The sequence below is a fragment of the Malaclemys terrapin genome, chromosome 11 (assembly GCF_027887155.1).
Source record: "Malaclemys terrapin pileata isolate rMalTer1 chromosome 11, rMalTer1.hap1, whole genome shotgun sequence".
In the NCBI taxonomy this organism is placed as follows: Eukaryota; Metazoa; Chordata; order Testudines; family Emydidae; genus Malaclemys; species Malaclemys terrapin.
This window is the reverse complement of record NC_071515.1, coordinates 35960289-36520805: the sequence shown is the minus strand read 5'-3', so window position 1 is coordinate 36520805 and position 560517 is coordinate 35960289. Positions and strand designations below refer to the sequence as shown.

The 560517-nt window shown below is 39.5% G+C and overlaps 7 protein-coding genes across 21 annotated transcripts; 2 read left to right on the top strand and 5 right to left on the bottom strand.

The window, feature by feature from the left end:
• Positions 1–6680: 6680 nt before the first annotated feature.
• On the bottom strand, positions 6681–25726 carry PRKRA (protein activator of interferon induced protein kinase EIF2AK2). Of its 2 annotated transcripts, none has more exons than XM_054043964.1 (8): positions 25591–25726; positions 22284–22453; positions 16508–16589; positions 15607–15685; positions 13411–13528; positions 10919–11016; positions 9507–9681; positions 6681–7696 (listed from the first exon to the last, which is right to left on the bottom strand). In XM_054043964.1, the coding sequence occupies exons 1-8, from the start codon at positions 25653–25655 to the stop codon at positions 7539–7541; spliced, it is 945 nt and encodes a 314-aa protein (XP_053899939.1). In that variant the 5' UTR covers positions 25656–25726; the 3' UTR covers positions 6681–7538. The 2 variants fall into 2 exon arrangements, with proteins under 2 accessions (XP_053899939.1, XP_053899941.1); XM_054043966.1 differs by lacking the exon at positions 25591–25726 and adding an exon at positions 25235–25322.
• On the top strand, positions 25502–43191 carry PJVK (pejvakin). Of its 8 annotated transcripts, XM_054043956.1 has the most exons (7): positions 25716–26919; positions 29011–29037; positions 29796–29991; positions 33075–33216; positions 37206–37323; positions 39292–39387; positions 42707–43191. In XM_054043956.1, exons 1-7 carry the CDS (start codon positions 26709–26711, stop codon positions 43006–43008), a joined length of 1092 nt encoding a protein of 363 aa, XP_053899931.1. In that variant the 5' UTR covers positions 25716–26708; the 3' UTR covers positions 43009–43191. The 8 variants fall into 8 exon arrangements, with proteins under 8 accessions (XP_053899933.1, XP_053899931.1, XP_053899932.1 ...); XM_054043958.1 differs by lacking the exons at positions 25716–26919; positions 29011–29037 and adding an exon at positions 25502–25531; XM_054043957.1 differs by lacking the exon at positions 29011–29037 and having other exon boundaries at positions 26603–26919.
• A 2859-nt stretch (positions 43192–46050) lies between these two features.
• On the bottom strand, positions 46051–53795 carry FKBP7 (FKBP prolyl isomerase 7). Of its 2 annotated transcripts, XM_054044142.1 has the most exons (5): positions 53521–53795; positions 52802–52983; positions 51125–51276; positions 47103–47236; positions 46051–46416 (listed from the first exon to the last, which is right to left on the bottom strand). In XM_054044142.1, exons 1-5 carry the CDS (start codon positions 53626–53628, stop codon positions 46255–46257), a joined length of 738 nt encoding a protein of 245 aa, XP_053900117.1. In that variant the 5' UTR covers positions 53629–53795; the 3' UTR covers positions 46051–46254. The 2 variants fall into 2 exon arrangements, with proteins under 2 accessions (XP_053900117.1, XP_053900116.1); XM_054044141.1 differs by lacking the exon at positions 53521–53795 and having other exon boundaries at positions 52802–53132.
• Positions 53796–54081: 286 nt separating this feature from the next.
• PLEKHA3 (pleckstrin homology domain containing A3) lies at positions 54082–78787 on the top strand. Of its 2 annotated transcripts, none has more exons than XM_054044139.1 (8): positions 54082–54269; positions 66642–66758; positions 68090–68245; positions 70659–70795; positions 71806–71970; positions 73199–73242; positions 74418–74530; positions 76906–78787. In XM_054044139.1, the coding sequence occupies exons 1-8, from the start codon at positions 54230–54232 to the stop codon at positions 77031–77033; spliced, it is 900 nt and encodes a 299-aa protein (XP_053900114.1). In that variant the 5' UTR covers positions 54082–54229; the 3' UTR covers positions 77034–78787. The 2 variants fall into 2 exon arrangements, with proteins under 2 accessions (XP_053900114.1, XP_053900115.1); XM_054044140.1 differs by lacking the exon at positions 54082–54269 and adding an exon at positions 64940–65022.
• A 5852-nt stretch (positions 78788–84639) lies between these two features.
• Positions 84640–395061, bottom strand: TTN (titin). The gene is made up of 340 exons (XM_054044429.1): positions 394869–395061; positions 392200–392303; positions 388182–388385; positions 386994–387281; positions 385381–385469; positions 385044–385288; positions 382392–382692; positions 382014–382157; positions 381407–381523; positions 379673–379810; positions 378290–378427; positions 377685–377822; positions 375704–375970; positions 375452–375577; positions 374124–374402; positions 373748–373813; positions 373019–373277; positions 371790–371850; positions 371464–371676; positions 370516–370658; positions 369262–369467; positions 368885–369115; positions 368025–368269; positions 367328–367551; positions 367055–367219; positions 366788–366956; positions 364508–366198; positions 364127–364408; positions 363554–363820; positions 363177–363449; positions 362795–363058; positions 362437–362697; positions 361762–362022; positions 360959–361222; positions 360601–360861; positions 360195–360455; positions 359036–359296; positions 358800–358941; positions 358546–358711; positions 357813–358044; positions 356718–357002; positions 356490–356615; positions 353267–353455; positions 352179–352553; positions 350978–351565; positions 348232–348753; positions 347779–347835; positions 329295–333200; positions 328221–328499; positions 326520–327083; positions 325688–325969; positions 325312–325590; positions 324550–324828; positions 324176–324454; positions 323767–324054; positions 323372–323650; positions 322928–323209; positions 322541–322819; positions 322159–322437; positions 321769–322047; positions 321345–321632; positions 320947–321225; positions 320549–320830; positions 320147–320425; positions 319746–320024; positions 319359–319637; positions 318948–319235; positions 318416–318694; positions 317870–318151; positions 316960–317238; positions 316569–316850; positions 315503–315781; positions 315115–315402; positions 314626–314904; positions 314253–314531; positions 313872–314150; positions 313465–313752; positions 313032–313319; positions 311744–312025; positions 310467–310745; positions 310077–310358; positions 309637–309915; positions 309249–309536; positions 308789–309067; positions 308364–308642; positions 307982–308260; positions 307578–307865; positions 307149–307436; positions 304114–304395; positions 303552–303830; positions 303161–303442; positions 302772–303050; positions 301000–301287; positions 300561–300839; positions 300194–300472; positions 299824–300102; positions 298990–299277; positions 298541–298828; positions 297714–298004; positions 295497–295775; positions 295109–295396; positions 294649–294927; positions 294242–294520; positions 293859–294137; positions 293455–293742; positions 293027–293314; positions 289090–289371; positions 288528–288806; positions 288137–288418; positions 287745–288023; positions 286925–287212; positions 286486–286764; positions 286119–286397; positions 285752–286030; positions 284834–285121; positions 284385–284672; positions 283517–283807; positions 279894–280181; positions 278549–278641; positions 278145–278427; positions 277591–277774; positions 277086–277175; positions 276719–276986; positions 275910–276191; positions 275345–275623; positions 274952–275233; positions 274563–274841; positions 273714–274001; positions 273276–273554; positions 272909–273187; positions 272539–272817; positions 271589–271876; positions 271140–271427; positions 270270–270560; positions 267630–267917; positions 266151–266243; positions 265747–266032; positions 265196–265379; positions 264668–264757; positions 264300–264567; positions 263942–264202; positions 261977–262186; positions 261798–261875; positions 261663–261689; positions 260724–260771; positions 258831–258887; positions 258625–258702; positions 256532–256795; positions 254997–255089; positions 254295–254372; positions 253531–253611; positions 252803–252886; positions 252497–252571; positions 252190–252267; positions 251753–251836; positions 251112–251195; positions 250368–250445; positions 250121–250204; positions 248410–248496; positions 247756–247830; positions 247321–247398; positions 246346–246429; positions 245947–246018; positions 243889–243972; positions 242019–242099; positions 241702–241776; positions 241275–241352; positions 240969–241052; positions 239113–239193; positions 238847–238927; positions 238479–238562; positions 238154–238228; positions 237719–237796; positions 237409–237492; positions 236135–236218; positions 235736–235807; positions 233548–233631; positions 233039–233320; positions 230430–230507; positions 229652–229735; positions 229372–229455; positions 228973–229083; positions 228626–228709; positions 227593–227676; positions 227070–227147; positions 226766–226849; positions 226463–226546; positions 225834–226238; positions 223793–223876; positions 218001–218084; positions 216065–216142; positions 215727–215807; positions 214980–215066; positions 214564–214647; positions 214199–214282; positions 207535–207630; positions 206478–206555; positions 204099–204179; positions 202137–202241; positions 201493–201570; positions 201020–201073; positions 200664–200744; positions 196131–196181; positions 194928–195323; positions 194442–194717; positions 193446–193721; positions 193155–193294; positions 192514–192640; positions 192163–192426; positions 191787–192053; positions 191372–191635; positions 191137–191276; positions 190890–191016; positions 190514–190780; positions 190145–190411; positions 189238–189504; positions 188998–189137; positions 188012–188138; positions 187066–187208; positions 184468–184591; positions 183590–183856; positions 183362–183459; positions 183026–183194; positions 182661–182927; positions 182275–182541; positions 181904–182182; positions 181394–181802; positions 181152–181276; positions 180794–181060; positions 179375–179644; positions 178811–179113; positions 178392–178694; positions 176938–177125; positions 175555–175669; positions 174682–174966; positions 174218–174369; positions 173932–174079; positions 173637–173814; positions 173413–173534; positions 173027–173314; positions 172637–172933; positions 172343–172529; positions 169718–169833; positions 169323–169622; positions 168770–169069; positions 166752–166857; positions 166378–166574; positions 165969–166274; positions 165593–165871; positions 164441–164740; positions 164038–164340; positions 163551–163925; positions 163157–163459; positions 161707–162006; positions 161319–161615; positions 160924–161208; positions 160532–160825; positions 159703–160002; positions 159286–159594; positions 159003–159193; positions 157576–158005; positions 156674–156982; positions 156102–156250; positions 155980–156012; positions 155760–155889; positions 155365–155664; positions 154959–155276; positions 154550–154846; positions 154139–154438; positions 153250–153564; positions 153005–153153; positions 151787–151937; positions 151418–151699; positions 151012–151314; positions 150619–150921; positions 150225–150506; positions 149399–149698; positions 149005–149307; positions 148606–148914; positions 148238–148519; positions 147672–147971; positions 147223–147516; positions 144160–147126; positions 143733–144053; positions 143338–143622; positions 142840–143139; positions 142154–142456; positions 141126–141401; positions 140728–141027; positions 140334–140636; positions 139713–140012; positions 139295–139582; positions 138907–139203; positions 138516–138818; positions 138102–138407; positions 136968–137255; positions 136559–136849; positions 136176–136463; positions 135410–136000; positions 135216–135320; positions 134525–134722; positions 134138–134434; positions 133440–134027; positions 133043–133345; positions 115823–132928; positions 115190–115486; positions 114488–115075; positions 114098–114400; positions 113677–113973; positions 112262–112549; positions 111856–112155; positions 111453–111755; positions 111039–111344; positions 109160–110926; positions 108754–109050; positions 107363–107650; positions 106965–107264; positions 104813–106879; positions 104401–104703; positions 104008–104313; positions 103628–103918; positions 103203–103502; positions 102793–103098; positions 102214–102519; positions 101833–102114; positions 100913–101506; positions 100522–100809; positions 100099–100398; positions 99312–99614; positions 98695–98997; positions 97992–98573; positions 97563–97868; positions 97164–97463; positions 96349–96924; positions 95954–96259; positions 95270–95863; positions 89196–95143; positions 88953–89106; positions 87525–87812; positions 84640–85936 (listed from the first exon to the last, which is right to left on the bottom strand). The coding sequence occupies exons 2-340, from the start codon at positions 392288–392290 to the stop codon at positions 85638–85640; spliced, it is 113328 nt and encodes a 37775-aa protein (XP_053900404.1). The 5' UTR covers positions 392291–392303; positions 394869–395061; the 3' UTR covers positions 84640–85637.
• Positions 335109–346899, bottom strand: LOC128845601 (muscle M-line assembly protein unc-89-like). The gene is made up of 2 exons (XM_054044430.1): positions 346838–346899; positions 335109–346688 (listed from the first exon to the last, which is right to left on the bottom strand). The coding sequence occupies exon 2, from the start codon at positions 346639–346641 to the stop codon at positions 338803–338805; it is 7839 nt and encodes a 2612-aa protein (XP_053900405.1). The 5' UTR covers positions 346642–346688; positions 346838–346899; the 3' UTR covers positions 335109–338802.
• Positions 395062–402080: 7019 nt separating the features above from the next.
• Positions 402081–556371, bottom strand: CCDC141 (coiled-coil domain containing 141). 5 transcript variants are annotated; one of them, XM_054044492.1, is made up of 31 exons: positions 556357–556371; positions 548927–549158; positions 546326–546448; positions 521062–521253; positions 518044–518152; positions 511207–511460; positions 498839–498958; positions 478899–479093; positions 469993–470165; positions 464401–464542; positions 462397–462516; positions 459840–460031; positions 458041–458217; positions 454585–454764; positions 453204–453326; positions 452040–452228; positions 450743–450922; positions 449323–449472; positions 440296–440436; positions 439411–439605; positions 435359–435542; positions 432876–432988; positions 427731–427856; positions 422907–423057; positions 422171–422366; positions 420441–420482; positions 419617–419789; positions 407705–407859; positions 407476–407605; positions 407227–407392; positions 402081–402416 (listed from the first exon to the last, which is right to left on the bottom strand). In XM_054044492.1, exons 2-31 carry the CDS (start codon positions 549026–549028, stop codon positions 402287–402289), a joined length of 4623 nt encoding a protein of 1540 aa, XP_053900467.1. In that variant the 5' UTR covers positions 549029–549158; positions 556357–556371; the 3' UTR covers positions 402081–402286. The 5 variants fall into 5 exon arrangements, with proteins under 5 accessions (XP_053900467.1, XP_053900464.1, XP_053900465.1 ...); XM_054044489.1 differs by lacking the exon at positions 556357–556371 and having other exon boundaries at positions 422171–423057; XM_054044490.1 differs by lacking the exons at positions 420441–420482; positions 556357–556371 and having other exon boundaries at positions 422171–423057.
• Between the last annotated feature and the right edge of the window lie 4146 nt (positions 556372–560517).

The window sequence follows — 560517 nt, the reverse complement described above, 5'->3', positions numbered from 1 at the left end:
TGAATGCTTTAAAATGTTGATTACATGAGATTTATAGAGTGCACTAAGTGTAGTAGCAATTAACAGACAAGACTACAAGTCCCATATCCTGAGTGTTGTATGTTTATATAAAGGGTAGATTTATACAGTATTTATAATGGATTAATAGACGTTATAAGCATGTTACAGAGATGAATAATGTGTTATAGAGGACTTCTACAGATGAGCTTAAAACTACCATAGGTGTTAATTAGCCTGTTATAAGCAACCGTTTGGACTAGCAAAACATCTATTAATTTATTAACCTGTTATAAACTGATTATAAATTATTCCTTAATATAAAGTGACCATGTTGTGTATAGCTATGTAATCACTCCTCAGCTAGTCATAGGTGTGCACTTCTGGGGTGGAAGGCAGCAGCTCTTTAGCAGAACAGCAAAACTATTTAGAACAGAAAATGACGCCTATCCTATCTGACTGAAACTACAGAAGCAATTTTAAATAAGTCAAATGTAGTTATCCAAGTTAGAACTTGGTTAGGACACTAGCACTAACCTCTCTATTCTTACAAAAATTGTGATGAACCTTCAATGACCACTGGATATTAGGACGTCTGGTTTACATCTCAGCCAAAAATCTTCACACTCAGTGCATCCCATACACTGGTTCAGTACTTTCTGATAGGCAGGAGTGTTATTCCGGGTATAGCACCACAGCTTTCCAAAGAGGTTTCCCTTCCAGTTGCAGACCAAGTCAAACCATGTTATGTTATCAAAATCTGAAGAACTTGCAGTCCAGGGTACTAGGATGTAGACAACACTGCAGGCACTTTTTCTGCTTCTTTAGGCCTGAATGTTGGTAAAGTCACTAATTCACAGCTGTATCTCTGCTTCTGAGATCTTAATAATGGTCATAGCATCAATCACTTGTTCCAAGTGTACAAATAAAACTGTGATTACCAAGACAGACCAGAAGACATAACTCTTCAGTATGAATATTATGGATTTGTCTACAAAGCTATTGCCTATAGCTTCTTCCAAATTAGAAAAATCTGTAATCTCAAAGGTGGGGACAAGACCCAAAACAGGTTGGAAACCACGTTACAAATGGAGATACCTTTGATCAGAAGGAACAAAATTACTTAAAACTACACTAGATAATTAAAACGTACAAATTTAGACTACTAACCTCATTCAGCAAAAGAAAAAAAAATCAGATCTGGCGTTAATTCCAATGAGTGATCAGAGTGAATGTGCACCATGAGATACAAGGAATACCCATGACCTCCCACTCCTGAAGAGTACTATAGTATCCCCGGTTGCTACAAATACAGAGGCCCTATTGAAAGAGAAGTATTAATAAATTGCTCCTCCAGCTTCCTTCAGAACTGATAAAATGCCTAAATTCCACTGCTTCACAAGTTTTCTTGTGTAGGATTTTAACACCAACACAGGAGAGAAAAACCTTTTTAAAAATAGGATTATTATAGTAAAGACACAAGCATTGGCAGAAGGATTCAAGTGCCTGAAAATGCTTATTTTTTTTTTAAATTGATCATATCATAGGTTCATGGATATCCCTGTAAGTCTTCCTGAAATAGTCAATAGGGGAGAGGCTGGCATCAGTGACAGAGGTCATGTAGAACAAGGAGACACTTCACTCTTCTTCATCTCTGGCATTTAAGTGGAACCAGGTCTTGAAATAAGCCGCAAACCACAGACAACAGAATGATCCAGAAAACGTGTCTCTTCATGATTAATGAGCCACTCCTGTCACTGTGCTGATAGAATTACTAATATGATATTCTGTGGTTGGAACGTGCTTCAGTGCCCTTACATTCCCTGTGCCTAAGTAGGAAAAGCCATGAAACTATCTAATGGAAAAACAAAGGTTTGAGCTCTAGTGTAGTTACGTTAGGTACTGCATTTGCTCTTTGGATTTCCTACCACAGGAAAGTGGACACCTGATCTAAAAATGTTTTAGTCTGTGGGAGGAACTGGGAATTCAGAACAAAGATGCTCATCGGCCCAGATCCTCAAAGGCATTTTGGTGCCTAACTCTCACTGCAATTACTGGAAGTTAAGAGCTTAATACCTTTGAGATCTGGGTCACAAGATACTTGAACTAGGGCTGTCGATTAATCACAGTTAACTCTCATGATTAATTCAAAAAATTAATCGTGATTAATCGCAGTTTTAATCACACTGTTAAACAGTAGAATACCAATTGAAATTTATTAAATGTTTTTGGATCTTTTTCTACATTTTTAAATATATTGATTTCAATTACAACACAGAATACACAATGTATAGTGCTCACTTTATATTATTATTTTTGATTACAAATATTTGCACGTAAAAGCGATAAAAGATATAGTATTTCATTTCACCTCATCCAAGTATTGTAGTGTAACTTACAAATGTAGATTTTTTTGTTACATAACTGAACTCAAAAACAAAACAATGTAAAACTTTAGCACCTACAAGTCCTACTTCTTGTTCAGTCACGCTAAGAGAAACTAGTTTGTTTACATTTATGGGAGCTAATGCTGCCCGTTTCTTATTTACAATGTCACCTGAAAGCGAGAACAGGCATTCACATGGCAATTTTGTAGCCGGCATTACAAGGTATTTATGTGCCAGATAAGCTAAACATTTGTATGCCCCTTCATGCTTTGACCCCCATTCCAGAGGACATGCTTCCATGCTGACGATGTTCGTTAAAAAAATGTGTTAATTAAATTAGTGACTGAACTCCTTGGGGGAGAATTGTATGTCTCCTGCTCTGTTTTACCCACATTCTGCCATATATTTCATGGTATAGCAGTCTCAGATGATGACCCAGCACATGTTGTTCATTTTAAGAAAACTTTCACTGCAGATTTCACAAAACGCAAAGAAGGTACCAATGTGTGATTTCTAAAGAGAGCTACAGCACTCGACCCAAGATTTAAGAATCTGAAGTGCCTTCCAAAATCTGAGAGGGATGAGGTAGGGGGCATGCTTTCAGAAGTCTTAAAAGAGCAACACTCCGATGCGGAAACTACAGAACCCGAACCACCAAAAAAGAAAATCAACCTTCTGCTTGTGGCATCTGACTCGGATGATGAAAATTAACATGTCAGTCTGCACTGCTTTGTATTGTTATCAAGCAGAACTGGTCATCAGCACGGACGTGTGTCTGGTGGTTGAAGCATGAAGGACATATGAATCTTTAGCGCATCTGGCACATAAATACCTTGTAATGCCGGCTACAACAGTGCCATGTGAATGCCCGTTCTTACTTTCAGGTGACATTGTAAACAAGAATAGGGCAGCATTATTTCCTGTAAATGTAAACAAACTTGTTTGTCTGAGCAATTGGCTGAACAAGAAGTAGGACTGAGTGGACTTGTAGGCTCTAAAGTTTTACATTGTTTTGTTTTTGAATGCAGTTATTTTTTGTACATAATTCTATGTTATGATAAAGATTGCACTACAGTACTTGTATTAATGAATCGAAAAATACTATTGTTTTTTACAGTGCAAATATTTGTAATCAAAAATAAATATAAAGTGAGCAATGTACATTTTGTATTCTGTGTTGTAATTGAAATCAATATTTGAAGATGTAGAAAACATCCAAAAATATTTAAATAAATGGTATTCTATTATTGTTTAACAGTGTGATTAATTGTGCGATTAATCATTTTTTTAATCGCACAATTAATCACAATTATTTTTTTTTAATCGCTTGACAACCCTAATTTGAACACATAAATGGCTTATTCCTTACATAGCTATGGATATACCTAGAACTCTGCACCCTTATATAGATTTATATTTACTGTAAATCCCATACTGCAAATAGTTGTATCTAATTTTCAAACCTGTAACTTTTCAGACCTTTATTTTCAAATATGACAACACACAATCTTAATTGAGATGTATATGTAAGTCACGTTTGACCTTTTGAAGTTTCTAGCTGCTAAAATATATTTTAGTGTAGTTTGACAGAGTGAACTGTCACATGGAGGGAACAAAACCTGGTAGCTGTAGGTGGTCCAGCTGGATCCAATCAACCATAATCCTCTAAGAGGCTGCTGGGAATGGGAGGGGTCTGTGGCTTATACAAGGTAGACCCAGCTAGAGTGGGAGTGTGTGTGTATTTTTTGCTTCCTGAAGGATGGCTTCATTAAAGCTGGATGTGTGGAGTCTGAGAAGTAGCCCAGGAAGGTTAGAGCGGAGCCTTGGAGCAGAGTGGAACAGAGTATTGGAGAATGATAGACCCTTGGAAAGGAAGGTACTGTACCAAGGAAAGTTTGGGTACAGGCTGGGCCTGCCTCCCTTTAAGACTTGAATGTTGGGGTTCCTGACAGGGGAAAAAGGGTCTTAACTGCACTTGAGAAACATGGAACATGCAGCACTTTTGGAATCTGGGACTAAAAGTAAAATGAGTGTTAAACTTTGGTAAAAATAAATACCAATACACCTGTGTTTTAGGTACTACTACATTCTCTAGCTTCCTTCCCTCTCCTATCCCTTCCCCCTCCCCATTTCTGTGATGGTCAAGTCATCCTAGGCCAGCAGCCAATAATCTGGTGATAGGTAGCTAAATGCTTAGTTGTAACAATCTGTAAATGATTTAGTTCTTTAGTGTAGATGGGCTTTTACTGTCCTGACATTAATCTGATGGAAACAATTTTGCTTTATAATTTTTAAGCATATACAGGAGGCATCAAGATTTACACAACTGCTTTAAAATGAAAAGGTCTCTACATGTTTTGAGAATTTAAATACAAACATGCAATCTCTTTCAATCCTCTCTCTTGAGGTGGCTGCTGTCTGTTACTGATAAATACTGTGTAGCTAGTGCCCTCATCTGGCCATTCAAAATACTACATACAAAATTAAGGCAAATACTGAGGAAAAATGACTAAGGCCATTTCACACAATTTTGCCAGTGCCAGAGCTATTAATGTAATCTATTATCATTATAAAAACGTATACTAGGAAACACCTCAAGCTAGTAGTATTTTTAGTTCTGTGTGGATGCCCTCTGAATAGGGAATGCATATAAACTGCCACCAGAATATTCTCTCATTGGTCTTCTGATTTTTTTTTTTTTCTCAATGTTAATGATCTTGCTGGAGGAAGTATGTATGGAAGAAGTAGAGGGGAGCTAATGGTGTAACTTGTTTTCCCTCCCCACCAATCCAATAGATACCCCTATTCCACAGGCGAGAGACATGGAAGGCAGGGTGGGAGGTGGCTGAGTTCTGCCAGATAACCTACACCCATAAGCCAAAGAGCAAACCAAGCAATTAACTTGCATAGACTCCTCCATACAATACAACTCCCCTCCCCTGAAATATTTATAATAAAGCTGTAGCTTTTCATATATGGATTGCTATGTAACACTCACATTGTAACACAGGACATCTTGGCACAAGACTCACCCTCTTCTACCTAAATATTATTACATGAGATGTTCAGCAAATGCAGGATCACAGTCTGTTCGGAGACGCATGCAATACATAACAGCAAAGATGTTAGAAAAGCTCTAACAAACTCTTGTTTCCTTGCTTTATAAGCCTAAAAAGTGTATTGTATCAGCAAGCATTAATTTCCAGCCAGAATACCTGAAATAAATGTATATATTTTTCAAATGAAATCTTTCAACCAAATTAGATTGCTATTTGCTTCAATTAAAAACCAGTTTATTCATAAACAGGAAAATGTATTAAAAATTTAGGCTTTTAAGTATAGCTTTTCTGAATGGCTAAAATACAAGGCATCTATTCCCTCTCCTTGTACTGAATAGCTGCATTCTGATTGCCTATCACTCTACTGTTACAACTAGTTACATCTGCATTTATTGGTGTAACAAATATATTCCCCAAATACAGGACTGTTAACATGTACCCCTAGGGCTGCCAACTTTTTATTGGCACAAAACTGAACATCCTAGCCCCACCTCTTCTCTGAGGGTCCAACCTGCTCACTGCTCTCCCCCACCTCACTCACTTTCACTGGGCTGGGGCAAGGAGTTGGGATGTGGGAGAGGGCTCTAAATGGGTGAGGGCTCTGGGGTGGGGCCAGACATGAGGGGTGTAGGAGGGGGCTGCAGGTTGCGGCGTGGGTGGGATGAGGGCTCTGGGCTCGTGCCAGGGGTTTGGGGTGCAGGAGGGGGCTCAGAGCTGGGGCAGGAGGTTGGAGCTCAGGGTTGGGATGTGGGGTTACCTCTGGCAGCTCCTAGTCAGTGGCGCAGCAGAGGGCCTAAGGCAGGCTTCCTGCTTGTCCAGGGACACCGCACTGCACCCTGGAAGCGGCCAGCAGGTCCAGCTCCTAGGTGGAGGGGGGGGGAGGGGGCAGGAGTCTCCGTGGGACATGCTGCTCTTGCCCACAGGCACTGGCCGAGTGCAGAGCTGGTGCTCAGGGCAGGGTCAGCACACAGAGCCCCATGTCCCCCCCTCCCTCCCCGGCCTACGAGCTGGATCTGCTGGACGCAGTGCCCCAGGACAGGTAGGGACTAGCCTGTCTTCGCTCTGCAGCACTGCCGACCGGACTTTTGACGGTCCAGTCAGTGGTGCTGACCGGAGCTGCCAGGGTCCCTTTTCAACCAGGTGTTCCGGTCGAAAACTGGACACCTGGTCATCCTGTATATCCAGTTCTTGGAATGTGTGACTGAACTAGTAAAATAAGATGAGAAATACCAGTTACAGGAGTTAACTTTAATTTATTAAAGAACAGCTAATGACATTCATAGATATCTTTATTAAAAGAGGGCAGTGATGTTTCTGTAGCCATTACATTGCTTTCAAGTTCCAATCTCAAATAATGGGTTTAAAAGGCCACCATTCACACACAGTAAAAATAAAATAAAATGGGAACATTCATAAAACACTATGCCCATCTTTTATAGCTCAGTGGTTTGAGCATTAGCCTGCTAAACCCAGGCTTGTGAGTTCAATCCTTGAGGGGGCCATTTGGGGATTTAGTTGGGGATTGGTCCTGCTTTGAGCAGGGGGTTGGACTAGATGATCCCCTCAGGTCCCTTCCAACCCTGATATTCTATGATACTAAAGCATATAATCAAAAACATTTCCATTGGGCTATAAACAGCAACAGAATATGCTCTTCAAAGGGCTGCCCCTGCAAAGAACAGACCATCCCCAACTCCCACTGAAAACTATGGTGTTTAGGGGGTACTCGGGACACTGTAGAATTGGTCTTCCTATAGCTACCATCTTTGATGTCTGTGTTCTCTAACTCTGGTATCAAATTTATAATTCGCCCTACAGGTTTTCCATAAGGGAGCATTTATGCTTCAGTAAGTATGCAAGCAGTAATTTAATGTCCTCACTGCTTTACAAAACTGAGAGCTAAATACAGTAAACCAATCCAAAATGAAAACCTTATGATTGACTCAATTCAAAGCAATGCATAATTTAAATGGTGTTTGTGGAGTGACTTAAAAATAGCCCAAAATTAATTTGAACTACATATATGGGAAAACATCCAACTTTGGAAATATCTTTTAAGTTAAATCTTTATCAAAAGATTTTTTCTATTTCTAGTTTATTTTCTTCCAGCCATGATCTTTAAATACTGTAATGCATTGTGAGCAGCATCGTTGTGAGCATTGCCCCAAGAAATCCCAGTACCATGGCAAACTGTGACTGGATTGGTTGAGAGTTCAGCAAGACATTGGTACTGTCCATTCACGCTCAGCTCTTCTGAAATTATATAAGCAAAAAAATGATTAGCTCAACATTATGCCTTGTATAAGTTACTGCACAAGTTCCCTTGTTACCCCCAAATTTTTCCAAGTGATGTGTATTAAAATCACGAATACAACCACACTGACTTTTAGTCTCTTATTACACAGAATTAATTTCCAAAACACTTATGGATGGAAAGTTTATGAAGGATAAGGACAGAATGTTGACTATACTTTTGAATGATCCATCCAGTTCTTTCTATTCCTGCTGTGCAGCATGTATAGTTATTTTGGTAATAATGTGGAGAGAATGATTGGAAATATTATTAACTATGCAGGTGTCAAACTAACTTTTAGAATAGCCGCTGTGCTAGATACCTGTAAATTAGTTACTAGATATCACTAAAATGTGAACTAAAATTTTAATCAATCTTACCCTGCATTATCAAAGCTAACACTTTTGTACCATCATAATTTCTTATTAATCAGGACATCTCTATTTGAGGGTTAAGAATAGTATGTAGATTGCCAAGAGTCAGCATAATCCAGACTGCATATACAGTACTTTTTTTCATTTTAATGCAATAAAAAATGAGTGGTATTAACTACCATACAAGATTGTATCTGGTTTTTCTAGTTGCAAGGTTGTGTCACAGCTCAAGTGGTGGTAACATAAGGGAGGAGGGAGAACATGAGATTTAAAGAGAGAAATAAGAATCAGAACACGAGAATAGAAGGGAAAATTTACAATTCCAGCTAGATTGACCAAACTTCTGAAATCATAGTCAGTGGGGACGTGGAAGTCTTTGGCTCTTACGTTCATAGCCATAAATAGGGCTCGCTGTTTGTCACTTAGGTCACGGAAATCATGGATTCCGTGATTTTCTGCAATCTCCGTGACTTCTGCGGGGGCCAGTGTGGCTGACCCCCAAACATGTGGCTCCGGGGCCAGCTGGTCAGGTGGCCCCAGGGACAGCCACCCCAGTTGCTGCTGGAGTGGCCCCACAGCCAGCTGCACCAGCTGCTGCGGCACCGGCCACTGCTCAGGTGGCCCTGGGGACTGCCCAAGTAGCGGCCGGAGCGGCTGGCCCCAGAGACCGCCTGAGCAGCGGTCCCTGGGTGGCCTGTGCAGCTGCTGCTGGCAGCCCCTGGTGGTAGCCCCAGGCGGCCTGAGTAGTTGCTTCCCTGGGCAGCCCCCGGCAGTGGTGCCCGGGCAGCCAGTGCAGCTGCTGCTGGAGGTGGTGCCCAGCCAGTTGCTCCAGCCGCTTCCCTGGGTGGCCCCCCGGCAGTGGTGCCTGGGCAGCCAGAATAGCCGCTTCCCCAGGCAGCCCCAGGTAGCGGTGCCCGGGCAGCCGGTGCAGTTGCTGCCCCTCCAGATGCCCTCTGCCCTTGCAGCAGTCCTGGTGCCCCCCACAGTGACCCCCTTAAGATTTAGTCACGGGTTTTTTTAGTAAAAATCATGGACAGGTCAAAAATTCACAGGCCCATGACCTGTCCATGACTATTTACTAAAAATACCCGTGACTACATTGTAGCCTTAGCCATAAATAATGGCTAAAATTTAGGCTTGGATGCCTCTGTAGTTATAATAATTTAGGCTCCAATCAGACTCATGTGGGCAAACCATTACTTCAGTGGAGCTGCATGTGAGTGCAGCCTCCACCCACATATATCAATTGCAGGTTTAGAGCCTTAAGGCACAGTTTTCCTTTTGCTGTATGAGCAGAGCTCCCATTTAACATCACTGCATGTTTTGCTTAAGTGTGGATCCGAGAGGAGGAATGTATCATTCATGTATTACAATACTAACACACCAAAAGTCATACCTATATTCAAATATGTTATAACAAAACCTTGTTCTTCTGCAACTTCTCCAAGCAGTTGGATATAGTCTGTATTAGGAATACTGAGTGGACTTCTCTTCAGCAAGGTAATTTTTTCTTCTGATGAGTTCCTTAAGGCATCCCATGTGCATCCTAAATTATTTCCCACTTCATTTCCCTGAAAACATTTGAAGAGGGTTTAGATTTGTTTTTACATATTAATAAAATGCTGTTCAACAAAAATATCATGCAATATTCATTTTTATCTGCAAAAACACAGAAAATGCAAACTTCCACACTGCACCTTTATATAGTGTCTCAGTGAGTTCCAGCGTTTCTGTTCAACTGCCCAGTGATGGAATGGTGCCTGGCTGCCCACTACCCTATTCCTTATGCTATGCTTTGGCCTGATTACAACTCTTACTTTCTGCCTGTGTTCTCCCTGTCTCTCATTCTTTATGTTTAATTCCCCCCCCCCCTATATTTGCTCCTCTTCTCCTCACAACCACAGTTGGTGCCTTCTCCCTCTTTTCATCCAACCTCAATTCTCCACTCCTTTTAACCTGGTCTGGCCCTGTGTTCTATGCCTCTTGCATGGCTGCTTCCTCCACAGTGCCTGTTACAAGAGAGTGTGCAGACAATACCGTTGAATGAAGTGATGTGTATTGCTGCTTGGGGAAAGGAAAGCATATGCAGCTGCCAGCAGTGGCTGCCTGATAGCCTCCTTGATACCTTAGATATGCCATGCAAATTTAGTGTGAACAAACCTAGTATATCCCAGAAGGTACACTTTAATAGACCATCATGTCTTGTATTTTTATTATGTTTCCCAATCACTTAATTAGGCAAATACTTATATTTCACCAGCATGCGTTGTCTGTGTCAAGGTATTATACTTTATTATTGTAGTAAGCAAACAGATTCTAGAACACTAATCAATTATTTTACTTTTTGCACTTTATTCCCCCTCTCCCACTTTTTCAGATCCCTGCTCCCAGAACTCCCTTATGTTACTGGTCAAATAAAAATTATCCCGGCTTGATACCCTCATTTGACATTATGATAAAGGATATCTACATATAACAAAGCTCTTTTCCTCCCTCCTCTGTGTTCCATTCCTTCCCTCTGTTTTATTAAATAGGAGGATGGGTTATTTGAAGCCAATTAATAAGAATAGCACAGAGAAAAATCCTACTTTTAACGGTGGCTGTCCTTATATAGTCTCTTTCACCAATGTCATACTAATAATCTGATGCAAATTTGGATGATAGCCCAGAGCTTTTGGGTCCATCTAGAAATAGGAACATGGTATAAAACTTTGTGATAATGAAAATGTCTGACCATATTTTGTTACTTTTGTCATTGAATTGTCTGACCGGATTTATGGCACTTATGCTGCTCTGCCCATTACTTACTAAGGAAATATTGATGCTATCTGGAGGGAAACTGTGGAATTTGGCAAGTAATTTTTCAGCAGCATTTCGCTTTGCTAGTTTCTTAGATGTCCCAGTCCCTGCATAAAGAAACAAAACCAAAGAGTATTAACAAGAGAAAAATGCACTGAGGTGAACTTAGTGGCTCAGAGGACTGATAATTCAGCTGTAGGTTGCTGGTTCAAATTTACCACAAACAGTAAGAAATAAGTTGTTACTATCTGACTGCTGTTTGAAGGCTTATGTGAAATAAACTGACTTCAATCCTGTTGCTAGTGGACTAGCATTGGGGGCATATTGCTGCAACACTGAGTTTCTGAATTACTACAGCTTGTTGATTATTCAATCTGTAGATAAGCAGAATTTGGTCTTTAGATGTGTTTGGGTTCCACAAATAGATTCATTATTATAAAACATTTAAAATAATATCTTGACACAAACACTCTTGCAGCTTACTCTTACTCACATTTTCCTTCTTTTGAAAGAATTGTAATACAACTGAAAAGTACTTCGTTAAAAGGACTGAAGCCTTCTATTTGTACTCAGAACAGGCAGAAGATGTGAAATTGTGCAAGTTCTCACATTGTTCTTCCAGAATAACTCAGTTCTAAACTGAATGGATCACCTCCTGTAGTGAAAGAACACTTCAGTCTATAAGTCCAGTTAATCCTGGGACACTCTGCTAAGACTGCCAATATTGGTGCTAGTTAATAACTGCAATGGTAATGGTTTTGTGATGGAGGACACCTGTTCACTAAGAACTAGACTAAAATCAACTCACTTCATGTAGACCACCAAAGAGACATCAGATAGCAACATTTTAATCATTAGCCACCTGTTTTGGGGTTAAATGGGTGACCCAAATCATTGAGCAATCCACCTGACTTGAATTCAACCTGCAAGTCTCCCTGTAAATGCAATACTGTTAACCACTGATGGTTACAGATATTCAAAGTTCCTAGAGAATTTGTCTGATCTAGTCTTATGAAGTACACTAAGGAAACAGGGTTTAGATTGTATTTTATAGTAATTTAAAGAGCGGGATTCTCCCGTAGACTCCATTACAAGTAAGTAAACCTCCAATTTCTCAGCTGTAAGAAAACGCATTAAGCATTTAAAAACTTAGGGTCAGATGGTTATTTGCCTCTATCATTACTACTGAGCTTCAAAGCTGGAGGTTAATACCTGTTCTGAGGAGGAAGATTTAGGGCTTGTCTTCACTACCCGCCGGGTCGGCAGGCAGCGATCGATCCAGCGGGGGTTGATTTATCACGTCTAGTATAGATGCAATAAATCGACCGCTGAGCGCTCTCCCATTGACTCCGGTACTCCCCCAGAATGAGAAGTGCAAACGGAGTTGATGGGAGAGAGTCAGCTGTTGACTTACCGCAGTGAAGACACCGCGGTAAGTTGATCTAAGTACGTTGATTTCAGCTATGCTATTCATGTAGCTGAAGTTGCATATCTTAGATCTACCCCACGCAGTAGTGTAGACAAGCCCACCGTGTCTTGCACTAAGTATTTCAAACTGCTTCTTCTCCTCACCAATCCCTTTCCATAACTTCTCAAAACCTAAATTCTAGATCAGAATGTCACAAAGCACAACCAGGGAGTCCTCACCTCCACCAAAAAATTCCAAAACAATCTAATTTGAGGATGGGTTATTTGCAGCTAACCAAATGCTGATCACTAGGTTGGAAAGGCTGGTCAAGAATCACTTTTGTGCAAATTCTATACTTGTAACTCTAGAGTTTACAAGGCAGTAAGTGCCAATGCAAAATTTTTGCAGGTTATCCAGCATACACAATGCATGAATATCATTCATCAAATACTTGTTTAAATAAAACTACTATGTATTTGCATAGTCTGTTGCTAACTTCAAATGGAATATTTTACTTCAGTACACTGTGGAGGTATCATTCAACAACTTTTATTGCATTGAGAAATGTTTTAGATGCAACATTTAAATAGCTTGACTAAAAGTCTTATGTGCAAACGCTATTTAGGATATCTGTGCAATGTATTCACACATTCTCTTGCCAATTTTGAGGTAATAGGACAGAACTGTCATGCAGAATATCACTTATCCTAATTTTAAAAGCACTGCAAGTCTACATTTTAAAATTTAACACCATAACTTCCAGCATTTTCAAGTTAAATAATGGAACACTTTTTAAAATGGTCTCTTCCTTAATATTAGGGAACTGAAAATGTATCCTCACTGTCCAAATGCTAATAGCAAATATTTTAAGTGTGCCAATGATGCATTTTGTATGTCATGAATCTGCTTTAAAAAAGAACCAAAAGAGGTACAATATTAAGATTTTTTTTAAATAAAGCGGGGGGGGGGGGGGGGGGAGAAACACTCACAATTCATTGGAGACTGTTATGGAAACTGACTACATTCTAAATTTGCTACATTTTGTTTTGATTTAAAAAAAAAAAAATATATATATATATATATATATATATACCAGTTTCTAGAAATGTTTCTATTCTGCAAGTCATTGTAAACTCCCGCTTGTGAGGAGGCCCCGACTCATGTGCAAGTGAATATTCAGGAAGTCTCCATCCCTTCTGAACAGCCAGTTCCTAAAGAAACAGAGGTTAGACCTGACTAATAAAAAAGATTCTGCTTTGGTCTGTCTCTAAACATCCCTTTCAAACAGCTACCATCTTTGCTTAGCAAAACTAATTGGTCCATTTTTTAAAACACATTTATCACCATAACACTGAAAATATTTCATTAATAGCTTGAAGAGCACAATATATTGATGTGGGAAAACACAAGTATATAAGTTACCTAAAATGACACATTTACCAGAAGTCAAAGTAGAGATGGGGACAAACAGAAAAAACTGTTCTGGTATTTGCAAATACTAGTAGTACACGTAAAAGCCCTCCAAACACTAGTAAGTTACACTTTAAAGAGCTGTGTTAGCCTAAAACCCAATCTAAAAATGAAAGGCCATAGGATGGTTTTGTAGGGTGTTGATTCTGAGCCCTCACACTTCAGGCTGGCAGGGTTTGGAGTGCCATGTAAGAGAGAGACCTGGTCCTGTTCAGAAAAGTTAAAAACCAGCTTCAATCTCAGCTGTTTAGTCAAACTTGAAACTTTAAGCCTGGAATAAGTGCCAATTCCTCCTTTAATTGTTCTGAGCTATTAAATTCAATTCTTTTGATTTTTCATATTTTTAATATGACTATCCAAATTATAGTACCGACTGGCAAGCCCAGCTGCTTAAAACAGAGAATTAATTAACAAAACTAGTGACAGTGAACATATCACATCATGCAATACTGTACCCACAGCATTAAAATAAAAACACAGTAGAAAAAACACAATCCTATTCTTGTTGTGAGTTTTTCTTTTTGACCTCGTAGTGAGACATGCCTTTCAACTAAAGTTTATATGTTCTATTTCTTGAAGAGCAGAATGGTACATACACTCTCACATCCCTTTCATCTCCTTTAAAATATTCAGTTTAAGAGAGAGAAACACCTTGACTAGATTTATTTAAGTTTTTAAAAGCAATGGTCAAGAAATGTGGCTTCAAGGACTTATTCATTAATGAAAACTGTTGTTAAGGGAAGTCTTAAGCTAAACTTTCTGTACCATCTACCTTAAATATGTCTCTGGAAAAAAATTAAACAAGAAGCAGCCAAATCTCATGTCCAGCAAGATTCTTCAGAGCCATGCAAGTAAACTTAGGTCAAAACACTGCAAATAGTTTCCTTTAATATGAAGCCCCCTCAAAGTCAATGGGACTACTTGTGCTTAAAGCACATGCAAAACTGTCTTCAAGGTTGGGTGTCTGGGCTCAATCCACAAGGTACTGAGCACTCTAGCCCCAGTCCAGCAAGGCATATGTGGCTGAGTGCTTCCCTGGATTGGAGGCAGAGTGCACAGCACTTTGTGTTTAGACCTCAAGGGTTCATCCTACAGTGTTAAACTTTAGCACTTAATGCATATGTGTATTAACTGTGATACTAAATGTTTCATATGAAAATGTCAAACAAAGCAGACATGAAACATTATTTAAAGGGGCAGATTTCTGTACATAATATTCTGTTCCTCTTCTTCCATAAACACTCTAAATTTCAGAAATACAGAACACATTAAATTCATCAAAACACATTAAAAATAATCCTCTAAATACGTTGTCTATGGGTCTCCAATTTCAACCAGCTTTGTGAACATTTTAAAGAAAATCTTATAGCATAAGAAGCCAAATTTTCATGTCTAAACCTGTTCATGTCTAAACCTGGTTTTATTTTGACAGTATTAACTGGACTTAAACATAATTATAATAGTAAAGTTAGTTGCATACACATTTCATATTCTCACTACAACTGGCTCTCTACATGCTTTCCCCGCAGTGAACACAATTAGTGCTTGCTCTTTTCTGACCTGTACTACTTGCTCTGGGCTGTCTATGCTGCCTTCTGTAACTAAAAAAAAAAAAAAAAAAAGTAAGAAAGATATGTTCAAATGAGTTCAAAAAGTAGCTGCTAGTTTAGTGTAAATAATGCCTGACAAGTCTAAGAACAAGAACAGATTTTAAATTCAGGCTTATCCAATATTCAGGTTTTTTTTTTTAAGGAATATTTTACACACAGCTGAACTATATGGCATGATGGTCTTAAAATGCAAAAAAGTTACATCTTACCTGTAATGTACCTATAGGATTGGTTTGATTTTGTGGTTGCTTTGGAGAATCTGGAACTATGGAGTCTGGCACTGAAAGACTAAAATAGTTTAACCTTTTTTTTTTTTTTAAACTGACAATTTTAAGTTAAAACTGCTGAAGAGGGACATAAATTAGGCACTAATCCATTAATAACCTAGGGCCTCAGTCCTCAAAACTCTAATGCATACACTTAATTTTACACATGTGAGTAGTCCCATTAAAATTTTCGCATGATTAGTGTCCAAGGCTAAATCTCCATCTTCTCAGGTGTGGAAAACACTATATTGTAATTATTTGAGATTTAAAATTTTAGAGCTAGACACACCTGATATTAATGTGTCCCCTGGCAACTTGTGGATATTTATTTTTAAACATGTCTCTTTCTCTCCTCCATGGCAGGGGTGGGGAATCACACAAACAGCAGATTGACCGGTTATACAGAGAAAATAGTAAAAACTGAATATATAGGAGGTGCCTTCAATTATTATTATTATACTATAATCATGTAAATTTTTTGTTAAAGAATGTTTTGGGATGAAAAGCCACCTGTATAACAGCTTCAAATTACACAGTACACCATCTTGCAACAGAAGTAGCATCTGAAAAAAGACATTAGTCCCATTTCATCTTAGACAGTTTCACTAGGAAAAGAATGAAATACAAGAATCCAGATTGCAGAAAAAGTAACATTATAAAGTTTGAGAGAGTGTCAGTTTTTAGAATTAAATTAGAAAAAACTTTCCTCAAAAAGAAACAGAAGTCTTCCAACTGCTGAACTGAGAGTTTGGGGGGCGGGATTGGTGTTCAGAGCTTCTTTTAATGCCATATTTAGATTGGCAGTGATATTTTGTGCAGTACAATACAGCCACACCTAACTCACCTAATACTTGGATTTCCTTTCAAAACGTTCAAGGCAGCTTCTGCAGCTCTGTGTTTTGCAATCTTCTTGCTATGACCTTCACCTGTATTAAAACAGACAATCTGATATCCCTAAAGCATGACAACATGTGACTAATGATGAAATTGTTATAACAGCCCTGTCTGGAATCTCTATAGCATTATGTTATGCAGCCCCACCCCGACATGCTCCCTCTTGCCCTTACATTGGGGTTTGAGATGGGGTCTTCAGAAGGCAGGCTTGGGTGGCTTTCTCTATAGTGCCTTTGCTGAGAGAATCTACGGTGGGTTATATAGTAGCAGAGGAAGAATCATAGAATATCAGGGTTGGAAGGGACCTCAGGAGGTCATCTAGTCCAACCCCCTGCTCAAAGCAGGACCAATTCCCAACTAAATCATCCCAGCCAGGGCTTTGTCAAGCCGGGCCTTAAAAACCTCCAAGGAAGGAGACTCCATCACCTCCCTAGGTAACACATTCCAGTGCTTCACCACCCTCCTAATGAAATAGTGTTTCCTAATATCCAACCTAGACCTCCCCCACTGCAACCTGAGACCATTGCTCCTTGTTCTGTCATCTGCCACCACTGAGAACAGCCGAGCTCCATCCTCTTTGGAACCCCCCTTCAGGTAGTTGAAAGCAGCTATCAAATCCCCCCTCATTCTTCTCTTCTGGAGACTAAACAATCCCAGTTCCCTCAGCCTCTCATCATAAGTCATGTGCTCCAGCCCCTTAATCATTTTTGTTGTCCTCCGCTGGACTCTTTCCAATTTTTCCACATCCTCCTTGTAGTGTGGGGCCCAAAACTGGACACAGTACTCCAGATGAGGCCTCACCAATGTCGAATAAAGGGGAATGATCACATTCCTCGATCTGCTGGCAATGCCCCTACTTATACAGTCCAAAATGCCGTTAGCCTTCTTGGCAACAAGAGCACACTGTTGACTCATATCCAGCTTCTCGTCCACTGTGACCCCTAGGTCCTTTTCTGCAGAACTGCTACCTAGCAGTTGGGGGCATAAAGAGCAGAATTCTATATAACCAAAATAGAACACTCCTCCAGAATCTGGAATTGAACCCAGAAGTCCTGAGTCTCTGTATCCCTCTGTTGTCAGCAAATACGTAGCTCTGAAAACTACTGGCACAGTGTTTTTCATTTCCCCCTAGTTGGTAGTCCACGGAGAATAACAGCATACAGTATTACTATCAGTTGCTGCATTACCTCAAGTACTGTAGTCTGAACCCTGCTGATGAACTATGTTCTATGTTATAGAATGTCTTAAGTCCTTAAAAAAAAAAAAAACAACACACACCTCATCTATGACATCCCAAGAAACTATACTTAAACTTTAAGGTTGCAAAGTCAAGTATGCAAAAGTCAGGAAACACCAGGCTTAAGGTAGCTTGTGCATCCTTAATTCAACTATCACACTTTTTTCCCACCCCCCCACAGAAACCCTGCCTCATTCAGTGCACTGCATGGAGGATGAATCAGGGCTGTGTAATAATGGAGGCTGTTCGTAGCAGAAGCTGGAAAGTGCGTACCTATTGTGATTGTTAGGAGATGGTAGACCTAAGTGTGCCCTCAGCTAAAGGCCCTGGCCCTTAGCCAGCAGCGGGGGAAACCAGTGAACCTGGGACCCAAGTGAATACTGGAGACAACAAATGAAAAAACAGGGATGGGCGTGAAGGTCAAAGGGTGAAAATCAGGGAACTGGATGGGGACACTGAGACTATAACCCCAGATAGTGCCCACTGCTCCTCAAAGGCATCTAAGGAATCAGTGGACACTGTGCCCAGACAGTGGCGCTCAACCTTTCCAGACTACTGTATCCCTTTCAGGAGTCTGATTTGTCTTGTGTACCCCAAGTGTCACCTCACTTAACACTACTTGCTTACAAAAATCAGATATCAAAATACAAAAGTGTCACAGCACACTATTACTGAAAAATTGCTAGTGCTGGTTATGTAACCTGTTGTAAAACTAGGCAAATATCTAGATGAGTTGATGTACCCCCTGGAAGACCTCTGTGTACCCCTGGTTTAGAACCACTGGCCCAGAGGAACTCTGCCTGGAAATATGACTTCGCAAGGGACTGGAAATAGGCCCTACAGTTGCAGAGCCCTGCCCAGCTTCTTCCTCCAGCTATGATGGATGGCAGTATTGCCAGCACCAGGAGGTTGATAAGGAGGTTTTGCAACTTTGCGGGGCCATGGATGGGGTGTGCAAGGCTCAGGAGGTGTGAGGAAAAGTGTAGCCAGAACCTCTGTAACAGGTTCTGGAGGAGCCAGGAGAGGGACTGCAAACTGACGCACTGTACATAAGTGTGTGCCAGGATCTCCCACTCACTGCAGACAGGACAGGTGTTGGGGGAATTCATGAACTGCACCAGCTACATGCCCATGCTTATGGCTTCATGGAGGAGCCACCAACTGATATCCCTGGTGGGCCATGAACCAGAATGGAATATATTCTGGACCACTAGGTTACCTCCCCTCCTCAGGTCCCACCACTTAGTATCGGGGAGGTGGGCTGTGGGGGAGACACAAGGGCGATGAAGTGGATAGTATGAAACACAAGTGCGTACAGATGTTTCCTTGATGGTTTGGGGATACAGATGGATGCCATTCAGCCAGCTCAGGCTGGGTGTTGGGGGTGGCTGGGAGGCTCATAGGGCAGGGGTCCAATGTCTAATTCTGGAGGGTCAGTGGTGAGCAGTGGGTGGAGAGCACCTAGCTACAGGACCCATTCCAGGAGAGAGAGAAGTGGGAGGTAAGGCTGCCCTCACCTCCTGGAGCATATGACTGAGGACACACAGGGTAGACAACCCCTGGCTGGCTGAGCACACTAGGGTCCACTCAGTCCCTCTGATGATAGTCTAGGTGGTCTCTCATTGTGGTAGCACCAACCTCCTGGAAATTGTGTAGTGAATGAGGCAGGGGACTGCAAGAAGAGAGAGGATGTTCTCTTGGTTATTCATGTTGAATGCCATCCCAGAGAACTAGATTCTATTCCTGCCTCTCTCACTATTCCTTCAGGCTGCTGGGCAAATCACTTAAACTAAAATTTTCCGAAGGGAGCCACTAATTGTATGTTCCTCATTTTTGAGTGCTCAACCTGAGACTCTTGGGGGTGGATCTGCAGAAGTGCTGAGCACTCACAACTGAAGTCAATAGGGACTGTGCTTTGAATATACGAAGTGTCAAAAATGCTAAGTGCTCTGAAATATCAGGCCTTAGACATCTCAAGTTGAGCATCCAAAATTAGTGGACACACTTGTAATCTTGACCTTAAACTTTTTGTGCCTCAGTTCTGCTATCTGTGAAATGAGGATAATATGACTACCTAATTTCATATGAGTGTTCTGAAGATCAATTCATTGTCTGAGAAGGATTCAGTTACCTTAGCGAAAGCATGATAGAAACACCCAAGAAGAAACTAACAACTTCTTATATGGTGCATGGCTTAAATGGTATGTATTTAAGACCTGGGGTCACACACTGACAAGGCTACAGATAAATAATGAATAACTATTCTTTCACTGAAGTAGCTATCATATGGAAATATATACTAGAGCATGTAATTTTCATAGTGGCTGTGTACAAGGGGGCCAAATCATGGATGCATAGGCAACTTAATTCTGGAATTTCCTTGGTTTTTGAGTGCTTGACTTTACAACCATAATGTTCTTTTAATGTAATTTTTTTTTGCATGTAATAATTCTATATTTAGTGCACTATCATGAAGACAATAGATGTAGTTTATTCCAAACAGATTAATTTAAAATTAGGGCTGTCAAGCGGCTAAAAAAATTAATTGCAATTAATCGCGCAATTTAAAAATTAATCAATCACACAATTAAACAATAGAATACCATTTATTTAAATATTTTTGGATGTTTTCTACATTTTCAAATATATTGATTTCAATCACAACACAGAATACAAAGCATACAGTGCTCACTGTAAAAAGACAAGAGATAGTATTTTTCAATTCACCTAATACAAGTATTGTAATGCAATCTCTTTATCATGACAGTTGAACTTATAGAATTATGTACAAAAGTACTGCATTCAAAAATAAAACAATGTAAAATTTTAGAGCTTGCAAGTCCACTCAGTCCTACTTCTTGTTCAGCCAATTGCTCAGACAAACAAGTTTGTTTACATTTGCAGGAGATAATGCTGCCCACTTCTTGTTTACAATGTCACTTGAAAGTCAGAACAGGTGTTCTCATGGCACTGTTGTAGCCGGTGTCACAAGATATTCCATGTTGATGATGGGTTCTGCTTGAAAAACATCCAAAGCAGTGCGGACCAATGCATGTTCATTTTCATTATCTGTGCCACTAGCAGAAGGTTGATTTTCTTTTTTGGTGGTTCGGGTTCTGTAGTATCCGCATCGGAGTGTTGCTCTTTTAAGACTTCTGAAAGCATGCTCCCTACCTAATCCCTCTCAGATTTTGGAAGGCACTTCAGATTCTTAAATCTTGGGTCGAGTGCTGTAGCTCGCTTTGGAAATCTCACATTGGTACCTTCTTTGCATTTTGTGACATCTGCAGTGAAAGTGTTCTTAAAATGAACATGTGCTGGGTCATCATCTGAGATTGCTATACCATGAAATATATGGCAGAATGTGGGTAAAACAGAGCAGGGGACATACAATTCTCCCCCAAGGAGTTCAGTCACTAATTTAATTAACACTTTTTTTTTTTTAAATGCATGTGACCAGTATGGAAGCATGTCCTCTGGAATGGTGGCCGAAGCATGAAGGGGCATACAAATGATTAGCATATCTGGCACGTAAATACCTTGCAATGCTGACTACAAAAGTGCCATGCAAATGCCTGTTGTCACTTTCTGGTGACATTGTAAATAAGAAGAGGGCAACATTATCTCCTGTGAATGTAAACAAACTTGTTTGTCTTAGCAATAGGCTGAACAAGAAGTAGGATTGAGTGGACTTGTAGCCTCTGAAGTTTTACTTCTTTTTTGTTTTTGTTTGTTACTCAAAAACAAAATCTACATTTGAAAGTTGCACTTTCAGGACAAAGATTGCACTACAGTACTTGGATGAGGTGAACTGAAAAATACTATTTCTTCTGTTTATCATTTTTACAGTGCAAATATTTGTAATCAAAATATACACTTTGATTTCAATTACAACACAGAATACAAGATATATATGAAAATGTAGAAAAACATCCAAAATATTTAATAAATTTCAATTGGTAGTCTCTTGTTTAACAGTGCAATTAAAACTGCGATGAATCGCTATTAATTTTTTAGTCGGGATTCATTTTTTTTAGTTAATTGCATGAGTTAACTGCGATTGATTGATAGCCCTGTTTAGGTTAGGTTTTCCAGAATCCTCAAGCTAGCAGGCAGCTCTTGGAAATTTTCCCTTCAGCCAGTGAACATTCTTACCTAGCCAAGGTAATATTTATCTTTGCCTTTTTACTGAACTTTCTGAAAATATCAAATCAGAATTAACAGCCTAAAACTGCACTGTTTTAATGTTTAGTTTAGTCACATGTGAATCTCAAAGTTTAAAAGCTTGCTTTTTAGGCAAAGCTGTTAAAGTTTGGCAAGTACTGGAAGGAGCAAAAGCAAAGCATATTAACCTATTAAATAAATGAAATGGTCAAATCGTAACTTCTTGTTGTTTTCCACTGGAAAACACACATTGGAAATAATTAAAGATTTTTTTTTTCTTAAACCACAGCCAACAACCATACCAAAGGGTAGCAACATTACAGACCTGTGCCTGTTATTTCACCTACTGTGACTTTAAAGGTGAAACTTGGAAGATGTACTTGTCCTTCGGCCTTCTCAAACTTGTACTCAGGAGTGATACCAGCCTTCGTGCCATATTCATGTAACAACTGAATTGGTGTTTTCCCTGGTTTGGCAACAATCATTTCCTCCAAGCTGCAAAGAAAAGAATAAGATTTCCCAATGAATAATTTACAAAAGAAAATAATTTAGATGGGAAAACTGTATTTAAAGCTGGTAAAAAAAAAAAAATCTGAATCTTATGATTTTTTTTCACTGAAACTTTGAAGAAATAATTTTACTACTTGGCTTTTGTGGCACTTTTCAGCCATAGATCTCAAAGCACTTTACAAAAAAGGACAAGCATTGTTACATTGGGATGGGGAGACCAAGTTATAGGGAAGCAAAGTACTTGTCCAAGGTCCCATGGTAGACCAAGATAGAACCCAAGTTTACTGAATTCCAATTCACTAGGCCAATATTATCTCCCAAATTTCCATTTTTTTTTAAACCAGCTCTAGCTACTGTAAAAGGATAAAATTACCAACCTCCCCTCTCTCCCCCCCTAAATCTGGATGAGGAAAAAATAGTTTAACGAATTCTCAGTGTGTAGGGCCTTGCATCCATTCATATATGTGAAGTTTATTTTGCAGCATAGGAGGAAACAAGAACAGAGATGTAGGTAGGTGGAAAAGCTATTCAGAGGTCTAAGCTTAAACTTGTTTCAAAATGCCCAATAAGAGGCTCTAGGGATGGGCACATCAAAACTAGAACAGCAAGAAAGGAAGAGTATTTTAGCTGCAGCAGAGAAAGGGAAAAGATTGCAGTGGTTCTCAAACTTTTTGTATTTACAACCCCTTTCACACAGCAAGCCTCTGAGTTTCTTGATAAAAAATGTTTTTAATTTATAACTATTTTAAAGTGATATTTGTTAATATCACTTTTCACAGCAGACTTTCTAGCTAGCTGGGAGGCATATACTTGCAGCCCCCACATAACAACCTTGCAACCCCCTGAGGGGTCATGACCCCCATTTTGAGAACTTCTGTGATTAGAGGAAAAACAGGTAGCTCAGACAGTCACAACATGATCAAGCTAAGCTAAACTAAGGCATGTCTGTATTTAGCATTTGAGAAAGAGACCAGAAAAGTTAATTTACAAGCCGTTGTGGAGGAAAAACCAACAGGATTTGGCAAAAGCTTTTGGCAAAAAGAGGGGACAGAGTTAGAGGGATATGTTGAAAACAAAAAACCCCCTGCAGTTTCTCAGATTTACAAGACTTTCCTATCTTAATCCCCAATAGGGCAACAAGTATTTAAACGCACGCACATGTATGATTTTTTTGCATCAGGAAGACCTACATGCATTTGCATGCAATTCAGAACTATCAGCTCTACATTGTAAAGCAAATTTAGTGCACAAAGAGTACCAGACTGACAAATCAGGAGACTAGTCACAGCACTATTATAGTATCAGTAGTGACTGCAAAATTCTCTACAAAGTGCCATCCTATGTACCTCAGCCCTCTTCTAAAGAGGCTGCCTAAAATGAGAAGAACACACAGACTTCGGGACGATTCAACATGCTGAAAGTGCCAACAAGAATGTCATTTTGTTTCATTTTGTAATATGGACACCTATCAACAAAAAACAGATGGACTCCAGTTAGTTTACATAGGTCTCTGAATTAATTTTGGTTGCTACTGAACCAAACTGGATTCAAATCACTGGCCTCTTTGTGAAAGGCTCTCATTACCTGTGTTTCAAGACAGCTTGTCATCGTCAATTCAAGTTATGAAAAATCAAACTGATCTTACTAAATGATGAAAAAAAATTTTATGCTGAAAGCCTGCACTGACAATTAAGGGGGGAGGGAAAGTGGTTTTCAGCTGGAAGCTGCATGCTATGAAACCAGAATGCAAGTTAGATAACAAACACTTAAAATACAGGATCATTCTTAAACACAGCAATAAAGAATCAGTTATATAATGTGATAGAAAACAAATGGCAGATTGTTGTAGGCAACTGTTTTATTGGCAGATAGGAATAGGTGAAACAAAATATTTTGCAAAATAACATTATATTACAAGTAATTAACACTTTCTTCTGATCACCAAGACAACTGGGAGTGGAGTCAGTTACAACATGGACAAGTGGTTGGATACCGAAAGCACTTATTAATTCTCCACAGAAAGAATCATTGTTGAGGAGGATCTGAAGGTGACAGGTTCATAGTAGATTGAGCTTGCACCCATCTCAAAACATATCAAGTTCAAAAGTTAACAGTATCTGGATAGCTGTTCTCCAACAAAAGCTGGGCCATTTCAGGAACTGCTATTTTAGGCCAGGACTATTCACTGGCTTAAAGTCAAACACGTGAGTTTGTAGGATCATGGTATACAAACACTTTCCTTGTCTGTCTTGGAACATGGCCTAGACTTCTTTTCCCCCTCTCTACATTATTTATTTTGCTCCACCACTAGGATGACAGAACATTATGCTGCTGGAAGTATCATGAAACTAGTTCCTGAGCATTTGTCAAAATGTACCATGGCACTGTTTGAAAGATGGGCTGTTGGGGACCTAAATACTTCTGAGGATCAGGATCTTTCTTGCCAGGGGGGTGATTACTGTCCTCTACCTATAAGTCCACCACTTCTGGTTTGAACTGGACAGGGTGCATGAAGGACTGGGCCACGTTTAACAGCTGTCACATTCTACCATGAAGGTGGCTCCTTTTCAGGGATGCTGAGTCCTGCTTACAATGGCTAACAACATTAACTTTACACTGACATGACTGAGAGGGATCTTCAACGGAGAGCTGAGTTTAAGGGCTATTGAGCCTGCCTGATTGCATCACTCTCAGTCCGAGGGTATGGGACTGAGCCTCAGGAGCTGGCTGGCGGCGGGTGCAGGCTCGTGCAGCATCTACACTTACAATCCCGGTGGCTGGGCTGAGAGCAGGCGGGGGTAAAGGCCCCGCGCCGGGTCAGAGCCCGGGACAAAACCAGGCCGAAGGCCGGGACGCAGCGGGCCGCGCTCTGGGGCCGACAGGGCTCACGCTGGGCAACCCGCGGGCAGAGGGGAGCGGCGGGCTCTGGGGGGGCCTGGGGCTCAGACAGGGACCAGCGTTTTCCCCGCTCGCTCACTGCGCTGCGACAACGAGCGGGGGCACGAGCCCGGCCGGTGCCACCCCCGCGGGCAGCAGTTGGCCGCGGCCGCTCGCGCACCTCTGGTGAGTGTGGAGCGGGAGAGGTTTCCCTGATTACCCACAATGCCCCACTGCGCCCTGACCTGCGGGGCTTGTCCGGCGCCTCCGGGCTCTGCTGGGCCGCGGCCGGGAAGGTCTCCTGAGACATGGCCGGGCCGGCCGCCTCCGCCTCCCAGCGAAGCGCGTCCCCTCGTGGCGTGTTGTGGGGGCGGGGCGGGGCGGGGCGGGGCCGCGCCGGGAGAGCGGGGCGGTGCTACCTGCCGTTCCTGCTCGGCAAAGCCCCCGCTTCCTGTCGCTGCGGGGCCCGGCACCTTCCCGGAGAACGACGGTCCTTCCTGCCCTCCGCGGAGCGCACCCTGTGGGCCGGAGGAGATGGGCCCGGCCCTCGCTCAGCGCACCCTCTATGGCCTGGCCAGTGATGCACAAACCCTCCCCCCTCAGGCATCCCGGGGGGGAAAGTAATACCCCTCCCCCGACACACCCATGGGGCAGAGAGGGAAGCCCTCTCCATCAACCCCAGCATAGGCCACTCCCCACTCATGTATATGAACACTCTTAAAGCCCAGCAAAATCCCATGTGCCCCTCTGTGGTGGAGTACACCCCAGTGTTTACCCTAGGGCTGCTAGTTTTGGTTGGATGTATTCCTGGAGATTTCATCACATGACATAATCTTTAATTCTTGGAGACTCCAGGCTAATCCTGGAGGGTTGGCAACCCTAATTTACCCCCTACATACTATTGTAGTAATCTTTATACAAAATATAGCTTGTAAGCTATCACTTGAAAATCCATAACTTGCTGTTTAGTAATGGCCTGGTGAACTAGGTATGGCAAGATGACTGCAGAATTTAGTAATCTTTTGATTCTAAAGCAATCTTCGTACGTATTTTCAAATAATGGCATTATACTACTAAAGATTGAGCAATCATCTCTGTATCATTTTACACAGTTAATTTATTATTCATTGTACTGGATGAGATGGCAGAACAGAAGGAAATTGGAAAACAATACACTAGAAGCTGGGTGGTGATGACCGTACTGATTCTCTTCTCCAAGTAAAATGTAACTAGGCTTTAAACAAAGGAGTTAGACTTTAAGTTTTGCCATGTGATCATTCAATTACTAAAATATTTTAACATGGGTATGAGGGTTGGAAACTGCAGTTGATATAGGGTTTTTTATTATTATTAATGCTATACTATGTTTGCTGCTGCTACCAAAAACTTCGTTAAGCAGGTTGGTGACGGTGGGAGATTAGTCCCTGTTCCTAGCCTCAGTGAAGCTGACAAATACCAACCTCTGAGTCTTGTTATTAAGAAGAGAAAATGTTTTCTTTCAAAAAAATCTAAATTTGCTTCGACACCTTTCACCCTAAAAGACATTCTTCAGGGAGAGAAAGAAATTTCAGCTGGTAAGTTTTTCTGTTCTTCTTTAAGGCCTGAAATATTAAGGTTTTGCAGTAAACATAGACCTGGTGTTATATTTAATTAGTATATGTAATATGATAATTATCTTCATTAGCCATGCAATTCATGAGAAATGAAAAAATAAATTATAAAAATAGTCAAACTTCTATTTAAAAAACTGCACAAATATGTTTACTAAATGGCTAAAATTCTGGAATCATTTTCAGGAATCCATTTTATTGACAAATCTTGATTATTTTTGTGTACTAATAAATAGCAAGTATAATTCAGCCATGTGTATTTAAAAAGTATTATCATAAAAGATTCCTGGTAAATATGTTAGCGTATGTTATTTACCAGTTATTTAAAGTTCCATTGTACTATATATACGTTTTCAAGGCATATCTCCATGAAGCGTCACTGTTGAATAGAAATAATGGCTCCAATCCTGCAACTGGTTCATGTGACTGACCTCTTGTACCAGCTAAATGGGGATCTGTTCAAGCACAAGGGTCTGCCCATGCAGATCTGATTGAAGAATTGGGCCCTAGTAATTTAATTTAGTCAAATATTTCAGTAGTGTAGCTACCTCTAGATATGTATAATTCGAATAAATCTTAAGGAGACTCTGTCTTAAGTAGGAGGTTCAAAATTTAAACTATAGGTCCAGATCCACAAAAGTGGTGTGATGATGAATGTCACAATGCCTAGCTTTTATAGGTGTTTAGAAAATCATTGGAACTACCTGGGATCCACATAGCCTGAGTTAGGTGCCTAAACTCCCTATACAATGAATGTCACAAGATAGGCACTTTAAGAATGCGATCCACTAGATGGGGAGCTGCCTAAGCTAGCCAGTAGGAAAGACTGACAAGAGCTGTGTGACTTAAGCTGTTATTAAGACAGATGGCTAATTCCGAGCTGCAGAGAAGTGTCTATCTCTGTGTGTGTTCCACAACCGGGAACCCCTCTCCTAGCGTCAGGTGGCTTAGACGCCTAAGCTGTTTCTTGTAAGGAGCAGTTAGGTAATTACCTCACTCCACACAGAAAGAGGTGGTGCCCACCTGATAACTTTAGCCCCCTGGTTAGAACATTCATTTGGGATGGGGGAGATCCAGATTCAGTTTCTCCTGCTGCCTGATGGGGAGAGAAAATTTGAACAGAGACTCTCCCTTATGTCAGGAGAGCTCTCTAACCACTCAACCATGGGGCTCGCTCTCTCACTTTCTTCAATTGAAGCTGTTCCACTGTGTATAAATAATTAAAGGGTCATTGGAGCATGGGGACTGGACCCTGGGTCTCCCCAGCCCAGATGGGTTCCCTAACCAACAGGCTATGGAGTCATTCTTTCTCGCTCTGGCCCAATGACTCTTTAATGCAGTGAGTGCACTTTAAAGCAGAAAAATCCACTAAGGAAAAACATTTCTATTTCAAGACTACACGGAGACTTGACACACAAATAGGGTCAAATTCTTCTAGCCTTGCACCTATGAGAAATTCAGTAAGATTACTTGTGTAAGTAAAACTTGCAAAAGATTTCTTGTAAAATCTAGTTTTAAAAAGGTCAAACAAACAAACAAAACACCTTGACAGTGTCCTTTCAATAGGGGTTACATCTCATGAGGACAATGTGCTTTAATTTGTAATTGAATTTCTACTCTTTGGATGAGAAAAATACTGGAAAATGTGACAAGCCACTTAGCATTATGAGAGAAAAATATTATACACTCAAAAGCTTTAACATTCACTTTATGAAAAGTCTGTAACTTCCTTTGTTAATAAAAGACTTCAGTTGTGCTATATTGTCAACCAGTATCTTCTAATTTTTTCCACAAGTAGAACAGAAATATATTGTGAATCACAAGGAAAATATTAACTAAAAATGCCTATTAGGTTAGAATAGAGTTCAAACAAAAATGGATTCTTTAGTTCATACCAAGATCTGTGTACATGCAAAATTTCAAGAAAGTCAGACGACTTACTAAGTGTTTTGCTACTTCTCCAGAAGAAATTATAAAAGTAAACAATGAAATCAATGGATGCTGCATCTTATCATGTGACAGGTGTATTAACCTTTTCTAACTGACTCCTTTTAGGTGATGGGGGCCAGGAAATTAAGCCAGGTATGCTACTAGTAGTCATGTGTGTCACACATGTATTACAGAAATGAAAAACAAATTCAGCTAAATTGCCACTATAAATATAACTAGAAACTCAGCACTTATTAAAATGATTTTTATATGGGACTCTTCAGCAATGAGGATTGTGTTTAAAAAAAAAATAAAAATCAGAGGGCATAAACCACCCTTGTACCAACTAAAGGCCCTATGTACCACCACAGCCACTCTTAATGTCATGAGAATGGCGGTGTGGTCTAGTATAGGACATTACACTGTGTGTTAAGAGTTTAAATTCTGTTCCTGGATTTGCCATTGATGTACTATGTGATCTGGGAAAAGTCACTTCATTTGTGCTTCAGTTTCTCCACTAATAAATTGGGGATAACGCTTACTCACCTGTGTAAAGAGCTCTGATATCTGTGGATGAAAGGATACTTCATAAGAATTCCAATAAGTATGATTTTTGTCTGAGACCCTTCTGCTGCTCTGAATTTCACCCCACAAGAATAAAGTTTGTGTTTGATATTTTCAGGGTGATACCCCCATTCTTTAGTTTAAGTTTGGTCCTGTAAAATTAGTAACAGTTTTGCGCTATGCCAGACTTGGTTTGAATCACTACTATAATTCTCAGCCATTAATGTCTGTGTATTTAGGTATTATTCTGTTTCTAACTAATGGACTTCTATTTTATTTTCTGTATATGGGCATGAGACTTCCCCCCCCCCCCCCACCAAATACAGCAAGTATCCTCTTTTCCTCAGGTGTTTCATCCTATCAGCTGTTGAATTATGAAGACAAATCAGATGTTTCACTCTATGGTAGACGAGGAAATCAAATAATGAGTGACGTTGGGGTCAATATTGCTGGATCAGATTCTATTGCAGTAAAAGCTTCATTTGGTATAGTGACCAAACATGAGGTTGAAGTACCAACATTACTTAAAGAACTTACTACTAGGTTAGTACTATAATTTTTATATACTTGGCCCAAGTGATTCGATGGTTAGATTATGTGAGATTACATTGAAATCCTGTGTGATTCGGGTTTTTGTGGTTAGGCTTTGAGAACTGTAAATCAACTAATAAGATTTGCTGTATGATCATTTAATAAGAACATAAGAATGGCCATACGGGTCAGACCAATGATCCATCCAGCTCAGTATTCTGTCTTCCGACGGTGGCCAGTACCAGATGCTTCAGAGGGAATGAACAGAACAGGGTAATTATCAACTGATCCGTCCCCTGTCGTCCAGTCCCAGCTACTAGCAGCCAGAGGTTTAGGGATTCCCAGAACATGGGTTTGTGTCCCTGAATATCTTAGTTAGATGAGCCTGTCCTCCATGAACTTACCTAATTCTTTTTTGAATCCAGTTATACTTTTGGCCTTCACAACATTGAGTTTCACAGGTTGACTGTGTGTTGTGTGAAGAAGTACTTCCTTTTGTTTGTTTTAAACCTGCTGCTTATTAATTTCATTGGGTGACCCCTTGTTCTTGTGTTATGTGAAAGGATAAATAACATTTCCCTATTCACTTTTTCCATAATGTTCATGATTTTATAGACTTCTATCATATTCCCCCACTTAGTTGTCTCTTTTCCAAGCGGAACAGTCCCAGTCTTTTTTAATCTCTCCTGATATGAAAACTCTTCCATACCCCTAAGCATTTTTGTTGCTCTTCTCTATACCTTCTCAAATTCTATTTGATGGTGACCAGAACTGCATGTAGTACTGAAGGCATGGGCATACATTGGATTTATATAGTAGCATCATAATATTTTCTGTCTTATCTATTCCTTTCCCAATGGTTCCTATCATTCTGTTAGCTTTTTTAACTGCTGCTGCACATTGGAAGGATGTGTTTAGAAAACTACCCACGATGACTCCAAAATCACTTTCTTGAGTGGTAACAGGTAATTTAGACCCAATCACTTTTATGTATCCATTGCTTTGCACTTATCAACACTGAATTTCATCTGCCATTTTGTTGTTCAGTCACCCAGTTCAGTGAGATCCCTTTGTAATGTTTTGCAGTCAGCTTTGCACTTAACTATCTTGAGTAATTTTGTTATCATCTGCAAATTTTACTACCTCACTGTTCACCGCCTTTTCCAGATCACATATGAATATATTAAATAGATTTATAAGGCCAGAAGGGACCATTGGTGATCATGTACACTGACTTCCTGCATAATGCAGGCCAGAAGACTTGCATGAATTATATCCTGTTTGAACTAGAGCATATCTTTTTAGAAAAACATCCAATCTTAATTTCAAAGTTTCCAGTGATACAGAATTCACCATATCCCTTGGTAACTGGTTCTAATGGTTAATTACCCCCACTGTTTTTTTAAGTGCTTTATTTTGAGCCTGAATTTATATCTCTTCAGCTTTCAGACATTGGATCTTGCTATGTCTTTGTCTGTTAGACTGAAGAGCCCTCTTGCAAATTTCTGTTTGTAGGTACTTATAGTCTGTGAGCAAGTCATCCCATAAATTTCTCTTTGATAAACTAAATAAATTGAGTTCCTTGGGTCTATTACTATAAATCATGTTTTCCAGTCCTCTGATGGTTCTTGTGGCTCTTCTCTTAACCCTCTCTAATTTTTCAACATCCTTCTTGAAGTGTAGACACAGAATGGGACACAGTATTCCAACAGTGGTTGCACAAGTGCCAAATACAGAGGTAATATAAACTCCCTACTCATATTAAAGATTCACCTGTTTATTCTTCCATGGTTCACATTAGCCCTTTTGGCCACAGTGTCACACTGCCAGGAGTTCATGTTCAGCTGATTATCCACCTTGACACCCAAGTCTTTTTCAGAGTCATCGTTTCCCAGAATGAAGTCCCTGGTCCTGTAAGTATGGCCACACATTCTTTATTTGTAGATGTATGACTTTATGTCTGGCTGTATTTAAAGGCCTATTGTTTGCTTGCAACTAGCTTACCATGTGATCACTTTGTGTCAGTGACCTATCCTATCCTATCCTATTCAGTGTTTATCATTCCCCCAATCTCTTCTGTCCTCTGCAAACATTTATCAGTAATGATTTTATGTTTTCTTCCAAGTCATTGATAAAAATGTTAAATAGCATAGGACCAGGAACCTCACTAGAAACAAACCTGCTCGATGATGATCCCCTGTTTACAATTACATGTTGAGACTTATCACTTAACCAGTTTTAATCCATTTAATGTGTGTTATTATGACTTTGATTTGTTCTAGTTTTCTAAACAAAATGTCCGTGGTACCAAGCAGAGGTGACGTGGGGGGAGGGCACGTGGAGTTATATGCCCCCCTGCCAGATTATTGCCAGGGTTTGGTGGCCCTGCTTGGTCACATGGTGTGGCTGGGTCCCCTCCCTGCACAGCAGCTGCTGGAGCATGCAAGCTGGGAGCTGCTGCCATGATGGGAGAGGCAGCAGTAAACAGCTGGGAGCTGCAGGGAGGAGCTGCTGAGGGTAAGAGGAGAGGCATGCCTGGGGAGCCATGACTCAAGCTGTTTGGGGGGTGAACCTTTAAATTGTGCCCTCCCCCCCCACTTTCAGCAGGTACTAGTCGTCTCTGGTACCAAGTCAATTGCTTTACAGAAGTCAAAGTATATTACATCAATGCTATTACCTTATCAACCAAACTTGTAATCTCAAAAAAGATATCCAGTTAATTTGACAAGATGTGTTTTCCATAAATCCTTGTTAATTGGCACTAATTATATTACTCTCCATTAATCCTTTATTAATCAAGTGCCATATCAGCTGTTCTTTTTAGTGGCCAGGTCAATCCATCTATAATAACCCAGGTCTTCCTGTTTACCTTTTTAAAATATTGGCACATTAGCATTTTTCCAGTCCTTTGGAACTTCCTTATGTTCCAGGACTAATTGAAAATCAATTTTAATGGTCCCGATAGCTCTTCAGCCAACTCTTTTAAACTCTTGGATGCAAGTTAGCCAAGCCTGCTGATTTTAAAAATGTCTAACTTTATTAGCTGCTGTTTAATTTGCTAATTATCTGTGGATTTTTTTCTCCTTTAATTTTAGAAAAATTAACTTTGATCACTGCCTAGTCCGACAATCAAGAGAAAGTAGGAAAGAGGTTCTGTGCGTGGTCATGGAAAGTATTAGAACAACACGGCAATGCTCATTATCTGTGCATGCTGGTATGCGTGGGGAAACAATGAGGGTAAATATAGACTTCTTTAACTAATAAAATGGATAGTAGGGACTTGTATTCTTATTGTAAGGACCTGTGACCAGATTTTAATTGCATTTACACTGTTGTAAATCCAGAGCAATTCCTGTGTAAGTCAATGGAATTGTACTGATGTAAATTAAATTAAACTCTGACCCTCTCTCTGCTTTTCAGATCTAGAGAAAACTATGCCAGTATAGGATATTGGGGTAAAATCTTGGTTCCACTGATGTCAATAGCAAAACTTTTATTGACTTCATTGGGGCCAGGATTTCACCCCATTCTATTAATTTAATATTGGAATAGGCCATATACCATAATTATGCTATGTGTGTGATGCTCTCCATATTGACATTTTTTTATTTTAATAAACTATAATTAAAAACATTACTAGGAGAACTTGGTTGTCAGACTTGTACACTTTTTCATATTTTAAAATTACCAGTCTTATGGGTAACAAGTACTGTTGTTTTGCTCACACAGGGCCTTATTTTTTTTTTAAACACATGAAAAACTGTTCATGTATATGAAGCTTTTATGGTATTTTATATAGGAGAGCATCTTACATTGGTTGTTTTACATAAATATAAATGCAGATTCTACAATTAGAAAAATTGGTTGCAAGCCAGATTCTGCATGAGGCAGAAGGGGACAGATCACTTAAAAAGAATGCAGAAAGAAGGAATTAGCTAGTTCTAATTTAATTTCCCCAGTCATGCAATTTACCATTTATTAATAGCTAATGGAAGTTAATACAGTGTTGTTTATAGTTATATAGGACTAGGATGGTTATATGGCCTTGTTTGCAGTGATTAGGTACAGTCTTGTTCTAGTGAAATCCCAGTCAGTTCTAGTGAAATCTGTCCCAGATTCCTTAGAACTGGCTTTGTAGCCATTCTGTAAGCTACCAGGGCATGGGCAGCCTACCTTGTGGATGGAGGAGGACCTTGCCAGTTGGTTGTGGTGGCAATTCAGGTGATAAGTGAAGATCCAGGGATCAAGCACCAGTCTAAGGATGAAGCTAGAGTCAGAAACAAGGGGCCAAACTGAAGCTGAGAACTGGAGTCAGAATCTTAAGACAAAGGGTAAGCTGGAATTGTAGTCCGGGACATAGCAAAGAGTTGGAACTAGAAGTTAGAAATCAGAATGGAACAGGGAGACTGGGGATGAAGCAGGCATAGGCTGGAGCTGGAGCAAGAACGGGCTGGGAAGCAGGGCAGGGCTTGGCGCCTGGACTGGAGGGTGAGAGCAGAATAAGCACGGCCGTGGGTGTGATATGCATAGGGTTACCATATTTTGTCCCTCCTAATGGAGGACACTCCCGGGGGCCCCGCCCACGCCCACGCCCCAACCCCGCCCCCTCCCAAAGTCTCCGCCCCCTCCCCTGCTTCCTGCGAACATTTAATTCGCGGGAAGCCTGAAGCAGGTAAGGCGGGGTGTGGGGGGGAGGAGGCGCGGCCCAGCCCAGCTCAGCCCAGGCTGGCTCCCCCGGCGGCTCCAGCCTGGGTCGGCTCGGGCCCTGGGGTGCCGGCCCCGGCCGACCACCCCCGGCGGCCCGGCGCACCCCCCGGCTCCCAGCCCCACGGGCCCGGCCCCCGGCTCCCCGATCCCGGCCCGGCTCCCAGCCCCGCGGGCCCGGCCCCCCGACCCCGGCCCGACTCCCCGACCCGCGGGCCCGGCCCGGCGCCCGGCCCCCGGCTCCCCGATCCCAGCCCGGCTCCCCGACCCGCGGGCCCGGCCCGGCTCCCAGCCCCACGGGCCCGGCCCCCCGGCCCCCATCCCCCCGATCCCGGCCCCCAGCCCCCCGATCCCGGCCCGGCTCCCCGACCCGCGGGCCCGGCCCGGCTCCCAGCCCCACGGGCCCGGCCCCCCGGCCCGGCTCCCCGCCCCGCGGGCCCGGCCCGGCTCCCCGCCCCGCGGGCCCGGCCCAGCTCCCCGACCCGCGGGCCCGGCCCGGCTCCCCGACCCGGCCCCCCGCCCCGTGGGCCCGGCCCCCCGGCCCGGCTCCCCGACCCGCGGGCCCGGCTCCCCGACCCGGCACCATGCCCCCGGCCCCGCACAAAGAGGCCTCGGCCGAGCCTCCCGATTTTCCCGGACATGCCCGGCTTTTGGGGATTTCCCCCCGGACGGGGATTTGAGCCCCCAAAAGCCGGACATGTCCGGGAAAATCCGGACGTATGGTAACCCTAGATATGCATTGAGCAGCCACCATGTGGTGGCTGCAAGGTTCAAGTAGCAAACCGTTGGCTTCTCTGCCCAATCAGGATGTGCAATTGTTTGGAAGGGGCTCATTGGGCCTATCTGAACTTGCTGGGTTGCCTAGCAACCAGGCTGGGAGCCAGCTGTGTCCCTGACACATCCATCATAATAACAGTAATAATAATACATGTGTCCTCTCCCTTCCCAGTCCCTGCTGTTGGGTTAATTGAGTCTGAATGTACTGCTTCTAAAAGATGCTAATTCCTCGTTTAAAAATGGACCAGCTACAGTGCTATAGATGAGAAGGTGCAATCTGAAATGAAATTATTAAATTAAAAGGCAAACTCCATAAGAAAACAGCTGGCAGACAGAAAGGTAGAAGATTAGTGCTTAGGATCAGCACAACTAAGTTTGAGAGCTGATTTTGATAGTGTTTGGATAGTGTGATATTTACAGTTACAGACGCTCCCCAGGTTACACAAGACCCGACTTACGCAAATTCGCACTTATGGAAAAAGTTCCAGAAGCCAGAAATAGGATTTTCAAGTTGTGGAAATTTTTGCATAACGTATGAGTATACATTTCCGACTTATGCAAAATTCGAGTTACGCAAGGCTTTCCGGAATGCAACGATTGGGTGAGTCGGGGGGTGTCTGTACTTCTTTAAATTTGATTTGAAGACCTTTTGATGTCAGTCTTACCTATTCACTTTCAGTTGGCACCAACTGCACTCTTCTTCACTCCCATACAAAGAAAATCATAGCCTAGGTGAAAAATATGATCAAAATTTCCTCCTGATTCCAGAAAGGGAGAACAGGGAAAAGAAGAGGAGTGAAAAGAAAAACAAGATGAAAAAATAGAAAGCAAAACTAGAAAAAATACACAGAGAAGAAAAGAGATGAGAAGTGAAAAACAAAATGAACAAAGACATAGGTCAGGGTGAAGATACAGAAAACAGCTGAGATAAATCAAAGGTGGAATGGGATGCGGTGTGTATGTGTGTGTTGAATTAAGATTTTATATGCTTTATGGCATATAGTCCCAGACCATATAATATTTGAAGAATGGCAACACAAGATATTGGCCCTGTCATTGCTGTTTCATCCAAACATGAGGGAGGCCCACTCTGACTCCTCCAAAGAGGAGCTGCTATTGGGAGGACAAAAGCAGGCCTCTTAGATCCTTATCCAAAATCCAGTGACGTCTATGGGACTCTTTCCATTAACTTCAGTGGGCTTTGGATTGGATTCTTAGCTTCCCCTCAAATAGAAACTGTGACTGACTTGTCAAAGTAGGAGATATAATGATTGGACCTGGTTGCAGGAAGTCAGAAAGCTAAGGCTTGTTGGGCGTCTGGGTTACTGGAAGGATAAAGCTATGATATCGTTAGTTGTACATAGAGAGCAGGGATCTCGGAAAGTTTGGATAATTAGGTTTGCATATCATTAGGTTTGCATAATCCTGCAAGTCCTTTGAGTTATGCTTATCACTAATTTATGTATTGGATATACTGCCTAATTTTTTATGGCCAGTTGGCACTTTCTCTCTATCAAACATTACTGAAGTGCAGAAAAGAAAGGATAACATTAGTATACTGATCAGAACTGGGAAAATTTCTTTGGAGGTGGAGTTTGATCTTCAACTTCAAAAGAGTCTTTCCATTGCTGAAATTTTCATACTATATTTTAAAGTTATTACTCTTAATTTTCATTTCTGTTCAAAACATTTTTTTGTAAATATTTTTTCTTAATGAAATAAAATTTTCCTTTTTTAAATCATAGTTTCATATTATTGAGGACCAAAATCACAAGGGACGAGACAAAGCTATTGTTTTTCCAGCTCACACAACTATTGCATTTAGTGTATTTGAACTTTATATTCACTTAGATGGTAATTTTGGTAAGTAATTTTTTTGTGTTATTATTATAATTGCTAATATAGTAATTTGATTCTTTAAAACATTGTTCTTAAACTGAGATTTGACATGTGTCAGCCCCAATCCTATAAATATTTATGCACATACTTAACTTTATACATGTCAGTTGTCTGACCTCATCAGAGCCTTAGCTTTAATCCACAATTAGTTCTTGCTAGGATAAATATAAAAGGCATTAAAGGGTCTGATTTATCCTGGAAATGATTTCAGAGAATTAACTATATCAGATATTTAAATGTAAGTTTTTGAAAAATGAAATCACACTGTTAGCAATGAAACATTAAAAAATACATCTGCATATCAGTGTATGCCTTTGCTGGTTTGTAAGAAACTGAATATCTTAGGGCCATCTGATCCATTTCTCCATAAAAGAAGAATGTGGCATGGCAGGCCCCTCTAAAAAAGGCACGTCTGTGAAACTGATAAACAAAAATATTTCTCCTGCCTGGAGCTTCTATTTCAGTTTGCCCCAAATCAGTGAAACACAGTCAGAGACTAGTCAGACACGGTCACCTCCAAATCTTTACAAAGTTTAAAAGAAACACAGTTGCACAAAACAAAGTGGATTGACCTGCCTAATACTCTCCCAGTCTGTGGAAAGGATATGGTTTTATAAATTCCCCTCATTTCCCAGTGTGCTTTATCCCAGCCCAGGACTACAATTAGATGGGAACCTTCAGTCAATCAAAGTATGGGGGTAATAATAATCCATAATATAGTTTTAGGGCTTGATCCTGCACTCATTAAAGTTAATGGCAAAACTCCCATTGACTTCAGAAGTGCAGGATCAGGCCTTTAGTGACCATATAATTTAGATTGTATTTAAAAAATATAACCAAAAAGATAAGAATTACCTCATGAAATATTATCTATCTCCATATATGCATGTAACACTACGCACTTGTTAGAGGTTCTGATTGGGGCCCCAGATGCTTTGCAACACATCGGAGATACATTCTATGACAAAGGCACTCTGAAGTTTGAAGCATAGTGACACATTTACATTTCTGTGACAACCTTATGTGCATTAAAAAAACCAAAGTAGTTATTGAATTAACTATGAAAAAAGATAATACAAGCAGTACAGAATCCCTCTGATATTCATTTTAATATTAAATTAAACACATAAATCCTAGTTTTGGAATTATTTTCCATTTTACTTTGTCATTGCACAGTGGGGATAGGTGCACTAGTTAGATGTTTTTACTAAAATGACCAATGAAATAGCAATATTGATATTTAAATTTTTATCATTAAGGTGCAGAGGTAATCCCCAATACAGATGAATGAGAGCTGTTAGTATATCTCTTTAAAGTTCTTTGTAAATGTATTAAGACAATATGGCATCAGTTTACTTCAAAGCCTTTTCTTTACAACCTTAGAGGCTAAAAAAATTAAGAATTTTATTTATGTTTAATTTAAAAGTTTTACAGCTGATTATGTGGTGAATAACATGGTTGGGAATCACAGAAAACCATTCACAATTGCAGATTTTCCATTTTTGGTTTCAAATGGGTGTGTGACTCTGCTTTTACTCCAAACGTGAGGCAGTCTGTTAATGGAATGCTGACTGCCTTAGACATTTAACCTGGCCAGGAAACCGTAAGGAAATGCCTAATGTGAAGGTCACTATAAACCATCTAAATTAATAAATGATGTAGTTACTACTTCATCTCATCTTGTTCTCTCTCTGTGTCATCTCATTTTTTGTGCTAACACTGTGTGCATGTTGTTTTACACCATCTTTCCTAGGAATTAAAGACCAGTAGAATGACTAATAGGAAAGCTGTATTTAATTTTAAGCATTCTCTTAGCTTTATAATACTGTACATGTTATATAACAGAAAACATTTTGTACTAAGCTGTGTTTCGAAATTGTATAGCTTTTGAATTTCATTGTTCCGAAGGTTCTACTTTTTCCTTTAATACAGAGTTCTGTGTCACTCCAGTTTCAAAAGGAGGATTTGAAAAAGAGCAATCTGGATCATTTTCATTGAACAAATTAAGGAGGAATCTGTTCCACCGAAGTATGATGTTTGATATTTATGTCCAAATACACTAATCAAATGGATTAAGTGCATGTTTTTTTTTCTTTGACTTAGTCGGAAAGGTCAGAAGTTCAAAAGCATCTAATCAAGATAGAATTCCACTTTAAAATTTGCACCAAGATAATAGCTATTTTGGCTATGATCAGATCTAGTCAAAATAATTGTAAAGATTTTAAGATATTAATGGAGAGAGTCTGGTTTTAAATAATTATATTTTTAATTAATATGAATATATTATTTTGTTTATCATGAAAACTTCTAATTGTTTTCTTAAAATAAATGATATTGGTGATCATAAATACTAATTGTACAACTACAATATCTTAGTATGTAAATTTGTTCTATATTTTTACAATTTAGAAAGTATTGCATAGTCGATATCAAAGGATGATATATAAAGATAAGATAAAGTTGAGGTTGTAAATGTTATATATTTATTAATTTAAAATACTAGAAAATGCTCAGTAGGGCGTAATCTTCAATTGACCGGGAATTGGCCTGTATCTATATATAGATTTTCTTTCTTATCTTCAAATAACATGAAAACATTTTAACAATGTTGTATGTTGGATACAATTAAAAACTGGATATTTACCATCCCTGGTAGTTAAATTTACTGTAGTATGAGCCTGATCCTGGACCACTGAAGTCAAGTGGAATTTTGCTACTTACTTCAGTGAATGAAGGATAAGGCTCCATTTTCAGTATTTCTTATTCTAAGAATGGGAAAAAACACAAATACAAGAATAAAGATAAATGTTGTGGTGCAGTAAACATCTGCGTCTAATGGTGCCCTTTGTGTAGGAGCCTTTACTCCACTTTTACCCCTCCCCAGTGGTGCAAGTACGGTGGTACAGTCTGATACGCCGTACCACTTAAGATATTTATAGCTGGTATGGCATACTGGAAAGACAGAGGAGGAGCCCCCCCCCCCGCCTTTCCACGCAGCTGCATCTCCTGAGTCCTCCTGCCTGGGGTCTGTACAGCAGCCCTGCTGGCGGATAAGGCTGTGGGGGCGGGGCTGGGAGTGGTACAGCAGCCGCGCCGGAGAAGCTGCCAGTGTGGGGCTGCCCAGCGGCCCCACATTCTGCTCAGGTCCTGGGAACCGCAGCAGGGAATGGAGTAGAACGTGGGGCTGCTGGGCAGCTCCTCTGGCAGGGCTGCTGTACCCCCCCCCCCCGTTCTCTGCCAGGGCTGCTGTACAGATCCCAGGCAGGAGGACTCAGGAGAAGTAGCTAAATGGAAGGGTTGGGGGTCAGGCTGCGGGTAGTACAGCAGCCCCATGCCAGAGGAGCTGCCAGCGTGGAGCTGCCCGGCAGCCCCACGTTATTCTGCTGCTTTCACCGCTGTGGTTCTGGTGAGCCCTGATTTGCCGGGAACAGCAGCTGTGAAAGGAGCAGAACGTAGGGCTGCTGGGCGACCCTACGTCAGCAGCTCATCTGGTGCGGCTGAACTGTTCCCAGTCCGGCTCCCAGCCCTTCCACACAGCTGTGTCTCCTGAGTCCTCCTGCCTGGGGTCTGTACAGCAGAAGTCTCCAGTGCAGCGGGAGGAGGACAGAGCCTCTCCCCCCGCACCACCACCCCAGTAATGTGGGATAGATGTGGATTATGGGGAGAGCGCGGGGGCCCCGGGCTGGAGGCAGGGTGTGGAGGGGAGTAGTAGTCATGTGGGGAGGTCACCTGCCCCCCTGCTTTGTGTCCCTCCCATGAGTGCAGCGTACTGGCAAGAAATGATTTCTACTTGCACCACTGCCCCTCCCTGATCCTGGGGGCTGCTGGAGACCAAACCAACCTGTAGTGCAAGTTTAAGTAGCCTCAGTGCTGCTCTAACCTGCACCAATGGATAACAGTCTCCAAGGAATCAATCTGCTGGTCAAGTTGTTTGGAGTGCTTCATACTCTTGGCCTGGAACATCGCCTCTGCATAGGGAGCCAGGAATAGCTGGTGTAGGGGATGGCTGTGCCCACCTTATAACAACACAGAATTTACCTATTCTAGGGAAGTCCTTTCCTGCTGTCTTAAGACAGCTTTCAGTCCCGTTTGCCCCAATTGGTGCAAAGGGGATTTAAGAGAGGCTGAAGATCTGGCTCACGGTATGAAAGTCAGGAAATTACCATGTTAAACTCATATTTCAAAAAGTATAAACATCAGTTTGGAAATACTAAGTTCAGATTTCAGTACTCTAACTTTGTGTTTTTTCATTGCTTATACACTGCTTATTGATGTAACAACTCCATTAGTTATAAAATGGAGAGTCCCATGTTGGGTATATGTATTAAAAGAGTATAGGCGAATACTTTCAACCTTAGGTGCCTAAAATTAGGTTCTTATTTATACATCTAAATAAAAATGGCTTGATTTCCAAAGGTGCTGGGTACCTGCAGCTCCCATTCATAATGGAAATTACTTCACTTCTTTTTAGATACTGATGACAAATTTAGATTTGAGAATGTGGTAATAGTCTTTTTTTGTTGTACTATAATATCTGCATTCACCTTTCTGGCCTGTATCAGGTACAAGAGTTATCTCAAACCTTGTTAGGGTGTTTAGAGTATTCAAGATCTGAGGCATGTATGCTCATGTTGGAAGTGGAAGAAAATGATCCCTGGTCTGTTGGAGTGTGCTTACTGACCACTATTGGGAGGATAGAGTGATTTCAGTCCTACTCCTAAAGAGATTCACAATCCTGCAGATGTACACAAACACTTTTTTTGAGTGCTGGAATATTTATAAAAATACAAAGGCTACTGTGGTCTGATGGGAGGTCTCTGCTCCTGGAGAGTTTATTAGTGAGCGTGCATATCATTGTAAATAGTGTCCTGAATTCCATAAACAGCTCAGAAATATACACACCAAATTTTCCAAAACTAATTAGGTGCTGGTCCTCCTGGAGGACACCAGAATTAAACTATGTTTGGAGTTTATGATGTACATTTCTTTTTCCTGCCCTCCTCTCCCCTCCCCCCCCCCCAAAAGTGAGAGAAACATTTCAAATGTGAATTATCACCAACTTTCCAAATGCTCAAAATGTTCATGAGATGTAGGGTTGTTATTTCATCAGTGACAACATTGTCCTCTGGCAGACGATATCTGTAAGAAATTTCTGCCTCCCCTTTGAAGTAAAAGTGTCAAAATTAGGGTTTCAATGGAAAACCTAGTTACAACCATAAAATGGTGTCTCTAATATGGCTTCATAATTCAGTACTTATTTCCGTCAGTGGATTAATAGTATGATGTGTCCTGGTGTGTTCATAGTGTGATGACAAATCATTGCTATTTTGTGTGCATTCTTTTTCAGATAAAAGGGTAATGGATATCATTGCTAATTCAGATGCTTACTTGGAGGACCTTTTTACAGACTATTATGAAAAAGCTGCAAGCATGACTGATATCTCTACAAGCTATCTCAGAGAAGGGTCTCATATCCGGGTTAATTTACTTAATAACAACATCCCAAAAGGTCCTTGTGCCCTTTGTGGAATGGGAAATTCTAAAAGAGAAACAGTTTATGGATGCCTAGAGTGTTCTTTTAATGGACAAAAGTATGTACGACTGCATGCTGTGCCCTGCTTTGATGTCTGGCACAAGAGAGTGAGATAAATGATCTATGAATGTGACTATTGTTATAGACTTCAGTGTAACTGTGCCACAACATTTCCAAAATTGTTGAATATTGAGTTAAGTTCAACAGACATTAAAAGTGCAAAATATTTGGTTATGCTATTTCCTTTTTTATTGTAAAGTGATTCTTTTATTTTACAATAAAGATAATTATATTACCTAGTTCAGAAATACCCCATATACATTTTCTTCAAAAAAATTGCTACTTTTCTTCTTTGGGCACTTTCTCATTTTATCATTCATGGTAAGTAATATATACATGTTGAAATTGAATTCCAGAGTAGCGATCAGAATATAGTTTGGAATTTACTATAAAAGCTGCTTATGCACATTTGGTCTGTCAAGATGTTATATATTGCCTTAACTATACCAGAGTATGATGGTAAAATGAGAAAACGTGTTAATAATTTAGTGCTATCATGAATGTTTAATTGAAGTATCAGATTAAAAGCACATTTAAAAACTAGCTCAGTTTAAGGTTTCATTTACAAGAGGGAAGAGTTAAAAGGATTGTAACTGGTGATTATGGATTCCATTTTAGGCTGTGAATTCCCCATATGTCTGTTCTGATTATATTTGTAGGGACCACAAACAAGTCTACAGTTTGCACTTGGCTAACTCAAATCTGACTCTTTTTTTTTTTTTTTTTTAAGCCTTCAGACTTGCTGCTGACTTTAGTGGCTTTCATATTTGGAAAAAACAAACAAAATTCTATTGCATTGCAAAACTAGTGTACTGAATCCCACCTATTACATCTCAGGTCTAGTAGCTGTAGAGCCCAATATCACAAATTAAAAAGTTGTATGCAGTCAAATTGTAGCCATTGCAATCCCAGGATATTGGATAGACAAGGTGGGTAAGGAAATATCTTTTATTGGACCAACTTCTGTGATACTGGGAGTTCCTTTCTGAGACTTGAAGAAGAGCTCTGTGTGGCTCAAAAGCTTGTCTCTCTCTCATCCACAGAAGTTGGTCCAATTTAAAAAAAAAAAAAAGTTTGCATAGTGGGGAATGCATGTAGCAGAGGGCACTGCAGTGTAGAATATTGAAATTGGCAGTGCTAGGCCCGTCTGCCTGACCTGCTTGGCTCTCTTTTGATACTGCAATTTTAAAGTAAGAATTTTAATCTCTCTCCTAACTCCCTCTATCTTAAGTAGAAGCTGTGTATATGTGGCAGCCTTTCTGCTTCATTCTTGTGTTGCTAGTTTCAGCATGCACATGCTTTAGTGGAAGCTTACAATTAATGTGTAGTGTAATGATTACACATTCAAATAAAACACAATGATGCTTGTCTCTTTAGACCTTAAATGCTGTCAAATTGACATTTTTGAATTTCTGTGTATGTCTGGCTGTAGATAAGGTGGTAGCTTTGGAATGCCACACCTACTCAATTCCAAAATTTCAGGAATTGGTCTAGGCAGCAGTGGCTAGAATCCTACAGATTTTGAGGAAAATCAGAAACCAAAAGGGGGAGAAAGTAGGGACCCAAGGAGCCAGTGCTGTCCATTTAGGGTAATTATAAGTTTTAGCACCTCTGCAATTGTCTACAGATCAAGCAACTGGTTGATGTAATCTATTAATGCTTTCCAGCATAACAGTACCGCCCCCTACCTCCCCTCTACTTAAAGAATTTAACATGTTGACACATTGAGTGACTTATCTCCTAGACAAATAATAATGATAGGGGGAATGGGGTGTGTACACAGCACAGCTGGCATGAGGGCCGGGAGACACACAATCCTTGGTATGGGGGCAAAATTGGGGATGCTGGTAGGAGAAAAGGAGGCACACACAACCTCTAGCATGTGGTAAGGAGACTAGGAGCACCCAGTGCTGTTGCCAATGGGGGGCGGGGGAGGGGAAGGAGAAAGCTCCCAGAGCCTCTGATATGTGGCACCTGCCATAGAGGGTGCACACACAACCCCTGGCAGAGGAGAAATTGGGGAAAGCTGCAGGGAGTCCCTCAACTAGAGAAGGATGGGAAGGTGGCATGCAGGGGGTAGAATAGAGGAATACAGTGAACCCCTTGGGTGCACAAGAAGTTTGTCCTACAGAAGCTATGAAGGGTGTGACCCTCCCCATAGTAATAAATTAATGCTACAAAGCATTAAGTTGCATCTGTATGCTGGTTTGTCCAGAAGTGCTTGCACAATCCTGACACAGATTCCTCTTGCCAGCAGCATAATTAAACATGACTGGACAATTTTCATTTAAACAACATTTTGACAATAAAATGTGACATCATTACAAAAATCTTAGCATAAGTATTTCAAGTAGGACAGTGGGTGTAAAGAAGTGGATGTAAAGAAGTCATAGATTAGTTTGGTATGACTGAACCACATGGTTCACACCTGTTAAGACTACCTGTGCATCTAGCATTACAGATATTTTTTTAGTAGCATTTATATATTTATAGCAAGTACATTTCAGCTCATAATTGGTAATTCTATCACCAACCTGTTGAATCTAACAGGCTTTTTTGGGGGGAGGGGTGGCTGAAGGGGCTAAGAACCATATTAAAATAATTTATAAGACCATGTACTAGTTTGATACTTTTGTTGCAAAGGTCTCTAAAATACCTTTCCACAGTTGAGGAAATTGAGCTAGAAGTCTGCAGAGAATAACCATGTTTAAATACCACGGTCGGTCTCATTTTAGTGTGGTCAGAGCCTAGCTTCCCCGACAAACACTACTCAACTCCCATGTCAACAGACCTCATATTTTGTCTAATTTTCTTTATTGTATGTTTTCATGATCTTTCTCAACCTTGATGGGGGTTCTGTGTTCCAGGGAATCCTGTTTTCCACTTCGTTCTGTTGCTCTTTTGTTTCAGCAGTGACATTGAAACCACACCTTTATTCTGAGTGCGCTAATATCAGGATTCTAATTGTATCTGACACAAGAAGAGTCACCTGATTAGTGCTCTGCTTTAGTCAAGCAGAGATGCTAATTTCAGCTAAATCATGTCCAACAAAATCACAAAATTTTATACCTGAAATAAGGATTGTGCAAGACAGACTATGACTTTTTATAATTTTATTTCTTTTGTAAAATATTAGTAACTGAAATGTTACTGGAAAGATTTTTAACACTCATCTTAAAAGGTATAAAAATTTACCATTACAAAAAAAATGTAAAACATCATGTGACAAAATGAAAGTTCTTTTTAGAGATTCTTTAAATCTAGGGTAGAGAAAGCAGTCAGGAGATTTTAGAAATAATTTGCTATAGTTCATCATGCTGATAGACATTGTACTCCTTTGCAGATATGAAGCCATCTCCATCATGGTCATTCCTCTTAAATATATCGGCTAAAATAGAACCGTGAACTGATGCATCACGTTTTTTACCATCTCTTTCAAATTCCTGTTTCAAATAATGGCTTAGCTAAAAGAAAAAAAATAAAACATTATACTAAACATAGCTCAGAGTTAATTTTTGTAAGCTCATCGTGATAAATACTAGCATATAGGCATTCATATCACAAATATAAAATGACATCAGCTAAAAGCTCCAACACTTGAAACTCCAGAGCAAAAGTACACTAAAAGGAGCAAAACATTAGGAACTCTATAACAAAAATAATGTACTGAAATGGTTATCTCCCTATCGTCTCAATATAAGGTAACAGTGCACAGTAAAAATCTTCAATGAATAGACACATTTGAAGATATTTTCAATAGAAAACTGAGCTTGAGTGAAATTAGTTGATGTCTGACTAGTTCGTAGTGGGCAAATATCTCTATCATGAAACCATAATTGATACTCTTGCTGATTGTTGCAGCAGATAGGACAAGAATTTAGTGGGTGTAGAGTCTGAATTAACCTCTTAAATGTACTAATGGACCCTACACATTTCAATACACTCATTCCTCAAAAGGGGAGACTTTAGACACTGCGTGAGAGTGAAACAAATGTTGCATCCTTGTAAATCTGGGATGTAGCCCTGCATATAACAAAGTAATAAGTAAAAGATGGAATCAGAGGCAGCTCATATAGGGATAATGCATGTTTTGGTTTATTGGTAGTGTTATATATATGTGATCTATTCCAAATCAGTTGACTCATGTTACCTCATCTCGAGAGAGTTTCTTGTCACTGTCCATGTCTATTTGAGTAAATGCTTCAACACTACGTGGTCCTTTAGTCACTGCATACAGTTCAATCTCAAAGATCAATGTTGCATTAGGTGGAATCTTGCCTTGTGCTAAGAATATAAAAAAAACATTGTAGCAGTCACATTGGTCAAAGCTCATACTACTGGTACATACATTCATACAGCAGTATTTCTATTATCTATTAGGAATGGGTTAATACTGTAATTTTCCAACTTGTGTGATACCTAAATAATAATCTGACCCCGGGCTTTATATATTACACTATTAAGCCCGTCTTTGGGACTCCTTCCTACCTCATTCTTGACCCAGAGCAATCCTCTCCCGCACTGAACCCAGGACAACTCTCCTTACCTTTGTCTTCAGGGAGATATTGCCTAGTGGCCTGTTCTTTGGGTTTTGCAGCTACATGGGTCCCTCCCTATTCAGCAGGTGTGCCCAAACCCAAGAGTAAAGACCCCCATACTGCAACCACAACAAATTCTCTTGGCCACTGCTGTGCAAGCTGTAGAAAGCTGAGGGAGAGTCACCTTAGGATTTTTTTAGCTCCCAAGGTCTCTAAGCTCATCTCACTATTAGAAGGTACAGGTGTTAGATATGAGTGTTTCCTGCTTTTCCTCTTTCAACACAATTGGAGGAGGCAGCCTCCAGCTCTCTAGAAGACGTTAATGGATTTGGGGGATGGCAGCAGGCAGATCCCCATAAACACTGAAATGCATGATTTGAGAGGCGACCAGCTAGCCCACAGCAGAGTGCAGGAGAAATAGGGGATCTTAGCCACCAGGAAGCCCACAGAAAACATCAAAGGTAATGGATTCGGGGGTCTTTTTCAGAGAAGGAGGTTGCTGGCAAAAGGGAAATGAGATGGAGTTCCATTGGCAATCCTGATATTCAGAGGCGAATGTTTTCAGGCACTACTTACAACCATTCTATTTCTCTGAAACAAAATTAATATGTGGAAAGATATTCACATTGTTCATCCCAACTGTCCAGACATTTAAAAACAATTTTTTAAATATACCTCAAACTATTAAAAATTCTCCTTAGGAAGCCTTGCATTAAGAGAAGTTTTGAAACACAATAGTATATACAAATGTGCCTTACAACACTTCTTTTGAAGTCCTGACAATTCCACTTGCCAGGCTAAAATAATGTGTTTTTACTTTGTAATTTAAAAGTGACAGTCTGGTTTGAAAGGATTGTAGTAATGATGCAATGTTTACACACACTCCTTCTTTGCTTGAAATGGAGACAAGCAGGCAAAAAAAGCAGCAAAGTTCTGCTAAAACATTTTGATATACCTGCATCTACTATTAAGGGATTTACAAATAATAAAATATAATTTGAAATATGCAACTAATTAGGAGAGAGGCTGGCGACACAGGCTGAAGTATTCAGAATCCAAGCCATCTGATCAACAAAGGAAAAATGGGCTACAGGAATGATCTGCTCAGTCCCAGAAGACAGAATGAAGGTAAGTTCTAATATTTCTGTGTCAAAGCATCTTCTGGTATCAAAGATATAGAGGAAATATTAAATACAAAGATGGGTTACTGTATCGTGGTAGACAAATAACAAGAGTGGATCAATAAGGTCTAAAAAGTCAGCCCAAAACATGCATTTGACAAACCATGCAACATGCAGTTAATGTGTAAACACACAGCTGGATCCTAATTATATGCTGGTTCACCTAAAGCTAGTATGTAGGCTAGTCTATCATCAGAATTTATTTTCGAGTTTCTACATATCCTATTAGATCTGAAGATTAAAATGTAAATCAGCTTTCTTTAACAGTGGTGGGCAAACAAACTGGTATTACTGGTATTTCTTATTTGAGATACCTATCATGAATAAAACGGTATTGAGAGGTTTCAATTTTGACTACAAAACGTGTTTTGTTAAACTGTTCCAATTGTGTAAATGTCTGAAATATATACCATATATTTGTAACAAGTTTATCTAACATTTATTAATATAAGCTAACTAGGCAGACTTTGGTGCAAGTAATTTTAAGAATTATACATACCAGAGACAAAGACATATAAAGACCTAAAGAGCCACATGCAGCCTGACTAAGTCAAGATTAGACAGTCATCTTCCCCAGCATGCAGGAATACGCTAAGACAGAGGACAACCATGTTGCAGGAAAAAGTCTTTCTTCAAGCACTGCCTAGAACAAACAGTTACATCTAAAGTTAGATTTTAACAATGCACTTTTTATTTGATATCAATGACTTTTCTTGTTGCTACAAGGCGAGATTTGTTCATTTCTTGTTATGGTTAATGAGACAAATTCATTCTTGGTGTAACTCTACAGCCTTCAATGGAATTACATCAAGGATGAAATTGGCTCATGGAATTTTGACATGAACAAATGATCAAACTATGATCACAGAACAGCAGCAGCATGTTTAGTCAATGCCCCATGTTCCCAGACAAAGCTGGATTACAAAGAACTAAAATATGATATTGTCTATTCAGCTGAAATGTTTCATGATAAGATTTTAAGTCCTGAATCAGCCCATTAGTCTCCTATATTGCATACCTAAATGTCATGCATTCAGATTAGGTTTCCTGTGCGCCATTCAGTGGGGTATTGGTGACTGCAACAATTATTATGCTGAGTTATGAAACTTCTCATTCAATTAGTCCCAAGACAGTTTTCAAACAAATAATGTTTCATCAACTTAATTCAGTGGTATGTAGTGAATATCATATTGTTTTGACTGGGTGAAAATAAAAACAATTTTATTAAAAGGCCAATCTGGCAGTACCTTAATCTTAGAAATTAAACATGAATGTAATGCAACAGGAATAAGGATGTACATAAATAGGAGGAAATAATAATTAGTATACTATTTAACAATTAATTATAATATTTAATAATATTAAATAATAAAAGCCTTTCTCGTAACCTCAGAAACAGATAATTAAATCCCCTAAATTCCTATAAAACAATAGTTTTCTGAAAATCTTATTTTTTTTCTTCTGGCTGTCAGTGAACCATATTTATTTTCTCCCACAAAAGAAAGTTCTCCTTGTAACGTTGTATCTAAAGACCACTTAAAAATAACTATCAATTTACCCCTCCTGTTTGTCTGCTCCAATCCTAAATGAACTTTTGCAAAAATTCTTATATTTGGCTCTTCTGACTGCAAAAAGAGATATTAGAGGCTCTGGAAATCAAACAGGAATATAATTATAAGCACTGAAGTTATGACCTCTCCTTGCTCTCCAAGAGCTCTTTGCTGTTAGCATAAAACTCCTCATTCATGTGAAATAAGCCACCCGTGAAAGTAGCACTGCAGTTGCTTGCAGAGTTAATGTAAGTGCTGTCACTGCACTTGCTGGAGGGTGAAACTAACTGTCTTGTGGTGCTGGAAATTAAAGAGCTGTAAGCATGTTGTGTATGGAGTGCTGGGTTGAAGATCTGATTCCTTTTGATAGCTTTTCAGTTGTGGTTTTTGTTTTCAAAAAATAAGTCATGTATTATTTAGATTGTAAGCAAATTGGATCAGGGACTGGCAGCACAATGGAGCCTCAATCCTGAGAGGGTACTCTGGATGCTACAATAATACAAATAAAAGCAACGAAAGGATGATCTCTCTCTCTGTCACATGGTAGGTGCTGTTAGTAGTTGTGGTGCTCCTATCAGAGAAGTTCCTTTCTAGCAAAAGAGAGAGCTTGTTAGCATGGACCTGTAATTACAGGTCCAATTCTGCCAATACTTACTCATGTGAGTTGGCCTTATTCACATGAGCAACCCCATTACATTCCTTGGAACTATGTTTGTGGGTAAGAACTTGTATGAATAAGAGTTTGCAGGATCAAGCCCTGTAATTGTAGCCATCAAATAAACCCTCAATCAAAAAAGCTTGGATGATCAACACTCAAGTAAATTATTTACAACACTGTTTTCTGTCATTTATCTGAAAACATAAAGACAAGAAAAAACAGATATGAATTTTATTTTTTTTTACCATAGCCTTCCTTTCCATACGCTAATGATGGTGGAATTGTCACTTTCCGTTTTTCTCCAGGACACATATTCATCATAGCAATATCTAATCCTTTTATGACTTGGCCAACACCCAGAACAAACCACTTTGGGTGACCTTCATTTTGTGTCCGACTACAAAAACAATAAAAAGCTTTTAGCGAGTAGACAGCAACAAAGTCAGTGTTCAAATATTTTTTAAAAAAATCACTTTAACATTTAAATACAGTATTATCTTTGGAAAGTGTGACATTATTTAGATACATTTTTTAAGAAGTCAAAGTAAAGTGTACATTAAAAAGTAAACTGCCCATTTTTATTTATATTGAAGTATTAACATTTTTTCTGGTATAATTGGTTAAAAATCCTAAATTGAATACACAGAAAAGCTCCCATTGACTTGTTAAAGAACAAGTAAAAATTGAGTGCAAAAATTGCACCTTTCTGCAGAAAGTACAAGAGGGGCACTGGGCGAGGAAAACTCTAGTAATTTTCCTTAGCAGAGTTTCTCCAAATCACACAACTGGGGGGAGAATGTCTTCTCTCCCCTTTTCTCCTCCCCCTGAACACAAATACTGTACACAGAATAAGCTGCAAAACAATGGATTACAGAAGATATGCAGGATGATAGGCCATCCATCTGGTGGCTTTATTCCTCAACACTGGAGCTGACCAATCCTTCAGCTCCTAGACAATATGTCTCCATTGGAGCCACACGGCCAAGTGTTCCCCTAGCATGCAATGCTTCCCCTTCCCACCTATTAAATCAAAGATCTGATGTGAAAAGAACATTGTTAAAGCTGCAAAACCAAGCACGCAAACAAGCACTGCCAATAACTTGCAGTTTCAAGAATTACCTAGATCTCCAGCAAAACCTATCAACACTACCCTATTTCAACCAGTAGTGGGCTTCCACGGGCATCATATTTTGTCCTAAACTGAGCATACTGCTTCCACACTGGTCTCAGGGAAAGAAAGGCCAAGGTCAGGAAAACTTTGATATCCTTTAAGTTTCGATTTTTGGATGAATTAATATATCTGTTGCATCCAAAACTGTAAAAGTTAATATTTTTAACATACTTCAAACTTATTTCACAGCAATAATGGTTAAGTAAAAGGTTGCTCCTTTTATTTATTGAAGAATACAAACTAATGCACTGATCAGGCAAAGACTTATGCATGTGTGTACCTTGACACACTGTGAGCAAAGTTGCTCACGTGCATTGTGCCTAGTCTACACAAGAAAACTACACTATTTATGGCACTCTTAAATTGAAATAAGAGTGTCTACATAAGAGGATGCCACTGATTTAACTAAATCAATTTCTAACAAAATTTAGTTAAATGAATACAATTTTCTGCAAGGCCTGAGTCTTTGCAAGATTGGGGCTTAATTTGGCCTAAATATTATATAATGATATTTACAGCATTTATGGTTTGAAAGTATAGCTCTAGATATACATTTATATAATTCTAAACCTCACTGTAATTTTGGGCACTGCATACAAGTTGTTTTCCTTTTGAACAGATTCCGTATTGTCAGATCTGCTTTAACACAGATTTAAAAAGAAACAAAAGGCTAAATGTTTGCCTATTTTTTATTTGCAGAGGAGAGGCAAATCTGGTGAAGAAGAATGGTATAAATAGCACAGTTATTTACCTGCAATAAAACTTGGATCCATCACCGGCCAGGTAGCCATCATAATGTGCATTAAGCAGATCCCCCTTCTTGCTCTTTGGCTTGCATTCTTTGGGCACATGTAAAACTTCTATTTTAACTTCCTCTGCAGTGGCATCCTCTTTCTTTTGTCCGTGCGTGTGGATCGTAAGAAGACAAAAAGCCTGTAAGAAAAAAACTAATCTGACTCCGAAAGTCATGCTTGCTAAACTCGCAGGCTTGTTCTGACTCAGGTTCTTAGTGCAGCCTCACAGTAAGAGACACCCGCCCCCCACCTAGGCTGCGTGGCATTGTTCGACGTCAGGCTGACACTAACTGGGGCGTGTACATCGTATCCTCCAAGATGCTGCATTGCTGCGGCCTGTGGGCTCCGCCAGGGCGCTACGCCCCGCCCACTTGCTCCTCCCCCCTTGACAATTTTTGATTGCCTGAGGTCTGCGAAGTCAGTGCTCGGTGCGGGGTTGTCAGTCTCGTGCGCTTGCGGGGGATTCTGCCCGGGACTGACTCCTTCCCTTGAGACCGCTTCCCTCCCAGGCCGTGTTTCAAGTGTCCCCTGGGGAAGCGGGATGCATTACCACCCCCCGGGGGGCAGGGACTTTACAGGGTGGGCTTGTTACCGTTTCTCCGCTGGTGCTGGGGGGATTTCGCGGACTGTATCACAAAGGGTCTCGCAGGCCCTTGGGACGGGGGGGGGGTGTTGCTCTATGTGTGTGCCCCCCCCAGGAGTTGGCGATGTCTGCACCGTCTCTCCCGCAGGGCGGGGGGGGGGATTTGGGGGGTGCGCGTTTCCACTTCTGCTGTCGCAGCATTTTCCTTCATGTGCATTGGCCCAGCTTCGCTTTCACTCCCCTCATCCGCAGGGGGCCGAAACTTGAAGCGCTGCCACCAGTGTCATTGCGGGGGGGAGGTGGGAGGCTTCTGCTGAGAACGGGGCTGTCCCGCGGGCCGCGTGTGTCTGGCCAGGGCAGGGTAGGTTCGCCCGGAGTCACGGCACGGGCCCGCTGGCAGGCTTAGCCGGCCCCTTTCCTGCAGGAAGTAAATGAAACGTCCGGGTCAATGGCAGCAAACACGACGGCGGGGAGGGGGAGGGGGAGCCAGAGGCAGCCGAGGAGCGGGGCGGGCAGAGCCTGCGGGGAGCTGGACACCTGCGGTTCCCCCCTCCCCGGACCGCCATGTGCATAGGACATGAGGCACTCTGCCGCCCCTGTGCATAGCCCGCTGCGGGCAGCATCTGCTGGGCCAGCCGGATCCTGGGGCTGCGGCTGCGGCTGCTCTCGGCCCCCGAGCTGCGCGGCTCAGCCGTAAATGTCCATAGGCGGCTGCTGAGCGGGAGGGAAGGGGGAGGCTCTGCCGCTGCTGCCGCCCGTTCCCAGGAGGAGGAGGATGCTGCACGGAGCCTGGCCCTGAGCTATGGAAGGAGTCCTGTACAAGTGGACCAATTACCTGACAGGTATGGGCAGGGCGGGGCTGCTCCTGGCGCGCAGCATCGCTCTTCCGGGCGGCGCCTGGGAGTTAGCGGGCAGCGGGCCTTTGGCACAGCGGGGAGGATGGAGGTGCTGGTGCAGGGGGATCTAGGTGAGGGTGCGGACTAGTGTCCGCTGAGGTTACGAAACCAGCTGGCCTGTGGAACTGCTCGCCGCTGTTTGACCCTATCTTGCTTGGGAAGAAATGGACAGTTATAGCCTCTGATGGCTGTTGGGTGGCCTACCGTCGAGCAGCGGATTGCTGGTTTCCGTTCAGTAGCCTGTTGCTCCTAGGCTCGGAGAATCCAGTTGTGGTGCAGCAATGGGCGATGTCCGATTCTGTGAGTGAGTGGAAGACTTTACCCCCCAGAGCTGTTGATCTGCACCTTTCACAAGAACTAAATTCATGCTGCACCCACGTTTTAAAATCCTTCCTGGAGATTACCCGAGATCTGGGAGGTGTTGGGGTCGTTTTAAAATACAGTCATTACTAAATCGCATGCTGTTTTAATGGAAGATATGTTGCATTCATACTCAGTATTTTGGAATGTACTTATATGGCCCCGCTTGATGAATATAGCCCACTAGTCAGGGTGTGTGCTACAGTTTTATCACTCTGTGTCTAATCTACAGAGAATATGGTTCTGGTACAGCTCTTAGCTTGAAAGCCTGGCTCTTAAACTGTAGAGGCTCATGCTTAAAGCTCTGGGAGCCCCTGGTTCAGTCAGTGGAGGATGATGGCCATCATATGACCACTTCACAATTCTGAAAGTATGTATCCTCACAAGACCCCCGTTAGATGGGAAGGTAATGTTATCCTCAATTTACAGAGAGCCCGAGGTCATAAAGGAAATCTGGCAGAGCAGGGAATTGAAATTCTAGTCTATCACCTTAACCACTTTCTCCTGTAGGAAATAGCTATGATAAACCATTAATTGCATCCAAACATATTGTAAGATATAGTCATTGCACCTGTCTCTGCGTGCTCTTTCCTGGACACATCTTGCTCAACACAGGTGTCTCTGGGTAGCTAGTACAGCCCTCTTACCCCTCGAGCTTTCTCTTGGCACTTGCCTGTGAATATCAGCACATCTTAGGTAATTTTCTTACCTCTATCTCAAGAGTCCTGCAGATCTCTTGAAAACCCTATGACTAACTATGCCTCTGAGTTCTGGGCTTGAAAAACCACTAAACTTTTATTTAACCTGAATAAACGTAACATAAACATAACAATACTTCTAAGATCCTGGCAGTGCTTCCCTTGATTGCAGTTTGTCCGACCCTCTTTGTCCTCAGGAGCCAGCGCTACCCTTCAAATTCAGCCTCCCCTCCCCAGTTCCAAACATGTGGTCTGGTGGGGCTTCTGTCCAGGAGTCCTAGCCTCTGTGTCCCCAGCAACATCTGTTCTTCTGATCCTCATCCAAAAACATACCATATCATACAATTGTGCTTATCAGCAATTATCCTATAATGTCTCATATCATATAATTTCAAGTTAACATAGTCCTTTCTCTGTGACAGTTCAGAAGGAAGGGGCTTGATATTGCCTCTTGAAAATTGTCAGTCTTCCTGTAGTGAATGGCTCTGACAGAAAGTAGGATTATCAGTCTGTTCAAAAAGTGATTGAAAAGACATTAACTACAAAGGTGTCTTATTGGAATGGGTTCTGCAAATAACAATATTTCCTAACCTCCTTCTTATTACAAGCATTATTTTTGTGCCCATCACTGTGTTGTGTGGTATTTTTGGGAAATGGTGCTTTCCTATTTAGCAGGTAAGACCTTTGCTGTATTGGCTAATTCTTCTTGCCTTGTAAGACTGAAGTTTGGAATAGTCCAGCCTCTGTGGCGTAGCAGAGCCGAATTGAATGTGGACAGTGACCCAGAATGGAGACAATTAATGTGGTACATTATTTCAATAAATTGCAGAGTTGCTGGACACTCACAGTTCTTGCTGATGTCCATGGAAGATGTGACTGCTCAGGCTGTCTGATCTCAGGCTGGATCTGGCCCTGTGGTAGGAAATAGAATGTGAAGAAATACCGCATAAAAAATCTTGCAGTGTCAGTATAGTAACAAGTAGTGATGACTGGGAACCACTAATTTAGAGTACCAGAGGAAAGTAATTAATAGACAACTACAAGTTCCTGACCCAGGATGAAACATGACTGTTCTCTTAACTTAGGAATTTCTATTTTGTATGACCAGTCACAATTAATAAATTGGATGATTGTGAGCACAGGATGAACTGTAACTGTATAAATGTCTTAGTTCTGTTAAGACCAGTCTAATTAGGGAATCCAGAATAGGACAAATGCTAAGGAATTTGTATTGCAGTAATGTCTAGCTGCCCCAACAGTGATTAGGACCCCAATTTCCAGTGGGTAGAATTTTCAGAAGTACTCGTGGGTCTTATAAGGACAAGTCCTTTGTAGTCTCTTTCAATGAGACTTTCCCCCCTAAGTTTCTTAGGCTCTATTCAAAATCCTTCCCTGAATTTACACATAGGAAGAGACAGTCTCTCCTTAGAAGAACTTCCAGTCTAAGGCACTGATCCCGCTAGATCTGTGTTGGCCATCCACACAGATTAAGTTGCAGGATCTGGTTGTAAATAGACACATGATGGACAAAAGGCATGAGAAAGGAAATATTATCGCCATTTTACATCTGGGGAACCAAGGCACAGAAGATTAAGTGACTTGTTCAAAGTCAGAGGGGCTGAGTCAGAAATTGAGTTCAGTAGAAATGTTACAGTAGGCACAGCGGCTGTACTGCTGTAGCATAGACACTTATTAGAAGGGGTTCTTCTGTCACTGTAGTAAATTCACCTCTCCAAGAGGCAGTAGCTAGGTTGACGGAAGAATTCTTTCATCAACCAAGTGGTGTCTGGAGCTTAGGTTGGTTTAATTACATCACACAAGGTGTGAAATTTTTCACAGCCCTGAGTGATGTAGTAAAGCTGACCTAACTTTGTAGTGTAGACCAGCCCTAAGATAGGGTGCATACTGTAATATCTTCTTATAACATAGAGATCGGTTCTGAAAGCTTCTGACGTATTATTCCAAATGACTCGCAATAGGCTTGTCTGTGTACACTTGCTTGCACCAAGCTTCAAGACTGCATTTTCAATACTCCAGTGCCAGCTCTCAGAGTTTTATCACAAATCTCTTGATATTTAATATTTATCTTAAATCTCCATCTCCTGTAGTAAAGTGATTGCATGAGAATCTCAGCTCCCCCCTCCCCCCTTTTTAAAAAAGTCTAATCCTCATGGTTGTGGAGAAAAGCTTGAAAGTGTGAAACCTAAATGCTCAAAAGTTTCATGATATTTTGGGACCTGACTTATAATTTTTGAACCCTGAGGGTTGGCAATACCATAGTTCTGAAAACAGTTCTATCTCTGGCACTAGTGTGTTGATTGGTTTTTAATTAGCGGTGCAGGAAGATCTATGGCTGACAGCTTTTTGTCAGCAGTGGGTCCATCCATGTGTGCAGTTGGGTTTTGTAGACCTCATCCTGTGGCCCTCACTTGTGTGAGTAGTTCCATTGAAGTTAGTGGAACTAAGTAGCAGTTGAGTACTGGTGAGTAACGCCCTGTATAAAATCACAGCAGTGTCCTGGTTAAATGTTCTAATTTCATGGGATATGTATGACCACCAAGTCCCACCCACAACCCCGAGCTGCTGCAGCTTTTCCAACAGTGGGGACATAGAAGCAGGTATGCCTTCTTCTAGCTCCCTGCTGACTGAAACCATGCCTGCTCCTGGGGGGGATTAGTGGACCAGTCCCATATGGGAGTGGAGTAGGGAGGTGGTGGACCAATCCCATCTTGAGGAGTGGAGGCAAGGTGATGTGGGTCATGCGATGTCTCACTATTGATGACAGCCAGTCCGGCCTAGGCCATTGCCTCTGCTTTCTGCCCGTTTGGTAGGGTGAGGGGGCAATGCTGACAACATGCAGCAATTAGGAGCCCTGGCCTGCCCCAGTGGCCTCCGGCAGGCCTAGGGGAGATGCTGTAGGAGCTGTGACCAATATCTGTTGCCTGAAGCCCAAGCAGCTGTGTGAAGCCCAACAGATATTTGGCTAATTTCACAATTTTCACACGGGCTGTGACACTGTAATTTATACAGGGCTTTACTGATGAAAGTAAAGGTTGTAGGTGTCAGGCCGTATCAGAGAGTCAGTCAGTCTGTGTGCCTGTCCTCAGGTAAAAAAAAAAAGATTAGTTTCCAGTGTAGATATTTGTGGTCCTGGAAGTCAAAAACTATTTCCCAGATCAAAAAGAAGTGTTAGCTTTGGACAGAACTGGGTGTAAGGACTGAGCGGGTGGGATAAAACTATATAAATGAAAAAGCTGAACAGCACAAAATTTTTTAAAAAGCCTTTGAAGTGCTGCAAAGCACTTACTAATGTTAGTGAAAACTTGTGACATAGCAAGAATGTCTGCACTGAAGTATTTGCCAAAAATATATTGCAGCTGTCAGTTTATTTCTAGGGGGAAATTGAATGAACCTCTGCTTTCACCATTAGCAAACTCACTGAGTTTCTTTAATTTTGTTTCTCCTCTTCCTTTTCCCTTCATAGGATTCCCCTTGGAGACAGTCATTAGTACTGCATCCTTTCACCATGAAAAAGATTTCTTTTCTGCCAATTCAGTGGAACTAATTGTCCCCCTAGAGTGAATCAGTATAGGATCATATAAAATGCTTATTCAGGCCTCTTGTTTAATTGTAGTGCCGCTGGCTTTTTTCTGCTCTCTTGTTATTCTGTTCCTTTTCTGTGCTGCTCTGCTTCAGTGAATTCAGATGTGTTTGGATAGCAAAGTTAAGCTATCAGAACCTGTGAAATGTCAGTGGGGTGGTTGCCTGGCTGCCTGTATACACGCTGATAGAGCATGATGGAAGAGTGCAAAGGAAAGAAAACACGGAACTAGTTCTTCAAATGTAGGAGGCTATCATGATTGTCTAACCATTTTCTTTTAAAACAATCACACCCCAGATTACCTCTGTTTGCTGAATTGAACTGTCGTGTAAGTTTGCGTCTTACCTAAACCAAGTATCATTCTGTTCTATTTTTATCTTTAATGATATGTCAAGCGTGACCTCAGTGTTCAGCATGACTTGAATTTATCACGCTAATGCAAGCCTCTTTTACACTCCTAGTACCTTTACTCCAGGAGTGCAGTTCTAAGATAGAGCCTGAATTTGAATCCTGTGCATAGTAGCAAACTATGCTACACTGAGCTGGCACCACACCACAAGCATGTTTTGGTTGGTTTGCTTTCAGATTTTTGTTATCCTTTTTATGCTGTGTGCTTGACATCCTTCTCAAATATATGAGTGGGTGTACTTTGCTACATAGCTGGGGACCTTATGTGCACGTCTTCCTGTGAAAGACTAGTTAGGTTATTATCAAATGTTTAATAGCTATTTACAATCTTTATTCTCCATGATGAATGTATTTAATAGAGATACTTTGTATTTTTTTTTTTTTTTTTTTTAGTGAAATGTCAATGAATATAGTATGTGTATCCTGTGGCCACTTTCTTTTTGAAGTAGTATTAGTCAGATTGTAGTTATAACCCCTTTTTCATGCACAAAAATGAAAAATTACTAGGCAGGTTTCCTTAAGATGTAGTTCTTGTTTAATTAGGGTTACCATATTTTGTGCCTCCAAATGGAGGACACTCCACAGGGCCTCGGCCCCGCCCCCAGCCCCGCCCATGCCCATGCCCCAACTCCGCCCCCTCCCCAAAGTCTCCACCCCCTCCCCTGCTTCCCACGAACATTTAATTCGCGGGAAGCCTGAAGCAGGTAAGGGGGAGTGTGGGGGGAGGAGGCGCGGCCCAGGCTGGCCCCCCTGCGGCTCCAGCCTGGGTCGGCTCGGGCCCTGGGGTGCCGGCCCCGGCCGACCACCCCCGGCCCGCCCAGCACTGCCGGCCCCCGGCGGCCCGGCTCCGCGACCCCGGACCGGCCCGCGGCCCCGCGCACCCCCCCGCTACCCCGGCCCGGCTCCCGGCCCCGCGGCCCAGCGCACCCCCCTCTACCCCGGCCCGGCTCCTGGCCCCGCGGCCCAGCGCACCCCCCCGCGACCCCGGCCTGGCTCCCGGCCCCGCGGCCCAGCGCAGCCCCCTGCGACCCCGGCCCGGCTCCCGGCCCCGCGGCCCAGCGCACCCCCCCCGCGACCCCGTCTCGGACCGCGGCCCAGCGCACCCCCCCGCGACCCCGGCCCCGCGGCCCAGCGCACCCCCCCGCGACCCCGGCCCCGCGCACCCCCCCCACGATCCCGGCCCGGCTCCCGGCCCCGCGGCCCAGCGCACCCCCCGCGACCCCGGCCCGGCTCCCGGCCCCGCACCTGGCCCGGCACCATGCCCGCGACCCCGGCCCGGCCCCGCACCGGCCCTGGCCAAAGAGGCCCCGGCCGAGCCCTCCCTCCCGATTTTCCCGGACATGCCCGGCTTTTGGGGATTTCCCCCCGGACGGGGATTTGAGCCCCCAAAAGCCGGACATGTCCGGGAAAATCCGGACGTATGGTAACCCTAGTTTAATGGATACTGCCAACTTGAAATCTATTCTATTTTTGAAATATTACTTAAGTACAGACAGTACATCTGCCCACAGAATCCCACTGTTAAATTTGGGGCCTCACAATTTTTTTATGGTTCTTTCCTCCTTTATTGCTATCTCGACATAAACAGATGACAATTACTATTTCTCCTCTATTGTTAGGGCAGGTCTTCACTACGGGGGGGGTCGATTTAAGATACGCAAATTCAGCTACGCGAATAGCGTAGCTGAATTCGACCCATCGGAGCCGACTTACCCCGCTGTGAGGACGGTGGCAAAATTGACCTCCGCGGCTCCCCGTCGACGGCGCTTACTCCCACCTCCGCTGGTGGAGTAAGAGCGTCGATTCGGGGATCGATTGTCGCGTCCCGACGAGACGCGATAATTCGATCCCCGAGAGATCGATTTCTACCCGCCGATTCAGGCGGGTAGTGTAGACCTAGCCTCAGTTAGTAAAACAGATTATACACAGTGCTGTCAAATGCACAAATTAAATAAACTGAAAACATATTTTTAAATCTTTCAGTTACACTGTAGCTATTTTCGAGCCAGTACCTGCAAGCACTTATGCAAGCTCGACAAACTACACATGGAACATTCACATTACTCCGTATGATGTCTACCTATGGCAGAGTCTCGGATGGGTTTTGAAAAACCTAGAACTCCAGGAATTCACAGTATTCTGAATGTAAAGGGGAAATAAATCTCTGTGAAAGCCTATGGAAAAATCAGTCATAGAGCTTTTTTGTGCCCATTTTTTGTCAGTCCACTGAATATTTTTGTAGTCCAAAAATATCAGATTGTATCTTGTTCTAAAGCTATTGAATTTCAGTTTCTTATTTGCAAGAGATACCAAAAATATTTTATTACATTATACAACCATGAAAGAGCGTGTTTACAGGGCTCTTATAACATGAGCATTAGCACCTTGAGACAAAAGTGTACAAGCTGATTTAACTATCAGAAGTACAGCACAGAATCAGAAAACAAATGTTTTTAAAATAAGTGAAAATATTTTGTTTACTAACATTAAGTGAACATTTTAATGTACACAAGTTTTGCACATATGTTAATGTTCTGTTTTGAGAAACTTTTGTATTCCATGGCATATTGAATCAATATCTTATTAGGTCCCTTATTGACACAAGGGACCTAATAAGATTGACACAAGCTTGTTCCGATTCTGTACATTTGCATGCTCCTATACAAACAATTCATGCTATTCTACACCTGCATCATGGACTTCTGCACCCTGTTGTGCAGCCACAGAATATTGCCTCCAGGCAGTCTCCTGGTATTGGTGTCAATGACATGAGCTCTGGCACCAGACTCATGGAACATGGCTCTAGTGTTCATTGTCCATTGTGATATGGGCTTTCACATTGTAAGACAAGGCTCGTCTGCCGAGGTCTGAGCAAGTCTTGGTGAAACCTACAGTTCCACCTTCTTTCTTTCCTATGCCATTGAACCACTCTTGGCTCTGATCAGGGTCCGTATGATTGAACTTCTGACATGATCACTTGACAACTATGTTCCCTCACAGAAACCCCTTAAACATGCAGTATCTCCAGTCCATCGATTTCACAGAACTGGACTGTCTTGTATTATGGATGCTGGTATTTTTATTGGGATCACTACAGCTTGCCACTCATGATATACCAGTTGCAGATGCTCTTGCTTTCTGTGACCTCTGGATTTTGGTTTGCCACACGACTGATACTGTCTATCCTGACTGAAAGATGAACTCAGTTCTGTCAGTGGCCTCTCTGTATATGATATTTTGCAGTTTCTTTCTAATGGCTGTTGCCTCCCTTATTCTATGCAAGTTTGAGGGTCTAAACATCAGAATTTAACTTGGTAACAACCGTTTTTGAAATCAGCAGGTTCAAATTATGTTAGAAAAAGTTGTTAGCAACTTTAAACAAAAAAATGCATCTAGATCCCCTATGGAGGATTGATTGAGATTTCTGTCTAGTCTGTAAAGTTGCCAAACCATTGCAAACTATTTTTCAGTCTACTATGTATTGTTATACAATCCTCCTTTTTAAACCAAACCAAAACCAAATACAGCTTGTTTTTCTAGTTTAAACATTGTATGCCCATCCAGCAATATACAAGGCGCAATCTGTCACATATTTTTTCACACACAGGGTACTCTCTATATCACCCGGTTTACTATAAGATAAAACATTTTCTTGTTTTGCTTGTTACTGTCATAAACTTCTCTTGTTTACTTATATGCATTGACGGTGACATCAAGGATCAAATATGGCCAGAATAATCTTCTGTTACAAGGTCCCTTCTTATCAACACAAGTCCATGCAGCAGATCATGGATTCGTGTGCTCTTCACATAGTTCAAAGATAAATACAATGTAGTCTCAAAAGCAGTTGCAGAAAATGTGTTATGGGGATAAACTAGAAAGAGATTTTTTAAACTGCATATTTCGATGTAAACGAAACTGAAAACTTTTGAATTGCAACTGATCAAGATAGTCGTGATTTTCTTTCTTTCTTCCTTTCTTTCTTATTTTTATTGTTTGACAGAGTTAATTACTTAGTTCTTTTTGGATATTCTTACAGATTAAAAGGACCGATCAAACATTCACTAGAGTCAAAAACTGTTATAATATGAAGAGACCTTAGGAGTATGTCCTATCTGCTGCCTTTTCTCCTGCTTAAACATTTGAAGTTCAGGGGTGACGGGTTTCATTTGTGAATCATAAAATCATGGTTCCTATTCTCTCTTCCAATGCACCCTCTTTATCTTATTTTACATAGAAGGAGTAGTGTGACTGAATACACCACTGCATTCGCACCTACGCATTATTGTAATAATCTTTGTACCAAATATGCCTTGTGAGGTATCATCTGAAAACGAATAATATCAATATCAATTGGTCAATAATATCATGGTGAAATGTATGTAGTAACATTTTATGTAAAGTTATGAATTCCCCTTGTATGGTGATGTTGGCACGTGTTCAAACCCACATAGCCCTGTCTAGGCAGAAGCTGTTAAACATGTCTATCCTAAACAAAGATTTATTTTTACCTCAATTTACATATATGTAGTAAACAGGGTCCTTGGGACAGGAAGAGGGGGTAAACTCGTTTCTCAAAGACAACGGACAAGCTGACACCTCTAACCAAATGTCATCAACAGAGCCATCCCTTGGGTACAGTGAATCGGGGCCACTCTCCCGGGCCCTGAGTTTTGGGGGGCCCCTCGGGCAGGGAGGTGAGGTGGGATGCGGGTGGGCGAGTGGGGTGAGGAGGCGAACAGGGAGGCGAGTGGCAGGCGGGTGGGGAGGAACCCCCCTACCGGAACCTTCCCCTCCCCCCAGTGCCCTTTAATGTACATAATGATGTGCCTCTGTAATTCTAAATCTGTTGCTACTGGTATCCTTCTCCTAGTATTCAATACTGCATTTTAGGTTGTTTGTTTATTTATTTATTTTCTTCAGCTGTCAGACCTATTTAGCTCACAGTACAGAGGTGGGTGGATGAGATTCAGAACATCCTAAAGATATAAAATCAAGCATGTAGGTGCATGTATTTTGTTTATTTATTTGATAACTGTAGTTTAGCCCTGAATATTTAGGATAACACTTCATAGTATACTAGTGCATATAAGTACAGTAGTATATTTTGTAGAAGTATTGAAGTCAGAGGCTTGGTCTATACGTAAAAGTTTTGCTAGCATTTCTATGTTGGGGGAAAAAATTAAAACAACGTAGATGTGCTAGCAAAAGCCTTAGTGTAGACCAGATCATAAAGATTCTGGTACACATTCTTCTTTCCCTGTCCAGAAGGTGTGGCACCCAGCACTGGGTCCTGCTTCTGCTCCCATTGAATCAATGATAAAACTCATAATGACTTTAATGGGAGCAGGATCAGTAGAGCCCTGCAAATCCGTGGGTATCCGCTTTATATCCATGGACCATTTTTGCGGATAGCAGCGTGGGTGCAAATACAAATTTTGTATCCGCGCAGGGCACTGACGGTAACAGCTTGGCAGCCAGCTATGAGGAACTGCAGCGCAGACCCTTCACCTGCCCGGGGTGTGTGTTTGAGAGCATCCCCGGCCGTGTCCCTGCTCCCCAGGCTCCCTGCCTCTTCGAGGGCAGGTGGAGGGTCCGCATGGGGGTGCCTTGGAGCCTCAGCCCTGCCCCGGTAAGTAGAGCCCTGCAAATCTGCAGATATCTGCAGACATTTTTGTATCTGTGCAGGGCTCTAAGGATCAGACCTCTAGCTGAAGCTTGTCAGTATATGATTCAGCTTCCTCCCTTCAAAGCCACTGCTATTGGATTTCTTCAGTTTGCTCTTGTGGAATAATGCAGCCATCCATGCTGTGCACTGCACTGTCCTTTTGGTCAGTAGGTTCATGGCATCACAGTCAGTGCCATTCTAATTCATAGATAACCAGAAAGTGGCTATTTAGTAGACTGGTAAGATGGTGCTAGCACTATGAGACAGAGTGCGTCACCTGTGCTAGCACTATGAGACAGAGTGCATCACCTTTTCCTACTACCTGGTTCCCCAGTCCCAATCCTCTGTTGAACTGGTGTTCTTGTTGTGCTACACTGACTTATTATTTTGTTTTCAGTTATTTACAAAATATCTGCTGTTTTTGACATAGTTTGAAATGGGCCAGTGTAGTAGGGTGAGTTATGTTAATTAGCACTAATGACTGGGATATCTATTGTGAAGTACAGAGTTTTATGAGTTGGCAAGTTAGCCTATAAAAAGAGCTTTAATAAAATCAAGTATGCTGTATCTGCATATAATTTATGTATTTGATAACTCTAGTTTAGCCCTAAATATTAGGATAACACTTCATAGTGTACTAGTGCGTATAAGTACTGTAATATATTTTGCAGAAGTAGTGAAGTTAGAGACCTGGTCTACATGTAAAAGTTTTGCAAGCATACCTATGTTGGTTAGTAGCATGAAAGAAGTAAACTCCCTAACCAAAGTCATTGTGTTGGCAAAAGCCTTAGTGTAAATGCAGTTATACCAGCAAAAAAGTCCCTTTGCCAGTGTGTCTTTTTCATTCACGGAACTGGTATAAGCTATGCCAACAAAAGAACGCTCTTCTTTTTTTTTTCTAATATAAGCTGCGTCTCCACTAGGAAGGCTTGCTAGTATAGCCATGCTGGCAAACCCTTTCTAGTATAGACGAGGTCTTAGTAGTAGATAGTGTTCTGATATTAAATCATTTTTGAGCAATGGGGTAGAAACCACCTTTTTTGTGTTTGTGCATGAGAGGGTATGTGTGTGTGAGAGAGAGTGTGTGCGGGATCTATAGATTAGGAAGTGTGAAATAGAGTGTGTAGTACTGTAGGGAGCAGAGATTGTAGCCTAATGGTTCATTATGTAGTTAATCTTAATCTTATTGAGGCCCACTGAAGAATATACTTGAAAGATGATGGTCCTCAAGAAGTCTGTGATTTACAAGACTTCAAAATAGGATACTTTTGGCAGTTAAATTAAAAATATCATTATTCTGTAAACTGGGAGATAATATAAATGGGAATATTATTGCTAATGAAACATTGCAAAAAGAGTTAATGTAAAATATCTTTATAATAGTTCGTGTATACAGCACATCTGATCTTCAAAACGAAGATGCTTCTTTTACTTCCTTTGAACATCACAGTAGTATTTGCATCTGTGTAAATCCTGTTTCTCTTAATGGTTTAACAGACAAACAGCTTTACTTTTGATTGCACTTGCATTTGCAATTAAACAGTTAGTATAACACTCTTCTCTCATATTTATGGTCTTCCTAGGTTGGCAGCCTCGCTGGTTTGTTTTAGACAATGGAATATTGTCCTACTATGATTCACAAGATGATGTTTGCAAAGGCAGTAAAGGAAGCATAAAGATGGCAGTATGTGAAATTAAAGGTAAGATTTAAATAAGTTTTTATTAGAGGAAATTTTAATTGGCAAGGGAATGAACAAGATGACCTAATACCACTTTTGCATCATTAATTTCTAGGATGCTTAAAAAAGGTAAGGGGAAAAATCACATCTACACATGTCTAGTCAGACGTGCTTGCTACATCAACCCCAATTAGTTACTGAACATGAACTCTGAAGCAAAATAATAATGAAAAAGGTTATGATATTTACTGCTCCTTTATGAGGTTTAAAAACAGCCATATAAACCCTAGGGTATTAAGAACTTTTCTATTTATGTCTTACATTGGAAATATCATAAATGAAGGCATCTGAAGCTGTTACCATAGCTACAGCTCTTCTCCCTCCCAAACTCAGAGGGAGGTAATGCTGAATGTTAGGAATTGTTTGCTGGGAAAGCCACAGCAGTGATCTGGTGGGTGCCATTACTTCCATTACTTTCTGCCTTTGGCCTTTTTTTCTGATGCACCTTTGTGGAGGTATTTGTGATGTGGATACCTGACCACTAGAAAATGGACCGAGTCCATCTACTTTTCTTATATAGGCCAGCAAGCAGTTATCGGATGGCAACAACTTTTGGTTACTACTGCTAGTGCCTAGGTTGAAACCAGTGACCTAGGAGTGAAAGGCTTATGTCTCATTACTGATCTCTTGAAACATTCAGTCCCCCTTTCCTGTCTGCTTGTTCATTTTCTATAGTATGAAGGAACAGTAATAGATAGATGCCAGTAATTTGGGATTAATTCCATCTGTCATGTACCCAGGGCTGTCCAGTCCTAGACCTGGGAGTACTGTGGTTGAGAAATATGCCTGGTACTCTGTGACATCTGTGGCTGATTAAAGTTGTAGTATATTGAATACGATGGCTCTAAGTGGAGTAATATTCTGTTCTCAGGCTTGGGAGGATGGTGACTTTGACACAGAGCCCAGAAACTTGCATCAGAAAGGAAAGTGAGATTGATTTTAGTCTAGTCCTTCAGAGATATTTGCCCACATCACAAAAATCTTCAGGTTGGCATGATTGAATCAGGACTAGACTAACAGTGGTATTTCAGGCGAGGAATGTTTTGGCAGTATTTTGAGGGAATTTTGCACAGTATCTGTCCACACTGTGTCTGGCTCTAGCCATTACTTAGTCAATTATGTTCATGAATCTCAAATTCATACAATGTTTAAAATTGTTTTGAATAGCTTCCGTTTCTTACCAAATGCAATGTGTAATATGTAAATAACTTGAAATAATATGGTCTGTATAGTATCCTTACTGGTTTAGTTATCGTTTGCAAAATTAGTCTTTTTTCCCTTTTTATCATTAGTTCATCCAACAGACAACACAAGAATGGAGTTAATCATCGCAGGGGAACAGCATTTTTATATGAAAGCAGTTAATGCAGCTGAGAGGCAGAGATGGCTGGTAGCACTGGGTAGTTCTAAAGCCTGTTTGACAGACACCAGAACAAAAAAAGAAAAAGGTATTTGTACCATTAAAACTGTATGAAATCTAATAAAATTGTTTTTGATTAAGATGGTTCTTAATTTGTCCCATTCTAGTGGTTGAATTTAGTATTATTTATGTAAGATATAAATCTAACTTATATATCCATAAATATATTGATACATCTTAATTATGGATGTAATCCCTGTTGTGTGCATATAATAACTTCTGGTTTATATTTAAATTGTAATTTCCAAGGGGAACAGGAAAAGAACTGATCAGCCTTCGCTAAAGTTAGCAGAAAGGAAGAATTATTGTTACTGTATTTCTCTAAGTAGTCCAATTCCCTTTACGTGTGTGTGTGTGTGTATAAATATGAGCTCATTTTAATTAAATATAGTACTTTGATCGAAAGCTATCACTAGACATGGTGAAATGGATGAGTTTAAAAATCTCTCAGCTGGCATTGCTCCTCAGAATTATGAATTTTGCCAGTCTAATTAGCTCAGTGAGTGTCTCTGCAGTACGCTGGCAGCTTCTGACTCGAAGATGTCTGACTGGCCATGCAAAGATATATCTGAGCAAGGAAAAATATTTAAAATATTGTAAATGTATGGCATCAGGTAGGTCAAATCACTTCTTATATTGCTCATGTGCAACTTGCTTCTGACTTCACTTTACTACTCCTGAGTTTTATTACACTGCTGGTTGTCAGAGTTTCTCCCTGTTTTGGGTTTCTATGTTATGTTCAGATTTGTCTTGTTCCAGATATTGGCCCTACCAGAATCATAGAAATGTTGCTATTAAAAACTAAGGGTCAGATCCACAGCTGGTGTAAGTCAGTGTTAACTCCATTGACTTCAAGAAACTATGTCAGTTTGCACCAGGTGAGGATCTGCCCCTTTATTGACAATTATCTGACTTGCAGATGTGTTGACTGGGATTTTGAACTGAAGTCCCTGGGCTACCTCCTTTAGGCCCCTTTGAAAAGCCAAGCCATAAACTTGGGCAATAGTACTTGCTTACATACATTTTAGTAATGGTATTCCAAATCTCAAATCTGCCCAAGACAATGGTGAACCATCTGTGTATGAATCATATTCTTATCTCACGAAGAATATAGAAATCAATCACATGCTTCTCTGCCCTGTGCTGTGGTTCTATGTGTATTCAGCGCTTGCCCACGTGACAGCCTGAATGGACAACCAAAGTTGCACTGCAGTAGTGCAGTCACCCAGCCTCATCTAGGAATGACACAAAGGTTTCCTTATGTCCTTTGTCTAAGCTTAAAAAACACTGGACCAAATCAGACCCACTGCAAGAGCACAAGGAAATTACATGAGTTTCAGCTTTTATTATCCTGCCTTCCACTTCTAAAAGCAGAGGATGTGATTCAGCTCACAGTCTTGTCCGCCCAGCTAATGTGATCAGAACAGCTCTGCTCATAATGGCTATACACCTTTTGGTTTTGTGTCATTTAGGTTGTGTCTGTGATACAGAATTTTTGGAATATATTTCCTTTAGCTGGACCAGCACAAGTGGGAACCCTAGTTTAGACAAGGCTCTGGTGGTTTCCAGCATTTTTACCTCTGTTAGTTAAAACTTGAGCAGCAGATGTAACTGTCATGGTGTCAAACAAACAAAACAAAAAACCAGAAGCCACTGGAGGCATGTATATACTAAACCTCTCTCAGCAATACCAAGAATTCAGCTCCAGTGAGAATGTTATCCTGTAATTCTGTAGTGCAGAAAAGGCCTGTAAAGACAGAACGGGCACATCTTTAAATAGGCAGTCGGGAGAACTGTCACAGCATTTATTAACACTGTTTACAATACTAGGTTATACAGCATAGGAAATATGAAATTAACACAAAACCTGCAGCAAACGTGATGGAAAAATATTATTTTGTTCCTGCTGCTGGAGAGCTCTTAGTTACGTAAAGGGCTAAAACTTAAACAATCTAGATCTGCCACCCTCAAAACGCTGGTTGTAGCTGTTAGGGAGTCATTTGGTTGCCATTGTTCTGATTTCTCTCCATAATCCCCATTTCTGCCTCCCTAGTTTTTCTTGGTAAAGACTGGTAATCCTATGTAGCCAGTCTGAAGGTTTATCATTTGCAAGGTTCCCTGAGTGAGTAACCGCTCTCCTCAGGTGCTTGTGGATAGAGGGGAGCAGACCTCCTTCAGCTGTTGAGGCCACAGACTTTGTCCATTGTGTGCTCCCTGGGATGACACAGTAAATGAGAAAATATTTTACCTCTTGTTTGCTGGTTATATACCTTTCTCCATGGTCCCTTCCAAATTTACATATACTTTGTGAAACCATTCCCAACTCATTTAAGAATCCCTTCCTAGTCTTGAAAGGAATTTCAGTTTGTTTGTAACAATTGTGCAGATAAGTCTTATGCTGTGATTGATAGGGTTTTAAAATTATTTTATTTTTCTTGTAGAAATTAGTGAAACCAATGAATCTCTTAAAACCAAAATGTCCGAACTTCGCCTCTACTGTGATCTCTTAATGCAGCAAGTTCATACAATACAAGAATTTGTTCACCATGATGAGAGTCGCTCATCTCCCAGCATTGAGGTATCAGATTTCTAAAATTATACTGGAGAACCTGATTATTTAAATCATGTTAAATTCTTGTTGTCACCTTATGCACCTTATCAGCAACTTAATGTTGGAAAATATTTACAATTTAATGTTGGAAAATATAAGATCAGTTTAATAGACGTTTAAAAATTGTCTATATTCAGATGCCCATACACTGGTTTCAGGAGTATGGTAATACAGTCCACATTAAAAGATATTATATAGATACAATGCACGATGACATCAGAGTGCATATTAACCAGCAGATATGTAGGTGAGTCATTCAGTTAAAAGACAGAAGCAAAGCTGGCTGGGTTGGTTGCACATGAATTCTCCTTGTCTAAGAACTCTACAATACACAATAATTGACACATCTTGTTTCTTTATGCTTTGCTTCCTATGTAAGTGATCTATACCATTGCTAGAACCTCCCTTACCTTTGCAAACTAGAATCCCAGGTCTTGAAAACTGCTGCAAACTGAATTTGGACATTCATAGGAAATCTGTTTGCTCTTCTAATCCTACTTCATGACCAAATTCAGCCCTGGAATAGGTGGGCCACTTCACTGATGAGTGTAGGATTGTGCCCACTTACAGCAGGGTTGAATTTGATGCAGAGACTCCTTTCACTAGGAAAGATAATAGATCTAATGGGTGGGCCCCACTCTAATTCACTTATTTCACTAAATAGAAAATAAACCGATGACTCCAGTAGAAGTGATGGCTGCTCAATCCTCCTAAAAGTTCCTTGTATTTAGGAAGCAGGAAAAACATTGCAGTGTTTTGCTGTATTGCCCCAACCTCCCAAAATAGTCTTCTGCTATCATATGTGTTTGTTCATTTTTCAATAAGGTTGATTCTAGCTACCATTAAAAAGTATAGTCACCAAACTTGTATTTTTTGAGAATTTTGGCCAGTTAACTGGGAAACCAGTTGATTCTAAAGTAACATTTTCGGTCTCTTTTTACATTGTTGCTGATATTTGTGCTATCATTTGTTTTCAGAACATGAATGAAGCCTCCTCCTTGCTCAGTGCCACATGTAACACATTTATTACAACACTTGAAGAATGTGTGAAGATAGCTAATGCCAAGTTTAAGCCAGAGATGTTTCAACTGCCTCATCCTGATCCCTTAGTTTCTCCTGTGTCACCTTCACCTATTCAAATGGTCTGGATGTTTTATAAGAGTAACATTTTAAAGTGTTATGCTATTGATTGGGAGGGTAGAAGAATATATGCTATATAGTCACATGTAATCCTGACTCCACTGAAGTCAACAGTTTTAGCCTTAAATGTATAGCACTACTGACATGTTCCCTAGCCTGGTTGCTTGCCAGACTTCACATAAACTGTTCATCGTAGGAGTAATTCTCCCGTGGATGATGATAATGCTAATCGTACCCAAGTACTGGATTAACGCTCAGTACTTTGCAGCATTCATACGAAAATTGAATTATCCTGTTACCTATACTGCAAGGTTATTTTTTTAAAACATTAAATATTCATTGTTCTCTTTTAATACTGTAACCTGGCTGCTCATCGAAACAGAGAACTTCTTTGTGGCTTAACTCTCAGCAAGTGCCTTTCAGATTCCCAGTGTTAATATGTCTCTTTTTAAACAATATCCTGGTTGATCAAATATGCTGTTAGCTGACAAGTTTGTTAAATAATGTGCAAGATTAAAATAGTTTATGGAATTCTTAATTTATTTATTTATTTATTTATTTATTTATTTATTTTCCTATTGAGGGGTTGGGATAAGTGAGGCTCTGTCAAATTTTATTTCATATATGTGGATTCTCAGATCTACTCTGTTCTAGGGTTTTTTTCCTCCCTGTCTTTCCCTTTCATTTATCTGTATCTGATGATCTCCTCCCTTTCCTCCCATCCACCCAAGTGACTCTTAATAATTAATAATTAATCAAATTATTCTCTTGGGCACATTTAGAGAGTTCTCATTGAAATCAGAGGGCTCCCTGTGTGCATACCAGATGGCAAAATTTAGCCCTTGGATTAATCCTTTTGTATAATGTAGACTTGAACCTGGCATTAGTTAAAAATGTTTTGAGGTTTCTGTGGATTCTACCAATGATCCAGTAGAAATTTGAGTAATTTTTGAGGCAAGAGAGAATGAGATGTATATATCCCAGGTAATATTTTTGGGTAGTAAACTAGTTCTCTTTTATTAGTGCTTTAAAAATTCCTGCATTACTAGCAATCTATCCTCTTTCAAATAGCTAAATAAGATTCCTTAATTGCGGTTGATTTTTGTTTTAAATAATAATTTAAAAAAATCACCTTCTCCCTCTGAGAAGTATAAATAGAGTATATGGCTGTGTATAAGCATTTTATAAGTCATGATAAAGAGTTTAAAACTTGTTTCTTTCATTTTCTAGATGAAACGCTCCATTAGCCATCCTGGTACATACAGTTCAGGGAGGTAAGAATAAAAATTGCTGTTAAGTAGGCTAATTTACTTTCTGAAAGCACCTCATTGGACCAATCCAGCAAGCCCCCCAGTAGGGAAATATCAGCTGAAGTCACTATGCAGAGGATTTGCAGGGTTGGCAAATAGATTGTTACTTTCTAAATTTTAAACCAATATCAATAGTTTTGCAAATCCAAAATTAAGACACAAATGTTGCAACTTACATACAAGTCAAAAATATACTAGTAAAGTTTGTTTCCATTTTTATTCTGAGTAATATTCCAAATTTGATATATTTTTAGTTTAGTTTTAAAAAGAAATATAAAAATATTATCAAGGAGAGACTTCAACATTGGCAAAATAAATAAGTAAATCCAACTGTTGTTTGTTATAATCATTATAATAGAAATTCGTACATAATCTTTCTATGGTTTTTGGTAGAATTGTATAATTTAAAATGACCATTTATCAGAGAGAATTGCTATTATAACTTATCCAAGTTGTTTAATCAAATCTTATGGCAAATAATGGAAGTATTATCTAAGGCCTTCATACTGCAAATGCTTGTGTGTGAGTACCTTTATGCAAATAAGTAGTTTCAGTGGGACAACTGTACTTGCATAAAGTCACTCATACACAGGGCCGGCTCTAGACACCAGCCTAGTAAGCATGTGCCTGGGGCGGCAAACGGGAAAGGGCAGCTTCCCGGGTGGTTTGAGGGGCGGCACTGCAGCGGCTTTTGGCGGCACGCCGGCGGCAGCTCCTCCAGCAATTCCCTCGGCGGCGGCGGCGGCGGCATGACGGTGGCAGCTTTTTTTTTCCTTCGCCTCTTGGGGCGGCGAAAAAGATAGAGCGGGCCCTGCTTATACACATTAGAGTTTGCAGGATCGGGACCTGAAACACTAAGATTTTTGATGATTCATTCTTGCACAATTTGAATTTTTCTTTTTTCAAGAATTATATTCTGATCACATTTTTCAGATTTCAAAATCTGTACAGGCTAACCGTGTTCTGTTCATATGGAGTTCCTTTCAGCTTACTCCTCAGTATCGCTCTTTACTATCTTTAAGATAGATCTAATAAGAGCACTATAAATACCAAAAGATATATCTTAAATTAAAAGCTAATAGACTGGCTAGATGTTTATTATAAGTTTGTAAAACTAATAAATCCTATTTAATTTGCAGTAGTAACGCCACAAAAGAACCAATTTCTTCACTCCACCGGTTATCCCAACGACGCAGAAGAACATACTCCGATACAGAATCCTATAATGATATTCCTCTTGAAGATACAGAGAGTAAGTTGGAAGAGAGAGAGTTTTACTGTGTGTACTTCTGTTTAATTTGTTACCGTACTTAGCACAATTGTTGTACTGCTAACACCAATGCAAGGAGAATACCTAAAATTACAATCTTTGTATGTAATCAGAGCCATTGCATTAAACAATAAAGTTGCTTGTAGGATTCCTATGTAATGAATTAAAAGTGCTGATGTATTCACTATGGGACTGACTTTGCCACCCTTTACTCACCTCGACTGGTATCTCAGATCTTGTGTAGACCCACTGAAATCCGTGGTACTATTTGTAAAGTAAGGTACTACCCAAGGTGAGTAAATCTGGCAGAACTGTGCTCTACATAAGGATTACATGAACAACAAACATTTGAACTACACATTTTCATATATAAACTAACATTTTGGAAACCTATGCAGAATGTTGATCAGTTCTTTCCAGTCTAACCATTATAGTGAGTCAGATTCTTGTTTCAGTTACACCAGGGCAGTCCCATCGAGTGGAGCTAATTTCCACTGAGTGGAGTTACACTGGTAGAACTGAGAGGAGAATGTGACAACCCAGTGTATTAGTAAAGAACAGTTTATACCAGTGCCTACCCACCCCATACACAGAGCAACACTCTTCTGAAACAATTCAGCATGGTCAATAAATCAAAACAACAATCTAGGACTATTATACTCTGTGTCAATGATCCCATGATAACTAGATCCCGTTGCGTAAATATGCTGAGGTAAGGTCTCTTTATGGTATTCCCATGAAACTCCCAATTGTTTTTACCCCATTCTCTCTTTATCAGGAAGGCTGTGGTCTGCTTTCTTCTTGATTAACTGTGGTTTGTCACTTTCAAGAGGGACCCAGTTTGGAGCCAGCCTCTCCTCTCTTGGAGGGCAACTTCGCCCTTGTGCAGAAGGTCAACACAAGGCCTATGCACTGCTCAAGTCCCACTTAAGCCCTAATTGGTGCTTACGCCTTGTGTGTCCTTTTGAACAAAGGTGAATTCCACCCTATGTGACCATGGTCTGGTTCCTCTTCCCATGGATGATCCAGTCTGTCTTCTCTCGTGACAGCTGTGGTCAGATCAAGTCATGTTATTTTGTGTAATCCCAGTCTGTTCTTGTTCCTTGTAAAACTGCTCCAATTTCTAGCTTTTTCACTAATGTAGTTTTTGTCTTTTGCCATGTTAGACAGAAGAGTCCCTTTTCTGTCTTCCACTTTAAGGGCTCCATCTTCCTAGAGTTGATTCAGTTCCTTTCTTTCCCCAGTAGGTGGCATTGAAAATAACAAAAATTCAGTAGGGGATTCTGTATCCCTTCCATTTTATTAATGAAAAAGTGTTTACACACTTTCAAGAGCGGTTCTTGTTTGAAAAATGACTGGAAAAGGGCATTGTGGAGTTCCATGTTTATTCTGGCTCACTGATTCTGTATCAGACTTGCACAGTTTCAAAGATAAAATGTACTTTCTTACTGCCAACTACTGGGTAAGATTTAAGCTACCAAGAAGGATGAGGCTGGGGAAGACCAAGCAAAGAGTGCTTCTGACTTTCTTTCCAAGCAGTGCATCTATATATAGAAATAAAAAGACCTGTTAGCAACCCACTTTTCTGTGATAGACCACCTCTGACACCTCTCCAGGTGCTAGATAAATGCCAAAGTGGAACAGATGTTTCATTTGAAATGGAGAACTTACCAGAGGCTCCATGAGGTCTTCCAGTAACCTTAAAATGCATTAGTCACCTGGCATAATCTTGTTAAGTAGAGTGACATTTGAATAGTGTACCATTATTCCCCTGTATTCTGACTGACATGGAGAACAGCACTCTTTGTGCTCATCAGCTGCTTAAATATCTGATGAAAAAGTGTCATTTTTCAAATGCAGAAACTAGTCTCTGACTGATTTACCATGTGTTTAAATCTATTATGAATGAGCCATCTACTGATCAGGTAGACAAACACCCTTTGTGGTATAATGTGCGGTAGACTGGGTTCCTTTAACAAAGCAAACACCTTTATTAATGGCTGAAGTGTCCCAATGGAGTTTTTCAGTGAAAGGATTATTGCTGCACTAATTCTTAACACACACTCTTTGTTGTGCTCCGTTGATTGAATTTTCCCGTGCACCCCAGAGATTCTTCTTTTACAGTATTTGTGTATTGCATAGTATGATTATCTGTAGTTCTCAGTAGCTTTTAACATTACTCATCCATTACTCCAGGCATTGACATAGACTAGAATAATTCAATGCAGACCATAGAGAGCATGTAAATATTGCGTCCAATAGTTTAAAAAAATGTTGTCTATGTGAAATATTTGCAAGCAGAATGGTTAACAGATTGAATTGGGGCACAGTTTAAATACTAATCAATATCTTACCAGGACCTGCTCACTGTTCCAGAAGTGCTCTCAATGGACACTTGGCACCATCAACCATTCCTGAAGAAAACAGATCAGTTTCAAAGAAAAGACCTGAATTGGAAGAGACTCTTCCATCCTCTTCTTCCTGAAGAAACTGCAGTATTCAACTTTCTATAAGTAATGCTATGCAAAAGCTGCTGTAATTATATTATTGTTATAGGGAGTAGTTATTTCCCTTTTAGAAGGATTTTTCTGCACTTTATAGAATAATGTAAAAACTAACTTTGAAGTGTATTTTATCTTTATATAGTTTATTTGCAAGAGTATTTTCCTAATGACTTCACAGTTTGAATGTGCATTTTTTTGGAACAAATGATGGCTTAACAGATAGGCATCTGCATTTGTAAGTGTAGCTCTTTTCTAAAAAAGTGTGATGGTCTGATAGTTTAATAAACCTGCAGATTTTAAATCTTGAAGAAGGTTTCAGATGGGGGGGGGGGGGGAAGAGGGGGTATGTTGTCACTTGTGCCATGGACCAACTGGTCATTTGTACAAAGTTAGGACCCGGTCTTGCAGTCCTTGTGCTCTCACTGTTCTCCTTGAATGGGAATTTTGCTTGTGTAAGAAGTAAGGGATTGAGTCCCTAATGGATTACTATAGCAGCTTGATGGTAATTTCAAAAACCTTCCTTTAAAAACACAAGGATATACATAATCTGATCCTTATTTTTAGCCAGTTGAAAGTAGAAATATCTCATGTATTTTTCTAAACAAATGTATAAAAAGTAACTTATCTGCATATGAAGCATTTGTACCAAACATTGGGTATTTAACAATTTTTATTTATTTATTTTTTTGCATAAAAAATTTCTACTTACTTTCATTACTAAAGGTCTACAGGCTTCAAGATGTACACAAATTGTTGCTGAGGTGTGTAGCATCACTGAATAGCTAATGCAACACTGTTTAAATTTACTCTGCTCATTTCAACTAAGGCATATTTTTAACGAAGTATTATTTTAGTGTTTGCTTCTAAAATAGACTGTTAAGCTAGTGTTGTAAGTATGAATATTTGTATCTCTACATACTTTATTTATGAAGTATTTATACAAAAGGGGACTTCTGTTTATTATGACGCCTATACATCATTTCACTATGGCATAAATGTAGAGCTAGAATCTGATCTCAATTACACTTGTGTAAACGTGCATTAGCTGTAAATTAGATCAGAATCTGGCCCTCTAATTACTGAATTAATAATATAGTATAGCAGTGCCTGCTATTACCTCTCTCTCATATAAGGTTGTTAGTGTTTGCATTGTAAACTCTTGTTTTTTATGTTCACTTTCAGACAAACTTGGTCTGTAAGTCTTAGCCATAGAGTACTTTAAAAAAACAGTTGCTGTCTTTAATTTACACAATTGGTTAATAAATGTACAGTTTTTTGCATTCACTCATGCATCAAATTTTGTCTTACAATTGAACCGCCTTTTAATTTGACATATATTGGCTAACTAATCTGGTACATGTTAATAACATCTTTAACTTGTGTAGGCACAAGAAGGTGAATTAACAATCAAATGGAAGCTCTCCTTTTAAATTTCCTTGATTTTTGTTTGTTTAAATTTTCACAAATATGATGAGTAATTACATACTTAGCTCCTCAGTCTTGCAAATGCTTAGGCACAACCCATTGAATTAAACTACCCACATGTGTAAAGTTATGTGTGGGTATAAGGGTTTGCAGGATTAGAGCCTTATTTTGTGCTCAAATTAGCAACTGAATGTAACTAGTCATTTGCACACACAAATTAGGTACATAAATTTGGGCTTTAATGGATGCTGTTACACCTCCACACTCTTGTAAATTGTAAAAATAAGTATTAAAAATATGAATGAATTTACTCAGTAATCCGTGTATTGTTGCCACAGTCTATCATGTTGATGAAAGCTAGTATATTTAACCTCAAATGCAGAGGTTTTTTTTAAACATTCATGCAAATCCACTGTTTTCTTATCCTTAATATTTGAGAATTTTTCTTCTATTTCGCTGGGGTTTTTTTTAATTGTACCCAAAATTGTCCACATTATAGGTCTAAAAGTGAAATCTTAAATCCAAATTGTCTTTGAGTTAAGATTGCAGTAGAGAAAAAACTTCTACTACTACACTACTTCTATAGCTCTGTCATTTCTTTAACTTTTAAATCATAGAATATCAGGGTTGGAAGGGACCTCAGGAGGTCATCTAGTCCAACCTCCTGCTCAAAGCAGGACCAATCCCCAGACAGATTTTTACCCCAGTTCCCTAAATGGCCCCCTCAAGGATTGAACTCACAACTCTGGGTTTAGCAGGCCAATGCTCAATGAATGCCAACAATTAAAGTAGAGTTTGTTGTAATTTATGTTGCTCTGAATCTGAGACCATGCACTTTTGAATGAAGTTTGTGGCAGTTCTATGAGCTCCTTATTTAAGAAAATATCCATAGGTGTTTCAGTATTTTGGTTATCTTCTCCCATTAATACTTTGGTGTTGGTTTAGTATGTTTTGTTTCCAGGAGTGGATGTCAAATAAGGGTAATCATGTTTCTTGGATTATATTTTTTTTAAATGCCTATTCTCAAACCTCATGGAATTATTATCCTAGTTTTCATTTTACCAGTACACATGCACACATTAAGCACAGTTTCTGACCATCACGTAGTGCATAAAAACAATTATTTGGATTCCATCATTGTACAAGCAGTGCAGCAAACATAGGCTGACCTACAAGACCTATAACGTTAATTGACTCCACTGGGACTTCTGCCACAGATGAGCGGGCAGTTTAATTGTAGAACTCCATAGTTCCTAAATGACTGGACATGTACCTAAATTTAATCACACTGGTACTGACCATCCCATGGGACTTCTCATGTCATTAAAGCTGGAGGGACAGTTCAGTATAGACCCAATCCAACGCCCATTAAAATTGAGAGTCTTTTATCATTAAGCATGTGAATAGTTCTGTTGACATTACTGAAAGTGCCCATGTACTTAAACTTGTACTTAAGTTTAAGTGCTTTGCTGGATTGAGTTTAACATGCATTAGGTGGCATAATGTTTTGGAGTATGTCATGTGGATGTCTCAGAATTGCATTAAAAACCCTGCTGTAGGCCTCCATAACTGCCAAACCTGAGGTACTTAAGCCCAGATCGTTAAAGGTTTTTAGGCATTGCTCCACTCAGCCCTAAACCGTGCAAAGGTTTTCGGAAGCACCAACCAGTGTATAATCACAGAAAGTGCTTTTTTGATGGAAAAAATGGTGTCCTCCACCATTGTGACGTGAAAGTAACATTTCTAATTTTGGGCTTTCTGAGTGCGGAGGGAATTGGTCTCCAAAACTAAACTGCATTGTTGTGGTAGTATCCACCCTTAAAACATTTTGTGAGTAAGGCTCCAATTATGTCACAGAATCCGTGACGTCCAGAGACCTCAGTGACATTGAGGCACCGTAGCAGCCCAGCTGGTGGCAGCAGCGGAGAACCCTCCTACAGCAGCCCAGCCTCTGCAGGTGGTGGTGGGGAAGGTCTCCAGCCACCAGGGGCAGAAGACCCTCCCCTCCCCCTCCCCCCGGCAGCTCCCAGCAAGCATCAGATAGAGCTGTAGGACCGAGTGTGTAGTCCCCCTGCCCTCCCCCAGACAAAGGTAACCAAGCCGCTCTCCCTTCCCTCGCACCCCATTTGTGGGCAGCTGGTTTTCTATGCCTGCCCCTCTACACACATCTCTCGCCCCCCCCCTCCAGCCCTGCACACAGAGCTGTCCCAAATCTCACAAATCCCCTCCAACTGCGCTGAGGTGGCCCAAGCTGCCTCCCCGCCCCTCAATGCAGAGCTGGCCTGAGCACCGGCCGTCATCCCCAGCCCCTATTTGGCAAAACTGAGCATATGTCCTATTTGCTCTTGCTACCTGGAGATCCGTTGACAAGAACAAATGCCCAGGATGTCTGGGGCCAAAACGAGATGAATGGTCAGCCTAGGCAAGGGGTCCCAAGTCATTGCCCTCCCCCCCGCCCAGTCTGTGCCCCCCTGGGGCTGAGGCCAGGAGGGGGGGGCCAGAGAAGGGAGCAAGAGCTAGGGGCAAAAGTCAGTGCGAGCGATGCAGCTGGGGTCATGGCCAGGAGTGGAGCTGCGGCCCGGTGCAGAGCCAGGGCTGTGGTGGGGCCAGAGCGGAGCTGGGGTCATACCAGAGCTGGGTGGCGCTTCCGGCCCAACCCTGGCTCCACTGCATTCTCCCATGCCGCCCCTAGGATGGTATGCGCTACAGTTTGGGGACCACTGTCCTCGCCCGTGGTTGGTAAGAGCTGCTCAGGGCCCTCCAGCTGCTCTGGGTGCCCAAGCGCAGCCCCCTCCCCCCTTCCCCCCCCAGGGTGCACTACCCAGGGCAGGGCTCCCCACAGCAGCCCCAGCTCCCTGGGCAGCTCTTACCAATGCCTGGCTTCTGGCCAGGGCGGGGGCCTTGGGGGGTGGGGCATTGTGTGTGTGGGGGGAGGAATGTTCTTTGTGCCCAGGGCCCCAATAACTCTTAAGGCACTTCTGCTTGCCCCTTCCCCAAATGTAGACATCAAACTACTGCTTCTCCTGAGTCTTCTGCTGCTCTAGGCCTAAAGGGTGAGTGCTAGGCCTGCTGACAGTGAGTAGCAAATACATGGGACAAATTTGGAACCTAGGGCCAGGTTTTCTGAGTTAGAGGAACCAGCCCTGCAGAGGGTGGGCCTGAGCTGTGGAGTGGTTAGGGAGACAGAATAATCGGCTTTAGATGGAGGACACTGAGGTGGTGGGGGAAGCTATGACCTGCGAGGTGGCAGCGTTGAGTGCAAGGACTGCGATTGGCTGAGTGAAACCAGTAGAGCAAAACAAGACTTTAATGATGGAACGAGGAGCATTACAGAAGGATTTTTTTAAAAGTTTCTCCCCACCCTTCTGTTTACTGTATTGTTTTTCAGTTTGAAAGTTTCTTACCTCACCCAGCAAAAGACTTCCTTGTGACCTCTCTCTCTCTCCCCCCCTAGTCCTTCCCAGTTTAATTACTGAAAATATGGCCCCCCTGCAAAATAGACTGGGAGGTGGGCCTAGTATGTCAGCCCCACCCCCATTGTGATGGACAGCTCTCTAAGAGGCCTCATTTTCAATTGATGCCAGATCTTTAGCCTAGCCCACTGCTTGTTAAACTAGTGTAGGGTGACCAGACGTCCCGATTTTATCAGGACTGTCCCGATATTTCCTTGTTTGTCCCGCCCGACGTGCAGTCGGGACACTGGACAAACAAGGAAATGCGCCGGAGCCTGGAGCCTGGAAGTGCTCGCAAACCCCCCCCCCCCCCTGCCCTGACTCCACCCCCTCCTCCCCCAATTGGCTCCCTCCCCGAATCCCCACCTCTTTCCCGGGCTCACCATTCCTCCCCCCTCCACAAGCGCTGGAGGAGGCCCGGGAGACTCGGGGAAGCGCGGGGCCGGGGTGAGTGAGAGTCCGGCCTGGCCCCGAGCAGGCAGGACTCAGTTGGGTGGTAGGGAGAGGAGGGGGGCGGCTGTTCTCTCCCCCCCCCCCCCCCCCCCCCCCCCCCCCCGGGCAGCGGGACTCGGGAGCAGCCGCTGCTGCAGCTCCCACTGCCGCGGGGGGAGGAAGCGGCCGATGGCCAAGCTCGGCGGCTGTGGCTCTGGCGCCTCCGAACCCCCCGAGCCGGGGCCTGCTGCTGGGTCCCCGCAACAGGGCCGCCCCCCCCCTCCTCTCCCTACCACCCAACTGAGTCCTGCCTGCTCGGGACCAGGCCGGACTCTCACTCACCCCGGCCCCGCGCTTCCCCTGAGTCTCCCGGGCCTCCCTCCAGCGCTTGCGGAAGAAGGGTTTTTTTTTTTTTTTTTGGCCACGCCCCCCCCCCCCCCCCCCCCGCGTCCCCTTCCTCCCCTCCCCGCGCGTCCCGATATTTGACTTGGGTGATCTGGTCACCCTAAACTAGTGGCCCCAGAGCCAGCTAGCACAGCTCACAGTGCACCTCCTGGAAAGCGAGGGGGTGGCCTAGCTGTAACATGGGTTGCTCTCCACGGGGGGTGGGGCGTGTGAGTACTTATTCCAGCGTGGTAGCAATCTGTCTGGTAGCGCCCATGAAGCGCTTTAAATGTCAAGACAGAGATCTGGCAACCTAGCACTGTGGGCAGTTAGGGTGGCCTTAACTGTGTCAACCCGCGGTGTGGATTTTTCACACCCTGCGTGACCTATCTGGGTTGCCTTAGTATGGACCTTTTGATAATTAGTTGCTGTAAGGATTACAGTTTAAATGAACATGCTAGATTATGCTGCGCCCCACCAGGTGGCACTGTTGCCCAGTTTTTACTTAGTTTGTGAGCAATGTACAGTCTTTGACAACATGTGGCATTGTGACACACTTTGGGAGGGTATTGCAAACAGAAGGATCATTTGCTCTTATGTAGCTAACTAGAGTCAATTCTTGAGGCTCAGGTGTTTCCTGGGAACCAGGCATTGGTGTAGCTAAGAGTCTTGAAAGACGGGAATGCCTGTGTACTACTTGTGAATACCACTGTTCAAGACTATTGTAAATGAACCAAGGTACATTAAGGAACCCCTCTGCCCCCGTACCTGCATCCGTAGTCTTTTTCCTCCCCAAAATAAGGCAGCTGCAAGACCCTGAAATCTGCTACTGTTCAGCAAAAGGGTGATAGTATAAAATGATAAGATGCGGCTTCTCTCAGTCTCAGCAATAATGTAATAATCATTAATTGGCTAAATAAATTTGGAGACCAAACGCACTGAAGAAAGCCTCTGCCAGCTCCCGCCTGTGGCAGTTTTATCTCCTCTTACCTTAGCAAATTAATACAGCTAACTGTAAAGGTATATAGGGTGGAACAAAGCAGGCTGGCCACACTTACAGCATGAGGGACTCTATCCTGGGAAGCAATGACTGAAAAAGATTTGGGGGGCATTTTGGATAATCAGCTGAACATGAGCGCCCACTGCAGCCAAAAGCACTAATGCGATCCTGGAGATGCATAAACATGGGAATCTGGACTAAAAGCAGAGTGGTTATTTTACCTCTGAGTGCCTATAAGGCATGTTTTCTAATCCTGTAATTATTCCCTAGTTCTTCTCTGAACCTTCTTTATCAACATCCCTCTTGAATTGTGGACACCAGAACAGGACACATTAGTCCAGCAGCAAATATCTATTTATGTTAATAAAGAGAAGGATGACTTGAGCACCTGCAGGAGGAAAAAATATTTAATAAGGGGCTCTTCAATTTAGCAGAGAAAGATATAACATGATCCAGTAGCTGGAAGCTGAAGCTAGACAAATTCAGTCTGGAAATAAGGTGTAAATTTCTAGCAGTGAGAGTAATTATACCAAAGGTCATTGTGGATTTTGTTTTATGAAGATACACTCTAGGAATTATTTTGGGGAAGTTCTAAGGCCTCTGTAATACAGGAGGTCAGACTAGGTGGTCACAATAGATTCCAAGGCTAGAAGGGACCATTATCTTGCAGCCTTGATCCAACCAATCTTCCCTACTCCATTTCTGTTAAAAGCTGTGTATGTGTTGGGAGGGAATGGGTATGACTAATGAAGGAAAGGTGGGCTATTGATCCGAAAGAGAGAAGAATCTGAATTATTTGTTTCCTCGCCTTTAAATCTATTTCTGGGGTTTAAATGGAAGTGTCAGAAAAATATAATGTAAAGGCCAAATTACAAGAAATCACACATTGTAAAGTGCAGGTAGCATGCTTTATTTCAAATGAACAATACTATCTCAAGGAGGTTCAACAAATACAGCTAACAATAAAATTGACTACTATGTTAAGAGAACTAAATCAAATTGAAGGTGAGGGCACTATTGTGGTCTTAGCAACAGTTTTTTGGATTTTTTTTAAAACTGTGGTTCATTGCTTAGTTGCTTGGAAATTACAATACGTAATAGATTTCTAATACTACCACACAAACTCACAATCACTGCACCCCGGGAACCTCCGAGAGTCAGTACTGCTGCTGCACTTGAGTACCTAAACAACTTTGTTGAATGAGGGAATGGCCAGGTGATGTTACTTCTTAAAAGCTATTCAGGTAGTCAATATGCCAGAAACAGTACTCAAACAGTGAGTGAACAAAGTGCTGGCCGCTTGCACTTTGCTCAAAATATTGTAAGTCAGTCCGGAAATAAAAATTAGTGTGACAATCAGAGTCAATGTAAAACATTAAAGTGCTGATTACAGGAGGGTAGATGCAAACATCACCAATGCCTTACACTTCTGATTCAACAGATATATTCGTGCACGTATAAGTACAATGCACAGTATCATTTCTTAGGTGGATGCAGTCTTCAACAGGGAGCCTCTCTACCTGTTGAGGCATTCTTAGACATCAACACTGTGTTGAGGCACAACAATTAGTTAAATGTTGAGTAGGGTATTCGTTTCCTTAGAAACTTTCTCCTACCAACCGTTAGTTCCAAAAATTACATTTTATAAGTCATAAAATAAATGGTACAAAACTTCATAACCGTTAACTTCGGCTATATACAGTATGTACATGTCATTGAAAAATGTTTAAAATTCATAGGTCAAATAATAACTATAAGTCATCATGTATATCTTTGAACTTTGTCTCATTCAGGTAGGTACAAAAATATTTTTTTTCCTATTTACAGATTTGATATTTCAGTCTATATGACACTTGTAAAAAGTCAAGTGTATATAAAACAGATCAAGCCCTCTAAATTGATCGAATATTAATATTCACAGTGGCAGAGTCAGAACCGAATTCATTTTCTAAATTCAGTGTATAAAGTCCGCCATCATTCTTCTGGACATCCATGATGATAAGAGTGGTTAGATCTTCACTAGTTTCAATATGGAATCTGCCTTGCTGTTCCTGACTAGTAATTTTTTCCCCTTTGCAGTACCATGTTACTTCAGGAGCAGGTTCACCCGAAAAGGCACAGGATACTGTGAGAACCTTTCCTTCATCAATGCTGATATCAGATGGAAGAGCTTCAATTTTGGGTGGTACTCCTTTGCAAAATGTGAAAGTAAGTTTCAAGTTAGTTATTTTCATTAAGAACTATCTCCCTGCATCAGAGATATTCTAAGTCGGGGTTGGCAACCTACGGCACGCATGCCAAACATGGCACGCAAGCCGATTTGGAGTGGCACACTGCTGCCTGCCGCAGTCCCAGCCCCACTCAGCCCCCCTGCCCACCGCTCTCTCCTGCGGCAGCCAAGCTTCCCCCCACCTCCGCTTCTTCCCCCAGCGTGGTGCTTTCCTGTTCCTCCTCCTCTCCTTCCCTGCGTTGATCAGCTGATGGCCCTAGCGAGGGGCGGGGGGAAGAGCGGCAGCGTGCTCGCTGTTCCGTAGAGAAAGCAGAGAAGAAGTAGGGTTGGGGCCTTGGGGAAGTGGGTGGAACAGGGCATATCCCTTCCAGCCCCCTGCCATGAGCCGCTCAGGGCAGGGGGCTGGGAGCACCCCCACGAGCCGAGCACCCCAGCCCTCTGCCTGACCCCTGAACCCCCCCACAGCCTTCTGCCCTGCACCCCCCACCCCAACCAACCCTCTGCCCTGACCCCTGACCCCCCCCTACATCCAGCCTTCTGCCCTGCACCCCCCACCCCAACCAACCCTCTGCCCTGACCCCTGACCCCCCCCTACATCCAGCCTTCTGCCCTGCACCCCCCACACCTCCCAGCCCTCTGCCCTGACCCCCAGGGCTGCCCGGGGGGGGGGGGCAAGTGGGGCAATTTGCCCCAGGCCCCAGGCCCTGCAGAGGCCCCCACGAGAATATAGTATTCTATAGTATTGCAACTTTTTTTTTATGGAAGGGGCCCCCGAAATTGCTTTGCCCCAGGCCCCCTGAATCCTTTGGGTGGTCCTGCTGACCCCTGAACCCCCCACACACCCAGCCTTCTGTCCTACACCCCCCACATACCCCAGCCCTCTGTCCTGACCCCTGAACCCCCCCACACCTCCACTGCCCTCTGCCCTCACCCCTGAACCCCCCCACACCCAGCCTTCTGCCCTGCACCCCCACAGCCCCCATCCCTCTGTCCTCACCCCTGAACCCCCCCACACCCAGCCTTCTGCCCTGCACCCCGACAGCCCCCATCCCTCTGCCCTGACCACTGAACCCCCACACACGTCCAGCCTTCTGCCCTGCACCCTCCACACACCCAGCCCTCTGCCCTGATCCCTGAAACCCCCCCCAGGTCTGGGGTCCCGACTGCCAGCCCCTTGCTAGCCAGGGTCCCGGCTACAGGCCCCGCTCAGCCCGCTGCCAGCCTAGGTGAACAGAACTCCAGGCCGGCAGCGAGCTGAGCAGGCTGGAGGCGTAAGATCGGCATTTTAATTTAATTTTAAATGAAGCTTCTTAAACATTTTGAAAACCTTGTTTACTTTACATACAACAATAGTTTAGTTATATAATATAGACTTATAGTCAGAGACCTTCTAAAAAAGGTTAAAATGTATTACTGGCACGCGAAACCTTAAATTAAAGTGAATAAATGAAGACTCGGCACATCACTTCTGAAAGGTTGTCTACCCCTGTTCTAAGTACTACTCCCAAGTATTTGATATTCTAATTCTACCAGTAATTTTATTGCTCACCTCTCAAACCAGATGTAATCATTCTACTAGTTGAACTCCCCAGTTGTGTCAGACTAGATTTTTCCATAATACTGCTGGAGCTCATCTCTACAAAGGATTCTTTCATGGAAGAGGCCATGCTTTGGGCAGACATGCTTGCAAATTTCATTTCAGTCATGCCGCTACTGCTGAACGAAGCCTCTTGTTTAGAAGCAGACATTTGAAATGACTTAGAAGAGAAACTTTCCTGCATGCTTGCATCACCACTTGTCCTCAATACTACCTCTTTTGGAGGTTCTTCAATTAGAGCTGTGGAGCATAGCAAACATAAAAGGAAAAAGCTATGTCATATCATTAACTGGTGAAGTAATGTCATCCTATGTTGACTTCATAGAAGGGAGAAAAGAGTATGGTTACTTTTTAAAGGAAAACTTCAATGGACCATAAAAATGTTTCCAATTACTTGATCCAACATGCCTAAATCACTAATAATACTTTATATATGAAATAATGAAGCAGGAAGCAGACATTTTATTAGCCTGTGACATGTATGAACAAAAGAAAATTACAGTTGCAGCCAGAGATATAATTCTGATGCTTTTAAAAGAAGTTTAGCATTTTTTTCTGGCAGTGGGTATTTTGATTTGGTTTTTGATTCCTTTTCAGACTAATCAGAAAATGCCACCCAAAATGTAGCTAAAAAGAACTATGGGAACTCCTTGCTATTCCTTCAGTCTCTAGCTGCAGCTCTTATTTGCCAATTTTAAGACATATCATCAGATAGCAATTCCTGTCAGATTTATCACTAGAATCATAGAGCAAGGGATTATGCATTTGCCTAGTTCATATCAGTAGAAATTCTGAAACATTTTCAGGTACTTTTAAATACTGTTTTATAATTTCTCTTTGTTTGACCTACATATTCTGGTTAAATGAATTGTTCTGTAGTCATCTAACAAGTAGTAAATATCTCAGCTGCTTTCTCTTTAACATAAGCACAAACATACAGCAACAGCAAAAATACAATAACCCCTTGATTTCAGGAATCAAGATATTCTTGAACTGCCAGCAAAACAATTTAATTCAAGTACTAGTAATTCAATACATTTTTAATGGTAGAGTAATATACTTTTTTTTTTAATGAACTGCTTTGATGTTCAATGAAACAGTGATCACCAGCACCCAGGGGTTAATGGCAAGATCACAGTTAAGAATGTTCACTGCTTGCTATTGACACTCATCTGGTAGGAAACTGAACACTCTTAAATAGGTGTTAAAATAGCATAAAAGATCCCCCATATTTGTCAAATATAAATTATATTGTACAACAAAAATAGAAATGTGTTAAAACGCGTAAGTCAACACCACTCTACAGATTTTGTTGCATCTAATTCTACCAGGCAAGACTTCTAGTCATTCAAAACAACAAGAATTAAACAACAAACTTACGGAGTACAGTCAGGGATGCTGTAGCAGAGCATTGTCCATGGTAATTTTTAGCTTTGACTGTGTATTTTCCACTGTCACTCACTGTAGCATTTAGAATATTAAGAGAATATATAGTATTGGAGCGATTTACATTGATTTTGGATGACATAGCAATCTGAGGGGGGAAAATATTTTTGATTATGATCAATTTTAACAAGAATTTTGAATGCAATTTTTAAAGCTAATATGTAAGTGATTACTTACTGGTTGGTTATTCTTAAACCACTCAATTTCAGGAGAAGGATCCCCAGAGATTTCACAAGTCAACAATACATCTTGTCCTTCATCAATGTTTTGAGATTTGGGCTGTGTGATGAAGGCTGGTGCATTTGAGCGCTCAGTAGAAAAGGTCATATCAAACTGGCATCTGACAATGCCTTGGTCTGTTTTACCTTCACAGGTAAGTATTCCTTCATCTTTATGACTAGCTTTTTTGATGGTTAGAGTGTGATCATTTCCAGATACACCATATCTGTAATCTTCTGAGTTAGGTAGCTCCATTCCATTCAGCACCCATTTCACTTCAGATGCACCTTCAATGTTAGCTTTCACAGTAACTTTCTGGCCGTGAGACACAGTCATTTTAGTGGAAGAAGCTTTAATTTCTGCATGTGATCTTTTGGCTTCTTCAGAAACTGCTGACTTTTTAATAATTTCTTCTTGGACCACTTCTTTTTCTTGAGTTGTCACTGCTGATTTCTTCTGGGTAGAAATTTTAAGTGCCTCAGCCTCTTTCTCAACTGTTTTAGACTTTTCAGTCATGCTTGACACTTGGGAATGGATACTTTTAAAAACTTGGCCAACAAATTGGAAGTTAGTTTTAGATACACCACCTTCCCCAGTGATTTCACAGGTATATTCACCTTGATCAGACTCTGTAAGGTTATGGATTTTGAGTTCATAGGTGCCATCTGCTGAATAATGAAACATGAAATGGCTGTCTTCTTTCAGTTTGTTGCCATCTTTATACCAGGATACTTCTCTGACACTTAAGATACTGCTTTCAGCTGCACAGGAAAACCTTACCTTATCTCCACAAGCTTCCACTTTCAGCTGCTGAGTTATCTTGGGAGGAGCAGCAGTTGGTAACTGCACTTTCTCCACTGGAGTTGTCCTGCCTTCTGCTGCTGATTTAGCTTTTGCATGAGCAGTAGGTGGTTCAGGGGATTTTACACGTTTAGGTGATTTAACTGGCTCTGGAGACTTCACACGAGGCTCAGGAGATTTGACTTTTGGGGGTGATGTAACTGCTTTTTCAGGAACCCTTGCTCTTTGTACAGTCAAAGTAAAGGGTGCTTCCTGTCTTCCTTCAGAGTTTTCTACCACCAAAATGTAACTTCCTTCATCTGATGTCTGGACAGAAGAAATCTCAAAAGTAGATTTGTATTGTGTTCGTGTGACTTGGAAGCGCCTGGAAGAAACAATGGCTTGACCTGCACGTAACCACGTTACTGTTGGTGTTGGTTCACCATCAATGTCACAAGAAAATCTTGCAGTCTCCCCTTCAGAGACAGTGATTGATCGTGGTTTTGTTAATATTGTTGCTGGAAGAGTGGTCTTAAACTTCTTGAGTGAAGCCCTTTCCTCCAATGATTTTTCTTCAGCTGCAGTGATTTTCTTTTCAGCAGAAGCATAGCGTTCGTATGATGAGAGTGATTCTCTTGTCTCTGTCATTTCTGATTTGACCTCTCTGACTGAAGAACTAGCCTCTATTGCAGATGTTTTCTTAAAAGAGGAAACAGCATAAGCCTCTGTCTTTGTCAAGTCAGGAAAAATGGATCTTGGTACTTCCTCATCTCTGCGCTGGGAAGAGTAGGTAGTATAATCTCCTCCCGTAACATCTAATGTTGCATAGTCAGAACATTCTCCTTTGTAATTTGTGCATACAACACGATATGTTCCACTATCATCAATATGGCAGTCAAGAATCTCCAAGGTTAACACACCACTGGTATTAGTGAAATGTATCTTACTGCTCTCTTGGATTTCAATACCATTATGGTACCATTTCACTTCAGCTGTTGGTTTTGATTGGACGTTTAGAATGAACCTGGTATTATGATTGCACGGCACATGATGAGAACGCATTCTCAGAGTGATGCGAGGGGTGTGATCCAAGGTGAAAGGCTGCTGAGTCAGAACTTCGTATTTCCTTTCCATTGTTTTCTGAGTTTTCAAAGCAGCTTTCATGGAGTCATACCTGGAGAAGATATCAAATCTGGCCATCCTTTCAAATCGAGAGAGTGACCTTTCACTAGTTACCGGGCTTGGTGAGCGTGGCCGAGTTCTCTCTGGCGTAGGGGATCTCCTTTCAGTTTCTTCCCCAGGCCGTGAACGGGGCCGAATTAATTCAGATACTGGGCGCATTAATTCAATGTAAGTTGGAGAAAGAGATCTTCTCCTCCTCAATAGCCTTGAGGGTGGTGAAAATTCCCTGTGAACATGTTCCACCATTTTTATTTCTTCTTCTTCTTCTGATGTAATCTCAGTTATTTCTCTCTGTCTCCTCCTCACTCTGCTCTCTTCCTCCTGTGCCATACGCTCAAGCTCACTCTTGTATTCAGAGAGTCGCTGAGTTGTGATAACTGGACGAAGCAATTCTTCATCCTCTCTCTCATCCATTATTCTCTGTCTTTGCTTTGGTGGCCTATAGACAGCCCTATCATGGCGTTGACGAAGTTCTGCATAACTTGCTCCAGTTTCAGCTTTAGATGGGATGTGATAGGTTGAGTACCTCAGCTCTCTTTTTCTGGCTTCCTCTGTACTGACCTGCTCCCCTGCTGAAGAATAACGAAGGGCAGACAGCTCAAAACGTGGAGGGCTTCTGCTTGGTGGTGAAGCAGAAAAGCCTAACTCAAGTTCTTCTTCAAGACGCAGTCTTTCCTCTTCAATTCTCTTCATGGCTAAATAGTCATGAGTAGGTAGGAGTAATTCCTCATCTGACAGGTCACTGAGTGATCGCCTTCTTGGTCTGTAATAAAGCTCATAATCAGGAGATGGTGTTCGGCGGCGTGCTGGTCTCACAGTTTCAAGGTCATCTTGTGACAGCTTTGGTATGCGCCATTTAGGTTTATACTGATCAGAAATGCGTGGGAGTGGCATCACATAGAACTGTTCCCATCTAGAAAGGCGAATGCGCTTTGGCCGTTTCTGAACAATTCTGTCTAGTTTTCCTGGCATTTCATACTGGTCTCGCAGCTTCTTGTACCACTTCATATCTGACATAGGCACAAACTGTTTAATGGTCTGATCTTCCTCAAGAGCAGTGCGTACATGCCTGCGAGGTTCTGGTATCTCATACGGCATGCGAAGTCTCCTTTCTTCCTTTATTTCTTCCTTCTGAATTTCATATACACCTTTAACAGTCTTAGTACTCACTGCTGGCTTATACAGGATGGCAGCTTCTCTTAGAGCTTCCTGTGCTGCTTGTGTTAGTGGAACAGTTTCAGTCCCAGAAAGGATTTCTGCCATTCTTAGTGTCTTGTCAATTTGTTTTTGTACATGCTTTTCCCGCTCTTCTTCTGTCTTGTACTCGTGCTTGACATATGTCAAGCGTTCTACTTTCAGGTAAGCCTGACAACTTGAAGATCCAGCACTATTTGTAGCAGTAACTCTATAATAACCACTGTCTTCTGGTAAAGTATCTCTGATGTGCAAAGCATAATAGTCCAAGCCTTCATAAACAACTTCAATGTTGGGACCACATGACAGAGGTTGACCATCTTTCTCCCATTTCAATGTTGGTTTTGGTACACCAGATATCCTTATCTCAAAGCACACACTTTGGCCTTCTTGGCACTCTGCATTTGCTAATAGTCTTTTGAACATTGGTCTTAATGTGGTGTCTGCTGGAGGTGGGTGTGGAATTACAGTCAGCTTAGCTTTGCAACTGTCTTCACCATATTTGTTGCGTGCCAAAATACTATATTCAGCATCATCATCCTCAGTAAGATTATGGATGGTAAGTTGATAAAGCCCTTTGTCAGATTCAAAAGCATACTTCCTATCGTCATCACCTGGTTTAATTTTCTGACCTGATTTGAACCATGTTACTCGAGGTTCTGGGTGGACGGTTATAGTTACTCCAAACCTGACATGTTCACCAACATAGGCAGTGTGGTTATACAGAGGCAAAGTAAATTCTGGTGGCCTCTCTAGAAGTCTCATAGTATCCACTCGGCGTTTCACTTTCTTAACTGTTCTGTATCTATAATACTCAGAAACTTCTCTCACACCTTTAACAAATAGCTCTGCATAGGAACTATCTTCACCATAGTCATTTACTACCTTGCACCTATAGGTACCATCATCTGATTTAGTAATGTCTTTAACATACATGGTTGCCACTCCTTCCTGGTAGCTGATTTCATACTTCCCATTGTTCTCCAGTTGCCTGATACCAAAGTACCAAGTCACTTGTGTGGACTGATCGTAATTTTCAATCTTACATGTGTATTTCGCATGCCCTCCTTCTTCTACAACAGCATGCATTATCTGCCCAGAAATGGGGCCAATGTCAATTGATGCAACTTTTACTTTTGCAACTGTAACCCCTTTCTGAGATCTAATTGCACCACCACAGGAAATGCGAGCTACTGACACAACCATATTCCATTCTTTCTTCACCAGGGTCTGGTAGTACCGCCTATGTCTTAATGTCTTGATGACTTTAGTGCTGATCTTTTCCGTCCTCTGTTTCAGCCATGGATGACTAAGTGCTTCTGCAGCAGTCATACGACCCTTCCTTTCTTTTACTAGTAGGCGATCAATGAAGTCCATGGCCTCAATACTTATATCTTTGAATGCTTCATCATCAAAGTTGTATTCAGCACTGATGATATTTTCAATAGTCTGTTGGTTTGTTTCAGCAATGAAAGGATTAATACCACTTAGAAGTATATATACTAGGACACCAAGTGACCACATGTCAGTAGCTGTGCTGACCACATCATGTTGATGTACTTCAGGTCCATAATATTCAGGAGAAGTAAACTGAAGTCTAAAGTTGTCACCAGGCTTCAGCTGTCTAGCCTGACCAAACTCAATAATTTTAATTATGGAGCTTCTTCTTGTGAAGTAAATGATATTCTCTGGCCTGATATCAAAATGTCCAATGTTATGACCGTGTAAGAATTCAAGTGCTTCACAGACCTGGTGTACATAGTTTACTATTTCTCTTTCACTCAGTTCAAATGAGGTTGTACTAATTCTTTCGAAGATGTCAACTCCAGATATGAACTCAAAGATCATGACTAATTCTTCTAGGCTTTCAAATGATTCGTGAAGATACAAGATATTTCTATGCCTAGCAATGTTTAGGATGGAAATCTCTTTCTTTACTAAAACTTGGTCAGCTCCCTTTACTTTAACAAATTTGGCCAGGAAGGTCTTCTTGGAAACTGATTCAACACAGCGGTGGACAATTCCAAAATGCCCACGCCCAAGCTCTTCAGCAATCATATATTTGTCATAGAGTTCCTTTGTGGAAGAGTGAGATGCTTTAACTGTGGTGACTTCTCTGGTCTCATCAACTTCTTCATCATAGTTCAGCATTCTTGTCTTATCTTCCTGTGTTATAATTGGCTCTGTAGGTTCAGAAGGCTGACTTTGCCCAAATTTATTTTCTGCAATTACACGGAACTGGTAGCTTGTCTTGCCAAATAGGTTTACCACAGTGTATCGGGTATCACGAGCTTGTGCAACACGAATCCATCTCTCTGCTGTAGTAGCACGTTTCTCAATGATGTAGTTTGTGACTCTGCTTCCACCATCAGTTGCTGGAGCAGTCCAGATCAAGTTGACTGAATCCCTTGAAATGTCACTTACTTTCAGACCCCTTGGTGGATCAGGTACATCAGCCACATCTAATTCAACTGTTTTTTGATCAATGCCAAATCTATTTTTAGCACAAACAATGTAGAAACCTGCATCTTTTCTGTCCACACCATTTGGAAAAACTAGAGAGGTGAATGATCTTGTAACAATAACTTGGTAGTGTCCATTGTTATCAATGAGATCTTGTCCTTTCTGCCATGTAATCACTGGATCCGGCTTGCCACTGAATGGAATCTTGATGCTGACCACTTCACCTCGGAGAGCATGAACAGCTCCCATACCTTCAAGATTTTTGGGCAAGTGAATCTTAGCAGGAACTGTAGCAGAAAGAAAGAAAGATCCCATCAGTACAAACAGTATTTTAACTAAAACACAGCAGGAGTATTCTAAACTTTGGAAAGTTAAATAAGAATTTGACTAAAGCATCAAAACACTTTATTCACCTTCAACATCCAAAGAGGCAGTGCCAGACACAGATCCTCCCTGATTGGTAGCTCTAACTTGGTAGACAGTGGCATCATCATCTGTTGCATTTGTAATGACCAGCTGGTGATATCCACCTTTAAATTCTTGTATCTTAACCTTTTCACCATCTGGCAAGATCTCTTTACCCTGTCTAAACCATTTAACAATAGGCTTAGGATGACCAGTGACTTTGCAAACAAATGTGGCAGTGGCTCTGAATTTCACATTCAAGTTTCTTAGTTCTTCCTTGAAATGTGGTGCTTGAATTAGTACATCAGATTTTGGAATGACTGATTGTGATACTTCACTCCATTCACTTTCACCGCCTAGATTTTCACATTTTACACGGAATTCATATTCAAGGCCCTCAACAAGACTTTTCACAGAATAGACTGTTTCATGAATTTCTTCTGTTGTTACTGCAATCCATTTGTTTTGTTTCTTTTCACGTTTCTCGAGGTAGTAATTTCTGATCTTTGCACCTCCATCACTGGCCGGTGGTTTCCAGGACACAACACAAGAGTCCTTTGTAACAGCAGTTACTACTGGTTGACTAGGTTGCCCTGGTTTTTCTGTAAAGAATAAAAAGATTCAAAACGTTAAATGAAGTTAGCTTAGTAATTTGCAGGTATATGTAAACTCGTATTTTGGTGCACGCTTACCAAATGGACTTTTGATAACAACAATTGATGAAACCTCTAGTGCTTTGCTAATGCCATATGTATTCTGAGCAGACACACGGAAATAATAGCCTGCATTTTCAGTTAGGTTAACAATTCTGCATGTTGTGCTTGAAATGCTTGAAGATACCAGTTGCCACTCTGTGCCTTCCTTAGCTTCACATTTCTCTACCACATAGTTTGTTATCAAAGCACCTCCATCATCCTCAGGTGGCTTCCAGCTGATTACCACAGAATTTTTCAGTAGGGCTTCCACAACAATTGGCCCTGTTGGTTTATCTGGTTTATCTATAAAAGGAAAACAGTATTTTAGTTATCTGCCAGTAAATATTTTAGAGAATATTATTCAACAGAATTATTGGAAATAGATTTAATACCTTGAATTTCCACATTAAGTACAGTGTCAACTGTTCCAAATATGTTGCTTAGTTGCACTTTATACTTCCCAGCATGGGTCTTATGCTGGACATTCTTAATGACAAGATGAGTATAATGCTCAGTGTTCTCAATAGTAACATTTTCTGAGTCTCTCAAAGGTTTCTTGTCATGGAACCAAGTGATAGCCGGTACTGGGCGACCAATGTACACAATATGGAGGCGAAGGGTGCCACCCACACCTGCATAATATTTCTCTTTCAGTGGGAAGCCAGGGTGGAACTGAGGAGGAGCCTGCAAGAGTAGCTTGCCAGTAGTTTCAATCTCCCCGACATCATTGGTAGCCATGCAAGTGTAGACACCTTCATCTTCTTGTTCTTCTGTTATTACAGTCAGTGTATGGGTGCGTCCATCTGATGACATTCTGTATTTTCGGCTTTGTACCAGTTCTTTGCCAAAACGATACCATTTAATGTCAGGAAGAGGTCTCCCAACAATCTGGCATGTCAACTGAGCTGCTTCACCCAGTTTAGTTGTAACATCCTTCATTGCTTGTCTTATGCCTGGTGCTTCTCCAGCTGTAACATTGAAAGGTTAAAGATAAGAAAATTATTAAATGTTCCTCCACTATTACTTTATTTATACACATCCTTCACTTATACCTGTCACCAGTTTACATTTAAACTTGCAGGCTTATTCTTTAAGACCATATAGCCAATATATAATGTTCATGAGCACAACATAGTTTACCAGGACATAAATATCATTTAATCTGTCACATAAATCATAGTGACTAGGATAGGACATTTAAACTTACATGTTAGTTTAGTCTTTACTGTCATAGCTGTTCTTCGAGGTCTGCTGACTCCAGTCTCATTTTCTGCAAAAACCCTGAATTCATATTCTGTAGCCTCCAGTAAACCTCCCACTGTGAATTGTCTGTCTTTGATACGTTCTTTATTGCACTTTTTCCATGCGCTCTCTCCAGACTGACGATATTCAATCCAGTATCCCAGGATATCTTTTCCACCATCACATTCAGGCCGTTCCCATTCTAAAGTAATGCTATCCTTAGATATAGAAGTGATCTCAATTTCTCCAGGTTGACTTGGTTTGTCTATAAATTACAGAGTATTTACACAAGTTAAATTTCACTTCTCTAAGAACTTCACTAAATTGCTCTCCAAACTGTCAACTAATTCGAACAGTTTCTTACCAAATGGATCTTTGCACACCACTGGTTCAGAAGCAGGGCTTGGTTCACTCTCACCAATGTCATTTTGGGCAATGATGCGGAACTGATATTCAGCATCTGGAACAAGTCCTGTGACTGTGAACATTGTAGTTGTGATTTGAGTTTTGTTATGCCTGACCCATTTCTCTGTAGATGTCTCTTTACGCTCAACGTAGTAGCCAGTGACACGAGAACCACCATCATCTTTAGGTCTGGACCAGAATAAGCTAACAGAGCTCTTTGTGACATCAAGTACTTCTGGTGGATTGTTTGGAGGCTCTGGAGGATCTGTTAAAAATAACATAATAACCATGTATTTTTAAAGCTCTTTTGTGTGTGTGTGATTGTACATTTACACACATAAGACATGATAATTAAAACAGGAATTTTATTGTACAAAAATCTACTCACTCAAAGGTGTCTTTGGTACAACTGGTTCTTCAGATTTCAGGGACTTGCTAATACCAAACTGGTTTTCAGCAGAAACACGGAAGTGATACTCTACATTTTCTTTGAGCCCTTTCACGACTAATGATGTTCCCCTCACTCTGGAATCAACTGTGTACCAGGCAGCCTTAGGTACTTCTCGCCTCTCAATGATGTAACCAATAATATCTGCACCACCATCGTCGGTAGGAGGTCTCCAGCTTACTCTGACTGAGCGAGTCTGTATGTCATCATACTCAAGTGGCCCTTCAGGTGGATTTGGAATGCCAATCACTCTGACCTGTATATAAACAGCCTTCTTTGCACATTTGTTTTCAAGTGCCAAATCATAGGTACCAGAATCTTCTCTTTCTGCATCTTTGATCACAAGTTCAGTGTGTGTCTCAGAAGTTGCTATCATTGCTCTCTTGCTGATGTCAAGGCCTTCTTTAGTCCATTTGCATATCGGTATGGGCTTCCCCTTAATTGGTACTGTAAGCCTGATAACTCCACCTTGTCTCACAAACAGACCTTCCTGGTATTTTTCAAGTTCACAATCAGGATATTCTGAAAATAAACCCAACATGTTATGTTACAACTATTTTACAGATATTTTGTTATGTCTGTTTTATGCAAAAATATTGCTTATATCTATTTTCAGCAAGAACTAAGACCTAAAACATCTTACCAAGCATTTCTGTTACTTTGACTGTTCCTGGCACATCAGCAGGTTCTCCAGGCCCACCAGCATTACAGGCCATCACACGGAATCTATACTCTGCGCCTTGTGGTAGATGTGTCAAGGTGTATTCATGTATTTTGGTTGGAGTGGTATTACATTTGGTCCATTCAAACTGATCAACCTTTTGCATTTCAATCAAGTAGCCAGTGACTTTAGAACCTCCTTCCTCTTCTGGTGGACTCCAGGCCAGGGACACTGATGTTCTTGTAGTATCAGTAACTCTTGGGTTCTGAGGTTTACCTGGGGGAGCTGGAATAGAAGATCAGATAGCAGGTAAATATATTTTAAGATAGTTCTACGTTTAGTTTGAATATTTAAAAGGCAAAACAAAATGTTAACATACACCATTTGATAAGTATTTAGTAATGGTGATGTTTACACAGGAAACTAATGAATAAAACAGATTTTTAAAATATTCTTTGTATATTTAATTAAAATATCTGCTGCAGTACATTAAGCTATCCAGATGAAATATTTTAGTTTGTTAAACATAACAGCAGGTCTTATCAGTGACATTCCGCTCTGCCTCAAATGTTCTTTTCTCCATGTAGGAAATTATTTACCAATTGGATCCATAGCAACAGCAGGTTTGGAAGGACGGCTTGGTTTGCCTGTGCCTCTGGCATTGATAGCTGTGACACGGTGTTCATATTCTAATCCTTCAATCAGTCCAGTGGAGCGATAACGTGTCATAGTCACTGGAATTTTATTTACACGGACCCATCTATCTGCTCTGACTTCTTTGCGTTCCACAATATAACCAGAGATCTGTGAGCCACCATCATCTTCTGGTGGATGCCAAATAAGGGTCATGCCTTCGCGAGAGACATCAGACACTTGTAGAGTGTCAGGAGGACCAGGAAGACCTGTAATAAAAAGACACAGAATTAAGAAAGAAAATATGAGACTGCATTTACAAATGTAGCTTTCTGGGGACAAATCCATAATACATACTACCTAGCACCTGTAGTGCTTTTCATCACCAGATCACAAAGCACTTCACAAAGGAGAAAGCTGAGGCTGAGAGAGGTGAAGCGATTTCCCTAAGCTGACCCAGCAGGCCAGTGCGTAGACCTGGGAGTAGAACCTAGATCTCCAGCGTCATAGTCCAATATTCTATCCAAAGCATGTATATTATGCATATACAGGGCAACATAATAGTTTTAGATGTGGCATTTTTCTCCACAAGTATAACATGATTAGTACACATGAGAGTATAGCATGTTATTTGGGAAAAGGAAATAATAGGATTTATTCTAGGGGATCTAGCCCTGTTTGTATTAATACATAGGCCCATGTAAATTGTTCTCCATTTTTAAATGTAGAGAATTGGAGAAAATGTAGACTTACTGATTCGACTCTTGCATTCTATAATGTCAGACTGAAGGTATGATCCAATTCCAAAGCGGTTTGTAGCAGCCACACGGAACACATATTCAGAACTTTCAATGAGTCTAGTGAACTTAAAGGTTGTCCTTGTTACAGATTCGGAAACTGGTAGCCATCCAGGACGGTGTGCATCACGCTGCTCCACCACATAACCACTCAGTGCAGCTCCACCATCCAGCTCAGGTTGTTCCCAGGAGATGGTAACAGAAGTTGAATCAATATCATCAATTCTGATAGGTCCAGTAGGTGGTCCAGGTTTGTCTAGGAAAAATTAAAAAGAACATAAGTTACTGTTTAAAAAAGAAGCTAGGTTGGCATTGTGACAGATTTCATGATGAAGGAAGAAGGATTGTGGACAATCATATCTTAATAATAAATCCTTACCAAGAATGATAACTTTTATAGTCTCAACAGCAGTTCCAGTTGTGTTCTTCAGTTCAAGTGTGTACTCCCCAGTGTCATGTATTGTGGTCTCACGCACAGTTAATTTAGCTACTTTGGCTTCAGTTTCAATCTTGGTGCATTCTGATTCTCTTAGCTTAGAACCAGCGAAGAACCAAGATACAGCTGGAGGTGGTCGGCCACCAATTGGAATAGCTAACTCTATGGGTCTGCCAGCTGGCACATGAACTGTCTTTTGAGTTATTCCAGCAAGGTCAATTGTGGGTAACACTATTAAAAAAACAAAACAAAACCTTTTAAATATCCATTTTGTAAATAAAATATCACACATTTTGAGTAGTCCTCAACCTATCCTTTTAACTATTATACCTACCTTTTTGGTCTTGTACAGTTACTGCTGTGACAATCTCTCTTGGTTCCGACACACCCTTCTGATTTTGTGCTCTGACTCTGAACAAATACTGTTCACCTTCATTTAGTGAGATGATTGTGTGCTCAAAGACTGTAGGCTTCAGTGTCACAACCTTCATCCACTTTTCTGTTCCAGCTTTGCTGGCCTCAATAACATAGCCAGTCAGTCTGCTGCCACCATCATGCTGTGGTTTCTCCCATGCAAGAGTTACAGTTGATTTAGTGATGTCAACTACCTCCAGTTTCTGAGGCACCATAGGAACATCAGACACCAGTACTGCATCAGATGTTTCACAAGGTTCACCAATACCATAAATATTTTCTGGCAGCACTCTGAAATAGTACATAGCTCCTTCTATAAGTCCAGTAAGTCTATAAAATGTTTTGCTGCATTTGGTAGTTACTGTCTTGTATGCTCTCATGGTAGCCTCACGTTTCTCAATTATATAATTGTTAACTGGTGCTCCACCATCAATAGTAGGAATTTCCCAAGTAATCGTCACGGAATCTTTCGACACTTCCTTAACTTTCACTGTGGCAGATGGGCCAGGTGTATCTAAATGCAAAATCAAAACGAATTATTTCCTATTTGCTCTTTTCCTGATTTGGGTAATTACTGAATTTACTGAAGCAAACAAATCAGGATTTGGATTTCATAGATGAACTCATCCTTTAGAAACATATTTTCCTTTGATTTCTACTGTATTTCTTCTTTTCCCCTCTTCCCCTCCTCTCCCACCTCACCTGCCATGGTCTTTTATCATTATTTTCTGGGTTCTACTTAAATTGCAAACTCCTTTCAGCAAACACCTTTTTCCTTCTGTCTAAAACAACATGTGTAAGTACAGTGCAATATCAATATGTAATAGTAACAATACTCACCATATACTTTAACAATGACAGTTGCTGATTTCTTGCCTGATTGATTTTCAGCCTCAACCACATATTTGCCAGCATCATACCGATTAACTTTATCCACAATAAGCAGAGTGTAGCTCTCTGTAGTGTCTATAATAGACCGATTTGCAAGGTCAACACCCTCTTTGCTCCATGTAATTACTGGAGGTGGTCTGCCAGATACAGACACCATTAGGCGCAAAGAACCACCAGCTCTGACAGTGACAGTCTTCTTTAGATCATCAGCAAGTTCAAGGTCTGGTATTTCTGATGGGGAGAGGGGAGAAATACAAAATGAATTCATCTTTGAATAGTTTTAAAGAAAAATATATTCTTTCCATAAAAAAACGTGGGTTTTCAAATTACCTATTCTTTCCACAGGTTCAATTTCAGCTGATGATTCACTGAATTCACTCATACCATTCATGTTTGTGGCAGCAACTCTGAAACAGTATTTCTGGCTTGTTTTAAGAGCAGTCACTGTGAATTCAGCATTCCTTAGGGTGGCGGTAGTGTGTGGTCTGTACCACTGTTCAGTACCGTCTTCTTTCATTTCAAGAACGTAGCCTAAGAGGTCAGCACCACCATCATACATGGGCTTTGTCCATGCCAAGCTTATGCTGTGCCTAGTAGTATCCACAACTCTTGGAGCTGAAGGAGGTGCAGGAGTGTCTTTGGAATAGAGGAACACACATTTCACATTATTGCAGGGAACATTTTACAGTTTAAAAGACCTTATTTAGTAACAATATTCTAAACAATTAGTGATTAGAAATTTATCTGAAATTAATTATAATCACTTTTATTTTAAATTCATTGCAGTGCTAGTGATCATAATGAATTCACATATTCTTTTGGATCTCTTATTTGGAATGTCATTGTAGTTAATTATGAGGCAATATGTTTAATAAATATTAAAAATATATTTTGAATTTGACTACTTACACGATGGCTCCTTGCACAGGATAGATTGAGAAGCGTCACTAGGCTCACTGTTCCCAGCAGCATTCACTGCAGTGACACGGAACTGATATTCACTATGTTCCATTAGACCTGTAACTTTCAGTCTGGTATCATAAACAGTGTAATCTCTGTTGACTCGTGTCCAGCGTAGACTTCTCTTTTCACGTTTGTCTACAAGATAGTTGCTAATCTCACTGCCACCATCTGATTCTGGTTGCAGCCACTGAATAATAATGTGTTCCTTGCCAATACCCACTGCTTCGGGTGCACCAGGTTGTGATGGAATAGCTGTTGGTGTTCAAAAATATGAAAAAAATCAGATTTTTTTTTCAAATATTTCACATATGAAGAAGACTCCATAAATGCTGGAGCTAAAAGATGAAAGCACTTACTGAAAGCGTTTCTAGCAACAATGGCTTCTGTTTCAAGTGGAACACCTGACCCATACTTATTGACAGCTCTCACACGGAAGATGTATTCATTATTTTTAATAAGTCTTGTCACCACCCATGATAATGTTTGACATTCAGCCTCAACAATAACCCAGTTGAGCCTGCTGGTTTCACGTCTTTCTACAATGTAGTGGGTGATTTCTGCACCTCCATCTTCATGTGGAACATTCCATGCCAGAGTACACTTCTCTTCGGTTACTCTGCTAATAGTGATTTTGCCAGCACATGGACCAGGTGAATCTGAGTAGGGGTGAACAAAGGTGTAATTATAGGAGTCAATGAAAAGCTTCTCTCTCTTTTTTTGTAACTATAATTGTGAATTCTAATGAATGTTCACAGCAAACCGTTGTCTATGAAATACATACCAAGCACTTTGACAAGGACTGAAACTTGCTTTGTTCCACTGGCATTTTTAACTGTTAGTGTGTATTTTCCACTATCACTTCTGTCACAATACTTGATAACTGCAATGGCCCTTTTGCTGGTGTACTGCAGAGATATCTTTTCACACAGGTCCAATTCTTTGTCACCTTTGGACCAGAAGACCTTTGGTTCTGGTTTCCCACCAATGGCTGCGTCAAGAACAAGATCAGATCCAGCCCTTATGGTCACAATTTCTCCATGCAATCTGGCATCCAGCTCAGCCTTTGGTGGCGCTATCAAAAAGAGATAAAAATATTAATGTTACAGTATTAAAACTGCAAGCTATACAATATTTTAAATGACCCAGGGGAATGTTTCTTACAATATTCATCTTTGCAAGTGACAGCACCAGTAGATTCAGATCCTCTGCTGATTACACCAGCTGCATTCTTGGCTAATATACGGAATTCATATTCTTCTCCTTCACTAAGAGCTGTCACAGTAAAGCAGTTTTCTGAGACAATGGTATAGTTGCATTTCAACCAGCGTCCATCTCCAGCTTCGTTGTATGGTTTGCGTTCTATAATATACCCAATAATTTTGCTACCGCCATCATAAAGTGGAGGAGACCAGCTCAATGACACTGTAGACCTTGTGACATCTGTTACCTCTGGTCTGCCTGGTGGATCTGAAAGAGGACAATGTAACATGAAAAATCTAATTCTGTTGTTGCTTAAATAATAAAGAAGAAATATACTCTAAAAGATACACTTACCAACTGGGTTTTGAGCCACTAGAGGTCTGGAAGCTTCACTAGCTTTGCTCACACCAGCAGCATTTAGGGCATAAACTCTGAATTGATATTCCAGACCTTCCACTAGTCCTGTGACTTTGTAGTTGCATTCAAAGGATGGCACGTTGTTTTCCTTCACCCAAAGAATGGTATTACGCTCTTTCTTTTCAATCCAGTATCCAGTGATTTTGCTGCCACCATCATGATATGGTTCTTCCCAGCGAATGGCCATGGCATTGGCAGAAACAGAATAGACCTCTGGCCTGGTAGGTGGACTTGGTGGGACTGATTGTAAAAAGTAAGAGAGAAAAAAGTTAGATATGGCCACTAATTACATAAACCAGAAAAAATAATTTCTTAAAATATATGTGTGTGTGTATATGTTTGTTTTTACCGAATGGATGCTCAGCAACTATTGGTGCTGATTCCACGGGCTTGCTGACACCAAATCTGTTTTCTGAGCTGACCCTGAAAGCATACTCCATGTATTTGGTGAGATGAGTGACCTTGATCTGTGTACGTTTGACACTGGAATTTATCAGCTGCCATGCTGTTGTACCAGATTCTCGTTTCTCAACTATGTAGTTTGTAATATCAGTGCCACCATCATCTTCAGGTTCTTTCCATGACAATACACAGGATTCAGCAGAAATGGATGATATGTCAATAGGGCCAGTAACTGCACCTGGTCTTCCGATGACAACCACTGTGACAGCAAATGTTTTCACACCAGCTGTGTTCTCAAGTGTCAAATAATATTTGCCAGAGTCACCTCTCATGCTGTCCTTCACAATCAATGTAGTTCTATCCTTTGTTGTCTTGATGGTCACTCTATCAGTTTCCTTGAGTCTCATTTCTTCAAGTTTCCATGTTACTTTTGGAGCTGGTCGCCCACTAATTGGTATATCAATAGTAAAGGTGCTTCCAGCTTTGCAAGTTATAAGTTGTCTAGTTATTCCACTAAGATCTGCTGTTGGTTCAATCTGTGGCTCTTTAATAATAACAGAAGAGAAAGCTTCTCTTGGCTCACTGTAGCCTGCATCATTCTTTGCCTTGACCCGGAATTCATATTCATTGTTCTCTAGAAGACCTTCAACTGTGAAAGTAAGTTGTTTAGTGTGACCAGCTTCAACCCAATAGTCAGATCCCTTTTGTTTCATCTCAAGAAGATACCCAGTGACTCGGCTTCCACCATCATGGTCAGGTTTCAGCCAAGCTAATACTGCAGAAGATTTGGTAGTATCAATAATATCTAGTCGCTTAGGTGGAGCAGGCTCCTCGGTGGCTACAACTGGCTCTGTTAATTCACATGGTTCGCCTACACCATATTCATTTTCTGCTGAAACACGGTAGTAGAATGGCACACCTTCTGCAAGATCAGTGACCTTAAAGATTTGACGAGTACATTTTGAACTCACTACCTGCCAGCTACGACGGCTTGCTTCCCGCTTTTCCACAATGTAGTGATGGATGCGGGCACCTCCATCCAAAACAGGAGCATCCCACATTAAAGTAATAGAACCTCTGGTCACATCCTTAAAGGTAATAGGACCTGGTGGGCCAGGGGTGTCCAGTACCTTGACAGTAAATGCAATAGATTTGCTACCACTGACATTTTCTACAGTAAAGACGTATTTGCCAGCATCATTTCTATTGCAGTTCTCCACAGTCAACGTACTGAATGAGTCAGTTATGTGAATGTCAGCACGCAGGCTAAGGTCTGAGTCTGCTTTAGACCATGTAGCAGTAGGAACAGGTTTGCCTAAAAAGGCAATAAACAGCCGAATAGTTGCACCTGCTCTGACAATGTGAGTCTGCTTGAAGTTTGCATCAATATCAATTTCAGGTGAAGACAGTCTGTCAGTTGCTTGGATTGTAGCAGGAACTTCACAGCTTTCTCCCTTGCCTGCACCATTGACAGCACTCACTCGGAATTTATAATGTTCACCTGCCTCTAAGTCGGTGACAGTATATTTGGTTGCAATACAAGTCTCTGCATTGACTTTATGCCACTCTCCTAAGTCAGCTTTGCACATTTCAATGACGTAGCCAATTATTTCCATGCCTCCGTCAAAAACTGGCGTGGTCCATTCCAAACTTACACTTGTCTTTGACGTATCTGTCACTTTTACAACAGTAGGCGCACTTGGTGGGTTTACTGGCTCTCTACATTTAATCAGCCTGGAGACAGCACTTGGAGGTCCTACTCCTGCAGCATTTTCAGCCATAACTTGGAATTCATATTCATTGCCTTCAGTCAGGCCAGTTACTCTGTATCTTGTCTCAGCAATGGCTCTCTTACTGGATACTTTGACCCAGCGGACACTCTTTTTTTCTCTTCTTTCCAGGATATACTGGTTGATTTCATTTCCGCCATCGGATTTTGGCCTAGCCCATGTGAGTGTGATACTGTCTCCTGTTACATGGGTAGGCTCTGGCGTACCTGGTGCATCAGGAACAGCTGCAAAATGAAAAACAGCTTAGAAAACATGCAACAAAAGTTGGTAACTGTGTAGTTATTTGTTCAAGACATAAAGGAAACTTACTGTATGGTATTTGTGCTATAATTGGATCAGATTCTAGTGGCCTGCCAACACCAAATTTGTTAACTGCAGAGACACGGAACTGGTATTCATTGCCCTTTATTAATTTAAGTGCAGTGTAACTGCAGGCTTCACAGTTATCTTCAACTAATGCCCAGGCAATCCTACTGGTTTCACGTTTTTCAATCACATAGTGGGTAATGGCAGCACAGCCATCATTATCTGGAGGCTGCCACCATAATGTCATCTTCTCTCCAGTAACGTTTGTGAATCGTATTGGTCCACCAACTTTTCCTGGAGTATCTGTGATAATAAAGCATCAGAGTTATAATTTACTTGTGCTGCCACTTAAAATGTAAATACTATTTGAGAATAGCTTACTAAAAATATGAACAAAGTACCTTGTACTCTGACTGTAATGTCTTCTTCTTTGGTGCCTGATGCATTCTTGGCTTCTACCGTGTATATACCACGATGGTCCCGAGTGGCATCTCTAACAAAGATAGTGCTAGATCCAATAACATTCGTTATTTCAATATTCATCTTCTTTTCAATCTCCTTTCCATCCTTAAACCAAGTCACTTGAGGTACTGGACGGCCTTTGATAAGAACTTTAAGTCTAATGCTCTCTCCAGCCTTAACAGTAAGGCCTTCAAAGTGCTCAGCACCGAATTCAATTGTTGGAGGAACTAAGAAGAAAGATAAAATAAAGTATACACATTCCATCATATTTATCAAGCTATTCATTCCTAATAAACAAACAAGTAATAAAGGCATATATAAGACTTTCTCTTCTGACTAGAAAATTCAGAATTTTTAAAATGTAGGGATCAATATTATATTGTAAGCTGTCCTATCTGAAATTTTATATCCTTAGAATTATTTTTTCTATGTTAGTCCACGCTCCATCATATTAAACTATAGGTTAAAATATTAATTGAAATGTGTTGGTGCAACGTGCTGAGCTATTTTAGCAATTTGCATTTCTAAATTCTGCATAGCAACAAAACCATTACCAAACCTAAGACAGGCATATCTTTGCAGTTGCCACTTGTAAACCACAGAATCACAAATTAAGGCCTTTGGCTCAATTTCAAAGTTATCTGTACTCTTTAGTTCCTGTAGTCAGGCTTAATTATTGTGAACACCTTCAAGTTGTTAGAAGCTCCTGCCTTACTCAAAAGGGAAGGGGAATTGCAAGCCCCTATCCACAGTGACCCAGCCAAACCTCTCATGTTGCTCAAGCTCACCTTGTGATGTGATCTAAATCCTAAAACTCAAGCCCTGGTCTATTCCCATACTCAAATGTGTCAAAATGTTTTGGAGCAATGGCTAAAACGACACAATGTCTCTGCAATAGACTACTGTCAAAGGTGCAACAAAGAAAAGTAGCGAAACCATAACTAAATGTTAACACAGTAGCAAAGACAGAGCAGGACCCCACTGTGAATTCCAAGATGCATTCAGTAGCAGAGGAAGGCAAAAAACTCCTCATGATATGCTGAAGGAAAAACTGCGCTGTGGCCCCAAATGTAGCAACTGGTTAAATCCTATGGATCCCTGCTGGATGCTGGTCTTGCATCTAACTCTGCTCTACCTTTGGGTGGAGTGGGAGGGAGAGGTGGGGAAAGCCTGCTGCTCCTGGAAGGAGTGGTATACACTCCCTCTCCAGTCAGCAGCTCATATACCCAATATAAGCTAAAAGGTGCCAGACAGGAGCTTAGCTGGATTTAGAACCTACCATATAAAAATGCAAGTGTAACATACTAAATTAGTAATAAATAATGCTTACCACATTCATCTCTGGTCATGATATAGCCTGAAGATTGTGATGGTGGGCTGACTGTTCCGACAGCATTTCTTGCAATCACTCTGAACTCATATCGGTCACCTGGGCTAAGTCCTGTAACTGTATATTGGCATTCACTGATATCAGTAAAATTGCATCTGAGCCAGCGGTCATCACTTCCTTGCCGTTTCTCGATGCTGTAGGCCACAATCTTACTGCCTCCATCATGCAATGGTGCAGTCCATTTAAGGGTGACAGTTTCCCTGGTGATATCAATATAATCAGGAGTGCCAGGTGGATCTGAAAGGGCAATAATTACATACAGGATTATTTTTATTATAAATCTGCATGATGGCTAACAATATATTACAATATATACATTTTCTTAGTGAAGTGCTTGTTTACTCACCTACTGGAGACACAGCCAAGGTAAATTTGCTTGGCTCACTAACTGGACTTACACCAGCAGAATTTTCAGCATATGCACGGAATTGGTAATCCAGGCCCTCAATCAATCCAGTAATTCTGTATTCTTTACCAGATATTTGTGAAACATTAACTTTCTGCCATAAAATGCTGTTTCTTTCTTTCTTTTCAACATGGTATCCAGTAATTTCTGAACCTCCATCATAAACTGGAGCATCCCAAGATATTGTCATTCCATCAGCCGTTACATTGTACACAATAGGTTTGCCTGGTGGGCCTGGTGGTCTGAACTGGTGTTTTGCTACAACATCTGCTGAGACAAGTGGTGGGCTTACGCCATATCTGTTTTCAGCACGAACTCTAAACTGATATTCGGTGTCTTTAACTAGGTTAGGAACTTTGAAAGTTGTCCTAGCAACACTAGAACACACCATTTTCCAATTGGTTTGTGAAGTTTCTCTCTTCTCAATGCTGTAGCAGGTGATTTCTCCTCCTCCGTTGTCTTCAGGAGCATCCCATGACATAACAACACTGTCTGCTTTGATTTCATCTAGTCTTATGGGTCCTTTTGGTTTTGATGGAGGACCAAGAGTTATGACTGTGATTGTAAATGACTTTCTGCAAACTGAATTATCAAGAATTAAGGTGTATTTGCCACCATTCTCTTTTTTCACATTCTTGATGCTTAAACTTATTTTGTTTTCAGTTTTCTTGAAGCGAACTTGTTCACTTTCTTTAAGAGGGATGTTGTCCTTGAGCCAGCTCATAGTTGGTCTGGGTTTACCTTTATATGGCAATTCAATGTGCATATTATGGCCAATTCTTACAGTAATTTGTCCTCCAAAGATATCAGAAAGGTCAACTTCAGGTGTTATTACAAAGTCTTTTACTGTAATGGGTCCAACAGTAACAGCATCACTCAATCCTTTTTCGTTTTTAGCAGATACTCTGAATTCCATGACAGAAAGCTCCTTAAGTTTTTCAACTTCAAATTCACATGTCTTACTTATGCCTGCATGTGACCATTCTTTTTCTTCAATCATTTTCTTTTCAATAACATAGTCTGATATAATGCTACCACCATCGAAGTCAGGTTTGCTCCACTGTAAGGTAACAGAAGTCTTTGTAGAATCTTTCATGGCCAGATCCTTTACAGGTCCAGGTACTTCCGCGGGCTTCACTGGTTCTGAAGTCTCACAAGGTTCTCCCAATCCATTTTCATTTTCTGCAAGAACTCGGAAGAAGAATGCAGTCTTCTCTGACAGGTTAGTTACCTTAAATGTTGTATGAGAACACTTAGTTGTAATAGTAGACCAGGCTCTTTTGGTGGCATCTCTTTTTTCAATGACATAATTTGTTATTTCAGAACCACCATTAATGAGTGGTGGCTCCCATATAAGTGTAACAGTGCCACGAGAAACATGTTTAAGCTGCAGTTTCTGGCAGGCTGATGGTGTATCAAGTACTTTAACATTCACAAATGAAGATTTTGGTTCACCAATTCCATTCTCGATTGTGAGAACGTATTTTCCCGTGTCATTCCGAGTAACTTGAGGAATAATAAGTAATGTGGATGATTCTGTGTTCTGAATGTTGTATCTTTCATCAATTCCAAGATTCTTTTCACCCTTTCTCCACATGACAGTTGGAGGAGGTCTCCCTTTGAATGGAATCATTATCTGTACATCTTCACCTGCTTTAGCTACAATGGAGGTTCTGAGAGCAACATCCAGGTCAATCTCTGGCTCCTCTGCAGAAATAAATAATAGTAAAAATACGAATAATTTGGAAAACAAAATATAAAATTATTTGAAATACCAAAACCCTACAAAATGATAATTAAATCAATTAAAGGTACATACCAAGTATATCTTTAGCTTGTACATATTCTGTCATTTCAATAGGCTCTCCTTGCCCAGCACAATTTATAGCAGATACACGGAAATAATAATTGACTGCAGGTTGAAGATGGGATACAACATACTCAGTTGTTCTCACTTCTCCTCTAGCACTGACTACAGACCATTCTTCTTGTTCTCCTTCTCTCTTTTCCACTACATAGCTGGTAATTGCACTTCCTCCATCATAGGCAGGCTTAGTCCAGCCAAGGGTGACAGATGTCTTAGTAGTATCCACAACCTTTAGCTTAACTGGTGGCCCTGGTTTGTCTGTAAAAGATATTTGTCCTCAGTTATTCCCAGACAATCCCATGAAAGTCTGCCCATTATAACTTGGCCCTTAAACAATGAGATGTGTGTGTGTAAATTATTTCTTACCAATAGGATCTGCAGCTTTGTAGAAGTCAGACGCTTCAGAGAATGGACCTTGTCCAGCTGCATTGACAGCACAAACTCGGAAATGATATTCACTGTTTTCAGTTAGTCCTGTTACTTTCTGTCTGGTGTCACGGATAGTTTCTTTAACAACCTTGAACCAACTTAGACTCTTCTTGTCACGTTTCTCAAGGTAATATCCACTTATTTCACTACCTCCATCTACAGTTGGCCTGTTCCAGACAACTGTCATTGAATGCTTGGTTATCATAGTGACCTCTGGTACACTAGGTGGTCCAGGTGTAACTGGAAAAAAAAAGAAAGAAAAAATTACAGTAGTTCAATACCACTTAAAACTAAAACATTCAGTACTATTCAGTTGTATTAGTTAATATACGTTTCTCACCAAATGCATTTTTAGCTATAACTGGTTCAGATTCCAGTGGATCACCAACTCCAAATTTGTTCACACCTCGGACACGGAACACATACTCATTTCCTTTGATGAGTTTTGTGGTAGTGATGACACATTCCTCTAGTTTTTCAGAAATTAAAGACCATACTACCCGACTTGTCTCACGTTTTTCAACAATGTAGTGTGTTACAGTTGCACCACCATCATCTACTGGAGGTTCCCACATTATGGTAATCTTTTCAGCAGTGACTGTCTTGAACTGTATAGGCCCACCTGGAGGTCCTGGCTTGTCTGTTGAGGACAGGAGAAATGAGACATACATACATACACATTATATATTTATATATATATATATTAGTTTAATACAATAATTCTATTATTCTAATTCAATACATACCAAGTATTTGCACTCTAATGTGAGCTGATGCTGAACCCATGGCATTCTTCAATTTTAATTCATAGTTTCCGCTGTTAAAACGAGTTGCATCTTTGATGAGTATAGATGCAAAGTCTGTTGTGTTTTCAATAGACACTTGTGCACTGGTTTGTATCTCTTTGCCATTTTGGAACCATTCAATTGTAGGTATAGGCTTTCCTGAGATGCCAAGTTTCAGCTTAACTGCAGTACCTGCTTTGTATTTCACCACATCTGTGTATTCTGGTTGTACATCAATTTCAGGTGCACCTTAAAAGGGGAACAAAAAAGAAATCAAAATGGTATAAAGATTTCAAACCACTCAGAGGATTCAAAACCATACCAATATTTTTATTAAGCAATAATAATAGAGGTAATTAATATAAGGCATTGTATAATATACACTATGCCAGGGGTCAGCAGCCTTTCAGAAGTGGTGTGCCGAGTCTTCATTTATTCACTCTAATGTAAGGTTTCACGTGCCAGTGCTATATTTTAACATTTTTAGATGGTCTCTTTCTATAAGTCTATAATATATAACTAAATTACTGTTGTATGTAAAGTAAATAAGGTTTTTAAAATGTTTAAGAAGCTTCATTTAAAATTAAATTAAAATGCAGAGCCCCCCGGACCTGTGGCCAGGACCCGGGCAGTGTGAGTGTCACTGAAAATCAGCTCGTGTGCTGCCTTTGGCATAGGTTGCCTATCCTTGCACTATGCAATACTTGGCAGTGCCTAGATACTATGGTCATAGGTGTTTTAGATATGCAGATAGGGAAAAAAAAGATAGGTCATAGCTATATGTCACATTTCAGTCCAAAAGTTCTCAAACTCTTCGCAAATTAAATAATACATTAATTACATCACTACTAAAAAGCATCCACATCTCTGGGGAAGGACTGCATCTAGGAGGACAAATGGTGCAACACACACTGCACAACATTTGGGGGAAAGGACATTTTAGCCAAGGACACTGGGGCAAACCTCTGCTCCTATGAGAAGTGTCACAAGATCTTTAATGTCCACACACAGCAAAAACAATCTCAATTTCTCAGGTCTTGTCCAAGTGGCCCAAACACAGTCAACTGTATGGAACTCAAGTTATCTACATTGGGAAGATGAAGGGCTCAATCAGTTCTGTTCAGATTGAATCTTTGTCTAGTGAGGCTAGATAATGCAAACCCAGTGCTTAGAGCATTATGCTAGCCCTCCAGTTTTTAAACTCAGCTTCTTACAATTGTTTTCTAAAGACTAGGATTCAAGCACTGGTTATATGAAACAATTCTGACTTTGAGCCCTTAAACCTCAGGGTTGCTTTCAATGGAACACCATCTCTGGATAATGTCATCTTGAGCCCTGAAGAATCACAAAATATTATGTAATTGCAAAACTCTTACCATATGTATCAACACACGTGATAGGACCTAAAACATCTGATGGATTGCTAATGGAACCAACAGCATTCTTAGAACAGACACGGAATTCATACTGAGAATTTTGCGTTAGTCCAGATACAGTAAACTGAGTCTCAATGACATTGGTGAAACTGCCCTTTGTCCATCTGCCATTTGGAAGATCACGTTTCTCGACAATATAACCAGTGATCTTGCTACCGCCATCGTAGGATGGTTTTGTCCAAGAAAGACTGACAGACGTCTTGGAAATATCTGTGACACGAACATTTCTTGGGGATTCTACAGTAAGAAAAAACAATAGTATTTATAATTAATAGCAGTACTAGCATTGTCTGTTGGCTTACTGTATAGGAAAGAACATTACAGTGAAAATGGTGATTTCCCCCCCCTATAAAGTACACACCACAAGCATCAATTGCAAGAACTGGATCAGAAGGATGGCTTGCTTTTCCAATGCCAGCTGCATTTTCTGCATAAACCCTGAATTCATAGATAAGTCCAGCACTGATGGTGGTGACTTTGAAGTGAGTTGTGCGAATAAGGGTCTTGTTAGCCTTCTGCCATAAAATACTGTTCCTATCTTTCATTTCCAAATGGTATCCAAGAACTGCACTGCCTCCATTAGTGACTGGTTCATGCCACCCAACAGTGATGCTCTCTCGGGTGACATTGGTGACCCACGGCGTGGAAGGTTGTCCAGGTGTTGCTAGAGACATTAAAAGAAGCAGTTAATATATCATTAAAAAAAAATTAAAAGCAAGAACAAATGCTATGTGAGAAACTGATGACTTACTGTATGGGAGCTTAACAGTTACACATTGTGAATCAATGTGGTCACTGATTCCAAAGCGGTTTTCAGCTTTGATACGGAATTGGTATTCTTCTCCTGTTGTTAGCTTCATGACTTTAATAATGCTTCTAGCAACTGTTGCAGACACCTCAGACCAAGCAGCAGTACTTGTTTCTCTTTTCAGTACAATATAGTTGGTAACTTGACTTCCACCATCATTATGCGGTGGCTGCCATTTGAGAGTTACGCTCTCTTCAGTGATATCACTGACAACAACAGGACCAACTGGAGGACCTGGTCTGTCTAGCACTACAATGTTAATGAATGATTTAGTGGTTCCACTGGAGTTGGCAGCAGTGATGTCATATCTACCAGCATCACCAGCCATACTTTCTTTAAGGTTAATGATGATACTTTCTGCTGTGGTTTCTGTATTAAACCTCAGGGTTGCTTTCAATGGAACACCATCTCTGGATAATGTCATCTTTGGCAATGGTTTTCCAGAAATTGGAATTTCAACCTTTAGGTTCGATCCCGCTCTAATGTACACAGTGTTATGTGGGAAGCCCTTCATATCAATATCAGGAGATTCTGAAAAACAAAATGTTTCCAAAACATTAAAAAATGTGAGTTTTTTAAATTGGATATGTTTTTATAATGTATGCAAACATTTCATCATGTGTTTTTTAATGTCAGCAGACATACCCAGTTGTTCTCTCACTGTAATAGGGAGCAGGAGTTCTTTAGGATCACTTAGACCAGCTTGATTTTCTGCACACACTCTGAAGAAATAGTCAACATTCTCTTTGAGACCGTGAACAACATGATGAGTTGTCTTTACAACTGCACATTTAATCCATTTTTGCTGTCCTTTCTCAAGAGCTTCAATGAGGTAGCTCACAATTCTGCTTCCACCATCATGTTCTGGTTTTAACCATGACAGAGAAATGCTGTCTTTAGTGACGCCAGTTACTCCAAGCTTTTCTGGTGGGCTTGGTTTTTCTAAGATAAAAAAGATTCAACATAACAGAATAATCAATACAACATACATTTTCTTCTTACTTTGGCAAGAATGTGATTTGAATTGAGAAAAATATATATTTTAATTGGCATCTATATGAATAGATTTTTTATACCTAGATAATTGCAATATTTAAAGTATAAATTCTTAATGGTTTACTCTTATATTTGTAAAACCCTTATGCACATCTTTAGTGCTGTATAAAAATTAACAACGTATAAGTAATAATAATTATTACAACTAATAATTATTTTATGTTAAATATTTTAAGCATATATATAATTTATGCTCTAAGTATTTTTATTGTTGAAACAAACCTGTTATTTTAACTCCTTCTTTGGTCTCAGTGGGTACTCCAATACCAAATTCATTTTCTCCAGAGACTCTGAAGTAGTAAACAGCACCTTCTTGAAGGCTGGTAACTTTGTAGGAAAGGCGATGGCAATTGTTGGTTATAGTGACCCAAGCCTTCTTGCTAGCCTCTCGTTTTTCAATGTAGTAGTTCTTGACAGGAGCACCGCCATCATTCTCAGGAACATCCCACGATAACACTGCAGATTCTTTTGTTACATCTTTTACAGCAATATTAGATGGAGGTCCAGGGGAATCAAGAACTTTGACAACTAAGGTCAAGGTAGCTGTGCTCAGGACATTTTGTAAGGTTAATGCATATTTTCCAGAATCATTTCTTGTTGCTTTCTCAATGGTAAGTGAGGTACAATAATCTGAAGAATCAATAGACGCTCGTGTACGGAGATCTGTCTCTGGTTTATTCCACATTACATTTGGGACTGGTTTTCCCCTGAAAGGTACGGTCATTGTAAAAGATTCACCAGCCTTTACAATTAAAGTCTTTCGCATTTCACTATCAATATCAAAGGCAGGTTCTTCTTCTCTTTCCTTTGCTACCTGAGGTTCTGAGACATCACTTGGATCACTAGCACCAACTTTGTTGATAGATCTTACTCTGAAGACATATTCAGACCCTGATGTTAGCCCAATTACAGTGTACTCTGTGCCTCTTAAATTTTGAATAGCTATTGACCAGTCAGTTTCATCAGTTTTCTTGTATTCAACTGTGTATCCAGTAACTGGGGCACCTCCATCAAATAATGGCTTTGTCCATCCAATTGTTATATTTGATCTTGTTGAGTCTAGAATCTTAGGTTTAGATGGAGGAGATGGTATGAAAACTGGATCTTCTGCCCGAATCAATGGTGAAGTGTCACTTGGAAGACTGAGACCAGCAGCATTTTCTGCATAAACCCGATATTCATATTCACATCCTTCTCGAAGACCTAATGACTTAACTCTTAGATCATAAACTGGTTTTTTGTTTACACGGATCCATCGTAGGCTATTTTTCTCACGTCTTTCAATTATGTATCCAGCGATCTCATTTCCTCCATCACTGTCAGGCCTTGCCCAACACAGGGTCATGGAATCCTTTGTTACACTGGTTATCTCTAAAGATTTAGGTGGATTTGGAACTGTAAATGGATCTAGGGCCTTGACTGCATAACTCTCCAAAGCTTCACCAACACCATATTTGTTAACTCCCATCACTCTGAAGATGTATTCGTTTCCTCTAAGTAGTTTTGTCACTTTACAGGATGTTGTTCTAAGCTCTCCTTCACAAAGTGTCCATGCAATTCTACTGGTCTCACGTTTTTCTACAATATAATAATCAATATCTGCACCTCCATTTTCTTGGGGTGGACCCCATGACAAGTGACACTTTTCAGCAGTAAGGCCAGTTATTTCTAATGGGCCTGCAGGTGGGCCGGGTCTATCAAGTACTTTGCAGTTAACAGCCAAAGATCTTGTTCCTGCAACATTCTGCAGTGTTAACACATACTGACCCGAATCCCGTCGAATGCAATCCTTAACAGTTATCGCAGTAGTGTGATCTGTTGAGACTATTTCAACTCTTGCTTTTTCCTCAATCTCTTTGCCATCCTTTGTCCATGAAATCACAGGTGAAGGTCTTCCTGCAATATCAGCATTGATTTTAAGGACCTCTCCAGCTTTAACAACAACAACGTCCCTAAATTTGACATCCATCATGATTCTTGGAGCATCAACATCATCTTTTACAGTCACAGGTCCAGTTGATTCAGATGGCTCACTAAAGAGTCCAGCAGCATTCTTTGCAATAACATGGAATTCATATCGCTGATCTTCTGTAAGTCCAGTCACATCAAAGAAAGTTTCTTGTATGTTAGTGAAATTGCACTTTAGCCAACGGCCATCTGGTAGCTCTCTGCGCTCAATAATGTATCCTGTAATCTTAGCTCCACCATCATATTCTGGTTTGGACCATGACAATGAGACACATGTTCTTGTAATATTAGTAACTTCTGGCTGACCAGGAGGATCACATGGGTCTCTTGCAGCAGTTGGTTCACATGACTTACTGCATTTGCCTATTCCTGCAATATTTTCAGCATACACACGATATTCATACATTAGTCCTTCTTCAAGGCCAGTGACCTTCATTTGTGTATCACTTATGAGGCTTTTGTTTACTTTTGTCCAAAGAATGCTGCTTCTTTCTTTCCTTTCAAGATGATATCCAATTACTTTGCTACCTCCATCATTGACTGGTTCCTGCCAACTTACAGACATGAAAGTTTTAGTTGCATGTACTACTTGAGGAGTTCCAGGTGGACCAGGTGGCTTAAATGGATACTCTGCAACAACAGAGGGAGACTCAACATAGCTGCTTCTCCCATAGCGGTTTTCTGCACACACACGGAAGTGATATTCAGATCCTGTGGTTAGACGCGCTACTTTAATCGATGTTCTTGCAACTGCTGCAGACACTACATCCCATATAGTTGTGGTAGTTTCTCGCTTCTCCACAATGTAATTGCTAATATGGCAACCACCATCATACCCTGGAGCTTTCCAAGATAAAGTTACATTATCTGCGCTAACACTGTCAATATGTACATCACATGGAGGTCCTGGTCTGTCAAGAACAATCACAGTGATAGAAAATGTTGTAGATCCAGCACTGTTGGAAATACATAATTCATAATTTCCAACATCTTCCTTTGAAGCTTCCTTGATGGTCAGCAATGTTGAAGTCTTTGATGTTTGAACATTTACCCTAGTTGTCTCTTTTAAGGTCTGTCCATCTTTCCTCCAGCTAGCTGTTGGTGGAGGCCTGCCTCTAATCGGCACATCAATCTTAAGTTCATCTCCAGCTTTAACACTGAAAGTATTGAAAAGAAGTTCAGCAGAAGGCTGGATTTCAATATCTTTTGCAACTACTGGAACTCCAAGTTGTCTTGGATCACTCTTCCCTTTTTCATTAACAGCAATCACTCTGAAAGTGTATTCCTCTCCCTTACTTAAGCCTGTTATTGTTGCTTCTAATGTCTTAACTTGGGTACAAGTGCTCCATTTTTCACTTCCTTTAGTTTGCATTTCCACTATATAACCAGTAATTTTACTGCCACCATCACTCTCTGGTTTCTCCCATGTAATCGTAGCAGTGTTGCGAGTCACATCTACAAGAGTTACTTTTCCAGGTGGATACGGTGGTTCAGAAACCTTAACTGGTTCAGCTGTTTCTGCTGGCAAACCAACCCCATATTCATTTGCTGCCAAGACACGGAAGTAGTAAATGCATCCTTCCTGTAGTTGATCAATTTTGAAGGTATTTTTAGTGCAGTTATTTGTAACAGTGGCATATGCCTTTCTAGTAGATTCTCGCTTTTCAATGATGTAGTTCGTAATTTTAGCTCCACCATCAATAAGTGGTGGTTCCCAAGCTAATGCTACTGAATCTCTCTTAACTTCTCTGATTGTCAAGTTAACTGGTGCACTGGGGGAATCAAGCACTCTGACATTAACAAAAGCTGATTTTTTGCCACTATTATTTTCTAAAGTCAAGTTGTATCTACCACTGTCAAATCTGTTTACATTATCAATGACGAGCATTGTATATGAACTGGTAACCTCAATCTGAGCTCGGTCGCTAATGGTGCCTTCTGCTTTTTCCCACTTGACTTCAGGTTCTGGTCTTCCTTTGATGGTAACAAACAGACGTAATGTACCACTCGCACGTACAGTGACTACTTTTCTGAGGTCTGCATCTAGTTCAATTTCAGGAGGTTCTATTTTGTCAGCTGCAATGACTGTACCAGGTATAGTTGCAGGTTCCCCGACTCCTTCAGAGTTAATGGCACAGATGCGGAAATTGTATTCATTGTTTTCTTTAAGTTTTGTTACAGTGAACTGTTTTCCTTGTAGTCCTGTTGGCGGTGTGCAAGTAATCCATTCATCAGCAGTAGCTTCTTTTACTTCCACAACATATCCCTTAATGGGAGCGCCACCATCATAAATAGGCTTGTTCCATGCAAGGGACACTGATGATCTGGAAGTGTCTGTCACCTTTGGATTACTTGGTGGGCCTGGTGGATACAGTGCATCACATGCACGATAGAAAATGGATGGCTCGCTAGACTCACCTACACCAGCTGCATTTTCAGCAGAAACTCTGAATTCATAGAAATGCCCGTCTGTAAGTCCAGTTACTCTGAATCGCAAGTCTGTTAGCCTTTTCTTATGGCACTTGGTCCATCGAATACCATCTTTGTCTCGCTTTTCAAGTATGTAACCTTCAATTTCAGCTCCACCATTGTCTACTGGACGACCCCACGTTACAATCATAGAATCTTTTGTGATTGCTGAAACTTGTGGCACTGAAGGAGGACCTGGAGGTTTGTATGGATTACAAGCCACAACAGGCTCAGATTCCAGTGGTTCTCCGATTCCAAATTTGTTCACAGCCATTACACGGAAAATATATTCATTGCCGGGAAGGAGTTTGGTTACTTTGTGATTAAGAGCTTGCACATCAGATGCCACTACTGTCCAGGAAAGTCTGCTTGTCTCTCTCTTCTCAATGATGTAATGTGAGATACTAGAACCACCATCATGTAAAGGCGGGGCCCATGCCAAGTAACATTTTTCTGCAGTGACACCTGTAATCTTCAAAGGACCCTCTGGAGGTCCTGGCCTGTCAAGCACTTTTACTGTGATTGGTATAGATTTTGTACCCCCTACATTGCTGAGTTTAAGTGAGTAGTGACCTCCATCAATTCTTACACAGTCTTTGACAGTGAGAGCTGTTCTCTGAAGTGTAGATTTAATTTCCATTCTTGCCGTCGTTTCTTCAAGCTCTTTTCCATCTTTTGACCATGTAATGTCAGGAATAGGTTTACCATGGATGTCAGCCTCAAGAACAAAGGTTTCTCCAGCATGAACAACAATGACATCTTTGTATTTTGGATCCAATGAAGCTCTTGGTGCTTCAATTTCATCTCTAGCAGTAATTGGCCCTGTGCTTTCAGATGGTTCGCTCAAGCTACCAGCTGCATTTCTTGCAATTACTCTAAATTCATATATTTGGTTTTCAGCAAGACCAGTTACTGTAAATTCTGTTTCTAGTACATTTGTAAAGCTGGCTTTCATCCAACGACCTTCAGGTAGTTCTTTCTTTTCTACAATATATCCAGTTATTTTGCTACCGCCATCATACTCGGGTTTTTTCCAGTTTATTGTGACATAATTTCTTGTAATAACAATGGGATCTGGGCGGCCAGGTGGATCACATGGATCACGAGCAACATACAGTTCAGATACTTTGCTAACTTTACCAATGCCAACAATGTTTTCAGCAGAAACTCTGAACTCATATTCAAGACCTTCTTCAAGGCCATCTGTTTTATATTTGGTGTCTGGAATAAGGGCCTTGTTCAACTTTGTCCAAAGAATGCTGTTTTTATCTTTACGCTCAAGATGGTAGCCAAGAACCTTGCTTCCTCCATCATTAACTGGTTCATTCCACTGTACAATCATATGGTCCTTGGAAGCTGATGTAACAAATGGCGTTCCAGGTGCCCCAGGTTCCTTATATGGGTATTGCACAACAACTGCTTTAGAATCCAATGGAGGGCTCTTTCCATATCTGTTTTCAGCACAAATTCTAAACTGGTATTCAGAATTTGTTTTAAGATTTGCCACTTTGATTGTTGTTCTTGCAACTGTTGCTGATACCATCTGCCAGGTGGTGGTGGTTGTGTCACGTTTCTCCACTATGTAGTTGGTTATCTGGCAGCCTCCAGTATAATCTGGTGCATCCCATGATAAGACAACAAAGTTTGCGCTAACCTCATCAAAGCGGACAGGTCCTTGTGGAGGGCCTGGCTTTTCAAGTACAATTATGCTCAGGTGCTCTGTAGCTGTGCCTGCTGTGTTTGATGCTGTTACTGTATATTTGCCAAAGTCATCCTTATTGCTTTCTTTAATATGTAAGATAGTGGATGTTGGTGTGTCATGAACATTTAACCTGGTTGTCTGTCTAAGTGGCTGCTCATCTTTTGTCCAAGTAATCTTAGGGGTGGGTCGGCCAATAAATGGTACTTCTATCTTAAGATCTTCTCCAGCCTGGACACTGTAAGTATTAAACATCAGCTTGAAACTTGGCTCAATTGTCAAATCTTTAGCTATCACAGGAATTGCAAGTGCTCTGGGATCACTTTTGCCTTTTTCATTGTAGGCTATCACACGGAACTGATATTCTTGATTTGAACTCAAACCGGATACAACTGCATTGCACACTTTGGTCTCAGTGACAACACTCCATTTTTCTATTCCTTTAGGCTGCATTTCAACTATGTACCCCAAAATTCTGCTACCTCCATCATGTTCAGGTTTCTCCCACGTAAGTGATGCACTTGTGTGAGTCACATCAGTGAGACTGACTTTCCCAGGTGGCAAAGGTGGCTCTGAGGCTTTCACAGCATCTATAGTTTCAGCTGGAATACCAATTCCAAATTCATTTTCAGCCATAACTCTGAAATAATAAGTTGCTCCTTCTGTAAGGTTTTCAACTTTAAAGCTTGTTTTGCCACATTTAGCACTCACATTTGCATATGCCTTTCTGGTTGACTCACGTTTGTCAATCACATAATTCTTTATTTTTGCACCACCATCATTAGCGGGTAGTTCCCAGGATAGTACTGCATAATTTTTCTTAACATCTTTTACTACTAAATTTTGTGGTGGTCCTGGTGTGTCAAGGACTTTTACTGTAACAAATGCAGACTTAGAGCCACTGCTGTTCTCTAACTTAAGAATGTACTTGCCAGTATCATTTCTATCACAGTTATCGATGGATAGTTGTGTGTAGTTTATGCCTTTTTCAATTTGAACCTTATCTGTAAATTCACCTTCTTCCCGAGACCATGTGATTTCAGGTGTTGGTCGCCCTCTGAATGGTATGTGAATCCTAGCAGATCCACCAGCTCTAACCAATATTCCTTTCCTTAGTTCTGAATCAATATCGAGTTCAGGAGTTTCAAGCTTGTCTTCTGGTTTAACAGTTCCAGGAACTGATGCAGCCTCTCCTACACCAACTTTATTGAGGGCACACACTCGTACTTTATATTCCTGATGTTCAATAAGTTTTCTAATCTCAAATCGAGTGACACGCAGCCCAGTCTGTGGAGTAGCTACTGTCCATTCTTCTTCCTCTGCTTTACAGAGCTCCACAATGTATCCTTGGATTTCACTACCACCATCATAAATAGGTTTACCCCAAGCAAGTGTAATTGAATTTTTGGTGGTATCTACAACATGAGCATTAGTGGGTGGACCAGGTTTAAACACAGGGTCACAAGCTTTAAAATAAGGAGAAGCTTGGCTTGGTTCACCAATTCCAGCAGCATTTTCAGCAGATACTCTGAATTCATACTCATGATCTTCTGTTAGTCCAGTGACTCTTAATCGTAAATCTGTAATTCTGCGTTTATTACATTTTGTCCATCTGATGCCAGCTCTGTCTCTCTTTTCTACAATGTAACCAATAATTTCGCTGCCTCCATCACTATCTGGCCTGCTCCAGCAGACAGTCATGGAATCCTTTGTGATGTTGGTAATTTCCAGTGCCTTTGGTGGACCAGGAACCACAAATGGATTTTTCATAAGTACTGGAACAGACTCCAGAGGCTCACCAACACCATATTTGTTAACTGCCATTATACGGAAAATATACTCATTACCTTCCAAAAGTTTTGTTACTTTCAGCATTGTGGCTACAACATCTGAAGCAACAATAGTCCAAGCAAGGTGGCTAGTTTCTCTCTTCTCAACAATGTAGTGAGAAATGTCACTACCACCGTCATGTAGTGGTGGATTCCATGACAATGAACATTTTTCAGAAGTAATTCCAGTAACCTGAATTGGGCCTTCTGGTGGACCTGGTCTGTCCAATACTTTTACATTTACAGGTACTGACTTTGTTCCTGCAATGTTAGAGGCTTGTAAAATATACTGTCCACCATCAACTCTAATGGCGTCTTTTACAATAACTAATGCCTTGAAATCAGTGTTCTTTATCTCACATCTAGCAGTTTCTTCAAGTTCCTTATCTCCTTTGAACCACTTAATGGTAGGTAGTGGCTTTCCATGGACATCAGCCTCAAGTTTGAACATTTCTCCAGCATTTACAACAATTGTATCTTTGTATTTTGGATCCATTGAGATTCTTGGAAGCTCAACTTCATCCTTCGCTGTTATTGGTCCTGTACTATCAGAGGGTTTGCTTATTGCACCTGCAGCATTCTTTGCTATGACTCTAAATTCATATCTTTGATCTTCAGTAAGCCCTGTTACGGTGAAATGAGTTTCAATGATATTGGTGAAGCTAGCTTTCATCCAGCGACCATCAGGCAAGTCACGTTTTTCTACAATATAACCAGTAATCTTGCTACCTCCATCATATTCTGGTTTGGTCCACTGTAGAGTAATTGAGCTTCTTTTAACAATTATAGCTTCTGGACATCCTGGAGGATCACAGGGGTCTCGGGCTACATAGCACTCTGAAACTTTGCTTGCTTTTCCTACACCAACAATATTTTCTGCAGAAACTCTAAATTCATATTCAATGCTTTCTTCAAGGTTAGTTGTTTTATAATGCGTGTCTTGAATAATGGTCTTGTTTATTTTTGTCCATAAAATGCTGTTTCTTTCCTTTCTCTCAAGATGGTAACCCAAAACTTTACTTCCACCATCATTAATTGGTTCATGCCACTGTACAACCATAGAGTCTTTTGTTACTGTTGTCACAAATGGTGTGCCAGGAGGACCTGGTTCTTTATAGGGGTACTGAGCTACAACTGGTTCAGATTCCAAGGCAAAACTCTGTCCATATCTGTTTTCAGCAAATATTCTAAACTGATATTCTGAGCCAGTTTTCAGTTTAGTCACCTTTAGGGTAGTTCTTGCAACAGCAGCTGAAACAGTTTCCCATACAGTGGTTGTTGTATCTCTCTTATGAACAATGTAATTGGTGATTTGGCAGCCACCTGTATACAATGGAGGATTCCATGATACTGTAATGCTTTCAGCACTAATATCATCAAACTTTACAGGCCCTCTTGGAGGATCAGGCTTGTCTAGTGTTATAATTTCAACACATGCAGACTTTTGTCCAATAACATTAGCAACTGTGATTCCATACATGCCACTGTCCTCTTTGTGTGTTTCTTTAATATTCAGTACAGTGAGATTAGGCAAATCATTAACATTAACTCTTGTTGTCTGCTTTAACGGTTGGCCATCTTTTGTCCAAGTAACAGTCGGCTTAGGTCGACCAGAAATTGGTATTTCTACTTTTAGATCTTGTCCCACCTGGATACTGTAACTGTGGAATGCAGGTCTTACATCTGGTTCAATAACAAGGTCTTTGGCGACCACTGGAACTGCCAGAGATCGTGGATCACTCTTGCCTTTTTCATTTACAGCTATTACTCTAAATAGATATTCTTCTCCTTGAGTTAGGTTAGTAATCAGTGCTTCAAGTGCTTTTACACATGCACATTCTGACCATTTGTCACTGCCCTTAACTTGCATCTCAACAATATATTGTAAGATTTTGCTACCACCATCATGTTCCGGCTTTGACCAGCTTAGCGATACACTATTTCTTGTGACATCATCCACTGTTATTTTCCCTGGAGGTTGAGGAACTTCAGAAACCTTAATTGGGTCAATGGTTTCTGCAGGAAGGCCAATTCCAAATTCATTCTCAGCAGTGACTCTGAAGTAGTAATTGCTGCCCTCCTGAAGTTGGTCTACTTTCCATGAGGTCTTGTGGCAATTTGTTGCAACAGCTGCATAGGCCTTTCTTGTTGCTTCACGCTTTTCAACAATATAATTTTTTATTTTAGCTCCACCATCCAGTAAAGGAGGTTCCCATGAAATTGAAACAGAGTCTTTGGTGATCTCCTTAATTTTTAGGTTAACAGGTGGACTTGGGGTGTCCAGTACCCTTACACTAACAAAGGCAGACTTTATTCCACTACTGTTTTCTAAAGTAAGAGTGTATTTTCCAGTATCAAATCTGTTAACATTGTCAAGAACAAGGGAAGTGAAGCTGCTAGTAATGTCAATAATAGCTGCCTCTCTGATCTCACCATCCATTTTACCCCATTTTACTTCAGGGGTTGGACGCCCTCTAATAGGAACAAATAATCTTAAGGAACCACCTGCCCTTACATTTACAATTTTCCTTAAGTCTAGGTCAAGATCAAGGTCCGGAGCTTCCAATTTTTCTTCAACAATAACAGTACCAGGAACATCAGCATGCTCTCCAACTCCAGCTTTATTAACAGCACAGATACGGAATTTATATTCATGTTTTTCTAATAAATTTTCTACTTCCATATTTGTTTTCTTGATTCCAGTTGGTGGGGTACAAATTGTCCAGTCACCAACACTTATGTCACATTTTTCAACAATGTATCCCTGGATTTCACTGCCACCATCATAGATTGGTTTGCCCCATGAAAGGAAAACTGAAGATCTTGTCACATCTATTGCTTTGGGATTATTAGGTGGACCTGGCTTGTAAATAGGATCACAAGCCTTATAGTAAGTGGAAGGTAGGCTTGGTTCACTAAGACCAGCAGCATTTTCAGCTGAGACTCTGTACTCATAGTCATGGTTTTCTATAAGTCCAGTCACCCTGTATCTCAGTTCACTAACCAAACGCTTGTTGCATCTTGTCCAGCGAATGCCTTCTTTATCTCGTTTTTCAAGAACATAGCCCACAATTTCACTACCGCCATCTGAGGCTGGTCTTTCCCATACAACAATCATTGAATCTTTGGTAATGGCTGAGACTTCTGGGGCATTTGGTGGAAGTGGCACAACAAATGGGTTCTTTGCAATTACTGGTTCAGATTCAAGAGGTTCACCAACACCATATTTGTTTACAGCCATGATACGGAAGACATATTCATTTCCTTCCAAAAGTTTTGTAACTTTGCAACTAAGGGTTTGCACATTGGAGTCCACTACGGTCCAAACTAAGCGGCTAGTTTCTCTTCTTTCTACAATGTAGTGTGAAATATTACTACCACCATCCTGTAGTGGGGGTTTCCAAGCCAACACACATTTTTCAGCAGTAACTCCTGTTATATCAACAGGCCCTTCAGGTGGCCCAGGTCTGTCAAGAACTTTGACATGCACAGAAGCTGTTTTTTCACCTGCAACATTCTTTGCCAGAAGTACATAATGACCACTATCAACACGAATGGCTTCTTTTACACTGAGGCTTGTTGCAAAATCTGTGCTTTTTATTTCCAAATGAGCTGTGTTTGCTAATTCGTGATCACCTTTTAGCCAGTGAATGGTAGGTAATGGCTTGCCATAAACATCAGCATCAATCTTGAATGACTCACCAGCATTTACTATAATTGTTTCTTTATATTTTGGATCCATACTTATACGAGGTGGCTCTACTTCATCTTTGACTGTGATTGCTCCTGAGCTTTCAGATGGTTCACTGAAAACACCTGCAGCATTTCTTGCTATGACACGGAACTCATACCTCTGATTTTCCACTAGGCCAGTTACTGCAAACTGAGTCTCAATGACATTTGTAAAGCTTGCTTTCATCCAGCGACCATCTGGTAACTCCTTCTTTTCAACAACGTAGCCTGTGATTTTGCTTCCACCATCGTATTCAGGTTTCTTCCACTGAAGGGTTACTGAGTTCCTTGTGACAATTATAGGTTCTGGACGACCTGGAGGATCACATGGGTCATGTGCTGTATAACATTCAGATACTTTACTTGCCTTTCCAATACCCACTATATTTTCCGCATAAACTCTGAACTCATATTCAAGTCCCTCTTCAAGGCCAGTTGTCTTAAATTTAGTGTCAGGAATAGATGTTTTGTTTAGTTTAACCCAGAGGATGCTATTTCTTTCTTTGCGTTCCAAATGGTACCCAATGATCTTGCTACCTCCATCATTAACTGGTTCATGCCACTGTACCACCATGCTATCTTTTGAGCGAGCTGATACAAAAGGTGTTCCAGGTGGACCAGGAACTTTGAATGGATATTGGGCTACAACAGACTCTGATGTGAGATATGTACTCTTTCCATATCTGTTCTCAGCTGCAATTCTGAACTGATACTCACTTCCAGTCTTTAATCTACATGCTTTTATTGTTGTTCTGGCAACAGTAGCTGACACAATGTGCCAGACAGTAGTAGAAGTGTCCCGTTTTTCTACAATATAATTGTTGATAGAGCTGCCACCATCATATTTTGGTGGTTCCCAGGAAATAGTGATACTATCTGCTGTTACTTCATCTATCTTTACTGGCCCAGTTGGAGGCCCTGGTTTATCAAGGACAACAATATTAAGAGTTTCAGTAGCTTCACCTGCAGAATTTGTAAGTTTGACTAAATATGGTCCAACATCATCTTTGCAGGCTTCTTTTATTGTTAGCAATGTGCTGTTTTCTGAACTTTCTGCATTTACTCTAGTAGTCTGTTTCAGTGGCACATGGTCTTTATGCCATAATACAGCTGGTTTGGGTCGACCAACAAATGGGACATCAACCTTTAAGTCCTCTCCTGCTAGGACACTGAAAGTGGTGAACAACAATTTGAAAGCTGGTGGAATCACAAGATCTTTTGCAACAACAGGTATGCCCAGTTGTCGAGGATCGCTGATACCTTTTTCATTCTGAGCTGAAACACGGAAGGAATATTCCTCCCCTTGTATCAGTCCAGTTATAGTAGCTTCAGTAACTTTTACCGTAGCACAAGTTGCCCACTTTTCACTGCCTTTGCTTTGCATTTCTACAATATAACCCAGAATTCTGCTACCTCCATCGTGTTCAGGTTTCTCCCATGACAAGGATACACTATTTCTTGTCACATCCAACAAAGTTATCTTTCCTGGGGGCAGTGGTCTTTCTGACACTTTCACCGATTCTGGAGTTTCAACTGGAAGGCCTATTCCATACTCATTTTCAGCTAGGACTCTGAAATAATAATTGCAACCTTCCTGCAGGTTGTCTACTTTCCAGCTGGTCTTGTGGCAGTTGGCAATAACAGTTGAATAAGCTTTTCTTGTTGACTCACGCTTTTCAACAATATAATTTTTTATTTTTGAACCTCCATCTATGAGAGGAGGCTCCCATGTGAGTGTAACAGATGATTTTGTGACTTCTTTTATTTTCAAATCTTGTGGTGCTCCAGGTGTATCAAGAACCCTGACATTTACAAATGCTGATTTACTGCCTGAACTATTTTCTATTGTCAATATATACTTGCCACTGTCAAATCTATTTACATTTCCAACAGTAAGTAGAGTATAAGAGCTTGTTGATTCAATAGTAGCTTTATCTAAAGACTCTCCATGTTCTCTTGTCCATTTCACTTCAGGTGCTGGTCTTCCTTTGATTGGGACAAAGAGTCTTAAAGTACAGCAGGCTCTGATATTGACAACTTTACGTAGTTCTGCATCCAGTTCAATCTCTGGAGGTAGCATTCTTTCTTCAGCCTTTGGTGATCCAGGAACAAGGGCAGGTTCTCCAATGCCTTCAGAGTTCATGGCATATATTCGGATCTTATACTCCTGGTTTTCCTTGAGATCTGTGATGGTAAAAGAAGTAGCCTTCAGTCCTGCTGATGGAGTTACAATTTTCCATTCATCTTCTTCAGGTAGTGCTATCTCAACCATATAACCTGTGATTTCTGAGCCACCATCATAAATTGGTTTATTCCAAGCTATTGTAATTGAGGACTTGCTAGTGTCCAAGACACGAGGATTACCTGGTGGACCAGGCTTAAACACAGTATCACAGGCTTTATAAAATTGACTGGTTGGACTTGGTTCACTAATTCCAGCAGCATTTTCAGCCATTATTCTGTATTCATACTCATGACCTTCTGTCAGTCCAGATACTTTATAACGTAAGTCCGTAACAACCCGTTTGTTACATTTCACCCAGCGTAGTCCAGCTCTATCACGGCGTTCTACAATGTAATTGGTTATTGGGCTTCCACCATCAGAATCAGGACGTCCCCAACAGACAATCATAGAATCTTTTGTAATTGCTGTAACTTCCGGTGTTTTGGGCGGATCAGGTGGCACATATGGATTTACTGCAAGAATAGGCTCTGATTCCAGGACTTCGCCAACCCCATATTTGTTAACAGCCATAACACGGAACACATATTCATTGCCTTTTAATAGGTTAGTGACCTTCTGTTTAGTTACTGGAACTTCTGAGGCCACGTTTGTCCATGCTAGTCTGCTAGTTTCTCGTTTTTCAACTACATAGTGGTCAATCTTTGCTCCTCCGTCATCCAGCGGTGGTAACCATGACAGTACGCATTTTTCACTTGTAACCTCAGACACAGCCAAAGGCCCTTCGGGTGGACCAGGTCTATCAAGAACTTTAACATTGAATATATGCTTTGCAAAGCCACCAGGATTAGAAGCAGTAAGCGTATATGCACCGCCATCTCTTCTGGCAGAATCTTTGTTGATCACAACAGTAGAGAAATCTGCCTTTTTTATTTCTAATTTTCCTGTGTCTTCTAGCTCTTTTTCATCTTTTGTCCATGTCAGGGTTGGTGGAGGTCGACCTGCAACATCAGCCTCAAGTCTGAAAACTTCACCTGCTTTCAGTACTAAAGTGTCCTTGTATTTGGCATCCACCATTATCCTTGGTGCTTCAATGTCATCTCTGCATGTTATTGCATCTGATGGCTCAGATGGCTGGCTAACTGCACCAGCAGCATTTCTGGCAATCACACGGAATTCATAAGCAGCATCTTCTGTCAGACCACTTACAGTGAAATCTGTCTCTAGTATATTGCTAAAGTTAGCTTTTAGCCAACGACCATTAGGAAGGTCTCTCTTTTCAACAGTGTAACCAGTTATCTTAAAACCTCCATTATATTCTGGTTTAGTCCACTTAAGTGTTACTGCATGTCTTGTAATGTTGAGAGGTATTGGTTTACCAGGAGGATCTATAGGGTCCAGAGCAAACACTGGATCAGATGGTTTGCTTGGTTTACTTTTGCCAGCCATATTTTCTGCTATAACACGGAATTCATATGCAATGCCATCAGTAAGTCCACTTGATTTAAAGAGATTGCCTACCACCAATGCTTTACTTACAGTCTGCCAAAGAATGCTATTTCGTTCTTTTCTTTCAACATGATATCCCAAAATTGGACTTCCACCATCAGTAACAGGCTCATTCCAGCTAATGGTCATTGACTCTTTTGTGACTGCAATCACCTGAGGAGTACCTGGAGGCCCAGGAACCTTAAATGGATAGTTGGCAAATACAGATTCTGAAGAAATGGCTGGACCTGTTCCATATCTGTTTTGAGCTTTAACACGGAACTGATACTCAACTCCAGTAGTAAGATGAGTAGCTTTAAACATGGTACGTATAACAGTGGTTGCTAACTCAGTCCATGTGGTACTGTCAGTCTGACGCATTTCTACAACATAATTACTTATTGGTACCCCTCCATCATTCTGAGGAGGTTCCCATGAGAAAATTACAAAGTCAGATGAAACTTCATCAAATTTGATGGGTCCCGTAGGAGGGCCAGGAATATCATGAACCAGGACAGTAATCACATTGCTAACTTCTCCAACAATATTTTTAGCTGATAGAGGATATCGGCCACTATCATTTCTTGTGCATTCATTGATGGTTAGTATGGTCGCGGTTGCAGTGTTTTCAAAGTTTACCCTGTGTGTCTGTTTAAGCAGCTGGTCTTCTTTTTTCCATATCACAGTTGGTCTTGGACGACCAAGCACAGGGATCTCAATTTTGATGTTGTCACCAGCTCTGGCAATGACCGATTTCTGGTAGATTCCACGGAGGTCAAATTCTGGAAGCATCATCTGCTCTTTAACAACAACTGGTCTGCTCTCTCTTGGATCACTTCTTCCAGCACTATTAACTGCCATAACCTGGAAAGTATATTCCTCATTTTCAGTTAGATTCTTCACTACACAGTCTAATGTTTTCACAGTTGTGATGTGTGTCCATTGAGTGGAACCTTTTTTCTGTGCTTCAATTATATAACCAGTGATCTTGCTGCCACCATCATGTTCTGGCTTTGGCCAAGCAAGGCTAACTGTGCTCTTTGTTATATCCATAATATTGAGGCTCTCAGGTGCTGATGGTGCTTCAGAGGCTCTTACAGGTTCTGTAGTTTCAGCTGGTTCACCAATACCAAACTCATTTTCAGCCAGCACTCTGAAGTAATATTCACATCCTTCAACCAAATTAGGAATCCTAAGGGAACATTTCTGGCAGTTGGTGGTGATTGTTGAATATGCCTTTCGTGTTGCCTCACGTTTTTCAACAATATAATTTGTTATACGCGAGCCACCATCTAATAGAGGCATATCCCAGTGCAGGATGATGCTGTCTTTAGTTATTTCCCTAGGCTTAAGATTTATTGGTGGTCCTGGTGTATCCAAGACTTTTACATTTACGAAGCCAGTTTTCTTACCAGCAGCATTTTCAAGGGTCATTATATATTTTCCAGCATCGTATCTATTACACTCTGTCATAATTAGAAGAGTAAAAGAGTCTGTATTTTCAATGTTGGCACGTGCTTTAAGTGGGATATCATCTTTCGTCCATGTAACTTCAGGAGTTGGGCGGCCTTTAATTGGCACAAATATCCGAATACTCAGCCCAGCTCTAACAACAAGTGTTCTTCTCAGCTCAGCATCTAATTCAAAATCAGGAATCATTTCCCGATCTTTGATTTCAACACTTGGAATCTGTGCTGGTTCACCAGCACCCACAGCATTGATGGCAGTGATTCTAAAATTGTATTTGGCTCCTGGCTGGAGATTAGCAACAACAAATTCAGTGATTCTTAAAGCAGTTCCTGTTGTGTCTTTTACCCATTCTTCTTCCCCTTCCTTTTGATGCTCTACTATGTAGCCAATGATGTCAAGTCCACCATCATAATGAGGCTTGCCCCATGTTAAAGAAGCACTGGTCTTTGTAGTATCAATCACTCGTGGGTTTGAAGGTGGACCTGGTGGATCTGCAGTAGTGAAAAAAAGACAAAATCCCCACATTATATTAGATCTGAGTTTTTATAGGCAACCAAAATATTAATACTCTATGGTGAACTCTGCAGTAAAGACACGATACTAACATGCAGCATCTTTAATTAGTACTGGGTTTGAAGCATCACTTGGTGGTCCAACTCCTGCTCTATTTTCTGCACTGACGCGGAATTCATATTCATTTCCTTCTAGGAGTCCAGTCACTTTGCATCTAAGGTCTGAAACTGGTTTCTTCATTACTCTGACCCATCTCAAACCTTTCTTTTCTTTCTTTTCCACGTAGTAGCCTGTGATCTCACTACCACCGTCATCAATTGGCCTTTTCCAGGTAACAGTTGCACTATTTTTAGTCACATTTGTTACTTCTGGTTTTCCAGGAGGACCTGGGGGACCTAATAGGAAAAAAAGACAGAGTTTTTGAAACATACATGAGCCTTTAAATACTATAATGAACACTTGGTTAAAGTGTTAACCTTTTCTACTTACCAAATCTATCCACCATTTTAACTGGTTCTGACTGTACTGGTTCACCCTTGCCATACTGGTTCACAGCTGAGACACGGAAGATGTATTCATTTCCTTGAATGAGCTTGCTAACAACATGCCTGCAAGTTTCAATATTTTCAGCAATTAAAGTCCACAGGAGTCGGCTAGTTTCTCTCTTTTCAAGTACATAAGACTTGATGGGTGATCCACCATCTTCTGCAGGAGGGGACCATGTAAGAGTAGCTTTTTCTGCTGAGACGTTGCTGACCTCAATAGGCCCAGGGGGTCCAGGTACATCTAAAACTTTCACATGCACATGCTCCTGTTTAGTTCCAAAAGGATTGCTTGCAGTGATTGTGTATTCACCAGAATCTTTCCTGGCAGCATATTTGACATTAAGTGTGGAGGAAGTTGGAGTTGTTTCAATGTGTACAATATCTGAAAGCTTAAAGTCTTTTCCTGCTTTGGACCATGCTGAAGTTGGAAGTGGTTTGCCACGGATGCTAATAGCAGACATTGTAATGGTATCTCCTGCTTTAACAGTCAAGCCTTCTTTCAATGTAGGATCAATAACAATAGTTGGTGCCTCTGTAAAAGAAAAGCACATGTTTGTCAGAAAAGAAAGCAGGAGAGTGTGTTTTAAACAATAATTTAACAAAACAACTGACTCCCCTATATTTTTGATACTGTCTACGCACCATACTCATCCTTGCATATTATGGTTCCTGTAGGTTCTGATGGAGGACTAATAGCACCAGCAGTGTTCTTTGCTCTAATTCTGAACTCATACTTCCCACCTTCAACAAGGTCAGTTACAGTAAATGCACAGTCTGGAACATTCACATGATTAGCTTTTGTCCAAGATTTTGAAGGCAAGTCACGTTTTTCAACTATGTAGCCAATTAACTTATGTCCACCATCATACTTCGGTTCTGTCCAAATGAGAGTTACTGAGTTCCTAGTTATATTGATAACTTCAGGTTTCCCAGGAGGATCTTTAAAAAAATTAAAATAAAACAATAGTAAAACAAATGCCAATATTTTTCAACCCACAGAATTTTCTCTTTTTTCTTCTGATGACTTACCAATGGGATCAAGTGCCACGATTGGTTCAGATGGCAGGCTTGGTTTACCTACTCCTGCCAGGTTGATTGCCATCACTCTGAATTCATATTCCAGACCTTCAGTTAACCCTGTTACTCTGAAGTCTTTCATCCTTAATGGGGTCTTGTTAGCTCTCTTCCACAGAAGGCTATTTCTTTCTTTAAATTCAAGATGATAACCTACAAAGATGAATAGTAAAATGTAAAATAGCAGTTGATATTATAAAAATTTTCATTTGCACAGTTAACTGCCCAGCATACTACTGCTGTATCTGTATCAGCTACTGTTGCAAGAATATTTAAAGATAGATTAAGGAATAGATATAAATGTAAATTACAAATATATGCAGTTACATGATTTGTGAATGCAAATGCTAATTTATGCATGCAAATATAGGTGCACCCATTGTCCCTTCCTTACAAGATTTGGCCATATGTATGTGAAACAGCTATAATGTCACAATTCCTCTTTTTTTCTAACTTTGACTGAATTTTAATTTTTTTATTATTTAAAAACAGCATATATATTAAAAGAATGAAAAAGAAGTATAATTCTAAAGATACATAAATAAAGGATACATTAAAACAAAAAAATAATAGTTTTATTTTACTTTTCAATAAGAAGAAAGAAGAGATAGAGGGGAAAATGGTGAGAAGGTTTTAAGGCAAATACCTGTGATTGGTGAGCCGCCAGTTTTCTTTGGGTCAGTCCAAGTTAGAGATGCAGAATCATGCCTAACATCAACAATTTTGGGTGGTGGAGGAGCATCTGGCACATCTAGAAAATATGTTAAAAATAAATTAGCATTAAAAGGAAATACCAAGATTACATCATTTTTAATAAAAAAGATTATAATTTATGATTACCAAATGGATGTCTTGCAACTACAGGGTCAGATTTAAGGCCTTCTCCTACTCCATATTTATTTTCAGCACTGATCCTGAAAGTATATTCATTTCCCTCATGAAGTCTTGAAACTCTAAATGTAGTTTTCTGGACAGCAGAAGCACATGTCACCCATTTATTGTTTATATTATCTCTCTTCTCTATTATATAATTAGTGATTTCTGAACCACCATCGTCTTTCGGAGGTCCCCATTTTAAGGTTATAGCATCAGCTGTGACTTCTTCAAATTTCACAGGTCCTGTTGGGATGCCAGGTTTGCCAACAACTTTTACGGAAATAGTGCCTTCCTTACTGCCAGCACTATTCTTCAGAGTGATTGTGTATTTTCCAGCATCATTTTTCTGGCAGTCACGTACCAAAAGAGTGGTGTTAACTGCTGTAGACTCAAAGGCAACTCTTCCAGTCTCAGTGAGTACCTGGTCTTCACCTTTCTTCCATGTCACAGTTGGGGCAGGTTTTCCTTTAATTGGGATTTTAAGATGGAAACTACTACCTTCTTTGGCTAAATAGCACAAATCAGGTAGAGCTCTTAAATCAAGATCGGGTGCCACTGCAAAGTAAAAGGTATCAATTATTCATTTGAGCATAAAAACCTTTGTTTTAAAATGTTAATTCAGTTCTAAACTAAACTGATATGTATCCATGCATGATGGACCCTATGTATAAAGCAACATATAATTTGGATAAATGAAAGAGAGTATTAATGAGTTTGGAGAAATACTTACCAACATCATCTCTTGCCACAACTGTAATCTCACTTGGAGTTCCATATCCAGCATCATTCTGTGCTCTTACTCTGAAAGTATACTCCTTCCCTTCCGTCAAGTCTTTAGTTGAAAACTGGAGGTTCTTTGACCTCATAACTTCTTGCCATGAATCATCAGCAGTCATAATCTCAACAGTATATGCAATGATACGGCTTCCACCATCACTGATAGGCTTTTTCCAGGCTAGATTGCAGGATGACTTTGTTACAGCCAAAGCTTTTAGGTCGACAACTGGGCCGGGTGTTTCTAAAAGGAATAAAAACATTGGTAAGTCTCAATTACAAATTAAATACAAGCTCATTTTAAAAGTAAAATAGGAAAACAATATTCAGTTTTCTCACCAGAAGCTTTAATAGCATCCCGAGTTTCACAGGGGTCACCAATACCGTATTCATTTTCAGCAAGCACCCTGAAAAAGTATGATTTCCCTTCCTCTAAATTAGTTATCCTGAAACTTGTCTTTGGGCATTCTGTTGAAACTGTGGACCATGATTTTCTCTCTGCATCTCGTTTTTCTACAATATAGTTTGTGACTGGACTGCCACCATCAATTAGAGGAGGCTCCCAGGAAATAAAGGCAGAATCCTTAGATGCTTCTTTTACAATCAGATTAATAGGAGGTCCAGGAGTATCTATACGAATGCAAATAAATAATTGATTTAATAATCAAAATACAGAAAATATTAACTGGTATTACATTAATTTAAAAAATAACTAATACTTAAGATCAGTAATAATTCTGGCACTTACCAAGTACTTTCACAACCATGGTGTATGATTTTTTACCACTGCTGTTCTCCAGAGTCAAGACATATTTTCCAGCATCATATTTGTTTACATTTTCACAGCGTAGGAAAGTGTCAAAATCAGTTGACTTGATATCTAGCCCTTTCCTGTCTCTTATGTTGGCATTCACTTTAGACCAACTAATCTTTGGAGGTGGACGTCCTCTTACTGGCACATAAATCCTCATTGTGACTCCAGCACGTAATACAAGTACTTTCCTCAGTTCTGCATCGAGATCTCCCTCAGGTGGAACTGTATTGGTAATAAAAGATGTATACATTATAAATTCAGTATTTAAATGTAGCACTAAAATTGCTGTGAGCAGAAGTCCCAGTTTACTGGCATTGTACTGGATAGGAAGGCCTGTTCCTGTGTCTCAGCTGGTGTTATTTAAACTGTGGTTTTGACCAAGTTTCAAGATAACTGATAGGCTGAACTTCTTCTGCAGTGCTTCCTCCTCCTCTCATCAACTACATCTCTTTCCCCCCTTCTTCCCATTGTATGAATGAGTCCCTCTTCCTCCTTATCTTAAAAGGAACTTGTAACTCATCTGCCTGTCCTGTACTTTTTTACCCTGCACAAATGTAACTATTACTGGGTGGTGCTACACTTTTGCTCCATTTAGTGTATATGATGAAGTAGCCTGAATGTCAACTGGGGACAAGAGCCCCATACAATTAAATCAGGCAGGATGCCCCAGAAAACCACAAGATCTTAGTATAGGCAGCTGGGTTTCAAATTCCTTGAAAGGTAGGAGAGAGACTGAAGGCCTGAAGAAGAGGAGAGAGATCTGGATAGTCTGAATAATGGCTGGGGGGAAAAGGGAAAAATCTTGAAGACCCAAGAAGGTGGGAGAATTACTGGTGGGGAGACAGGAAGAGCAGGCACTACCTGCCCTAAAAATGACTCCAATCTCATTCCTTTTCAGTTGCCAGTTCTCCCACGCTCTGTAAAACAAGCTCTCTCAGGCTCCCAGCTACCAGGCCCTCCTGCGTTCTCCTGCTACAAGCTGTGACAAGCCCCTCCTTTAAGCTTCTAAATCTACCTCATAAATCTTCACTGAAAGTAGCAAGTTCATTTGTTTTCCAGAATACTTACTTAAAATGTCTTTGGCAAGGTGTTTGTCAGGTACATCACTTGGGTCACTGTATCCAATCTTATTGACAGCATAAATACGGAACTGATATTCTGTATTTTCTGACAGTCCAGTTACTACGTAATGGGTATCCTGTAAGTTTTTCGGCAGATTGCATCTGACCCAGTTATCTGTGTCAGCTCTTTTTACTTCAACTAGATAACCAATAATGGGGCTTCCGCCATCATATGCTGGTTTACTCCAAGACAGGCTTATAGAATTACGGGTTGTGTCAACCACTTTTGGGAAGGCCGGAGGGCCAGGAGGATCTGAGAATGAAAACAATAGGAAGTTACATAGACTATATTAAATAATAATACTGAGCAAAAGCATTTGGACATTTCAGAAGAAAATAAAAATAAATGCTTTTAACTTACACTGAGGATCACGAGCATATGCTGCCTTAGATGGGCCACTAGGTTTGCCTGGTCCAGCCTTATTCAGTGCTGTCACTCTGTACTCATACTCCATTCCTTCTTGGAGTCCTGTGGCCTTTACGGTTCTTTCTATGACAGGCTTCCTGTTTACCTTTGTCCAGTTAACAGTCTTAGTTTCACGTTTTTCAAGTATATATCCAGTCACAGGGGACCCACCATCATCAGCTGGTGGCTTCCAGCTAACAGTCATAAAATCCTTTGTTATATTACTAATTACAGGTGGATCGCAAGGCCCCGGTACATCTGTAAAGATTTATTGAAAATTATTTTCATATTCTTAAATGTGCATAAAAATAATTAATCACAAAACCATGCTGAGCAACAAGCTTACCGTATGGATTTTTAGCAACTGTTGGCTCAGTGAAGATGGGATCTCCCACACCGTATTTGTTTTCAGCACAAATGCGGAACTGATATTCATGTCCTTCTATCAGTTTTTCTACACTGCAGCTCGTAATTGGTACATTGGCAGTGACTTGGGCCCAATTTGGTCTGCTTGTTTCACGCTTGTCAACAATATAGTTAGTAATTTCTGAACCTCCATCTTCAAGAGGAGGCTCCCAAGAAAGCATTGCACGATCTGCACACATATTGGTGATTTTAACTGAGGCAGGAGGACCAGGCTTATCTGGAAAAAATAATGATCAATAGTTATATTTCTAGCTTTTGCTATATTTTCCAAGTCATAAATATGGACTAATAAATTATCTTTAACCTACCAAGTACTTTAAGCTTAATGGTTGCTGATCTGGAACCACTTGCATTTTCAGCAATAATAGTATAGTCTCCTGTCTGCTTCCTGTTAACGCTGAACAACTCCACAGTGGACAGGTTTCTCTTAGTGGTGATCTTAATGCCTTCAGCTGGTTTTAAAACTTCTCCTTCTTTCTTCCAAGTAATTATTGGCATAGGTTTGCCATACACATTAGCTTCAAGACAAACATTAGTTCCAGCTTTTACTGTAAGCAGTGATTTCATAGATACATCTAGCTCTATTCTGGGAGGAACTGAAAAGAAACAAAAAGAAGAGAGCTAACCAACCTAAAAGAATTAAACATATCAGATAAATACCAGGTACAAAAGCATGATTGAACGTTATCAGAGTTTGCAAATACTTCTCAAGTATACATTCCTTACCATTTTCTGCCTGAATGGTCACTGGGTCAGAAGGTTCAGAAGGCCAGCTAATGTTAATTGCTGTCTTGGCAATTGCTCTAAATTGATATTGAGCATTTTCTTCCAAACCAGTAGCAGTGTATTCTTCTTGAGGAATTTGATGTGGAGTAGAATTGCATCGTATCCACTTATCACCAGGCAGTTTGCAAGCTTCAACAAAGTAGCCAATAATTTTGCTTCCACCATCATGCTTTGGTCTTGTCCATACAAGTGACACAGTACTCTTAGTGACATCAATAACTTCAGGTTTACCAGGAGGATCTAAAAACAAACAAGACCATCATAAGTTTACCCTCATCAAAACATTTGTACATTCCAGAAAAATCTTTTACAGTGGTGGATGGTATTCATAGCGCATCTCTCTAAAAAACCCACAAAAATGCTAGATCGCACAATATATAGATACAGTGTATTCATATTACATATATAACATCTAAAGAAATGGGAAAAGTGATGATTATAAAGTTGCAACTATTAAGTATTAAGTAAATGTATTACTACTATTAGTAAGTACAATTAAATAACATAAATTGACCATAAATGTTAATAACATGTTATAAATCATTTAAATGTTTTGCTTACCAACTGGGGCTCTTGCCGTAACAAAATCAGTTGGCTTGCTAGGTTTGCTTGCTCCAGCTTTGTTCAGGGCATAAATTCTGAAAGTATACTCGAGACCTTCAATTAGACCAGCACAAGGATACTCTGTAGAACGCACAAGTGTATCATTTGCCTTCACCCACAGCAAACTATTTCTTTCTTTACGCTCTATGAGGTAACCAGTAATCGGACTGCCTCCATCACTGTCTGGTTTGTCCCAAGCCACAAAAATACAGTCCTTGTTGACCTTGGTAACACGCGCATTTTTGGGTTCACTTGGAACATCTGTGGAAAAACAAATCGGATTACATTATCTGTTCTTCTACTGTTAGAAGAATTAAAGTCAGAGAAATTCCATCATTTAAAACTGACATACCAAATGGGAACCTTGCAACCATTTTGTCAGATGTGAGTGGCTCAGAAATGCCAAAACGATTTTCAGCACGAACACGGAACATATACTCTTGTCCAGGGGTGAGTTTTCCAACTCTGCAGCTTGTCTTTGTGACAGAAGCTACAGCTGTTATCCAGTCTCCTCGGCTTACATCACACTTTTCAACCACATAGTTTGTTATGTTACTGCCACCATCTTCGAGAGGCATATGCCATGCAAGTGTGCAAGCATCAGCATCTATATCAGAAATGTCAAATGGAGGCTGTGGTGGACCTGGGGCATCTGCATAAAGATGTAAGGAAAAAAATTTAAGAAAATAGTAGAGCATGAAATATCTTAAATCTAGCTGTGTAGAAAGTTAGGTTAAAAATGAAAGTTACCCATGACTACCACTCTGATTCTCTGAGTGGCAATACCCGAGCTGTTTTCTGCCGTAAGAGTGTAGTAATCACTGTCTTTCCTAGTCACATCCTTAATGATGAGAACAGAAGAGTTTTCTGCTTTATGCACAGCCAGACGACTGGATGTAAATACATCTTGTTCTCCTTTCATCCATTTACAGATTGGCTGAGGTTTCCCATAGACATATGCTTCAATTCTGAGTTTCTGCCCAGCTTTAATATTAACATGATCTGGCATCAGGATCTTAGGTGGCACTAAAAAAGACAAACAAACAAACACAAATATTTGTAACTCCTGTGAGAAATTATTTTATTTTGTCATGAAAGTGTCCTCTGCATCTCTGCTGGACCCCTGAGGATTTTATAGGTAGTATACTTAGCCTCAATTCAGTGGGGATGTTTTAATAGTTTGAACCGCAGGTTTGAATTATGTAAACACCCCTGAAACCAGATGCTCCATAGCTGTCACTGTAAACACTATCTTTATATTCTGATTTAGATTGTAAGTGAATGTTTCTGTGTTCAGATTGTCTTCTCATATATTTGAACAGTGCCTAGGACATTAGCAGCACTTAAAAACCATTATCATCCTTTTAGCCAAGGGTAACTGGATGACACTTAATCATCAAGAAGGGTCACTGTGAAGAGACATGACACACACTCTCTGCCAGGGGGTTGAGTATGCTGCTTTCCTGATGCCATCTTAAAATCATAGAAATCTAGAGCTGGAAGGGACCTCAAGAGAACACCTAGTCTATCCCTCCATGCTGAGGCAGGACTATGTATACCTAGTCCACCCCGACAGATGTTTGTGTAACTTGTTCTTAAAAACAGGTTAGACGTCCTGGGATGCAGGAGTCTGGTGACTTAAAGTATGATCTTCTACAGAAGTGCAGAAGAGATAATTTAAAAATTGACTTCCTAGGACTCCATCAACCAAAAACCTTGTTCATTTCATTATTAAAATAAATTTTAAACAGTATATATAGTAGTAATTAGTTACTTACTGAGTTGTTCTTTAATTTCAAATATTCCTTCAGTTTCTCTTGGCAAACTTACTCCTACAGCATTTCTAGCTACCACTCTAAATTGGTATTTCTTTCCTTCTTTCAGGCCGACTACAACAATGTTTAGATCTTTGACAACAGAATATTGTGTCCAGCGATCCTCAGGTTGTTGTTCTTCTTTGTAGCTAATAATATATCCATCAATTTTAGAGCCTCCATCACGCAGTGGTGGCAACCAGCCTAAAGTTGCACTGTTCTTTGTAATTTCAGTAACTTCAAGTTTTCTTGGTGGATCAGGTTCACCTTAAGAAAAAACAAAGCAGATATATTAAAACATAACCACTTTAACTGGGCATGCTTTGGTAGAATTACTAAGAATTCTGACTGTTTTCTACATTAATTCAAAAAGGACTTTATTTAACAGAGAAATTCTTTTGATTTGGAAAACCTGTCACATTAGAAACTACCAGAGTGATTAAATTAATATAGAGTTACGATAAGTGTTCAGGGTTTTAATTTTTATTAAGCAAACATATCTGCATAGGAATATTTATTCCACTGTCACTGAGTGGTTAGAAGCCATACAGAATTGAGACATGTCCACATTCATGAAAAATCAGAAGCTTACTGAAGATTAAAGCAAATAAAGATGCAAGAATAAAAGATCGACATTAAGAAATACTTACTTAGTGGATCTGATGCCAAGATTGGTTTTGGTGCTTCTGTTGGAACACCTGGACCATATTCATTGACAGCAGTTACTCTAAAGAAGTATTCATTTCCAGGTACAAGATTAGCTACTTTGAAACTAGTTTTCTTTACATCTGCAATGACTGTTGACCAGGTCTTTCTGTCAGCCTCACGTTTCTCCAGGATGTAGTGAGTTACTGGACTACCACCATCATTCTCAGGAGGTACCCATGAAAGCTGACATGACATTTTTGTGACATCTGAAACACTGAACTCGGCCACAGGTCCAGGAGTATCTATTAAGAAACATTAATTCATATATCAGTCCATTTACAATGAAAGTTTGGTAATGACTTCCTATACATGGGGAATTAATATTAGCCATGTACAGTGATACTCAAATGATATTGTGATAGGAGCCATAAAAATCCCTGTAATAAATAATGAAAGAATAATAAAATTGATGTGTTTACAAATTGTTTATGGTGACTCACCAAGGACTCTGACATTCACAAATACAGCCTTTTCTCCAGCTGGGTTAACAACTGTCAAAGAATATTTTCCTGAATCATCACGTGTAGAATTGGGGATGACAAGGAAGGCCATAGTGTCAACCAGATCAACCTGTCCTTTTCTGACCACATTATCAATACCAACTCTCCTCCAGGTGACTTTAGGTGCTGGTCGCCCTCTAACAATGCCAAAAAGTCTAATGGGACATCCTGCTCTGACTGTGACTAATTTTCTTAGGCTTGCATCCAAATCAATCTCAGGAGGTTCTGAAAGAAACATTAAAGAAAAACAACAAAAAAAGTTCAGAATGTGAAATAAAATCTAAATATAGCAAATAAATGATGCATAAATTCATAGATAAGAGAGAAAAAATCACCAAGTATTTCTTTAGGAGATACGGCTTCCTTCAGTTCAGCTGGTCGGCCAATGCCAACCTGGTTTTGGGCACAAACCCGGAACTCATATAGTTGTTTCTCATCCAGGCTGGTAACTGTAAATTCTGTATGAATAACTTGTGCAGCAACATTACATCGTTTCCATCCTACATCAGGATCTGTACTTTCACCTTGTGGTCTCATTTCCACAACATATCCAATAATTGGTGCACCACCATCATAGACTGGTTTTCCCCAGCCAAGAGTGATGGAACTCTTTGTGCTGTCAACCACCTTCAGATTAGTTGGAGGACCAGGAGGTTCTGAAAGACACAATAAAGGCCAGGAATAAGAATACATCTGAGCAACTAAGCAACCTGTTAATTTAATGTTTTATTTTAATAACAGTAAAATATATCACTACAGTACCTATTGGGTCTTTTGCCACTACCGGTCTCGATGGCAAGCTTGGTTCTCCAAGACCAATTTCATTTTCAGCCTTGACACGGAATTGGTATTCATGTCCTGGAATGAGATCTGTAACCTTCTTGCGTCTCTCTGGGATTGCACTCTTAGTAACAGGAACCCATCTTAATGCTCGTTTTTCTTTCTTCTCTAATATATATCCTGTAATTGATTTGCCACCATCATATTCTGGTGGGTTCCAAACTACGGTCATCTCATTTTTACTGACTTTAGTGACTTCGGGAGGATCAGGACGGCCAGGTCTGTCATACTTTGTTTTTGCAATAATTGGTTTTGTTTCTGTTGGAGGGCCAGTGCCCATCTTATTCTCTGCACGAACCCTGAAGATATACTCATTGCCTTCTATGAGGCGTGTCACATTTGCATGATTTGTTAGAACAGCAGCAGAGTACGTAGACCAAACCATACGCTTGCTCTCACATTTTTCTAAGATGTAATTTTGTATTTCACAACCACCATCATCTTCAGGTGGGTCCCAGTTGACAGTACACCTATCACTTGAAATGTCAGAGATCTTCAAATTTCTTACAGGACCAGGTTTATCCAAAACATTAACGGTAGCATAAGCTACAAAACTACCAGCTGCATTAGTTGCAGTAATCACATATTTACCACCATCACTACGCTTAGATTTTGTGAGAACAAATTTAGATGAATTAGAAGTTGTTTCAATTGTGACTCTTGGAGATTTTGTTAAATCTGTGGCATCTCTGTCCTTTGTCCATACCACTTCTGGTTGGGGCTTGCCTTTAAGTCCTGCCTCAAGTCTAATGGAGTCACCTGCTTTTACAGTTAGCACACCACTTAACTTCAGATCAAGGACTGGTTTCTGCAGTTCTTCCTTCACAACAACTTCACTTGTCTTCACCCAGTCACTTTCACCTCCCTCATTCTTGGTCTGAACTCTGAATTGATATATTTTATTTTCAACGCATTTATCAACCATGTAGTGTGTTTCCTTAATACTGCCCTTGTGCACCCTTTCCCATTCATCTGAATCCTTCAGTTTTCTTTCAACATGATAAGATAAATTAGGGCTTCCACCATCATAATCTGGTCTTCTCCATTTCAGATACACAAATGTTTTTCCTGTTTCTGCAATGTGAAGGTTTTCTGGTGGACCAGGCCTATCAACAGGATTAATAGCAAGGATAGGAGTCTTGGTCTCAATGACAGGGCCTGGCCCTACTTTGTTCTCTGCACAAACTCTGAAGAAGTATTCATGGTTTTCTATGAGATTTGCCTTTATTAATCGTTTGGTAACATCAGAAGAGAGAATTGACCATCCTTTCTGGTTTGGCTGACGATACTCTACTATGTAATTTGTAATTTCTGACCCGCCGTTATCTACTGGGTTTTCCCAAGTGAGCATACAAGAATCTTTTGTAACATAGCTTATCTTCAAGTTCTGGCATGGTCCAGGTCTGTCAAGTACATTAACAAGGGCAAATCCTTGAGCATGTCCACTGCTGTTCTTTGCTGAAATGATGTATTTGCCATGATCATCTCTTGTGGCTTCTTTCACCTGCAGTTCAATACGAGGGCATTCATGAACCATCTGAACACGCTTGTCTTGGACTAATACTTTGCCATCCTTAGACCATGTTATGTCAGGGTCTGGTCTGCCTTTTACTCTACCAGTAATATGGATTGTTTGGCCTACTCTGATGGTGATTAAGTCACGACAGGTCACATCTAGATCTATTTCTGGAGGAGAAAGAATATCCTTTACAAGAACAGTTTCTGGCAGTTCTCTGGGCTCTCCTTCTCCAACGATGTTAGCAGCTTTTATACGGAATCTATATTCATTTCCTTCAATTAGCCCAGGTACCCTGAAGGCACACTGTTGAATGAGTTCATCTTTATTAATCCTATTCCACTGTGTAGTTCCAGTTTTCTGACATTCCACAACATATCCCAAAATAGGGCTGCCACCATCTTTGAGAGGCTTTGTCCACACCAGGTCAGCTGTTTCTCTGGTCTTGTCTTTTAGTTTTGGATTAATGGGAGGTCCAGGTGGTCTGATAGGGCGAGAAACTTTTATTGGGTCAGAAACTGGGGATGGTGGGCTTATGCCAACCATGTTTTCTGCAAAAACTCGGAATTCATATGTGTTGCCCTCAAAGAGACCGGTGGCTCTGAACTTCAGTTGAAGCACTGGTGTCTTGTTGACACGTACCCATTTGCCAGATATTTCCCGACGTTCAAGAATGTATCCAGTTATTGGACTTCCACCATCGGATTTTGGTAGGGTCCAAGACACTGTTGCAGCATTTTCTGAAATATCTGAAACCACTGGTTTACCAGGTGGGGATGGTGGATCAAACATATGTTTAGCAACTGTTGGCATTGAATCGAGGGGTGCACCAATGCCTATCTTATTCTCTGCACGGACACGGAAAATATATTCACAACCTTTCTGTAGACGTGGAACCTTAAGTTTTGTTTGATTGATTCCTGAACAGACCACTCCCCAAGCTTCTTTCTTGGATTCTCGCTTCTCAACAATGTAGTTCAGCACAGGGCTTCCACCATCATCTTTAGGAGGACGCCAGGAAATAATCATGTGTTCTGGTGTGACTTCAAGAATATTAATGGGACCAGTGGGTGGACCAGGAACATCCAAAACAGTAAGATGAAGACCAACAGTTTTGCTGCCAGCTGCATTAGACACTGTGAGAAGATATTCTCCAGTATCTTTTCTTACACAGTCTTTAATGGTAAGTACTGTTGAATAACTGTCAGTATCAATTTTGTAGTTGCCTTCTGTTTTAATTTCATTTCCATCAGTTACCCATTTTGCAGTGGGCACAGGTACACCTCTCATGATTGCAGGAAGTCTGACTGTGCTACCAGCTTTAACAACAAGACCTTCAATTAACTTCACATCTAGTTCCACATATGGAGATACTGAAATTAGAAAAAATATAGAAATTACAATATGATTTTTTCATAGGGAACACTAAAAGTAAGAAATGAAAAAAATCATACAAATTAAGAAAGTACCTAGTTTTTCTTGACACTCTATTGGTATAGTTGTATCTGGAAGACTAAGACCCACGATATTCTGTGCTTTCACACGGAATTTGTAAGTCTTTCCTTGCTGTAGACCAGTAACAACACACTCTAGCATGGGTACAGTCTTGAACTTAATCCATTCCTCTGCACCTTCTTCTTGATACTCCACCAAATATCCATTGATTTCAGCACCACCATCACGATCTGGCCTATTCCAAACAAGGGAAACTTCTGTTTTGTCAACATCTACATGGTGCAGATTCTTTGGTGGCCCTGGAGGATCTTTTAAAAGCAAAAAACAAGAAGTTTAATAGGGTGAACAACCTACGCCCCACCAACACACATACTCTATATTGTATTTGTACTAACAAGATCAGTTAATCAAAGATCAAAAAAGACTCAAAACAAAACAAAAGTCATCAATGAAAAATACTTACATAGTGGGTCCATAGCCTTGATTGGCTTGAGACAGTCAACATATGGACCTCGCCCATACTGGTTCTCAGCAGCAACACGGAAGAGATACTGAGTGCCTTCCATAAGATGTTTAGCCAGATGACTGTGTTTCTTGGAGGATGATGAGACGGGTACCCACTGGGCAGCAGCTACATCTTTCTTTTCCACCACATAGTTGGTAATGACAGACCCACCATTGTCCTCTGGTTCCTTCCAAGTGAGATAGCAAGAATCTTTTCTAACTTCACTTACTTGCAGATTTCTAGGTGGGCCGGGTTTATCTATTTTTTTTAAAAGTACAGAATATTTATTTAATAAACAAAACTAATTTTACAAAATTTAGCACATTTCAATAGAAAGAAGTTTTTACTAAAAGTACTGCTTGTCATTTACAGTCCTTTTCTCATAAAGCTCTTATATTATGTTGCTTTATTATTGATTATTTCTGCATTGAAATTATTCATTTGTTCTCTGGATATCCAATTTCTTTGATTTCCAATAAAATAATAAAAAGCATACAGTATAAACAAAGACAAAAAATAAATACCTAGTACAATGACTTTTACTGAAACAGTCTTTGAACCAACTGGATTCTCAACAGTCAAAGAGTAGATTCCACCATCTTCATGGACAGTGTTACGAATTTCCAGCTTACTGCCAACTCCTGTAACCTCAATATCTGCTTTGGGTGAAACCTCTTGTCCTTCTTTCTTCCATGACACTTTTGGGAATGGAATTCCTTTAATTACAGCACTAAGTCTTAGTGTATTTCCAGCTTTTATGTGTTGCTCCCGTGCCATATTAGCATCAAGTATCAGCTCTGGAGGTTCTGGGAGAAAGATTTCAGTTTTAGTAAACAAGCACATTTTGACAATATCTTTTATTCATAAACTTATCTGAGTTTATTTCACTTACCAAGCCTGTCCTTTACTTCTATTGGATCAGGAACATAAGCTGGTTCTGATTCACCTGCTGCATTGACTGCCATGACTCTGAACTTATAGGTCAAACCCTCAGTAAGACCAGTGACCTTGTATTTTGTTTCAGGGCAGGAGTCTGCTGTAAGATTGGCCTTCTTCCAATCTTCATCTCCAACTTTCTGATACTCAACAAGATAGCCAATGATCTTGCCTTTGCCATCATGACGTGGTGGTTGCCAAGACAAATCAACTGAGTTTTTAGTTTTATCCACTGCTTCAGGGTTAATAGGTGGACTTGGTTTGACTGTTAAAAAAATCAGAAACCATTAAAACCTATCTGAAAAATATTTTCAGGAACACACAGAATATGAATGGATTTTGTTTTATACTTTACCAATTGGATCTTTAGCGAAGACTGGCTTTGATGGTGGGCTAGGATCACCAACACCAATTTCATTTGCTGCTGATACACGGAATTCATATTCACAGCCTTCAAGGAGATCAGGTACCCTGAACTGAGTTTCTGGGAAAATCGGATCTTTGGTGACTCTGGCCCATCGATTAGACATTGTTTCCTTCTTTTCCAAAATATAAGTAGTTATTGGCTTGCCTCCATCATGTGGTCTGTTCCAAATTACTAAGGCAGAATTTTTGGTAACATCTTTAATGATGGGTTGCTCTGGCGCAGCAGGAACACCTGAAGAAATAATATTTTTAAATGAATTTATAGTATAACAAGCTTTCTGATGGTTAAATTATTAAAATAAAGTAGCGAATAAATAACATACTGAAACGATCCTTGGCCTTCATTTCATCAGATACTAGAGGATCACTTATGCCATAAAGATTTTCAGCATAAATTCGTACAACATACTCTTTTCCCTCAAGCAGTTTAGGAATTTTGCATGTTGTCTTGACACTGGCAGATGTTACTGGCATCCAGAGATCCCTGTGTGCATCTTTCTTCTCAATAATATAATTTGTAATTTCACTGCCACCATCATCTAGTGGAGGTTTCCAGGAGACGATCATATGATCTTTATGAACTTCATCAAAAATAACTGGACCTACTGGAGGCTGAGGGCGATCTGTTAAAAGAAACAATGAACAGAAAAATCCAACAATACACAGATTGAACAGTGTCATTACTCTACTGTAAATGTAACTTGGAATGAAAGGTGTGGCCTAATGGCTATAACAAAGAACTGGGAATCAGGACACCAACGTTCTATTCTTGGCTCTGCTGTTCTATCACTATGTGATATTGAACAAATCACTTTCCTTTAGTTTACCCATCTGTAAAAGGAGACTAATACCTATCTTATTGGGCTTAATTAATTAATGCTTACAAAGTGCTTTATCATCTTGCATTGAAATTTGCTAAAATAGTACAAAATATTATTATTGGAGTGTTTCAAATTATTCATTGTAAATAAACTTAAACCAGCAGTTAACTGAATACTCAAAATCAATGAATAACATATCACAAATAATAGAGGAGTGAATTCACAATATTTCTATAAATCACTCACTTTAATATTCAAGCTTTCTTCTATTTGATCAGTTCTAATTATTATTAAAAGCAAAACATTATTATGGCTCAGTTACACTTACCAACAACACTGACTTGACAAAGGCCTTTTCTTGATCCGGAGCTGTTCTCTATGATCACACAATATTTGCCTGAATCTTCTCGGATAGATTTTAATATCCCCAAGCAAAGGGTTGTTGGAGTGGTCTGAATCTTTGTGCGCTTATCTTCTTTAACTGTAATTTCATCCTTTAACCAAGTCACCTTTGGCGCAGGCTTCCCTGAGTAATGTCCAGTAAGGCTGAAAGCTTCACCAACCCGAACAATTAGCTTGTCTCTACAATCAAGTTCAAGTGTTGGAGGAGCTAAAAGATATCATTGGGAAAAAAAGATAAGTAGCAATATTAATAAAAAAATTATATACCCAAAAACGTACTTGTTTGTTTTCAAACTGAATTATGGAAAGTAGACCCATACCAATTTCATCCTTGCATGTGATTGGTTTTGTGCAGAAAGATGGTTTTCCTTGTCCCACAATATTGCAAGCACTCACACGATATTCATAAGTGTCACCTTCTTTTAGTCCTTCAACAGTGTATTTCCGATCAAGCATTTTCTCCTTTGTAACTCTGTGGAATTTCTCTTTTCCAATGAGACGGCTTTCTAGGACATACATGGTTATGTCGGAACCTCCATTATATTTAGGTGGGTTCCAAGTCAATGTAACAGAATCCTTGGTAACTGCTTTTACCTCCAGATCTTCTGGACGCTCGGGTACAGCTGTAAATAAACATAAACAATGTGGTGAATACATTTTTTTTGCTGATCTCTCTTCTATTACAATCGTTCATAAAACAAAAATGTACTTACATATTGGTTCTGTGATGACAAGCTCTTTTGTTGTCTCAACGAATGGGCCCATGCCAATAATATTCTCAGGTGCAATTCGGAAAAAGTATGCCTTGCCTTCAATCAGTCCTTGAACAGTAGCATTCTGTCTTGTGACTGTATAGGTTACTGGGGTCCAAGCTTTACGGTCAGCTTCACGCTTTTCAATAATATAGTTGGTGATAGGAGAACCACCATCATCCTCTGGAGAAAACCATGTCAGTTTGCAAGAGTCATTGGTTAGGTTCTCAGTAAGGAATGGAACACCAACTGGCCCTGGTACATCTAAGATGGAAAGAAAAAGTATATATTTAGTTTCATGTACTGGATTTTATGAAACCATATTTCAAGAACAAAATTGTATGCAAATTCTGAACTTCCGATTTACCTAACACATCAACAATAATAGTCTTCTTCCGTTCTCCACCTGCATTTTTGGCAAAAAGAGTGTACAGGCCTTGGTGACTTCTCTTGCAGTTCTTAATAACCATAGAAGAGCTGATGGCTGTTTCTTCAATTTTAGCTTCTTCTGGTAAAGCTCTTTCATCCCTGCTCCAGGTGACTGTTGGAGGTGGCTTTCCTGAGACATAAGCTATGATCCGGATCACTCCCCCAGCATGAACAACAATTCTGTCCCTGACACTAGCATCCAAGTGAAGATCAGGGGGGACTGTAAGAAATAAACAAAATGATTCAATATATGTTCTGTTTGTTCACTTTGATTGGTAAAAATGTTTAAAATAAAAATTATAAATACCAATTCTATCCTTCATTTCAATAACTTCTGTAACTTCTCCGGGCTCTCCAATACCAGCAGCATTTATTGCTCTAACTCTAAATCTGTAGAAACTTCCTTCTTTTAATCCTGCCACAACAAACTTGGTTCCTCTTATTTCTCTATCTTTTACCTGGAGAAAGATTATAACATCAGTCAATATCAAAAAATCACAAACACCACAAAAGAATTGGCTATTGGTGACACTCATGTATATGAAACAACTGTTATGGTATAACTGTCCGACATCCACAAGTACAGCAGGCTCTAAATGCAGCAACACCAGCACTATTCAAATACAGGGAATGGGCATTCCACAGAGAAGTCATTCAGGACATCCCCGGTGCATATGAGTGATATGCGGATTGAAGGGAACATTGTGAGAGGAATATAGGGAAATGGAAATGCAGGAGAGTGACTTGGAGATCTACTATTATGCAGATTCATCAGTTTGAACAATTCCTCCAAGTAGGGAGTCATAAAGGAGCCATAGCAGTTACAACAGAGTCCATGATCTGAGGCAGACAAATGGCTGCATAGGGTTGCTGTACACCAAAATGCCAGTTTGGAGGTGAAAGGAGGAAAAGTGGGAAAAAATCCCTCTCCTTTGCTCCTTTTTGGATCTCTTGTGCATAGCCTGTTTACATGGATTTTATGCACAGGTTGGGGCTGCATTTGGCTTATATCAAATGTGTGAAGAGGTGCAAAAGTAGGCAAACTGGACAAGTGGCATGTATTTATGGCCAAATTGCTGGTTTGGAAACATTAACTTCTGTTCTGTATGCACCAGTGAGATTTTCAGTAATGTATTATTGAAAAGCAGTAGGAAAATGTGGAAGCATTGTTTGCAAAATAACTAGGAATAATCTGACATTCTATTGGCTCCTTTACTTTTGTACCTAATATCCACTTTCACATGAACCTTCTGCTCCTTTATTGATAACTATAAACATACCTGTGAAGTTTAGAGAACCTGAGTTTAGGAAAATACTGAGGTATCTTAGACACCACAGTGTAGCAAATATTAACTTTTAAATTTGGCCATATATTTTAAAACTATGAAGATAATTATTGTACAAAGAAGACATGATAATGTATACCATATAGTTAGTGTAATGAGAATGTGTACAAATATACATTAGTGACAAATATTGTTTAAAGATAGAGGAAACCCAGATCCTATAATAGTATTTCACCTACCTTTTCCCATTCTTCCTTTCCTTCCTCTTTATATTCAACTATGTAACCAGTGATCTTAGAACCACCATCCTTTAATGGTGGAGCCCATTCCAGATCAACAGATGACTTTGTCCAGTCAGTAACTTTTGGAATAGGTGGACCAGGGGGGGCTGGAAAATAATACCATAGCATTACATTATAACAATACATTTTTTCTTCTCAATGGAACATTTTCAATTTGAAAAATATAAATTTAACATATTTACCAATAGGGTCTCTAGCAATTGCTGGGTCAGATGGCATGCTTGGTGGACCAACACCAGCTGCATTAATAGCCAATACACGGAACTGATATTCTGAACTTTCAATAAGACCAGTTACTTTGTAAGAAACGCCTAGTGTCATAGGTTTGATGGGATCACGGTTAACCCTTGTCCATCTCTTTCCAGTGGTCTCTTTGCGCTCCAGCCAGTAACCTGTTACAGGAGAGCCTCCATCATATTCAGGTTCCTCCCAGTTGACAATCATTGAGTCATGTGTTATGCTGCTAACTGTTGGCTTGTCGCATGGTCCAGGAACACCTGGAAAAAAAGTTACACAAATTTTGTAACAAAATGTTAAACTATTAAATGTCTGTGCCTCATTTAACTGTCAAGGTTAACATTCACTTGTCTTCTGTGTACCTTTCTGTGGCCAGTGTGTGTAGGAAAATGTTTGTAATATAGTCTTCTTTTCTCAGACCTAGCATTCCCTCTCTGTTAGACCAGCAACTAAGAAGCTAACTTCCTTATTCTTTATTGTCTTTTTCCATAACTCAAGTTAGGAAAATAACTCTTCCATAATGGTAAGGTCAATATTACCCCAAATATAACTGTATGATCCAGTCCAGTTTCAATAAAACCAAATATAGTTGTATTTTAAGATATAGCAAAGAAAAGAGACAAAACATTAAAATTTTAACCATTAACTACCTAACAGGATATCTATTGTAAAAATCTTTCAAGCTATTCTAGAAATTTCAAATATGTGGGCGAGATAAAAGCAATTGGAATTTACAGCTTTGCATAATAGATGAGCTGATTCTTAGGCTCTGCTTTGTCAAAGTCACTACAAAGCATGAGAACAACTAACATTTGAACACAATATCATACTTACTGAAAAGGTTTCTTGCTGTTTGTGGTTCACTATCAAGAGGCTCCCCAATGCCAAATTTATTTTGTGCCATGATGCGGAACACATATTCATGGCCTTCCAGCAATTTGGGCACGGTGAAGATGCATTCCTTTGGCTCGTTGGTAACAGGTACCCATGTTCTTCTATTAGCTTCCCTTTTTTCAATAACATAGTTTGTAATCTTAGAACCACCATCATCTTTAGGAGGAAGCCAAGACAAGGTCATCTGATCAGTTGAAATGGATTCAAATTTAATGGGTCCCTCTGGTGGTCCAGGACGTCCTGAAAGTTAAATTTTAAGAATTATGAATGCATTATTAAAATACATTTAAAATAATGTATCACATTCACAGAATCAACACATGGAATTATACAAAAGCCCTGGATATTTACCAAGAACATTCAGCCTCATCTCCTTTGAAGCAGTTCCCAGATTATTTATAGCAGTTAAAGTGTACAAGCCTGTATCTCTTCTGCGAGACTGTTGGATCAATAAGGTGCAAGTATCTTCGCTCACAACCTTATTGACATGTTGATCATACAGTACTGGTGTTTTGTCATCAGGTTTCTTTGGAGTAGCTTTAAACCACGTTAATGTGGGGAATGGCACACCCTTTATCTTGGCTACAATGTTAATATCTGTTCCCTCCTCAACCTCCATAAATTCTTTGAGTTCAATTGATGGTGGACCTAGTATGAAACACAAAAAACATAAATTGCCATTAAAAGGGATACAAAAGCAGATATACTTTTAAAATCGTATAATGAAATGTTCTGTTTTCCAGAATTGTTCAGTACTTACATGTTTGGTCTTTGACAACAATTGGGCCAACTGTAGCAGATGGTCTGCTGGGACCTGCTTCATTTACAGCTTTGACCCTGAATTCATATTCTTCACCTTCTTTCAGGTCCTCAACAGTAAACTTTGTTTCCTCTACATCACGTCTATTGCACTGTTTCCAAGACTCTTTCCCTTCCCCAGTACGATCCCAGCGAAGACACTCAATATTATAATGTGTAACCGGGGCACCACCATCATTCTTTGGAGGTTTCCATGTCAAGCTAACAGTGTTTTTAGTTACAAGCCCGATCTTGAGTTTGATAGGTGGATCAGGAGGATCTTTAAAAATCAAATAAAAATTGGAATCAACCGACATTATAGTAGCATTTGGTTATCAAAGGAGATGTTCCACTTTGATTTAACTTACGGATTGGATCCCTGGCTGTGGTCCGTTGGATTGTGTCTGCAGGTGGCCCAATACCAAAACGGTTTTCTGCGCGTACACGGAAGAAATATTGTTGCCCGGCTATGAGATCAGGTACAACGAAGGAAGTGCTTCCACAATCTGGATTAACTTTTGTCCAGGCCTTCCCTTCAACAGTCCTCTTCTCTATAACATAGCCTTTGATTCTGTCTCCACCATCATTGTCTGGCATCTTCCATGAAAGTTTGCAACTACATCTTGTTATATCACTCACTTTCAGGTCTTTTGGTGGCCCTGGCACATCTGTTAGTATAAAAGCACAACAGAAGTAGTTTTAGATAAATACCTAGAAAACATGAAAAATGCTATATGAATACTCCAACATGTATATGACATACCAAGGACGTTAACTCTAACATTTACAGTTTTCTGTCCTGCTTTATTCTTTGCTGTAATACTGTATCTTCCAGAATGGCCTCTGTTACATTCCGGGATAGTAATTACTGAAGTAGTATCGGTTACTTCCAGCTGCAAATAAAAAGAGATATATATTGATTATAAATAATTACAACATGAAGAATTTAGCAATATAGAAACAATTTATTTTTTTTACATTACCTGAGCATCTTCAGGTATATTATTGACTCCATCCTATAAATAAAGAAGAAAAAGTAAACATAACAGAGATTTCTTTCAATAGTTAGCAACAGATTTGGAACGTAATTAGATCTTTTAATAACCTTTATTGCCTTCTTGGCTTCTCCTTCAAATTCCCAAGATGTTTTTGGAACTGGACGCCCCTTTATAATGGCTGGTATTTTAATTGTTGTACCAGAACGAACAGAGAGAAAATCTTGTGCTCCAATATCAATAAAAACTTCTGGTTCCTCTGCAAAAAGATTTACAAATACAATTATTAGATGAGTTATTGAAATTAAAATTCAGCCACTATGGACTAAAACCTCATGATACATTCCAAAGCATGCACAGTATATATCAGAAGGCCCCCAATGCTCTGTGTGGCACTTGTTGCTGTTACTTTATCATTGGGCACAACGTGCCCTTTATGTCTGGTTGTAACACTTGTCAGATTTCTGGTTGATCATATCCTATTCATGGTCACCAGGTCACTTTCTTAGATTTACAGCTTCTTTGTTGATGTTCTTACATAATTCTGTGTACTGGACTAGGTCTACCATGGGGGCCCTGCTGTTTGAACTTAGTCTTTACCCCTCTTTGTCTCTAAATGCATATGCACAGCAAAGGGTTAGGATTTATCACTAAATATCTAAATTAATTCCAAGACTCTTACCTAGAATTTCCTTGACAGGTATTTCTGATGTTGGAAGACTTGGTTCAGATTCACCAGCAGCATTTACAGCTTTCACTCTAAATCTGTACTTTCTAAGTTCTTTCAAGCTGGGTACAACACATTTGCAAGTAGGGAATAGTTTGTCTGGTTCATTCACCTTCTTCCAGTCAGTACTACCTTCTTCTTGCATTTCAACAATATATCCTTTTATAGGACTGCCACCATCTTTTTGTGGAGGTTTCCATTTAAGAGATATAGTGGATTTGGTTCTATCTGTGACCTCTGGGCATGATGGTGCACCAGGTACAACTTGTAAGAAAATGCAAAAAGTTTTGGCTGGGAGTTAGTGTCTATGTATTTTCAATTTTACATTTTAAAATGCTGTAATGTCAGCAAAAGTAGTATTTTTCTATACATTTGTCAAAAAGAATGGCATTAAAAATTGAGAATACTGCAAATATGTATATTTACTAACATGTTATGTATATGACATATACCATATGTGAAATTGTTATACATGTTTTGTATATTTACAACACATATAACAATTATACATACACAAAGCAAAAAATATAAACATTGTTCTACTGTAATAATATTTAACAACAAAGAAAAATAAATCACTAATTCTGAACTCGCTTACACCAGCTTAAACGAGTATTCCATTGAAGTCATTGGAGTTAAACTGATGTAAAAGTATGGCAAGTGAGTTCAAAATTAATTATCTGAACTAAAATAAAAATAATTAATAGTTAATCAGAAAATCATTACACTGACAACAGAATAGCATTACAAACATTTCATCAGTCTAGTCCCATTGAATTCAACATCAATAAGGCTTTCAGAATGTAGTTTTTATGTATTATAACCTTTAAAGCAACTCATAAAAACAGTATACTTACATATAGGATCTGCTGCTAAAGCGGGATCTGATGGTTCACTGGGAGGGCCAATTCCAGCAATATTTACAGCCATGGCTCTAAACTGGTATTCAACGCCTTCAATTAACCGCAAGACATTAAATTCCAGCCCTTTCATTACTGGCTTGGTTACTGGAGCTCTGTTAACACGTGACCAATAGACGCCTCCAACCTCTCTCTTCTCCAACCAATACCCAGTGATTGGGGCTCCACCATTGTCCAAAGGAGGCTCCCAAGTCACCAGCATTGATGACCTAGTGCGATCTAAAACTTTTGGTTTTCCAGGAGGTCCAGGAAGGCCATACGGATCCTTAATGACCACTTTCTCTGAGAGGCACTCATCACTTGTCCCATATTTGTTTACTGCCCTGACTCTAAACTGGTATTCACCATTTGTTGCAAGTTTCCACACCTGAAAAACAAGATTTAAATTAATAAATGACTGTTTCCAAAATAAGCATATGTTAAATTTTCCCTCTTTTGACGCTGTTTAATTAAATTCTTCCTTAGTTATCCCAATGAATGGCTACATGTAGCTCTATATGCTGCACCATAGAGACTCGTATATCATGCACACAGAGCCAAGAGAGAATGAGAATGTCAGAATACTCTTGGTCTTTGGGGTAAGTGCAGATATCAACACCCTTATTTGTCCCTACCATTTGGGCTGTTTGCCCTTTCAGCAAGAAGGCAATATACTGGAGGGAAGCTGGAGGGTAGTGCTACTAAGAGGTACAGCAGCAGGTCAGAACAGCAGGGTAAGCAAAAAACCTAACAAAATTGACCAAAATACCAAGTGGTCACGTACTTTTGTCAGTGTCTTAAGTTAGTGAGAATTACTGTGAGATATACCAGTATGATTAAGTTTTAATGGAGGGTGAGGATGAATCCTCACCGAGATGCTTATAAGAATCCAAAAGCAAAACTGGAAAAACAATTAATAAAAAAAACCACTGGACTTAAAATATCTGTATAGTGATTTTTTTCAAAATGACATAACTTGTCAGCTACTGTATCTTTACTGGGTGATATGAAATTGTGATCACCCTTATTATCTAAATACAAAATTATATTTCTGATATAAATTAACCTAAAAGACACAAAAGGGATATGTCTCCTTAACTCAGATATTAATTTCTTTATAAAATAAATGACATAACTGAAAATATTATTTTCTTTTGGGGATTTAAGGAAAATATAGATATACACAATGGCAATAGTGATTATCTAGAAATTCTGGTCATGGGCAGTGTACCACCAGCTCAGATAACTATGTGTTTGGTAATTTTTCACTGTATTGATAATTCATTTTATTTTGGTATTGTACACGTGTTATTTTTATTATTTAAGCAGTTGAATTACATAATAAAGACACTGTAAATTACAGAAAAGTTTTGAGATAACTTTACCCCAAATCGTCTGTCAACCACCGTGCTGGAAACCTCCTCCCATTCAGATTTCTTCCTACTGGCATCACGTTTTTCAATAATGTAATGAGTAATTTCACTGCCACCATTATCAAGGGGGGCATCCCAGGTCAAATAGCATGATTCTACTTTAATGTCAGAAACTGCAAGATTTCTTGGTGGAGAAGGACGATCTAAATAAAAGCAATACAATATAATATTATGTTATGGAAAAGGCAAAAACATATTTGCTTTTGTCATTTCATTAAATAAATCAGATACTTACCATACACTTCAACATAAGCATTGCGATATGCTGTGCCGAGACGATTGGTAGCTGTGACTGTGTAAGTGCCTTTATCGTCCCTAAGTGCAGCAGGCATACTAAGTTCAGTTTTTGCTTCAGATCTAGATATTTCTTGTTTGGTTATCTTAAGTGCATCTGATGGTTTGTCAATTACAACTTCATTTTTGGCCCATTCAATCTTTGGCATTGGTAGACCTGTCACATCAGCTGGAATATTAACTGCCTCTCCTGCCCTCACTTTGATAGTATCTCCTCTGACGGCCAGACGTAATGTGACAGTTGGAGGTACTGTAAAACAAAACAAAAATAAAAGAATGAAGGCAGTAACAAAAAGCAAATAAACTAGTTAATAGAGTTTTGAAGGCAGTTGTATATGTTTCTAATAAACAGGTGTACCTTCATCGTCTTGTATAACTACATTAAGTGGTAGTGACGGTTCACTTTCACCAATAGCATTGACTGCTTTGACACGGAATTCATACATATGAAGCTCATCAAGATTTTCTACAAGAAGAGATGTAGTTGGACAGAGTTGCTGGTTAACTCTTTCGAACACATTTGAGTCATGTCTTCTCTTATCAACGATGTATCCTATGACAGGACTGCCACCATCATTACGGGGAGGCTTCCAGTCAAGTGTAATGGTTGACTTTGTCCTCTCTGTGTACATGAACCTCTCAGGTGCTGTTGGAGGACCTATTATCACAAGTAATTCACAATGAAGAATATAAGTCATATACTTAAAGTTTTGTTTCATTTCTTATCCCATTAAATAAAACAGATTTGGTATTTTTAAAGCAGCATCTTTCAGATGCAAGGTATCCAAATTATTATAATGTAATGTGAAGTTTCTCTGATAGCAAAGTGACTATGTAGGCAACAGGGCAACAATTAGTGTCTCAACAATAGTTTAAACACAGTCTTTGACAATGGAAGCTGCCTGATTGAAAGAAGGAGGGACAAAGTGGTTATCTCCTACTCCTTTTCAGAAATGGTCATGGCAATTTTACATAAGTGAGAGATCTAATTTCAACAATTACTCTGCTGAAGGTCTGAAGCCTTAACTCTGTAGCAGAGAAGTATGAACACTAAAAAACCCATTAATATGTCTATGTACATTGAATATACAGTGTGTCATCTTCTCAGCATTAATGAAATAACTGTGCAGTGATCTAGATCTCCCTATATTTAATAATTTACATAAGCACACAAATCGTTATTTTACCTAATGGGTCAACCGCAAGAATTGGTCCTATGTCAACAGGTGGACCACAGCCAAACTTATTCTTGGCAATAACACGAAACATATATTCCTGTCCTTCAACGAGACCTGTAATATCACACTTAGATCTCTCAGTGTCTATACACTGTCTCCAAGTATGCATTTTGGCATCTTTGCGTTCAATAAGAAAGCCGATGATATCACTTCCTCCATCATCTTCAGGATCGGACCAGTTAAGCAGACACATCTTTCTGTTCACAACCACAGGTTTTAGGTCAAGCACTGGCCCAGGAACATCTGAAAAAGAAAACATGTTGCATAAGAAAAAAAAAACAAAGATTTCTTGTATCTAGGTATACTTAACAATTGGTTTCATAGCATGTAATATTTCTTACCAAAAACTTCTACTCTGGTTGCTGCAAATTTGGAACCACACTCATTGGTTGCAGTAATCACATATCTTCCATGGTCTTTTCTCAATGCATTCTGAATAGTTAGCTCAGATTTGGTGCCAACATTTTCAATAACAACCCTCTCTTTGTCTAATTCACCTTCCTCCACAGTCCACACAATTGTAGGTGTAGGGCGCCCAGTTACAGTAGCAGGAATTTTAAGAGTTTTCCCAGCCATTATCTGAATGCCTGCTTTGACAGAAACATCCAATTCAACATGAGGTGGCTCTGCAGAAAAATAGGAATAGTGCATTAGTTTAAGGAAGATAAAAGAGTCTAACATGCCATACTGGCTACTATATGTTAAATGACATTTGATATTTGCACCACAACAGTACCTTGAGGTTCTGAAACTGTTATAGGTTCAGTTTCACCAGGTGGTCCTTCCCCAGCTGCATTAACAGCGGTAACCCGGAGTTTATAGTCAGCACCTTCTCTAATTTCTTTAACAGTGTATTTTCTAATCTTAATGGATTTCTCTGTGCAGCGTGACCATTCATTTATGCCCACCAGTTGTTTGTAAATGAAATAACCAATGATATCACCACCACCGTTGAATGCTGGAGGTTCCCATTCTAGTTCAATAGCAGTTGAGCTTGTATCAACAACTCTTGGAATTGGTGGACCAGGTGGCACTAAAGAAATAAAAAAGTGTAAATCAAAATTCATGGATACTTAACCTACTCTTGTCAGCCTCCAAGTATTATCTTCTATTAAAATGCTTACATATTGGGTCCTGAGCAGTTTTTGGATCTGAAGGTGGACTAAATTTGCCAGGGCCAGCTGCATTTTCAGCACACACTCTAAAGATATAGGTAAGTCCTTCTAAAAGCCCATCGGCTCTTATTTCTAGAGTGTTCAGGAGGTTTCTGTTGACACGAGCCCAGTGAGTACTATTGATTTCACGTTTTTCAATCCAATAACCCAAGATGGGGCTACCGTTGTCTTTTGGTTCATTCCATTTAACCAACATACTATTACTGGTAACATCCTCCACTTCAGGCTTATCAGGTGCATCCGGTGGACCTAAAAAAATTAAAAAGAAAGAGAAAAATGCAATTGTGGCACCTATGATATCTTATCAAGACCTCAAATTTAATTTTATTTATGTAGTGAGGCATTATGGCCTAGTGGACTAAGCATGGGGACAAGAGTAAAGAAATGACCTGTTCTAATTGCAGCTCTAGCATTTTCTTACTGTGTGATTTTGGACAAGTCAGTTAAACTTACTGCGGTTTAGTTTACCAATCTGTAAAACAGAGGTAATAATGTAGTTCTCCTTCACATAGGCCATGATTAATTTGTTAATATTTTAAAGTGAAAAGTACTGTGAAAAGAGTGCATTGTAATACATTTGGCCTTTGTCATTATCTTCAAGGTACTCAATGGGTTGGGCCCAGGATATCTAAATACTGGGATAAAGACTGTGGTCAACAACTCCTCTGGCACAATGGGACTTTCCAACATAAGGATAAAGCTTGTCTGTGCTGGAGACAGAGTCCTCTGAGGGACTCATTTGAGACTGTAGTATGAACCCCTACAGGAACTAAGGACCAATACAAACCTCACGGCCTTCTGCTCCAAGCAGAAGGTGCAATTCTTCAATATTGTATTTTCTTACATAAACATACAGTAGCATGTACATTAAAAAAAACCAAACCCAAAACAACACCCTGCCAAAACAAAACACTATACTGCACATACAATTTCTCCCCTCACGGCCTTCTGCTCCAAGCAGAAGGTGCAATTCTTCAATATTGTATTTTCTTACATAAACATACAGTAGCATGTACATTAAAAAAAACCAAACCCAAAACAACACCCTGCCAAAACAAAACACTATACTGCACATACAATTTCTCCCCTCACGGCCTTCTGCTCCAAGCAGAAGGTGCAATTCTTCAATATTGTATTTTCTTACATAAACATACAGTAGCATGTACATTAAAAAAAACCAAACCCAAAACAACACCCTGCCAAAACAAAACACTATACTGCACATACAATTTCTCCCCTAACAGGGGGACAAGATAAAAACATGTGACAGATGCTAGTTACATTGCTTAGTGCACTTCTGGAATGAATTCGGATACTAGTGATGCAGACGGTATAAAAAACCCATATAGAATAGAATTTCTTCAAAAGTATTGTGTTTAAATATCAACACATGACTTACTGAATGGATCTTTGGCTACCAGTGGTTTGGAAACACATGGTGGTCCAGGTCCTAACCTATTTTCAGCTGTTACACGGAAGAGGTATTCCTTTCCTTCAATCAGTTTTAGCACGTGGTATTTGCAATGCCTGAGTGTTGAAGTGACAGTAACCCAGCCTATTTCAGCTTTTGAGTTGTCTTTCTTTTCCAGGACATAGTTCAGGATTTCACTTCCACCATCATCAAGAGGAGGCTCCCACTTGCAGACAACAGAATGTTTTCTAACATCTTCAAATGTAAAGTTGATAGGAGGTCCAGGCGTATCTATTTTTTAAAACACCAGCAAAAAATTATTAGTATTCTCTGGTGAGCATCTGCTCTGACATTTTAAACAATGAGGTGTTTAAGCACATACCTAATACGTTTACTTCACATGAGGCTTTTGCAACACCATGATCATTTTCAACTCTGATTGTAAATGTGCCATGGTCAATTCTGAGTGAGTCACGAACAGCTAACAAGGACTCTCCAGGTTTGTGGTTGTCAATATTCAAACGTTCTGGCAGTGAAAGATAGAATGGCTCCTCTTCTTCAACTTCACCCTTCCTTCTCCTAGTAAACTTTGTTACTCTCTTTTTTATTTCCTGTGGCCTAATAGTTTCATCATTCCTTAACCATGTAATAGATGGGTACGGTGCTCCGGAAATATGTGCTTCCAGTGCAATTTCATCACCTTGCCTCACCTCAAGGCCAGCCTGCAGATTAGCAACAAGGAAGACTTTTGGAGCCTCTGTAATAATAAGAAATGTATTTTAAGTTGCATTTAGAAATGGGAAGTTTAAAGTAGTATTTTTCAGTAGGTTTAAGAATTGATGGTAGTAAGAAAAATAAGCCAATCCTACCAATGGGATCAACAGCTTTCACTAATGGAGTGATGCGAGAAGGTTCACTGACACCTGCAGCATTCTCTGCACGAGCACGGAACTGGTATTCCTTGCCCTCCTCAAGCCCTTTTACTGTGTAGGTCAAAACAGGTACCAAAAATTCATTGCACCTTTCCCACTTGTCTTGACCCTTAGCAAGCTTTTCTAAGATATAGCCCATAATCTTGCATCCTCCGTCATACAAAGGTGGCTTCCATGTAAGTGTTACTGACTTTGATGTTGGATTATAAATCTCAAGATCAACAGGTGGATCTGGACGCTCTGTAGAATTATAATAAAAATAGAATTTAAACAAATAGAAGATATAGAGAAATTATTTTAAAATCAATCTAGTCGATTATCCATTGATATAAAAACTTACGCTTTGGATCTTCAGCAATGACTGGGTTCCTTAATTCAATGTATTCACCTCCTCCAATTTTATTGACAGCCTTAACACGGAAGTAATATTCACCATTTGGTATAAGATCCTTGACATTCCACGAGAGTTTGTTCTCACCAGACATCACTGGAATATATGTTCTCCGACCAGCTTCTCTACGTTCCAGGACATAATGTAAGATGGGAGTGCCACCATCATACTCTGGAGGTTCCCAGGCTATCTTGCATGAATTTTTAGTCACTTCACTTGCTTTAATGTTTTTACACTGTCCAGGCAGACCTGTTTCAAATAATAATTTTTATATAATTACCCTAACAACAACAAAAAACTAGGAAACTGCTTTAGTACAACTGTGAAATTACATTGTATTTTTTACTTCTGTTTTTCACAAAGCAGACCAAAAGAACAAATATTGGTTGCACAACATAGACATGAATTTACATTTCCTTATGGCAGTAGACATGAAAGATTCATATAACCTGTTGACTTAGTTTGTTTTATTCTCCAGACTAATTTGCTTATTAAGGGATTACAGATCTATTAAAGTGTCAAAATTGACCTTTTTGGGGGATTTTATGCCTAATTAATATTTTAAATATAAATAGTTGGCAATACTGTACAGTTATAGTGCATAATTATATTATTTTAGAATAGGTATAAAGGGTGAAATTCTGTGCTATGCCTCTGACAGACACAGCATGCAACTTGTAGCCCAGAGGAATGGGGGCTATGATGGCTTTAAGTCTCCTTTGTATCCTCCAGCTCCAGGGCTATTCTGGGGAGTGGGAGGCCGCCGGTGCAAGTCAACAGCCTTGGGGGCATGATTAAGTTCTGGCAATCTCAGTGAACTTCCTTATGGACCAAAGTGCCACCTAGAATCTCTGCAGTGTTGTGTGCTAGGGGCCCCAACATACACTTCCCTCCACCAAATCCTTCCCCTGGGTTGCCTCCTATACCATGGCTCACAACGGGTTCTTGAGATATAACCTTATATCTGTCTCCTGAGTGCCTGCACCAGGGGAATCCTCCTTGGCCAGATATGGGACTTCCATTGCGATTTTATGCCATCAATGGCCCAAAACGGGTGAGCATCTCACCCAAAGAGTTTATCATCAAAAAAAGTTTAGTTACCTATGACTTTGACGTTGACTGAGCCAGTTGTTGAGCCCAGTTTGTTCTCCAGGGTGATAGTGTAAACACCTGCATCAGCATGAACACTGTTTGTGACTTCAAGCAATGCAGATGTGTAATCGCTCTTCATTGTTGTTCTGTCCCCTGCTTTAACCTCCTTGCCACCTTTATGCCATGCAATGGTTGGTGATGGAACAGCTCGAAAGGGTACAGGGATACTTAACTTCTCTCCTTCAATAACAACAATGTCTTGAGTCTTTAGGTCAATAGTGGGATTGCCTGTAAATGTAACAGTATATTATTAAAAAGTGTCAAAATGCCCAAATCCTTTTGCATTTATAAATTATAATCCTTTTAAAAAGAAATATATTCTTACAATCTGGATCTTTAACAACAACATTTTCTGAGATGTCTGATGGATCACTAGCTCCAATAGCATTGACAGCTCTGACTCTCAGCACATACTCCTTGTCAGGAACAATGCCCTCTTCCACTTTGTATTTCAAGTCTTTTACTGGACGAGAATTGATTCGCATCCATTTTTCTGTTCCTGCTTCACACAGCTCAACATTGTATCCAATAATAGGACTACCACCATTTTTCTCTGGTGGTTTCCATGCAATGGAAATGTGCTTTCTGCTTGCATCTGTCACATGTAAATCGAGAGGAGGTGATGGAGGGCCTGCAAAAATGCAAAAGAATTACAGTACTTTTTGCAATATCAGTCCATCAATATAGTATTTTGATCCCATATTTCATACTTTAATTATTACATTATGACTCACTTGTTGGGTCTTCAATAGCAAGGAGATCAGTTGGTTCACTTGGATGACCACAACCAGCTTCATTTTCTGCACGAACCTGGAACTGTACCTCTGTACCTTCAATAACATCAGTCACTTTGAAATGACAGTCAGGTCCAGCTGTCTTGCCAGCTTTCACCCAGCGTGTGCCTAATTTTTCTTTCTTTTCAATAACATATCTATGCAAATAAGAAAAGATACCATTAGAAGTATGGAATCATAGGACAAGCGCAATTTCATACTAATTGAAAATAGATAAAGAGCTATTAAAACAAAAACAAATAAAAAAGCATATCTGTGTATCTACACATAATCAAGCATGCAGCTAGTGCTATACAAATCTGTAATCATCTTACCTTTGAATTGGTCTGCCACCGTCATTCTTAGGTGGTTCCCATTTTAGGTCAACATGTCTCTTTGTCACGTCAACTACTGCAAGAGCATATGGTGGTCCAGGAGTAGCTAAAAACAAAATATCCGTATTAGGAGAAAAGGAGTCCAAAAACTGTGTCTTTGTAGGTTTCAGAGTAGCAGCCGTGTTAGTCTGTATCCGCAAAAAGAACAGGCTTGTCTGGTTATGTGGACTCTCTCCTCAGACCCTACGCTACCAGCACTCCCAGCTATCTTTGAGACACCACTGACTTCCTGAGGAAACTACAATCCATCGGTGATCTTCCAGAAAACACCATCCTGGCCACTATGGACGTAGAAGCCCTCTACACCAATATTCCACACAAAGATGGACTACAAGCTATCAGGAACAGTATCCCCGATAATGTCACAGCTAACCTGGTGGCTGAACTTTGTGACTTTGTCCTCACCCACAACTATTTCACATTTGGGGACAATATATACCTTCAAGTCAGTGGCACTGCTATGGGTACACACATGGCCCCACAGTATGCCAACATTTTTATGGCTGACTTAGAACAACGCTTCCTTAGCTCTCGTCCCCTAACACCCCTACTCTACTTGTGGTACATTGATGACATCTTCATCATCTGGACCCATGGAAAAGAAGCCCTTGAGGAATTCCACCATGATTTCAATAATTTCCATCCCACCATCAACCTCAGCCTAGATCAATCCACACAAGCGGTCCACTTCCTGGACACTACTGTGCTAATAAGCGATGGTCACATAAATACCACCCTATACCGGAAACCTATTGACCGCTACACTTACCTACATGCCTCCAGCTTCCATCCAGGACACACCACATGATCCATTGTCTATAGCCAAGCTCTAAGATATAACCGCATTTGCTCCAATCCCTCAGATAGAGACAAGCACCTACAAGATCTCTATCAAGCATTCTTAAAACTACAATACCCACCTGCTGAAGTGAAAAAACAGATTGACAGAGCTAGACGAGTACCCAGAAGTCACCTCCTACAAGACAGGCCCAACAAAGAAAATAACAGCACACCACTAGCTGTCACCTTCAGCCCCCAAATAAAACCTCTCCAGCGCATCATCAGAGATCTACAACTTATCCTGAAAGATGATCCTTTACTCTCACAGATCTTGGGAGACAGACAACCCCCCAACCTAAAGCAAATACTCACCAGCAACCACACATCACTGAACAAAAACACTGACCCAGGAACCTAGCCTTTTAACAAAGCCCGATGCCAACTCTGTCCACATATCTATTCAAGTGACATCATCATAGGGCCTAATCACATCAGCCATACCATCAGGGGCTCGTTCACCTGCACATCTACCAATGTGATATATGCCATCATGTGCCAGCAATGCCCCTCTGCCATGTACATTGGCCAAACCAGACAGTCTCTACGCAAAAGAATTAATGCACACAAATCTGACATCAGGAATTATAATACTCAGAAACCAGTGGGAGAACACTTTAACCTGTCTGGCCATTCAATGACAGACCTGCGGGTGGCTATCTTACAACAGAAAAACTTCAAAAACAGACTCCAACGAGAGACTGCTGAGCTGGAATTGATATGCAAACTAGATACAATCAACTCAGGATTGAATAAGGACTGGGAATGGCTGAGCCATTACAAACATTGAATCTATCTCCCCTTGTAAGTATTCTCACACTTCTTATCAAACTGTCTGTACTGAGCTATCTTGATTATCACTTCAAAAGTTTTTTTTCCTCTTACTTAATTGGCCTCTCAGAGTTGGTAAGACAACACCCACCTGTTTATGCTCTCTGTATGTGTGTATATATATCTCCTCAATATATGTTTCACTCTATATGCATCCGAAGAAGTGGGTTGTAGCCCACAAAAGCTTATGCTCTAATGAATTTGTTAGTCTCTAAGGTGCCACAAGTACTCCTGTTCTTTTTGTGTCTTTGTATATACTAATGTCTAAACATGCAAATGTGAAAACTTACTGAAGGTGTCTTTAGCAAGAACTGAATCTTCAATTTCACAATAGTCACTCTGCCCAACTGCATTTTCGGCAGCCACACGGAACACATAGAGAGAGCCTTCAGTGAGTGGGGTCACTGTGTATTTGGTGTCCTTTACTGTTGTATCAACTGTTTGCCAGCCTTTCCGTCTCACATCTCTCTTTTCAACAATGTAGTTGGTAATTGGAGAGCCTCCATCTTTTTCTGGTACCGTCCATTTAAGATCCGCAGTGTTCTTAGTAATGTTAATAACCTCAAGCCATCGAGGTGGTGAAGGAGGGTCTGTAAAAATAGTAAAACAAAGGAAAACGGTTTTATCTATTTATCCTATCAGATGCATAAAAGACAGAGAATAACGTGGGCCTTATTAAAAGGTTACATTTTTACAGTGGATGCAGGATAGAGTTCAATATTTTATAAGCTTACAAAAGTTTACTTGTTGGCTAAACATACAGGCACAGTTTAGACTGCTTTAGTTTATATTTTAAAACTGTAAAATATGTATTTTTAATAATATATTTTAAATGCTACTCACGCAGTCTCTCTTTGCATAGCACAGGGTCACTGGGCTCACTAGGTTCACTCTCCCCAGCCTTGTTCACAGCTCTTACACGGAATGAGTATTCTTGTTTCTCCATAAGCCCCTTGAGGAAATGTTCAGTCAAGGGAATGCCCTCAGCCACTCTTACCCACTCATCTGTTCCGGTTTTTAGTAACTCAATGACATAAGACTCAATCTTTGCACCTCCATCATGTTCTGGCTTTGTCCACTGCAGAAATAATGATGTTTTGGCAACATCTTTCACAGTTGGCTTGCCAGGGGGCCATGGAGGATCTAGATACAAATTAAATAATAATTTAGATCTTAGAACAAATTATTTCCTTGGTTTTATGTTAAATTAAATTATGAAAGAAATGTATTCATAATACCAATAGGATCCTTCACTAGGATTGGCTCTGTCTCCTTGCTTGGTTTTCCAGGTCCTGCAAGATTCTCTGCCAAGACACGGAACTTGTACTTCTTCTTGTTGGTAAGACCTTTAACTCTGTTAATTGGGAATAAAGTGTATATTTAGTAATAAAGCCAAACCCACATATTTATGCATGCTTAGAATTGTGTTTTTTAAGTCATTATACTACTACATATGTAAAAAAAACCCAAATTCCTAACTACTGCTAAGTATGTTATATTATATGGTATTGATTAAAGATACTAAATGGTATACTGACAATAGAATCATAGACATGTAGGACTGAAAGGGACCCCGAGAGGCATCAAGTCTAGTCCCCTGTGCTGAGGCAGGACCAAATAAACCTAGACCATCCCTGACAGGTGCTTGTTCAACCTGCTCTTATAAACCTCCAATGAGGGGGATTCCACAACCTCCCTTGGAAGCCTATTCCAGAGTTTAACTACCCTTATAGTTAGAAAGTTTTTCCTAATATCCAACCTAAACCTCCCTTGCTGCAGATTAAGTCCATTATTACTTGCCCTACCTTCAATGGACACAGAGAACAATTGATCCTGGTCATATTTATAGTATCCCTTAACATATTTGAAGACTGTCAGGTTTCCCCCACCCTCCCAGTCTTCTTTTCTCAGGACTAAATATGCCCAGTTTTTTTAACCTTTCCTCATGGGTCAGGTTTTCTAAACCTTTTATCATTTTTGTTGCTCTCCTCTGGACTCTTTCCAATTTGTCTACATCTTTCCTAAAATGTGGCACCCAGAACTGGTCACAGTACTCTGGCTGAGGCCTCACTAGGGCCGAGTAGAGTGGGACAATTACCTCCTGTGTCTTAGATACAACATTCCTTTTAATACCCCCAGAATGATATTAGCCTCTTTCACAGCTGCATCATACTGCTGAGTCATATTCAATTTGTGATCCACTATAATCCCCAGATCCTTTTCAGCAGTGCTATCACCTAGCCAGTTATTCCCCAATTTGTAGTTATGCATTTGATTTTTCCTTCCTAAGTGTGGTACTGTACACTGTCTTTATTAAACTTCATCGTGTTGAATTCAGACCAATTCTCCAATTTGTCAAGTATTTTGAATTCTAATCCTGTCCTTCAAAGTACTTGCAAGCCCCCCAGCTTTGTGTCATCTGCGAATTTTATAAGCATACTTTCCACTCCATTATACAAGTCACTAATGAAAATATTGAATAATACCAGACCCAGGACTGACCCCTGCAGAACCCCACTAGATACACCCTCTCAATTTGACAGTGAACTATTGATAACTACTCTTTGAGTACAGTCTTTAAACCAGTTGTACATCTACCGTATAGTAATTTAATCTAGACCCCATTTCCCTAGTTTGCTTAGGAGAATGTCATGTACGACTATGTCAAAACACTTACTAAAATCAAGATATATTACATCTACTGCTTCACTCCACCCCACTATCTACTAGTCCAGTAACCCTGTCAAAGAAGGAAATTAGGTTGGCTTGGGAGGATTTGTTCTTGCCAAATCCATGCTGGGTATTCCTTATAACCCTATTATTCTCTATGTGTTTACAAATTGATCATTAATAATTTGTTCCAGTATCTTTCCAGGTATCGAAGTTAGGCTGATTAATTTATAATTCCTTGGGTCCTCTTTGTTTCTCTTTTTCAACATAAGTACTATCTTTGCTCTTCTCCAGTCCTCTGGAACCTGCATGAATTTTCAAAGATAATTGGTAACGGTTCTGAGATTGCTTCAGCTAGTTCCTTAAGTATCCTAGGATGAATTTTGTCAAGTCCTGCCAACTTGAATACATCCAACTTTGCTAAATATTTTTTAACTTGTTCTTTCCCTATTTTGACTTACATTCTTTCCCCCTTAGTGTTTATTAATTGTATTGGTTATCTGGTCACCTTTAGCCTTTTAAATGAAGACTCAAGCAAAATAGGTATTGAATGCCTCAGCCTTCTTGAGTTAATATCTCTGCTTTCCTGCTAAGTACAGAATCTACACTTTCCTTTGTCTTTCTCTTGCTCCTAATGTATTTAAAGAACTGCTTCTTATTGCCTTTTATGTTCCCTGCTGGGTGTAACTCATTTTGTGCATTAGCTTTTCTAATTTTGTCCCTACATGCTTGTGCTATTCTTCTGTACTCCTCCTTAGCAACAGCAGAATGTCATGCAGAAGACTAATGTTGGAGATCTGCCAGATGTTTTTTGGAACATTAGATTGGAAGAGTGTTAGCTACATACAAGTGTTGACAAAATGCCTCTGTGGCCTAATGCATGGAATGGCAATGGCACCAACTTTGAGAACACTCATTGGCAATCACAGAGAGTGTCCGGGGTTGCAGCAGAGAAAGTTGCTATTCCATTCAGGGGGAAAGGAAAAAGAATATAAGACTCTTAGTCTTCCATAAAGAAATTCTTGATTAAAATTAGGTATTGAAAGAGAAAGCATGCCATCTGACATTAGTTTGTTCTACATTTAGACAGCAAAAAAGTACAAGAAAATGATATGATATATGTTGAAAAGGTCAGTGCTACATTTATCTGTATTTATAGCCCCATTTACAAGCTAAATTGATAGTAGTCATACTTGAATGCTGTATCTGTCACTGGTATCTTATTGCATCTTATCCATTTATTGTGATCAGGATCATATCTCTCAACCCAATAACCAGTGATTGGACTGCCACCATCTTCATCTGGTTCAGACCATGTTAAGGTCACAGAATCTTTAGTGACTTCAGAAGGTGTGACACCTGTCGGAGGCCCTGGTGGATCTGTACAAATTCATAAATATAAATTTAAATATACACACACATTTGTATATTTATACATTTTCTGTAAAAGTACACAGTAAACTGATTAATCAAATTAATTAGCATACCAAAGGAATATTTAGCAATGATGGGGCTGTGTTGAACTGGCTCCCCAACACCATACATGTTTTCAGCACTGACTCGGAAGATGTATTCTTTATGAGGGGTTAAGTTCATCGCTTTGAAGTTTGTTCCCTTAATAGTCGATGACAGCTTGTGCCATACTTCACTGTCTGTAGCTCTTCTCTCAACAACATAGTTTGTGATTTTAGATCCACCATCATCTCGAGGGGGATTCCATGTCAGGAAGCAGGATTCATTTGTAATATCCGATATATCAAATGCAGCTGGGGGACCTGGCTTATCTATAGATGGCATAGATGAATATTAATTTCTGATGCTTATATGGTTGGCTACATTTATGTTGATTTAAAATAAATATAATAAATATAATATACCTAAAACGTTAACTTCAACAACGGCAGTAGCACGCCCACTGGAATTGACAGCTTCAATAATATAGGTACCACTGTCACTTCTCTTGCTGTCTGTAATAGTGACTCTGGAATGGTTAGGTTTGGTTTCAACCGTAATTCTATCGTCAGGTTTCAGGATTTTATCAGCCTTGGTCCAAGTAATCCGAGGTTCAGGCCTTCCTTTTATTGTAGCTGGTAGCTCAATTTTAGTTCCAGCTTTTACAGTCAGTCCAGCTAGAAGTTTCACATCTAGGAAAATTTCTGGGGCCTCTGATTTACGAGAAAATTAAAACATCGTTACAAAAACAGTGTTATGAAGAATGTTAGAAAGAATATAATGGATTTAATTTATTCATTTAAATAATTACCCTTTGAATCCACGGCCTGGATCTCATCTGTTGGCTTGCTTGGTTTGCTTGCTCCATGTTTATTCAAAGCCTTAACCCGGTATGAGTACCATTCACCTTCTTTAAGTTTTGGTACTTCCATTCTGTTAATTATAACACAATTCAGATATTTAAAATGGCAAGAATCAAATATTTTATTTAATTAAAATGGCATTCCTTCTGATTTTAGTGCTTAAAATGCTTACTTTGTTTCAGCAACAGGTTCGCCACAGGGCTCCCACTTATCAGTACCACGTTGGCATTTTTCTACCAGATAACCCTTGATGCGTGAACCACCATCATACTTAGGTGGATCCCATGCTAGGAAGATGCTTTTAGATGTTGGATCTCTCCATTTAACATTCTCTGGTGGATCAGGCACCGCTATAAAAATGAGAGATATAGAGGATCTTAGAAACCAATCTGAGACACAGATTTTTTCCAAAAGTTATATAAAAGCAAAAGCAGTAACATAATAGAAACATAAAAATGAATACTTACTTGTTGGTGCTGACATATTTACAGGTTCATCAATATATGCAGGCTCTCCTGGTCCACATTTGTTGCGTGCTGAAACTCTAAACAAATATTCTTTTCCTTGGATGAGGTCAGGTACAGTGAACTCTTGGTCAACAACATAATCCAGAACCTGAGAAAAAGAAATGTTCTAATTTATTTCTAGAATTCCTTCCGAAAGCAGTAAATGACCAAACTTCTGGGGTACAAACAGAAACAATATAGGAAGTGACAACTAACCATAATCACAAAAACAAAACAAAAAACTTACTTTGGTCCATGTTTTCCGGCTTATATCACGTTTTTCAATAAGATAGCCAGTCACTGGACTTCCTCCATCATTTTCTGGAGCATCCCATGTCAATTGCACTGTGTTCCTGCTCATATCTATCACTTTTAGTTCTCTTGGTGCACTTGGGCGAGCTGGAAGTGACATATATTGCATTAATTTGTCTTTTCATCAATAGTTTACCATATTTTCTATTCCATCTATTTATTAAAAGACTTGGGCTACTTAGACACTCTCCCCTAAATTAGGAGATACTGAAAACTGAAAGACCACTGCAAATGGACTTCAGTAAAGTTATTTTTGTTAGAATTATTGTTAAATGTACCTCATTTGCTGAATGTTATATGATTTCTCATAGTATAATGATCTAAAGATTTTTTGCAAGATATTGGTTAGAAGTTCTTGCTATAATTTAAATACCCGAAAGGAGGTTTTTGCCTGCTTACCAATGACATTAACATCAATTTCTCCTGAAATAGATGACACAGGGTTTTCTAATTTCAAGGTATAAATGCCCTTGTCTGGACGTTCACTTGGAGTAATAACAAGTTCTGCAAAGGCTGCAGTAGTCTCTATTTTCACACGGTCACCCTTTTCTAAGATTTTGTCACCAACAGACCACGTTGCAGTTGGCACAGGGTAGCCCGTGATAGGAACACGGATCTTGAGTGGCTCTGGGACAATAACTTCCAGTCCATCTTTAAATGCACTTAAGTCCATTGTCGGTCCAACTGAAAAAGGAGAAAAATTGATTCCAATAAATACTTTCAGACTTTTTGATTTTTATATTGTTGTTAATGATACTGCAATTGGCAGGCTGCTCCTTGACTCCACTTCCACCAGCAGCAGCCAGTCGGGAGCCACCTGGGCCCAGCTGCAGCAGCTCACTCCTGCCCTCTCTCTACCAGTGTGCTCTTTAGAAACCCTTAAGATAGCTAGGTAGCTAAACAATAGCAGGTGGGAAGTTTAACTTCCATTGGTAGTAAATCTTTAAATGTATTTTTAAAAGTTTTGGGCCCCATTCTGTAGGTGATTAGTTAAAAGACCATCCTCCTTCTTCAACATAGCTGCTTATGCTGTTGTTCAATGGGTCTCCCAACAATAGAGCTAGCTCACCTGCAGAGATGGTTGTAGTAAAGAATTTATCTGGGTCAGAGGCCCTTGCTGTTGGCATTCAGTGTTGGTATAATAGGTCTGATGAAGGCCATGCACAGTAGCATCCTGATTTTAGCACTGACAGCTAGTACTGTCATGATACCCTGAACAGATGCAGCTTTATGTCTTACCTGATTAACTAAACTAAAAAGAAAACTGCTTACCGTAAGTGTCATCTGCAGTCAGTGGCCCAATAGCCTCAGCTGGATCTGAAACACCAGCTGCATTTTCTGCAGAGACTCTGTAGTAGTAACTGGCTCCTGGTTTCAACCCAGTTACCTAAAAAGGAACAAATAAGCAATTGCAAATTAAAAATCATGTTAAATATTGTGAACACTGTGACATTGCACTCCATATGTTTTATGGAAATATGCTAATGAGTGTGAATTAATGTAACTGGAATATGCTTCATGCAAAAGGTCTCTTGTAAGGTATCCTTTCAAAACTTATAATCTACTGAGTGTGTTCATCCTTTTTGTATGTATGTTTCATTCTTGTACTTAAAACTAGAAATATGAAGTATTACTCTGAAGTCCTATTGTAATTATGCAAAGTGTGGGCCATTAATGATGGTTTAGAATCTTGATGGCTCCCATTGACTAAGACAATTGGTTGTAAATGGCTCCATTTACTTGCAAGCCTTCCTGCATTCCTGTGAGTCAGGCTGGGAAGAATGGAGGCTTGGGGTCTCACAGGACATGTAACCATGTCACCTGGTACTGGAATCCATCTTAAACCTGGTGCTTTTCCATTTAGAAGGAGGGGTGGGGACCCAGAGAGACAAAAGATTCCAGCCTTGTGCCAAAGCTACAAAAGGGGGTGGAACAGAACAAAGCTGCCAGTCATGAGAAATCCCCTAGTTACCACCTGAGCTGGAACTAACAAGGACTGTATCGGGGGAAGGATTGGGACCAGAGTAGGAGGGAGTCTAGTCTGTGAAAGAAGCTTATTGGAACATCTCTGAGGGCGAAATTTACCTGTATTCAATTTCTTAATGTATTAGGCTTAGACTTGTATGTTTTGTTTTATTTTGCTTGGTAACTTACTTTGGTCTATCTGTTATTACTTGAAATCACTTAAATCCTACTTTTTATACTTAACAAAATCATTTTTGTTTATTAATTAACCCAGAGTAAGTGATTAATACCTGTGGGAGCAAACAGCTGTTCATATCTCTCTATCAGTGCAATAGAAGGTGGACAATTTATGAGTTTACCCTGTATAAGCTTTATACAGAGTAAAACAGATTTATTTGGGGTTTGGATCCCATTGGGAGCTGGGTGTCTGGGTGCTGGAGACAGGAGTACTTGCTGAGCTGTTTTCAGTTAAGTCTGCAGCTTTGGGGGGGTGGTTCAGACCCTGGGTCTGTGTTGCAGCAGATTAGTGTATCTGGCTCAACAAGACAGGGTTCTGGAGTCCCAAGCTGGCAAAGAAAACGGGCTCAGAGGTCGTTTCAGCACATCAAGTGGCAGTCCCAAGGGGGTCTCTGTGACCAGATCTGTCACAAACACATACTGAATATTTCATTTAAGAATGAATCACCTTACCTTATAAGTAAGATTAGGGACAAGTCTTGGATTACAACGGATCCAGTTGTCTGTTCCCTCTTCACGTCTTTCAATAATATAACCCATTATTGGACTTCCTCCATCTTTCAGAGGAGGCTCCCATGTAAGCTGCACAGATGACTTAGTTTGGTCTGAATGACTGAGGTTAATGGGAGGACTTGGTTTTTCTGAAAAGAATTTGAAGAAATTAGACATTATCAACTGGAAAAGGAGATTTGGTCTTACTATATATAAGTTGAACTATATCATCCATATCAGACAACCCCCCAACCTAAAGCAAATACTCACCAGCAACCACACATCACTGAACAAAACCACTAACCCAGGAACCTATCCTTGTAACAAACCCCGATGCCAACTCTGTCCACATATCTATTCAAGTGACATCATCATAGGACCTAATCACATCAGCCATACCATCAGGGGCTCGTTCACCTGCACATCTACCAATGTGATATATGCCATCATGTGCCAGCAATGCCCCTCTGCCATGTACATTGGCCAAACCGGACAGTCTCTACGCAAAAGAATTAATGGACACAAATCTGACATCAGGAATCAAAATACTCAAAAACCAGTGGGAGAACACTTTAACCTGTCTGGTCATTCAGTGACAGACCTGCGGGTGGCTATATTACAACAGAAAAACTTCAAAAACAGACTCCAAAGAGAGACTGCAGAGCTAGAATTGATATGCAAACTAGACACAATCAACTCCGGTTTGAATAAGGACTGGGAATGGCTGAGCCATTACAAACATTGACTCTATCTCCCCTTGTAAGTACTCTCACACTTCTTATCAAACTGTCTGTACTCGGCTAGCTTGATTATCACTTCAAAAGTTTTTTTTTCTCTTAATTAATTGGCCTCTCAGAGTTGGTAAGACAACTCCCACCTGTTTATGCTCTCTGTATGTGTGTATATATATCTCCTCAATATATGTTCCATTCTATATGCATCCGAAGAAGTGGGCTGTAGTCCATGAAAGCTTATGCTCTAATAAATTTGTTAGTCTCTAAGGTGCCACAAGTACTCCTGTTCTTCTTTTTGCGGATACAGACTAACACGGCTGTTACTCCGAAATATATCATCCATTGATACCTTAAATATTATTTTAAAGCCTTCCCCGTAGTCCTACTATTCATTTTTTTTTAAAAAAGAGATTGGTTCCCAATTTCAGAGCTGAATTACTTGGAAGAAGATCTGTCATTGTTATTATTAAGAGTGGCTAATTTACCAAATGATCGCAAAATATTTCTGGTGAATTCAAAGAAGAAAAGTAGGAAGAGCTAACTTGGCTTACACTACTTTCTCTCCTCACATCTCACCCATCTCTACTCCACTCCTGGTCTTTTCTGTACATATGCTGTACGAATGATCACAATTTCCTTATATTATAAAACAATCAACACTGTTAAGACTTTCATACTCACCAATTGGGTCCATAATTTTAACAGCTCGAGTAGCAGCACTTGGTTTGCCAACTCCAATCTGGTTTTGTGCTCTGACTCTGAAGTAGTATTCTTTGTTTTCCACAACATCAGTCATGGTAGCAGCTAATTCATGTGCTGCAGTGGTCATGGCGGGCTCCCACCTTATTGAACCTTTGTCACGCAATTCAACAATGTAGCCAGTAATTGGAGAGCCTCCATCATACTCTGGTGGCTCCCAGGTAAGTGAAGCACCAAATCTGTTCACATCAATAACTTCTACATTCAGAGGAGGACCAGGAACATCTGCATTTTATTTTTTGTGGGAGAGGAGGGGAAAGAACAATAATGCATGTTGGGAGAAAAAATGCAAAAACTAACTAAAAACATTATTTTGAGATTTTTTCAAAATTGTGGCTTACCAAATTTGCTCTTTGCTTCAACAGGTGTGTCAGTTTCCACTGGTTCCCCAGTGCCCACTCTGTTTTTAGCACTCACTCGGAAGAGGTACTCAACTCCTCCTCTCTGAAGTCCAGTAACGGTATATTCACAACTGTCAGCACGGTCAGTGGCCAAAATCCAGGTCTTACGTTTGATATCACGTCTTTCAACGACATAGCCAATGATTTTACTTCCACCATCACTTTCTGGTTCCTCCCAGGCAAGGCTAACTTCACCATCATATGTTTCAGTGACTTCTAAGTTTCTAACTGGACCTGGAACATCTGAAATTTATGTGAAAAGTATTTTTAGTATAGCTCATCTTTGTTTTTACGTTGACCTACAAGCAAAGAGTAAGCTGCTATAGGTTACGAATTGCACTGAGGTAGTTTATTCCTGCTTGAAATGAGGGTAGAACCCCACCATTGCAAATGATGGCATTTTCTTTCTACATGTCCCATAGAGCTAAACTGCTATATTATGGCAATAGCTGTAAACAGAGCAAAATCCAGTGCAGACAAGGCCTTAATAAATGAAGAGCTTACCAATAACATCTACATTGATGTGTGCTTCAGCTTTGCCGTGTTTGTTTTGGAGTATAATTTTGTATCTTCCTTTATCAGATTTCTTTGCTTCCAAAATTTTGAAGGTGGTGCTGTCAACCGTTGTATCAACCGTGTGTGTTGGCAGGCTTTCATCTTCTTTTAACCACTCGGCTTCTGCTTTTGGGTAGGCATCATATGGAACAACCATGGTCAAAGGCTTCCCAACATCAACCACAAGGTTTTGGTCAGCAGTCTTGATTCTTGGGGCAGCTAAAAAAGACCAGTGAGGCAAATGAGTGTTTAATATTTTCAAAACTATTCAATATACTTCTTGCATATTCAATACAGATTCTAACTCAGAAAAAGTAATGGGAGTTGTATATGAATCTGAAACAAATTATTAATGTATTCATGGGGTTGCCCCAAAGGGACGAATTCACGCTGGCCAGTGTACATTGAGCACCTGATCCGGCACTGAAGTCAATGGGAGATTTACCACTGATTTCACTGGGCACAGGACCAAGACCTGGCTGAGTATAAGGGAGAAACTTTCCTGCATATATCTGGCTCACCCAAAACACAAAGAGGTCACTGCAGAGGCCTCCCCAATAACATCCACAGAGGAATATTACAGGAGGGGCCTAAAGGCCACAAGGCAAAATCCATGTATTTTTGCATGGTACCCTGAAATGCACAAAGTAGTAATAAAAGCTAGTTCTAATATAGACGTTTTCTTTAGTAGATCTCAAAACACTTTACAAAGGAGATCAGTATTATTATCCCCATTTTACAGCTGGGGAAATTGAAGTACAGCTGTGAAATGACTTGCTCAAAGTCACCTAGCAGGCCAGTAACAGAGCCTAAAATAGAACCAGGGCTCCTGAGTCCCAGTACAGTATAGTTCTCTATCCGTTTGGCCATACCGATGTGTGTGTGTGTGTGTGTGTGTGTGTGTGTGTGTATATGTATAAAAGTAGGGAGAAGGAGGCTGCTGTTGGGCATTAACTCTATGCACTTTCATGGTCTGATGCTGCAAACTGGCACATGAGCAACTTTACTCAAGTGAGTAACCCCACTGAAATGACTTTTTTTTTTTTTAAAAGAACTGCAGCCGCACACTATGTATGTTCCAGATGGTCTTTACAGCATAATTCTTTCTTTTTTTTCTTTCCTTTGGAAAAAAATGTATACATTTTTCATATACAAATAGAAACTTCTGTTTGGCAATTTTCTTTTTTGACTATAATCCCAGTGGTCATGGAAAAGTAGTTTAATGAGATTCCAGATTGTCTCCACTTTACTACACATTCTAATCCAACCTTCTGAAAAGGTATATGAAATGTTACATAACTAGTGACAATATCTTTATTAACTAATCTCAGATTTTATAAGATAAATACAATGAAGTAGATGACTTACCAGCCAATTCAAGTTTAGCTCTAGCTTCTTTATCTTTGGCAATAAATCTGTATTCACCTTGGTCACGAGGCTTTATTTCGCACACCTGCAACCTATGGACTTTTCCTTCACTCATCATCTGATGTTTGTCACCTTGGACTATAATCATGTTATTTCTTAACCACTTGACTTCCACTCCATCTTTATTCAACTCAGCCATGAAGATGACATCAGAGCCTGGAGCTTCATAAATATCTTGTGGCGGTCGGATGATCTCAATAGGAATTTCTGAAATAAATACCCATTAATTTGAAAAGTGTTTAATCTTTCTTCTAATTACTAAGAACTGGCAGAAACTCCTTTTTAATTTTACATTTACCTTCAACAAAAAGTCTTGCCCTTGATTTCCTGTCATCTACTCCACAGGAATATTCACATTCATCCTCTAGTCTACAATCTTTTATAATTAATCTGTGCAAATTTCCATCCTTCTCAAACAGATACCTTGACGGGGATAAGGGATGGTGAGAGAAATAAGTGAATTAAAACACAGAACAAACACCAAAACACGACAAACACATTTTGAAGTTTAACAAGAGAAGTGTGATAAAATGTGCATACTTTTTGCCTTCTCTGATTTCGCGTCCATTTTTGTACCATTTTACACTTGCTTTCTCTTTGGAAAGCTGGCAGGTAAAGACAGCGTCATCAAATTCAGTGACAGTCTGGTCCCGTAGGTGCTCAATGAAGTCTGCAGGTGCCTCTGTGATAAGGAGCTCTGCAACAGATTTGTCTTGTCCAGCAGTGACAGTGTATTCGCCTTCATCTATAAACCCACAGTCTTTAATGATAAGTGAGTGTTTGTATTTGTCAACTTTGTACAAAATGCGTCTGTCAAATGTAACTTCCTCGCCATTCTTTGTCCACTGAAGGGTTACATTGAGGCGATTGACTTTACACCAGAATGTGACTGATTTCTTCTCCATTGTCTCAATATCTTCAAGAGGGACAACAATTCTGAGATCCTCCTCTGTTGAAATGAAAAATAAAATATGGCTCATTTACATCCTTATTTAAATCAGCATTTGACATAATTAAATGTCTGTAACTTTTAAAATACAAGTTACTTACCCAGTACTGTTAAGGCAGCAGAGCTCTTGACGTGTTCCCCTCTGGCGTTTGATAGTGAGACAGTATAGGTAGCTTGATCTGCAAAGTGTGCATCTCTGATTCTGAGAGTGTAAACTAAATCCTTATGGACCATGATGGATTTTGCACTATCGAATATTGGCTCCTCATTTTTGTACCATTTAGCTTTGGCACCTTCTGTATTGACCTCACAGTTAAAGACAAGTTCTTCTCCCTCTTTAACTACTTGATCCTTAAGTGGAGTTATAATCCTGAGTTTTTCTGAAATTGAGAAAAAATATTGCATCTTTCATACTATAAAAGAATAAAATAAAATGTGCCCACACCACTTACTAAAATAATCAAAAGCTTACCAATCACTTTTAAGTGTGCTGTTGCTTTGATTCCACCAACCATGATGGAATACTTTCCTTCGTCTCCTAAAATAGAGTCCTTAATGGCGAGTAATCTCTTTTTGCCATCTGAAATGATGTCATACTTATCACCAGCCTCAAGTACTTTATTACCCCTCAGCCACTGTACTTCAAAGCCATCTTTGGATATTGAGCAGACAAATTCAGCTTTTTCTCCTTCTAGTACTTCAACATTTTGTGGTCTGGTAATAAATTCTGCTGCAAGTTCTGTAAAAATAAATGTTGAACATATATTATTTTTTCTGTATAAACAGAGCAAAAGAAAATTGCATACCCTTGTCTACCTGATTTTTCTATGAAAAAATATACCAAAGTAATTTTCTTACCATGTACTTTGAGTTTGCCGGTCGTGCGAGTACTTGGAAGCCTACAGCTGTATTCGTCAGCATCGTCAAGGCGAGCATTATGAATGACAAGAATTCTCTTTCGGCCATCAGCAATTTGTTCATATCTACCACCTTCAGGTAATTCTTTATCTCCTTTAAACCAAGTTACTTCAGCACCAGGCTTAGAGACTTCACAAATGAATTTCACAGTGTCAGTTTCATTTACTTCGATATTGGGAAGATTTTTGGTGAAAACAGCTTCCTCCTCTATAAAAAGAAATTTAGAAGCATTTGATTAAAACAAAATGATCAAACTATTGTTCTTCTTTCACATGAAGTATATTTAAGAGTAGATTTAGTTTTACCTATAACTGTTAGGATGCCCGAGGTTCTAGCTGTTTTTGCTTCACATGCATATTCTGCTTCATCTTCAAACAGACATTTGTTGACCACAAGAATATGTTGGGCACCTTTGGAAATTATGTCATACTTTTTGCCCTTTCTGATTTCAATGCCATCCTTAAACCACCGTACCTTTTTTAAAGCAAATTGATATTGTAATAGTTATTAATGTTAATGCATTGCATCATTAATTTTAGCATTGTGTTACTTTGTAATAACATAAGGTTGAGATTTTTTTAAAAAAACAACCACCTCACACCGAAGTATTATTCAGATAATAAGAACATGATATTACAGACCTTGACATTTGGGCGGGAAATTTCACATTCAAACCGAGCAATCTCTTTTTCTTTCACTTCAAGGTCGGTAAGGGGCTTTGTAAAGTCAACACGAAGAGCTATAAGAAAAATATATATATATATATAAGTTGAGAATAATCATAGTTATGCAAGAATAAATCATTACAGATGATAGTAATATGATTATTAGTAATGCTAACAACAAAGAGGTTAAATTACGTGACTTACGTTCCACATTCAAGAAGCAAGAGGTCTTGAAATCCTTAGCATCACAGGTATATGTTCTAGCATCATCTAATGTGCAGCCATGAATAATGAGTTTTCTGACCCTGCCCTCAGCAATGATATCGTGCTTCTTTGTTTTGTGAATTTCATGTCCATTCTTGAACCATTTCACCTCTGCATTTTCTCTGGATACTTCACACTCCAGTACTGCAGTGGCTTCCTCCTCTACTGTCTGGTCCTCAAGTGGTTTAGTAAATTCAACTGGGGGTTCTAAAAGAAGGATAGAAATTAGAGATGGAGAACACCATAATTTTAGCTATCCAGCAATCAATACAGGATTATTCCCTACAATACATTCCTGAGTGCTATGTCTAATCTGGTTTTAAATTACTCTCAAGTGATGGGGCTCCTAAAATTTCTACTGGGACAATAATTCACAAGGCTAAAAGATTATTCTGTTGGAAAATTCTTCATTATATTCAGTTTATTTTTTCAGTTTTTCAGTTTTAGCCTATTACAGTTGTAAAAACAAAGACGAGGATTAACCATTTCCTTGTCTCCTTGGTGCTTACAGTTTTAGGTACTTGTAAATCATTATCACAAGCCCCTGTACCTTAATTTGTTTAGCCAAGCTGTATATATGTATTGTAGTTTTCATCATTTCTTATAAGTAATTCCCTGCAACCATTGCAATTGTTTTTGTGTCTCTTCTCTGAATTTGCTCCAGTTTATCAACTCCTTTCCAGTACTGAGATAACTAGAAGTGTATGCAGTGTTTTAGGTATGATCTAACCAGTTTAATATAAAGAGTATCCATAGACTTCCTAATCCATGATGGATTAATAATCACCAGACAGATATAATTATGCTAACCAGTTTACCTTTTACAAAAAGATTTGCTTGTGTTTTGAAATCCTTTGCAGTCAGTGAGACTTCTCCAGCATCTGTTAACTTGACATCTCTGAGAATAAGTGAGTGTACTCTTCCTTCAGCACGTGTGACAACCTAATTAAACAAAAAAACATTTTGTAAGTATCTACACTAACTATATGAGGACTCTTCAATTCAATGTCATTTACTCTTTATTATTTTTATTGGGTACATATTTTGGACAATTTCCTTCTACATATGCATGGTGGATCTAGGACACTTTCAAGATTTTTGATATATACATATATATATATATTTTCCTCTTATCTACACAGGCACTGGTATTAGAGTACTTCCACGCGTTCCAATGAGAGGAAGTATATGTCAAAATCTAAAGAAATTACATCTTATATATAATAACTTAAAAATATATGTTCATATTCACATAGTGTGTGTGTTTAAAATAGATTAATGACCTCATTGTGAATAAAACAAATAAATATACTTATTCCCCTTTGCAAGAATGCATTAATTGCTATCTTAGCTCATTGATTTTGTAAAATGGCACTTAATTGAGACCAAGTTCATTTTGAATTGATGCTTATAAACACCAAAGTAAATATGGGCAGTGACAATAGCTTTATGGTGAAAAGTGGGTATTCCTTGTGACTATGTCTGAAGTAAAAGCGATAGGAGAAAATGTGCAAGAACTGAAACTCTCCTTATACACACATTTTACTCACTGTGATAACATTATACCAGTATATTTTAGTAGCTAAGGACCCCTAGTGAAGGGAGTGCTCCATGATGGTCCAATGCTGCATCTACTCTTGAATAATCTCTTGTAGCTGCACCACTCTTAGCTCTACATGTATTCCAGGAGTGGACCCACCAGCATTACAACCACACAGAAGGCTCCCACTACCGACAGAATGAGGTTCATAAAGTATCTCCTAAAGAATTATTTTAAATTATTTGTAGGAAAGTATAAAGTCAAGCAATAGCAGTAGTTCTGGTAAGGTGAAGGCAAATGGGAAGTCTAAATTGAGAATGAAAACAGAGGAGATGGAGTTGTTTCTGAGAATACTCATTATGCCCAAAATAAATATTTATATCTTTGAAATACTTAGCTGAAAGAAGTTCAGATGAAGTAATAAATTTGCTTGGCCAAGATAGTTTAAGGTAAAGAATAGTCAAACCTCAAATCCCATTTTCTTGTAGAGTCAGTTTGACTCTCGGAAACAATGGTGACAGTGTTTAAAGAGGTTATTTTAGAGGAAGTGATGGATCAAATAAACATGGAGCGCATGAACGTGTATTCCTGTGCAACCAAATCTTTTGGTTGAAGCCAATACGAGCTGTGAGTGTGTAGGGGAAATCAGAATTAAGGTATAAAATCTCATTAAGTAGTTGAAATGAGTCAGAAAGTGGCCCAAATGGACAAGAATAAGATGATATTCCTTAATGTTTAATACTGAAGTTTCAGTATCTCTTACTATATTTTGCAAGTCCGTAACAATGATTAATCCACTTCATTGACTAAAATGCTTGCACATTTTTATTTCAAAATATGAAAGTGAATTTTACCTTGGTTTATTAAACCTCTAATCGGCAGAGTTTCAATTCTGTTTACAGATCTTTAAGTATAGCAATATGGATGACAGTTCTGAGTTTGGCTAAACTGAGTAAAACTCAGAAAGATCTCACTGAAAACAAGAGTCTTCTTATTAATATATGAAAAATCTACAGTAAAAATTAAACTAAACTTCAATTTGCATTAAAGAAACACCTACCAGCATTATTACAAATTCTGAAATGTCATTAACTTGTGTAATTCCTTAGACATTTATTTGTGTTTTCCTACAAGGCAGCTCTATTTAACTAGAGATCTGAAGGCATTACACATAACATGAGTACCTAATAAAGAATGCATCTGAATAACGGCATCTTAAAAATTGTAACATATATTTTATATTTTTTATAATATATTCCCTACTGTTGGCAAACTTAAAATATTCAATTAACTACATTCCAGGCAGCTCAAATCTCAGAGCTAAGAGTCAGCACTTGAAGAAGGGTTTAAAATAGCTAGTGAGAAATGTTTGGCAAGCAAACCTGCCTAGAAAGTTATCTGGAAAGCCTGATCAAATGCCTGAAATGGAATTTCAATCTTCTGAATCCCCATATATGCAGAACTGGACCGCAGCTCTGCTTTCAGTGGAAAGAATCAGGAACTGCATTTATCCATAAAACTCACTCAAACTGCAACACACCTTAGCAGGAACCATTTCATACCCCTTGTGGCTGCGATTGCCAACAATTCAGGCACAAAAAGCTTTTTACTCTTGTGGTCAATGTTTTGAAACCTTTTAACTTTTCTTGGTGTGATAAATACACATGCTATTTCAGATCCACTTTATTTACAGAAAAATACAAAATTATGTTTAAGTGAGAACACTGTACATCTGAAAATAGAAACAGCACATTCTTCTGTCTTAGTGCTTCTGCTGCTGGAAGGAGGGAGGTAAGACATAAAGGAGAGTGGGGAGGAAAGGAAGAAAGGGGGAAATTAGGAGTGGAAGAAAGCAGGTGGAAAGAAGTCTCTTTACCTTGTCACTGGGTTCCAGTTTCTGTCCATGCAAGAACCACTCCACCACGATTCCCTCATAGGAGAGCTCACAGTCAAAGGTGGCTGATTCACCAGCTGTCACTGTTACATCCTTGAGCGGTCTGAGTAGGCCAATTACTCGTGCTTGGCAAGGGGGAGAAATCATATTCACATTAGTCACTTCACTCAAGAGAGAGCTGCTGCCCTACCCACTAATCTCTATGGTGACTTCTCCCAAGAGAGAGAGACATGGTAATGCAGAGCTATTTAAATTCCCTAACTAGAGGGGGGCCACTTGGGGTTCTTAGGGGGAGGGTTGGGCACTGGAGATTCCCTATTTGCAGAGCCTGTTTCTTTAAAATGAACAAGATCAGCAGGAAAGTTGCAGTGCATCTGTCTCCCTGCCAAGCCCTGCATGCCTCTTGCTAGATAAGGCATGTGCCTTCCAAAATAGCGAGTGCTAGGATTGGAGGGAGAGACAAGTGGTCTCCAACCATGTGATCTGTCCCTGTCCATCAAGCGCTTAGTTCTTTCCCCAAATGTTAGTGTGGTGGCAACCCAGCAGTTGAAACCAGAAATGTCAGCACAGCAAAGCTTTTGGTTGTAATACTTCAGTTGCATAACAAATGATAACACAAGACCACCCAGAAGCCTTAAAGTCAATGTCCTTTTTCTCTTGCTTTAATAAAAAGAAACTATAAAAATTATATTTAAAAAAAATCTTAAACTAACAGGGATCAAGGTCATCAGTGACCGATACTTTAGAATCACTGTCCCTTCAAGGAGTGATCAGGGGCTTGGTGCAGTTTAGTGATTTAGCCACCCATTCCAAACAACCTGCTGTGTGATGTAATGATTCAGTTAGTTTCATTTTAATTCATTTCTTCTAATTTTAAAGACCCAGCATTCACTATATCTATTCATTCATATACGAATAAGACACTTACGTTTCACTCGAAGGTGAGCACTGGATTTGGCATTTGCTGCTTGGAAGTCCACTCCACCAGCTTGGCCCAAACGTACATTGTACAATACGAGGAAGTGCTTTTTGCCTTCCTCCTTAATTTCACACTCCTTCAAGAAGGAAAACAACAAAGTATAGAAGTAGTGAGCTGCGTTTATAGAATTTCCGCAGACACACAAAGTATATATTGTATGTAAAACAACACTCCTGTGCAGAATATTTTTTAGAGATACATGTAGCCTTGCTATATTATTTCTAAAATAGCCATAATGTCTAGGCAATAGATACTTTTGAAATCTGAACTGCTACGAAATTGCCTAGTACAGCCAACAATTCAAATGATGTGCTTGCTCATAAATCCACTTATGGACTATTTCCATTAGCTCTGCTGAAGATATACATTTATTCATCAACAATGCACTGACGAAGTGGGATATTGGGAAGAACTTAGATACATTGAAGACACTGGCTTGTAAGCACTAGCAATAGCAGGTGTCTGGCAATGCTAATGAACATATCAACAGTCTCTCATTACAAAAGATAGTCCTCATTTTAGATCCACGTTTCAATCTCTCTCTCTCTCTCTCTCTCTCGCAGACACAGAAACTTACAACTATCTCACTTTTCCTATTGTTTGTTTATTTCCATCAGGACTGCTGAATTCAGTGTTGCCAACTCTTAGGTTTTTCTAGGTTTTTTTAGGTTAGTCTCTTAATATTTGGTGGGTTTTTTTTAAATCACCAAGAGTCATACAAATATGTAAGACTTTCAGCCTCAGTTTTGATTTTAAAAAGTAAGTTTCTAGCCTTCCTGGTTGTGGAGAAAAACTAAAAAATGTGAATTGAGTGCACTTAAAATCTCAAAAGTTAGAAGGTAAGTTAAAAGAATCTAACATGTATTTTTTTATCTCATAGTTGTTATGAATCTCTGTCCACACAGAAGTCTGGGCTTGATCAGCGTTATGCTTACAGGTGATTGGTTCAGGGTTTCTCCTTTTAGTTTCCAGCTGGCGTGGACATCTTCCTCAGAGATTTCAGTATCAAAGCGGGCAGTCTCTGTCTCAATTACCTCCACACTGTACAGGTGGCGCAGAATCTTAATATCCCGCTCTGAGGGGTGAGAAAAACAAATGAACATTTGATGCCATCAGCCTTCAACAGAAACTCACAAGAGCTTTACAACAGAGAGGCATTGACAAAACCACCCTACCTTCAATGTTGAGTTTGGCAGAGGTTTGGTCAGTGCCACAATCACAGGTGTATGTTCCAATGTCTTTCTTCAAAGCTCTCTTGAGGATTAGGATTCTCTTTTTGCCATCAGCCTTGACAACAACATTTTTTGATGGAGTTATTTCTATGCCATCTTTCATCCATTTCACAGGAGCATCTGCTTTGCTAATTTCACATTGTAAAATCACTTCATCTCTCTCTACAGCAGTATAATCTTGAAGCTTTGCAGTAAAGTAAGGATCTCCCTCTGCAAATACAAGTTGAGATAAACATATGACAGTTTTAATTGTTTTAAAAGCACAATTAGTCCTTTTAATAAAGTTTGTACCATCTTAGGCCATGCAGGATACATAAGGCATAGTCTTAAAGCTTTTTATTCTTGTCAAGTGTCTGAACAGAGGATTAACAACAATAAAAATTATAACACTGTTATTTTTCTGAGTGTCCGAACATTTTGATATATATTTATATTGGTTGTGGTGATTTGATTACAAAAGCCAGCAAAAACCTATTAGCAGAGCTATTCAAAAGCAGCACAGGAAGAAGTAAATTCAGAGTAATAATTGCTAACTTCAGTGGAAAATATTGTGCTGGCTCTCCAAAGAATATAAAGTGCTTAGCAGCTCCAAAGCACTGTACATATATTAATCAACAAATCCTCACAACAGTTCTGAGAAGTTTTTAAATAATTAGTATTATCTTTGTAAACATAGAAATGGAGACACAAAGAGATTCAGGTGACTTGTCAAGAGCACACACTGCGTTTGTGGCAGAGCACGGATTTGTAAACAAGACTTTCTGATTCCAATAGGGTGTTCTTTTTTCAGGAATATATATATAATATCCAATATGTAAATTCATACTGAATAAAAATAGGATACACTTACCAATAACCGTGAGTTTAGCTTCAGAAGATTTGTTCATAGCTTCCACTCTGATCTGAGAAGTGTCATCAATAGAGAGATCTTTAAATATGAGTGTATGGAATTTGCCATCGTCTTTCATTGAAACCACCTTACTGGTATGCAGTCGTTGGTCATTCTTGAACCAGGCAACAGGGATATTGTCATGAGACAGTTCTACAGTAAACTCTGCAGTCTCACGCTCCTTTGCTGTTACATCTTTGAGAGGAGTAATGAATTTCAGACGAATGCCTAAACAAACAATGTGTCTCATTAATGATTATATTTATGTAAAAAACAATTGAAAGACAACTATCCAGTGTATTATCTATAGAAACATCAAGTCAAACAAACCTTCAATGATCAACTTGGCACTTGTTCTTTTATCTTCAGCTTCAAACATATATTTAGCTTCATCTTCAAATGCAACTGTCTTAATTACCAGGGCATGTCTTGTGCCCTCTGAGATAATTTCAAACTTCTCATCACCCGCGATCTCTTGTGTTCCTTTCAACCAACGGAAAGTCTTGGGTTCCCTAGACACCTCACATTCAAACTTGGCCTCATCCTTCTCAAAGACCTTGACATCACTGAGTGGAGTGATAAAGATGAGAGGTAGTTCTGAAATCAGAGAAGATCATTACAAGTTCAGAGATGCATTTATTCTGGCTTTTTTATTGGTAGATTTAATAAGAAAGTTTTGTATGCACTGAGAATGTCGCCACTATACCTTTCACTTTCAGATTAGCTGCACTTTTAGCATTTGCAGCCTGGAAGGACACTTCTCCAGTCATATCCAGTTTGCAATTATAAAGGATAAGAACATGCTTCTTCCCATCTTCGATTATTTCACAGTTCTGGTTTGAAGGAGGAAATAAATATAATTTTTCTAAGCCATCATCCATCACATGTTACTATGGGGAATTTTTATTTTTTAAATGTACATTGTGATTTAAAAAATAATGAAAGAGGCTTACAGGTGAAGGTGTTAAAGTTTCTCCCTTTAACTTCCATATGGGGTGGACATCGGGCTCAGAGATTTCAACCTCAAAACGAGCTGTTTCACCAACAAATACCTCCACTCCATACAGGGGGCGCTCCACTTTTATTATACGAGCTGGAAGCACAAAAACACAGGTCAACTTTACTGTATTAAGCTATATGTTACAAGGTTTTCAGCTGGGATCCAGTTGGAAAGGCGTGGCCACTTACGCTCAATGTTAACATTAGCTTTTGTCTTGTCAGTTCCACAGTCACACTCGTAGTTGCCCTTATCACCATCTTCAATCTTCTTGATTTTTAGGATACGGCGCGTGCCCTCAGTCTTTATGGAGATTCTCTTGGAAGCTGTAAGCTCTTCTCCATCTTTGTACCATTTCACCGGTACATCTTTGCTAAGTTCGCACGCCAGAACGACATCATCTTTCTCAATAGCAGAATAGTCTTGTAATTTCACGGTGAAGTATGGATCGGCCTCTACAAACGGCATATTGGTTGTGGAACAGTTAGTAAACTTGCAATCAATATATAATTGAAGGCATATTGAAATGCAAGAAGTTATTAAAACAAATGTTTTGTCACTGTTCCTTTAAGAAATTGTTTATATTAAGTGGTGGTAATACTTTACCTAAGACTTGGAGCTTTGCACGAGTGTGCAAGCCCTTGACTTCAGCCTTTATCTCAGAGATATCATCAAGTGTCACTTCTCTCATTTCTAATTTGTGAGTCTTGCCTTCTGCATGAATCAGAACCGTTCTGCCTCTGTGGAGTTTTTTGTCATTTTTGAACCAGGTCACTAGCATATCTTCATGAGAAAGCTCGAACTCAAAGTAAGCTGTTTCCCCTTCTTTCACTGTTTGGTCTTTTAGAGGTGTGATGAACTTCAACCTGACACCTATAATTAAACATTACTAGTCAGTACCTTAACATTAGGCTAGTGAAGTTCTAGAAGATGTGCTCTTTAATAATTTTCACAACGTCTCTGCTCATAATGAGATACTTGCCTTCCACAAACAATCTTGCTGTACTCTTCTTCCCTTCCACTTCAGCAGTGTATTCTCCTTCATCATCAAACTGTGAATCATTGATTACAAGGATGTGTTTCTTTCCATCTGCAATGATATCGAATTTGTCTCCGACTTTGATGATGTCAGTGCCCTTAGACCATATAACATTAGCTTCCCGGGTGAGGACACATTCAAATCGAGCCTGACGCTTCTCGGGAACAGTGACATCTTTCAGAGGCACAGCAAAGTCAAGTTCGATTTCTAGAAACAAAACAGAATTATTTTTTTTCAAGCACTCAGTGTGAACTTGGACTAAGTGATACTATACTCTATTTGCTAGTAGTGTACCTTTCACTGTCAGGATGGCTGTAGTGAGCGCATTGAGTGCTTGGTAGAGGATTTCACCAGCCTGTTCCAACTTGACTTTGTGTAAGGTTAGGAAGCGTTTTCCTCCGTCAGCTTTGATTTCACAAGTCTGGAGAAATTACATGTTTTTAGTAAGAAAACTGGTATCCTAAATACACAATATTGGACTGTGTTCACAAAAAAGAAACACTCCAAATCTTGTTTTACACACAGGGAATAGTTGCCTGTTAGAGAACAGTATTGCTACCAAATCAAAATGATTTTACTCGGAAGGAAATTTTAAAAAGTAAAATAAAATACATTTCTTTAACGCTCAACTTCTATTTTTAACTTTTAGGCTCCCCTCTAGCAATTTACATAGGCCTGGATATTTTTGTTGTGATGTGAAGCCTTGCAAATTATTTTATGTTATTTGTTGTGAAACATAGTTCCTTGAGAAGGACCACATTTTCAATCATCATGAAACTTAACCTCTCTAATTTCTGTGCTGGAGCACTGGATGACTGCAGAGACACAACAGACCAGCAAAAATTTTACAATGTGACTAACATAAAAGTTTGTGGAACTTTCTCACAGTATTCTCATTTTAAATTAACTGCTTTTTTAAATGGGAGTATGCTTACAGGTGAGGGCCTCAGGATTTCTCCTTTCAGTTTCCATTCTCCAGGAATATCTTCCTCAGAAATTTCTGTGTCGAAGTTTGCTGTTTCTTTCTCATAAACTGTAACATTCTCCAGTGGTTTAAGCAGCTCAACCTCACGCTCTGAGATGCACAAGCAAACATGTGTAACATAGTCAACGAAAGTTTTGATACAACTTTACAGCAGTTCAAGTGTTGAATATTCTTGTTTTGAAAGGGTGAAAATACTGGCATATACAATAATTACATATAATATTCAGAAAAACTTCCTTACCACCAAGGGTCAGTTTAGCTGCATATCTGCGACCTTCAACTTCCACTGCATATTCACCAATATCTTCAGGTGTCGCATTCTTAATTTTGAGGTAAATGAGATTTCCTTCTTTCAAGATCTCTGTCTTTTCAGTTGGTTCAGCTGGAATTTCCTCATCTCCCTTGTACCATTTAAAATTTGGTGTATCCTTGACAAGATTGCAAACAAAAGTAGCTGTACCCTTTGGTTTCACATGCTGGTCTCTTATAGGTTTCACCAACCAGTCTCTTATCATTTCTGCATGAGAAAAAGTTAATTAAAAATTAGGGTTCATAGGCTATTAATACATATAAGTGGGTTCATAAATAGAGAAATAAGGGCTTCTGAAATTTAGGTTATTCCAATAATAGAAGTTGTCATATGCAACCAGAGTAGAACATTTCCCAAAGACTTGTTTGCAATTTATGGAGGGCAGATGACTAGGAGTGTCTATATCAGGATTGCCAAAAAACCAAAGACCCTCCAATAAATCATAGCAATTTATCCGGGAGCTGAGAGCAATCCATATATTTGCCAAAATTATCTACTAATTTTCAGCAGATAAAATCTGCCAAATAGGAGTCCACTTCCAACAATATTGATGAAATCTGGTTAATTCTGGCATAGAATTTCGAGCACTACTCCCCACTGATCCCGACTGGGAGTTCCACATGAGGATCAATATGACCCTAATCCTATAAAACGATAATCCTGATTCATCCCTCTTTGAGTAGCATCTTTTCCTATAACTTCAGTGGGAGTTAGGCCCTTTAATACCAAGAGTTAACATTTCAAAATGTGTTAAACAAAGGTGAAGAATAATGAGCCCATTATCTAAGGAATAAAAATAAGGTGACCACCCTTTTCAGGTGCTCCTTTTCAGGTACCAATCAAGTCAAACTTTCCTAATTTTAAAGCACCCCAAACATGCACATAAATTCAAAGGAGAAAAATTAGAGTTTGATTCTGATTGCTTACCTATTACTTGAACAACAGAGTCACATTTGAGGTCAGTATCTTCCACTGTCACAGTATAAGTGCCAGCATCAGAGTCATCTGCATCAGTGATGGTGAGGGCGCGTTGCAAACCAATAATATTCAGAGCATACTTTCCAGGCTTATCATTTATGATCTTTCCATCCTTCCTCCACACCACATCTCTCTCTTTGTTCAGCTCACAGCTCAGATAAAATGGCTGCCCTTTGACCACTGTGACTTGTTCCTCAAGAGTTTTCACAAAACGCACTGGTATTTCTGTGGGAAGAGGGAAACATATTTTGATGCATTTTATTTCTTATACAGCATAGAGATGCACTACATATAGAATGAAAATATGAAATGATCAATGGAAATTATGATATTTACTGAAAACTCACAATATACAAACATATTTAAAGCTGTAAATTATAGCTATCCTTTAAGTTGTTGAAGAATCTGAAGCATATTCAGGGTGCAAGGAAATACCTTCAACAATGAGTTTAGCTGTGGAGGTCTTTTCTTTGTTTCCCAGACGTAGCACACAAGTGTACTCGCCAGAGTCTGAAAGCTGGACATCAATAATATGCAGCTTCCTGTCTTTGCCATCTGCAATAAACCGGTGCTTTGGGCTCTCTCGGATGTTATTTCCGTCTTTCATCCAGCTGGTAATTGCAGTAGAGGGAGAGATAAGAACCTCAAAGATTGCAGAAGAGCCAATAGATTCAGCTTCTTTCAGCACTATGTCCTTCATTTCTTTGACAAACTTGAGTGGCACAGCTTTAAGTTGGTAGGTGAATGGTGGCTCCTCAGGAGGTTTTTCACCACCACTGCCCGGCCTTAGTTTCCTCCTCTCGAGTTCTGCAGGGGATGGTGTCTTCTTGGCTATAAGTCAGATGTAGAGATGAATAAACTCATCCCAATTTAGAATTTTGCTTGTATGCATGCTGTAGAAACTGGGCTGAATGAGGTTCATGAGCCAGACGCTTAGTTGCCAGTTTGACAAAATTGACAGTGATGCAATTAGAGCACAAAAACTGCACAATCAAACCTAGATTAAGCAGTCCACAATTCTACCTGGACCATGTTAAAAGCTGGGGTGCCGTGCAGGTCTTCATGCTCAAAGTTTCAACTGGGTTAAAGCATCCATTCACTTTTGTTATGTCTAGAAAACCCACACTGAGATTTGATATGCCCTCCTTTACAGTTTTCCTCTTTGATTACAATGTATTCATAGTAAAGCTTAATTTGTTTTGTCCAGAATGAGGCAGAACATAATCAGAATCATAAGTCTCTTTATTTAATCTGAATGGCAACATTTTAGAGAGATTTTATTTAAAGTTTAATATTAATTTCTATTCTAAATTTGTCCATCATTTGTGTCAAATATGACAATATAAGCAAGGTTAAGTTTCATATCCTGTGTTAGTGGCTGAATCACATGGATTTTTAAAGATGATTTCATTAAAAATGTAACTTCAGAAATAGGAACAAATATTGTCTTGGCAAAAAAAAAAAGAGAGAGAGAGACAGTTTAGATGAAACTTTATCAAATCCTTGTCATTCTAAGTCATATTTGGGAAGTCTGCTGTCCAATCATTTACAGCACAGAAAGCTGAAAGCATTCATTATCATTAGGATTTTATACATGCAAACTTTGCACTGTTTGAATTTTATGATAATTTTTCTTACCTTTAATAGGAGTTTTAACCTTGCCAGGTTCCTCTTTTGATGCTTTGGGCTCTGCAGTAAAACAGCAATGGTATTAGCAATGTATTAAGTCTGGTTAAGTAGATGTATGCTTTAACATTAAGATAAAAATCTTTTAAAAAATGACATTTTCTCTTTCTTCTGTCTGCATACATACGTATACTCATACAGCGAGGAGAAGGGTGTAAACATATACATTTCTATACAACATGGGGGGGAGGGATAGCTCAGTGGTTTGAGCATTGGCCTGCTAAAACCAGGGTTGTGAGTTCAATCCTTGAGGGGGCCATTTAAGGATTCAGTACAAAAATCTCTCTGGGGATTGGTCCTGCTTTGAGCAGGGGGTTGGACTAGATGACCTCCTGAGGTCCCTTCCAACTCTGATATTCTATGATATACAGTAAATAGTTAGACTGATAGTGAATATTTTGAAGTATAGCATCTAAAACTGCATATCCTGTGGTAGATATTAAGAAGTGGAGCTTAGGAACCCTCCCTTTAACAATATTTTGTTCTGTTGAAAAACTCAGTCATTTTCTAAGACTCGCTGTGAAGTGGCCATTCATTAACCCTAAACTCTCAGTTACGGGTTTTTTAATCAAATATAAACAAAAAAGCTGTAAATGATAAATAAAATGGTAATAATCAGTTATGGGCAAAACAATGAAACTTTGTAAAATAGATGATTTCTCAAAGGATAGTAGTGGAAGAAACTGCCACTTCGCACGCTAGAACCTGTCTTTCCTGCTCTAGTGAGGCACTACACAGAAGTATAAATCTAAATACCCTTAACAAGAGACATTCATAAACTACTGCATGACTACCCAACCACCAATTGAAATGAAGGCCATTTCAAAAAATTGCAGCCCACACAAATGTCACTGCCTCCAAAGAACACCGATACCTTGACTATCGAATCGAGTACCAATAATAAAAAGCCATGTCTGACCCACCCACCAGTAAATTGAGGTAGCTCAGATCTCTTTTTCAACCTGTTTTGACAGCTTTTAAAAGGTAACACACATATTGTAAAAACCAAGCTAAGAAATATATTAATCTATTCATGAAATACGTGTTCAAAGGCAGAGGGCTATGCTTAAGAGTTAGGGATGATTTATCATAATTCATATGTGTTTCTGCTTCACTCTGCCATTCATGAACTATTGTTTGCAGTGTTGTTGTATCCATGCTGGTCCCAGGATATGAGAGAGACAAGGCCGCTGAGGTAATATCTTTTATTAGACAGAAGTTGGTCTCCCCCACCTTGTGTCATTCATGGATTATGACAGGTCGCCCCTTACTTTTGAAAATATTTCTCACATCACACTTCCTATTATCCTGTATTCTGTATATGTGTATACAATGATTGTTTTAATGTTTGAGCAATATGAAATGCAGGACACAGAATTCAAGAAATGATAAAAAAAGAGGTGTAAGTGAAAAATTTGTGTGAACCACTCTGCAATTTTACAGTAACAATATATAGATGATTTAAACTAACATTTAAAAATAATGTAAAAATAACACAATAAACACAAAAGATACAGATGTAAGTTCAGACGATACACACTAGAAGACAAACTAGTGACAGATATTTGAATGCCTGTTCAGAGAATTGATGCATTAGATGGAGATACAAAAGGTACTGAAGGATACAAGCAGACTGACAAATAAACACAAGCAGATAATGATGAGAAATGGTGTTTTCTTCCAAAGCTTATATGATGAGCCATCTGTGGAGAAGTTTGGCAGCAGTCTTCTCACCTAGCTTTCCACAGCTTCTTTCAGTTCCTCAAATTAATCCAATTGCCAGTCATCTTCTGAAACTCTACCATGCTCGGTGAGATCCAGTCTCCAGTCTTCTCTCTCTTCTGTAATGGAGTGATAACTTTACCTTGGTGAGCTTTCTATTACAAGGCAGCTTTTGGTCCAAAGGCTTTGTTTTCTTCTCTGTTTTCTTGGTGACAGGAGTACATTTTTTACTGCCACGTTATGCTGCTATTTTATCTGACATGTCTTCTGCAACAGAGAATTCTCTTCCAGAAAGCTTGAGTTCCTCTATATTTAAAGGAGATTTGTGTCTTTCAGTTTAAGATTTGCTCACTGTTTTTAAGAGCTGAGGTTTCTCTTTGGGAGATAACTTTTTAATATTGTTTTTTTGCCCTCATCCTTTGACATCAATAGGACTTTCCTTTACTGATTCAATTCCATCGCTTTTTTCAAATTGAGCTATTTTGTCAAGGTCTCCTAAAGAAATCTCAATGTCTCTACCATCTCCCAGAATCACCGTTTCAAATTCTTCTTTTCTTACAGACAGCTTTTCCGGGGTTTTAGACTGTGTATCTTTGTCTTTATCTAAGAAGGTCCTAGAAGGAGTTTTAACTTTCTTAACTGGCATAAACCTTTTTCCTGCTTGCCATGTAAAGCTACCTGTTCAATCATTGATGCTTCTGAATCTCTCTCCTTTTTTGGGTTTCAGTGGACTCTCTTTGGTGTGCAAACATTTTTCCTTCTATTTTCATTTCTGCATCCTGTGGCTTGAGAACTGAATCTGTAAAGATTCTGTCAGCCTTTTTGCTGGGAATCACCTCATCTTCAATGAATTTCCCAATGCCCCCATTACTTCTCAGTACAGCCCCAGTATCCTCAGAGGATTCCAGGGAACCTTATTCTGCCATTTTACAGTCAAGATTTTTGTCAATCTCTTCTTTTTGAAAGGTATCTATTTTCTTTACTTGTTTGGTGGGAACCATGATTTCGTCAGCTGTAGGAACATCAGCTTTCTTGAAAATAAATTTCCCCACTTTCTGAGTTTTCTTGTTTATGTCACGCTCCTTCATGAATTTACCTAAAGGAACTTTTTCAAACCTCTTCAGAGTAACATCTTTCTTCTCTCCCTCACCTGTTATCAGAGGTATTTCAGGTACTACTTCTTCAGTGGCTTCTGTAGTATCCATCACATAATCTTTTATGGCAATTTCTTCAGGTTGCAAACTTATTTTATCTTTTTTCTCTCTTTTTGGAACATATCTCTTATTCTGAATCAAGATATCAGACTTTCTGGGGGCATCTTCAGGGAGGGAAATTAATGCATTTCCCTTTTCTTTTTCATATGTAGGAATCTTTTCCCTTTCTTTGGATGGAATGCTAGACTCTTCGGGGAATCTCTCATTTTCATCCTTCCCATGAACCTCTAATTTAATTTTATTCCTCTTTTCTTCTCTGGCACTTCTTTCAATGTGTTCAGATGCTATGTAAATGGGCTTTGGTTCCTCATGGGGTGTTCTTATTTTAGCCTTTTCAAAGGCAACCTGACCTGTTGCAGGCCTCATCTTTAACCGTAGGATTCTTCCTTGAAACTACAGTTATTACTGTATTACTTTTGATTCAGCTTCTTGGGCAACCATTACAAATTGTTTAAGAACCTCTGTCTCTTGGTTATCTTCCTCTGGTTTTAATATTCTATCAACTGTTTCATTTGAGATGTTCGGCTCCAATGCTTCTTCTGCTCAAATGTCCCTGCAGCTGCCTTGTGGCAACACAGGGGCCTAGTTATCTCAGGAGTTGGTGATGGGTTATGGAGCCTTTCACCTTTAGGTTGCCAGTTCAAATCCAGATCACAGTAGCAGTAGCTGAAAATTGTTATTCTGTGATGTTGCCTGGCAACCTACATGGAGTTTTTGAATAGCTGTCCACATCACCAAACCAATATCAAAATGGACAATAATTGCATGCTTCACAAATGGTCAAGGACCGAATAAAGAGAATTAACTGCACTCCCATTTTAGAATGGGTCCCCTCTAGTTCATGGTTGGGCCACATAGTGATGGGGAAGATTGTGTTGTTGTTGCTTGTGCTATTGCAGTTTCATGGATGAAGCTCCTAAACTGTAAGCACGTCAGAGAGGGATGGACTATTCAGATGTGGTTGTACACAATGGGTCCCTGACCCTGGCTGAAGCCGCTGGATGCCACCCTATATGAATACTAAACAACAATAGTAGTGCCAGAGAGCTTCAGTGCTATTGGCATCTTTGCCAGAACTCAGGAAATAGAAAACAAACCCCAAAAACAGCAAACAAAACAACATAGTCATCCTTGCCCAATATATACAACATAAATGTATTTTTGCTGTACACATAATATAACAGGCATACAACACATACAGATGAATGCCTGAACATACAGAACAAATATCAAGAAATTAACAGAATATATACATTTCATTAGACAAGTTAAGTACGTCTCATCACCCATACTGAAGAGCACAGACTAGACCCCAATTGTATAGCTTTGGGGCAGGAACTATCTTTCTTATTATGTGTGCAGTGCCTAGTACAATGGGAGCCTGATCCCCCACATGGGTGGGGGGGCTTTAAGTATATTGGAAATAATAAATGATCAGATTCCACAGCCCTTAGGTGTCATGTTGTCTTCAGTGTGTATAGTCACGTAAGAAATGACTGCAGGATGGTACTGCAAATTAGCAAACACTCTACAGAATCCATGTTAATACCTGCTTTCTTTCCAACCACTGGAGTTGTCACTGGAGCAGCAACAGGGACTGGCTCGGCTGGTGGTTTGGGAGATTTTAGAGCTGTAGAAAGAATTAAAATGTATTAATTAATTGATTTTAATGTATATGTTTATTAAAACTTATTACACAGCACTTTCTCAAGTGCCCTATAAAGCATGCATTTACTAGATCCTCACACACAACAAATACTCAGGAAATATCCTTCACTCCTGGTAGTGCGAACAGTTAGCCAAGATATTTGTTTAACACACTTTTAACTGGAACCAACTCAATGGTAAAAGGCAAGATGTACAGGGAAATGTGTGTACAATTATTCATGTTGAAAGGACTCTTACCTACTGCGGGTTTCGGTTCAGGAAGTGGGATAGCTGCTGGCTTAGGTTCTGGCACTTTAAACACACAATAACCAATAGGTTAGTATAAATATTTTACAACCTTATCTCAAAATACAGAAAAATCATAACGGAGAAGTGCAAAATGTTAGTGAAACTTTAAAACACAGACAATTAATAGAAGACAGACTTTTTTATTTTATTTTTTTAACTTGCAAAATCCACTGATGAAACACAGAAGGACAAATACATATACAGCAAGATGCAGAGCTCTCAATGGAATAACAATGGAATTAAATTCTTTAAGCACTGAAGAACTAAAGAGGAAATAAGACCCAGAAGAATGCAAAGAGGCTAAAAAGGACAATTTTTATGGCTGAATTATATTAATGATTAGTTTAGCTTATATAAAATGTTGTTCACTGATGGATGCAGTTTAGTTGCAGATAAGGAAAAGAGCACCACACATTTGGTACCTTTCTCTGGTTCAGGCGGTTTCTCCTCTTTTTTCGTGACAGGTGGTATCTCAATTTTCTTCTTGGGAACTTCTGGCTCTTTAAAATATTATTTTTATTTTGAAAGATATGTTTAAATTCCTTGACTACCCAGATACATTAACTGAAATAATTTTAATATAACTAGAGTGGTTTAATATGACATTAGAAATTTAGTCAAGTTCTATATATGTGCTTAAGATTTTCAGTTGACCTTAAGTTTAAGGTACATATATATTGTTAACAATCAGACTTAGATAAAACTAGAAACAGAAAACAGACAGTAGGACATGCAGTTAAAAGACCATAATTGGATCAACTATGGTTTATGCTTTCTTACATTTTAGTTTACATTATAAAACATTTTTAAAGTTCTCTTTTAGACTCAGAAAGAGAAATAGCCACCAAGGTTCACAATTCCAATCTGGACCTAGATTTTCCCAAAGCTTGGGTATATTTTTAGTAAAAACTTAAACTCAGCATATTACAGGCATGGAGGACATTTGCACAATTCTGATCTGAATCCAGGTTTAGACACTAAGCCCAATACATTGCTAATCAGAAATAGGATTTTGGTTTGGGTCTCTCCATAATCAGAAGCATATGAATGTGATCTTGACTTGTACCTTCAGGTTTCTTTATCTTTTCTACTGGTTTAGGTTCTGGTTTAGTTTCTACTTTAGGTTCTTTCTCTGGTTTCGGTTTTTCCTCTTCAGGTGTTTTTCTAGGAACTTTGAAAGAGAAAGAATTTCAGTTTTTAAAGTTCTTTATGGATGAAGAAGACGGTAATTAAGATAAAGATTTAAAAATTATCTGAACAGAGAAGAAATATGAAACAACCAGTATAGTGACAGGAATATAGCTTTTATGTAATTATTATGGTTATTATCATAATGGCAATTTTACATTCAGTCACCTGGAGCAAAAGATGTTTTAATTTAGAGTGGTCTATCTGCTGGAAAATGTATATTTTAACATTCAGACTTAGAATAAAATTAGTTATTAGATCATTTGAATGAAAAAGCCACTGAATTTATACAGAACTATAATCCTAGGATATTTTAGAACTCAATATAATATTGAAGACTTGTAAGATCTTCAATTTGAATATATCTATACATCAAGTAAAACATCTGGTAATAATGAAATTACATATCAAGTTAATTTTAGTCTTGCCCATAACAATGACATATTTGATCAAAAATGTTTTATCAGTAACAGATGAAACCAACAATACTGCTTAAAATGTGTTAAATTTATTTTTGGAGACATAAGAGAGAAGCTTTTAGGAATCCTTCATGACATTTCTGGTATTTTGAATAAATAATAGATTCACCAACCAAAAGCCACTCTACCAGTTAATTTTCAGCATTTTTTGATGAAGTACCTAAACTACCCGTAAATTCTTACTGTACTTGATAATTTGAATTACTGTATTAATGCCAACATTTCTTGTGAGCACAAAAATAATGTATTATGAGTTATTTTTAAATGATCAATTAGAGTGGATAATTCTTCAGTAACATCTGAAATTACAAACGAATTTCAGGGCCAAAATGGTTGATTCTGGATTAAACTCCAATTGACTTAAAAAAGAGCAGGTTTAAGCCTTCTATTTTGTTGTTATCTTTTGCAAGATAAATTGTATATCTTACAAATCTTTTTTTAGTCTACTTGTTTTTAGTCTACCATAAGTAAAAATATCTCTTATAATCATTATCTAAAGAACTAGAGACTTCTAAAAAAAATTATACATCTGAAATTCCACTTTGATTTCAGTTAATCTGAAACAGCAGGACAGATGATTCAGTGCAAAGAATGGGAGCTATTGGTTCCCCTCTGTATAGCATGCCAAAAAGCAAATGAGCATGAGTGCATTGGGAAAGCCCCAGTCTTTGCAGGAAAGGAGTGGCCAATGCTATCTGCCCTACTGAGCCCATGGAATGACCCCAATATGAACTCTGCATGTCAGATCTTCACAGGACTGGAGAAGAGTGCCAGACTGGAATAGGGAATAATCGATCAGGCCAGCTTCCCTCTAACACAGTGGATATCCAAGCAGAAGCCCGATAGGTAGGGTAAGCAGACAGCAAGTGTGAAAAATCGGGACAGGGAATGGGGGGTAATAGAGCTTATATAAAAAGACCCAAAAATCAGGACTGTCCCTATAAAATTGGGACATCTGGTCATAGGGGACCCATAGGGGAAGGGGCAATCAATCATTGGTTGCTAGGAGCCACTGACAACATGGCTCCTGAATTAGTGCTACTGCCAGAGTAGAGGGAATGGGATCCAGAGAACAGCATGAAAAGGAAGACTCTCCCAGGGGATGTCCTGATATTCTCAGTGTTCTGCTCTGCTTTCCTTTTAGATCCTTTGGATCTACTGGATTTTCAACCTGTTCCTCCTGCATGCAGCCACAAACTCCTTCAACAGGAAATGAGCCTCAGGCAGCATTTAGCTCATGTAATTTCCCACATAACTTTCTCAGGGAGGGCATAATGCACTCCTAGCGCAGTGTTACTTTGGAATACTTAGGGAATGGATTTGTGTGCTTTCACATTTATATCATGGCCAAATCACTGTACCTTTTTTAAGAACAACTTCTTCCTTTGGTGGAGGGGTAACTTCAGGAAGTATTCTGCGGCCTTTCTTTTCAACTCCGGGCACTTAAAAGAACATAATTTAAAATTTCAAAATAAGTTCATAGCAGTAATAGCAGCCATCCAAATACACAAACCAAATGCTGATTTACAATAGAACATTCAAAACAGAAAATAAAATAACTGAAATGGATGCAGATTGTTTTACTTAATCTTTTTTTCCCTTGTAATATCTGTATATGCTTGTTTTATGGATCTAGGACTAGTAAGAGATTTTCATAAAGATAACAAAATAAATGTATGAGTCTGAGGAACCCACAAAAGCTAAAAAATTCAAAGTTAAGGGTTAAAGGTAAAATTCTTCTCTCTGTCAACACAATGGATCTCATCCCTAATATTCTACTCTACCTACAGTTGCAGGTCCTACTTACCTATCTACCTGGATTGTCGGTCTATGGTATTTATAAGATGCCTGCCACCTTAATTTCTAAGCTCCGAATAAACTTCCTTTACTATAGGAAGAAGAAAAAGAGCCCAGAATTTTTTTTTTCTCACTCTCTTGCAGGGATTTCACCTTTGGCACTGTACTTTTTAATTTCTGTTTCACTAACTTCCTCATTTTTGTGTAGTCCCACTTCCTGAAATTAAATGCTACAGTGTTGGGCAGCTGTAGTGTTTTCCCTGCCATAAGGATGTTAAATTTAATTATATTATGGTCACTATTACCAAGTGGTCCAGCTATAGTCACATTGTGGACTAGATCCTGTGCTCCACTTAGGACTAAGTCAAGAATTGCCTCTCCTCTTGTGAGTTACAGGACTAGCTGCTCCAAGAAGCAGTCATTTAAGGTGTCAAGAAACTTTATCTCTGCATTACATCCTGAGGTGAAATGTACCCAGTCAATATGGGGATAGTTGAAATCCCCCATTATTATTGAGTTTTTTATTTTTATAGCCTCTCTAATTATATTATTGAGCATTTCACAGTCATCATCACCATCCTGGCCAAGTGGTCAGTAATATATCACTACTGCTATATTCTTATTACTAGAGCATGGAATTACTATCCATAGAGATTCTATGGTACAGTTTGGTTCATTTAAGATTTGTACTTCATTTGATTCTTTTTTTCCCATATAGTGCCACTGCCCCACCAGCACAACGTGTTCGGTCCTTCCGATATATTTATATCCTGGTATTATTGTGTCCCATTGATTATCCTCATTTCACCAAGCTTGTGTGATGCCTATTATATCAATGTCCTCATTTAATATGAGGCACTCTAGTTCACCCATTTTATTATTTAGACTTCTAGCATTTGTATATAAGCACTTTAAAAACTTGTCACTTTTTAGCTGTCTGCCATTATGTGATGTAATTGAATGGGACTCTTTCTCATTTAACTGTTTCTCATCAGAGCCTACCTGTATTTTATCATCTTCCATCCTCTCCTCCTTACTAGGACATAGAGAATCTCCATTAATAGATCCTCCCCTAAGGGATGTCTCTGTCCAAAACACATGCTCCTCCGCACCTGTCGGCTTTCCCCCAGCCCTTAGTTTAAAAACTGCTCTATGACCTTTTTAATTTTAAGTGCCAGCAATCTGATTCCATTTTGGTTTAGGTGGAACCCATCCTTCTTGTATAGGCTCCCCCTTTCCCAAAAGTTTCCGCAGTTCCTAATAAATCTAAACCCCTCCTCCCTACCTTTGTCTCATCCACACATTGGGACTCTGCAGTTCTGCCTGTCTAACTGGCCCTGCGCGTAGAACTGGAAGCATTTCAGAGAATGCTACCATGGAGGTCCTGGACTTCAATCTCTTACATAGCAGCCTAAATATGGACTCCAGGACCTCTTTCCTACCTTTCTCCATGTCATTGTACCACGACCACCAGCTCCTACCCAGCACTACACATAAGTCTTTCTAGAAATCTCAAAAGATCAGCAACCTTCGCACCAGGCAGGCAAGTCACCATGCGGTTCTCCTGGTCATCACAAACCCAGGTATCTATGTTTCTTATTTATTTGAACTGCAGTAGGGCTTTATACCCCAAATAGAGTAGTGTAGATCCCCATAATTGATCCCACGTTAATATCCTTCCCTAACACAGCTCTCTAGCACATCCACCAGCTCCTGAATTACACAGTGGGAAAGGAAGGTGCGATTAAATCTAGAAAAATGAAAGATGTTAAACACAGAACAACAACAGATGACATCTGGACAACATCTTCCAAACATTTAAAAGAGAAGTACTTAGGAGCATACTGCAAAAGATGAATTTCAAGAACTACAATCTAGTGCCCACCAGAGACAGGAATGAGAAAATATGATTCCCCTCCCTCTCTGACCCGTATACTAGATACCTTTAGCAGGGGTAAGCTCCACTTTCTCTGGAGCCTCAACAGGTTTTTCAGGCACAACTTTCTTCCTTGGTGTGGGAGCTTTAAAGAAGACAATTTGATTTTTACTACCTACATCGTTAGAATGAAACTATTTTTAAATGAGAAAAAGAAAAAATCCTTGTGCTAAAACCCATCAAACACCCCACCAACAAATAACTGATTACACTAGCAACGTAACAAAAGAAAACAATGGACACAAACTATAGAGTTCTTTCTAAGTAGCTGTTCCAAAGGTGTAATGGGATCTTTAATGACCACATTTGTATAACAGCTCCAGTAACATACTACCCTGGAGAATCATGCTGGGGATCAGAACATAAGAATGGCCATACTGGGTCAGACCAAAGGTCCATCTAGCCCAGTATCCTGTCTACCGACAGTGGCCAATGCCAGGTGCCCCAGAGGGAATGAACAGAACAGGTAATCATCAAGTGTCCCCATTCCCAGCTTCTGGCAAACAGAAGCTAGGGACACCATCCCTGCCCATCCTGGCTAATAGTCATGGATGGACCTATCCTCCGTGAATTTATCTAGTTCTTTTTTGAACCCTGTTATAGTCTTGGCCTTCAGAACATCCTCTGGCAAAGAGTTCCATAGGTTGACTGTGCGTTGTGTGAAGAAATACTTCCTTTTATTTGTTTTAAACCTGCTGTCTATTAATTTCATTTGGTGACCCTTTTTTTTCAGTGTGAAAGTATGTACGAATATGTTATCATATTATGCTAAGATCTTTTTCAAAGATTAGAACAATTTAAAATATATCAACTTTTTCATAAATTTCTTCATTTTAACTGAAAACCACACAAACTGACTGGACAGATATTTCTGAAAGCTCATAACAGATAAACAATTAGTAAGGAGTATCATTAGACTGAAAACAACCAAAACAAGCCCTGAGTTAGGCTAAAAGTAATATATTAAAAAGCCCAGTTTTCAAGAGGAGCAAATGATAATTAAAATGCATTATATTGAAGCGTTCAGTAAAGCTGTTAATACTGATTTCAGTAGCTTCTTATACCTTTCAGCTGAACTTTTTCCATCTTAAATTCCTCTTTTGGTGGAATAGGTACCCGTGGCTTTGGTTTTTCAGGAATCTTCTTTTCAGGTTCTGGCTCTTTAAATAATATTGTGGCAGATTTAGAATACATCTACTATCATAAAGTCAGATGAAGAACATATAATGTACCAGAACCTCCATTCTGCTTCCAGTGAAGTCAATGGCAAAACTCTCATTGATTTAAATGGAAGCATAAAAAGCTCTAAATAAATGTTTTGTTGCTTGCACATAATGTGAATGTCCAGTATGAATTATGAAAGCACACTACTAACACATGAACAAAAATACACGAGGAAAACTGAATATCGGGAAGACTATTATAATTAAATTAAATGAATTGAGAATTTAGAACATATTTACACATACAATAACACAAGGAGAAAACCTGGGACTTAACACAAATACAACACAGTTGTGGAGAACTACGAAGCAAGATGTGCACAATTTTGAAATGAAGGTGTGCATTTGACTATGGCTACTGTATATACCTTCTACTGGTAAAACCTCTTTTACTACAGAGATCTCTTCTTCTGCTGGAGAGATCTCTTCTTCTGCTGGAGAGATCTCTTCTTCTGCTGGAGAGAGCTCTTCTTCTGCTGGAGAGATCTCTTCTTCTGATGGAGAGAGCTCTTCTATTTCTGAAGTAGGAGCAGGTTCTGGTTCTTCAGGCTCAATCATCATGGTGACTTCAGGGACTTTAGAGAATATTGACAACTAGTATAAGACTGCCGTTTCAGACTGGGTCACATGAAGAATTATACAAATATCACATGAAGATACATACGGCAGGAAAACAACATCAACATACACATTCACATTCACAGAGACACAGACAAACATGCTTCAAGCTAAGTACATGTACAATATTTGTTCCCTGGTTAATCTGGCTGTTTATACATTTTTTTTTAAATTACTGGTGCATTCACGTCGTAGTGAGTGATCTGTGTGGGAGGGCAGATTTTTTGATCTCTGAATAATCTTGGATTACTTATGGCTCTCAGGAAAATTTTGGTGCACATTTCTGCTTCTGTATAGTGACAGTTTTATATAACATTACATTGGCAGGTGATTTGTTGTTGTCGTCATTGAAAAAAATGATGATGTCAATGATTACATATATCTGTAGATGGTAGAGGTTCTGGCATTTTAGGTACAGCAACAGATATTTTCTCTTCTGGGGCAGATTCCTTTGTCACCTCAGGCGCTTTAAACATATTAGTATCTTTTACTTGCATGAATATTAAGGATATGAACAAAACATTAAAAAGAACAATGAAACTTAGGACACTGGGATATCAAACTTTCAGATATTATATAGTCTCTCTCTCTGTGACTAACACACACACACACGAGTATAATTTACATGACAAAGATTCTTCTTTATGATTATGTCAGTGATGACATGTACCTTTAGCAGGTGCAAGTTCTGGTTTTTTAGGCACTTTCTCTTCTGGAACAGCTTTCTTGGGCACTTCAGGCACTTTAAAGATATTAGTTCTGTTTACTTTTATGATTGTTAAAGATGTGTGTGAAACATTAAGGAGAAATATTACACAAAAGTCATATATATCAAAATGCATTTACGATGCAACATTCAAACACTGATTAGTCACTTACACAACAAACTGTTATACACAGTACAGTTCACATGTTGAAGACAATTTACATATCTCAGACAGCTGATAACAGACTGGAAAAAGTATGTGAAAATACTGTTCAAGAAGAAGAAGAAGAAAAGGTTCTATTACTGATCTGTACCTTTCGCTGGTGGAGGTTCTGGTTTCTTAGGCACAGCAGTAGGTTCTGTTTTTTTAGGCACAGGTACTTTTTCTTCTGGGACAGTTTTCTTGGGCACCTCAGGCACTTTAAAAATATTGGTTCTGTTTACTTACATGAATGTCAAGAATATGTACAAAACATTAAAGAGAATGATGAAACAGAGGACATTGAGACATTAATGATGGCATCAATATTAAGATATTATAGAGCCTCTCTCTCTCTCTCCCCCACCCCATATCAATTACACAATGAGTACTAATTCCATAACTGAAAAAAGGACAGGACACAATATATTAAAGAATGTTCAAGAAAAGAGGACAAAGATTCTTCCTCATGATGTTGTCGACGACGACATATACCTTTCGCTGGTGGAGGTTCTGCTTTCTTAGGTACAGGAGTAGGTTCTGTTTTTTTAGGCACAGGCACTTTTTCTTCTGGGACAGTTTTCTTGGGGACCTCAGGCACTTTAAAGATATTGGTACTATTTACTTACATGAATATCAAGAATTGTACAAAACATTAAAGAGAATGACGAAACAGAAGATACTGGGATATTAAAAACATTAAAGATGCCATCCCTATTCAGATATCATAGAGCCTCTCTCTGTCACTCCCTCTCTCTCTCTCTCTCACACACACACACACACAGTATCAGTTACACAATGAGTACAAATTCCATAACTGAAAAAAGGACAGGACACAATATATTAAAGAATGTTCAAGAAAAGAGGACAAAGTTTCTTCCCCATGATGATGTCAGTGACGACATATACCTTTCGCTGGTGGAGGTTCTGGTTTCTTAGGTACAGCAGTAGGTTCTGTTTTTTTAGGCACAGGCACTTTTTCTTCTGGGACAGTTTTCCTGGGCACCTCAGGCACTTTAAAGATAATATTTCTGTTTACTTTTATGATTGTTAAAGATATGTACAAAACAGTAAGAAGAACAAATAAACAAATGTTATGAATATCAAAATGTATTTATGAAGCAACATTCAAATACTGATTAGTCACTTAACATAACACACACTTACAGAGTACAGTTCACATGATGAATACTCTTTACATATCTTAGATAGCTGATAACACAGGAAAAAGTATGTTAAAATACTGTTCAAGAAGAAAAAAGTAGTAATTCTGATCTATCTGAATTTTTAGCTGGTGGAGGTTCTGTTATATTAGGCACAGTAATTGGTTCTTTCTCTTCTGGGACAGCTCTTTCAGGTATCTCAGGTACTTTAAAGATATTAGTTTGCTTTATATTATAGTACTCAACATATGTACAAAACATTAAGAACAATGAAACATAGAAGATGAGATATCAAAAACATTAGAGATTCAATATTCAAACTTTGATTAGTCACTCACACTCTGACACTCAGTACAATCTACTCAATGAGTACAATTTACAAATCTCAGATAGGAAAAAATGGACAACAATAAAGATGTTAACATAATGCTCAAGAAAATAAGACAAAGATTTTCTTCACGATGACACTGAGGATGACATGTACCTTTAGCTGGGGGAGGTTCTTGTTTTTTAGGCACAGCAATAGGTATTTTCTCTTCTGGGACAGCTTTCTTGGGCACCTCAGGCACTTTAATGATATTAGGATCTTTTATGAATGTCAAAGTTATGTATTTTGCAGAGGAGACAAACAATGAAACATAAAACATGGACATATCCAAGACATTAATGAGGTCATGTTCAAACAAGGAGTCTCTCTCTGTCTCACACATGCTGTACAACAAGGGTGTCAAATGCATTTTGTGAAAAAGATGAACTGCATTTTTAATTATGATCCCTCTGTCTGGGTATGAATTAAGGTACATCTACCCAGTCTATTAACAGCAGTACTCACAATGGAAGGGACTGCTCAAATATCAATAGTGAAATCTGACCTTTATGTTGTAAATAAACGTTTAGTTGTTATCAGCGTTCACTGTTTGTGCAGTAATCTGCCTACACATTCCACATGGGAGTGGGGGAGTAGAGGGGAACATTCAACACTCCCTTATTTCTGCCCTTTCTTTCTATTCCTTCTATATCTACCTCTGTCTCACTCTTTTCTTGTCTTTGTATGTCTCCTCTTTTCTTCCCACTGCATTTCCTTCCCTGTATAAACTGCTAGACATCATTACATCCATTAAAATGAAAAATGCTACATTAATATGTCATCATTATGCTTTGGAATTAATGCCCAGTGAATTTAAGTGTGTATGTGGGTGTGTAGAGGGAGCAGGAGAGGAGAAGTTAACACCTCTCACATACATTGCTTCAGGCTATCATCAGACTCACAAAGAAAGCACTGCAGAAGTTAAGGGCATGTCTACGTTTCCCTGCAGTTTGGACTAGGGGGAGTGGGTAGCAGTGAGGACCAAAGTGCTGCACTGTAACTCCCCCCTGTGGATACTGCGGACGTGAACTTAAAAGTCTTGACAAGTTTCAGAGTGGTAGCCGTGTTAGTCTGTATCTGCAAAAACAAACGAGGAGTCCTTGTGGCACCTTAGAGACTTGAGTCTTGAGTTCACATAGTGCAAACTTGGGACCTTTAAGTTTGCGCCCGCAGCTTCAATACAGGGGAGTTACAGCTCAGAACTCTGGTACATACTTCTACTCTCATCCCCTCATCTGAACTGTGGGGCAGTGTAGACACACCCTTAAATTGAGTTCAGATTTGGTATCTCATAACAATAATTTCACTTTTTAAAACCACAAAATCTTAGATTCTGAGCAATCTGAATACATGAAGCAGACCAGGAAAATATTTCCTGTGACCACATACAGTAAATGAGTCAAGTATTTGACACCAGCAGTACAATTCAAACAACAAGTAGAATTTTCAAATCTCAGGTGGCAAAAAATGGACAGGACAAAGTATGTGAAAAGTGATGATGGTCAAGAAAATGAGACAAAGATTTTTGATGACATGCACCTTTCGCTGGCGGAAGTTCTGTTTTCTTAGGCACAGCCAGAGGGATTTCCTCTTCTGGGACAGTTTTCTCAGGCATCTCAGGTACTTTAAAGATATTAGTTTGTTTCATTATACAGTTATCAAAATGTGTGCAAAACATTAAGAAGAATGAAAGATAGAACACAGAGATATTAAAAACATTGATGATGCAATATTCAGGCTTTGATTACTCATTCACACTCAGCACTGTTTGCTCAGTGAATACACTTTACAGATCTCAGATAGGAAAAAGTGGACTAGACAAAAATGTTAAGATAATGTTAAAGAAAATAGGACAAAGATTCTTCTTTAAGATGATATCCATGATAACATGTACCTCTAGCTGGTGGAGGTTCTGGTATTTTTGGTACAGCAACAGGTACTTTCTCTTCTGGGACAGCTTTCTTGGGCACCTCAGGCACTTTAAAGATATTAGTATCTTTTACTTTTATGAATGTCAAAGTTGTTTATAAAATAATAAGATGAACAATGAAACAAAACAAGGATGTATTCAAGACATTAACGAGTTCATATTCAAACAACATTTAGTCTCTCTCTCTCGCATACACACACACGCACACAGAGTATAGCAAGGGTGTCAAACATATTGCATGAGAAAGCTGAATTCCATTTTTATTTCTGATCCCTATGTCAGGGTAGAAATGTAAGAATTTATGCCTCTCTCTACACAATGGGTAACTCCCAAAGGGAGGATGAACACAGATCAGTCATGGAATCTGACCTTTATGTAGTAACTAAAACCTTAATTATTCAGAGTTTTTTCAGTACTCTGTATTTACATTCAGCATCACATGGGAGGAAATAAACTCCCCTTTAGGATTATCACTATTTCCACCCTTTGTTTCTATTCTGTTCATCTCCCTCTACTATTGTTTTGGTGAGACTCCTCTTTTCTTCCACCTGTAATTCCTTTTCTGCATTGCCTTCCCTACTCATTGGGCTTCCCCTCTTACCCCATTCCTCATTTCATCTGCTACAATGACCCTGGATTAAATAATTAATGATTTTATTAAATAGCTACCATTGGGTTTTGGTGTTAATGCTCAAGTAAGTGGGGGATGGGGAGGACAGAGTTGTTTACACCTCTCTGATCCATTACTTTAGACTGCCAGCAGACTCAGGAAGACAGCACTGCATTAGTTTACATTGGGTTCACATTTAGAAAGTTTTCTGCACAATCATAAGCTCTTTTAAAAATATCAGGCCTTGAGTGTTTTGAATATGTTAAACAACCATGACAAAAAATATTGAATGGCTAGATATATTCAGTGGACCAGATGTTTGACACCCCTGGATTACATCTCACACACTGAGTAGAATCAACAAATCTCAGATATCAGAAAATGGACTGGACAAATTCAGCTAAAAATGAGGTTTAAGAGGATAAGTCTAAGGCTCTTCCTTATGATGATATCGCTGAGCACTTGTACCTTTAGCTGGTGGAAGTTCTGTTTTTTTAGGTACAGCAACTGGTACTTTCTCTTCTGGGACCACTTTCTTGGACACCTCAGGCACTTTAAAGATATTAGTGTCTATTATTTGTATGAATTTCAAAGATATGTTTGAAATTTTAAGAATATTAAGGAAACATAAAACTCAGGGACATCAAAAACATTGATGATGTCAGATCTAAACATCAATTCCTCTTTCATTCTCTCTCCATGAAATTTCCCCTGTTCATTGGTCTTCTTCTGGAGCTCTGTGCTTGGCTGAATTTCATCCTCTTTTTCTATTCCCACCCCCACACACATACTGCAGTTTACACAACAAGAACAATTTACAAATCTCATAGCAGAAAAAGAACTGTATGTTCAAACAGTACTCCAGAAAATAAGACAAAGATTATTTATGATTTCATCAGTGATGACATGTACCTTTAGCTGGTGGAGGTTCTGGTTTCTCAGGCTCTTCAACTGGTACTTTTTCTTCAATAACAACTTTCTTTGGCACCTCAGGCACTTTAAAAATATTAATATTAATACCTTTCACTATGAGAAATTTCACAAATAGAATCAAAGTATTAAGAACAGAAAAACAACATAAAACACAGAGAGCTCAACAATGTTAAAGAGCCTACCATATTCCACAATCAGTTTGGAATTCACTTACATGTAATAAGTAGGTTTTACAAATCTCAGCCAACAGCAAGAGACCAGAGAAAGCTGTTGTCTTTAAATAATGTTCAGAAGAAAAAGACTATGATTTCCTGCCATTGTTTTTTCCCCCCAATGACATATACCTTTAGCTGGCGGAGGTTCTGGTTTTTTAGGCACAGCAACTGGTATTTTCTCTTCTGGGACCACTTTCTTTGGTACCTCAGGCACTTTAAAAATATTAATTTATTTTTATGTTAAGAATTTCAAGTATACATACAAAGAGTTAAGAACAGAAAAGCTGCAATAAGAACACGAAATAGGATCAATGATGCCTGGCTTAAAAGTCTGATCTTACACATAGTACATATTACACTATTTTACTCCACTGTTGAATGAGAATGATTTAAGTATAAAGAGGAGAAGAGAATCCCCCAAAACGAAATGTATAAAATTGCAGATTACAGTGGGGAAAAAGATGGCTCAAAATTAATATTTAAAAAGTTACAACAGAAGGAACAAAATAAATTATGGCCATGATTTTATCAATGATAATGTGTACCTTTAGCTGGTGGAGCTTCTGGTTTTTTAGGCACAGCAACTGGTACTTTTTTCTCTTCTGGGGCAGCTTTCTTGGGCACCTCAGGCACTTTAAAGAAAGAATATTTGTTTTGGTTATTATAAGGAATTTTACAGATACATATAAAATGTTAAGACTAAGAAGAAAACACAAATTATGGAGATCATCAATGAAGTCATTGGTTTGACAAACATATATTGGTCTTATCCTCCCTTCCACTAATATAAGCATATTTCACTGTTATACCCTGTACTCTTCAGTACTTGCTGGATTTTTTTCTCTTTCTTGGGTAAATTATTCTGTCATTTTAGATTGACATTTGGCTATGGCTGACATTGTCCATTCCACATACCTTTTGCCCTAACATTTCTCATCTCTACAACTTCTTTCCATCCACACATTGTGGGCCTCATCCTACCCCGACTGAAGCCACTTGGGCCTGGGTCATTCAGCAAGTGCCTTGAGACTCTTTAATCCCCTTTTGATCTGACCTCCTAATGTTTGCCTCAAGGACCACCCTCTTGCCTATTTTGTTAGGCAAATATCCTTAACAACCATCAACACTGATGAGAGTTATGGTTAAACAACAAAGAGATTAGAGCCATCAAATGAATAGGTTTCTCACAATAAAAAATAAATAAGGAGTACTTAACATATAACATTTGCAAGAACATGGCAAGGGTCATTTTGTTCCCCGCCCCCTGCTGTTTTAGCTGTGGTGAGATGTACCTTTGGCTGGTGGGGCTTCTGGTTTTTTAGGCACAGCAACGGATACTTTCTCCTTTGGGACTTCCTTGGGCACCTCAGGCACTTTAAAGAAACAGCATTACTTTCTGTTACATTTCAGAATTTCTAGGGTATGCAAATTATTAAGAATAAAAAGAGCAATCATAAAAGCATATCAGGAACATTAGTAATGTCAAAGAGTGCTTTGTTATACACATAACTCAGTGTGTTACATCTATTTAAGAAATCTTTAAATGAGAATTAAAAAAAAAACACAACCATTAATTTCCAAGAGAAGAAGATATTTTTTTCTTTATAAGATCCCCACTGTTAATATGTACCTTTAGCTGGTGGAGGTTCTGGCTTTTTAGCAACTGGTATTTTCTCTTCTGGGACAGCTTTCTTGGGCACCTCAGGCACTTAAAGATATTAGTGTCTTTTACTTTTACGAATTCCAAAGATACATATAAAATATTATGAACAGAAAAGTAACAAAAAACAAGTGGACATGAAAGAACATTAAAGATGCTAAATATAAATACCAGTTGTTAACACAAACATTCTGTACAAATTACAAAGAGATGTTTTCATCACAAAATTTCCATTGGCCCATCATTCTTCTAGCCACGGCATGGCTGCCAGAGCTATTCACAGGAACTTCAGTTGTTCTTATTTAGCCAATTGGTGGCATGCAATCCAAATTAGCAACTCTAGAGACTCTCAATTGACTGGAGGAATCATAGCAACTGGCCCAAGGGTCTTCTGTTGCTCCCATGCAAATCAATAACCAAATATCCAATAATATCAATATGAGCTTTATCAAATGGGAACTTTGCAATATTATGATCTGCTGGTTGTGGATGGATTTGAGGGATCTTGTGAAGGTATTTACAATGACTGTTACGGGGGTACCATTGAGGCACCCCTCAAAATACAACACAGGAAAATTTCTAATTAAGTTTTTTTGTTGAGTCACAAACAAAACTGGATTCTAAATGAAAAAGGGCTTTGAAAACATGTGTTTAAAAAAGGATAAGAAATGCTGACATTAAAGAATCATTGTGTTTTCCATAACTCCCCGGACTTAATAGATTAAGTTGGGAATGGTAACATACATATTCTGACTTATGATATTGAAATATAAAAATGAAGAATTGTTAAATGGTAGGATTAAGATCTTTATTTGCTATATTTGAATGAATTGTAATTAAGGATAGTGAATGAGTATAGATAAGATGACAAACACTTAGCACAACACTTTGCTTGGCATAAATGTGGCTTTGCCAATTACTGTTTTGCATAGAATTTCTGATTTGTTTTAAATGATATTATTGATGGCACAATAAGTAATATGTTTTGTTGGAAGATGTAAATCAGAGGTACACAAACATGTAATGATAAATAAAAACATCCTTTTTCTGGGAAGGCTAGGAACAGGATGACACAGAACAACATGACCTAGAAACTGCAAAACCAGCAGAAAAATGCAGAAGTTGGGTTACTGAAGCTTGGTCATGCGTAATGTATGAGTTACATAAAAAATAAAGGGTTTATGTGGCAAAAGCCAATTGGATAAAGGTTAAGTAATCTGGAATGTGGAAATGTATAAAAAAAACTCCGGGAACAAGCCTCAAACAGGAGAAACACTGGACCAGAAACTGAAGAACAGGAATGCATGACGAGACCAGGAGATCAGAGGAGGTGACAACCATCATGGAAGGTGGAAGGACTTCCTAGTACTCCGGAATGTAGTAACTTGGGCCGCTACTAATTCCATCTTATCTGTTATTGTCTGGCATAAACATATGTTCAGACATTATAAGTGAAAATAATTCTGTCTAAAATTGTATAAATAAAGGCAAAAATTGATTAAGCCTAAATTGGGTTGACTTGTGACTCGGTTTTCCTATTTAAACCCAGCAGCTGTGATATTCATTTGGTGGGAGTATTTGCACTGTAAGGATTGCCTATATGTGCGCTTAAATATATTATTTTTATTGATTATAATATTTAATACAATTTCATCCCTTTCTCTTTCAGCCAGTTGTCTGACATCCTTTTATATGCCTTGAGAATGGGAGTTACGCTTGCACATCTTGGGGAGAAGAAACTGGCAAATGAAAAGACTTTACCGACTATTTGATGAGGGACCCCCCCCCCCCAAAAAAAAAGAAAGAAAGGAAAGAACAAGACAGGATAAACTTCAGGAAATATAATGATTACAGGAGAAAAAGAAAGATTAATTTTGTTCATGATTTCATTTATGATGCTTTATACCTTTAGCTGGCGGAGCTTCTGGCTTTTTAGGTACAGCAACAGGTACTTTCTCTTCTGGGACAGCTTTCTTGGGCTCCTCAGGCACTTTAAAGATATTCATTTATTTTAATTTAGGAATTTAGAAATTCCAAAGATGTATGCAAACAATTAAGAATAGTAAAGAAACATAAGAAAGAGACATACATAATATGAATGATGCCAAATCCTGATGACAGTTTGACACACAGAATTTACAAATTACGAAATGATTACAATTTACGAATAAAGTCCTAGACAAAGAAGATTTTTTTCTCCCAACACAAGACTCCTTATAAAAACTGCAATTTTATCAGTTAACATATACCTTTGGCTGGTGGAAGTTCTGTTTTTTTAGGCACAGCAAAGGGTTCTGGTTTTTTAGGTACAGCAGTAGGTTCTGGTTTTTTAGGCACAGCAATTTGCACTTTTTCTTCTGGGACAGCTTTCTTGGACACCTCAGGCACTTTGAAGATATTAGTTGGTTTTAAGAATTTATAACATATAAGAAACAGAACGCAACATAAAACAAAGATAGACAAATTGGTAAAACAAGCAAGGAGCAATTAGAACCAACACACTGACTGAATATATTGAACATGAATTAAACCATGCACATGAATAATTGTATTTTTCTGGAATTCATTGATTTGTAAATTCCTTGAAGAGGTGATGTACCTTTAGCTGGTGGAGATTCCTCTTTCCCAGGAATAGCAGCAGAAACTTTTTCTTCTGGGGGAATTTCCTCATAAACCTCAGGTACTTTAAAGATATTAGTTTTCTTTTAGAAATTTCATAATTACTTACAACATCTTAGAACAAAAAGACAACATGACAAACAACAAATGTAGGGCCCTATCTTGCAGTGGGATACACAAAGATGCTCTTTACTACTTCTCAGAAGTAGGCCAATTGCCAGTAGGCTACCCCGTGAAACAAAGTCTATTGTCTGGCTATACCAAAAGAAGGACAGGAGACACTGGATATGGATTTAATCAGGCTGCAACTTTACTATATAGATTTCTGGGACTACCCGGCAGATAAAGTGAACAGTGCAGGCAAATCCGTGTTTATTCAAATAACAACCTGGGGCTTCCACCAGCCCCCCTTCATTTTCCATCCAGGTCCCCCAACCAACCCATGGCTTGCACCTTACCATCCACCCTCCTTTGTAGGAGGGTTAAGGTGAGCTATAAGAAAGAGGGGCTGGCTCCCTGCCGGACCAATCATAACAGTCCCCAACTCCTCTCCCCCATTCTGTTCCTTTATCCAGCACCTCCTTTTAAGTCCTTTACTAGGTCATTTATTTGGTTACTGGATGCCTTCCTTATGGAGTACCTGCACTGCACATCTGCCCCACACTTACAAAATAAGCGGCAACATATAGCTTACCACTTTCTCTCCTCACCAGAAAAGGTCCTCATTGACACTCACTGTGGGAAAGGTAAAAAAACCTCCTTCCACCACAGGCAACATGGTGGTGAGGGGAAAATTCCTTCCCCTGCCCCCTAAAAAGAAGCGACTAATACAATGGCCACATCAGGGTTTATATCAGACAGAACATTAATTACACATTAAAAGAGGTTAGAAAACAATAAATGAAGAGATTTTTCTGCCCTTGAAATTCCAGTCAAAGGTTCATGTACCTTTAAAAGGTGGAGCTTCTTCTTTGGGTGCAACAATAGGTACTTTCTTTTTGGGGACAGCTTTCTTTGGCATCTCAGGCACTTTAAAGATATTAGTTAGTTTAGGAATTTTAAAAATATCAATATAGAGAATAAAGAAACAAAATACACAGCCTTTATAAAATAACAAAAAGCTAGTAGAACAAAAACCTAAATTAATGATATTAAACTATGAAGACTAGTGACTCAAATTTTCTGGAATTCACTGCTTTATAATTCCAGTGAAGAGTTGATGTACCCTTAGCTGGCAGAGCTTCTTCTTTCCTAGGGACAACTGTACGTACTTTTTCTTGGGGGACAGTTCTCTCAGGAACCTCAGGCACTTAAAGATATTCGTTTTTCTTTAGACAATTCAAAATTCTTACAAAAGCCTAAGACAAAAGCCAAACACAAACTACAAACTATGAACAGAAACAAATGATACTAACAAAACACAATATTATCCAAGGTCCCTAGCATTCTGCAATACTGGATTTTTATTGTTGCAGAATCATAGAACCATAGGACAGGAGGGGACCTCAAGAGGTCATCTAGTCCAGTACTCTGCACTCATGGCAGGACTAAGTATTATCTAGACCATCCCTGGCAGATGTTTGTCTAACCTGATCTTAAAAATCTCCAATGATGGAGATTCCACAATCTCCCTAGTCAATTTATTCCAGTGCTTAACCACCCTGACAGTTAGGAGGTTTTCCCTAATGTCCAACCTAAACCATCCTTGCTGCAATTTAAGCCCATTGCTTCTGGTCCCATCCTCTGACATTAAGGAGCAATTTTTCTCCCTCCTCTTTGTTACAACCTTTTATGTACTTGAAAACTGTTATCATGTCCCCTCTCAGTCTTCTCTTCTCCAGACTAAACAAACCCATTGCTTTCAATCTTTCCTCATAGGTCATGTTTTCTAGACCTTTCATCATTTTTATTGCTCTTCTCTGGACTTTCTCCAATTTGTCCACATCTTTCCTGAAATGTGGCACCCACAACTGGACACAATACTCCCTTTGAGGTCTAATCAGCACGGAGTAGAGTGGTTTGCTTACAACACTCCTACTAATACATCCCAGAATAATGTTCGCTTTTTTTTTTGCAGCAGTGTTACACTGTTGACTCATCTATGACCCCCAGATCCCTTTCTGCAGTAATCCTTCCTAGGCAGTCATTTCCCATTTTGTATGTGTGCAACTGATTGTTCCTTCTTAAGTGGAGTACTTTGCATTTGTCCTTATTGAAGTTCATCCTTTTTTTTCAGACCATTTCTCCAGTTTGTCCACATCATTTCGAATTATAATCCTATTCTCCAAAGCACTTGCAACCCCTCCCAGCTTGGTATCGTCCACAAACTTTAAAAGTGTACTTACTCTCTCTGCCATTATTCAAGTCATTGATGAAGATATTGAATAGAGTCAGACCCAGCACAGATCCCAGGATCCCACTTGATATGCCTTTCCAGCTTGACTGTGAACTACTGATAACTACTTCTAGGAACAGTTTTCCAACCAGTTATGCACCCACCTTGAAATATGTTTTTTAGGTCTGATCCTGTATTAATCATTCATACAAAGTTTAAGGGTTTGTGGCAAAAATCAATTATACCACAGAATGAACTTGTTGCAGTAGCTTGTGCCTCAGAATTGTATTACTGTAGAGTCTACCTCTAAGCCAATGCAGTAAACTGGGGCCTTGGATATCTCACACAGAACATTAAATCAACTTTAAAAGAGGCTAAAACAGATATATTTTCTTTCAGTGAAATTCCAGTCTGAGCTCATGTACCTGTAATTGGTGGAGCTTCTTTTTTAGGTATGGCAGCAGGTATTTTCTTTTGCTGAACAGCTTTCTTGGGCACTGCAGGCACTTTAAAGATATTAGTTTCTTTTAAGAATTTATAATATACAAAATGTAAAGAACAGAAGGGCAATGGAAGACACAGATGGACAAGACAATCAAGGAGTAGTTAGAATGAACACACGAATTATTTGCATGGAACCAGATATGGATCATGAGGATGAATAACTGTAAGGTACTGGAGCTCTTTGCTTTATGAATTGCTTGAACATGTGATATACCTTTAGTTGGTGGAACTTCCTCTTTTGTAGGAGCAACAGGAACTTTTTCTTCAGGGAGAATGTCTTCATAAACTTCAGGCTCTTTAAAGATATTAGTTCATTTTAGACATTTTAAAAATATTTGCAAAACAAAAAAAGATTAGAAAGACAATTTACAATGCAAATATGCAGACACATAAAGCAACATAACGACCTGAACACATGCATAAATTAAGGAGACATCGTCAATTTAAATACCACACTTCTATCTGATTTTTTTTTACCTACTGTTGCTGCAATACCAATTAAGATTACTAAAAAAAGATTGTGTGTTTGTGTGTGTGTGTATAGGGTTATAGGATATATATTTTTCCTCTGTTTTTCCAGTTAGTTTAATTTTTATATTGGACAGCACTCTTTGTATAGTTAATTTCACAGTTTCTCCTGTGTAGTCAGTTATGCCCAGGAAAGCAAAAAGCATTACTCAAGACAGCATTTAAGCTGCACCTCAAGTCCCATCAAAGTTAAACATTGCATAAACGCTTTCCTGAATCAGAACCTGAGCCTATTTCTTTGTGGGACTTTCCCAGAAAGTAACACGGCAGAGAAAAATATTTTAAAAATAGAAAAATATGGTTGGAAACAAAAAGGCATAAAGACTCAAGAGCAGTGATGGGGATGTATCTGAAACTAATTGTAAATAATTTTTCTTTACATTTAAATTTGACGATGTCCCTCTAATTATATTGAAAACAGACTGCACCATGATTGACTAATTTTCTGCAGTTCGTTGCTTTGTAACTCCGGTGAAGAGTTGATGTACCTTCATATGGAGGAGCTTCCTCTTTTCTAGGAATAACAGTAGGTACTTTTTCTTCAGGGACAACTCTTTCAGGAACCTCAGGCACTTAAAAGATATTAGCTTTCTTTTAAAACTCTCAAAATTATTTGCAAATCATAAAACAAAAATCCAACATAAACAAAGACAACAAAGAATAACTAATAAAAAAGTACTGCCAAAGTTGCCAGTATTCTGCAGTTCTGTAGGAGCTAGTATTATTCAGTTATCACTGATTTGAATGATTTGAAGTGTTAATACCATATGGAATAGATTCCATTCACTCTTTTCCATTTGTAGTTGCCCTCCTTTCTTCCCAAGATACTACTTTGAATTATTTCAACTTGATATCTATGGCACAACCAGTTTTAAATACATATTTAAAAGCCTTCTTTACAAATATTGTGTATAAGTTATTCTCTAACATTTTCAATTTAAACAAATTTAAACAAAATTCACTTATATACTTCTAGCACTAAAATGCTGGGGGCCCAATATACTTCTAGAACTAAAAAGTTGGGGACCCCTTCCCCCTTAATTTCAAGAGAGTAAAGTGCAGTTACTCAATTGCACTTTAATAGCTGTTAGTTAGGAGTGAGATAAAGATGAAGTCTTTCCATAAAATTCCAGTCAAAGGTTCCTCTACCTTTCATTGGTGGAACTTGTATTTCAGGAGTAGAAGTGGGTAGTTTTTCTTCAGGGACAGCTCTCTTGGGTACGGCAGGCACTTTAAAGACATTTTTTAACTTTTAGAATTTTTAAAGTTACTTAGAGGAAGTCAGAAAAAAGAAGAGCAGAGCCCAGAAAGACACGCTTGTAAAACAAGCAAGAATTAAATGCTTCTTGCAGGACATTCATGCTGATGAAGATATGAGAGAAGAATAGGTCTAAGTATAGTTTTCATGTACCTTTAACTGGTGGAGGCTCCTTCCTTTTAGGAACAGCCAAAGTTACTTTCTCTTCCTGTACAGCTCTCTTATGTACTTCAGGCACTTTAAAGATATAGTATTTTTTTTAGGAATCTTACATATACAGCTTCATAAATCATTACGAACAGAAAGGCAACGTGAGACACACGATCATACTTAATTAGGACAAACAAAGAATCACTGAGACAAAGTATATTCCTGTCTTACGCAACAAACAACGAAGATCAAAGACTTAAGTAAAAGTTCATTGTTTCGTAATGACAACAAAGAATAGATGTACCTTTAGCAGGGGGGGCCACTTCTTTTTTAGGAACAGCGACAGGTACTTTTTCTTCTGGGACTGGTTTCTTACGCAGTGCAGGAACTTTAAAGACATTGCTTTCTTTTAGGAATTTTGCAATATTTATATTATTCAAGAATAAAAGTGACACAAGAAACCAAACATAAAACTTTAATTCAACAGAAAAATCACAGAAATTAAAAGAACACGAGCACACAGTGTCCTACGTCACATTTATTAACTTGTGAGCTGGTTGGCCATGCCTGTGCTTCCTGATTCTTGGTGTGTTCAATCTCCTTTCAATACATACGACTAACTCCTTATTGGATTAATTTCAGATTGGGATGGACTTTTAAATAGTCCTTTTAGACAGATTATGAAATATTGCATGAACTAAGAAGTCGTATCCTGCTATTGATATGCAAGCAAAACTCCCATTCAACTTTAGGAGGTAAATTCTACACTCTAGTTTTGGCCTCAATTTGGCCCCATTAAAGTTAATTGAGAGATTCTCAGTGACTTCAATGAAAGCTGGATCAAGGCCTAAATCCTTATCCAAAAATGCCTCTCACTGACTTCAATAGGATAATTTGTATGAGTAAGGACTAGCAGATTTGGCACAAAGGGTGTTTTGTGCAAATATGGCCTTATAGTGAGAATAATATAGAGCTCTGGTCTACATCAGAAAGTATGTTACCTTGCCAATGGCAGTACTATCCATGACCTTTTACTGTATTATTAGAGCATGATATAGGGAACAGACTAGGAGTGAAATCCTGTTCCCATTGACTTCAATGGGGCCAGATTTCCCCCCCTCCTAGAATTATAGCTATAATTGAGAAAGATCCTCACTGTTTTTGAAGATATGGGTAGAAACTGTTCATTCATTTGACATGAAGAGGGGAGGGTGAAAAAAAGGCTTAACAGATTTGAGGTTATTCATCAGCAAGGAATAGCTGGGTGGGCCCTTGTTTAATAAATTCCCTACCATTTTCAATAGGTTAGGTTTATAAATCTCAATAAATAAATAAAATAATTCTATTCCTTATATGTCATACAAGGATCTAGAGGAAAATTGCCTTCTGAGAAAGGAGCTGCAGGGTTTTGTGTTTTAAAAGAAACATTGATTGATTGTTGATTTTGTATCTTAATCCTAATTTTGACTCAATTGGGAAATAAAAACTCCAATCTTAATGGTTAAATAATAGGAGGGAGCTTCATTACTGGACGTTGGGATTCTGGGGTGACAGAGGGCTTCAGTTTTAAATTTATCCAGTAGCTGATGTACCTTTAGCTGGCGGAGCTTCTTTTTTAGGAACAGCAACAGGTACTTTTTCTTCTGGCACAGGTGTCTTAGGCACTTCAGGCACTTTAAAGACATTTTATTAGGGATTTTTTAAGTTACTTACAAAGAAATAGGAACAATATAAGACATGAAGAGCAAAGATCACATATTTGTAGAACCACATCCTTATCACACACACAAATATAGATGAGAACAATTACTGTGCTCAAAGTTATGTGAGCAGCTGAAAGCTGAGGAAGTTCCTTTTTCAGCAGGGTGGGGAATGATCATTGTCAGAGCACCGTCTGGTTGGTATGGGGAATTTCAAATTATAATGATGGGAAGAAAGGTCCTAACTAAGTTTTAACTGCTCTATTGTTGAAGATTATTGCGGGGCAAAATGTTTCTTACAAGGAAATAGTGCTGCCACCCATAATTATACTGGATGTAGACCATAGTTGAATTGCATCAGAAGGCTGCCATTTATGCAATGTGTAAGTTGCTCTAGTCACAGTGAAACAAAGTTGTCTTTGCTTTTGAAGGCTCAGTGGGAGTCTTCTCATCCTACCCCCAAATAGGTTTTCTGAGGTCTGGGAGGGGAAATGGTCCTCAAGTTGATTGTCACCACTAACTACAGACACAGAAAGGAGGATTGAAGACAGGAAAAACACAGACTTGAGCACTGAAAGGAGGACTGAGCATGAGGGGGAAACTTGACATACAGAGTTAAGAATGAAAAATCATGAGTTGGTGTACCTATAGCCAGTGTGACCTCATAAGCCTCTTCAGCCTTCTTAACCTCCTCATGCTTCTCATAGACTTCTTCAATCACCTGAACCTCCTCATATTTCTCATAGACCTCTTCAGGCTCTGGAACCTCCTCATACTCCTCAATCTCTTCAGGCTCCGGAACCTCCTCATAGATCTCTTCAGGCTCTGGAACCTCCTCATAGATCTCTTCAGGCTCTGGAACCTCCTCATAGATCTCTTCAGGTTCCGGAATCTCCTCATACTCAATCTCTTCATGTTCTGGAACCTCAAACTCTTCTATAGCCTCATAGGTCTCATACTTCTCATACTCCTCATACTCATATTCGTACTCCTTCACTGCAGGAACAGGGGGAGCAGCATCCCGGGTGGGTTTCTTAGGTACCGCAGGAACTTTGGAAATAGTATTATTACTGTTACTACCTTTAAAGTAGTGGAAATGACTTGTACAGAGTAAGACAAAAAGAGTCAACAGAAAACCACAGCTTATAAATACAACAAGAAGTTTTTGTAAAAAGGAAGAGAGATTCTATGAAAAGTGATTACATTCCAAAATATTTTAGGAACAAGTAAGAGGAATAGATCTTTTGAAGAAATTCAGTAAGGCATGTCTCTACCTTTGGCTGAAGGAACTTCCGTTGGTTTAGGAACAGCAGCTGGCACTTTTTCTTCAGGAACAGATCTCTTACGTACCTCAGGGACTTTAAAGATATGGTTTTCTTTTAGAAATTTTAAACGGTTTAACAAAGCAATACAAATAAGAAAGCAACACAAAACAGTCTCATGATTTTGTAGCACAACAATTAATCTTTGAGACAAGAATACACAGAAATTTGACAGAACATTCAGAAAACGCTGGTGTTAGAAAGAATAAGATCAACAATTTTAACACATATGATAGCTGTCAAGGGCGCATGTACCTTTCACAGCTGGAGGCTCCACTTTTTTAGGAGGAGCAACAGGTATCTTCTCTTCAGGAATAACTTTCTTAGACATCTTAGGCACTTTAAAGACATTATCTGGTTTTAGTATTCTCGTTACACAATATCAAAAACAATGTCCAAGCACATAAATTTATAAACAACAGAAATATAAACCTACAAACAAATATCAAAACACAGAAGTAACACAAGGCACATATATTAAAATGCTTTGTACTAAGAAGTTGAATAATTCACATTAATTAGTGTCAGTGTTCATATTTTCATTTTTAAGCTACTGTACCTTTAACTGTTGGAGCCTCAACCTTTTTAGGAACAGGAACTTTCTCTTCAGGGACAGGTTTCTTAGGCACCTCTGGCACTTTAAAAGACATTTGATTTTTAAAATTTCATTTTCAAGCAACACCAGAAAAAGAAAGAGGACATAAAATGCCAGGACACAATGAAAGCAAGAACTGAGCTAAAGAACATACTGTAAGTGTTTTTAAGGTGGAATCAGGTTACAAACAACAGACACTTTCTCTACAGGGACAGATTTTTCAGGCAACTCAAACACTTTGCAGATGTTTTCTTATGTTAGCAATTTGAGAAATTGTATACATCAGAAACAGAAGAACAACACAGACACAAGAATACAAATGCATGGGACAAAATTACAACTGTATCTTGTAAGGCCTAATCCTGGTGAAGTCAATTTCAAAACTTCAGGGGATGCAGGCTCAGCCTCAGATTGGATGTTAGTGCGGTTATTGAAAATGTAAGGGAACAATAACACTGCTTATTTGCCTTGCAGTTAATTCATGTACCTTTTGCTGGCAGAGGCTCCATTTTTTTAGGAATGGCTACAGATATTTTTTCTTCTGGGACAGGTTTCTTTGGCACCTCGGGCACTTAAAGATATTATTTCATTTTAAGAATTTCATTTTCAAGCAACATCAGAAAGAAAAACACAACATAAAACACAAGGACACAAACTTGCACAATAATAATCAATGATATAAAGAATATTCTGTATGTGTATTTCATGGTAACGTTACAGTGGAATTGGGTTGTAAGGATCAGCTTGGGCAATTTTCCCGCTGATGGTTATCTACGACACATCATTACCAATCAAACAAACACATATTCACATATTACAAAAAGGGAGGACACAGAAACCCCTTTGGCATCTTATTTTGCATACCAAGAGCTACCAGTGTGTTTGTTTTCTAGTTTAGTTATAAACCACTCTGCTGAATGGGCATAAATTGTTCAACATCATTGGGTGCTGTCTATACTCAGTTGTCTTCATTTCTGCTTCTGCACAGTTAGGATTTGAGTTCTTGTTACCCAGTCAGATGTGTTTGTACCCTTTTTCTGTAGTAGATTTGACTGTGCATGCTGAGAAATTTTAGAATGTACTGCAGATCTCTCAGGCTAAGTATGGGAGATTCTTCAGGACACTGAGATCACATCACATCCTTGTCCAAGGGAAAATCAAGGAGAATTCTACCAGATATTTTATTTAAAAGACACATTATGCCACACAGACACTATGTGCAGGCGCTGTTGCTTTGATTAGCATACAAGGCTCTTAGTTTTGCTGTTGGCAGATCATTATAATTGGAAACCAGCTGATCATTAAAGGTCTGATTCTGAGCCCATTGAAGTCAGTGCCAAAGCTCCCATTGATTTCAATGCTGCAGGATCAAGCCCTGTCTGAGCCCTACTATTCCTTAACAATTAACACTGGGGTATGGAAATAAGGATCTAAATTGTGATCACCAAAACCAAATTCCACTGAAATGTCAATGTCCAAATGACAGAACACTCACTTCCATATACCCCAAAATTATGTACCTTTAGCTGGTGGAGCTTTCTTTACTTTAGGAACAGCAACAGGTACTTTTTCTTCTGAGACAGCTTTCTTGGGCACCTCAGGCACTTTAAAGATATTTTGTTTTAATAAATTTAATTGTTAGTACAACATCAGAAACAGAAAACAGAAGATAGCAAACACTTAAAACAACATGTAAGAAGGGAATTACACAAATGTGCCTTAAATTTATTTGGATGTGAAAGATTCAATGGAACAAAAAGTTTTATATTATACAAACACACAAATATATACACACATGTCTACAGTAAGTGTATACACACAGAAACGCTGAACATATAGAATTACTCTCAGTTAGAAGGTGATATACCTTTAGGTGGCGGAGGTTCTGTTTTTTTAGGTGCAGGGATGGGTTCTGGTTTTTTAGGCACAGCAACAGGAACTTTCTCTTCGGGAACAGCTTTTTTCGGGACAGCAGGCACTTTAAGAAATATTATTTTATTTATGAATCATTGTTATCCTTTCCATCATTCCAAAATAGAAAGACAACATAAAACATAGGGTACAAATGTGTAAAGCAAAAACTAGTTTTCTAAATGCTGCATTATAGAAACATTCACAGTGTGGGCTTGATCCTGAACCCACTGAAATCAATGAGTGGTTTTAGCTATTGAGTTCTTTTGGAACAGGATCAGACCCCTTACTTGTAATGTTCCATATGTGGGCAACCAATGACAGAATTGCTTGGATGCATCACAAACTGATGTACCTTTCACTGGCGGAGCCTCCACTTTTTTAGGCACTGGAACTGGCACTTTCTCTTCTGGAACAGCTTTCTTTGGCACCTCAGGCACTTTAAAGATATTATTGTACTTTGAGAATTTCATTTTTGAACCATAAGATACAGAACAGTGACATGAAACATAAGACCACAGAATAACAATGCTCAAGAACAGAAATATCTTTCTCATCATGATGCATTGAATGATGAAATGGTGAGTAAAGAATGAAAGATTGTGATGTACACATTGAATCACACACGGTTGTACCTTTGGCTGGTGGAGCTTCCTTTCTTTTGGGCACAGGAACAGGCACTTTTTCTTCTGGCACAGGTTTCGGTGGCATCTCTGGCACTTTAAAACATTATTTTGGTTGAGAATACCTCACACATGCCATTCCAAACAGAAAAGCAAAAAGACATGTTCACAAAGATTTCAAATGAAGATATGCCTCCCAAAGAACAAAGTAATAAATGTTTATATCAAACATACAACAAAAACACCCTATCACTCCTGGGTAAACACTTTTCAAATCACTTCATATCTGACCTCTCAGTCCTCATCCTCAAAGTAAACCTGTGCACCATCTTCAAGACATGAGCTTGGGAGATTAAATCATAACTTTACTAGACACTAAAAATCATGGGCTCAATAAAGACACTTGATTTATGGCTCATTACAACAATTTGTAACCCGCTAACCCTCCTTTGTCCTACGACTGCAGAGATGCTAACTGCCCATATCACCTTGAATGGTGTCTTGCAACATGTGTTAACTCCTTATGCTCAACTCCTTATGTTTTACCTTATATTTATCTGTGACACACTGAGTACCTTCCCCAGACTTGAGGAAGAGCTCTGTGTAAGCAAAAAAGCTTGTCTCTTTCACCAACAGAAGTTGGTCGAATAAAAGATATTACCTCACCCACCTCATCTCTCTAATATCCTAGAACCAACATGGCTACAACTATGCAGCAAATATTCAAATAATAGTAAAGTTAATTAAATACTAAACAAAGTTGGATAACTTCAGAGAAGAGGTGATGTACCTTTCACTGGAGGAGCTTCTTTTCTCTTGGGAACAGGTACTTTTTCCTCTGGGATAGGTCTCTTGGGCACCTCAGGCACTTTAAAAATACCATTTATGTTTTAGGAATTTACTTACAAAACAACAGGAACATAAAGTACAAGAACCAAATTGTAATGCAAGAAAGTTACTCCAGCACAAACAGGAACCACTCAACATCAATTTAATATTAAAAAGACAGGATACAGCACAATAAAGGGATGTGTTTATTTGTAATGAGCCAAATCCTGCAGTTCTTACTCAGCCATTGATCTGGCAAGGCAAATTTATCTTAATGTCAATGTGGTTTTGCCTTATCCAAGTCTGAGTAAAGACCACATGGTCTGGCCCTTAAAACTAGGCTATTACAGCTGGTCAAAAGTGGTGGTGGTGATGAGGAAATTTTGGAAAAAAATTAATTTTTGGTCAAAATTAAAAAGTTTGAGGAAAAATGTCACTAGCTCCAATTATTATATCAAGTATCTTTCAGTTGTGATTCTTTTTTTCCTGTAAGAATAGGTACTAGTATTTGTTTTCCTGAGACTACTCTTACACTTAAGGCACTTAAGACATTAAATTTAAGAATGCTGAATGGCCAGATTTAAAATATATATTGAAGGTTCCATTCTTTTTTCCAGAAATGTTAAATATATTGCTAGTACTCTCTACATGACAAGAAAACATGGGATTTTACCAACTAACTTGCTCACAAACTGGAACTCTTAGCTAATTAGAAGCATCTATACCAGTTCATATATAAATTTAATGGTGAACGGCAGAATGTACCAAGACAGTTTTCTTCAACAACAAAGGATAAAATTCTGGCTCTATTGAAGGTCAGTGAGAGTTTTCTCTTTGGAGCAAAGATTTCACCCAAAGAGTTTCTTTAAAAAAATTGTATTCAACAACCCTGAAACGTCAATACAAATTGAATGATGGGATACATGGTAGACTGGAAGAAGTCACTGACCACCTCCCTGGGTAAGGTAATTGGCCTTGTCCTACAATGATTTTCACACATGCTTTAAGCAAGAGAATAATCCCATTGGTTTTGTCTAGATTAGGAAAAGAGGTCAAAATAACATGGAAGTTAACTCCAACAAAACAACAATTTTTTCATGAATAAATACAAGCAGCAACTTTTAGTTTCTTTTAGATGGTCAAGGTAGACTTTAAGTAACCTCCGTCTCTTTTCCTAATCTAGACAAACTATATATTTGCTTTCACAGAGCATAGGCTGGCCTTATTTTCACAAGGAAAAAGGCATATTTGTAAAATGTATTTACTAATGTGTTGAAATCCTTGTGTACACAATTCAAAGTGTAGTTTTGATATGTATTAGCTGATCAAAGTAAATCCTAAATTCACCTCTAGGGTGGAGCCACTTTGGGGAAAATATAAAACAAGAATTTTGATAAGTCCTTAACTTCCTTTTGAAATTCGAACTTCTCCTAAATCACACAGGCAGTTCTGGATTTTACCCTTTGTCTTTGTGTTATTATGTGAGGTGTTGGACATAGAGCTGGATGGGGAAAGGTTTTTCTGTCCTATGAGGAATTTTGAGATTTTGAAAAATTTCCCATCCCCAAATTAGGGCAAAAAGTTGAAATTTCAAAAATGTTGATGAACCAACAATTTTAAGCAGATGGATTAGGTTGATTACAATGCTTAATGTCAATTTCAACATTTTTAAAATAAAAATGTTAGTATAAATTAACTAACATATTTGAAAAAGTTGTTTCAAACCACACATTGAAAATTTTTGTTTTGAAAATGTCAAAACAGAACAGTTTGAAACTTTTTTTCTTTTTAATATTAGGATTGGGAGATTAGTTGAAGTCTAACATTTCCTGAGAACTGTTTCACAATCAACAAATAGGCATATTCTTACAATACAATGTTTTGTTGAAAAGTTCCCTCTCGTTTGAAGGTTTTTATTATCAAGAAATTGGGATGACCTGATTACCCTGTCAGTGGAGATTAATATGCGAGGGTGATGGAGACTTCCAAGCATACTCACCAACTGTTCTCCCTATGAAAATATTTAAAAACTCTGAGAGATGGACTGGATAATCTAATCAGCCCTTTCCATTTCTGGCTTCTGTGATGTTAAAAAAAATCCCACAGATGATTTAGGATTTTCCAAAGCACCAAAGTGAAAGTGAATGGTATTTGTGTTCCTAAATCACTTAGGCACTTTTGTACACTTAGGCCACCCATCATCAGGATATAAATGCCTTTTCTTGTGATTGTGGAACTTGCACTAAGTCAACGGGAATTTAAAATATGGACTGATAAAAAGATAAAGCCCCAAACCAGCATGAGATAAAACTGACTGGAACATTCATTGCCTTATCTGATTACACAGACTCCCTTATGCTACCAGTTGCTTAATTACAACATGGAACGCTGATTATAGTTACAAAAATTTTAATGAACAGTAAGCATTCAAACATGCAACACACTTTGTAACACACACCAATAATTAATTATCATAACAAACGAAAAATAATGTACTGGAGTAATTAAAAGAAAATCATATTTGCAAAACAGAAGAGTTCTGTCTGATTATATCCCAAAATTTCATTATACCTTTCACCGGTGGGGGAGCCTCTTCTTCATACTGGGGAACTTCCTCCTCCTCCTCGTATTGAGGAACTTCCTCTTCATATTGGGTAACATCCTCCTCCTCATAGTGGGTGACTTCCTCTTCATAGTGGGTAACTTCCTCTTCATAGTGGATAACTTCCTCTTCCTCCTCATAGTGGGTGACCTCTTCTTCATAGTGGGTGACCTCTTCTTCTTCCTCTTCATACTGGGGAACTTCAACATATACTTTTTCTTTTTGGACAACTGTCTTACGTTCTTCAGGCACTTTAAAAAGATATCAATTTAAAGAATTTTAAAAGTCATCACAAAAATACTCATGAACAGTACTATAAAGCTATGAAGCATTGTAATGTAAGAACTAAATCAAATCAAGGATGTTCAGTAAAAACAAAGGCAGAATTCACGGCACATTTACAGCACTGACATACAAAGAACATAAGTTCTAATACTTTAGAAGTATATTATAGAATCTAATGCTATATCCAATGTACCTTTAGCTGGTGGCCTCTTCACTTTTTTAGTAATAGAAATGGGTATTTTTTCTTCTATGACTACTTTCTCAGGAACGTCAGGCACTTTAAAGATACAGAACATTTACATTTAAGAACTTTAAAAAACAACATACAGCAGCACAAACACTAGAGGCAAGAAGAAAGATATATAAAAAAGGGTATCTAACATATACGTGGTTCACATATCGCCAAGGCAACTGTGCAGACTGACATGGTACTATGGAAACATTAAACAATAGTTTTATACAACAACAAAATGACATAACATATCTCAGCATATACATATGAGCAGATGCTCTTTGCCGTACCCACTTCTGCCAACTGTGCATTTCTACACATTCCAAGTCAGAGCTCTGGTACAAAATCCAATCAAATCCTGAGAAAATTCAGCCCCTCTATGACCTCAGTGACTGCCCCTTTCCGTATGAGGAGAGCAGGGTCCTTCACACAAATGTGGCTCTGTGGCTCTCTTTGAGATTCTCCAGTAAATACAGCAAGAGCCCTCTGACAGCCACTTGAGACAAAGAATTTGTACAGAACAGATAAACATTCCAACTCCATCATCCTAGCATAAGATGGGAGAGCGGGTACAAAGAAGCCACTTGCACAGATGGAAGTAGGCAGTGATCCTGTGCTTGAGTAAATTAGAAGCAACCCATGTCCACATCTGGAAAATGACATGATTTTAACTGTAAAGACTCCAGAAAGCTTATTATGTAGATTACGTTCAGTTTTGCAGATTCATCCAGGAGAGAGTACACACTTTGTTGGTGGACCTTCTTCTCTTTTTGAAACAGTACTGGGTATTTTTTTCTTCTGTCTCTGAAATTGATGGCTATTAGCGTGTGACGGCATCCAGGAAAAACTACAGTGTGCCCTGGCATTTGGATGACCTTTTAGGATCTCTGAGATAGCCAATAAATTGGGAATTTTCTTCTTGGTAGATGGAATCTACTTGGCAGGAATAAGTGTAAGTATTTCTACCTACATTCTGCAAGGAACAACCTAATCTTTGCTTGCAGCAGCAAGCTGCTGTGAGGGTCTAGTTCAAGCAAGTGGCTGCTTTTTTTAGATGCCTTAAGGCACAACCTGGAAAACTCCCACTTCTGGAAACAAGGGTTCTTTTTAGGGCTGTGTGAAATATGCCCAGTTTCTTTCTGGTAGGGCTGGTGCATAAATTTCCAGAGCTCCAAAGTTTAATCTTAAGTGTCATGTAAGTCTGAACCCATAAACTCAAGATGAAATTGATTGAGCCTGGCAACTTTCATTGGTTTGGTTACAAAACCAGCCACATTCAGCCCAAATTGTCCTGGCCAGGAGACTCTGCTGCCCAAGAAAGCTCTGTGCCACTCGCTGCACTTCTACTTGCCTTCTGGGAGAGGCCTGCAGACCTTGACCTCCCCTCACTCTGGGGACAGCTGGCTCACTCTGCCTTCACAGGCTCTTCTTCAGGCTGCTGGCTGGTCTTCTCCCCCATCCTGTTATTTGGGAGGCCAGCAAGGTGCCTTCTCCTGCAATTCTCCTCTTCTCACAACTCCCAGTGCAGGTGTCCTGCCCATCCTACCAGTTATACTGCTACAGGGAGGCCAGGTCTTACTGCTGTGGCTCTACAAACCTTTTAATTCACCCCAGGGCTGAAACACCCAGAGTGCACAACAATGGGGTTTCTCGATAGCTTGGAGCACTTTGGGTTGTCTCAGCCACAGAGTGAGTTGAAGTACTGACTGGTAGCAGAGGAAAGGCCAGAGGAGCCTTTCCTTTATCACTACTTCAGGATGTGCTGCCTTTCCTTAGGAGTGGGGGGAAGGAGGACAGACAACCCAGAAGAGGAGAGCACCTGCGTATTTAGTAGGGAGTTGGCCAGGCAGCTTCCCCTCAGAGGCAGAGAGAGACAGGCAGCACACTGTTTGCATCCAAGACAGGAGCTAATTAAATTATTAAGCTTCCCCCAGGAAAACAAAAGGAAGTCATGATGGAAGATTTAAGGCTTTTGAGAGCAGAGAAATTCAAAGGGCTTCACTTCAGGAAAAACATTGGCCTGCCTCAGGTGTAATACAAAACTTTAATCTACTCTCAGCTTGAAATCCTGAGTTAGATAAAAAAAAAAAGATGGCAGCAAAACTAAAAGATTTATTCAGGCTTAAAACTCTTTTAGTTTAGTTCATACCTGTGTATGAAACCTCCTCCTCTGTGTGAAGAGAGATGGACATTTCCTCTGACAAAGCCCAATGCTCTTCCGCTGTTGGTACATTAAAGATAAAGCCTAGTTTTAGTATTGTTTCTCTGAAACAATATTTGGGGTAGAGGATATATATTCCCTATCCACTCAATGTGATTGTTACAGAAATGTGACATTTTAATTGCTTTCCTGCCACCTCTGACTCCAGATAAATTGGAGGGAAATGCACCCCTACTGCTGCCCCTGTACCCCTTAAGGTTCCTGGGATTTTGGTGGAATGTCAGAATTCAAGAGAAGTTACTGTGGCAATATGGCAGTCAGACTGGAGGACCAACAGCCAGGCAGTGAGAATATTTCTTTGATAATTTAATCCATGGATGTGGATACCTTTTGATGGTGGAGCTGCTTTTCTTTTTGGAACAGCAATGGACACTCTTTCTTCTGTGACAACTGTCTTTGGAACTTCCGGTACTTTAAAAATAGCAATTGTAAGAATACTAAATTGCAAAATTCAGACAATCTCTATTAATTTGATGCTCATGTTAAAGAATTATGGATGAACAAGTACAAAAGAAATGCACATGTACAAAGTAAGCTTGTGTGTTTAAAAATAGACATCGACTTGAAACCAAACAATAAGCAAACATGAATTTAAGTTAACAAAGACAACAGGTTAACTTAAATTTTAGTGCACAAATAGTTGGATGTGAATTTGGCTTGTGGAATTTATATTTTCTGAAGAATAATACCAGGTTTTTTTCTTCAGGGTAAGCTCCCTATGAATTTCAGACATTTTAAATTATTGTGCTGTTTGAGTAACAGCAATAATATTAATAAAAGCATGAAAAGAAAAACAGAAAGAGACATATGCACATAAAAAAGAATGACTAAAATATATTTACATGACACATTAAGGGCTCTAGAATTTAATTGCAAGATTGTTCAGTGTTGCTGGCATCTTCCAGTACATGTAATTTAATTATAAAATTTCACACACAGAAAAAAGATAAAAGAGAGCTTTTTAAGCCCATAAGAAAATGACAGAAGTTAAGGACACAAAAAGAAGAACAGGAGTACTTGTGGCACCTTAGAGACTAACAAATTTATTAGAGCATAAGCTTTCGTGGACTACAGCCCACTTCTTCGGAAGAAGTGGGCTATAGTCCACGAAAGCTTATGTGGGCTGTAGTCCACGAAAGCTTATGCTCTAATAAATTTGTTAGTCTCTAAGGTGCCACAAGTACTCCTGTTCTTCTTTTTGCGGATACAGACTAACACGGCTGTTACTCTAAGGACACAAAGGCATCTTTGAAATAAAGCTGGTGATGTGAAAAGTCATTAACACTTTTTTTAAAGAGAAGAGACAGTGAGCTTCTGCATATGAATGGTGCTCAGTTTATCAAAATTAGTGTGTACCCAAAACAACTATTGCAATTAATAACAGTTTTGAATACACAAGAAATGCAGGGGAGCAACTGTTTTACATAATTTTCTAAATTTTTTGCAGAGCAAAAACCGAAATTCCTGTTAATTTATAACCAAATCAGTATAAATTGTTTATTTTATTTTAATCAGACCATTCACAGGTTCAAGGCCTGCTGGTTCTCACTGATTTCTGATATTTAGAAGCCTCCTGTATCACCAGAAAAGAGCTGATTTACCTTTAGCCGGTGGAGCCACCACTTTTTTGTGGACCGGAACGGGTACTTTCTCTTCTGGCACAGCTTTCTTGGGAACTTCTGGCACTTTAAAGAGATTTTTTACTTTTAGGAGATTTGAATTACACACAAACAGTAAAAACATACAAGCAACAAAAATACAAGTACGGAGACCTGACATTTTTGTAAGTTAAATAAGGAAACAAAAGCATGCACCAAAATCTACATTTTATGCAATGTAATTAAATGATTATAGATACAAGACATTAGTAACAGACAAACATCTGTTGCATAGTTTCAAAAGGCAATCTACCTCTTTTTGGTGGAGCTGCCTCCTTTTCAGAGATAGCTACTTTTTCTTCGGTGATAATTTTCCTGTGCACTTCAGTCACTTTAAAAATATTAAGTGTAGGAATAGTTAATTGTAATATTTGGAATACTCTTTAATAATAAGCAGCTAGAAATAAATCTTTCTAATCTTAATCAATTTTTGTTGAAAGAAAATATACATGAAATTTCACTGAATACAAAAATGAGACCATAAAAGAAGAAGGAACAATTTACAAAAACAGTATAAAGGACACAAGTGATAGTCTATACATAGTGAAGATCCAGACAGAGGTTACTGTCACTAAAACACAAAATATCTACATGAAAAACATTTGAAACAAACACAACAAACAAACAAAATGTGTGAGATAAAGGAACAGATAAAGACATCTAGAGAATATTATTTTCATTAGTTTACCTTTGGTGAATTGAGGTTCTTCTATTTCAATAGCAACAGGAGGTATCCATTCTTCTGGTGGTTTTTTCTTAAGTACTTTAAAAATATTGTGTAATTTTAGGAAATTGGAATGATTTCAATACTAAACAGACTAAAAGAAAAAAGCAACATAGAAATCTCTCTATGAATACAACTGGCAATGGACACAAACAGGCACATGTACATGTGTAATGCTAAAAAATTAAAAGCATCTAAACTACATTTTACTCAACAAGGTAAGAAGTTAAAGACTGAAATTGAAAGAAAGACATTTTTCCAAGTTATAGGAAGCAAATAACCAATGTACCTCTGGGTGGCGGGGCCTCTGCCTTTTTAGGAACAGGGATAGGTACTTTCTCCTCAGGAACAGCTTTCTTACGAACTTCAGGCACTTTAGAAAGAAGAGTTTTAAAAATATTGGTCTCTAGTATTCTGAATATATTTTGTATGTAACATCACAGTATTTCCTTTGTTTAATAATAACAAAAGTGTTTATGTAAGGAAAAACAAATAATACACAGAACACACAGTTGTAATGCAAACAATCAGACTATGATTTATAAGAAACTCAGATCATTATTAACAGACACTAAAACCAAGAACTTGAGAAGAGAAGACATGTGTCATGTCTTTCAAGGTAAGGAAGTATCATTTTAATTAGTAACTGTTTTATACCTTTCGCTGGTGGAGCTTCCTCAATTTTAGGAGCAGCAGGAACTTTTGGTGGTGGGACAGCTTTCTTAAGCTTCTCAGGCACTTAAAAAAATATTACAGTGTGTAGTTTAAAAAATAGGATAGGTATCAAAACAGTAAGGAAACACTTGGTTAGTCAAAAGAGAAGTTTGTAACACACATGTAATAGGGACATACATCAAAAACAACAAAATCAGAAACACTGAGATGCAGAACAATAGACATTTGATATTTAAGAGTTGATGTACCTTTAGCGGGTGGGACTTCCACTTTTTTGGGAACAGGGACAGGTACTTCTTCCTCTATGTAGAAAGGCTCTTCTTCAGTCACTTTAAAGATATTAATGTTAAAGATACAGAATTGATGTATTTGGCATATTTGAACTAGTCCTTGGTTAGTGTATCTATGGAATGCTTGATTTAGGAAATCTAATTCACCCAGTCTCACCTGCACTAGGAGTACCGCCTATCCCCAAAAGAGTAGCAAGATCCAAACTGTGTAGCAATTTACTGATATCTGAGAACCAGGACATACAATAAACACAGGGGGTGTGGCTGTGTGAGTGTCAAGTGGAGTTTCAGATGGAGAGACCAGCTGGTAGATTTGGGTTTGGGATATAGACATTTATGTCAAGCAGTAATCTTTTGTGGTGAGCCAAGTCTTTTCTTATATTATAATCTCTGTTGAATTTGTTTTAGAGAAACATTAGGTGGATGAAGGGAAAGTGGCTAATTTACTGGAAGGTTTGGCTCAGATTTAAAAACATGGTTTTTGTTTGTCATATATTTTAAAATCAGTGCTGTCATTTTCTAAGAACTCTGAACAAAAAGATTGGGAAGAAAATCACATCAGGCTAACATTAGCTTCCTTTTTATGATGCCTCCTCCTTTAGGACACAATCCTGCAAAGTGCTGAGCTACTGTAGGTATGAAGTGCCCTCAAAGACTGATCCAAGTCCCTCTGAAGTAAATGGAGTCACTGTCAGTGACTTAAGTGGGAGATGGCTCAGGCCTGAACACTCAATACCGCTAGGAGATGCTCAGTGCTTTGCAGGGCTAGATCTAATGCCCACTGAAGCTAGTTGAAAGTTTCCCATTGAACTCAGTGAGACACTAAGAACACATAAATCTCACTGGAAATTGTCATCTTGAGAATTCACCCAGATACAGGTAGATTCAACATGTCACGTGCAAAGGGAATTCAGGCAATGGCTTTGTGCTCGCTGCTCTTTGCAGTATTAAGTTACCTGTGTTACATATCCACCAGTATATTTTTAAAGGTTACAGGTGTCTCTGTAAGTTTGCTCATTCTCACAAAACAACAAGCAAACAAGAATTTAAGTTAACAGAGACAACAGAGCAACTTAAACTTTAATGCACCAATAGTGGGATGTATATTTGACTTGCAGAATTTATACTTTTTGGAGAGTAGTAGCATGTTTCCTTTTCTTTTGGGTAAGCTCCCTAGGCACTTCACTTTATATTACTGAGCACTTTTAGTAACAGCAAAGATATTTATAAAAGCATGAAAAGAAAAATAGAAAAAGACATATGCACACAAAAAAGAATGTCTAAAGCATATATACACGACACAGTAAGGACTCTAGAATTTGAATGTAAGATTTTTCAGCACTGCTGGCATTTTCCATTACATGTAATTTAATTACAAAATTTCACACACAGAAAAAACATAAAAGATAGCATTTTAAACACACAAGAAAATGACAGACGTTAAGGACACAAGGCCATCTTTGAAAAAAAAAATGCTGATGATCTGAAAAGACATTGATACTTTTTTTTAAAGAAGAGACAATGAGCTTCTGCATATGATTGATGCTCAGTTTATGAAAATTAGTGTACATCCAAAACAATTATTCATTCATAGCAGTTTTGAAGGCACAAGAAATGCAAGAGTCTGACCGTTTTACATGATTTTCTGCATTTTTTTGCAGGGCAGAAACCACAATTCTGTTTAATTTATGACCAAGAAAGTATAAGCTGCTTTTTTTTTTTAAATCAAACAATTCACAGGTTCAAGGGCTGCTGGTTCCCACTGATTTCTGATATGTAGAAGCCTCTTGTTTCACCAGAAAGAGCTGATGTACCTTTAGCTGGTGGAGCCGCCACTTTTTTGTGGACCGGAACGGGTACTTTCTCTTCTGGCCCAGCTTTCTTGGGAACTTCTGGCACTTTAAAGAGATTGTTTATTTTTAGGAGTTTTTAATTGCTCACAAGCGGCAAAAATAATCAGGCAACAAAAATACAAACACAGAAGCCTGACATTTGTGTATGCCAAATAAATTAAAGCATAAACCAGAATCTATATTTTTTGCAACATAATTAGACAGTTCAGGACACAAGACATTAGTAACAGACAAACATCTGTTGCGTAGCTTCAAAAGGCAATGTACCTCTTTTTGGTGGAGCTTCCTCCTTTTCAGTGACAGCTACTTTTTCTTGGATGATAATTTTCCTTTGCACTTCAGTTACTTTAAAAGTATTAAATGTAGGAATAGTTAATTGTAATATGTGGAATGCACTTTAATAATAAGCAACTAGAAATAAATCTTTTTAATCTTGACTGATTTTTGTTGAAAGGAAATATACATAAAATTTCACTGAATACAAAAATAAGACAGTAAAAGAAGGAACAATTTACAAAAACAATACAAAGGACACAAGTGATAGTCTATACATAGTGAAGATTCAGACAGAAGTTACTGTCACTAAAACACAAAATACCTACATGAAAAACATTTGAAACAAATAAGCGAACAAAATGTGTAAGATAAAGAAAAAGATAAAGACGTCTAGAGAATTTTATTTTCATTAGGTTACCTTTGGTGAACTGAGGTTCTTCGATTTCAATAGCAACAGGGGGTTTCCATTCTTCTGGTGGTTTTTTCTTAAGCACTTTAAAAATATTGTGTAGTTTTAGAAAATTGGAATGATTTCAATACCAAAGAAACCAAAACAAAAAGCAACACACAAATCTCAGTATGAATACACTGGCAATTGACAAAAACAGGCACATGTACTCGTTTAATGCTAAAAAAAGTATCTAAGCTATATTTTACTGATCAAGGTAAGAAGTTAAAGACTGAAATTGAAAGAAAGACATTTTCCATGTTATAGGAAGCAAACAAATGATATACCTTTAGCTGGTGGGGCTTCCACTTTTTTAGGAGCAGGGACAGGTACTTCCTCCTCTACGTAGAAAGGCTCTTCTTCACTCACTTTAAAGATATTAATGTTAAGAATACAGAACTGACCAATTTGGTATATTTGGTCTATTATTGCATATACTACCTTCACAAGTAATGGAATGATTAAAAAAGAATAACCAACAAACATTACTGACACCCACAACACATATATTTGCTGCTTTGTTTCCAAATTGTTTCCTTGAGAACACTTGTAAACTTTCAGAAAAACTATGATGTGAAAAAGACAAATGGAGCCCTTGGTTTGTGTATCTATGGAATGCTTGATTTAGGAAATCTAATTCACCCAGTATTCACCTGCACTCGGAGTACTGCCTATCCCCCAAAGAGTAGCAAGATCCAAACTGTGTAATAATTTACTGATATCTGAGAACCAGGACATACAATAAACTCTAAGGGTGTGGCTGCTTAAGTGTGAAATGGAGTTTTAAAGAATATTTACAGTGCAAAACCCAAACAAACAAAACCTGTAGGAAGGAGTCTCAGAGTTAGGGTCAACGTACGTGGGTTCTCACTACAGGGCTTTAAAATAGCAGTGTAGATGTTCCTGCTTGGGCTGGAGCCCAGGCTCAGAAACCAGTGATGGGAGTGGGTTTCAAAGCCTGGGCTCCAACCTGAGCAGAATGTCTACACTGGTATTTTTAGTGCTGTAACCTGACCCTCACAAACCTAAGTCAGTTGACCCAGACTTTGAAACTCACTGCTGCGGCGTTGTTGTTGTTATTGGGGTTTTTTTGCAGTGTTGATGTATGGTCAGATAGTTTCTAGTTGCAACAGAGAAATGGGCAGACCACCTGATAGAGTTAGGTTGGGGTATGCATTTAGTTCAAGCAGAAACATTTGTGCTCAGCCAAGTCCTTTCTTTTATTACAGCCTCTGCTGAATTTGTTTTAGAGAAATAGTGGCTGGACAAAGGAAAGGTGGCTAATTTACTGGAAGGTTTTAGCTCAGATTTCAAAATATAATTTTCATTTGTCATATAATTTAAAATTAGTGCTACCATTTTCTGTGAACTCTTAACAAAAAGACTGGGAAGGACATTACATCACAATAAGGCTAGATACTTTTTTTTAAGGTGCCCCCTGCCTCTGGACATGATCCTGCAAGGTGCTGAGCTACTGTAGGTATGAAGGGCCCTCAGAAACTTCCCCAATGTCAATCTCAATGACTTATTTGGGAGCTGGGTCAGTCCAGAACACTCAGCACGTCCAGGAGTTGCTCAGTACTTTGCAGGACTAGATATAATGCCCACCCAAGTCAATTGAAAGTCTCCCATTGACCTCAGTAAGACCCTAGGAACATGTAAATCTCACTGGAATTTGTCATCTTGAGAATTCAGCTGGATACAGGCAGATTCAACATGTCACATTCAGAGGGAATTCAGGCAATGACTTTGTGCTCACTGCCCTCTGCAGTGTTAAGTTACCTGTGTTACAGATCCACCAGTATATTTTTAAAGGTTACAGGTGTCTCTGTAAGTTTTCTCATTCTCACAAAACAACAAGCAAACATGAATTTAAGTTAATAGAGACAGCAGAGCAACTTAAACTTTAATGCACCAATAGCTGGATGCATATTTGTTTTGCAGAATTTATACTTTTGGAGAGTAGTAGCATGTTTTCTTTTCTTTTGGGTAAGTTCCCTAGGCACTTCAGACATTTTAAATTATTGTGTAGGTTTAGTAACAGCAACGTGAAATCAAGAATGTTCAGTAAAAACGCAAGGCAGAATTCATGGCACATTTACAGCACAGACATACAAGGAACATTATATGTTGTATCTAATGCTATATCCAATGTACCTTTAGCTGGTGGCTTCTTCACTTTTTTAGTAATAGAAATTGGTAATATTTCTTCTATGACTACCCTCTGGGGAACATCAGGCACTTTAAAGATACAGAATATTTACATTTAAGAACTTTAAAAAACAATGTACAGAAGCATAAATACTAGAGGCAAGAAGTAGAACACTAATACACAATGGTGTAATTCAACAATACGGAAGAAAGATATATAAAAAAAGCTATCTAACTTATATGTGGCTCACAGATCACCAAGGCAACTGCAGATTGATGAGGTATTATGGAAGCATTAAATCATAATTTAATACAACAATAACAAAAAGACATAACATATCTCAACATATACATATGAGCAGATGCTCTTTGCTGTACCCACTTTTGCCAACTGTGCATTTCTACACATTCCAAGTCAGAGCTCTGGTACAAAATCCAATCAAATCCTGAGAAAATTCAGCCCCTCTATGACCTCAGTGACTGCCCCTTTCCGTATGAGGAAAGCAGGGTCCTTCACACAAATGTGGCTCTGTGGCTCTCTTTGAGATTCTCCAGTAAATACAGCAAGAGCCCTCTGACAGCCACTTGAGACAAAGAATTTGTACAGAACAGATAAACATTCCAACCCCATCATCCTAGCATAAGATGGGAGAGCGGGTACAAAGAAGCCACTTGCACAGATGGAAGTAGGCAGTGATCCTGTGCTTGAGTAAATTAGAAGCAACCCATGTCCACATCGAGAAAATGACATGATTTTAACTGTAAAGACTCCAAAAAGCTTATTATGTAGATTATGTTCTCTGAGAGCCAATAAATTGGGAATTTTCTTCTTGGTAGATGGAATCTACTTGGCAGGAATAAGTGTAAGTATTTCTACCTACATTCTGCAAGGAACAACCTAATCTTTGCTTGCAGCAGCAAGCTGCTGTGAGGGTCTAATTCAAGAAAGTGGCTGCTTTTTTTTGATGCCTTAAGGCACAACCTGGAAAACTCCCACTTCTGGAAACAAGGGTTCTTTTTAGGGCTGTGTGAAATATGCCCAGTTTCTTTCTGGTAGGGCTGGTGCATAAATTTCCAGAGCTCCAAAGTTTAATCTTAAGTGTCATGTAAGTCTGAACCCATAAACTCAAGATGAAATTGATTGAGCCTGGCAACTTTCATTGGTTTGGTTACAAAACCAGCCACATTCAGCCCAAATTGTCCTGGCCAGGAGACTCTGCTGCCCAAGAAAGCTCTGTGCCACTCGCTGCACTTCTACTTGCCTTCTGGGAGAGGCCTGCAGACCTTGACCTCCCCTCTCTCTGGGGACAGCTGGCTCACTCTCCCTTCACAGGCTCTTCTCCAGGCTGCTGGCTGGTCTTCTCCCCCATCCTGTTATTTGGGAGGCCAGCAAGGTGCCTTCTCCTGCAATTCTCCTCTTCTCACAACTCCCAGTGCAGGTGTCCTGCCCATCCTACCAGTTATACTGCTACAGTGAGGCCAGGTCTTACTGCTGTGGCTCTACAAACCTTTTAATTCACCCCAGGGCTGAAACACCCAGAGTGCACAACAATGGGGTTTCTCGATAGCTTGGAGCACTTTGGGTTGTCTCAGCCACAGAGTGAGTTGAAGTACTGACTGGTAGCAGAGGAAGGGCCAGAGGAGCCTTTCCTTTATCACTACTTCAGGATGTGCTGCCTTTCCTTAGGAGAGGGGGGAAGGAAGACATACCACCCAGAAGAGGAGAGCACCTGCGTATTTAGTAGGGAGTTGGCCAGGCAGCTTTCCCTCAGAGGCAGAGAGAGACAGGCAGCACACTGTTTGCATCCAAGACAGGAGCTAATTAAATTATTAAGCTTCCCCCAGGAAAACAAAAGGAAGTCATGATGGAAGATTTAAGGCTCTTGAGAGCAGAGAAATTCAAAGGGCTTCACTTTCAGGAAAAACATTGGCCTGCCTCAGGTGTAATACAAAACTTTAATCTAATCCTGAGTTTTTCTTGCAAAACAAAATAGATTAAAAAAAAGATGTCGGCAAAACCAAAAGATTTATTCAGGCTTAAAACTCTTTTAGTTTAGTTCATACCTGTGTATGAAACCTCCTCCTCTGTGTGAAGAGAGATGGACATTTCCTCTGACAAATCCCAATGCACTTTCGCTGTTGGTACATTAAAGATAAAGCCTAGTTTTAGTATTGTTTCTCTGAAACAATATTTGGGGTAGAGGATATATATTCCCTATCCACTCAATGTGATTGTTACAGAAATGTGACATTTTAATTGCTTTCCTGCCACCTCCGACACCAGATAAATTGGAGCGAAATGCACTCCTACTGCTGCCTCTATACCCCTTAAGGTTCCTGGAGTTTTGGTGGAATCTCAGAATTCAAGAGAATTTACTGTGGCAATATGGCAGTCAGATTGCAGGACCATAGCCAGGCAGTTAGAACATTTCTTTTATAAATTAAATCCATGGATGTGGGTACCTTTTGTTCGTGGAGCTGCTTTTCTTTTTGGAACAGCAATGGACACTCTTTCTTCTGTGACAAGTGTTTTTGGAACTTCTGGTACTTTAAAAATAGCAATTGTAAGAATAGAAAGAGACTTATGTACATTAAAAAGAATGTCTAAAGCATATATACATGACACAGTAATAGAATTTGTATGTAAGATTCTTCAGCACTGCTGGCACTTTGTATTACATGTAATTTAACTACAAAATTTCACTCACAGAAAAGACATAAAAGATAGCATATTAAACACACAAGAAAATGACCGATGTTAAGAACACAAAGGCATCTTTGAAAAAAATGCTGATGATTTGAAAAGACATTGATACTTTTTATTTTTAAGAAGAGACAGTGAGCTTCTGCAGATGAGTGATTCTCAGTTTATGAAAATTAGTGTGTACCAAAAACAACTATGCAATTCATAGCAGTTTTGAAGGCACAAAAAATGCAGGAGTGTGACTGTTTTACAAGATTTTCTGCATTTTTTACAGGGCAGAAATCAAAATTCCTTTTAATTCATAACCAATTGAGTATAAACTGTTTTTTTTAAAAATCAGATAATTCACAGGTTCAAGGCCTGCTGCGTTCCACTGATTTCCAATATTCAGAAGCCTCTTGTATCCCCAGAAAGAGCTGAAGTAATTTTAGCCGGTGGAGCCACCACTTTTTTGTGGACTGGAACAGGCACTTTCTCTTCTGGCACAGCATTTTTGGGCACTTCTGGCACTTTAAAGATATTGTTTATTTTTAGGAGTTTAGAATTACTCACAAACAGCAAAAATAATAGGCAACAAAATTACAAGTACAGAGGCCTGACATTTGTGTTAGTCAAATAAGGAAATGAAAGCACACACCAGAATCTATATTTTATGGAATATAATTAGACAGTTAGAGATACAAGACAATATTAAGAGATAAACATCTGTTGCGTGGTTTCAAAAGGCAATGTACCTCTTTTTGGTGGAGCCTCCTCCTTTTCAGAGATAGCTACTTTTTCTTCGGTGATAATTTTCCTGTGCACTTCAGTCACTTTAAAAGTATTAAGTGTAGGAATAGTTAATTGTAATATTTGGAATGAACTTTAATAATAAGCAGCTAGAAATAAATCTTTTTAATCTTGACTGATTTTTGTTGAAAGAAAATATACATGAAATTTCACTGAATACAAAAATGAGAGAGTAAAAGAAGAAGGAACAATTTACAAAAACAGTACAAAGGACACAAGTGATAGTCTATACACAGTGAAGTATCAGACAGAGGTTATTGTCACTAAAACACAAAATATCTACATGAAAAACATTTGAAACAAACACAACAAACAAACAAAATGTGTGAGATAAAGGAACAGATAAAGACATCTAGAGTATATTATTTTCATTAGTTTACCTTTGGTGAATTGAGGTTCTTCTATTTCAATAGCAACCGGGGGTACCCATTCTTCTAGTGGTTCTTTCTTAAGGACTTTAAAAATATTGTGTAATTTTAGGAAATTGGAATGATTTCAATACCAGAAAAACCAAAAGAAAAAACAACACACAAATGTCACTATGAATTCACTGACAATAGATAGGTGTTTCTGCGGCTTTGCTCATTTTCATACGTAATGGAATTGTCTAAGGAAGTCCACAGAATGTCATTATATATCGCTGAGTTGGTCAGTCAAACAACAACAGGAAAGGAGGAATAATTCCCTCAGAGACAAAATCTCCATAAAGACTGAGGACAGAGGATCCTCTTGATATTTAAGATTCGATTGATGTTTTTCACCTATTTTCTGTAAGCAACCAACTATACCGTTTTGTAGTGGGTTGGGCTGAAGACTGATCATAAGAAGTGGCAGAGCTGTTTAGTAGTGGCAAAATGTCATAATATATGAAACTTTACCAGCATTTAAACAAACGGTGTAATGAAAAATGTTCACCTACACAGTGAGGGAAAACTTAATATTTTTTTTGTAAAAAAACAAAAAATTATTTCAAAAATAGCAGGATTCCGAGATCGTTTTCATTTTAGCCTATACTCATTGAATTGTGGTTGTACCTGTAACTGATGAAATCTCCTCTTCTCTGTGAACAGAAATGATTGCTTCCTCTTCCTCTTCTTCTATCCATTCTTCCAATGTTGGTTCTTTAAAGACAGGTTCAGTTTTAATGTTTTTTGTGGAACAATGGTTGTGGCAGAGGTATAACAATTCTGATCAAATCAATGTGACAACTACAGTCATAGACAGGAAACATTAAATGCTTTGCACACGTATGTTTGCTTTGCACTAAATTCTGTTCGTTGCCCATGTGCTAGGGACAAGGGGCAAACTACATCTCCAATAACTCTCAGCGTTCAACTGTGTTTTCAGTGGAGTGCCACAGCTTCCTAAACATCCCATCACAGCAGCTACAATGAAGAACCAGCAGTAAAGTAGTTAAATAATTCTTCTTACTCTTTTTGTAGGTGGTAAAGAAAGACTAGTACAAAATACGAGGGCAGGTGATATGCTGGACAGATAAACTGAGAAACCAGCATATTCTTTAGAACTGTATCAGGGAAAAACTCAACTTGTGATGGGGCAAGAGGCCAATTTGCTTAGGTGCAAGCAGAAAGGAACATGTTTACATGAACAAATACCTTTCCGCATATTCATATTTCATTGGGGTAACTTGGGTGTTGACTTTAGGAATTTTGGCCCTTTTGTTGTTTTCTGAATAAAAATGTGTGTAACTATCCCAATCTGACTTACTATTCATTAACAGATTACACAAATGGGGAATCTTGGCTTGGGACACTATGGGGGAGATCTTTAACTGGAGTAAATTGTCATAACTCCATTGAAGTCAGTCTCCATTCAAGCTGAGACTCTGCCCCAGAATGGTAATGAGTTATAGTGCAAAAGCAGTCAGTGTTTCTCATCTGTAGCACAGTGAATAGTGCTTCTGTATGTGGGGAAGGAAATGATGGATACAACCCTCATGTGTGTACCCATGCCTCATGGGCCAGATCCCGCAAGGTGCCTAATATCCAATTATCCTTAACTTCCATTGTGTCTTCATTAAGAGTCTGATCCAAAGCCCACTGCAATCAATCCAATCTTTCCATCCAATTCAATGGGTTTTGTATCAGGGACTAAAAGTACAAGAACTGGACTCCCCACAGAAAGCTCTGAGCAACTGGGAAATTATGGGTTCCACATGTAAAACATAGTATACAAAAACTCACATATAACAACCAAGGCATGTTTCTGCATTGGGAATCATGCCTTTAAACAACAAATTGGCACTTTAAGACAACAAGAACAATCTACAGAATTGATGTTTCTCACATGGATCACTGCTTGCAATATATCTTCAGGTGGTGGGACATCACTCCTTTAGAGATTATAACAGATACTCTTTCTTCTGTAATATATACTTTTTCTTCTAAAACTGTTTTTGATGTACCTCAGGCACTTCAAAAGGTACTAATATTAAATTTATGAATTTCTAATTGCAATGAATAGATAATATCCCAGATTTCTATGACTAGATTTTTGAAGATTTAAGAACACTGATACTATATAACAAGAGCACAAATAGTATATGGCACAGTACTACACAATACACACAAAATAAACTCATGATCCTCTGTCAATAACACAGTACGCTAATGTATAACTTCCAACAGTAACATAAATGCAGTAAGAGGTCAATAACAAAACAGAAGATAAGAACAGATGCTATTTAAGAATCAACATGTTCTGTGACTCCATCAGGAAGCATACCTTTAGCTGCGGGAGCCTCTACTCTTTTAGGAACAGCAACAGGTAATTTTTCTTCAGGGACAACTTTCTTAGGAACTGCAGGCACTTTGAAGATATTATTTAGTTTTAGGACTTACAAAATGGAAAAAGCAACACATAACACAAATGGAGACTTTAAAGAGGCGATTACATCCAGACACACATTGCCACAACACTACCAAAACACTAAAGAACAGTCTTTTACACAGTAAACTACAAGGTAATGTACCTTTCACTGGTGGAGCCTCTTCTCTTTTAGGAATAGCAACTTTTTCTTCTGGGACAGGTCTCTTAGGCACCTCAGGCACTTCAAAAATATCAAATTTAGAATACTGAATGCTAGTTTTGAAAAGGATTATTGGGGGTACATTGCTATAGAAGTGCATTCATCCATTCGTCTGAGAAAGATAAGCCATTTAACACACAAACTGTACACTTTAACGTACAGAGATGGGTTACCAAAAGAAAAGTGTCTTTGAAGAAATCAGACCCAAACTCTGATATTTGGAATAAGCACACAAGTATTTTAAGACTGCATTCTTTAAGTCAAGAAACTAGAATTGTTGCTAGTTGGTATTAAGTGGTGTTATATAAAACATACAGTTATGATGCACAAATAATCATTGTCATTGAAACACAAATCTATTTACATATACACTGTATGAAAGACATTTAAAACAGCAACATTAAAGAGGTGCATATAGAATGCAATCTACTATTTGGTATACTTCCATCAGATGGAGTACCACTTCATTGGGAATGGGAACTTGAATAGATTTTCTAGGCACTTTAAAGATATTAAAAACAGATTTCAATAATCTTTCTAAAAAGATCTTGAGAACTACATAGACAAAGAACAGACAAGCAACAGACTGCATATAAAAGTATATATAACATATGGTTAGATTTAGAAGTAATCAATAATTATTAAGACAAACATATTGTTAATGCTCATACTCAAAAGGTGATGTACCTTTAGCTGGAGGAGCTACTTCTTTCTTGGGAACAGCATCGGGTACTTTCTTCTCTGGCACAGGTTTCTTAGGCACTTCAGGCACTTTAAAGACATCATTGTCAAAATGGTGGTGTTTTAGTTTTTGGAATGCTTATTCAGAGTACAGTGCTCAAAGAGTCCTTTATAGATAGAACCCATACAGTTATCCAGACCAGCTAAGGATGTGAGCACTGCAGCACATGTCACAACATGTAGCTATATAATATTAAGATATGTAGGCAGCTATTTATAAATTACTGAAAGGTAGGCACGGTGCATTGTTATATTATTAATATAGCACTATACATTTCCATGGTGCTTCACAGAAGAAAAAAAAAAAAAAAAAAAAAAGGCCAGCCCCTTTGCCAAAGAGCATACAATTTAAATACAGATAACAGACAAAGGAAAGGCTAAGAAAAGGAAGGACAAAGTTTAAAACAAATGAAGTGATTATGGGCTGTGTTACAGCACAAATGATCTTTGAATAAATCAACATAGTATGTAGCAGATAACACAAAAACAAAGCTGTATAGTTAATCCACAAATGTATTTAAGACAACAACAAAAATAAGGTCACAAAAAACAAAAAGATCTTGCTTTTCTCATGAGAGCTGGAGTACCTTTAGCTGGTGGAGCTTCTACTTTTTTAGGGACAGGAACAGGTTCCTTCTTTTCTGGGACAGTTTTCTTTGGCACCTCAGGCACTTTAAAGATACAGAGTTGTGAACATTTAGGAAGTTACTATATTATTTAGTAGAATACTGAAGACAAATTTCAACATGTACATATACAAATACTAAGGAATCAAAACATTATTATGTATGTTATTAAACATACATTATATATTTTGTGCATACCAAAGAACATACTAACTGCTTATCATTTAAATAGTTAAGAATATGGCTTAGCTTGAGAGAGACTCATGTTTGTGTACTTATATAAGAGCACGTAACATCTGAGGATGTAGCCATTAGTAGGAGAAATCTGAGCAAGTCTGGCATTCTAACCTGTGGTTAGAGGATAGACACCTGAACGCAGGTGCACAGATTTTATTTACCTTTAACTGGAGGAGCCTCCACCTTTTTGGGAACAGCAACAGGTATTTTCTCTTCTTTTTTCTTACGTGCCTCAGGAACTTTAAAGATATTAAATGTTGGGATATTAAATGGTAATGTCCATAGTAGTTCTGAAGTTATTTTAAGAATACTGTATGTGTATGCAAACTGTCTAAAATACATATATAAGCACATTCAGAAATTTGGAGCATAATCTGAAGACCTGAAGAGTACTCACAATTAATAGGATTATATTTTTAATAATTAAGAATTAAAGGTTAATAAATATATAAGATTTTAAAAATCTACCTTTAGCTGGGGGAACCTCAGGAATTTCAACATGTACTTTTTCTTCTAGGACAGTTCTTTCATGTACTTTTGGCTCTTTAAATAAAATCATTTTAATAATGATGAGATGTTGTATTCAAAGTTTTTCTCTCAAAGAATATCAAAGCAATGGAACACAACAATGACAAAGAAGCAATGTAATATGAAACATAAATGTACAATGTGTTTAAAATACATAATTTGTCACCAAAAAGTCTATAAAAAGAAACTAGCAAGATTGAAATGTTGTTTTCATTTGGGTTTTCAACTTTTTCATTTCGTACATACCTGAAACATAAGAATATTCTTCTTCTGCGTGAACAGAAACAGACATCTTTTCTTCTGAAATAGTCCACGTTTCTACTGTCGGTACTTTAAAAATAGGATTTCATTTTAGTGGTGTTTTTCTGAACCCACCTTTGTGGTAGACAATGTATCAATCTTTATCAAATCAGTAAGTCTATTGTACATTTAAGTCTTAAAGCACAGAATTAGAGACTTAGTATGTATGTGCTAAAATAGTAAACATGGAAGTAATAAACATGAATTTAGTATTGGTTAGAGGTCAACGAGATAGACAGTACAAAAAGCTTCTTAAAACAAACGAGCATGTAGCCTTTTGTAAATATTACAGAAAAGGAGCACATAGAAGCTGCTTTTCCGAAGAAATTGCAGGATGCTAAGACCATTCATCTTTAGATATAAGCCAGCAAGCAGAATAAATGAAGGAAGAGCCACATCACACTGCAATACCATGTACAGAATTTAAACATTTGAAAGCTACGCACAGAAACTATTCAACACAAAAACAAATTCTGTGCTACTCTGTAACAGAACAAATTAAACATGAAAGTATGCATGTTACAGACTACTAATTAAACAATGAGAGTGGTCACTGCAGGGCAATGTGAAATTGACACAAATACTAATAGACACATATATATCCACATGCAGCACAATGATACATGTAATGCTGGAAAGAATGGAATAGGTAATTGAGAGGTCAAGATCTGTACCTTTCTTTCTCATAACTTCTTCCTCCTCGACTGGCACCCGGGTAGGTTTTGGTGGCGGAACCTTCTTGGGAACTGCTGGTACTTTAGAAATATGAATTGTTAGTCTCATATGTAGTGAGGATACCAAATTAATATTACAGTTAGTTAATGTTTGCAGCACACTGAAAATGTAACAAACAAGACAAATGTAATCTGATCCAGCCCTGCAGCTGTGCTAGGCTTGCATGGGACAGCACAAAATGATATAAGGACCGTGGTTGTTTCTTTTGATCCCCTACCACAGTCCATATCTTATTAGGGGGTTATGAAATTTGTGACCACTGCTGCATGGATGTTCATGGCCTCCTCATTCTGTTGAGTTTTAGGGGCCCAATCAGCAAGGAGCTGAATGCATATGTATCCATATGCCCAAACGATTGGTTGAAGATACCCTGGTTGATTAAACTGTATGGAGAATTGGAGGTCAGACATGGGTGGGTAAGGGTGAAGGAGATACTCCTTTCCAAATGTAGTTTATCAGTACTCCCTGCCCTCAAGTATTAGATGTTAGCTCTACAGGCTCATATGTTTCTCATAAACTGCTGCATTTATCTTCCTTTCACTACAGCTGGGCAAGGGTTGTTACCATCATTGTCTCAAAGATTGAAAATCGATCAGATCTATGTTAAATTAAGAACATTTGTTTCTGCAAACACATAAAGTGGCAATATTCCAACTATTTTCATGTCATAGTGGCATTAACATCATGCAGTAGGTACCAGTACCTTTAGGCAGTCTGAGTTCTTCCTCCTCAAGCCTTTGAGTGGTTACCTCAACTTCTTCAGCTACAGGTTTCCTAACAACTGCAGGCGATTTAAAGACATTTCACAACATTTAGACAACCTGGCAAATGATCACTCAGATAAAAATCAGTCAGAGGTGGGGACCTGTAGCATTTAATGCGACTTTGATATGTTTTAATCTTTGCCAGTATTCCCTCTTGCACATCCACTCACATGGTTCACTGGTGATGGTGACCCCTGTGGAATGGGCCAGACAGCTTTCCCCCAAACCTGGTGGACCTCCAGGGACCCAGTAAGGGCCAGGGGGATCCTTATGAAGGACCTGGTGACTACCACTTCCTAGTAGTGCAACTCCATTGCTCTGCCAAGGACTCCACCTGGCCACAGCTGCTTGAGGACTGGTGCATGGGGGGAGAGGAAGATAACAAAACCTTTGCCTGAATGATGTTTGCCCAAGAATCTCTACAGTATCCCTCAACCTTCCAGTCTCTATTTTATTGCACTGGGAAGACCCAAGTCTTCCTGAGCACCCTGTCCCTATGCATTCTGCTGGAGGGGGGAGATAGGCATGCAGGGATCTGGGGGAGGATCCCACTGCCTAGATTTACATCAGCATAAGAAAGATCTGAAACATGCTCAGAGTGACCATAACCCTAGTTATACAGATATGTCTCAATCCTGTACCTTTATGTATGGTCACTTCTTTCTTTTCTTTCTTTTCAGCTGTAATTGCTGGCGTTATATGCTCAGGCATGGGCTTCTGAGGAACTCCAATCACTTTAATAAAAACAGCATCACAGTTAATGAAGAGGAAATACACACCTTGAAGAAGTACACCTTACCTCAGGGTGGGACAGGCCAACATTAGGTGATGATATAATATTTTACAAATAAAACACACAATCGTGAACATCCAACAGTTGTCATGGGGGATTCTTTTCATTTCCAGTTTTGTTGCTAACCCATTGACTTTAGGACCAAATTCTGTCTCGGTTACATACACACTTCTCCCACTGAAATAATTGGGAGGCATGCTGTTGACATATATGGCTCTTAATGCTCCAGAAAAGATTTGTGGCACATTCCACCCAAATCAGCCTTGTCTGGGGGAAATACTGGGAAAATCTTCTCAAATAATTAAAAACATGTAAGTGTCAAAACTATGGCTAGTTCATAGTGCATTTGAAAAGCTCTCAAACTTCAAAGTCCACAAATTAATAATCACACTATAATGTGTCACCTTGAGCTGTGTTCATATTATCCTAGCCCTGCTTGATGATGGGCCATGATTTACCATTGATTTGCAATCATAACTCCCCTGTACTTTATTTGGGAAGTTCTACGTACAGATTGATAGCACAATATGCCCCAAAGTACAGCAACAGAAAATCTCAAAATGTACCAATTGGGGAGAAAATACAGAGAGATCAGGACTTACTTCTGAACACAGGGGAAAAATACATAAAGAAACAATATAGATTAACTAAGGAATAACTCCTTCTGTCAAACTCAAAATCCTGGAAAGCTACTCTAAACCTTATACTACAAGACTGGTTGGGATAGGCTTCACAGACTGCAGCTGTAATGCACCTGGATAAATGGAAATACATTACAGTTGGCTTTAGATCCCTGACAAAGATAAATGTGGATGTATAGTAGGTGGGCTTGAGTCTTCCTTCCCTATATGCTCATTTCTCCTTTTATAGAGGCAGCCACAAGCTGCTTGGTGCCTGATCCTGCTTTCATTGAAGTTAATGGCAAAACTTCCATTAAATCAGCAGTGCAGGTTCAGTTCCATAGAGAGTAGAGGATGGGGGGAAGAAGACCTGGACCACCACACTGCAGCATGTGAAGCTGTATACAGACTGTATACACATGTATACACACTGGAAACCCCATGTATCCTTGTTATGAAAGGGTCCCAAAATGAAAAAAAAGTTCTGTTTGTCCTTTAAAAATCCTGGTAGCAGCTGAAATGTTAGGTCTTGTAGGTCATGGCCTCTTTAATAGGTAATTAGAAGATAACAGGTCAAGAAAATGGCACAAAATACTAATAGTAATTTCAATATTTATGTTCCATTCTATTCAGCAGTGACATTTTTTATACATCCCAAAACAAATGAATTATACTGAGCAGGGCCAAGAGAATAGAGAGATGGGGAAAGTGAAGGAAAAAAAAGAGGAAAAAAGATTAATAAAATGAAGAAATTCTAATATACCTTCTTCATGATAAACTTGTTTTTCTTCATAAGTTTCCCATTCCTCTTCCCCTTCTTCATAACCTTCTTCCCTTTCATAATATTCCTGTTCTCCATAATCTTCTTCCCATTCTTCATAAGGTTCTTTTTGTTCTTCATAAATTTCTTCTTTTTGTTCATAAACCTCTTCTCTTTCTTCATATATTTCCTCCTTTTCATGAACTTCTTTCCTTCTAGCTACAGAAGTCACTTCGATCTCTTGTGGCTTCCTTGGCACTTTGGGAACTTTAAAAGATTGCTCATATTAAAATATGGAGTTTGCAAGGCATAATGTGTGTATTTAATTTAAGAAATATACTTATTTATGGAATTCAAATAGCATATTAAACATTTTTACACAATAGTCTAAGTATTATATTGCTGTTTTATTGTATTTTGCTACTCTTGATATTGTCCAAACTTGTTTTGTCTCATGCAGACACAGTTATTCAATTTACAAATAGGTTAGCTAAGTCAGAGCTATCGCCTCAATATGTAATTATGATATCATTATTTTGGGTTATAAATATGAAATCCCATATTTCAATGGCAGTTTTCTCCTATTTGTTCACTGGAAGACTACTACATTGAGTTCATTATATATCAACAGCAGGAGAAAGTTGGAAAAGAAAAAAAATGTTTCAAATTAATATCATCAGCAGATACTGGTACCAGGGTGAAATCTGTCTAATGAAGTTAAGATGAATGAAAGAAAAATTAAGAATGAATCTGCATACTTTTGATGCAGATTATCACAGGGTAGGAAAACTGAGTGGCCTATTTCTACACAATGGATTATTTTCTTAGTATACATGTTTTAAATACACTTCTTTTGTTGAAATAATATCCTGTTACTTTTGGGGCTGGGGCCAGGATGCTGGCTTCTTTACAACCTCTGAAACTGTAGAAACGTGTTATGTTTAGTGGTCTAATCTCTCCTTGATATGCACACATTTCTCCCATTCACACTATAAAGGCAGATATAGATGCATATTGAGGCAGTATATATCCTTTAGCAATCTCTAGGTGATAGGCACACTGTCCCAGATTTTCTCATCCATTGAAGTCAACTGCAAAACTCCCATTAATTTAAAACGTCACAGGATCAGTTCTAATATTACTCTCAGAAAAAATAGAAATGGAGCATGAAGAAATTAGCACCTTTCCTAAATTCTGCATTTATGGCCCAATCCAACCTCCACTGAAGTTGATGGAAAGGCTCCCATTGATTTTAATGGCACTGAATCAAGTCCTTAGTGCATTGTTGTAAGCCCACTGAAGTCAAAGGATGGAATCCCATTGAGAGTTTTTTTTACAGGTTGTATACTGTCTACATACTCACTTTTTCTAGATAGAAATAAATAACTAGCATCTTGAGAATATGTTATTTTACCCAAAATGTTTTTATTCCTGACAAAGTTTAACAAAATAAAATAAAATAAAATAAAATAAAATAATAATAATATTCACATAAATAAAAAATGTATTTAAAGAGAGGTTTTTACATATGCCTAATCAAAGCTGCTGATAGCAATGTTTTGTAGATTTATGATGAGAAAAACACTGAAAATACTATTGATTCTAACTGATATAATCTACAAGATCAAGGCCTTTGGGTTGACTAAGCAAGAAGTTACAGTGTTCTCTACCTCTTTTTAAATAGGCAGCTGCATCCCTCAATTTCATAAAATGACACTATAAGAGAACAGTCACATGTTTACAGAGTAGCTTCTGTCTTTGTTTTGCTTGTCTTTTTACTAAGTTTTTATTATTTTTATCTTCAGAGCTTAGGTTCTTGTATGCTAGTTCATGCTCATTTTTTCAATCTTTATCTTGTATTACCAGGTTACAACCTTTAACTAGGATCATGTGAGAAATTACGTCTGTCTTGATAATCAGTGTTCCAGAACATATTTTTGAAATATCCTAATGCATGAGAATTTGGGCTTTAAATATGCATCTTTATAACTTAAAAATAAAAAAGTCAAACACAATAACCTTTCATTATTCCACATTAAATAAAATTGCTTTCTTAAAAACACCTTTTTAAAAAATAATGTAAAAACCCATTTTACCTTTAGGTGGAGCAATTTCTTCAGGAGCTTTTGAAACCACCTTTTTGGAGACTTTCTTTACAAGAACTTTCTTGGTCTCTAAAAATATATATATATATATATATTTATATATATGTTTGCATTTAACAGCTACAGGAAAAAAGTTGGATTTAACATAGTACGTTCTGTTTGACAACATTTCCTGTTTTAAATCTATAAGCTTTTACCTTTCTTCTCTTCTGGTGGTGGAACATCAAAAGGCAGCAAAACAGGAATAGGGATATCTTAGAAAAATAAAGAATATATTTTATATCAATGCTACATTCTTAATGATATGTGAAAAAAATCCCTAATATACTTTGCATGCAGACATACAGAATGACTGTATTACAATTAAAAAATCAAAAGTAACTTGTGGTGGGGGTGGGAGCAGTCAAGAGCAGTCATAGTACTTTCCATGGGTGGGAACTGCAAATCTATCCTAATGCAAGGGGGCTGTTGGCCTCCTACTGAAACTTAATGTGGGTTTTTTTTGTTGGCCCTCTCCCAATGCCAGGAAAAGGAGGAGGGGCCAAAGAGAAATCAGGATCCTGAGACTGACAGTCCCCAGGGCCAATGCTCCAAGTCTGTGGATTGACAGGGTAGGCAGGTCAATGAGGGACTCTAGAGCCTGGGGCCCATCCTCCATGTGAGCTGGAACTGCCTGAGCGAAAGTAGGGCAGTGGCAGAGCTCAGGAGAAAGCAGCAGCCAGAGTGGAGCTGGGGAAAGAGCAGGAGGACAGAGACAGAGAAAGAACAGGAGTACTTGTGGCACCTTAGAGACTAACAAATTTATTAGAGCATAAGCTTTCGTGGACTACAGCCCACTTCTTCGGAAGAAGTGGGCTGTAGTCCACGAAAGCTTATGCTCTAATAAATTTGTTAGTCTCTAAGGTGCCACAAGTACTCCTGTTCTTTTTGCGGATACAGACTAACACGGCTGCTACTCAGAGACAGAGAAGGCAGAGCTAGGCTGGAAGAGGAGCAGCAGCAGCCAGAGCTGGTCTGGGAGGCAGAGCAGCAGCAGCACGGAGCAGTGGAGACCAGCCACGCTGACAGTGAGCCAGGGCTGAGCTACTTCAGGGAGCTGCAGGGCCAGAGCTGGGCAGTGGACGCCTTCTGTGCCACAAGTAATACCGGAGCCAAGAGTGGTGAGCAGCTGGGGAGTGGGAGGTGGGAACCCTAGGCAGGGAGGGCCCAGTGGAGGGAGACATCACCAGGCAAGAGGGCCTTGAAGGCCGGACTCAAGGGGGGAGGAAAATGAGGCCCTGAACCGCAGGAGGGCCAATGCTGGGGAGAAGGGTCCTGCCACCTAGAGTCAGAGAGCGTGTAGCTTCCGTCTGAGTCGGTGTTTTACCCACTGTATCACCATAGCACAGCCAGATCCTGGGAGGGAAGCCTGGGGCATGTGAAGAATAGGCTGTGAACTTTTCTTAAGTAGCTGAAACTGTTTTTTGTGTTATTCTCCATCCCCATAGGGCGGGGCCCCTTGTTCCTTTAACCTTTTCCATTTTCCTCTTATTTTTTTTACAGTTGCTGTTCAATTTGGTTTAAACTTAATGTAGTGATCAGTGGGTCAGGGAAGTGGCCAGTGTAGAGAGAGTACCCTGGAGTGGGGACACCATGACCCCTGTCCTAAGTGACCCTGCCTTATTGGGGTTACGAGGACTGCCGCACAGGAGAGTGGAAGAGTAGTCCTCGAGGTCAGGCAGGCATCTGGGCAAAGGGAGTTGGAGCAAGGACACATCTTTTCACTGTCTGGTTCCCCCAGGATAGTACAGAAGCCAGGAAAGTTCCCCATGATAGTGGGACCATTACCCTGCTCATACTTACTTGACCTGTCTACTCTGACAATTATTTAAGTCAGTGGGTGCTATTGCACACCCAGCACCAGAAGCAACAGTGCCACTGCCTCCCCCAGCAAACCCTGATCATTCAAGCTTTGTACAGAGAGGGGTGAATTCGAACACTGCTCAATCCTAGATTTTCTCTGAGGTTCCTGAATCTCCAAAATTCCCACTGCACCTTTGCCTAGATTCTAAAGAGAAATCCCATTATAAAAACCTGGTTATTCATTTTACCTTCAGCTGGTGCTTCAATTGGAACTGCAACTCTGGCATCAGGAACATCTGGAAAGTCAAAATATATAGAAATGTATAAAGTATAGATTCTGATGAACTTGTCCAATCACTAGGACAGGGGTCACAGTATTTTCTAAGGATTAATTTTAAACGACTCAAGAGATGGGACCTCTACCTCTTCCCATAGGAAACTGTTCTACAGGCTGTTACTCCTCAGCATTAGGAAACATTCAGACAATATCTCCTGTCTTCAGTTTCATCCATTACACCTGTTTATATCCTCTTGGACCACCTTGTGCAATTTTTCCTTCTCTTTTGATTTATCATAGAAATGCATATGGATCATTATCATGTCCTCCTCCTCAGTCAGAGTTTAGCCAAGTTACACACGCCTAATTTTATTACCATTTTAATTGCATCACACCCTAAATCCTTATATTCTGGGTTTAAAAAAATAGATTATAGTATTTTAGATGGTTCTCTCTCTTTCTCATACACCCTCCCACACCCACAGAAAGGAAGAGTATTAAGTATAATTAGAATGATCACTTTCCTTGTCTATGATATATTGTTTGTCTATTTGATTGGTTGTTTTTTTACCCCTTCCCTAACCTTCACTATATTGCATTGTAAGTCCATGCCTAATTAATTGTTCACTCTCAGCCCCAAGGAAAGGGGGGAAGTTGGCTTCCCATAATGTGCAAGAGGACCCCAGGCCCATAAATTCCTCAATAATTGTGGAGTCATCACAACATTCACAATTGCTGCCTATGGGAAAAATCCTCCTTTATAGATCTGGAAATTCCTTCTTAGCATATTAGCCTTGGTGTACTAAAACCAAATCCAGAAATAAGGGTTCCAAAAACAAAAAATAAAGGAGGACACAAAATTAAATCAGTGCCAGATGATTCATAGACATGTTCTCAATTTTTTCTTTACCTGGTGGCTTCACTTCCAGTTTCATTTCTGCAAAAGAACAACAGATTTGTATTTAGAATGTTTTCGCTCTCCAGCACACAATTTCAGCTCTTGTATGTAGCTACACTCTCAAACCTGTTTACTACATGCACTAACCTTTGGTTGTCAGATAGAGCTCTGCAGTGCTTCTTGCTTCACCCCGTGGTTCAAGACGAGCAATTACAGAATACACACCTGGAATATGTAAGCATTTTGATATATACCTCATGTTGATCGTTGAAAAACACAAACAACGAGAAAAAACAGTGACAATGGAAACATCCCATTAAGGTTACCTTCATCTTGTGCAGTGACATTGTGGATAGTCATATAATGACAGCGACCTTCACTTCTAAAGCTGTATTTACGGCTCTCCCTCAGTTCAATGGAGCCTTTGTACCATGTCACAACTGCGTCATCAAAAGAAACCTCACACTCAAAGGTTGCAGACTGGTGTTCACTCACCACTATATTCTGTATGCTCTTTGTGAACTGAATGGGCTCAGCTGGTTTGGAAACAAAACAAAAATATATTAGTTATCCTTGTTGCAATAGACCTTTGTTGGTTTGTATAGTAACTCCTCACTTAATGCTGTAGTTATGTTCCTGAAAAATGCGACTTTAAGCGAAACGATGTTAAGCTAATTCAATTTCCCCATAAGAATTAATGTGAATGGGAGGGTTAGGTTCCAGGGAATTTTTTTTCACCATAAATAAATAAATAAATATACATACACACACTCTCTCTCTCTCACAGTATAAGTTTTAAACAAACAATTTAATACTGTACGCAGCTATGATGATTGTGAAGCTTGGTTGAGGTGGTGAAGTCAGAGGGTGGAAGAGGGTGGGATATTTCCCTGGGAATGCCTTACTGCTAAATGACGAACAAGCACTCGGCTGAGCCCTTAAGGGTTAACACATTGTTGTTAATGTAGACTCACACTCTACAAGGCAGCACAAATGGAGGGAGGGGAGACAGCATGGCAGACAGAGACAGAGACACACACCCTGTGTGTGAGAGAGAGATGCGCATTGCCCCTTTAAGTACGCTGACTGCACTCTAAGTACATTGCCTTTTTAAGTAGATCAGCAAGTTGAGACAGCAGCTGCTGCTAGCAAGCTCCCTCTGTGCCCTTTGTGTCCCCCCCCCCGCTCTATGGAGATGGGGTAAGAGAGGGACAGGAGCAGGGGGGAAGGGGACACCCTGATATTAGCCCCCCTCTTCCCTCCCCCTGCACAGCAAGCAGGTGCCTCCTGGAAGCATCTCCAAGGCAGAGGACAGGAGCAGCACATGGCAGTGGGGGGAGAGATAGCAGACCTGCCCGGCAATTGATAGCCTGCTGGGTGGCTGCTGCACAGGGAACTTAGGGGAGCAGGGAGCTGATAGGGGGAGCTGATGGGGGGCTGCCAATCCACCCTGGTTCCAAGCCCCCACCAGCTACCTCCAACGGGCTGCTCTTTCTGCAAGCAGTGGGCAAAGCAGGCGGCTGCCAAACATCTTTATAAGGGAGCATTGCGCAACTTTAAATGAGCATGTTCTCTAATTGATGAGCAACGTAACAATGAAACAACGTTAACCGGGACGGTTTTAAGTGAGGAGTTACTGTATATAATTTATTGTAATTCCATAAACGAACACCAGACATCTACTAGGATATTGAAAAAGGAAATGAAGAAAAAAGAAATACAAAGAAATATGTATTCATCATTCTATCTCCTGTGAAGTGCTCCATTTAGGAGTGAAGTTAAGAAGACACAAGAGTATTGCCACAACAAGATTATTGTGAGAAGTATTCAAGAGAAGTCATTAAAGCAATTAAGAAAAGATAAAGAATGCTTGGTGTATAGGCACATTGGAAGTTTGAAATCTCAGGAAAAAATAAACATCTCAGAAAGAGGAGACTAAACAGGATAAACATAACTCAGATCAAAGTTTCAGAGTGGTATGGAAACACCCATTTTTTCATGTTCTCTGTGTATATATATCTTCCTACTATATTTTCCACTGCATGCATCTGAAATGTGTTAGTCTCTAAGGTGCCACAAGTACTCCTCATTCTTTTTTCAGATCAAAGTGTTTCACAGTAATGGGTCATATTAATTACACAAATAAAATATTATTAGGTTATCCTAGCAGTGGTATCTCCTTTAAAGGAATGGATCAGCAGAATTTCCCATCAGGTCCATCTTCTGTTAACTGAGCATCCAGAAACTCTTTCAAGAAACCATAACAAAGAGATTTCCATCTGTTTACAAACCTTCAATGGTTAGATCTGCAGTTGTTTCTAGATTGTGAAGCTTGCAGGTATACTGTCCCTGGTCTTCTGTTCTAACATCTTTGATGATTAGTTTGTGTATTTTCTCTGAGACTTGTGTTGAGTATCTTCCTCCTATCTTAATGGCTTTTCCATTTCTATACCACTGAGATTTGGCATTTGGGATAGAGAACTGACAAATCAGGGTGCAAGTGCGTCCTTCCTTGAAAGCAGTATCATGAAGATTCCGTTCAACTGCAGCTGCTGTTAGCATGTTAAAATACATATTTTAGTAGATATCTGAGTGTTAAATTAAAGAGTATAAAATACTTTCAAATAGAAACTTTAAACGTACACTTACCAATCACAGTTAGCTTTGCATTAGCAATATGTGGACCACAGACAACTCTGAAATTCCCCTGATCTGCAGGTTGGCAGTTCCTGATTCTGAGTATGTGCCGATCACCTTTAATTCTTATTTCATACTTGTTATTAGAATCCAATTTTTGAGTTCCTTTGTACCAGGAGAGTTTGATTTCTGGATAATTAATCTTAATTTCACATTCAAATATAGCATCCTCATCTGCTAAAACGGTCTGGTTTTCAATATCCCTGATGAGAGTAATAGGCTGAAAAATATGATTTTAAAAGGTTCAGTCTTCATTCCAAGATCACACTTTCTATTATGTGATTAAATATTTTACTATCAAGTCAAAGCCATCATGTCACCTCTGTCTGTGTGACTCTTTGATGAATAAATGATACAAGTTCGTCAAATCCCTGTTCTCCTTTGCGAACTCTCTCTGTGATTTCAATTTCCTGGAGAAAGACATGACATGGTTTAACATGAAGTAACACTATTGGGAAATAGCTAGGATTCATGTGTTTATATCTGTCCCTCCTTCCCTCCCCCCCAACAAGCCTGGAGAGTCGTGTGTCTCTCTAACTCAACCTTCTGCAAACCCATAGCTCACTTTAACCTCCTCACCAGCCCATCTTACAGGTTCCATGTCACCAAGATCCTCTGGACAAAGAGATGGGGACAGGACTTACTTGGACAAAAGGGTCACTGTTGCTAGCGGCACTGCCTCACCCAGTGCTGAGCATGCTGGGAGTTTGGAGAGTGAGACAAGAAGGTCATGATTGGAATCTGAATCTCTTATGCATACAGCTATGTCACAGGTAGGACATCAAGCCTGTTTCCAGAAACCATGTTACTCTTAACATTCCCAGTGCCACAGTCTGACTAGGTCTTACCAATCTATGACTTTCTTCCTCTTGGCTTTGCTTTAGCAGTTCAAAGGCTTGCAGGAGGCCACGGAAATCTGTAATTCCATACATGCGAGCATACTTCTCATATTCTTTAGGATCAACATTTTTGAGAAGTTCAATGATATCAGTGGGCTTCTCTTCCTCCTCTTCCTTCTTTTTGGTTGGAGTACTATTTAAGTAAGGGGACTAATTAGAAAACATGCACAATATTTCTCCTTTCTAAGAGATCCTTTGGGAAACCAAGTCTGCTTAAAATTGTTTGGTATAGAGCAAGCCTACAGGTTAGTGTTGGAGGGGCCTTATCCTACAAACTATTAGGCACATAAGTGCTTGCTACTCATGATTTCAAGGGAATTCTTAGTGACTGAAAGACTATTGATATGAATTAGTCTTGGTGGGATCAAGGCCTATATATAATTGGTGTCAATCTGTTCAATATGTTGTGAATACTAATTAATTGCCTCTGGCTCAGAGATACAATTGCATCCCCCACTGTGGAGACTACAGAGTGATCTAGAAAAGATTCTTATGCCTACCTCTTCAGCTTTGCTCTCAGATCTCCTTCAATTACTTCTTCCTTTCTTCGTTCTTCAACTTGAAGTTCGACGCTGGTCTCAATTTCACCATGTTCATTAAAAGCTACACATCTGTACGTTCCAGAATCAGTTTTTGTTGCATCCTTTATTTCTAGTTTGGCTTCGTCTCCTCTCTGCTGGATGAAAATGCGACCTCCCTGGTTGAGTTGTCTCCACTTTCCCTTAGTCCATTTAACATTTGGGATTGGATCACCCCCAACTTTAGCAAGAAACGTTGCAACACTCTCTATAGAAAAATACAAAATCAAGAAGCTCATCTTTCACATGTCTAAGACAGCAGGAGATAATATCATATTGCAAATACAACAAATAGAGAAGATGACATTTTTGAGGAATGAACTTACTTTCCACAATTTTGATACTCTGAGGCTCTGAGATAAAGTACAGCTTTCCATCCACTGGTGCTTTCTTAGCTGCTGGTGCAGTTGCTTGTTTTTCTGGAAAACAGGTTTAAGGAATTAAGATGGAGGGTTTAATAGAACAGCTCAGGCATAACAACTTTTTTTACTCCGCTGAATGGGAAGGGATGTACTCTCGGGCTATTTTTATTGTAGCTGAATCCATTTACTAAAGCAGTATATGCAGTCCATGTGTGAAAGAAAAAATGCCAAGTATTTTCCAATGACTTTCAATAAGTTGACATTTGATTCCTAAAATGGAAGCAGACACTGTGGCCTGATTCTGATCTCTGTTACAGAATGTACATTTTAATTTAAATTAATGTAAATGACATCAGACTCAGGTTCTAATTTTTTTTTTTAATTGATTACTTTAATTTAGATTCTTAAATCCATAGCTGGTCACATAAATAAGTGGCCTGATTTTCAAAAGTGCTGATTAGTTGGTTACCCAGCAACTCCCAAGTCAGGACAGTAGCAAAGGGCTTCTCTTTAGCACTCCTTTCTTAAAAGCCTGGCTTACAAGGTTTCTTAGCATTATGATCAACCTACAGCTAGAAGTTTAAAGTGACTAAACTGCTGTAGGCCACTGCTGCCTCCATGCTTGGGTGGTGCTACTTAATATGTTAATGACTGAAGAGCTCAGATGCTATAGAATGGGTAACAAAATAAAGTATCTGAGAGAAAGAGAGAGAGAGAGAGAGAGAGAGAGTCTCATCCCCAAACTGTATTAATTTCAATTGAGTGAGGGGGCTGTGTGGGTTGAAGCTGAGATAGCCCAGCCCAATTAATTTCACTGCTGCCTCTGAGCTGGGCAAAGAATTCTTTCTCAATGCACTCCACAGCCTTCTTCCTTACACTATTATCTTTCTGGCTGGCTCACTCCAGACTGTGCTGTGTCTCATGGTGCCACATAGGCATGGAGCACTCTCACTGACAATATACCAAATTCCCTTGGTAATGTCCTACGAGACATGCCTAAACCCTCATCTTCCCCATGGAGCATGCATGCTCTGGAGACTGAAGCCCACTCTGTCGGCTTGGTTTTGCCTCAAACCCTTTGTTTTGTCTGCAAAGTTAAATTCTAAACTCTCAAGGTGGGGGATCTACTGTTCATTTGACATAGGCCTCCTAATGTATACATTGTATATTTATGGTATTATATTAATTATCATTAAATATAATACTACAATAAGGCCAGTATTTGAGCAGGGGGTTGGACTAGATGACCTCTTGAGGTCCCTTCCAACTCTGATATTCTATGATTCTATGATTTCAGATTATGTAATATTTTATGAAGTAATAAAGACCCTGGTTATTTTCTATTTGGTTATGAACCACTTAATACACAGAAAACAAAGATGTGATCATTGTAGTTTCATTTAAATTGCCATCAGAAGACGTGATTTCTCTCTTTTACTATACCTTTCACTGTCACTTTTGACTTGCAAGAGTCACTTCCAGCTACATTTGTAGCTTTGCACACATATTCGCCTGCATCAGTTTTAGTCACTGCTGTGAGTTCCAAAAGAGCTGTTCCATTAGCAAAGCTAAAGTTGCATTTATCTGAAGCTTTTATTTCTCTCCCAGCCTTCAGCCACTGAATCCTGATTGGCTGTGATCCCTGGACGTGGCAGCTGAGCTGCAAAATATCTCCTTCTGCTATTGTCACTGGTCTAAGAGGTTGGTCAAACACTGGTGGCTTTTGTGGTTCTGGAATTGGAAAATATTTTAGTAAATAATCAAGAAAGAAATGTGTGTTATGAACATGAAAGAGAAACACAAGAAATAAATGAAATCTTGACTAACAAGTCAGTCATATCTACAAGTAAGAGAATGATAAGCAATGTGCGTTGATATATACAAGTCTGGTTTTTGAGAATACTAATGCTACATAATATTAGAAAAAAATAGTACGGAAAATGTACTTGTTCACATGCATGCAAGAAGAAAGCTTTATATATTCCCTCTTCTTTCAGTGCAGTAGTTTAAATTTGCGCTCATTCTTAAAGAATATTAAAACAACTAAAGCACCACTGCTATTCTTCAAATATTGCATAAACATTTTTATAATACCAAACAATGCAATATATTCCAAAACAATTATTGCTGAACTAAAGCAAACTGCCCTGGATGTACAAATTTAGACATATATGCATTTGTTCTGAACCTTCCAACAATGGAGGAAAAGCTGCACATCTTGCATAGCAAAACTGCCATTGCATGAAAAGAAAATGAGTAGAGATTTGACGGATATTATGGGACCAAGTTTTTATATCATTAAGTGTTCAGGCTGATCTGTTTTTATAATCTTAATTCATAGTTCACACCAGATATAACTGGTTACCTCATCATCATTGTCATAAATTTTAAAGCAACATTAATCTGACTTTAACTTAGAAAGTCAAATTAATTGTTTGCTTTTGTGGTTTAACTCAATCCCATCCTGGATGCCCTCAACAGCAAGAGTGAGGAACAGTGACAATGCAATTGGTCAGAAAGATACGCGAGCAAATTTATTGATATTAATGTAGGCAAAAAGAAACCAGTATTACAGGTTTTAAATTTCTACTATGTCTTGGGTGACATCACATAATATCTCACAATATTATTTGACATAATATAAAAGGCAAAATAATGGGAAGAGTAGAGGATCAATCCATCCTGATCTTATGCATTACCAGATGAGTTGGAAAATCACGATTGCAAATACAGGAAGATAAAATGGCCTGATGTATTTTTGGCCCCAACTGGAGATCAGCCACATGTAACTTGGCTACTCCTCAGTTTGGTTGTCCTATTTGGCAGGGACAAAAGGTTTATCCTATGGCTCCTGATGTGTGGAGGAGCTGAGCACCTACTATTCCATATGAAATCACCAGGCAATGCAGGTGATTGAAAACCAGGCCAGGGTGTTGGACCCACTAAAATATTTTTTTGCTTGGGGTAGGCAACCATGCATTTGCAGCGCATGTATGTCACAACTCTACTCTCAGGTATGCATGACCAAACGCGTTAGTTTATGTGAGAGTTGCACAGGTGTAAATATAGGCCAAAATAAAACCATCTCATGAACATTTTACTTTGCTCATTCCATGCAGTTCCCCTGCAAAACTCCAATGGAGGTTCAAATGAAGTGTCAGCATAGGCTCATTTTTATGAGTAATCTAGACGTTACTGTTTAAAGTATGACACACATCATATTGCATTAGGGAAAAGAGGAAAAAAACAAATGTACAAGAAAAAGACGTGCAATGGAGTAGACAGTGTGTTTGCACTACACTTGTTAAGAGCTAGATAAATAATTCTAAACACATTATGTACTATGCTCGGAATGCAAATTAAGGGTATGGACTTCCAAAGATATATGATAAATCGGGATTATGTATGCAAGATAGGTCCCAAAGGACAGTATGCAAAAAGTAAAAAACAAAACCAAAAACAACGACAAAAAACCCAAAAGACTCCGCCTCTTGCATTAATAATTAAATGTTAAATGAGCTATTTTTGAGAAATGTTGACATTGTCCCACAAAAATCCATCACACTTTAGTGAACAAATATTCCAGGTGTGGTCTGGAATTTGTTTCATTACCAGGAATAATTATGGCATATTGCAAACCTCTAGTCATTCATAGCATGCGCCGTGTCGGATTATTATTTGCTACTAATATGTATTGATAGCAGCAAGGTTTGTGTAATACCATTCTCTAAATAAAATATAGAAAGCTATAGGAAAGCAGTCACTATTTTGTTGTATACTATTTGTATCATATTCTAAGGTGAAAGGGATAGAAACACTGTGCTCAAATTCTATCCTGAAATACAGAGCTCACATTTAAGTTCATGAGAGTTGTGTCTGTGTATCTAAAGAAGGAATTGGGGCCATTATTTCATTGTGTAAACTGTACTGAATTTAATATTGTTCGAACACAATTATATATGGCCTAAAGATAAGACTCCTAGAGAGAATTATTTGATTAGCTATGGAAGGCGTATATTGACAGCTAACATGTTGATAAAGAAAACTAACACCACAGTGAGGCAAAATATGAAATTAACTAACCTTTAATAACAACGGAAGAAGTACACAATACACTTCCTGCTTCATTGGACACTTTGCAGGTATATAAGCCAGCATCAGCCTGCCCTGCGCTCTTAATTTGCAGAAGTATGTTGTTTTTTAGGAATGATATTTCACAATTAGGACTCTGATAGATCTCTTGATTGTTTTTATACCAAGCAACGGTCAGAGGCTGAGAACCAGAAACACGGCCCTCAAGTTTAAGGATGTTCCCTTCTGTTTCTTCTACTGTTTCAGATAGTTTCTTTGTAAAACTAGGTGGAATTTTTCGTTCTGCAAGAAATGAACATATTCCTTAAATTCTAAAAATAAATTTTAAGATCAAATATTCAGTAGAAGACTTTTCAAGAAATACCTTTAATTAATATATGTTGTTAAAAAACAAACAGTTTGTATACACATAAACAGTGCTTTTTTTTTTCTTAAACAAAAAGTATGCAGAGAACACCATTCTTGGAACAGGAAAATCCACACTGCATAAATGGATGTGGAGTTTTGCTAGTTAAAAAATAATAAAAAAAGTATTTACACTGCTTTTAAGAAAAATGCCTTTTTAAAACAAAATCAAGACCCTATGTATAAACTACAAGAAACAAACCAGATTTTGTATAAACCATTTAAAATGAAAAAGTCTGTAAACTTTCAAAAAAAAAGTAGACTAAAGAAAACATTATCTCCTCTTCACAAGTCTCCCCACACTTTCCTTCAAAGACCTTTCAATTCCTCCTAATAATACTTCAATACACATTTTCTAATCCATATATTGAAAAGATGGTCTCAAACTTATCTAGCAACAAGCTGGCTTATTTATTTTAGATATAAAGGAATTCATACACATGGATCAGTCAATACCTTTAATACTAAGTTGAGCTGCGCAAGAGTCCTTTCCAACTTCATTGCTAGCATGGCATGTATAGGTTCCAGAGTCTGCATTGTCAATGTTCAGAACTGTCAAATAAGCTATGTTGTCTACATAACTAATCTGGTACTTTCGTCCAGTCCGTATCTCTTGGTTATTTTTTGCCCAAGTGACCTTAATTGGTTGTGTTCCTGATATGTGACATTCAAAGTCAGCACTATCCCCAGCAAAAGCATCCACGGGTGCAATTGGGATGTCAAACAATGGAGGATTCTTCCCTTCTACAGGGTGAAAGAAACAAAAAAACACGTATAGCTTTTAAAAGCTCAATTAGTTTAAAGCATATTGTTAAACAAATGTTGCACCTACTGTTTTAAGTTAAGATGGAAATTTTAAAATGACCTGTTGATGTTAAAGGGAAATTATTTAATAACCAACCAACCTGTAAGCACAAGCCTGGCACTGGAAGAAGCAGTTCCAATAGCATTGGAAGCTGTACAAGTGTATTGCCCAGCAAGGCTCTTGTCAGTCTGCAAAAACTGGAGAGTGGCTATGTTATTTAAGAAGGAGGTTTGCACATTGTAGCTATCTCGGATATGTACGCCGTCTTTAGACCAGGATACTTCAATCGGTTCTGAGCCGGTTATGCCGCAATCAAATGTAACTGGTAAGCCAATAGTTTCATGAATGTCTCTCAATGTTCGTGTAAATGAAGGAGGAAATTTACGCTCTGCAAGGAAAGAAGTATTGCACAATGAAAGCTTTGGGAAGTTATCCAGCTTTGGTGAACTCTCCAGTAAGCACTGCCTAAAAAGATATTGTATTGTGATCTTGATTGGGTAGATTTACAAGAAGATACTGGCTGATCCAGTTATTGTTTTTAACCAGTTTGCCAAATATAAAACAGTAAGAGGCCCACAAAAGGTCAAAGAGATTATATGCTAGACCATTTAGTTTGGGGATTGGTGTGAAGATAGGGCTCTGCCCAGGGATGCTAGGAAGAGTACAACCAGTTGCACCTTTCCTGTCTCATTGAAGTCCATGTTCCAAAGTTGTAAATGAAAGCAGAACTTAGCCTTAACATTTGATAATGGTCTCACATTTTCTACAGTGGAAAGAGCTAGAAGAATAACTGGGGACATGCCCTAAACTGAAGGGGAAGACACAGAAGCCTCTGTGTCTTAAAGAGAGCACAGGACAATTTCATGGAAATTTCTTCCCAGCCAGTCCTTTGCTACTGAAAGGTAATAAATGCTGCAGGGCCTCTTGACATGGGTACTTTCTAACTGGTCATGTAAAGGCACTGGGTGTTTCTGAAAAAAGACTTTTCTTTCCTGAAACACCACACCCGAAGAAAGTAAACTTTTATTCTTGCTAACATGAAATATTCACCTTGAACAGAAAGCAAAGCTGATGAAGAAGCCTCTCCAACACTGTTTTCTGCTTTGCAGGTATACTTCCCACTATCACCACTATCCACCTGGCTGAAAACCAAAGTGGCAACGTTGTTCTTAAAGTACATTTTAGAGGTAGGAGTTGCTCTTAGTTTTGTATCTCCTTTGTACCATGATACAATAATTTCTGGTGTGCCAGCAACTTGGCATTGTAATGATGCAGAATCCCCAACTGTCACCTGAACAGGTTCCAAGCGTGTAACAAAATAAGGTTGTTCTAAGGAACAAAGACACATCATTAGTACCAAAATTTAAATACCACAATGATCATTAGTATAAAAAAGATACTTTGTGGAATGAGGACACACCTAATACTGAGACTGCAGAGTGACAATTATCTTGCCCAGAATCATTCTCAATGTGGCAAGTGTATTGTCCCTGATCTTCTATTTTACTACTGGGAACTTCCAGAATGGCAGATGTTTCTGTGGTGGTGATGCTGCATTTTGCAGAATGAACTACTTTGTATCCATTTTTCTTCCATAAAACTGCAATCGGAGGGGTACCAGAATACGTGCATTCCAGAATTAATGGTTTTCCTTTCTCCACATTGAGATTATTCAGTTTTTTCACAAATTTGGCTGGTTCTATAGTGAACATTATGAAGATAAAAGTTAAAAGTTGACACCAAGAATTTTTTTTAAAGAAACGCGTGAAACTTCAAGTCTGACAAACCTTTTACAAAGAGCTGCGTTGTGCAAGAAATTTTGCCAGCCTCATTAGTGACCAGACAGGTGTAGTCTCCACTTTGGAGTGGCTGTACATCAAACAGCTCCAGTTCTGCAACCAAGTTTTCCAAGGAGATGTTGCATCTATGTCCCGGTACTAGTTCAACGCTTCCTTTGAACCATTTAACATCCAGTGGAGGGGTGCCTTTTAGGATACTGGTAAAAGTTATATTTGCTCCAGATAAAACTTGCAGTGGATCAGGTTTCTTCACGAAAGAAGGAGGTTCTAAAGACACACAGAAAAGACAACTGCACTTTGATGAAGAGTAAAATATTCCCTTACAAAATACTGGGGGTTAGAATCATGTGACAGAGCCAAAAATGTAAATTGCCAGCAAAAAAAGTATTTTATTTCTTAAAGCTCCACCTTGTCCTGAATACTAACCTCTAACAGTCAAATATGCACTGCATTCATCAGATCCAGCTACGTTAGTAGCTGTGCATGAGTAAGTTCCCATATCAGATTCCTTTAGTGTGTTCACTTTCAAAGAGCAAGTATTGTCTGTGAGAGTCATCTGATACTTGTCTCCACTAGTGATCTCATGTCCGTCATGGAACCAGGAAACAGAAATAGGTGGTGACCCAGACACTTTGCAATCCAGCACAACAGAAGAACCAGAGAGACCATTAACTTCTTTCAGTTTTCTTGTGAAAGAAGGAGGTATAATGCGATCTGTATTGGATAAAACACAGCTATAAATATTACAAGAGTATAACTTAAAAGGGAGATGGTTTCCAGGCATCTAGCAGAAACACCACACTTTCCTTTGGCACATCTGAACTGGTATCAGGGAATACTAAGAAGCATAATCTCCACCTCACGAGGCCTGAGGTACTGAGAGAAGATAAGAACGGGTTGGAGGATACTCTGTAAAGATGTCACTCCCCCTTGTGAGGGTCACCTTTCTCCTTTTATTTTTTCAATGCTTCCTCACAAGGAGAAGAACAGTATTGTACCATCAGGGACATGCAAACTCAGTTGATGAGACTGAACCTGAGCAACATCCTCATCTTTGTGACTGGTGAAAAATGTGATGAAGGATTCAACCTACTTCCTCCCTCCATGATCTCCACAACACCAGCGGGCCCACATAAGGTGCCTACGGTCACATTAGCAGTGAGTCTTCCCAGAGTGGCAGCAGCCTGACATGATACCGAAGGAAGCAGCATCTTGTGTAACACCTCTTAAAGACATTGGAAAAATCAAAGATAATTCACAAGTTAATCAACTAACCTGAAACACGCACTGAAGCTGTACACCTGCTTTGACCAACACTGTTTTTCACCTCAAAAGTATACTCTCCACTGTCTTCTACTTTTGCATTGAGGATCTTGAGCCCAGACACTTTGTTGAAGAAGCTAATTTTGTATTTCTGATTGGTAGACAGCTCTTTCCCATTCTTAAACCACCTAGTGGTAAGCTCCGGTGTGCCTTCCACTGTGCATTCTAGAGTACAAGAGTCTCCAGAGGTGACTTTCATTGGGCCGGGCTTCTCTACAATGATTGCAGGTTCTGAAATGAGATACAAATCACAGCCATATTTGATGACAGGACAGGAGATGCAATCAGTTTGTTACGTGTGGTTAAAATATTCTATATTGTTTTGTTTCCTTGTTACCAACCTAGCACTGACAGAGTGGCAAAGCACTCCTGAACTCCAGCATCATTTTTGATCTGACAGATGTATTTTCCAGCACTGGCTGGTTCTGCTTTTCCAATCCGTAGAGTTGCAACACTTTCTGAATAGGAAATCCAAAGATTTTCACTTTCTGTAACGATTTCCCCTTTATCTTTCAGCCACAGAACAGAAATGGGCTGGGATCCTTCTATTATGGCCTGCAGTTCAACTGTATCCCCAACTACAGCAGTGAAATCACTGAGCTTCTTCACAAAAATTGGTGGTGCTGGTGAAGAGAAGATACGTCATGTTAAAACCTCAAGGAGAGTGCACGAAGAGAGTGATGAGAATGAGAGGGTGCTAGGAATAGACCTGATATGTAAATCATTATACAAACCTTTTAGAGTTATAAAGCCAACGCAAGTGTCACTTCCTACATCATTTACGGCCTTACAATGATATTCGCCTACATCTGTGGCATCCACGCTAAGGATGTGAATACTAGCAAGGTAGTTCTCAGACATCATTTTGTACTTCTTGCTACTTTTAATTTCTCTTTTGTCCTTATACCATGAAATTTGGAACGGAGGAGTGCCCTGGAGCTCACACTCAAGATGGACATCTGAACCTTTCAAAGTCTCAACTGGGTGAGGCTTCTTGCTGAAAACAGGGGGTGCTATGAAAACAGAAATTTGGGTTTCTGTTAATTCAGTTCGGGACATAATAGGGAAAAGCACATTTAAACAGTAAATTGTATCACTATGTTGGACTGATATGGAAGAGGAAAGATACGAGTCACAATAAGAGATGGCTTTCATGCCATGGCACACTGGTAAGATATGTATCCTGTTTTCTGAGAAGTTTGTATTCAACTATCTGACTAAAGATAATATTTTTACTCTTTAACTGCAAATAAAGTGGAGAAATCATAGACAGAAAGACAGACAGACAGAAGTTCTGACCTTTCACTTTTAATGAGGTACTGGTGCTTGCACTACCCGCTGCATTGCGAGCTTCACAAATGTAGTCTCCACTGTCTTCCACACGGAGATTATGCATTTCAATGACTGCCATAGAATCAATGAAGGACATTCTGTATTTTTCACCACCATGAATTTCAGTTTCATCTTTGTACCAAGTAACTTTGATTTCTGGAGAGCCGCCTATTTTGCATTCATATCTAGTAAAATCATGCTGTTTTACAACTCTAGAGGAGTCTAGCTTTGTTATAATCCTTGGTGGTTCTATAAAACCAAAGAAAAGGGTAAACATGATGATACACTAAATTGCACTGATCCATTAAATGCTTAAATGAATGAACTATCTAATCAAAAGCACAGACTTTGGGGTGTGGGGAATGGTAGAAATATCTACAAAATGTGAATTTACACTAGCCAGTGATATATACGTGGTGGCAGCATGACAAGAATGAACACATAGCTTGAAAGAGAGAGTATTTTAGAAAACAATCAAGAAAGAAAATTGTGTTGTAAATACAAACAAAGACAAGAAATCTGAGACTTGTATTGAATATCTCCCTCCTGTCTTAATGGCTTTTCCATTTCTATACCACTGAGATTTTGCATTTGGGATAGAGAACTGACAAATCAGAGGGCATGTGCGTCATTCCTTGAAAGCAGAATCACTAAGATTCCGTTAAACTGCAGGGTCTATTAGCAGGTTAAATATATATATATTTTAGTAGGCATCAGATAGTATTAAATTAAGAGTGTAAATTACTTTCAAATAGAAACTTTAAATGTACACTTACCAATCACAGTTAGCTTTGCACTAGCAATATGTGGACCACAGACAACTCTGAAATTCCCCTGATCTGCAGGTTGGCAGTTCCTGATTCTGAGTATGTGCCGATCACCTTTAATTTTTATTTCATACTTGTTACTAGAATCCAATTTTTGAGTTCCTTTGTACCAGGACAGTTTGATTTCTGGATAATTAATCTTAATTTCACATTCAAATATAGCATCCTCATCTGCTAAAACGGTCTGGTTTTCAATATCCCTGATGAGAGTGATAGGCTGAAAAATATTAATTTAAAAGGTTCAGTCTCATTCCAAGATCACACTTCCTATTATGTGATTAAATATTTTACTATCAAGTCAAAGCCATCATGTCACCTCTGTCTGTGTGAGTCTTTGCTGAATAAATGATACAAGATCGTCAAATTCCTGTTCTTCTTTGCGAGCTCTCTCTGTTACCTCAATTTCCTGTGGAAAAACATGACATGGTTTAACATGAAGTAACACTATTAGGAAATAGCTAGGATCCATCCTGTCCCCCCACAACAAGTCTGGAGAGTTGTGTGTCTCTCTAACTGAACCTTCTGCAAATCCATAGCTCACTTTAACTTCCTCACCAGCCCACCTTACAGGTTCCATGTCACCAAGATCCTCTGGACAAAGAGATGGGGACAGGACTTACTTGGACAAAAGGGTCACTGTTGCTAGCGGCACTGTCTCACCCAGTGCTTGAGCATGCTGGGAATTCAGAGAGTGAGACACGATAGGATTGGAATCTGAATCTCTTATGCATACAGCAATGTCACAGGTAGGACATCAAGCCTGTTTCCAGAAACCATGTTACTGTTAACATTCCCAATGCCACAGTCTGACTAGGTCTTACCAATCTATGACTTTCTTCCTCTTGGCTTTGTTTTAGCAGCTCAAAGGCTTGCAGGAGGCCACGGAAATCTGTAATTCCATACATGCGAGCATACTTCTCATATTCTTTAGGATCAACATTTTTGAGAAGTTCCATGATATCAATGGGCTTCTCTTCCTCCTCTTCCTTCTTTTTGGTTGGAGTACTATTTAAGTAAGGGGATTAATTAGAAAACTTGCACAATATTTCTCCTTTCTAAGAGAATCCTTTGCGAAACCAAGTCTGCTTAAAATCATTTGGTATAGAGCGAGCCTTTAGGTTAGTGCTGGAGGGGCCTTATCCTACAAACTATTAGGCACATATGTGCTCGCTACTCATGACTCAAGGGGATTCTTAGCTAACTGAAAGACTATTGATATGAGTAAGTCTTGATGGGATCAAAGCCAATATATAATTGGTGTCAACCTGTTCAATACATTGTGAATACTAATAATTACATCTGAATCAGAGATACAATTACAGTGTCCCCCACTGTAGAGATTATAGACAAATCTAGAAAAGATTCTTATGCCTACCTCTTCAGTTTTGCTCTCAGATCTCCTTCAATTACTTCTTGCCTTCGTTCTTCAACTTGTAGGTTGGCACTGCTCTCAATTTCACCATGTTCATTAAAAGCTACACATCTGTACATTCCAGAATCGGTTTTTGTTGCATCCTTTATTTCTAGTTTGGCTTCATCTTCTCTCTGCTGGATGATAATACGACCTCCCTGGTTGAGTTGTCTCCACTTTCCCTTAGTCCATTTAACATTTGGGATTGGATCACCTCCAACTTTAGCAATAAATGTTGCAACACTCTCTATAGAAAAATACAAAATCAAGAAGCTCATCTTTCACATGTCTAAGACAGCAGGATATATCATCATACAACTAATACAACAAATAGAGAAGATGACATATTTTTGGAAGAATGAGCTTACTTTCCATAACTTTGAGATTCTGAGGCTCTGAGATAAAGTACAGCTTTCCATCCACTGGTGTTTTCTTAGCTGCTGGTGCAGCTGCTGGTTTTTCTGGAAAATAGGTTTAAGGAATTAAGATAGAGGGTTTAATAGAACAGCTTACTTTCAGGCATAACAACTTTTTTCAATCCCCTGAATGGGAATATTTTTTATTGTAGCTGAATCCATTTACTAAAGCAGCATATGCGGTGCATGTGTGAAAGAAAAAATGCCAAGTACTTTTTGATGACTTTCAATAAGTTGTCATCTGATATCCTAAGATGGAAGCAGACACTGTAGGGCTTATTCTTATCTCTGTCACACCATGTAAAATTTACATAGAAGTAAACATCATCAGAATCAGATTTTAGGATTTTCAAAAATGGATTACTTTAATTTAGGCTCTTAAATCCACAGTTTGGCACATAAATAAGTGGCCTGATTTTCAAAAGTTCTCATCAGCTATTACCCAGCAGCTTCCACACAGGACAGTACCAAGGGGCTTCTCTTTGGTACTCATTTCTTAAAGACCTGGCCTACAAGGTGTCTTAGTTTTAGCTAGAAGATTGAAGTGTCTGAGCGACTTCTAGGCCCATTGCTGCCTCTGTTCTAGAGGTGATGCTACCTTAATATGTTAATGACTGTGAAGAGTTCGGTGCAATAATGATGGGGGGATAAATATTTGATAGAGATAGAGAGTTATCTGTATTAACTTAAATTTAGTGAGGGTGCTGTCTTGGTTGAAGCTGAGATAGCCCAGCCCAATTAATTGCACTGCTGCCTCTGAGCTAGGCAAAGAATTATTTCTTAATGTGCTTCTTTCTTACTCTACTATCTTTCTGGCTGGCTCACACCAGACTTTGCTGTGTCTCATGGTGCCACATAGGCATGGAGCACTCTCCCTGACAATATACCAGATTATCTTAGTAATGTCCTACCAGACATGCCTAAACCCTCATCTTCCCCATGGAGCATGCATGCTCTAGAGACTGAAGCCCACTCTGTCAGCTTAGTCTTGCCTCAAACCCTTTGTTTTTTCTGCAAGATTAAATTCTAAACCCTCAGGGTGCAGATCTACTGTTCATTTGACCCAGGCCTCCTAATGTATATTTTGTATATTTATGGTGTTATATTAATTATAATTAAATATAATGCTACAATAAGGCCAGTATTTCAGATTATGTAATCTTTTATGAAGTAACAAAGACACTGGTTATTTTCTATTTGATTATGAACCACTTAATTCACAGAAAACAAAGATGTGATCATTGTAGTTTTGGTTTAAATTGCCATCACAAGATGTGATTTCTCTCTTTTACTATACCTTTCACTGTCACTTTTGACTTGCAAGAATCACTTCCAGCTACATTTGTAGCTTTGCACACATATTCGCCTGCATCAGTTTTAGTCACTGCTGTGAGTTCCAAAAGAGCTGTTCCATTAGCAAAGCTAAAGTTGCATTTATCTGAAGCTTTTATTTCTTTCCCAGCCTTGAACCACTGAATCCTGATTGGCTGTGATCCCTGAACGTGGCAGCTGAACTGCAAAATATCTCCTTCTGCTATTGTCACTGGTCTAAGAGGTTGGTCAAACACTGGTGGCTTTTGTGGTTCTGGAATTGGAAAATATTTTAGTAAATAATCAAGAAAGAAATGTGTGTTATGAACATGAGAAAGAAACATAAGAAATAAATGAAATCTTGACTCTAACAAGTCAGTCATATCTACAAATAAGAGAATGATAAGCAATGTGCGTTGATATATACAAGTCTGGTTTCTGAGAATACTAATGCTACATAATATTAGAAAAAATAGTATGGAAAATTTACTTTTTCACAAGCATGCAAGAAGAGAGCTTTATGTATTCCATCTTCTATCAATGCAGTAATTATTTAGCACTCATTCTTAAAGAATATTAAAATAACTAAAGCATTTGAGCTAAGACTTCAAAAAAAGCAGACTTCAACAAAACTTAGAGTACTGGTCGGTATGGTCCCATGGGAAGAATATCCAAGGGAAAAAAGAGTTGAGGAGAAATGGCAGTTTCTCGGGGAGACAATATTAAAGGCACAACTGCAAACTATCCTGATGTGAAGGAAATATAGGAAGAATAGTAAGAGGCCAATATGGCTCCGTTCAGAGCTCTTTAATGATCTAAAAATCAATAAGGAATCATATAAAAAGTAGAAACCCAGACAAATTGCTAAAAGAATAGCATAAACATATAGAAACAAAATCAGAAAGGCTAAGTCACAAAATGAGTTACACCTAGGAAGAGCTATCAGTTCAATAAGAGGAGGAGAGTTAATAAATTAGGATCAAGAGAAAGATGAAGGAAAGTGTCAGTTTTTGTGAACTCCTGGAGGACTTGTGAGGTCCTAGAAGACTAGAGAAAGGCAAACATACTACTTATCTTTAAAAAGGGAACAATGAGAACCTGGGGTATTATAGACCTGTCAGCCTAACTTTGCTACGTGGAAAGATAATGGAACAATTATTAAACAATCAATTTGTAAGCACCTGGAAAATAATAGGGTTATAAGGAATAGCCGCATGGACTTTTTCAAGAACAAATCATGCCAATACCAGCCTAATTTCCTTCTTTGACAGACTTACTGGGTTAGTGGATGGGGAGAAGCAGTAGATGTGATACATCTTGATTTTAATAAGTCTTTTGATACAGTCACACATGATATTCTCCTAAGCAAACCAGGGAAATGTGGTCTAGATGCACTTACTATAAGGTGGGAGCACACCTTACTCAAGATCATACTCAAGAAGTAGTTATGAAGGTTTGCTGTCAAATGGGGAAGGCGTATCTAGTGGGGCTGGCAAGGATCAGTCCTGAGTCCAGTACTATTAAATGTTTTCATTAATGACTTGGATAAAGGAGTGGACAGTATGCTTATAAAATTTGCAGATGACACCAAGCTTGGGAGGAGTTGCAAGCACTTTGAAGGACAGGATAAGAATTCAAAACAACCTTGACAATTTGGAGAAATGGTCTGAATTCAACAAGATGACATTCAATAAAGACAAGTGCAAAACACTTCACTTAAGAATGAAAAATCTAATATGCAACTACAAAATGGGAATTAACTGAGTAGGTGATGCTACTGCTGAAAGGGATCTGAGGATTATAGGGGAATCACAAATTAAATATGAGTCAACCATCTGATGCAGCTGCGAAAAAGACTAATATTCTGGGGTTTATTAACAGGAGTGTCCTATGTAAAACCTGGGACCTCATTGTCCCATTCAATGGGGCACTGGTGAGGCCTCAGTTAGAGTACTGTGTCCAGTTCTGGGCATCGCACTTTAGGAAAGATGTGAGCAAATTGGAGAGAGTGGGATGACAGCAACAAAAATAATAAAAGGTTTAGAAAACTTGACCTATGAGGAATTTTTTTTTTAAATGGGCAAGTTTAGTCTTGAAAAAGAAGACTGAGGAAGAACCTGATAGTAGTCTTCAAATATGCTCAGAGCTGTTAAAAAGAGGACAGTGATCAATTGTTCTCCATGTCCACTGAGGGTAGAACAAGAAGTAATGGGCTTAATCTGCAGCAATGAATATTTAGGGTAGATATTAGGAGAAACTTTCTAACCATAAGGGTAGGTAAGCTCTGGAATAGGCTTCTAAGAGAAGTTGTGGAATCTCCATCATTGGAGATTTTTAAGAACAGATTGAACAAATACCTGTCAGGGATGGTCAAGATTTACCTGTCCCTGCTACAGCACAGTGTGCTAGAATTGATGACTTCTCAAGGTCCCTTCCAGCCCTCAATTTCTATGAGTCTATACTGCAACAACAATTACTGCTCAGTTCCAAGCTACCACAGCAAACTTCTCTCACTGTACAAATGTAGATATAGATAGATTTGTTCTGATCCTTCCAACAATAAAAGGAAAAGCTACACAACTTGCATAGCAAAACTGACACTACGTGAAAGGACGAGTAGATATTTGATGGATATAATGGGACATCATATATTTATACCACTAAAGATTTGGCCAGAACTTTTTTTCATTGTTAAAAACTTCATTTTTATGAGTAATCTAGTCATTATTATTATTTTAACATAGGACACACATCAAATTACAGTATGGAAAAGAGAAAAGAAAAACAAGTGCCCAACACAGAGAAAGATGTGCAATGAAGTAGGGAATGTATTTTCACTAGGTTTGCTAAAAGCTAAATAAATTATTTTTAAAAAAATACGTTCTAAGCATATGAAGTAAAATGCTAGGAATGTATAATAAGGACATGGACTTCCACAGACATATAATTAATCGGAATTATGCATACAAGATAAGCAAGAATAGATCCCAAAGGACAGTATAGAGAAAACAAAGACTAACTCTTGTATTAGTAGCTAAATGTTTTCAGCTATTTTTGAAAAATGCTGACATTGTCCTGGAAAAATGTGTCACACTTTAGTAAACAAATATTCTGAGTGTGGTATCAAATTTGTATAATTGCCAGAAAAATTTATGGCTTACTGTAAAGATCTAGCCATTCATAGCATGAACAGCCTCGGGTTATTATTTGCTACTAATATGTATTGATAGTAGCAAGTTTTGTGTAATACTGTTTAATAAAGGAAATGAAGAAGTCTGCAGGAAATCATCACTATTTTATATTATATTATTAGTACCACGTTTTAAGTCGAAAGAAATAGACATATTGTGCTCAATTCTATCCTGAGATACAGAACTCACATTGAAGCTCATGAGAGTTCTGCCTGAGTATCTAAAGGAGAAGTAGCTGCCATTATCTCATTGATACGCTGTACTGAATTTAATATTGTTTAAAAACAATTAAACAGGGCCTAAACATAAGACTCCTAGAAAGAATTATTCAATTAGCTTTGGAAGACGTATCTTGCCAGCTAACACGTTGATAAAGAAAACTAACTCCACAGAGAGGCAAAACATGAAATTAACTAACCTTTAATAACAACGGAAGAAGTACACAATACACTTCCTGCTTCATTGGACACTTTGCAGGTATATAAGCCAGCATCAGCCTGCCCTGCGCTCTTAATTTGCAGAAGTATGTTGTTGTTTAGGAATGATATTTCACAATTAGGACTCTGATAGATCTCTTGATTGTTTTTATACCAAGCAACGGTCAGAGGCTGAGAACCAGAAACACGGCCCTCAAGTTTAAGGATGTTCCCTTCTGTTTCTTCTACTGTTTCAGATAGTTTCTTTGTAAAACTAGGTGGAATTTTTCGTGCTGAAAGAAATGAACATATTCCTTAAATTGTAAAATTAAAGTTTAAGATAAAATATTCAGTAGAATTCTTTTCAAGAAATACCTTTTATGACTATATGTTGTTAAAAACTGTTTGCATACCATTAAACAGGATTCTCTTTTTTACAAAAAGTACACAGAGAGTAGCACTCTTAGAACAGCAAAACATGACACTGTTTAAATGGATGTAGAGTTTTACCACTTACAAAGTAATTAAAATATCACTTATCTTATACTGCTTTTAAGAAAAATGCCTTTAATAAATGAACAATTTATGTATAAACAAGGAACAAACTAGAATTTTCTATAAACCGTTTAAGATGACAAAGTCTGTAAAGTTTTAAAGAGAAGAAGATTGACGAAAACATTATCTCCACTCCTCAAGTCAACCCTCACATTCCTTCTAATACCTTTAGATCTCTCCTGACAGAGATTTCAATACACATTTTCTAATGCATATATTGAAAAGATGGTCTCCAAATTATATAGCAACAAGACTTATTTCTTTCAGATATAAAGGAATTCAATGTGCACATCATACACCTGAATCAGGCAATACCTTTAATACTGAGCTGAGCTGTGCAAGAGTCCTTTCCAACTTCATTGCTAGCATGGCATGTATAGGTTCCAGAGTCTGCATTGTCAGCATTCAGAACTGTCAAATGGGCTATGTTTTCTACATAACTGATCTGGTATTTTCCTCCAGTCTGTATCTCTTGGTTATTTTTTGCCCAAGTGACCTTAATTGGTTGTGTTCCTGATATGTGACATTCAAAGTCAGCACTATCCCCAGCAAAAGCATCCGTGGGTGCAATTGGGATGTCAAACAATGGAGGATTCTTCCCTTCTACAGGGTGAAAGAAACAGAAAAACACGTATAGCTTTTAAAAGCTCAATTAGTTTAAAGCATATTGTTAAATAAATGTTGCACCTATTGTTTTAAGTTGAGATGGAAATTTTAAAATGACCTGCTGATGTTAAAGGGAAATTATTTAATAACCAACCAACCTGTAAGCACGAGGCTGGCACTGGAAGAAGCAGTTCCAATAGCATTGGAAGCTGTACAAGTGTATTGCCCAGCAAGGCTCTTGTCAGTCTGCAAAAACTGGAGAGTGGCTACGTTATTTAAGAAGGAGGTTTGCACATTGTAGCTATCTCGGATATGTACGCTGTCTTTAGACCAGGATACTTCAATAGGTTCTGAGCCAGTTATGCCACAATCAAATGTAACTGGTAAGCCAACAGTTTCATGAATGTCTCTCAAAGTTCGTGTGAATGAAGGAGGAAGTTTACGCTCTGCAAGGAAAGTATTGAACAACAAAAATTTTGGGAAGTTATCTAGTTTTGGTGAATTCTCCAATAAGCACTGCCTAAGAAGACACTATATTGTGGTATAGATTGGGCAGATTTACAAGAAGATACACTGGACGATCCAGTCATTATTTTCAACCAACTTACATAATAAAAAAAAATAAGAGGCCCACAAAGAATGAAGGAGATTATTTGTTAGATCATTTAGCTTGGAGGCTGGTGTTAAGGGAGAGCTCTGCCAGGATGTGGACTACCAATCAATGTGGTTACAAAATTATACATGGGGATAGAAATTTGCCATAACATTTAATTTATAATCTCACACTTTCTGCATTGGGAAGAGTTGGAAGAATAACTACATTCAATGCCCTATTCTGAAGGGGGAGAATCAGAAGCCTGTATCACTTAGAGAGAGCGCTGGTTAACTAAAGATTGGCATTAGGAATTAATTTCTAGCAGACTTTCACTGGTGGAAGGTAATCAATGCTGAGGGGATTTTAGACAGGGTTGGTCAGTTAGAGGAACGTAATGTTCCTAAGAAGACACTTTTCTTTACTGAAAAAAACAACCCTTTAGTTATGCAACCTTTTAAATGTGTAAACATGATTAATTCACCTTGAGCAGAAAGCAAAGCTGACGAAGAAGCCTCTCCAACACTGTTTTCTGCTTTGCAGATATACTCCCCACTATCACCGCTATCCACCTGGCTGAAAACCAAAGTGGCAACATTGTTCTTAAAGTACATTTTAGAGGTAGGAGTTGCTCTTAGTTTTGTATCTCCTTTGTACCATGATACAATAATTTCTGGTGTGCCAGCAACTTGGCATTGTAATGATGCAGAATCCCCAACTGTCACCTGAACGGGTTCCAAGCGTGTAACAAAATAAGGTGGTTCTAAAGAAAAAAGACACATGATTAATTCCAAAATTTAAATATCATGACTATTACTATAAAAAAGATCCCTTGTGGAATGAGGACACACCTAATACTGAGACTGCAGAGTGACAATTATCTTGCCCAGAATCATTCTCAATGTGGCAAGTATACTGTCCCTGATCTTCTACTTTACTACTGGGAACTTCCAGTATGGCAGAGGTTTCTGTGGTAGTGATGCTGCATTTGGCAGAATGAGCTACTTCAACTCCATTTTTCTTCCACAAGACCGCAATCGGAGGGGTACCAGAATACGTGCATTCCAGAATTAATGGTTTTCCTTTCTCCACATTGAGATTATTCAGTTTTTTCACAAATTTGGCTGGTTCTACAGTGAACAATACAAAGATAAAAGTTAAAAGTTGACACCAAGAGATTTTTTTAGAGGAACGTGTGAAATTTCAAGCCGGACAAACCTTTTACAAAGAGCTGTGTTGTGCAAGAAACTTTGCCAGCCTCATTAGTGACCAGACAGGTGTAGTCTCCACTTTGGAGTGGCTGTACATCAAACAGCTCCAGTTCTGCAACTGAATTTTCCAAGGAGATGTTGCATCTATGTCCTGGTACTAGTTCAACGCTACCTCTAAACCATTTAACATCCAGTGGAGAGGTGCCTTGTAGAATACTAGTAAAGGTTATATTTTCCCCAGATAAAACTTGCAGAGGATCAGGTTTCTTCACAAAAGAAGGAGGTTCTAAAGACACACAAAAAAGACAAGTGCACTTTGATGAAGAGTAAAATATTCCCATACGAAACACAGGCGATTAGACTCATATAAACAGACCCAAAAATGTAAGCAATCCACAAAGAAAGTAGTTTATATCTGGAAGCTCTGCCTTGTTCTAGATACTAACCTCTAACAGTCAAATATGCACTGCATTCATCCGATCCAGCTATATTAGTAGCTGTGCATGAGTAAGTTCCCATATCAAATTCCTCTAATGTGTTCACTTTCAAAGTGCAAGTATTGTCTGTGAGAGTTGTCTGATACTTGTCTCCACTAGTGATCTCATGTCCATCATGGAACCAGGAAACAGAAATAGGTGGTGACCCAGACACTTTGCAATCCAGGACAACATGCGAACTCAAGAGACCACTGGCTTCTTTCAGTTTTCTCGTGAAAGAAGGAGGTAAAATGCGATCTGTATAGGATGAAACACAGCTATAAATATTACAACAGGTTGATGGTTCCCAGTCAGTTAGCAGAAACACTGCACTTTCCTTTGGCACACCTACGTTTGCCTGGGAGAATCCAAAGCAGGCCTACAATTTGACCCATTGAGGCCTGAGGTACTGAGAGAAGATAAGAATGAGTTGTCAACTCACCGCTTCTGAGGGTCACCTTTCTCCTTTTATTTTTTCAATAATTCCTCATAAGGAGAAGAACAGTATTGCACCATCTGGGACGTGCAGACTCAATTGATGAGACTGACCCCAAGCAACAGCCTCATCTTTGTGACAGGTGAAAAATGTGATGAAGGCTTCAACCTACTTCCTCCCTCCATGATCTCCACAACACTAGCAGACCCACATAGAGTGCCTTAGGTCACATTAGCAGTGAGTCTTCCCAAAGTGGCAGCAGCCTGACGTGATACTGAAGGAAGCAGCGTGTTGTGTAACGCCTTTTAAAGAAATGGTAAGAATCAAAGATAATTCACAAGTTAATCAACTAACCTGAAACACGCACTGAAGCTGTGCACCTGCTTTGACCAACACTGTTTTTCACCTCAAAAGTATACTCTCCACTGTCTTCTACTTTTGCATTGAGGATCTTAAGCCCAGACACTTTATTGGAGAAGCTAATTTTGTATTTCTGATTAGTAGACAGCTCTTTTCCATTCTTAAACCACCTAGTGGTAAGCTCCGGTGTGCCGTCCACTGTGCATTCTAGAGTACAAGAGTCTCCAGAGGTGACTTTCATTGGGCCAGGCTTCTCTATAATGACTGCAGGTTCTGAAATGAGATGCAAATCACAGCCATATTTGATGACAGGACAGGAGATGCAATCACTTTGTTAAGTGAGGTTAAAATATCATTTTATATTGTTTTGTTTCCTTGTTACCAACCTAGAACTGACAGAGTGGCAAAGCACTCCTGAACTCCAGCGTCATTTTTGATCTGACAGATGTATTTTCCAGCACTGGCTGGTTCTGCTTTTCCAATCCGTAGAGTTGCAACATTTTCTGAATAGGAAATCCAAAGATTTTCACTTTCTCTAACGATTTCCCCTTTGTCTTTCAGCCACAGAACAGAAATGGGCTGGGATCCTTCTACTGTGGCCTGCAGCTCAACTGGGTCCCCAACTACAGCAGTGAAATCACTGAGCTTCTTCACAAAAATTGGTGGTGCTGGTGAAGAGAAGATACGTCATGTTAAAACCGCAAGGAGAGTGCCCGAAGAGAGTGACGAGAATGACACGATGCTAGGAATAAATGATGTGTAAATCATTAAACAAACCTCTTAGCGTTATAGAGGAAATGCAAGTGTCACTTCCTACATCATTTACGGCCTTACAGTGATATTCGCCGACGTCTGTGTCACCCAGGCTAAGGATGTGAATACTAGCAAGGTAGTTCTCGGACATGATTTTGTACTTCTTGCTACTTTTAATTTCTCTTTTGTCCTTATACCATGAAATTTGGAACGGAGGAGTGCCCCGAAGCTCACACTCAAGGTGGACATCTGAACCTTTCAAAGTCTCAACTGGATGGGGTTTCTTGCTGAAAACAGGGGGTTCTATGAAAAGAAGAAATTTGAGTTTCTGTTAATTCAGTTGGGGACATAACAGAAAAAGGAACGTTTAAACAGTAAATTATATCACTATATTGGACTGATATGGAAGAGGAAAGACACGAGTCACAATAAGAGATGGCTCCCATTTCATAGCACCCTGGTAAAATCCGTACCCTGAGTTCTCAGAAGGCAGCACTATCCTATCTGACTGAAGAGAAGATTTATTAACCTTCCACAGCAGATTAAAAGGAGGAACCGACAAAAAAGGGAGGAGTGGGGTTCTGACCTTTCACTTTCAACGAAGTACTGGTGTTTGCAGTGCCCGCTGCATTGCGAGCTTCACAAGTGTAGTCTCCACTGTCTTCCACACTGAGATTGTGCATTTCAATGACTGCCACGGCGTCAACAAAGGACATTCTGTATTTTTCGCTATCGTGGATTTCAGCTTCGTCTTTGTACCAGGTGACTTTGATTTCTGGAGACCCGCCTATTTTGCATTCATATGTAGTGGAATCGTGCTGTTTCACAACTCTAGAGGAGTCTAGCTTCTTACTAAACCTTGGTGGTTCTATGAAACCAAAGGACAAGAGTAAACAAGATGATTCACTAAACTGCAGAGTCTTTAAAATGAAAATCTAACCGACAGTGTACACTTTTTTGGGTGGTGGGGCAAGAGTAGAAATATCTACAAAACATGAATTTACACTAGCCGGTGATATATCTGGTGGCAGCATGACAGAAACGAACACACAGCATACATAACAAACAAAAGCAGGGGAGTTTCTTTGTATGTCTTTGCCAATGGTCTGTATTACATGTAGAATGATTTCCCAAGTTCCTTGCAAAGATTCGGACATTTATTTTGCAGAAAGATTATTGTTTACTAAATTGCCATATATATAACTTACAAAAGCATTTAGATATAAGAATTACCCTCACTACAATTCAATAGTTTATATATCATGTGCCCAGATTTTCACATAGCTACTGCACACAAAACTATATATATATTGACATGAGTCACTGAAATATTCAACTCTTACTGTGGGTGACAGCGTCTTAAAATGCCAAACTTACAGCTGAAATTTGCTCTTTGGAAGTTTCCATACTAGATTTCAGCTGATTTGTGACCTTGACCATGTTAGAAATGTATATTGAATTCTGTCCATGTTATATGTATGGAAGAGAGTTATATATATATAATATATAATTTAGTGTATAGATACCTGGTGTGTATGTGTATGCTGTGTAGCTTAGTCCTAGAATATATGTATATGGCTAAAGTCTGTTTCCTGATCGACCTTTTGGGCAAAAGGATGTTTGCTATGTATAAAGTCTGTGTTTAAGCTTTTTACATTTACCAATGTTTAGCACATGCGGCATGTAAATACCTTGCAACTCCGGCTACAACAGGGCCATGTGAACACCTGTTCCCACTTTCATGTGACATTGTAAATAAGAAGCAGGCAGCATTATCTCCCTTAACTGTAAACAAACTTGTTTGTCTTAGTGATTGGCCAAACAAGATGTAGGACTGAGTGGATTTGTAGGCTCTGAAGTTTTACATAGTTTTGTTTTTGAGTGCAGTTATGTGAAAAAAATAATTCTACATTTGTAGAGGTGGACTTTCACAATAAAGAGATAGCACTACATTACTTCTAAGGGTACGTCTACACTACCCGCCGGATCGGCAGGTAGTGATCGATCTATTGGGGATTGATTTATCGCGTCTAGTGTAGACGTGATAAAATTGATCCCCGATCGCTCTGCCGTCAACTCTGGAACTCCACCGTGGCGAGAGGTGGAAGTGGAGTCAATGGGGGAGCGGCAGCGGTTGACTCGCCGACGTCCTCATGGCCAGGTAAATTGACCTAAGATACGCCGACTTCAGCTATGCTATTCGCGTATTAAGTTGATCCCCCCCAGTGTAGACCTAGCCTGAGACAGTATTTCTCAAACTTTTGTATTGGTGACCCCTTTCATACAGCAAACCTATAAGTGCGACCCCCCCTTATAAATTAAAAACACTTTTTTGTATTTAACACTGTTATAAATGCTGGAAGCATTGCAGAGTTTGGGGGTAGAGGCTGACAGGTTGTGACCCCCCATGTAATAATCTCATGACCCCCTGAAGGGTCAAAACCCCCAGTTTGAGAACCCCTGTTCTAAGAGGTGAATTGAAAAATACTATTTATTTTATCTTTTTTACAGTGCAAATATTTGTAATAAAAATAATATAAAGTGAGCACTGCACACTTTGCATTCTGTGTTGTAATCATAGACATGCACACAGGGTGTGCCGGGTGTGCCCAGGCACACCCTAATGCAGGGGTGGGAAAATGGCCCCACTTTCACGGCGTGACAAGCTGCAGGGTCCACGCTCCTTGGCCGGAGTGCCCAGCCGAGCACAGCAAGTCGCCAGCTCCTCCCCCATCTTCCCCCCATCCCCTGGAGCCATGCTGCTGCGCACGCAGCACTCTGGGGGTCGGGGCTGCATGCTCCCGTGGGGCAGTGTTTGGCTCCGTGGGGAGGCAGACATGCTCCCTGCTCATCCGGAGCCATAGTGCTGCGCACGCAGCATTCAAAGGGGCAGGGCTGCCCGCTCCTGCGGGACAGCGTGTCTGGCTCTGCACGGAGCCAAACATGCTGCTAGGAGCCTTGTAGTAAGGGGTCTGGGTCTGGGTGGGGTTGGATAAGGGGTGGGGGCAGTCAGGGGACATGGAGCAGGGTGGGCTGGATGGGGGTGGGATCCCGGGGGGGTGGTTAAGGGTGGGGGGGTCTCTGGAGGGGGCAGTCAGGGAGCAGGGGGGGTTGGATGGGGCATGGGAGTCCCGGGGTCTGTCAGGGGGTGGGGGGTGGATAGGGGTCAGGGCAGTCAGGGGACAGGGAGCAAGGAGGGTCCTGGGTGGGGAAGTTAGGGTGAGGAGTCTCTGGAGGGGGTGGTCAGGGGACAAGGAGCTGGGGGGGGGTGGTTGGATGAGTTGGGAGTTCTGGGGGGGGGGCCTGTCAGGAGGCAGGGGTATGGAGAGGGGTTGGGGCAGGCAGGAAGCAGGGGGGTGGTATGGGTTGGGAGTTCTGGGGTTCCTGTCGGGGCGGTTGGATAGGCGTGGGAGTCCCAGGGGTCTGTCTGGGGGCGGAGGTGTGGATAAGGGTCGGGGCAGTCAGGGGACAGGTAGGGGGGTAGGGTCCTGGGGGGCAGTCAGAGGACAAGCAGCAGGGAGGCTTAGATAGGGGGTGGAGTCCTGCGGGGCAGTTAGGGCTAGGGGTCCCAGGAGGGGGTAGTCAGGGGACAAGGAGCAGGAGGGGTTGGACGTTCTGAAGGGGGCAGTCAGGGGGTGGGAAGTAGGAGGGAGTGGATGGGGGCGGGGCTAGGGCAGGGCTCCCTGGGTGCACACACTAATGAAATGTGCTGTGCACGCCTATGGTTTTAATTGAAATCAGTATATATGAAAATGTAGAAAAACATCCACAATATTTATAATAAATTTAAGCTGGTATTCTATTATTGTTTAACAGTGCGGCTAAAACTGCCATTAATCAGGGCTATTTTTAAAAAAAACAAGTTAATTTCTCATGTGTTAATCGCTTCAGTTAACTGCAATTAATTATCAACCCTACAAATAAGTACATGTTAATGCTGGCCCACTTTTTTAAGAGGCTTAGCCTACACTCATCCTGTTAAAGGATCAATAGGAATTACAGAGCCAGAACAACTGTTATAAACCCAAAGGCCCTGCCCACACGAAGGAAATCGCAATGGTGAAAATTCCTAATATACCGGTAGTTTACACCAGGGTAGATTAGTCCGATCATAAATGTAGAGATACGTAGGTTGAAGAATCCACGTACTATACTATGAGCAGCGTGCGGGTGGGAAAAAAATGTTTGTCCCCCAGACTACTGTCAGCTTCTCAAATGTTCATATTCTAATAGACTCTTGGTGTGGGTGAGGAAAATTTGCATTTAGGAGGTTAAAGGGTTTTGCTCAGCAATCGCGTCAGCTATCAAGATGCAATATGAGTCAATCCTAAAATAAACAACAGGGTGAAAAATTCTGCTGTCAAAATCCTGCACAATGTGTTTGCTCTGTCTCACCAGGTAGATTGAACGCTTTCAGTTTTGCGCCGTTTCGAAGATAAAAGAAGAAGCTCGGCATTGTTTTGTGTCTCTGACAAGGTAAAACGCTTGGCAAGAAGACGACAAAGCATTGCGTTCTTAAATACCTTTCACACTTAGCTGCGCTGCGCAAGAATCCTTTCCAGCATTGTTGCTCGCAGAACAAGTGTATAGTCCGGAGTCTCCTTTGCCTACTTTTAGAACTGTCAAGCTGGCTGTGTTTTCCACCAGGGTGATCTTGTAGTTGCCCCCAGGACGGATATCTCTGTTATCTTTTGCCCAAGTGACTTTTAGTGGCGCTGATCCGGTGACGTGGCATTTAAAGGAACCACTTGCTCCAAGAGCAACCTCAATGGGTTCTGGTTTCACGTCAAAGACAGGAGGTCTCAGACGCTCTAAAATAGAAAGAAACAACATAACTCTCACAGTTGCTGCTTCACCGCCACGCAATCAGACCGTTTGGCATTCCACAACAACGCAGTGTCTTCTGTTTGTTTAAAGCCAATGACCGGGACAAGATTTAGCAGCTACCAACCTGTGAGGAGGAGCTTGGCACTGGAAGAAGCAGTCCCAAGAGCATTGTGAGCTGAGCACGAGTATTGGCCACAGTGAGCCATGTCGGTCTGCAAGATCTGAAGAGTTGCTACGTTATTTAAGAATGTTGTTTGCATGTTATCATCATCGTGTAATAGCACCCCATCCTTATGCCATGACAGCTGAATAGGTTCCGAGCCATTTATGCGACAATCAAAGGTAACGGGGGAACCAACAGTCTCCTGAATGTCTTTTAGTTTCTTTGCAAAGGTCGGTGGAAACTTACGGTCTGCAAGAAAATAAGTAGGAAATAAGGCATCCTGCCAACCTGCAGACAATTTGCATTTACGATAAGCCTGTTACTATAAAGAGTCATTACTGAAATATTTGAAATGAAACCATCACCTTTAATAGTGAGCAGAGCTGTGGAAGAAGCAAAGCCAACACTGTTTTCTGCTTTGCAGACGTATTCTCCAAGGTCACTGCTCTCCACACGGCTGAAAGTTAGCGCGGCCACATTATTTTTGAAGTACATTTTATAAGTAGGGGTCGATTTTAGTTTTGTATCTTCTTTGTACCAGGAGACTTTGATTTCCGGCGTCCCAGCAATTTGGCACTGAAAAGATGCGGACTTCCCGACTGTCACCTCTACACGTTCCAAGTGTGTAACAAAATAAGGCGGTTCTAAAGCACAAATGATCGCAATCAGCATCACAGAAAAGAGAGCAAATCTTACACTGACCATTATTATTACAAGAGTGGTTAAGGAATCGGAGATAACAACACACCTAGGATTGATATTTGAGCTTGGCAAATATCTGCTCCGGCATCATTGGCAACCTCGCAAGTGTATACCCCTTCATCGTCTTTTGTACTGTTAAGAATTTCCAGCATGCCCGATTTTTCGGTAGTTGTCATACTACATCTCGGGGACTGTGTTATGTGGAAGCCATTCTTCTTCCATGTTACTGAAATAGGAGGAGTTCCTTTGTATGTGCTTTCCAGAAGCATGGATTTCCCTTGCTCTACACGGGAATCACTTAATTTTTTCACAAATGTTGCTGGCTCTATAGCAACAAATAGGAAGGAAAAAGTCAAATAGAAGAAGTAACAAGATGTTCACGAATATGTGTGCGTACACACAAACACATACACAAATAAATAAACTCTATCAATAACAACAGTCAAAACACACCTTTCACAAAAAGATGAGCGGTACAAGACACGCTGCCAGCGTCATTAGTGACTCGACAGGTGTAATCTCCACTGTGGAGTGGTTCTACTTCATACAATTCCAGTTCTGCAACTGTATCCTCCAAAGAGATGTTGCAGGTACTATCTGACACAAGTTCTCTGATGCCTCTAAACCAGTTAACTTTGAACGGGGCCGTTCCTTTTATGAGACTCGTGAATGTTACACTCATCCCAGGTAGAACTTCCACGGGATCGGGTGTCTTCGCAAATGAGGGTGGTTCTAGACATACATAAAGAAGTTAAGACACATACACAAATTAGTGTGATCGTTACGTTTGAAGATGAAAACCAAATCAGAGTTTGGCTGAAGATTTATAGGCGCGCTGAAAATTGCCAAGGAAGAAATAGCAGCAAATGGAGGAAGCATTTTGCCTAAGGCACCTTGGCCCTCTTTTACTGACCTTGGACAATCAAAAAGGCGCTGCATTCATCAGAGCCAGCGGCATTTGCCGCGGCACAGGTGTAAGGTCCGGTATCTGATGAGTCCAATGCATTCAGTTTCAAACCACAAACATCGTCTGAAAATGAGACTTCATATTTGTCTCCACTAACAATCTCATTTCCATCTTGGAACCAGGCAACTGAAATGGGTGGTGATCCAGAAACTTTGCACTCCAGCAGCGCTGAGGAACCCAGCACCCCGCATGTTTCCTTTAACTTCCTTGTGAAAAAAGGAGGGACAATGCGATCTGCGTAGAAAAAGGCGACAAAACCACGGGTTGGTTTGTTTTTAATTAAATTTTAAGAAAAGACAGCACTAAATGACAACTAAGGTACTAGCCAGCTAACCTGAAACATCAACCGAGGATGTACAGCTACTTTCACCAGCTTCGTTTTTCACTTCAAATGTGTACAGTCCCCTGTCTCCCGCCTCCGCAGAAAGAACTTTCAACGTAGCTACTTTGTTGGAAAAGGTGATTTGATATTTGCGGCCACTCTGTAGTTCTCTTCCATCCTTAAACCACTTTGTAATAAGTTCTGGTGTTCCACCCACTGTGCACTCTAATGTAAATGAATCCCCAGCCGTAACTGACATCGGTTCTGGCTTCTCTAAAATGACTGCTGGTTCTGAAAGAAAAGAAAAACAGTCTAATAGGTTAAATCTGCTTGTAAAGTCGAGAGAACAGAACAGGAAAATATTTAGTACAGAAACATGTATCATGATTATAAGAGAGAGACGCAATAGATCAATAAAGTCTTAACTCTAACAAGAATGTTACATCTATAGCAAACAATGATCAGCAATGTATGTTGATACATACAAGTCTGGTTTCCGGGAATACTAATTGTACACAGTTTGGGAAAATAAAAATAGTATTAAAAGAGTACTTTTTCACAAGCATGCACGAAGAAATCTATAAGTATGCTATCTTCTCTCAACGCAGTAGTTATATTTGCATCCTTCTTAAAGAGAATTAAAATTAAAGCACAACTGCCATTCTGCAAAAATTGTTTAAACAGCTTTTAAAAGATATAATACGCAATATACTATCAAAGCAATTACCGCTAAACCCTATGCTACCACAGCACACTGCCCCAGCTGTGCAAATTTAGATAGAGATGGTTTTGTTCTGATCCTTCCAACAGTGAAGGAAAAGCTGCACATCTTGCGTAGCAAAACTGCGACTCCATGAAAAGAAATTGAGTAGAGATTTGATGGATATTATGGGACGTCACATTTTTATATCGCTAAAGATTCAACCGGTTCTGTTTTTACAATCTTCATTCATAGTTCACACCAGATGCCACTGTTTACATCATCGGTCATCATCATCACAAATCTTAAAGCAACATTTAGTCTGACTTGAACCCATAACATTAAATTAATTTCTTGCTTTTGGGTTTCAACTCCAGTCTCGATCCATCCTGGTTGCCCACGTCAGCAAGAGTGAGGGACAGAAACGATGCGATTGGTGGAAAAGGCAAAAGAGCAAATGTATTGACATTAATGTAGGTAAAAAGAAACAAGCGTCAAATGCTTCAAATCTCTGCTGTGTGTTAAATGCAAGTCTTGGGTCAAGAAGAGCACGCCATAGGCATAATATAAAAGATAAAATAACGTGGAGCGTAGGGGCTCAATCCATTTTTACGAATAATGTAGTATTTACTACTACTTTAACGTATGACACATGTCATATTACAGTAGGCTAAAGAGAAGAGAAAAACAAATGCTAAAGAAAGAGAAAGATATGAAATGAAGTAGACAATGTGTTTGCACTAGACCTGCTAAGAGCTAGATTATGATAAATAATTAACAAAATACGTTCTAAGCATATTATGTAATATGCTAGGAATGCCTATTAAGGGTATCGACTTCCACAGACATATGGTTAATCAGAATAATGTATGTAATAGAAGCAAGAATAGATCCCAAAGGATAGTATGCAAAAAGTAATAAAATACAATAATATAAAATAAAAAATAATTATGTGACTCTTGCATTAGTAGCTAAAGAGTTTTCAGCTGTTTTTGAAAAATGCTGATGTTGTCCTGTAAAACTCTGTCACACTTTAGTGAGCAAATATTACCGGTACGGTTCTCAACTTGTTAAATTGGTAGGAAAATTAATGGCTTATTGTCGAGATCTAGCCACGCATAACATGCACAGCGTTGGGTTATTTGCTATGAATACGTATTGAAAGCAGCAAGGTTTGTATAAAACCGTTCGATAAACGAAATGTAGAAATCTGCAAGAATATTAGTACGGCATTCTAATTAGTAGAAAGTAATAGATATATTGTGCTCAATTCTCTCCTGAGATACAGAACTCACATTGAAGTTCATGAGTTCTCCCTGAGTATCTAAAGGAGAAGTAGCTGCCGTTATCTCATTGTGTATGCTGTACTGAATTTAATATTGTTCACACACCATTATATATGGCCTAAAAATAAGACTCAGTGAGAAATATTTGATTAGCTATGGAAGACGTATATTGACAGCTAACATGCTGATAAAAAAAAACAAAAACCTAACACCACAGTGAGGCAAAACATGAAATTAACTAACCTTTAATAACAACGGAAGAAGTACACAATACACTTCCTGCTTCATTGGACACTTTGCAGGTATATAAGCCAGCATCCGCCTGCCCTGCGCTCTTAATTTGCAGAAGTATGGTGTTATTCAGGAAAGATATTTCACAACTGGGACTCTGATAGATCTCTTGATTGTTTTTATACCAAGCAACGGTCAGAGGCTGAGAACCAGAAACACGGCCCTCAAGTTTAAGGGTGTTCCCTTCAGTTTCTTCTACCGTTTCAGATAATTTCTTTGTAAAACTAGGTGGAATTTTTCGTTCTGAAAGAAATTAACATACTCTTTACATTCTAAAAATAAATGTTAAAATAAAAAAAGACTTTTCAAGAAATACATTTATGACGCTATGTTGTTTTAAAAACTGCTTACATTTTAAAAGGGGCTCTATTATTTACAAAAAGTACACAGGGGACACCACTCTTAGAACAGCAAAACACCGCACTGTGTAAATAGATGTGGAGTTTTATTAGTTATGAAAAAAATCCTTTTTTAAAGAAATCCGGACTTTAGGTATAAGCAACAAGAAACAAACCAGAATTTTGTATTAATCATTTAGAATGGCAAAGTCTGCAAAGTTGCAAAGAAAATAAGATTAAAGAAAACATTATCTCCACTCCTCAATTCTCCCTAAACCTTCCTTCAAAAATCTTTCGGTCCCTCCTGATAAATCCTTTAAAATACACATTCCTAATCCACAGATTCAGAAGATGGTCTCCAATTTATCTCACAACAAGACTTATTTCTTTCAGATATAAAGGAATTCAATGTGCACATCATACACGTGAATCAGGCAATACCTTTAATACTAAGCTGAGCTGCGCAGGAGTCCTTTCCAACTTCATTGCTAGCATGGCATGTATACGTTCCAGAGTCTGCATTGTCAGCATTCAGAACTGTCAAATGGGCTATGTTTTCTACATAACTGATCTGGTATTTTCCTCCAGTCCGTATCTCTTGGTTATTTTTTGCCCAAGTGACCTTAATTGGTTGTGTTCCTGATATGTGACATTCAAAGTCAGCACTATCCCCAGCAAAAGCATCCGTGGGTGCAATTGGGATGTCAAACAATGGAGGATTCTTCCCTTCTACAGGGTGAAAGAAACAGAAAAACACGTATAGCTTTTAAAAGCTCAATTAGTTTAAAGCATATTGTTAAACAAATGTTGCACCTATTGTTTTAAGTTAAGATGGAAATGAAAAAATGACCTGGTGACGTTAAAGGGAAATTATTTAATAACCAACCAACCTGTAAGCACGAGGCTGGCACTGGAAGAAGCAGTTCCAATAGCATTGGAAGCTGTACAAGTGTATTGCCCAGCAAGGCTCTTGTCAGTCTGCAAAAACTGGAGAGTGGCTACGTTATTTAAGAAGGAGGTTTGCACATTGTAGCCATCTTGGATATGTACGCCGTCTTTAGACCAGGATACTTCAATCGGTTCTGAGCCGGTTATGCCGCAATCAAATGTAACTGGTAAGCCAACAGTTTCATGAATGTCTCTCAATGTTCGTGTGAATGAAGGAGGAAGTTTACGTTCTGCAAGCAAAGAAGTATTGCACAATGAAAGCTTTGGGAAGTTATCCAGCTTTGGTGAATTTTCCAGTAAGCACTGCCTAAGAAGACTCTAAATTGTGGTATAGATTGGGCAGATTTACAGGAAGATAATAGAGGATCCAGTCATTGTTTTCAACCAACTTGCCTAATATCAAACAGTAAAAGGCCCACAAAGAATCAAGGAGATTATTTGTTAGATCATTTAGCTTGTGGGTTGGTGTCAAGAGACAGCTCTGCACAACCGGTAATGTGGTTTTAAAGTTCTGATTAATAGTCTCACATTTTCTACATTGGAAAGAGCTGGAAGAATGCCCTATTCTGAAGGGGGAAAATCAGAAGCCAGTATCCGTTAGAGAGAGCGCTGGTTAACTAAAGATTGACATTGGGAATGACTTTCCAGCCAGACTTTCACTAGTAAAAGGTAATCAATGCTGAGGGAGTTCTAGACCGGGGTGGTCTCTAGCTGGTCAGGTAGAGGCACAGAGTGTTCCTAAGAACCTTTTAAATATGTTAACATGAATTATTCACCTTGAACAGAAAGCAAAGCTGATGAAGAAGCTTCTCCAACACTGTTTTCTGCTTTGCAGATATACTCCCCACTATCACCGCTATCCACCTGGCCGAAAACCAAAGTGGCAACGTTGTTCTTAAAGTGCATTTTAGAGGTAGGAGTTGCTCTTAGTTTCGTATCTCCTTTGTACCATGATACAATGATTTCTGGTGTGCCAGCAACTTGGCATTGTAATGACGCAGAATCCCCAACTGTCACCTGAGTAGGTTCCAAGCATGTAACAAAATAAGGTGGTTCTAAAGAACAAAGACACATGATTAATTCCAAAATTTAAATATCACAATGACGATTACTATAAAAAAGATCCTTTGTGGAATGAGGACACACCTAATACTGAGACGTCAGCTTGACAAAGATCTCGTCCAGAATCATTCTCAATGTGGCAAGTGTACTGTCCCTGATCTTCTATTTTACTACTGGGAACTTCCAGTATGGCAGAGGTTTCTGTGGTAGTGATGCTGCATTTTTCAGAATGAGCTACTTCGAATCCATTTTTCTTCCACAAGACCGCAATCGGAGGGGTACCAGAATACGTGCATTCCAGAATTAATGGTTTTCCTTTCTCCACATTGAGATTATTCAGTTTTTTCACAAATTTGGCTGGTTCTACAGTGAACAATACAAAGATAAAAGTTAAAAGTTGACACCAAGAGATTTTTTTAGAGGAACGTGTGAAATTTCAAGCCGGACAAACCTTTTACAAAGAGCTGTGTTGTGCAAGAAACTTTGCCAGCCTCATTAGTGACCAGACAGGTGTAGTCTCCACTTTGGAGTGGCTGTACATCAAACAGCTCCAGTTGTGCAACTGCATTTTCTAAGGAGATGTTGCATCTATGTCCCGGCACTAGTTCAACGCTTCCTTTGAACCATTTAACATCCAGTGGAGAGGTGCCTTTTAGGATACTAGTAAAAGTTATATTTGCTCCAGATAAAACTTGCAGGGGATCAGGTTTCTTCACGAAAGAAGGGGGTTCTAAAGACACACAAAAAAGACAAGTGCACTTTGATGAAGAGTAAAATATTCCCATACGAAACACAGGTGAATAGACTCATAGAAACAGACCCCAAAATGTAAGCAATCCACAAAGAAACTAGTTTATATCTGGAAGCTCTGCCTAGTTCTAGATACTAACCTCTAACAGTCAAATATGCACTGCATTCATCAGATCCAGCTACGTTAGTAGCTGTGCATGAGTAAGTTCCCATATCAGATTCCTTTAGTGAGTTCACTTTCAAAGAGCAAGCATTGTCTGTAAGGGTCGTCTGATACTTGTCTCCACTAGTGACCTCATATCCATCATGGAACCAAGAGACAGAAATAGGTGGTGATCCATACACTTTGCACTCCAGAAGAACAGAGGAACCCAACAGACCATTGGTTTCTTTCAGTTGTCTTGTGAAAGAAGGAGGTATAATGCGATCTGTATAGGATAAAACACAGCTATAAATATTACAAGAGTATAACTTAAAAGGGAGATGGTTTCCAGGCATCTAGCAGAAACACCACACTTGCCTTTGGCACACCTATGTTGGCTTGGGAGAATCCAAAGCAGGCCTACAATTCAACCCTTGAGGCCTGAGGTACTGAGAGAAGATAAGAACCGGTTGCAGTATACTCTCTTATGCTGTCACTCACCCCTTCTGAGTGTCACCTTTCTTCTTTTGTTTTTTCAATACTTTCTCATAAGGAGAAGAACTGAATTGCACTATCTGGGACATGCAGACTCAGTTGATGAGACTGACCCCAAGCAACAGCCTCATCTTGGAGTCGGGTGAAAAATGCTTCAACCTACTCCCTCCCTCCATGAGCTCCACAACACTAGTGGGCCCACATAGGGTGCCTAAGGTCACATTAGTAGTGAGTCTTCCCAGAGTGGCAGCAGCCTGACATGACATCAAAGGAAGCAGTTGTTGTGTAATGCCTTGTCATAAATGAAGGGGCGGGGCAGGAGCTCCCTTTTATGGACACCCAGCCAGCCAGTTAGCTATAAAATCCCTGTTAGTAGCTATTCTCTATTTGCTTTACCTGTAAAGGGTTAACAAGACCACAGGTAAAAGGAAGAGAGTTGATACGTGACCAAAAGAGCGAATGGGAGGGCTAGAACTTTTTATAATTTATAATAAAAAATTCCCTTTGTCTATCTGTGGCTGTTCTACAGAGAGAGGAGACACATGGTAGCAGTGCTATAAAAAGCTTTAAGCTAGGTATGAAAAATCATCAGATCATATCTAGAACTACTTATTTGAAACCCCAGATATGTAAGTAGATCAGAAAATGTTTAGGAAAACGTGATTAGGCTTATTTCTTTTATTTTGTAAGGCTTGGGGGCTCCTTTGTGCTAACCCCAGGTGCTTTTGTTTTGCTTGTAACCTTTAAGTTGGACCTCAATAAAGTTATTTTGATGGTTAATCCTTATAAGTGGTTTTTTTAAATCTAGCAAAGAGCCTAAGTTCCAAATGTATTTTCTTCTTTTTTGTTTTTAATAAAATTTAACTTTTTAAAAACAGAATTGACTTTTTGTGACCTAAGAGGTGTGCATAGATTGTTTAATTAGCTGGTGGCAACAGCTGATTTCCTTTGTTTTCTTTCTCAGCTCTCCCTGGAGGGGGGGGGCGGTAAAAGGGCTTGAGGGTACCACACAGGGAGGAATTCCCAAGTGCGCCTTCCTGGGTCCCAAATGTTTTTTTTGCACTTGGGTGGTGGCAGCATCTACCCATCCAAGGTCAGAGAGAAGCTGTAACCTTGGGAGTTTAATACAAGCTTGGAATGGCCAGTATTAATTTTTAAAATCCTTGTGGGGCCCCCACCTTCTGCACTCAAAGTGCCAGAGTGGGGAATCAGCCTTGACACGCCTTTTAAAGAAATGGTAAGAATCAAAGATAATTCACAAGTTAATCAACTAACCTGAAACACGCACTGAAGCTGTGCACCTGCTTTGACCAACACTGTTTTTCACCTCAAAAGAATACTCCCCACTGTCTTCTACTACTGCATTGTGGATCTTAAGCCCAGACACTTTGTTGAAGAAGCTAATTTTGTATTTGTGATCAGTAGACAGCTCATTCCCATCCTTATACCACTTAGTGGTAAGCTCCGGTGTGCCGTCCACTGTGCATTCTAGAGTACAAGAGTCTCCAGAGGTGACTTTCATTGGGCCAGGCTTCTCTACAATGATTGCAGGTTCTGAAATGAGATGCAAATCACAGCCATATTTGATGACAGGACAGGAGATGCAATCAGTTTGTTAAGTGTGGTTAAAATAATCTATATTGTTTTGTTTCCTTGTTACCAACCTAGAACTGACAGAGTGGCAAAGCACTCCTGAACGCCAGCGTCATTTTTGATCTGACAGATGTATTTTCCAGCACTGGCTGGTTCCGCATTTCCAATCCGTAGAGTTGCAACATTTTCTGAATAGGAAATCCAAAGATTTTCGCTTTCTCTAACGATTTCCCCTTTGTCTTTTAGCCACAGAACAGAAATTGGCTGGGCACCTTCTACTGTGGCCTGCAGCTCAACTGGGTCCCCAACTACAGCAGTGAAATCACTGAGCTTCTTCACAAAAATTGGTGGTGCTGGTGAAGAGAAGATACGTCATGTTAAAACCGCAAGGAGAGTGCCCGAAGAGAGTGACGAGAATGACACGATGCTAGGAATAACTGATGTGTAAATCATTAAACAAACCTCTTAGCGTTATAGAGGAAATGCAAGTGTCACTTCCTACATCATTTACGGCCTTACAGTGATATTCGCCGACGTCTGTGTCACCCAGGCTAAGGATGTGAATACTAGCAAGGTAGTTCTCGGACATGATTTTGTACTTCTTGCTACTTTTAATTTCTCTTTTGTCCTTATACCATGAAATTTGGAACGGAGGAGTGCCCCGAAGCTCACACTCAAGGTGGACATCTGAACCTTTCAAAGTCTCAACTGGATGGGGTTTCTTGCTGAAAACAGGGGGTTCTATGAAAAGAAGAAATTTGAGTTTCTGTTAATTCAGATGGGGACATAACAGAAAAAGGAACATTTAAACAGTAAATTGTATCACTATGTTGGACTGATATGGAAGGGGAAAGACACGAGTCACAATAAGAGATGGCTCCCATGTCATAGCACCCTGGTAAAATCCGTACCCTGAGTTCTCAGAAGGCAGCACTCGCCTGTCTGACTGAAGAGAAGATTTATTAACCTTCCACAGCAGATTAAAAGGAGGAACCGACAAAAAAGGGAGGAGTGGGGTTCTGACCTTTCACTTTCAACGAAGTACTGGTGTTTGCAGTGCCCGCTGCATTGCGAGCTTCACAAGTGTAGTCTCCACTGTCTTCCACACTGAGATTGTGCATTTCAATGACTGCCACGGCGTCAACGAAGGACATTCTGTATTTTTCGCTATCGTGGATTTCAGCTTCGTCTTTGTACCAGGTGACTTTGATTTCTGGAGACCCGCCTATTTTGCATTCATATGTAGTGGAATCGTGCTGTTTCACAACTCTAGAGGAGTCTAGCTTCTTACTAAACCTTGGTGGTTCTATGAAACCAAAGGACAAGAGTAAACAAGATGATTCACTAAACTGCACTGATCCATTAAAATATTCCCTCAATTAAATATCTAACCGAAAGCGCATACTTATTTGGGTCGTGGGGGAAGAGTAGAAATATCTACAAAATGTGCATTTACACCTGCCGGTGATATATCTGGTGGCAGCATAACAGAAACGAATACACAGCATACATAACAAACAAAAGCAGGGGAGTTTCTTTGTGCGTCTTTTCCAATGGTTTGTATAGGTAGAATGATTTTCCGAGTTCCTTGGAGAGATTACTACATATTTATTTTACACAAAAGTATTGTTTACTGAATTGACATATATGTAACTTACAATAGGTTATATATCATATAACCAGACTTTCAAACAGCTACTGCACGAAAACTAGATATATATTGACGTGATTCACTGAAATATTCAACTCTTACTGTGGGTGACAGAGTCTTAAAATGCCAAATTTTCAGCTGACCTGTGCTCGTTAGAAGTTCCATAGATTTCAGCTGATGTGTGACTTTGACCATGACAGAAATTTATATTGAATTCTGTCCACGTTATATGTATGGAAGGGAATTCTAGATCAGTTTCTGCTATATCATTTAGGGTATACATACCTGGTATATATGTATATGTATATGGCTAAAGTCTGTTTCTTGATCTGCCTTTCGGGCAAAAGTACATTAATTACGTATAAAGCCTCTGTTTAAGCTTTTAAATTTAGTTTATCTTATTTTACTTTTCTGCTCTAGGTCTCTTTCTGCCGCTTTTGTACAGAACTGATTTTTAAGTAATGATTAGCGCTATGAGGGTAAGGAAAAAAACGTGCAACAGAAGCATCATGTTCAAAACAACTAAGCTAACACACATATTATTGAGACACGTGTTTGCACTTAATGGCAATTGACCAAGATATTTATATTTCTGATGCCATCGCTATATTGTGTAGGGAATTCAGCATATATATCAAAGACGTGTCTACTAATATAAATAAATTTCAACAATACATGTATTTAACCAATCTTTATTGCAAAATTTAGAGGGTGGTAATGCTTCTGTTCATGGCAGCTGTCTCAGAAAATGGAAGTAAGTAATGCGTTTTATCTGCAGAGTGTTTAACACTTGATGTAAAAGAAGAACACTATCAATATTAAGGCCCTGAGTCAACAAGGTAATTACCTCTAGCAAAGGTCAAGAATGTGAGTTTCACTGAACGCGCGTGTTTAAATGTAGACATTTTCTTGAGCCCCTGGCTGAACTGGGCCCTATATTTGCCACATAATAATACGTTTTCCGGCATGATTGTTATTCATTCGTTGAAAATTATAAATAAAAATAATGTCATTTTGTGCTAGTTTTGATCAGAGGAGTTTCGGTTACTCATTCTGCAACCAGATGTAAATTCATTTAAGTGCCTTCCAGATGCACATTTTTAAGGCAGCAGATTAGAAATAAATACTTGTTAATACTATTTAAAATTATCTTTAAGGGAAAAAATAAAACGTCCTTACGAAGACACACCCTTTAAAGAGTCTACACTCATCCTGTCTAAGGATCAATGGGAATTACAGATCCAGAACATAAACCCAAAAGGCCTGCCCACATGAAGGAAATCACAATGGTGAAAATCCCTAATATACTCTATTTCCCCATATTAAGTATCCTCACACCGTCTTGTCAACTATCTAAAATGGACCATCTTGATTATCACTACAAAAGTTTTTTTTCTCCTGCTGATAATAGCTCATCTTAATTAACTAGCCTCTTATAGTTGGTATGGCTACTTCCACTTTTTCATGTTATATATATATATATATTCTTCCTATATGTTCCATTCTATTCATCTGATGAAGTGGGCTGTAGCCCACGAAAGCTTATGTTCAAATAAATGTGTTAGTCTCTAAGGTGCCACAAGTACTCCCGTTCTTTTTCCTAACATACCGGTGTAGTTTACACCAAAGCAGATTAGTCCGATCACAAATGTAGAGATACGAAGAATCCATATAACAGGGGTCGGCAACGTTCGGCACCCGGCTCGCCAGGGTAAGCACCCTAGCGGGCCGGGCCAGTTTATTTACTTGCTGACGAGGCAGGTTCGGCCGATCGCGGCCCCCACTGGCCGCGGTTCGCCGTGCCGGGCCAATGGGGGCGGCGGGAAGCCTCGGCCAGCACATCCCTCGCCCGCGCCGCTTCCCGCCGCCCCCATTGGCCCGGGACGGCGAACCGCGGCCAGTGGGGGCCGCGATCGGCCGAACCTGCCGCGTCAGCAGGTAAATAAACTGGCCCGGCCCGCTAGGGTGCTTACCCTGCCGAGCCGCGTGCCAAACGTTGCCGACCCCTGCCATATACTATACAGGTGAGCAGAATACTGGTGGGAAAAAAATGTTTCTACCCCAGGATACTGTCAGCTGCTAAAATTTTCATATTGAGACTCTTGGTGTGGGAGAGGAGAATTTGCCTTTAGGAGGTAAAAGGATTTTGCTCAGCAATCGCGTCAGCGATCAAGATGTAATATGATTCAATCCTAAAAAAAACCATCAAAGTGAAAATTACTGCTGTCAAAATCCTGGACAACGTGTTTGCTCTACCTCACCACAAAGGGTTCTCGTTTTAAGTCGATTTAACGCTTTTCAGTTTTGCGCCCCTTGAAAGATAAAAGAAGAAGGTCGGCATTGTTTTGTTTCTCTGACAAGGTAAAAGGCTTGGCAAGAAGACGACAAAGCATTGCGTTCTTAAATACCTTTCACACTTAGCTGCGCTGCGCAAGAATCCTTTCCAGCATTGTTGCTCGCAGAACAAGTGTATAGTCCGGAGTCTCCTTTGCCTACTTTTAGAACTGTCAAGCTGGCTGTGTTTTCCACCAGGGTGATCTTGTAGTTGCCCCCAGGACGGATATCTCTGTTATCTTTTGCCCAAGTGACTTTTAGTGGCGCCGATCCGGTGACGTGGCATTTAAAGGAACCACTTGCTCCAAGAGCCACCTCAATGGGTTCTGGTTTCACATCAAAGACAGGAGGTCTCAGATGCTCTAAAAATGGAAAGAAACAACATAACTCTCACAGCTGCTGCTTCACCGCCACGCAATCAGACCGTTTGGCATTCCACAACAACGCAGTATCTTCTGTTTGTTTAAAGCCAATGACCGGGACAAGATTTAGCAGCTACCAACCTGTGAGGAGGAGCTTGGCACTGGAAGAAGCAGTCCCAAGAGCATTGTGAGCTGAGCACGAGTATTGGCCACAGTGAGCCATGTCGGTCTGCAAGATCTGAAGAGTTGCTACGTTATTTAAGAATGTTGTTTGCATGTTATCATCATCGTGTAATAGCACCCCATCCTTATGCCATGACAGCTGAATAGGTTCCGAGCCATTTATGCGACAATCAAAGGTAACGGGGGAACCAACAGTCTCCTGAATGTCTTTTAGTTTTCTTGCAAAGGTCGGTGGAAACTTACGGTCTGCAAGAAAATAAGTAGGAAATAAGGCATCCTGCCAACCTGCAGACAATTTGCATTTACGATAAGCCTGTTACTATAAAGAGTCATTACTGAAATATTTGAAATGAAACCATCACCTTTAACAGTTAGCAGAGCCGTGGAAGAAGCAAAGCCAACACTGTTTTCTGCTTTGCAGACGTATTCTCCAAGGTCACTGCTCTCCACCTGGTTGAAAACTAGCGCGGCCACATTATTTTTGAAGTACATTTTATAAGCAGGGGTCGATCTTAATTTTGTATCTTCTTTGTACCAGGAGACTTTGATTTCCGGCGTCCCAGCAATTTGGCACTGAAAAGATGCGGTCTCCCCGACTGTCACCTCTACACGTTCCAAGTGTGTAACAAAATAAGGCGGTTCTAAAGCACAAATGATCGCAATCAGCATCACAGAAAAGAGAGCAAATCTTACACTGACCATTATTATTACAAGAGTGGTTAAGAATCGGAGATAGCAACACACCTAGGATTGATATTTGGCCTTGGCACATATCTGCTCCGGCATCATTGGCAACCTCGCAAGAGTATTCCCCTTCATCGTCTTTTGTACTGTTAGGAATTTCCAGCATGCCCGATTTTTCGGTAGTTGTTATGCTACATCTCGGGGACTGTGTTATATGGAAGCCATTCTTCTTCCATGTTACTGAAATAGGAGGAGTTCCTTTGTATGTGCTTTCCAGAAGGATGGATTTCCCTTGCTCTACACTGGAATCACTTAATTTCTTCACAAATGTTGCTGGTTCTACAGTAACAAAATGGAAGGCAAAAAGTCAAATAGAAGAAGGGGGGAAAAACCAAGATATTCACAAATCTTTGCGCGCGCACGCATCCACACACATTAATAAATAATAAATAAGAATAAGAACAATAGCAGCAATCGAGACAAACCTTTCACAAAAAGATGAGTGGTACAAGACACGCTGCCAGCGTCATTAGTGACTCGACAGGTGTAATCTCCACTGTGGAGTGGTTCTACTTCATACAATTCCAGTTCTGCAACTGTATCCTCCAAAGAGATGTTGCAGGTACTATCTGACACAAGTTCTCTGATGCCTCTAAACCAGTTAACTTTGAACGGGGCCGTTCCTTTTATGAGACTCGTGAATGTTACACTCATCCCAGGTAGAACTTCCACGGGATCGGGTGTCTTCGCAAATGAGGGTGGTTCTAGACATACATAAAGAAGTTAAGACACATTCACAAATTAGTGTGATCGTTACGTTTGAAGATGAAAACCAAATCAGAGTTTGGCTGAAGATTTATAGGCGCGCTGAAAATTGCCAAGGAAGAAATAGCAGCAAATGGAGGAAGCATTTTGCCTAAGGCACCTTGGCCCTCTTTTACTGACCTTGGACAATCAAAAAGGCGCTGCATTCATCAGAGCCAGCGGCATTTGCCGCGGCACAGGTGTAAGGTCCGGTATCTGATGAGTCCAATGCATTCAGTTTCAAACCACAAACATCGTCTGAAAATGAGACTTCATATTTGTCTCCACTAACAATCTCATTTCCATCTTGGAACCAGGCAACTGAAATGGGTGGTGATCCAGAAACTTTGCACTCCAGCAGCGCTGAGGAACCCAGCACCCCGCATGTTTCCTTTAACTTCCTTGTGAAAAAAGGAGGGACAATGCGATCTGCGTAGAAAAAGGCGACAAAACCACGGGTTGGTTTGTTTTTAATTAAAATTTAAGAAAAGACAGCACTAAATGACAACTAAGGTACTAGCCAGCTAACCTGAAACATCAACCGAGGATGTACAGCTACTTTCACCAACTTCGTTTTTCACTTCAAATGTGTACAGTCCCCTGTCTCCCGCCTCCGCAGAAAGAACTTTCAGCGTAGCTACTTTGTTGGAAAAGGTGATTTGATATTTGCGGCCACTCTGTAGTTCTCGTCCATCCTTAAACCACTTTGTAATAAGTTCTGGTGTTCCACCCACTGTGCACTCTAATGTAAATGAATTCCCAGCCGTAACGGACATCGGTTCTGGCTTCTCTAAAATGACTGCTGGTTCTGAAAGAAGAAAAAGCCGTCTAATCGGTAAAATCTCATTGTAAAGCCGAAAATTCATAATGAAATAGCAAATTATCGAAAGCTGCTTTTGTGTCCCGGAAGTATGATTACACGGAGAACGCGATTTTATTTTTTATTGTGGGCTAGAAGCTTTTACTAACCTAATACTTGTAAAAATGCCGAGCACTCTCTCATCCCCGCGTCATTTTTGATCTGGCAGATGTACTTTCCAACATTGGCTCCTTCTGCGGTTGCGAGCTCGAGAGTAGCAATATTATCCATAAAGGATATCTGAACATTTTCGCTTTCTCTGATGATTTCGCCTTTATCCTTAAGCCACAGAACCGAAATAGGTTGAGAGCCTTCCACCACAGCCTGCAGAGCGGTCGGTTCCCCCACAAAGGCTACAGTGTCACTTAACTTCTGAACAAATCTCGGAGGTTCTAATGATGGGAAGAGTCATAGTAAAAATGTCAGTCAGCTTTAGAGAGAAATAGCCATAATGCCAAGAAAAGAAAACGTGTATGCTGCGTCTGCTCCTTTATACAAACCTTTGAATTTCACAGCGCAAACACAAGTGTCACTTCCCACTTCATTCATGGCTTTGCATTGGTACTCCCCAGTGTCTGAAGCTTCAAGGTTAAGAATGTGGACGCTGGCTGTGAACTCTTTAGATGTAACTTTGAACTTCTTACTGCTTCTGACTTGCCTCCTGTCTTTGAACCAGGCTACTTCAAATGGTGGGGTTCCCGAAATTTCACACTGAATGACAACATCCGAACCTTTAAGTGTGTCTACCGGGGTAGGTTTCTTGCTAAAAACCGGAGGTTCTATAAAAAAGAATAACATCAGAGCCTATAAGTGTGTTTGGATAGGTTTCTCGTTAACAACACGGGCCAAGATATTCAGAAATAGGAGCCTAAAAAGTTATGCTCGTAAAGTCATATTTAGACTTCCAAATGTGACCTAGCTTTCGAAAGTGCTGAGCAGCTAACAGTTCACATACTTATTTCTACATCTATAAATTCCTAGTATAGAAATGTGATACCTATGCAAATACTTTGAATTCAGAAATCCTATTCATTTTCCCAAACAGAGGATGTTAATAAGGATGGGCTTCTCTTGGCTTGACCTTCAAGACACTTCACTTTAGTCCGCCCTACGATCGGATCTATTAACTTCGTCCACTTCAGCTTCCTCTCTTCTAAAATTTCTAGACTTTACTGCCAGTCCGCCTCTCCCAGCCACGCCTACGTTCTTTCCCATGCTGCCCTTATACATGACTCCCCAAATTGATAAATCCGCTACCCTGTGAATGCCTTCTCACATTCCACTTCTGCCAGGATACTCGCAGAGCTCTGACCGCTGATAGAGAGTAGGTAGAGAGCTGGCTACAAGGAATACCCAACTACTTTACACCAAAACAACGCGGTAGTCCTATTCCTGTTTCTTTCTCCTCCCTTGGCCTATCACCTAGCTGTTCGTTCCATTCACCTGTTGCATCTTGTCATTAGACAAGGATCGAAGGTCTTTATGGAAGGGACTGCGTGTTTATACAGCGCCTTGCACTATGGGTCCCCGACTGGGTTCTCTAAATACTGCAGCTACTAATGCCAATAATGTGTGATACACACAGTCATTTGGGTTAGGATGGGATCTTGCTCCAAGTGTTTTGCTATTTACGTCGGTGGAAGCAGGACGGAGCAATCTTTTGAAGCAGCTCTTTAGATTGATTTTGCTATTTTGAGGGTGCACAGTCGCTTAGGTAAAGGCACTGCGTAAGAATGGAAGGAAATAAGAAAAGAATCGTGAAATAAAGGCTTCTAACCTTTTACTGTGACAACAGTACTGCAGCTTGCAGTACCAGCAGAATTGTGTGCTTCACAAATGTAATCTCCACTGTCTTCAATGTTAGCATCAGTAATGGTGAGAACTGCCACAGAGTCACTGAATGAGATCCTGTATTTTTCACTAGCATGGATCTCAGTGTCGTTCCTGTACCACACAACTTTGATTTCGGGGGAGCCACTTATTTGACATTCAAGTTGAACTGAATCCCCCTGTTTAGCGAATCTTGAAGCTTCTAGTTTCTTAACAAACTTTGGAGCTTCTATAAACGAAATAAATAAATATAAATAAACAACATTCAGTTTTTCTCAAAATGATTTTGTCAAAATGATTGTGCAGAATAAGCGCCCTTGAGAGGATAAGAATTTTGTAACTTGCTAGAATACCACAGGGACAAAATTAAATTAGGCTTGTCTTCGAATGACAAAAAGAAGGGAGAAGAAGATGAAAACAATATCTAAAGCTAAATTATGTTCCCAGCTACACAAGTGGAAATGCAGAAACACCCCACTGAGCCCAAAGGAGTTGCTCCAAAGCATGAACGACATCTGTGGTGAAAATTCAGGCCCCAATGAAGTCAATGGGAATTTTGTCATTGGCTTCATCGGGGCCAAAATGTATGTATATATAAGCGTGTAGGCTCTCCCTCTGTATACACATCTACACAATTTTAAACCTAAAAAAAATCCATGCAGGTTTTGGGATGAAGACCATGGATGGTTCATACTCCAGTGTAGTTCACTCATCCATAAAAGGTAAGTGAAATATCCATTAAAGTTGAAGACTTAATTGACGACCGTTTACTGTCCTAAAATATACAATAAAAAGACACTACCTTTTTTTCCAATTTCTAAGTTTTATCAGTTTGCTATTTTATCTACAAAAATCTTCCAAACGCCTCTACATAAAAGTGTCACCATATTCTAGCTTAAAAATTAAATCAGTACTCAAAGAAGACAATCAAACTTAGAAAAAGACATGGAAGATAATAGATAAAACTACACATAACGTATAATGTCAAGAGGAATTAAGGGAGAAATTAACGCGTTTGCATATACAGTACACAAAATTTACGCTCTCAAACATTGCAGCATGAAAAACAAGATGAAGATTTAAAATCTATGATAGCCACCGTTTAATGTTTGTAGTTTGAAAAGGTCCTCTCAGTTTACCTCCAACATTTGAAGACACAGAGGGCATAAAAATAAAAAATTAACTACTTTTCTCCCAAGAAAACCTCACTAATAAGGCCTACTTAATACCAGTACCTTTGACATTAAGTTGGGCCGAGCAAAAGTTTTTTCCAACTTCGTTGCTAGCTTGGCAGGTATACTGGCCAGAGTCTCCTTTGCCTGCTCTCAGAATTCTCAGGTGAGCTGTGTTTGCTATAAAGGTAATATTATAGTTTCCTCCCGTTCGGATCTCTCTGCCATCTTTTGCCCAGGTGACATGTATTGGTTGGGCGCCAGTAACATGACATTCGAAATCAGCACTTTCTCCAGTAGGAACTTCCATGGATGCAGGTGTTATATCAAAGAAGGGAGGTTGCTTGGGTTCTAGAATTTAAAAGTAACAGTAGAATACTGATTGCTTTATATTCTCATTGAAAGAGTCATCAAACATTGTGGAGATCAGTTCACGTACAAAGAACAAAAAACTAGACCATGCTTTCAATATGAAAAGATTCAAGAGCAAACGAACCTGAGACCGTGAGCCTAGCGCTGGAGGTAGCAGTTCCAACAGCATTGGTAGCTGTGCAGGAGTATTGTGCAGTGTGACTCATCTCAGTTTGAGACAGCTGGAGAATCGCTACATTATCTACGAATGAGGTTTGCACATTATGGTCATCTCTTAAAGGTACACCATTTTTATACCAAGTCACGCTAATAGGCTCTGAACCATTTAGACGACAGGTAAATTTAACTGGTAAGCCAACTGTTTGTTCGATGTCCTTTAATTTCCTTGCAAAGGAAGGCGGAAGTTTGCGCGCTGTAAAAAACAAACCAAGTATGTAATAAATGTTTTGTGTGGAATTTTTCTATACTGAAAGTTTTGCTAGAAAGAGCTAAAAAGAGTAGTTTTGAACAAGCAAACATAATAATCATCACCTTGAACTGTTAAGAGAGCCTTTGTAGTTGCAGTTCCTACACTGTTTTCTGCTTTGCAGATATATTCTCCGCTGTCATTGTTATCCACTTTGTTAAAAACTAGAGTAGCAACATTGTCTCTAAAGAACATTTTATACTCCGGACTAGATCTTAGTTTTGTATCTCCTTTGTACCAAGACACTGTAATTTCTGGTGTTCCAGCAACTTGGCAATGTAAAGTTGTATAATCTCCAACTGACACTTCCAGAGGTCCCAAGTGTGTAACAAAATAAGGAGGTTCTAAAAAAACCAAATAGTCAGAATGAGTAAGGAATATTTATACCTTAGGAGCGACGCTCTGATAAGCATAATGAAGAAAAATTAAATAACATGATAACACACCTAATGTAGACACTAGTGCTTCACAAACGTCCCCTCCCGCCTCGTTCTCAACATGGCAAGTGTATTCTCCTTCATCATCTTTTGTACTATTGAGAATTTCCAGAATGCAAGATTTTTCCGTTGTGATGATGCTGCATTTTTCAGACTGAGTTATAGTTTTGCCATTCTTCTTCCATTCAATCGAGATTGGGAGGCTACCAGTGTATGTGCTTTCCAGAACTATGGATTTTCCTGGCTCAACACAGTGATCACTCAATTTCTTCACAAACACCGCTGGTTCTAATGAGCAATAAAAAGTCGAAAATATTGAGTCCAGCTGTACGAAGATGTATATATTTTAGAGAAAAAACGAGACATTTCAATCTGTACAAACCTTTTACAGAAAGACGTGCTGTACAAGATGCTTTTCCAGCATCGTTAGTCACTAGGCAAGTATAATCTCCGCTCTGAAGCGGACCAACATCAAACAACTCCAGTTCTGCAACCGAATCCTCCAAATAGACGTTACATTTATCCCCCGGTACCAGTTCATTGACCCCTCTAAACCAGTTCACCTTGAATGGAGGGGTTCCTCTGATAACGCTTGTGAAAGTTACACTTGTGCCTGGTAAAACATCCGAGGGTTCGGGCTTCTTCACAAAAGAGGGTGGTTCTAAACAATTTTTTAAAAAAAGTCAAGTCAATATCAAATAAACCTGATCTTTACATGTACAATGTGAAGATGAAGAGCAAAACATTTTATGTTCGAATGAATAGTTTCCCTCCAAATATGACCAGAAAATAAGAGACATTTCCAAGAAAGAAAAATTGTTATACAGAAGAGGATTTATGGCAAAGAGCTAATTGGCCATCTCATACTGACCTTGTACGTTTAATACAGCTCTGCATTCATCAGACCCGGCTACATTAGTAGCTTTACAGGTGTAACTTCCCGTATCTGATGAGTTCAGTGAATTCAGTTGCAAAACACAGAGGTTATCTGAAAACGTGGTTTGATGTTTTTCTCCACTAACTATCTTATTTCCATCTTGAAACCAAGCGATTGAAATAGGTGGCGACCCAGATACTTTGCACTCCAGAAGCACCGAAGAACCTAGCACACCATTTGTTTCTTTTAATTTTCTTGTGAAAGAAGGCGGAATGATACGATCTGTGTAAGGAAATGTAACAAATCCACAGCGGTTTAAAAGGCAGGAACATTTCCCAAAGAAAAGCTCGGCGAAATGCAGAAGAAAAACTACCGAACCAACCTAAAACATCAACTGAGGCTGTGCAGCTGCTCTTCCCAACGTCGTTCTGCACGGCAAAGGTGTACAATCCGCTGTCTCCCTTTTCCGAATCGAGAATTTTAAGCGTAGATACCTTGTTATGGACGGTAATTTTGTATTTGTGGCTGCTTGTCAGTTCTTTCCCATCCTTAAACCAGCCAACTGAAAGTTCGGGTGTGCCCGCCACTTTGCACTCTAAAGTGCAAACATCTCCCACCGTCACTCGCATTGGTTCTGCCTTCTCTACAATGATTGCCGGCTCTGAAAGGAGATGTGAGCAACAGTCATTGTAAACAACTCATCTTACTCGCTAGCTTTCTATACTTTGTACCACCACATTAGTACAAATAACTGTTTTGACTGTATTTAACACAAATTGCATTGCAACCTGTCGAGTCAGGGAAGTTTATGAAACTTCCTTTCTCCCATTTGTCTGTCTATCTTACACTGTAAGTAGTTTTGGGGTAAGGACTATTTCTTACTATGTATTTGTGCAGCGCCCAGCACAATGAGGATCTTAGTTGGGGACTTTAGATGCTGTCCTAATATAAATAAAATAAATAAATAAATAAATACAGAGGAAAAGAATAGTACGGACTCCACATCTGACCATATGTGTAAGACAAAGCGGTGACATTTTCTCCACTCGGTTTCCGCAGTCTCTCTCTCTCTCTCTCGGACCTCGACTGAGCAGAGGATAAGAGTTATGAATGGTGCCAAATTATGAAGTGGTTTCGTGACCAATAATAGTTGGGGACAAAGAGGTGGTCAGTTTCATTTCAATTTTAAAATCACACTCAAAAAGGTGTGTTGACCCCATATGTCACCTAGCCTCCTGAACGTTATAAAGATGGGCAGGGAATGCGTAACTTGGTGCTTACTTTATCTGTTCATTCCCTCTGAAGCACTTGGCATTGGCCATTGTCTGGAGACAGGATACTGGGCTAGATGGACCTTTGGGCTGACCCAGTCTGACTGTTCCTATGTTCTTTTGGATGCAGGTATTCCCCCAATCCCCCCGCGCCCCACCGTCATCTTTGTTACCAACCTAGAACTGTTAAGGTAGCCATACACTCCCGAGTTCCAGCATCATTGCTGATCTGACAGATATACTTCCCAGCGCTGCCTGGTTCTGCGTTTGCCAGCTGTAGAGTTGCAACGTTGTCCGCAAATGCAATCCTAGTGTTTTCACTTTCTCTAACGACGTCTTCCTTGTCTTTAAGCCACTGGACAGAAATTGGCTGAGAGCCTTCCACTGTTGCTTGTAATTCTACTGGCTCGCCAACCACAACTGAGATACTGTTTATTTTCGTCACGAATTTTGGTGGTTCTGAACAAGAAACGTGATTGTAGTAAAGATCTCCAGCATTCGCGTAAGAAACCATCAATAAGCGTCTTCTATGCGGGACCTAACACAGATTCTATGCAAATAAACTCACCTTTCAGTTGTACAGTGCAAATGCAAGAGTCACTCCCGACCTCGTTCTGTGCTTTGCATTGGTATTCGCCAATGTCTGAGGCGTCGACATTAAGAATGTGAATACTCGCATGGTAATTTTTGGATGTAACCTTATACTTTTTACTGCTGCGGATTTGTCGCTTATCTTTGTACCACGTGACTTCGAATGGGGGCGTTCCAGAAATTTCACATTCAAGACTCACATCAGTACCTTTGAGCATGTCTACTGGGGAAGGCTTCCTGCTAAACACAGGAGGTTCTACAAAAAGAAAAGCAGTTGGCATTGTTATAACGTTATTCGGCTATATGTAACGAACTGTAAAAGGATTCTTACAAAGTTACCACAGTAGCAGCAAGATTATGTTTTATGGGGAAAATCCGTGGAATGGATTTGTATTCTCCGGATTTTCTGGGCATATACTGTAATGAGCTCTGTCTGTTTTGGAGGCTGACAAGCAGACTTGTAGCAACTCTTTTAGCGAATGTATACAAAGGAAACAACAGTGTTACAGAATAGGAGCTACTCCCGTATGGCTGAACGCAGTAACACCCAATACCGTTATGTACAATTAAAATTAATCAGATTCCTGTTTCTGATCCTGAAAATTTCAGCGCCACGAGGCAGCAAATTTTAGGATTCTGAGAGGCATGGTGCAACTGAAGGAGTAATTTAGGAATAGCCTCCACATCCGTGAAGGATGGAGTAAGGGTAACATCTTTAAAATGACTTGCCCAGGCCCCGATGAAATATAGTAGAACGTGGCGAAAACTGGACAGGAAGAAAAAGGCTGCCCCAGAAAAAGAAATAAGCAACGTTCACTTGTGAATGTCTGAGTGGAGAATCACCGAAAATTAAGTACGAACTAATATGGGGAAGAATGATTTCTAACCTTTCACTATAACCTTAGTACTGCAGCTCGCCCTGCCAGCAGGATTGTAAGCTTCACATATGTAATCCCCACTGTCTTCAGTACTGAGATGGTTCATTTCAATCACTGCCACAGAATCACTGAAAGACATCCTGAATTTTTCACTGGCAATGATTTCATTGTCATTTCTGTACCATACCACTCGGATTTCTGGAGATCCACTTATTTTGCATTCAAATCGTGCGGAGTCACCGCGTTTTACTACTTTTGATGCTTCTAGCTTCTTAACAAACTTTGGAGGTTCTATGAAACCAAAAAAAAAAGGTGGAATAAATAGGGGAGACAAACGAGTGATTTCAGAATTAATACTGAAAAATAAAGAGAGAGAGAGCGCGCGCGCGAGAGAGAAGAACAAATTAAACAAATCCGATACTAAACATGAGTTAAGAGTTTCTAAAATCAAGAATGCACAAAAATAATGATCTTGGAACTATTTATAAGAACGATACTGGGCTCGACAAAAGACTGACAAGAAGAGAGCAACACAAAACAAGTCCATGTGCACACCTGTTACCAGCAAGGTTGCAGTACAAGAATCGCTACCAACGTCATTGGAAACTTGGCAAGTATAGTATCCACTCTTTGAAATATCCACCGAATAGAGAGTTAAGAAACCTGTTGATCCTTCTATCCCAATAAAACAATTAGCTCCAGATACAAGTTCCAAATCTTCTTTAAACCACTTCATTGCAAACGGAGGCGTTCCTTTCAACACAGTCTTAAACTCCACCGTAGAATTCGGGACGGCTTGCTGGTTTTCAGGTTTTACTAGGAAGCTTGCTGGCTCTACAATTTTCAAGGGAAAGAAATGTTTAGTTAAATCCTGGGCAGAAGGTATTTTTGAAAACCAAACAAAGTGAACAATCAAGAACACTAAGAATTCTAAGTACGCCTTAAAGAAATGAAGCGTCACACAAAGAGCAAAAAGTATACGGTAACTTTTCGCAATACTATTCAAAGCTATAAGATGGCAATTATTTTTAAAAGATCTATTTTCAATATCTACTATAGTTAAGAGAAGACGTAAAGAGTTCCAAACCTTTCACTGTTAAGACGGCGCTGCAAGAGTCACTCCCAGCAATATTAGTTACGCTACACGTGTAACTTGCAGTATCTGCCAACTCTAGTTTAGAAACTTCCATTGATACGGTATTCTCATGGCATAGGCTCCTGTATTTTGCACTATCATGAATTTCTTTTCCATCCTTATACCATTTAGCAGTAATGGGGAGTGAGCCAGAAACCTTACACTCCATATGAATAGACGATCCCAGAACTTGATCTATTTTCGTTAACTTTTTGGTAAATGATGGAGGGATTGTTTGATCTGCCCAACAAAATGGCAAAAACAAGAGTTAACGTCCTGCACCTCAAATTGCCTCCCGGTATTTTTGAAGCTATTAATTTTTTTCCACAAAGAAAGCAAAATGCAATGGAGCAAAATACAAACCTAAAACTGTCAAAACAGCTTCACAGGTGCTGCTTCCAAAATCATTTTCAACCTTAAAAGCGTATGTACCACTGTCCTCCTTCATTACCGATTCAATCCTGAAACTGGCCACGTTACTGTCAAAGCTCATGGTGTAATATCTACTGGGCAGAAGCTGTTTGCCATCTTTAAACCATTTCAGTTTGAGTTCTGGTGTTCCAGCCACAGTACATTCCAAGGTCACTGGGTCTTTTTCAGTCACTTTAACTGATTTAGTCTTTTCTATGATCTGAGCGGGTTCTGCAGTAAGAATTAAAGTGTAGACTCGTTATAGTTCTCTCTCCTGGTGAGCACGTGTCTTTTAAACTACTTCTACGAAAAAGGCTTGAAAGTACATAGCTCACAAACCTTGTACTAAGAGCAAGGCAAAGCATTTTTCAACTCCTGACTCATTCTTTGCCTGGCAGGTGTACCTCCCCCTGTGACCAATATCAATATGTTTTATTTTCAGTGTGGCCACATTGTCCTCGAACGTAATATGGAAGTTCTCATCTTCCTCGATAATTTTTTCATCTTTTATCCACGACACTGATAAAGGATGAGCACCCGCTACCGTGCATTGAAAAACAGCGGAACTTTTCAAGACGGTAGCGACGTTTTCTATCTTCTTTATGAAGGAAGGTGGTTCTGTGTTTTACAAAAAGAAGCCACGATAAAAGATATTGTTTAATCCTTATTAAGATACTAAAAGTAGGTAAGAAACTGAATGTTGGAGTCCCCCCTCCCCCCATCGTGGTAACTGAACTGACCTTTTAAACTAACTCTTGTGCTGCAAGAACAACTACCCCCATCATTGGATATAATGCACTGGTATTCCCCAGCATCTGAAAAATCGCAGTTGGTTACGACAAGGGTGAATATCGATTCCCTGTCGCTCATGGCGTATTTTTTGCTGCTGCGAATCTCCTTGTTATTCTTCAGCCATGTCACTTCAAACGGAGGAGTACCGGAGACTTCACATTCCAGCATGGCATCAAAACCCTTCACTACCTCAGCAGGTTTCAACTCCCTTATGAATGTGGGAGGTTCTATATAAAAAAAAAAAACAGGAGGAAAACACATAGCAGCTTAGGAAAACAGGAAAAAACCCTCATGACTGCAAAAAATAAAAAAATAAAAAAAAGAGGTGGGTGGAAAGGCTAATAACTAACCTTTCACTTTCAGTTCAATGCTGCAGCTCTCACTACCTGCGTCGTTGTGAGCTTCACAAACATAAATCCCACTATCCTCTATCTTGGCACTGGCTACTTTGAAAGTGGCAAAACCGTCTACGAATGCAATGCCATACTTAGCAGGGTCAGTTACTTCATTCCCATCCATATACCAAGTAACGTGGATTGCGGGCGTGCCTGCTACTTGGCATTCGAAACTGGTGGATTGTCCTTTTCTCAAAACTACTACGGGACTAGGCTTCTGAATAAACCTGGGTGGTTCTAAATATGAACAAAAAGGCAAGACTTTATTTACTCAATTTACATTCAAGAAATATTTCTTTTCTAATAAAAAAGAAACAGAACCCATGAGATTAAAAGGGTATAAAAATGCACACCTTTCACAAACAGGGCTGCTTTGCAAGTTGCAGTCCCAACATCATTGCTTATTTGACAGGTATAGTTCCCTGAATCAGAAGTCTTTGCTGAAAACAGCTCTAGCACACTTGACGTGTCATCCTTCCAGACAGAGCGAGTGGCTCCTGAGAGAAGTTCTTTGCTATCTTTAAACCACTTTATCTGCATAGGAGTGGTACCATTCACAAGAGCTTTGAAGAGAACTCTAGCATTGGGTATAACATCTTGTGACTGTGGTTTTTCAACAAAATACGGGGGTTCTACAACGAGTAAAAGAGAGGAGGAAAGAGAAGGGTAGGAGAAGAATCATTTTATGATCAAAAAGTCCAAAATAATAAATTGAAGGTCTTGTGTTTGCGAAAGAATAAGAAGCTCAAACCTTTGACTGTTAAATATCCACTGCACTGGTTACTTCCTGCTTTATTTGTTGCCTCACAAGTATAAGATCCACTGTCTGAACCTTCCAGCTGGTTGATTTCCAGGAATGCAGTGTTATCATGGAAAGAATATTTGTATTTTTCACTAGCCGTTATCTCTTCGTCATCCTTGTGCCACTGGATACTTATAGGATGTGAACCAGACACTATGCACTCTAAGTGAATGAAAGAACCCTTAATGCTGTCCATTTTCTTTAGCTTTTTTGTGAACTTGGGCGGTATGATAAGATCTATCCAACACAGTAAAAGCAAAGTGTTAGCTCATTTGACCACAGTGCTAGTTCTGGTATCAAAAAAGTAAAGCACAAATATATTTTACATCTCCCTCCCGCCCCCCCCCCCCCGGAAGAGAGACACAATACAAACCTAGCACATTAATGCTAGCGGTACAGCTGCTGCTTCCAACATCATTTTGAACCTCAAAAGTGTATTCTCCGCTATCTTTCTTTTCCGTATGAACTATCTTTAAGGCGGAGACTTGATCTGTAACACTGATTTTATATTTCGGACCCAAAGTCAACTCTTTTCCATCTTTGAACCATTTGGCTGCAATGTCTTTAGTGCCTGAAAATCTACACTGCAAGGTTGCTGGGTCTCCCTCAGTGACGTCAATTGACACGGCCTTGTCAGTTATTGTTGCGGGTTCTGATAAATAAAGGGATATATACGTATATGTTAAGTGTATTTTTAATATTCACCGTACACATGAATATGCGATTGTTCGAATTCTTTGAAAACATTCAGTGCTGAACCAACCTTTCACTGTTAGTAAAGCAGAGCATCTTTGAATTCCCGCATCATTTTTAGCCTGACAGAAATATTTCCCATCATGCTTCACTTCAATAGACCTGACAAGGAGAGTGGCCATGTTGTTCACAAACGTCATTTTGATATTGTTATCTTCAATGACGTCATCGTTATCTTTCAACCACGACACTGTGATCGGCAAAGAGCCCTTCAGGGCGGCCTGAAACACAGCGGACCCTCCTCTGAGAGAGCTAATGTTTTCAATCTTCTTCACAAATTGCGGGGGTTCTATCGGGAGAAAAAACAGACTCTCGGTAAGTTTCAGCTGGAGGGCAGAACGGTGTAAGGTAGAAGAACATACTTCAGCTCTGTTTCCCCGACTGATACCAACCTTTTAGGGTCACCCCAGCGCTGCAGACGCAGCTTCCTACCGCGTTAGTTACTCTGCACTGGTATTCACCAACATCGGAGGCATCAAACCTGAAAACGTGGAGGCTAATCAATGAATCCTCAATGCTTATTCTGTGCCTCCTACTGCTTCTGACAGGCTTGTTGTCCTTCAACCAAAATACTTCAAATGGAGGCGTACCCAGCACCTCGCACTCCAAAGCAACATCAGAATCCTTCAATACTTCCATGGGCTCAAACTCCTTGCTAAAATAAGGTGACTCTATAGCGCAAGAGAGAGATTGTGGTTTGTATTAATTAAGCATTGGCACCTTTTAAGGATGCAACGAACTTGGAGCGGGAATTGGGGCCGGGGAAATTTGACACAAACCTTGGACTGTGACAACACTACTGCAAATATCTTTGCCGGCATCATTTTTGGCCTCACAGATATATTCCCCACTGTCTTCAATCGCCACACCCATAAGTTTGAGAGTCGCCTTGGAGCCCACGAAGGACATCTTGTATTTGGCGCTTTCCTGAATTTCCCGGTCACCTTTGAACCAGGTGATTTTTATCTGAGGAGTGCCCGTTACTTGACAATCTAATTGCGCGTAATCTCCTGTCTTTAACAGCTGTGATGGCTCTGGCTTCTCGACGAAGGTAGCAGGTTCTATGGATTTAAGATAGGCATTAAGAATACAGAAAGAGGCGAAGAGTGTAAAAGGCAACAATGGGCTAAAATCTCAGTTCACCGGCACCTTGACGGCTGCGCCAGTGTGACTGAGAGCAGCCCAACAACTCAAAGATGTCAAGAAAGAAAGGGAATGCAAACCTTTCACAAACAAGTTTGCACTGCACGCAACTGAACCAGCCACGTTGCTGACTTTGCAGGTGTACTCCCCTGAGTCAGACGGTTTTACTGCGTAGAGTTCCAAATAACTCGCTAAAGCTTCAGTCAGAATATAGCAGGCTCCGCCGGTTTCCAGCTCACGGGCACCCTTAAACCATTGTATTGTGAGTGGCGGTGTTCCTTTTAAGGAACTCTTCAAACGCACCGTCGATCCGGGTGCTACTTCTTGGGACTCTGGTTCTACAACGAAGCTGGGTGGCTCTAAATGGGCGTTTAAAAGAAATAATGGCAAAGAGTAAGAAGTGTAACCTGCGTGGTGGGGAAGAATGAATCATTAAATGACACATCAAGAAGAAATACAAAACGATCTGCCAAACCTTTTACAACCAAAGTGCTACTGCTTTCTTTACTGCCCGCAGAGTTTGTGGCCCTGCAAGTGTAAATGCCAGAATCGTTCGTGTCTAGATGTTTTATTTCCAAAGACGCAGAACCTTCCGCAAACACTACTGTGTATTTTGCACTGGTAGTTAGCTCGTCGTCATGCTTAAACCACGAAACACTCATTGGAAGGGAGCCAGAGATTTTGCAGTCCATGCGGCAGGAGGCGCTAACTATGCTGTCAACATTCCTCAATGGTTTAACAAAGAACGGAGCAATGGCTCGGTCTGTTCAGTACACAACAAAGAAAAAACAATACGTGCAATGAGCATTTCAAGGTGTAACCCGATTTCTGCCCTATCTGGGCTTTAAATCTGAACAGTCCTTTGCAAAGAGCAAGATACCAACCTAACACAGTGAACGTGGTGGTGCACGAGCTGCGTCCAACATCGTTCGCAATCTCGAACGTGTACTCGCCACTGTCCTGCATTTCGGCGGTATAAAATTTTAGCTGGGCAACGTTATTTTTAAAACTGATTCTATACTTTTTGCTGGAAGCCAGCGGTTTGCCATCTTTGAACCATTTCGTTTTTAACTCTGGAGTGCCTGCAACTGTATATTCCAAAATTGCTGGGTCTCCTGCAGTCACCTCAATCAACTCAGGTTTCTCAGTAATTTGGGCAGGTTCTATAACAGAATTAAACAGTTGTTATTAGGGTCAAAATGGAATCGCTTTCCATTATATGTAGAATGCTGCGAAGTTAAAGTGTTCCTACACGGACCTTTCACTGCTAATTCTCCAAAACACGTTTGACTTCCTGCATCATTCTCCGCCACACATGTATACTTGCCACCAGAACTAATCTGGACACCCGTGATCTGCAGCGTTGCAAGACCATTTTCAAAGGTCACTTTGACTTTGTTATCTTCTTTAATAATGTCTTTCCCCTTCATCCACGTTATAGAAATAGGAGCGGACCCTTTCACAACGGACTGTAAAGTAACTGTGTCTTCAACAAGTGCAGTCACATTTTCGACTTTCTTAATAAAAGACGGTGGTTCTATTTCGAAAGAAAAAAACTTACTTATTACTACATCTTTCCCAAGCCCATGATGCAGCATATTAATGGTTATTTTAAAAATAAACTTGCCTATTATATAGCATCAATGCACTGGTTAGTTAGCTACATCAGGAGGAAAATTTGGGGATGGGTCGGGGAATTGCATTTCCAAGCTGGATAAGCGAAGGGTTGAACACATCACTTGACATAACGTGTTCAGATGTGGGTGCGGGTGAATGGTAACTGAATTGCTGTCACTTCTTGCAGCCTAGCATAAGATTTTGCACTGATAGCAATTCTAGTAAAATTTGCCTTCTGCTTTCCCTTCCAAATTCAGAAGCATGATGGCAGATACACACAAGATATAATGGTACATTAAAGAGAATAAGAAAATAGGGGGAAAACAATTAAGAAACACGTTTTTAAGAGACAAGATTTTTTCTACCTCTACAGTATGTTAAGAGTTTTCCTTTGCTCACTGACCTTTCAGTATGAACGTTGCACCGCAGAAGCATTTACCAACTTCGTTAGCTACAACGCACTCATATTCACCAACATCTGCACTATTAAAGGAAGAGATCTCCAGAAAAACAAGAGATTTCTGAGAGATCAATCTGTATTTTTTACTACTGCGAATCTGCTTCTTGTCTTTAAACCAGCTCATTTCGAATGGTCCAGTACCAGCAACCTCACACTGAAGTGTAGCGTTTGTTCCTTTCACTATCTCTGCCGGTTCAAGTGTTTTGATGAAAGAAGGGGGTTCTATAAAAGTATTAAAGCATCAATAAAGAATTAGTTACTGACACCAAAACAGAAAGTCATTTCTCAAATAAAATTGCCAGTGATTGTAAGAACAAACCTTTGACAACTATTTCAGTGCTGCAGCTATCACTGCCAGCATCATTAACTGCTTCACAAGAGTAACTTCCACTATCTTCAACTTTCACGTCGGAAATATCTAGCACAGCTACAGAGCTGACAAATGACATTCTGTACGTGTTACTCTCTCTAATTTCTTTGTTATTCTTGAACCACGTAACTTGGATTTCAGGAGACCCTTTGATTTTGCACTGAAGGTGTGCTGACTCGCCCGGTGTCAATAAATAAGATGGATCCACCTTCTTCAAAAATGATGGTGGCTCTAAAGGAAGATTTCAAAAAGAAAGAAACCTGAAATTTGAAGCTCTGAAAGATTGATTAAACACATCAACATTTAGAGGTGCTAACAGGAATCTCAACCAAGCCACAGTTCTAGTGATTCCTGTTAAAAAAAAAAGCAGTTTATTTAAACAAAGAGAGATTACATCCTCCCCACCCCGGAATAAACTAAATAACTTCTTGGTGAAAATACATGTTTATTTAAACAAAGAATGATAGATTAAAAAACCCAAGAATAAATTAAAGAATGTATTGGTAAAAAGAAATATTAGGCGACACGGACTACACTGAGAGCTTAAAAAGGAACATTCATTAATAACAGACAAAATACGTTCAATAAAGACAGGAACACGGTGTGCATACAGTGTACTCTAAACACAGAATCCTGAGAGCAAGACTGACTAAGAACAATTTACCTCTCAGTGGAATTAGACATCATCCTATGCATTCTATCGCCTGTATTTCTAGCCTGCGTAGATTTAATAGATATTTCAAGAAATATAAAGTTCAAAGTAGATGAACAACTTTCTTACCTCTGATTGTGACAGTTGCAGAAGAGGAGCTACTTCCAGCCTCATTCGAAGCCGTGCATACATAATTTCCTGAATCTTTAAGTTTAGCCAGGGGGATTTCAAGTGATGCTATTTTGTCTTCAAAACAAATTTTATAATCTTTGCCTGGGGGTATTTTGTTCCCATCTTTATTCCACGCTACTGTTACTTTCCTATCTTCATCTACTTGGCACTCCAGACGTATCTTCTTATTGACAGCAGACTGCACCGACTGTAACTCCTTAATGAAATGAGGCTTATCAATAATTACCATTTCCCCCTGGCAGATGTCAGCTCCAAACTTGTTTGAGGCTTTGCAAGTGTAAACTCCTCTGTCGTTTACTGTAACATGTTTAATCTCTAAACTATGCTTATTATCAACGGTTGAAATCTTGTGATGTTCTGAAGAAGAGATGGCAGCGCCGTCTCTCTGCCACACCGTGTCGATCACCGGAGTGCCTGACACAGTACACAGGAACCTGGCACTTTTACCCACAAAAGTAGTGATAGATTCGGGTCTGGTTAGAAAGGTTGGAGGAAACGCTTCTGCAAAAAGAAATGGTTTCATGGTTATATTGGGCTGGCACCAAAGCCACTATTGTCTCTATATATGCCAAAGGCAGAGAAAAGGAGGAGAATAGTTTGTCTTCGGACACACGTTTCAAATTTGTTTAAACTAAGGATTGAACAATAAAGAAACTGAAAAGCGGAAAAAGAATGAAAAACATTTTGACCGTCTGGACCGATATATAGCAATGACGAGTGTAGATCCAAAAGCCAGTATTTCATTTAGCAAGACTGGCCAAAATGCCAAATGCTTGTGATTCTGTTATTAATTTATGCTGCTTTCATAATTTAGCCAGTAATGATTGATCCAATAAGGAAAGGAAACCGAAAACCAAAACCCCCATACATTTAGACCGCAGAAAAAATATAGGGAGAAACCTATAAGATATTATAAATGTGTTGTTTTTGAGATGTTCATAAAATATCGTAAATTGAGATATGCCTGTAAACATCTTTTATTCATTGCAAGATCACTCCACCCAACCATTCAGTAATTACTGCCCAAGCACGGCGCTTGGATGTTAAATAAAGCAGAGTACAACTAGACAATGAATGAATGTAAGTATATACTGAGCACTACATCGAAGAAGCTGGATCCAAGACGACTGATGTCATATATTACAAATAATTTGAAATTCTTCTCCCAGAGCTGAAGACATTGCATTCTTTCTTGCTCGATAGCTCAGAGACCACAATGACTAAACACATTAATTGGCATTTTAAAAAATGTATCTCCCCTTTAATTATCTTCTGGAGGCTAAATTATGTCTTTGTAAAATAATCATATTCTCGGTTTAAAGTGGATTTGTTCCCGCTTCCCCACCCCATGACGTCTCGAAATGCTTTGAATCGATTATCAACCGCGAGATGGTTTTTCCTTCGCTGGATGCAGAAAACAAGAAAAGAAAAAACAAAGAAACAAAAAATCCCTGACACTGGTGTTGCCAAAATTCTTTTCTGTCTTCACACCTGCCAGATGAAAAGACTAGCTATCTGCGCTTGTGTGCAATGTAAGAACTCATAATCCTAAAATAAGTGTTTTAAAAATATAAAGCAATGAAACAATCGGAGGATGTTAATGCAAAAATAAAATTAGCATTAAGATGCCGTACTTACCAGTCACCGTTAAAATAGCTGTAGAGCTTACACTGCCATACTGATTGGAAGCTTTGCAACTGTATTCTCCACAGTCAACTACTTGAGGTCTTGGAATTTCCAGCGTGGACACGTATTTCGTGGTCTGTATGGAATACTTGTCGCCGTCATATATTTCTCGGCCAGCTCTATACCACTGGAATCTGACATTAGGAGCAGTCTCAGTCTCACAGGTAAACTTGGCCAGGTGGTTCACGGCTACTTCCTGCGACTCGAGTCTTCTCCTCAGTATGGGTGCAACTAGAATTGGAAGTACAAATTAATTCGAATACCCGCTCATCAGTATATGTACCCCAAATAACTGTTAATGAAGTGACCAACTGAAATTAGATGGGTGATTTACTAGCAATCCAAGGAAAGTGACTGTAAAGAAAACAAAATGACTGTCAACGATGGAAGCAGATTATAAGCAGTGCTAAACCTAGTGAATGGACTACATTGCAGTGCGTAATGAAATCAGAAAAAGGACTAAGAGGTGATACTACTAGACACATGCGTAACAATGTGATATAGAAATATACCACGTTGTACTGGAACAGTGGAAAACGAAGAAGTGTATGAAACTGTGCTAAAAATGGTGCAATGCTTTAAAGACCCGTTGCAATGATGAGAAGGATAAAAACAAGAAAACCGATCGCCGCTTTGTGGATAAGGGGATGAAAGTGTTGATGCATGCGCTGTTAAGAAATTCTGATGCAAGCAGAAATATACACGACACTATTACACGCGGTTGGGTTTTTATCATTTATGAGACGAAAGCAAAAAGGCAACTAACTGTATTACAGAAAAGTGAAAAAGTGCGAATTACTTTAGGAAAAAAAGTGGGAAGGAAAAACGAAAAATTGACAGAATGTCCAAAAGGACATGGGAAGTGGAGAAAGAATAGGGGAAAACTATGGTTAGTTCTGTGATTACATTAATGAAGTCTAATTGCTTTTCATATCCGTATCGATATGGAGATACAGATATATATATTCTATTTAATTAGAAAGTTAGTGAATATTAGGAGGCAATATTTTATCCCCATAATCCAACCTCTTTTTACAACTGTGAGTTTCGCTGATGTTGTTGTTTTTCCACCTTCATTCAGTGCCTCACAGGCATACTCTCCTTGATGCACTTCCTTGTGTACTTTGTTGATTACTAGTGTGTATGTGTCATGATCTTGTAAACACTTGAACTGTTTGCCTGAAGACACCAGTTTACCCTCAAAATACCAATTCACCTTTTTGACGTTTGTTATAATTGATATAAGACTTAAGCTATCACCTTCCTCTACAACAGTGTCTAGGAGATTTCTGTGAATGACGGGATAATCTTCTCTAACTAGCTTGTCCTCTGGCTTCCCTGCCTGAGTTATGAGAACCTCGCCACCATCTTCCTCAGATATTTCTTCCTTTTTCTGTTTCATTGTCAGTATCTGTACTGGTTTCTCCAATGGCACAGCTGCTAAAGCAACGTCGGCAGTGACTGCGGTTGCACCGACATCTCTGATCAGACTTCTGACAGCAACGGTGCTGACTGCTCGCGCAGGCAAAAGCTGTTGCAGCTGCGCTTCAGATTCTGTGGCTAGTTCAGCCCGCTGAGGCTCCAGCGCCTCAGAAATAGGACTCGCGGATTCCTGTTGCACTGGCTTATCAGCAACAGTAGCCGATGAGAGTTCTGAGAAAGGCGCATGCGTGATAGACAACTTCTGAGGCCCAGTTACTGACATAGCTCTGGGCTGTTCTGCGATCAAAATATGTTTTTCTTCGTAAATAATCGAATACAAAGCAGCCTTTAGTTCAGTTTTCAAGCCAACTATCTGAGGGTATATTTCTTCTAGAGAGACAGTTATTTCTATGGGACTGGAACTCCCTGTGGTTATAAGGTAGGTGCACATTGTATATTTAGGTTCCTTGTTGACTTTCACTGTCTTTACTTCAATATTTTTTATATCACCCAACCATTCGGAAAACAAGAGATGTTGTTCACTAGTCATTGCAGCTTTCAGGGCGCTTCTGATCTGAGTCTTCATGTCTAAGCTACAACCCTTGGGAACTTGAACAACAAACTGGTTTTCTTTGGAAAGGACTTCTCTTTCTTGTATTTCATGTACGCTCAGTGTCTCCTTTGCTTGCCTCTCTACCTGTACAGTTCCAGTTTCTGACCTCGTTAGTTCGATTGCATGTTCTTCCTTGAGAGGCTGCCTTTCTTCTAGTATTAATGGTAGCCTCACTGACTGTCCTTCTTGAATTCTTGCAGCAAAATCGTGTTCTGCGGCTACTAGCATATTTGCACTCTCTAGTGGAACACTTCCTTCCTCGGTGCAAACAGATTCTGAAAGGAATCTGGGTTCAGATTTCACCTCACCGCTCACGGTCTGAATCTCCTCAAATGGTTCAACATGACCCCGGTCCAAGGCCCTGCTCTCAGTCACGATCGATAGCTGCATAACTGTTTGAGAGTCTTCTTTTCTCAGGGCAGCTTTCTGCTCCTTTTCTGCCGCACTGATGATTTGTTCTTTTGGCAGAGGTATATCCTCAGCCACTGTGGTAAGACAGGTCGGTAGCTGAGGTTCAACTGTAGTTGTGGGGTGTAATCCTTCGGTACTGCTCTGAAAAGCTTCCAGCTGTTCCGCAGATAACCCGTTCTTCTCTTCTGTTGTTGCTGCCCGATTAAACATTTTTTCTTCTCTCTGGAAAGCCACGTGGGATACAGGTTTTTGAAAAGCCAGCATGTCTTCCTTAGGCAACACATGCTCTGACTGGGTTGTCTGGAGGTGGAGGGCGGAAGGGGGCTCTTTGACAGGCTGAATGCTAACCGCCCCATCCAGGGCAGAGAACTGACTAGTGCTTTCATAAGGGAAGGGGGTTTGTTCTTCTGAGACTAACGCGTGCAGCAACATTGGGGTTTTCCTAGAGACTGCTTGATCCTCTGGCAGCGCCACAAAACTAAAATGCCCTTCTCTAGGGAGTGTTGTTTGCCCATGTACCACCGACAAATTCAATAGCTTTGCGCCTTCCTTTTGGGTTTCTACAGTTACTGTCCTGTCAAGTCCGGGGACTTGCTGCGCGTGCTCACCCGCGAGCTGCTGCTTCTCTTCCGTAACGAGAGCAGCTTTCACAACCCTCTCCTGCACCAATGCCCCCCTTTGCTGAGCTGCTGACGGGACATCAAAGGCGCCCTCTTTTAGAAACATCCCCTGGGAATCAGTTATAGGCACGTGTAACTCCGCTGGCGATTCCCGTGCTGGTTTCGCTTCCGCAGGTAAATCCAGGGCGCCTAGCTCCTGGGCATGAGCTTCGCCTATTCGCTGCTGTTCCGCAGCTAAGGCCAGTTGAAATTCCTCCTTCTCGCCTTCCAGCCTCAGGAGAGCCTTCTGGCGCGTAGGCGCTTCTAGCGCGAAGGAAGTTTCTTTAGGCAGCTCCTGGATGTCTTCAACTCTGGGGGTGTGTAATAGCTGCTGGGGTTCGCGGGCTGAGGTCCCCGCCTCCGCCCCCGCGCTCGGAAGAGGCACCGCTGTGCTCGCGGTCACTGCACGCTGCTCTTCAGCCACCGCAGAGAGAAAGGTCGATTTCTCTTCTCGGGCCGCCTGCAGCGCAACCCTCTCCGGGGGGTGAATCTGCAGTTCCTTTTCTTTGTCCTGCGGGCTGCTCTCCTCTACTACTGGCAAACAAATAGCGGGGCCCACCTGGGGTTCAGGACCAGGCAACCCAGCTACTGGGGGGCTTTTAATTGGCTCAAGACATGGCTCCAGCAGGCTCGGGTGCTCCCGAACCTCATTCGTAGAGAAAGCTGCGGGAGGAAGCTGCTTTGCTGTTGAAACCCCCGTTTCTGCAGCTTGAGGAGAAACATCTAGGCTCTCCGCAGCCTCACGGGATTCCAGTACCGCCGCTTGCTGCGTAAGAACCGTCTCCTGCTGTATGCTAGCGGCGGAGTGAGAAACCTCAAGCAAGGAGTCCACCTCTTCGCTATGTACCGAGGGCCTGCCCTCCGTCCCGATTGTATACAACACTTGCTGGTCCCGCTGCCCACCCTCACCTGGCAATTTAACAGCATATAAACGAGACTCGGTAGTCTGCTCACTTACGGTTTCTTTGTACGATTTCGTAAGATGTTTCTGAACGACTTTCTGTTCCTTATACTGAAACACAGCAGCGGTGTCCAGTACAAGCAGTTCTGCAGAACAAGTGGCTTCCCCAAGGGGATTTATGGCTTTACAGATATATAACCCACCATCATCTCTCTGACACTGATGGACCGTTAATGAACCCGAGCCGTCAGGATTATGAACCACAGTGTAGTATACATTAGAGAAAATCTGGTGATTTCCCTTAAACCATTGCACTTCGGGTACAGGTTCTCCAAGCACTGTATACTCAAATACAACAGGGAGACCTTGAACACACTGAACAGGTTCCACTTTCTTCACAAAGCAAGGGGGGTTGGGATTTCTTTTCTTTTCCAAGGGTTTCTTCACCTCTAGTTCTACCACCGATTTTGTGTAGACTTCTCCAATCTCTTTTGGCTTCACCTTTAGATAGGCACTGCATGCAGTCTCTCCATACTTATTACTGGCAATGCAAGTGTACTCACCCTCATCTTCAGATTTTGTATAGAGAATGATAAGACTATAATCGCTACCATCAAATACAAATTTGTGATCCGTGGAAGAGGTTAACCTTACTCCATTAAAGAACCACTGGATTTTAGGTTTTGGACTGCCAGTAACAGTAACTGAGAGTCTAGCTACATCTCCTAGACTTATTTCAACATTAGAAACGTGTTTGAGGAAAACTGGGACGCTGCCTTCCTCCGTTTTCATCTCTAATTTACTGGAGTAAACAGAATTTTCAGGCATAAATTCAAGTGTTTTATCTCTATCAGACAATTGAAGGCCGCTGCTGTAACTTTCGGTTCTTTCTTCCTCAGTAGACACAACAACAGAACTAGAAAAGTCTGTATGGGAAAAAATTATTTAGTTTTACTAAAACGTTTTGCTGAAAACTTCTATTTAGTAATCACTAGAGAACATGAATAAAACAGGTCTGTTAGTGTAGTTATTTTTTGTTTACCTTGTAGCATTCTCAATACCATGAAACAGCTTAACAATGAACCTGAACTCCTTTTTCTGTCATAACTCAAACTATATGATTCCACTAAACTGAGAGCCATATCATGCTACAATTTCTGATAAAGAACTATCCATTTGGAACAATGGGGAGAATTGTTAAAAAGCTGATGGAACCATATGGCCCAAATATTTTTGTACAATTTATTTAATTTAGAAAATATTAATATTTCAGTTATTTATTCATTTTAACAAGTAGAATCAAAGTTGTGCATTTATATGCATGTTTTATATGTACAGATTAATAAACAATGACGTAACATTTATGAAAAGGGTCTAATTAATCCACCACACTAAGAAACCTTATACTCTGGTCTCAATTGCATTGGCTTAACTGAGAGTCATATGGGACACTGCCTTTGATTGTTTGAATGCCTAGATACTTCCGGGGGATACAATAAAGCTATGATGCTAAGAGTCACAATTCCTTCAATATCTAGAGAGAAGGCTAACTCTGTTTCCTGGGTTTTGTGGATTAAAGAAGATGCCGCGTGTTAATTTAATGTTATGTTGTTGTACTTTGTTTTAGTGGTGGTTTAAAAAACGAGAGGAAGAAGATCTTGAGAGACACCTCTGTTGCTCTTTGTGGACACAAAAGGAGTAATGGAACCTTTGTTACAGCCACGTTGTTTATCTGGAATATTTCCTTTTTTCCCCCCAGCAGAATTTTAAAGCTATCCAGAAACAGTGCAATACCTAGAGAGTTTGGAAACCAAATCCTGCGGTCCTTACCAGGCAAAACTTCCACTGAATTCCGAGTAAGGTCTGCAGTATTTGGCCCTAGAAAAACTTGAGATGTTCAACAAAATCAAAAGCAGTTAGTAGAAAAATATCTCCTGGTTGTCTAATAATTAATTACATGTTCACAGTTATATGAGTTAAGTAAAAAATCTGCATTCCAACCACAAAGCAAAAAAAGCAGCAATAAAATGCTCCTTCAGATTAATTCATCTCTCTAGAAGATACTAATCTTTTCCTAAATCAAAAATGAAATAACATTTTAAAAATCGCAGAAGGAGATGGGTAGACTAAACAAGTATTACAAGCATTAGAAAAACATTCATGCAGTTATTTAAATATTTTCATCTTTTAAAAAGGACCTTATACCCTACAATTTATGAGTTTTTCTGTAAGAAGGGTGCTATAGTTCTGATGTACCGTAAACTGCTATGGCCAGTAACGTGAAGGGGGCCGGTTTTGCCACCTTTACTGTCGTTGAAAATTACCTTAAATCCCATAGAAATCAAAGGGACTGCTCCCCTAGTAAGGTACTAGTCAATGTGAGTAAAGGTGGCCCTTAGACTCTGTGAAGACTGTACAGTACAATTTCAATCCACAGGATCAGCTACAGGGATAATGACAGGAAAGTTACAAACATATTTTGTCTGCTTACTTTCAAAGTGTATTCCTTTGGGAAAAAGGAAAAGTTACATTATAAATATCTGAGAAGGCTGCACCGGGGCGTTCACATAATTTGTATGTGTGTGTGTGTGTCTTGCGTGTGTGTGCGCTGAAAACCACTGAACAAAACAGTAAACCCTGTATATGATGGAAACTTCAAGACAGAGGGTGCTGCCACACCCTCAGCACTCCTAGTTCCAGCACTCCTGGCTTTGCATAAAGGAATACAGTAGAATTCATGCAGTTGTGTGTGTTTCAGGATGGTAAAGTCATAAAAACCGTGTTTCGACTACTTTACCAACACACAAATAACAAATTACTAGAAACAACAAATATAAATATTTACATATTTATTTCACAAATATAATCTACATTAATATGTAAAATATAATATTGATTACAAATAAACATCAATTACCCTCTTTTTAAAATACCCTGTCTTTAAGAATGAAGAAAGACATTTCACTTGACAATGAAATTACTCTTTTTCTTAAATTATTACTTAAGCAGTACCTTTAAAAGATATAGGGTCAAATACTGATCATAGTTACACCAGTAATTCCTGAATAACTGTACTGAAATCAAGAATAGCTCCGGATTTATGTTAGTGTAACTTAAGTCAGACCCTGGCACATCATATTTTTATTTTAGTGTTCCTGGCCAAAGTCATACAGTTCATGAAACTGACATTTTAAATAATACTTTTTATTTATTCATTTATTTATTTTACTGCTTATATATAAGTATAAGCAGTAAAAGTAGAGAGAGACTCTGAGCTATAAAGTTCAGATCTGGATTTGAACTTTCCCAGATTTTGGATGGTTTGGATCTAAGGTTTCAATTTGAGCCAATTTCTACCAAAAACGTATGCCAGATTCACATATTTAACCTCTAGGATAATTGTTTAGGTTCCTATACAAAGTTTATTAAAGTCAAAGGAGCCCATTCCTTTCAATGGGCTTTGGATCAGGCCTTTAACATCCTATTTAATCAATACATTTCATGCAAATTCCTCTAGGGACCTCTGTTGTCAAATAAATCAGTAAATGCTATGCATCTGTACAGGGAATGAATATGGGCACAACACAAAAACATTCTTATCCAGCTCAATGTTGGAACAAACACTCTCATTTCTCTTATCCTCCAGTATTTTCAACATAAACTGGTTTAATGATAATGACACTTGTAACAACCTTAGCTACTTAAATACATATGTACGTTAATGTGTACTAATATTTATTTTGTGGTCATCAGTGGTATTAAAATAATTTGTCTTCCATAGTATTTAGCAGAGTTTAGCTAAGGAAAGTGACACCGCAATGGACTTCATCCACTCGGTTTCATTTCTGAAGGTGCCAACTCATCACTACTTGGCACCTGCACTGTGTAATGGTAAGTAAGGCTTTCCAAACTCTGCAGCAGTCAGGCAATATAATTTTTCAATAATAATGTCAGATATTTTATTGAATATATTCCGAATTTGTAATGCGTGACTCTCAAAAGGTTTGTAAATTAGGTTCAGCTGAGCACCAAAAGGTCTGATTCCCTTATGGACATCATCTAAACAAATTGAGTCTACAAAATGAGTTTGGAAACGTCACAAAAATAGTTTGACTTGTGAGATTTCCAATACTTCCTGTTTAGTGTTGGACAGGAAATACCACAAGAACAACTAATCTCGCTCTTCAAGTATTTGGCACTTCTATTCATGGTCTAAACAGAATAAGGAAGCGCAGTGATTGATGCAATGGGGAATAAAAAAAAAGTTAACCAAAATTTTCCAAACCTCAAAAAAAAACATTGATTTTTTTCTTTAAATCCAAGTCCTTTGTGCTATCCCCATTTAAAATCTGCATTAATGGCAGTGCTCATGGGAGAACTTTCCAAGGATGATTTTCCTTGTCTCTCTGTGAGAGAAGAGTCACACAGAACCACTGCCACAAACAGGCAAGCTTTCAAAATGGAAATATTTTATAAACACTTCAATAAATCCTCATGTGTGTCACTCTGCAGATTTTCTTTATCATCTTTGAGGGCATCACCAAAATATTGAAAGATTTCAGTCGAAGCATCACCATCTATTAGGAGATGTGTCTACTGAAACATCCTCATGTCTTCAATAATATTTGCAGAGCAAATACTGCTGATTGATTAAATGGAGATTTAATACAAATGGATTTTTTAAGTTTTCCCATGTGCGCTATGGCTTTTTAAGACGAGTAGCACTGGACTCAATTTTTTCGGGTACTTTAGGATTCTATGAGAATGCTGAGTTCAGAATGAATCCCTACTAATGCAGAATAGCTTCTCTGGTGCCTACAACAACATTTTGAGACATACAGAACCCATATATGAATACATGTCAAACACAGAAATAAGAACATGCGTGAAAACAATTGACTACACAAAAGGATTATTTAAAATCATCATACCTCTTAAAACATTTTGAAATTCGACTGATAAAAATTAATAAGTAACCTTAGCATTGTGTAAAGTGGAAGCAAAATAATAATTACTCATATTTAAACCAACAGTCCAGAGTTGCTGAATTTAGGATTTCATCTAAATTCACGTGTATATGTTTATGTAACCAGAAAGCAGTCATATACATTGTAGGTTTTCCCCTCTTTTTCTACAAATGAATGATTAAATATTTTAAAATTTAAAAATAATTGTTTGATCGGTGCGTACATTTTTGTGTAAGCTAGATAAACTTAGGTCTGAATTGATCACTTCACCCTGAATTGACTCTTCCGTTTCATTTTTTATCTTTCTTAGTTCATACCCTAAAATATTTGATTGCATAAAAAACAATTAATCTAAAGGACAATAGCTGTGCTTATACTGAAAAAAAAGCTTCATATAGAGTCTGAATCCATTTTGTTTCTGTCAGTTCAGTATTTAACATTATATGTTGCTGGTAGAACGATGACTGACAGAAGAAAAACGAATCCCTGGAGACTTAGTTCTAATCTTAAAATGAAAATGTTCAGTGAAAGTCTACTGCTTTCTTACTGCTGTGTATTTTTTTATTCACAGCACAAGAGTACAGGGAAAGAGAGCTTTTATCCTTATCGTTTTATAATTACATTCTGTCGAGTTATTAAATGCCTTATCTTTGCCTCTAACTCTAAAGGTACAGTACACAATATATTTATATTCATGCTTATTACAAATCCTGAAGTCCCTACTCAGTCTTTACTGCAGAAAAACGTCAACTGGGTTTGATTCTGATCTCACTTGCATTGCTTTTGCAACAGAGTAACCCCATCGACTTCAGTGAAGTTATTCTTAGTTTACAATCAAGATCAGAATCAGGCCCATTGTCTTCAATGGCCATTTTGCCGGAATAAGGACTGTATAAAATAGAGATAAGGTGGGTGAGGTAATATCTTTTACTGGACAAACTTCTGTTGGTGAAAGAAACAAGCGTTCCATCTACACAGATCTCTTCTTCAGGTCTAGGAAAGGTGGAAAGGCTAAAAATTTGTAAGCACTTCAGGATTTGACTGAAAGGTGTACTGTGTTTAAACTCAACAAGGAGTCTGGTGGCACCTTAAAGACTAACAGAAACGTATTTCTAAATTAGTACTCCATACACTTAAGTTACAAGAACACAGCTGATTTCATATTTCAAGATGGTTGCTAGGCCCTTTTAACACAGAGATGATTGCACTTTTAAATAACACAAGTATATATACACGCATAGGAAACAGACAAAGGAGTTCTACGTACGTGAATAACAACGATAAAAAGGGTACCGTTAGCAGAATGTGCAAGGAATTAAATTCATTCCCGTGCAGAATGCCTGCAAAAGCCTTCGGCACCGCTTAACTCTCTCACGTTCCTAAAATAGGGCATGTGGGACTTGAGGGGTGCCTGCCAGTTGTGAATTTCACTTCTCAATGAACATTAAAATATAGGAAGCACTTGAAGTGAATGCTACATGTTTACAAACAGAATTTAGGGATAATGCAAACCTATTGTGTGCTTAATCCAAACATGTATTTTGAAATCAAACCTGGAAATTCAGCATATGTTTAACACAGCGCTTGTATCAGCAGTTCCTGCCCTGTTTGCAGCTACACATCTGTATTCCCCTTCATCGTTTTGGATTAAATTTCCAATAATTAGGTTATGATAGCCCATCTGCTTTTCCTCCATACAGTACCTATTCCCTTCAAGCAGTATTCCATCTTTGTACCAACTGATACTCGGGTTTGGAGCGCCAACTACAAGGCACTGGAAACACGCAGAGGTACCTACTGACGAAGTGCAGTCAAAAATATGTTTGATAAACTTTGGAGGGGCTTCTGTGACTTGGAATTCAAAGGAACAACTATCTGAGCTCTCCGCTTTAAATTCTATCTTCTCTTCTTTGGATGGCCCAGCGAATACATCAAAATTAATATTGACACATTTCTCCCCTTCCTCTTCACACTCTTGTTCTGTGACAGCTACCAACTTGACAGCTTTCTGAGAATCATCAGTGTCGCGCTCAAATTCAAACTCCAGCTCTATTTCGGTCTGGTTGCCATTTGGAAGAGTACTGTCTACAAGCAAATCAAACTTCTGTGGCCTACCCATAGCCTTGCCTAAAACTATATCAGTCATTCCATCCCCACTCCTGCTAGCAAGGGCTCTCTGTGAATCTAGCACAACTAGAGAGCTTTTGCATATAGCTTCTCCTACACTATTCGCTGCTTTGCACCGATATGTGCCACTATCAGAATGACCTACATTCTGAATTTTAAGACTATGATTTCCTTTCTCATCAGTCACAATGTAGCTCCCGCTATCTGCGGTAATGCAGGTATTTTCTTTAAACCACTGTACTTGGGGAGTAGGGGAACCTGTCACTGTACATTCAAACACTGCCTCTGAATTTTCTAGAATTTCCAAATCAAAAAGGGGAGTGGTAAAGCGCGGGGGCATTTCAGTGACTTCAAAGTCAATTTTCACGTCTTCATCTCCTTTTGCAGTCAAACCAGTGGTTTGCTTCACCAGAGCAAAAGGGAGGACATCAAGAAAAACAATCATACTTTTGTTGTCTGTTGTAAATTCAGGAATTGTGACTATTTTGACCTGCTTCTCGATTTCCGTAACCTCATTTTCGTCCAACTCTACTTCCAGAAGTATTTCCTGAGGAGAAGGTGTCCTTGAAGTTTTATTTTGTTCCATGTCAAACTCTATAACATGCTGATGTGTTACTGGAGGAGGTAAGGCCAAGGACCTTCCATCTTGAGGCAAAACTTCTACTTGGGTGATACTTTTAGCTTCCCCTATGATGTTTACTGCATGGCATATATATTCTCCTTCTTCCGATTTCTGAACATTATGGATTTCCAAAATACATATATCACCCTCCTTTTCTATTCTGACTCTTTGATCTGGTTCAAGCAACGACTTATTTCGATACCATTTCACATCAGGAACAGGAAAGCCTATAACTTCAGCAATAAAACCCAATGGGCTGTTTTCATAGACCGTCCTCTTGGGCAAGGGTTTGATAAATGCTGGAGGCATTTCATTTCCCTTTGGTTCCACTGCTTCACAAGGTGTGCCAAACATCTCCGAGCGCTGCTCTTCGGAAGGCGACCTCCTTTCTTGGAAAGAAGAACGTAATGTTCTGGGTTCAGGATATTCACTGGTGGGGGTTGTGTAGCACTCTTGTGGCGTGCCGTCCCTTACCAAATCTGAAGGGGGCTTTCTGTTGAAGGATGGTTCCTCGGAAGGTGTTGAGTACCGTTCAGGAGTGCCAGCTGGAGTGTGGTAAGATTCAAAAGACATGGGAGATTCGAAATTCTCAACTGACGATGGTGGTGTATAGAATCGCTCAGATTCTGTCAGTTCATCCCCGCTTGTGCTAGCAATTTCTATTGACATTTCGGATTCAGGAGAGAGTGGACGGGTCAGCTCCTGCTGCTGATTATAATAGTCGTAAACGGTGCTGAAAGTGACGTCTTCGACTTCCAGAGAAGTGATACATTCCTTCCGGTCAAAGGCCTGGAAAATGGGATCTTTGACATCTGGGATCTCCTGCTGTCCGGCTGAGAGTAAATACGTTGAGAGAGACACGCATGGTTCAGGTTCTGAAACTTGAGCAGCGTTCAGCTCTTGACATTGCAAAACATCTTGTGATCGGACCCTTTCATCCAGATTTCCCACAGCAGCATTTACAATGTCTTTAGTCTGAAATGAAATTTCATTTTCAAGCTGATCTTCTAAATTACACTCTTGTTTCTCCGAGGCAATTAATTCTTCTCTTGATTGCCTTTCCTGGACTATGGATTCTTCATTTCTTAACGAACGAAGGAACTGTGTAAAAGAAATGTCTCTGTCCTGTGTATCTGATTCGTGCTGAATAGCATGATGGTCTTCGGGAATTCCTTTGGTATAACACACAGTTTCAGTTTTACTTCCATTAAAAGTAGACCTGCTTATTTCTTTCATTGTGGCTTGCTCTACCTGAAGAACTTGTGTTTGTTCTTGCTCCAGTTTACATGCGGTGGGTTCTTTATCCTTTGCAGCTTTTTTCAAGTCTGTTATGAAGTTATCTGCTTTGGGGTCTATTGTCTCTAGAGATTCCACACCCTCAGAAACATCTGTTTCTTGCACTAAATTTTGAAAATATTGACTTACCGACATTTTGGATTCTACTGAAGGACTAGGCTCAGTCTGCTCCAATATCAAGTCTTTAATTTGTTCCTTAAATGATTCTTCCACACCAACATTTTTCTCAGAGTAATCAATTCCTTTTGCAGGCGATCCCTGTTCAGTAGAAAGAGGAGTGTCAGCTAGGTCACTTTTAAATATTTGCATTTCAGACACTCTAGTTTCTGTTGAGAGAGTTCGTTCTTGGACGTAAGCTCCCTCCAGTTGCATCTTGTAATTATGACGAAGTTCTTCACTTAAAGACATTTCTTCTACAAGTGCGTCATTTATTTGTAGATGGTTTATGAAGCTTTCCGTTTCTGTTTCCACGATCTCGGGAGATGACACTTGGTTTAAGGAACACATTTCTTCCGGTGATATGCTGCCAGTCTCTTTGGAAACGAATTCTTCTGAGAAAATCATTGCATGCTGTTTTAGATTAAGTGCTAATCCCTGGATTTGGGGTTCTACTTTTTCTAGAGATAAGGTGTCTTCTTGAGAATTATCCTTTTCGCTTATAGCTTCACTCTCTTTGGAAAACTCTTGACAGGAATCAATTCCTTGTCCTGTAGGTGATGTGGTTTTCTGTACATTTTCTTCCATGTGGTGTGTATCGGGTTCCTTTCGCTCAGAAGTAGAATGTTGATCTTTGAAATATATTTCATTCTGCAGCAGCCTCTCTTGTTCTTGACCAAGATTTTCTATAGCGGAGTAAACTTGTTTCAAATCAAATACAATATTGGCTGTATCAGGATCAGAGGCTGGGTCTTGACCTTTTAAATGTGTTTCTTCTTGTTGCCTCCTAATTTGTTCTTGAAAATTCTGATCTACATTTTCTATAACTGAAGGAGCTTGTTTTAAATCAAATAAAATGTATGTTTCAGGTTCTATTTTTCCTAATGTTTGTTCCTGGTGATAGGTTTCCTTCTGTTCGGTCTCTCCAACGTCAGATAATTTTTTATCATGAAGAAAGACATTTTCCTGTTTGTCAAATGCGAAGCTTCTGTAATCTTGTTCATTTCCTTCTATGGTTCTTTCTTGTTGCCCTATGTGTTCTTCTTGCTGAATTACTTTATTTGGATCATAAAAACCAAGTTGTTCTAATTCAGGGGTACCTTTGAATTCATCACTTATCGCATGCGAATAGGGCGCATCTTTCTCTTCTATGGTAGTTGAATCTCGAAATGTCCTATTTAAGTTGGTGTCACATATGTCCTTTTCATACAGATCTCTATCTTCTTGTACCATCTTGGATATAGGACTGAAAAAACTATGATCCTCAAATTCATTCCTCTTTGCACTCAGCTCCTGCTCAAAGACATGGATTTGATCATTTACATTTGTAAATGGTGCATCTAAATTGTCACGGAAAGAAAGTGCCACAGGTGGTGCACCGAGAGTTCGCTCAAGAGCCAGACTCTCTTGCTCAGGCTCTAATTTCTCTGAAAAATGCCCTGCGCCCTTGACTTCCATTTCATTACCGTCACTAAAAGATTTGCTTGCTGTGTTTCCGCTATCAAGATGGGGCAGATCAGTAACACCATTGCTAAAGTTATATTCTTCGGGAACTGTTTTTTTCAAGTACTGCTTCTTCTCACAAGCAGCATCTTTACCCTTCACACTCTTTACTTCACCATCTGTATCCCGACTTGCAGGAATTTCTATATTACTATATGTAGCTTTCTCGGTATGGCTTTCAATGATCTTTTGAAGTTGGTTCTTTGATGTAAACTCTGTGGTTGTAATTTCCGTTTTTATTTCGTCTGTTTTATCAGGGTGATCTCTTAGCTCTTCAGAGAGTGGAAGCTGGTTGAGATCTCCAAGAGAAGCGAGTACTTCAGCTTCTTTTATCTTTGACTTCACTTGTTCGCCCACCTTTATTTTCTCTTCTAGTTCACTCGGGAGCTGGAAATCTGGGCTTTCAATTATTGGCTCATCCCCAGTGTGTGGAACCTGGTTTAAATTCCCAACAAACTCAAATATTTTGGCTTCTATCTTTGACTCTACTTGTTCATTCACTTTTATCATCTCTTCTTTCTCAGTCTGGTGCTGAAAATCTGGGCTTTCCGATATTAACGGTTCTTCAGGTAGTGGAACCTGGCTTAAATCATCAACAGAAGAAGGTACATTAGCTTCTTCTATCTTTGACTTCACTTGTTCACTCACATTTATTTTCTCTTCTTTCAGAATCGAGAGCTGGAAATCTGGGTTTTCAGATACTGATGGTTCTTCAGGGTGTGAAACCTGGCTTAAATCGCCAACAAAAGCGAATGTCTTGGCTTCTTCTATCTTCGACTCTACTTGTTCACTAACATTTACCGTCTCTTCTTTTTCATTCTGCTGCTGGAAGCCTGGGGTTTCAGTTATTGCCTGATCCTCAGTAAGTATAGACTTTCTAACGTCACACATAAATCTCGGGAGTTCGGATTCTGTTTCGTTGGAGGATGTATATTGTTCCTTTTCCATGAGCTCTACCTGCCTCAGTGTACTGAGGTTATGAAAATATTGACTTGCGGAATCCTCTCCATCATTAAACTTGCCAGCAGTATATCCAACTGAGGATTCATAAAGATTGTGCAAAAGTTCCTTTGCAACCTCTTCCTGGATTTGTACACTCCGACCTAGAACAGTTTCTTCTTCAACATCGCTAATTTGTTCTACATGACTATAAAAGCTCTGCACACCAGACTCTACTGTAAGATTGGAAACAGTTTCTATTACTCCTGCTGTGTTCTCAGCAACACATTTGTATGTGCCAGCATCTGACACAGAAACTTCACCAATATGTAACCTGTAACTACCATCCTCTTCCTCCGCAAACTGAAACTTCTCAGTAGGAGTTAATATTTTGCCATTTCGAAACCAAGTTACAATCGGTTGAGGTTCACCAGATATTGAGCACTCCAGTACGACAGAATCCCCTTCTCTACAATTAATATATTTTTGTGTTTCTTTCACAATTTTTGGTGGTTCATTTACCACATCAAAGGAAAATTTAAATTTATGTTTTATTGTCTGAGAAACTTGGTCCTGAGGTGACGGTTCAGGTACAAATTCAACAGGATGAACTATTTCCTTCAGTTCTTCATCTTGTTCTGGAGTCGGAGTAGGAGCAATTATTTTGATTTCCACAGGAAATGAAAGCAGGTCTGAGTCAGAAACACGAGGTATGGACAGGTTACCCTGAGGAACGTAAAGGGTGGCTTTACTTTCACTACTGAAAGCTGGTTGGTTTTCTTTCATTTTGTCAAACAGAAAACTAAGTTCTTCTTCCTCTTCTGTGTAATCCTTTAATAGTTCAACTTCATCGGTGGTGAATGGTTCAGCCTCAATCCTCCCTTTAATCTTCACTTTGAGCATGCCTGATGTTGTGGCAGTTCCGTATTCATTAAATATCACGCAGGTGATGGATCCTTCATGCGGAGGGAGAACAGACCGGAAAGTCAAGGTAGACCGGCTCTCTGTCGTGTGAATGGCATAATCCTGGTTACGTGATATGGGTTTGTCATTGTTATACCAAGTGACAATAGGTTGCGGATGGCCACGGAAATGACAGCCAAATATGCAAGTCTCTCCTTCCTTTGCTTCCTGAGATTCAATTTCATGAACAAAAAACGGGGGGGCAGGTTCCAGAAGTTTTAGAATGGGGCTCTCTGACCTGGCAGGCTTTTCCTTTATTTCACAGACTTCTACCAATGCAGACTCTCTGATTTCTGCCGAGTCTTCCAGTACTAACATTGCATTTTCTTCACCCTTTTCTGTTTGGATGCTTTCAAAAGTATCAACAGGCTCATTGATGTTTATTGTGATTGTCTCGGACATCACATTCTCCAATTTCGTACTTTCGTTTAATCCATCGCAGAGAAGCACATAGATTATAGATTCCGGGCTTTTCTTCTTGGCTGTCATTGCTTGGAACTCCTCCAGCTGTTCTTTTGGCTTGGTATCTGTCCTTGAGTCCTGTGGCTCCTTGTGTGTATAACTATGGTCGATGGAGGTAGCTTTGGCAATTGGCTCTGGTTGCTCTAATGGAGGGTCTCCCCGAAACTGCTCTCTCGTTGGTTCTTTCAGTGTTATTTGTGATTTTGTTTGGAATGTTTCTGCCGCGATGCTTCCTCCAGGAAAGTCCCGAGGACTCTGGGAGGGTTTGGAAAGCCCCAGTATTCGTTCCATTCGCAGGTGAAAGTCCTCCGGCATCTTAACAGGCTCTGGTTTAGGATGGTGCGCGGTACCCTCCTCACCGCATGGCATTTTGGGTGAAGAGGTGCATGTATGGATTGGTTTTATTGTCTGGAAGTCAGAGCGTATCGCCTCACTCTCTATGGCCCAATGGGCTGGAGGGGTCCCTCGGTCTTTACCATCTCTAAAGTCTCTGGTTCGCACTGATTCAAGGCGTGACTCTGTCTCGGTCTCTGTCTGTGACAAGCTCAGTTTCTTCTTTTCCAGCATGGTTCTTTTGGCCTCCCGCAGTCGTTGCAGCTTAATTTTTATTTCCTCATCAAGCAGAGCATCACTTCCATGATCCTTGTGCCTTGCGGTGCGTTTGCTACCTACCTGTTCTTTATCGTACACGAACTCCTGTCCCCTTAACACGGGGAGTTTTGGAAAGCTTATGGTTCGCACCATCCCCTTTGCAGGGGGCAAGTCTCTTAACATCGTTTCAGTCTCCTGCCTTTTATCGAAAGGAGAGCCAATGCACCGCAGGTAAACCTTCAGCCTACCTTCTTTCCTCTTCTGAACCAGACATTCAATACTCTCATGGGTTCGTTTGGACTTTCTCAGGAAATCTAAATATTTTGCATTTTGCTCCTCTCTCTGTGCAACTAGCAGCGAAGCGGTTGACTCAGCTGAACCCTCACTGTTAATGGCAAACACTTTGTAGCTCCCAGAATCCCTCTCCCGAACATCTCTAACCTCTAGGCTGGAGCTGTGGATATGCATATCACTCTCCATCTTTATTATTCTACGCAGCTCTTTAGGGATAGGCCTATTATTATGAAACCATGTAATTGCGGGGGTTGGACAGGCAACGAGTTTACATTGGAAAACTGCGGGATCCCCCTCTAAAACAGATCTAAACTTCAGCTTTTGAGTGAAAGAAGGTTTAAGAGTCTCAGACCAAGAACTTATAGACGAGGTTCTACTTGCACATCTCTGCACAGACACAAATCCATGGTCTAAGTGGTCTTCAGAATCGGAGAAAGCGTCTCGCATCTCGCTTCGCTTTTCAGGACATCCAGGCTCTTCCGCGAAGAACAGTTCTGTAAAAGGACAACATTACATTACAGCGTACTCTGTTGCTTCTCTCATACATTTGAAAAATGAAAAGAAATGAAATGGCAAGATATTAAATTAAATTGGGGGCATGCTACAGATTTCATCACAAATCCAGAAAAAAAAATTCACTCACCATATTTGTTCGAATAAACGCAATGCCTTGCTCTGTTTTAAAGATTCTGACACGAAAATCGTTCGTTGTCTGTTCTTTCTTCAAACTGTGGACATTTCTTCTTGAACAAGCAAAAATGAATTTCAAAATAACATGTTCCTAGGGATGTATGGTTTTGCTGCCCGAAAAGCTTTGTGTCTTTTGTTGGCAAAGAAGAAAAATCTTACCTGACTTGCAGACAGTAGAATAAACGCCCTTTCTGATCCCTTTGATTATGGTAAAATGTTCAAACAATTGAGAAAAAATATTTTGAAAGATATATAAAAATGTAGCTGTAAGTAATTAGCTAAAATGAAATGAGAAGGCGTTTATTCGAACTAATACAGCCACTAACTTCACAACGTTATGCAAAAAAAGCAAGCAACATGGACCACATATGCTATCTGCAAGCCAGTGTAAGAAATGTATAGTGACGAATTAATGTATGTGCATGAGGTGCGAGGATACAATGGGAATGTGTAGCTTTCACATATCCTAAGTAACATTCATTTTCTATTATAGTCCATCCTTTGAATGATTGTTAGGTTGCTTACTTGTTTAAAAAATCATGTCATTAAGATTTTTATACCTTCGTTTTGATTTAAACCATCCCATGCACTAACAAGAGAGTTTAACAAATAAAAGCTTACGCAGTAAACAGCTGCATAGCATGAAGTAGAAGTTAAAAGTACAGCTGCATAATTATAAATGTAAAGTTTTAAACTGATTTTAAAACTTAATCTTATAATGTGGGTAACCCTTAGCATATTAAAACAAAACATGCAGCATATTCAAATATGCTCCAAAGTGTATTTTACTTTTCCTGTCATACGCTGTATGTAAGCAAATAAAAGTTTCTAACGATTTACTAATTTTTTTATTCTAAATCAGTGCTTCAGCGTAACATCCATTTGTGACTGTACCTTTCACTTCCATTTCAATCTGTTTTTCTATCTTCTCTTGAATAACTTTTTCTGGAGCTAGAATAAAATAGAGATTATTGTGATCAATTAACGCATCAATTAATGGGTTGTGAAGTTGAAACTATGAATATCTGTTGCAATGATACAAAAAATCCACACACACATACATGAGTACATGCCAAAACAACTCAAACACCTGATAAATTTGACGAAACAGTGATCAGATGCTTCAAAACATATTTGTATTGTATACTTGTCTACAACTTTTTATGATTTTTGCCTGTAATTTACCATGCCTTTAACATGCCTTAAAGACCAGGAGGCAAACATTCAACAATCCACAGATAAGTGACATTTTTCTTTCTTTACTGTTTCCCATGGGCTGAATGTACTTGAATGCAATGATGGTATGCAAGAGGAATTTATGTTTGGAAAGAACATGCAGTTGCCAACCTGTCACTCTCAGATGAGTGCTGCACTCGGCTTGTCCTGCAGAGTTAACTATTCTGCACTTGTATATACCCCTCTGATTCTGAACAACTTTCAGTAATTTTAAACTGCACAGTGGCCCATCGTGTTTTAAGGAACATAATGCAGACTCCTCAACTATTAGCTGATTGTACAGCCAAATCACACAAGGAGTAGGCACACCCTTTATTACACAAAAGAGTGACACATCATCTCCTTCTTTTACAATAGTTTCTGGGAGCAGAGTTTCAAGAAATACTGGTACTTTGGCACCAGTTTCTATGATCTCTTCGCATGGCACGACATCAGGGTAGTAGTCTCCGTTCCTTTGTTTTTCAGTTCCTTGTGATCTTTGAGCTGAAGTGATTAACATGCTTGATGTTTCCTTTGAAGACTCTTCCTTAACTTCGGAGGTTGTTTGAATCTGAGACTCTTTGACTGTTTTAGTGCTTTTAGTATCTGAGTCAAGCGTAATTTTTGTTACTGCTTTGGCGTGTGCTTCTTTAGCTAGGTAAGAATAAAGTTAGGAAAAGCATTAGATTAGATGGTTGGCAGGACTAAAACACCCTTATACTTAGAGAAATAAAAATAAAGGGTTTAGTATGGAAAAGAAATGTTCAGCATGTTAGTGCTCAAACTAAAAATAAACTATGAAATATATGAGTTATGACACATTTAAGGGCTCTATTCATGCTAGGCTAAAGGAAGGTCCCAATTAAGTCAGTAGGATGTTTACCATTGAGTTAAGAGGGACTACGACTTGGTCTGTAATGACTAACACAAGCAAGCACATCTTTAATTTTAATAGGGCTGTCAAACTAATACAAATAATCGCAATTAATCGCAAGATTAAAAAATAGTTGTGATTAATCACAGTTTTAATTGCACTGCTAAACAATAGAATACCAATTTAAATTTATTGTAAATATCTTGGATGTTTTTCTACATTTTCAAATATATTGATTTCAATTGCAACACAGAATACAAAGAGTACAGTGCTCACTTTATATTTAATTGGATTACAAATATTTGCACTGTAAAAAGATAATCTACAAATCAAGCATGAAAGGGCATATGAATGTTTAGCATATCTGGCACAAATACCTTGCAACACCATCTATAAACACTGCCATGAAAACACCTATTCTCACTTTCAGGTGACATTGTAAATAAGAAGTGGGCAGCATTATCTCCCATAAATGTAAACTCACTGTGTTAGCGATTGGCTGAACAAGAAGTAGGACTGAGTGGACTTGTAGACTCTAGAGTTTTACATTGTTTTGTTTTTGAGTGCAGTTATATGAAAAAAATAATTCTACATTTGTAAGTTGCACTTTCACGATAAAGAGATTGCACTACACTACTTGTATGAGGTGAACTGAAAAATACTATTAATTTTGTTTCTTTTTCACAGTGCAAATATTGGTAATAAAAATAATAATATAAAGTGAACACTGTACACTTTGTATTTGGTGTTGTAATTGAAATCAATATATTTGAAAATGTAGAAAAACATCAAAAATATTTATAATAAATTTAAATTGGTATTCTATTATTTAACAGTGCAATTGAAACTGTGATTAATCATGACTTTTTAAATCTAGTTAATTTATTTTTGCATTAATTGCTTGTGATTGACAGCCCTAATTTAAATCAAAGGTATTTCCTTTGAATGTTGAAGACAACACCTTACGTAGATTGACAGGAAAGAAAGGACTTAACTGGTGTGTAAGAGCCAGATAAATGGTGCATGGCAAATGACTTAATGTTCATGCTGCTGTTGCTCCTGCGTCATCTGAGTTCAGAAAAGCAGCTATCACATTATCTAAGGTGAGCAGTGCCAAAGGAACAAGAGGCCCATTCTGGGTCTACAGGAGTCAAGGAAATCAATGTCTATACTCCAAAGATGTTATTACATGTGCAGAAACTGCTGATATTGTAATGCACCAGAGTAATGGAAAAGGGAGAAAGGAATTAAACTGATAAGAACAGATATAACTTAGAGAATTTTTCACTTGACCAGATACTACAAGTAAAAAACAACCAACAGGTGTGGAGGAAGACTGTGTAGGTCATTAATATAGTCTTGGGAAAGAGAGGCTCCTAAATCCAGTAGACAAGTGAGGACTTTATAGCAATGAAGAGACATGTTCAGGAGTAAAAAACAGACCTGTATTTAGGGTGTTTGAAGAAAACATGCAAATAAACTGCTTAAAATATTAACCCTTGCAAATATGTAGCACCTTCTGTGCCACTCAAGATGTGCAAACTGAAATGGCCTAGAGTCTGGGTTAATTTGCTCATCTAACGTTCCCCCCTTTCCTTTATTTAAAAAGGAATTTCTCTCTCAAATTCCAACTTCAGAAATCTGCATAAGTTGCAAAATTAAATTGGTTCCTTCTGTCCTGTTCTTTGTTTTGTTCCAGTGGACTCTTCCCACCAAGTCAATGTCTCACTGCATATCAGTGGCTTAAATTGATAAATTGATGAGTAGAAATGCCATTTGGCTGCAACTTGCTGGGAACAGCCATGATGCACTTCTCAAGCAAGCTATAAAACTCTCTGCCTGATGCTGCAAAAGACATTTATGAATAGAGTCCTAAATGTGAAAAAGAACTTAAAATACAGCTTTCTAAATTAAATACTAGTGTTAGGAAATGTGAGTGAGCTATTCGCAGAGATCATTAGGTTGAAATGAGATAAGTCATAATGTTAAAAATCAAATATCCACCTTCTACAGTTAGTACAGCAGCGGTTGTCGTCTCTCCATGATCATTGTACACAGTGCATCTGTACAGTCCTTGATCTAACAGTTGGACATTTATAATTGTGAGTAATAGGACAGTTCCATTTTGTGATAGCGTCACTCGTTTGGACTCTTTTATCCTTTCACCTTCATGGGTCCACAGAACCTCTAAAAAGTGTTCGCTTTCTAAAGCACAAATGAATTGTGCGGTATCGCCAAATTTCACAGTTTGGTCACGGAGTTTCAGGAGAATATTTGGGGAAGCCTCTCTCATTTCCTGAACAGCAGCAGCGGATACTTTCATTGTGCTTTGTGATGTTTGTGAAAGGACTGTTGTATGGAAGGTTTCTGTTTCTTTCACTGATGTAGCTTTCATGGTTAAACTTTCTGATAGAGTTTCCAAAACCTGCACACCCAGTTGGTACGATGGTTCTTGCACTGTTTTAATTTCTTTTTTATAAGCCTGTGTCTCCTTCTTTGCGAAAGGGGAAGCAACATGAACTTCTGATATTGCCTGTGACTGGATAGACTCTTTTACATCTTTCCCAGAACTTTGCCTATCTATGGCTTGCACTGTGTAATCAAGTAACAAAAAAATAACAATATTAACAACTAACATAGTTTAATGGGCCAACATAAGAACAAAATAAAATGGTATGGATAATGAGTATGAAAGATATCTTCATGGGAAAACTCAGCATGCCAGATGCATTATGCTCTTGACACAAAAGAAAATTCATTCATGTAGATGAATGGAAAATGACTTGCACTCATGCAGTTGATACACAGCTGATGTTCGTCTCTTCTTTTCACTGAAGCTGTCCATTCCAATATCAAATAATCTGTTATGATACTCTTTAAGGATGTATTTTCTGCTAGCTTTTACAGCCCAGTGTAGAGCATATGAGACAATGGTGTGACTATCACCAGCTCTCTGGTTTAAAGTGTGTACTTGCATAGTTTAATAAAAGGTCTATATTTTCTATATATAGGACACAGTTTTGTGAGATTTTAAATTATATGACATTTTAAAGTAGAGGAAATGACAGTGGTTTATTGGTTACAGCTAATACTACCAACATTAGTGAACTAGCTGCTAACTAAAAGTGTGAAAAGAGGAAAGGAGGTAATTAGTAACAGTGGTATACAACAAACTGAATCCCTTTGAACAAAAATGGGGCTTTACCTTCGGCAGTCACTGTAAGTGTAGCTGTGCAAGTTGCTTCTCCAGCACTATTTCCTGCTTTGCAAGAGTATTGGCCAGCGTGCTCTAAAAAAGCATCTACTATTATCAGCATAGCTGTGCCTGTAGACTCATCAAAATGGAAAACTATATCTTTTGTTGGCAACATTGGCTGTTGGTTATGAAACCATTGGATTTCTGGTTTTGGCATGCCAGAGACCCTGGCTTGAAATCTGACTGATTCCCCGCTGCATACCCTGCAGCTTGAAATAGGCTGGATAAAGGTGGGCCTTTGGCCAACAGGCTCCTTCTTAAGTGAAACTGATGAAGAAACATGCCATTGGGACTTTGATGTAACTTCTTCAACCTTTTTAAATCCTGAAAAGAAGCATGTCAACTTTTAATTTCTTACCCTACGCTACAATCAAAGTTCTCTCTCTCGTAATTTTTTTTTCTTTTTGGCCTGGAAATTTTACAATATGAATCACTAATTCCATAGTTTACAAATTATGTTGCAAAAATAAAAATAAATATATTTCTGGTTAAATAACACTAAGAACCACAAGATTAAAATAACAAACCCTCTAGACCATTTTCTGTTCTGAAATTTGTGATCAATATTTTCAGAATGCATAATAGTGCAAATTTATTTTCTCATTTGCACAAATCTGGGGCACACCCTTGTTTAAGATTTTCTAATGTTTCTTAAATGAAAACATTTTATCAATACCAAAACTCTTTAGAGATCTTTACAAGGCAAAGGCTTGTTAACGGAATAAAAATCTGTTTAATAGACTTAGGTTAGAGACAAGGATTCTTCCTTGTTTGAGGCATGCTGAATGCTGCTAATGAAAAGAATTGAAAGGTGAAGTGCATGAAATGTTGAAAAACTGTGAAACAAACTTCACTGTGCATGACCTATGTCTTGGAGATGGAAGTGGATGTTGTGGACATTGCAAGATGATACTGATTAATTGAATTAAAAGACATGACATGACATGACAGTGACTCACACATATTTATTAATGAATATTAGTATGGGCACACAACCTATTTTAAAACATTATTTCTTTTTTAATTGCACATTGTACCTTCCAACTTCAAGTTAGCAGTACTTGTCACTTGGCCTATAGAATTACTAGCAACAAATGTATAAATTCCTTCATCTTCTGGATAGGCTTCTGAAATCTCCAGCTGGCAAGTGTCTTCAAAATGAGTCATTCTAAAGAAACGGGATGGCTTGATCTCCTTATCTTTACAATACCAAGAGATTTTCAGATCTGATCAAGTAAAATAAAAAAAGAAATGTAAGATTAAGATACAATGTCTGTAGGTAAATACTTTAAAAATACACAAAGTAGAAATCACTCATATCACAGCTTTTTGAAGTTGAATATATAATGTACAATAAGACTAGTTTAAAGACATGTAGCTTATTGGTTATTTTATATTTCCAGCTTGGTAGTATGTAGGAGGGAAAACTTATTTTGTTACTCCTACATTCAGTGATTAACTGGAAATCTCGCTCTCTCTTTCTCATTCTTGATATCTTTGAAATAGCAGAGGCAGAGTAGGCTTTCAATATTGTCAGTGAGCATGAAAAATGAAAGATCCCAGCGACTATAACTTGGCATCATATTTTAAGTAGAAATCTCCATTGAGAATTCATCTGGGAGGGTAGGTGAAGAAATATGGAAGGATCAGCTCAGATGCGGGAGCTCAGCTGATGGCTGTAGGAGCATGAGGGAGAGCAGAGGTGCTGTACATGGGAGGAGGGTAGCATGGAGTCTGTGCCTGGGAGCCAGGCAAAGAGGTCTGGTGGCTGCTGGAGGTGACTGAGAAGGGGAGGAGTTGGATACTGGCATAGGGAAGGAGCAGAGGAAGTTGTAGGGAGTCCATTTCCCTTTCATTTCCAAGCATGCTCCATTTTACAGAATCTGATGCATGCTAAGACACATGAATATAGGTGGCTCTTTAGGGCTGCATTAACAGTACCCCAGATAATTTCCCTGAATTTTGTTTTTTTTAAAAGTGCTGCAGCTATTAATTATTATTATTATGGAGAACTGATTTTATTTTATATTTATCTGAAATCTCAAATTCTCATTTAAAACTGATCATCTAGTAGGCTACAAAATGACTGAGCTGATCCCAACAATTCAAACAAATGACAATAGTAATCTGTTCTCTGAGGAGGGGAGTGCATGGCTTATTTTTCTATCTGAGTTCTGAGAAACCTCCAGTTTTTCATATCCCTAATCCTCTAGACCTTAGGGCCAGAGCCTCAGCTGGTGGAAATCATCGTCGCTGAGGATCTGTTTTAGTTGTACTGGCCTGTGTGAAGCTTTTTAATGCTAGTCCTTAACTGACAAGAAAGGTCACCATTGAGTCCAGTGAGATACCTTCTTGTCTAATGCATGAAGCCTGCTGTTTTTCCCAGATCTTATAAACCTTGCCAGCTTGGGGAAGAAGAGGCCAGCACCAGTCATCAAACCTGGCAGTGAACTACATCACTAACCACACTGATCTGGCATATACAATGTATTTTAATTGTTTTTGCTGCTGTCATTGTAATAAAGATACAATGTTTTCAGGAAACAGTACTGTAGTGTATGCAATTTGAAAATATATTTTCAATGCTAGTATATTAGCTAAGCTAATATAAAATATTTTCATGCTGTATTTGAGAAATATCCAAATTCATTCATATACAATACAAAAAGAACGAGAACTGCAAGGACAACTCCCCATGTGCTGTGCTGCAAATGTACCTCTCAGTCATCAACATGCACATAAAGATAGTATACACACACACACATACAATTGTGGCATGCTTTGCGTAGCTGTAATAAAGATGTCAGTTCCTGTATAAACTCCCATGTGTATTTTCTGAGTCTTACCACAATTTTTATCATGGAAGCATAAAAAAGTAAATGTCACTTGTAAGTGACAGGAATGCAAAAAGAGTAGATGCTACTCATTTCATGCACATTTTTGCATTTCTGTAACTCAAAAATGATTTAAATCTGGACTCTGGTCCAGGGGTTCTCAACCTTTTTCTTTCTGAGCCCCTTCCCCCCCCCGAACATGGTATAAAAACTCCACGGCCCACCAGTGCTACAAAAACTGGTTTTCTGCATATAAAAGCCAGGGGCAGCATTTGGGTGTAGCAAGCAGGGCAGTTGTGTGGGGTCCCATGCCACAGGGGTCCCTGCAAAGCTAAGTTGCTCAGGCTTCGGCTTCAGCCCCAGGTGGCAGGGCTGGGAGCCTTGTGCTTGACCCCTACCCAATGGGGCTTCAGCTTTCTGCCCTGGGCCCCAGCAAGTCTAACACTTCTGTGCTTGGCGGCTCCCTGAAACCTGCTTTCGGCCCCCCAAAAGGCCCTGGACCCCTGCTTGAGAACTACTGCTATAATCTACTGTAAACTCTTTGGGACAGGGACTGAATCTTATACTGTTTTATGCTAGGCACTAAGTATCTCTACAGTAATATGTGAATGTTTTATTATTATTATTAATAGTTCCCAAAACTATGTGGGGTAATAATAATAATAATAATAATAATAATAATAATAATGCAGTTTAATTTAACAAACTAGCTACTACGGTGTCATGGGCAAAAATGTTAGTTATAAGATGGTATTTATTTAATTAGAACATGGTAAATTTATATAAGGAAAGTCTATTTTGATTAAGTGTAAATTAAAAAAAACCTCTGATGCTGGGATAAAACAAAAATGCTAATTTTCATATAATATTTTTAGTTTAATGTTTCCATGAATGGTACTGAAAATGGTACATCCTGGGGATATTAAGGGTTTCAGGGTGAAAGTCAGGGCAGATTTTTGACCTGTATCTTTTTAAAATGGTGTGTCAGTAGGTGGCACCAGAAGGTTTGCTCATTGTTCATGCTCATTTATAGGACAATGCTTTCCTCAGCATTGCAGTTAGGGCTTCAAAGCTCTGCCATATCACTGCACTGACAGTTTTAAATGTCATGTAGCAGTCAGTACTCTGAAAAGCATTACAAAGGTTCACATCTGATTAAAAATGTCAGAACTACTGAGCCCCATTAAAACACTGCTTAGCTTTAGGGGACTCTTAAATTTCATGTCTGCTGGCAGATATGAGAGAGTTTTTTAAATTGCTAGCTGCCAGTCAATTATACAGCCAACACTGTACTTCCTACATATATCTGATAGTTACACAATCCTCATAAAGGCAGATTTCAGCTCATATGCTATTAGATTTGCTTTCAGTATCAGCTGAACAATTCTGATATAACAAAAATTGTATACAATTTCATTAAACTAACCTGTCCCTGTAACTCTGCACTGAAAACATGCAGATTGTCCCTCAGAAGTAACAACATCTCGAAGTGGTGTTATAAGAGTAGGTGGATAAACTGGCACTTCTAGATCAGGAGAAACAACTTCCGGGACTAAAGGAAGAGATCAAAAGTTTAGACCGCATGGAAGAGCACACATCACAAAATATTGACAATACCATTTCAAATACACTTTAAGGAACTTGGGAAACTTACCTTCCACTGAAAGTGAAGCTGAAGTAGTGGCAGCTCCATAGTCATTCTTTGCTTCACATGTGTAAACTGCTGCATCTTCAGGGAAAGTCTCAATCAACAATAGAGTGTATTCTTGTGCGTCATGAAGAAACTTGCATTTAAAGCCTGCAGAAAGCTGCTGCTCATCTTTATACCAGGAAATTTTGGGCTGGGGTCTACCTGATATTATAGCACAAAAGCGGGCAGGTTTACCAGATTCCACAGTGGTGGGCTGAAGCTCCTGAATAATATGGGGTGGCTCTGGAGCTGCAGATTAAAAGAAAAAAGGATCTAAATATGTGTTGCTTATTGAAATTTTTAAAAATTTAGTAAGATCTCTTACTCTGCCAAACAAAAATACTATTGTCAAGTGGTCAGATTCCACAATCCTTATTCATGCAAAGTTCCCAGTGACTGAGGATCCAGTTTAGTATTTCTCACACAACAAAGTCTTCCCTTCACTTGACTGGGGGATTTTCTTGGTCAAGGAATACTGAACTGAGACTGGAATAAAAGCGAGTCAAGAAAAAATGTTTTAAAATAAATAGCTGTTTTAGTGTATAAGATTTTTTGAAAGATGAAATTGTAAAAAACATCTCTGAAAACTCTTAGGTTGATCCCTCCAATACTAAATATTTGGGATATCACAGTTAAGGGACTACTGCTTTATTTACTTTACTTTACTTGGAAGTAAGAGGATTTACTGGCTTAGGTAGATGCAGAGATAAACATTTTAATCAGTTATCCATTTCAATGGAAAGAGTGGACAGGAAGCAGTGATGTAGCACAAGCAGCCCCATCTGTTCCAGGGGTCTCTCTCTGAAGTTATCCCAAGTTTACAGTATTATAACGCCAACAAGTCCTCACAGAGATACAGAAAACACAGGATAGGAAATGCAATGATGAGCAAAATGAATGTCCATGCATACTATTAGAGACACAAAGTGGGTGAAGTAACATTTTTGTCTCTGTCTCACCAACAGAATTTGGTCCAATAAAAGATATTACCTCACCTACCTTCTCTCTCTAATATTCTGGGACCAAACATGGCTACAACAATATTGCAAACATACATACCATTAACATAGAGAATAATAGAGCTTCTGTTTCTTCCTGCTACAAAGGTGTATTCCCCAGCATCTCTGTATCTTGTTTCAGTGATGCTCATCTGGTGGATTCGTCTTTCCACAACATATCGATATCTTTCCTCAATCTGGAAATTGATCTCAATGCCATCCTTATACCAGCGAGCATCAACATCATCTTCGTTGACTTCAAATTCAACTACAGCTCGTTGTCTTTCAATGACCTTTTATCAAGTAGGATAAATATTACAAATAGCACCTGCTTTTACAGCTGCCCTCCTGCTTCACTAAACCTTAAGGGGGAAAACTCAGGAGGCGCTGAATTCTGTCTCTGTAGCAGGACTCAGGATGTCCTACTACTTAGTGCACCAACTCAAAGTAACTATATAGGCCTGAGAGCTGCAGATGTGCTCTCCTTCTCCCACTTATTAATGTCTTATTTGGATCAATGAGAAGAAAGTTACCTATCTGGTGAGAAGTAGGTGTCTTTAGAATCCCTAAGGCCTATAACATGGTAATGGGGATAGCCCATCAGAACATGGTGGGAGGCCCCAACTGCATGACTATTGCTGTTTTTTTTTTTGTGGGGGGGAGGGGGCAATTATCTCAAATAGTTTAGGTACGCTCTTACCCCAGCTCAATATATCCCATTCATTAGCTATTGCTCCTTCAAATGATAAAACAACAGAACTATCAAGAATTTATTCCCTTTATATATACTGTACCTGAACATCTTTATGGACACTTCTGATACGAATATCACGACCTTCCACAACTAAGTTAGCACTAGACATGTTTCCTCCTGCTACTACAGTATACTGTCCAGCATCAGACATCTTTGTGGAAGGAATGAGGAGGCGATGGACAAATCTCTCCCTCTGAACTTTCACTCTAAAGACAACAGAAAGACAATGAACAGAGCTATTTTTCTGAAAAAGTATAAGGAATACTAGCGTCTTGTTCTGGAGAAAAAGATTACCTGTCACCAAGCTGGAGTTCCTGGCCATCCTTCATCCACTGCACTGAAATGTCAGGTTCTGAGATTTCACATTCAAAAATGGCTCGTTTCTTCTCTACAACCTTAATGTCTTTAATGTGCTTCCTAAATTCAATGTGACGAGCTAGGGAAATACCATGGATATACGATGAGTGCTGTAAACATACATCAGGAGGGCCATTACATTCCTTAAATATACAGACTATGAAAACAAATACCTTCCACATATAAAGTGGCTGATGAAACAGCTTTCCCAGCAACAAAACTGTATTCTGCAGCATCACCAAAGTGGACATTCCTTATAGCAAGAGAATGTGTAAGCTTTTTAGTTCTTATCTGGCACCTGTCAGTTGATTTTATCTCCACCCCATTCTTTAACCACTTGTATGTGATGCCTTCGTAGTTGACAGTTACTTCAAATGTTATTGTATCTTTCTCTTCAGCATTGATGTCTTTCAGCATGGATGTAATCAAGATAGCTAAAAGAAAAAAATAGCCATATGATTTAAGAATGTGTCTTAACAGAACCTGAATTGCTTCACAATTTTTCAATCAGATTGCATTAAGACTAAGGTCCTTCCCTCATTGGTTTTGCAAAATATTATAAAATAAGCCATTATTTGAAAACTGGGCTTCTTGTATTTAGCACAAAAATTACCAAAAAAAAGAGTGTCCTTTTCAGCATTTTATTTGGAACTTACTACTTTTTAATAAGTGTATTTGTTTTTTATCACATATTGTTGTGAAATCAGTAAGGAACAATATCAAACCAATGGAAAGCTCATAGATACAAAGTGACCTGAATAATCTTATTTTCTGGAACAAAAAAAAAGTTTTAAACTCAAAAAACAAACAAACGCCAAAAACAAACCATATCCCTCTGTAGTTGTATAGGGCCTTTCATTCAAGGATCTCAAAATAATTTAGAAAAGGGAATATTCCCATTTTATAGATGGTGAAACTGAGGCACAGAGCAGCTAAATGACTTGTGCAATGTCAAAGAGACATTCTGTGTCAGAGTCAAGATTTGAGAATTGAATCTAGGAAGAACATTTTCAAAAGTTTCTAAATGATTTAGGAGCCAAAGTCCCATTTTCAAAATGTGATCTAGCCACTTAGAAGCCTAAGCCTTAATAAAAGTCAAAGGGACTTTGAGCTCATAAGTGCCTAAATCTCTTTTGAAAATGGGATATAGGCTCCTTAGGTACTTCTTTTGAGAATTTTACCCCATGTCTCCTGATTCCCATATTTCCACTCTAACCAGTAGATGGGGTATGTTTCAGTTTATATTGAACACAAAGAAGCTTTAATCCTATATTAATATCATAACTATTTTGGTAAAAGAAAACACTTTGGTTAATTTTTATTTTCACTTACGGTTCACTGTCAGAGTTGCACTGACTCTGTCATTCCCACAGACAAATGTATATTCTGCAGAATCTTCACTGCTTGTGTTAATGATATTGAGCTGATGGAGTTTCCCCTGAACCACTATTTTAAACTTTTGACTCATTTCAATTTCCACACCATTTTTCAGCCATACAGCAGGTACATTGAAATGAGATACTTCACACTGAAAGGAGGCAGTTTTGGTCTCAGGAACCTCAATATTTTTCATGGTCTTTGTAATATGTACGGCTATGAAAAAACAAGAGAATGAAAAAAAATCAGATAGTATTGTCTTTTAAATTCTGTTTATAAAATTGGAAATGCAAAGAGTAACAGATCATCCTGTGTAAGGACTAATTATAATACATGAGCTAGTGTGGCATGAAATACTTACTTTCCACAAACAGCTTTGCTTTGCACTCCAGTTGTCCTACTACAGCTGTGTATTCTCCAGCATCAGAGGGAGATATATTCTGCAACATCAGCTTGTGAACTTTCCTTTGAGAGATCATACTGTACTTGTCACTTGACTTAATCTCAACATTTCTGTGGAACCATTTGATCGGTATGGTATCATGGGAAACACTCAATTCAAAGGAAACAGTGGCATTTTCCAAAGCAGTCACATCCTTTGGCTTTTTGATTATCTTAACAGCTTAAGGAAGAGAATTACAACAGTTTATTCACACTTGTGATTTAAATTTTAAATCAGTCATTAGACTAATTGCTGAAATGATCACAAATTGACTTACTTTCAACGTGGAGTCTGGCACTGGCACCTAACCTTCCAAGCTTAAAATTGTAAATGGACTCATCAGTGATAACACAATTTTTCACTTGCAGTGTGTAAACAGTTCCCTTCACTGTAATCTCGTATTTGTCATCTGATTTAAGTTCAATGCCGTTTTTGATCCACTGAACTCCTTTAACATCAGGATGGGTAAGTTCCACAGAAAAAACTGCATCTTGTGTTTCTGTTACAGTTAGGTTCTTTAGTGTCTTCTTTATTTTAACAGCTAGAAAAACAATTACCAATAAAGCTGAAAAAGCAAACTGAAACTCAAAGAAAGCTAAATATTGTCATTTTACAAAACATGTTATGATCCACTTTTATTTTAAGATCCAAAGACATACACTTCATACACATATCATGGTCACCAACGTCCCCCCCCCCCCACCAGACACACAAAAAACCCCAAAACAAAACAGCATTTCCCAGCAGCTATCAGTATCTAAGATTAACATAGTTTTTCTATATTTAAAATGCTACTACACAATTGGCAAATGTTGACTTTTTAATGGTTTACAGCATACACTGAATATGTTTTTATCAAAATATTATGTTAAATTCTAACATGGAATATCAAAAAATTGTATCCATTTATTGCCTCAAACATCATGCATTTTAAATACAAAAGACAGTTTGTAAGAATGATGATATATATCATCATACTTAGTTTTATTTTGTGTCTTAGGACCTGAGCCAAATGACATTGACCTCAATGATCTTTGAATCAAGCCCTTAAAAGTATCAAATCAGGATAGAATTACTGACCTTCAACCTTCAATTTGGCAGATGTTTTTGAGGATGCCACTTTGTAGGTATATTCACCCATATCATCTAGCTTGGTGACTGGAATACTAAGTCTCCTCTTTAAACCATCTGATTTGCTTCGGAGGTGATCTGTCATAGATAATGGTTTACCATCCTTCAACCACTGGCCATCAGAATCAGGATTTGCCACCTCACATTCAAAAACAGCTTCTTGGGATTCAGCCACTGTTAGATCGGTGAGAGGCTTTGCAATGGCACCACCTGTTGGGAAGCAAAAGCATGAGTTATTTGTTCAGTGTTTCAGCTGTCTCATTAGATTATTTTTTCCCCTATACTGAAATGCAGCTTTGCTGAAATCCACTGGCTACACAGATTCTGAGGACAACATACTGCCTTCATTTGTGCATCATTCTACATTATGGCCCCGATTTAACAAAGCATTTAAACACCCACCTAAGAGTTGCTGAATCAAAGCCGAGAAGAGAACAGAAAAAATAAGATAGAGAAGGAGAGACAAACCTCAGGAAAAAGAAGAAAAAAGAAAAAAGAGTGGAGAAAGGTATAGCAAGAGCAAAATTGCCAGATGCGGTTTCAAAATATGTAAATTGCTTATTACATTGGGCACATTTTTTTAAAATCAAAGTGAGACACTTTTGGGGATTTAAGCCTACTAACCTGCTACTATAAGCTTCCCAGATGTTTTCTTTTCTCCAGCGTAAAATGTGTATTCACCTTCATCATCTTTCATCATGTTGACCACTGTCAATTTATATATTTTGCCACGTGCTTCGATTTTGTATTTAGGACTAGGCTTGAGCTCTTGGTCTTTGAAGTGCCATAAAACATCAATACCTGCATGAGATAGCTCAACCTCAAAGGATACATTCTGAGTTTCAGTGCATGTGATGTCATGAAGGCCTCTAATAATCTGAATTTCTGTAAAACAAGTTCATTAGAAATATTAGTCACAACCACTTTGTTATATTAGCAAGCAATATTTTAAGAACTACTGTGCATCTTAATGAATACCTACTTTCTACTGTAAGATTGCAACTGGTTTCAACTTTGCCAACCATCAATTTGTATTGTCCTTCATCTGATGCATAGGTCCTGGTAAGCACTAGCCTTTGTTTAGTGCCTTTGCAGACAGCTTGTATACGGTCATCAGGCTTTATCTGTTGATCGTTTAGGTACCATTTGGATGAAGACACATCAGGGACTGAAACTTTGCATTCAAAGACAGCTTTTGTTCCTTCAATAGTGTGAACATCTTTTAGTGGCACCGCTATGTCTACACCTGGCAAGTCACAAAAATATTAATGTAAACCCCCCTTTAAATTAACAAGAAATAAAGCAAACAAATGACCACCCATGCCTTTGAAAAAACATTGGACTGGCTAACAGTAGTCACTTACTATAAACAGAGACTCGTCCAGTGGTTGAAAGAAGAAGATTGGGAATATTAAAGGAGTAATTTCCACTATCTTCCTTTGTTACATCTTCAACTAACAACATATGTGACTGCTTGTCCAGCACAACGTGCACACGGTCATTTGGCTGAATTTCAATACCATCCTTCATCCAGACACCTTCAACATTTTCTAGGGAGACTTTAACTTCAAGTTGCACAATATCACCCTCACAGACTTTCTGATCAGTAAGTCCTTGAAGAATAGTCACAGGACGAGCTATGAAATATGAAAGAAAAATAAATTAATCCTCACAACAGATAAACAAAATAATTACTCTTAAATCTGTAGGAAAGAAGGGGTATGTGATTAGAAAGGCTTACGCTTCATCTTCAGTTTGCAACTGGTCTTTTTGCCATCTACAACAAAGCTGTACTCTCCTTGGTCTTCCTTACTAACATCTTTAACAGTGAGAATTTGGCGACCACGCCGGGACGTAATCATGTATTTATTATTGGATGTGAGCTCCACATCGTCACAATACCATTTCCCCTCCACATCTTCAGGGGAAATCTCGCATTCAAGCTCGCCTGAGAAGGACTCTGGGACTTCAATATCCTCAAGTTCTTTAACAAACTCAATAACGGCACCTGCATTAGAACATAAATACATTCACAAATGATTTTTTAAAGAGTTTTATGAACCATTTCTTATAAAAAACATTTGGTTTTAAAGAAGCAAACTTGCATCTAAATCAAATATTATTTTTAGACCCTGAACATAAAATAATATTCAGGCTTTCATGTTACATTAAAAAAATATAAACATAGTGTAAACATTTCTGCAATGTTCTATGCAGCAAAATGCATGCTGTTATGTTCATTGGTGATAGCGGACTTCTTCCTGGAAGATTTCACTATAAAAACATTGAGTGATAATAAAGCTTTTATTCCTACCTTCAACAATAAGCTTAGCAGTTGTTTTTACAGTTTCATCTTCTACCAATGCACAGCTGTAGTCCTCAGTATCTAACATGTCAATCATTAGCACAGAAAGAAAGTGACCTTTTCTGTCAGAGTGCATCCTGTATTTGTCTCCAGAAAAAATTTCAATTCCATTTTTATACCATTTCACTTTGATAAAGGGTTCTGAGGTTTCACATTCAAAGGTTGCCATGGAATCTCTCTCTTTAGCAACAACATCTTGTAAATTTTGCGTGAAACTTATTAACTGTTTGGCTGCAAAATAAAAAATATTGAGAGTTGATAACCCGTGGACTACAAAGACAAACACATTTTGTTAATGAACAGGGTACATTAAAGGGATTTACACATTACCTTGTACTAGCAAGAAAGCATGGCTTGAAGTTTCACCAGCTATATTGATTGCTTTCACCATGATACTGGCAGAGTCCTCAGCTGTTACATCTCTGATGACCAATTCACAAACATTATCTTCAGGCCAGTACCAATATATCCGATCAGACCGCTCAATCTGTACACCATTTCTGAACCATTGGCATTCAGGGTCTGGTTTCCCTACTACTCTAACACGGAAATGTGCATCACTACTTTGGGCTACTGTCTGGCTTTGAATTCGTTCAAGTATCTTAGGAGCCTCCATACTTGGACTAAGCTCAAGCCTCTCTGGTTTGACAGCTGGAATGGTGAGTTCGCCTTCAGCAAGAAGCACTTTCTTCTGTTCCTCGGTTAAGTCTTTGGTCCAGTGAAGAAGTTCCTCTTTTGTCTTTTTAAGCATTTCTTCATATGATTCATCTTTTTTACGAGACTTAAGCTCCACAGCAGTAATGGCTTCATAATAGCCTTCCTCTGTCCTACGCTTGAATTTACTGCGCAGCTCTTCAGTCTCTTCCGTTAGCTTCTCGTGAGTGATTCTCTCAGCCCTTTTTAGCTTCACCACCTCTTTGGTAGTTGTCTCAGCAGGCTTGTCCACCTTTTGTACTTCAAAGAGAAGTTTGCCAGGCTCTGTTGTTGCTGGCTCGTGCCTGGGTTCAGGTGCCCGGCGAAGGACAGACCTGAAATCTTCCCTCTGCTGGATCTCAAGTTTCACTTTATGTTCCGTTACCCCCTCTGGATTTTCTGCTGTAACCTTTACTTCACCTGTATCGTATGATTTGCAGTCCACGATGTCCAGGTAGTAGATACCATCATAGCGGAGTCTAAATCTTTTGCTTTTACGAATGAGCTGCCCGTTGAGATACCAATTGACTTTGGGCTGTGGATAGCCTGTGACACGGCAGCGGAACCGCGCAGTTTCACCCTCCAGAACTCTGGCAGGCTCAGGGACCAAAACAATTTCTGGAGTTTGCTTCTCTTTTTGGTCCTCTGTCACTCCAGCAAGGGCCCCCTCATGGGCCATTCTTTCCATCTCTTCAATTCGCTGCAGTCCCTTCCTGCCTTCCGGCAACTGAGTTTCTTCCACAAGGCTTTTCTCATCTTTAACTATAAGGGTAGCCGATGTGTGGTCAGTACCATATTTGTTACTTGCCCTGCAAGTGATCACTCCACTGTCTCTAGGATAGGCTACTCCATAATCCAGACTGCAGTATCCAAATTCATTAATCATACGGAGTCTATTGGCTGCCTCCAGGGGCTTGCCATCATGTAGCCAGTCGACCACCATAGTGGGGTCACCAATTGGTGTCAGTCTACAGTCAAAATGAGCTGGTCCAAAGCGCTTGAGCCTCAGTGAAGTGAGTTTCTTCTTAAAGAATGGCTTTTGTTGTTTCTCTTTGTCATAAAGGTCTCCCTCCTCCCATTGCTCTTGACCATAACGCAAATGGAGAGGCTCAAGCTCAGGTGCTGCAATCTCCTTTGCTCTGTATGTTCCCCTTGGAATGATTAATTTCCTTTCTGGTTCAGGTTCTGAAAATTCCACTTCAACATTTACCTTGCACCGTGTAGTGTCGCGCCCCGCTTTATTGATAGCGGTGGCAGTATACCATGCAGCATCATGCTTGACAGTGGACTCAATTTTAAGTGCAGCTTCTCCTTTAGTTCCCTCAATTCTGAAATATTAAAAATATATACATTATTTTCTCACATATCTCCTTCACAATTAGGTCCCATCCCAAAACCCTTAAGGAGGCAAACTTCTGGTGGAATCAGAAATAATACTTAATCATGGTAGTGCCTAACGACCAACCAAGAATGTGGCCTCATTGTGCTAGGCACTGTATAAACATAAAGTAGCAATCTTTAGTGATTTTGAAATCAGTACAAGTTTCATCTACTAGAGGACTGTAGATGCAGAAAGCTAGTGGAGGGTCTTTTACAATTCGGTTTACGTTTTATTGAAATTTACATAATATAAATGTACAGAAACATGCAAAAGGCAGGCCTGAGCCTGTAAGTTATTGCACACTTTTAGGGCCAGATTCAATCCTCATTGAAGTCAGTGGAAAGACTCCCATAGTCTTCAAAGGCCATGGGATCAGGCTCTTAGTACTCACAATGGGAATTCTCAATTCTCATCTACTACATTATTTGGGAATTGGAGACACTCAGCCAACGCTAGGAGGCACTTAGTACCTTGCAGGACCAGGCTTATTTATATCTTTACTGTTTTTACACATCATCTTTTTAGGAAGCACTTACTTGATCTTTGGGTATTTATGAGGTACAATGATATCGCTGTTCTTCAACCATACAATGTCAGGATTAGGGTTACCAGTAGCCTTCACTGACATTTTCAGTTTAGTACCTTCCTTGACACTAACATTCTTCAGCCTTTCTACAAAATGTGGTTTCACTAGATGTTCTTGAGCTGAAAGAGCAAGAAAGAAGATCCGATACAGAAATTGAAAAAGCTGTTTCTATACATAATAATTATAGCGTTCTTTCCAAAATGTGCAGAGTAAATACCTTCCACTGTCAAGGTCATAGAGATCGTAGCTTTGCCTGCCCTGTTCTGAGCAACGACAGTCCATTCACCAGAATCATCAGGACTAGCATGGACAATGATCATTGACTGTGTGCCATCTTCTTTAACTACTATTTTATGAGTATAGTCATTAACAACTTGTTGACCTGCAGAAATAGACAATTTTTTTTACACCCAGTACTGTTTCCCAACATGGAAAATACTATATTTTTTTCTAGATATTTATATTAGTGTATGAAAATAAATTGAGATACCATTATGAAACCAGTATGTTTCTGGCATGGGTCTGCCAACTACTTTTAGGTCAAATCTCGCCGTCTGCCCCTCTGCACATTTAAAGGAACTAGGTTTCAACACAAAAACTGGCTTATACAATCTCTCCAGTTGTCCTTCATCAGTTTCATCTAGTCTGCGGGCAGGAGAACGAGATGGAGAACTACGGGCTGGAGAACGGCTTGGGGAACGGGGAGAAAGAGACCTGAGGAAGGAACAAAAAAGCTGTGCTGTAGCAATGACGCCTAGAACCAGGCTAAAGCAATATATAATTCATCTCCTGTGCCTAATATTTTAAAACATGTTAAAATCAATTTACCTAGGGGAAAAGGTGAAGCAAAATTATTATTTGTAGTTTGTTTCCTTTTGTTTAATCAATATGAAGAATCTGTGCAATGTCAAATAATATTACAGTTAATAAAACCAGTACCTTGTTTAGACCTATTAGCTGGAAGATGGTACCTCCAGAACCACATTGCCCTGTAGCAATGGGGATTTGGTTCATATTGACCCACAGAACAAAGTGCCACTTACTGAATCAACATCAGTACTTCCAACAGCATGGAGGGCTGACGGTCTAAACTTGTTTAGCTTGGACTACATGATGGGATCACTGGACACTGTTTATTTGTAGTGGACTGGAATGAACATGAGACTTGCATATTACCCTGTACTTACCGATATCTTTTCATAACATCTGGTGCTGGCATATAACCTGGAGCGCCAACTGGTGCAACAGGTTCAATGTATAGCTTTGCAGAGCAAATGGCATTTCCTTTAACATTGCTGGCAAAGACTGTATAAATTCCTTCATCTTCAGGCAACACAACAGGTAAATGTAGACTAGCGCTGCCATCTTGCAGAACTTCCATGTGGTAGCGCTCTCCATGCTTAATGCGTTTACCATCCTTGTACCACGCAATCTGCACAAATAGTAAAAATTGGAGTGAACCCTCATGGAGATTAGAATACAGTAATGTGTACCCATGTACATTACTTAAGACTCTGCTAGGTCTTTCCAACTACTTTTCAACTATTGCACAACTGTAACCAACATGTAGTTGGCAAACAATTTTACTTGAAATAAGAAAGAGTAAAGAACAGCTTTTTGCAGTGACACATGATATGAAAATCAGTATCCAATATAAAATACAGCATTATGATACATAAAGAATGAAACAGAAACAAGCCAGATTCACTACTATGTGATCACTTCTATGTGACACTCTGTGATGCTTGAGTATCGCAATACTTTGCCATAGCGTACTGGTGAATCTAGCACATTTCCTTATCCAGAACTATTGCACAAATCTACAAAATGGAAACTCAGCTTGATGGGAGAACAAAGGACTGAAAAATGTACATTTTTTTGGAATTTGCGGTTTTCTAGCAGAGTAGGATAAAGAAGGGGTTCTCTGACAGTGAGCTACCACATTCATAAAGTTTCCACATATAGAAGCAGGCCTGTTTCATAGGTAGATATAATTTAAAACAATATCTGGGTGATTTATATTAAACATTTATACACGTTGGTATACCTTGGGTAATGGATATCCAGTCATCTTACAATGGAAAGTAACAGCCATTCCCTCAAAGATTCTATAATTCTTTAATCTTAAATCAAATCCTGCTTCAACTGTTTCAGATTCAGGAATATCAACCACCATCTCTTCTCTGTCTTCCTCCAGGAGTTCTTCTAGGGTGGTCTTAATAATTCTGTATTCAATTTCTTTGATAAGTCTTTCTTCAAAGGAAGAAATGTGGAATTCCTATGCGAAAAGAAAACAGTTTTGTGATAGATTTTGTAGAACTGACTTTACAGAGTTTGTAGAATAACTGACTTCTTACATTTGTGAAACTAAATAAAAAGACTTGAACTGCTCCAATCACAATTTAAAATGACTGAAATATTTACCTGTTCATCTACAAAAGTCCGGATCTGCACAGTGTCTTTTGCCATTTTCTTCCTAATTAGAGCTTGTTCTTTTTCATATTCTTTTTCATAGTCAGCATATAAAATAGCTGGGGCTACCTCAGCCACTTTAGGTTCTTGTACATATGCAGTCACCTGAGTTTGGTACATCATTTCTTGTTGCGATTTTATGTAGACCTCATAATCAGCTAGGAGTTAATTACACATTAATTCTGGTAAGCCACTGTCCATTTTTACTGGCATAAATGTAGAAACAAGCTGCAGAAGTTATCAATTAGTATGTATTATTTTAAACAGAGTTTCAGGCGGTGGTGGAACAAGTGCACATCCTGATGCTCTGTGAGAATCATTAAAACAGATAGATGCGCCACCCAGTCTTGATTAAAACTTCATAATTTATATGTTCTAGGTCAGGTGTTCTTAAGTACAGACCACTTCTAAACAGAGAGCTCATCAGCTCTCAGCCTCCTAACCATAACTTCACACCTTCCCTCTGGATATCTAAATATTCTAAATTAATTTCTTTTTCTAAAGCACATCTCCCAGCTCCTGAGTTAGTTTCCTTTCCCCAGAACCCCAATGCCAACCTTCAAAGCCCCATATACTGTGCAGAGCATTAAGAGCTCTGCAAGAGGAGAGGCTCCTGTAGCTATGCTGAATAGGAGAGTCTAAACTCTGCATGAGCCTAAGGTTAAATGTTCTCTCCCTCCTGCAGAAATCCTCAGAAAAGTAGCTGTAGGCACTCTTCCTCCTGCAGAGCTCCCAGTACCGTCTCTTTCTCTGGGGTAAGGAGAGGAGCGTGGAAGGGAGCTAGGCTGGTGTGCCATTCCTTACCATCTGCTTCTACAGAAGTGAAAACTTTGGGTGAAATCCTGGCCCCACTGGAATCAAAGGGAAGCCAGGATTTCACCCTGTACCCTGCAAGTGGTTCTGTACATCACGGTGGTTTGACAACTGCTAGGAAAGTGCCCATAGATTCAGGACCTCCTTTAGGAGACTCACTTAGAAGAAGAATGTCTCCATTTTGAAACTATTTAATGGCTCAGAAAGAAAAGGAAGCTACTGCAATACCTCATCGACCATTGTGACCAGTCTGTTTTTATTATATCAAACTGAGTGGCACCAACTTGCTAATCTTAAAGCAAGTTTAAGAAACTCCAGTCTTAGTCTTCCATATTTTTACACTGACTTTTTTGTTAATCCCTCCTCCCCCACTATCCATGCACATACAAATACCTTCTTCCAGTAAAGAAGCTGATGCAGAAGCTTCTCCATGCTTATTGCGAATAACAATAGTGTATTCTCCGGCGTCATCAGCAAAGGTCATTGAAATTTCAAGTCTGCATTCCCCAGTCTCTTTTTTGTAACTCACTTTGTGTCTTTAAGAACATAGAAAACACAAATTCTCCATAATTCTGATAAGCAGAATTCTTAGCATATTTACTTTTTGAAAGATCTATGACTATTACTCCTTGAAAAAGCCTATGTTTTGATAATTTTTTAGGCCAATATCAGCTTGGAGGAATAGTAGAACAACATAAGAGAAATAACAATACTGCGACCAGAGCTCAATTATACCCTATACCTATAATAATATAATTGAACTCAGAGACAAAAGGCAGTACTGAAGTCTTGAGGATTCCATTATCATATACAATATAACCTTCCCAATATCAGAATTTTTATATACAGGGAGCTTTATTTTTGGCAACGTCATTTCCACCATTTTCTATAGGTGATTATGTCATGATACATTTCAAGAGTGCCAGAAAATGTACTCAGATGGCTCCTTCACTAAATATTTCCTCAATTCTATAGAATACTGCAGAGAAAATTCAAACCAAAGTGTCTCTCTCTTCTCTATAAATTAATGTGTACGTTGATTTTTAGCTCAACCTTGTATTTATAATTGCTTTTCTAGCCTTTTAAAATATACATTTTATAACCCACCAGAGCAAACATTGCATCCCATAACAGAGAAGAACGGCCTGAAGGGTTTCAAATACTTATCTGTTCAGAAACTTAGGGCTATATTAATTCCTGATGACACCACACTGAGATCAGTGGGGTTACACTAGGGATAGATTTAGTCCAAAGCGGATAACTGAATTCTAATATGTGTCAAATCTATGGAAGTATCATTTGCATATCAAAGAAAGAACAATGTTTAAGTAGGTTATATACCTGTAGCCAGTAGTAAGAGGTACCCCAGCTTTTTTCCAGTAGATGTGTGGCTTTGGGTTGCCCCCAATTTGGCACTCAAAAATGACACTTCCACCTTCAACTAACTTCTGAATTACAGGTTTGGTTATAAAATAAGGAGCCGCAGCTTCTCCAAACACTTCTTGTTCTGCAATAGTGGCATCTACCATTACCACATCTTTTGACGCCATATAGCTGGAAGAAGATTTCAAAGAAGGCAAATGAGCTGATGCAGAAGGAAATCATAAATAAATTGGAAGTAACTAATAATCACAGTACGAGCAGTCTGCTTAGAAAAGTGACTTTACCGTTTCTCTTCTGTGACAGCCTTCACAGAAACTGCTTCTCGGCTCTCAATCTCCTCAGAAACTGTAAGAAAAATATGATAATGTTGATGCCAAAATATTTTAAAAGTGGACAAAGCAGCTAGGAGGGAGGGTAGTTTTGCTGGCTGACTTTAAGGGTCAGGTCCTTGCACTGGGACAGTGAATCAGGAATCTTAGCTTAAATAAATGGAGATATCCTCTCTCCTAGAACTGAAAGGTCATTGAGTCCAGCCCCCTGCCTTCACTAGCAGGACCAAGTACTGATTTTGCCCCAGATCCCTAAGTGGCCCCCTCAAGGATTGAACTCACAATCCTGGGTTTAACAGGCCAATGCTCAAACCACTGAGCTATCCCTCTCCCCCAGCTTGCTTATAACTGGCATCCAGGTGACATAGGGAGACTCCCTCCTGGCCCCTTCAACCCAGCCTGGCTGTAACAGTCATAATCAACATTCCTGAGCTGTTTATTACCCTTCACCCTTAATGTTTTTCTCTCTTGCATATTATTGGGCTGTGCCGTTGTTGTTTCTGTGGTATTTTCCAATCTGATATGACCTATATGGCCAATATAGTGGGGCATGGGATGTGGGTGTGCCGTAATATTCCTTTGGTATGTGGGTTTTGGATTGTCTTGAATATAGCTCAGTAACAAAGCAAACTCTCTCTCCTCCTCTCAGATACTTGTGATGATCCTTGAGTATTCTCATAGGGGCTCTTACCATTTATTCCTTCCATGTAGGATTGCATTTTTAGGACCCTTATTAGTGCGTGATGATCTTGACAATAGAGGCTGAAATATTTGTCACTGATGGTTGGGAGTAGGAGGACCCCAGAATAGTTGGGAGATGGGGAATATGTCTATCTCTTCCTCAAAATAGGCATCAACCCAGCCATTGTCTGTAGTGATGGGACTAATGTGAAGGGTGGCAGGCCCACATATCTCTGAGTGAAAACAGGAATGGGGATGCTGCAGGTAGTGTACAATACTAATGGATAGTCCTTGATTTTTGCCCTAGGCAACACAAAATCTTTTATTAGATGAAGAGACTAGGTGGGAGTTGCTGGCATGTTTAGCAGCCCTGGAGGCTGCCATGGGCAAATCAAGACACCTGCAGCTGCCAGAAATACTAGCTCTTGGGTACAGAGAAATTGTAATGAAGCCATTTTGACTGAGCAAACTGTTTGTATTCTTGTTGTGAGAAATCTACTTGCCCTGCACATGTAAGTGGCATGAAGTGCTGACAGTTCCAGCTGCATTGGTAGCAGTGCAAGTAAATCTTCCACTGTCTTCTGCAAAGGCTTCACGAATCACAAGGCGAGCAACTCCTGCTTTGAAGGTAATCTGGAAGTCTATGGAACTCTCAATCTGATAGTCTTCTCTGTACCATGACACAGTCGGGGCTGGATGGCCAGAGATGTAGCACTCCAAAGTGACAGATTCGCCTTCAATAACAGTCATGTTTTTCAGACCCTGTATCACACAAAAGTATTTATACAATGAATATGACTCTTCACTAGTAAATAAATCATTTCAACTGTATGATAAAACAGTCCTGAAACTTACAATTCAGCATCTATATCAAAATGAGGCACTGATGTGCAGTGCCCCAAATAAATCAGAGAGAAGAGACATTTTCAAACTACACCTTTTGAAGCTGGAGTTGGGCTGTCTGAATATGTTACTCTTGACAGGGAAAATCTAGAGGGAACTTGATCTTTGTGAGATACTTGTGAGAATTCACTTGTTCAGCAAAGATCATTTTGATAGGTCACATGGCTACAGAGACTGGCAACTGACTACAGACATGAGAGATGGTGTCAGAGCTCCAGAGAGCAACTAAATGTATTGAATACATGACAAAAAGGGGGTGAAACAAAGCATATCTTAAAAGGAATGAAAGACAAAACAATGTAACCCTTATCTAAATTTTCACTACTTACTGAGACTAAGGTTGGTGGGGTAACAGGGACTTCTGCTGGCTCAGGAACTCTAGCCATTTCGGTTACCTAGGACATTTAAAGCAGAGTTACTAAACATCCCACAAAGCGAAGGAAATAAATGGTAGACACACTAGAATTGATGTAGGAAAAGGTTTCCTTGCAGAGAGTGACTGCTGCTTGCTGTGACAAAGTGATGTTAGAATCTTAGAAATGCTTGTGCAAAACAAGTATCACAACTTACAGTAGACAAAGCTCAGTAGGGATTTTTTAAAAGAATAAGCTTGTAATGAGGGCAGCTGTAAACACATTGGATTAATCTATTGTTTCTAAGGTGTAAGTCAGTCAAGATGATTTTGGAATTCACTTAATGACAAACCTTTGCTTCACCTTCTTGCATTAATTCAATGTGTTCTTCCCGTACCACACCACCTGTCATGCTCACACTTATGTCTCTTTTGGTCTGAACATCATAACGACTCTTATAGGCGTCAGCTGCCTCTCCAAAGGGAAATTGTGGCGAGACAACCTTCTCTGCCATCACTCTGGTTTCAGGTGGCTTTACTTGTGGTGATTTCACAGGTCTGGTGATCTTTTGAACAGAAGTTGTTGATAACTCTTTTTCCAGAGTAGCCATAGCAGATCCTGCTATTGAAACCTAACCAATTCAAGAGAAAGAAAGTTACAGTTGTGTTATTCTTATTTTCAAAAGACGAACTATGCATTTCCCAAGCAAGTCAGTATGACAGATTACATATGACTGTTACTTCCTTATTCACATATTTATTGACATTAGATAAGCTACATAAAGACACTTTCAACCTTCCTATGCTGTAAAATAACATAGCTTTAACATATATATATATGCTTGTATGCAGACTTAAAGTTGTATAGCAAAGTATTCTATTATATTGTGTTAGAATTTTGTTCTTTAAATAGCAACATCGCTCTCCAAGGAATGTGCTATATTGCTTTCTAGGCTTGAACTCAGATTTTCACTAAGGCATCACAGAACTAATTATATGCCAGGAAGTGATTAAAATACCTCAAGAGATTTCAAAGTGCAACCTTTATGCGTAACTAAGTTGGACCGTGTCCCTAATTTTTAAAAAAAGATGAAAAAACTCCTCAAACAGTAGAAAGGAAAAAGTAACATGAAATTAATGCAAAAGCACATGGTTCTTTATGGGGCCATAAAATATAATTTGGATTAGGGATGTAGAGCATGTTAATTCCTAAACTGGTATAGTATGCAGTAAAACAACTGCAAAGAAAAAACAATAAGTACTGCTCCTGAAGTATTATTTCTTTAATGCAAGAAGTTGAGCATGAATCAGGATTTTCTCCCTACCCTTTAAACAGGGTGAAGATGTATGCCAGGGATGTAGCATTTTATTGTAAATACCACATGTTCTAGCTGCATTCCGAATATATGAAATGGTTGGGGTTTTAAAAAAATACCCAACAAAATCACTTTTTGGCAGGATTTCACAAATAAAGGGCATACATTTATTTGCACTATTATATTTTTCTTACTAGGGAATTGGGCAACACAAATCAAAGATAGCACAACCTCTTCCCCCAAATGGGAGTAACACAGTATTGTATGGGGAGGGGGAAGGAGGGGCATCAAATATGGAAAAAATGAGGTATCAGTTATTTTATCTGACCTTGCTGTTTGCCTAACACCTTTCCTCCACTTCTTACCTCGTAAGTATGATCTGGTTTAGGAACAGTAATTTTTGAAACTGTAAAATGAGGACTTGCTGTCCGGGGACGTGTGTGTTCCACAAGGACTGCTTTTTCAGTTCTGGTTTCTTCTGTTCTTTTAATCTACATTAACCAATAAAATGTTTGGTCAGTATGTTGTGCTAGTCACCAAATTGCAAAATAAAAAGTTTCATTAAAAAAACAACAACAGCCAGCCAGAGAAAGAGTGCAATGTAAACCAAGTCTAACCTGTGTTGATATATGCATTCCCATTTTTTCAGTGGTGGAAACTTTTGTTTCAGAAGGAACGTGTACTGGTTTGGTGACAACATGACGTTCAGTTGGCACCTCAACAACGTGACCTGTCATAGTACGCTCTTTATATCCATATTCCAAAGCTGTCTGCTCAGCATAGCCTTCTTCAGTGTGCTCTAGCTCCCAGGGCTCTCTAACACGTGCATGATCAACTGCAGCAACAACTGTAGCTACAGCTTCAGCCTTTTTGTAAGCTCCAATCTAAAGATAACATTTACAGAATTCATACAAATACTCATGGTGATGACAAAGATTTGTCTATCTGGCAAATACACAGTACATACATGTTATAGAGAGACAGAAAACGTACATACGTTATATAGTATGGAAAATATGTAAGACTGTATTTACCGACATATGCATTTCATAGTCACTAGCTGTAAATATATATGTATATTGAATAAATATACATCCACACTATGCACATGCATATTTCTATATACAGTACACAATGTATATTAAATACTTTGCTGGCACATTTATGACTATAGTACTATATGTATAATATTTAAAAAGCGGTAATTTCTGACAGCTGCACATAATTCTATATCAGACATTACTACGAGAAATGGTCGAAGTATGTATACGCTGTTTCATGTGCAAACACTGCATGGTCCATTCATGCACAATGAGCCTTAGGAAATGTATAGCTGTAACTTCAATGCATGGAAAAGTTGTGCTAATGTATTTTACAAGTTCCTAATAGGGAAGGATAACTGAGTATTTTGGTAAAAGGGAAGTGGTGCTTTTGTGCCAGGATTTAACTTGTTTTTAACTTCCTGATCCATAATTGGTTTCACATTTGATGTCAGTGTAATTTCTCCATTGTCAAGCTCTGGTTTGGTCAGCAGCAGATATTTGAATAGCAACTGCTGCTGTTTTTTCAGTATTATAATTAACCTAGATACGGTATATAGTAAAAGAGCATGTGAAAAAATTAACACTTTTAAATAATAAATTGCCTTCATTCACCTATTTTACATACAGCTTTAAAAACAGTTCACCACGAGAAGTAATATCTCTAAGCTAGGTCAGACAGATTGTTTGCAAACATTTCTTTTACTATTGATAAGGCTTTGCACTCTAAGGGCTGTATTATTCAATGCTAGTGCTAACTTCAAAGGAAGGGCTTATGGCAGTGTTGAATCTGGCCATAAATTCACACACCAAAGAACTGTGAATTCTATGCACACTGAACCCTTGGTGTATGTTTTGTCTGATTTTCCTTTTTTCATTGAAATTTAATCAAAACATTTTGTAAACATACCAGTGATGTTTTCAATTAATTAATTACATTAAGAAAAAAGTGGGCTATATCCTGTAGTTCACAATCATGCTACCCTCTCTCTGATGACAGGACTCAGCCCTATTACATTAGAATCCTCTTAACTGGCATAGACCCCAGTGGAAACAGAAACGAACAGTGGTCCCCTTTATCAGAGGCTTATAAGAATATATTGGGTGGAACCGAATTGTTTTAAATATATGCATTGTACGAAGAACTAAAACAATACAAATCCTGATAAAATGAAATCAAATGGTCAATTAACCATAAAATTAAAGGGGAATAGCCTATATACTAAAGGACTTCAGAGACAGAAATTTACATAAGCAAACACCAGTTCAAAGTTATCTACTGAGACCAGGCTTTCAGAGATGATCATAGGTGGTGCTATTTAAAGTGATTTTTTATAAATGGATAGGCCATTAGTTAATTTTCTAGAATTACTGAGATTCATTACACTGAATCTGTTCCTTATCAAATTACCCCAATTAAGCAGGCACATTGAGGGGAATGCAACTGAGTGGATTCTAGTGTACACAAGTAGTTCTTAACTGATGGTGAAGCATAAGGAGGCTTGCAGAGAAAGTAAGCTGGAACAGTGTATTTCACATCTGCAACAGCTGTATTCACCTGATCACGAATTAGATGCATTTGTTCTTGTTTGGTAGTAATTCCTTCTCTGGCTCTTGGTATTGTTACTGGTTCTTTGGATTTAACAGTGGCAATTACTGTCGGAACTACAGTAGTTTTTTCAGCTTCCTTTTTTATCTGATTATTATGGTAGAAATAAAAAAGTTTCAATTACATATGGTCTCATTAAAAAAAAAAAAAAGCAAAAAGCATTAGAAAGGGGGAAAGGGTTAAGGTTTTAGATCCCTGTACGCTGCAGCCTCTGAGTGACTCTGTATTAGCCAGATGTTGATGAGTATTGTTACATCCTAATGCCTATTTAAATAAAATATAGTATTTTAAAAAAGTTAAAATGCTCTTTACTGCAAAGAAATCAGTGTCAGTCAAAAGAGAGTTATGGATATCTTATTAATGCCAACTATTAGGAGTGAAGGACAAAGTGGGAAGAACTAGATTCTAATTCATAGTTGACATAAGTTTTGAGTTGGAGTAAGTTTTAGAAAAAAAAACAGGAAATATATAGTTAGTATTTGTAGGGGAAGTATTAGCGTGCAAAGGGAGTATCACAGGAGAGTGAATATCACATTTATAACAGTTCTATTCACCTTTTCATCAGTTACTCGTACTTGTTCTTGTTTGGTAGCAACTTCTTCTCTAGTTCTTGATACTCTGACTGGTGCTTTAGGTTTATCAGTGGTAATTACTACCTTAGGCACAGAAGGTTTCACAGCATCCTTTCTCATCTGGTTTTGATGATAAAATAGTTTCAATTATATATGCTCTCAAACCAAATTACATGACTTTTCAGGAAAGTGGGACAGGTTGATGGAATATTATGTAGACAAGGCCGTGGCATAGCTAGGAGTGGAAATTTGGGTGGGTCCCAACTTTCGGGTGGACGGGCAATGACAGACTGTGCTTGCTCAGCTTCTCCGTGACACCATGCCCTCTTCCTAGCCCTAGTGCCCCCAGACACAAGGCTTCACTTGCCGAGCTGAGCACGCGCATGGGGTGGCTCAGAAAATGGCAAGGTAGAGCTGCCGGAGCGCAGCTTTCTGAAGGGCGGTCACATAGCTCTGTCCTGGATTTCAGGTGTCTGAGTGATGTTCCGGGCTGCTGTGGCAGCACTACACCCCTGCTTAGATTTGGGTGGGCCTGGATGCCAAGTGGGTGGGCCCACCCAGGGCTACACCTCTAAGACATGGGGAAAGGAAAGAAGATGAAATGCCACTTGTAGAGTGGAATAACTATTGTGTGTAAGCCAACTTCCGTCCCATCTTACACACTTTGCAACCCAGTTGAATTCAGTAGTTACACTGTGTGAGAAAGAATCAGGGGAAGAATTTGGCCCCCTACTGGTTATATTTATGTGACCATCATTGTAGCCTCCTGATATAAACTCCTTTTAGTAGCTGCATAGAAATGAGTATTACTCTGACCTAACATTTACTCTCATTAGTCAGTGGGGCTACTCAGCTAAATAAGGGCTACTCAATGTGAGTAAGGGCTCCAAAATCATTTGGTATTAGCTGTGAGACTGATCAGACAGTTTGTAGTCAGGCAAAACTTCTAGCAAACTTCACTGGCTCAAACCCTTTATGTATGTGAATATTATTCTGTTCTGATGGCTAACTGAATAAAAACTCTTTAAAAGGTTCTCTTAAAATCCACCTTCATTCAACAAGTAAAGGTCACTAATCATCAAATGAGAATTATGAGCATGTTAGTAATGACAACCACAATACTTAAATAACTGATGTTAGGACCATCTTGCAGTTCCTGACTAGTCAGAACTCCTAAGTCAGTGGGAGTTTTGCCTGGAACTGTAATACCGGCCTCTTTATGGAACAGTTACTTTATAAATGTTTCTACTGTTGGAGCCTTCAGCTCATAAAAAAACAAAGGCAAAATACATAAGGAGCATTTGATAGAGATTGTTAATGAAAAAGGGTATATCGGTGAGTTACATCTATAACAGCTGGATTTACCTTTTCATGAGTGATGTGAATTTGCTCTCGTTTTGTAGAAATTTCTTCTCTAGCTCTTGATACTTTTTCTTGTTCTTTGCCTTTATCAGCAACAATTATTACCTTGGGTATAGGAGCTTTCTCTGGTTCCTTTCTTATCTGATTTTTACAGTAAAAAAGTCTCAATTACATATAATCTCAAATGCAAATTACATGACTTTTATACAACATTGGAGAAGAGGCTGGACTACTGAAGGGAAAAGAGGTTAAATTTCACTGGAGGTCCTTGTAGAAGGAAATGATTGTGAGTCATGCTGTTTGCACTCTGGAATAACTGTATACAAGTGAATATCATTGTTACATGATGCCTACTCCAGTGTTTTATATAGATTTTAAAAATTGATTAGACTGGCAACAACAACAACTGAACTTCTTTTATGAAATGTACAGTAAGAAGAAAAATAAAATAACTTACTCTATACACTCTGCCATTTTCCTACTAAAAGGCAGTAAGTAAAAGAAACTGGGACAGGAAGAAACTTATCTGCATTACAATCAATGGAGGGAAAGCCATGATTTTGAATGCATATTTTTTTGGTAAATTTCACTTTATCCAGGAGGTTTAGATGAAAATACAGAACACGCTCCTCCCTGTGTAATGGTGGTTTTCTGATTTCCATCCCTCAGTACCGTAAAGGTAAATTACTCCTCCTCCTGCCCAGACTATTTCTCACCTTGAACCTTGATATTTCACTCTAGATTCCCTCGTCAGGACTAGACTCAACCTTAACTTGGATTTAGACCTACCCACCCTCACAACTAGATTCCTTTTTACCCTCTCAATTTGAAGCCTGACCTCAGCACTTGACTGATCCCACCTACTGGTCTGGAGAAGCTGTAAAGGGCAGTGGACTTCAGAAATGTACCATTTCTATGGGAGGGAGGCATAAGTTACTCTACCTTGGTATGAAACTCCTGGGGACTGTCCAGAAATAGAATGAAGAAATACCAACAGGCCCTGATCCCGCAAACACTTGCACATTTGGTTAACTTTGCTCATTTGAATAACCCCACTGACTGTAATAGGGCTACTTATGAGTAAGGTTAAGCATATGCATACTTGGTTGCAGAATCAGGGCTTAAGTTAAAATAAATGTATCTGAAAATTAAAAACAAAACATATGCTGAAAGTTATCTGAAATTCAGTCACCAGTATTTTGTTTCACACTGTTTTCAGTGCAGAATGAGTTTCTTCTTAATGTATCTTGCCTCCTATTTGTTAACAGAAAAATGCCACGTGTATGGAATAAACTCAGAAAGAGCCACAGAAAAATGAAAAATCCAAGAAGAGGTGTGTGGGCTTTTTTTTTTTTTTTAAACACACATTTGGTGTATTATCTAGCTATACAACAAATGGTAGAAAAACAGTGGCATTTTTCCTGGAATTCATTTTTTCAAAAAATTCTCTTTAATCTATAATATTCATAGAGTACTAGCCACAGTAGTATCTGAGTATCTTATACAAAACCATCAGTCATCAAGAGAGAATTATGAGAATGCTAGTACTGAAAACCCTGGTGAGCGAGTTATGTTAGTAATGAAAACTAAGGGAGAAGAGTTATACAGTGACACTTTGTATTGCTGGGCTTCTCAGTTCATAAATTACAAAAAGAAAAGGAAAGAAAAATATATACATAGTTTGTCTTTAAAGTAGGGTTTAACTATGAATATTACATCTGTAACAACTGTATTCACCTTTTCATGAGTGATGTGTACTTCTTGTTTGGTAGCAATTCCTTCTCTAGTTCTTGATATTATTTCCTGTTCTTTGGATTTATCAGTAGTAACTACTACCATAGCTTCCTTTCTTATCTGATTTTTATAAGAGGGAAAAACAACAACCTTAAAATACATTTCAACACAGAGTAAAGATCAGTTATCAAAAGAAAGTAGTATAAATTAAGGGGGAAATGCTGGGGAATAGTTATTTTAAGCTCAGCTGGGAAAATTCAAGTTAAATATTAGGAATTTTTTTGTCAGTATAAGAACAACATTAGGTAATGGAATAAGGTGCCAAAGGACATTATGGGATCATTTTCACTGGAGTTATTAAAAACAAGACATGATACCCATTCCTCAGGAATGGTGTAAGAATAATTAAGTCGATTCAGTCATGATGTGAGGTGATAGATGAGATGACCATTTGCAGTCCCCTACAGTCCAGATGCTTCTGCACCAATAATGCATGCTTATATGAAGCACTTAGTATCTTGTTAATTTTGCACTATGAAGTACATGCTTTGTTTGCATGTAGGATCAGGGGTAAGGAGGAAATTATATAACAGCTGTGTTTTACTTCTACCTGCTCCTGAACAGGTTGAATGTGTACCGCAGTCATTGCTGTCCTTTTAGAAACCTGCTCTACAGGGCTTGGAACTGGTTCTCTCACTCTAGCCAGGTCAACTGCAGCAACTACAGTAGCAACAGCTGCTGTTTTATCAGTGTCCTGTAGGACCAAAATTAGTCACATCAGAAGATATTATTTTATAGGTTGCATACATAGAATAAACATATGACAATTACATGCACAGAATATTGCTGTCAAAGGTCTATTTAAACATTTCCAGGGGAACTCCCTAAATAGCTGTTGTAAGCAAGTGTTTACATACAGTCTCTCAAATTACATTTAGCAGTTCTCTCAGCATACGCAATGTTCTTTCCAAATTTAAAGACTCTTTACCTCTTTAGCACCAGCAGCTATACCAGCAACAGAGACACCAGCAGCAGCACCACTAATAGTCATCTGGTCTTGGACACCATATCTCCCTTCCCATCTTTCTTCTGTCCTTATCTGGGTAGCGCTTGTAGTTACTCTAGTTTCCTGCATCCGTGCCTCAGCTGCAGAAACATAACCTTCCAGCTTCCAAGGAGGAACAACCTCAGCAGCAGTGGCTACTGTTGCCTGTGCTTTACGGATCAGTGCTGGAGATTTCACAGGCCTAATAGGTGAAGTGGAGAGTCTTCCAGCAGGAGATACTGACCTAATGAATAAACATAACATTACTGGTATTAAATTTAGCATCACATAATAAAATAAAATAAAATAACCGCACAAGTAACACAGAATTGATATTCATTTCCTGTTTAGGATACCATCAGTACCTGGACACTGAGCTAAATAAAAAACCAACAAAAACCAAAACAAACCCAATGTCCCCTTTCTTTTCCCTCTCCCCCCAGGTGGAAAATGTTTAAATTTGAATTTTTTTTGACCAAACTTTACTTATAAACTCCAGGGCTACAAGAAACCAACCAACTAATAGCGATAGGCTGCATGGCAGTTGGGAACATTGGATTTATTTATTTAGAAAAGGAAAGCAAAACTTCCAGTTGATTTGTTACCTTCAAATTGTGTAAATGGTTAGATTGTGCGAGCTGCTTACCATTCCCCTATTCTCTTCCTTCCTTCCTATAGTTTGTTACACTCACTTGTTCTCTTGTTTGAAATTATGCTCTTCAAACAGTCTTCCTATGTGTTTGTACAGCTCCCAATACAGTGGGGCCCTGATCCTGACTAGGTCTTTTGGATGCTATCACAATGTAAATAATAAATAGGAGAGGAGATCTCATTGTTTTATTATTTATTTACTAAACGCCATCAATGTGCTTGACACTGCAAGAAGGAAAGGACATGAGGAGCTTTCCTGCTTTTGTAGGTTTGTCAGATCCTTAAATTATTGAAGGATTTTTAATGAGCTTTACAGTGAAGACATAAGAGAGAACACCACAATGTATTTCACTCAAGAATATATATTTATTATAAAAGTACCAGAAATGATAAGTTCACATTGGGTGAGAGACTATATTTTTTACTCAGATAATGGGAGTTTTGAGAAAGGACTATAGGATCAGGATCATTATGTACTAAATTAGGTCCCAGTTCTGCAATGAGCCCCGCTGAATTCAGTGGCGCATCATGTGGGGGCACAGAAGTCTGCTTTTGATCAGTGCATTTCAGGATTGGGGTCTATCTCCACTGCAACATTTCTTTTTACCAATTACAGCAGCACTAATTGGTAACTGCTGTTACAGCGATAAACAGAGCTTTTAAAAAGACTGACACTTTAAAAATTAATTGTGAGTATTAATATGTAGTTATAAAGCACTTTCCAATTTGCTTTAACACCACTACTAAATACATCTTTTCCCCAAGATGAGTTAATGTATATCAAATTTCTAGCACCATTAAAATATTTTAACACTGCCACATTCTGAACCATTGCAGCATAAGTGGTGGTCTCCATCATTATACTTTTATTTTTATGCTTATTTTCACATCTAATTTAGATGTAAATGTTATTTTTGAGTTAATAATGTATTTCACGTAGGTCTACCTAGAGTATAAAAACAACAAGGAGTCCCGTGGCACCTTAAAGACTAACAGATTTATTTGGGCATAAGCTTGATACCTAGAGTATAACATTTTTGGTGCATTATGCCCTCTAGATGGCACTATTGTATTATCCTTGCATTTACACAGGTGCTCATGGATTAATTATGCTTGTAAATTATTAGTTACTACCAATCCATTGCTACTTCTTGTATATACAGCAATAGCTGTTCTCACTGTGATGAAATTCACCACAAAGCAGAGCTGGCACAAAGGTTTAAATGGGGCCTCATTCAGCTCAGAGACATTTCGCTTTTCTGGCCCAGTGCTTGGTGCAGTGGGGAGCTGAGGCAGCGGAGCCAGAAGAGTCTAATAGCTCTTCCTCGGTGCCCCAGTGCAAATGAATTGGGCTCTGCCATACCACAGCTGTGGACCCTGCACTTCAAATCACTCCCTTTCCCTTCTGAGGCCCTCTACACATATCAGAGCTAAACCCTCATTTCCCCGTAACCATGCTAATTTTTCTTGCCTCTACAGCCTTAGCTCTTCTGGAATCATTTCCTACATGTCCATAATATACCTGTGTCCACAGATGTTCACAGTTATTTTTCTATTGATCCTTCCATTCTGCATGAAACTCACCAAATGCCTATGCTCTTTTCTTTTCCCATACAGTAATTACCAAAGGCCAGATTCTGATCGAACTTACGTACAGTGGAGCAAAAAAAAGTGTTACTCCAGCTTTGTGTGTTGGAACACAGTGCAGAATGTGACCCTACACATTTTCTAAAGGATTTCCTAAACCTATCTCAGAGGATGGAGCATTTGCAGACAGCTGCCAAAACCCTCCTCCTGAAGCTTTGACAACTGTACAAAACCAACAGTCAGAACAAGTCATTCTATGTTGTGCTTTCAGTTCGCATCATCACCATTTAATTTTCTCATTTTACTGGTGGGAATGACTCAAAATTCAATCTTTCCTTGATAGTTAACATGATTTACCTGACTGGTGATGGTGTTGGTGCTCTAACATGTCTTACAGGTGACAGTGACTGTCTAATGGGGGATGGTGACTGCTGTCGTGCCATCTGTACTTTTGCTGCACTTATTGGTGGAGTTGGTGATTTTGATGTAGGTTTAGGAGGCATTCTTGGAGGTGCCTTGTGTGGGAGCTGTTGTCCTGTGGCACTCTCTATGGACATTTCAACAGTTGTAAGTGATCTAGCATCAAAGTGGGCTTCTATTTTCTATAATGAAAGAAAGAACAATGGTGAGACTCTGCAATGCCAAGAATCAATTTCTAAAGCTTTTAATACCATGAGCTTTGAAAAAAATGTACCTTTTCAATTCTGGCTTGTCTTGTTTGCGAAATCTGAGCAGTCGAAACAATCGTCTTTGTCTTTTTAGCGGGTACTACTTCTTCCTCGCCTATCGGAAGGTAAAACATGAATAGTCAGGAGAATTATATGTGGTAATAAACAATAATAGCTTTTTAGAAGGAACTAAACATGCAATGCCAATTGTATATCAGCATGCGTAAACACCAGAGAAAGAATTAATCAGCCATCTGTTTTTCTTGCAGTATCTATAGGCAAATAATTGTGGAACCAGTTGAAATAAGATTAGCCTTTTTATATAACTATGTAATTAGGCCAAACATTTAAAAGCATATTAATTATACTTCAGAATCATTCCAGTCTCCCACATACATACAAAGTTAGTCTAAAAGTGTATTTTAACTGGTGAGCCAAGAAAGGTTGCCTTGGATATAATGGTATTATGAGTATGATTGAAAGGGCTCCATTCAACCCGAAACCGCCTTCATAGCCACTGGGCTCATTCTCATCTGCACTCTCACTATGGAGTCTACTCTCTCTTGTGAGGGGGTATTGCTTCCAAGAAATGGCTGCATAATGCCAATTATAGCCTTATACAGATGACCAAACTTCTATTAACCCTTTCCCCATGATTAAAGTCTGTGACCTTACTTCAGCCATGTATGGCTTGCACACACTAGAAAGGCTCATATATTTTAGTCTGGTCAGGGCCCAAAGTATATAATGTTGTTGTAGCAGGAATAGTAAAAGCCCTTGTGTCCTTATTAGGTGAATTTTAAACTTTATTGTCTGGGTAGTTTTCAGTTTAAAAATATACAGTAGATGAAGTCCAGACTCCTCTACAGATGTGTATGTGAGGAATGAGCTGATCAAAAAGGGCAATTCTGCTGTGCCTCATTCTGGGCTGCTCCCATATTCTTGGAGTTCACACTCTGCAGATGCATTGTGAGACCAGAGGCCTGAAGTTAGTGAGCACTGATTTTTGAATATCAACATGAATATTCTACCATTCATTTGCTATGTGTGTCTCACAAATTCCTCTAGTGAGAAGAAGTTCTGATGGGGCACAGAAATGGGGCCATGTTAATGTTGCTCTTGCAGTATTAGCAAATACGCTTCTTACCGCAAAAATCAAATTATGCCTTAATCTGGTTTTGCAATGAAAAATAATCATTTAGCAAATTAAAAACAGTCCTGTTCCTACTAATGTCAATAAGAGTTTTGCTCTTAAGAACTGGAGAATGTGGGCCAACAGCAGTAGATAAAAGACCTTGGTTTTAAAATCTAATTTTTTAAAAATTCTGCAAGAGCAAAACAAAACAACCCCTCACAAATAACCAAAACCCTTCTGTGATGCCTATACTGTACTTATATAATTCAAAGAAGTCCAACTGAAGGAATTGTTTTATGCTGAAAATGTACTTTTTGTTACCAGCCTGGAACCTTTTATGACGTGTTTCAGCTTGGAATGAATTTTTACTACCAGGTTACAAACGCTTGAGAAATGGGTTATTAATGAAATTGCTGATCAACATTAATTGCAGCAGTGCCCTTTATACCACAACAAGAATGTACATGTTCTTATTTCCGTGGCTTACAGCCTCAACTCCATTACCTTGAACCAGCAATTCGGCTGTTGAAGTAGCTCGTCCCACGCTATTTGTGGCATTTACTGAATAGGTTCCGGAGTCTTCAGGATAAGCTTCTGCAATTATTAAACTGTATAGGTCTCCTTCTTGTGAAATTTGAAAATCGAGGGAGCTTTGAATTTCTGCTCCATCCCGATAGAACTTCACCACAGGTGTAGGGATTCCAGTCACTCTAACATCAAGTCGAACTTGCTTTCCTTGCCTTATTGTCATGCTCTGTAGACGTTGTGTAAAGTTTGGTGGTGCTGTTTCAGCTATAATTTGATTAGAAAAATTAAAGTTCACTCAGTAAAGAACTTCATAAGGCCTAAACATTTCCAATACTAGAAGCATTCACAGCCTTTATGTTCTTTACAAATACCCTTTATATATAAACTACAGTCTCCTTATTTATCTCCCATTTGCTATTGATATAGAAGAGGGCCACCTTGTCTAACATTAAAATAAATTAAGGCCTCCTTTCCAAACACATATACAAGCCCTGATCCAGGAAACACTTACACATGTACTTAACTTCATGTGAGTATTTCCATTGCTGTCAATGGGACTACTCACATGAGCAAAGTTGAACATGTGCATAAGAATTTGCAAAATCAGGGCCTATATTGGTAAGAAAGGGCCAGATCCATTCTATATTCATGTGAGTACAGTCCCACAGAAGTTAATAAGGGCCCTATCCTTCAAACTCTTATTCACAGGAATAATCTTTACTTACATGACTAATTCCATTGAAGTTGGTGATGCTACTTGTGTGAGTAAAGATTACTCTTGAATAAAGGCTTGTAGTGTTAGGACAGGCATCTGGAACGACTATACTCGTAAGTGTTTGTACAGTCTGGTTCATAGTTTATACTGCTGAAGACTGTTGTAATAGTAATACTTGAAAATTCACCATGAAGTGATGAAGAATCCTATCTACATCTATAAGGAATCTAAGCATATACTGAAGTTTTTTTTGGGGAAAAAAATCTAACTTGCTTTAGGAGTAAGGAATTTGATTTGTTGTTACTATCTTGTATGGTGTTTGCATCTCATATTTTTGTGTTATTTTTATCCAAGTTTCGAATATAGACATAATTTTTATTTTAGCTCCCTCACCTCTGGTGACAAGGGGAAGTGTCAATAGTTGCTGTCCCTCCTTAACCATACTGTACCTGTGACAAGTAGCTCAACGGTACTAGTTGCTTGCCCAGATCTATTGGTGGCTTGTATACTGTATCTTCCACTGTTGTCTGCTGTCACGGCGGGGATCACGAGTTTAGCGCGGCCATCGCTAAAGGAGATCTGCACGCCGGGCAGAGTTGCAGCGGAGAGAACCTGGCCATCCCGAAACCAGCTCACCTCAGGAACTGGGGAACCTACAGAAAGTGGTAGATAAAGAAAGCGATTTCAGCATCACTATAGACCAGGAGCCCCCAAATACCTCTGCTAATTACAAATATGTATGGCAGCTTTCAACCATCTGAGGGAATTGCTGCATGTGCACAGGTTTGCAATTACACCAGTAGCATAAAATCACAACACTCAAGGTATTTTCCCTGATGTCTTGACAATACATAGGGTTTTAGTGTAATTCACAGGCTGATAAATTAAGAAATTCCTCAAACAGAGTCCTGCACCATTTGAAAGCCCTGTTAAGGGAGTTGGCGTTAGTCTCATTTAAGAATTATATGAAAGATTGAGAAATTCATGCCTTTGATTTGTTCACTAGTATAAAAAAAATAAAGTACAGGTTCCTTGTAATGAAATTATATAATCCAAGCATGAGGCAACAAGAAGTAAATTGAAAATGCAGGCTGAATTACAGTATTCCCCCTAATAATGAATGTATTAAATAAGCTACCTCTGAAAGTGACTGTAGCAAAAAGTAAAATCAAGAGTTATCTTTATATCTTTCTGGAGAGGATGATCGCAAAGCCTCATGGAAGTGAATGAATGAGGGATTCATATAAACCAGCAGAAAGCAGCCACATTGGGTCAGATATTTTACTGTTCAAATATATTATGTTCTTAGGGGCAAATCCCTCAGGCAAGACTCCCACTTTCAGTATAGACTCCATGTACAGTCATAATTGGCTTCCAGCTTCAAATGGGAACTTAAACATGACAGGGAAAATCCTCTTCCAGCACTCAGACGCCAAGAGGAATCCTTGTGAAGGGAGAAGAATCCTACTACCCACGTCACACAGCAGGAGACAAGCGGCTCTGTGGGGGCTATTCCAGCTGAGAGGACTCTTTATGGTCTTAGGAAACCCCTTTTCTAAGATGGAGGGACCCAAATATCTGTTAAGTGACAGATCTCTATCCTCACCCATCCACCCCTCCACTTCCCCGAATCCCTTTTATGCACATCCATGCAGAAATCCCCATAATGTTGGGTTCTGCGCACGGCAAAGTTGTGCAGTTATGCATGGCCTCTTCCAATAATGCCCAACTGCAGAAGTGGACCAGTTCCATTGCATAAAGGCCCTTTATAGCCCCAGGAGGCAGCCCTGAGGCTGCACTATTCAAGTTGCCCTACAGCTGCTACTACAGTCTCAAGAGTCTCTACCTTCGTATGCTCCAAAGGCCCTCAGCCTGCAGAATTCTTCCCCCTAACACTTGCAAAGAACCCCTCTAAAGAACCCAGTTATTTATTTGAACTCTGTATGAGGCCAAGAATATGACTGTATGAGAATATGGGCTGTGAGGGAGAAAGTTTTTGTTGGGAGTCTGCAATCATTCTAGACTTGTTTCAAAAAGTTGCAGATTTTGCTGTTTCTCATGGCCAAAAAAATAAACTGGAGTTATTTTGTTTTATATTTATATATAAAAATCAAATAATTCAGACATTATATATAAAAGTATGTGACCAGTCTGGGAAAGAGAGAGATTTTTCAAACCAAAAATAGAAACACTACATTTAGGTGCTTACAGTTTCACAGATGTAGCTAAGCAAATACCAAGGATTAGGGGGTGGCTCAGTTTTCAGGGGAGCAGTTTGAGACACTTTGGGACTGAGTTTCACAAGCATAGAGCATACCAAGAGTGAAGCTTGTAAATGCAGGCTTGTCATTGCTCAGTATTTGGAAGGGAATAACCCAAATAAACTAACAGGAGTCCAAGTTAACTCTTTATTAATGAATGCAAAATCCAAACAATACTGTGGAAACAGACACACACATAAGCAAGTCACAGTATGGTTCACATGTATAATTTAGTTACTCTAATGTTATAGGCTGCATCCTGCAGTGTTTATTAAGCACACTTTTAGTGCTCTCAGATTAATTGTGCTCTTCCTATTCAATCTAGAATTATACATAATATTTGACTTGTATATAAAATGGCTTTATTCAAAGGTAAAGACAAGGATTGAATTTAATATTCACAATGATTGATAAAAGAGACCACTATCCAGGTGACAGAAATAAAGTTACACTGTCTGTGATTTAGAAGGTCAGATTCCAGGAAATAAAACGTTCACAATTTTTTGTACATTAGAAAAATGAAATACTGAATCACTGCCAGAACTGTCAGACCTGATGAGTGGCTTTGGGGAGGAAGGGATGTTCCAGTATCCCACAACATGAATAAGAGCTAAGAAAAGATTGGTTCACATAAGGTTTGGGCCTAAAATAAAAGAATGGTACATGCAGTTATAAAACCGATGTGTCCCTTATCAGTATTAAATTAAGTTTCACTCACAAATATTACAGGATATTATAAATGAAAAGAAAATAGCTGAAATCATTCATTCATCAAGAACTTGAGCATCATAACTGGTTTTAATGGTACATTTATCTATTTTACTTTTATGGTTAATGGATTTATTACAAGGGTGATTTTCCTCAGCATATCTATTCAACTTCATATGAAACCTACATCAAACAAAAATTCTGCCCTGTTACAGAAGGCTGGGATGGCTAACACTGGAGTAGTGGATCAAACCCTGAAAAGTGGGTACAAAATAATCCACAGATGTAAATGGGCATATGGTGGTATTCAAATGTCCCATATGATCCTATGTTAATCAAGGGATCCAAAATGTTGGTATAGGTCTGGGTGCAAAAGCATGATTGGCAGCCACACTTTGGAGTAAGTACATCTTAGACACCCATAGGGCAATGATTATCAGCCACAGCAAATGTCAAAGGTGGCTATGGTGTTGGACAGACAACATATCTGCCAGGGGGTAATTGTACAACTGCAGATCATGGATGCTTTGTTTTATAGTATGTGGTAGTCACAGTGCTAATACCAACACCCTAATGCACTTCCTTAACCATCCCATTCTGTGTCACTTCTCCTTAGTACTGAGCATGTGTCAAAGCCACTCCTGGAACAAGGCAGTGGCTGCTCTGGCACTTATTTTGATTGACTAATAGGGTTTGAGTGGGGCTTTGTACATTCTCTATGTTCATGCTGACTCAACATATGATAAAAATAGTGAATAAGATTTGATAAAATGACACTTAATTTAAAAATGAAGGTGCTTCTTTAAGTTGCCCCATGATCTTAGTTATGTTCGGACAATCTTATACTACCTCTAAACAGACTTTCCTACCATTTTGAGTGGACACACAAGCCCAAATTCTGTGCTTATACCCATACGACTCCACCAAAATCATAGAGTCAAAAGAGGGCTGAATGGGAAATAAGTCAACAGAAAATGAGCCAGTGTGCCCAGCACCCAAAAAATCGTCCCCTTTTGCTTTGGATTAGCAGTGAACCTTCTGCTACTTGGCCCCTCACTCTGCCATGTCCACATAGACTCTGTGCATAACTCCCTAGATCTCTCACTAGCACACTTTTCACTTTTATCCCCATTTCTTCCTTTGCTTTGTTAACTGGGGCCCAAGTCTGCTCCTATTGAAGTCAATGAGAATTTGGCCACAGAATTCAGTGGTAGCAGAATTGGGCCTTTCCTTTGATCCATCATAATTCTGCACAGTATGTCTGCTGGTCTCTGATAGCACTCTCTGAAGTAGGCTAATCCATTGAAGAAATGACATTATATTACTTGACCTTTTTCAGGACTGTCAGATTTGGATATATTCATGTACTGACAATCTTTACTCCATCACATTACATGACTATCTAAAGCACTGGCAATTGTATGTTTGCCTTACATTTCCACAACATAAATAATTCAGGACCAAGAAATGAAGGTAATCAGAAAGGACTAAGTCTTACCACTAACATGAGCCTCAAAGGTTGCGGCACTACCCTCCAGTGCCACAACACTTTGTAACGGCTGCGTAAACGTTGGTGCTTTTGTCGTCATCTTTATAGGCACTCTGAAAGAAAGAGGAAAACATAATTAGATGTCAAATGCCAAGCTCTTTAAAGTTCTTACTGTACACATTTCCTCTCCTTTCTTACTGTACAGGCACCTTTTATTTGTACATGGCATGGAATGATTTATCCTTCTCAGCCTTAAACCATATTGGCCTGGCTATGCTTTAATATTGGAATTTTTGGACTATAATAATGTCACTTGTAGGGTCTGCTCCTGCTCCCACTGAAGACAATAATACAACTCCTATTGACTTCATTGGAGCGAGCTGTGGTCTAGTGGATTAAGCATGGCACCAGGAGACTGGGTCCTACTGTTGATTCTGCCCATGACTCATTGTATGACCTTGTGTAGGTCACTTAGCCTCTGCGCCTCAATCACCCCATCTGTCATAAAGGGAAAATAATCCTTATTCATATAGGTCCAAAGTGTTCTGGGATGAATTGAAAGTGTTCTGTAAGTGCAAAACATCATTAGATTCACTGGGAACAGAATTAAGCCTTAAATAGCATCTTAAAAGAAATGTGGATGTCTGCAATCTATTTGGCCTTTAATAATTAAAGGATGGCTGGGAGGCTTCCCTTTTTTAAGGTATACTGTAAGCAGTGAATAATTTAATCTTATGCAGAAGAACAGACTTTCCTACCATTTTGAGTGGGCACACAAACCCAAATTCAGTGTTTATAACTCATACGACTCCACCAAAATCATAGAGTCAAGGGGGTTGAATGGGACGTAAGTCAATAGGCTTTAAAGATGCAGACAAAATTCAACTAGTTCTCAGAAAGTAGCTCAGTGCAATATGGAATACTGAGAAACAGCTACCTTTGAAACATGAGCTAGGGTATAAGGTAGCCACTGACACGGATGACTTGAACAACTGCAAGCAGGTGTGAAATCTGAAGGAAAAATAGTGTGTCCTCTCTTCCTATGCATAATAATTTTTTGTACATACTAGTGATATTTTGTACTTTATTTTAAAAGGGCTTATTTTAATTGTATGTTGAATTGAAATGAATTAAGTTTGAATATTTCTAATGCTTACATACCCATCTCCTTAAAATAAGGCCACACTGTTTTAAACTGAAGTTATAATTTCTTTCATTAAAAAACACTATGTGAATATAATGTTATCATCATGATTTACCAGATAAGAGATATCTTGATAATCTTTTTTTAGGTGTCTGAATTTTGCAGTGATACATTCCTATATACTGTGAGTTGTGCATTTACATTTGATTCTGTGTCTGACATTGCCACAGTACCAGACATAATTATAGATAAAGGAACAATAAACCTTTATTTAAATCTCTCTAAGTATGGGACAGCTCCTGCCAGCCTTAACTGGGTTGAAAAATACCTTACACTGAGAGCAGACCCATTGAAATCAGTGCCTGGCTCTTCAAAGGAGCCCAGACTTGTTAGGAGCCTGACTCCCATTCACTTTCAATGAGATAAGGGCACCTAACTCCTGTAGGCTCCTTTGAAAATCCCAAACAGTGTGACTACTATGCAGTAATGTACTATTCAAGGTGAATAAAAGGGGCAGCATCTGATGATTTATTGGGTTGTGTGAAACTTCACATAAAAGGCACTATGTGTATTGTCTTCACGGGTTGTACTGATACTTTTTGTAACTTGGTGTATGGGGTGATTTTTTTGTTTCCGAAGTTTTTCAGTTTGTGAAATAGTTTAAACAAATTAGGTATACCCGACATTTAATCTCCAGATGACATCAATTTCCAAAAATGTTCAAGAGCAAGACTGTACAAATTACTTTCACATATACTTATTCTTCTCATATCTACTTCAATTGTGGATTAATGATTTGACTGTCATTTGAGATAGAAATAATTTAGTATTTTAAATAAACAGTATAAAAATGATACAGATTATTTCCAAACTCGAGAATATGTTTGGAATTATTTAATTAAGTATAATTGATGATGAATTCATTGAAAGTTTAAATCTCTCATTGGATAGGCAAATTTCAATTATAAAGATTTTGAGCTTATAAGGCTTTTTTATAATTATGATTAAAAGGTATGCATCTGAAATATCAGGCTCCAAAAATAACTTCCCCAGCTATGACTGACAGCAGACAAGTGTTCCAGAGCTGCTGTGTAATTGATACCTTCGCAGTTGATTCCCTTAAAAAGTCATCAGTGCTTAGCTGATACCATATGCATTTTATCAGAGCTATTCTTGGAGCTTCTCGGTTTATCTGTGAGTAATATAACCTTGAACACTCCCAGCATACATAAAAAAGTTTGTAAGTTAACCAGACATTTCCCTATACATTTCAAATCCTAATTTAAAATGTTCTTTAATATCAAATGTACTTAAAGAACTATTAATTGAATTTTATCAAAACTCACATTCAGAAACATAAGACATCATTCTTGATAAAGTACTTTAATGTTCAATGTTTATAGACTATATTCTTATTACATACACATACACCATATGCCCATAAATATACATTTATATTGATGTGTTCTATCAAAATGATTAAATGACTGACAAAGAAATGTAGTTATACTATAAAAAAAAAAATGCCACTAACCTGATTCCTCAAGAGTGCCTAAAAGGAGTGGGCTAAGCCCAGCGAAAGTTTCGTAAACGACGTCCTTATCCAGAGTAAGTTTTTAGACAATCCCAATATGAGAATCGTTGAGCCTCTAATCATTAAAAACAAAACTACACAGTCTTGACAGTGTAGTTTTGCTTTTCTTTGCAATCCCTACACCCGAGGCGAGGCTGGGAATGCACGACTGCTCAGAAGTGCTCACATAGTTGTTTTACTTTATATACCCTGATCTGCTGACAGCTCTGCATCATCATGTCAGTGCCACTTCTGATTGGTTTTCTAAAAAAAAGCATCATGGGAGATGCAATCATACACCACCTGTTGGTCTGATTGACAGTGCTAATTTTGGCAGCACAAAAGGGATTCACTGAGGAAATGAACCAGTATATTCAGCGTTTATTCTAGTTTAAAGTCCAGTCATTTTATTTGCAATTGCTAATTAGTTGCATCACAAACTTAAGAAAAAATTATGAGGAAGGATTTTTATTAAATAGCACAGAACACAGCCAAATCAATAGTGGTCCTGTCAGTCAGATCCAACCTTACAGTCTCTTCCCCTACAATGACTAAGTAGCTACCAAATGCATCTGTCAATCATCAGGTCACATAAGTAAGCTGATCTCTTGCATGAGCTTTATATTGGTAATATATATATATATATGTATATTTTTAATTGTGAGTTGAAAGTTTGTGTTTGATACAGGGCCGGCTCCAGGCACCAGCTTGTCAAGCAGGTGCTTGGGGCGGCCACTCCGGAGAGGGGTGGTACATCCAGCTATTCGGCGGCAATTCGGCGGATGGTCCCTCACTCCGGCTCAGAGCGAAGGACCTCCTGCCGAATTGCCGCCGCAGATCGCGATCGCGGCTTTTTTTTTTTGAGGGGGGGGGGGGGGGGGCTGCTTGGGGTGGCCAAAACCCTGGAGCCGGCCCTGGTTTGATATCAGGTAGATATGACTTTTTTGTTACTGTTAAAAATCTTTTTACTGCTAACTAGATATTTCTTTCAGTAGGACTTGTCAAAAGTAATGTCTGAAATGCAGAAACATCAATGTCAAGAAGGCGCATACACAGCAGCAACTTTTGCAATGGTTTTAAACCCAGTCTTTAGCCCTCCCTCCTGACTGCCCTTATTAGGGGCCGGTGTATTACTCATGCAGCCCTTGCCCCAATGAGCTATGCCTTTCCCATATTGCTTGCTGAGAGGTCTTTGGCTGAGCCGGGCCCAGCTTTATCAGGCTGTGGGGCTAGCTGTATCACCAGCTGCGTTTACCTCAAAACCAGAAGTCAGAGGCAGAAGGGGCCTATGTGCTCTCTTCGGCAACTGGGATAGTTTATCCTCCTAGCCCCAGCCACTGTTCTAAGATACCTGTGTGCACCTGTCTATCAGGGTGTTAATACCTCCTTATGCATCCTTCATTTTCCTTTCTGACAATATGGTGCCTAACTAAGCCCCTATCCAGAAAACCACTTAAGCATGTGCTTAACTGGCTCCCTGAGACTTCTCAGTCTTAAAGTTATGTCTGCTTAAGTACTTTGTTAGACGGGGGTGTAGAGCTGGCTTATTCCCCCAGGTACACAGTGAAAAGAGGTCATCTGTGCACAGATGCCCTTGCAAAAGGGCTGGGGAAAGGGGACAGGCGGGAACCTCTTCTGTGGTACCGTCCCCACCTCCTTAGACTATGCAGAAGAATCTCAGCAGACACAGAAACTCAAATGTGAGGAAGAGAGGCTGATGTGGGGGAGGGAAGGGGCACAGAAAGAGAAGGTAAACAAAGCTCCACCAGGAACCTCACAGGGAATACTTAGGAGAGCAAATACAAACTGAAGTTTTTCTATGCCAGCCCACTTTATGCTCAAGAACCCCTCCTCCTCCCATGGCAGTCCCATAACTGGGAGTGCACGGTCACATTGCCAGGGTGCTGAAGGAAAGGAAAGGAAGCTTCTGAGGCAAAATGTCTCTCCATGGATGGAGCACGCTGCAGTGTGCTGTTTTGAAAGGAGCGGGGGAGGGTACGTCACTTCCCCTTCATAGGCTGACCTGAGGAAAACTCTGTGAGGGGAATCTCAGAGTTTTACACCCTCTCACCCATTCCTGGGGCAGTTTCCATAGAAGGGATTGATCTAGCCTTTAATTTACCTTTCTGGTTAAAAAGGTCATCTGTAAATGCATTTTTTCTGCACAAGGGTAAGGGGAAAGGAGCAGCAGCAATTATTGTAATCTCCCATATTGATGCAATGTCCACCTGACAGTGTTGGAAGAGTGGTATCATACCCCGTTCATTAGTATATGGTCTGGATGGGGTTAGTCTGAGAGAAAAGCTAGTCTATCCGCATTGATTTACTGTCATAGCATGAGGCAGGCCTTGACTGCAGCTAGGATTTACATGAAGGGAGACCCATTTGGCCTCCACTAAAGCATGTATGGTATCCAAAAGAAACCTATGGGATTATGAGGGGTATAAATGAGTGCCGAATTTTCATAGTGAAAGGAATTCACTCTACAACAACCACATTAGGAGGCAGTAAAATTTTCTCCAAAGTTGTGCAAGTGATAAAACTGGTGAAAAATCATGTCCGTGATAGAAACTTGAAGTCAATATGCTCTCTCTCTTTTTTTTTTTTAAAAGTAAAAGTCACTGGTGTTATGGAGACATAAGTAAAACGAAGAGTGTAGCATGCAAATCATAGGGTAAAATGAATCATTTTTAAAATCTCAAAAAAGCTGACATTTTGCCTTTTCAATATGTGTATTTTGGTTAGGAGGTCAAATGTTACTATTTTTGCTGGGAAAGGGGGATGAAAATCCCACAAGTGACAACATTCCTTTAAACCAAGTCAGGAAGTATCACAGAAAACTATGGTTTTGTATCCAAACATGAAGCAAAAATGGAAAATGTTCTGTAAGTGCAAAACATCATTACATGTTTAAAGCTGCATTCACCAACTCCAACTTTTTTTGCATATCTATATATTGTGGTTTGTAACAGGAACAGGATTCCACCTGCACAAAGCTCATTGCAGGGTAAGGGTGTTGGGGCAGATCCTCAGCTAGTACAAATTGGCTTAGCTCCATTGTCCTTAGAGTTTATGACAATTTACACTTGCTGAAGATCTGCCCACCGCCCCTTTAAAAAAAAGAAAACAAAACAAACACAGTCACATGCAATTTCTTAGATAAAGATAGCTCTTATCTAGTGCTTTGGATCTTTAGATCACAAAGAGCTTTACAAAAGGTCAGTATCTTCATCCCCATTTTCCAGATGAGGAAACTGAAGCACAAGTAGGGAAGTGACTTGTCCAAGGTCACCCAGCAGGCCAGTGACAAAGCTGGGACTTGAATCCACATTTCCCAAGTCCCAGTGCCTTGTCCACTTATCTACATTGGCTCATATTCTATCATATATACAAGTTTCTCCTCCCACAAAACCCTTAGAGACACATTAGCTCTTGGAGAAATGGGTACTACAATGCACATACTATTTCTCAAAATATACAGTATGTCAGAAATAGAATGTGATCTTTAGTGTAATAAAATACTATGGGCCTGATACTACAAATACTTCGGTATGTGAGTAATTTCACTCATGCAAGTAGTCCTTTTGACTACAATGAGTGAAGGTGCATAAGGGAAACAATTACTTCAATGGGCCTGCATGTGGAAGTGTTACAGGATCAAACCTTTAGTCTTAAGAGCGTGAAACTATAACTTCACTGTTTCCTGATTTTTGAATGCTTCACCATACGTCTTTAACAGGCTCTTAATGTACTTTTTAAATGGGGTTTCCCTAGTTTATTAAAAAAAATAAAAATCAATAATATGCAGCTATTTGCTTAACAGCAGTAGAGTGCACTGTACTGCAAAATATATGCAGTCAATAGGAGAGGAGCCCTGTGTTCTTTCCTGCTCCCCTTCCCTTCCCTCTACACATTCATTCACCAAGGCTTTGTCTACAATATGGAGACTATACTGGCATATCTATGCCAGCAGAGCCATGGAGCATGGACGCAGCCTACACCCAACAGAGGAGCTTTTCTGTTGGTGTAGGACCACCACCTCCTTGAATCACATTAATTACATCAATGCAAGATGGATCTACACTGGGGTTTTTGTTGACATAGCTATGTCAGTCAGGGGTATGTTTTTTTCATACCTCTGACAGATGTAGCTATCCCAATATAACTTTTCAGTGTAGGTCAAGCCTAAGTGTATGGAGAGAGGTAGAGCCCCACCTCCTCCCCTACGTGCCTTTGTTTTCTTTATACACCTTCTCTCAATGTGAAAGAGTAGGTTGCGTATGAACTTGCCACACCACTTGCAGAGCCAACAGAACCTTGACAAGCAAGCAGTTACTGAATCACATTAAACAAATCAAACCGCATGTACAAAGTGTTTTTCTAAACCCTTATAAAACTGACAAGCCAAAAATCAGTTTTCACCCACATGACCTAGAGAATAAATCCCTGTTGAGTTGCTAGTTTTCTAACCTCTACCACTGATCACTAGAGCTCTTCAAACCAAAACATTTTTGTAATTCCCCAGCTTCAGCCTTGAAAATGGCTGAACTGCTCCTCCTCCCTCCCTAAACTTTCCAAAAATATTTTCTCCTGGACTGAAAACAAACATGCCAAGTTTCAGTCTGAAAGACAAAAATTTTATAAGCAACAGAAAACATTTGCAATGACATCTGTATCCACATAAGACCTCTAATGAAACAGCAAGTATCTTTGGCCAGACTGATGGCTTGGGATGCTTGCACTACATTACACAACCATGTGAGAAATCCAAGTTCCACACTAACCAACCTCAGGGCCCTTAATGGAGCCTGGAAATATGACAAAGATGATGACAGGAACATGGAGAGAATACACAGACTACACTGATCTTTTCCACTCATAGCACTTCCTAGAGGTCAGCTATTCAGTGATAGGGTCTGTAGGAGAATGCCTACATTTACGGCTGAAAAGTTGATGCTGCTGTCAAGTGCTGGTGCTATCTGAGATGATGGGATAAGATAAACAAGAACTGAGGCTTTGAATGAAGAAGATACCAACTAGGAATGAACCTCCCTATCTCTCCTCAACACAGTCTTAGTTGTTGTGCTGGGTGTGTGTTTGTGTGTATGTGTATGTGTGTGTGTCATAAAATAGCAGGGAGATAGTCTCCATAATGTATTAAGTCTTTTCCATTTTTAATTTCTAGGATTCTATGAGTGATTTAGGTGTGCTTATGGTCAGAAAAGTGATTATGTAAACAAAAGACACCTTAACAGATCTGTTTCCTGTATGCATTCACAGTCATATCTATTTGCCTTGCTGACAAAGACAAATCATAGCAGTATCACAAAACTATGGGAGAGTATGTTGGATTCTGTTTCATATATTACCTATCACATGGTTAATAAAAAATCCACAGCTGGAACTTAATCAACAGTCATGAGGTGTAAACCAGATAAGGATTAGGAGGGGGAACAAAAAATGGAAAAAAAAAATAAACCAAAAGCAAAAACAGAGCTTGATTTTCAAATCCCAAGCTGTGTCTGCAGGTCTGGGAGTTAAAAAAAACAAAAACCCTCTGTTTTTTCAATGAGCAAATTGGCTATGGAATCAGGGACAATAGACATAAAATGCCACAATTTCATGTTCACAGAATCACTTTAGTTATCCTGCAATTTCTAACACCACTTCTATAAACAGTCCAGCTGATAAGAGACATTACAGAACTAAAGTGTTTATCAATTTTAATTTTACAGTCTATGTGTGAGATGTAATTAAATAGCCCATACTCCAATTCTCTGGATTTAAAGGCTATTAAAAAATGAAATATTTAACACTGGCCTTTAACCCAATGTCAATACCTGTGTGAATCAGATATACAAGTAAAGTATTTATTGACTGAAGATGATTATAGGGGACTCACAGCATATAGGTTTTGTCTTTGTTGATTTTTATGTTCATGGTTTTAGATTGAGAGACAGCTGCTAATGTGTTATTTGGGTCCCTATTCTGCAAGGGTGAAGTTCACCCCCATCTGTAGAGGGCCAGAGCAAAGTCTTAAGCTTCCAAAACAGGACTACAGTGGGATTTAAGTGATGCATAAGCCTAGTACTCACCTGGGAGCACAGGACATTCACTTAAAGTATCAATTTTCCAAACCTTTGCACCACAGATGTGCTTTACAAAATGCACACGGCACCAGCTATGTTGGCCAAAGAACACAAGGTAGTATAGGAATAGGAGTCTGTGTTGCACAAATTGTCTGCTGCATGGGGCTTTGAAAATTTGGATCAGAATGACCATTGAGGAACAGCTATTTTAGAGTCTGAAAGTCCTGCTGGTTCAACTGTTTCTCAAATTGCCAACCAAACTATGGCTTTTACTGCTCCTCTTCCTCCAATACTTCCGCTGCAGGTGTGAAGTGGCTTCCAGAACGTCTGCTGCTGATCTGGTGGTAGTCTTGGAACTCTTTAAGGACAACTGTAGGAGCGTCTGCAACCCAAAGGAGGAAACCCAGTTTTCCAACGTAAGTGAAAGTGACAGTTGGCCGGTCTATCACCAGGCACTATAATGCAAGTCTTGCAAACAACATGCATATATGAATAAAGTTCCTATTAAGCTGCCTTAAAAAGTTTCATCTGCCCAGAGACCATCTTAGTAGCAATCCTGACTAGGCCCACCCTTCCAGTTGCCAGAAATGATTGCTTGTCCATGCACAGCCTCCCTAGGAGCATTGCCAGAGATCTTGGGAACTGATCAACCCCCCACCCCAGGTTTTAAATACATAGAATTAGCCAGCCATAAGAGACAAAAATTTATTTCTATCATTCCCTGATTATAGAATCCATTAACTCTTGCCTGTGTAAATGAAAACTGAAGAACTGAAGTCCTCCATTAGCTACTTAAGAGGAAAAAGGGGGAAACCTGCTCTTCTCTCATTCAGTTGCTTGTGTACCACACTTGATATTTGTTCTCAGTCTTGCTGACAGAATGGGTACAAGAAAACTGACCTACCAACAAGGATGACTGTGGTCTTCAAAGGCCTATGAAAAGGTACTTAAAAAAGCAGAGGGGAATTTACTAATATCACATATAAACACACCTCAAAAGAAGGTGCATTTTCTAATTTGTCTTATAAGCCAGGATAAAACAAGTGAAGTTGAAACCACAACATTTACGTCAAGTAAATTCTGTTATGCATGTGACTTTATTAATGAAATACAGAGAAACAAATTACAAATTCTAATTACTAGCATGTCCTTAACAGGTATTAATTAAGCAGTACTCAGAGAGTCCCTTCTCCCCCCCGCCCCCACAATGTCAAAGTTCCATGAAGATTCACAGCAAGCAATTAGTCCACTCATAAATTGGGCATCCTGAAGTTCAACCCATCTTCTTAATTAGATTTCCCCTATAATATCCTCTGGACTAGCCAAGAGAAGTATGGGATCATGCTTCAAACTGATATTAACCTCTTGCGACTCCACATGTGAAAAATAGGCACTCTGCAGCCACTGTTCATGTTTTAACCTGTGCAAGCAAACACATTTAAATTAATATCAGCTACATTTTAATCTGGTGTAAATTACAGCACTCTTCATTCACCATTCTGTGGTGGTTGACAAAACTGCTTCTAAAATATCCAAGATCATGGACAGAAGTATGGAGTAATCCCATCCCTAACAGATTAGATCACTGGACTAATACTTATTATATTACTGATGAAGAGCAAGAAGTAGCAGTGTTATGTACAAGCAGAGGAGTCACAACAGTAAAACAAAAGTCTTCAGGTTTTTGTTTTTTCTTTGGAACAGATGACATTTCACCATGATGCACAAAGCATAGACCTTTGCCTACTCAGCTGGCTTTGAATAGGAGGACCAGGGGAGAAAGGATTTTTGAAGAAATAGAAGAGCAGTTTTTGCAACCAATATGCTGCCCATGACATATGTTCTAGTTCTCTTTCCTGTGTTATGAGCTTTGATTCAGATCAACACATATCTCACAGGAGATGGGAAGAGATTGAAGAACCAGCATTCTTGCACTCTCATCAACATAGCACAGCAGAACTTTTAGAGGATGTGAAGATTACAAAGAAAACTCAGATATTTATTCCTTCAAGAGAGATCATCAGTCCAAATGAAGGAGCAAGAATACCACAATAATAATGAAAATTCTGGCAGCAAATACACAATGATCTGACCAATATAAAGGTTAGATCTTAGGTAGAGTGTTGAAGGCTAATTAGTAGCATGTTGACTGTCCTACAGACACTCAACCACTTTCACAGGAAACAGGAACAGTCATTTGCTTCTTGCTAGCACGATTCATGGAGATGTTTTTCTATTGAATAATCCTAAATGGAAATAATCCTAAACCCCTTAACCTCTCACTTTAGTTTCTCAGGGCATTTTAAGACAAAAAGATGGCCAAAAAATCTACCTTTCACAGAGTTGTAACGTGCTTCATTAGAAGAACTGTTGAGGAATTTTCCATTGTTTTTGGTTTTGACAGAAAATGTGGTTTGAGGAAAAAATAAAGATTTTCCACTCTTAAATTTTTATTTTGGAAAATTTAATAAAAACTTTTTGGCACCAGGAAATAAAATCAAAACAAAATATTTAATTTCAGGTCAAGTTGATCCAAATCAAATAATTTTGGTTTGTTGAACTGAGCCAAAATGTTTTGTTTTGTTTTGCATCATTTCATCAATAATCAGTGTCCACTTTAGCTTCCACTGTGCTTCATATTTTTATTTTCCCCTATGGGCTTGATTCCACAGCCAAGTGACATCTCTCATAATGCATCATGGTCTCGCCTGAGACTGAACCCCAATGTTGCATTAAGAGAGTCCCACAGCCCTCCAAAATGATTCATTTTGATAAATTTCAAAAAAGATTTTAATGTCATTTTTTAAGAACATGTTCCATTAAAGTTTTGATATTTTGACTTTTCATTCTAATTTGGGCTGAAAACAAACATCAAAATACCAAAGTTTCCCACTGGATGGAAATTCCAAGTTTCTCTCAGCTCTCCTTGTTAGATACATCATCTTGAACTCATAATATTCATTAGCATGAATGCTGCCTTCTAATTAGTGTAGTCAACCTTCAGCAGCCTATTCTCCCCCTGCCTCAACCAGCTTCTAGGCCCACTCTCTTATTATGAGAATATTCCATTTGTTTTATGCAGCATTCAAAATACTGTAAAATACCTGCCAAATTCTCCTTGATGTGAGCCGTCAAGTAGCTCCTGTGCCTTGGAAACCTCTGTACCTTAACTTGAAGATCCAAGTGTCATTTCAGTTACTGATCTGTTTTAATGGTTATAATTATGTCACTTTTGCTTTTTTGAGGATTGTAAAAAGAGGGTCAATGGAGCAAATTTACTGCTGTAGCCACTATCAACTTTGGCTTAATTCTGCCTTCAGAAACACAACACACACACATGGCATTGACTTCACTGGGGATGGTGCACATATCCAAAAGTATTGTCTGACTCCCAACTGCAGCAGTGAATGCTATACAGCCAGTGAAAATGCATTGGATCACCATAATGTGGCATGAAGTCTTTTGTGAGAGCTTTCAATCTTTTTTTTACAGAACTTTTGGGATGAATTTGCTAAGCATTTCTTAAAGTCCACATTCCAAACCCTGTAACTTTAACATGTTCATACTCCTAGCAGCAGTCACTGTGAACACATTATTTTTCAGGATAGCACTAAACTGATCTTGTGTGTCAGCCAGATATGATTAGGAAAGATTTCAACATATGCAGGTAATAGTCATCACTTATGGATCTAATATTTTGATAAAATACTAACCTTTCTGGGATAAGACATAGGCTTTTAAGTAGGAAATTATTTTTATCCATTTTAGTGTCACAGTAAGTACTAATGCCACAGTGAGAATATGACCATTGTCTCCTGGGAATCTGGTGACATCATTGATGACTCTGGAGAATTCTATCACTCCTCTCTCCCACCTTCATTTCACATTTTCATTCTGGTGAAATCTTGGTAACTAAATGTATAGGCATAGGACTTAAAGAAGCTGAATAAGGTACCAGGATGGTAAACGAGACCTCACATGTGGGCATCCTCTGCTATGCTTAAAAAACCCTTGTGCTTCTGCTAAGTTAACTTGGGACTTTTTGCAGGACACACCACTGATTTTATTTTCCAGCTGTTGAGTAAAGAGATCATATATAGATAGTGCCTTCACTCTCTTCAAATGGGAGTGGAGGACGTACTATTCACGTAACATGCCCAGTTCATGAATGCAAGAATTTCCTTGGGAGACACTTGTAGAATGAGCAATATAAAATGTATATAACAAATTGTCAAGCCTGTGGCCATTTCACTCACAAAATCCTATGCCTGCTTGGCACCAGTTAGTAGTGCACTTTTGCAGCAATAGTGTTGATACCTTGCTTCAGCTATACCAGCATGTAATAGAAGCTTTGTTGAATTTTTAAAACACTCTTTAGTCAAAAGTGCCTTTGAGCAATTCAGTCTAAGAGGATGTTATACACAACATAAGAATAGCCATACTGGGTGAGACCAATAGGTGTTCTAGTCCAGTATCCTGTCTTCCAACAGAGGCCAGTGCCAGATGCTTCAGAGGCCTGGTCCACACTAACCCCCCACTTTGAACTAAAATACGCAACTTCAGCTACGTGAATAACGTAGCTGAAGTCGAAGCACCTTAGTTCGAATTTACCGCAGGTCCAGACGTGGCAGGCAGGCTCCCCCATCGATGCCACGTACTCCTCTCGCCGAGCAGGAGTACCGGCGTCGACGGCGAGCACTTCCGGGATTGATCTGGGATCGATTTGTCACGTCTAGACAAGATGTGATAAATCGATCCCAGAAGATCGATTGCTTACCGCTGGACCCGGAGGTAAGTATAGAACTACCCAGAGGGAGCAATTTATCAAGTGATCCATTCCCTATCATCCAGTCCCAGCTTCTAACAGTCAGAGGTTTAGGGACATCCAGAACATGGGGTTGTGTGTGTCCCTGACCATCCTGGCTAATAGCTGTTGAAGGACCTACCCTCCATGAACTTATCTAATTCTTTTTTAAACCCATTTATATTTTGGCCTTCACAACATCCCCTGGAAATGAGTTCCACAGGCTACATGTGCATTGTATGAAGAAATATTTGGGTTTTTTTTTGTTTTTTTGTTGTTTTAAACCTGCTGCCTATTAATTTCATTGGGTGACCCCAAGTTCTTGTGTTATGTGAAGGGATAAATAACACTTCCTTATTCACTTTCTCCACACCATTCATGATTTTATAGAGCTCTATCATATCCTTCCTCAGTCATCTCCTTTCTAAGATGAAATGTCCCAGTCTTTCTAAGCTCTCCTCATATGGAAGCTGTTATATACCTGTAATAATTTTTGTTGCCCTTCTCGGCCCCTTTCCCAATTCTAATATCTCTTTTTTGAGATGGAATTACCAGAACTGCATGCAGAATTCAAGGTGTGGGCATACCAATGGATTTGTATAGTGGCATTAGGTTTTTTTCTGTCATATTATCTACCCATTTCCTAATGGTTCATAACTCTTAACTTTTTTGACTGCTGCTGCATATTGAGCAATGTTTTCAGAGAACTATCCACAATGACTCTGGGATATTTCTTGAGTGCTAACAGTTAATTTAGACCCCATCATGTTGTATGAATAGTTGAGATTATGTATTCCAGTGTGCATTACTTTGCATTTATCAACATTGAATTTCATCTGGCATTTTGTTCCCCAGTCACCCAGTTTTGTAACACTTCAGTCTGCTTTGGACTTAACTATCTTGGGTAATTTTATATCATCTGCAAACTTTGACAACTCACTGTTTACCCCTTTTTCCAGATCATTTATGAATATATCACCTTGTCTCTGTAAATGTGAGGTAATAACTTTACTGGCTCAAGTGAGACAAGCTTTTTAGCCACACAGACCTGAAGAAAAGCTCTGTGTAGCTCGAAAGCTTGTTTATCTCACCAACAGAAGTAAGTCAAATAAAAGATATCACCTCACCCACTTTGTCTCTCTAATATCCTGGAACTGATAAGGCTAGAGTGATACTACATAAAAGTTACATTTATGTAAGTTACACTTATGTTCTACTGTATAGTTAGTTATAAGATTTTATAAATTGTATATGGATCTATGGTATCTTCTGATAGATATCTAAATGCAGATGATAGTCATGTTATGAGTCACTTACTCACTTTTGGGTAATGTAAGACAACAGGGTCTTGTGCATCAGTGAAGCTCAATACAGCCACTACAGTATATTACAAGACACAGTATACTCAAAGTAAATCTGAAGTTACCTCACTGACAGATGGTTAGCCATTGGCCTTTGACCTTTCATACAATATGCATCCTGACCTTGTCCCACTTCAGTTGTAGGGACGGTCATTTTTTCTGAAAAATATCCTTGTTCCTGTTTTGATTTTGTCTCAGTTTCAGTGGGAATTTCTGGTTTTTCATTTTTCTCTGAAACAAAACATATGTCAGTGAGAGTGGTAACAAAGTTCTCTTTAATTCTACTAATGTGCATTTGGAGGAGGGGCATTCACCTGTAACTCTTATGAAAGCTGAACAGTATGCTTCCCCAACTTCATTGCTTGCAACACAAATATATTTCCCAGTATCAGCAAGGACTACATTTCTTTTTAAAAGGTAATAGGAGTCACCTAATTTCTCAATCTGTAAAACAATAAGATATGTGCAGACAACAATTAGTAGCACACAGCAAGATATACTATGTCCCTCCCCAAGGAACACTTTAAAAAAATTAAGACATACACTGATGTTTCCAGCTACCAGTCTGATATCATCTTTAGTCCAAACAACATTTGGTCTGGGTATTCCATGTATAGTGCAATGCAGGATTAAATCTTCTCCTTCTTGTAGAGTTGTGTGTCCAAATTTCTGTATGAAGTTTGGTTGTTTTCCTTGTACTGAAAAAAAGCGTATACCGTACTTGAAATGGCACAACTAAAGCAAAAAAAAAACCCTTCTGCTTTCATAATTTTTTTATTATTGCTCGGAGAAAAGAATCCATGATTATGGTTGAATCTCAAGAGTACTAGTTTACACAGCAGTAAAGGACATACATCTTTGAAATTATATTCCTTTTATTTAGCTTTTTGCCTGTGTGATATGGAGTGGGAATAGTGAAACTCTCCTTGGCACGTAGGGTGGTGAGCATCAAGACCTCCATGCCTCAGGAGAGTGATATTAATTTCAAGGTAGCATTAGATAATCAAATTCTTTTTATGAGTAATAGATAAATATATGGTGGATTACCTTATTGCAGTGAATAGTAAAACACATTTCCTACAGAAGTTTAAGGAACAATGTCAAGACTGGCAAACTTTTGGGCTAGGCTTACTGTTGCACATCATGCTTTTCTTGGCTTTGCTAGTCTGTGCCATCCTTCCAGGTTAGCAGCTTAGTAAAGCACACAAGAATCCTATTCTACAAAAGGGTCAAATTCACACTAATACTGAAGGACAGAACAGGATTTATGCACTCTTAAATTACCACTTAAGCCCGACATGAAAAACTAAGATAGATTGCTACAAAGTAAAGGATTTTTAGAGCAGTCCAGACACTTAAATCACATCTTTCTTCCCCTCCACATCAGAAATATATACTCTCTTTTTCTCCTCCATTATTTCATAATATACCATAGCATACAGATTTATTAAGAACAATACAAGGCAAACCCCACTGTATGCATGCTAGCTACCTTATTGTGAGGGTAAATCCTTTAGGCACAGACAAGACTCTCATAAATTTGAATCAATGAAATATTTTGGATAAGGTCACTAAACACTAACAGTTCTATTATAACGAACTCTAGGGCGTGATTCTGCTGTCACTTATACTGGGGTAATTCTGTTCAGCAGAATCATTCCTGCAATACACAAAAGTGAGAGCAAAATCAGTATATCCCACAAGAGTGTGCAACACCACTAACAGCAAATTACCATTAGTCCCCCATACAAAAGTCTCTGGCATAGGGGCGTGTCAGGGGCCAGCAGGGAGTGAGAGCAAGTGTGACTCAGGACTATCCTAAGTCCTTGCTATCTCCCGGCTACCACAAAGTCTATAATTAAACAGTGCAAGAGGCCAAAACTATGTTAACAACTCAGACCACCCCCCGCCCCCATCACAAACCGTGGGCCTGTAAGAGGCATATCTTTAGGTGCTCCCTTTGAAGTGAAGCAACTCCACACATCCACCCACCCCCTCCCTTATTGCAGGCCATGGCTTTAAGCTACAAATAAGAGGTATTTGATGTGGCTTGTATAGAAGCAGCAGCAGATCTGGGGAGAGGGAGTTTATAGCCTCAGACAGGGCTCTTATGTTAATGACTGCGAAGTTAGATCCTATCCAATGTTGCTGTGTAGCTGGAAGCAGAGGTAGTTTTGGAATGAAAAGCTCTTTACAGTCATCTACTGTTATTGGAAACTATTTAGACCCCCAAACTGCCATCCACCAGCAAAGGGCTAGTTAAACTATAGGCCAACACAGGCAACACAATTTATCAGGGATTAAACAAGCACTGGGGAAAAAGTAGGATTGGTCTAGGGAAAAAGTTAAATATACTGAAGGTTTTGATTTCCAAATCAGGTCAGAGGCAATCTCCCTGGAAATGTAAAGAAAAGTTATGCAAACTGGAAATATTTTAACTGAGAAAAAGACATTTTAAGTTTCAAAATGTTCTATGTGGGCAAAACCCCCAGATTTTTTATTTTTTTTTAAAACAGAAACTTTTTGCTAATGTTTTTAGTTTCAATAAGAACGTTTTGAATGAAAAATTTCAACCTGCTCCAGTACCAAATAAATTTAACTTTCCTCATTTATTCTCCATTTGTCTTTTAGTTTCATATTTCCTACTTTGCAGCAATCAACCCTGTGGCAGCAGCTTCTCTCCATGAAGCACAAGCAAGGTTTTTGGCAGCATAGATGAGCCACTCCTCCCCTGCTCCCCATTTTCTTCGGTCTCTAAAATTTCTCTTTTTTGCCTATTGTGTCTCCCCTGTATCCTCCCCAACTCCTATTTCCTCCCCTTTTGTTTCCCTTTTGCATTTACCTATTTGTTCTACATCCCCTCCCCTCTTGGAGCATCCATATTTACTTTTTTGTGACCAGTAGGTGATCCTGCAAGGCACCAAGCCCCACAGGGGAAAAAAAAAAAAAAAAAAAAAAAAGGATTAATGGGTGTTCAGATTGGGCCATTAGTCCTTGAAGCTATGCTATTTCCTGATACTAATACGTGGGGAAACTGCTCCTGTTGCAAATAAGCTGATACACCAAAATGTCAGAATGAATTTCTGATGCACCCATTGCAATACAGTTTCACGCACCCCCACAAATGCCTGTGAATTCCTAAGGAGCTGTTCATTTTCTCCATTTTTTCAGTGCTATTGTTTTTTCAGTAAGGCAGAGCCAATGGCTGTGTTGAGGTGGAATGACTTATGTGGTACCAGCGTTGGCACAAAAAGGTTCTGATGAAAACCTAGCATTCAAAGAAGGTGCTCATCTTTGCCACCATTGTATATCTAAGTAATAGGAAGGGCCCACACCTTGTAGATGGGCACCTTTAAACATAAAATTCAAAATGTGATTTAGGGCAAATTTCCAGTGAACATACTGTTAGCAGACATTGTGCCATCCTACAGACTGACATGACTGTGAGCAGCCAAGAGACCATATACCATACATGATTCAAGTGTATGAGTCAAAGGCTTGCATCCCAGCTGAGAATATTAAAATGGGTGTCTGCCTCTGGTTTCTGTGACTGTCACTAAAAAGATTAATTTGCACCATTAAGAACAAACCCCAGTTTCTTTCCTAGCTGTAGTAGAAGTGTTGTGTAGCACTGTGGAATTATGTTGGACAAAGGTGGTGTGTCACATGAAATTTCCTACATCTTTTTGACTCAACCAGATACTATGATGCAGAGTCAATCTTTTGCCACCATAGAGATTTCTGTTCCGTACATCAGGGGAGCGTAGAACCAAATGCTACTTATTTTGGACAGAAAAGGTTCAAACATCTGTTCAAATACAGCCATAAGGTGACAAGGAATCCAGCTTTGATCTGGCTTTCTGTTGAATGTTAGTATATACTACAAAATTTGTAGTGAAAACGGAGTTCATCTTCTAACGACAACAATAATTTTAATGGACATAAACAGACTACTATAGGCAATCAAGGTTTTCCGCCCCTCCTCCTCATCTTGAAACTGCAAATGGATCTAAGATGGTTTTCTAATTTTATATTAATATTTCATCCCATGAGCCACCAAGGCTAGAAGTAAGTTTAGAGCCCCTTTGGAAAGTGCTCCCCACTCCCACTGCTCCCAGGTCTTCAGTCGTATAACACTCCCATTTCTATCTCTAAAGGTCTAGAGGATAGTGGACCTGAAATCTGTCTCTGGTTCCAGGTTGTCTTTTGCCCATCTATCACCCCAGGTTAATGTAATTCTTGGATTTGAAAGGGATTTCACATCTGGAGAAACAAAGTAATTATTTCTGCACAAGGTTGCTTAAAGAAAAAAAACAAAAAGAGCACAGCAGCTCTTTTGGGGGGAAAAAGCATCAAGGTTTAGAATGTTTAGATATAGGCTCAATAGAGAGGATTCATCACATGGCTCACCAGGTACCCGGCTTTCCCCACCACACGTATAGTGTCGAAAAAGTATATGAAATTGCATTTCACATTCCCTTTTGTCCATCCCACCTGGTACATCACTAATCTCTCCTGCATGGGACTAACATTTCAGACCTGTGAACAGCAGCTCCAACTGCTAGTTAAGAAATAAAAAGTTTCCTCAGCGCCCCACCACATGGAAATTCCCTAAGAAATTATGTTGGGCTCAGATGCTGCTCAGCCAATAGTCAGTCATGGGGGAGATCCCAACTCAGGCTGCCTTTTTGGCTAGTAACAGAAGCTTTATTCCAGGACCTATACAAGGGACCGCTAAAGCTGCTATGGCCACCTGTTCTGGGGCACTCTGAAAACTCAGACAGGGCTCTGGCACTCAGGATAACAAGGGACAGCCCTGCAGGGTGGAACTTTTTACTGCTAAACCACACATGACTAGACCTCCAGCAACCCGCCTTTCTTCAGCTAAACGCCAGTTTACAAGTAGGAGCTGGTCTAGCGGGCAATGAATGGAGGTCGGGTTTCAAACGGTCACTCCCACCGTGTCTGACCGCTCTGCGGGCTTGTCCATGGTCCCGGGGGCAGGGGTGTAACGACGCAAACAGCTTTCGCTCCCCCTGCAGCCTGCACAAAAGTTCTCCAGGGAAAGGGCTGAAAGCAAAATGGTGGGTGTAAAATGGTGACTGGCATGTCTGAAGCGGAAAGAGTAAATCCTTCTGCGGCTAGAGAGGTAACACGCAATCAGAGCATGGAGCCTCACGCTGGTTGTCCTGAACAGACGCCAGCTGCAGTTTCGAGCCGAGAGTTTTGAGAGCTCATTAGGCTCAGTGAACACAGAGCTTCCACCTGGTCTGTTTGGCATCAGGACATCTGGCAACAATCAGGACGTATTATACCTTTGCTTGTGAATCCCAGTATTGACAGTGGAAAAAGGCCCTTCAGTGTCCCGCAGTTTGGCAAAATAGCTCTCTGCTGCCTCTTTGTTTATTGCAAACAGCCACAGAGTGCCTGAGTACCAGGCAGCGATTAAAAGAACCCTATCTGTAAAATTAATTGTGCTTTAAATATTAGACTAACTACAATATTTGATTAAGGCAAGTGAAAAGCAAGTGCATGCTAACCTAACAACACTCTCTGAAGTGTAGTACTCAGCTGAACAATGGAACTGTATGCTTCTGCATTTGATTTATTAACATCTCCAAAAGGGACAAGACAGTCCCTAGCCCTACCCTCCTGTTTTATCTTTTATTTAATAGCTCTGTCCTCTCCTCTCACTTTGCTAAAATAAAAGTATTTTCAAAATATTTCTTCATCTAAGTTGCACTTCAGTCTGCCCCTCATGCAGCAATACTGTAAATACCATACTTTCCAACCCATCCATTGTGTGCTCCTAAAAATAATCATATATTTCAGTTAGGAAAGCTGGCTTATTTTCTCTCTGACTTTTTTCTGGGCCAAAGTTTGAAGTATTTCTTTAGGCAAAAATCCCATGAAAGCAGTGTGAATTTTGGGTGAGAGATGACCAAATAAGGACAGCAAGATTTAGTTCCATATCTAGAATTATTTTTATTAAGGCTGTCAAGCTATTAAAAAATGAATTGCAATTGATCACATGCTTAATCACTTTTTTAATTGCGCTGTTAAACAATAATAAAATACTTAAATATTTTTGGATGTTTTCTACATTTTCAAATATATTGATTTCAATTACAACATAGAATACAAAGTGTACAGTGCTCACTATATTTTTGATTACAAATATTTGCACTCTAAAAAACAAAAATATTTTTCAATTCACCTAATACAAGTACGGTAGTGCAATCTTTTTATCATTAAAGTGAACTTGCAAATGTAGAATTATGTACAAAAAATAACTGCATTCAAAAATAAAACAATGTAAAACTTTAGAGCCTACAAGTCCACTCAGTCCTACTTCAGCCAATCGCTCAGATAAGCAAGTTTGGTTACAATTTGCAGCAGATAATGCTGCCCACTTCTTGTTTATAATGTCACCTGAAAGTGAGAACAAGTGTTTGCATGGCACTGTTTTAGCTGGCGTTGCAAGATATTTATGTGCCAGATGTGCTAAATATTCATATGTACCTTCATGCTTCAACCACCATTCCAGAGGACATGCATCCATGCTGATGGGTTCTGCTCGATAACCAGCCAAAGCAGAGTGGACCGATGCATATTCATTTCCATTATCTGAGTCAGATGCCACCAGCAGAAGATTGATTTTCTTTTTCGGTGGTTTGGGTTCTGTAGTTTCCGCATTGGCAGAGCCGGCTCTAGGATTTTTGCCGCCCCAAGCGAAAACAATTTTGGCCGCCCCCCCCGTTTTTTTCTTACCCCACCCCCGGCCCCACCTCAACTCTGCCCCTTTCCCAAATCCCCAGCCCTGCCTCCTCCCCACAGGCTCTCAAGCCTAGGAGGGAGGGAGGGAGGAAGAGGGAGAAATAGCGCGTGCGCCACGGCCACTCAGGGTCTCCCCCTCCCTCCCAGGCTCTCAAACCCGGGAGGGAGGGGGAGATCCCGAGCGGCCACGGCATGCGAAACAGCTGATTCGCGTGCTGCGGCTGCTCTGGATCTCCCCCTCCCTCCTGGGTTTGAGAGCCTGGGAGGGAGGGCAAGCAGCGGTGTGCGAGCGGCAGCAGCGGAGGTGAGTTAGGGCGGCTGGGGCACATTTTTAGGGGCGGCATGGCCCGCACCAGAATACCGCCCCTAAAAATGTGCCGCCCCAAGCACCAGCTTGTTTTACTGGTGCCTAGAGCCGGCCCTGCGCATTGGGGTGTTGCTCTTTTAAGACTTCTGAAAGCATGCTCCACACCTCATCCCTCTCAGATTTTGGATGGCACTTCAGATTCTTGAACCTTGGGTCCAGTGCTGCAGCTATTTTTAGAAATCTCACATTGGTACCTTCTTTGCCTTTTGTCAAATCTGCTTTAAAAGTGTTCTTAAAATGAACATGTGCTGAACACATCATCCGAGACTGCTATAACATGAAATATATGGCAGCATGCGGGTAAAACAAAACAGGAGACATAGAATTCTCCCCCATGGAGTTCAGTCACGAATTTCATTAACACATTTTTTTTTAACAAGCATCATCAGCATGGAACCATGTCCTCGGGAATGGTGGCCGAAGCATGAAGGGGCATATGAATGTTTAGCATATCTGGCATGTAAATACCTTGCAATGCCTGCTACAAAAGTGCCATGCGAATGCCAGTTCTGACTTTCAGGTGACATTGTAAATAAGAAGCAGGGAGCAGTATCTCCCATAAATGTAAACAAACTTGTTTGTTTTAGTGATTGGCTGAACAAGAAGTTGTACTGAATGGACTTGTAGGCTCTAAAGTTTTACATTGTTTTGTTTTTGAGTGTAGTTATGTAACAAAAAAAAAATCTACATTTGTAAGTTACATTTTCATGATAAAGAGATTGCACTACAGTACTTGTATGAGTTGAATTGAGAAATACTATTTCTTTTATAATTTTTACAGTGAAAATATTTGTAATAAAAATAATATAAAGTGAGCACTGTACACTTTGTATTCTGTGTTGTAAATGTAGAAACCCATCCAAAATATTTAATAAATTTCAGTTGGTATTCTATTGTTTAGCAGTGCAATTAATCACAATTATTTTTTTTAATTGTGATTAATTTTTTGAGTAAATCACATGAGTTAACTGTGATTAATCAACAGCCCTAATTTTTGCTTTATTTTTTGGTAGAAAGAAACATAAGAAGGGTCATATTAGGTCAGACCAATGGTCCATCTAGCTCAGTATCCTGTTTTCCGACAGTGGCCAATGCCAGGTGCTTTAGAGGGAATGAACAGAACAGGGCAATTATAGAGTGATCCATCCCCTGTCATCGAGTCAGAGTTTCCAGCAGGCGGATGTTCAGGGACACCCAGAGCATGGTGTTGCATCCCTGACCGATTTGCATGTGCTTGATTAAAAAGGAAAGTTGATCTTTTGACAAGGAAAGCAAGCATCCTGGGCCCAATCTTGCTGCCTTTAAAGCCAACGGCAAGACTTCTGCTGGCTTTAATTGGAACAGAGTTGGCTTCTCGGACTGCAATTTTACTTCCTTTGTATGCTCATTTTAATTCATTTTGCTTTGGCACAGCACTTGATCAGCTCTTAATCCTTCTCCAGTAAGGATCTGATAAGACATGAGCTATTTTATCATTTACAAGACAGCATTTATGAAGGGGAAACTACTCAGGGCTCCATTCAACCTGGTTGGTGAACAGGCATTAACCCATGGAATGCAGCTTTCCTGGTACAAGCAGCATGGGGGCTGCCCCTTCTCCAGCCAGCAATACCCGGTTTTGTAATTGCATTGGCTGGGTGAATAGCTCAGCACAGCAGCACTTATGGGAGAGCTTTGTGCCACTGCAACCTCCCCATCTGGAATGATTTCTCACAACCCATCACCTTGTACACCAGTCTTCAAAGCGCACACTCAGATAAACCATGTTCACAGGCTGTTCAGTTCAATAGCACACTTATATGATGAGCAGAAAAATGAACGTGCAATGTTTAGCCACAATATGCATTTCAGTTTAACCATTTAAGTTACAATTTAGCAAAGAAAAAAGTGCACTATTGATTTAAAACAGGTTTATCCAGGAAATGGTGGAAAATATGATCAGAGTGAGTAAATGCAGGTGGCTTGGGAGCTTGATGAGAGATTAAACATGAGGGCCATGAGATGCCTATTCTGCTGTTTGTTTTATGAAATATTTTCATAGTTTTGGACACTATAGGGTTTGCAAGTCAGTTCTTGCTATTTCTGAGTAAAAGTATCCCCACACAAAGGATCTCTTTGACCCCTCCCCTCTGAAAGGAAAGATGATAGTCTTTCTTACTATGCTAGGAACTGAGAGTAGAAGCCAGAATCTAATGTAGGCTACATAGCCTACAAGAGTATGAACAACATTAGTAAAAGGATGGAAGTGATATTTCTCTGAGATAGACCTGAGTGTCACACACTTGGAGAGACTTGCAATCAATTTTCCCAACTGGCCCCCGATTGTGGTGCTGAGCCTTGGTACACAAAGCATTTGAACCCTTCCTCACCCACATTGAGACCCGTTAAGGAAAAATCTGGAGATTTTATTAAAAAATAGTTAATTTGCATAGTTGACAAATATGTATCACTTTATTTACATAAATGAGAGCAAGCGTCTAGTTCCAAGTGTCTAAACATAAATCTACCTCCAATTCCTTTTCTATCCCATAGTAGTGACAGAAGAACTTAACTGCAAGCCCAGGTCTCCCATCTGCCTGCACCTTCCTTTCCCCAAGGGCCTTGCACTTTGGCTGGGATCCCATACCATCCAGGGCTGGTCTCCTAAAGCAGTGTTTCTCAACCTTTTTAATACCAGGGACCAGCTTGCTGCCTTCCTAAACTGTGTCAGGGAGATCTCAAGGGCTGGTGCCGTACATACTTGGGCAGTTAGCCTGCCTCCCTCTGCAGCTATGCTTCTATTTTTAGCATGCTAGCTAGATCAAAACTAGCATGGGTACATCCACCCGAGGTGGACATTACAGTTCCAGCTGCAGTGTAGACATGCTGTAGGAGACTCAGCAATGTGCCCATATCTGCACAGAAAACGGGGTGGTACAAAAATAAACCCATGGGTTTCAGTCTGTGGGGAAAAGTCATGGTGAAAATCAAATTTACCCTCTTGGTGGGGATTTTGACTTTGAATTCTCGCATTGCTGAGTGGATTCTAATCTAATCCAGTATGACGAAAAGTGCTAAAAGAACTGGCACTGAATTAGACACAGCACCTTTTCATGCAGTGATTGCAAATCTGCTGGCTTTCTGCTGACCTCCATCATTCTGTTTATTGTAAATGGAGATCAGGCAGTCAGGCACTGACATTTCAACAACAGGCAAAATACGAAACACATTACATCGCGTTGGAGGGATACTTTGGTTTTATCTCAGTGCTTATTATAATGCATATGCAAGTCAGATTCTCAACATAGTTGTTTTGTTGGTTGTTTTGTAGCAATGAACATGGATATAATCACCCGGAACAAATACAAAACTGATTTTTTTTTCTGTAAAAATTAAAACATTCAAGATGTTAGTAATTATTAAATTAGTTTATTGTAAGATGAAAACTACATTTCCTGAAAAGTACTAAAGGGTATGGCTTACTTACTTAGAAGAATCCTTATGAAACAACATTTACATGAGATGGCTGGACTTAGGGGTAATATAAATTCTATTAATAGTATGTTGTCTTCCCCCTCCTGCCAGCTCCCCCTTTCCCTGATGCTAGGCTATGTTGCCTTGAGGATGTCTCCTGTTTCAAAGTTACAAGATTTTCATAGAATTGCAGCCACTGGGCCAAAAATCCAAATGTTTGCCTCCAGCCTCATTGGCCTCCTGGTATTTGAAATATAGATTCTGTTCAGATCATGTTGTGCAGCCAAGAATTCATTTTCTTGTTGTAAATTTTACAAGAGTTTGTAAGTCTCTCCCTGCCCCTTATAAATTTCCCACACAAGCAAATTCATTATGTGAAAGCAGTAAATTGAGAATAAAAGAAAAAACATTATACAAATGTTCACCAACTGCTTTTAGTGTATGGATAGATGTGCCTAATTTTCATAAGAAATAGTAGGAATTAATAAATTGAATATCTCACCCATTAAGTAGGCTGATAATTTATGGGCAAAGTCTTCCAGTGGCATAATTATTTTTCTTGCCTTTGTCAAAAACCTTAAATAAATTATTCTTTGAATCAAAGATATTACACTGACACAACTATGTTTATAATAAAACAATATTTTGCTTGTCCTTATCAGAAGTGAAACGTAACTAACATGCAAGCAAATTCCTCTTTTGAATGTTACAGCTTTAAAGTTGCAGCTCATTTCTCATTGCAGTAGTTTAGGTGAAAACTCACAGAAAAATCCTTCCTTTTCATTTGATCATTTATCCTACTGCATACACTAGCCAACCCTTTGAGTATGTCCCTTGATCTCTTTGAAAACAATTTATTAAAAAGGAATTAAAAATGGGCTCAAGGTCCAACGCATAGAAGATTATCTGTCCCTTTTCATGTTAACAGCTGGGAGTATAACACATCTATATCTTTCATTTACGATTTTATAAGAAGAGAAAAAAGGATCATAAGAATTATGGCATGTATAGAGGCAGTGGGTATATAGGGAAACTAAGTATATTGAAAAAGTCTTACTTTGAAAAGATCTGGTTGTCATGGGAATATTGTAAAACAGGGGCTACTTCTCTTACTTAACCATCACTGACAACAAGGGGGCAGAGCCTCAGCTGGGGAACGTTAGCAAAGCTTCACTGACTTCAGTGGAACTATGAGAATTTAAAGTAGCTGAGGCTCCATCCCCTTGCTTTAAAGTCACTCAAACAAGACACGTTTTATTAAGCAGAGCCCTAGTATTTAAAACAGAAGGTAGCGATCTGGTATATGCCAGTGCACTATGAATATTACTATAATGTACTGTATGGGTTTGAGTAGCTACACCATACCAAGAGACATTTAAAGCATACATGAGAAAAATCTCACCAGAAACAACACATTTGATGTAATAAGCATCATGCTATATACATTGATTTGAGCACCATGTTCCCGGATGCATTTTGACATATTATGATCTCTACAAACAACACAATTTGTAAGATTTTTTATTAAGTCTAAGACATCTTGTTTTAGAGTTCAAAACTGTGTCCATCATCCCAACTAAAATTTAAACTAAACATTAATATGCTAAAGGAAGATGAACATCTGATGTAGCAGTGGCATTAACAAAACATCCAGTGTGACACATAAGCAGATTGGTACACAATTTGTGAAAGGTGCAGTAGAAGATAACTGATTTATTGTTGCATCAGTCTGTGAGAATTAAGTCCCGGTGCTGTCAGTATCACACTTACTACGTGAATAGCGAGTACATTAGTGATACGCTAATATAGATAACACACAGCATTATCCAGTCTATTCTTGTGATAGGTGGCCTGTTACCTTTCACATGGAGAATGGCACTTGATGAGATAGTGCCACTAGAATTTTTAGCCCGAACAACATAGAGGCCAGCATCTGCATCACACACCTTCTGAATGAACAAAGCATGCTTTGTCTCCTTTTGTAAAAGCTTTAAGTGCTCATCTGCGGTCAATTTCTGGCCCTTCTTGTACCTGAAGCAGAGAGTCAGTTTTCAAGTCAGGTTTACATCAGTGTTTGCTGAAGCAGAATTTGCTGATTTCAGACAACCTCTACAATAATGTTAGCAGTAACAGTAATTGCCAGCAGCCACTCCCCAATTCCCTCCATTTAGACCCGTTATATTTAAACAAGATATACAAAATAGCTACCATGTTGTGTAATGTTAGAAAAGATACAAATGGGAGCCCTGATCCTGTGACCTACGCTTTACAGGCTGACACTACTGTGCCACCTCATTGGCAACAATGGGGTTCTGTTGATACCAGCTTGCAAGATTGGGTGCTAAGTTTCTGCTTTGAGAATTTGTGGTTTTATTTTTAAATAAAATCTTGCTAACAAAGGGTTAAATTCACCTATGTCTAAAGGGCCTGCAGAAGACCTGATGCATCATGTAAGCCCTGTAGTAAAGGCTTAAGTAAGTCTTAAATGGTGCACAAAGCATCATGCAAGACAAGTCCTTTGAGGAAGGATGGTTTGGTGGCTAAGGCACAGGCCAAGGACTTGGGAAACCCACGTTCAATTCCCTGCTCAGATTCCTGCATGAACTTGGGCAAGTCACTTAGGCCCACATCCTCAGAAGTATTTAAGTACCTAGTCCAAAGAAATCAATGGAAGTCAGGCACCTTTGAGGATCTAGGGCAGCTCTCTGTGTGTCAGTTCCCCTCCTGTAAAATGGGGATAAAGAACATTAAAGACTGGGAGATACCCAGATACCTATGGTGAGGATGTGGCCATGTAAGTACCTTAGATAGATTAGACAGAGACACATACATAGGAATTTCAGAAAGAGAGCATATGAGCCTGGTGCTCCCCTCACTTATACCAGTGTAAAGCTGGTGTAATTCAACTGAGCCAGGTTCTGAGCTAATGAAAATTAATGTAGCTTCACTGACTTCACCAGAAGATCTGGCCCACTGATTTCAAAGGTGGTACTGATGATTTACTTTCTGTAAAGTAGGCCCTAATTTGTCTGATTCTGTAGTTTCTACATATACTATATTTAACATTGCTCACATGCAAAACTGCCATTCCTATTATATGTCTGTTAAAATATATAAATCTGTTCAATCAAAATTGGATACAATGAATCTGGACTGACTATTCATTGTAAAAAAAACCCCACTTTCACTATTTTCATAAAATTGTGGCCTGAGAAATGTTCAATTTAAAGTTTATTTTTAAAAAAAAGGAAAAATCCCAGCAACATATTCTTTTGTGCTGAATCAATGTTTAATAGCACTTAAAAACAGAATTGTAAAGACCTCTTAATTCATCAGCAATATCTTCTCGAAGTGTAGGAGACAGGGATTAAAAACTGATGACTGTATTACTGATATAGGCAGAATGTACTGAGTGTTTCAGTATTTGATGTGTTTTGCAATTCTTCAGGGAAAAATTCAGCTTATTAAAAGACTACCAAAAATAAATTGTACTCCGTATGTGATAGTTTATGGTATGTGGTAAACACTCTCTCTCTCTGCAAATGGAGAGATGTTTCTCTATCGGCCTCTGCTTTCCATTGTAGTACTAGGTATTGCAAAAACTTGGACTAAAATAGCTCCCAGTGCATGGACCCCTATTAGCAAATTAAAACAGAGGTTCTCTGTGGGAATTTGGAGAAAATAAGTGGATGATATGGCTATGGGAAATTAGAGTTGGGTTTTATTAAAATAAACCAGCACATAAAGTTCTAAAGATGACTTTATTGTGAAATCTTCTGGACCCTCCATCACTCTCTTACAATCATTAGTAAAGGATTTATTAAAAGATTTTTACTCTGAAGAGATATTTATATTTCTCACTGATAAAAGTTCCTACAAATGTAATAAAAACAACATACTTTTGATTGTTAAAACCTGTGAATGGGAAATGTGGAGCAGACAAAGTGAATATTCAGTGAAAAACTGGAGTTCCTCGTGTATAAACTTATTTTCTTTGCGTTCATTCTCTCCACTTCTTGGGAAGAGGGGATGCTTGCAAGTAGCAGGCACACTGATAAGGAATTAATCTACAGTAAGTTGGCTCTGAAGGGGGAATTTTCTTTCACAATCATTTTAAAAAGTGGAATGTTATACTGAAAAATAATGCAACAGAAAAAAGTGTTTGATGTGTTTGCATTTGAAAATAAATGTTTGCTGCTCTGATTATTCATAAAGTTGACAACAGTGATATTATTTCAAGTGGGTTAATTGAAAAAAAAAGGTTTTCTTTGCAAATGGAACCATGCAGAAGTGTGGAGTGATATAGATAACAAGCAATTCTCTCTAATTTTCAGATTAGTACACACAGTTATAAGTAGTGCAATGTGTATTTCTATAGGTATATTTAGGTTTTCTCATTATAAGCTACCCACCATGTCAGTGAAGGCTCTGGAAATCCTGCTACTTCTACTTCCAAAGTCACCGGAGAACCTTCCATGACGGTTACATTGGACAGCAGTTTGGAGAAGTTAGGCGCCTGTCCAGATAGGCTGGCCATGCTGTTCTTTTCTGATGCGCTTTTAATCTCTTGTTGGGTGACCATCTGCCTCTGACAGCTTCTGGTGGTGTCTGATTGAAACATGAGACCTGAGAATGCATCAGGCAAAGCATGCAGCCTATCCTGGGTTTTAGTAAAGTTATTAATGTCATGCAATTGTTCTTGTGTTTCTGTCATGCTTTGGTGAGCTTCATTGTGTTGTATATGTCTCTCACGCACTTCACTGATCATGCTACATGCAGGCTTTGCATGTATTGTGCAGGAAGCAGTGATGTTTTCAGGTACGGCTGGTGAACTACAAGTCAAAGGAGATTCCATTCCAAATTTTGGATAGTGATCTATGGTAGATGGGAACAATCTCTCTAACTCATCTGATGTGGTTTCCCTTCTATGATTTGAAGTGTCAGCATAAGCAACAGGTGTTAAGAGATCAGACTCATCAGTCATTCCTTTACTGCCAGAGTTTATCTGCGTTTGCAAACTACAGGAGCTGACATGCAGACTAGGAGAACTACAGCAGGGCTGCTCTCCCAGCTCAGCTTCAGAATGCAGGAGGTCGGATTCAGGCATCTCGGACAGCAAGGGCCAAGAGCTATCATCAGATGATCTACATTTATATTCCTCGCTGGAGGGCGTTTCTTCTGCCAGCAGCTCAGCCTGTAAACTATCCTCTTTGGCAGAAGGAGCCAGCGCCATATCCTGTGAAACGAAATCCTCACCAGCTGGGCAGACAACTGAAATATCAGCCAGTCTCGTCTCTTCCTTAAAAATAGAACAAAACGAGAGAACAAGTTACTGTAGCGCACATCCATATTTTCATGCACAAGTTAGAAATAATATTTGGAATATTACTTCTTATTTAAACTCAATCCACTCTGGGAAGCAGGAAGAAATTTGTGTGGCAGAGAATCACTAGCAGAAATTTTGCAGTTAGGTAACAGGAGCTCCAAACAGCTTGTATACAGTCTGAAAGGAAATACAATCTGAACACTTTATATTTTTATTGATATAACACCTAATATCAATGTACAGGTTTTCGTGTGAACAGGTGTCAGCCAGTAGATTCCCTGTGCCCTGTGTTTACATGGGTGTTTGTTAATCTGCTACTGCTTTGTGAATGGTCACCATAGTAACATGGTATAGTATCTATTTCCTGCATGAGTTTGACTATGCCATTCCTTCTTTATAATAATAAAGTTACTGTGGCCTTTAATTCTCTTGGGAAGAAAGTGGCTGGTTGCAGTTTGTGGGTTTAGGAGCTAGTCCAGCAGGTTTAAGGAATTTTTAGAACATTTTAAACCTTTTTGTTTTCTGGTCAGTTGACTCAGACCTTGCCTGAATCATTACTGGGAGCAAAAACATTACTATTATTTTAATATTATAAGATCAGGACCAAATACAGATTAATTTTCTCTAATCATATTCACATAAAGTAGTTGCACATGGCACATGATTGCACAGTTGCAGCTGCAAACCAGCATAGATGTAGGCCAGGTCTACACTAGAAAATTAGGTTGGATTAGAAAATCCACACCCTTGAGTGAAATAGTTAAGCTGACCTTAGTCCCTATGTAGACAGCACTAGGTTGACAGAAGAACTCTTCCGTTGACCTAGCTACTGCCTCTCGGGGAGGTGGATCACCTATGCCAATGGGAGAACAGCTCCTGTTGGTGTAGGTAGGTGTTTACAATGAAGCAGTACAGCACTGCAGCTGTGCCACTGTAGCATTTTAAGTGTAGGCAAGCCCCTAGTCTGGTTTATTTAATTGCTTCTGTGCCTGGACTTTGGCCAGGGTTTTGTACAATGGTAATTGTGAAAGGTGCAATCACATACCCTCCATCCCATTAAACTACATTTGAACCAAAGCTCCGGGAAGGTACTTTGAGAGCACAATCCCCTTTTTGTGGTCCAGTGCTCCTGTTAAGCTCTGTATAAATTATTTCATCAATCAGCCAAGTGCATTAATTGAATGTACAGGTCTCCAATTTTCTGTCACTATCTCCGTCCACCACACATATTGTCACTAACAAATGGCACATTAAGTGTGTGTGTACATGTCAGTCCTAGCTGGCAAGGATGCAGCTGGATCTTCTTAGTGGCCGCCAAGATAAGTGTCCAGTGACCATTTCAACAGAATCTTTCCTTCTGCATTGTTAGTTAAGTGTTGCTCTGCTTGTAACTACTTTTACCGGTCTTCAGCACACACAGTAAACAAGACATTCAGCAGTAAAAGAAAAAGAGATCTGCCAAAAATATATCCAGGCCCCTGGGCCAGATATCAGTCCTAACACGGCACCAACAACATAGCTTCGTTGTTCAACCCTGGCACTTCGGCCAGTTGAAGGCTGTGGTGATTCACTACCCAGACACATCAGTCTCTTTTGGTGAACTGACTGGAAAAAGCAGGAGTTCTACTGCTTTTATTCTGCCTGAAATGATTAATTTGGTAATGAAATGAAGTGGGCTTGGAATTAATTTGCTATAAACATCCACCATTTGATGAACTCTGACCTCACAAATATTGAAAAGAGAATAGAAAATGGGTGTCAACATGGCAAATAAAAATTTCAGTTCTTAATTTGCTGAAAAGTGTGTGAATGGATTTCCCCTGCTATTCACTCAGATCTAGTCAAGACTACTGCATCAAGCCAAGATGTTAGGGTTGGTGATATTGTCAATTGTTTATTAGAACTGTGATTAATTGCTAACCGGACATATTGAACTCATTTGACCTTCCGATATTGTCACGTATACCTGCTTCAGCTTCAGTCCTGCCCAGGCTTGCACTTCATTGAGCCCCGAACTGTATCTGGAGTTCCAGAGACCAAGATCAGACTCTATGTAGTACTTCAATAACAAAGTTAGACTAAGTCTATTTATTAGAATATTACCAGAGTGAGAACGTTCTGGAATAATATTAAAGCCTGAGCAGGCATATTTTAAAATGATAGGGCTAAGTAATTTCTAAACAGCTAGTCTCTATGCTCTGAATGAAATCAATGGCCCAGGTCCTTCCCCATAGTAAGGCTGATTTGTTCCACTTCATCTATATGAAGTGACGCCATATAGCCTACCATGAAGGCCACACCAACAAAGAGAATCTTTCAGTGGCATACAGCAGCTAGGCTAAAAGGCTGTGTAGCATGAGAAAAGAAGGTGTATATTGTGCTTTCCTGCACCCCAGCAATCTTCAGTGGCTGTAATGGCTGGTAGATAGGTTGATTGGTAATGGGAGTAAATTTGAGCATCCTTGAGACTGCTCTAATTTATAGCGGGGATTTGGGCCTGGTGTGCAACAGACCCAGGATTGAGGAAGTACAAAGGTGTGTATGCCACAGCTAAGGACCAAGAATACTAATACTGAAACAACTGAATGGAATTGAGTCCCAAAACTTTAGGTGAAATCCTGGCTCTATTGAAGTCTATAGCAAAACTCCCACCGATTTCAATCGAGTCCATATTTCACTCTGCAATTAAAAAAGGGAGCCCAGGCTAGACTTGGTATTGGAATGGGAGTAACACACAGTATGTTAATTAAGCTTTCTTCCAGTTCATCAGCAGAAAGGAAGCCTTTTGTTTTTAAACAAACAGCTTATTGTTAGCTGTGTTGCATCAAGACTTCACACAAGTTAGCTTGTAGCATTCTTCATCCATATGGTCAGATTGTCAAACATTATCTTAAACATTATCCATCATCAGCTATCCTAGTTTTCTTTCTTTCTTTTTTTAAAAATTTTACTTGAATTTACCACCTCCCACCCTGAGGAATATTTCACAGTTGTTATGGTGCTTTATTTACATGTACTTAGATGAATCAGGATCTTGAGGTTCCAATCTGTTATTTATAGTAAATAAATTAATCCCAGTAATTTAAATATTTCTCTTGCATTGCTTGTCCCACTAAGTCCCATATTTAGGCACTGACAATTTGGGAGTTTTTGTATGCAATTTCTGTATATCCACTGAATAAAAACAATTTAGCCCATTAAGATTTTCATTCCTTTAAATATATGCATGATCATGTATTGTAATTCTTTGAGTCAACTTTACTTGGTTCCATCATGCATTATCATCAGCATGCACAGCATTATTTGGTTATTTATTTCTGATCTCTACTGCATGTAACTCAGGCAATAAAAAAGGTGACTGAACTGTTTTCAGGTGAGCATGAAGAAGATTATTTGCTCCTGATTTAGTGTTGTTGCCTATTTGATATAGAGCCTTGTAGCAATTGCACCACAGATTATGTATGACATGTCACCATGCTGAACTGGTGACAGCTGTAATTGTGTTCCATCACATTTTCATTAGACACCTGCTCTGCTATCATTTACATTGACACAAATCTGGAGTAACTCTACTGACTTATTGGAATTACTCTGGACTTACATCAATGTAACAGAGCAGAAACTGATCCTAAAAATCAGTCTGTCAGAGTTTCAGCATCCTTTGCTAATTACTCAATTGTAGGACAAAAGTTCCTTTGAGACTAGGGGAGAATTTGCTTAAGTTTTGATTTTTAAAAATTAAATGTCAGAATGAACCGTAGAAATCTTTTTAAGATGGGTGGTGAGAAGCATATTGTTGTTTTGCATTTTAATTCTGATTTCTGGCCTTTCAGTGAGTGTATCTGACTCTACCTAAAAGGAAAAAAAAATTAAAGCAACATAAATCATTTAGGTCTCCAGTACCAAAACATTTTGATAGATAAAAGCACTAGTCTTTCAACTTTGTCTGGGTCAAATCCAACCTGAGCTATGAGTGAAATATTTATATCTGCAATAATTTATTACATTGTCTGTTAGGAGAAATAAGAATGTGAGGGTATTGGGGAATATTAAGAGTAGGGAACTAAAACCGTAGCTTAAGTATCATAATAAGAGTAACCCCCCTAATATTATTCCCATGAGCCTTACTGTATTGTAAAGGGACAGGGCAGAGTTAGACTCTACTCATGGAAAGGTGGAATCCTGCGGATACAGTCCCATGGAAAATAGGGAGAGGAGTAAGAAGCAGCAGCAGACAGAGATGGGAGTGGCAAGGAATAGAAATGGAGAAGAGGGATCAGCTGACTAAAATTGGATATTACAATTCCACTGAGGAGGATGTGACAATCTCACCACTACACAGTGGTTGAGAAGAGGAACAAAGGAAAGGAGATATACCCCAGATCCCTAGGTGGGCCTCTCAAGGATTGAACTCACAACCGTGGGTTTAGCAGGCCAATGCTCAAACCACTGAACTAGCAAGTTGGACAGGAGGTAAGGGAAGGAAGAGGAGAAAATGGAAAGTGAAGGGATGGGGAAGAACTACACTGATCATGCCCATGTTGAGGGAGGCTTCCAGTCAGTTGAAGTGATAGATTACAGACCTTTTAGCAATGCACCAAAAATTTTAGTTTACACGAAGTTCCAGTGCAGAAAAATTTACTAACCTCTTGCTTTGCTTTGGTAACTTCCTTATATGTCTCCTGCCTGTTTCTTTCTTGTTTTCTTGGTATAGTGGCTGACTCCTCAGCAAAACCACCTGTATCAGATGTTTTTTCTTTTAACACATCTTCCTGTTATATAAAGAGAAACTGCAGGGACTGAGCACTACAAAGTAATAGTTAACTGTTTGTTACACTAACATCCTGTACATGGTGGTAAAGTAAACATTTGAAATATATATTACAATCTGTTACCAGTACAGTGTAAATTGGTTATGGCAGACCTATTAGGCAAAGCCTGATTTGTCCATTTTACACAATATCTAGGATATGCATGGACCAAAGGTGACAGAAGCTTTTCTAGGGTAGGGAAACTGAAGACAGTACATAGAACTGTCTGGAGAGCTGACCTGTTTGGCAAGGAAGCTGGGAAACTTCAAGGAGACTGTTCCCAGAAACAGGGGCAGCAAAGGGAACAGAAAATATTATGGAAGTGGAACCTTTAGAAAGAGCAGATAACTAAAACATGGGTATAGATTTTATGGAACTTGTTCTGGAAAGGGAAGGAGCCATTAGAGAATCTCCAAGAAGTGCAATATGATTCTAAATGTCTAGAGGATGGAGAGGAGAAAGTTCTCTCTATCTCTAAAGCAACAGCCACATAGATGATCTGTTTGGCTTGGGAAACTTACTCTCTCCCCATTGTCTGGGTCCAGATTACCCAGAAATTTTACATCAATGATGTATCATTTTCTTTTGGCTGACTGATATGCATTTCTAGAATATTTTGTCATCTGAATACCTCTTGGAAGACTGCACAACCTCTTATAAGTAGGCATGTGAATAGCATAAATTCAACCTACCATTCTGTATTTTATTAAGGCAGCATAAATTCCTTAAGAACCGGTAAAACAGAAATCTAGACTTTAGCTTCAAAGGACACCAATGTGCTGCAAACCAAGGAAAGCCAGAACTCTATAGTTATAGTTTTATACTTATAACTTCAGCTGAGTGGAGTAAAATTACAGTCCTGAATAAGTCTCTCTAGCAAAAATGCTGTCTCACCATTTTTCCATTCAACTGTGAGAATACCATTACATGTAGAAAATTGCTCTAGAGTGCACTGCAGTGCTCTTCCTAGAAGCCAGTTTATTTTTCTGGAAACAAACTTTTATATTTCCCTTGAAAGAAACCCAAAGTAATTTTCCTTTTGATATTTGACAGCCATGTCAGATTACGTATGACAGTGTAAGGTGACCTTGTTGTGTGTGCGTGTGGTTTTATTGCTTTTTTAAAACAGATAAAAAAGGAATCAATCCTGTTGGCTGAGACCACTGTATATATATTCAGACACTTTACTGAATGACTTATTCATTAAAAGATGCAGGTGAAAGCCAGTCCGACATATTGTGAATGGACTATATGAGCATTAGTTTAATCTTTGAGAACACAATACATCTCAGGAAAGAAATATCTTTCATTTGGTGAAGAGTACAGGTTGAGGAATAATCCTCTCTCTCGCTCTCTCTTTCAAGCAAATTTCACCTCTGATATATTCCTTTTGACTGGTTAGAACTTATTTCTCTGAACATTCTAAGAGTGTTATTGAAATAAAAGGTTACAATGATCAGTTAAGAGTGTTTGATGGTCCAGAGCTGAGCATCTGACTTGATTTGCATTTGTTATTATTTCATTAATATATTCGTTTTTAGAAAACAAAGTGTCTACAGGTAATAGGCTCTCGTTCTATGCACCGGGTGCCTAATTTTTACATGAAAACACATAAAAAACAAAAGGACTGCCCATCAAATAATCACTCCAACCCTCAATCCATGTCCTCCATAATAGTGCGAGAAAAGAGAAAATATAAATAATTTATAAATGCATAAAAAAGTTAGGATTGTGTTTAAAAGCAAATAGGCTCAGTTTACAAAGCAGTCAAAGAAACAAAGAAATTTCATGTGGTGAAGACACTATTATCATCTAATGAGTTTCATTCTAAAATGGATGTTTGCTCAAACATCCCCAAGGCACGTTTTGAAAGATATCCAGATACAAAGGAGGGATACCTAGGAGGAATTAACTGTCTTTTGAAATATATACAGAGAAGGCAAGTTACTTGTGTATTTCACTTCTCCTTATCCATGATCAAAATAGTTATTTGAAATAGCCCAACTCCCTTTGAAACGCCCACATGCAAATTAGGAGGAAAACTAAAAGACTTCCTTGTCAAGAGACAAGGGATAACGAACTGAAGCAAATATGCTTTAACTTGGAAAATTATTAACTCACCAATAATACACAATCACAGCAATGTCCAAACATCGTAATTAAAAGGTTTAGACATCTGAACACAAAGCCTCAGAGGGAATATTGAGTTATAGGAGGAGTAGAGGGGACAGGCAGCTATCTGGCCCACTGCCCTTGCTCTGGGAAAAAACCCAAACAAAAGCCAAAGATAAACATGCCAAGGGAACAAACTGTCAGCATGGGAGGTAAGTGAATTACTGAGATATAAAATGTATTTGCCAAAAGCTCTGTTAAAAAGAGGTTTCAGAGTAGCAGCCGTGTTAGTCTGTATCCACAAAAAGAACAGGAGTACTTGTGGCACCTTAGAAACTAACAAATTTATTAGAGCATAAGCTTTCGTGGGCTACTGCTTATGCTCTAATAAATTTGTTAGTCTCTAAGGTGCCACAAGTACTCCTGTTCTTTTTGTTAAAAATTGCTATGCTAGAAGCTGCACGTCACTTGGGTCAAGCTAACACTAAGAAGCAATATTACACTTTCCTTTACAATCATTCTATACCTTTCAAAAGCACAACTGTCAGAACATCTGGAAAGGAATAGTTACAGGATCCAGATGGTTTCCCAGTGCCACATAATCCTTTCACCATTCAGGGTCATCCCCACAACCTCAATATTGTCCCCTAAAATTTGCAAAAATAAATGCAAGAAATAAAAAAAAATGGCTAGGATTTTAAAATCCCATTTCCCATTCAAAGGATCCAATTTAAATTGAATTGACACATACAATCTTCAGGAATGGAGAACTGCTCTGACAGATCCTATGAGGCCCATTAAAGTGGGTTCTTGTCCTGAAGACTTTAGCAAGGCCATCGCAGAAGGCTATAGGAGGGGAAGACTTATCTACATTGACAGATCTAATTCTCATTTACATTCCTTTATACTGCTTTGGCAGTGCAAAAAGGTGTTTGTGTGAATGAGAATTAGGCTCTTAAATCTTTAAGAACTTAAAGTCCTAGATCAATAGCTTAGCGTTTACATGGATAAAAACTTCTGCCTTTCTATGTCCCCAGTCACGCCATGCCTCTAATTCCTGGCACCTCTTTCCATTACCCTCATTTTCTTCCTTCATCCTCTATGCCCTGACAGTTTCTTGCCCATCTCCTCCATCTGCCTCCTCCACAGCTCCCAACTCCATGCCTTGGCAGAGCTTACCCAGCCCCTATACTTCCTGTTCCCCTGACCCCCTCTTCTTGACTCTTGCTCCTCCATGTTTCCCCACTTCTACAGCCATGACTGAAGTCTATAGCAGACCAATTAATAATTATGAAAATTGTAAAGTATCTTTAATCATTCCTCTGTTTACATATGCAAATAGCTCTGCATAAGTAAGGCCTAAGTTGTAGCCACTGGTAGCAGGATAGGATGAGAAGACAAGGAAACATGAAACAAAATTTAGGATACATGCAAATTTGAACAGAACAGAGCATTTTACCACCTAGCTACATTTATAAGGAATCAGAGCTGGGGCTCTCTTTCAGCCTGATTCAAAAAAGACAAAATATCAGTTTCTCATTTGCTCTTAATTTGTGGTCTGGGTCTGGGGAAGGAAAATGCTGTTTCTTTCCCTCAGGGCCTCTGCTCATACTTTGTATGCCTCTTCTTTATACATCTGCTCTAACAAATTTCTAGTTAATCCCCTCTCTGCCTACCTAAGTGCGCTTGTCTTCACTACTGGGGTAAGTCAACCTAATTTACTCGACGTAGCTTAGGTTGACTTACTGCGGTGTCTTCACTGCGCTGCATCAATGGGAGACGCTCTCCTGTCGACTTACCTTAATCTTCTTGGAGAGCTGGAGTACTATGGTCGACCGGAGAGCACTCTGCCGTCGATTTAGCAGGTCTTCACTAGACCAGCTAAATCGACCTCTGCTGCATTGATTGCAGCAATGTCAATCTTTACGTAGTGACGACCAGCCCTTCATAAACACATTTATGTAAGTATTTTTTGTAATTCAGGGGACCAGGATCAGTTGGGGAATTAAAAAGACTCTTCAGCAAGGCCAACAAAGCAAAACAAATCTGGAAGCAAAGGCATGAGATTAAAAAAGTTAAGAAATTGCTCAAAAAGTCAACAACAGGGAAATGTTTTATGCGCCTTAACTTCAAACTTCTCCAACCTTCCAAGAAAATTTTTATCATGAGAAATGATTTAGCATGTGCAATTTTTGAGGATATAGTTTCTTTGGGGGGGGGGAATTGAGCTTATAATAGGAATCAAGCTTCATTCTTAACTATGGAGTGGCTACTGCAATTCCATAATTCCTACTTAATCAGTATATTGTAACTAAATGGTTATGGATAAATAAGTATATTTATCAGAGTGTTAGGTTAGAAATAATAGTATTTTGCTTTAGCATTTATTTTATGATTCTGTTTTCTAAACTGAAATTACTTCTTTTAACACAGTTTGACAGCAATTTTTGGTGGGAGGGGGGTGGAGAGAAGTCAAGACTGGCTGTTTGACATTCCCAGAAGTAAGAGACCTAAGTCTAGTGACATCAAAGGAAGTGGAAACAGGAGAAGAAGTACTTGAACTGTGAATTTCCTCCTCAAAAGGTTGCTTGAGGGCACTAATTGCAGTGAGAAGGGAGTACAAGGAGAGTTTAAAGGCCAGGAGGAACTGTAGTTATTAGACACAGCATTATGTCTGTGCTGTAATGGAAGAATAACTGGTAAGACAGAGCTTGTTGTGCTTTAAAAATCTGTGTCATTAAGAAGTACACTGACTCCCTCAAATTGTCTCTCTATAGTTTCTTAACACAAAATACTTATCAAAATACCGGCATTATATAAGCTATTTTAAAAGTGTCATGATATATTCTCCAAATAAAATGAAATTACCACAATCTGCTCTTCAAGTTCTCTTAAAGAGATACACAATTCATCAATAGAATCAAGAACTTCTTTGTGTCTTTTTATTGTTCTCTCAATATATTTCCTTCCTTCTTCAAAACCTACAGTCAGAAAACAAACAGCACAACAATGAAACCAATACAATATTATATCAGACAAATAATTGCACTTTTCTGTAGGCTCTGTTTTGTTCCATTAGTTTTACAGTATAGGGTGAAATCCCTCCCAACTTAAAGCATTATGGTTACGGGCCTTCACAATCTATCCGAGTCTTTAGGGTCAGTTCCTCCCTGACTAAACAATGTCACTGAGCATCTGACAAATGATTTTAAAGGGAAAGTGGACCCTGTAAGTCTCTCTAGGGCTAACAGCTCTTTTATTCAGCCAGGGAAGACTTAAAAGGGGGTTTTCAGTCCAAAAATTATGCTGACCTCCCTGTCAAGGGGGAAAAAAAACAGTGAAGGGGATGAGGAGGCCTTTCCCAATATAAGGGTGTACAGAATGTGAAGGAACCCCCAGCAGCAATTCTGGTTGATTGGTGTCAAGAAGAGTCTGTTCCCCACACCCTATTCAACAGTAGTTAGGCTTAAAATGGTGAGCATGGCAGATAGACAGTGGCTGCTGGCCCCCTCCACACATAATTTTCAACATTGAAAAAATTGTAAGTTTGGGGGTACCTAAGTACATATTAAAATTGTAATCTCGACATTTGGCTTATCAGTTTTCACTAAGCAGCCCAGGACTGGGGATGCCTCTTTTCCCAGCAGCGGGTGACACGGCATGAGCTCCTCTAGTCATAGGGCTTTAACACTAACCCACAGGCTACATGGCGGATGATTAGGTGGCTTAATTAAGCAAGGGCTGGAGAAATGAATGACATCATCAGACCGTTTTCTCCATCCATAAACCTGCCCCAGTGTTTATTTTGTTGGGTTTGGGGCCTGTACCCTGGGCTGTCCTTTTCTTCTGGATATGTTGGCCAATTGTGCAGTTAGGTTCCCCAGCCTTCTAGGAGCTACTACACTAGAGATATTTTCTGACAAATTGGGTTGTAAGTTAATAGCATTGAATTTATAAGGAACTCAGGACCTAATTTTAAAGGACCTCCTGATTGTGTGCACTCAGTTCTTGTGTGTGCAGCCATTTGCACATGCACAACTTGCACTTCTACATGTAGCCATGCAAAGACAGGTTTTATTTGCATAAACTGGTATGTATACCCAATTTGTACTCTGAAAAATGTGGCCCTCAGTTCTGTGACTACCAAAAATGGTTATGAATTTTTTGAGCTTTCATGGACTTTTCATGGGCACTTAATCAAGTTTTATCAATTATGCAAATAATTGAGCACGGGTGTGGTATGTTCTATCTAGCAGACAATATTAAGTAGAGGGCAGCTGCATTCTGTACTAGCCAGATTTTCTGAGGGGCATCTACAGTTCCCTCCAGTTGGAGCCTGATAGATCAAGTAACTAGAAAGTCACTGGGAGATACAAGAAGAGAATCCAGATCTTCTGACTTCCACGCCTGTGCTTAAAACACAATCTTCCCTTCTGTCACTATAACATCTACAGAGCAATCGGCCAGCTACTACATCAGAGAGATAAGGTGGGTGAGGTAATATCGTTTACTGGACCAACTTCTGTTGGTGGAAGTTAAGCTTATCTCTCTAATATCCTGGGATGGACATGACTATACCAACACTGCATACAGCTATGTACATGACATACATAATGCAATAATCAAATACCCCTAGTTATAAAGAGTATTAATGTAAAATATTCATTCAGCTCCAAGATCTATAGCTATAAAATACTTCAACTTCATAGATTTTCCAGTTACAAAACACAGTTAACCATAAAGTCTTAATTCTAATCTCATAAAAACTTCAAGGACATTTAATTTAGATTTCAGGGTAACTCAGAGGGCAGCTGGAAAAGCAAATGGCCAATGAACTTTCCAGAACTTAAATTCTGATTTATGTTTTTTAACCCTTAGTTCTGCAACATCTCATATATCTCAGTCTCAGAACATTGTGCTCCCCACAACCTTAAAGGTGGGAGGCTTTCTCTAGCCAGTGTGAAGAACAGCAGTTATGGCTACTTTAAGGCTCCCCCTCTCCTTTGGGTTAAGTGGGGAAGGAAAAGAAGGGAAATTGCTTGAGTAAATGGCTGAACGGCAGGGGATCATGTGGGCCACTGGCCCATGCGCACCTGAGAGAGAGGGTATTTATAATTCGTTCCTTCCAGAGCAGCAGCATTGGTGGCTTCTTGATAATTGGATACTTCTAGAAACAACTGCCCAGTCAATACCTTAAAACAGCATTTATTTTAACTTCATGGGATTTAATAATAAATAAATAAATAAAATAAATGTAGGAATTAAACAATCCCTTGCTTTCTTCTGTCCCAAACTGTTCAATTTGCATTTGGTCAACAGCACATCACTAGGCAGCTTAAGGGAGTTATTACCATATAAGTGTTTAGCGAGGTCAGTAATCTGCTGAATTCTTTCCTCTTGTTGAGGCACCATAGGCTTGATAAACTTATTGAACTGCTTGTAGAGAATTGCCACTGCTTCCCTCGTTTTACACTCTGCAGAATACTTCCCAACTCTAACGACTGTAGCACTTGCTTCTTCATACCAAAACTGACACTGGCATGTATTGGAGAGGGAAAAAACATGGCATTTAAGAAATGGATACAACAAAGCTTTATAAAAATGAAACAAATATTGACAATAAGAGCTTTTAGTGCAGTAGGTTTGTCCTATATTCTTGTGTCTCTTTGAATAACAGCAGTAATGATGAGAAGTGACACAAATAATATTCAGAAAATCTGTGGTGACAGCATAACCTGATGAATGATAACTCATTTGCAATATTATTCCTATAATCAAGAGTTGATGAATTTGCTGTTAAGTTGCTTTGGGCTCCATACAAGCAAATTCTCTTTACAAGCAAAATGATATCCCTTTTTAGTTACTACCTTTTGAACCTCAGTTTGGGCTGGGAACCAAGTCTGTACTCTTATGCATCAGTAGAAATTCTGCAGGACAAATCAAACCCTCAGTTACACCTGTTATAACTCGATGGACTTCAAACTATGACTTCAGTTACATCTGTGAAACCCAATGTCTTCTATGAGGTTGCACAGCTTTAACTCACTGGAAATTACAACTTGATCTAATGCCCACAGAAATCTTTCTATTGAGCTCAGTGGGCTTTAGAGCACATCCTCGGTGAACAATTTAGAGTGATAATGCACAAAGTGGAACAGAATCTGGTGCTCACTCAGTCTTAGCTATGTTAGCTCTGCAAGGCTCGGTCTACTCTACCCGCCTGAATCGGCGGGTAGAAATCGATCTCTCGGGGATCGAATTATCGCGTCTCGTCGGGACGCGACAATCGATCCCTGAATTGACGCTCTTACTCCACCAGCGGAGGTGGGAGTAAGCGCCGTCGACGGGGAGCCGCGGAGGTCGATTTTGCCGCCGTCCTCACAGTTGGGGTAAGTCGGCTCCGATAGGTCGAATTCAGCTACGCTATTCGCGTAGCTGAATTTGCGTATCTTAAATCGACCCCCCCCACACCGTAGTGAAGACCTGGCCCAAGGCTAGCAGGCGTAAAATTCACTAATTTTTTTTGGTCATTAAGATCAGAACTGATGACTTTGCATACATGAGTCAAAAATCTATTGAGTGAGATGGTGCTATTTTTACAGTTCAGTAAAACAGAATAGTTACAAAACACTTTTTCAGAATAAAATAATTCTTTAAAGTTTAGCATTGGGAAATCCCAGCTCTTTCCAAGGAGTGGGGGACTAAACAAATATAATTGCACAATTGCTGCCAAATTGTTCACCTCCTCAGGAATGAACTGGATTTTGGGAATGTTTATTGACAGTGGGGAAATTGTTTTGTCCAAGGATTAACATTTTGATCTGTCATGAAGGAAAGTTATCAGTCATGCATTTAGATTAGAATGAAGAACTGAAACAGCTTTATTGCTAAAAATAAATGACCATGATGATAGGAATGTGCTTGATTCACAGAAGAGTAAAATGCTGCTAGAATTTGGTCTTTAAAAAACGTTCAGCGCTACATTACGGAGCCTATTTTAGCTATATTAGAGTGCAATTTTAGAATTCTCCAGAAGGGCAGTAAATGAAATGCTGTTGTGGATTTGAGGTTTCCAGGGGCGGGTGGAGAGGAGGAAATCATATATTTAGCTGATTTAGCAATTTAAAGTATTCTGTTTTAACCGCTACAGATTTGAATTTTTAAACAGGATTTCATTTTGCAGCTTTACAAACCACACAGACAGTTCACAGTGACCAGCAGGCAAAAGTAATGTGTTGATTTGGGGAACATGCGTCGCTTTTTGTTGTGCACTGGAATCAGGGCCGGCTCTGGCTTTTTTGCCGCCCCAGGCAAAAAAGCCTCCCGCCGCCTCCCCCACAAGTGCGGCAGGGGAGGGCACCGAGCCTGGCCACGGGCTGCTCTCCCCAACCAGCCGGAGCCCCGGGAGGAGGGCGGAGAGCCCGGCCGGGGCTCCACTCTCCCTGGTGGCCAGAGCGCCGGGGGAAGGGCGGAGAGCTCGGCCGGGGCTCCGCTCTCCCCGGCGGCCAGAGCGCTGTGGGGAGGGCGGAGAGCCCAGCCACGGCTCCACTCTCCCTGGCGGACAGAGCGCCAGGGGGAGGGCGGTGAGCCGGCCGCGGCTCCGCTCTCCTCAGCGGCCAGAGCGCCGGGGGAGGGCGGTGAGCCCGCTGCGGCTCCGCTCTCCCTGGCGGCCGGAGTGCTGTGGGAAGGGCGGCGAGCCCAGTCGCGGCCCCGCTCTCCCCGGCGGCCACAGTGCCAAGGGAGGGCGGCGAGTCCGCTGCAGCTCCGCTCTCCTCGGCGGCCGGAGCCGGAGCACCGCGCCGCGCCGCTCCCCTCCAGGTGCCGCCCCAAGCACAAGCTTGGTGGGCTGGTGCCTGGAGCCGGCCCTGACTGGAATACATTGTGGAAAACAATCAAATGTATGTTCCAAAATAGTCCGAGTCACTGTGATTATCACTTATTGATGGAAACTTTGTTCTTACATGAAGGAGAGAGTGGACAAATAGAATTAACGAAACTAAGATATGTAGGACGCTTTGACAATTTACTATTTTCCATCAGAATAAGACAAGTCAATTTATTAAGTGACAGATGTAATACTACTAGAAGTCACTGGATGGTGCTACTGGAGATGGTCTTACTAATTCTGTTTATCTGAATGTTTAGGAGTTAGATCTTGGGAAAATTCTGCTTTTCAGCTGTGGTGCAGCTCTTTTTAGATGCTAAACATATCACCAGTGAAGTCTGTTTTGCTCTAACTAAAATATTTTTCTTAGGTTGCAGTTGCTGCTTAAAGGCTATGCACATGAAAACAACCAACCAATACATTAATGGCCAAACTAAATCAATCCAGGGCCCAAAGCACAACCCACAGGGACTCCCCAATGGTCCCACACCTGTGCTGTGGCCCTGTACAGGAATCACGGCCCCTCCTCTTCTTGGGTTGCCAGCAAGTTTCAGAGTTAAGACAAATGAAGCAGTTCAGAGCTTTGGAACTAATGTTTCAGGCTCTCTGCAAACTTAGACAGGCATCAGTTACAAACAGGTCACAATTTCAAGCTTTTCTTTGCACCCATAATGCCTACAAGCAGGTTTTTTTTTAAATGAAGGTTGAGTTCTGATTTTGTGACTCCAGGAGCTGGTTCTAGGAATGGACTTATAGTGCCCATGCAGAGGCCACTCAAAGCACTCTGCCGCCCTACACAACACTTCAGTGTATCGTCCCCCGCCACCACTCAAATTTGGCCTGACTGCCCCTCTGTCATGATGGATGGGTGGTGGGGTGAAATTTGAGCACATGGCATTACGACTTGGCACATGGGATCGCAGCTGCCCAGAAATCTGCTGTCCTTGCAACTGCCTACCTTGCCTATAGCTAGAGCGGCCTCTGTGCCTATGCTTTAATTCCATCCTGATTCTGTGGCATCAACATATTACAAAAGGGACAATTGCATATGAGCAATATCACTACCTTGACTAACCTCTCCATTGTCTCTCTGATTAGGATATAGAGAGATCTGTCCCTCCGAGCTGGGGAGAACCAATCAGAACAGTGCTACATCTCCAATTACCTTGAGATGGTGTTAAATAGTATCACAAAGAAATCACCCTAATTTATGCAGATCCAGTGGTCAAGGAGCCCAGGGTAGGATGTATGGAACTGAAGCTGTAAATCCAGCTTGTTGGTTGGAACAGCAGCTACAGAAGGGCTGTGTTGCAGCCCCAGAGGTGAAGGTGGGTGAGTTAAACATATCCCCCCCAAAACTCCAAGGTGTCTTCACAAAGGCAGTACAGGGACTTATGGGTCCAAGAGGATTAATAGCACAAAGTCTAACTATAGAGGAGTACACTTTTATCTCCCCTTGCAGGCCCCATACTGGCCCTTTATCAGAGCTACAGAGTGGATTTCAGGTTTTATTAATACCTCTTCCATCATCTGCTGCAGATGCTCAATCCGATCCAAATTTTGCTTGTAATCCTCCACAACTCTGCCAAATTCGCTCAGCTGTTTCTGTAACTCGTTGACTGACTCCAAGAGAACACCAGCTTTCCCATCAGGATGATTTATTACACAGCCAGTAACTTTCTTCTCTAAATTATCCATCTTCTTTCTCAGAATCTATTTTGAAAGGTGCACTCTTGTTAACAATTATGACAGAAAGGTCATGGATGTTTTTAGAAATTGAACAGTAGGGAAAATTTGCAAGCCTCCCTTCATAGCCTGTTGTCTAAAAACTACAGTTAAGAACACTATACATTTTCAAAAGCAAAGACAGAAGACTCTACCCTAAGATGGGCATGGACAACTGCTATTGCAGTCAATGGAAAAAACACATATCTCTCCAAAGGTAAATTGAGTTAAACATTTCCAACTTTTTAACTTCAAAGAAATAGATCTTCCTAGCCATAAAAGATAGGCTCTTATTATTCACCCTTGAACAGAAAGATCTAGATGGTATCTAGAAAAAGGGCAAAGGAAGAATTTTAGCTTCTCATTTTGACTAAAAACAAGTTAATTTTTAAAAGCTTATTTTGTTAACTTCTACAGTATTAATTTCAACATACAGGTCAAGAATCTGATGTCAGTAACATCAGTGCAAATCTGGAGTGATTCCGCTGATTTGAAGAAACAGGAGTAGCTCTCTATTTACACCAGTATAAATGATGTCAGGAACTGATGTACACATTGTATGGTGTTATTCATAGATTGGAAGGCCAAAATCACGTAGTCCAACCTCCTGCTTAACAGAAGCCAAACCATTTCACCCGGTAACACCTACATCGAGCCCATAACTTCTAATGTTATTACCTGCATTTTTTCAGCATACATTTCAACCTGCTGAATTTGTATCTTAAGAACTTTCAGATTTCGAGCTTTTTCTGTTTTCTTGGTATAGTTAAATTTCAGGTTGTTGAATTTCTTTTTCAGATCTTTAAATGACTCTCTGAGCTGCAAGAAAATTAGCATATTTTTCAATAAGAAACACCAGAGCACATTTTAAGATTGTTAAATGGCTGCTAAGACAAACTAACTACAACAGGAACATTCAGAGCTTCTCCTGGGGATTAAAAACACTATAGATCATAAAGGAATCTTTGTGCCCTCCGTTCCTCAGCAGGTAAAACTATAAGTCAATGTTTCTTTTCAGTAGTGGAAAAATCTTGCTGAATGAACATTTAACAATATTACATATAAATCCTTGAAAATATACCTGTAATATAAGCATTCTTCTGATGAGAAAAATTTGCTTAACTGCCTAAGGCCAACATAAAGCCCTACGTACCACTTAAGCCCTGTGAGCATGAAAGGCATGAAGAGAACAATTGCATAAGGGAAGCTTTGCACCTCCTGCATGTTGAAGGGGGTCTACAAGTCAGCTAGCACAGAAAGGGATGGTTTGGTCAGGGTAGGAACCAGTGGATACTTGCTTAGGGTTAAATCCTGGCCCCAAAACTTCCATTGACTTCAATGGGGCCAGAATTTCACCCACATGAGGTATGCAGAGGAATTTTGTCTGATATTCCAATTCATAGGCTGAAGTAGTGGCCATGGAGGTGCTGTAAATCCCATGACCTGCCCATGTGTTGAGGGACATGAGTTTCATACCGTACAATTCTTCTTAGTTCCTGGATAAATAGTCCACCGAGGCTTGGATGAATTTCATCCATTGTGACTTTCCCCTACAAAATTTGATTTAGTTTGTATCACCTTAGTTTTTTAAAGATATGACATGATCATTATACTGTGAACTAGTCTTTAGCAACCACTCATGGGAGAGACAAAAATTAGTTAACAGGAAAGGTACTTTAATAAATGTGGAACAACCACTTAATCCATTTGTTTGGGGATACTTTGGGAGATTTTCTCCAGATAGCAGGTTCCCTAATAAGAATAATTATTTGTATAAAGTTCATTCCAGAAAAAACAAGCATTAACAAGTATTTGTGTTACATAATCAGAATATTACTGCAGTTGTAGGCAGTGTATTAGCTGTATAATAAGGAAGGTAACATTTAAGGCCCTGATCCTGTTCCTGATCCTGATCCATGCTTAATTTTATACACAGTGAGTAGTCTGATTGTCTTCAATGGGACTAACAATGTGTAAAGATGTTCATAACTCTTTGCAGGATTGAGGCTTAATGTTGTGTCAGCGCTGGAGCTTTGATGAAATTTTCAGACCCATAGTTTATTTGCCAAAAAAATGCAGTTTCAGAGTGACCAAAACAATCTGAGAATTCGGCAAATAGTTTTAGCCAAATACAAAATGAGGGGGAACTGAAATAGTTGAAATGGTTCATTTCAACATTTTCTAAATGACACATTTTGACTTTGTTTTAAAGCAATGTTTCATTTTGAAACATAGCTAGATTTGTTTATTTTTTAAAGGATAAAACACGCCTGAAAAACAAAACAAAATGAAAAAAAAATCATTTAAACCCAAACAAAAGACTTTGTTCTAAGCAAAACATTTTTGTTTAAGTCAGGAAAAACAAAAAATATTCAGTTTTGGTTCAACCAGAAACAATTATTTTTTGTTAATATGATTTAAATATGCACAAAAATCATGCATAGTATATTATAATATCAATTTAAATTGTAAACAGTGCTCATTACCATGGCATATAATTGTATAGGCCTGTTATGGTTTTATTTATATATTTATTTTTACTTTGTTATCAGTGTTGCTTTGGGTTCATTTTAAAATGCTCTGTTATAAAACATATTTGGGGTTTTGTACAATCCTGTTTGTTTCCCTATATAACAACTTGCCCTATATATTCAGTGAGATTAGCACATTGAATGTTTTGTTGAATTCCACTAATATTTTTTATTGGTTCAGAGTTATTTTTCCTTGAATCTTATATAGTTCTCCAATTTATTTATAACTGCTAACATGTCTTTTTTGCATATTTATTAAACAAATAACTTTAAAAAAAAGTTTTTAAGGGATAGACCACAAGAGACATGAGTGAACCATTTCTGTTTATGATGTGCTACTATAATTATAAGAAGACTGCTTAAAATATATTTTTGGTACCTTATAAAAGACATCATTAGAACTAAAATTTAATTTTGAAATAAAAAATTCTAACAATGTATAATAAATACAAATAAAAGAATTTAAATGCTTTTTTTAAAATCGGGGATCCTCCCACCCCAAACTTCATATACCCTCACAGATTAAAGACTTTTGCTTTTATAAGATCTTGTACATTATGGCTGTATGAAATAAACTGTTCTAAAGTGATTTTTATCTAGACCAAGCGATACAAAGTAGATGTATAAAATTCATTTACCAGTCTTAATGATCTAGGGCCTGACCTGTTCCTACAAACACTTATACTGGAGAGTAACTTTATTCGCTTGTGTAGTATCAGTGGGCTCATGATCAGGCCTCTAATTTGGTATTTAACATGTTTGAGTTTTTGTGTATTTAAGAGTCAGTCAGACATATATTCAGAATCCAAAGAGTAATGAATGCCTGTTTTGTAGTTACTGTAAGCACAGTGGCTACTCATACATTATTATTACTTACTAATGTTAAACCACCAAGGGACATATTTTTCATTTGCATTTAATCTAGGAGGATAAAATTCCCAGCTAGCACATGATATAAGCAATGCACAGACAGATGGCATTGACTCAGTCTGAGAGAAAGGAAGGGAATTCTATCATCAAGTGTGATCTCCAATTAGTTAAGCTGTTCATCCCTCCTAATTACAAAGAATAATAAATCTATGATAAAGCACCATGTTAATAAAGGCAGGTGTATGGACTGACATTTTGTCTTCAAAATACAAAATCTTCATTTTAAATCTAATTTGGAGAAAAATCCCAGGACTGACATATAGATGAGTAAGAGTTTATTTTGGTTTACTTTCAGAGCTTATACCCATACACTACTAATCATTTATAAGGACAGAGGCTCTTTTCATAGCACTATGGGTATGTGAAATGAGATCGCCTTGTTTCAGATAAGATGGTTCATGTGTCAAAGGTCTGCAGCTGCTGTCACTCTTCTCTCTCAGACTCAGTAGAAAACCAGCTCAAACTCAGGACCATACACTGCTCCCCATCGACGCATGCAAACAACTACTACTGACATCAGCAACTGCATGCTCTCATTGAGGGCAGTATACAGCTCTGAATATTTAGAAGCAGAGAAATCTAACCTTATCTCAGTTCTTCACCCATTTACTGCAAAATGCAATGTGAAATTGCTAAAAGAACTTTTCCTCCAAATACCTATATGATTTCAGCCTCCTGGTTTAATGGAACTTTATCACATAGTGATCTGACCATAGTCTCATAGTCCTTATTCATGCAGCTGTTCCTAACTATAGTCTCCTGTGTCATAGGTGGAGAATGATGGTGGAGGAGGGGGATGGCTGCTACCACTTGCTAAGACTTATCACACAAGAAGCACAAAACAAACACTAAAAGCAAGGCATAAAGCCACTTTAAAAATGTTTTTGTTAACTGTAAAGTTTAAGAAAAACATTTTTCATTCATATCCAAGATTCTTCCGGAGGCACTTCAATGAGGCATTCCCCTCTCCTTTTTCACTCCCACATAACCTCCTGGAGTCTGGATATGAAAATAGGCAAGAGGGGAAGGTGGCTGAAAAGAGATTTTCAAAGGGATAGAGACAAAGGAACAAACAGAAGCAAAGCTGGCTAGAAGATGGGGAGAGGAAAAAGATGCCCTTCAATTTATCACTGGTTATGACTTTAGCACTGGGATCTTGTCAAGTCAGCAAGGTGCTGAGAACCCTCAACTCCCACTGACTTCATGGATTGAGGGTGCTCAGTACCCCTCAGGAGTTCTCAGCACCTGGTAGGATTGAGCCCCAAGCACCAAAGTATAACTCCCTGTAAATTTGAGGAATATAACAAGATGGGGGCTTGGGGAGGGCTGAGTCTCAGTTCAAGGTACATTATGGTACAGATTAGCTGCAAGATGGATTGCAAAATTATTCCCAGCTGCGAAAGGTCTTTTTTTTTTTCTTTTCTTTTTTTTTTTTTTTTGCAAACAGGGCCGGCTCTAGGTACCAGCAAACCAAGCACATGCTTGGGGCAGCACATTTTCAAGGGCAGCATTCTGTCCATTTTTTTTGTGTGTGCGCGCGCTTCCGGCAGCAAACGCCTAGAGCCGGCCCTGGCAGCAGCAGCACGTCGTGCGCGGGGGGCGCCCTGTAGATGCTGTGGTTCGCGCCACAGGGGAGCAGTGCCCACACCTTGTGGCTGGGCCAGGCAGGCTTCGAGCGGGGGACACTCAGGCTGGGGGACACCCAACGGGGCACGCGGAACCACCTGCAGGTGCCGCAGGGCAGCTGCCCCCAGCGCTGCAGCCGGGGTTGGGCGAAGCGGCCTGAGCCACCCAGGGACTATGGCAGGCGGCCAGAAGCAGCAGCAGCAGGGGGGCCATAGAGGGCGGGGCGCTGTCATGCGGGGCCTGCGTCCCGCTCTCCGGAGCTCCGCTCCCTCTGGGGCTACCCTGCCCCGGCTCCTCAGCCCTCTGCCGGGGCGGTCCCCCGGCTCTGCCCTCCCGGGTCCCGGCCGGTCCTGGAGGCGGGAGCCCTGGATGGAGGGACCCTGGGCTGAGGCGCAGTCCAGGAGCCCCGCTGCTTTCCCCGACCCTGCCAGTGTCGGACTGGCTGGAGGTGAGGGGGGGAACGGGCAGAGTCATCACTGGTGGGGGGGGAGCCCAGGGCTGGGGCGGCAGGGGGTGTGGATGGGGGGGGGGAAGAGAGAGCCCAGAGCTGGGGTGGCAGGGGGTGCGGGTGGGAGGGTGGAAGAGAGAACCCAGGGCTGGGGTGGGGGGCAGCCAAAAATTTTTTTTCTTGAGGTGGCCAAAAACCTAGAGCTGGCCCTGTTTGCAAAGGTCAATTTGCAAAAAGAATTAAGTTATTTTTAATTTCATGTTCATTAGCTAAACACAGGGCTAGATCCTGGACTTATCACAAGGCCTGAGTAAGGGGAGCAGATAGTTGCACTATCCTAAAAGCATATCAGTGAGTCACAATTCAGACCCTGGCTCTCCTTTGTTCAGGGTAGCCCCATACCTAGCACAACTTACTTCCTCGCCTATACTGGCTGATGCACTTGGGTAGTATGGAGGGGTGGGGATGGGAGACAATGCAAAGCTCCACCTGTATTCTTTCTCTGCCCCCCGTGTAGAAAGAGGAGCAGTAGCTCTGTAGGGGCTGTGTCCCCTTCTTGTGCACGGACCAGTTGTGCAGGTAGCCCACGTAGGCAGGTAAAGGGGATAAAAGACCTTGACACCTGCTTCAGACATTACAAAGGCTTACAGGGCATGAGCTCTTGTTTTTGTCTTTGCAAGCGCTCTTTTAAAAGTAACAAAAAATACACAGATTTCTTTGTTTTGTCTGCAAGACTGTTGCACATCTGGTTTTACACATCTGAACATAATTTTTTTTCCCTGCTTTTTAAAGGAGCATTGATCCTTTACTAGTAGACCAGAGTCTTAAAAACAAAAAAACAAATACACCATTGCTTCGGATCTGAATATAGCACTTTCAGATACCAATAAATCCCTGATCCTGCAAACACTTACAGCACGTGCTTTACACACATGGTTAAACTCATCACACTAAAGTTAAGCATGTGCATAAGTGTTTACAGTAGGGTCTAAAATTGCTGATCACAAACTGTTTTGAATTTACATTTGAAATTTGGTGTTGCCGATTGGTAAACTGCAAATAATTAGGTTAGCTGGTTGCTGTTAGTGTACTGTTTGACAGGCACTAACAACTGCTTCCTACTACTGAGAGATGAAGTGAAATGTTTACTGGCTTACATGTGGTAGGTGGCAAAGGAACTATTATTTGATATATGGGTGCTTGTTAAGAATAATATCAGCCTTATTACTGATGTTTAATAAATACATTTTAAAATAATTAATTGCACTATTTTAAAACTCTTAAGAACAAACTCATAACTTTTACCTTCTTGAACTAATTCAGTGTCATCGATTTACTTGGTATCTATGTAGTTTTAGTTTAAATGTTTAATGAAGAAAAGTGGCAATGGATTAACATGTATTCAGGTACAATTATCTAAGCGTTTGTACAGAATTTGTATTTGAAACATCCTCTGTGCTAAGTAATAACGGAAATGGAAACTAATTAAAGACAGACATCAAAGGGGCTATTTAGCATTATTTCAGTTATATTAAATACAACATTCACTTAGCCTATTGGCTGATAGGCATTAACCCAGTCAGCCAATCTACTTTCCCAGCTACTTTTATACCTTAATTGAAAATATAACCATGTAATTATTTTTTCAGGGGGTTTTCATTAGGTTTGAGGACCTAATGGGTTGACTGTATTTTGCAAAGCAGCTACTCAAGAGTATTGATGAGTAACAAGTGCACTGACATTTATTTCATTTAGGTTTTGGGGACAGAGGAGCATGAAAGTAATTTCTCACTTGCTCATGCTCTCTCTGGTTAATCCAAAGAGTAAATAAATAGAAATATCATTTTACTTAGCAGGGAATCACATCCCCTCTGCCATACTGTGATCAAGGCATAATCCTAGGAACATAGGAATGAAACCGGAAGTCCATCTAGTCCAATAACCTGTCTCTGGCTGGTCTTAGATGCAGAGCTGGTTGGGGGATGTTTTTTTCCCCCCTGCAGATAATCTTCAGTTTTCAGCAGAAAACTGAAATCAGAAATATTTTGACTGAAACCTGGAATATTTTGTTTGTGAAGTGCTGCTGCGATGCTTTGTGCTGCTGTTCTCCTCTCTAGGATGGGCTCCCTGGTCAGACTACATCTCCCATGATGTACCCCAATCTCCCCTGCCCCATTCTGAAGAGAGGTGGTTCATACTGGCAGTTGGCTGCAGTGTATCATGGGGGATGAAGTCCAGGGGGGAACCTGACCCACAGAAGAGACTGGGAGCATGAGGCACCCGAACTACAACTATTATGAGGAACCACAGTGTTACTTCAGAATCAAAATATTTCAGATTGGGGGCATTCAGTTTTTCAATAACAATACTGAAATTCTCCCTGAAAAGTAGGCATTTAAAAATAAATAAATAAATAAATAAATAAACCCCGTTTAATCAAAACCCCAATTTTCTGCTGAAAAACAGTTCAATGGAAAATTTTCAACCAGCCCTTCTGAAAAATGTACAAGATTCCCTTTAATAGACAATTATAGATTAACCTATTTCAATTAACCGATTTCAACCTATGTCAATTTCTTCCTAATTTTGATTTTTGCTCTGACTGCTACCCAACGAACTGTGGATGTTATCATTATCTACACTGAGTGGCTAACCCATTTTTAAAATCCTAACCTTCTTGACCTCTGTAATGTGTTGTGTCAGAGAGATTTTTCATTCATTGGTTTTAAATGTTACCAAGTTTGATGAGAACAGGGTAAATATGAGTGCCACATTTATCTTCTCTATACCATTCATTAGTATGTATACTCTTTCTTGTCCCCTCTTATTCATTCTCAGTCCTTTCAATCTATCAAACCTCTATTCATTTTTGTTGTTTATAATTGAACCGCTATTTCTGTTAAATATGCAAGGATATTTTATTCTTATTATTTATTAGTAGTATTTGTATTACCATAGTGTCTAGGAGCCCTAACCATTGAATAGGACCCTATTGTGCTAGGTGCTGTACAAACATAACAAAGAACTGGGCCCCTGCCACAAGGAGCTTACAATCTAAGTAGGGTGTCCAGAACTGAACACAGGATAAAAGTTTTCAAAGCAGCATGTATGTTATTTTAAAAGAGCTAACTGTAATATAGCACATTGGAAATATGAACCTTAAATTTGTTTGTTGACTCGGTTAAAGGTGACCTGCCAGGGGAAAATACATGGATCTTATGTCCCTTTAGTTTCTTTGTGGTGTATAAAGAAAGCCTGAAAGGTTTTTGTTAAAAATTAAAATAAAATAAAGTAATGAAAATTTGCTTTTTACAGTCAAAATCCAAGATATTTCTACCCTGGACGATACTATGGTGACTGGCAAAATAGTGACATTGCAAATGGATCAACTGATAGGCTAAGTGACTTTTAGTCAGACTGATTAATGTTTTTCTTTCTTTCTATGTTTTGGTTTAACTTCAGTGCCTAATGAACGCTTGGCTGAAAGGATGTCCTGTTAAAGTCTCAACACTGCTGCAATTTAAGGTGTCAAACCACATAGCTGAGGCCCCCAAAATTCCTCTAAGACCCAGGGAAGATCAGATTTGACATTCTGATATTTCTAAAATAAAAAAATGATTAAGTGTTTTGTTTTGTCTTTTTTAATGAATGCCTTCTGGTCTTGTTTATACACAATTAAAAAAGGAGGGGTTGGTAAAAAATCATTTAAAAAATCCTTTGCAGGTCACATTTAAACCTCTAATTATAATACCAATAATTCTTTTTAATGTGAGGAACAACAGTACAGTTACATGATACATAAAATACTGCATTTGTTTGAGGCTTTTCTTTAAAGACATTTATAAACCCAAGCAACTGAACTAAACCAGATTTAGATAAGAGCTATGCTGCACATCTGAACCTGAGAAAGTGCAGCTGTTATATTTGCATCCCTCTTTTTGTGTGTGAAAACCATTAATGTCAGAATAGTAACTTAATGTAGATTTGAATACAGGGTTGGATTTTAAACATAGGCCATAGATTTTACTTGTATATGGATCAAGAGCTGCTGCTAAGATGAAAATCAACTTTACTGTATATGTATGTGGTATTTGTGGGAATACCTAAGCCATAACACACATTATAGGACACAACAGTTTTTAGTAATTTAATCTGTTCTTTTCACCAGACCTCATTTATCTCTTCTCTACTTGTGCAGTACTGGCAGTTGTGTGACAGTTCCTCCTCATACTTATCTGCTTTGGTTCTCCAGTTAATGCTGTCACACTCCAGTGTAGCAAGCTCCTGCTGTAGAGTCTTTACAGAAATATTAAAGCAGTTCTAAGAAAAGAGAGAGTACAAAATGAAATAATTATGAGCTGGATCTGCTGCCTACACAACATAGCAAACGCCTAACTCTTATGACATTGCTTATGGTTTAAAATACAGAAAACGTTTCTGCTTTAACTTTGACTTAGTCAATTAAAAATAAAATTATTTCAGAGAAAGAATATCTATCCCAGTGTGGGTACCATTAACCATTAAGGGCTAGATTAAGGCATTGATCCTAGCCTATAGAAAGGGGAAACGTGGCTGCACCTCCCCAGAAACAGTCTAGGACAGGAACTGTGGTTCAGAGTTGCAATTCCTGCCCTGTTGGTCCTGCTTTGAGCAGGGGTTTGGACTAGATGACAACCTGAGGTCTCTTCCAACCCTAATATTCTGTGGTGTCCCCCAGGTTCTGGCCAGTCCCCTATCCCCTATCTATGGGGAGTAGTGGCACCTTAGAGCCTGCTCCCTCCCTCCCATGTGCAGACTGGTAACGTGGATAATGTGTGGAGGGGGAGAATGGGAGTGCTTTGTGCCCCCTTTCCTCCCTTGCGCAAATATATAGGGCAAGTGACAATCTTGCCAGGAAGGAATAATGCTTTCCTAAAACAATACCCATTTCACTAGGAAAATTAGTCTCTGGAGGAAGGCTAGAATCTACTAATAAGATGACATTTTTATTATATTTCCCTGTTTGTTCTTTCACCATAATTTGTTTATAAAAGAATACGGATGCAAAACCACCTTTAAAAAGTAGCAGGAGTCTAAAACTTACATACTTTAGTAGCTGTCAAGAAATCAGCTATTAGGACCTGACCTGCACAAAGAATATCAGGGAGCAAGAAAGCAGATTTTCCCTCCCCTCCCTCCAACACTGACTGTATTCACAGAACTCATAATTAAAAAACAAACAAAATAGTGAGATTTCTGAAAAACTAAACATGTTTTCTCTGCACCACAATGATTCATAAAGTTAGTGGGACTGCAAGCAGTAAGCTCCACTGTTGTTGAAGACTTCTTTTAGTCTGATGCAAAAGAAAAATCTGCAGACAAAATCAGATTCACTACATTAAAAATACATTTAAAAAAAAAGTATGAAAATGCTTAACCATTTTGCTTTCTATTTTTCTGCCCTCTTTTAGAATAGTTATTCATGCTATGTATTAGTTTTCCCCCAGGGCATTAATGTGTTGTATGCACATCTTGAAGTCAGTCAAATAGCTCTAATGATTCAAGCTATTATATGCAATGCTAAATATACTGATCTTCAGATATTACTTACAGGATGCTGCACTGCAGAAAGGCTGTCCACTCCTAGGGTAAGAGCCAGTTTATACAGATGTCCAATATGCGCATATTTTTCCTGAGTATTAGCAAGGTGGACTCTAGCTTGGTGTGCATCATCAGGGATCTCACTTGTTTCAGGAATCTCCAGTTCTCCTGATTTTTTGAGACATTCCAGCTGGAATATGTTTGAAATAATTTGTTAAAGGAAGTTATACTATTCTCTTCCTCACCATCATATGTTAACATAATAAAATATGTAGGGGTAGGCCCGAGGCACAGAATTTGTGATTTAGATCCAGAGTTTGAGCTCACCAGATTTCAGAGGATTTCAGATCCAGAGTTTCAGTTCAGTCCCACAGGTGGTTAAATGTTTTTAGTTTGGGCCTGTCAAGGCTCCTTCCCCACTCTGAACTTTAGGGTACAGATGTGGGGGCCTGCATGAAAACTTCTAATCTTAACTACCAGCTTAGATCTGGTCCGCTGCCACCACTCCCAATGAGCTAACTCCCTTCCCTGGGTAGCCTTGAGAGACTCTTCCACCAACTCCCTGCTGAACACAGATCCAACCCCTTGGATCTTAAAACAAGGAGAAATTAACCATCCCCCCTCCTTTCTCCCACCAACTCCTGGTGGATCCAGACCCAATCCCCTTGGATCTAAAAACAAGGAAAAATCAATCAGGTTATTAAAAAAGGCTTTTAATTAAAGAAAAAGGTCAACATCATCTCTGTAAAATAAGGATGGAAAATAACTTTACAGGGTAATCAAACTTAAAGAGTCCAGAGGACCCCCCTCTAGCCTTAGATTCAAAGTTACAGCAAATAGAGGTAAACACCCTAGTAAAAGGTACATTTACAAGTTGAGAAAACAAAGATAAAACTACCACGCCTTGCCTGGCTGTACTTACAAGTTTGAAATATGAGAGACTTGTTCAGAAAGATTTGGAGAGCATGGATTGATGTCTGGTCCCTCTTAGTCCCAAGAGCGAACTCCCACCAAAACAAAGAGCACAAACAAAAGCCTTCCCCCCACCAATCTTGTCCCCTTATTGGTCCTTTGGGTCAGGTGTCAGCCAGGTTACCTGAGCTTCTTAACCCTTTACAGGTAAAAGGATTTTGGAGTCTCTGGCCAGGAGGGATTTTACAGTACTGTACACAGGAGGGCTGTCACCCTTCCCTTTATAGTTATGACAGGGGCAAAACAAAGATGACAGGTAGTACCAGAAACAAAAAGAAATTAGTTGCAACAGGAAAAAGGTATATATTTTTAAGGATAAAGATTATTATACTTACTTGTTCTTTGACATGATGGAATTTGACTGACTTGTTGAAGATTTCATCATATTCTGTCATCCTTTCTTTTATCCTCTGATAAAGATCAGTAAGCTCACTTACTTTCTCAGAATTTTCTTTAACAGGAACTCCTTTTAGGGTCAGCAATTCTGATAATTTTACTGTGTATTCAACCTCAGCAGTTAGTTGCTAGCAAAGAAACACAATGCATTATTCAGATTTGCAGGAATTACTTTTCATGTATTATTTCATCAAATGTAAATTAGTGATGGGGAAACCATCTTAGGAAAAAAAATGCTATCCTCTTCTCAATGCTCTTCTGAGTCTTTGCTCATTTCTAGACGCGAACCTGAACTTTTTAGAAATGGATCTGAAACAAAACCTCAGATCCATAAACTCCTACAGTTAGGAATGTCTGGACCAGTCTGCATTTCGAGCTGTGGATAATCTAGTTTTTTGTTTCCCAAATTTTCAATTTCCTTTGTACTTCAGGATTCTAGCAAGGTCAAGAACTGCAGGGAACAAAATACAATGAAAAGGGATCTTCCTGTAGTATTGACACTCCTTTCTCATTTTCAGATAGATATTAACTCGTTGGATACTAGAGAATTCACAGATGAATGTCACCCTAGGATCTGGAGTTTAGAGGTGGCAAATAGGGGTGCTTTGCTAGGAAGCAAGGAGGTCTTTTGGATGCTGGAAGGCATGAGAGGTGGGCCACAAGCCTGAAGAGCACGAATGAGAGGAATGGGAGACAGAGACTTTCCTGGACTCAGGAGTTGTAATGTGGAGAAGGTAAGAAGCTCATATACAGAAACACCCCAAGCAGTTCTGCAACTCCCAAGCATGGAGCTGGGATGTTCTCCTTTTTTTGCCCTTGTGCACTGGACTAGTCTTTCTTCTGTATATCCAGCCTTTCCTTGTGCATCATTCCCAATGTGCAGCTAATATTGTAGGTGACATTCTGAGGCGTTTACACACCACAAAAGACAGTTTGCATCACAACCCTATATAGAGTATAAAATGTAAAGCCTAATCCTGCAAAGACTTTTTCCTGTGCACAGCCTCATTGAACTCAATGTAAATGTAACTCTTTGCAGGATCAGGGATTTGCAAAGAACTTTCTTTCACTTTGGATCTCACCAATCCAATCTGTTTTCTCACCTGAAACTGTTGTTTCATTTGATTAAATTTTTGTTGTAGTTCTAAAAAAATCTGAAGGTTACTCCCAAGGTCAACTGCTGCAGGTCTGAGAGCCTCCTCAAGAATCATTAAGTTATGAGTAGTCTAGAAGAAATAGTGATACAACACACGAGTACATTTTTATCTGCATTAAATAATTTCCATTTCATTTAAAAGCTCATTTTTGTAAATAAAGTAAAAAAAACTCATCTAAGTTCTGTCAGTAGAATTCCATAGAGTGATATTACACCTATAAAAAAGGCAGATTCTAAAGGTAATGTAAAGGAAGCTGTCACCTGTCCTAAATTTGTTTTAAAATTATAAATCTCTCTCTCTCTCTGGTGCAAATCCTCTGATGTTCTGAAGGGCTACTGAAGAGTCTAAGCACAGTGCAGCTGGAGAGATTCACTTGAACTAGGGTGAGGGGGGGCTGGAAAAGCGACACACAATGGAACCCATAGAGCTTTCTCTGCAAGAGCTTGGAGAGTGGTTTAGCAATAACTAGGTTGGGGGTATCAGTGGATAAACAGTTAGTCAGATGAACTGGCTAAAACATGCGATACTGGTCACATAGTGGGCTGCAGCCATCACTGTAGCTGCTGAAGTAATCTGCAATCTGCCCCTGGGCTAGAGAAAATCCTTTTCTCATTAACCACTGCATAGCCCATTTACTCTGGCTTTGTTCACAGAACTAGGATTTGGTTTACTGGAAGTAATTAATACAGATGAAGTAACCATTCAGCCACAATCATGCCAGAGAAATAAATGTGTGATGTCTGGCAAGGTAAATTTAAATGCTCTTCTTTTCAATACAAATACATGATTAGAAAATTGTAATGTGCTTGTAAAAAAACTAAGAAGAAACCCATAACATTTATAAACATTCTACTTTTTTTTTTCTAACAATGTCTCTTTCAACAAAATATTTGTAAGCTTAAAATGCAGTAGTGGTATCAGATTCCATTCACACACCCAAAGTTAATGCTATGCACTATATAAAACAGTGGTTCTCAAAATGTTGTCTTCAGCAGAATTTTATGGTGTGCACAAAACAAAAATGTTAGAAAAATCAAGCAGTTTATTGCAGCAAACAGAGCTGGCTGAAACTGTTTCAAAATTTGAAATTACAACCAATTAAATATTGAAAAACAATTAAAAAATGGAAAGAATTTTCGGCATGTTTCATTCAACAGTAGCAGAAAATAAAGTTGGAGATATTAAAGGATGTAGTCCATAGGGTGATCTCTGTTGCATAATCTGCAGAATTAAGTGGTGAGAGAACCACTGACAAGTGATAATTTCAGACTATTAATGATGCAGAAATGTTTGCCAAAACTGTCTTCTTCAAATATGTTTCACTTACTTTTTTAAATTGCTCTTTAAATTTCCAACATTGTTGTTTGATGGACTTTTCTTGATTGACATGGAGCTTCCATGTTGTCCACAGGTCTGTCAGCTCTTCCTTTTCTCTATTTAGTTTGTCAATAGTATCTTCAGTTACTTGCACAACGTTTTCCAACTTTAATATAAAATTCTTATTCACCTGGTAAATAAATGATAAATGCATTTTCATTTCCCCCAAAGAGAATAACACATTTTTTACAAGAATACAAAACAAATTTAGAGTTTTTCCCTCAACAAAATTTAAAAGAGAGCAGAAAACAAGCAGTCTAATCCAGCATAAGCATTTTGGAAATTCCTGGTTGTTTGTGTGTGTATAAAATGCAGTGGTTATAGAGGACTGGGTGGCTGAAGGGAGTGAACATTGGACATGGGAGGCTGGTTCTTTGGTTCAGCAGTGACCAAGAATTATCGCCTTCCAATGACTGCTTGATTGCCATGCAAAATCAGGTGGCGTCTTCAAGCCAATTCTTAATGGACAGTGTTCAACATCAGAAAAACCACCAACACTGGCATTAATTCAAACAGTTGTTGGAATGTTCAGCAAAGGATTGAATGGGACTGAAGGAGGAACTACTTATTTATCTTTAGTTGTGGTTCCCTTTGCACAGGCTGAAATCCTTGTGGGATAAAATGAGGCAAACGTATTCAGTACTTGTGGGTTTTTTGTCTTTGGGGTCTTTTGGAGGACTCACCTCAGTGACATCATAGAAAACTTGGTAATTCTCTTTACTCTTTTCCCAACTCTAGCCCAGATTTTTTCCTCTGAGGAAGGCTGTTGTGTGTAAATTATATCAGACACTGATAAAGATTTATAATATACCCCCCAAGAATATACTAGGACCACATTAGCAGAAGACATGTTGGCAGCAATATCTAAGTCTTGGAAGAGGCAATATCGGAGAGAACATCAGCAAGGATAAACTGTGTGGAGACAGTTCTATCATCCATTTTTCTAAAAAGTATTTTCATATTTTCCACTAGTACAGACTGCCTCTTAGTGGATGCAGAGTAAATTGTATATTGCACAAATAGAAATATGAGAGTCTAATGTGAATAAAATGTGTCTGTGAAAAAACAGTTCTAAAAGGTTATTTTATTTAAATCACAAAACTTTTTGTGCTTGCTTGGCCTTGTCCTGTTAGCCGGAGTCAGCAGTGCAGTCTTGTAGAGCATGTAGGATTGGCACCGCTTTTACAAACTGTCTGGCCAGGCTGAATGTTCTTGATTTAAAATGAGAATTTTCCCTCTCTTAGGTGGACTGTATGCCATAGCTGACAAGCCTCACTTGATTGGATAGGGGACCCAAAGAAGTAAAATGACTTTCCCAAGGTCACCCAGCAGAGTGAAGACTAGATCCCAAGTCTCCTGAGTCCCAGCCTCAGACCCGCCCCACTGTACCACACTGCCTCCACTCACAAAAGATTTTAGAGTTGAATTGATCATACCCCCACCTAGCACTCATCTAGTGCTTTCTTAGTTTGAAAATATTGCACAAATACTCATCCTCGCTGGCCCCCTGTGATGTAGGGAAGTGTTAATTTCTGCATGGAGACAAACACAAAAAGCCTAACATGACTTGCTCAGACCACACAGCATATCAGTGCCAGAACTAAGCATTGCCTGGCATCCAATCTGGAGGTCAGTGCTTCACTTAAAGACCAATGGCCTGAAACTTTTCCTCCTCTGGAGAAACCCATAAGAAGGGGGTTTGGGAGAAAATGTCCATGAGGATCTCCTTGCAGAATTCCTCCCCTATTGTTCCTTTGATGGGTGCGGTTTGCTTCATCCCCAGTGGAATAGGAGTTAGGGCCAGCCCACAAACCTGACAAAGGATCAGTGATCTGCAGAAGGCCAGGGTTATTCGCATGGAGACCCTGTGCTTCCACAACCCCAGATGGCACAGCTCCATCAAAATCATGCTAACAGGGATCCTGACTGTGGTGGCCCCTGGGACTCTCAGAAGGCACCTCAGTAGGAGAAATAATACCATCCCAAGCTATATAATCTTTTCTGCTTAAACTACATACGGCTGGCCTACTTGCTCTTGCTCCTGGCTTCCAAGTGTCCAGCCTACTCATGCAGATCCCAGATATGCCAATTGCCCTCCACAAGGTGCAGAAGAGGGCTGAGTGGTGCAGACCTAGCTTTCCTCACTCACATTCTGCATGGGATGGGAGGGATGATTTCACCTTTAAATGGTCTACAAATGCATTTTATCCTTATACACAGCTGGATCAGCTGGTCACTTGCTAGCAATTCCTGCATGGCCTGAAGAGGGTTACATATCCAGGCATGCCCTACTGTACTGTAATGGAATGTTTTCAAATTCTGCAAGATCAATCTACAAGAATTAGGTGGTGATAAAATGTTTAAGCTGCCTTAACTTCCTTTGAAATTTCAAGTTAAAAATAATTCTCACCTAAGAATTTCCTCCCAATTTAACCACATTACTGTTATTACGGTTGGAGCCATCAATATTGTGTTTGCTTTACAGCCATGACATCAATATTAGAGCTGGTCAGGAATTTTCCATGGGAATGATTTTTTGATAGCAAATGCAGTTTCTGCAGAATCAAAATTTTCAAATTTGCTAAAAACATTAGTTTTTCTGATGAGAAAATCAACATGAAATATTTTGTTTTGGGTCAGTTCAGCCTGAATCAAGATATTTTGTTATATTGAGTTGACCCAAAAAATTTGGTTTCAAATCAGTTAAAAAAATTAAAGGGTATTTTACTAGCATTGCCTTATGGAAAGTGTAGTTTGGGTCCCTCACCGTCTCCTTTGAGTTGGTCTCCCTGGAGGACTTCATCCTCCACAATGCAGCATGGACACATAGATAGTCCTCCAAGGAGACGGGCTCATAGGAGACAACGGGGGACCCAAACTATGCCTCTCATAAGGCAATATGCTTGGGAAATGCTGTGTAATGTTGATCTCACTTGAAAAGGAGCCTTTGGAGTGAATTCAACAAAACAAATTGAAACATTTCAATTTCAGAAATGTCTAAATGTTTTGTTTCTATTGCAAATGTTAAAATGAAATGTTTTGCCATTTCCAAATAAATTTTTTTAGAATTTCTGTGCTGCCAAAAAAAAAAAAAAAAAAAAATCAATCTCATTTTGAAATGGAAATAAATAAATAAATAAATAAATAAAGTGTCATAATTTCCCACAGATGGAAATTCCAAATTTTACTCAGCTCTAATTATAATTCCGCCCCCCCCCCCACAACCCCGTGACACACAATAGAAATACTGTGCCCTGGGCAAGCTCCTTGGGGCATGGGAGTAGGATCCAAGATCTACTCTTAATCTGTCAGTGGTTATTGTAGTTTAGTGCATATTTGAAGTTATGATTGTGAATTTAACAATTAATCCTTGCTACAGTGATAACTCAGTGAACTACAGTCTCACCATATTTAATGAATTAATAAAATCATGCCCCATATCTTGAGTGGAAAGAATCTTCTTTAAAACGATCGGCCACTGAGTATCAGCTGACTCAATCACAGTCTTGTTTTCAGCTTCACTCTCTGTTTGCACAGGCTCAGATTTATAGAATTCCTTCAGACTTTGAGCTTGGTCATTTACCTGCAGAGAAATGCAAGAATAAAAGTACAGGCCTCAATCTCTAAAATCAGACGTGGTGGTAGATTTGAGTAATACATTAATGAATGCTTTCCATGTTTTAAACCACATCCTCCTCTACAGAAAATTGGACTATCATAAAACAAGCAGAAGTGTGTTAAGTAACCCAGAAACCTATTTTAACAGCTGGCAAATAGGCTAGGGACTGAAGTGAAAAGTTTATTATTCAACGAGAGCTTCTAAGCACAGAGCAATATGTTTTTAAGTTGTTAGCAATTTGTTCAATGTCTGTCATCTATTATGTAAACATTGTAAGTTGCTTAGCTCCATTTAATGTGAAGTAACAAAAATTAACATTAGATAAATACAACACCACATGTGACAAACAAAAAAATACTGACAGTCAAACATTAGGATATGAACAAGTAAATGTGACCTTGTTCTTAATTAGTGTCACTAGAATTGAGAGCTTAGTTACTATGGCCAAATTTATCTAAAAGATCCAGTTCCACCTCTGTTCTCATTTTAGTTTAAAACATACGAGGAAAATATTAGTTAATAGTGTTAAAGTATTTAAAAACAAGGATCCAAAAAACCCTAGTTCTATCCCTAGCCCAGGTTTATCAGTTACCAAATGCATGTTAGAAATGAAGGGACTTATTATGGTCTCAACTGGAGTGGTTTACACTTGCATCATTTTAACTCATTTTTTGCACCAATTTAACTAAATTGTTTTTTTCTACCAATTTAATTACATTGGTAGAAAAACCAGATCCTAGTGTGGACAGAATTATACTAATATAAAGAAATTATATCACATAACTTGGTTTTGGTTAATTTACTGAGGCAAGCTGTACCAATGTTAGCACTTTTATATAGATGCCCACATGAGGGGGCGCACTTATTTAACTACATTGGTGTCTTAAACCAACGTAGTTAAATCAGTGCAAAAACTGCATACATGCAAATCCTTATGCTTGTGTAAATTTACTGACCAGGGCTGGACTACACACAGTTCTTGCACTGATTTAATTGAGGCCCTATCTGAGGAAAATGACCTCATTTGGAATAGACTGCAGTCTATAGGCTGTGTAGCTAGGAGCATGGGTGCCAAGTCTGTATAATTTTTGGTGGTGCCCAGAACGGGTCCAAGTCCTGCCCCCCACACCTGTCTTGTAAGCCGATATATATCCTACCCCATCCACTCCCTCCACCCTGGGCGCGGGGCCGGCAGCGGAGCCCCGGGCAGCAGCTGGGACCCCATGTAAAAAGTAGAGGTGCTGCAGCACCCTCCGCACCCTTAGTTCCTTCGCCTATGAAAATAAGGTTAAGTGTGCCCTTCAAGTTGATGCTCAGTGGACAATTGTGAACAGAGATACTGTTTTCATCAAAATGTATGTAAAATATAAGCCCAGACATTGGTGGAGCCAGGCTCACGTTCTTGAATATTGGTGGAGCATGGGCACCACGGGCAAATATAACTTGCCACCTATGGCTAGGAGGCCTGCAGAGCTTCCCTGGCATAGCAACCCTAGATCCTATTTTAGGCTAGACAAAACCCTTGTTCTCTCTCCTTCTTGTAAAATTACAGAATGAAGTCCAGTAATTCAGTAGGGAATCTGTACCTCCTTCGCTGACTTTAAAAATGCCACATAAGCTTTTAGAACATCTAGTTTTGAACTAATATTTTTGTTAAGTGTTGTCAGTTCTTCATTTAGAAGATCAGCTTTGCTAGAGAAAGCTGCCACCTCTGCAGGTTCAAATTCTTCCACTTCATTAATAATTCTCACAGCTGCTTCCAGTTCATGTGATGTTTCCTGTGAGGGCATAAACATAGAACACAGTATATGGTGACTGGAAAGGGCTCGTGAAAATTCACATCCTAACGTTAATTTCTGGTAGTATTGGTTCTTTCTGTTTAACCCACCCACCTAGATAGCAAAGGAACAACTCAAAATGTACATTAAATGCCAAAGCTAAACATCCACCTCCTGTGACAGTTTTGAAACCAAACACAAAGCCTGAACATAATAAAATTTGCTAATTTTAAATGGAAAAAATGTGGGTTTGAATATTTAAAATCAGTGTAGCCACTTGACAAAAAAGCAATGGAAATTCTGCACCTGGGAACACTGATAGAGGAAAGGGATGTGCCACCCACAACCAAGAGTATGGTCAATAAGTTCCCATGCAGTGCAAATCTGCAAGCCCCCAAAATCAGAACAGGGACCAAACAGCACATCATATCTCCACTCCCCAAACCCAGTAGTATCTTATAGAATCATAGAATATCAGGGTTGGAAGGGGCCTCAGGAGGTCATCTAGTCCAAACCCCTGGCTCAAAGCAGGGCCAATCCCAGACAGATTTTTGCCCCAGATCCTTAAATGGCTCCCTCAAGGATTGAACTCACAACCCTAGGTTTAGCAGGCCAATGCTCAAACCACTGAGCTATCCCTCCTCTCTGTGGGTTGGTTGTGCAGATTTCCTGGACATTACCACCACACTGGTAGAATCAGCCAGGATTCTGTTTTTCAGCTCTACTGTGTTAGCTCACAACTCTGGGTAAGCACAAATGTTTTACTCAAGTGTTACACCTACTTTTTCTAGTGGGCCCTATAAAATCTGAAACACCTCTTCCTCAAGTTAGATATTGGTTTGATATTACATGGAATCTAGTGAATAAATTGCCAGAAAGGACTTTGACAGCAACACTTCGTTCTCAAGAACACATAAGAATGGTCATGAATAAAATCCAACCCTAGTGAAAAGCCTAGCTAGCATTTACAGCCCTCGCATTGAAAGGATCCAGGGTTTCACTTAAATGTGAAAACTCTGGCAAACATGATGGTAAATCATTTCAGGAAACAAATCAGAGGTTTTTGCTTATGTGTTTTTCAAATGACTTCTGGATCCCAATTTTTCTCAAAAAATACATAAATACTTTAAAATGTGAATATATGGAATTATTGTCCTGCTTGCATAATGTTATCATCCAAAACTGCACCTGTGAGGATGGCATCAGAACTATGAACTATTGTAGGAAAAGTGTCTGATGCATATATTTCTATATCTAGAGGCCTAAGATAGCTTTGGATACTTTCGTCCATCTTTTGGATTCATAGCACATGGTATATTTATCTCTGAACCTCAGCCAGAATGCAAGCTATATACCCTGTGAAATTCCATAGAAGGAATGGGTAGGTGGCGAGGATACTGTAGTCAAAGCACATTACACAGTTTCTAGAGAAAGATCACAACAGGCAAAGGAAATATCCGCATCAGAATAGTGTTACACAAATTGAGCAGAAATGTTGGCAAAAATTATTTCATGCTCATTTGCCACAAAGAATGGCTCTGACAAAGCTTCTGGTATTTTTATATTCTTGCTGAATGCTCTTCAGAATTGCTTGTATGTGAATTTTAGTTTCAGTGCTACTTATTGGATTATATAAACTGGTACAAGACAACAAGGAAAATGAACAACAAAGATACTGAGTTTTCAGAATTATGCTCAAATTGGGACTAGTTCCAAAGAGAATATGTATAGCTGCATTTTTAAAGAGCTCCCATCTTAGCCTTGAAATATGAAGCTGGGGTGAGATTCCAACAGATTAGCAGAAAGTGGGCAGGTGGGGGTTGGGGGAGTGCTAAAGTAGCTTTAAAGCCCCTTTTGTATGTTGTGGGGCACTGGGGCCTATCTGGTTATAACAGCCTCCCTGCAATGATTCGTGCTGCAGGGGTTCTTGGAAGGCAGCCTTATGGCTGTCTCTACAATACCTGTGCATGGACCTGGGCTTTTACACCATTCCAGCTCTTTCACCCAGCATGAAGGAACCTGAGTGGGAGAGACAATCTCACAACTGGAATTTTTGATGTCCACATTCTTGAACATGTAATTTTTGACACCCCAAAAGTTGGTGGATCAGTGATATACATCAAGTACATGACATTTCCAAGAGTATTAAAATCTGACTTTGTTTGGGTCTTGAGATACTAACAGAGGATAGGATGATACTAAAAAAGATAGGGCTGAGATGAGAATGGACTTATTTTCCTTCTAAGGAAATATGCCCATCCCCAGCTGAGCATCTCAGCAATTTTGGAATTTTTAAAGTATACATTTGTGTCTAAAAATACTTAGGGTAATAGCATATGAAAAGTTTTTTTTTTTTTTTTTTTACCTTAGCTTGATTAGACAGTTCTAGGTATTCGTTCAAAACTTTCTCTGACTCAGTCAAACAAGAACCAGGATCCATACTGATTTCAAGTATCGGACTGACTTTTTTAATTGACAATGATACCTTTAGTTAAAAATAAAATATATACATAATTATATTAATTTACATCACTAGGCATTATAAAAACACAAACTTGAATAGAACAAAGTGAGGGAACAGACTTAGCTCTTGGCATTTCACCACTTTGATTTCAGGAAATACAGAAGATACCAAAAACAAAAAAGCCAGCCAACCAACCAAATTCTTCTAACTATTTCAAATCTGACTAAAAGGTCTGGTTTGCACTTGGGACAAAGATTCATGCCTGCGCTCTCTCATTTTATCTAAATTGTTTTTCTCTATCCCTAATTAATCCAGCATTGTTATTTTAATAAGAATTTACTGCCTTCAACTTAATACTTTCAAGATACTTCATGTTTTAAAAAAGTTTTGTTTTATAGACTAGGACATTTAAAAAAAAAACATCTTTAAAACTTCTCTAGCAATCTAAAATGTCTATTTTATGCAGATATGTGCACATAACTTCCTTAATGACAACAAGAGTTATGCATGCATGCTGGCAACAGGATAGGTCATGAAGAGCAGCTGCAGAGGACTCTATATGTGGTATACATAGCCACTGCTAAGAATGTGAATTCACGTCTACCATCCATTTTAAAATGGGGCTTCTGAATTTGGTCCAGGAACTGTATGTGTCAAAGGGAGCGTAATTTAGCACCAGATCCTTCAGAATGCTTGGCTTTAGTGGGAGGTTGCAATGGGAAGTGTTTTACTTGGGAGGATGAGACACTAGGTAGCATTCTGTGAGAAAAGCTAAGACCTTTTGGCTCAAATGTTCAAAATGTCCTCGAATTCTGGGTGTCTGAGGTGGGGTGCCCAAAACTGAGGCACCCAGAATCAGAGACCACATATGAAAATGTGGGTCTAAAAATGATGAAGTCAAAAATAGTTACATTTAGAGAATTCATTTGATTTAGATTCACGTTTTTCTAGTGAGGCCTTTTGTATGAGACCAACAGCAGATACCAGTCTTTTCTTCTAGACTATTTAAACTATGCAGTATATTCATCATGCTCCAATATCCCGAAACCTCATTTATAGAAAATGTGTGTAAAGGAATCCATGGATAGCAAATTCACTTCTTCCCATTTGATTCAGAACAGTTCACTATAAGCATCATGTGTACATTATGAAATGTCAAATTGCATATTGAATAATTATTGAATCATTAAATATGATTTAACTGTTTTGGTCTGCACTTTGGGATATCTTTGCTATGAACCTTGCTACAAATATTATATTGCATTAGAGGTAGAACAGGCACATAGGGTCAAAGGGAAGCCCTAAGTGCCTATTCTAGCTCTAATGTAACATAACAGAGGCCAAAGGGAGCTGAAGACACTCAGCAGGCTTTCAGTATCTTTCAGGATCAGTTCCTTAATGAGTAAAAGGAGCTGTTATTGTGAATGTGATACACTTTCCTTTGGCAGCACAAAGAAATCACATCACCTGTGCTGTGGTTCACAATCCCCATTCCTATTGTCCCCCAAGTTTGTTTCGCCTCCTTTCTCATTGTCCACAAAACAAAATTGGGAAAAAAATATAAAGAATGCTGAAAACCTACATGCAAGTCACAGTCCTGGATTGCTTGCTCATCTTTGCCAAAACAAAGGGCTCATTATTAAAGCAAATTCATGATTTATTATTTAATAGGTATAATGTGTTTATAGAATCAGCTTCATTTTCAGAGCAAGGCATTTAAGTTTACTGGTGCCTACAGATGCACTAAGCATTTCATAGGTACAATTCACCTATCCTCTCTACCAGCTAAGTACATTATTTGGTATTATTTAGCCAGAAGCGCAATCTAATGTTCTAACAGCTATAGTACAGAAATTCAATGCAGTCTGCATGAATACATTAATGAGGATGCCTTTTATAATGTACCTTCTTTAGATAATCTTCTAGTGAGGCAGTGAGCCCTTGTTTCTTTAAAGCAAGTTCTTTGTAAGCAGGACACTGTCTGATTAGTTGATCCACTCTTTTCTGAACATATTCTATCATTTCCTGAATTCCAGTCATCCAAGAGCTAAATTGGAACAATACAGCTGTTAAAACTTTTCCTGGCTTGTGCACCAACAAGATGACAGTAGGTGAATAAAAATAGCTCTTCTGTTTCATATCAGAAATGATTTAGCAAGATTTTAAAAATTCAAGTCTTAAAAAAACGTAACAGTAATAATGCAGATAAAAGAGAAATGACATTTCCTAACAAATTATTTCACATTCAATGCATAAGTAAGGCTCAGACGGAGATACCCTTACTTGCACTGTTAATCCCAATGATTTCAGTTGCACTACCTATGGAGTAAGGTAGATTCTGGCCCTAAGGGAACTGAGCAGAAGGGAGAGAAATGAAACATGAACAATTGAAAATATCTGACATACCAACTGGCTTAGATTTCTATTTTTAAAAGGATATTTTACTTTGCCTCCAAATGTTTCAATTTTCTTATAGTAAGTGCACAAAACTTGTCATCTCATTCCCTCCACACTCTAAGCTAACATTTGTTTAAAGATTAAACTTTGAATAGAAGTGTAGAATAAATCAATTGAGAAAGCACTGATTGTTTTATAATCTGAAACATTTAAGCACCAGGGTGCCAATTCGCAATAATATGAATGCTTGAGGCAGTTCTCTCCAAATTGTAAACAAGTCATCACATAGAATTAGGATTTGAAGATGGTGCATAAAAAAGAATTAATACTCATATTAATTAATTTATTATTGAAGTTGTCTCTGACAAAGATAAATAAATACATAAATGAATCCAAAATTTAGAAGACGAATACTTCTAAAGTGTGAACTTTGTCAATTTAATCTCTGCTGACTTCCTAATGTACTTATCTTAATTCAACTATTTATATACGGCCAGTTCCAGTGATTCAGAAGACCAAGTTCATCCTGATTGAAGTTGAGGAATACCCGATCAACCATGCCTATCTAATGCCATGGAGTATGGCATTAGACTGAATCTGGTGAGAAAATGTGGACCATAGAAAATCCAAGATCGCAAAAAGGACATTATTTATGGAATAAGTTATTTAGAATTTTGCAAATTAATTTCTCATCATACTTATAACCTCTTATTTTTCAGTGTAACCTTAAGTTTACAAAAAGTTGTCCCTCTATTTCAACATTTCTTAAAGAAGAGATATTCCTTTTAATTTATCAGTGCAGCTCCTTCAAATACTAATAGAGATTAAGGTTATACCTCCTGTAGATGATTACTTAGAGCTTCATAAAATCTTGGAAAGTACTACTGATTCTGCATACCTTTAATACAAATAATTAATTTATGACTTGGTGAAAATGAGTTTAATCAGCAATGAAATGAGGGAAAATCTTAAACTACTGATAGGCAAGCAGACTGGCCAGGATGATGATGAGGGTTTTCTTAATAGAAAAAAAATTAATTGATTGAAGAAGTTTTGAGTTAATATAAAATGCATTTGCTACAGTGCAACTGAATCTTCAACAGGCTTTAATTTCAAAAATGGAAACTCACATGAAATCAGTAACTATATTCTACCAATTGTCTCATTTGACACAAAAATCTGAATTGGATTTTTTAATCTATTTGATTCAGAGGGGTAGCCGTGTTAGTCTGTATCAGCAAAAACAACGAGGAGTACTTGTGGCACCTTAGAGACTAACACGTTTATTTGGGCATAAGCTTTTGTGGGCTAGAACCCACTTCATCAGATGCATGGAGTGGAAAATACAGTAGCAGGTATATATACACAGTATATGAAAAGATGGGCGTTGCCTTACCAAGTGGGGGATTTGGCCAATGTACATGGCAGAGGGGCATTGCTGGCACAGTCTCTACTATTCTGTTCCAATTACTCTTCCAGGGAGCTGTAACCTGCTTTCAAATTCCACATAAATTTCTACTGGCTGCTCCTCTTAGCAGATGGTAAGCACTTGACAGCTAACTATCTATTACATTAGCAGAATACACCTTTCTTTTCCTTTGTATAACAAAGCAGCCACTTAAACATACGACTAAACTTCTTCAATACCCACATGCTGCACTAAGTCCTAACAGAGATTCCCATGTATGTTTCTGTAAAAACACTGTCTCTTTGTTTCTCCTCTTGCATTGGTCATTCTTTTATATTTCCTTCCCTAACTGGACCTTTATTTTTACTGTCTTTCTGATGGGAAATTAAAATTTCCTTCCCCTTCTACTCTCTGTCCTTGACTCCCAATGTTTTATTTTAGAAAACCTGGTTTCTTAGTATATTGTATTAAGTTTGGCTCTAGCCAGGACTCTAGAAGTGAAATCCAGGCCCCATTGACTCTAATGGCAAAATTCCCATAGACTTCCCTGAGGCTAGGATTTCACCCTAGGACTCTCATACTGAAGAATTCAAAAATACTTTGAAAATGATATGGCCTATACAGGGATCATTTCACTCACCACAGTAAAGAAGCCATCTCTGGACTGAAATGTAGTAACTGCTGTTTAACACAGGACAGAGACACTCGACAACAGCCCAAGAGAGGAAAATAGGAAGAATACTGTATATCCAGTTGAATGAATAGAGTGAATTTAGGAAGGAATACAATTACACAAGTTGAAACTTGGGGCTATCACCCTGAACACTTGTTGAAAGTTTCATAGAACCTTTAAAGTCCATACCATAAAGACAAGAGTACATGTCTTCAAGATTCTAAGGTAAATGATGGAAGCCAGGTGAGCTCTGCTGCTGTCTCTCTCCTGTTCCATGCAGTGTCCTTACCTTAGCTCCCATTAAGTCTTCTCACTCACCTGTCACAACTAAGACCCCTTCCATCTCCAAATCCTTTTCTCTGCTGAACACCAAGTAACTAAAGGATCTTACCTCAAGTGGGTGGGGAGAAGCACTCATCACCTACTTTCTGCAAACATAATCCCACCAAAAATCTCTCCCTTTTCCTGACACAGCACTCCTATAGGCCCTTAGCGACTCAGATCACCTAAGACAGGACAGTTTCTATAAGTACTAGCCAGTCTCCTAAGATGAGTAGTCAGAACTCAGCTTTATGTCTCATTTGAAAGATGGCACCTCCAATAGCACATTGGTTTCATAATGACCAAGAGGGAAGACTTCCCTGCTCTCCTTTCAGAAGCATCATGTTAGCTAGAGCTCAAAATATTTCTGGGGGCAGTGACTTATCTTGAAGATGACACATGTCAGGACTGGCCGCCAGGAGCACCATAAAGGTGGCACCTTCTGTGCACCCCTCTGATGCCATCAGTTCCTGACTCTGAGAGCTGTTCTTTGGAGTGTATGTTGGGGAAGTTGAAAGAAGAAAGCTAGTGTATTAGACCAACATTTCCAAACCTGGATGCCTAAAAAATTAAGTTCCCAAACCCATACTTAGGCATCTATATAAAAGTTGCTCTCTTTTAAGAGGCGTTAAGCACCTGCAGCACCCACTGAAATCTATGGACGCTTCAGGTACTCAGCCCTTTGAGAAAACCAAGCTACTTTGATTTAGGTGCCCAAATGCAGATTTAGGAGTCTGGCACCTGGATTTGATCACTTTGGTCTCAGATAATGGATGATGATAGAGCATAAATAAAGGCTGACTCAGTGCGGGGAAGATTAAAACTAGGTAGTGAGTGAACTTGTCAGGATTGGAGGGAAATCAGCAGGGGAAGGAGGAAAAACAGAAGACGTGTGTTTTTTGTTTTCTTTTTTGAGGAAGTGGGAGGTGTCTGTTTTTGTTTAAAAGCTAGGATATGGAAATTTTCAATATTCAAATTGTACATATTTTGATAAACTATTAAGATGTGTATAATTAACTCGAGTGACCTCTTGTGACTCTGTTTCTTTAACCTTTGCTACACATATTGGTTGTTGCTCTTAGTTGTTGCGTTTTATCATATTTAAATCATAAAGTCTTCTAGACAGGAACCACATCTTTCTTATTTGTTTGTAAAATGTCGAGCACAATTTTGGATGCTCAAAAACTAAAATATTAATACCATAAAGGATGGTTAACTTGGATATGAGAAGTTTTAACTAGATGTCCCTGGAAAAGAGTTTGTCTTCTTTCAGTAAGGGCACATTCCTACAGCAAACAGTAGAACATATTAGCACTGCTGCTATCAGTGTTGCCTATACAGGGGGATTTTTATTTAATTTCACCACAAACCTCTAACACAATTACTTCATGTCAATTTGTAACTTTCCTTCTCGACCTGTCCTGGGGTTTCAATATCCCAGCACTGCGACATGGGCTTCTAGTCTGAAGCAGAGTACTCAAACACAGTGAATACGTTTAAAAAAGAGAAAGTTAATGGCTTCAGTGATTTTATGGATCCATTCTCACAAGGTCTGCAGACTCCATACCATCAATCAATGCTGTGTTAGAAAGCCATGCAATGTGGAATACTGTTTGCATTGTATCTGCTGCCACTGGGGTCTGTGATTGCTGCTGGCTTAAGAAAACCACTGAAATGAAAGCAAGCCGAGGAAAACCCTCTCTTCTATTCTGCTTATCTGTTTAAATACCAGTAGGTGTTAAAACAGCAAGAAGAACAATAAAATCATCTGTGTGTGTCATGAGTAAAGTCACTGAACTTATTATAGGCCCTCTTTGCCTGGCTCAAAGCTTTAAATAACTCCAGTGGGAGCTACTCACAGAATGCAGTAGGACTAGAGGGCCCCCTCTGGATGAAAGTCAGTGCAATGTTGCTAGGGTTTTGTTTGTTTGTTTGTAAGTGATAGCACAGGATCCTGAAGTGAAGAGAGTTCCTACATAGATTTTGAAGTCCCCCACTGAAGCAAAGCTTTCTTCAGCCCTGGAATGGGGCTAATTACCATTACATCAATCTCCTACCAAGTTGTGAAGAATAGGAAACAACCTGATTTTAATCCAAGTTACACTAGTGTAAACCAGGAGTAACTCCACTCAGGTCCATAGAGTTACACCATTCTTGCTATTAACAATAGATGGGGGAAAAGAAAGGTTATTTTATTAATAAATGAAGGTCACTAAGAAGCAGAGAAACTGTTCATATTCTTACATTTAGCTTAATATGTATTATGTTCATCTGTTATTAATTATTAAATTTAATATACAGGTAGGCATTTGCATTTGGGGTTATAAAAATGACCATCTGTTGACATTTTATTTTATTTTATCTTGACCAGACTGTCTTTTCCTAAATATTTCCCTGACATAACTGCAGCCACATGCACTAATATAGCTTTTAATGTATATAATTGATGTTATAGTGTATACAGTTCTAAAAAAACCCAAAAACTTCTGACAGGAGACAGAGCAATCTGTTCAAATGATATCAGTGAAAAATAATAATGACAAATTTTGCGGACTCAGTCATGCCACTGAGACCTAGCCCCATACACAAAGAGTTACTGGGCACAGACTGGCCCTAAATGAGTTTTTATCCTCGATCAGGTTAGTGGAAGCTCTGAAACAGTTGAAAAATATGGAGCAATAGAGCACTCTTTACTCACCTGTGGGAATCTCCTTTACTAACTAAGGCTTTTCCCTTCTGCAAAGCATCAGCTGTGCAGTCTTTAATTTCTCCCTGTAATTCCTCATGCTTCATTGCCAAGATAGGCAAACTTAAACCCTCTGAGTTAAGGAGCTTAAGGTAAGCTTCAATACCTCCAAGAACATCAAATGCCTGCCAAATGAAACACACTTTTTCAGTATTTCTATTTATAATATCCATTTATTTTGTACAAAGCAAATATATTAGATGGACACTCAATATTTTCTCAAAAATGAACATCACTAACTTAATTTAGGGCCTGATTCTGATCTCATTTAGAGTACACAAAGGAATAAACAGGTGTAACCCTGCTGAAGTCTACAGAGTTATGTGGGAGTCCATGAGAGCAGGATCAGATTTTGAGTTTAAAAGCAGAATCTGTTTTCTAGAAATAATCAGACCAGTGTGATTCTGAGTCTCAGCCAAAGTGGCTTGAGCAATGCAGATGAAAATATTTTAGAACCCCATGTATTACTGGAACTTTGGCATGCTCATCAAAAAGTATATGATGCATAGACCCAAATTTATTACAAATCCTGTGTTTTTTGTGTTTAAAATTAATCCAGGGTATATACAAGAGTTAAGTCCCACTGAACTCTTATTTTGAGAAACAGGGGAAACATAAATTTTCCATATCAGGAAGTTGGTATTATTCATATTCTCTATTTTCCCACTGCACAAGCAGAAGTTCCTATTCCACAGGCAAGGAGCAAATGGGGCACAATGACTTAAAAAAGACAGCAGACACTGGCAAGAAAAGATTATGTTAATACTCAAATATTATTAGATAAATAGAAATGTGCCAAGTCCAAAATGCCCATAATTGGCTTTACCGTACCAGGGAAATATTCTCTGCTAGTAGATATTTTGTAGTTGTGCAACCTCAGAAGAAACTCAGTTAACAAAGCAGAAAAAAAGTGTAATTGCTCTAACACTGGGACCTAGGACATGATCCCAGGATTAGGTTGTAGTGACAATTATGAAGAAAATGCTTAGTGCAGTACTACAGAAAGTGATCCAAGAGATCATATGTTTACCCAAGAGATCTTATTGCACTGTGTATTGAATCATAAACTGCCTTTAGTAACAAAACTAAATTTTTACTACTTTCTACTTATGTTAGCACTGCAGAATCAATGCAAGTATCAGTCTAAGATCTAAACTCTGTTCTAGCAAATTCATTATCAACAGAATCATTAACTAAGTTCCACATGTAAGACCAAATCTAAAGCTGGGCAGGCATTTTTTTTTCCCATCCTGTGAAAATATTGGAGATTTCAAACATTTTCCTGTTCCACACTGGGATAAAAGCAAGACATTTCTTCTTCTTTTTATTGTTAAAAATGAGAGAACACACCCAACCCTAGAATAACCAATAGCTCAGATGCCAATAGCTGAGATGTCAGACATTCAGGTTCCAGTCCCTCGTCTGAACCAGGCCTAGACTCCTACAGGAATGCCTGACCACTGGGCTATTGACTCAGTCTCTTTCTCTGGCATGAGTAATGTTTAATTATTTATATAAAGTGGAAGAGCTCCAACAACAGAAAGTGAGAGACAAAAGCCTGGTGTTTTAGGGCATTCATCTAGCATGCGGGAGGCCAGGGTTCAAATCCCTACTCTGTCATCCTCCCACATACCAGTTCAGTGCCCTAACCACCAGGTTCTAGTCAGTCTCAGTCTGTCTCCTCTGTTGGCGCCCTTTGCATAAATAAAAATTAAATATGCATTGGGCTAGTGAGAAAGAGACTTACGCTATAGCCCAGTGGTTAGGGCAATCACTAACGGGATCTGGGTGATGCAGCTTCAAGTCCATGTTCCAGTGAACATTGAATTAGCTATCCAAAGCAGAACAGCTTCAAAAGGAGAGATTGAGAGAGGACCCACTGCCTGATTCAGGTTATGGGCTAAAACCTCTATCTCCCAGGTGAGGGCCCTAACCACTGGGCTATTGGTTATTCTTAGCGGGGTTCTCTCTCTTTTCGGTTTTGATCAGAAATTCCATCCTCAACCTGAAAAAACTTTCCTGATGAAAGTTTTGTTGAAACTGGTATATTCCCCGCAAATACCATTTTGCCAGAAAATTCCCAACCAGCTCTAACCAAATCCTGTCCCTTTTTATCTGAAATAATGATTTTGAAAACTGACTACAAATAGTGTTGCAGCATTCCATACTGTTTTCCTTTTTATAGGCTTTTATATCTAATGCGTCAAGCAGAGAGATCTGATTTTTTCTCTAAGTCCTGTAAATTTAGACTGGGATCTTAAAGTTCTTTCAGTTCATCCATTATAATCAATAATACAGACTACACAGGCCAAATTATGTTCTCAGTTATTACATTATGCTCCCAGACTAATACAATGAATATTCCCACTATACTCAATTTTTGCTTGTAAATTTTGTTTGCTGTGCAACGCCATTATGTTCAAAATATTCAAAAACAGTGTGTTAGTTCTATTATGATCTCTTCTATTGTGTTTCTCATGTAGAGAACTTCCAACAGAATTAATTTCCCATTTAACATATTTAACTTATGCACAAAAGGAAAAAAAATTAATATAATAGGAACAGAGAGATGTATATTTGTTAAATGGAAAATTAACTAACTAAATTGCATGTTTATACAATGCTCAGCAAACTTAGGCCCTGATCCTGCAAACACACACATATTTCGCTTTACACAGGGGAACAGTCCCATTGGCTTTAACTGGCTGAAGAATGCTGCTGATTCAAGGTTTTAGAAAGAACCAAGATGACTCCTGAAGGATTGTTTAATAAAAGAAACTACTTTTTAAAACATTATTTTAAAATATGTGTACTTTAAAGAGCAATATCGTAAAGGAAATAGACTTTGATACAGACTAATGTTTTATTTGTTTGAAAGAGCTCTGCAAAGATTCTTAAAACATTTATGGAAGTGGAATGACATCAAAAAAATGTACTGAATAAAATTTTTAAAAGTAAAACTTCACAGAGATTTTGAAGAGCTTTCTCAGCCAGACTGCTACAGCATATTATGCCTGCACTAAAGAAGCAACTGAGACCAGTCCATCAGGTGCTGAGTCAATGGAGAAGTGACAAGCCCTGATACTTGAATTTACCCAAACACCTAAGAGATAAGCTCTCCATCACCACTGAAGTTGAGGAAAAAAGGGGACAAAAATCCTTGAAACTGAGGCAGTCATGGAAAGACAGATGAGAGGGAACAAAAAAAAGCAGCTCATTCCGTAATGAAGAATGGAAAACACTAAATGCACAACAGAAGAGAAATTCACAGCATTGGAAGAAACTCACAGTAAAAGCAGCAGCTTAGGCCCAAAGCAAGCATCAATAAGAAGGTCAGAAAGAGTCCTTCCCCCTCAGCACGGCTGTGCAAGGAGATGCCATAATCAATCCTTAAGCTTCAGTTGATGAGATAAAGTTTTGTATAGGCATTACCACGAATTGAGTTAATTTTCGTACTGAAAATTATTTTAATTCAGTATTGAGATATTATAGTAAACCGTAAGAGATTTATTAACAGTTTCTCTTGTTTAACTCTGATTAGCAGGACAATGTATACCTGGAGATGACATGCAAACTAACTGAGGTGAAGGAATACAGAGCGACAGTAACTGGGACTCTCTCTTATAGAAGGTGTAAATCTTCTGTTGGAATCTTTATCAAGAGGAGCGCAACAGAAAAGATTGCAATTGAACAAATACTGTTTTACTGCCTCTTTTAGACAATTTTCTTTGCAGAATGAACAATTCAACACTAATAACTTGAAGTTACCTTGATTTAATTAAGAAAATTTATTACGAATAAACAATTCAATAACCTCTTGTCCCATCTGAAGGAAGTGATAGTAGGTACTCAGGAGGCCCCTTGTCCTAAAATGTGAAATCCTTTCACCTGTGTTTAACTACAAAGAAGTTCAATTGCCACTAGCTCAAAGCAATAATTAAGCACAGTTTGGGCACTTTAAAGCCATATTCAAGATTCTTCTGCAGAACTGAGCACCTGGCATGGGCCCAGGAATCAATAGGATTTGCTTATTGTGCGTAACAGGCATTACATAAGGAATTTTATTCTTGAAGACCATATTGAAGAGATTAAATCTAGAAACCAAAAGGAAAGGTATACAGCACTCCAGAACAAACATAGGTAGTTAAAAAGGCAGAAGGAAAAGGCCTCTCACCATCAGATTTTATGTAAGTATTGAGAGCCTGTATAACTAATCAGCTGCTATATTTGTTTCTTGGTAAAGATCAATGGGGGGAAAATGTAAAGTAAAGAATATATATTATCACTATCATGTTCTATTTCTCAAGGAGGAATTTGAACAGAATGGCAGCTGGGCTGGTGACTTTTTTGAAAAAGGACCAGCTGAAAAATCAGGTGGTCTCTGCAGCTCCCTTACTAGCCAGATTTAAGTGCTGTCGATGTTCCTCAATCTGGCTCATCCAGGCTGTCAGATAATCCCACAGGGTTGTGCTGTCTGCATTCCCAACTCCATCTCGCTACTAGATCAAGTCATGGCTGCTACATAGAGATTCATATTTATCCCATGTTTAGTGTCAGTCACAAGTGGTTTCAGAGTAGCAGCCGTGTTAGTCTGTATCCGCAAAAAGAACAGGAGTACTCGTGGCACCTTAGAGACTAACAAATTTATTAGAGCATAAGCTTTCGTGGACTACAGCCCACTTCTTCGGATGCATACCACACTAGTCACAAGTGGGAAGCCATGGTTCACTCACATTATCTGGGTTGATTGTTCCATGGCAGCAGTGCTGGTTGGCAGCCTATACCCTTCCTATTTCACTGTGGTTTCAAGAGCTTTGCAAATCCTTTAAATTAACTGTGCAAAAGCAACCTCTTGTGTCCATTGCAGTCTTTTTTCAAACATTAGCATTAACGTTAAACAGTTAGATTGGTAATAATTCACATATTCCTCTAGCTCCTTTAATCAAAGGACTTCATAGAGTTTAAACATTAACTAACCCTTGCAAGCCCCTAGGAGAGGTGTAACATTTTAAACCCTATTTTAGAAATAAGGAGACTGAGGCACAGACTGTTTAAGTGACTCACATTAAGGTTAGTGGCAAAGCTCAGAATAAAAGACAGGGGTCCAATGATGCCTTGTGCTCAAGAGAAGATGCAGAAGCTGTTTTGGTTAGTGAGAGCTGCTGTATTACTTTTTATCCTCTTCTCACCTTAGCTGGTTGAGTGGATGCAAATGTATTGAGCTATACAGGCCTGGAAAAGTGAGGAGGAAAAATACAGACTTGAAATATTCATAGTCCAAATGCACATGACAAACTTCAGGTAATTTGCAGTGTTGTTGTAGCCATGTTGGTCCCGGGATACTAGAGAGACATGGTGGTGAGGTAATATCTTTTATTGGACCAACTTCTGCTGGTGAAACAGACAAACTTTCAAGCTACACAGAGCTCTTCTTCAGGTGCACATTGACATTTTAAATGTGGACCCGTATATGATTCCCTAGAGTAAGCTTAGATCGGTTGTGTAACAGAAATCCGTCTACACAAAAGTTTTGTTCTGAATATTGTCAGAGATTTACACAAATATTTTACACTTGGGGAACTGAGACACAGAGAGATTAAAGCCAAAATGTTTCCACTAATTTGGAGAGCCCAATATGAGATATGTAAGGCCTGATTTCTCAGAGTACTTATCATTTTCGTAGCACTTCAAGAAATGTAGCTGTTATAATCTAAAATGTTTCTACTGAGCATGGGTAAAGTGTGATTTTTCAATGGCTTATAAATTGGCAAAATTTGGGTAGCTTTTCACAAACAAAAAGGGAAATCCTTGACACAAAGGCCACACCCCTGCCCAAACTGAAATACCTGTTCTAGTGCATGGGGGCACTAGAGCTTTTCAAAGAGTTTTTTAAACATGGGCAAAACAACTTATTCTTCCCTAGCATTTTTATTTTTGGAAATGGTGGAACTGTTTGGATGAAATTACAAAAAAAAAAAAAAAAAAAAAAAAGATAGCTGCCACATAAAATTTCAGCCCAAACAGGTGTTATAAGCAACTGAAAAGAGAATCTTATCATGGGAAGTGTCCGATAACCTTAATAATAGGTGACGCTACCAGCCCTGCCTATAATACACATGCACACACAAACAGAAAAAGAAAAGAGGGAGAAAAACTAAATATTGTCTATTATCTCTGTCACACAGTAAAAATTGAGATTCTCCAAAACTAGCGTTTGTAGAAGCAGAGACAATCATCAAAAGGACAAATGTTTCACTTTACTGTATTTTAACTAAAAGATACAGAGTTAATAGCCTGCTGTAAGGCAGAATCAGAGACGATATCAGCCGTGAAAATTTATAACCACTTAGGAAAACCATTCCAAAACTGTTTATACTGCCCTTTGTTACTAGAGTAATTCCAATGCTTGTTTTATCTGCAAGCAACATAGATGGAGAGAAAATAATCAGCTTATACCACTGTAGACACAATGACAGCATTGACTATGATGACTAAAATAAATTAAAGGGAGCTGTCATACAGTAGTCTATCATCAAACAAACCAACCATCAGCGCACTTGAGGTAACTAGTAGAAAGACATGCATGTAAAAAAATCCAAAATAAGTTCCCAATCTTGATTCAGGACCCACTACTACAGGCCATTGTGCCTGGGAAGATTCCAAGTGAAGTAAGTGGGACTTTACAGGAATCCTTATTAACAGATCCTCCTACAAGATCGAGTCCTAAATTGCTAACTGTATATAATCCTCTCAATACACCCAGAATGGAATAATCCAATCTATGAACAACCTTTGCTTAGTTTTAGAAGTTCTTGAGTGCCAAATAGTGTCACAGGTTGCTAGTGATGGAGGTTTCTGAAAGATTCTATAAGCACCCAAAAGGTGTTCAGGTGGGGTTTTCAGGGTGGACAGTTCTCGTTTGTGAAACTTGTTCATTCTGACAGGTTTATGCACAGCACAAGATTTTTCAGCAAAGCACTGCTATACTTTGGTCCAAGCCTTTGGAGGTTTTTATCCTGTCTGGTAAGCAACAATTATTGACAAGGTTATGACTAAATAAGCAGATGGAGTTTCCACCCTGCCTTTGAAGAGGGTGCACACACACTCACTATACATAGTCCAAACTTATCACCTTCCTAAGGTTAGACTTTATTATTAACAACAAAAGCAGAGTATAAACCTCACCCTGAGCTTTCTCCTCAAAGCTTGGCTGTTGCCAAGGTTCTCTCTGTGGGATCTCCTCTGTCTCACCAGTTTACTTCAGCACCTCTTATACTCTGCTTGGATCCAGTGAGATTCATCTGCTAGTATGACTCAGCCATAATTTCACTGCTCCATCATGCAGGGTTCAAGCACTTGACATCAAAGATACCTCAGAACTGAAGAACTGTTATCTTGTGATACACTTTCTCCCTGGAGCAATGGCCAGGATTTACTCTCCAGTTTATTTTCTTCTGAGCAACCCATTCATGACCCAATAACCAAAGTCTCATGTTAAATGATTTGACCTCTTCATTGCCTCCAGCAATAATTTTTTTCATGGCCATGGGCAAGTTCCATGCACCTCATATTTCTGTGGAGCCCATGAGGGAACAATTTTTTTTCTATCTCACACCAAGACAGAGATTGGTGGGAGTCACTTAGAGTCAGCCCATCTGAACCCTACTCCTCAAGGAATTAAAAACAAGCAATCCCCATGGATGTAGGTGACCTGAATGGGTTCCACTGCCTGAAGTAGTTCAATTCTTTCTAAGCCCTCCTGCAATGAAGTCTGGATACATCCTGAGCCCCATTAGCCTGATACTGTCGCCACCTCTAGCTGCCTGGGTAAACTGTTTGGAGCCCTGGACCTCAGGATCTCTGCAGTAGCACACATTTCATCACAATTACACTCCACGGAATGACAGAATTGTTGCATATACTCCTGTTGACCAGTGAAACAGAGAATGAGATACATACATGTCTTTTCTTTTTAGTTATGAATAGTTGCATGGAAAAATTGCATTACACAATGCACATTATGAATACTCCCCTCTGTAAAATGGAGACTAATTACTTCCCTATCTCACAGGATGTTGTACAGATATACATTCAAGACTGTGAAGTGCTTTGAGATCTACTGATGCAATGCGCTATATAAGAACCTGATGGTCCAGGTTCCCAGCATGGATTCCCCCATCCTGTAAATATGGCCCATATTCTTTGTTCCTAAATGTGTGACTTTACATTTGGCCATAATAAAACACACATTTGTCTGCTTGCACCCAGCTTACCAAGCAACCCAAATCACTCCTTATCCATGACCTGTCCTCTTCATTATTTACCACTCTCCCAATCTTTGTGTCATCTGCAAACTTTATCAGTAGTGATTTAATGTTTTCTCCCGGGTTATAATAAAAATATTAAATAGAGCAAGGCCAAAAACTGATCTCTGTGGAACATACTTTTTCAATGACGATTCCCCACTTACAATTACGTTTTGAGACTTATCAGTTAGCCAGTCTTTAATCAATTCAATCTGATTTTCTATCATTCTAGTTTCTTAATCAAAATGTCATGTGGTACCAAGTCAAATACCCTACAGATATCTAAGTATATTACATCAACAATGTTACCTTCATCAACCAAATCTCATTAAAAAAAAAATCAAGTCAGTTTGTCAAGATCTATTTTCTATAAACCCATGATGACTGGCGCTAATTATATTTTCTTCTTTTAATTCTTTATTAATTCAGTCCCATATCAGCTATTCCATTATCGTGTCCATTAATTTGCACAATGCCGTGCATATCAGACTTCAAGAGCAAAGTAGCAGTCATATGATCAGATTATAATTATAGACTTGGCCTCTAACTAACCTTGTTAGCAGCACTAAAGAAGTCATTGGCCTCTTGTAACAAGGTTTTCCTTTCCTCCATACGATGGCACAACTCTTCTTGCAATAGATTTATTTTCTGATTTGAAAGCTTCAGATGTTCCTTTTCTGCGTAGTCCTCTGAAAACAGAATCTTGAGTGCTTCTGCTTTTAATTTTTCCACAGTGGAATTCCATTCCTAAAAGGAAGAGTGCTGATTTAATTAACTCCATGTATCTAAAATGATCCGAAGGAAACTGTTGCATAGTAACATATTACAATTATTGGCAAATACAATCATTTAATTTTATATGAGTGAAGGTTATAGCCAACTAAAACAGAATTTCTCTCCAATGATTTCTTAGCAAAATGACAGCTTTAATGAATAAGAGTCTAGTGACAAATTTGCCAGAGGACGGTCCCACAAGCAAAAGAAGTGTAGACTACAGCATGCCCACTGGGCAAATTGTTCTGGATAAAATAAAAAGCAGCCCCAACCACACAGAAATCTGACTTTTTTTTTTTCAGGTTTTGATAATGAACACTTCTAATCACCACTCAGGGCCAGTTCAGATCACACTGCCATTGCAGGCTCTTTGGGGGCCTCATCCTGCCAAAGACAAACTAAAATATTGTCACGATGCTTGCTGTTCATGCTTCAGTGCCACATGGTGGGGGCATATTAACTATGTTTGCTGAGAGCTCTGAGCTGAATGATCATTTGAGTCAGGATGCTGCCCCATTTATCATGGCCTGGAAGGGACACATCACAGGTTCCTCTCCAATGGCCTCCATCAACTATTGCCCCATTCCAACTCCACAAACACACATGCCAGTTTTATTCTTCAAACATAAAACTTAGGCAAAACATCAAAACAAAGAAGCTCCTCCACCCATCATGGGTTACAGATGTCACTGCAAAACCTTCCTTTCAATCCCCCTGCTGCAGGACCTGCTGCCAGAGCCCATCTGTCTCCTGCCACTCCTCTATGAACTGGGCCACTTGCTGAGTTTTATAATCACTTTGAGCCCTTCTCCAGCTCTGCCTGAGAAATAAACAGGGCTGGCAGGCCCCAGGCCATCAAAGGGGCAGGACATCCTGTTACGAGCACTTTTCATCCATAGATCTCAAAGCACTTTGCAGAGTGAAGTAAGCACTATTCCCATTTCACAGAGAGGAAATCTTATTCTGAGGCACAGAGATGTTAAGTGCCTTTCCCAAAGGTGCACAGCTAGTCCATAGCAGAGCCAGGAACAGATGTTTGTTTACAGACATTTCCATAGCACTCATTACTATAGTATCAGAGCACTAGAACTGGGTTCTGACTAAACATTTTTCATTGGTGAATGCAGATGTATCAAAACCAAAACTGTTGGACTGATGCAAGTTTGCGTGTGGACACTGCCTACGTGCAGAAGTTCCACTGATTTACTTACAGTGGGCTGCCAGATCTACCACAGCTTGGAGCTAAACCAGCTTTCTATTTAAAGCTTGACTCTTCTAAGTGCTATGAAATCTATGTAGTTACTTGGATTGCCTTGAAATTTAAATCAATTTAAAAAACAATTTAGTTAACCCAGTGCAAACCCATATCCACATCTTACATCTATTTAAAACTGGTTATATTGGCTTACCTTGTGCTGTGAGGTTACTGATGCACAATACAACCAGATTTAAAGCATTATAGGAATGCCCCCACAGAGTTTAAACTGATTCAACTTTCTTATATAGACAAGTCCTTCACTTACATTTTTCTACCTATAGTAAATTCCCTCATTTCCATCTTAATCCTAACTGACATTTTTAATTTTAAAAAGGGGCATTTTCATTTTCATATTCAATGTAAATTGAAAGTAATATTTTATTTTAAAAGGGTAAAGGAAAAAAATGTCCCACCATTCTTGATTTCAATAGTACTTCCTGTTTCAGTACTACTGTTTTGTGGGTTTTTGTTTGTTTTTGAATGGGCAATCGATAAAAAAAAATAATAAAAACTTTTATTTCATCTACTGTTATTCCTGTCAGCATCTGATATTAGAAACCTATTGTGTTATTCAAAACAAAATCAATATATATTATTATGCTGCAAACCCTCCTGCCTTAATTAGCATCTTTCCGCTACTTTTTCTGCTAATGAATTAAATACATTTTGAAACAAGAAAAGAGAGAGTTTTTCTGTTGCAGTTCCTCCCACAGGAGAAAGAAAGAAAGAAAGAAAGAAAGAAAGAAAGAAAGAAAGAAAGAGCAGTTTGTGTAGTCTGACAAATATTTTAAAGTGAGATATGACAAAGGAAAATGGGTTTTTCGGAAAATGCCATGATGCATACACATGGCACAATAATGGCATTTGGCTCTGTCTTTTCCAAGGGTGCTGAAAAAATGCTGGGAATTTGGCTCTCTTTCTAATGTGTATTTTATTTTTTAGTGAAATAAGTGTTAGTGAAAGATGCTGTGTTGATAGGCTGGCAGAAATAATCTGATAATTTACAGATCAGTTATAATATAAGCAGCCCTAGCATAAGCTTCTTCACACTATCCCATTCCACTGCCTTAAACCCGTCCTTAAGGTACCATCAAACAGGGATGGGGATTTTAGCGCGCATACTTCCATTCATTCCTTGACCTCTTTTCTGAGGCTGTCCATTGTTGTGGCAATGGTTTTGTGATAGAAACTTGTTTAAAAAGAGATCAGCAGCTAATTTCACATAGGCCATCGAATGGTGGTGATGGTAGTAACTTTCATTCACTACTGACTTGGGCTGGATTTGGACCAGCAACCAAGTGAAAGACTTCCTTCAATCCCCTGAAAAATGCAGTCTCCTTCTTACTTGTTTATAGAATGTCAAGCCTACTTAAGATGGATCGGTGTTGATAAATGCAAGGTAATTCACACTGAAAGGAGTAATCTGAACTGCTCATACACCTTACTGGATTCTAAATTAACTGGAACAACTTGGGAAACAGACCTGGGGATCATTGTGGACAGCTCAATAATGCTCAGTATGCAGCTGCAGCCAAAGAAGCAAACAAAATGTTCAGAGGCATAAAGAATAGGATGGAAAATATGAATGAAATTTTATCATGTCACTGTATGCTCTCTCTTCAAATACTATATTTTGTTCTGCTCACCCCATCTCAATAAAAGCAGAGGGGGTTTAGAGATGGGTAACAAAAATAATTAGACAAATATGAGGGGAAAATCCAGATGAAGAGAGAATGAAAAGATTGGGACAGTTTCATTTACAGAAGAGACTAATACGAGGGGACACAACAAGTATATATAAAATAATCAGTGGTAGAGAGGAAGCAAATTGGGTTCGCCTATTTACACTTTCTCAAGAACAAGGTGACATTCAAGTAAAATTATTTCATTTATCATTTACTACTGTGGCTTCAGAGGAAGGTGCAAGAAACCCTAACGTGGGTAGAAATGGGATAACCTATCCAGAGAGAAGTTTCTTCCTAATCTCCTTAGCTAGAGGCTGGTGAAGCATGAGAGCACATATCTCTTACAAATGTTCCCCCCCCCCCAATCCCTTGTAACTCTGTATCCATATAAAAGTGTGATCTTTTTTTGAATCCCACTAAACTCTTGGACTCAATAATATCTTGTGGCAGTGAGAACCACAAGCTAAGTACAATTACATCTGCAGAGTGACCACGTATCTCTGCATAGAATCTGGGGACCAATGCCACCTAGTCATAGAACACCCCTCCACAGCCTGGAGTTGACCCACTGCAAAGTCCATATAACCATAGGTTGGATTAGTTTTACAGCAGAATGGCTGCTATTTTCTGAAGTGGGGAGGAAGACAAGGCATGTACATTACAACTGGTTGAAAATTTTCCAACAGAACATTTTGCTGTTGGAAAATGCAAGTTTGCTGACAGCAAAATGTATGACAGAAACATGTCGATTTTTGACATTTTATTTAGAACAAAATTCCCCCCCACACCCAGCATTAGATAATGTCAAAACCTTTTGTTCAGACATTTTCAGAACAGAATATTTTTATTTTTTGTTTCCAAAATTGGAATTAAATGTTTTGATCAATTCCAAATGATTCTCCTCCCCCCCACCCCCCCGAATTTCATTTTCCAGGAAATTTTGAAATGTTTGTTTTCATTTTGTTTTGGAACAGAAAAATATTTCGAACTCAGGGAATATCTCACTTAACAGAAAATCTGATTCCTGCTTTGCTGAAACATACATGCACCCTCTCCCCAGGTCACCTTGCTCCTGCAAACTTGGCCCCACAGCACGAGCTATAAGGCATAGTGTGCCCAAAGGGCTGTCCTCCCATCCATACAAGAACCCTCAGAGCACAGTCTGGTCTTGGGTTGTTAGGGTCCAGTTTTGCCCTATAGGAGGGCCACACACAAGCATCCCTCGTCCATACTGAGCTCATTATTTTTAAATACACCCATTCTGTACCCAAAGAATATGGCTGTTTTCTGATTATTCATGTCCATTTTCCATTTACATGCGCCATCAGGGAATTGCTTAAAATTGCACATTCCCCTCAGCCTTCCCAGAAATACTGAGAAATACCATGCAAATGATGCAGATCTTTGGACCCTAGAATTGGACCTTTTCAAGTCCCCAGAGAAAAAAGAAAGGGACTAATATCTGGGGATAAAAACAACAATCCATTCAATATGCCTGTGATTGATATAAAACTGTATTGAAAAATCTGTTACTTGCTTTCTTTTAAAAAAAAAAGCTCTGTACAGGAAGCATGTATGCTTTAGTATGTATATTTTACCAGTTAAGGGAACACTGAAATATAGTCTCTAAAGCAAGACTTTTCTTTCATAAAATCCTGCCTTTGTCCCTCTACTCTAACTTCTGCTTGGCAAAAATGGGGATTTAAAGACTGACTACATTCTACTGTTCTTTATACATTTCCTTTTTTATTCAAAGGTATTGTTTTTGTTTTACAAAACAGAAGGCACAGTCCCCATGCAGATAGAGGGCACAGACCCTTACATACATTGCACTCTAATGGGTCTACTTGTATGAATAAATGCTGTAGGATTGGCTCCATAGGGCCACTCCTATAAGATACTCAATTCCATCAGCTCCCATCAACTGCACTGGGATTTGCAGGTACTGACTGCATTTTATGATGCGATCCAACATGAGCTTTCATTTATATTTCAACATATTAATATCAGAATAGATAGTGTGAATTAATTTAGAAAACAACAATGAAATACATTCTTATGAAACTAAGGTCCATTAAGAGAGCCTGCCCTAGTGGTATTAGTACAGCTAAAGTGACAAGAAAGTTCAGCAGCAGATGTTTTTGCTGACTTTGTAATGGAAGAAATAGTTAGGTCTCAAAATAAAAATAAAATATTACTTTTGCAAGAACGTACATGTTCCTAATGCAACAGCATGGACGCTGCTTATGATTAGCTCAGATATGATAAGCTCTACTTACAGAGAGCTGCAATGAATGTTCTAAATTGTTTCAGTGCATTGTGATGAGTAAGTTACATCTCCAGCTAGTGAGGCTCTGATTATAAGGAAATGACTCCACTTATGACTGCACTGTAGCAGGCTTCCACTATAATAACATTCATAAATTTGCCTTCATTGTAGGTTGCCCAATATTCATCTTCTAGATGATTTTTAGGCAAAGGTTGGTTTATTTGAAGAACCACATTAAATATGTGCCTCTTTTACACCTAAAACTGTTTATGCTTTAACCTTTCCAATCAAACTGAAAATGGGAATGTATTGCAATAATTAAGTATTTAAAAAGAATTCCATGGATATTACATCTCTGGATACTTTCTAAAGACATTAAATGTAGCTAGATCCATTTGATATTCTATATGATTTTGTGATGACCAGGTGCCAGCTCATGCCAAGGTCCCCATCTCTCAATTGAACACTGACAAACACATGGCTGGAGTCAGTCTAGATCATCTCTGTGTTAGTATTGTTAAAATATGTATTAGAATTATACAAATGTGTTTAGTGCTTAGACTTTACTAAATGGTTGTGAGTTGTTGCATGCATTTATCTCACATATAACAACATATGTATCCCACATTGTAAGGTAATATTTGAGCAGTTGTATTGTGAGCCTCTGTGAGTGTGTAAATCACCAGACAGAAGAGAGACATTATTTAATGTGAAGGGAGGATCTTCAATAGAAGAACATAAGAACAGCCATACTAGGTCAGACCAATGGTCCATTTAGCTCAGTATCTAGTCTTCCAACAGTGGCCAATGCCAGGTGCCCCAGAGGGAATGAACAGAATAGATAATCATCAAGTGATCCAGGTGTTATGCCCATCCCAAAAGGAAAGGTCCACTGATACCAGATAGACTATTGTGGAACATTGCAACTGGAATTTCCCTATGTACTGTCAATCAGAGGACAAAAGACTTTTGTTGTTCTGCCTTCTTCCCCATGAATTCAAGTATCAGAGGGGTAGCCGTGTTAATCTGAATCTGTAAAAAGCAACAGAGGGTCCTGTGGCACCTTTAAGACTAACAGAAGTATTGGGAGCATAAGCTTTCATGGGTAAGAACCTCACTTCTTCAGATGCAAATAATGGAAATTTCCAGAGGCAGGTATAAATCAGTATGGAGATAACGAGGTTAGTTCAATCAGGGAGGGTGAGGTGCTCTGCTAGCAGTTGAGGTGTGAACACCAAGGGAGGAGAAACTGCTTCTGTAGTTGGATAGCCATTCACTGCGTGAATTCTTGCGTAGTGACTGTCCCGTGTGGCCAATGTACATAGCAGAGGGGCATTGCTGGACATGCAATCATCCTGGACAATGATCCCTCACTTTCACAGACCTTGGGAGGCAGGCCAGTCCTCGCCCACAGACAACCCACCAACCTTAAGCATATTCCCACCAGCAACCACACACCGCAACAACTCTAACTCAGGAACCAACCCATGCAACAAACTTCAATGCCACTCTGCCCACATATCTACACCAGCAACACCATCACAGGACCTAACCAGATCAGCTACAACATCACCGGCTCATTCACCTGCATGTCCACCAATGTTATATATGCCATCATGTACCAGCAATGCCCCTCTGCTATGTACATTGGCCAAACGGGACAGTCACTACGCAAGAGGATAAATGGACACAAGTCAGATATCAGGAATGGCAATATACAAAAACCTGTAGGAGAACACTTCAACCTCCCTGGCCACACAATAGCAGATGTAAAGGAGCCATCTTACAGTAAAAAAACTTCAGGACCAGACTCCAAAGAGAAACTGCTGAGCTCCAGTTCATTTGCAAATTTGACACCATCAGATCAGGATTAAACAAAGACTGTGAATGGCTATCCAACTACAGAAGCAGTTTCTCCTCCCTTGGAGTTTACACCTCAACTGCTAGCAGAGCACCTCACCCTCCCTGGTTGAACTAACCTCGTTATCTCCATACTGATTTATACCTGCCTCTGGAAATTTCCATTACTTGCACCTGAAGAAGTGAGGTTCTTACCCACGAAAGCTTAGGCTCCCAATACTTCTGTTAGTCTTAAAGGTGCCACAGGACCCTCTGTTGCTTTCCCCATGAAGATGAGTAATGCAAGTGTACTTCTCCTACCAGCTGAGCTTGCAGCTCAGAGCACATGACAGGAGGGGAAATAAAATAATAAAGAACTAATTATCTCTGTTGGGCTTGGCATCTGGGAGGCAAAATGTTTCTAGGAATAAGCAAGAGATCCCCAGCAGCTTAGCTTGGGTTAGTCCTAAAGTACACATACAGTTTGCTATAGAAGCATATATTATCTTTCAAAACTTAAGACTAGATACATAAATGAATCATGTTTACCTGCTTTAACCTTGTAAATAACTCTCTGATTTTCTTTAAATAGTTTATTATAGGATTGGCTACAAGCATTGTCCTTGGTGTGAGGTTTGAGGTACAACTGACCTGCGGTAACTGCCTGGTCCTTTGGGACTAGGAGTAACCTGAAGACTGCTGTGATTCTTGGTGTAAGGGATCATCTATCACAAAGACACACTCACCTGGGTGGTGAGATAGATCAGAGTACTCAAGGGGACTGTCTGTGACTCCATGTTAAGGCTGTGATAGTGCCTGAGGAGTTCACACTTGATATTTGGTTGGTGAAATAGAACTCACAATCCATTTGGGGTTTGTACCCTAGTTCTTAACAGTCTGCCCTGAGGTGACTCAAGACCATGAGTACCAACTACAGGCAGCATTACAGATCTCTACAAAAAATTCACTCCATTTTCTTTACAGTCCCTACAGTGAGTTTCTGAAGCATTTATATACTATTTTTAGTATGCAATTTTATAATTTTCTTTTTTATAAGGAAAGGGTTATCAAGGGTATGAAAACTCAGTGGAGAAAATCCTTGTCAGTTCTGTCTGTTCTTCAGCCTTCTAAGCGTTAATGCTATAACGGTCTGTCACTTGGCAATACAATATTTCTGTTACTTGTCTCCACCAGAAAGAACACAAAGCCTGCCATTATCTTGACTTTCCAGTTTGACAGAGATATGCGAATATCTCTGACCCATTAAAGACACATGGCACTGTATATACCTGTGCTCAGTGTGTCTCCACAGGTCATGCCATTATTCTCATTTTTCCTCTCACAGTAGTAGCCTTTTAAACTGTAGCTTTCACTCTTCCATTTGGAAAGGAAATTGAGCTCCTTCTGGATCCCTTGATTGATTTTGTTCTTTTAAGAGGATTAGAGCGGATAGACAAGAAAGTGAAATTATTTTGTTATTTTTAAAATAAAAGCCTCAAACTTTTTCTTCACAAAATGCTGTGGGTTTTCAAAAACTTCTAACGTAATTGCCTGAAGTAAGTAGATACACCTACTGCTTCAGCTGAAGGAAAACATAAAAATCCCTGTTATTCCTAAGGGCATGTCTACATGTACAGCGCTGCAGCTGTACCGACGCAGCTGTGCCACTGCCGTGTGTCTGGCGAAGACGCTCTATGTCAGGGGTGGGCAAACTACAGCCTGCGGGCTGCATCTGGCCTCTCAGACCTTTTAACCGGCCCCCCAGGAGGGGGTTAGCGGCTTGCCCCACTCCGGCGATCTGGCCGGGGAGCAGGGTCGGGGGCTTGCCCCGCTATGGCCAGGGAGCGGGGCCGGGGGTTTGCCCCGCTCTGCCCACCTGATGCTCCCACATGTTCAGGTGGAACCTGAGTGAAGGCACACGTTACTGCGGCTGCACAACCTAATTCCCAAATGTGCCTCACATGCCATCAGAGCCTGGAACGTGCAAGCCCACGTGCCTGCTACTTGTTCTCTTAGGTCACTCTGCTGTTTTACTAGTGTTCATTTTCCATTGTTGAGGATAAAATAAAGAGTAGGTGGCCAGGAAGTGCCAGTTGCATTGTTCACATTAATCAAAGAGGGCGTGGAAAGGAGGTAAGTTTGGTTTAATTATTGTAATACTATTATAAATATACCATCATAACAAAGTAAGTAAGGTTTAATGTTTATTTCCATTAAAATGTATCTTTATTAAATAAAGTTTATTTGAATATCTCTGAATTGTTAATTTCATGAGCATTCATGGCCCACCATACAATTTCCATACCCAGATATGGCACTCAGGCCAAAAAGTTTGCCCACCCCTGCTCTATGCCAACAGGAGAGAATTCTCCCATCAGCAAAATAAAACCACTTCTGTGACTGGCAGAAACTATGTTGGCGGGAGAAGCTCTCGTACCGACGTAGTGCTGTGCACACTAGTGCTTGTATCGGTAATTTATGTCGCTCAAGGGGGATGGTTTATTCACACCCCTGAATGACAAATTTTGCGGACATAAGCTGTAGTGTACTACTGCGGGGCAAATGAGCTGGTTTTTTTAAACCTTTGCTTCTTACGACCCTAAAACCCCAAACAAACATGGATCCTGGAACAATCTGACATGAGAATGAGAAATCTTTGCAAAAAAATGAATGTGACATAGGTTTGTGATATTACAGGTAATAATTAAAGTTCAAACTAATGAAATACGTATTTGTCAGGCTATGTGGTGAAGTAATCCCTTCTACAGTACCCAGTAGTATACGTAAGGCCAAATTTTCAAATCAGTGAGTGCCTTTCTAAAGCCCAGTTTGTGCCTGTAAAATTTCTTCCTGTAACTTTGCATCTGTAATTAAATTCTAGGCACCAACCTAAATAACTGAATCTGCCACTGCCAGGTTACAGGTGCAAGTCAGACAGGGGCACAGATACTTTTAATGGTGCCCACAACAGACTTTCAGGATGAAAAGTTTCATGCCCAGATTACACGGGCACAAACTGCATCTGTGTAAGGGAGGCTGAGACTCAGCCTGGCTGAAAGTTTAGGTCACAATGTTCAAGAGGTCATATTTCCTTCTAACCTTCCAACTCCAGGGACTATTCCTCAGCTAGAATCAATTACATCCATTTTCTTTTTTGTAGTTACTGGTCTTTTAATTTAACCCTGCCCTTTCCTTTCATAAGCATTTGTTCCTTCTAATAACTGTTTGGTCCTTGATTTCTGTTCAGTATAATGTTAATGTTCTAGAAGCCATAGGGCTGTGTATCATTTAGTCACCCAAATCACTAGGTAGAAGCACTGGACCAGCAAGCTAAAGGTCAAGACCAGACTTTGTCCCAAGGAGCTCAACAAATGCAGCACCTGTGGGTCCTGTTGAGATAACTGACCTGACAAACTTACCCTAACTGTGAGCTCAACTGTAAAAAGTGAGTGAAAGTTTATGAAAAGGTCAGAATAACCCATAACAAAGATTGATGGGACAAAAGCGAGACAGAAAGACTAAATTAGTCCAAACAAAAAGGCCAACCTATATAATTCAAGGACTGTGTTAAGATCATGCCTGGTAAACAAGACACCATGAGACCAAAAATCAGTGAACCAAAACTGATATATCAGAAACTAGGCATAATTGGTGGACAAAATAATCAGGGGATTAGCTATTCCACCCATTACTCCCTTTTGGGGTCCTTAAAGAAAGAGTTTGGGGGAGAAATTGGCTACTGGCGCAAGAGTCACCATAATGGCTGCTATCCACACCATCTCCTGGGACCATGGGCTTTCATCTTCCTGAACCTGAGAGATGTCCTGACCAGACTGGGCTAGGGAGAGGGACCCAGATGACATCACCACCTCTATGAGCTTCGGCTGAATCCCAAACACAACCAGGATGTTAGATTTCTCTCTCTTTTCTCCCCCTTTCCCCCATCGTATGTGGCCTTTTCCTTCCCACCTTATTTCTGCTGTTTCCCATCCCTCTCCTTTTTCCTTTTGTCTAATAAGAGTCTGGTTTAGCCAGACAAAATTGTGTATTTTGCTCTTATAAACCTGTCACTAGAAAGAGACAACAAAATGTAATGCCCTAAACAGCTCAGTGCTGATACAAGTGTTCCAGCTGTCAGGGCTTGTCTACACTTACTGGGGATCAATGAGCAGAGGTCGATGCATTGGAGATCAATTTAGCGGGTCTAGCGAAGAACCGCAAAATCAACCGCAGATCGCTCTCCTGTCGACTCCTGTGTTCCACCATATCGAGAAGAGTAGGGGGAGTTGATGGGAGAGCGTCTCTTGTCGACATTGTGTAGTGTGGACCCCGTGGTAAGGAGATCTAAGCTATTCACTATTCACGTAACTCAAATTGCGAAGCTTAGATCAAATTTCCCCTGTAGTGTAGACAAGGCCTCAGAATGGCTGATAAGACCATGTGCTATGTCTGTTTTTCCAGCAGAGAGGTTGCAAGTGAGAGCCAGAGACCAAAGCTGTATTTTCTCTCTTTGCTGTTCTTTTCTCTCCCAGTCTGTGTATGTGGTTGAGTTTTTTTTTGTCTTCTAGGAAATGGGATCAGACTTCAACAACAACAGCAACAATGACAGCTCTAACTCAACTAACTTCTCTTTTCCCCCAAAGGACAGTACCATCTTTAATACCCTCTAAGAGACTGTCAAACTGTCCTTCTAAAAACCCTTTCCAGCTAAAGAGAATGGGAACCAGGCAGGTTGTAAAAATGAAAACCTTACTTAATATTTTACATTTCAAATGCTTTAATTGTTTTTCCTCCTTCTCTGTATCTTTAATAAAAGACTAATATGATGTTTAATGGTGTGTTTGCCATGGCACTAATCAGGCTGAGGTCTATGTATATCAAGCCCTGAACCTTGTTTAACACTGTTTAGTGTTGGACAGTGAGATGTAATACACCCCTGTATTCATACCCTACACACTACTGTAATAATCTTTGTACAAAGTACACTTTGTAAGGTATCATCTGAAAACTCTATTTGCAGGTCAGTATTGTCATGGCAAAATGTGTGTGGCAACACTGTATAAGTTTCCCCTCTGTGGCGTTATTAACACATATTCCAACCCCACAGTCCTGCCCAGCAGTGCAAGTAGGCTGGTACACTCTGGTACACTGTACCAGCAAGCTACTTATAGCTGGTACGGCGTACCAGAAAGACACAGGAGCAGCACCGCCGGAGGAGAGGTTTGGGGGGCAGGGCTGGGGGTTCTGATCCTTCCCCGTTGGGAGGGGCAGCAGGGAAAGAAGCACAATGCTGGAAGCTCCTCCAATGGCTGTACCACCCCCAGCCTCCAGAGCCGCCCAGAGGATTCAGGGGGCCTGGGGCAAAGTGGGGGAGCTGTGGCGCTTGTACTCACCCGGCGGCAGTCTGGGTCTTCGGCGGTACTTCGGCGGCGGGGGGCCCTTCAGTCGCTCCGCGCCTTTGGCAGCACTGAAGGGCCCCCCCGCCGCCGAAATGCCGCCGAAGACCTGGACCGCCGCCGGGCCACGGCTTGCGGGGCCCCTGCTGCCGAAGACCCGGACCGCCACTGGGCCAGGGCTCGTGGGGGCCTAGGGCACATTGACCCACTTGCCCCCCCCTCTGGGCGGCCCTGCCAGCCTCACCCCCCAGCCCTGTCTCCAGCGAGGCTGCTGCTGTAGTATGAGGAAGGACAGAGATGTAGCTCCGTGCCTGGAAGGGCAGGGGGCAGTGCTGGGAGTTCTGCTCCTTTCCCCGCTGCTGCCCCTCCAAGCAGAGAAAGGAGCAGAACACCGGCAGCTCCTCTGGTGGCTGTTTCGCCAGCTCCCAGCCTCGCCCCACCAGCTGTCTCTCCAGTGCAACAGCAGGAGGACAGAGCCCCCCCCCCCACCGGGTAATATGGGATGGATGTGGGGAGGGGATGGGGAGAGTGTGGGCGCCCTGGGCGGGGGTTGAGGAGTCACATGGGAAGGTCAAGTGTACCCGCTTAGCTGGTGGCTGCCCCACCTACCGGTAAGACATGAATTTTACGTGCACCATTGGTCCTGCCCAAACGGAAGTTGGCAAATAGGTCTGTCCTAGACAAAGGACTGTGTGCTTGCCTTAATTTGCATTTAAGCAGTGAACAGAGTCATCAAGCAGGAAGAGAAGACAAAGAAAGTTCAAACAGGTGAAAAAATTCAGCAGGGAATATCCTTCCACATGGACTCTTGTTCCCCTGGGTCTTAGCTGGAAATGTTTTTCAAGAGGGAGGACAAACTAAAAAGGAGAGTCAAACACTCCAAGGCACCCCTTTGTCTCCCTTTCCCTGCCCATTGCATTCACTGCACCTGAGGAAACAAAGGCAGCAGCCGCTGGATGCTCTGGGGGAGGGGCCCTGACCTAAAGAGTTTGGTCAGGGTAAGACTGTTGAAAGCATGTGGTGAGAAAACTTGTTGCTTTGAATCTAATGTAGTTTGTTAAGTTAGGCACTAGTAAGCATTTTACCTTTATTTTCTTGTAACCATTTTTTACTTTTATGGCTCATTACTTGTACTCACTTGAAAGCTTTCTCTTTGTTGTTAATAAACTTTATTTATTGCTTTATCTAATCCAGTGTGTTCACACGGAAGTGTCTGAGTAACTCCATCTGGGGTAACAAGTTGTGTGCATGTTATTCCCTTAAAGGAATAATGGCTTCAGTATATTTGTACTGTCTAGAAGAGGGCTGGGCAGTACAGGACATATGTTTCTGGGCTATGTTGGTTATATTGGTGATCATCCTGCAGTATAACCAAAGCTGGTAAGAGCAAGAGCATGGCTGACAGGCTGCAACACACAAAGAAGCATAGCTGGGAGTGACTTGCATGCTGGTGGCTACAGCAGCAAGGCATTCTAAAGGGCACCCCAGGTTACAGGGGAGGGGTGACACAGCTACTCATTAGTCTGGATTGTACCCTGGTATGTCATAGACAGTGACACAGTCTTGTCAACACCTTTGACTCTTGGGACCTGTAAATATAATCTAAATACAACTATGCTAAGGTGGGTCAGAGAGGTTTTTTAGGAGCAAATGAACTCTACACCACTCTTGCAGTGCTCCAGGATGGGGCTATGCATGGTACTGCTATATATAAATCATACTTGCATAGCTGGGGAGCTGAGGGACTGAAAACCCTTCTAAGAAGTAAGGTCTCTACCACTGGAGCCAAAGGAGAAGTACTGATGTGCTTATTTTCAATAAGTACCGTTATCTTCTCTATAGGCCCACACAACATCACATACTTGTATGTATAAAGAGCAAACTCTGCAAATACTTACTAGATAGCCCCTGAGTAACTCTCTCTTCCCCACCTGTTGTAGGGGACACTTTAAAGGGGCAATGCCCCTTTTCTTCCAGCTAGCTGGATGGAAGGATGCAGCGAGCACATTTTATTACTGAGTTGATGGAATGCTATGATATTTTCCAGGAAGGCAACTAAGACAGTAAGTTATTGGTGCCTTTTAAGGACTATTCAGACATTCTCCAGTTAACCACAAAGCTACAGAAAGTACACTTATCTGGGTCTGATCTAAAGTCCCCCTTACAGTATTTCTCAAACATGAACTGAAAGGATCTTCCCGCATCTTCCCTATATTATCTGACAGGAACTTGCATTTATGACTGTTCCTATACCTAATTCTGAGGTGATAGAAACTACATTCTGAAGTTAGTGCAGAACACTGATCATTTTTTAATTAGAACACAAGTTGGAGACTAAAGAGAGTTCCAGTGGGGGAAGTAATTCTAACTATAGTTATGATGATTCCAGAAAAATTCAATTTTACTTGTTTTCCTATTACTAATGAGACTGCTTCCAATTTATGTGCTGCAAAAACTGATGCCGGCTTTTAATTGGTTAGAACAGTAAAGAATCAGACACACAAAACAAGCTGTTCATTAAAAGAAAATAGAAGAATTTTGAAAAATTAATATAGTTGTTTTACTATTTGGAGACTTAGACAACTTCTGCTTTGAGATTTTTCAGCTTCAGATATCTTTTTGTTTAAATACGATGATATGCAGCAGTGCCGTCGTCTTATATAGTATTTTATAGCTTTCTTGGTTCATCTAGTAATCATCCCAGATAATGTGAGCTTGATTTACTAAAGCAATACTTTCTGTGGGTGTTTTTCAATTTCATTACGTATCACTGGTAAAGCAGTCATGATATATAATGAATGTTCAGTTCAAGCAACAGACAGGTCAGAGACTAGGAAAAGAATGGCATGTAGCAATAATTTTATCAATTTGAAAACAACCCAGGTAACTCCAAAATACAAGGTGCTCAGCAAAGACCTGAATGTGGGGTAGGCACATTTTTTACACAGTTTCTAAGCATGTGCTCCCGGCTGGAATTTACAACAATACAGGGTTCAATTCTGCCATTCAAAAAAGCAAACTAATCTCTATTTGAGCATCTTGTAGCAGGCTGTGCTGCAAAATAGTGCTCCTCGGGGATACTGCCATCCTCTCAAAAGTGCATTAGGCTGGATAGTTGTAGCACTTGAAAGTGTTGATATACGTTAAGAGTCTTTCAATGTGAATGTAGACTTAATTCTTTTAGAGAAAAATGTTTGTTCTACAGAAAGCAGCGCGAAATGCTAGTGTTCTATTTTTCCACGACTCTATTTCTTGGCTCAATGCTATTCAAGATCTATATCAATGATTTGGAAGGAAATACAAAAAAATTGTTTGATAAAGTTCACAGATGATACAAAAATTAGTGGAATGGTAAATGATGACAGGTGAATTACAGACTGATCTGGATCCCTGCGCAAGCTGGATTCATTTGAATAACATGTATTTCAATACAGCCAACTGCAAGTTCATACATCTGGGAACAAAGAATGTAGATCACATTTAGAAGATGGAGGACTGCATCCAGTGAAGGAGTGACTCTGGACTTAGGGGTCATAATGGATATTATTTATGTCTATAGCACTGGTGAGACCATTAATGGAATAATGTGTCCAGTTCTGGCATTCACACTTCAAAAAGGATGTTGAAAAATTGGAAAGGGTTCCGAAAAGAGAGGCAAGTATTATTTGAGAAAGGGAAAAGCTGCCTTAAAGCGAATGAGTTTCCTAAGTCTATCTAGCTTATCAAGCATCAGGGTAAAAGGGATCTTGATCAAGTATACACCCTGGGAGATTTCTGACAGTAGAGGGCTCCTCAGTCTAGCAGACAAAGGCATTAACAAGATCTAATGGGCTGGAAGATGGAGCTGAACAAACTCAGACAATAAATAGGACACAAAAATGTAAGGGGAACGCTGATGGTAATTAGCCATTATAACAACTCACCAAAGATATGATGGACTCACCATTGCTTGAAGTTTTAAAATCAAGATTGGGTATCTTTTTGAGAAATAAACTGTAACTCAACCACAAGATAAGGGATTGATGCAGGAATTATTGGTGAAATTCTTTAGTCAGCAGACTAGAGGATCAGAATGATCCTTTCTGGTCTAAAAATCTATGAATATATGTAATTTTGCTTCTAGCTCAGTTCTGGGAAGTAGGATGTGTTTTTCTGCAGAGATTTGAGCTTCCTGTAACACTTTCATAGTGAAGTTTTATAAACATACATATTTTAAATTTGTAAAAGTACTAATAAAGGATACTTCATTAAGCAATACCCTGAATCTGCAAGTGTAACAGCTGGCAAACCAGGCAGGAGAGACTGAACTGTAATGATAATCGAACCTAGCACAGCATTTGCTGTAAACTATACCAGAAATGATGATCAGACGTACATCTGGAGCTGCTACAATGTAATGACAACCAAAACGTGATTTAGCATGAAGAAAGCTTTCTCCAGTTACAAACAATCAGAACAGGATTGCATGTACAGTGCAGAAATTTAAAATATAGTGATCTTATCCAGGGAGAGCATCAGATTTTGGAGGCTGTCCTAAGAGCTGCAAAATATTGCAGATTCAAAATCCTGCAATTGAAGGTTGAGGCCATAGCTCTTTGGGGACATTTAAATAAGCATTTAAAAAGTGGTAAAAAGGCTCATATTTAGGTGACCATATTTCCAAAAGGGAAAATGGGACACTGCATGGGGCTGGCCCCAGCCTGAGGCCCTGCCCCCTGAGGCCCCACCCAGCTGCTCACCCGAGGTGCCCCTCCCCAACTGTCACTGGTCACTTGAACCCTGCCAGCTCCCCATTTGAGACTGTTGCTGGTCGCTGGAACCCTGCCTGCCCCCTCATTCAGCCCAGCCTCCCCCCTACACGGGGCTAGCATCTCCACTTGCCCGCGTGCAGGTTCCTCTGCACCACACCCCACTTTTTTGACAAAAGTGGGCATTTGTCCCATTTGTTGTTGCCAACTTGATCAGTTGGCAACAGCAAATGAGACAAATGCCCTCTTTTGCCAAAAATATTGGGATGGCTGGGACAGGGCTATAAAAAGGGACTGTCCCGGCCAGAACGGGATGCATGGTCATCCTATACATGTTCATGTATATGTGGGAAAGAGAGATGGAAGGGGAGGGCAGGAGCACATTTCAAATGACAGCCTGTGTGGGTGTGTAAATTGTTTTTGAGAAGTCCATCAGAGCTGGCCTTCATCGAACTGAGTTATGGTGTGACTAGTGGATCCTGAGATACAGAAATGAGCCTGCTACATCATTAAAGGGACATCACAGTTTGGAGATAAGAGATGATAACCTTATATCAGATGGAAGGTTTCACAGAAGACTAGGGACTGGGGACTTACAGATACAAGGACATGTTCCACTGTGGAGTCACGAACAGGGAGGTGCTGTAGAAGAAACTGTGCTGATATTATTTAGCCTGAACTGGCAGCACCTCTGAACTTGGTATCAGCTTATGTTTCAGTGTGCTTCTGCCATCGAGGCAAAACATCAGTATGTCTAGTATAAGCTTCTACCATTCTAACAAATTTTACAGAAACACTCATTTGAATATTCAAGCTGGAAATAAAATGTAGCAAAGTGTCAAATTTCTCTTTCCCACTGCTTGTAATATCATTAGTACAATGAAAAGGAAACAGATACACAGACCTGTAGCTCATCTTTCCTCAATACATTTGCTGTGTGCAGCTTAAGCTAGCTTGTGTGTCCACATTTCACATCAGAAGCATGGCATATATTCCGCAAGATCTACTCAGTCCACTTGATTTCCCTGAGCTAGAACATGCTGCCAACAATAACAACAGAAGGATAAAGGTAAGCTGCACTAAGTTATGACTCTGTACGGAAAGCTTCCAATGCTAATCAACATTAGACGAAGAATGAGATACTGTGGGATGATTCAAACAACCTGATTAGCTAATATATAGGGGAAGAGTTATTTAGATAAGCAATAAATAAATAAAATTATTTTATTGTGATAGTTCCTTGAGGCCTCAGGGTCCACTGCTGTTCAGACTGAAAATGCATATTTTATTATTTTTTAAAACATGGGTTATGGTATTTCTTCAACTGATATAGTAAACTGCAATAACAACTTCAGTGCAGTGAATTTCCTTGGGATTAACGATTAGCTCGATTCAGTGATCCTTGATGGCACTCCAGACCATCAATTTCTCCCAGCAGGTCATAATATTCCTCTGGAAATGCCCTGTGACTCAATCATTATTGTTTAACCCCATCACTGCTAGTATTCACAGCAGTGTGCAGCCTGCAGCAGAACGTGGGGATATGCCGTTAAGAACCAATGTTTTCTAGAAAAAAATACTGTGACTTCAAATAGGATGTATGAGATACTTGGGATGGCATTAGAAGTGCATTTTTCCCTGCTTACCTGGTAGCACTGAAGCAGATAACTATAAATTATAGAAACAAATTGATGGTCTAAAGCTTAAAGAAGATATAACTCCAGCCATTCAGAAACCTCGTCAGTCTGGTAAGTTCAGTCACCTTTCAAAAACTTACATTTTTATATGAACAAAGGTCTTTAGCACAAAACAGGCCTGCTCTGTGAGCCAAGTTCTCTGAACACAACCAGTCCAAAATGGCACACCGAGCAATTTTCACTATATTGTACCAGCACTTCAGAGCACTATTACATTTACATCAAAATTAAGTAACTGCAAGAGAGGTCTAATATTTATGCTCTCTGGTTTGTAAATACATTTCTTTTTCATATCAACATAATCTTTAACCCCACCCTCATCATTTATGCAGCAGAGAAATAAAATTGTCCCATCATGTTATTTCAGACATATTGCTAAAAATTCCTGTTGAAACCTATGTTATACCTACTTTGTTGCCACATGATCTGCAGATTTCAGTGACAAAGCATTACTGTAATAGTGACTGGCCACCTATTTTTACCATTATCAAAACTTTCCCAAATTGTTTAACTACTTCCCTTAAGCCCTTGCAATGTTGTTTTTATTTCTAAACAACACATCTAGTTATTTGGCCACTATATTGAAAGGTGGTAGTTAAACAAAATGTACAATTACTTTGTCATTGCTTTATAGTCTCATGAATAGAGGAAAAGCTAGGGTGAGAAAAATGGCACCAAGAACATTGTGTGTGTAATACTAGTTATATTTAAAATAAAACTTTTCTTTCTCATATACACAAACATACAGACTGTACACACACACACACACACATATATATATAAAATGTATGTTAGTTTTTTCCTTTAATATTTTCATATTTCTTACCTTAGCCTTGAATTCCATTTCCATGTGCTCATGAAGTAGCTCTTCATTTTCTGTTAAAGATGAGCCTAGATTTTGCTTATGTAGATAATCACTCATATTTTTCCTGTACCAAGATGTTACCTAGATAAAAAAGAAAAATGAGATTTTCAAGAGTTGAGAAGAATTTCAAAAGGTGAGAAATAATTGTCCAACCTTTCAGGTGTATTAAGTAAACCAACTTTGTCTATAAATTAAGCCCCAATTTTAGATACATAGCACTGTGTTTTCATGTTTTAATTCAAAAGTTCATATACCTACATGAAATGGGAATATATGTAACAAAACAAGACTTGTTTTTCATAAAGTATGTCTAATGATTTGTCAATCAGTACAGTGGGTGAGATTGAAGGAAAAGAAAAATCAGGTAGTAGTAACATGGGGAAGACGACATACATAGTCTAAAATGGTAAAGAAATCATACATTTTTCCTAGGAAAAATGCTCTTTCGTGTACAGTAGGTGACTATAAATCTGAACATATTTACAATGATGCATAAAAAGCAATGACTAGATGACCTGATAGGTCTTTTCTAACTATAACTTCAATAATTCAATGAAGCTACTGTACTGCATTATATAGAGTAATCTTTTGTATTCCAAAAAACAATTACAGCTTGCTAGATTGACTGTAACAAGAATATTGAGCAAACAAATGCAGTAGTTAATGTATCTCATAAATTGCACAGAATGACTTGCATGTACTTCTACTTGATGCACAATAGGTACCTTATACATTCTTTGTGAACAACACATGGCAAAGATCCCTGAGCGAAGCTTTGCATTTTAAAATAGTACTGGGAATCAGTTAGTACCTACAAGACCTGCTCCAATCTTTTCCAAGTCTTGCAAAGCCACCACCATATTCTATGTATCACATTTAAAACTCCTTTGTACAGTAGGAAGAATATAGACTTGAAAGCATGTCTCTAAGAATTTCCTGAGATCTGCTTCTGTGGAGGCCTTTTTTAAATTTTATTTCATTCTGTATTTTTCTAAAAAGCAAAAGAACCTTTATAACAAAAAATGCTTTCAACACATCTGAAATAATACAGTGGGCAAATTACCTAAGGACTTCAACGGAGCTAGGAAAGTAAACAGATTATTAATGTAATTAAATTTTAATTTGATGGCAGAGTCTCAAAACTACTTTCTTAAGCGCCTCCAAGTTATTTATTGATACACCGGGGACCTCGTTTTTCTGCACACTATCCTGGTGATATATGTTACAAACAAAAACATATGGGAGTTTTGTATGTGCCCTGCTTCAAAAAAATACAATTCATAAAATAATTCTCTTTAATTATTTGAACAAAAACCAAGGTAGTGTGAAGTGAGAATTGAGTGACCAGATGTCCTGATTTTATAGACCCAACTTTTGGGTCTTTTTCTTATATAGGCTCCCACCCCCTGTCCTGATTTGCTGTCACATTTGCTGTCTGGTCATCCTAAGTGAGAACTATTGTCACAAAAGCCATTCACATTTGGTAATGCATATGATATTTTCATTTTCAAGGGGAGATGAGCTCTCACAAGCTCTCATTCTCAGTGGAAGGTTTGTGGTAGAGGTGGACCCAAGTCACAAAGTTCAGATTGACACTTTGATCAGCATTAGAGGCATTTGGACCAGGCCCATCTCTGGAATACAGCATGACACTAGTTATTTTGTGCTCTCAAAAATGGGGTTAGAGCTGTACAAGTCACCCTTTGATGAAGACAGACCTATAAGGAAGAAAGTTGATTACGTAGAATGAAGGGATGCGTGGAAGCCCAATGGAGTCTTGGAGTAATGTTTACATACCTGACTGAATCAAATCAAATTTAAAACATAGGGATCAGACCAAAATTTTGAACCGTGAAGCCTTTCCTTTCCTCATCCCCTCAAACATACACTTACCAATGCAAAATTATGAAAACATTTATACTGGAAGAAGACATACAAAACATGCACTTCGCATCTATCAAAATAAAATTGAAAGTGTATGATACAGGGGAAAGAAGAATTTCCCTGTAAATTGAGGCAATTTTCTTTTCTATGGAAAATACTGGCTGTTTGCCAAAACAAACTCATGCTTCTATAGGCTTGAGCAGAGGAGTAATAAAATCTTTAACTCTGTTACAGTAAGAAGCTCACCCCTTAGCCACTTGGCAATGTCTATTTTAATTATCAAGAGTGTAAGCAGTTGGGGTTTAAGTACTGCAGATGTCAATGAGTGATATTAGCAGTGTAAGATTATGTCAGAGCTATCTTTGGTGTTTTTTAAGACAGACGCCCACAGAATTCTATTTTTTCAGAAATTTCTTTTTGGTAAGCTTTTGTTTTTTGTGCACAAGCTACAGGGCATGTTGATTGCCTGATAAACAAAACCACTAAATTTTTTAAAACCCTGAGTGCATGACTGCCTTACAGCATGCTATTGACCACAATATTTTCTGTAAATTACCCATGGAAGTAGGAGTTAAAGGATTCCTATCTGTACCTGGAAACTGTTATAAGTTAAAAAATGGTAATTGCAGAGTTATCTTAAGCACTTCCATGAGTGTTACCCCTAACTTTTACCCATCCACACACAAAAACATCTCATCCAAGTTCAGTGGTGCTTTAAACCCAGGATAGCTGGCTTGCCTGGGGCCCTAGGCTAAAATCTGAATGAAGCTTTCACTTGGGATTGAAACCTGCCCACTTTGTAGTCAGGACACAGGCCAAACCACTCAAGTGCAGACAGTCTTCCAGTGCCTCCCCACAGTTCCCCCCTTGTGCCAAGGACAGACAAATGCTCCCATGAGTCACTGGAAAAGCATCATAGAGTGGCTTAGTTTGCTAAAGGATAACTATGGGACATGCCCCCTGAAGTCTTAGTGACACAGATGAGCACAGCACTGGTAAGGACATAATAATTTAGGTAAGGCTTTGCCATGTGGCAGCTCACACCTGGGCTAGACTAATCCAGCTGTTCAGACCTAGGTACCAATCACCTGAGTTAACCCTGTAGTGAAGATAAAGATCGGAGACAATAGAAAATACGTGAACAGGGAGGAGATTAGGTAGTTTTCTGTAACTGTCTGAAGTAAAACATGAAGGAGTGCTTTTGTTGAACAATAAGAGCTTTATACGCTGGGACACCAACAAAAATATACTGTTAGAATGATACCACTGTAGTTATACCACTATAACTATAGCGATATAATTATAGCAGTAGAGTTCTGCCAGCAAATTTCCCCATGTAGATAAGCCCTAAAATAGTGCCAGCTAGAATAGGCATTGTCAAACTGTGTCCAAAAAGGGCTTTTGGAAAGATCACATGGTGCCTGGACTTCCCCTGATACAAGTGTAAATGCACGGGGGGTCCATGATGTTTTCAACAATTAGAGAAGGGGTTCATGGCATCAGACAATTTGAAAGTCAGTGAACTAGAACAGTATTGATTTTCACTTCATTGGAGTTTTGCAACAGGACAATTTTGCCAATACTGACCATAAATAAATAAATGTGTTTGATTTTGTTCCATTATTCCACTTCTGCAAAACACCCTCTCTCTCCTATAACATAAATAGCAGACTTGTTAAAATTAGAATAAGGAATCCAACGGCAGGAGACACAAAACCTAGAGAACTTAGCTAAGAAGTTCTGAGTTTCACTCCTGGTTCTGATACTGACTTCTGTCATCCCAAGTCTGCCTCTATTTCCCCTTCTCTAATAGGAAGACAATCTTTTCTTTCTGTCTCTCACAGGAGTGTTGGGAGAGTTTAATGTTTGAAGATGAAAAGTCCTGGGTATTATTACTATTGATCCCAGTCTGATGATGATATGCAAAAAAAAAAAAAAAAAAAAAATTGGTCAAGAATACAAGCTTAATTTTCATCAGTGATGGATCTGTGAAAGGTGTGTTCTTGCATGAAACATTTGTGTATGCATTAGTATATCAGTAGTAGAATAAATGACATCACAGGAGATGAGAATTATAAATACACCAGGAGCAGGGGGGAGAGGTGTTCAGAAAACTCCCATTAACTTCAATCGGGCCAAGATTTTACCCCAGGTAGCTAGCACATTTTTAATTGCTTATGAATTAGGTGAAAACGTCTAGGTTTGTCTCTAACCTGCCAGTGTTGAAACTCAGTGTTTTTCCTTCACTCTAGTGGGCAGCAGAAGCAGCAGAGACCATAGGGGACACAGCTTTTGGAAAATCAGAAAAGAGCCTATCAGGAGCATACGTAGATTGTTTAGACAGTTCTTCCATAAATCCAAGCAGTTCTGGTGCATTAGTCACTGTTGGAGATTCCCAATTATACTTGTGCATGCTGACATTGATGGTTTGCTCAGCTCATACTGTGCCTGGTACTAAAAATGGAAACCTGTGCCTATATTTGAAAACAGCTTCCAAACACAGCTATGGCCCCAAACTGTATCATGAAGACAATAGTGGTCAAATCACTTCCCCAGTCTTGCATGCTGAACATCTTTCAGTAAAAAAGAACATACAGCTATTAACCAAGCCCACCGTGTAAAGATCAGCAGGAGAAAAGAGTGGGTTTACATTCATTCAGGTAAAGATCCCTCAACAGAACCTTTAAATGACTGCACTGCCATCGTTATTTTTACATCAATTAAATTGCTAGCAAATGAATTCCAGCATCAAGAGGTGACAGGGCTGTTAGTTCTACCTTCTTAACGACACAACTGATAACTACCGTTAGTTAATATTTTTCCTTTAAAAAGAAGGATCATTTCCCTTCTGTGTCTGCATGGACTACAGATGAGGGTGTGTTATGCTGTCCCACAAATCTGACTTAGCTCTTATCTCTGCCCTTGACACAACCTTTTACCAAGGGACCATGAATAGCTTAAGTTAAATTTATTTGTTTGTCTCATGTATGCATTACTGGCACAATTGAGAAAAATTACATTAATAAATCTTCTTGCCGAGAAAATTAATTATGCACAAAATAGCCCAATCTGCCTCTGATTTTCATTAATGAAAGAGATTATCAGCAAAATAAGATGCTGCGGTATCTGAAAAGGAAGGATAGCTCTTTAAATGTAAAACAAGGTACATTTTTACATATTGACATACTGATAAAGAAAAACATGTTATGATTATGCTTATCAGACCGTCACATTCGAATTCAAGGCAGAACGAAGGTGTTGCATTTTTAGTTCTTCGGGGCAAGGAAATATATATTGTAATCTTTACATTTGCTTAGTTTCTCTTTCAAAACCAGATCAGGGAGACTTCTGTGCTTTATACTTGTCCTTTAAAAAGAACACAGGCAGTATTAGGGGTAAAAATCTACTCTCATATCTTCACAGCAGGCTTGACTCCAATATGCGGCTCTCCCTATGTCTCCCAAACTTCCATTAGCGTCAATGAGAGTTCAATAGGCTGCTCTCCTTATATGTGTAGAACTCCACTTGACATTAATGGGAGTTCGGCACACACAGGGAGAGCAAAATATTAGGCTTCAGATTTGCCGTGAGGCTATGAGAACCAGTACTTAAAAATGCATATGCATAAGTCTAAAAAAAGATACTTTGTCATAAAATTTCTACCAGTTAATTTTAAAGATAGTTAAGACCAAAGCAGACTGTGAAGAACTTCAAAAAGATGTCACAAAACTAAGTGATTGGGCAACAAAATGGCAAATGAAATTTTAATGTGGATAAATGTAAAGTAATGCACATTGGAAAAAAATAACCCCAACTATACATACAATATGATGGGGGCTAATTTAGCTACAACAAGTCAGGAAAAAGATCTTGGAGTCATCGTGGATAGTTCTCTGAAAATGTCCACGCAGTGTGCAGAGACGGTCAAAAAAGCAAACAGGATGTTAGGAATCATTAAAAAGGGGATCGAGAATAAGACTGAGAATATATTATTGCCCTTATATAAATCGATGGTACGCCCACATCTCGAATACTGCGTACAGATGTGGTCTCCTCATCTCCAAAAAGAAACTGGCACTAGAAAAGATTCAGAAAAGGGCAACTAAAATGATTAAGGGTTTTGAACGGGTCCCATGAGGAGAGATTAACGAGGCTAGGACTCTTCAGCTTGGAAAAGAGGAGACTAAGGGAGAATATGATAGAGGTATATAAAATCATGAGTGATGTGGAGAAAGTGGATAAGGAAAAGTTATTTACTTATTCCCATAATACAAGAACTAGGGATCATTAAATGAAATTAATAGGCAGCAGGTTTAAAACAAATAAAAGGAAGTTCTTCTTCACGCAGCACACAGTCAACTTGTGGAACTCCTTACCTGAGGAGGTTGTGAAGGCTAGGACTAAAACAGAGTTTAAAAGAGAACTGGATAAATTCATGGTGGTTAAGTCCATTAATGGCTATTAGCCAGGACGGGTAAGGAATGGTGTCCCTAGCCTCTGTCTGTCAGAGGGTGGAAATGGATGGCAGGAGAGAGATCACTTGATCATTGCCTGTTAGGTTCACTTCCTCTGGGGCACCTGGCATTGGCCACTGTCAGTAGACAGGATACTGGGCTAGATGGACCTTTGGTCTGACCTGGTACGGCCTTTCTTATGTTCTAACAATTCCAAGATAATTGCGTCCACATGGCTGCTTTTACCTACTTCTCACTGAATCAGTGTGTACATCTGGTACTGACTTTTTTGTTTTGAGTAAGCACTAGGCATTCTTGGCTGGAATCCCATGGTGTATTGTCCCACTATTGGGCTTTATGCATTTTAGGTTTTTTTTGTTTTTTTTTTTTGGGGTGGTGCACTGTCAGATACCTACTGCAAGCTCCCAGAATTCTGGGACTTAGGGTCACAGTAACAAATTCTCATGATTCCTCTCCTGTGATCTTATAATTCACTTATCTTTTGCAAGTCAGGGCCAATTTCAAAACTGCTGTCAGCCAGCATGGAGGGAACTCTGCTTTGTGCCATGGTCCAGGCACTCGTTAATACACAGAGGTAGCTGCACATGTATATGCGATCACATACCTGGGTCATTTTGGAAGCCATCCACTGCACTGTCAACCTAATTTCATTAAAGGAGGAGGAAGAAATCAAGCAGCTAATTGTGGAAAAACTTTTCCTAGAGCAGCTTCACTTGACTGAGTGTCATTTCTGGACTCATGAAAGCAGCATTGACTGGTGGAAATGAATAGTGATTACCTGCAGTGGAGGAAGAATTTCTGGGTGATAAAGGGCACTTTCCTAGAGATCTACACTGAACTCATCCTTCAGGATTCCAACATGAGAGCTTCTGTCAGTGGAGAAGCATGTGGCCATCACCATTTGGAAACTTGCCAACTCAGATTGCTACCGGTCAGTAGGCAAGCAATTTGGTGTTGGTAGATCAACTGTCCAGGCTGTTGTCATGGAGCAGTGTGCTGCTACAAAGGTGCTGCTAGCATGGGTCAAGACTTGCCAAAGCACAGGAGGCTATTGATAGATTTGCACAGCTGGAATTTCTGAATTGTATTGGAGCCATTGATGAAACCCATGTACCTATTCTTTACTCACACCCCAGGCCTCAGAGTTCATCAGCAGAAAGGGGTGCATCTCCATGGAGCTCCAAGGCCTAGATTCTAGGCCCTAGAAGATTCATCAGTGTTAATGTGGGGTGGTCTTGAAAAGGTCCAAGTTGCTAGGATCTTTTGAAACTCACATCTGTTGTCTTTAATGAAATATGGAAAGTTTGCTCCCATGGCTACTATGTATATAAGTGGTACTGTCATTCCTTCTGTCATTCTATGAGACACAGCTTACTGTCTGCTTCCCTGGCTTATGAAGCCATTTACTGGACACTTGGACAAGAGGAAGGACCTGTTCAACTACAGACCCTGAGCAGCTGTAAAATGACAGTGGAGTATGCATTTTTAAGGGAGATGGAGTTGTCTCATGATGAGGCTGGAGGCTGCTGAGAAATATCTACCTGATGGGATACCTTCTTGCTGTATTTTGCCCAACTTCTGTGAGAGCAAGGGCGAGAGCCTCATCAGTGGGTAGAGGGCAGAAGTGCAGAGACTTGCTGAATGCTGTCATCAGCCAGAAAGGCTTCCTCTGAAAACTGCAGCAAATCATCAGGGCCATAGGATCAGGATCCCCCATGCTCCTACTTTGAGGCTAAAAGCTGAAATGTGGCAATGTAATTTAATTACACATTGTACTTGGATTTCTTTACTCTATGTGTATGAATTTAGTGAAACAGAAGTGTATTTTGCTTTTTAAAAATGCTTTGTGCAATGATTTTTGGAGAGGACATTTTATTTGGTCTCTGGGACGTGTATTTTATGAAACTCTGGTGCATCTTGTCAAAAATAACCTGTATTGATTAAATCATGCCAATATAAAAATCATGGATTGAACAAAACTGTGCAAACTTTTATCCATTGTTACATAAACTAGTGCAAACGTTAGACAAGATTACAGTGAAGATGTGGACCCATGCCATACAGTGTGGAGTACACATATATGTGCTGTACTGCTCACAAGCATGTGTACATGCAGGATTTCTGACTGTTGCCTCTGTATGGAATGGTGCCAGAAGAAACTATAATTTGTTATTGTAGGGATGAAGGAGGGATCCCAGAATTCACTGTCTTCAGAGAACTACCTGTAGCAGGAGAATTAAGAATGTACTGCTGCTCCCAATATCCATTGTTCTCCATAGGCTACAGGACATGGCATGACTGGACATACTATGTCAAAACAACGGTCCATCTAGCCCAGTAGCCTATCTTCTGACAGTGGCCGGTGCCAGATGCTTCAGGGGGAATGAACAGAACAAGGCACTTGGGGTTGTGGTGCTATGGCAGAACATAGTCCCAAAATGTTCTTCATCAAGACAGTCTGGTTTTGCATCGGCTTCAGGAGCTGTTTCTGCCTGTCCATGTCATGCTTGATGGGGTCTCTTGCCAATTCTCTGTTCTTCCACCTCTACACAAGGAGAACTTCCCTCCACTCCTCTCTTTTTATCCCTCTTCTAGGATGCTGTCTCAAGGTACCCAAACATTTCATCTTTGGTCTTCCTTTTCCTGCCCTGGAGATTAGTCAGGCACTCTGCAGTTAATAAGGGTTCTGTTCTTAGTGGCTGCAGGGTGTCACGTACAGAAGCCAGGGTAGCTGACAAACAGAAAAAGCAGTTACTGAAGTAATTCAGGTCTCCAGGGCAGCAATGATGAAATTACTCTTTCCTCAGTTTTGGAATGCCATTCCCATAATCTCTTCCCAGTCTAGGGGCAACTTGCAAATGTTAAGACATTTCCACATTACTTCCTCTTTGCCTAGGAACCCTGTTCTAATCCAAGGCTGCTGGTATGGTGCATGGCTGGTGACTGGCAGCAGGGTTTGGAGGTTTGGGCTTGGACTTCACCTGAGTTAGGCAGAAGGATTTGGGGGGTTAGATGGGCTGGAGGGCTTAGAAGGTAGGTGGGTGGGTGAGGGTTTGCAGGAGGGCAGGTTAGTAATTGCATGGGCAACTCTGCAGGCAGTCCTTACATTGGAAGATGTTCCTCTGATCTGAGTCACCAAGAAGCAGTGAAGTGGCTTATTCAAAAGGGCAACAGGCAGACGGAAGATATGCAGTGATGTTATTCACGAGAATGGTCCCTCCAGAAGTGCTGCAGGACAGGAAGGGCCACTCTACCTACAAAGGTAGCCCTGAGAAGGCTGCTGTGTCTTGCAGTGTTTGTGCCAAAATACAGCATTATCTTTGCCTTAAATTCTGTTTTCTGTTACCTGCACTCGATACACAAAATGCACTGCTAAATAAGTACCGCTCTGCTGTATGTTCTGAACCTGAGGGCTTAATGATGTTGAGTCTGATTACAACTAGCTGAGTGCCTTACAATCTCTGTGATTTAGTGTCTCTGTTTTGGGGAAATATACCTCATAAAATGCTAAGACAGTGGAAAGCTCAGGGCATTGTGAAAAACAGTATTTTTTATACCGTATTTTTTCTGAAACTGATGTTTCAGTAAACATGGCTACACTACAATGTTGTTTTACAAAACTACTGTGGCACCACTGGTTTAATCAAGGCAATGGGGACAAAATGTTCCACTCACCTGTGGTGGTTCATGGGGAATGGAAGGGAGGTTGTCGGGGGTAGATGCGAGCATGGTAGTGGGCAGTGGGAAATGAAAATATCAGGGAACCAATCCCTGCAGAGCTGGAATTCCCCATGTGGCCACCGTCTTGAGCATGCTGGGAGCCGGGGTAAAGCTGAGCAGGCTCGGAAAGGCTCCTAGCTCACATTTGCCCAAAATGGCCATGTCCGCCAGGCACTTGGGCCAAGCATTTGCTAAAATGACGTATACAGTTTTATAGTAATGTAGCACATAATACTTACTGGCAGAGGTCCCCTTCTCAGCACTATCATGCTGGGAGTCCATCTGGGTTTCAGATGCTGCCTGTTTCTCTGGGTCTGGCTCCGGCTCTTAGATTTCCCCTGGCCTTCAGGGGAAATCTCCTCATCAGAGTCCTGGTCGGGGTCCTCTTTGGTGCTTTCAGCACTTTCCAGAACATACTGGGGCTCGGTGGTGGCCTTCCTGACAAAAATCCAATCCAGCTCCTCAAAGTAATGGAGCACTGCCAGAAGTCCTGTTTCTGCCCTTGGTCTTTTTTATAAGCCTGCCAAAGGTCCTTTCCTTTGCAATAGCATGGAGCTGTGTCCTGAGAGTGACCTCTCTTGGTCATATACTTTCCTATATGCTCATGTACTTTTGCATTATGGCAGCTGCTGTTAAGACAGGAGTGGACCATCTCCTCACCCCAGATAGCAAGGAAATCCATGACTTCTGCACCGCAGCACCACCAGACATGGCTGCTATAATGCTGATTACACTGAAAAGGATATACAGCTCTAGTACCATGTAATTGCAAATAGGGACCTCCTAGTTGTGTGCCAGCGTTTAAATAGGGCGGTGACATCTGGCCAACCTGACCCCAGAGCACTAGAGGGCACACAGGTAAACAGACAGGGCAGTCCTAGTGTGAAGCAATGCAGAGTGGGATACAAGTAGGAGGACTGAAAAGTTAATCTGAAATACAGATGCTTCTTTTTTCTGCACAAATTCATTCTGAAATGAACCTAATCCATTTTCAAAGTGGATTATCCAATTCATATTAATTGGCCACTTGATTCAGAAAGAGAGTCACATTGGGTGAATGTGAGCCCATTTTAACTGGAAAAAACTGCAGTTAGTGTGAAATAAACCCCACTGTGTAGACAGGCCCAGGGAACAAGATTCAGGAAAAATACTTTTTTTGTCCATGTTTAAAAGAAAAGTCTTAACTGCTTTACTGAGAAGCTCTATCACCTCTGTGCTTTGGAGAAAGGGTTTGCAATTTGGCAGGGAGCTTGCTCTGGTATCAGGATGTGTTGTTTGCTTTTCCTATGAAAATTCACCCAAATTTGACCAAGTTCCAAGCCTTTAAAAAAACTCTGCTTGCAGAATACTCAGTAGAGACTTGTTAGAGTTTGGCAGCCACATTGCCCAAAGATTCCATCCTCACTGAGCGAACTCCACCCCAGGGATGCAGGAGTTGAGCAGGACTTGGCCCTGCCTAATTTGAATGCAGAGGGGTGGGAGGATAGAAACAGAACGGGGGAGGAAGCCGAGGAGGCAGGATGAGCAGAAAGGAAGTGGCTTGGGTGTATATAGACACAGAGGGGGAGGAGGGCAAGAACTGGGGTGGGTGGGGGAGGAAGTTGGATAAGAGCAGAGTGGGATGGAAATAGGAACTGGTTGACTGCAAGAGAAGGGAAAGGAACAGGCAGCGTGCAGAGAGACAGGAGAGTACCACTAGAACACATTCCCCTCCAGAAGCTGGCACTGAATTGAGGAGTCCCAAGTTTTCTGTATTCCTCTGCTTTTAGCAAATAGCTGTGAAACCACTGGCAAAGTCTCTCTCTCTCTCCTTCTATTGATTGATCCACAAAGAAGATGACAGACTACTGTAGTCACCAGTTGCTCCATTAACTTATGATATAGAGGTAAGTGCAGTGAAGCTAATGGTCTGAACCCTGTGGATAACCCATGTGTATAGGGGTCACTATGATTCCACATGATAGGATTTCTGTGGGGGAGTTCAGTTTTTTTTAAACTTAGAAAATTATATTTTAAAAAAACTACATTAAAAGAACATTTAGGTTGCAAAATCAAGCAGCCAAAAAAGTTAGGAAAGGCCAGAAATAAGGTTGTGTAGGGAGACATGCTTAAAATATAAATCAAAGTAAACAAATCAGTGAGGCAAACTATCATCCAAATACACTGGAACCCCTTCTCCTGTAACTCTCCCCACAACATATAACAGTTTCCTGATTTTACTGTGGCTAGCCTAAGTGTTGTATATCATACCTGGTTTTCTTGGTGATGCCAATGACAAATTTGCAGAACCTGCTCTAGTCCTTGGCATTGCTGTTTCAGATATTTGTCCAGTTGCCTTCTCCTGTCTTGCAGCAGTTCAAGGAGACTGCCAATTTTCAAGCAGCTGCTGTGGGCTCCTTGAATCAACTCAGGGTTTACATTAGGCCCATCAGATTTGAATTCTTCTATGAATTCAGTCAGCTCATGGCTTTTGTTTAAAAGGGCCAGTGACTTTTCCAAGAGCTCTGTAAGAATAAGATTACACAGGAAAAAAACATGCTAATTTTAATCAATACACTCAATCTATAAAGCATTCTTTTAGCATATTTAAATATATATATATATTTAAACAGTGGAAAAATGGTACGAGATCAATATGGCTTCATCAAGAGCTCTTTAACTGAAAATCAAAAAGGAATCCTACAAAAAGAGGAATCATGCATAAATTGCTGACAATAAGTACAAAAGGATAGTATACACATGTACAGACAAAATCAGAAAGGTGAAGGCAAAAATGAGTTACACCTAGCCAGGGACATAAAAGGCAATAATAGGAGTGTAGCGGGGTGGTTACCCTGCTCCTGCCTGAGGGGTTTAAAACAGCCCTGGCAGAAGGCTGGGGCAAAGGGAAAAGCTACTGGGGTGACTGGGGAAGTAGCCACAGCTGGGCCATGCCCCAATCAGGCCCCAGCTGGCCTGTATAAAAAGGCTGGGAGTCCAAACAGTCTCTCTCTGCACTCAGAGAAAGAAGGGCCTGGCTACAGGGTACCTGAGTGGAGTAGGGCTGGGGAGCTCCAGCCTGGAAAGCCCCAGGCTATGGCCTTAGCATTGGGCCAAAGGTACTGGGGGTTGCAGAGGACAGCCCAGAGGTAGGCCAAGGCAGCAGGTCCAAACCCAACCTTGCCTGTGATGAGTGGCCTATACTGCAGTCGACCCCAGGGAGCAGGGGCTTGATAGTGACTGGCAGTGGCCTGGTACTGAGTTGGGGTTAGTGGGTGGGGGTTCCCCCGTGAGGGGAGACCCAGTGTGTGTGGGTACTGCCAGGGGGCAGCACCCAGAGCAAAGGGCACTGGGGTCCAGGAGGGACATGGGGTCTAGAGGACAGGCGGATCACCAGCCTGCAGGGGGTGCTCCAGGATGCTGGAAAAGCTAATTCCCAGAAGTGACCAGCAGGAGGTGCTGCAGGGGTGAGTCTGCTCCTCTAAAACGAGGTTATATAAATACTTCAGGAACTAGAGAAAGATGAAGGAACGTGTACTCTACTTAACAGGGAAAGAGAGCTAGTAACATATGATATCAAGAAGGGTGAGGCATTTAATGCCTGTTTTGCTTCAGTCTTCACTAAAAAGGTAAATTGTGACCAGATGATCAATACAATTAATATTAATAATAAGGGGGAAAAGAATAAAAGCCAAAATAGGGAAAGGATGTTTAGATAAGTTAGATGTATTCAAGTCAGCAGGGTCTGATAAAACTCACTGTAGGGGACCTAAGAAACTAGCTGAAGCAACCCTGGAACCACTGGCGATTATCTTTGATAACTCATGAAGGTGAGTTCCCAGGGGACTGGAGAAGGACCCATATTTAAAAAGGAGAAAAAGGAAGACCCAGTGAATATTAGACCAGTTAGCGTAACTTTAATTGTGGGAAGATACTGGAACAAGCAATTTGTAAGCACCTAGAGGATGGATAGGATGGTAAGTAACAGTCAACATGGATTTGTCAAGAACAAATCATGCCAAACCAACCTAATTTCCTCTTTGACAGGGTTACTGACCTAATGGATAGCAGTAGACGGGATATATCTCGATTTTAATAAAGCTTTTGATATAGTCCTGCATTACATTCTTGTAAGCAAACTAAGGAAATGTGATCTAGAATAAATTAGATTGATAACTACTCTTAATGTATGGTTTTTCAATGGTTTGCTGTCAAACAGGGGTGTGTGTATCTGTCCTGGGTCTGGAACTACTAAATATTTTCAGTAACTACTTGGATAATGGAATGGAGAATATTATAAAATTTGTGGATGACGCGGGGCTTGGAGGGGTTGCTATCGATTTGGAGGATAGGATTAAAATGCAAAGTGACCTTGGCAAATTGGAGAATTGGTCTGAAATGAACAAGATTAAATTAAATAAAGACAAGTGCAAAATACTACACCCAGGAAGGAAAAAACAAATCCCCAACTACAAAATGGGGAATAACTAGTTAGGCTGAAAAGGATTTTGGGGTTAACAATGTGATGCAATTGCAAAAAAGTTAATATCATTCTGGGATGAATCCACGGGAGTATTATATGTAAGACAAGGGAGGTAATTGTCCCACTCTTCTCAGCACTGGTGGGGCCCCAGCTGGAGTATTGTGTCCAGTTCTGAGCACAACACTTTAAGAAAGAAGTGAACAAACTGGAGAGTCCAGAGGAGAACAATAAAAGTAATCAAAGGTCTAGACAAACTGACCTATGAGGTCTTGAGAAAAAAAGATTTAGGGGGGACCTGATTGATAAGTCTTTAAATATGGATATGTCTATACTACAGCAGCACAGCTATGGTGCTACAGATGTGCTGCTGTGGTGTAGATGCTTCCTACATTGGTGGAAGGGGTTTTTCCATCAATGTAGGTAATCCACCTCTCCCACATGTAGTAGTTAAGTCGATGGAAGAATTCTTCCATCAACCTAGCTGTGTCTACAGCAGTGGCTAGGGTGACAGAAGAATTCTTCCTTTGACCTAGCTGTGTTTACAATGAGGGTTAGGTCAACCTAACTATCACACAGGGTATGACATTTTTCACAGCCCTCAGTGATGTAGCTAGGTCGACATAAGTTGTAGGTGTAGACCAGGCCTATGTTAAGAGCTGTTATAAAAAGGATGGTGATCTTGTCCATTGAAGGTAGGATGAGAAGTAATCAGCTTAATCTACAAAAAGGGAGATTTAAGTTATATATTAGAAACAAATTTCTAACTATAAGGATAGTTCAGTATTAGAACAAGCTTCCAAGGAGGTCATGGAATCCCCATCATTGGAGGTTTTTAAGAACAGGTTGAACAAACACTTGTCAGGAATCATCTAGGTATACTTGGTTCTGCCTCAGCTCAGGGAGCTCGGCTAGATGACCTCTTGAGGTCCATTCTAACCCTACATCCCCCTCTCTCTCAGCACTTTCTGGAAGTCACTGCCTTTTATTGCATTCATATGGGGGGGGGTACATCTCTCTCTCTCTGTATATTTATTTTAGAATAAGAGAATGTGTGTATATGTACATACACCTCCCATATTAATGCAATAAAAGGTGATGACTTCCTGAAAGTGCACTTTGTAAAGTTTGTCTGTATTGAAATAGTCTTCCAAGAAACTTGAGGGAGGCCTCATAATTCGATTAGACAAAGCACTCGCAAACATCTTGTGAAGAACAATGAGTTATTGATTCCATAGGTGACATTCTCTGTACTGACCTATGATATGAAAGCTGCCTGCAAACTCAACAGTGGCACTGCTTTCTCAAGGTTTAGTTCCTTTTATTTCATTTGGACTAAGAGGTTTCTGCAGACCACTGCAAAGCAGAATAACAACTGCCTATCTTGCTTTCTCTGTGGACCAGAAGCCTCTAGAAATTCTGATCTTCTGTACAAAACCCAAGTAAAGGCTTTGTATACAATAACTATACAGATGTTTGGGAAGGACAGAATCCTTCTTCTGATTGGGAGTACCTCTACTACCTAGCTCCAACTGCTATTATAATCCATATGTACTATTTGTAGCTGGAGTCGCTGCCCATCGATGCCCTCCACCAACACACATGGCAGGTTGGATCAGCATACTTCACTGACCCACTAGCTGCATTTCTTCTATTGTCCAGCAGCACAAGAACCCTTAGCAGGCATTTCAATGAGGACAGGACTAGGGCTTTAGGTTTTTTGGAATAAAGGTATTTCCAGGAGGGATTTGAAGGAGAGAGTGATGTGGTGACTGAGGAAGGGAGTCTCAAGCATGCAATAAGATGTGTAGATGAGCATTGGAAAAGTGCCTGCAGGGGTAGTTATGCATACAGCTTGTGAAAAGCAGAAAGCGAGAGTTCAGAGCATGAACGGTGACAAGAGCAGAGAGACTGACAGAAGTCAGACTATGTAGGGCTTCAAATTCAAGCTTCCTGTCTTTGACTATGATGTAGCGCATATGGGGAAGCCAGCACAGGGGTTTGGAATGTGTCTGAACAAGGCCAAAGTGACAGGCTAAGTATTATGGAAATGATTTTGTCACTAATATGGGTGTATTTGAGGGGGGACTCGTTGAGAGTCCAGTTCCTCAGAGTAGAGGTGGTGAGAGAAATATGCGGGCATTTCCAAGGCCAATCATAGTTAGCTATGAAGAAGCTCCACTCTCTAGCTGAGCCCAAAGAACCTTCAATATAAGCACTAGAACTGTCGGGAAACAAATTCCCATTCCATGGAAAAATCCAAAAATTAAAAAAAATCAGGATTCTCCATTGAATGTAAATTCCAACATTTTATTTTGAAAACAGGTGAAATGACACTTTATTTTGAACTTTTCAAAATCTTTCTGAGACTCCCTGAGCTGTCTGGAGCCCCAGCAGTCCACTAAAAGGATTGCCCCAGTGTCTGGGAGTCTGGAAATTCTGGCAGGCCACCTGAGAGGCTACCAAGGATCTGTGAGCCTGTAAATTTGGGCTGCCAAGCCATCAGGAAACCTGCCTTGTTTCCATCTGTATTGCACTGAAATCATCACATACCTGTGGAATGTTTTGATTTAGGCCAATCAGCATTTTTCAACAGAAAGATGTTCATCAAAAAATTTCCAACCAACTCTAATAGACATCTGAACAAGTCTGAAACAATCCATCTAGCAGAGGACAGTAGTACACAAAACATTTATTACAAGATGACATCTTGCACAAGCTGTCCTGAGTCTGCTACTACTTTTGGATGAAGTGACCAACCCTTTGTTTCTTAGGAGGTTTCTCCATAAATGTTAGAATAAAAGCTTGGAATTTAACAGGGATAATTCCAAAGCAAAGTTACTCATTTCCCCACCCCAATCAGGTGCGCTCCTGGCACACGGCTACGTTTACTTTTTAAACTTAAGAGACTCGTCACCATAGCCTGGTAGCTCCAACACTTTGTAAAGAAGGACATTCTTTCCAGCAACTTTACTGCTGAGTAAGCAGGCTGTGCCTTTCTCATAGAGACAAATACAAACATGATTTTCATTAATGATGATTATCCATCCTCCAAATTCTTAGCACTTTGGAAAGATATAAACAAAGAAGAAAGGGAGCATTTGCTACCTCTTCTATCCCTATAGGTAAGAGGCTTGAGAAGGATGACTATCTTCCCTCTGGAAAACAATTTCATTTGATTGTTTCAATTATGGACCCTCTTTTCAGCAATGACAATCGGTCACTGCCAGATATTCCAAGCTAAAATTGCTGTGTGATGAGCACTTCAGTTCAATAAAGATTGAATTGGGACCACCAAGACCATATTAAAGTTACCTGGGCTCAATTCACTAACGTCTCTTGAGTAGAATTGCATCTGATTCAGAGTGCCAGCATTTGAAGCAGCTAGATTTCTTATACAATGCAAAAATGTTCAAGTCGCTACTCTACTACTGAACAATCAACTGCAGTTTATATTTTCTGCCAGTTAGGTTTCCTATAACAGGTTTCCATTAACATTTAGTTAAAATTACATGGCTGGAGTGTATGGATTTGTGGGGGAAAAAAACAGATTTATATGGGATTAGTCTTTTAAAATAGATTGCAATTGTACTTAGTTGTGCAAAGAGATTGATTCTGAGATGGTGGGAAGGCACCTGCCTCCCACTTTTAAAAGATTAGTATGTTGGCATGGCAGAAAATGCTTCACACAAAGATCTTGATTTTAAGATTAATGACCCATCTGCTGCATTTCTTATAGAAATGTGTCTAGTATCATGAAGAAAACATAGATGTGCAAGTGAGAATTACATGAGGTGAAGTGGGGTAGAGGACTTTATTTCCTGGCTGCCATCTGACTGCCTGTAACTTCACTTTAGGCTGTTAATGGAACCTCCCTGCACATGGGGACAAGACAATTCAGCAAGGGAGTTATACAGCGTGCAGCTCTACAAAGCCAGAAGCATACACCAGGGAAGCCAATACAGACAGCTGGAGTCTGAGGTTGTCTAGAGGCCAGCAGTAGCTCATTTCCCAGCCCACTCCACTCCTCTTGCCCCATACACTTCCAAAAGCTCAACTGTTATGTAGGAGGCTGCATATGTCAGACAGTACTCCCCCGTGTACACACACAAGAGGCTGGGGGATTGCTATGAGATATCCGCACCAATGCATCATTCCCCACCTCAACCTTCTAGAAGAGCTCAAACCTGGGGCACAGGATTATAGCAGGCCAGCTGGTAGCCACCCAGAATGCTCCCCACCTCCACTTTCACCCCACAGGAAAGGGTAGCTGGATGAAGTAGTGTGGGGAAGTCAGGAGGGGAAAGAGTTAGAGGAGCCAGAGGAAGTAAGGGAAACAATAGGGAGGCAGCAGAGGGGAGAAGAGAGAGAGCAGGAACAGTTGTTTAGGGAACCATTATTAATTAACAATGCTTGTCAAATCCGTATTTAGCAGGTGTGACGTTGCCGAGCACTGAGCAATACTCACTCTGAGCTCTCTTTGCAATTAAAAAAATTACCATAGCAAATGTGATTTCATGAGAGAAGAATTTATTTGGGAAAACCAAAAATATCTTTCAAAGCCTAGAAATTCAACTGGCTAACTCTGTCTGTGAGCTATTGGCCAAAGAAAAAAATCCATTCCTTACCTTTTGTGTGATGCTCATGCTGATGAAGGAGCTTTTTCAAAGATTCCGTGTTCTCAAACTCCTGGGCATTCCGAAGGAAATCCTCCACTTGGTCTATTTTAATAGCAAACTAAATTAGGAATACAAAGAGAAAAAGCATAATACAACAATCCTTAGAGTACAGAATGTCACAGCACATCTAACCTATGCCTTTGGGGACAAATTCTCAGACTAGCAAAGAAGGGTATCAAATATTTCTGGTGACTATCAATTACAACTTCCTAGTATACATTTTTTGGGAGCAGCTGTTTGTCCTCTGTTTTCATGAGGTTCAGATTTGAATCGATCCCTTGTCGTCTTGGATGTTTTCTGATGGGATTATGATTAGTTTGTCTTTTTATGAGGCTTTGCTTCTCTCTTATGGTTTCTCTGCCTCCAGTCCATTGATAAAGTGCTCTTAAAGGTCCCCTATGAATTTTAAAGTGTGTTTTTGTTTTAAATCCCCCTAATCAGATATTGAATGAAGCTTCCCCCCTCACAATCAGATTTTATTCAAGGCTCCCTTCCTTATCCTTTCTGGTATATTAAAATCCAAATTCCAGCCATATTTGGGGAAAACTTTGGAGGCAGATACAATCTTCAATCTGATTTTTTTGAAGATAAAAATTGGTAGTAAATTTAAACTCACTAATGTTATTGTAAAACATTAATAAGCAAATTACAGTGAGGTCATAGCACCATGATCATTAAGGTTGAGACTAGCTTACTGCTTAACAGCTGTTTTTTCTAAGGGCTCTAAAATCCAAATACTTCCTCAGATTGTCCTGAAAATTGCTGGGTCTCCTGGGGCTGCAGGGGAGAGTTAATGGTCCAAAATTGAGGTTATTTGATCTAGGGGTTCTGGAGATAGAGCCACCTAGTGTGATGTCAACATTTTACAGTTCTTATAACTTTTTGTACACAGTTGGTCAACTATGACTCTGAACTTCTCTAAACTGAAATCACCTGCTTAGGGCTGATCTCAGATACAGGAAGTCATATTTAAAAAGTTATTTAGGGTAAAAATTGGAATGAAGATGTTGCTCAAGCCAAGCTGACAAGCCATAGAAAGTGCTGATGTGTGCTTTAAGTTAGTATTTTGGGGGTTTTGTATAGGTGCCTTTGATGTTCTGGAAGGGTACGAGGCACTGCTGGTCAACCTTAACTGCATTAGCAAAGATTTGTGACAGTGAATTAACATTACAGCTTACATCAAGTTATTCTTTTGGTTAATTGTATATTCTAGTTCTGGTGTCATACTGTTCCTTCAGTGGGATAAATGCTTAGTTGTAATTATTAGAGCCATTACTATACCCTGACTCCAAACACCCCTGAACTTTGGATCAGCATCCAAACCCAGACCAGAATCTAAATTCTGCAGATGATTTCTATCCCTATAAGTGTGACCAGCACCCAGACCTGACCACATCAAACACTGGGTTGTTCAAAATCTAGACTTGCATTTTGCAGCTTTGTGCCATCTCTAGTAACGGGATTGCTAAATTAAGGAAGACCAAATCATGAAAGTTCACACTTGGACTTCAGTGTCATCAAGGATATTGAAACCTATGATGATCTTTAAAAAATATGAAAATTAAGCTCTCTGCTTTGCTTGCCTATTCTCACATTCCAACCTTTTACTCATGATCTTTATCCTATACAACAAATCCATTATGCTTCAACATTTGGGATCTGAATTTGATTTTCATTAAAGAATATCCTTGAGATAATATTTGTGCTTTATCATAAGAAAGCAAAGATTTCACAGAATTGCATGTTGTCATTACAAGAAAAACATTTCAAAAATAAAATTCTAGTATTGTCATTTAAGTCTATAGGACAATTGACATTTATGTCTAACCTAGGCATGACTAAACATAATGGGCCAGACCATTGGCCCTGCTCCACTTGCTTTATATTTTCCCATGGCACAGAGCAGCCTAAAAGGCAGCTCAACCAGTCTGTTAAGGATTTCCCCTGCATTGGGGAACACTATGGAGGTGGTGAGTTACCATAGTGGCTCCTATGCCAACCTCTTCCTGGCTCCTTGATGATAGGACTTGGCCTGGGCATCTGGCTGATCCCTGGCTGCTGGAATAGCTTGTCAATACTATTGGGAATCAGCAGAATTTGCCTCAGCTCTGCTGCTGTTCTAATTTCCACCAGCCCCAGGATCTGGGGTCCAAGAAGGTGGATTAAAACAACCCTTGTTCTCCCACTCCTCGTCTTGTGCCATGTGTAAACTCTTTGAAACAAAGACTTGAGAGCCCCATGTAATTGTGCACTCAACTTTTGGGGCAAATCCAGCCCACTCCTCTGCAAAGGCAAGGGATAGTTGAATTCAGTGGGTTGTGCAGGGAGTGTACATACCCATGGGGTTGGAGTCGTACCCTGCATGAGCTGTCTGTGCAGAAGCTAGTAGGGGTGGGACATACAAGGGCATGGGCAGGCTGGGAGAGGGATAAGACTGGGAGAATTGTTGTTAATCTCCTATCTTCCAGGAGTTGGACTCTGGTTTTGTGCTGCTTTGCATGCTTGCGCATGCGGTTCTTATTTGTCTGTGCTCAGATGGCTAGACAGGCAATGGTCTTATTTGCAAGCACAACTATGATAACTACACACACACATTTTAATGCACAGCCTTGAGTCATGGGTTTAAGAATTTGGCCCTCAAAGAGTCAAATAATTTGAATCTTAGACAATGAAAGAGATCTATTAGGTCATGTCCATGCCCAGTGCAGTATATAGGAACAGACTAATTTTTAATTTTTCATTACTACTACTTTTTTAAGTAACTCATTAGTAAGAGACATCACATCTTTACAGATATTCATTCTAAATGTTCTGCTCATTTTCATCCTGGAATACCCAAAAACAGGAATGCGGCTGATTTTTTTTTTTTTAATTGGCCCTTTGCATCATCAGAAATAGAATGCAACAAACTCTTGGAGGAATTGGGATTTGTTTCAAATTAAACAGCATTTCATTTTAAATACAAACCTCCAGAGCATTTTCAAAAAATACTGCAGTAAGTTTCAGAAGTGCTCTTCGCTTCTCTAGCATAATGATGAGGGCATCCCAGGCATCCCCTAGAGTCTGTGCCATGGCATCATACACTTGGCTTTGCTCTTTGTTTTCCTCTGCAGTCTTGTCTGCTTCACGTAACAGGTCCCATACTTGATCTTCCAAAGACTATACGTGGGGGGGGGGGGGGAGATATAAACAAATTTGTTTTTTCTAAGCAGAATGCCAAATAGCTCAATGATATTACTTGGGGATACATTTTCAGTACATCTTTTCAGTTATCCACAACTCTCCTGCTATTGGCATATTTTCAACATAAACTATTAATAATAATGGAAGTGTGGCTATTCCTAGATAGTGTATCAAAAACTTACCCTTTGAATTCAGTTCTGTACTTTGACACTCTCAAGCAATTTCATAAAATGTTGGTGAGAAACAGTTCTAGGGGGAATCCATCATTCCACATTTAAAATTTCCATTCAAATATGCTCAGGTACTTGAATGTAAATCTCTACTGAAGCTAGTACATGCTCATGTATTTTGGATATTCACTGTTAGAACATTATACAGCCAATCAACACATTCTCCTGCAATGCTGGAGGCCAGTAAAACAAACAAACCCAAATTAGAGCCTTAAAGATATAGCATACAACTCAAATGTAATTAATTCACAATACACCTAAAACGGAGGAGCTATATAGATTAAAACTATATATGTATTGTCTAAGGAAGGCCATAGATTACATACAATATTTCCAGCTCTGCCTGCCGCAGTGGTCAAGATGAACAACAAAATTACAATGTTCGGGTTATCACAAGAACAAGTCTAGAGTGTTTCATGCCCTTTACCATAAGAAAGGATAACTACTGTACTATTTCTTGTTCATATTAAAATCTTCAGTGTGTCTAGAGAGTTGATTGTTTGTATTATACATGTTTTTCATCTCAGGTCTTTATCATGAGAATAGATTAATAAAGTGCCAATTTTTGCTGTTACAGGTATTATCACAAGAATGTATAATGAGAAGAAGAATCTATATAAGGCAAATTAAAATCTATAATAACTCATTCTCATGACACAGACTAATAAGAATGGAAGATAGGAGAACTTAAAATTCTCCTGACGGAGATCAAACTGAGAATCAGAAATAATAGAAAACTAATTCATTATTGTGCTAAGCACAGGATCATAATCTCAAAAACCTCCCTAGATGCTACTCACATACTCTCTGTGAATGTGATAGTCTGAATCTGAATCAGGTGTTTCTCTCCTCACTGAAAGCAGGGCTTTGGGAAACACTTTAATACACAATGGAACCATTATTCCTGACTCAAAAAATTTGTAAACAAAAACAAATATTTTAATCTATCTCAGCACAAGAGACTAAAGAAAAGATTAGTAATTTTTACTCAGTATTCAAAATAGGAACTACATATAATCTGATATTGCAAAAATAAAATTATTAGACATAGGAATAGATCCAACAAACCCATTATTTGAAACAAATATTGCACAATACATAGACAAGTGTGGTAAATAGCTTTGTTCTCAGCAGTATCTGTGTTAGACTTATAGTAACAAACCCCTCTCAAAGGGCATACAAGAAGTCAATCTTTTAAAGAACTATTTACATTTCCCATTTTATCTCCTGAATGATAGCACAGTACTGGGAATTGCATTCTAATATTGACTCTGAAAATGACTCCTTCTGTGCCATTGCGCAAATCCCCATCTTTTTCTCCTTAGTTTCTCCATCTACTGATAAAAGACCAAACCCTGAAGTTCACACTTACTCTTTATCTAAGCAGAAGCCCCACTGACTTCAATAGAGTTTTGCCTGAGTAGGAACAGAGATCCTGATGTCAATTACACCAATGTTACACATGTAACACTGCTGATATCGAAGGAGTGGTTCCTTAATGACACAGATATGAGATTGGAATCAGGCTTGGAGTAAAAATTGAATAAGGCTTTGAGGATTCAACTTAATCATAATAATACTTCCTTTCTCTTCATTTAATTAATGCTTAGTTACCTACCTCACTGGGGTGCTGTGGGGACTAATCAGTTAACATTTGTGAAGTTCTATATTCAGTAAGTGTTAAGTGCCATTATTATTAGTCATAAAAAGAGAAGTACCGGCTCATCTCATGATAACTTTTACACCACAGAGATTTTAAGGCTGGATGATTAAATGAAACTTAGAAACCAGCTTCATCAAACTAATGTTAATGGTCAGGCTTAATGAGCCATTACCAAGCTCATGCAAATTTTAAAAGAAAATTCATCTTGCAAGACAATCTTCAGTGTGTGTGTGTTTTTTTTAAACTGCTTTCTTTGTTTTCCTTTTATGGGCTTGCATCATTATTTCCTACATTATCTTTTTATAGTGGCGTAGCTATATAAATAATGTCTATGTATTCAATTTGCCTAGGCATATGCACAATCTGTACAAAGTCAAGGAGATACTCCTAAGTGTTCTATTCAGTCTAAAATATTAGCTGTCTTCTGAGTGTTAACCCCAGAATGCCACAGATGCTGGGCAAGTGCCAGGCCAATACATAATAAGAGAAGTTAGCTGGGTTCTTCAAGTCAAAAGGAAGAAGAGTAATTCCATACCAGAAACTTGTGGAACTGAGAGGCCAGAGTAGGGGAGAAGATGACAACATATGTGAATGATGGGAGTCGCAACTCCATATTCTTTCTTCACTGCTGAGGCTATTCAACCCTCAAGCTTGTGGCGTGACTGCTTTAATTATCTGGGAACAAAGTGATGAGTTTCTTCCCTCCCACTGGAGTTTGGGTGCTGTAGAGAGCATCCTCCCATCAGGTCTGCTGCTATGCAGGGAACCTCCTCATCTGCTCCTACTGATGGGGCTTTGAGAGTTCTCATGACCGAGGTCTGGAGAGAAACATCCTGCTCTCATCCTCCACCCCATGACAGCAGCACTTGGAAGGGCAGACTCAGAGAAGAGACTTACATTATATGTAGGGTGGGTTGAACATTTTCTGTCAAAACATTTTGATGGAAAATTGGATTTTTGACAAAATGAAATTTTTCATGAAGTGTCAGCTTGCTATAAAAAATGTTGAATTTTTTTATTGAAAAACTGAACACCCAAAATCAAAAATATTTTGATTTGAAAATGCTGCCATGGTGCCTCCTGAGACCTGTAGCTTAGGAACCTCTTGACTTTTCTCCTCTATTGATAAGCCCCTTCATTTTCAGTTTAAACCAATTTTTACTGAAAAAATCCCATGTTTACAAAATATTATTCCTTCCCCCCCGATATTCACCCTACTTTTCTCCAAAGAGTCAAAATTTTCTGCAGGAAAAATAACTATTTTCTGACTAACTATAGTACATGGCCCTTCCGCATCTCCATGGTGACAGCTGCAAAGTGTCTTTGGGACTCATGACCACTTTAAAATTCCCTCACTCTCAAGTAGAGAAATGTCAGGCAATGCATTGAACAGGCCTGTAAGTCAAGAAGAGGTAGTTTGAGAGGCCAGTTACCCCATTCAAGGTGTCCAGAATAATTCAAATGGACAGTGGGTGAGAGGAAGATGGTCCCTGGGAACAGTTTGTGTCTGGGACGGGGAAGATATAGGAAAAAGCTAGGCTATTGTTCCCTTAAGGGCCTGGACCCAGGAGCCTTCGAGAGTGGGAGGGGCAAGGCTCCTCTCTCTCCCAGCTGGCCCCAACAGGTGCGTGTTTGTTAGGCTCACGTGGGAAGAGGACTAGGTGTGTGAATCAAAAAGGAGGCTCCAAGCCCAATGAGGGAGAGCTCGCTACGAGGAGGACTCTGCCAGGACAAACACACTGATAAAGGGCTGTGGAAACCCTGAACTAATGGGGCGGGCCTGGGGGCTGTGGAGACCAGGCCTTGAACCAAGCAATCCCAGAAAGGAGGGCTGTGGAAACCCTAAACCTAGGGGTGAACAAAAAGGAGGCTCTTTTGGGAGCTGGATCATGCTGAATAAAGTGGATCCCAGAAGAGGTGGAGTCTTGTTTTCAAGACTAGTGGCTGTGAGTAGATTATTTCCAGCAAGCTGCAGGGACACTGAGGATGGCATGGCAGTGGTGCACCATGCTGCAGAGGGGCATGCTCAGAAACTGAACCCCTCTAAAAGGCCACATTTGACAGCTGGGCTGGAAACAGTTATGACTTTACCATGCTTCCAAGTGGTGGTGAGGGAGTCCCTTGGAATAAGTAGGTAGCAGGCTCTATGGCTGCACAACCCTGTCCCACATGTAATTAAGTTGGCGCCTACAGGCATCTCATGCAGCCATCCATGGCACTGCTGGCTGGTCCCACCTCACTCTCCAGCTTTAAAGCTCCTGAACAGAGACTCCATAACTCTCTCATGACAATAACACCCTTCTGGGCTTGTTTCATTGGCACAATAGCATCCTGAAAGTCCAAACTAGTAGTGTCCAACAAATTAAGAATAATGAACACAATCTTCTGCCCCACCTGGGCTCCTCTTCAAACTTGGACTCCAAAATCTAAAGTAAACCTCTGCAAAGGATTCACCCCTACTTGGGCCCTGTGGAGTCCCTTTCCCACCCTTACAGAGTGGTGCCTTACAGGGCTTTCTCCTCTGAAGGCCTCCCCAAGCTGTTAATCCAGAGGGCTTTTTCCTCCCTTTTGGCTGCCTGCCTGCCCTGCCTCCTCAGGGCTAGCCACAGGAGACACCGCTACCCCTCCCTCAGCTTTTTTCCTCAGCCAGATTAGCCTGCCTCCCCATCTCCAGGGGATTCTGCAAATTTTTCCCAGGGAACTCCCTCCCTGCTTTCTCTTCTTCCTGTCTCTTTATCGGGCCCTGGTGTCCTCTATCGAACTCCACTGGGAAGAACTTAACTGATCATTGGTCCGAGTCCCCCGTACAGACCATGTTCAGTTCTACATGGAGCACTGCAGTGGATCACAGGGAAATTTCCACTGGTCATAGTTCTCTCCACACACCCACACCCACACCCACACCCACACCCACACCCACACACACTCTCTCTCTCTAATCCAGCCCCTCACATACCAGCCAAGTTACCAATGTGGGTCCTTGGTTAGGTTAATTTCAGGCATCCCTGGCATTCATACTAAAAGATTAAGCATACTGAAGGCAAGCTTGCATTATTAATGTAGTCACTTTACCAGTGTTATATAATGCTGGTAAAATCAGTGGTTAAATTCATTTTGTGTTTATTTCTTTCTAATGATGCTAATTATTCTAATACATTTGTTTCTCAGCTTTTGCATGCTGAATACTAATGGACAATTTTTTTTAATTGAAACCATTTGCCAATAGGTAAATGGGCACACTTGACTATTATACGCTTCTCTCTTTAGATAGAACAGTTTATGCATTCAATAAATATATTTTAGTCTGCCAATTTGTTTCTAATGCCAGCTGTTCCAGTTATCATTCATTACATTTCACAGACAGAGTAAAGATAGAATCTGGCATTTATGTTCCTTCAAAAACAGACCTAGATATTGATTCTCAAAAACTATCTTGAAACCACAGCTGGTCTGTTCTCATGGTGATTTTACAAGGCCATCCCAGTAAAAGTATAATATAAAAATTTGGAGCCTTTTGTTACCGTGAATACACATGCCAGGACAATTCATTCCTATTTCAGACTAGCACTAATTAAAGAGAAAGTTGCAAGTACTTATACAGGTTGTGCTGCTGTTCTGTGTAGTGCTAAATTTCACCTAAATAATAGACGCTTAGTCCCAAAGCCCCAAAAGTATTTAAGTTCCTAATTTCCTAATGGGGCAAAAATACCTGTGAGGATCTGGGCCTAAACTAACTATACAGGGTAACATAACATTGAATGCCCAGAAACTGATGTGCCTATGGCCACAGTTTAAATACAGCCCTCCTCTTTCAGCTAACTCAACAAATTCAGAGCAATAATAGACTATGGTTTAACACTCAAGCTCTTTTATTCTGGGGGGAGGGGGGAATGGTTCTAGGGTCATGAGCCAAAAAATAAGACATGAATAAGAAACTGGGGAAAAAATGGTTTTTACTCATCCTTGCCATGGGCTCAGTTACTGCTAAGTGACCGAACGTGAGGAGGACACGGGAGGGGGAAAAATCAGCCAAAAGGAGACATTTCATTTAAAGATTGGATTGGTGTCCATCCCTCCCTTCTTATCAGCTCAAACCCAGCCACCAGAAAATAACTGATGCATCCTACAAATAGATTATTCAGGTACAGTAATTGGATTGTCCATGTGCAGCACCTCCGTTTTAACAATAATTAAGTAAAAGTCTCTCTGCTAATATCATCGTGCACTTTCCCTTGTAAAATGTTTAAACGTATAATCAGAATGCTACAGAATTTGATTCTAGTTAATTGTGTGTTCCCCCTGCCCCAAAGATTCCTGCTTCTTTAAGCAGTAACAGAGCCATGTACAGTACAGCACAGTCGGTAAATCAATTGCAGGACTGTAATATTTGGGATTTGATACCAAGGGTGAGATCCTCATACTCCTCCCTTTACACAGAAAAAAGGGCTGGAGCTGCATAAAAGGTCCCTGAGAGCCCTGTATCCAACCAAGGGAGCATTCCCCTAGTGCAGGAATGAAGACTAAAAGCCTTAAGGCTGCTTCCTGAGGATGCCCTTGCAAGCCCTGGCCTGTGGGGCATGCTGAGGGTGAGGGGGGGGTAACCAGGTCAGGGCCATCGCATGAAGCACTGTGGAGGTTCTAGGCAGCACTGTAGCTCATAGAGCAGCCCTGGGAGCTGTAACTGGGCCCCAGGGCTGCCCAAGTTACTCAGAGAGAGGGTGTCTCTCCAGCCCCCAGCTTGGCCCGGGATCAGGAAGGTGCAAAAATGGCTTAAATCCACCATAGCCCTCCTCTCTCTTGGCTGAGAGTTCTGGGCTGCATCTTAAAGATGCACCACAGACACTCACCCCAAAAAATGTTTACTACGCCAAATATTGTATGAAACTTTGTGTGATTCCTTGCTACTTCTGTAAATTAGATTTCATATTGCAAAATAACTTCTCCCCTATTTCTAAGCAGGCATTATGTGATGGGGCCTGTAGTCTCCAAAGGATACATCTCTCTATTAAAGATGCCATTAAGCTTGTTGAAATTTTTACATAAGTTTTTTTTTCTGGCATAAACGATCTGATTTCAGCAAAATTGCACATAAAATGCAGTCATATTTTCGTAGCAAACGGTGGCTTTAGTGACATGTTCTATTCTCCTTTCTCCTGCATTTAAAGAATGCATATACAGAGACCGGTACATTTGTGGTAAAATTTTGGAGGAGACATGGTTACAGTATCACAGTTCAGGAAACTATTAAAAAATTAAAGAAAAATGTGTATCGTAAGTACCAAACTACCTGTGCAGAACAAGATCTCTGAAAGTTCCCTCATAACTACATGTTGTACCTCATGGATAGTCAACAACTACTCCTCTACCCCATTCATGCCGATTGTCCTGTAGTTTCAGGCTCCTTCCAGTTTTGTTTTTTCTATCCATATCTTACAGCTTGGGCGGGAACAGGATTTGCTGCTTCCCATTTCTCTTCGCCTCATTGAACTACACTAAACAGGTGTTCTGGAGACCCACCCCCCACTGCAAGATTATCTGTCTGAACCTTTGTTTCCCTGAAATTTTGTCACAGATCTCCTCTTTTTACCAGTCTCCTATAACCTCTATCTGCTATCAAGTCTCAGAAGGCCTGGTCTTGCAAACACTGGATTCAACTGGAGATTTTGCATTAATTTCAGTTGGCAAAAGTGTTCATCTGGGTCCCTTCACTTGCATGCACACAGCCAAGAATATCACAAGTTATTTACATAATTTAAAAAAAAAATCAACAATATAATTAGGATCCACAACTGGCATGATTAATGTACTCATTATGGCCCAATCCTGCTCTAGTGAAAGTCAATAGGACTTTTTGTTGCTTAATTCAATGGGAGTAGGATTGGGCTGTTATTTGTCTCCTATTAAAGAAGCACACTCTCAGGCTAGGTGAAAGGGCCTCACGCTGTAGCTGACAACTCCTCTGCTTCTTTCCACAGCTGATGAGATATTTGTCAGGTAATATATACTACTAATAGAAGTGAAGACAAGTTCCTTCCTGGCTCCACAGCCAAGGGAGCTGCTTTGCTTTAACCTTTCTACAGCATATTTGAGAAATCATTCTAATATATCAAAGCAGCACTGGAATGAAAAGTTAATTTTAAATGCATTTTTAAATGTACATTTGTGTTGCTTTTGAACCAAGAGGTTGTTTAGATCCAAGAGGAACTGAATTACTTCTACTATGTCAGAATAGTTGGTTCGAGCTGCCTAAACAACCTATCCACAAGACCAGGAGTTCTCAATTCTCATGTGTTTGCATGTCTGTGTTAGAGCTACACAAGTCAGAAATATTTTCGAATTTTACCAAACGTATAAAGGCGCAGTTAAAAAAAAAAAAAGTGTTTAATACATTGCATTTAACTCATCTTGGATAACGAAAATAGCCTAGAAAGTTTTGCTTTCCTTGTGGTGGCAAAATTTCACTCTGGAGCTAATTAGTAGTAGCCTTAACACAGGAACCAAAGATGGAATGGGCAGGAGAATAAATCACCCATTCCCTCTAAAATTGGTCACAAGAGTATAATGTTGAGGACAGAGTGGAGGGACAATGTGGGAGAGGATATGCAGTACTGCTGCCTATGCCATACCTGTTCTGTTGATAGAGGATTATTATTTGTTTACAATAGTATCCACTTTCCAAACACTGTAAAAAGCAACAGAGGGTCCTGTGGCACCTTTAAGACTAACAGAAGTATTGGGAGCATAAGCTTTCGTGGGTGAGAACCTCACTTCTTGCATCTGAAGAAGTGAGAACCTCACTTCTTGCATCTGAAGAAGTGAGAACCTCACTTATTGCATCTGAAGAAGTGAGAACCTCACTTATTGCATCTGAAGAAGTGAGAACCTCACTTATTGCATCTGAAGAAGTGAGGTTCTTACCCACGAAAGCTTATGCTCCCAATACTTCTGTTAGTCTTAAAGGTGCCACAGGACCCTCTGTTGCTTTTTACAGATTCAGACTAACACGGCTACCCCTCTAATACTTTCCAAACACTAAGGAGGATTGTCTCTGTACTGCAAAGCTCATAATCTAAGTATTGCTTAGAGGATGTTAAGTCTCCTGGACTTTCAGTCCAAAATCTTTCATGAGCACTAAATTTACTAAAATAATATTACAGAATTAAAAGAAGAACCCGTCTGAATTCTTGTGATCATGCACAGAAACCTCCATTTTGCTACATGGTCATTAGTCAGGTGAAATGTAATGATTGCACAAAAATTTCCTGTTTGCATGTTGTGAATAAGGCTGAAAAGAACCCTATATTTTTACTTTGCAGAATTTAGCAAAAATTAATGTTTAGCAGCTCATGCAAATCCCTCCCCCAGTATTTGACAAGTCAGCATGCAGCCCAAGCCCAGCCAAACATCTGGTCAAAAAGCTTCTTAAGGTGGAAGGGAACTACTCCTCCTGTTTCAGAGTAGCAGCCCTGTTAGTCTGTATCCGCCAAAAGAACAGGAGTACTTGTGGCACCTTTGAGACTAACAAATTTATTAGCGCATAAGCTTTTGTTAGTCTCTAAGGTGCCACAAGTACTCCTGTTCTTTTTACTCCTCCTGTGCCTCCATTGTCTGATCTGTATGTCTCTGACTTCTAGGTATGGTAGAGCATTTTAATACCCTGCAGCATTTAGCCCGCTGGCGATCTGCCACAAATGGAGATGCCTAGGACAATGCTTTACTGCTCCCAGAAGTTGTAAATGACTTCATTTAAAACCATGTGATTATTCTTTTTCCTTCTGTAAAACATCTGTCAGCAATCTTTCCCTCCCACCATGAAAGTTTTGATTGCTGGCTGCCCACCAAATAGAAGCTTCTTCCACAGGGATGAGGAGCAGTTTAAAATTACGGCTAACTTCAAAAAATCCCAATTGGCGGAGCCTGCTGACAGGGAATATGATGAGTCAGCACAGCCCCATCTGCCCTGGGTAAAGAGAGAAAGTAGTTGCAACTTTGTACAACTACAGCCTGCCACTGTCAGGCGTCCTGCTCCTGGGGACCTGTGTCTGAGCTTACACTGGAAGAAACCAGAAAAAACCCTAGGCTGAACCTGGTCCTGGTGCTTTTCCACCTTCATGTTAGTGGAGTAGCTATGAATAGTGATTAATCAAAATCCTAGGTACAACCTCAAGTAGACACCTGGGGGGAGGGATCCAGCACCTGAGGTGGGGAATGGATGACATTAAAATATCTTTGCCTAGCGTGTATCCCTGCATATGCCACCGGAGTACCCCGTTCTCAGTTACCAGGTTTACCTGCTGATTCCAAAGCCAATCAGGTATACTAATATTTACTCGCCAGCCTCTGTATTACATCTTTTAATATATTAGAACAAAGCAACTAGTTGGGTATGTGAAGAAACAGTGTAGCTTGAGGCAATATCATGCATCAGTGATTTAGATAGTTCCTAGTTTTTTTTTTTTTTTTTAAACAAGCTGTAGTGCAGTAATGAGCATTTTGTTTCCACTATGAGTAGCATTAGCAATATTGTGTGTTTTGGAAGGGCTGGAGGAAGAGAAGGTGAGGAGAGCTGTTATTAAATACTAGTATATATAACAAATACATTCTGATTTCATAATAGCTGTTTCAATATTACTAGTTTAAAAAGTTTATGGGAAGATAAGTAGTAACAGAAGGGAATATTATATATTTCCTTTTTATCCAACATAAAATGCTCTCCTGCACAGCCATTTTCTAAGAATGATAGCATTTATTACCCAGCATGAAGTTTTGCTAACATTCTGGATCAGCTCTCTAACTAATGTAGTGTAATAAGAATTAAATGAACATTGGGTATTCGTGGTTTCTGTACTAATTTAACATCTTGCGATATTAAAGTACTAGTTGAAAGAGCAGGCATGATTTAAAACTACAAGTAAAATATTATTTTCAAAACATCTATCTATGCGGTAAACCCATGCACATACATTGCTTTGACATTAAAAGTCAGAATTTGCAACAAACCCTACACAATTGCCATAGTTATATCTCAGTCTAAATACTTCATTGGAAAAAAACCTGTGGCAGTTGAGATACATACTGTGGAAACTGATGTTTTAAAAGTGATGACTGATGCATTTTATGTTTTGGACTAAAACAAGAAAACCTGAAATAAGGGTAGTAGGGCAAGAGGAGGCCTCTCTTTCAGAAGTTTCTTTTATGGTTTTCTCCCTTCCAGTCACATAAATCGTGTCACCCGGTGGGATTCGAATCAATAGGTAGGACTACAAATAATTGGCTTAATCAGCAGCAAGGGAGATTTAGGTTAGAAATTAGGAAACACTTTCTATCTATGAGAATAATTAAGCATCAGAATAGGCTTCCAAGTAGGTGGAATCCCCATCAGCAGAGGTTTTTAAGAACAGGTTAGACAAACACCTGTCAGGGATGGTCTAAATATACTTTGTCCTGCCTCCATTCAGGGGGTTGAACTAGATGATCTCTTGAGGTCTCTTCCAGCCCTACATTTCTGTGATTCTATGTATAGTCAACTTGATTTTAGGTCAGCCTCAGCATGTTAAAGGGAAGCTCCAAATATTAACAACTTTTCTGATGACTTTAGACAGACAAGGTGAATATTTAGTGTAGGCCCCTTTTTTCTAAAAAGGCTTTTCACAAATCTAATTAGCTCAGTAGTTTAAAATATGTAATTAATAAGCAAGAGGTGACTGCATGCCAAATTTGTTTCATTGTCCGAGTAAAATATGAAAATGTTTGAAAGGGAGAGTATAAATGGTTAAAAGTAAATGAAAAAATTAAAAACAAACAAAAAAACCCTCTCTGATGTTTAAATAACCCAAGGTGGTGGTAGTAACAGAGAAAAAAAGTTTTGAAATATATGGTATTGTAATACTTACTTATAGAATCAGATTTATTGGGACACTGCAAGTACCAACTCCAGCACATACAGGCAGGACTGAACTTTCTGCTAACTCCCTCTTCCCTGCTCCCAGGTCAGAACAGCAGCATACAAGACAACAACTTAACACTAAGATATAGCATATCAGCTGGTGGAGGTGCTGTCTATATTAAACATTATAGCCTCCCCCAGTTATATAAGAATCTAAACAATAACTCCTAGGAAGCCAAGTAGTCTGCCATCCACACAGGTTTCCATATTGATCTCCTCTGTTGAGTCCTATATTCAGTCATGGACACTTCACTTGTAGTTGGATATAGATTATCAGTGAATGCATCATTCATGTCCTCTATGTCAGCCTATCTGTTGTGGACAGTCAGTCTGTTGAAGATGGAAGTGTGTTGAGGTCCTGAAAATACCATGGCAATTCCTCCTTCACAGGCAATCTCCCTTTACAATCCACAGAAACCTGTTGTGGTACTTCCAAATCCTCTTCTGCATCCCTCTGGGATACTTATTGAGCTTCCTCAGTGTTTACCTCCCCTTTCTTTCAATGAATCTGTGCCTCAGTTCTCAATGCACTACAAAGGGGGGACTTTTTGCTTTTTATATCATGTTATTTTGCGTATTACCTTTGTGGGGGTATAGACATTACAAGTAGGATTAATACATGCAACAATTTACAATCATTTTATAGAACCTAAACACATCCTTACAAGTTTAACACTTATCTTGAACAATACTAATATAGAGGTGAGCTGGTCTGGTTTCCAGCTATGAATTTGTCAGTCCTCAGCTGATGCCTACAGCCTTGGAAAGAGCTGGCACCTGGAATCCAGCACCATGCACCTGATCATATTTCCCAAATTCTTCATTATAACAGGAGAATACACTGCCAGGTATTCTAATAGCTTCTTTTCGTTGCCTTCTATGGCTGCTTCTGTCAAGTCAACCCCTAACTCTTTTACTCATTGGGCTCCTTTACAACTATTGATCTCTGCAGTACAATTTTTCTTTCTTTTTCAGCACTGGATTATTCTCCATGGATCAGACTTATTTCAGATCCTGGGTCCAACAGCATTGTGGTTTTTCAGCTGTCAATGTCTCCAGACAAATGACCACAGGCAACTGAGCAGCTCTTCACAGGGGCCATTTTAATAACTGCAGATGGTGGCCTTATTTCATTAACAGCTTCTAGTTTGGCTTGGTGTGGCTTCTGCTTGTGCAATTCCATTTCCAATGGCCTTTTCCTCCATATTGCCTGGGACCCACTCGAGAAACAGTCTCCCTCATATGACCCAGAAGACATCTGTGAATAGCTTAGACCCGTGCCTTGAAATTTTTTAGCTACTTCCCTAACAATAATTGCTTGAAGTGCTGCATCTGGTATAAAGGAATCACCCTGAGGCTGAGAATTAACAGCTGACACCTTTAAGGAAACCCCAATTTCTGCTTCCACATTTTGAATTCTGTGTATAATGTGGTCCATAGGTTTGTCCAGTATGGTATCTTCTTTCACCAGAAAGTTATGATGTTCCCTTGCTAAATCATTTGTAAACTGACTTTGCACATAGGATTCTCTCATAACTTGTCATTGGCCATAGGCCCCCTCCCTGTACTGCTAGTTCTAGATTTGGCACCACAAATTCTGTTTCACTTGAGCCACCCCCTGACATGGTGGCTCAGGGAAAGACCTACTGAACAGTCTTCTTAGGGTACACAAATAATTCAGTCCTGGATTAACATTCCTTCTAGTATTTCAAAAAGGTCAATCCCCCTTCCTAATGGTCATGTAACTATTAGCACAACTGTCTAGATGACGCATGATCTGCACAGGGAAGCTGCTGGTAACACGCTTTGGCATTACCATCCAAAACCACTGCTCAGTACTGTGCTGCTTATTCATCAGTCCACTCGTTCACAGAGAGCAACAGCTCAAAGTCTGTCAAGTACTCTCAGATTTCAATCTCATCTGCTTGACCAGCAAATTTCTTCTCAGGCGAAATGTTTTTGTCATCTTGAAGCTGCTGCCACCAGTTGTAATACAAACTTATAGAATCACAGAAATTTACTGGAACACTACAAGTACCAACTCCAGTACACACAGGCAGGACTGAACTTCCTGCTAGCCCTCCAAGTCAGATCAACAATCTAACAACATACTAGACAACAACTTATACTGGTCAAGGTGCTATATGTACTAAACATTACAGAATTTATCTTGACAGTTTCTTTTTCAACTTTCTCCTTTAAATATGTACTACTTCTAGGAAGAAGCTATAGATTAGTTCATTTCTATTTTAATTTTTTGGAACTGTCTTCTGTACAATTACAGACACCTAATATATCTCCAAAATATGTTTGATATTGTTCATTTCCCTTGGAACAGAGTACAGTACTATTTTCACAAGCTAAACTAGATATAGTACTTAAAGGAACCATTTGCAGGAGATTTTACCTAGAGAGGAAGAGTGGGAATACATGATAGTCTTGTGTTATGGTTTTATTGACATGAGTTTGAGATGACGCAATTACTCATTATTGGCAAAGATATAAATTAGTCATCCCATATCATATCACATCACTGTACTCTGTATATGCCAAAATTATTCAACAGTAAAAATATTTTAGGAATAGTTTCACTGGCGGGCTGCTATTGTTTATATCTGATTCTATTTTTCATACCTTTCCAACTGTGAATCCAGGCTCCCTTTGTGCCATGAGTCCAACTGTTCAGGCCTCATAGGAGGAGAAAAATTATAACAAATTTTGGAAACTTCTAAAATCACTTTATATAAATCATATCATCTGATTTAAGGTCTGAAACCTTGTGATTCACCCGGGCTAGAAACAAATACCTTTGGAAAGGAGATACTGTATAAAGCAGCCATTTCTAATCCTGACAATTCATGAGATACCAGATTTTCAATTTGTCATTAATCCAAGACCAGATACTACCAATCTTGGGCCCCAGGCCAGTGTAATTTGGGGGAGGAAGTGGGGCAAAGTGTGAAATTCTATTTTGAGGGAAAAAAGAAAAATATTTTATGACATCTTGTTTTATTCCTTTGCCATCTAGCAAATAGCTACAAAACTCATGGGCAAAGTCTATGGCTCCATCCCTCTTGAGTGTCATTGTCCACATAAAAGATAAGCACCTTCTGCTACCAGTTACTCCATTAGCTCATGTGGCTAATGATGGAGCTGCAGATCTGAAGTTCCCAACCCTGCTGATGATCAATATGGGTGACACGTTTCCACAATCCTTGAGGAAGAGGTGGCCTATTAGGGCCCCATAAGGAAGGTGGGCAATTCCTGGTATGTTTATTAGTAAGCATGTAGGAACTATTATTGGTTTATATATGTTTTTTCCGTGATGTTTTACCCTAAGGATAAATGTATTCTGCTGAGAAAGAGCTGTGTGATAACTTCTAACTGCTGTTCTTAGCCCTCAGAGGGAATGCAACACACAGAGGCTGGCCTTTAGGTAGACTGGCTTGCTGGGACATCACAATGTATGGCAGAAGGGCTGTGAAGCCTTAAAACCCCCAATCAGAAGGGAGTGGGACAAGGGCCCTGCCCACAGACAGGTGACAACTGGAATCCTGAGACCTGACGGGGCTCTCCAGAAGTGCACCACAGAGGAAGGATGCAAATGTAGTTCCCTGAAACCCAGAATAGTCCAAAGGAGCTTTTGTTGCATTTATCAGTGTAAGAGCTATTCGGGTTAGGGACCACCACTTACTATGTGCTTCCACAGCACCTAGCACAATGGGGTCCTGATCTGACTGGGGCTCTCTAGGCACTACTACAAATTATAAAATAATAATGAGAAAGCTCTAGCAGAAATGGGCTTAGCACAGCTCCTCATATCCTGGCCAAAAGGCAGCCTCCTTTCAGCTACCCTGGGGATACTGGTGTTGACACCAAAGGTACCAAGTTTGAGCCTCTGCTCTTGTAGTGTGCAGAACATGTATTCTGAGTTCAGGCACTGAATAGCGGACATGAGTTAATTAGATTGTTTGCTCTAGGGTCCCGTAAGTATTTTGCAGCCCCCACAGCCAACATTCCCTGTGCTTCCTCACAGATTTGCCTCTCTAAGTCTGTAATATCATATATCTAAAAAACTAGAGAACGTTACTATTGATGTCCTTTTCACTAGCTTCCCCTATTCTGCTTGTTGAATTACTAAATGATGCAACAGGGAGATCATAAACAACCTTCACTCCTCTGACCCCACTCCTGACTCTTAATTCTATATAATATACTACACAGAAAAATAAATGAAACAATTCAAGTCTAATTTAAGCCTGTCAGAAGCAAAAGATACAGAATTAAATTATTGAACATTATTGTTGAGCCCTCAGAACAGTGGGTGACCTTGTATAGAATATATATCCTTTAATTTTTATTCTCAGTTAAGGTAAGAATGAAAACTCTGAATTTCTTTAATGTTATTTCAGCACATTTTTGTATTTAATTTCCTCAATTTTATTATTAATAAAAAATAAGTGTGTGTATATATATATATATACACACACACACACACACCACAACACGCTTACAAACCTAAATGTTCTGAAGTATTTGTGCCAAAGGGCACTTACCCAGATTGGACATATGCAAACTCTTTTGTTACACTCAAACTCCAATACATGGAAACCCATATATGCCCATCAGAGTTTGCATGTGGCATATATGCACCAAAAGTGTGCCTACAATCTAATATGTAGTTCAGGGATCGGCAACCTTGGGCACGCAGCCCACCAGGGTAAGCACCCTGGAGGGCCGGGCCGGTTTGTTTACCTGCCGCGTCCGCAGGTTCAGCCGATCGCGGCTTCCACTGGCTGCGGTTCGCCGCTCCAGGCCAATGGGGGCAGCGGGAAGGGCGGCCAGCATGTCCCTGGGCCCGCGCCGCTTCCAGCAGCCCCCATTGACCTGGAGCGGCAAACTGCGGCCAGTGGGAGCTGTGATCGGCCGAACCTGCGGATGTGGCAGGTAAACAAACCGGCCTGGCTTGCCAGGGGCTTTCCTGGAGAGCCACGTGTCAAAGGTTGCCGATCCCTGATGTAGTTGAAAGTATAGTCCAAAATTCCTTCCACTGGAAAAAACTGTAGTCAACCCTTTAGGTCAACAGATCAGGAGATTAGCAAAATGATTTCGTCAAGGCAGGTGGGCTTTGTCTGGACTGGCAGGAAAAAAAGATAGTGGCTCCTTTAAGGGTCCCCCCCTTGGGATTTGTGGGGGGGAGAAGGCATCACCTGAGCTGTGGCAGCCCAGTGGGGCTCAAGTGAGCCTTTGGCCCCTGCACACCTGGGGCAGGGCATATAAACCCTGTCACTCTGGCCTGAGTAACCGCTCTTGCCTGATGAGCAGCTGTAAGGAGGCAGTACACATGGCCAGGGACAACCCCCCCACACCACCATGTGGGGTTAGGGATCTCTAGGAGCCTCAGGGTGACCAGCAAGGTCCCAGTGAGGACAGACTGGAATCACCCCAGGATCACAACAGAGGCAGCCAGAGAAGCAGCAAGGCCCAGAGCAAACTGTGAGTGTAGGTGTTTTCCCCCGGTAGGAGGCAGTCAAGCTTATTGGTGGTACTGCCTTGTGGCAAGTATTCAGAGCAAGTGCTTGGTCCGTAGGGGAGTCTGATTCTGTGATAAACCAGAATTGGAAGTAGACTTAGGGAAAGGCATCCCCTGAAGAAGCTGGAGAATGGACTTGGGCATGCGAATGTCTGGTAAAATGGGGATATCGGCCCCTTTATCCAGCCCCTTAACCATCATATGAGGGTAGAGGGGTCCCACCAACAAGCTAGCACCAATTGTGTAGAGCTGGGGGACGGGCTGCTGGCAGCCCTTCACCAGGTAGAAAGAATTAAGGAAGGAATCTTGACCTGCACTGTATGAATTATTACCAGACAGCTGAAAGATGAGTTAAATAATAAAGCTGAGGCCTAATTAAACCACATCCCTTGCACCTTGTTTCCTCCCCTTCCCTTCCGCCCCCCCCTCCCGCCACCCGTGTCCTCAGCAATGTACTGGACAATTGTATCGAGTCCTTAGATTCTTCAAATGCAACTGAATCATTACAGAAGCATTATGGTTCTCATTTCTCAGTTCCCCCAGATTCTTCACAGGCAAATGAACCTGAATACATAGTATATTGCCTTCTTCAAAGATGAGTTCCAAATAATTCAACAGTCTCATATTTCACATAATACCTCAACAGTCTCAGATTTCACCAGGTTTAGATGCTGTGTCTTAGAAACCTACAGTGGAGACTTGTGGACCAACATTTTAGAGTGGTTATCTACACTCTTCACTGGGGTACTTTTAAGATTAATCAATGTTTACACATCGGTTTTGAAACTGTTAAGTACTAATAAAGCTTTTATCTTGAAGCCCAAAATATAGTAATACCTCCATTAAAATTTGAGCCCCCAAATTTTCAGTAGGAATTTAGGGTATGCAAGTGTGAGGGCTTGGTGAGCTGAGCTAATGTTGTCTGAGGAAACCACTGAAAGAGAATATAGAACCTCACAATGTCACTTTTACATTCGCTTTTCTGACTACAACTGCACTTTCAAACCCCTGAGAAAATTTTATAATGGAAAACACAACTGATCTTTTTCATTATTCTTTTAATGGCATTGCTGAGCATCTCTGTAATTAAATGTAAATAACTCAGAAAACAGAGATTAACAGATAATTTGTCCCATATCTAATTTACTGAAAAATAAGCATTATATGAAAATATTTATTTTTGTATGAAACAAATAAAAGGCTCATTTTAAAAAATTTCAAATGCAAAAGATGAACATATTATTACTTTTTGAGAAATATATTTTTCTAATTTGCTCCTCTTGGATATTTGCATATAAATGACTACTTTGCACTTTATGCTCTGTGAATTGGAGTAAATACAGTAATTAGGAGCAATGTACAGGTACGTGGGCCAAATTATTAATGGTGCTTTTGTTTTAACGAAAGTTAAATTTGCAGAATGGATTTATTTATATTTTTCAGTCTCTGCTCTAGCTCACTGTGGCCTTTAGCATGACAAATAACAGAGCTTTGGAGACAAATCAAGAATGCCAGTGTTTGTCTTACTGGGGGCTGTAACACTGTCATAATCCAAAGATTGACAACACGCTCTAAACCAAAGCACTAGTGTTGTGAAATATAAGATCAAAGGCAGTATTTTCTCCAGATAGTGATTGAATTAGGAACCTGTGGTGGAGGGAGGATGGCAGAGCTGCATTGCAATAAGTGCAATTTTGTCCCTTGGAAGCCTTCGCTGAATTTCCCCCCCCATTTTAGAAACTAAAGTGAGAGTAAAGCTTGAAAAAATTTTCATCCCAGGGAAAAATAACCAAAAACAAAAAAAAACCCTTTGCCGAAGCAGGTTGGCCCAAAGCTGAGGTGTAGGAGACCATGAGGAGGAGAGGTCTATGACATCACAGAAGGAGGGGTGGAGTTTTCAGCAAGTCTTTCTGGCCATTGCTGGTTCTGGCTAGTTTAATGAATCAGCAGCCGGCCTGTAATTCTTGACTATTGACGAGACATATCCCAGAAAAAGAGAGTTAAGGCCCCGATCTGGAAAACACTTATGCATGTGCTTAACTCTGCTCAGAAGAGAAGTTCGGTCAAAGTTAATGGGATTATTCATGTGCTTGGGGTCAAATATTTGCATGAGTGTTGCAGGATCAGGGCCAAATGCTTTAAAAATGAATTTACCAATAAAAAATGTGCAATGGCTTTGCATTTCCAGACACTGAATATATGTCATACTGAATGCAAAACAGATCCAGGCCCTGGTATATATATATATATATACACACACATAACACAAGTGACAAATATATACAAGCTTTAATGATCAATTAGCTATCATTAAACAAAATTAAGTAACCACACTATATCCTAATCTCTTAAATCATTGTTTCCCCACAAATCACATTAATCTTTTCATATTATTAGATTCTATGACCATGCTAGAAATACAAAATCCAGAAAGTAAATAGTTCATCTATAAGCAACAACTATGTTACAGTACAGTAATATTAAAAGGAAGTTTAACTAGATGATTTAATATCATACGCATCTTCATATTTTTTGTTTAGTCTAATGTTTATCATTTCCCATTTAGTCTTTCAGCCTGGTTAACAAAATGTTCCTCTCCATAGTCCATTAATGTTTAAAATGGGGGTCTTTTAAAAATGACTGTACTCCAGTTTTTCAGTGTAACATACTATTGGGCCACATTCTTAGCTTCAGTGGAGCTGTGCCAATTTACACCAGCAGTGAATATGGCCCAATATGGTCCATCAAAGGAAACATATTTGGATAATTTTTGTCTAAGACGTTTTAAAATATACAAATGATTATTTTTACTGTATGATTTATAGTTAGAAAAATGATTCTGCTGGTTATAGTTAGAAAAGTTGCTATATATATGTATATAAAAAAAATCCAAACTTTCAAGCTTCCTCAGTGCCTTGAGTCTTATCTGTTTACATTAGTGACAAATAGGTTGGTGTTATTTTTTTAACTCCTGTTAGCATTGTAGAGCCAGTATGTCTCTGGAACAGCAAACTGGATTGTATAACTGTTCATGCATCATCAAAAGTATTGTAAACTGAGTTTCAGTGGCAATGCCAAATTCTGTTCATAGTTACACCTATGAAACCCCACCACACATGTAACTGAGGGAAGAATACGGCTTGCAGTATCTTTGTTAAGACTAACAATGCACAAATAATGGGAGGAAAAAGAGACTAAAATCAAACAGCATGATGTTCAAATCTCAGGCTGAGATTTCAGCACAGTTAGAAATAAAAACACACCAGCTATTTATTTGCCAGCGTGGTCACATCCATATTCAAAAATCTATCTGCAAATACTGCAGAGATCGTTAGATCCCAATCCTGCAAAGACTTAAACAGGTGGGATGACTCAGGTGCTTAACATTAAGCAGGTGCTTAAATCTTTGCCAGATTGGGGCGTTGGGTCCCATCCTGCACTCATTTACACATGCGCTTAACTTTCATTTCAATGGGACTACTCATCAGGGCCGGCTCCAGGCACCAGCTTGGCAAGCAGGTGCTTGGGGCGGCCACTCAGGAGAGGGGCGGCAGGTCCAGCTATTCGGCGGCAATTCGGCAGACGGTCCCTCACTCCCGCTCGGAGCGAAGGACCTTCCGCAGAATTGCTGCTGCAGATCGCGATCGCGGCTTTTTTTTTTTTTTTTTTTTTTTTTTTTTTTTTGGCTGCTTGGGGCGGCCAAAACCCTGGAGCCGGCCCTGCTACTCATGAAGCACCCGTTTAAGTGTTTGTAGGATCAGGTCCTTTAGCTTAGTATGTGGAAGTGCGATTTTTATTGTAAAGTTTTAAAATATCCAATTTAATAGAACAGCAGTAACAACAGAGAAAATAGCAAATTAAACCACATTTATAATTAACATGAACAAAGACCTATTAAATCTAGTGAAACAAATTCTTTAAGAATGTAATGCAAAGACCATTCAAAACAATCTCACAGTGTTACATAAAAATGTAAGTAGATTTGGTCAAAAACGGGAAAAAACTTCACAAAAAATTCAAAGTTATTTTCATTTCATGGAGTATGAAAGGATTTTTTTTTCATAACGTGTTTTTAAAAAAGTCAAAGTCAAAATTTTAACTCTTCATTTTTCCCTTTTTATCTTTTTTCTTGTTTACGGTATGCAGTAAAATATTTTTTGGTTTGTTTTCCTAATTTTTCCTTTTGCTACTCTGTAACTTTCAAAAACGTCTACAAGTTGACAGTTGGAACAACAGTTCATCTGTAGAACCTGATATAACCTCACATAACCTCAACATAATATATGATAAAATGCAGAGTGTTTTGAATTATGAGAACTTTAGCTATGTATCCTTCAAGTGCCTGTGTTTTCATGGATTTTAGGGATATTATTGATTTACTATTAATGTACTTTTATTAGATTATTTTCTATGTTATTTCTACTGTTATGTACAAAATAAAATTAAGTTAAAACAATAAAAATCTGAGATACAATGGCAGAATGCTGCCACGATTTAAACAAGATTCGGGCTCAAATGGTTTGAACTGTAGGGCACATCAGGCCATAGCTTTGCCATTATCTTGTTCAGTGTATTTATAGTACATTCCAGACTACGAGATCTATCAAACTTCAAAAATATATGTGAGTATGGGCTATAGTGAACTTTCTTTATATCAACAAATTGGAGTCAGTAGGAAGTACGCAACCAATGGGTTTGTCAGTTTTATAGTTCATGAGAGAACAGCTAAAACACTATATTGGAAGAAGAAAAAAAATGAGCAGGGGTATATTATTGTGTTAATGCGCTTGCATAACCCTCCATTACCAAAACAGATGGTGTTAACTGTGATCATTGAGAGGAAAAAGAACAAGGAACTAACTAAGAACTGTGCATACATGATTTTACAAAGACAAGTACAATCTAAAAATTGGATTTCTGTCCTTACAGTTCCACCTTTCTAATTTTCCTTTTTTTATCTTCATGTAAATAAGTTATATTTTTGGAATTAAATGTTAAAGTCTGTGGAACATTACTGGCTCTTTGACTTTATCTATCTTCACAGAGTAAAGGTATAATTCATGAATAACAAGTGCCAAAAATTATTGTAATCAGTACTTCAAAGGTTGAGAATCATTGTCTTATACAAACCTTTGCTGACATGGTCTGGTAATTTATAAATAAATATCTACCCATGATAAGTGTTACCAGCTCACTACAGGCAGAAAGTTTCACATCTGTTAAGGAATGAAGGGTCATTCAGAATTATGAGACTTGTGGTCATGTATTAGAGCTGGCAAAATTATTCCTGGGGAATAATATCTATTTTGAGTTTACCCTTTTCCTGTGGATGGTTCACTGTTCAATGTTGATTTCTGCAACAATATTTGTTACTCAAAATATTCATCAAGAGTTTACACAAAAAGAGTCACTATGTGTGGATCAATTGACTGTTCACTATTCATTATTAGTGGTATATGATTGGTCGCTTAAGTCATATGATACTGTTTCTGCTTCCTGACTGAATGACAGACTTTTTAAATAGGAGACTATAATGCATATTGAATGGCAAACAAGAAATTGCTCACTTACAATATGAATTTTCAGGTGTATAAGCATTTGTGAACTTTTGGGATCCGCAAACATTTTCCCCACAAATAGGAGATGAGTAATCTCACTGTGTTTACAATGTGAAAATAGTACTGAATCACTTTTCTATTATTTGACTATTTATTATGAGCATTAAGCAAGCTGAGCGAAGCCAGGTGAAAAACAAGTCAAAGGGTCCAGGAACACAAATATACCCAGAGTAGGAGGGATGAAATATTAGTTAATACTAGCCAAATACCTTGGATAACATCACAGAATAGCTGATGCTCTTGGATAATTATTCGATTTTGCTTACCATGCCCAATAAAAATGGAGGTATCTGTGGAGATTTTATAGTCAAAAGCCCATAAAATTAAAAAAAAATCTATTTTGGGTTGGAAAATCCAATGAGACTGCACCAAGGGAAATTTTTTTTTAAGTTATTGTTGTTGTACACAGGGACTGACCATGCTGGGATTAATGGAGGAGCAAGCCATGGAGAGCAATGTATCGTGACATTGTGCTGCTGACCTTGTCTGCAAAGATGCTCCAGGATATATATGAGAGAGAGAGAGAGAGAGAGAGAGAGAGAGAGACTGCTGCACTTGATTTTGTTTAGTACAGAGCTGGCATGCTGCTGCCTGCAAAGAGACCATTTTTATTCTTTACATTTATCACTGTAAATATCAGGTGAAATCCATAAGATCTCTTATGGATGGACATTCCAAGCAATGAAAATATTTAATATATGATATATGTAATATCGGGTCGGTTTGCGTTGGCAGATGGGGTTTAAAATCTTCAACTTTATTTTCACTTGCTAGAATTTTGGATTATGATGTTTTCTGCTTCTCGGATTTAATATTATTTCTTATTATTGGAGGGTGAAATTCAGTTTATCATGCCAGTATATTAGCTCCTAATTAATTCTAAATATTTGGGTTGGATGACTGAACTAAACTACATTTTCCTGAATACCCAAAACTCCCATTGAAGTCAATGGTGATATGACATTTGGATGGTCAAGAAAAGCAGGATTAATCCCTTGATGTGTTTTTCTGTAAATGTTACCATTCGTGATATCCAAATTCCACTGCATACACCATATTAGATTACACTCTGCATATACCTTATTTTATTACTTCACAAATGGTTGAGACATACCTTAATATGAGCGGTGCAGCACCTGAAAACTAATATTAAAAGGAGAAAACATCTTTTCCAGTTCATATTTGCACTGTCTTAAAATATGAACGAAATCTGAATTTAATAAAATACATAACATTAAGAAACTTGAATGGAACCTGACAAAGTACAGTGGTCTTGGGCACCCTCAAGAATCTAGAGAAATTCATTTACTTAAGCCTATATGCAAGATGCATCGATCCCTTCAGATCAGGAAAGTGAATGCTCATCTCAGTTTATTTTAGGCTGTCACATGTCAGCAAAATAGGAATAATTTAATGTGACAGTATGTTACTGTACTACCTTCTTGTCTCTGAAATGTCCCTGAATAATATTCTGTTCCTAAGAATGCCCTTTATTTCCTAACACTGGTTATAGCTCTATGATTTAACTATTATCTTCCCAACTCAAGCCAATCACTTGCTGAATGTTATCACCTTATTCCCACCTTAACATATATCAATCATAACAGTAAAAAAGTGACTGAAATGTTAATTTCACATTTACAAAACACTTGATTGTTTTTGTAGTTGTTACCATAGTTATGAACCATTCTAATGTCTCACAGCCCAGCAAAACAAATGAAAACCTTGAAATTCCTCTGTCTCTAGCAGGTACTGCTAGTTTTTATTTTATTTGACAATAATGCATAAAGTTGGAAAATATGATATTTTTACTGGTTCTGCCAGAAAAACAATTACTAGTGAACTTAGTTTTCCATTGCAGAACTATTGGAGGGGTGTGTGTATGTGTGTCTTATTTTCATTCATTACAATAACAAAGGTTGGACATGTTTTTTCGCTCTGGCCTTTTGCTGACAAACAGATCACAACAAAAGGCCTGTGAACCTAGAAGCTCATTGTCTATATCAGAGCTGTAAGGAGACCAGAAAACTCTGCATGAGTCCATATCACACACCTTACCTTAAGTTTAGCCAGGAGGAGTTCATGATCTTGTAGTAGTTTTTTGGTCTCATCTTGATTGCTGCCAATTTCTAATACATTTGGAATTGACTCAGTCAGCTGAAGCTGCACCCATTTCCCGCACTAAAATGCAAACACAGGCAAACACCCAGTGTGTGTCATCCAGAAAACACAAGGGCTCTTTAAATCCCCTACCCCAAAACATACCAGTTAAGGCCCAAATGGATCTTTGCAGGCAGACCCCTGTATCCAATGGGCACAGGGATCCACTTACATGTATCCAATTGCACAATCAGGCCCCAAAGTATACAAAATCCAGTGAATACAAACTTCAATAATGGGATGCCATAAAAAATAGTAAATCAAGTGTCATTTGAGGCAACATACCCAGGCCCCAAATTCTTGCTTCATCCAATCTCTACCCATACAGTTGTCGAGATGGTATTTAAAAAGGAAAGAAAATCATACCAGGGACTAAAAATAATATTTTCCCTTCTCTGTCCTGGGAATTGAGAACATATTTTTAGCTGCAGTTTGCATAGATCTCTCTCGGCTAAGGGGCATGGTGAACTGATTTCCTATTCCTCTCACAGCAGAAACAAATTAAAGCAGACATGAGGGCTGTCATTTTTACATAACCCAGCTGTCCTCAGCACCCAGAGTTCTGCTAGTGCCAAGTAATCCATCACAGCATTTTCTCTAACAAGTGGTTGATTTTTTTTTTTTTATAAAGGAACAACCAAAAGGCCTTTACACAGCTGGGGGAGAAAATGAGGAAAGGAACATAAACATTAGAAAGTGATGGACCCAATCCTGCAAGTATCGCTCCTTTTGTTTTTACTGAATTGAGAGATTTCCAACCCCATATGAAGATACTAGCAACATTCATTTGTTTAACGCATCTGATATAAATATATAATGTTACTAAGCACTTAACCCACAATCATGTCTGCAGCAGATAGCTCATGAGCCAGGCTATGCATTGGAGTGAGCCTCCACAACGAGGAGCCAGGAATCTCGAACAACAGGCTGGGCTGCCATTGTATAACAGCTACTTCAGCCTCAGGGTTGGAGTAGACTCCAATGCACCTGTGCCTTCATCTCTATGCTGGGAGAAATGCCATGTGGATTAGCATAGTAGCAAACCCACTAGCTTGTTCCCACCATCAGGGCCGGATCCAGGGTTTTGGCCGCCCCAAGCAGCCAAAACAAAACAAAAAAAAGCCGCGATCGTGATCTGCGGCGGCAATTCGGCGGGAGGTCCTTCACTCCCAGGTGGAGTGAGGGACCGTCCGCCAAATTGCCACCGAATACCTGGACGTGCTGCCCCAAGCACCTGCTTGAGAAGCTGGTGCCTGGAGCCGGCCCTGCCCACCAGCACTTCCAAATCCCCACTAAACTGCAGAGCCACTCATGACTAGATGTTCCATGGTGCACAGGGGGCAGTATGTGGCCTCTACAAAGTCCTGCCCTTCCTTGCAACACTTCTGCTGCAGATGGGTCTTTCTACATCTGCTAAGGAGGAGGGAAAATTTTATCCTGGGAGGAAAAAGCCCTCTGCTGTTCTAAATGCAAAATCTGACCCCCACTGATGTCAGTACACATACAGTCACTATCTTTAATCTGCTTTAATCTAATCCCAGCCTGACAGATTAGAGGTATCTAAGGGAGTGAGGTGCCCAACTTCCATTGCATTCCAATCAGGGCCAGCTCCAGGCACCAGCTTCTCAAGCAGGTGCTTGGGGCGGCCACTCCGGAGAGGGACAGCACATCCAGGTATTCAGCGGCAATTTGCCTGGGAGTGAAGGACCTCCCGCCGCTGCAGATCGCGATCGCGGCTTTTTTTTGTTCGTTTTGGCTGCTTGGGGCGGCCAAAACCCCGGAGCCAGCCCTGATACCAATTGGTGGCTGGTGTCTAACTCCCTTAGGCAGCTTTGAAAACCCCAGCTTAATTTAGCATCCCAAACTGCATGCAGGTTGCGTGAGCTGGACTAGTTGCTGAAATGGTCCTTCGGGTCTTTATAAGCACCAGGACATACACAAGAGCTACTACTAAAAATATATGACAAAGGCAACTAACTTTTGGTTTTTAAAGTATGACTACAATTTTAATTGGTATTTTTTTCAGCTAACACTCTGAACAAGACGTGGCTAACTGAAATGGTTCTTTGTGCATTTGTCACGAATGAAAATGGTACAGTCAACAGAGTGGATAAATACATTTATTTAAAAAAAAAAAAAGACTAAACTCCCTAAAGAGATGTTCACATATATTATGATTAACATTTTTACAGTGCCCTAAATTTACACTGCCACGTTTTAGACTCAGACATATTCTTGACCCCTAAGAACTTACATAGTTTAGCTGAATAGTTTTGGTTCACGTAAAAAAAGAAAAAAGTGATATGCTATAAGTAGCATGAACTTCTTAGAAGGTTTTCTACATACTAACTTAAGCAATAAAATGAATGTAATTGCCTGGTCGACATTTTATGCTGAATAGATGCTAATATGAGTAGAATTTGGAACAGACTGTTACTAAATACTATGCAGACCAAGCCACAGAGCTAAGAGCATAACTGTTAGCAAATGTTGTCTTACCTTAAGTATAGCGATAACAATCCTGGAATCTCCAGCCTGAACAGCAACTGAACTGACTGTTGTTGTAGAAAGGTGCTCACCAGAGCTGCCTTCATTTGACATGGTGTTTCAGAATTGGACTTCATACATTACCACAGCCTCAATACACTTATGTGCGCTGGTCATTTCAGAAGGCAACAAACAGGGTTACTTGGATTCATTCAGCCAAAGAGCTCAGCTAACACTGATTACTCTGCCAAAAGGAAAGAACAGGAGTTAAAAATAGACAACCCCATTGAGTTTATCATTCTTGAGAGAGCGAGAGAGAGAGAGAGATTTGACACACCCCTAGTTTGGTAGCATTAAGCTGCCTGTTCTTTTTTGTCATTATCTGAAGTGTAAAGGGCTGCCTCTGTGAACATCATCTGACTCTGGATAAGCAAATGGAAAAAAGACAAATCAAAATAGCTGGAATCAGTTTAAAAACTAATGCTGTACAGATAGATCCAAATATTATAAGGCTTTCAAACAGGCAAATAGCTGATCTAAATATTCAACTTGTACAACTTCTTGTTATTCTCCCCATTTATTAGTTATTAATGATCTGCATAAATGTAATATAATTTTTTCTCTGAGTCAGTGCACATCATAAAGCACTATATATATATATATAAAAATAAACAGTATGACATATATAACAAAACCCTGTGAATGGAACCAGACAATGGATTTCTCACCAAAAACATTAACATGTATAGCGACCCTATTAACTAAGAAAGGAATCCAAATATCCTGTGTAGGCTTTTGAAAGGCATTTTATCACTTAGTATTGTTGGGATTTTTTATTCAGTACTTCACTTCATAGCAAATTGTTCCTATATTCTGTTTAATCTTAAGTAATCCCTCTTTAGTAATATGCTTGTAAAGGCACACTTCCCAACTCATTAAAATGCTGCACTGCACATCAGCTTTTATTCAATGCAAGGAAATCACAGACAGTTTTAAATTGTGGCACAGGTCAGTACATTAATTCTACTGCTAGAAACGCAGAGCAAGCACAGGGAGACTGTGGTATTAGACAGCTGCTATTTGATTCCCTGTGACAGAACAGCTGAGAAAGTGACACTGGAGTGTACACAGGTTGCACAGATGCCACAAGCACATTGGAGAAACCTCAGACTTAATAGGCTTATAAGCATCTGCTTGCTTTATTTCTTTAAAACTGTGTAACAGTTTAGATCAATTTAGAAGATAATCCAGGCTCAAAACCTGATAGCATTAGAGAACTATGAGTATTAAGTTATCCATGTAGTCAAGTATTCAAAGATAAAAATCAAAAGAAAAAAATTACTTTTGTATTCAGCAAAAATTCTGGCTACTCAAGCACTCCGCAAAAAAAACTCTGCAATTCTCTGACCAGGAAGTGTCTCTCTCAGTTTCTCCTCACATGGAAGCTTCCTGTTGCTGTGTGAACTGATGCCAATGGACATCATGAAACATGTCTCAGAAGTTCCATCAGTACAGACAGATAGGAGCAGAGTGCAATGCTGGCTCCACTATAGACTGGCTGAATTTTATTTATGAGATTATTAATTATTATAACAAACAATTCAGACAGCAGTGAAGCTAAAATCTGAAAGAAAGTGATAAAATATTTTGTATTGAAGGAAGAGGAGGGCAGAGTTACAGTGAAAGAGCTGATGTGGTGACCCCTGGCCCTCTGTGCTAAAGCACTTGAAACATGTGCCCACTTGTAACTATGGATAGCAAGCAGTCTTGAGCTAACTGGTCTGAGGAGGGCATCAATGACAATTCTTTTAAAAGAATACCCAGGCCCAAAGCCAAAAACAAATCACGAAGCAGTAACTCTTCAGCTATGTGATGCAGAGAGCCAAAAAGAGCACATATCACATCTTTTCACTCATTCCCAACACCCCTTGACATACTTTGCAGCGACTCTCCTCAGTAAAACAAACACTTTATATAGAACCTCATGAGGCTCATAGAAGAGAAAAAGTCTACAATGCTTTAGATTAAATGGGTACTTGTGTAACAGGTGTGGCCAAGTAAAATGTCTGGAATTGAGAGACTAAAATGGAACAATGAACTGTACAAATAAAACTTTACTCATAAACAAAGTTGGATCAACTAGAGAATTGAAATATTGTCTATCTGTCAGAATTAGTATGTTTGCTTTCTACAATATCCCAGAAGATAGGGACTTAGTGCAGCATCCTGGACCTGGGCAGGTCCAAGTGCAGGGTACAGCTTGAATGGGACTCTCTGTCTTTTAGAAAATGTGATTTCTGAATTACTGAAAGGGGCATGATCAACTTGACTTCTAGTCAGTTTCCTCAAATGGAGTTTCAAGTAGTTTCAGCTACGCTGCCTACTCTGTCTCCTTGCCAATATTAAGTGTTTCACCATCACATTTTTCTATTTTCTAAAAATATGGTTATGCTGGGGCTGGACAATCACACTAATTAGTTGAAGCTGTTGCATGTGACAGAAACTTTCCATTTAGGCTAAGCAAGGGACCAATTAAATGTCCCTTTGTTTCGTGATAACTAAAACAATGAAAAACCAGCACTCGAGGACTAGATCACATTCAAACCTGGACAGTGGCTGGGCCATGCAGTTGAAGGGGTTCCTGGGGGTCTGATAACAAATGCAGAAGTGGGGGAATTATTTGATTGCAGCTGTGTGTGAGAGAGAAGTAGGAGACACACCACAGAAAAAACATCAAGGAAACCTCAGACACAGCCAGTGAAGCCTTTGTAGCATGGTCTGGAAAAAAATGCTGACACACACACGCTTTTGGGTAGAGTCCTGGCTGAAAGGAGGCTTGGAATTGTGAGCTAAGACACTTTCTTCTGCTGTTTGAGTCTTGCTGTGTTTTGGGAAACAAGATTTATATACATTTGCTGTAAATAAATAAGACTGTATTAAAGATATACCTGACTCCATCACCAATTTCTCCTCCTAACAGAAGCAACCTACAAGATCCCGAATATTTGCTAACTGCTTGCATCAAAAAGAGTAGTAATATTTTCCTCGCCTGTTGTGAAAGAACCCACCACAAACAGGGAAAACTGAGGTACTCACTGACTATCCAAGGGAAACAGAGCGAATGAGTATAAAATATTATCAGTTTCTGTAATCTCAGGTTTTAACAACTACAGTAGGCAACAAGTTTTCAGAGAGAAGTGTGATTAGGTCCCTTTATATTTGAAACAAAATTCATTTTTATTTATTTCATTTTCAACATGTAAATATAAAAATGGCCACATAGCCCAGACAAATCATTAAAAGTACAGTGCAAGACAAAAACTGCAGTAACAAATCAGAGGCATCTCTGCACAAAACCTTCATCCTCCCTCAGAAAAATCCACACTTCAGCCTGAGCCTCCAAAATCTAAACCTTCCCTCAACACCTGCCCAAATAGATAGACTATCATCACTTTTTTCCTATGACAGTGGCACCAAGGAACCCCTGTTAAAGATCAAGGTCCCGTTGTGTTCGGTGTTCAGAGGTCCTCCAGGAGAATGTCCTACTGGCTGCTCCTTCTCTTATATACCAAGGGACTTCCAAATTCTAGTGCCTCCAATGAGTTCAGCTTTGACCATATCACATGGTGAAGGAAAGTGTCTTTCAGGGAGACACGTTCCACATCATACAGGGTTTTAGAGGTCAAAGCTATCTATGCCCCAGTTGCTACTAGGCACTGTGGCAGATGCTCAATTGCATTCTATGGCTTGGACAAAAGGATAAAGCTGTGTGTCATCAGCATATTGGAAACACTTCAACATGTGCCCCTTCACTAACCCTCCATTTACACATTGAGCAGGAGGAGTAATGTGAATGCCCACTGGGCAGAAAAACAATTACTTAGAACTTCCCTCTGAGGTTGCATCAAAAGGCAGGACCATTCACATTGCTTGAGTCCTTTACCAGAGAGCAAAGGTATGAGTCTAAAGAACCAGTTGTGGAACTAAATTCTTCCTGTACATCCAGAACCTCAGTGAAGACCTCTACTGTGTGGAAAGCAGCTGTACAATCCAAGAGAGAAGCAAAATCAAAGAAAAATAAATCTGCTAACACCCACTATTCTGATAGCACCCAGCATACGATATAGAAAATGTGTATGAAATTCAGCAAAAGCCTTTCAGTGAATCACTTCCAAAGATCAGAAAACTGATCTAGCAAGTAGCCCCTATATTTTCAGGTATTCAATGTACTAGCACAAATGGAGTCTACTGTTTGTTTGCTTTCAAGGACAACCACAACATAAAACCCATATATACAGTAGTAAACCTACCTGGATCCCAAAGCAAAGGCAGCTGATGCTTTTTCAGTCCAATGGCCATAATTTCTACTGTTCTGTGCCTTCTCCCCCAACCCCTTCCTTTGATCCTGAAGAGTTGCAGGGACCAAACGTAATCTTCGTATCTGGCTTGTGCCCACAAGTGCCTGGGTCTCTAAAATTTCCAAAATTATGGAAGAGGTCAAACCAACAAACAGCTTCTAATCCGGGACTCATAATTAGACTTGTTTTATATCACCGCAGGGTCTAACTCTGATTTTAAGGAGGCTTTTCTAGCCTCCTTTTAAATGCAGAGCTTCAATTTCTCTTCTTGATATCTCATAAGGAAAAGGCTGTTATTTATGTGGTTCCAAGTTTTGTGCCTGCTGTTACCTGGAAAAGGAAATTTCCCTTCCTAGCCTTTGCCTGGTTCCTAAGTCAGGGAAAGAGAAATGTTGGCACTCAGACTGGTGCACAGAGAGTGTTTACATTTGTATTTACGAGTCACTATCATAATGATATTTGAACTCCCGCAGATTTTGCGGTCAGTCCTACTGTTTATTTCTTACCTTAACATTATTCTGCTCTCAAGAACTCATTACTCCATACTGGTGGTAAGGGAAATTTCAGCTTCTGGGATTCAGAGCCATCAGTCTAGAACCTCTGCAGGAAGGCACGTTTCTTTCCTCTATCATGCAATAAAATTATAAGTGCTCTCAAATTTCAACCTTTATTTTTGGTGGTTGTTGCACTGTTATGCTACAATGTTATTTCCTTGAGTTCTTTATCCCTGGATAAGCTAAGGAAGCACCAAACTGTGGAGGAAAAAAAATGTCTGGGATGTCTTAGAAAGGAAGAAGCATAAGTTTCCACCATAATTCCCAAGCAGCTCTGCCTGATTAATGGGTTTATCACTAAACTAACTAGTCTGAACGGATATCGCCAAATCCAAACACATGAATTACCCTGTAACATTTTCTTTGCAAGTTTAATTTTATTTTGTTCTCAGACGATAAAAAACAAGTCAGATTTATGCTACTCCCTAAAATGATAAAGTGAAAATCAAATTACAACTTCTCCTGGTCCACGAGGTGAATTTTCACATGTTTGCCACTATGGGAGAAGCATGAACAATGCAATGAATTAGAATAGTTACAGAGAGTGAACATCACTAAAAGAAGTTGAACTCTGTACTGCTTATATCTTTTCCCATACAACCCAAATAAACAGAGAAGGACTGTGTGTCCTTTTAATTTGAATTAGGAAATGGCAAATGGGCCTTCTCTGCTTTTGTTTGCCTCAAAAAACAAACAAAAAACCCACCACGGTGGAGTGCCACAATGAAATGTTGCAAGGTTTCACTCACAATCAAAATACTCATAGTACAAAAGCATGCATAGTCAACTTAGAAGCTTGGATTGCAAACCTATCAATATAGGGCAGATCATGGCCTATTCTGCTCACTCTTGAACAAGAGTATGGAGGTGTAAGTGACCTTTTAATCCTCTACATCGGAGTGGGCAAACTATGGCCCATGGGCCGGATCTGGCCCCTCAGGGCTTTGGATCCGGCCCATGGGATTTCCACCACTGTGGCCCTGCGGGCCCTGCACCGCTCCCGGAAGCGTCCGACACCATGTTCCTGCAGCCACTGGGGGAGGGGAAGCGAGGCAGAGAGCTCCGCGCACTGCCCTTGCCTGTGGGTACCTCCCCTGAAGCTCCCATTGGCCGGGAACGGGGAGCTGCAGCCAATGGGAACTTCAGGTGTGGAACCACAGGCAAGTGCAGCACGCAGAGCCCTCTGCCTGCCCTCGCACAGGGATTGCAGGGACGTGGTCCCAGCCGCTTCCTGGAGTGGTGTGGGGCTGACAGGCAGGGATCCTGCCCTGCCATCCCAGAGCCACTCCAGGTAAGCGGCACCGGGCCGGAGCCTACACCCCACCTGCACCCCACACCCCAACTCCCTGCCCTGAGTCTCCTGCCACACCCCTCCTGCACCCCAACCCCCTTCCCTGAGCCCCTTCATACACCCCAGAACCCCTCCTCTGCCCAACACCTTGCCCTGAGCCCCTTCCTGCACACTGCACCCCCTCCCCCACCCCACACTCCCTCCTGCACCCCAACCTCCTGCCCCAGCCCTACATTCATGGCCCTGCATGCAATTTCCCCACCCAGATGTGTCCCTTGGGCCAAAAAGTTGGTCCACCCCTGCTCTACATGAACTACCTATCCCATGAATATAGCCACTGCAGCATTGCTCTATCCTCTCACTCGTGCATGCAGGGAAAGTCAGTGGAACTTGTGCTCTTAAAAACCTTAGGTGCATTTGAACATCCATCCAAGATGCAAGCCAGTGCAGCTGTGCTAGTGCACCAGCATATGTACGCTGCCACAGATATAGATATAGAGGTGGCACAGGATACACTTCTCTCTGAGGGAGAGGGGGAACCAGGAGGTAGATTACGATTTGGATCAGCTCCTGAGGCAATTACATGCTGGCCCATTAATGAGGTACTATAAAATGACAATCTTGCCCAGTATTATTATAGTGTTCAACATATATTTAAAAAGTAGAAAGCCATATGAAGGGGTTGTTTCCATGTAATTATTTTTAATGTTTATGAACAGCACCCAGATCTCTGTACTCAACTTGGGCTACAATAAAAAGAAAGATTAAAAATCATATGGACCATGCACAGATACATTATTGCTTAAACCCTGGCTAAAGGACCTGATTAAAGATTAATACTGTCTCTGTTTCATCTTAAGAAAGAAATCAGTCTGCACTGACACAAAAATATAGTATGAATCTGTTAACAAGAGATAAGAGCTCAAATAGGCATAACCACATTAGCCATACTAAACAATGAAGCCATGTTGCTTTTATAGTTAAAAGGCTGTTTAAGATAAAGGGATAGCTGTCTTCATGGACCTGAATTTCAGAGCTAAATTTAGAACTTATTAGATAAGCAGATGGCACAACTGAACTCTTAACAGCACATCATTTCACACATGTAACTGCAACAGCTACTTTATCCAATGAGTGGAGTTCAGCAGGAGGAGCTAAAGACTGCAGCTCCTAATTAAAACATTGTTAAAATACCCAAGGACTACAGAGTTCTGTTTAAAATGATTACAGCCCACTTACCTTATCATTTACCACAGGAAACTGAAAAAGATTTTATATATATAAAATTAACTCCATCTTGTTCAGCACCACTGTTTAAAAGCGGACACCAGTGAAATATACCTGTGTCTGTTTTATGCATGCGTTTCCCTTTCTTTCTTTCTCTCTCTCTCTCTCTCCTCCCCCATATCCTTGGCTCTCAAGCAATAACCAACTGCAAATCCCTGCTCCACCCCCTTCCCTGAGGTCAATCATCAAGTTGCATGACATAATTAGAAGAGATGAAGGTGCATCAAATATTAATATAATCTTTTTCCTCTGCCCACTTAGTCTGTTCCTGTAAGTTACAGTCATCAATGAGCTGTGCTGTACTTGTTCTCATGAAATCTAATGTGGAGCCTATCTCCCATGGATAAAAAAATCTGCCGTGACACTTCCCAATACATAGGAAAGAACCCTCATGCCATAAAAATGTCAGATGAAGACGTGCACTTGTATCTCTTTCACACATGCACATATTTCTATGTTGGTGTACAAATGTTAGGATCTGAGCTGTAAACCTCCTGAGTTTCTAGAATTTTGTTTAATATGGTTTTTTTTTTTTTTTTAAAAGAGATCACACTCTTAGCAGTAACACTCTGTTTACAGAGAAATATATTCTTAGACTTAATTTCCATCTTTGTAAATGTAATGGTTTGGGAATAGTACTCTGCCACTATCTCTACTGGCAATGCACATTTAGCAATAATATTATTCTATTGTAGCACTGAGGCAAAAGTCACATAATGCAAGAACTTAAAAATCAAGGTTTTGTCTGCTCTGTGTTGACATTAAAAACTCTCTGACATTTCACAGAAGGTTGCCCTCATGTCTTTGGCCTAAGTTTCCTCTCCTCCTCCTCCTCACCTCCAAAGCTGTGCAACACTCTGTCTGCCAGGTGGTTGCTACCCTCTGCTGCAGAGGTGGCTGCAGGTCAGTGGTATTGTATATACATCATTTATAAAGTGCCTCAGAATCCTCCAGCAGAACAGTGTTATATTTAAGTAAAATAATAAGCCCTTTAGGAAGTGCCATGTGGGAAGGTTTACAAAATACACCTAAGGGACTTAGAAGCCAAAGTCAATGAGATTTAGATTCTAGCACATTATGCATACATTGGATTTTGCCTCATTACAGTATTCATATCACTTTACCTTAGCATAACCATGAGAAGTCTGTTGAGAAAATCCGAACTGCTTCACACTTTCTCTTTTTTGTGTTGGTTCTTTTATTTCAGCCAATTGCTTTATGGCACTTTACTATTCTGAATAAAAAAAGAAAGAAGGCCAATCAATTATTCACATTTTTAAAAAAGAGAAATTTGTAAGAGAGAAAATCAGCTAGACGCAGATTTATTTTTCCTCACTTGCACTGGCTCTGCAGGCTTTTCGGTTTCTTTAACCAAATCAGAGTTACAGTTGTAACACAAAACTATTATTTCACCATCTCAGCTGCAATTCTTCTATCTAGTAGCTATGGGGCCACTCTCATTACCACTACAAAAGTGATTTTTCCTTCCTTGATATACTACTATTGATTGAATTGTCTCGTTAGACTGACCTCACACTTGGTAAGGCAACTCCCATCTTTTCATGTATTTATACCTGCTCCTGTATTTTCCACTCCAGGCATCTGATGAAGTGGGTTCTAGCCCATGAAGGCTTATGCCCAAATAAATTTGTTAGTTTCTAAGGTGCCACAAGGACTCCTCGCTGTTTTTGCAAACTACCTCAGGAGTAGAATGGGATATTTATGAACACTGAACATTTGGCCTAGGGTCTGAAAAATCCTGTTGTAGCATTAAAAGACTCCTGCTGAGGCTGGAGCACATTGGAGCTCTGCAAACTATAATCCAGTGAGGCAGGGGGATTCACAGCCATCCATGCAAGCCTGAAAAGTCAGCAATGATACTGTCACTTATCCAGTATCTAAGTCTTGCTAAGAAACTTAAAAGTGCATATGAAAAATGAAAGGACAAAAACTCCATAGGACAATCCAGGGACTGCAAATACACTAAAAATCAGTTTTATCTGAAATACGGCACTTAAAATAATGGGAACATTTTTACTTCTTCAGGAATGAAACAGAGAAAATTAGGGTATAGCAATGGAGTACAGAATCATGGATAGAGAGGTAAACAATCTTTTTAGATCATCTGGGCCTGTTGCCAATGGGCTGCAATATTATTTTCTAGTGCTTTGTTCCGGTGTATATTTGAAGTGTCTCAAACAATGGGCCATCTACCACTTCATCTGGGAGGCTTTTCCTACTGCTAAAAAGGCACTACAAAACTTCTGGCCTAGATTATTTTCTCAGATTTTCATCCCCAGCATTAATCTCTTTTTGAATAAAATAGCTGAGTGACATCTTTCTCTGGTCTCCATCTCACTAAAGTATTGTATACTCAGAAATTATTAATAAATGTTTATAAGATCCTTGGGACTCAGGTTACCTGAGTAATGAGTTGGATCAATATGCAAGAAAATGACTGAGTAAAATATTTTAGTCCTAAAACATGCCAAACTCCTATTGATTTACATGCAGTTGAAGCTCAATACTTCATGTGCTCCTCAGCATCTTACTGTAATGAACCATCACAGCCAACTCTGTACTAAATACATGACAGTTGCTTATTAGGATGTGTGTTCTAATCTAGGAGCCATTGTCAGAGCTCTTCAAGTTACATTCTCATTTACTCAGTGTACATATGTGGTCTACTGGCAGTCACATCTGATTATAGATGGAAGACTCATGCAAGTCTCAAGTTGATGTATATCTGTGTTCTTGGATGTGGTTAAAAAAAAAGATTGTACTTACATAAGAAAAAATGAAGTTTTTGCAAACTATGTAAAGCAGTTGTCAAGGACACTCAATATCCCTCCTGTTCATGCTTTGTAACTGAAGCTTCATGGAAATCTCTTGTCAGCTCAACCTCAGAAAGGAAGAACATCATACACTGACTGTTGGAAACTAAGAATATTTACCTTGGGTCTGCTCAGAGTTCTTAAGCACAGATGTCTGATTATAAGAAGTCAGAAGGAGCTACAGTATTCCGTCACTCACAATTGTACAGCACCAACAGTGTTAGGTGTTCCCACAGGTATGATCTAATATTAATAGTAGACTATATGACATACGTTGTCTACAAAACTGTTGACGTATATCAACTTTTTTTCTTTATATAGAAAGATGGTAAATAGGTTTCCTATATTTCTAATTTTAAAAAAATGATTCCACAAGTCGGCATGATTTTGAAGATATCTGCACAATACGCTTTAATATATTTTCAGTATGTTACACAGGTGATTCCATGGGAGCAGATGAAAAATTTTAAGAGCGAGGGACATGGTGACAGTTGCATCATCAAAGCATCAGGCTCATCATGCACCTTGTACATCCAACATTTTGTTGATGCCTTTGCACTGGAAACAAAACAGCACCATATATTACCAGAAATGCTTTATTACACATGCAGTCAGGAACAACGCCTTACAGTGCCTCAGTTCAGAGTTGCAGTAAATTACCTGTGAGTACTTTTTTTTTCTCCCTATGTAGTGTCCTACTTCCCTTCCTCCCCCTGCCCCCCCCCCCAGCCCATTCCCAGCATCCAAACTTAAGACTGATTAAAATTTCCTTTGCTTTTCTATATGCAATGGAACGTTGGGGTATTTCAATGTTGTGTCCTCCTTCCTTACCCTGTGAAATCAAAAGTAACATTAATAGAGAAAAGATAGATAAGATAAATGAGGTAATACCTTTTATTGGGTCTATGGGTGGAAGAGACAAGCTTTAAAGTTTCAGAGCTCTTCTTCAGGCCAGGAAAAGGTAACCAGAGTGTCACAACTAAATACAAGATGGATCAGATTGATAGAAAGGCATCTGGTACTATAGAGATGGAGCTAATTAAGTACCAATAGAGAAGATATAGAAAGTCAGGCAGATGTATAGCATAACAGTTTGAATGATGGATCAGTAGATTTTTAACACCAGATTTAAGTTCCAGGATGAAGTCACGCCAGAATGTTACCCTCTGGACAGTGACGTTTTAAGAACCTATGCTAGCAATGAAACAATGAGGAGAATCGATCTGATAAGATTCACAGTAGTTGTGAAGAAGTGGAACAACTGTGACATCCTAACTCT

Excerpts from the sequence above, each read along its gene's own strand:
- PRKRA (XM_054043964.1), bottom strand. The coding sequence starts at position 25,655 with ATGTCTCAGGAGACCTTCCCGGCCGCGGCCCAGCAGAGCCCGGAGGCG. Across the intron at positions 15,686-16,507 it reads AAAGGAAATCCAAGTATTAG|TCTTTCAGTGCCAGACTCCA; the intron begins GTGAGTTAGGTG and ends AAACTATTTTAG. Across the intron at positions 9,682-10,918 it reads ATAGCATCAATATTTCCTTA|GGAAATGAAGTGGGAAATAA; the intron begins GTAAGTAATGGG and ends AAATGTTTTCAG.
- PJVK (XM_054043956.1), top strand. The coding sequence starts at position 26,709 with ATGTTTGCTGCTGCTACCAAAAACTTCGTTAAGCAGGTTGGTGACGGT. Across the intron at positions 29,992-33,074 it reads CTTAAAGAACTTACTACTAG|AAAAATTAACTTTGATCACT; the intron begins GTTAGTACTATA and ends CTTTAATTTTAG. Across the intron at positions 37,324-39,291 it reads TCACTTAGATGGTAATTTTG|AGTTCTGTGTCACTCCAGTT; the intron begins GTAAGTAATTTT and ends CCTTTAATACAG.
- FKBP7 (XM_054044142.1), bottom strand. The coding sequence starts at position 53,628 with ATGCTGCGACAGCAGAAGTGGAAACGCGCACCCCCCAAATCCCCCCCC. Across the intron at positions 52,984-53,520 it reads GGGGGGGGCACACACATAGA|GCTTTTTGTCTTCTTACGAT; the intron begins GCAACACCCCCC and ends TTTTTCTTACAG. Across the intron at positions 47,237-51,124 it reads GTATGGAAAGGAAGGCTATG|CACAAGGCAAGATTCCACCT; the intron begins GTAAAAAAAAAT and ends TTATATTCTTAG.
- PLEKHA3 (XM_054044139.1), top strand. The coding sequence starts at position 54,230 with ATGGAAGGAGTCCTGTACAAGTGGACCAATTACCTGACAG. Across the intron at positions 66,759-68,089 it reads GGCAGTATGTGAAATTAAAG|TTCATCCAACAGACAACACA; the intron begins GTAAGATTTAAA and ends TTTTATCATTAG. Across the intron at positions 70,796-71,805 it reads GCTCATCTCCCAGCATTGAG|AACATGAATGAAGCCTCCTC; the intron begins GTATCAGATTTC and ends ATTTGTTTTCAG.
- LOC128845601 (XM_054044430.1), bottom strand. The coding sequence starts at position 346,641 with ATGCGAGACGCTTTCTCCGATTCTGAAGACCACTTAGACCATGGATTT.
- TTN (XM_054044429.1), bottom strand. The coding sequence starts at position 392,290 with ATGACGACAAAAGCACCAACGTTTACGCAGCCGTTACAAAGTGTTGTG. Across the intron at positions 280,182-283,516 it reads TTCTTCCGTTGTTATTAAAG|AACCACAAAAGCCACCAGTG; the intron begins GTTAGTTAATTT and ends TTCCAATTCCAG. Across the intron at positions 98,998-99,311 it reads TGTTGCTATGGATCCAATTG|CTCCCCCAGGTAAACCTCAG; the intron begins GTAAATAATTTC and ends CTTCTATTCCAG.
- CCDC141 (XM_054044489.1), bottom strand. The coding sequence starts at position 549,028 with ATGTCAAATGAAGGCAGCTCTGGTGAGCACCTTTCTACAACAACAGTC. Across the intron at positions 452,229-453,203 it reads AAATGAAACAACAGTTTCAG|CAACTAACTGCTGAGGTTGA; the intron begins GTGAGAAAACAG and ends TTTCTTTGCTAG. Across the intron at positions 402,417-407,226 it reads GCTAACCATCTGTCAGTGAG|GTTAAAACATGAACAGTGGC; the intron begins GTAACTTCAGAT and ends TTGCTTGCACAG.